Raw genomic sequence first — 576,716 nt, 5'->3', positions numbered from 1 at the left:
AAAATTAACCGCTGCCTATGCAGAAATGGAGTCTGTGATGAAAGTGCAGTTCCTGAAAGGTGTCGGAGCAGGGGTCCCATGGCGATAATGAAAAGCATCAGGGACAGTGGGCAACCTTGTCTGGCCCCCTTGGAGATGGCAATACGGGGCATCAATGAGCCATTGACTCGTAGGCGCTCCATGGGTAGTGAGTACAGCAACATGATTAGGGACGTGAATCCCTTGAGGAGGACAAGCTTCTGAAGACCCACCAACAAAAAAGGCCACTCCCGGGAGTCGAAGGCCTTCTCTGTGTCAAGGAGGGCCATTGCAACGGGCATCCCTGGTGGTAATTGGTGTAGCACCAAAAATACAGTATGCAGGTTGAGTGAGGTGGGGCGGTGGGTGACAAAGCAGGACTGCAAGGGCAAAACGACTGTCTCAAATAAGAGGGCAAGACAGATTGCCAAAAGTTTGGTGAGGATTTTATAGTGAAAGTTCAATAAGGATAAAGGCCGATACTAAGACCATTGTAGCAGGTCTTTGTCTAGCTTCAAAAGTAGGCCAATCACTGCCTCCCGGGGGGCAGGAGGGAAGGAAGCCATTCTTGAGGGACTCCCCGTACATTTCCAGGAGGTGTTTATATGTTTTAAAGAACATGCCTTTGATAATGTCCAGGCCGGCGCCTTTGTCCCACCCAAGGAGTCTACTGCTTGATTCCCTTTCTCTGTGGTGAAAGGTTCAAGAAGGAAAACTCTCCGAGCATCCAAGAGCCAGACCACGGCGATCTCTTCAAGGTAACTTTTAGGCCCAGATTTATGAAAAGTGGCGCTGCACCTAGGCAGCACCACTTTTTTTGCATCCCTTAGCGCCTCCTAACGCCACCATGTGTGTGGCATATTTATAATTCAGCGCTCCATGGCAGTAGTCAGGGGGACTAGTGTCATAATTTTTGCAGGACTAGTGTCAAAAATGTTGGCGCTAACCCTGCAAAGCACCTAGAGGCCCACTGAACACAATAGAAGCCTCTTTCTAATGCTTGCACTTAGCAGTCGTTAAAAAATGCAGATAAAAATCTCATAGAGTCCTTTGTGCTATATTTACAGCCCTCCCAGCGCCAGAACGCCCCCCCTTGCATACATTATGCGTGTCGCAGGCATAATGTGGCGCAAGGGGTTACAAAGTGACGCAATTCATGGATTGTGCCACTTTGTAAATATGGTGTGCCGTTTTCGCCCTTCCAATGCCACATTAGCGTCAAAACAAATGACGCTAATGTGGCACTGGAATAGTACTAGGTCTGCTACTGTCTTGGAGTCTTGGCCTGCTACTGTGCCGCGGGCAGTGTTTAGATGAGCATGTTAGCGCTGATGCTCTGTCTGGAAAGCAGCAGTGCTGGTCGCATGGGAACGTCTCCCAAGAGTAATTACGAGATATAGCCAGAGCTCTGTGGAGAGCACAAGGAATGTGCAAATGTGCGACTTGGGCGGTTGCCTTCCCCGTAACAGCAGGCACAAGCGTGTTTACCCAAGTATATGACCTCTTGATCCGCAAGAGAGAGGACCTCCTCGAGTAGAGCCGAGTGGGGTTGTAGCTGGGGTTTCCAGATCTGAAGGGCATCTGTGGTATCAATCTTCCACAGTTCGTTTTCGAGTGAGGGATTCCCGAATGTCTTGGAGAATGCCAGCATGTTTCGATATACAGACACCTTAAGTGGCCTGCGTGGGCACAGAGCCCACATTATGTTTGAGATATTCCACAATGGATGTCCTAAGTTCCTCCTGGAAGGCGTCATCTAATAGTGCGTTATCTGGGAATCGTCAGTGGCGTTCAGGCCAAGCACCCAGAGGGAGTGCTAAAATCATATGGACTGGGGAGTGGTCAGACAAAGTGCAAGGTAGGTGGACTGCAGTCACCAGCCAAAGAATGACAAGGGGTACAGCAGCAAGTAATCAATGTGTGTCCAAGTGTTATGCAGGGCTAAATAGAAGATATAACCCGGGGTGTCTGTGTGTATATGACACCAGGCATCTCGGAGGAAGTATGTATTGCAGATTTAGTGAAGGAATCATTGCTCGCACGGTTTGCTACTAGGGGTCTTGGCAGTGGTGTCAAGGTGTGAATTCACAATCATATTAAAATTGCCCCCGAGTATAATGTGATCAGTGTCCATTCACCCCATGACAGAGAGCACTGGCCCTCATTACAACTTCGGCGGTCTTTTAAAACGATCGCCGATGCTGCGGGCGCCAGTATACCGCCAGTGCTGGTGGTATATCTGGCTCCCTATTATGACTTTTCCGCTGGACCAGCAGACGGTAACAGTGTTCCGTCCACTGGCCCAGCGGACAAGTCACATCAACATTGCAGCCGGCTCGTAATAGAGCTGGCGGCAATGTTGATGTGCAGCGGGTGCAGCAGCACCTGTCGTGCATTTCACTGCCCGAAATTCGGGCTGTGCATGGGGACCCATCCACTGCCCATGCCAAGTGCATGGGCAGTGCAGGGGCCCCCAGGGGCACCCCGAGTCCCCCTTACCGTGTTTACCGCCAAGGACAGGCTGGCGGTTGGGGACTTATAATCCCCAGCGCAGCGGTTCTTGCACCGCTGTCCTGGGGATTATGACCGCCAGGCGGAAGCATTGCGGGATGTTGGAGGGGCCGGCGGTATGGCCGTGGCTAATGTGCCATGGTCATAATAGCTGGCAGAACAACGCCAGCCTGTTGGCGGTGTTACCGCCAGCTTACCGTCAGCCACCAGGGACATAATGAGGCCCACTGTCTTTAAAAATTTAGGGCCATATACATTGAGGGTGTAGACATTTAGCATTAGAGCACTGTGTCCCACTAGGGGGCCCAAGACTGCTACACAGCGTCAGTCATCATCCACGAGGTTGGCACTGGGTGTGAAAGGAACTGACCTGAGTATCAAGATGCACACCCTCGGGGTAACGACTACAATTAAAAAAATACTTTTGGGGAACCCCAGGCAGAGGCATATATGTGCGGGTGGCCAGGGGAGAAGTGCATCTCTTGTAAGAAGGCAATTTTGACGTTGTGTCGTACGAGGTAGAGTACTTGCTCACCCTTGCAGGGGTTATTAATGCTGTGGACATTCCAGGATAGCAGGGAGATGTCTTGCGACAGGGACCGTGTATCACTCGTCATACCCAGTTAATGCTAACGGTCATAGTGTGGGAGTTTGTGTAATGTGTGTGTAATGATCCCTGCCTAGGAAATATACAAAAGTTAGTCAACCATGATTGAACACCCTCCACATACACTAGCCCACCCCTAGCAGAGTGAGTCCCCCCCTACTACAAGACAAAAAAATCATTAAAAGAAACAAACTATAAACCAGTCAAACGGGTGGTGTACACCTTAAGGGTCGAGAAACACTAGGCAGCAAGGTCCCTATGATGCATGGAGTTGCAGTAACATTAAGTGGATTAAGGCATAATATCAGAAATCTTGTCTACATAGAAGTCACTAGGGGGGGTGTGAAGTGCCAAAGGTATGCAGACAGAGGAATACAGTAAAATTAGTGCACAGGAGTATGGTTCGCTCAGTTGTGTGTGAAGAGTTCTAAGCTGCTAGAGGCATGTATGTCTGGTGGAGACCGCACCACGGTTTATCGGCGGGGTAGGCGGTGGTCCTTTGCGTATTGCCAGCAGAAAGTCTTGCCATCCGCTGGTGTGTTAAAAAGGTGTGCTTTTCCATCAGCATCAACCTTCAAACGTGAGGGGTATAGTCCATGCTATTTAAGCATGCCCTTGACCTCTGTGTATTTGCAGCGTGCCTCTTGCATGGCCAGGAGGAAATCTGGGAAGAATGAGAGCTTTGCGTCTTGATACTGTATCGGGCCCTGTTTCAAAACTAGTTTGGGGAAGGTGTCCCATTCTCTGAAATTTTACAAACATGTAATGATCAGGTGCGGAGGGGCTCCAGGGGTAGGCTGTGGATCGAGGAATCTGTGCGCCCATCCAGCAACAAATGTGGGGGTGAACTGCTGGCAGTCAAATAGTTCAATCAAGAGACCTTCTACAAATAGGTACACTGTCTCTGGATTTAGGTATACCTCAAATCTGGAGATTGTTGTGGGTGGATCTTTCTTCCAAGTCTTCATTTTTAATGGTGACCGTTTTGAGCAGCTTTCAGTCGTGGCTGCGTTGTCCTCCATGATGGAGACATGCTCCTCAGCTTCCTTCAGTCTAGCATGCTTTTGATCCAAGCGTTCCCCTACTTATCCACCTGGCCGGCAAGGGTGTCGAACCGGGCATCTATGGTGCGGAACCCAGAGCGGAGTTCTGCCATGATGGCCTCTGCTCCAGCCATGTGCCCAGCGTGATGGTGCCCAGATGCTTCCCCCTCTGTCCCAGAAGGGGTCCCAGGTCCAACTGTATCACCCACTCTCTCGAACTGTAGCTTTCTCTGCCTAGGATCACCCCTCCACATGTTTGTGGACACAACGCACTTGCTGCACCATGGATAATTAGGCTCACATAATGGGGTAAATTGGAGACACTGGGACTTCCAGAAATAGTGCTAATCCACGGCACCTCAGCGTGACCCACAGGTGGGTATTACCATTAAAGGGACCGAAAGATGGCTCTTTAAGCTCCATGCGTACCGCGGGGAGCAAAGGAACCAGCTGGTGGCTGTTCCCAGATTCAGGCCAGAGGTGAAGGGTAGTGTCAGGGGGCTTAAGTGCAGCCTGGAAGGTGGGCACCGCAACCATAATAAGGAGATGCTGCTTAGGCCAGCACTCACCACAGAGGGCCCTCCACGTGTCATAGTGTGACCAGGCCCGTCCCCAGGCACTGATGCAGGAGGAGGCCTAAGCTCAGCACGGCGACAGACCATCCAACGAAGGCCACCGGCAGACAGGATGGGTTTTTGGGCCTGTCCGGCAGCCAATGCACGGGTACCCACTCACATCAACGCCTCTCCGGTTGTAGTGCTGGGGCAGAGGAGGAAGAAAGCATAACATGCTCCGCATCCTGATTCCACCTGATTCGACCTGATTTGACCGTCTAGCCACCCGGTGTCAGGGCCCAAGGCGGAGGCATGTGGGACAGGTGGAAGAGAGGGGGCGGCGACCGAGCACTCAGGTTGGGTGTGGGAGGGGAGTAAGAGTAGGAGCGACCCGGGTGGGGCGGGGGGTTTGGTGACTTCCCAGTCTCAGGCTCACCTGTGGTCCCTGTCGCCGCAGGGCCTCTGAGACTAGGTCCAGGTCGCAGGCCACACAAGTGTCACCCACTCTCTGTAAAGCCGTCAATCAATGTCTGACGTCCCCTGCCAGTGGAGCAATGGTGGCAGTCGTCTGCATGCCTCCAATGGGGCAAGATTATGGGCAGAGAGCCTCAATCCACTTAATTCTGGAGCCTAGTTGCCAGAGCTTCACAGTCACGTGGCCATTACAGACGCTGGTGTGGCCACATCCAGCTGGACGTACTGTTGAGGTAATATTTTGGGGGTGTACAGTTTTAGGGGTTCCCAGTGTCCATGATGCATATGCTGTAAACATCAGTTCTAGTAATAATTCCTAAATATAATCCAGTCACATGTATAGACCTTTAGTTTTCTGTTCAGGTGCCCCTGCTCTGGATCTCATTATTAGCATATTAAGCACACAACTACACATTAGGATTCAGGAAAAAGCTGAAGTTCTACCTTTTTTTTGCAGTTTCTTAGTTTTTCTGCAGTTTTTAGAATAGCTTTAGGAGTTTTGGAGTTTATGTAGCTGTGTGATAAATGCTATCACTCATCCACCTATTGCATTGTATTAATTTACCTAGATAATCCATTTTAAATAGTAATTTTCCATCTCTGTGTTCCATCTCAGCCCCTTCCAGGGGTGTTGTGGCAAGTAGGAATTCAGAGAGGTAAAAAAAGAGAATGGTTGGTCGCCAATATCATTGTGGTAATGGGGTGTCTACTTATTGTATTTTCCTTTATTCGTATTGTATTTTGCCAGCGATAAAGAAGAATGTGATGAAATGACCTTGCAGACAAACTCAATGAATAAATATGATCGACAGCATCATTCAGAATAGTAAAATCGGTCACAAAATACCGTGGAGACATCCGATCATTGAGAAATCATTGGTTTGCCCTGAGATTAGAAGTATTAGTACAGTGGTAGGCACTGCACCCTCAGAGTATTCCCCGGGTAAATGTTGGTAGGTCAAACCGGAGTGTAAACGCACAAAAGGTTTTGAGGTTGAGACACTAAGGGACATATTTACAAGTACCATAGCGCCACTGGAGTGTCACTCTTTGTGACTCTGGTGGCGCTGTGCACTACGCATATTTACACTGCGGTGCTAAGCCACTTTTTGTGGCTTAATGCCGCCTTGTTAATATGACCCCCGATGCCGTTTTCTGCGGCAGAGGGGTGTGCAATGGGTGTTGCTGTGGTAGTTCTACCGCAACACCCATTGCTTTTGACGCTGCCCCAGATTTACTAGAATCTGTAAATCTGTGGCAGCGCCAAAAACTAATGTTGCCCCAGGGGTGACGTTAACATGGCGCAACGGGAAGAAATGCTTTCATTTCTCCTCGTTTTTTTATTTTTCGATATGAGCTGCATTCTGCAGCACACATAAAAAGAGAAAAAACGCCATGAATGATTGTTTATGTACAGGAAAGTGTCCCTTCCTGCACATAAACAATCATTCAGAAATGACGGTTGGTACTTCTTGTGTGCTGCATTATATAGCACACATAGAATTGCCAAATCACCATTGTAGATGGTTTATGTGAAAGAAGGAACACCATCATACACATAAACAATCAATCCCCTCAACGCAGACACCCTTGCACTATGGTGCAAGGATGCCTGCGTTGGAGCTGGCAGCTAAATTTTGTGCCGGTGTAGGGAGAAATGCAGGGGTGTGATGTATTCTTATAAATAGGGCACATCACTGCGTTTCAAAACTGACGCAACATGGAGCTGCTGATTTTGGCTAAGCGCCACGCTGTGCCAGTTTGTTGTAAATCTGGCCCTAAGCCTATTACTATTTACAGAAAAAAGAGAGAGGTGATTTAAGAATACTATGTAATGTAATACCTCCATATGAAGGATATAACTAAATTTTGGCAAAGAAAATGATTGAATCGTGCTAATTTGTGCCCTTAAGCAATCTTCTATCTGGAAATACATTTGCCAGAAGCAAATACCTCAATTCACCAAAATGCAAGGGGTAGCAGAAGTAACATAACATGCTGTTTGACCTTCACTTTCACTCGCACGTTCATGCATACACATACGCTCGCCCACACTTAAACACACTTTTTCACATAAAAACACTCTCACCCGCAAGCACGCAAATATCTTACATTTGAAAGCATCTTTTACTTACTTCAGCTGCCATGGAAGGTCATGTTTCAGCTGAATGTACTTCATTTTTATTACAATACTAGTGAATAATTCAATATTATTCACTATAAGTGTAGTACATTTTTTTACAGAAAACAAAGAGAGTGGAGCCCCAACTGATGTTCTTAAGGACGCGTTGCCAGTGTGTTCCCGTTTTGCCACTTTTAAGTTTAGCGGTCCCAAAGGCACTGCTAGACGTTACTAAGGGCCCTCTATGGGTCGCAGCTGCACCCCTGGCGCCCCCTAAATAACCTCCATGGCCAGAAGATATTTGTAAGTAAAGGACGGATATCAAATAATACTGGAGATACTTAAAATTGTGCCCCACTTTCTTCTGTTTTTAAAGCAGTGAGAATTGATGCCCATGCAGCATATATGAACTGAAAGTACATTGCGCTGTCCTTAAAATTGTGGCTGCCAATTTATAGGAAAACATTGCAGAAATGTAACAGGGGAAAATACTCAGAAAAGAGGAAAAGAGGTATAACAGACGGAATTTGGTGCAGTAAGTACTGCATTTGCCTACTATGCCTCATTCTAGGGCCATAATCTGGAATTTGAGATGTTAGCTGCACCTGGTACTAATCTCATTCTGGGTTACAGGTATTTACAGGGTACAGCATACACCTCACCACCACCTGGCATATTGATATCGGCGCCTTAGTGTGTCCCAGTGCACACATTTGTTTTTGCACTCATTTTACATTTTGATGCAAATAATGAGAATTAGCCCAGGACAGATGGTATTCGTTTCTCTTTGCAAGTGTATTTCGGGTTCTTGCTAGCACATAAGTGGAGAGCTACTGGAAACGTGAGTGACATGCAAATTGACCGGCGGTTGTATTTATTCAAGCACCGCCTTATCGAAACCAGGGTCCTGCTGCGAGTTCTCTTTATTTCATTTTGAAAAACTGTTTGGGGATGCTTATCTCGGTGCACCAACCGTACCTGCCTAGCCCCAAGGCACCATCCTGTTAATCGTAGTCTCAACATGGCACTTAGATTGCACTCAAACGTAATTACAGGCACAGTTTACAGAGCGACAGGAATTATGTGTTTATTATCCCTTGTGTAACAGAACAAAAGGGTGGTGTCCCCATTTATCAGAAAACCAATCTTAAAGGTACACTCAGTTTTATTTTCATGTCATGCCCTACGGTAAAACTCCAATACCCAGACTCATTCAAGATGATGTACAGAGCAGGAGTTGCTAAACTGCACCCTTGAGGGTTTGCATGTTTTGGGCTGCTAACTCTTCCCATTGTTGCTGCTCTATGCAACAACAACACGGTTGTCAACAACAGAGCTTAACCTGAGCACAAAGAAATTCTTAAACCTGTTTCTTTTTTTGTTTGCAGATTTCACAGGACTTTAGTAAGAATAAAGAATACTGTAGGTAGATGTGACAGTATCAACCCTGTGAGCGCATTTTTCATCCTTCTCAGGAATCAAATGCACAACAAGATGGAGGAATCTTTTGACCCAGTAAGATGTGTGGCGAACCATAAACAATTACTTTAACACCACCCCAAGAATTTAGACACTCTGACCAATGTGACAAAGGAAGGAAAAATCCAATCAGGAATATAGTTCAAAGCTTTATTACAAGCACAAGCTCAGAGTTGCGTGGAATATGTGCAAGACCAAGTTATAAAGATACATAGGGCCTGATTACAATCTTGGTGTAGGGGATAATTTTGTCACAAACGTGACGGATATCCAGTCCGCCATATTACAAGTTCCATAGGCTATAATGGAACTTGTAATACACGAGGCGGGATATCTGTCACATTTGTGACTGTGTTATCCCCTCAGCCAAGGTCGTAATCAGGGCCATAATCACCAAGGGTTACCAAAGGCAACAACATAAGTTAAAGTGAACAAACATTAACAGAATTAAACATTCAAGAAGAATTATACAGAAAGTTACAAAAATATCTGAGACACAGAAATGACGCATGGTTCACATTGCACAATCATTCAAATCAAGTCAATAATCATTTTCTGGGCACATGTTAACCTTACAGCTAACCAAATTAGGGGCATACATGTGTGGTGAGTAACATGCATACAAATACAAAAAGGGGCAAAATAATTTGTAAAATAGATTAACTAGGGACACTAACTAAAAGAAAGATAAAATAAGCATCAGCATAGTGGAGAGTCTAACCTATAAAGAGCATTTCAAGGGGAAGGAGCAAATGGCAGAGAGGAAGATACCTCTCCAAGGGATACAGGAATCCTTCATCAGCAAAGCGTCTGAATCAGCAGCAAAGTTCAATCTGAAGTGTCATCAGGAAAATGCAGAGAGAGACTTGCTAAAACTTTAAATTCCATCCCTAATATAAAGCACATAAATCAAATTGATTTGTCACATTAATGGCATCAGGTCACGAAAAAGGGGCATCATCTAATCAAAATAAATTGACAACTTCACTTTGCCAGAGTCTGACAATTTCCCAGGTCTCTCAGGAGAACATCTCTTTCTGTGTGACTCCAAATTATTTGAAACAAAAGTATGCCTACGCAACCATTCACTTGGTTCCCAGGTTTTACCATGAGATCATCTCAGTTCCGTTTCAATCTAAACAGTTATCTCAAGGACAACCACACACAGTTCTTCTACAATTAAACAATAGGCATTTACAAATGGAAATTCGATTCTCATGAGAAAAAATCTGACAAAAAGATTCCAGTTAGGAAAAATAATTCAGCACATCAACATGAATGCAAAATGCAAGCTCTGTAGGCCTACGTTATGCTAACACAAGCAAATATAAAATGCATTAAAATACTTGTTAATAAAACACAGATAATAAGCAAACTTGTAAATTCAGCATTAGTAATATACCACCAGAATAAGTAAAGCACTTCATTATAAATTGTAAAAACGTTGTTAATGCATTACAATAAGTATAGCAGAGAAGTGCATTTTTCTCACTTGCAAATATTTTCAATCATGAATCCTTCACTAAACATTTGAAATGCACATTTGTTTCAATATTAGCTATTAGTTTAGAGTCTAAATTATACCTTAACTTCAACTTCAACCTTCTAGCATGTAATAAGATTAGAAAGGCACCAATGTCAAGTTTGAAATACAAGCAAAAAGCACATTTAATAAGAGTGTCAGTGCAGCTTTCTGCGTTAGTTTTTCACTCATGTATGTTTGTGACTGAAACTTGTCATGGTCTGTTGACACGAGGAACAGAGCTAAACTGTACACTCTATCACCCTAAATGAAGATCTGAACATATTAGGGACAAAAGCATAACCATTTACCCAGAAAATGTCCGTACTTTCCACATTTTTATTTAAAAAATCTATTCAGATTTACTGAACAATTGGCCAACATGTGTTTCATGACTCATTTGTAATTTCTTCAGGATCACAAACATAAATTAATTTCCACAAGTCAGAAAGAAACCAATACAGTATCATTAAGACATCATTAGTCATCACAAACACTACCATATACTGTACACATCATTACAAAAAAAAACATTTTAAAATCTTAAAGTAGTATCAGTTAGGCATAACTCTGAAGATCATGGCCATAGATCATGAAGCCATAGTAATCTAATTATGTATGTTATCACTAAAGTATATTTAATAACCATTGATTCATACTCGTAAATATATATTAATGGACATTAGCCAGTATTAGACCCATCTACTTCATTGTTCTTTTAACATAGTGTTTGTACATAATTTAGGTATCACTACACATAGCATAAATATGTCACATCAGTCCCCTCAGCAATATTAATTCATGGTGCAACAAAGTCCATCACTGTCATCCAATTTATGGAATCCTCGTTACAATATAGATTGAAACCATTCATGGTTAAACATTTTTGAAAGCTCAGTAAAGGATGCATAAATGAGCACTAGGTGTGCAAATCTCTAAGTATGTTACAGTCACACATTTTTAAGCACAATTCGACATTCAGTCCACAACGTTCATAAAGTCCAGCACTAGACCTTATCACTAATAGCAATACATCATCTTATTTCTCTTCTAACGTACACAAGCTATGTCGCTAAATAACAATAAACATCTTTTTTTCAAACATGTTTTTACTTTCAAAACAAAAAACAGATAGTGACACAGCACTCACTATCCCAAAATCATACATACTGGAATGCATTTAAAGAAATTAACCCATTGCTGAATTCAATCCAGAAACAGGATGTACACAGGGTAGCAATACACCATATTTAATCTATTCCTATAGTTAGCAATCAAATGTTTTCTATAGGAAAAATAGGAACATCGGCTGTTGTAGTATCTAGTGCACTATCTGTTGCTTCTTCAAATAGAGTAATAACAGAGGTCACCCTTCTATACTGCTATACTTGTTTTTTTTTTTAAATTATGTATGTTCTTCTTTCTTTCTTAATTGCTTGTTTTTTATTGGTCAGCTGCTGTAGGCTTCCCTCCTCTTTGTGTGTTTATCCCTCCCTTCCATTGTCTGTCTGTATTGTTGCTTACCCAGATCCACCCTCCCTCCACTCTCTGTGCTGTTGCCTTCCCCCACTTGCACTCCTTCCTTCCATTGTTTTTGTGTTGCTTGCCGTATCTGCCCTCCCTCTGTACACAATCCATTTGGTTGATTGCCCCCTCCATCCAACCTTCTTTCCATTGTATGTGTTGCTGCTAACCACATACACCCAACCCCCTTCTCTCCTTCCAGTGTCTGTGTTATTACTTGCCCCCGCCCTCTATCCCTCCTTTAGTTGTCCATGTTGTTACTTGCTTTCCTCAACCCTCCCTCCTCGCTTCCATTGTCAGTGTTTTTGCTTTCATCCACCCACTCTCCTTTGTCAGAGGTGCTCCTCCCACCTGGCATTCCTCCCTTTGTTGTCCGTGCCACCACTCCTGCCCATTTGTCCCCCCTTTCTCCACTGTCTGTTTTGTCACCTACCTGCAATAACAAACAAGCACTTGCAATGCAGTGGGTCTCAATTTGCTTGAGTTAGAGCTATTAGCGTTGTAAACTCCTAACCGGACTTTTCTTGCCACATAAACTGATAAGGAAAAGTAAAACAGTTTCACGTACGTGATCCGACAGTCGCCATGAGCGTTAAAGAGACTCAGAAGAGGAAAAAGAAGTTTGCTTGCAGTCAAACATTTCGGTAACCGTGCAATCATCAAAGGAACAGGCAAAAGTAGAATTATCCATGTAACCAGCAAAAGTAGAATTATACATGTAACAGGGTCAATGTCATGCAAAGCGCTTGACTACTGCCCAGCAAGATTGTGCTGCATAGGAAATAAAAATAAATAGTGCAGAAGCCATTCGGAAAACATGGAGCCTTGTATGTTTTCGGTAGTTTACCGGTGCTCTCGAGGAGGGCTAAACACTGGAAAAGGCATGACGTATGCATGCCTTTCACTAATGAAATCAAGCTAATTTTAAAAGGAAAGTCCATGAACCAATGAAAGTGATGGGAGTGACATGGGCGAGGTTAAAAGCCCACCGAGAGATTACAACAGGGGCCAGAGCACTTGCGCACGCTCAACCCTAAAAAAGTGCTATGATGCGGCCGGTGGTAGCCATTTCATTGCACTTTTTCTTGCCCATATCCCGCCTTGCCTGTGTTGATCTCCCACATGGCCTACGTGTTGTCTCCCCCTACATATTTCCTCTCACATCTTTCTCTTAGGAAAAAAAAAACCACAACGGCACACACTTTTTTTTCCACCTTCAGCCACGCTGCTGTACACCATTGCTAAAAATCAGTGACTAACCAAATAGGTCTTGCTCACAGGCATGCTGATACTATGTCCTGTTAAGCAGCATGCTTTCTTGCCCATTTTATTCCCTGATGCCTAACCTGCGTAGAGGTCTGTTGAGTTTCCAATTGGCCCTGACTGGAGCATGTCACGTTTTCTCACCTTCCTGGTAACATTTAATAGTGATTACTTCCTTGAGATCATGTCTATTTACATTCCTGTTGTCATCCTTTGACTGCTTCCAAGTTTAGTAAAGCTCACTAGAGTGACAAGACGTAAAATCTGGGGCTCTAAACTCTGGAACTCACGCTCTCAACAACTGAAATGCACAACTAATCTTCTTTAAAAAATGTTGGTGTAAGATCAGAATCTTGCTGTTTATTCACCCGGAATAAACCTCTCTTCCACTTGATTGCAGATCTGTTTTGCTCCTATCTAGCCAAATATATCATAAAGAGATCATCGTGGTGTAGGTTTATGTTCTATAAATGCACCTTTTGTAGTAGCAGTAGCAGAGATTGTACCTTAAAATCATGTAAACGTACCACTTACAGTCTTGGGGAAGGTTGCTTAAGTGAAGCATATGCTCACTGAACCATTGCGTCAATGTGAATGCAAATTCCATATTAAGTATTGGAAAGTATTTTTATTTCTGAAATAATCAGTATGTGGATACAATTGACACTGCATAATTTTTAATATCATCATATTTTAGGTTCCTGGATACTGATGTCAGCTCTTAGAAACACAGTCCCCGAAGATGAATTCCCTAACCAGTACATATATGTAAAGGCATAATTTATAGTTTGGGGGATGGGTCAGATATCCTGACTGCCTTCTGCATATTCTACGAAAGCAAAAAGAACAGATGATGGATGGAACGCGGAACAAGTCAAACATTCACCCCCAGTCACAGATCTGGGTATAAACCATCAGTTCTTTTGCTCACCTCGCCACGGCAGTTTCGACCCAGCCATACTCAAATCAGTCTTGACCTGACTCTCTATGGGAAAAGTCCCGCCCAAACTGCCTGGCCACACAGCTTTCAAAGCATTTGAGTCCTACCTGTAGTGAGTGGACAGGTTTTTGTTTTTTCTAGTGCTCGCAATATTTTGCAGCAGTATATGTGTGAGTTGTGTCAGAGACAGTTGCGAAATGACTTGCAGTTGCTGAGCGGTCAGTGTGACGTAATTTGGCCCGCGCTGGGATTGGTTGGTTAGTGAGAAAGCTGCGCACGTGTTGGTGGACAGTACTGCGTTATTATTGGTTAAGTACAACTTAGGTAAAGGATTGTGGGATTGAAATTACTTCCTGGTTTCTTTAAAATTCGTATTTGTAGATTGAAATTGTGTAAAAATGACATTTTTCAAAGGTTTAAGAAATGTGCTGAGGGGAAACGTGTTTATTCCTGTTAGGAAGGGTGAACAGACTCCACCTGAGGGAACACCAGCATATGAAGTGATAGAAGCAAGAGGAGTTACGGCATGCATTTGGATTGAACAATGGTGTAAAATTACAGAGAAGGAGGGTTCATTAGCTTTCTGATGTTTAGGAACCTTTTGGAAAATTTGAGAAGAGTATTATTTGAACTAAAGCCTCCTCTGAGACCTGCACAATTTGAAGCTCTCGCTATTTTGGAACTTGTTGCAAGAGAAAAATAAACACTGAGATTTGAGAATACAATGAAGATGGCAGGAAAGACACTGGCAGAGGCTAGATGGGATGAGAAAATGTGGAGATCAGATATGCTGTAGGGAATAAAAATGCATCCAGGAATAACAGAAGAAGGTGATGGGAGTACAAAGCCTAAAATGAAAAGGAAGCAGATAGACAACATAGAGCAGAAAGCAGATGAGAGTTAAAAGACAGCTGCACAAGAAAGTGATTCAGAAGATGAGTTTATAAGTCAGCTTTTAATGAATGGTCCCGTGCCATATCATACAGTTGAAAAAGTAGATCAGAACGTAGCCCCAATTGTGCCCACAGCTCCAGTTTCACAGAGTTTGATTCAGGTAGTCCTGAGTATCTCTGTCAGTTCAGTGACACAGATACCCACAATGTATTCAATGTATTTATACAAAATATCCAGTTGTTAGTGCAGCACAGCAAACTGTAAGCCCAGTTGTCAGTCAGGTAATGCAAATACCAAAATCAATCAGATTGAAGCAACAATTAATGTGACAACACCTGTGCAAAATTTTAATTAGAGACAGACAATGCCCATGTATTCTCCAGTATCAACAACCCCAAATGTTGCCCCGAATCAATCAGAACAGCCTTACAGTTCAGTGCTAACAGGTCAAAGTGCAGGGATAATGATTCCGCAAAATCATACAGTTGAAAAAGTAGATCAGAACGTAGTCCCAAGTGTGCCCACAGCTCCAGTTGTGGAGAAGTGTGGCTCAATGGTTAGAGCGGCAGACCCTGAAGCAGAGTTCTGGCTCAAGACCAGGGTTCAAGTCCCGCTTCGGCAGGTCTTGGGCTCAATTCCCCTTGACCAGATAATTCTGGCCTCGGTGCCTAATCTAATTCATGGGTCCCACTCTGCAACTCTGGGCAATAGCTTGCTTAATCTCCACAACGGCCCCAACAGCGCTTGGATGCCTGGCTTCACCCTGGGGGTGCTCAGGAGTGGGCGCCTCACAGGGAAAAGCCAGGAGGGGTTCCATAGCGGTATGAGTACAGCGCCTTGAGACCCTAACGGGTGAGTAGTGCGCTATACAAGTGCTAATTTACATTTACAGTTTCACAGAGTTTGATTCAGGTAGTCCCGAGTATCTCTGTCAGTTCAGTGACACAGATACCCACAATGTATTCAGCAGCTCCAGTTGTTAGTGCAGCACAGCAAACTGTAAGCCCAGTTGTCAATCAGGTAATGCAAATACCAAAATCATTCAGATTGAAGCAACGATCAATGTGACAGCACCTGTGCAAACTTTTAGAGACAGACAATGCCCATGTATTCTCCAGTATCTACAACCCCAAATGTTGCCCCGAATCAATCAGAACAGCCTTACAGTTCAGTGCTAACAGGTCAAAGTGCAGGGATAATGATTCCGCAAAATCAGACAAGTTTGCAGGACCCGAAGCATTGACAGTCTCAGGTGCTGTAGGTCTAGTTGTCCCACAGTATGCTCAAGGTACTACTGAGAGTAGCCTCCAAATCCAATATCTGCAGGGGTTTCACTGTACGAAACGCAGAGATCAGTGTTCTCAACTAATTCAGAAATGGAAAGGTTAGCTACATCCGTTCTGGCTATGACACCAATGAGAATTGCAGGTCCCAACCAAAAAAAGAGATCAAACTGGTTCAATAATAAATATGAGATGGCCTCCTGTAATCCCAGTTACACACATGTCCACACCAGGACTGATTGTAAGGGTCCCATGTAATACCCCATAGAACCTGACACAGGTAAACATCAGTTTGCAAGGATTTTCAGCACAGCCATATGACTGATGGTTAGACAGTTTGAGTGGAGCAACAGGTACGGTAAACAAAAGTGGCAGAACAGAAGAGACGCCAGTGACAGGACAGTGAATTTGCCCAGAGTAAAATTAGAATTAAATTAATTAATTAAGGGAACACTTGAGCTTGAAAGATTGGATCTGTACAATGAAGAAGAATTTCACTTCATGTGCAAAGATGCCACAAATTGTGCAGGATTGACATATTAGAAATTAGTAGAATTGGCTGAAAAATATGATGTGGATTTAGAGATATCAAAGCCCTTAAAGCGAAGTTACAGATTAGAATTTAGTTCTAAAAACTTTGCAAATATGAGGTCACCCGGCTTGAGAATGCACTTTCTAGAATTATTTCTAAACATTCAAACATGAGGAGCATTAGATAAATGGGAAGGCAGACGGGTAAAGAAAAGAGATAAGGAGAAAGCAAAGCAGAATTTACCTCCGGCTGCAGCAAATCAAGCTGATGAGTGTAAAAATGCTGCCAATGAGTGAGATTCCCGGTGGAGGCTATGTCCATGTCCCGTGGAGCAGAAGTGACATACTGTCATTTACAAATGATTACCCAAGATTGAGGGAGCAATCAGTAGACTGGTACAAGGAGAGAGGTTTGTGAAACTTTCAAAATGCCTGTGGGAATATTTGAACAACTTACTTGACATTGTGGTTCCAGTCAATTTGTGGGTTGAGTGCAAGCAGATGGTTGATTGGCCAACTCATGAACCACTGAGAGGTCCCATAACAGGTGCGCCATCTGAAGAGGTGATGAAGCGTGATTTTCTGAAGAATAAAGCTTCCTCAAATGATGTTGACTGGCAAAGGATTGACAAGAGAGCACAAGAAACAAAGGAGTCAATTCATGCTTATTATGAGAGATTGTTGCAAGCATCCAAACAGCATAGTGTTTCTGAAATCATTGAGCCAAAAGACATAAGTCATTTTGTGTTTAGGTTTATGCAAGGATTGAAACCTGAAACTAGCAGCATGATTCAGAGCCATTTGATTTGTTAGTAGAATAAACTGATTGATGAAGTGCTGCAGTATGCTAGGGACTGTAGTGGTGAAATTGAATTGAAGCAGAACATAGTTTAAGGAAAAAGTGATGGTGATGCAACTTAAGTCTGCCCAGACAGGAACACAGAGTCCGCAAGGGATGATGAACACTAGTGGGATACAAGGTATACAACAGCAGGTTAGCAATGTGCCTCAGTTTAGAGGTAGAGGACGTGGTGTTCGGATAGGTAACAGTGGTAATCTGGTCGATGTTCAGGCAAAGACGAAGCTAAGCCCATGTCATGCTGTTGAAGCCTCCTTTTCTATCTGCCCTTAGGAACAAACCAGAGACCAGCCAGCCTCAAGGTACAAGCAGAAATAGTTATCAATATGTGCACGGAGACTGTGGCTTGATAGGTAAAGTCCAAGCAGTCTGAATTGTGGAACTCCAATACAATCTCTTATGCATGAAAACCACAAAAGGCTCAAAATACATCATCCAATCAGGACAACTGAAATATGATTTCTTCATCAAGTACGTGGTGTGATGTTGATTAGGAGATGCATTGTATTAAACATAGCAGAATAACATTTCATGGTGGTAGCGTGATACAAGATGACCACAAGCGTGACCTTCACATTTCTCAGACGGCTGGGACTTTCCAAGGCATCACCAAACCAGTTTCTTCATAACCTCTCCTCAGACCTATGTGGACATCGAGATGTCTGTATGGTGCTGGGCGAATGAAGCAATGCATGTCGCATGAGCTGTCTCTTTTAAGCAGGGCTTGCATTACAAGCTGCCTATGAGGGTTAATGTACTAAAGGTCATCCAACCTTTTGCATATGTTTTTCAGGCCTGTACATCATTGAGTATCACAGGATGAGGGCAGGCCTGAGGGAATAATAAAATGGATTCCTTAGCCAGTTTCCACATTCCCTCCTCTGATAATCAATGATGAAATGGTGTTCCCAATCTTCCTGGAATTGTCTCGTACCCATCAGTGTTTAGGTCTAGATATTGTGTCTGGTATGCATGCTGTTGCTATCATGGGAATCATTACTATTGCTGTCTTCCGTCATCTTTTGTACCTCTTGTTCAAACTTCAGAGGATACCTGATATATCAATATATGTGTTTTTTGAGTAAGCAATGTTGCACATGGGACATTAACATTAGGTATTATCTTTTGTGTGCGTGTGTGTGTAATTAGGAACAAATATTTGTTTCCTCTACCTGGAATCTGGAAAGCAAAGTTGGGCCACTACTTACTAATCTAGTCTTAACCTAACACCACCCCATTCCTTCTGTTATGATCCCTACACCTGTACTTGATATCATGCATTATTATCAATGACAACTCTTATTTGACAGGAAATGGAACGTTGATGCTGTTCTATGTCTTTCACAGCTATCGTTGGCAAGGGTGATGTACGATACTACTTTGTATTTTGTTATTCACTAAGCACCATTGGACATATCGGCTAATTTTAGTTTCAGAATCTGTATGTAGTTGGGACGATATTATGTTCCTTCTTCCTTTCTTTTTTCTAGTCTTATAGTAGCATGGATTTTGGACGGAGGTTTAAACCTTGCATTGGTAGTTGTACATATGGTAATACAGATGTATCCTCTTGATACCACCGTTTATGCATGTTTTCTTTATTTTGCCATTTTTACTTTTTAATATTAATTTGATTGTTTATTCTGGTGTCTCGCACTTCTTTTCAGACATAGTTTTTGTCAGACATAGGAGCATATTTATACTCCGTCTGCGCCGAATGTGCGTAAAAGATTTTGACGCACATTCGGTGCAAAACTTGCCCCATATTTAAACTTTGACGCCCGAGCCCGTGGATGTCAAAATCCCACCGTGTGGGTCATTTTCTGGATGCGGGAAACCGCCTTGCGTTAATCATATGCAAGGTAGGCGTTCCCGTCCAAAAAATTACTTAAACACCTGTGCGTCGTATTTATGCTTCTGGGCAAAAATGCTGCACGGCCAGGAGGCGGAGTCGGAAAATGACACACAGCCCGATTTTCGTCAAAAATTAACACCTGGGTCAGAGCAGGCGTTAAAATGGGGCATACACAGAAACAACAGCAAAGCAGCAAAAGGGAGACATGGAGGTGCTACTCATCCAGTGTGCAAGCAGACGCAGAGCCCAGCAACAACAACAGAAGCTACCACAACACCAGCAGGGACCCCAAAGGCAGCGCAGAAGGCAGGAGAGGATATTCCACACCAGAACAACCCTTCATGGCCTCAGGGAGCATGACATCATCCAGAGGTACAGGTTAAACTGGCAGGCCATTCAGCAGCTGCTGCGCAACATAGAGCTACAGTTGGCACCCACCTTGCTGACACCTCGCACCATCCCAACAGAAACCAAGCTGCTAGCTGTACTTCACATATTGGCAAGTGGCTCCTTTCAATCCACTGGCGCCCTGGTTGCCGGAATATTACAGCAATCATTTTCTGCCTTCTTGCCCAAAGTACTGGATGCCATCATTGGACTCACACCCCGCCACATCTGCTTCCCAAACACGCTGCAGAAGCAGCAGGAGACAAAACAGGGGTTTTACCTCATTAATGGATTCCCACACGTCCTTGGTGCCATTGACTGCACACATGTACGCCTTGTGCCACCTGCTGCAACTGAACACTTCTACTGCAACAGGAAGCACACACACTCCATAAATGTTCAGGCAATTGTTGATCACCAAGGATTGATCACCAACATCGTGGCAAAGTATCCTGGGAGTGTCCATGACTCATTCATCTTCCGTCACTCTACCATCAATCAACACTTCCAGGATGGACGATATGGCAATGGACTACTTGTTGGTAAGTACAAAAACCTACTTATATACACACACTGCACAGCAACCCTCTAGGACACACAACACATACCCCACGACAGCAACATGTGGACAGGAACACACAGAGGTCGTGACATCGCTAGCCATGTTTGATAGGTCTGCAGTGAACCTGTCACACTTCTGAAATTAGTGTACAGTCAAATGTTAAGACGTCAATGATCACAACGTATGGAGAGGTTTGGCTAATTGTCACCTTGCAAAGTGTAAGCATCTCACTGATGTTTAAATTAATCCATTGCCTAAGTCTAAAGGTATGGGATGTCCAGGGTACATAGATGCTAACGAGTTACCACCACTGTCAAAATGAATCTGTCTATGGAACTATTATCTCACCCCCAGTGAATACACAGGGACACCTGTATCACAAGTCACAATGCTAGGGAGTGCACACTGTACTGCAAATACCCAAACATACTGCTGACAACCAGTCAGCAGGCAAACACTCATTCAGCCAAGGAAACAACACAATGCAGATGGTACATCCTACAAGCCTAAGAAGGAACACAATAACACAAAAGAGTCACAGACAACACAAGACAACTACTGCCATGCAAGGTGATATTAATGGGGCAAGCTACATCAACATGATCCCATTCATTTTCTTTTTCAGCTGCTCAGGGGTATGGGATCCAGCCATGGATTATGACTCCAGTTCGCAACCCAAGCACTGCAGCAGAGCGTGCCTACAATGGGGCACATAGGAGGACACACAGCAAAGTCGAGAGGACCTTCGGCATCCTCAAGCCGAGATTCAGGTGCCTCGACATCACTGGTGGCAGCCTCCTAGATTCCCCAGAAATGGTCTGTAAGATCATTCTAACATGTGCCATCCTGCACAACATTTGCATACGAAGGAGCATTCCCCTCTTAGAACCAGAGCCACAAATGCCTAAAAAGGAGGAAGAGGAGGATGCTGGCATGCAACATGAGGGGGGACAACAAAACACAGCTCCTGGATTGCATAGGTGCCAACATATTGTGAACAATTTCTTTGAAAACAACTCACCATCACCACTGTATTAACTAATGTAAATAAACACTGATAATAATCACCATATCATGGTATGGCTAATCATTTGTGCTCACCTTTATACCTAACTATCAGAATAAGAGTGTAGCCTCATGGAGCATTGCTGATATAACGATCATGACACAGAAATTTCCTGAGCAATTGTGATGCATATTATACAAGTCACATACACACACACTGTAAATGACATATATCCTGTACATTTCACCCTTGAAGGGCAATAGCAGAGGACCACACCTATTTCACACATACATGTTGGCAACATGGTTCATCGCAGCATATGGCACAAAACTAAGACACCATCAGTCTATAAGGGACAAAAATGCCTCATACATGAGGCATTGGATGTGCTGTTGCATTGGTAACAGGAATGAATGTCCAGACCCTTGACAGCAGTAAGTCTAACAGCACCTATCTTTGCAAGGACCATCTGTGACTAGAGTTCCCTAGAAGCAGAGCATAGACAGCACAAGTGCCACACCTATGACAAGCATTGCGCACATGACATTCCATGTACATGTTAGCCCATTTCCTAACTCCTGACACACCCATGCTCCTGGTCTCAACCCACCTGTCTGAAGAGGTCCCTGGAATGGTAATATGTGTACCCCGATATTCCCTCCTCTACACACACCGACTAACAATAGTAATACAGTGTGCTACACCCTTTTCGTATGGTATGCCATTGTCATAGTACATCTGACTGCATGGACGTCAGGTCAATTAATACACTGGCTTGTAGTTTCTAAGCCCTGTTATCACCTGTAGATTGCTTCCCGTGTGTAAGGTACTGTTGGCCATTTGAACTCGAATCTCACCTACAAGACTTGTGAGAAACTGATGCAGCACACTCCTGTGATCACCTCCATGCACACCACCCATTTGAACATGCACTGCCCCTGCAGATGCTTGGAACAGCATAGAAGTTGCCATTTTGTCAAATACACTATTATGCATTGCTAGTAAGTAAGCCGTGTAATACAGCCCTTGGGTTTATGTGTCACCTTCAAAAACACAGGACAAACACAGTTTCCCATGTCAACTGTCTTGTTCTCCCTCCGACCAGTCTTAGTCAGACCACTGAGTATGTACCTTGTGAAATTGCTGGATCCTGATTGACCCTGCATCCTGTCAGCCTGACTGGCACCTGTCTGTGCGTTACCCTAAAGGTTCCTTGTGGCTACATATGTACCACACTTGTGTTACCAAACCTCACATTCCTCAGGGTCTGTTTTGTCATGTGTTTCCTCAATGCATGCCCAAATACATTGTATAGTATCATCTGCTTTTTAATTGTACCATATTAGTAAAATTGTCTTTGAATACCAAAATCATGGCCTATCCCTTGTATGGGTCTCATGTATGCATGAACAACAAAGTGTGACAGTGTACCATGGCCGTATGCAGGAACCAGCTACCTCTGATAATGTGCATGAAAAGTCCACACATGTTAGGACCCTGACAGTTCACACGCTGAATCACATTGCTCACAACATATTGATGGGCTGTGCGTGCTGAACGAGATTAATCAACACAGAGGCTATGATGTTCCCAGATGCAGTGGGAACTTTACAGGCCAACCTGTGTACAAATTTTGTAATGACACCTGCTGGAACATGACTCCTGAGATATGATCTCACTCAGCACACCAAGGTTGCCCTGTTGACAGTCTCATAACACGTCTGCAGTGACAGGGTGGGACCATCCCCATGTAGGTTCTCATGTCCTCATCGACTTTACTCACAGTGATCTCCGAAGGTTACTCAGTAGATAAAGGAAAAGCCGCCACTGACTCATGATGAGACCTGGACGTAACTGTGACAACATAGACCCCTAAATATATACAGGATCAACATTGGACCACACACATGAACCAGATACCTCTGTGCAATTGAGCACTGGAAATATGTGGCCACGTGCTGCCTCGTCTGCTGGTCCACCACTGCCACTGGAGAGTTGTGGCTCAGTCATATGACCACAACTGTGGCGTGATATAACAGTTGGGGGTCACCTTTGGCTGTCTGTGCCAATAACATGGTACCCACTTAGTCTGTACATGTGCCAGATTCACGGTGGGTTCACCAACAAGTGCCTAGGAAGCAGTTTCCAAATTTCTAGGACATGGGATGGGCAACTTTTGGACCGTTGACATGAACAAGCGTCTGCCATCTATTCGGTGCATGCTTTGTCATTTGTGGTGTCTACGTTACCCAAAATCTTGGAAGTGCACACAACAGATGTTGCTACATGTATGACTAGCACATGTCCTCTCTCATTTCCACACTGACTTGCATCTAAGGTTTGGACACATTGACTTCACATTCATACAAGCATATTTTCAATAATGCATCTTGTGACGCACACACACTGGGTCGACAACTACATTAGTAGCCAATGCACACACATTGAGCCATAGGCATTGAGGTATTGTACTTATGTGTGTCACCTTGCTATCCTCTCCTGATGCCAAACATGCCCAATTAGTGCAATACATATATGTAGGCCACACATATGACCATCTAGTGTGTCAGCCAAGCGTGAGAATCCTGTTAAGGAAGTAGCGGATCATGGTCCGCAGCAGTATGATGTCTCACATGTGACCATACACCGTCAACACCAAAGTGGGTGCAATCAGCCTATCTAAGTTTTGTCAAACATTTAACATTACATTCAAATGGCAAAACTACCCAAACCCAGTTACTGCCCTGAACTTTTGACGCATATGCGTCAAAAAATGACGCTTATGCCCGAAAAAAGACGCATTATGCCCTTAAAATTGGTTAAGTGTTAGACTATTTACAAATATATGGATGCGGCCTAACTTTTACTCCTGTGCGTCGAAACAAATGACGCACATACTGTATGCGTCAAAAATTATGACGCATAACGATAAAAACTGTGGGCATTTTATGCAGGAAGTGATGTAATAGGATATCCTGTTTACAGATTATGTACAGTGGGGGTATTTTCACTTTCACTTTCAAATCTGTGATTCTTGTAGACTGTGTGGCTGTTTTCTGAGTTTTGTCCAATGAAATTGTGCTTTTGTCTCCTGTGTGCTCCATTACTTGTTAGTTTGTGATTTAAAATTGTTGTTGTCTACTGTCTGAGTGTTTATTGTGTACTATTGTCCAGTATTGTATTGTCTTTGTTGTTTGTGGGAGTCTGTTGTGGGTAGTGCTACTTTGGGGATGGTTGGGCTCTTTTAGTTGTTAAGTTTACTTTTTTCTTATTCTACTTTCCCCCTTTTCTCCTCTGTTCTTCTTTGTCCCCTATTCCCCTTTTTCGGTGCTAAAATGTTGGGTAGGACACGTCTTGGCAAGATGGGTGAGGAGGAGCTTGTGGGGTTCATATGGCTGGTGGGCCATTTCCTCCCACTTACGATTGAGGTAGGGGGGCGGGTGATACAGGGGTATCACACCGAGGCACGTAGAATCCTGTGGGGAAAGATCCTGCATCACTTGCAACGTGTATATCGGAGCCAGAGGAATGGCCACCAGCTGAAGCACCGCTGGGCTGACCTCATCTCCAGGGAGCATGATCTGCTGTACCACCTGAGAATTGTGATTGGTGGCCCTGTTGGTGAGTACAAATCATGTAAATGTGCACGATTAAAAGCTCTGTAGTGCCATCAGATGATTTGTACAATATCTGCCGGCTATGTTGTTGAGTGTGTGGAATGCTTTCAAAACATACAGGGTCATTGATGGACTATGTGAAGGACCACAATTGCTAGCTGTCAGGAAGCAAGTGCTCTGCAAACTTACTGAATACTTCTGCTTAATGTAAGTTAGTGCCGCCTTTGTGTCAGACAGCAACACAAATTAGGAGCCAATCATGTATATATAGGTCACATTTGCCAGTGAGGTATAGATTTTCCAAAACTTTACCGACCTTTGTTGACGCAACAGCTAGACTGACTTTAGAAACACTACATGATGCAGAAAATGAGTGCAGGCTTCACGTCAATTGTTGATAGCAATGTGGCCTACACATATGTCTCATTTGTGTCTGGTGAGTGTGTGAGGAAAGAGTTGACGGAAGTTCTATGAATGTTAGGGATTATTGCGGTCCTTCATCATTTTGGATACATGTCAGATCTGCATTTGGAAACACAGGGAAAAAGTGCAAGGTGCCCTCAGCTAACATCTTACACTGGTATTTGGTGTTTGGTGTTCCACCTTTCGTTTAGGGATGGCAGGCCAAAGGTATGCACATGGGTTCATGCATCTATGGTTGGATGCAACTCACCATAGCTGGGCCACATCAAATGAAGAAACTGTAACAACATGAGGGCTTACAAATGTCCCTGCCCCTCTGTACATTGTACCTATGTGTCAAACATTTGTAATGGCCACAGTGGCTGTTTGACTGGTAATGCACTCCTCAAGGAAACAGGCTTTGGATGTCTCTCTTGGATGCACATGATGAGACGAATGCACTCCATTATTATGTCTGCTCACTAATGGAGGAGCATGTTTGCCACCACATGATAGTTAGGGCCACTGCATGTGTGCAGATATGTGTGTAAATTTCACAGGAGACCCATGGTATGTACATGTTAGCCGTGCTATATCGGATGCAGTATCATCATGTCTGAGTGGCTTTACTTACTTATGTAATCTTACACATAGTTTTTGTCTTTGGAATTGTTAGTCAGTGCACAGATTTTGAGCACATTTCTTCCTTCCATGCCTTACAGGTGGAACCGCACCCTACACTGTGGGCGAGGTGGCTTCATTCGAGGACCCCGACAACTCCAGTAAGTGTTGATACGTCTGTTATGTGTTGTGTTTGCTGGTTATGTGTGATGGACTCCTGTGTGTTGAACAAATAGCAAGGTGGGATGTGCTGGCCCATCATTTGTCTTGTTCCATGAGTGGGATTTCATTTTTGCAGCATTTTGGAGTTTGCCAATGCTTATCCTATTGTCTTATCTAGGGATTCTACGTCATTCCTGTAGGCCCCGCAATGTGAATTGGGTTGAGTCATGTGGATAACACTTGTATCAACAAGAGTCGCACTGGACCTAATCTCAGATTTATTCAGCCTGTCAGACCCACATTCTACCAGAATAGGGCTGCAAAATGCTTACTCACAGACTTCTGCTTCGCTATTCACTAATGTACTTATTAAACTGTAGGTTGAACTTCCTAGCAGCATGTAGCTCCACATGTAGTGCTACAAGTATGTGGCACTTGAGTGCAATGGCCTAGGTGTGCATGCAAATCATGGCCAGGGGTGTTCTTGCAACTCTGTGTTAGTTGTAAGTAATGGCTTACAGGAAGTATATGATGTGGACAAAGGTCTGCATTGCCAGACATGTGTGGCGCTGGGATTGGTCAAGGGTTTGCTGTCTCCTATTTGTAGATGCACCTTACCTGTGGTGTGTGTGCCGAGCCAAACACATGTCCAGCTTTCATAAGCTTCCTGGGTGTCCATGTTGTTTGAAATTGTTAGTTGTTTCTCCACCCCCCCACCCTCAAACACAGGCATGGGTTTGTGAATAGTGTACCTAGGACTGATGATACAAGTATGTTACACAGACATGTAAGTCAGTGAATCTTTGGTTGGAACCTAGTATACACACACTCAGGTTTAGCACATGAGTACTATACTAGCAAGTCCATTTACAACTTCATGTGGCCCCAGATTTCCATCCCGTACACTGACATTTGTAGCCCTGGCATTGGCGGAGGATGTGCAGCATGATTGTTAGCTGATAACTGGCAGAACTCTGATGCCAAAATCATGCCAGTTGTTACCTATCTTGTAGGGTTTGGATGTGCTATGTGTGATACGACCTTTGTAGGCTGGCCTGCCATGTACTTCCTCAGGGACATTCAATGATCTGTATGATGATAGGAGCTGTTACAAGTACAGTAGATGGACTGTCTGATTTACTTCTTGTGCCATTTCAAACAATGCGGTTCCTAATGTAAGTTTTTTCATTTGTCTTCACAGATGCTAATATGACACCCATCCAGGTCAGTGAATTCCAGAGGCGGGCAATCCGTTACCAGCATATCCTGCTGGTAGAGCCGGGGTACAGAAGGATGGCCCGAAGATACAGGACCGAACGTGCCTCCGGAGCCTGGAGGGCTTTCCCACAGGGTGGCCCTTCTTTGCCACCACAGCCACCACCAGCACGACCACCACTACCATCACAGCTGGGACCGTTGTGCCTACAACATCTGCAAGTGCTCCAGACCCTAGCAGTGGACAACGTTCAGGGCAGATCACAGGCATTGACCATACACAGCCCCTCACGTCCTCAGCTGGTACCCAGACCACCCCAGCTGCAACAATTGACCCTGCTGCTTTTGTGGACATGCAGTGCAAAATGGACCGTGTCCTCAGGAAAATGAGTCACCTGCGGCAGGATGTTCGTCATATCAACAGGTGTGTGCGGTCCATTAAGCGGAGGGCCAACCTCTAGACTTTGTTCATGGACATGATTCCCTCCCCTCCCTCCTCTTTCCTTATTTTTATACTTAGGGGGCTTAGTGTTAGGTTAGTATAGGCTGTTAGTTTTGTTAGTGTTAGTGTGTGGGGGGTCCTGATTATTTCAATTTTTTCTCTTTGACTGTGTGGGTGGGTGGGTGGGGGGCTATGTTGGGGTTCTTGTGTGTTTAGAAAAAAAAATACAAAAAAATATATATTTGTTTAGGATAGGATAGTATGTGTTTAGGTTAGTATCTGTTGTCCTCCATGTGTCCCGTCTCATAAGGGGGTTGGGGGGTCGATGTTTAGAATTTTTTTTTACATTTGATAAGTAAGTTTAGCTTAGGTTAGTTAGGGACAGTTGTGGGTAATGAGTAGTTAGGGTAGATTAGGGTAGGTAAGACTTTTTCCTGAACACTTTCCTTCCACACTCACCAGACTCACATGAGACATATGTCTGAGCCACTTTGCTATAATCAATTGACGTGAAGCCAGCACTCATTTTCTGCATCATGTAGTGATTCTAAAGTCAGTCTAGCTATTGCATCAACAAAGTTAGCCAATATGCTGGTACATCTTTACTTCTCTGGCAAAAGTGCCCTATATAGACATGATTGGCTCCTATTTTGTTTGGTTTTCTGACACAAAGGCAGCACCAATTTACTTCACGGAAAAGTATCCTGTAAGTTTGTTGAGCACGTGCTACCTGACAGCTAGCAATTGTGATCCTTCCCATAGTGCATCAATTATCCCTGTATGTTTCCCCAGCATTACACACAGTCAGCAAGTTAGCTGGCAGACAGAGTACAAATAATCTGATGTCACTACAGAGCATTTAATCGTGCACATTTACATGATTAGTACTCACCAACAGGGCCACCAATCACGATTCCCAGGTGGTCCAAGAGATCCTGCTCCCTGGTGATGAGGTCAGCCCACCGGTGCTTCAGCTGGTGGCCACTCCTCTGGCTGGCATACACACGCTGCAGGTGATGCAGCACCTTTCCCCACTGGATTCTGCGCGCCTCTGTTTTGATACCCCTGTATCACCCTGCCCCCAGCCTCGATCATCAGTGGCAAGAAATGGCACACAAGCCACATGAAGCCCTCCAACTCCTCTTCACCCATCCTGCCAAGACGCGGCCTACCAGACATTGTAGAAATGTAAAAGGGAATAGGGGTTAAAGAAATAGAAAGGGGAGTAGGGGTACAAATACAGAAGAAAAGTAAACTTAACCACTAAAAGAGCCCAACTATCCCCAAACTACCACTACCCACAACAGACTCCCACAAACAAAACACAGTAGGACAGTATACACCATCAATATTTATTTCACAAATTGACAATAGAGACAGCACACAGGACAAAAAAGCACACAATCTTAGGACCCCAATCTCTACAGAGCCACACAGTCTAGAAAAATCATAGACTGCAAGGTGAAAGTGAAAGTACACCCACTGTACATGATCTGTAAACAGGATATCCTATTACAACACTTCCTGTATAAAATGTCTGCCCTTTTTTGCGTTATGCGTCATTTTTGTCCACCAATACTGTATTTGCGTAATTTGTTTGGGACGCACAGCAGTGAAAATTAGCCCGCATCCAAATAATAGTACATGGCCTGTACAAATATCTGGATGCGGCGTAATGTTCACTCCTGTGCTTCAAAAAATATTATGCAAATACAGTATTGGTGGACAAAAAATTACGCATAATGCTAGGAACATCTAAATTTCAGTGCAAGAACTGGTTTTGGGCATTGTATCTTTTTTATGTTATGTTATATTTGGGACACATCAGAGATAGGCTGATGGCACCCACTATGGTGTTGATGGTGTATGTTCACATGTGTGACATCATACTGCAGCGGACCATGATCCGCTACTTCCTTCACAGTATTTTTACGGTTGGCTGACGCACTAGATGGCCATATGTGTGGCCTACATATATGTGTTGCACAAATTGGGCATGTTTGGCATAAGGAGAGGATAGCATTGTGACGCACATATGTACAATACCTAAATGCCTTTGGCTCAATGTGTGTGCTTTGGCAACTAATGTATTTGTTGACCAAGTGTATGTGTGTCACATGATGCATTATTGCACATATGCTTGTATGAATGTGACGTCCATGTGTCCAATCCTTAGATGCAAGTCATTGTGGAAATGAGAGAGGACATGTGTTAGTCATACATGTAGCAACATCCGTAATGTGGACTACCAAGATTTAGGGTAACATAGACACCACATGTGACAAAGCATGCACCAGATAGATGGCAGACGCTTGTTCATGTCAATGGTCCACATTTTCAACATCCTATGTCCTAGAGTTTTGGTAACACCTTCCTAGGCACTAGTTGGTGAATCCCACAGTGAGTCATACACATGCATTGAGAAAGTGGGTACCATGTTGTTTGCCCAGACAGACAAAGGTGAATCACAAATGTATGATGACACCACAGTTGAGGTCATAGAAGTGAGCCACAACTCTCAAGTGGCTGTGGTGGACCAGCAGACGAGGCAGCACGTGTCCACGTTTCCAGAGATCAATTGCACATAGGTATCTTGTTCATGTGTGTGGTCCAATGATGATCCTGTATATTTTTTGGATTGTAATTTGTCACAGTTCGGTCCAGGACTCATCATGAGTCAGTGGCAGCTATTCCTGTATCTACTGAGTATCCTTTGTTGATCAATGTGAGTAAAGTGGATGTGGACATGAGAACCTACATGGGGATGGTCCCACCCTGTCACTAAAGACGTGTAATGAGACAGTCAACAAGGCAACCTTGGTGTGCTGAGTGAGATAATGTCTCAGGTGTCATGTTCCGGCAGGTGTCATTACAACATTTGTACACAGGTTAGCCTATGCAATTCCCACTGCATCTGGGAACATCATAGCCTCTGTACTGATTATTCTTGCAGCTATTCACCACACACGGCCCATCAATATGTTGTGAGCACTGTGATTCTGTGTGTGAACTGTCAGGGTCCTGACATGGGTGGATTTTGCATGGACATTATCAGAGGTTGCTGGTTCTGCTGAAGGCCCCGTACCCAATCCCTGCATATGGCCCTGGGACACTGTCACACTTTGTCATTCATGAATAAATGAGACCCAGACAAGGGATGGGCCATGAATTTTGGTTTTCACAGAGGATTTAACTCATATGGTACAGTTAAAAGGCAGATGATGCTATACAATGTATTTGGGTATGCATTGAAGAAGCCCATGCCCAAATACCCCCTGATGAATGAGAGGTTTGCTAACGCATATGTGGTACATATGTAGACACAGGGATACTTTAGTGTGACGCACAGACAGATGCCAGTCAGGCTGACAGAATGCAGGGTGAATCAGGATCCAGCAATTAGACAAGTTACATAATCAGTGGTCTGACTAAGACTGTTTGGAGGACGAACTAGAAACTGTGTATGTCCTGTATTTTTTAAGGTGACAAATTAACCCAAGGGCTGTGTTACACAGCTTAATTAGTATCAATGCTTAACAGTGTATTTGACAAAATGGCAACTCCTATGCTGTTCCAGGCATCAGCAGGGCAGTGCTTGTTGAAATGGTTGGTGTGCATGGAGGTGATCACAGGTGTGGGCTGCATCTGTTTCTCACAAGTCCTGTAGGTGAGATTTACATTCTAATGGCCAACAGACTTTTTCACACTGGAAGCAATCTACAGGTGCTAACTGGGCTTAGAAACTAGAAGCCAGTGTATTAATTGACCTGACGTCCATGCAGTCAGATGTTCTATGACAATGGCATACCATAGGAAAGGGTGTAGCACACTGGATTGCTATTGACAGGCTGTGTGTGTAGAGGAGGGAATATCAGGGTACACATCTTAGTATTCCAGGGACCAGGTGGGTTGTGACCAGGTGCATTGGTGTGTCAGGAGTTAGGAAATGGGCTGACATGTACATGGAATGTCATGTGTGCAATGCTGCTCATATGTGTGGCACTTGTGCTGTCTATGTACAGCTTCTATGGAACTCTGGTCACAGATAGTCCTTGAAAATATTGGATGCAGTTGGAATAACTGCTGTCAAGGGTCTGGTCAGACATTCCTGTTACTGATGCAAAAGCACATTGACTGCCTCTTGTATGAGGCTTGTTTTCCCCTTATTGAGTGATGGTGTCTTAGTTGTGTGCCATATGCTGCGTTGGACCTTGATTTCAACATGTATGTGTGAAATAGGTGTGGTCCTCTGCTATTGGCCTTCAAAGGAGAAATGTACATGATATATATCATTTACAGTGTGTGTGTATGTGACCATTGTATGTTACGCATCACATTAGCTCTGGGATTTTCAGTGTCCTAATCAGTATATCAGCAATGCTCCATGAGGCAACACTCTTATTCTGATAGTTAGAGATGAAGGTGTGCAAAAATGATTAGCCAGACCATGATATGGTGATTATTATAGGTGTTTATTTAAATTAGTTCATTAAAGTGGTGATGGTGATTATATTTAAAAGAAATTGTTCACAATATGTTGCCGCCTGCGTATACCAGCGGCCGTGTTCTGTAGTTCCCCCTCATGTTGCAGGCCAGCATCCTCCTCTTCCTCCTCTTCAGGCATGTGTGGCTCTGGTTCCAGGAGGGGAATGTTCCTTTTGATTCAAATGTTGTGCAATATTGCACATGTTAGGATGATCTTACAGACCATCTCCGGGGAATATAGGAGGCTACCACCAGTGATGTTGAGGCACCGGAACCTTGACTTGAGGATGCCGAAGGTCCTCTTGACTATGGTGCGTGTCCTCCTATGTGCGTCATTGTAGGCACGCTCTGCTGCAGTACTCGGGTTGCCAATAGGTGTCATTATCCATGGCTGGATGCCATACCCCTGATCAGCTGCAAGAGAAAATGAATGGGATCATGTTGATGTAGCTAGCCCCATTGAAATGACCTTTCATGGCAGTAGTTGTCTTGTGTTGTCTGTGACTCTTTTGTGTTATAATGTCGCATCCTAGGCTTGTAGGATGTACCATCTGCATCATGTTGTTTCCTTGGCTGAACGAGTGTTTGGCTGCTGACCGTTTGTCAGCAGTATGTTTTGGGATTTGCAGTACAGTGTGCCCTCCCTAGCATTGTGACTTGTGATACAGGTGTCCGTGTGTCTTCATTGAGGGTGAGATGATAGTTCCATACACAGAATCATTTTGACAGTGTTGTTAACACATTCATATCAATGTACCCTGGACATCCCATACCTTTAGACTTATGCAATGGATTAATGTAAACGTCATTGGGACACTTACGGTTTGCAAGATGACATTTAGGCAACCCACTCCACACGTTGTGATCTTTGACGTCTTAACATTAGGCTGTACAGTAATTTCAGATGTGTGACAAGTTCAATGGTGACCTAAGAAACATGGCTAGCGATGTCACGACCTCAGTGTGTTCCTGTTCACATGTTGCTGTTGTGGTGTACGTGTTGTGTGTCCTAGATGGTTGCTGTGCAGTGTGTATATAAGTAGGTTTTTGTACTTACCAACAAGTAGTCCATTGCCATACCGTCCATCCTGGAAGTGTTAATTGATGGTGCAGTGACGGAAGATGAATAAGTCATAGACACTCCCAGGATATTTAGCCACGATGTTGGTGATCAATCCTTGGTGATCGACTATGGCCTGCACATTGATGGAATGTGTGTGCTTCCTGTTGCGGTAGAGGTGTTCAGTTGCAGCAGGTGGCACAAGGCGTACATGTGTGCAGTTGATTGGACCAAGGACGTGTGGGAAGCCACAAATGATGTAGAACCCCTGTTTTGTTTCCTGCTGCTTCTGCAGTGTGCTAGGGAAGCAGATGTAGCGGGGTGTAAGTCCAATGATGGCATCCAGTACTTTGGGCAAAAAGGCAGAGAATTATGGTTGTGATATTCCGGCAACCAGGGCACCAGTTGTTTGAAAAGAGCCACTTCCCAGCATGTGAAGTACGGCAAGCAGCTTGGTTTTTGTTGGGATGGTGCGGGGTGTCAGCAAAGTGGGTGCCAACTGCGGTTCAATGTTTCAGAGCAGCTGCTGAATGGCCTGCCAGTTCAACCTGTACCTCTGGATGATGTCGTGTTCCCTGAGGTCATGAAGGGTTGTTCTGGGGCGGAATATCCTCTCCTGCCTTCTGCGCTGCCTTTGGGGTCCCTGCTGGTGTTGTGGTAGCTGCTGTTGTAGCTGCTGGGCTCTGCGTCTGTGTGCACGCTGGATAAGAATCACCTCCATGTCTCCCTTTTGCTGCTCGGCTGCTCTGCTGTTGCTTCCGTGTGTTCTGATTAAATACAGGTGTGTTTGCCCCATTTTAACCCCAGCCCTTACCCAGGCGTTAAATTTTGATGCAAATCGGGCTGTGCGTCATGTTCTGGCTCCGCCTGCCGGCCGTGCGTCATTTTTGCCCGAAAGCATAAATACGACGCACGGACGGTTACGTCATTTTTTGGACGGGAACGCCTACCTTGCATATCATTAACGCAAGGCGGGTTGCCACATCCAAAAAATTATGCACACAGCGGAATTTTGTCATCCGCGGGCTCGAGTGTCAAAGTTTAAATACAGGGCAACGTTTGCGCTGAATGTGCGTCAAAACTTTCGACGCACATTCGGCGCAGACGGAGTATAAATATGCCCCATGGTTTTTTATACAAAATTGCTTTTTTCTATTCATTTTTAGACTTATCAAGGTCGGCTTCTTTCTGCATACTATGGGGGTTATTCTAACTTTGGAGGAGGTGTTAATCCGTCCCAAAAGTGACGGAAAAGTGACGGATTTACCACCAGCCGTATTACGAGTCCATTATATCCTATGGAACTCGTAATACGGCTGGTGGTATATCCGTCACTTTTGGGACGGATTAACACTCCTCCAAAGTTAGAAAAAGACCCTATATGCTTTGCATTTCATATGTATCTGGCATTATAATTTGTCTGGAGGACATAGGAAACCTACATGGAAGTATATTGACAGGGCGCTTACAGATTAAGGGGGTGATTCTAACCCTGGCGGTCGGTGTTAAAGCGGCGGCCAACCCGCCAACAGGCTGGCAGTAAAAAATATGGAATTCTGACCCTGGCGGGAACCGCCATCACAGACAGCCACTTTAACACTCCGCCCGCCACGGCGGTACAAACAAACAGCGCGGCGGTCACCGCCAACAGCCAGGCGGCAGACAATGTACCGCCCACACTATCACAACTCACCAATCCGCCACCTTTTCCGGGGCGGGAGCACCGCCGATAAAAACACGGCGGAAACAGACTACGAACGGGAAAACGCTCACCACTACGCACTCCAGGAGGAAGGAGGACAGCATGGAACCCGAATTAAACATCCTACCTGCTCTCGTCTACCTTCTCATCTACCACGAGTACGAAGTCCGGCGCAGACGACAACGGTGAGTACTGCACCTACGACACACGGGAGGGGGGAGGACGAAAGGTTACGGGCACACACATATGCGACCCCCCCCAACTATGTACACACCAATGCAGAGCAACAAGTCACAGTGACACCACCCAAACACCCCTGAAAAATGCTAGGACATAATCAAATTTGGAATAAATATTTATGTACCAAAAAGCTCCTGAAAATTATCGTACAACCATGAAAGATATTCACAAGAAAACAAATGACATACACATCAGTGTATAACTGAAGTAACAAGTCCTGCACATCCTACGAATTCATCATGTCCGTGGGCCAAAGTTTTGAGAAACAAGGGCAAAGCCCACACAGGAGACCTGAGTCCTTTGGAGAGAACACTGCAGGAGCATCAGATGTAAAAACTACAGGCACCTCAGGGGGAAGGGAAGGGGGGGGGCACCACAGCCACATGAGTCCACGACGCCAGATCCACGAGGAGCCACCATGCCCACTGTACCATCCTGGGGAGTGCAAAGCCACAGTCTCTCAATGTCTCTACAGTGGGTGGGCTGCCCACTGTACCATCCTGGGGAGTGCAAAGCCACAGACTCTCAATGTCTCTACAGTGGGTGGGCTGCCCACTGTACCATCCTGGGGAGTGCAAAGCCACAGTCTCTCAATGTCTCTACAGTGGGTGGGCTGCCCACTGTACCATCCTGGGGAGTGCAAAGCCACAGTCCATCAGGTGGATGACAGTCTCCACTGGTCAAGGAGGAGGCATGGTGGGCACAGTGAACCATAAACAGTGATTGAGACGGCGGTGCCCAGCGGAGCGGTGTTTGAGAAGAAGGGCCCAGCGGAGCGGTGCTTGAGATGAAGGGCCCAGCGGAGCGGTGCTTGAGATGAAGGGCCCAGCGGAGCGGTGCTTGAGATGAAGGGGCCAGCGGAGCGGTGCTTGACAGGAAGGGCCCAGCGGAGCGGTGTTTGAGAAGAAGGGCCCCGCGGAGCGGTGCTTGAGATGAAGGGCCCAGCGGAGCGGTGCTTGAGATGAAGGGCCCAGCGGAGCAGTGCTTGAGATGAAGGGCCCAGCGGAGCGGTGCTTGACAGGAAAGGCCCAGCGGAGCGGTGCTTGAGACGGCGGGGCCCAGCGGAGCAGTGCTTGAGAAGAAGGGCCCAGCGGAGCGGTGCTTGAGACGGCGGGGCCCAACGGAGCGGTGCTTGAGAAGAAGGGCCCAGCGGAGCGGTGCTTGAGACGGCGGTGCCCAGCGGAGCGGTGTTTGAGAAGAAGGGCCCAGCGGAGCGGTGCTTGAGATGAAGGGCCCAGCGGAGCGGTGCTTGAGATGAAGGGCCCAGCGGAGCGGTGCTTGACAGGAAGGGCCCAGCGGAGTGGTGCTTGAGACGGCGGGGCCCAGCGGAGCGGTGCTTGAGAAGAAGGGCCGAGCGGAGCGGTGCTTGAGACGGCGGGGCCCAGCGGAGCGGTGCTTGAGAAGAAGGGCCCAGCGGAGCGGTGCTTGAGACGGCGGGGCCCAGCGGAGCGGTGCTTGAGAAGAAGGGCCCAGCGGAGCAGTGCTTGAGATGAAGGCCCCATCGGAGCGGTGCTTGAGATGAAGGGCCCAGCGGAGCGGTGCTTGAGATGAAGGGCCCAGCGGAGCGGTGCTTGAGACGGCGGGGCCCAGCGGAGCAGTGCTTGAGAAGAAGGGCCCAGCGGAGCGGTGCTTGAGACGGCGGGGCCCAGCGGAGCGGTGCTTGAGAAGAAGGGCCCAGCGGAGCGGTGCTTGAGATGAAGGGCCCAGCGGAGCGGTGCTTGAGATGAAGGGCCCAGCGGAGCGGTGCTTGAGACGGCGGGGCCCAGCGGAGCGGTGCTTGAGACGGCGGGGCCCAGCGGAGCGGTGCTTGAGACGCCGGGGCCCAGCGGAGCGGTGCTTGAGACGGCGGGGCCCTCTTCAGCTGTGCCTATCCTCACGGCGGGGCCCTGTTCAGCGGTGCTCTTCTCCACGGCGGGCCCTGTTCAGCGGTGCTCTTCTCCACGGCGGGCCCTGTTCAGCGGTGCTCTTCTCCACGGCGGGCCCTGTTCAGCGGTGCTCTTCTGCACCGCGGGCCCTGTTCAGCGGTGCTCCTCTCCACGGCGGGCCCTGTTCAGCGGTGCTCTTCTCCACGGCGGGCCCTGTTCAGCGGTGCCTATCTTCACGGCGGGCCCTGTTCAGCGGTGCTCTTCTCCACGGCGGGCCCTGTTCAGCGGTGCCTATTTTCACGGCGGGGCCCTGTTCAGCGGTGCTCTTCTGCACGGCGGGCCCTGTTCAGCGGTGCTCTTCTGCACCGCGGGCCCTGTACAGCGGTGCTCTTCTCCACGGCGGGCCCTGTTCAGCGGTGCTCTTCTCCACGGCGGGCCCTGTTCAGCGGTGCTCTTCTGCACCGCGGGCCCTGTTCAGCGGTGCTCTTCTCCACGGCGGGCCCTGTTCAGCGGTGCTCTTCTCCACAGCGGGCCCTGTTCAGCGGTGCTCTTCTCCACGGCGGGCCCTGTTCAGCGGTGCTCTTCTGCACCGCGGGCCCTGTTCAGCGGTGCTCCTCTCCACGGCGGGCCCTGTTCAGCGGTGCTCTTCTCCATGGCGGGCCCTGTTCAGCGGTGCTCTTCTGCACCGCGGGCCCTGTTCAGCGGTGCTCCTCTCCACGGCGGGCCCTGTTCAGCGGTGCTCTTCTCCACGGCGGGCCCTGTTCAGCGGTGCCTATCTTCACGGTGGGCCCTGTTCAGCGGTGCTCTTCTCCACGGCGGGCCCTGTTCAGCGGTGCTCTTCTCCACGGCGGGCCCTGTTCAGTGGTGCTCATCCAGCAGGTCAAGGGAGCCAGACCTGGCCTGGACTCCCTGCTCAGTCGCCCTCGGACCGTGACGTTTCTGGACCCTTCGGGGACGGACTCCTGGCCTCCTTAGTGTCCTCCTTCCCAGCTGGGATGTGACATGTGGGGTCCACCTTCTCCGCGCTCCTGCTGCCCTTCCGCTCCTTTGATGGGGCTCTCGGGCCCTTGCCTCCCCTAGATGGTGTGGGTGGTGAAGTGGCCGCACATTGCTCCTTGGGGGCAGCCCTGTCGGTCCTCGCACGGCGGCCCTTGTTTTTGCGGGTCCTCTTGCCGGGGGGGGGGGGGGCTGGACGTGTCCTTGCTGCTGATCGATGTGTCACTGCTGGCAAAGGGTGGGCTCCAGAACCCATGCACAACAGTGACACCCGAAGCTGGGCTGGTGGTGGCTGCGGTGCTCTTGGGACTCTTTGCAGATGGAGGGGGGAGCTCATCGGAGGGAAAGAGGTCAAGATTAGCCATGAAAAGTTTTTTAGGGCCAAGGTAAAGGGTAGGAGAAGTGGAGATGGAAGTGGAGGAAGAGGAGGTGGTTGTAGGAGAGTCAGGTGTGCTGTCATTGGGTGAAGGTGCTGGTGCTGTAGGCTGTCGTGAGGTGGATGTCTGTTGGGTGGGTGGCTGCCTGCGTTTGTGTGTCTTGGAAGAGGGGGTGACAGACACAGTGGGAGAGGACACAGGGGACGTGTAAATGGAAGTGGGGGTGGTGACTGCACGAGTGTGGACTGTACTGGAGGGTGAGGTGGTGATGGAAGCACTGGCTGATGTTGGGGTGCATGCAGGTGTGAGTGTAGACGTCACAGGGAGGGAGGAGGGAGACGAGGAGGAGGGGGACACAGAGGTGGTTGTGACTGTTGGAATGTCTGCATCTGGGTGTTGCTTGGGTGAGTGTTTGTGGGATCTGTGGTGCTTGTGTTTGGATGAGCTGCTCTTGGGTGTTGAGGTGTGTGCAGGCTGGTCTGATGGTGTGGATGGGATAGGCTGAGGAACAGGAGACAGAGAAAGGCTGGAGGCAGTAAGAAGAGGGAGACTGGAGACAGGGACAATGGCTGCCGTCAGTGCTGAGGCCAGAGCAGTGAACGCTCGTTGATGGGCAGCCTGACCCGAATGAATGCCCTCCAGGTACGCATTGCTCTGTTGCACCTCCCTTTGCACACCCTGGATGGCATTCAAAAGGGTCGTCTGCCCAACAATGAGCGTCCTTACCAGGTCAATGAGCTCCGCACTGAGGGCAGCAGGGGCAACAGGGGCAGGGGCTGAGGTGCCTGGGGCGAAGGAGACGCGCGCCTTCCTGGGCGAACGGGCACAGAGCGAAGACTGAGGGGCTGCTGGGAGGGCGGGGCTGGTGCGCTGGGTGGCGGCTGTACCTGTAGAGGCGGGGGCACGGATGTTGCCGCCACCGCTAGGGAGCTCCCATCCGAGGACGTGTCGCTGTCGCTGCTCTCACCAGCGGTCCCCGTCGTGGTGCTCCCCTCGCCCTCCGGATCACTGGTGCCCTCGGTGTCTGTTCCTGGGCCCACCGGGGCCTTGTGTCCTGCAGCTCCCTCGTGCTCCGATGCCAAAACTCCTCCGCCTGATGATGCTAATGCACACATGCACAAGAAGATGAAGAGAAAGGGTGGGGGGAGAAAAAAGAAGACCAGGTTGAGTGCATGCAATGTCAACACCGTTGGCAGAGAGGACAGACACAGGAGCCTAATGCACTAAGCCGCGCATTCGGGGTACACTACTCAGTACTACTGACTAGGACAACAGGCCAAGAGACGTCAAACGCGCACATGGGAGATGCTGGACCTTCAATGGCTGTACTTGTCACCCTACAGAGGTGGGGGCCGGGGGCACAGGGCCATGCCTAAGGGAGAGGACTACACTACAGAAAGCGCCCTGGCCTAATGTCACCCACAGCCCTCCTCCCCCACCCAGACGCCTCCACTGCGCAGAAAGATAGGAGAATGTGCTGATACTCACCCCCTTGTGTCTGCTGTGATGTCTTAAGGCGCCCATCCAATTCAGGGTAGGCCACCGCCAGGATCCGGGACATCAGGGGGGTCATGGTGCGACTGGCACCCCTCCTAGGTTGGGAGGCCATCCCCAGCAGTGTTTCTGCGGTCTTCCTTGTTCCGCGGCGGATGTCCTCCCACCTCTTGCGGCAGTGGGTGCCCCGTCTGTTGTGGACCCCCAAGTTCCGGACTTCCTTGGCGATGGCACGCCAAATCTCGATCTTCTGATGGGCGCTGACCTATTTGACATGTACAGGGTGGAAAGGAGGAAATCATCAATGACCTGCATGTTAGATGTGATTGGCCCCCCCCACCAACTTTGCCATATGGCACATGCTCTCATCTGTCGGGCCTTGCACTCCTCATTCGCCCCCCACCCCACCAACTTACATCCACCCAAATTCACACAGGCATAGCCCATTCCATGTGCACCCGGTGTACTCACTTGTTGGTCTGGAGGACCGTAGAGTAGCGCATACTGGGGGAGGACCCCATCCACGAGCTTCTCCAACTCTTCAGACGTGAAGGCAGGGGCCCTTTCCCCAGTCGCAGCAGCCATTGTATCTTCCAGACCGAGGTCACAGCAGCACTTGCAGTATAGGTCCTCTCCTGTGGATGATCAGGTCTCGAGTGATTAATCAGATAGAAAATGGCGGTCACGCCTGCGGCTGTGCATACCGCGGCGGTGCGTACCGCGACCGCCGGCGCACATTGTCATTGGCTCCTGAAACCCATAGGGTTCAATGTTAACCAATGCGGCTTTGCGCCGCGGTCTTCGACCGCCTACCGCCACGGTGTGCCCCGCCAGCGCATTGACCTCACATCCCATTGTCCCACTTCACAGGTCAGGCAGCCGCCATTTCAAGGGCCTACATGGCTTAATTTTGACTGCGACACACAGGCCTAGGCCTTGCATTGCCATACATACACGCCTTTCAACCCATTGCCATTCTTTAACTGTGCAAGCTGTCTGTACGTACCTGTGGTTTGCCTGACTCTGTGCTCCATGTTGTCCTTCCTAGGCACCGTCCGCTGGGACTTGCGAGGAGAAGGACGAATCCTCGCGTGTACCGACCGCTGGTGGACCTGTCGACAATGGAAGAACGCCATATAATACTTCGATACAGACTTGACCGTGCCACTATCCATGAACTGTGTGCCCAGCTGGAGCCAGCCCTGATGTCCCCCATCCGCCAACCCACAGGGATTCCCCCTCTGGTGCAGGTTTTGTCAGTCCTCCATTTTTTGGCAACTGGGTCATTCCAGACCACAGTGGCCATGTCATCTGGAAAGCCTATGTTTTCAAAGATTTTGAGCAGAGTGTTGTCTGCCCTGATGAAACTCATGCGGAGCTACATCATTTTCCCAGAGGAGGGTGACTTGCCTGCAGTGAAGGGTGATTTCTATGCCCTTGGATATATCCCCAACATCATTGGTGCCATTGATGGTACCCATGCGGCTTTGGTACCCCCAAAAGACGATGAGCAGGTGTACAGAAACAGAAAAAGTTATCATTCCATGAATGTCCAGGTGGTCTGTTTGGCTGACCAGTACATCTCCCATGTAAATGCCAAGTTCCCAGGGTCAGTGCATGACGCGTATGTGATGCGAAATAGCAGCATCCCCTATGTGATGGAGCAGCTACAGAGACAACGTGTGTGGCTAATAGGTGACTCTGGTTACCCCAACCTGCCTTGGCTACTGACCCCAGTGAGGAATCCCCGGACCAGGGCAGAGGAACGGTACAATGAGGCCCATGGGCGAACTAGGAGGATCATCGAAAGGACCTTTGGCCTCCTGAAGGCCAGGTTTAGGTGCCTGCATATGACTGGGGGATCCCTGATGTACTCACCAAAGAAGGTGTGCCACATCATCGTGGCCTGCTGTATGCTTCACAATCTGGCATTGCGACGTCAGGTTCCTTTCCTGCAGGAGGATGGTGCAGATGGTGGTGTTGAAGCAGCTGTGGAGCCTGCGGAGAGTGAAGAGGAGGAAGTCTCAGAGGACGACACAGACAACAGGGACAGAGTAATAGAACAGTATTTCCAGTAGCACACAGGTAATAATCACCCATGCCATTTTACATTTCCTGAAAGCCTCCTGCATCTCAACTTTGTCGATTTCCCCCCAGACCTATAAACATGATGTTTGATTTTCCCTTCCCTTTTCTGTGCTGTATGAGCCACTGCGTGACCTCGGCTTGGTTGGCCCATGGACTAATGCTAAGTTACCTCGGTATGTGTAATTCGCAATGTTAATAATACGTAATTGATATGTAATGTGTCATACATTTGTAAATAAGACAGGCTGAGTCCTGATTGATTTCAGTGCAATGTGTGATTTATTATTAGTGCATAGATATTGGTACATGATAGTGAAACAGTGATGGGTGGGGGTGGAGTAATGTCCATGGCGGAGTCCAGTTCTCAGTCTCACAGGTGCATTGTCCATATGCCTGTGGCAGGATGGAGCAGGGGCAGTTCAAGGTTTGACAGGGTGGCAATGTGGAACAGTGGGAGGACTTCAGGGGGTATGTGATGCTGGCGGGGGACTTGACATCCTACTCTGTCGTTTTTTTTTATCTCAGGCTCCTTTTGCGGGGCGGATGTTGTTCAGCAGGAGGTGGGGTTCTGGTGGGCTGTCGTTGTGGTGGGGCCTCCTGTCCACTAGTGCCGGCGGAGGTGGTAGGCTGTTCCTGTTCCTGGCTAGTGACAGGGGCCCTGTGTGATGCCACATGGTCCCGAAACGTGTCCTCTATACGGTTCAGGGCCTGGACTATGCTCCCCATAGCGGTTGAGATGTTGCTGAGTTGGTCGCTGAACCCCATGTAGCGTTGCTCCTGCTGTGCCTGGATCTCCTGGAACCTGGCCAGTACCGTCGCCATCGTCTCTTGTGAGTGGTGGTAGGCTGCCATGATGGTGGTGAGGGCCTCTTGGAGAGTGGGTTCCCTGGGCCTCTCCTCCCCCCCCGTCGCACAGCAGCCCTCCGAAGTGCCCTGTTTCCCTGGGCCTCTGTCCCCTGGACGGTGTGCCCACTCCCACTGCCCCCAGGTCCCTGTTGTTGTTGGGTTGGTGGGTTACCCTGGGGGCCCTGTAGTGGTAGACACACCGCTGCTTGACCTGTCCTAGAGACAGAGGCATGGGCCCGCTGGGTGGGAGCTGTGCTGTTGTTCCCAGAGGGGGTTGGGTCTGCAGTGGCCTGTGTCTGGGTGAGGGGAACCGACTGCCCAGAGGTCCCCGATGGTCCGGGCTGGTCGTCAGGTTCCAGGTCGACAGAGCTGCTGTCATCACTAGGGGCCTGTTCCGGGGGTGGGATGGACATTTCTGGTCCCTCCTGACCGGTGTGTTGTCGTTCGGGTCCTGCATGGGGTAAGAGGGTATGGTTATTGTCTCTGTGTGTGCATTAGCTTGCGTTTTATGGGTGCCCTTGTCCCCCAGTGCTGGCATTCCCTTGGGGGAGGTGTTGTGAGGGTGTTTTGTGGGGGGGGGGGGGGATGGGTATGTGCAGTGGTCATGCTTAGGTGATGGGTGTCCATAGTTTGGGGGTGGCATGCAGGGGTTGGTGTTGGGTGGGTTGTGCTGGGGAGACATTCTCAGGGAGGATGTGTGCTGGGGGGTTGGGGGTGAGGGTGGGGGTTAGCATGCTGGGGGGGGGTGAAGTGGTTGGCCTTGTACTTACCAGAGTCCATTCCTCCGTGTACTCCAGTGAGGCCATCAGGATGCAGGATGTTTAGTACCTCTTGCTCCCATGTTGTGAATTCGGGTGGAGTGGGTGGGGGTCCCCCGCCAGTCTTCTGCACTGCGATGTTGTGTCGCGAGACCATCGATCGCACCTTCCCCCGTAGGTCGTTCCATCGTTTGCGGATGTCCTCTCGATTTCTGGGATGCTGTCCCACCGCATTGACCCTGTCCACGATCCGCTGCCAGAGCTCCGCCTTCATTGCTATGGTGGTGGGCTGGACCTGTGAGCCGAAGAGCTGGGGTTCCACTCTTATGATCTCCTCCACCATGACCCGGAGTTCTTGGTCCGAAAAGCGTGGGTGCCTTTGTGGTGCCATGGGGTGGTGTGTATGAGGTGTGGGGTGGTGTATGTGATGATGTGTGTGTTGGTGTGTGGTGCTTTGTGCTTCTATGTGGTGTGTGTGATGTTGTGGTGTGCCTCTGTGTGTCTGGCTCTATATTCTCTGATGTGTCTCTCTCTCCTTCGTCTCTGGTTTTTGTTGGTAGGGGTTTGTGGGTGATGTGGGTGTGTGTTTTATATGGTATTGGATGTGTGGGAGTGGTGTGTGTATGTGTTTCAGGTGTGTGCCTTTCAAATCGTCCAATGTGGTAGGGGTTTGTAAAGGTGTGTGTATTTTGACCGCGGCGGTGTGTACCGCCAATGGAATACCGCGGTTGAATGACCGCCGCGTCGATTTGCGGGTCATAATGGGATGGGCGTATTTCTGTTGGCGTGGCGGTGGAGGTTTGGTCTTCTCCAGTTTACCGCTGGCCGCTGATGTGGCGGACTGCAGTGGAGGGCGGATTTTCGGAGGTTTTGCAGTTGTGGGTCAGAATGTCCGTGGCGGCTGACCGCGGCCGCGGCGGTATTGTGGCGGCCTTCTGACCGGCGGTAAGCGGCTTTTACCGCCGAGGTCAGAATGACCCCTAAATATTTGGGTAGGTTGCGCATGTGCCTTACTAGTTGTGATTGAACTTTCTCTCTGTCTGGCGCTCTAATAGCTCATCCATTTCTATGGGCTCTTTGGAAAGGTAGAGGTTATGTGGGTTTTTGGGTCACTCACTAGAACCATATACGGCCACATGGTTTGACGTAACATATCACATGTTTTTCTGATTGTTCACATGGTTACACATCTATATCTTTTTCCTTTTTCTCACCTCAAATATATCACATGGGACACCCTTTTGTGTGTTTTCTTTTACGTTTAATTTTCTATGCATAATTTTTGGATCTTTATGTTTTCCTGTAGCTAGTATGATAATCTGTTTTTCCATGTAACACCTGTGATGTTACCATGTGACTAAACGCGTGTCGGCTTGCATTTGAAGGAGCTATTTTCTCCTTCGGAGTAGCTGGTGTGCATATCGGAGATATACGAAAGCAAACAAATTAAAACCTTCTTGATTAACTATATCACAGTGCCATACGTTTCTATATAAATTTATAAAGGACTTACCTGATGGACTTTTTGGTGTGCCGTAGTACATTGTTGTTATGATAATAGGGTTGGTTTTAACCAACATTTATGCACCTGAAGTGGTTGGGTGTGATACCGCTTGGCACCCTTGAGACATTGCGGCACAGCATATGACTAATCTTGTGACTAAAGGAAGTGCAAACCTTTGAGCACAGCCACTAATGTTTGTATAATATAAGTTTACACAATGCTTGCACTAGTTTCCAGCATCGGAAACAGGAATGTCCGTACAGTAATGTGAATACTTTGGTGAAGAACTGTGGTGTTGCACAGACTGTGGACAATTATCAAGTTCAAATTCAGAGAGTTCAAGGACCCAAAAACCAAAATGTGACTGTTCCTTCTGGATCACAACAGATGTAGGTTCCCCAAAAAGTTCAAGTTCCTCAGCAAATGTAGGTTCCTCAAGCCCCAAAGCAACAGCAACAAGTGATGGATCCTCAGCAAAACATAAATCAGAAAACAAATGCAAGTGTGAATCAGTTAATCACACAATTCCCTTTAATTGATTTCAGTGATGATGAAGTCCCCGAAACTTACAACAGTGACAGTTAAAATGAGGAAAAGTGTGTTCTGGCTGCATCCTTAGAGGTGGATCAGTGTGGTCCCAAGAATGAAACAGCATGTGCCAATGTCATGGGACATGATGTTTCATTGTTGATTGACACTGGAGCAACGCATTGGACTGTCAGAACTGCAGAAGTGCCAAACATGGTCTTGTCAGGAAGAAAAGTCCTGGTGGTAGGAGTAGCAAATCAGTATTTAGTAAACCCGATTACAGAACATATCCCTCTTAAAATAGGGTAATTTGAGGATTTGCATCAATTTGTGGTTTGCGATTCAAGTCCTATGAGCTTGTTGGAACGTGACCTGTTGTGCAAATTAAACTGATCCATTAGCTGTAGTCACAATGGAACAGCAATTCACATAAATAGTGATGATATAACATCCAGCAAAATTGATTAAATGTATCCTCTCATTTCATTATTCCCAATGATGACAGTTAATGATTTGCCCAAAGAGCTGCAGAGAACAGTGATGGTCAAGGTTTGGGATTTTTCAGGGAAATATTATATTAGATTCATCAGAGGAGCCGAGCCAGTCAAAATAACAATAATGCCAAATGCAGTGTTTCCAAAGATCCTGCAGTATAACATGGCCCCAGAAGTGATTGCAGGAATTATTCCTGTAACTGAAAATGTTGTTGAGCAGGGAGTCCTAAAGGAAGTAATGGGAAGCCCATGTAATTCTCTTATTATGGAGCTGCGGAAGCCCAAAGGAAAATACCGGATAGTCCAAGATTTGAGAAAGGTGAACAAAATTGTTGTTCCCTTTTGTCCTGTGGTACCGAATCCTGTTGAGATTTTGTTCCAGATTCCTAGTGAAGCGGAATGGCTTTTTATCATGACCTACGCCAATTTCTTTTCCGTTTCACTCCATGAAGAAAGTCAGGGGCAGATTTACAAGAAACTGGCCCATCGGCACTGATGTACCAGTTTTCTTGTGTTGCCCATGCCCCACCTAACAACACCATGGGTGCACCATATTTACAATTCAGCACAACATGGCACTCGTTAGGCCAATAGCATCAGAACCTTTGATGCTATTGTGGCGCTTTCCTTAACTAGCGTAAAAAATGTTGAAACTAGTGGAGCAAAGTGCAAGGAGGCCCATAGGTTAATATGGGTGTGACATTTTAACACCTGCTCAGCTGCTCTTGTAGATTTCACTGAACCATTTTTGCGGGTCTCCGAACGCTGGAATGCCCCCCTTGCATACATTTTGCTTGATGCAGGCATAATGTGACGCATAATGTGCCGCAAGGGGACACATTGTGGCACAATGGCGCAGCAAAAATTGCCTCCTTGAGCCACTTTAGTGTAAAAAAATAGTGTGGTGCAAGGAGGTGCTCGGGCTTTGTAAAACTGGCCCTCAGTTCCTATTTTCATTTAAATTCGTAAGCCGTGTATATTCATGGTCTCGTACTCCTCAGGGGTATCGGGAGTCACAATCCATTTTTAATCAGATCATGAAATATCATTTAGAGTCTCTGAACATGCCATTTCATTCAGTCCTAGTTCAGTACATAGATTATTTGATGGTCGCATCAAACACACTTGAAGCCTATAGGAGAGAAACCATTGCCTTATTGAATTATTTGGGTAAGAAGGGCCATAAAGTTTCCCCCGCAAAAAAACAGTATTGTCAGAGAGAAGTGAAATATTTGGGTCATCACATAGTGAAAGGAAGAAGGAAGGTGTCCCAAGAGAGAATGACATCAGTCATGCAAATAAATCCACCTGTGACACAGAGATGTCAGAATGTTTCTGGGAATGGTCGGCTACTGCGACCTGTGAATCCCGAATTCTTTAATGATTTCCAAGCCCCTGCAATGATTTACAAGTCCTTGCAAAAATTGACACACAAGGAAGTGTCCGATCCGGTACCATGTGATAACACATGCTTAAAAGCCTTCTCCGAGCTGAAAGAAAGCCTGTGTCAAGCCCCAGCTCTGGGATGCCTGGTTACAATAAATGTTTTTTCATTATTTTGTCATGAACGTGATGATTGTGCACTTTCTGTTTTGACAGAGTTACGTGGAGGGGTCAACAGAGCAGTGGCTTATTTTTCTCCCACACTGGACCCTGTAGCTGCTGCTTAACCTGGCTGTTTAAAGTCGGTTGCGGCGGCGGGTGCAAAGGCATTGTCATGGGTCATCCCGTGAACATCTATGTGGCCTCACTCTGTCGAGGTACTTTTGACCCAAACTAAAACCCAATATTTGACCAATGCATGCTTAACCCGTTATGAGTTAGCAATCCTTGGCTCACCAAACGTTATTATCAAAAGACGTACTACATTAAACCCTGCAATGCTCTTGTCTGTGAATGTTGACAATGTTAATGATGAAGATGAGGTAGAACATGACTGGACCAAACCTAGACCCGATATGCAAGATACAAACATAACTAGGGGCCTCATTACAAGTCTGCCGATCACTAGACCTCCAGACTCGCAGATGGCAGTCGGCTGCCATTGCTGCGGTCCGAGCGCCTCATCACAACACTAGAAGTGACAAATTCAACTTGTTTTTTTAATTTTTATTGGATCTTGCCCTTTTTGCTTAATGTGGACTCATCAAACTGGCCAATGGACCTGCTTTGGTTCTTCTAGAATAGGGATGGGCATTCTGAGTTTCAGTCAGTCCCCACTTGATTCTTGTACTGCTAAGCAAAGCCCGTTTGAATCTTGAACTGCTAACTTGTCCCCTGGACCTTTCCGGATTTCCATGTGCAGCCTGTGTTCTACACTTTTTCCCCTGATGGAGCTTCTTACGGACTTTGTTGAAGATTAATTGCTTTGCTGACGAATCTGAATTGTATGCTGATCGCTGGAGAGGTATATTCAAATTTAATGCTAATTGTTCCCTTGTTTTGTTTTTCTAATTGTAGTTAGCATGTTGACATATTTCATTTTTCTAGTTAGTTTAACTTAGCCCGAGATAGATGACTTTTCCAAATTATTTTTGTCTTTATTTTCTTTTGCTTTTCGCCCACATGTGTTAGCCCGTCCCCACATATGCTTGTCCTAATTTGCAGTAGTAGTGGGTTGCCCCTACACCTTGCCCACCTAAATTGATATACTGATCTGTGAACTTGGCTTGACTAATGTCTTCATCAACTAATTTGAAATCGGTTTCTGTTGCACAATGTGTTTCTTTTCTAGTATGTTTAATTCTTTAAGTATGCCTAATGGTGTTGATACTAAGTAGATTAAACTTGTTTAGTAGATTTTGTCAACCTATGGCTTTCATTGATTAGTATAATTGATCCTGTGCACAATTTACATTACTTTGGCGCTGTGATTATAATAAAGCTTTGAAACTTTTCACAGACTGGAGTTTTTTCCATGGCCACGTGGATCATGGTGTTTAAATTTATTCTTGTATTGTTTGAGATCGTTATGATTGTTTGTCGTTAACCACGCTCCTCACTGGGTCCAAAGATCTCATCGACCTTGGGGAAAGCATTTTATGTATCCTGACCGGGAGGAGAAAATGCGTTAGCACATTCAAAGTGTGAAAAGACTTAGGCCCGTATTTATACTCCGTTTGCGCCGAATTAGCGTTGTTTTTTTCGACGCAAATTTGGCGCAAAACTAACGCCATATTTATACTTTGGCGTTAGACGTGTCTAGCGCCAAAGTATGGGCAAATAGCGTCATTTTTTTGCGTGAACGCCTTCCTTGCGTTAATGAGATGCAAGGAAGGCGTTCCCGTCTAAAAAAATGACGGCGACGCAAATGCGTCGTATTTATACTCCCGGGCAAAAATCACGCCCGGGAGGTGGCGGGTCAAAAAACCCCGCATCTGCGCCACTATTTAACGCCTGGGTCAGGGTAGGCGTTAAGGGGCCTGTGGGCTCAAAATGAGCCCACAGGTGCCCTCCCCTGCCCCCAGGGACCCCCCCTGCCACCCTTGCCCACCCCAGGAGGACACCCAAGGATGGAGGGACCCACCCCAGGGACATTCAGGTAAGTTCAGGTAAGTATAATTTTTTATATTTTTTAATTTTTTTTGGGTGGCATAGGGGGGCCTTATTTGTGCCCCCCTACATCCCACTATGCCCAATGACCATGCCCAGGGGACATAAGTCCCCTGGGCATGGCCATTGGGCAAGGGGGCATGACTCCTGTCTTTACTAAGACAGAAGTCATTTAAATGGCGTCTGGGCGTCGAAAATAATGGCGCAAATCGGGTTGAGGCGATTTTTTTGCCTCAACCTGACTTGCCCCATTTTAAGACGCCCTAACGCCATTTTCCCCCTACGCCGGCGCTGCCTGGTCTACGTGGTTTTTTTCAACGCACACCAGGCAGCGCCGGTCTGCTAGCGCCGGCTAACGCCATTCCATAAATACGGCGCCCGCATGGCGCTTCAGAATGGCGTTAGACGGCGCTAAATTTTTTTACGCTAAACTGCGTTAGCGCAGTTTAGGGTCAAAAAGTATAAATATGGGCCTTAGGGCCTGATTTACAGTTTAATAGAAGGGATACTCTGAGACAAATGTAATAGCTATCCCATCCTTTGTTAAGATGTGGGGCCTAATTTAGAGTTTGGTGGGGGGATCCTTTGTCATACATAAAAGATATCTTGTTCACTGTATTACAAGTACCATTGGATATAATTCACTTGTAATATGGAGGACGGGATATCTGTCACATTTGTGATGGAGTATCCCAGCCTCCAATGTCTAAAGCAGATTCTTAGTCTTGACCTAGTATTTCCAGTTAAGTCTTTCCATTAAAGTTTTATTTCTAGAATCTCACTTATGTCCAAGGTGCTAAAACTGAAATGCATTGTGTAAATTAGCTTCCACCTTTCCTGCAAACAGCAGGAGAGTCACACATAAAATAGAAAACCATAGTTTGGAAAAGTTACAAATGTATGGATGCTATAGGAGGAAGCAAATACAGGGCCAGATTTACTAACATTTCAGGAAACACAACACAGCAAAAAAACTTGCTGCCCTGAGTTGTGTGAAATGGAGTGAGCAGAAAAGTGTCATATCTAATAAGATTGTCTGCTTCCTCCCGTCGCTGGTGTGCTATGTCATGCCTAGCGGCAACATAGGCCCCCCTTACACTATGGGGCAAAGGTGCCTGAATTATGGGTAGCATTGTTTCTGTGCAGGAAGGAAGACTGTCCTGTGCAAAACCAATCCTTTAAGGCTTATTCCTCTTTCTATGCATGATGTAGAATGTAGCACATAAGGAAAAAGGACATAATGAGGAGAAATAGATATTTCTCCTTGTTATACCTCTCTGTGGTCAGGTAGCATTTTTGCTTAATCCCAGATTTTACTAACTTTAGTAAATCTGGGATTGTATCAAATTCCATGGGTGGATGAAAGGGAATGCCCATGCTTTACCCATGAAACGCTTATCAGAACAAAATGTAATGCAATGCATGCAACTATATTGCGTTACATTTCTTTACAAAGTCAAGCGAGGTGGCGCAAGTCCTTAGTAAATATGTTGTACAGTGTAGAAAAGAGAAAAGATTCTTGCTGGGACCTAATTTGGTGTTAAGCAAATTTTGAACATCAACCTTAATAAGAAGTGACAGGAAAGGAAGAATGAGACGAACATCAGGGTGCAGTCAACCTACTGGAAAGTCATTTTAATGTACAACTAAGTTTAGCGGTTACGCAACACAAAGCATCAGGAAGAATCCATTGACTCAGATATAGGTGCCTTATGCATTCTTACTGGGAATTAAAAATTTCACTACACAGTCCAGACTGCGGTGAGACACAGGACAAAAGTGTACAGCTGACCGTATTATCAATAAAGAATCTGTCTTTAAGAAAGAGAATTGACACAGTAAAGAGCATTGAAATGTCCCTTTCATCATTGGATAAAAAGAAAACCTTGAACACTTTCTTTGCCGACCTGGATGGACATGGCTGATCCCTTATGTTATGGGTAACAATAGGTTGGACATTTAATTCCAATAATATGGAAAGACAATCAATTTAAAGACCATGCAAATATAAGCCCTGATTAAGTCCTCTTGTATGGGATGAAACGCGTTGGCTGATTGCTCGTTTATTTAAGAAAAAGCAAAAATAAAAAATGAAGATGGTTAAAGGACAGCGTTGTGTTACTGGACTTTACTGACTTTGCGCAGTGGTGCACTATCCATATCTTTTTACTCTAAATAACCTTCATTTTAGCTGGAATGTATGTTCCTGGGAGTACACAACAGAAAAAACTTCCCGTGGCACCTTCCCTGTAAGGGGCCTCGCTTGGGGCATGTTTAGTGCCTGCTTTAATAAGGTGGCTGTGTGGCTCCAAAAACTGCACATTTAGGAAAAAAACATTAACACGTGCTAAAGGGAAAGCAAGAAGGAGACCACGAGAGGAGAGATAGGTAGTGGTTAGTGGTTGTCGTGTTTTTCAAACAATAAAGGATCATTTACCGTTCGCAACAAGAATAAAACGGGGAATTCCTGATTTGAAAAATAATATTTAGGAACCGTGCATCCTGCTGACAGAAATGTGGATCAAAGAGCACTGCAGTGATAATAACGTGACAGCGGGACAAATACCTCAGCACTTCGTACAGTTTAAGGTTTTCACACGGACCAGTGGCGTAACAAAGGCCCCCCAAGCCTCACGGGTGCGGCAGGCCCCTGACTGGGTCCAGGGGAGGAGGGCCCCTACAGGTACCTTGCAGGGGGTACCCCCTTAAGTTTCGTTAGGCCACTGACACGGACACGCCACAGCCTTCCTTGTGAGTGGCCTACAGGACAACTTGGTTTGAAGCGTGTTTAATGTCTGCTTTTTATTACAATAAAGTCCACTTTCGTGGCTTTGTGTCGCCAGCCTGCGGAGCGAGGAGGAACAGAAACAAAAGCATCAACACGCGCTACGGCACTTGAAAAAAAAAATATATTAAGCACTGTTACTAGGTACATGTAGATAGAGTTACAGTGCCTATCTTGAACATTAGATGTGGCTAACTGTTCCGTATTTCAGACCTTAAGTAACTGTACATTTTAAGCATTCTCTAATTAAACTATGTAAGGCATTCCAAGAAATACATACTGGATTGCAAGCACTACACTGTTAAATTAATTCAGCTTGTTTCAATCACTGTCAGCTTCGATATAATTTAAGGAAGTTATACTTCTGCTCTTAGGAAAGGCTGCATGGAAGAGCACAGAGCCACATTTTCACGGGGTGCTGTAGTTTCACATCGCTGACTGGGAGAGGCAAGTCCCGCCTGAATGTCAGTTGCCCTCACCGATCCTAGCTACAGGGGGCCTGCACCATTCCCAGCACTGAGGAGCTGAACTGAACTTCGTTTGCAGTGTGTGACAGTCACTTGCAAACTGATTTGTCTTTTTGCCTTTCTCGTCCCCAAAGGAGGTGTATTTAGTCATAAAGAAGCGCCAGCTTAATATGAAGCCCGCCCTCTGACAGCCTTGCTGATTGACACACAGTCTTGGGCAGCACACGGCTTAAGCCTAATGCGCCCACGCTGTGTTCAATCTGCGAAGCATGCCTTTCATCGCAGAGGGGTGTTGCTTTATAGTGTTGAAGCCCAAAGAGGACCAGGGCTAGGAGAATGTAAACCCTGTTAAACCTGCAACAAGTGGCACATGCGCAGTAAGCACATGTGCCAGTGAAACTTGCCTGACCCTGCCTGATGAACCTGTACACACGTACTGTACCATGAAAATAATAATATAAACAAGATAGAAGATAGGAAATATGGCCTGGGCGGAGCCCATGCGCCCTCATGAAAGAAACGCCCCTGCATTGATCACAGAAAAGGTGATTGAAAAGAACTGACATGACAAAATGTTAGAACCTGATTGGGCACCTGTATTATTAACCCTGCAGAATCAAGATGGTGGGATAGTGTGAAACAGTATTACAATTCAGATAAAAAGTGACACTAGGAAAATTATACCTGGAAAAGAAAAGCCTTACTGCATTAGGTGGTATCATCAAGGCTTTTTGTTAGGACACTAAAATCTACAGCAAATGAACAAGCGTTGCTAGTATGGGAAGAGAAAACACAAAATATGTTTGGAATATTGAAGGATTTGTGGGGAAAATCTGTGGGTTCAACCATAGGCTTCGTGTTAAGAAGGGAGCTGAACCATTTAAACCAGGAAAACATAAATTAATAAACATGCCTTCTACCAAAAGGGATATTCTATTGGATAAGTTGAAATACTCATACCATACTATAATCAAACCTATAGAGCCGACTCTATGGTTATCTCCATTGGCAATAGTATGGACAAGGACTAGGAAACTAAGGGGTATATTTACAAGCCCCTTGCACCACCCTTTTATGCTAAGGTGAACTTTTCCTCGCAACATATTTAAAAAGTGGGCCAATGCTTGCATTGCACCACTTTGGGACCCCTTGCGCCACATTATGCCTGCATCAGGCATAAGGCATGCAAGGGAGGCGTTCTGACACAGGTAGGTCTGAAAGAATGGTGTAGTGAAATTTACAACAAAGGAGTAGAGCCAAACCCTGGTTTAATAGAAGGCATAGTGGGTGTGCAGAGTCTAAAGCACAAAAAAGCAAGCTACTTAATTTTTTGGATTTGTGAGAGTACTATTTCCAGTTTACACAGACGTTTGCCACAATGAAACACTTTATAATAAGTCTGCTTGGTAAACAAATGTTCATTTGTGATGACTCTTGTGAGAAAGAATTCGGGACATTAATTGCTTTCGCAAAACAATTTTGAAGGAATCTGACTCCAAAACAGCACACTGGTGATTATAGAACGGTTGTTAAGCCTTCTCCAAAGGAATGCAAAATTATAAGATCATAGGTTTTGCATGAAGAACATTTCGTCAGGTGGAGAGACAGTATGCAGTTACTGGCATGTTGCTGGACTACAAAAAAGTGTAAGACTTATGTATGGGTAAAGAAATTTGTTTTGGAAACTGACAGTAAACTCTAGCTTGACATTTTGAACTCTGATGCGTTCAGGTACATTACTTCGAGGGCCAGTAAGCTAGACTCAAATCTTTTACAGAGCTATTCTGAGGCAGTTCCTATTCAAGGCGGTAGAAATGGCAGTAGTGGCTACCTCGCATTTACAATGGGGGTAGGAGGAGGGAAACAATAAAAAGAAAATAAAAAAGGCACCTACCTGTTGACGATTTTCTCTCCTCGCGTTGTCTCTCCCAGCCCTGATGTGCGACGGTAACTGGACCCAGGAAACTGCACAAGCCATACAGGTACTCACAAGAGCGCTGGAGGCCTGTGCTTTCTCTCATCCAGCTGTCTTAAGACAGCTGGGTTAGAGATGTATGAAGTGCGCATGTCAGGCTGGCCGTCGCAAGACAGTCAGCCAAAGAGACATGCACACTTTAAACAAGTGCACAGTTCCTTGCTGCCACTCAGCAGCAATTGCCACACCCCGTCCTGACACTCGGTTCAGGACGGGGAGTGTATGTTTTTGGCAGGGCGATGCTTCTCTGCCCACGTGGAGGGTCCGCCCCTGAGAAATGGAAGACATGACTATTTATCAAGGTTCCCACTTGCATGACAGAACACATTAGGAATTCATTAAGATGAAGAGCATTTGAATGCAGCAATTGATAGTATGAGCTCATTTGGTGTAACGGAGGAAGAATGCTTCAAAGAGATGTGTGTGGATGTGGGCAAACATCTTGAGAGACTAAAAAAATATGTTGTGGAAAGGTGGCCGTAGGATAGGTATGTGCCTATAGTGGCCACATTTCTATTTCAAAGTCAATATCATTCTTTGGATGGTGGTATGTTGAAGTGTGCGGGGGGGTAAATTCATTCTCACTTACAAGATCAGTAGAATTTTGTCATGAAGGTCCTCTGGGTCAGACTCTGGCCAAATGTAGAGTACGTTCATAATTCTATTAGCCCATTTGGACTATCAAATGTTATCATTTTTACAGTACAATCAGATTTTCTTAATCATATTGTAATTTATTTGTGTTGCTTCTAACTTTTTTATTATTGTTCGAAAGGAAGATGTTGTTGTAGTCTTTAGTTGTACAGACCTTTTCCATTGTAATAGCTTTGCACTGCACCTGCAGTGTTCTGGCTTGTTTTGAATGCACTGTGGATTCTGTTGGTCACTTACAACCTGGCATAGCTGATGGGCTGCTAGTTGAATAAACTCTCCTGCTACTGAAGTCTGCCATGTGATGTGAGCCTTATTTACCATCTGATCTTTTCAATGTAATGGAGTTTGTTTGAGGCTTTGACTGTGCTGTGGTGGGAAATGTTAATTAAGTTAAATTGCAAGAAAGGTAGTGTCTAGTCTGTGAGAAATTGAAATGGCAGCTCATGTGTTGCTAGAGGTGAGAATTTCACAGTGAATATCCACAGTGATGTCTGCTGGATTAGGATAGAAGAACAGTGATGCACTGTATGTGCATACCTGATGAGGAACTGGTCATCAAAAAATGGATGCACCAATGATAAGGAATGTCAAGGTACCGTTGAGGCAAGGATGACACACATGAAAGGCCGTTCTTAAACTTGACTGCCAACGATTGGGTGTATTTAATAATGATATGGAACAGCAAAAGTCAATGTTAGCTATAATATGTTGGATTGGAGTCTGGATGTGAAAAGAGTTGACAACGTGTGAATTCAGAAGAAGGCAAATATGACTACCTGTGGGGGCTGATCACACTAGCGAGTGGCAAATAGTGGAAGAACATGTCACTTTGGCGGTACAAGGTCGAATTTCGAATGACTAATTACTAGTTACAGAGGTGATGGTTGGTTTGTCATCAAGGGATATGGGTGAGGCATCTGGAGAAAGGAGTATCTGGTGAATGGGGCTCAATACGAACATACATAAAAGCCTAGATTTCAGAGATGTGGGCTTTTGAAAGCGGTGAAAATGTTTGGTTGAAGGTGTAAAATGAAATGAGGAATTACTGGAGTAATTGCTGATTCCCCTGGTAATTCTAAACTTCTAAAGGGACCTTTTGTGTAAAACTTGTAATATCCTGCTTACCTCTTGAGTTAGCAGTACCCTTAGTATCACTAACTTCTGGTGGTGAGGTTACTGAGAGGGTTACCATGGCACTCTTAGGGCCTTATTTATTAATTTTTCACACAACGCAGTGAAACAAGACAACTTGCGCTGTGCTGCGTGAAAGGGAGAGAGTGAGAATGCACCATATTTACCAATACATGGCACATTCCTGTTCTCTGTCTGCACTGGCACACAATCTGCTATTTAGAGCTAATGCAGGCACTATGGTGCAAGGGTGCCTACGTTGCAGGCAGGATTGATTTTGTGCAGGAAGGCACACTTTCCTGAAGCTTTTTTCTCTTTACAAGTGTAGAGCAGAATAAAGAAAGAGGAATCAACGAGAAGAAATAAAGACATTTCTCCTCGTTGTGCCTCCCCTGGGAAGGAATACCATTTTGATGCATTCTCAGGTTTACCAGTCTTGGTATATTTGGGAATGCACAAAAATCCATGAGTGGATACGTGGGAACACCCACACTGCACCCATGGAAAGCCTTCCCAGGGCAGAGTAATGCTAGGCAGCAACTTGCGCTGCCTTGTGTTACTCCAGATTTACTAAGCAATGTCGGCCATGCAGGATGGCCTTGAGTTGCTTGGTAAATCTGACTTAAGGTACTGCTTTGTCCTTGAGACCCCATGGGTGATGCAAAGGCAAAACAATACAATGATAAATCTGGCTTTTAATGAAGCCCCTCATGTACACAAAAAGATATATGAATTTTTACGCAAGGTACTCTTTAACTTTAGACATAAGAGTAGGTGTATGATAATAGGTCCCTACTTAGTAGAGAAAATCTCAAAAATCAAGCAGAACACGCATACCTTTGCATCAAAATTGTTATCATTACTCTGCACTGTAAAAAACACTTTTTTGAAAACAGTATACAATACATATGTGCATATATTATGAATTGTACAATATAGGTTTGTAAATATCACCAGTATATTCTTAAAGCAATAAAAATGTGAAAAAAGTAAAAGCATTTTGCTTTGTAAGGCAGAAACCCATGCATCATTATTGGTATCCTTTTAAAAATGATTCTAATAGTTAAAAAAAAATGAAATGATGTTTCAAATAGTAAGTAATAGAAGAGGCACTAACTTGCTCGCTCTTTGTCTGTATAACTGAAAATCATGTTTGTGCACTGAGGGGCTCTGTTAAATCGTATGTGACCCAGAGTGGTGATCTGTGGTCAGGAGGGAACCACAAAGGGGCAGATTTATGGAAAGTGGCGCTGCACCGAGTTCAGCGCCAGTTTCCCTGTACCCCCTAAGATCCCCCCTACCACCACCATGTGTGCGCTGTATTTAAAATACGGTGCACCATGGAGCAGGGTAGGGGGCAATAGCGTAGTTTCTCATGATGCGATTGATGTACTCTGCAGCGCCAAAATATTGGTGCTACTCCTGCATAGTACATAGGGCCTTATTCTAAAGAATGGAAGCCCCCTTGAGCAGGCATTAAAAGTACCATAAAAAATGGCTCAATTTTTCCATCTCTCCTAACGGAGGAATGCCCCCTTTGCATACATTATGCCTGGCGCAGGCATGCATCCCTGTAAATATGGCGCAGGGATTTTGGCCTTGTTGGCCACATTAACGTCAAAAGTAATGACGCTTATATGGCACAAGGTGGCGCTAGGGCATTATTCATATGCCCCAAAGAAGCCACTACTGTCATTTAACCAGGCTGGGATAAACTGATAGTGGTGGCAGCAACTGATTGTAGATAAAGTCCTTTTTACCTTCAGTGGGAGAGTTGCCTATTGACCTCCGCAGTTCAAAATGTTCAAAATGTTCTGCCAGCTCCTTTCAGCTGGGTCTTTCACTCCATCTGTATGGAATGTAGTTGGTACAAGTATATTTCCCCTTTATGGATAAGACTGAATGCGCTTGGAATATGTATGTGGTGCATGCGGTTTTCAAGCAGGAATCTAATTTGAGAGTGTTGTTTGTGTTTAGAGTTAGGTTAAGGATGAGACTGCCAGACAGGTATATAAATTGGTAGAAAACCAGGGTACATTCCTGGACCTTTTTAAAGTTAGTCTGACCGAAGGGCAGAAGACCCCGTGGCGGTGCAGAAAGACCACCTGCCCTTTTTCTGATACATTATACCCCAGAGGTGTGCTGTAGACAGTTTTGTGCAGTAGCCAGTAGGAAAATCCACTCATTTTTAGTAACATTATTTTACAGCTCCTGAAAAGGAATGCCAAAACCCACCCACATCTTCTTACCTCAACTGCAGAAACCAGAAATGTGTCTGAGCAGCTTATTTGAAAGGGGTCCTCATTCTTGAACTAGGCCTGAAACAGTGCACTGAGATATATATCTGTGTCTTAGAAAATAGTATAAATACTAAGGATAATTCCCATTATCATTATCATTGGCCAATGCCAAGCGTCCCACAACTGTGGTGCCTTTGAAAGACTTCTGAGGACCAGGACTTTTGCCTTTGACTGCCAATTGCCCTTTCCAGGTAGGAAAACTGGAGCCTAGAAGCTCTGATTCTGCTGGAAGGCGTGGCCACTGACCACCCTCAAGGAAGGAGCTTCCTGACTGCAGGCGAGGGATACTGGAGGTATTGGTGTGCAAGGTAAAGGACTGCCATAAGAGCTGTGCAGAATGAGCTGGCTGGAGGCTGTGTAGGAGAGAGGAGGAGACAGCGGCCTAGCTGGGAGAGGGAACATGCAGCTGCCATTTCCATTCCTGCTCTAATGCTGTCTTACTATCTCCTTGACCCAAGCAGCACCCAACCTGACCCCTGAATGCTGCTCCCTTCCAGGTGCCGGTACTACACCCTTCCAGGACTGTAGACACTTAAAGCTGTAGCCTGTAGATCTTCATCACTTAAGTCCAGGAGTAGCCTCAAACCACGTGGCTTCGGTGGGGATGCCTAGCTTTCATCTCGTCCTACCACTTACAGCCCATGAACACATGTGCTTTAGAGCCTTATATGCTACTGGTATGCAAATAGAGGATCATTTGCAGGGACCTAGAGGAAGTGTGTGTGTGGGGGGGAGTTTTGTGTGAGTGTATGTGTCCTCATATACGCCTGTGTATGAGTGAGCATTACTGTGCATGTGTACAGTTGGATGAAAGTGTCTGTGTGTGGGGTAGTCAGAATTTGTATGGGGTGGATATGCGAGTGTCTGTTCATATCTATAGGGGATTAGATGGGGGCATATCCCTGGCATCTGGGGCACAACATGGTCAGTCCCTGTTACATCCCTGTTGTAGTGGCCCTTGAATATTGTGAGCAACCATGCTTTTCGTAGCCTCTGTTGGCTTTATAGTGGACAACATCAGCAGAACGTTGGCCTTTGGCCTTCTTGGTATCCTTTACGTATTGTAGGCCTCTGGAATTAAGATGGACGGTACCCCTGGCCTAATAGTGGGCATTGGCATATTTTTGATAACCTTGTCATACTCTGAGAGTCTTGAAGATGATCACTAGCAAAATGATGTCTGGTAAATATTGTGAGCATCCACCGTGGAATTATGATAGACATCCTTGCCATAATGGTAACCCTTATTGCGGCCAACCCTGGCTAATTTTTGCCCCTGTATATTAAGGAATTCCATGGAATATCGTGGACCCTTGGATTCATAATCACCACCACTGGCAAATTGGTGCCTGTATCATATTGTGGTCCTTACAGAGGCCAACACTGGTCTAAGGGAAGTCTTGAGGGCATCCTTGGTATGTCCTCCATCCTCTTGTTTTTTGCCACACCTGGCATAATGGTAGTGATTGCATATTGGGTGTATCCTTAGCATATTTTGACTCTTATGGGGCCATCTCAGGCATAATGGTGACTGTGGTATAGTGTGAACAAACTTGGCATGCTGTTCCCCCTCTTGGTATTCTGGTTTCCACCCCTAGTATAATGATGTCATCCATGGTGAGCATTACTGCTCACCCAAGGGTAGGTCGCTCCCCCTGCCGCTGCAGCTCCTCCAAGTTCCCGAGTTCCTGTGTTCCTGAGACCCACCTAACTGTAAGTACCCCCCTCCTCCCAGCCCCTCGCCCTGCCCCGCGCCACTCACCTTCTCTCCTGCTTCTTTTCCTCCTCTCTGTCTCTTCCTCCTCGCTCCCCCTCTGCAATCTTCTTCTGTGTTCTTCTGTTCTTCTCTTCTGTTCTTCTGTTCTTCCCTTCTGTTCTTCTGTGTTCTTCCGGTCTTCTGTGTTCTTCTTCTCTGTTCTTCTCGGTGCTTCTGTGTTCTTCTTCTCGGTTCTTCTCTGTTCTTCTCTGTTCTTCTCTGTTCTTCTGTTCTTCTGTTCTTCTGTTCTTCTGTCTTCTGTTCTTCTGTCTTCTGTTCTTCTGCTCTTCCGGTCTTCTGTTCTTCTGTCTTCTGTTCTTCTGTCTTCTGTTCTCCTGTCTTCGGCTCTTCTACCTCCTCCGTCTTCTTCCCCCGAGCCTGCCCTCCTGCTCCTTCCTCATCCCCCTCCCTCACTCGCCTCCCCCTCTCTCACCCCTAGCTAACCCGTTCGCTATCTACCTCCCTCACTCCTCCTATCTTCCTATCTCTCTAGCTCCCTATCTCACTATCTAACTCCCCCACTCTCCACCTCCTCCTACCTACCTATCTGTCTATCTATCTATTTCCCTATCTATCGACTTCTCTATCTATTTTCTCTATCTATTTCTCTATCTCTCCCCCCCTCCCGCCACCCCCTCTACTACCTATCTCCCTATCCTCTCACTCTACCTCTCTCCCTCATCCACCTCTACAACCCCCCCTCCCCTATCTTCACAACCCTACTCCTATCTCTCTCCCTAATCTCCAAACCTCCTAACACTCACCCTCCTCCACCCTAAACCCCCTCCCCCAGCTCCTCTCACTCTACCTGTCCCCCCCCCTCCCTCGCGCTTTCCCGCCGCGACCTCCTGCACGCCCCCGCCCCCCAGCTCCCATTCGCCCCCAGCTGACCCCTCCCCCCCCCTACCTCTTATGGCGGCCGCTGCGCGACTGCGCAGCGGGCGCGCCGGAGGCGTGCCAGAGGCAAGCCCGTCTGCGCCCGTCCGCGCCTGGCCCGCGCCCAGCGCCACGACCCCTGGTCCCCAGCTCCCCCAAGCCCCGCTGATCCGCTACGACCCCACCACCCTCCACGCCCTCAACCCAGGGCGCTCCAAAACCTGCTTCCTAGCTCACCCCAAACGCACCCATGGACCCTTCGCCTGCAACTCCTGCAAACGCATCTTCCACCACGCAACTACCACGACCACAAGCCCACGCGCCATCAACCACCTCAAGTGCATCCTGATCAACGCTCGTTCCGTCCACAAGCACGCCGTTGAACTTTGGGACCTCCTGGACTCCACAGCCCCGGACGTCGCCTTCATCACGGAGACATGGATGAACGCCTCCTCTGCTCCAGACATCGCTACCGCCATCCCCGAAGGCTACAAGATCTCCAGAAAAGACCGCACCAACCAAGTAGGAGGAGGTGTCGCCATCATCTTCAAAGACTCCATCAGCGTCACCACCTCCACCGAAGACCCCCCCCTCGCCGCTGAACACCTGCATTTTCAGATTCGCACCGACCCAAGGACCACCCTCAGAGGATCCCTCGTCTACCGTCCTCCCGGACCTCGCGCCTCTTTCAGCGACGCCATCGCCGACTTCATCTCCCCGCACGCCCTCGCCTCACCGGACTACATCCTCCTAGGCGACCTCAACTTCCATCTGGAACAAAACAACGACCCCAACACCACCACCCTGCTCGACAACCTCGCCAACCTCGGCCTCAAACAACTGGTGAACACCGCCACCCACATCGCCGGACACACGCTCGACCCTATCTTCTCCGCCAGCAAACACGTCTTCTTCAGCCACACCTCTGCCCTACACTGGACCGACCACAGCTGCGTCCACTTCACATTCCGACGCGAGACCTCCCACCTCCGCACTCAACCCACCCCTCGTCGACAGTGGAACAAGATCCCTGAAGAGCAACTCTTCTCCGCTCTCGCCGCCAACCAACCCACCCTCACCACCGACCCCAACGACGCAGCTCTCAACCTCACAAACTGGATCTCCAACTGCGCTGACAACCTTGCTCCCCTCAAACGCACGCATCGACAGACCAACACCAAAAAACCTCTCTGGTTCTCTGACACCCTCAAAGAATCAAAGAAAACTTGTTGTGCCCTTGAGAAGGCCTGGCGCAAGGACCACACCGCAGACAACATGACCGCCCTCAAGAACGCTACACGCGAACACCACCACCTGATCCGCACTGCCAAAAGGAACTTTTTCACCGACAGACTAGACAAAAACAGCCACAACAGCAGAGAACTCTTCAGCATCGTCAAAGAGTTCTCCAACCCCAGCGCCAGCGCCAACGCCGTCACGCCCTCACAGGATTTGTGCGAATCCCTTGCCACTTTCTTCCATCGCAAGATCAGCGACCTCCACGACAGCTTCGGACACCAGACCCAACCATACACCACTGAACCCGCTTCCCCGGACATCACCCTCAACAACTGGACCCACATGAACACGGAAGAAACCAAATCCATCATGAACTCTATCCACTCCGGCGCCCCTTCGGACCCCTGCCCGCACTTCATCTTTAACAAAGCCGACGACATCATCGCCCCGCACCTCCAGACCGTCATCAACTCTTCTTTTTCTTCTGCTACCTTCCCCGAATGCTGGAAGCACGCTGAAGTCAACGCCCTACTAAAGAAACCTACGGCTGACCCAAGCGACCTGAAAAACTTCCGCCCCATCTCTCTTCTACCTTTCCCAGCCAAGGTAATAGAAAAGACCGTCAACAAACAGCTGACCACCTTCCTGGAAGACAACAACCTGCTCGACCCTTCACAAACCGGATTCCGAACCAACCACAGCACGGAAACCGCCCTCATCTCAGTCACAGACGACATCAGAACCCTGATGGACAACGGTGAAACAGTCGCCCTCATTCTCCTCGACCTCTCGGCTGCCTTTGACACCGTCTGTCACCGCACCCTAATCACCCGCCTACGCTCCACCGGGATCCAAGGCCAGGCCCTGGACTGGATCGCCTCCTTCCTCGCTAACCGCTCCCAAAGAGTTTACCTCCCTCCGTTTCGCTCAGAACCCACCAAGATCATCTGCGGCGTACCTCAAGGCTCATCGCTCAGCCCGACACTCTTCAATGTCTACATGAGCCCCCTCGCCGACATCGTACGCAAGCACGACATCATCATCACCTCCTACGCCGACGACACCCAACTTGTACTCTCCCTCACCAAGGACCCTGCCAGCGCCAAGACCAACCTACAAGAGGGTATGAAGGACGTCGCAGATTGGATGAGGCTCAGCCGCCTAAAGCTGAACTCTGAAAAAACGGAAGTCCTCATCCTCGGCAACACCCCGTCCGCCTGGGACGACTCCTGGTGGCCCACGGCCCTCGGCACCGCACCGACCCACGCAGACCACGCCCGCAACCTCGGCTTCATCTTGGACCCTCTTCTCACCATGACCAAGCAAGTCAATGCCGTGTCCTCCGCCTGCTTCCTCACTCTCCGCATGCTCCGCAAGATCTTCCGCTGGATCCCCGCCGACACCAGAAAAACCGTGACCCACGCCCTTGTCACGAGTCGCCTGGACTACGGCAACACCCTCTACGCCGGGACCACCGCCAAACTCCAAAACCGCCTGCAACGCATCCAAAACGCCTCGGCCCGCCTCATCCTCGACGTACCCCGCAACAGCCACATCTCCGCACACCTGAGACACCTGCATTGGCTCCCAGTCAGCAAAAGGATCACCTTCCGTCTTCTCACCCACGCACACAAAGCCCTCCACAACAAGGGACCGGAATACCTCAACAGACGCCTCAGCTTCTACGTCCCCACCCGCCCCCTCCGCTCCGCTGGCCTCGCACTTGCTGCCGTCCCTCGCACCCGCCGCTCCACGGCGGGTGGGAGATCTTTCTCCTTCCTGGCGGCCAAGACCTGGAACTCCCTCCCCACCAGCCTCAGGACCACCCAGGACCACTCCGCTTTCCGGAGACTCCTAAAGACTTGGCTGTTCGAGCAGCGATAACCCCCCCTTTCCCCCCTAGCGCCTTGAGACCCGCACGGGTGAGTAGCGCGCTTTATAAATGTTAATGATTTGATTTGATTTGATGGTGGCAAGTTCTGCTATTATGGGGCCTTATCCAAGTATTACAAAAAAGTGATGGACGGAATGTGGAATTTTCAGCTCATCGTCAGTTGCCTACAAGAAAGGATGAGTGCTAGGTCTTTAAACCTGTCTGTCACTTTACGAGTAGTGCTATGGCTGTGGAAGCCCAGCAGGCATAGTTGTGGGGAGCATTCAATAGGCCTGGCCGTGACCTGAAGGACAACCTGCAGTACCAGCCCCAATAAGGGGCCAACTTAGAGCAGGACCAAATTATATGAAAAGCTGCATCCTCAGTGTCACACTGGGGCAGGCCAATGAGGCCCCAGGAACCATAGCATGGATATGACGAGGGGAGAGATACACCCAGTGCAAGAAAAAAAACTGGATCAATTTAAACCTATCATTATGAGATACCATGGAGGTGTAGGCCAGGGTCTTCTTCCAAGTTGAACCATCAAACGATGGCCCGAAGCCAAACATCCAACCCTGATACAACTGAGAAAAATCTACCTGTGCTTTCTTTAGTAGAGCTGTGTAAAGAAATGTAACAGCCTTCATTCTCCCCGTTGTGAGGAAGAGATAGCAGAGGCATTGATGCTTCCGAGGCTCCCTGGGCCCCTCCCTCCACCAGGCCCGGACCTTGCCCATCAAGGCCCCATAAAGTAGAAAGTGTTCAGCCTGGATACTATACATCTCTCTCAGGAATAATTCAGCCATTATAGTGAGCCCTGCTTCAAAATCATAATTGTATGCCAGGCCAGCTTCACAGATGTTGTCAATTCTGAGCAGTCCACAAGGACAGTTTGCAGGTATATGGGACCCATGTATGCTTCCTCTGCAGTGCCCTCGCCCAGATATGTCTTGCTGTCCTAATCAATACATTATCACAATGTACCACTGTTGTGGGGGTATGTTTCAACAAAATCCAGGACAAAAGAGGCCAAGAGTGCAGCCCTGGCTGCCCATGGCCCAAAGCATCCCAGATGAAAGATCGCCACTGAGCTACCCACTGCAACTGGGCGGCAAGGTAAAAAGCTCAAAGTCTGGACCAGCCATTCCCCCCTCATCCACTGGGAGTCGCAGAATCTGCAGGGCTACTCAACATCTTGAAGATTTCCAGTATAGTGTGAGAAAAATACTGTCCAATTCCCTAAAGAAAACTCTAGTGAGTTCCACTGATAGAGTTGCAAACAAGTAGAGGAGTTACAGCAAACTCACCATCTTAGAGATAGATACCCAGCCACTAATGGAGAGTGGGGGGGTACTCCAAAATGCAACCAAATGTTTCAAGGCAGCAAAGGCCCTAAAAATATCACCTTCAAAGAGCAGCTCCACTGACCTGTGGATGGCTACCTCCAAATAACGAATACCAGTTAACATCAAGACCCGACAGCTCTCCGAACATCGACAGAGTCACAATTGCTCGTTCTCAGTCATCTCACCACTCATATACAATAGCATATCGACCGCATATAAGAGAATATAGAGACAATCCGCCGCAAACTGCAGCCCCTGGTAGTGTCCACCCTGCAGTACAGAAAGCACAAAGGCCCATATTTATACTTTTTGATGCAAAACTGTGCAAATGCAGTTTTGCGTCAAAAAGTATAGCGCCGGCTTGCGTCATTCAAGAGTGCCAGCTGGGTGCCAAATTTATGGAATCCCGCAAGCCGGCGCAAAGGGTGGGCTAGCTTCTGGGAAAATGACGTTAGCCGGGTGGGGGTGGCGGAATGGGGGAAGGGGGTTTTGCACCCAAAAATAACACTAGGCTGGTTAGAGACCAAAAAAATTTCCTTAACCAGCCTAGCGTCATTTCCTGATGCAAAACCATATCACATGACTCACATGACTCCTGTCTTATAAAAAACAGGAGTCATGCCTACCACCCCAATGGCCAGCCCAGGGGACAAGGGTCCCCTGGACATGACCACTGCCCACAGTTCTTTGTGGAGGGGCCCATTTCAGGGCCAACAATGGCACTTTAAAAATATTTTTAAAATACTTACCTATACTTACCCTACTTACCTGGGATGGGGTCTCCACATCCACTGGTGTCCCTCTGATGTGGGTAGGGGTGTTCCTAGTGCTTGGAGTGGGCACCTGTGGGCTCTTTCTATGGTGTTTGACCATGGAAATGGGTCCACGGGTCCCCTAACGCCTGCCCTGACCCAGGCATTAAATAATGGTGCTAAGCAGGCTTAGCGCCATTATTCAGGCCCACCTCCCCTCCGTGCACCTTTTTTGCACAGGAGGATAAATAAGGCGCTAGGGACTTTGAGTAATTTTTTGGACGGGAACGCCTGCCTTGTATCTCATTGATGCAAGGTGGTTTCACACATCCAAAAAATGACCTTAACGCCAGACGGGTCTAGCGTCATAAGATATGTATGGAGTTAAGTTTGCGCTGAACTTGCGTAAAAAACGATGCTAATTCAGTGCAAAGATAGTATAAATATACCCCAAAGGGCTTCATAACCCAGGCAAATAGCAGAGGGGACAGCGGACAGCCCTGCCTAGTGCCCTGCTCGACCGTGCAGGCATCCAATATCACTGATCTTGTTCTGACACTCAACTCGGCAGGGTATATAACAGCCTAGTCCATTAGGCAAACTGAAGCCCGAATCCCATTTCAAGTAAGGTGGCATATAGAAACTCCCAGTGGAGGGATTCAAATGCTTTTCTGATAACACTAGTGAGTTCAGTGGAAGGCGCTCACATATGTCCAGTATATATGCTTGTGTATATTAGTCAGGGTGCTATGGATGGGGATGAACCCCATTTGATTGGGATGTATCAATTTACCGGCATGAAGCAAAATTCTATTCGGCAGGATCTTGCTCAGGATTTTGTAATCCACATTGAGCATAGAAAAGGGGCAGTAAGAATCAGCTAGCCCAGGGCCTATGTCCTGCTTAGGAAAAGGTACGATTTTGGATTCTCGCAAGGAAGGCGGGAATGGGAGCAGACAAAACATCATAGCCCCTGTTAAAGACATCCACTAATTTAGGGGCCAAGGCCGTAGTGTAGGTGGAGTAAAACTCTGTAGGAAACCCATTCGATCTGCGGACCTTGCCCGAGGCCATCTACTTAATCGCACCCACACTTCCTCAACAGAGATGTCCTCTCCAAGCCGCTCTGCCAAACTGGGGTCCAGGAACAAAGTTGAGAAATCTACTACATACTGCAGTACGTCCACCTAATTAACCACTGTACCAGAAGAGTATAACTTGCAATAATACTGAGTAAATGCAGCATTCATTTCTTCCTGTGTGAACACATCCTGACCACCTGAATCTCAAATCTGGAAAATAGTGTGCCCCCTGGTCTCCTCCCTGAGGAGCCAAGCCAGCATGTTCTCTAACTCATCCCTGTCTGCATGGGCCCGCATCATATAGGCTTTGTAATCACACTGCCTCAAGCGTTCTACCAGGGCAACCAATTTCTCTCTTTCAGCAAAGATCCACTCCCTGCCCTCTGTCGTCTCACCCTATTTCAGGGGCAAACTGTGCAGTACCTCCTCCTGCTGCCTCATTTCAGTGTACAGTTAACTGCGGATGCCCAGCTTACTGCAGATACAATAAGTCTGCACAACTACTTTCAGGGCCTCCCACTCAATCCCCACTGATGACAGTGTCCCTCTTTTATCCAGCCAATAATTATAAATTACCTCTTGAAGTGAGTCCCAGAAAGCCGGGTCTTCGAATAGAGCAGGATCCAACTGCCAGGTTGTGACACATGACCTACGGTTTATGATCAGAATGTGCCCTTGCTGAATACTCAACATCCACCACTCACTCATCCCATACACTATGTCACAACAAAGCACCCCATCCAAGAGAACAACTAAATCATGCAGGCCGAACGAAAGGAGTAGGCCTGAGCCCTAGGATTTCATGTCCTCCAAAATTCAATGAGACCATACTGCTGAATTCAAGTATGAAATTTCCCTGCCAGTTTATGCGCAAGTGATGACCGTAACAGGGGATGAGACCTGTCTAAATTAGGGTCTGCCACACAGTAGTTGAGGCCCTCCCCAATTATCTTTGGGTAAGGTAGTGCTGCCAACAGAAGGGGAATCAGACTTGTCATAAAGGATTGCTGGTCTGTATTTGGGGCATAAAGATTAAGCAAAGCAACATCCCTGCTGTTCAAACGGCCCAACACCAGCACATAATAACCCTCAGGGTCAACAATCGCCTCCTACAAGTGGAAGGGTTCTCCAGGTCTGATCCAGATTAGTGAACCCTTGCAAATGCAGAGTAATTAGAACTGCCCCATCCACCTCTTACGGAGAGCCCTGCCCTTGGAGTCTGTCAGATGTGTCTCCTGACGAAATGCTACCTGTGTCTCCTGGGTTTTTTATGAACTTCAAAACATTGTAGCGTTTGGAAGGTGTGGTCAGCCCCAGCACATTTTATTGTGTGCCTGTTGGAGAAGAAGTCCCTGTCTGGAAAATGAAGCAAGCAGGCCACCACTTGGCAGTGGGGCCGCCAGTAGGGACACCCGGGCTGGAAATCTGTTTGCACTCCAGTACATAGAACTTGGACATGCCATCTAGGGTCACAACCTCCTGGAGCCAGCCTTCCACAAAACTAAGTATGGACCCCCAGCACCACTCTCTCAGGTAGTCCAATGACCCTAATTTTGTTGCAAAGGGCACTACCCTCTTGATCATCTAGCTTGGCCACCAATCGACGGATGTGGGCCTCTAAGCCTGTAAGACAGTGCCCATATTCAATGTCTCTGGCATTACGGTTTGGACTGAGGCTGCAAAGGCGGACACCTGCTCCAACATATTCTTAGAATCTTCCTGAATGAGGCCCAGTTCTTGTTCTCCAACTGTTTTCAAGTGGAATCACTCTCCACCAACAGTTTGTCAAACTTGCTGTTGAGTTGTGAGGCCTCCCCTCCTCCAGCACCCTGCTTGATCCTCTCCAGGGGCACGCCCACGGAGGCATCTTCTTTAGATCTCTGGGAGTGACCCAAGGCATAGTTAAACAGGGAAGTTCAAACAGCAACAGGGCCCAGAAACCAGTGGATAGAAACAGCACATCCAGAAAGTATAGTATTGGCAGCTGCATCCAAGGCGAGAGTAATGGGCATAGTAGGGTCAGCAGGATCCAATGTTACCACTGGGATTGTGGCCACACAGATGGTCAACAGTCCTGAGGCATAGCGATAGTGTCACACACTGTGAGTTCCTCAGGCGTGTCTCTAGTGTCTTCCTCCCAGGCAGTTCAACCAGGCACAACCAGCAACTCGCAGCCCAGCCCCACCAACTGGCCAGTGAATCAGGGGACCTATAGGCTGCAAAGAAGAGTCATCTCCTGGCCCGCCAACTGCCGCCACAGAGCAGGGCACCAATAAATGTTCACCACAGGGCGCGACTCACCACCACTTACTCCAGTGGGATGTACCCAGGTAGTCCCACTAGTCTACCAGGAGCATTGGGGCAGCCAGTAAATGAGGGGGGGAGGCTGAACGCCCCCTCGGACTCCTATGAGTTGTTTAGTAAAATATCTCTCCTTTAAAGCTGCAGGGCTACCCAGCTCAGCATTAGGGTACACAGCCCTCTTCACAGGGCTCAAGGGTCCAGTAAGATCAGTCAACAGGGCCACAGTCAATCAGGGAGGCAGCCCCCAACTTGCAATGCGCTGCCCCCAGTGCAGGCTGGGAGCACTCCAACCTGGGTTTCATAGGCTTTCATAGGCAGCCAAAGGGATCAAGCCAGGGGGGCCCTTTCCAATGGGAGGTGCAGTATGTGGTTATCCAGCTGCTCAACACCGGCTGGAGCCTGTTAGGGGCAACTACCGCCACAAAAAGTGCTGTTTCTGAAATTGCCATGCCAGGCTTGAGAGTCACAGGCTCAGAAGCAATGAGCGACATGGCGCCCGGTCACCGGATGCCATTTTGCCACCTCCGAAACAGCAATCGAGTCCAATGTTTACAGGCTCCTCACTGTTTACCCTTGTCTGTTGGGCCACCCGCCTGGGTGTTGACGATATGGGGTGGACTGGCATAGTCTAAAGCATGTGGGTGCTGGTGAGGGCTGGGGACTCACAATCTGGCAGAGGAGCTTGCTCACAATGCTGCTCAGGACATAGTGGCTAGCTGCACCCCCCTATTGTGAGCATCCTTGCCACTGAGGTTGACAATGTTAGCACTATAATGACCATCCCAGGCATAGTTGAGGTTTTCCCTGGCATAGTGGCGACTATCAGTGGCATTAGTTTAGTCCCGCCTTATGAGGAAAACATGCCATATTGTTTGGACCCTTATATTTATAGTGGCTTAATATGACCTAATGAGGGTCGTTTTAGGCACAGTAGTGTTTATCCGTGGTATAATGATCCTCAAATGACATCCTTTTCACATTACTTACCTTGTGGTGAGCATCTCTGGCATAAGGTGATCCTCTCTGATAAAGGATAGCCACCTCTGACTCGTCCTGCCATGTAGAGGTGATACATGGGCATGTGACAATGTATATGTCCATTTGGGCAGTACTACATGTGACAGTATTACATGTTAGCAACTGATAAACAAGACAACCTAATGTTTGGGTATTAAAATATTAAATTGCCTCTTTGGGAGAAAAGGTTATCAATTATTGTTTTATATTTTTGGAGGAGTTTGTCTATTCACCCTAATTGTAAAGTTGGTGGCTGGTTAGGAATGGATGTACTAAATGAAAAGAAAAAACATTGTTAAACCTGGTCTTCCCCCCAACTTTTTGCCTTACTCCTCCTATTCTTCCTGATTTTGTTTTTGTTGGCCTTAGGACGTTGTGCACTTTACCACTGCTAACTAGGGCTAGAGTGTTTGTGCCCTTTCCTTGGTGAAACTGTCTCACACTCAATTGGCTCATTTAATTTACTTGTAAGCCCCTAGTAAAAGGCTACTACCTGTACCCAGCTCCAACAACCTTGAATATGCCTGGCAAAAGGTTTATTTTGCCAAGTTGAATTGGCAGTTTAAACCTGCATACAGGCTGCAATGGCATAACTGAGACATCTTTTAAAGTGCTCCTTCAGTGGGTGGCACAATAAGTGCTGCAGGTCCACTAGTAGCATTTAATTTACAGGCCCTGGGTACAGGTAGTACCCCTTTACTAGGGACTTACAAGTAAAGTAAATGTGCCGACTGGATGTAAGCCAAGTGTACCACGACTAAGGTGTGAGAACAAGCACTTTAGCACTGGTAAACAGTGGGAGAGTGCAAAGAGTCCTAAGGCCAACTAGAACACATTTCAGCAAACAGGAGGGGAAAAAGTAAATTGTTTGGTAGAAGACCACACCAAAGGCTGCTAGGTCTAACAGTATGCAATTTCTTTCAAACTTTTCTTGTGGACAAGAACCTCACAACAAATTCCCTGGGGGTTGTTGGAGGATAATGTTCTCTCTCATGTCACATGCAATTTGGGAAAGGTATTTACACTTTACCACATTCAAAGTTTACCAACCTTCACAGTGAATCAATCAATATTGATATTAAGATCAGTCATTATAACAAACCAAAGAATTGATAAAGTTCTGCCCTTCACCCAAACTCTTCCTAAATGATTTATGTAGTGCTTAAAGATATTTAATATACTATTAAATGTCCTCGCTTTTAATCTGACAAAGTAGAGGAAATATGCTTTAAAGTAGATCATGAGAATGCTAGAAATAGCATGGTTTATACATAAATATTTTTTATTTGAACATTTTAGTTGTGCTGTGACATACCAAAGAGAAGTCCACTGCGGAATCTAGTGCAATGGAAAGTTGTTTTGTAAAATATCTTTCCTTTAAAGCTGAGATCATATTTCAGGAAGAAAGTTTTGCATTTTCCTGTAATTTTTAAGAAGTGTATTCCTTCAGTTCTCACCATAAAAAATTTACTGATGCATCATGCTTTAAGGGTACCAATTGCAGGACACATGGTTCATGTGTTTTGCACTGGCTACGTGCACAAAGTCTGTGACATGTTGGCATTACAGCAAATTGAGCAAACAGAATTAAAACAGTAATACCTTAATCGCTAAGTGCGAGTTACAAAAGGTGACTAGGGGCCAGATGTAGGAAAGGATTTGCAACTCGCAAACGGCAAAAACTGCCGTTTGCGAGTTGCAAATCGCATTTTCCTATGCAGAAATGCATTCTGCGAGTCGGACCGACTCGCAAAATGCATTTCAGAATCGCAAATAGGAAGGGGTGTTCCCTTCCTATTTGCGATTCCTAGTGGTATGCAATACCATTTGCGACCGCATATGCGGTCGCAAATGGTGTTGCAGTTACCATCCACTTCAAGTGGATGGTAACCCACTCGCAAATTGGAAGGGGTCCCCATGGGACCCCTTCCAGTTTGTGACTGGACCCAAAAAAATTTTTTCAGGGCAGGGAGTGGTCCAAGGGACCACTCCCTGCCCTGAAAAAATACCGAAACTAAAGGTTTCGGTTTTTTTTTTTAAGTGCAGCTCGTTTTCCTTTAAGGAAAACGGGCTACACTCAAAAAAAAAAAAAAAAATGCTTTATTTAAAGCAGTCACGAACATGGAGGTCTTGCTGACTACAGCAGGCCTCCATGTTTGCGAGTGCCCATAGTCGGTATGGGGCCGCAATTTGCGACCCACCTCATGAATATTCATGAGGTGGGTCATTGCGACCCCATACCGACTCGCAGACGGTGTCTGAGACACCGTTCTGCATAACATTTTGCGAGTTGCAAATAGCGAGTCGCTATGACTCGCTATTTACAACTCGCAAAATGTTTCTTTGCTACATCTGGCCCTGAGTGTTTTAAAACTTTAAACAAATATATATAGTGGTTTGTTAAGAGTCTTCCACAAGGCAGACATTCAATAGGTTTCACAAACGCGGCAAGGTAGGGTATTAGTACACGCATTGCAGTCAAGCTGAAGTGTATACAATTTAAGCCATGACCTTACACTTAGCCGTATTTTTCCACACATTGCCTATCCCTCACATTTTTCCGGTATTGTTCCACCAGATGTCATGGACATCATGCAGGGATGGCAACAGCTATTCCTTGCTGCACCTTTGTATTCTTAGCACAGCCCTTTCTACCCCTGATCTCAGGGACTCTTTGAAGAATTTTCAGTACATTTTGGCTTAGCCAAAGGTCTTAGGTAGAAGGTTAAGGTATTATGGTCCGTGGGTGATGAATTTGTGGCCCTGTGCTCAAATTAAACTTGATTATAGCTTTTAATTTTGACAACATTTTTATTAAGTTGTGAAACCACCTGGGAGAAGACAAGTGCATCTGCATAGCACTATCACTTTACAATCAACTGCTTGACAGACAACAACCCCAGACCATTATATGTGCCCCATCTCCACCATATCTTGTGTTTGTGCAGACATCCTTGTGCAGCATATATGGGCTTTCCCATTTGGGTGCACCAGTCTACTTGTGCCCTCCATTTTATTAGGGACGTGCCATTTGGGGAGTTTCATTTCCGGGGCAACGTCTCACTTAGCGACCAATGTGGCGATGCACACAAGCGTAGATCAGTCAAGGGTCCGTCCATCTCTTCAAGCATACCCAAGAGGGCGACCCTGGGAGTTAGTTCAAGGTCTCAGTCCAAGACTCCTGAGAGTATGCGCTGTATTTGCTGCCAATATGGTGAGAAGGATAGGCAGTTCCAAATCATGTGGTAGAAGTCAGTTGGGGTAGTAGAGCAGCAAAATCAAGCAGATTGGGTGATACTGCCACCACAATGTAGGCAATAGGGGTGAGATATGTCGTATATGCAAAATTCAGTTGAATCAACCAGAGGCAAATGGAAATAGCCAACGTGCGCGAGGCTAACTTCACCTCTCTCCAGTCTGCCTCATCGAGTTCGCCAATTCAGGCCTCCCAGCTGAGTTTAAGTGTGTCAGATCAATGTGGGGTGTTCGCTATGAGCGAGCGATAGATTTGGGATAGGGCACCTTTACCAATACACCACATGAGCAGTTTGACCTCAAGGGGGCTAAAGCCAGGAATGTCAGTGTCAGGAGGGATGTTAGCTATGACTGTGTGGCTCGGTTGTAGGTATTTGTGGAATTCTGTCTGATTAAGGTTATATCAGTCTTGAAAAGTCAATATATGTCTCCATCCAAAAATCTCCAGGGACTGTAATACCTGTCACATCCCACTTGTAGAAGCCATCCGCCCGGCTGTGCCCTCAGAGGGGAAGTCATCCCAGTCAGACTACAGCTCCAGCCCAGAAATCTCCAACAAAAGAAGACCACGAAAGTGATGTTTGTGTATCACACACCGTATAGAACATCCAGGATGCGGTCAAGCCTTAGGGAAGCATGTTCCCCTTGATAGGTTGGGTCATCCCATCTGCCACTTAGCCAGTCGTTAACGACAACCAGCTGGAAGGCCTGGTATATTGGAAGACCACCTGCCCCAGCCCGCTGTCGTACAATTTGTGGAAGGTCGCCCGACCAGAGGAAGGATTGGATGGTGGACTTGAGTGTGCGGAACCAGTGCGGGGAAATCAGGAGTGGGAAGTGTTGAAATGTATATAGGAAGCGAGGAAGAATCATTATTTTGAAGAGGGCGATACAGCCCATCATTTGCAAGGGAAGCTATGTCCACTTTTGAATGTCACTTTTCATCTTGGACACTAAAGGGGTCAGGTTGAGGTGTCTCGTGAGTTCGGGGAGAAGGCAGATGTGAAACCCAAAATAGTTGAAGGAGAGATGCCTCACCGGGATATCGGACTGCCATGCATCGCCTCTAACCGGAACCAATACAGAATTGGATGTATTGACTTGGAGGCCAGAGGCTTTGCTGAATAATGTGAGGAGTTCCAGACAACGAGATCCTGAGAGGTCAGGGTCGGCCAGGAACAGTAGGACATTGTCCGCGTAAGAGCGGCCCTTTTTTCTGGCCCCTCATTTCATGATCTCCTGCAGAGTGAATAATCTGTGCTAGGGGTTGTATCATGATGGTGAATAATAAGGGAGACAGGGGTCAGCCCTGATGTATGCCCCTGCGAATAGTGAAGCGGGCTGAGATGGAGCCATTGACCCAGACTTGCGCGAAGGTCTGGTGACAGAGGGTGCTGATAAGGCTTTTCATATATCTCCCTAGTTCAGTGCGCTTGAGGACCGCCTCGAGAAAAGACCAGTCTACTGTTGAGTACAGTCATATGATTTCTAAAAATCTACAAGGTGTACCGCTGCTGGGGGATGGGAGGCATCTAGCCGGGAGACTGCCACCTGAACCCTTCTGATACAGAGTCTCGTGCTGTGGCCAGGCATGCAGCGGCATTGATCATGGTGAATGAGGTATGGTAGAGCGGATTATTGCAGTCAGTTAGCCAGGATTATGGCATAGAGTTTAAGTTCCGTATTAATTAAGGGGATAGGTCTGTACGATGAGCAGGGTGTCCTGCTTTAGGGATAACTACGATAGAAGCTAGTTTAAGTCCAGATGGGAATGCTCCTTTTTCAGCCTCTTTGGTATAAAGTTGGAGTAGGAATGGGGTCAGCTCACTGTGGAACCTTCGGTAGTACTCAGCGGGAAACCAGTCTGGACCAGGGGTCCTATTAAGCATAGGGCGCACTTTGTCTGTCTGCGCCACGACGCACCTCAAAATAGACGTGCTCGATGAAAATGGAGCTTGCACTTTTAAGAGGGATTAGAGATCTCCTTGCAGGCGAGTGCAGTGAGTGACTGCGCCTGCCTGCAAAGGGATGTCTGGGGAGTCCTTAGGACCCCTTTATCCCCTTCCAAGGGGCTGCCATTAGGGGGTACACTGACATGCCCCATGCAAATGAGGAAACACCCTCTGGTGATAACACTGGTGCTATATCTGCGCCAGTGCTATCGGTATTACAGAAGGTGCCACACAAGTGTCTGCAGCCCCATCTGTAATACCAAATTGCCCCGGGGACACGCAAAGTAGGCACAAACGCCCGTTGCAGCCCCGGGTCACTCTATGTAATATGGCCCCAGGAGTCTTGCCAGAGGACAGATCAGATAGGGCAAAGTTAATTTCATCCGTAATGTGTTGGTCCAACTCACGGGCTAGGGAGGGAGGGGATTGTAGATAGTGGGATGTTGGGCAGCAGTGGGTGTTCAACCTCCTGGTGGGAGTCAATGACTACAGGCATAGAGGTCTTGATAGAAGGCTGCAAAGATACGAAAGATGTTGGGGGTGTAGTATACGACAGCTGGCCCTGCTGTCAAAAAACATTTTACGGTGGTCAGACAACCACAGTACTGCCTGGTCACAGTATTATTCGTGCACCCTATTAAGGATGGGGCAACCATGAACGGTCTTCCCTCCATAGTGTCCTCGGCGGGAAATCTAACAATGGTCAGACAAGCAGGGTAAAAACTCTCTGTACATCAAGGTAATTGACTTCTTATTTTACTGAATGATGTTTCTGCTTTTGAAGGTTTTTTTTTTTGGTAAAACAAAACTGAATGTTGAGATTGTGAATAAAACATCGTGTCTGCTCAGCATTTATCAGTGCCTTCAGTGCATCTGTCGGATCAGCTAATGCTGGATTTGTTCAGGAGCTTGAATCTCCTCCCCTCGATCTTAGAGTTGATTTTTACATTGAGATACAATTATTATTTGACTGCTTTACCTCTATTATTCTTCAGGCATATTTTAGTATTTACTTGCTTGCCTGAGATTTCACTGAGGAGATCGAAATTTGGGACCCTGCGGTCACTTTCGGATCACCGAAAATGTTAAACAAGATGTGAGACCAGTAGGATTACGTTGTGCTTCTTCCTTAAACATCGTTTCCTAGCATATTTACCCACTTCAAATCCCTTTCTGCGTACTGAAGTGTGTGCCACAAACCTTCTCAGTGTGTAATAAGATTGCATGCCGCGTGCACACCTGGTGTCTCTTGTATTTGCAATAGAGATGCCAAAATTCGATACATTGCTTTCATTGTGGGTAGACTGACATGTGGTTCATCAAATTGTTTTTCTTTATTGCTTTGTATAGCACTCACTGCAAAACTGCCTCTGGGTTCTTGAGAAAGCATGCAACAGCCTGTCGCATTCTCAGGCAAAACACACATTGCATTTATATTTACAAACATTTCATATAAAAAGCATTGGCTCCAAGGGTCTTGTGACAACATGGGGACAAATAAGGATGGAGAGTTGATGTTATATAGACCACCTCCTTAGGCACAATATGTGTCAGGTGACTGGTTTCATATTTCATAGTTTGATGCATTAAACCTTTTCAGTCCGTTGTGTGTTAGTGATGTATTTATGTACATTTCTGTTGTGGCTTGGGTTTCGTGTTAGAAGATGCTCTTTAGTTTGTCTCCAAAGAACATAAAGATTACAAAGGTTATATCCATGGGTATGTTGATTGTGAGCCATAATATGATTACTGTACTGCAGCTATTAAGCCGGCTCATGTTTTGAGTTTTGTGTGTGACCAGTAGGTTGCTTCCTCTGGAGTATAGTGTATAGGAGGGCTGACTCTTTATGATCTTACTTTGGTGGTTTTACAGTGCGGGTGTTTTTAGGCAATTGACAGAAGTGTACTGAATTTTCACTATGATTCTTGCCTGCGGTGCAAGTTGAAATTGGGGTTCTACTAGTTTTTGTTGCTATTCCAGATCTGTTGTGTTCTGCTGTCTGTTGGACTTTATGAAGTTTATCTGGTATACCTATAGGGTAGTACTCCAGTCGAGACACATGTTTACTAGCATAGGGCTATCGTGAAACTACTCTGTGGGATTAAGAATTGCAAGGTGTGTTTAGGAGTTTCAAGCGAATGAAGGTTGGGTTTATTGTGGATCCTACTTCACTGCTTAACCTGAGACCAGTATCCCACATTCTGCTCATGTGCAGGAGTAGAGTCTATTGTCCTCACTTGTTTTGGCATGCGTTTAGATGCTCAACCCATTGAGTTTGCGGCTTGTGCATCCCATCCTAATCTCGGGCAGTGGATACAGCAACAGTTTCTCCTCCCCTGAAATTCATTGGTATATTTGCAAGCCATCAGCATAGGAATGTAAGTGGATGTTTTGAGAGCACATCAGGTGTACGAGGGTTTAGTGTAAATGCAGAATAGTAAGCAACAAACAATGAAAGCATTTGGTAACCTGCTATGATCTGTTTTTTTGGGGAGTGTTGGTCCCCTAGTCTTACTCTCTGACTGTAGTTGGAAAGGAAGAATTTGAACCACTTGACTGCTGTGTCTCAGACACTGGCTACTGACTGAATAAAATGGATGAGGATTGTGTGGTCTGCTAGTTCGAAGGTGGTTGATGTATCAAAGTGGATCAGAATGTTTAGTGAACACCTGCCTGCTAGCAGGAGTATGCTGTCCCAGATAATGGCTAGGGCAGTGTCTGTGCTGTGCCTTGGGTGGAACCTGGACTCCTTGATGTCCCACTGTGAAATCTAATGTTCTTTTTCTCAGGCATTTGAGAGCCATGGGAGTGTGGTTTTGGGGACGTGGTAATTTGGGCCTCCAGGATCTAGGCTGTTTTGTTTGAGTTTTGAAATCACTCGTGTGTTTTAGACATCCATCAACATTTCTAGCTCTGAGAGAGCTGTTTATAAAGATGAATAATGAAATAGTCAGAGTTTTGGCATTGGCAGCTGCAAAGGCAACTGGAAATGGATTGCTTGGGTTTTTGCTGGGCCTTAGGACTTTCTGCAGTTGGAGAATTTCTGCTGGGCTGGCTGGGTCGTTTGAATTTGAAGCTGTGGTTTGTGAGGACAATGTTTTTTGGCAAGTTTGTTCCTGAGTTCTTAGGTCTGAGAGAAGGCAATTTCGGTGCATTGGTGTATTTACTCAAGGATACCTTGGAGAGTTCAGTAGGACTGTTGATTTTGTTTCTCTCATCCATGTAGTCAAAATCATCAACAGTGGAATGCCCAATGTTTCAGTTTCCACCGGGCCAGAACGTATGATATTTACTTTATTAGGAGCAATTCACTTTAGCAATTTAAATTCATCTTTTAGATCTACTTGAGGGTAACTGTGATGTTAACTTGAAAGAGCTCCATGACCCCCTAGGCTCTGTAGTCATCTGGTAGTCTAAGTGTGCCGTAGGAGTCACTGAAAAGCAGTCAATAAATAATCTATGGACTAGCAAGCTCTTTGGAAAACAAGGAATCTCCTGTCCCTATAGGGACCTATGTGAAAGAGTACCATACAGAAAATGTAAAGAAAAATTCATAATTACAAGAAACTGTTACTGAATAAACTGGGTGGATCTTGCCAGGTGGAATGAATTGTGACATTTTAAAGATTGTCCCTGCTCTTCATCATTGTTGAACCTACTTAATTATTTTGTAAAAGGATTACAAGAAAAAACCTTGAAGCATAATTACCACTCCCTGTTACGTCAGGTTAGTTTCTGTCATAGTAGATAATTCAAGTAGTAACGAAGATTACTGTCAAATCTTGCCTGTGAACAGATGTTCAGTGCAGATGTTTTGATGGTAATTGCCTTATGTTTTATGATTTTTGTATGTGCCTTGTGTAGAAGGCACATACATGGATAACCATGTGGAAGCCTCCAGTGGTCAAGCACGGGGGACCAAGCAAACCACAATGTTCTCCATCCCGTGCATATTTCATTCAAACTGGTTGTTTTTCAACATTCTTTTTTTACCTTTGTCATTGTTTTCATATCTTTTGCTCTTCCTTCTTTCTTTTTCTTCCTCCTTTATCTCTGTTCCTCTGGGTCGAAATCCCTAGAAATTAGGTCTGGTGCCCCCAGGTACCTCACCCTGCGCACATTAAGAACTACTATGCCTCCTCCTAAGATCTTCTTGTAGGGACTCTTCATAAGCCCTATCCTTACAATGCCAGTTACTGACTTGGTGGCCCACCAGTGAAACCAACCATGCAGAAGCAATCCATGTTGGTGCTTACAAACCAGCAGCGGTGCAATATGTTGCTATTGAGTTAGGTGGCAAGTACTGTTTGACAAGCCTTTGCCCACATGAGAACTCCTTAATCCCTTCCTCTGGCCGAAAGAAAGAACATCAGCACAAACATTATGTCTCCGTAACTGTCAAGAGCCTAAAATTACTAAAACGCCTCCTGCACCAGCAGCAGGCGGCAAATGTGAAAGGTGTTGACACATCTTCAGTGTTTGTTTTTTAGCAACAGTGGCCGGTGTGACAGCCCTAGGGCTTTAGTTTACTTAAGGTGTGCATTATTTTCAGATTCAATCATTTATCCTTCAGGCTACGCTGGTTGCAACATTTATCAGTCAGTAACGGACATAGGCATACCTCATGCTGCAAGCCTGTCTCAGTTAGCGCCGCACCCTTGTTGAGGATACATCATCTCTTCACCAGGAGCACAGTCTATCGAAGCACTTAACCGGACATAGCGCCAAATATCAGGATATTCGCTTCCAGCAACTGAGCATAACACCAGATCGCTAGATAATCTCTGCGCCTCCGACATTTGGGCGCATGAGCCTGGCTCCCTAAAACTACCCCAATGTTTTTTTCCCACCAGAAGGCTGTTCTCTCAGTTTGGAACCATTTACGGTGGCATTTTAGGCAGTCATCTGAATGATATTTGGAACCTTCAGAGCTTTAAAATGATTCGCTCACAGAGGACGCTTTGGGGTCACTGGACCAAAACGTGGATTATTTTGTTCTTACTTTGCATGGGAGAAAATGGGCCGACAGGTAAATATGTCACAGCACTGATTTTGGCTTTAATTACTGCTGAGTAAAAAGATGTGGATACTTATTGTGGAATTACTGCCGCCAAATTGGCTCCTTGTCATATCTACTATTTTATGATAGCCACAAAAAATTTCAGCATAAAGAACTCTGTAAACTTGTAACTCTTTGGGCTATGTTACAGAGGTTGAAAGATTAAATCAGTGTGCTCTCAGATATTAACACAAAGCGACAGTCTATTGTAGCTACTTTGGCAATGTTAAATGAGCAATCTATTAGAGAAGTAACTGGATTTCGTAGAGCTGGGGGGGAGATACCATTAACTCTAACTGTGCCTTTTTATTTAATGCAAAAGTAGGTTACATGTGAATATTGCATCCTTATGTCATGCCGTGGCTGTGTGATACTTGCAGAGCTGTGCACTTTAGTGCTTTTCGCAGGAAACTAGCGAACACATTAACACACCCCCCACTTTAAACCATACCTCTAATGGCACAGAGCGAATGTATCGTCACTTCTTCCCTCCTTCTACTTTAATTTTCTCATCCTGTCCGTGTCAAATAGATTTTGTGTATTCCCTTATGACAGAGAATCTACTTTAAAACAAAAGTTCACACACATCTCACAATCTCAGTATATAGACAGCAAAGCTCCTCCTTTGGTCAGATAGGCCTCATAGACCCAGGCACTACGGTAACTGTTCAGGAAACAGAGTCCCTACTGGTTAATCAGTTGTACAGGCTCTCTGCTCAAGCAAATGATAAAGGCTTAAAAACCTTTATCAATATACATTATGGAATTCGTCCCCATGAAACATGAGGCCACAGATACAGCAGCAGGTGCCCTTAGGCACCAAGAAAAAAGCATTAACAATAAGTGCTCCAAATTGAGCATTAATCATTCCTCAAAAGCAGATTGAAATATGTTATGAAAATGCAATAGTTTTAGCCCTAAAGAGCAGCTTAAACATTTTCCCAAAAAACACACGTTGCTCTCAGATGACAGTTTGTAGGTTTTTATAAATACGTTTTGCACCCAAATACTTGCTTTTCATTTGCAGCAAATTCGCTCCTCAAAGTACCAGTATGTGAGTTTCTTCCCAAACTCATATGTACTATCGCCTGACAGGGGCATGATCTGCTTCACATGCGACATATCGCAATCACATTCTAGGGATGCCAATAGGCATGAAGGCACCTGAACCTGACAAAACTGCAAAGATAAACTAAAAACAAATTAGTACTGAACAAATCTGTTAATATAATATCATATGCCTATGGGAGCCACCAATTTGATGGACGCCCCCTTAAGCCAAGATGTGCATCAGACGTCATGGGTAGCTACGTATGCCAAAGAAGCTAGCACTGTACTTCAGATGGCTCCAATAATGCTAAAGTTGCTGATAATTTGCCAAGAATTAAGGCCCAGATTTATACTACACAAAATGACACAAATGCGGCGCTAAAAAAGTATAAATATGGGCCCAAGTGCAACTCAGTACCAGGGAAGCTTAAGTTCCCTAAATGGCCACAATAAACTAGCACAGGCTGCCTGGGATACTGCAGAGTTTAAATAACTCACATTATGCCAAGGATATCCTTACCAGTACCACCATAATTACTAGAAAGGCCAGAGTATGCCAGAGCTGGATTGATTTCTAGAACAGACATCAACATCTTTATGGGTTTTACTGTTGCGTCCATCTCCGTGCCATTACTACCACCTCTCACCTAATTACCCCCATATCTCAGTTTATCTCACCTTATTTTCCCATCCTCTCTTTTGCTGGACTCTCTAGGGCCCATATTTATACCCTGTTTGCACTGGATTTGCGTCACATTTTTTACGCAAATTTGGCGCAAACTTAACTCCATATTTATACTTTGACGCTAGACCCGTCTAGCGCCAAAGTTTTGGAGTTTGAGTCATTTCTTGTAAGTGAAAACCTACCTTGCGCTAATGAAACGCAAGTTAGGCGTTCCCATGCAAAAAAATGACTTTAAGGCATGTGCACCTTATTTATCCTCTGGCGTCAAAATGACGCTCAGGAGGAGGCGGGCCTTAAAACATGGCGCCCAGCCATTTGCGCTGTTTTTTAACGCCTGGGTCAGGGCAGGCGTTAAGGGACCTGTGGGCTCATTTTCATGTCAGAGACCATGGAAGCAGTCCACATGTGTCTGTCCTGCACCCAGGGACACCCCCTGCCACCCTCACCCACCCCTGGAGGATACCCATGGAGGGGGGGACCCATCCACGGTGAGAGCAGGTAAGTGCAGGTAAGTAGATGTATATTTTTTTTTTAGGTGGCAGAGGGGGGCTTAACTTGGGCCCCCTTACATGCCATTGTGCTCAATGGCCATGCCCAGGGGACATAAGTCCCCTAGGCATGGCCATTGGGCAGGGCGACATGACTCCTGTCTTTGCTAAGACAGGAGTCATTTCCACGGGGGTTGTGCGTCACAAAATGGCAAAAGTCAGGTAACTTGCACCATTCTTTGGCACACAACCCCCAGTCTTCCCTTTGCCTCTGCTGCCCGGTTCCCGTAATTTATTTTGCCGCAAACCAGGCTGCAGCGCCAGCTAACGTCATTCCATAAATAAGGCACCCGGCTGGTGCGTTGGAATGGCATTAGCCGGCTGTAAACTTTTTGACGCAAATCTGCCAAAGCGCTGATTTGCGTCACAAAGTTGAAATATGGGCTAGGTTTCTGTATTATCACCTCGCATTCTCTTTTCCTTGTTACTGACCAAGCTATTCTTTATGCCACTCTCTCACCCTTCTCTGTTACATGCTTGTCACTTCCACTTCCAGTATTTCTCTTATACTTTTTCTTCCTATTTTCTTCATCTTTTCTCTTTCTCATCCATCTTCTTCCTCTCTCTGATCTGTGTCAATCCATCGTTTTCACCTCCTTGTCTGTCTCTGTGCCTATATTACAACCAGCTTCCTTTTATTTCACCATTGATCTTTCTCATTTAACATATTCATAATTCTCTTTTGTTCTTTTCTCTCTTATGTGTTCTTTCTCTCTATTCTATTTTTGTACACTTTCATTCATTCAGTCGTTCCTTAATTTTTGCCGTTTTCCTCTTTCTTGCCTTTCTTTTATTCCCTATCTTTATTTTCTTTCTTTTTCACCTTCTGTCCTCTATCACATTCTTTTCTCCCACTGTCTTTTGCCATTTCTTTCTCAGCATTATTTTTTCTTTCCAATCTTTCCATTCCTTTCTTTCTTTCCCAGTTAATTTCCTACTTTCCTTCTTTCTTCTGTCCTTTCTTGAACAATCTTTTTCCATCTTTCTTTCTTCAGTTCTTTCGTGTTTGATCTTTTTCCAACTTTATCTCTTCTTTCTTTGTTGCATTTTTCTTCTGTTGTTAATTACATCAATTATTTTCCTATTGCCTCTTTTTACCATACTTTCTCTATCACTCTATGCGCTGTTCTCTCTCTTTTCCTTCCTATTACTGTCCTTTCTCTTTTTTTGTCATTGTAGTGTCTCGTTTTAACAGCCTCCGTTGCTTGGCACTGCTATGACATTCCCTTTCTATGTTATTCATGAGTGTAGGAAGCTGGCTCTCTATACAGTGCACTAAAATGAAGTACACTGTGCTGAGAGTCCAGTGGATTCCCAAAGGTTTGCAGAGGCTGAAATAGATAGGTCTAGTTTTTAGGGTAGTGTGGGCGAACAGTTAGGCTTATCAAGGAGTTGTGTTAAGCATCTGTTGTACTCACAGAGGCAATAAATGAAACACACACTCAAAGCATACATCCAAGACCAATTTAGAAAAATAACAATTGCTTTTAGATATACTTTGAACCAAAGAACTTCATCATAAGGTAAGCAGTTTTTAAATTAAAAATACTTTACTGTTTCACAAATCAACAGTGCAATTTTCAGAGTCTTCGATGTTAACCTATGGGAGGAAAACAAGAATGCAGTTTTTCAGATAAGTACACATCTTACGACCCCAGTTTTCAAGGTTTTAGACTAGCACCAGGCACGGTTCAAGTTGGTACTAAGAGTGCACCCACAGCAGCACTGGGGGCGGCGGGTGCAGAGGTCAAAGTCAGATTCAGGTGCCCAATGTTAACAATGGAGATTAGGGGTGAAGGAAGACACGCTGCTCCCCGGTCAGTACAAGCGGTGTCAGAGGTTGGTCTCTGGGGGTTGAGGTAAGCACCGGGAGACGGGGGCACAAGGCAGCACCAAACTTACATCCTCAGTGGCATAGAGATGGCTGGGTGCCGAGTGCCAAAACAGAGTTGGGCGCCCAATGCTATTCAGTGGAGACAGGGGGTATCCGCTGAAGCGCTGCTTACATGTGAGTAAAGTGGGGTCAGCGGTCAACCTCCTGGAGTTGAGGTAGGTAGAAGGGGGGCCACAAGGCAGCACCAAACTTACACCCTCAGCGGCACCGGAGCAGACGGATGCAGAGTGACAACACAGCATCTTGCACTCAATGTTATTCCATGGATAAGATCACTTTCATAAACAGGCTGCAGGCTCTGCCAGGAGGCCGGGTGAGGACAGCCCACAGCTGCCTAGGTAAGTAGGGATGCCAGGGGTCGTAGGGACACTGAGGGTCCAGCTCCCCAAGGCCCAGGGGCTCCGGGGCTACGGTGTTTTTTGGCATTGGAAACAGCTTACTGGGCAGGTCAAGGTCAGGGGGAGTTCTTGGATTTGGGCTGCAGATGTCACTGTGGAGTGTGGCAGGGGGCAGCCCACAGTGGACTCTTGTTCAGAAGCACTGAGGACCTTTACTGGACTGGTGGGCCACTTGGACTCAGGCTGGGGGCTTTAGAGGCAGAGTTGGTTTCAGGAGGCAGATTTGCAGTTCCTCAGGCAGACTTCTTCTTTGGAGCTGGTTTCTTTTGCACAGGTCCGCTGTCCACTGGAGTTCTTGGTCTTTATAGAAGGCAGGCAACCCTCCAAAGGCTTTGGAGGCTGCTGGGCTGCAGGCAGTCGTCTTCTAGGTGCAGGTTATTTAAAGGCTGCAGACAGGCCAGAAGGGCTGGTGCCAAGTCAGTCGCTGTCTTCAGTCTTCTCTGTTGGGTGCAATTTCTGTGTTGTCTGGCTCTTCTTAGGTTAACAGGAATCTGATTCTAGGGTTCAAAGGTGCCACCTAGATACAGAATTTAGGGGTGTTACAGGGAGTGCCAAGTAGCAGCCAATGGGCAACCAACCTTTAGGGTGACTACACCCTTCCTATGACCACTTCCTTTGAGAAGTGGCATAGCCCTAACCCTATTGGCCTAATTCCTTTCATGCAAGATGGAGGACTTTAAAAAATAGTGCCCACTTCAGGTTGTCCACCTTAGGGGTGGGAAAGGCATGAAGTGGGCACACCTCCTACTTTACTTAATATTCCCGCCAGTCCTGCCATCAAATGTGGGGTCAAGAACTGGGGGTCGACCTCCTCTACTAATTGGAGGGGCCTGGGTTGCATTTGAAATGCGACAAGGACTTTGAATCTCCCCACCCTGGAATGTCTATCCTGCGTGGGAGAGACGACACCTCTACCCAGAGGAGGCTTTTGTTTTGAGCTCTCAAGAGCATTGGCTCTCACCTCGGAGGCCAGAACTCTGTCTAAAGTAGCTGTACTGGTTTTGATCAGACACTGCCCATGCTACCAGTTGGAAGATTTTCAGGGGGCACCTCTAAGGTGCCCTCTAAGTGCATGTATTAATAAATTAATCCCTGGATTCAGTGAGGGTGTATTAATGTGAGTTGTTTGTTACCAAACATCCGTATTTTCATGGAGTCATCATGTAGCTGGGGAACTCGTAATGACCAGTGACCAGCACATGTACTTAAAATGGCTTCACTGTTCACTTACTATGTCTCAGAATCGACAAAGACATGACAGGGGCATATCTGCTCATGCAGGTATTCCCCCTCAAATGTAATATAATGCACCCTACCTTTAGGACTGGAAGGCCTGCTAGTGGGGATCTACATATATTGCATGCAGTGTAAAAGGGACAGGGCACACAGGCTGTGTGCCATGTCGTGTTTTCATTCTAGTTCTGCACCAAGACACGCAGTCTGCGAAAGCAGCACTGTGTGCACTACGTGAGGGTGCCCCTGAGGATGACTCAATTTATGCTGCAGCCCTCAAGGGCCTTTCATTAGTACCCCAATCCCCAGGTACCAGGGATATCATTGACTGGGGCCTTATAGTGGTGGCTAAAGGTTTGCCAATTGGGAAAAACGACTGTGCATTTTTAGGGAAAGAGATCTGGCACTGTTGCAGGGACCCAGTGCACTTTTCAGTTACAATTGCACCAGAATCCAGGCACAAAGTAGGAGGTGACCATGTCAAAAGAGACACATTCCTACAATGAGCTTCTGCTGCATGCAGTAGGAACCCATGATCAACAAATCAAAGCTGTGTATCCTCACAGCTAACTACTCCATATGAGCCAATAGTAACACCCCACTTTAGCAAGTGGGCCAGGGTTTCACAACGCCCTTGGCGCCAGGTGAGGCACGTTCAGACACACACACACCTATGTATGCAACTGCATTTCTCTTGCACTGTAAATACATTTCATTAGAGCATTAAAGGCATCATCACCCTAACAGAATCTGTTTTTTCAACTTGACTAACCCAGTGCCATTTTTTGCTCGCTAGCGGTCGTTAAAAGGCAAATAATTTGCTCTTTTAGGTCAGACTATTTAGCTACTTGCTGCAACACCTGTCAGCGATAATGCACCTTAAATCATACATAGTATATTGTTTTAAAATGCGAAATTACGCTGGCAAATCATTCGAGACATGAAACGTGTATTCAAGCCCCTGACTACATTGAGTTACTCACCTAAGAATGCAGTCAACGATGAGGCAAGTATGGGACTTCAGTGGCCCAGATTCTGTTCGCCAGCAGGGCTGTGGTTTTTTTGTATGCTTGCCCCGCCTGTGAAACGCACCATCTTCACAGCCCTGGTAGATGCAGAAACATTACATGGAAAGGTGACTTGTCAAGTTGTGAGACTGTCCATATTTGAGCACGAGGCCCGTGTTTCAATTAGGCTTCTTTACTTGCCGAAAATGCTTGATCCACGATAAATTAGGAGGGCTTAGAAGCAGGCAGTGGACAGACCAGTATTTATAAAGAAGGATTGGCAAAATCATGTCTAGATTGGCTGCCGGCTTTTTAGCTTTGCCAATACTTGTTTTGTTTCATCTTAGCTTTTGTAAAATTGTATTGTTGATAGAGATGCTGGCCCCCGCCATCGTCGTGCCCCCATCAACATTTAAAAAAATGTATTTTATTTTTTTGTTTAAAAAAAGCACACATTGTAATAGCAGCATCTGCTTAAGTTGAACTACTTTGAGTGTGGACGTGCTCCTTGTGAAAGGGCAGAACCAGAATGGCATCGCTCGCTGTGAAGTTAGACAATGGCGTAAGTGTGCTGACCAACTGCCTAATAGCTGTATGCTGTAGTATGCAGAAGAAAAACGTGAATCACACAATAACAGACCAAATGATGAAGAGGGTTGTATGAAAGTCCCTGTCAGTAAAAGATTAATATATTTTAAGGAATCAAATCACAATGTCTTGGCTTGTTTGGCTGCGTGTTGCCAAAAATTCGATCTAGTGCTTTGGAAGCACATCATCGTCAGTGTTTGTCAAAAGTTTTTTTTTAAGTTGGGCAAGGCGGGTCACAGGGAAGCCAATTACTGGGCACTTGCCAACAAGGCACTTGCTTGATGTCACTCACTGGAGTGGCACCTGGTAACATTTTTCCAGCACTGGCAGCCTGGTGGCAGATGACCTGAAATAGTTCTTGCTCTGGGATCTACTCCCTCCAACCTCCACTGCTTTTTAGCATCAATGTCTGAATTATCATACAATGGTAACGGAAATACATTTGAGCAAAGCTTTTAAACAGACATACTCAACATTGAGACACCTTGAGATTAGCCCACTTTTTATTAAGTATCGGCTTTGGGAAAACTTTCAGTGAAAGGGTGTTGGCTGCAGATTGAACATTTTAGTTCCCTTTATGAAATGTCACAAGTATATAGTCGAGGAGACTCCCAAGTACTCCACGGTTTACACAAAGAACCATCAGAATAGGGACATGAGACATACACTCATTCTTCAGAACCATCCCTGACCACAGGGGCTGTAGGCTATAGCTGTAGAGTCAGGTTGTCCTCATGGTAGCCATGCAGCATATTATCCTGGGTGCTGTCCCTCCAGAGATTGAAGAGCTATACAATTACTACACACTGGGTGTGAAAGAAAGGGTGAATAGTTTTTGCGCATGAAAATAGTGTGAGGTGAGTGTGTGTAAGAAAAACCAAAGTGCTGCACCCTAAAAAATGCATCCATCTTCTATGCAGCATGCTGGTACCAGTGTGTTTTGCACCACTAAAGGTAGGCAAGTAAAAAAGAGTAAAAAAGGCAACTCACAGCCAACCATCCCTACATCCTTTATGCACTGCTGTAACACTGACTAAAACAATGTTGTAATGTCATATGAAAAGCTCAAACCAAATAGAAATGTGTGAGAAGCAAATCAGAGACAAAGATTTAAATAATGTGAATATTTTAGCATACTATCTCCTTACTTATACAAATAAGTGGTAGTTGTATATGGCGTCTGCTGGAACATGCCCCCAATACAGTTGGCTGCACCTAAGCACACTGCTTGTCAAAAAAATCCTTTGCAATAATATTACAATGATTAAAAAGCATGAACCAACAAAGTTGTTTGTGAAGAAACGCAGGAGGACTGAACAGGAAACTCCCACAACAATAGGCACCTGTACCTAAAATCTCAAAGCTTCTAAGGCGACCCTAACGCTAACAGCGCATAAGAAGAATGTGTTAAGCCTGTTATTATTCCAGCTTGGCACAGGGAACGAAAAAAAAAACAGGCAAAAGAGGCGTCATTTGGGCGAAGTGAAGCTTTACTTTCCATGCACATACAAATACCATGCACATTTGTCCCAGAAGCGCTACACAGGACCTGCATTGGGAGTACAATTCAGCCTAAGGCCGATGAATATATCGGAGATATGGGAGCCTCAAGGGGCCCTTGCCACGTTCTGTGGGTGGGGCAGACAAGAGGATCAGGTACTATTTTGGGTTAAGCTAGTGATCTATACAATGCCCATGTTAATAATAGTCTTCCCTTTCCTTTCTTTTGTTGCCTAAATTGAACACTAACCTTTTCCTTTTCAGTGGATAGAAACACATCACTTGAACATGTGCTCGCCATCCTGACTGCTTAAGTGCACTACACAAGATACATAAGCCCCACACTTTCAACTGATAAATGGTGAAGGACAGCACAATACAGATGAACTTTGATGCTAAAAGTCAAATTAGCAGTGGATGACTGTGCAAGGTTAGCCATTACAACAAAGGCCTAATCTACTGTGGAGGCGCAAGAAGCTCTCATGCAACACTTGTAATGTGCAAGGATTTATTGGCTTCTGTTTGATTCCAGTGTCATGAAAGACATCCACATTAATCAACCGCAGTTTTATGGAATTCAGAGCATCTGGCAAGCAGATGCCTTCGAGGTTAAGGGAAACCCTGAAAGGAAAGAATTAGGGTTTGTTTTCACCACTGAGCTGTCAGACACACTGCATAATCTGGAGTGCCCCAGAAAGGCGGCGCTGCCATATGGAGACTTGTGAGCCCCCCGTCCTCGGGGAAGAAGAGAGAGCACCCCTTTGGAAACCACCCCAGATGAAAGCATCCTGCCTGCCCACATCCTACCACGATGGCAGGATTTCACATGAAGAGGGGGAGGACAGAGAAAGGCTGCCCTTCCTCCCTCAAGGAAAGCAGGTTACCAGACCTGGCTCACTTAGACAAGGAGATCCCCCCGTCACACGGTTGGGATAAAAGTGGCATCAGCAGTGAGCGAAAAGCAGGTGAAACATACACCTACTGGACTGCAGTTGGGCAGCAAAGACACACTCGCCAGACAATATAACTACATAAGCATATGCAAAAAAACAACTTTTAATCATATAGCACTATTTATAAACCTTCTAAAATTCTAAATCATCAAATGTTACCTTTCTGGGGTATAAGGTTGAGGAACACCTTCAGACTGATTCTGGTAAACTTTGTCTTATCTCTCAATAGTTAACAGTTTATCACAAACTATCCTGCAAATGCGGGTCATTGCATCAAAAGTACTTTAAAAATGTAGCAGAAGTGTTTCTGACTCACAGCTACCAGGTGTAATGACTAAATGGGAGGAAACAAAGCACATTAATAACGTTAGAATTGTTTGTGCTTCCATAAAGATAACGTCAGACAGCAGACAAAGGCATTTAGAGTTAACATGCTCATAGAGTGGCGTCCCAGTAAGCAATCAGCATCTCTTTATTATAGAGGTCTTCAAACATTTTTTTCCCGTTGTAGAACATCGCTGCATTTGGGATTGACAGTCTAAGATGGCAATTTGTTTTGCTTTGTGCGGTGCCAAACACCATTATCCAATTACTCATTTACTGCACACAAAAAGGGAGGGAGTTTAGCTGGGGGATGGCTGAAGCAGCAAAGTAGGAGGAGGATGTGCGAGGGGAGAAATCTTCTCACTTTAAAGTCAGATTATGTAAATTAAAGTGCCCCTCAAAAACAGTGCTTGATAGTCTCTGTCAGGAGATAAAAACAAGAATTACAGCGCTGTTCTAGAACTCAGAGGCTGGAACCACTGAACATATCGAGCGCTTGTGTGAAATGCTTTTAGAGAAAGAGAAAAGCTTTCCCTAAACAGATGCTAATACTGGGGCAAGTGGAAGGCTACAAGTAATGCCGCGCTGCTCTGTGGGAGTGAACAACTTACAAAAAGGAGGGACAAATAAAACAGATTAACCACTTGGAAGCAAGGATTTTTAAAGAACACTGAAATAGACAAATGAAAAGCAAAGGGTGGACTTGAAGCCCAGTATACAACAGGTCTCAAAGATATAGCACAAGCTCTGTCTAGGCTAGACCTAAAAATGCACAGTGCCATATTTGTCAAGAGTCGCACATTGATGACATGATCAGCCACATGTGTTAAATAAGCTGATTTAGCATTACAAGAGTTGTGCTGCAATGCAAAGATGACGTAAGCTGCCTTGCATGAAACTTGTACTCAGACTGCAACCTAAAGTACAAATTTCACGACAACCATTCAAATGTAAGTCACAACATAACTTACAAGTAGGAACGTCACACAATATTACACTTGCCTCTTGTTTGCTTGTTATTTCATTTTGTGCTCAGAGTGCAACCAAAGCCAGGTCACATTATTTGAGTAGACCTGGCTTTTAGTGAAAACCAATGAGCTGTTCCTCCCACATTAGGCACCATTTGCCTGGTTAATGAGAAGTGGTGCACCATGATGCAAAACTGTTTTGCACTACTTCACTTCATCTTTTCATCACAAAATATAATTTGTGCCAGAAAGTTGATCAGCACAGCAAATGCATGTTAAATCTGTCCCCTGGAATCTATGGTAATTACAGAGATGCAGACTGAAGAGATTATATTCAGGAGATTTATTGAAGAGGAAAAGATGAAAAACATCCTGAAGCGCACAGGCCCAGTGCGAACAACTTCATCTCCAAACTCTCCAGTACATTTCAAAACACAACATTCCAAAGAACGCTTCACAATTGAGTCTTCAAAAAAAGTAACTATGGGAACATGAAGACTCGAATGAACTTGAATGAAGTGAAATACTACTGAGTCCTTCCTTTCATGAATGACTCGTGGTTTAGCCAATGCTGGGCTGATGTTTGGATGTTCATTACATCCAGCCAGTGGCGTAACGTAAAAAAATGATGCCCCCCACCCTTTGCAAAATGTGAAGAGAGGCCCTTGAGCCTCCCATACCTCACAATTATTCATTGGCCTGGGGCAGAATGGGGTCCATCCCAAAGATTTGGAGCCCTGAAGGGCTCCCCTCCCCCCCCTGCACTTCAGGGGCTGCAAGGTCTTCTGCTACGCCCCTGCATTCAACTTTGAACTCCCACCCTGAACTTTCCATTTTGATTACAGGGTTGTTTTGGCTTATTTCAGTAAATAGAAGCACAATGTTACAGAGTGATTAATTAATTTTAATTCTGAAAATCATTTTTACTTGCGTGTCTTTTAAATGTTACAGTTTGTGAAAATCTCAAAGTTTTCAAACTTGAATAACCCCAAATTCTACAGATGAAGTTCTTCAATTTTCTCACATCTTACCTACCATGATGGTATGGCTGTGTTTGTAGGGCTGCTGCATTAGGGCTTATGCCAATTTAAGTAAACTGTCATTTCTGGGGATCCTTGAACACCACTGGATGGATTCCTATCCCAGCACAGGCTTCCTTTCTCTCCATAACCTAGAGGCTACATTAGATCAGTAACCTGGTACAGAACTTGTATGTATGGGTCAGCACCGCATTGGTAGTGAAAGTGACCCCCAAAGCCCTAAAAGCCTCCCTTCTATCAATATTACCTCGACACTCCATCTTTGTTTCAGTTTTGAATGACACAGTTCTTTAAACACCTGAACACGTTTTTCGACGTTGACACCTTTTAAGTTTCTTTGTCTGCTTCGCCCCATTGCACTTTTGATTTCAAGGTTTTTCAGTACGAAAATGAAATAACTCTGATACCCAGCTGTATTTCCAGCGTCTATTAGAGTTTATGATTGTAAGCATGCCTAAAACTTGCAGGCGACTCGTAATAGCTCTCATGTACCTGTTTACAGCATGTTTGGTGGACTACCTATGCCTGTACATGACAGTGCGTTATTTCAGCCGTGGTTCGCTGCGGGGGGAGGGGGTTTACATTTAATAATAAAAAAAAAAATACTTACCTGCTCTGGCGCCAAGCTGCTCCCCTCTCCATCGTCGCTGCAGGAACAGGCTCCCAACCTGCCCTGAGGCCAATCCTGACGCTGCTCAGAGCAGCGTCAGGATGGGCTGGGAGCACCCATCCAAGGTGCTCCCAGGCAGATTGGGAGACTGGGCAGGCTCTCTAGAGCCCGGCAACTGTGTTGCTGGCTGGAAACAGCCTACTGCGCATGTGTGTTTGGCTGGCCCGAGACAGCTGGCCAAACACACATGCGCTCTGAAGGGAGTGCTGTGCACTCCCTCTCAGTGCTCGTCACCCCTATTGCCCTGCCCCTTCACAAGGTAACTATTATAAACACTGTTTATTATTGTTTCCTTGTAAAGGTTTTGCAGCTGCTGCTGCTGGTGGGGGGCGACGCTTGCCGCCCCTGCGTTATTTAAACATGCTGCTCATCACTATGGCTTACTTGCAGACATGTGTACAAGTGTTGTTAAGCACCACGCATTTTCCTTGCTCAATGGCGTAGCCAGTGTGTCTTGGTCCCTAGTGCGAAGAAGGTAATGGGGCCCCTGAACGCTGTTATGAACTGTGAAATACAACAATTGCAGGTGTTCAGTGGGCCCCTCGGGCCTCTGGGCCACGGCACTAATGCACCTGATGGACCAATGGAAGCCATGCCCTTGTACTTGTTCTGTCCTTCAGGCAAGTTAAAATTGAACAACACTTAGAATTTAGCAAATTTTTAGAAACGTTTTGCTGGGATATTTAGTCATTATGTTCTCATGTTTAATAATAAACAAGATCTCTTGTTACACCTGATGTCATAGTTTTAGTGTCTCTAGGTATCTGCAAATGAGAGGTTTTACTATTAAATTTACTAATTTAATCAAGTACGCAGCTTCGGAAACATGAACAGCAGTAACTAAGCATCTCACTAAGCCATTTGATCAATTTCCCTGAGACAATAACACAATCACAGAAAACACTCCAGAGTGGAAATAAGAGCAGACATTTCTAAGCCAAGCGCACATCTTGGGGGTCTCACTACAAGTGCCCTCTTAATTCTGATGGGACCGGTGTCAAGAGTTACCATCTGTATCACAGTTGTGAGTGTAGTGGGAATAGCATGGGTACGCTGTTGTTCACCCAGTGCTTGCTGTGCCAAAACTCGGTTGATTCTCCAGGTGAAATACCAGAAGGAAATGAGGAATAACCAAAGGAATTGTGACCAAAACTACTGATTCCTGTGGCATTCCTAATTTCTTAGGGGACTCCCAGGGTTCAACTCATACATGGCCTTTATTGCCCTCCTGGAGTTTGAGGTATCCACATAATTGGTAACTCTAAGGATGGAAGGAAAGCATGTAAGGAGTGAAGGCTGGCCTTTTATCAAGGAAACTAAGCAGAGGGACAGTCTGGATTCCTAGGAACCTAGGAGCACCATACAACATTGAAAACAATAGCTCGTTGTGGCTGCTTCTTCAGTTTGGAAGACTTCCATCAAAAGGGGTGAGCCATTTCAGGCATCAAGATTCTTTACATTCACTTTTGAAAGTTCACTCCATTGATTTGGTTACATTAGTTGTCTCTGTCCTTTGTTTAGAATCATATTTGATTCCTTTAGCAAAGGGTGCAACCTGTATTTCTTCATGTCCTGATAAAGACCCAATTTTAAATTGTCCACATTAGGGATCGAAACATTGATGATTTGTGAATTTTGGACTATGTATTATTAGATACTGGATAATGAACATTAAGAACAATTATTATATACCTCTAACAATATCCCAGTCGCAACTTTCCTTCCTTTGTCTTCTTTGCTTCTTAGTGGGCATTGTTTTACATTGTTCATTTGCACTGCATCATTGTTGCAGTTGTACCACCTGAATTAATGAGAATTATTAATGACTATTGCAAACAATATATTAAAGGTGATATTTGCCTGCATTGTGCTTAAAGTGGTGTGATGTTTTCATTGTTTTGTATATGAATTATTGAGAATTATTAATGATTATTGCAAACAATATATTAAAGATGATATTTGCCTGCATTGTGCTTAAAGTGGTGTGATGTTTTCATTGTTTTGTATATGAATTATTGAGAATTATTAATGATTATTGCAAACAATATATTAAAGATGATATTTGCCTGCATTGTGCTTAAAGTGGTGTGATGTTTTCATTGTTTTGTATATGAATTATTGAGAATTATTAATGATTATTGCAAACAATATATTAAAGATAATATTTGCCTGCATTGTGCTTAAAGTGGTGTGATGTTTTCATTGTTTTGTATATGAATTATTGTTTTAGGAGCTACTTTGATTGTCTTGAGCTACATTGTTGAAAGTACATACGCATAACTCTGAAGAAACAGTTGTTTCTGATATCTTATGCCCGATAACCAAGGGCACAGTAATGAGTCCCATGCTCTGTAGCCTCAAAGAAAATAAAAATAGCAGGTCATTCTTGGGTATTTGGCAAACTTTAGCATTTTTTATTTAAAACATGTTTTATGACTTGCACTTTTCGAAATATTTTCTGCCGTCCACATTTATCAATACTGTCTGTTACCTAATGACCATGTACAAACTCCGTGTTATGAATTTTAGAATTATCAGCTCCTGTTAGTGTTGTTCCTTTAAGTCTCCTGTTTCATTCAATTACAGTGATTTGAATTGCCTACTTTTCTACTTATAGTTTCAACAATCTGGGCAAATATCTTAATTCGCTGGTCACTTCTAATCCCATCCAAACAAAGCAGTTGAAGCTGGAATCCAATTCAGTTAGGCTCTCAGCCAAATTAATGGAGAGAAGTGGCGCATCAGATTAAGACTTTACAGTCACAACACATTCAATCCAACAATTCAAATTTAGACCAAAGAAAGTGAACTACAGGAAACATCTCTTCTGGCTCCATTAGCGTGAAAGCATGGAACCCTGCAGTTTGTTTTATAAACACTGTATGGTGGATGTTGTAGACGCCCGTTATAGTAACAAGACTGCTGGATTTTGGGCGGCAGCATCACCAAGTATGGGAGACTGAGTCTGATCCCAACCCATGTGACAGCTGTCAGCCTAACCCTTACGGCTAGCAAGCAGCACCTCACCAATACCAAAGGTGAAGTGATTTGTGGCAGCCTATCGCATGACACTCTTACTTCTCAGGGAAGTCATGGTGGGACAGGTCGTACCCATTTCTCTCAGATATACAAGTCTCATACATGCAAAGGCAACAGAAGCGGAATCTCTATTCAATACAATTTATTGAAGCAAATGTGTTCTTTGTAAAAAGGCATGAATTGTGACTATGAGGATAATGAAAAACAACATGATTGCAGCAGTGACCAGTAAAGTGAAACATATTGTCACAATAGTGTCCCTACTATCCCCACCTACACTACTAAGTTTCTACATGAACGGAAACAGCAGTAATAGCCCTATCCCGCCCTTCTAGTCACGAGAAGAAAGCCAAATCTCCATACCGGTGTTAAGGCAACTAAGAGGTCTGTTAGTCTGCTGGCAGTCCTCCCACGTAGACAAAGAAGAAGTATGAGGTTTCGTTGGAAACAGCAGCGACGTGCAGCATGAGATAGCAAGCTGGCTGGAATATCCCCTCTGCCTCTATATCTCAGTTATATGGTTGGGTTCTTTGTTTGGTAACAATTATTCCACTAATGTTTGCCAGACATCCTATCATCTATTGTGTGGAGCGGAAACACTTCAAACCATTGTCACCTTCTCACGTCTAAGAAAGTGAGACGGCTGAGGGTAGCTTGTGGTCCTTATTTAGGTCAATAAGTGCATGAGTTGGATCATTCCATGCCTGAACTACCTCCGCCTTCAGTGCATCCCTCTGCCTTTCCATGAATAGTGTTTTCTCCTCATGTTTATGCACATAAATTTACTGCCAACCTATTTCAGTTGGCACAATAACAAACTTAATATTCATACTCCTGTTTTTAATAACCCTTCTCTAGTGATAATCCCCGGCATAACTTAATCACTGTTTCCCAGTTTCTCGCCATCTAAGGGCACTCCTAATTCATATGAAAGAAGCCTGCTTCAGTTTGGCCACATCTTGAGCATAGGCATTAATGTACAGTTTATCTATCTTGAACAGGCAAGATAATTACTGTGGAGAAAATGTAATTAAATTGTTAATTTCTGGGTATTTTGGGCATTTCTAGAAATCATACTTCCGTACTAATCTCTCTACCTATGCCAGTCTACTCTTTATCCAGCAGATCCACAAAGGGCTGTTTCAGAATCCCCTGCAGGGTTCTATACAGCCATGTAACTGCATTCTTTCCCACTTACAGTAAGAGTAGTACAGAAAGCATTAGTGGATCTCTATCCTCTTCACCCCATGTTTTTTGGAATTCTGTAACTATTTTCTTTGCTGAAAAGCTGAGTCCCTGTCTCAAATGAATTAATCAATAAAGTAACCTCTGTCCCATTACAGACTGTTGTTAGAAATGGGTTCTTTAGTTGGCAGCGGTTTACACCCTGCCCAAGTAGGGACCTTCCCTCTAGTCAGGGTAAGAGAGTCACATGGCTAAGATAACCCCTGATCACCTCTTTGGTAGCCTGGCACCATCAGTCCAGCTTATCTTAAAAGCAATGTGCAAAGTATTTGTACACACACACACACACACAGAGTAACACATTGAAAATACCACAAAAGGACTCCACACCAGTTTAGAAAAATACCCAATATTTATCTGAGTAAAACAAGACCAAAACGACAAATATCCAAGTCAAAATATATCTTTTCAAAAGTTTAAAAAAGTTTTAATGCATAGGAATCAATGGGTGTATCTCTTTAGCACAAAGTACCTGAGATGCGTCAAAACAAAGACAATTTGGGCCACAGGGGAGGGGAGGTGCTGGAAAAGCAAAGCAATGCATCGGTTCCTTAGTGCTCAGGGGAGGTGAAGCAGAAATAATTTCCTCACAGGTGGCAGTTCCGTACTGATAGGGGAGGTGATGAGTTGGTTCTTTCCTCTCAGGAAAGGCAATGCATCTATTTCCCTACAAGCAGCCTTGGTTCCTTACTGCGGTGCTGAGTCGATGAAAAATTGGCACCCAGGGGCGATTCACGGAAATCCGGATGCGTTGTGTTGATTGGGCCACGATGAAAGAGGCACTGTGTTGATTCTGCAGTAGCAAGACAAGTGCTGCCTCGATTCTTCAGTTGCAAGATGGGCGCTGCATTGATTCTTCCGGAGAGGCATGTTGATGTGTGGATTTTCTCCTTCGGAACATAAGCTTGCACTTCCAAGGGCCCAGGGACTGGAGTTGGCACTACTTGTTAAGTTAGGACTCTCAGTAGAAGAGTCCAGGCACTGGTAGATGAAGTCTTTGATGTCCCTGAGGCTTCTTAGCTGGAGGCAAGCTCAGTCCAAGCCCTTGGAGAACCCTTGGAAGCAGAATGCAGAAAGCCTAATCAGTCCTAGGTAAGTCTAGTCCTTTCACTCCCAGGATAGAAGCAGCAAGCAGCAGGCCAGGACAACAAAGCATCAGGCAGAGTAGCAGTCCCTCCGAAAGCATACAGGGCTCCTTCCTGGTAGAATTTGCTCAATCCAATAGGATTCTAACTATTTGGTGTCATAGGTCCAGTACTTATACCCATTTCTGTCTTTGAAGTAGGCAAATTTCAAAGAGAAGTCTTTGTAGCGCACAAGACCCTGCCGTATCCTGCCCTGTCCCCAGACACACTTGACTGGGTTGGAGACTGCTTTGTGCGAGGACAGGCACAGCCCTATTCAGGTGCAAGTGTCAGCTCCTACCACCACCCGAGCTCAGGAAAACCCATCAGCCTGGTGATGGGCCATCAGATATGCAGGGCACACCTCAGTTCCCTTTATGTGACTGTCTAGAGCGAATGCACAACCAGCCCAACTGTCATCCTGACCCAGACGTGTAGTCAGCAGACAGGCAGAGACACAGAATGGTTAAGCAAGAAAATGTTCACTTTCTAAAAGTGGCATTTTCAAACTCACAATTCAAAAAACAACTTCACCAGAAGATGTATTTTTAAATTGTGAGTTCAGAAACCCTAAACTCCATACCTGTAGCTGTTTTCAATGGGAAATTACACTTAAAAGTTATTTCAAGGCAATCTCGTGTTACCCTATAGGAGAGATAAGCCTTGTAATAGTGAACACCGAATTAGCAATATTTCACTATCAGGACAGGCAAAACACAACATTACATGTCCTGCCTTTAAAATTCCATGTACCCTGCCCATGGGGCTACCTTGGGCCTACCTTAGAGGTAACTTATAGGTAACAAAAGGGAAGGTTTGGGCCTGGCAAGTGGGTGCACTTGCCAGGTCGAAATGGCAGTTTAAAATGCACATAAAGACACTGAAGTGGCAGTTTACAGGGATACTCGTGGGTGGCACAATCAGTGCTGCAAGCCCACAAGCAGCATTTGATTTACAGGCCCTAGGCACACATAGTGCACTTCACTGGGGATTTACTAGTAAATCAAATTTGCCAATCATGGATAAACCAATCACCAATACATTTTAGACAGAGAGAATATGCACTTTAGCACTGGTTAGCAGTCCTAAAGCCAACAAACCAGATCTGAAAAATAGGTAGAAGAAGGCAAAAGGTTTGGGGAAAACCCTGCAAAAATGGCCAGGTCCAACAACTGTCAATATGCATTTCAAGGCAGGACTTTGCAATCCAGTTAATCATGGGTCCGGAAATTGGGAACATATGTCACCACTGCTGGTGTCTGAGCTATCTCATGGCAGTTTTACCACTCTGAGTTGATGGGACATTTTGTTGTTTTGAGCTTTTCGGTTTCAACCAGAAAGCGTACTCCTCCCAAAGATCAGGAATATGTAACTTATTTTGAAAATAAGGGATTTGGGTTGAAACACTGACAGATTAGTAAAATAGTTTGGTCTACTGGTAGAAGATAGTACCCCTCTTAAGAGCTACACACATTTTACTGTTCGAAACTTTATTTATTCTTTTTTTTTCTATACACCCTTCATACTCATTTAGTTCTTGGCGGATAGTTCTTTGCTATACGGTTTTACATGTACATATCATGAAGAGAAAATCAACAAAAAAGTGAATATTGAACTTAAGGTTCCATTTTCACTCAAATTTCTAATCTTAGTAAAGTAATTAGCTATTAATGAAACTCATTAAAATGCCAAAATACCAGCTGCATGTGGATAAAGTTTTCAAGGCTACACAGCACATGATTTGTGGAACTGCACTGGTGATGTGAGGATTTGAATTTGTTGCTATGGACATTTGCAGCTGTGGACATTTTCTTCAAAAGATATTTATTTGCAAGAGACTTAGGCCCTCATTACAAGTTTGGCGGTCAGACAAGCCGACCGCCAAACTTGTGGGGAGGACTCCACCGCCATGGCAGTTGCATTGCCCCTAGTGTAGTACAAAGTTTCCGCCGGGCTGCCCTGGCTGTAACATTGTAGTAAGCGGTTGCGCCTCGCTGCCCGATGGGAACAGAGCTACAATATTGATCTCGGCTTACTTAAGGGAGCAGAGGCGAATACAGTAGCACCCTCGGAATGCTACTGTCTGCAAAGCAGACAGTGCACATTCTGACAGTGCTGGGCAGCGGAGCCCCCGCAATGCCCATGCCATGGGCAGTGCAAGGGCCCCTCTGCAGCCCCCGGCACTGACTTTCCGCCAGCCTTCTCATGGCGGGGTTCCCACCATGAGAAGGCTGGAGGAAAGCTGAGTTGTAAACAGCCAGGAGGCGCTGAGCTCAGCGCCACCCTGGCTGAGTACAACTCAGACTGCCGTCAGACCACCAGGAACCACGTTTCCATCAAAGCAGGCGGTTCCCTGGCGGGTCTGCCCGCCATGGTTGTAATGTGGGGTTTGGACCGCCACAGTTGCAGTGGTCCGACGGTCACTGCAAGGCTGACGGTCCTTGGACCGCCAGCTTTGTAATGAGGCCCTAACTCTTGCAAATACCGACCCTGGCAAAATTTCTTCCCCCCAGGATTGTTCACTGGCTAACTTTTACATGAAACTTTTTTAGATATAATTATTATTACCTATTCGAAACTAGTACTCATTCCACCGATCTTTCAAAGATGAAAGGCTGAGTCGACCTTGCCAGTAAACCTGTGACCCATAGATCACACACAGATCTCAACAGCTGGAACTCAACTGACTGAACTACCGTATCAGAGTGTTCACCAAATTTTGCAGGTGGACTTACCCTGCAAGCCCCACACCAGAGAGCAGATCTGCTCACACAGGAAATCTACCGCCCACGTCCAAATCTCTATGTCGTAAATTGCATTCACGAGCAGTGTCGGCCGTTACATTTAGAAGGGAGGTGGGGCAGGACACAAATGCACACTCACACTCACTCATTCACACATGCATGCATGCACACACATTAATTCACAGCACTCATTATCAAATATTGCAAACATACACACATGTACCAAACATTTGTTTTAAAAAACATACACACTCTTACCTTCAGCTCTCCCTCGGAGGTCCCAGGAGGGTTGGAACTGCTGCCTTCCCTCACTGGCTGACCCTAAGTCAGCCAGTGAGGGAAGGCACCAGTCCCAACTTCGTCACAGAGTGGGATGGGGGCAGTGAGACTGCTGACCCCACCTTACTCTGTGACAAGGTGTCGCTAATTGACACTCGCCCTGGGCGCTTCAGGGCTTAAACCTGAAGCACCCGGGTCAGAGTCAATGGGTGAGGCTTCCCTCATCACGGAGGGGGAGGGCCTCGAGGCACCTTTGCTAAGCTGAGGAGGTCACGCCCACAGGAGCTGTGACCTCTTCAGCCCAGCAAAGTTCAGCTGAGGCAGCCAGGAGCCTGCGCAAATCGTGCATGTCTAGCCCCTGGCCGCCTGATCAGAAAATGAATAGTGTCTGTCAGTCTGACCTTTGCTCAGCCTGACAGACACTCTTCTTGAGGGACAAAAGGTCGGGTGTGGCCAATCAGCCCCTATGGATGGGCCGCAGCTGTTTACGAGTAAAATTTGCACCAGACATTGTCACCCATACTGAAGTGAAACGCAGGAGTACAGATACAATTTTAAACCCTACCCAGAGCAGAAAAAAGGAGATTAATGATTCAAGCCTGTACAGAAAAGGTAGATGCTGTTAGCTGGAGAAAAGCTTTAACCAAGATGACAAACATCTGTTGAAATTGATGTCTTCTCTAAAACCAAATCTTTCTTAAACAAGATTTGTAAAATAATGGGTATTGTTTTATGTTTTGTGAGGCCAGGTTGAAATGAAAAAATATATATATATTTATAGAAGGGCTTCATTTGGAATATTGATATTCTATAAGGAGAGGTATTAGATATCGTACTTTTTAGACCATGTCAAAGATTCAGAGAGCCCCAGGTCACTGCTAACCGTTGAGGCCCCTTCCCATACCTAATCTTTATCAAATTAACAATAATGTACATTTGTCTAAATTTGAGCCCCCTGTGACGTTGAGACTCGCCCAAAATGTCTTTACGGTAAATTAGTTAACTCAGAAAAATGCGTGAGACAGTAGTAGTGGACCGAATAACATCGCGAAAGCAGTAATCCAAGCAGGGTCTGAGGTGCAAGAAATGGGACCAGTTGCAGGAAAAGGCCAACTGCACTGGCCTTCAGGTCCTCTCTGCCACTTGTTACCATGCCTGCATGTTTCTGTACAAGCAATTTGGTTTGAAACCCTCAGGAAGGAGTACTCTGCGGCTTTGCAATACTGTTTCGACGCTTCCTTAAAAAGCCAGTTTCCCAATCTTCTTTAAAAGTAATATACAAAAAACAGATTCACACCTCTGTGGCACATGTGCAGCTATCACCAGTCCAGCAGGTGCAGTGGCACTGGGGCGCCAGTGTATGAGGGACCTTCTGTTCCCATTTCTAGTTGCCTTTTACTAATTACTACGACACCGGTAAGTAGAGGGCGGGATGATTTTCTTTGCTTGCGTCAAGGTCAATGGCAAACTTGTGTGTGGAACATCCCACGTTTTAAACAAACAGATGCGGGGCATGTCAAAGATGTTCCTAGCGTGAGTTACAAGTGAACATTTTCGCAAAACCGCCTCCTCTGAGGTACAGGTGGATAATCGGCATAGAGGATTTTAAAAGGTTTGCAGCAAGACTCTTTAAAGGTCAGAACGCGTTCCTCGCTGGGGGGGAAGAAGCCAGCTGTTCATGTAACATTAAGGGGCGCATTATTTTCCAAGAGCAGGTGTCAGTAATTGCTTTGTAACTATGAAATAGGTTTATGGCGTCAAAAATAATAAATGCTTTGAATCACACCGTTGTTTAGTCGTTTGTAGACTGCCCTGGGGATGTGGGAAACCTGCCATCCATTCATCCATTCTTCTTTCGTACATCAACCAAACAAGCAATTATTTAAGGCGAGGTAACTCGTGTGAGGTGGACGGGTTTAATGGACAATGCTTTATCTTCAGAGCTAAAATTCTAGAAATCCGCCTTGAATACGAATCAGAATTTACAATACCTTAAAATGTTTCAGAGGTTTCTGTTAAATCCGGGCACATGATCCATCCTGCTTCAGAAAGCCCTGACCTGGCCAAAAACTAGTTGTGCCAACCCCTGTCCTAACCTGGCCAGAGCAAGCTACCCCAGCCGACCCTTCAAAACCAATTAGAATTAAAGTTGTAGGATACGCAAGTTGCAACTTTCCTGGAAAAAAGGATATATTCGAGTTCCACACTGCCAGAAAATAAATGTGCCCCGATAATGTTTTCTAATGTAGCAGTGCACGCGGCCTCAATCGTGGTTTTCAAGGTGCCCCAAAAGCAACTCAGTTCATTGTTTCTTACTGGGGCAGAGAATGAAGTCCCATCAGAAATGAGCATCCTGGAATTCTGGCATATAAAAGACAAGCTGGTTCATTCTACATGTGGTAATGACAATCATAACGAGCTGATTGTAATCTGTCCAGATAAAGCTGCCCTTACCATGCTACTTACCTGCACAAAACAAGGTGCATCATCTTTGAGTTCGATCATAGCTAGAAATAGCTGCTGCTTTTCTGGATTGTAACCAGGTGCCACTGGAATTATGCGGCAGCAAAGGGACAACTAAAGTACGTAACAAGAAAGAATAAATATTTGGAAAGAAATTGCATATTATACGGCATGCTTTGCGATTAAAGGCCCATTGCGGAACATATCCTCTGGGATTGCTATACCGCTATTTTGACGTTTAAACATACTGATGCGAAGGGGGCTCCAGTGCAGTAAAACTAAATAGAATACTATATACATTCATCAGATCTATTTAAAATGGAATTTATCGACAATTAATAATACTTCCTTACATGGAACCACAGTGTAAACCATGTTCTTAACAATGACTTTTCTACTTCCCAGAGTAAAATGGATAGTGCATAACACAAGGAGTGCTTCAATTAGAAAAAAAGGGTTACAATACTGAATGATATCAACCATCAAAACATCGTGAGGTAAGAATATCGAGGGCAGAATACTGAGGACCAAAATATTATAAGGAAGTGCATATAGGGAAGGACAGATTTACTATCCTGAACTTCACATCTATCTATCTGTGTACCCTGAATATATCTATATCTATATCTATATATATATATCTATCTATCTATATATCTCTCTCTCTATATATATATATATATCTACCGCTACCTTAGGATGAGTCAAAACTTCCACTGGGCAAAACTCAGATCTCTCTCCAGGAAAAACATTAATCACGGAGATGTCTTACATTATTTTATTGTTGCATGAAAACTGCTGGAGGCAAGAAACGCGACAGCAGGTGCATGGTGTTGGATTTGTACGTTCCCTATGCATGTATATTCTACACATTATTCTGAAAGATGATTTTTGCTGAATTACACCCAATACAGCCCAAGTGGGTGATGAAAGTACTTGCTGGTCACTAGTACAACCAAATATTTTCCCCTGCAATAACTCATTTGACATACTGCCAACAGTGGGCAACTCATAGTACTTGTCACATAGTTATATTTCCTGCTTTATGATTCTCCCCTTATGGACAACTGGTTATACTCATTACACGTTTGATCACATACAACTCCTACTGGATGAGGTGTATGCAGATTAGATAGTCTGAGCTCCCATTGTCTGGCGTATCTCCACTTGACATGTACAGCTCTTTTGTGTATTCCTAAGTAATATGCCATACTTCCTAGGCAATGACTGTCAGACTTGACCCACTCAATATTACTTGATTCCTGGTCAAGAAGAATATCCAAATGAACCGTTCTCATACATGTCCCAACTTGCCACCACTTACACATAATCATGTGAGTGTCCCCTTTCATGCCTTACTTTAAAACTTGTGTGATAATCCATCCCCAGTGATTAAAATTTAACTCAACTGCTGCCTCTTGTTCATTTTGGAGAGAGGCGGTCTATCGATGGGTGTGGAGATCCTCCTCCATATTTATCCAATATGGTGTCTTAGAGTTCAATTCCAATATGTATTTTGACTCTAAATGCCTCAATGCCTCATTATTGTCTCCTCCTCTGGAGTTCACTGGGACAGCATCTATTACAAAATATTTCAAACAACTTATATCACTTTGATGCTCCTCATTGAAATGTCTAGCCACAGGGTATGTCTTCAAATGTTGCAACACTGTCTTATGCACTAGGAGTATAGTACACCCTAAATACAAAGTCTGCATGGGCACTGGAGAACATACACAGCATGGTCCGTTCTAAGGTGAAAGCTGCCATGAATGAGCTTGTGTTTTTTAGTGAAACGTGTCTTAAACTCTTTATTATTCACCACACGCTGTCACGCGTTACCTCTTCTACATTTGTAAAATCCTTGTCTCTTAGCCAGCCATGTTGCTTTGGCTGGGGAGCAATCTCAGGACTACTCCTGACCAGGTCCTGCCCCATTGATCTTGCCTTCTTGAATGTTATTCCCAGCATGCGGAGGGCTCCTCTTCCCAATACAAGGTTACTCCTTACTATGTGCAGTGCCTCTGTAAGAAGGATCTAATCTTTCTCCTTTGATTGTTATATGGGTTGTATGACACAATAACACATGCAAAAACAACGCATGCCTGAACAACAGGGTCAGAACCAAAACTGCGTCTTTCCACAAATGGCTTTACTATGCATGCCTTTACAAAGAATTTTGTTGTAAAAGCATATGTGGTAAAGTAATATACATGGTGAAATTCCCCTGTGCTTAAAACTACCCCACTGCACCACCCCTGTCCTGAGCCTTAAATCTAAAAAACTACCCGAACCACCCTGACCTCCCCTGCTCTTAAAAGTACCCCAAGGCCTGAATCCAAAAAACGACCCCAACCCCCCCACCCCCCCACCCTTAAACCTAACCCATCCCCACATCCTGAGCCTAAAAACACACCAGCCATTTCTCCGCCCCTGCCAGTAAAACTGCTCTGCCCCATGCCCTGAGGCTCAAAACTACCCCTATCCCCTGCCCCCAAATCTACCCTGACCCCGACCCCGACCCTGAGCCCTAAATTCCCCAAACTACCCCAACACCCCTGCGCTGAGCTCTAAAACCCCTCATGCACACCTCAATACCTCCCCAAAATACCACAACCTCCACTCCGCCCTGAGCCCTAAATTCCCAAAACTACCCCACCCTGAGCCCTAAAAAAAAACATGCGTTGTTAAGACATATGCGTTGTTCAGGCAAGCGCTGCTCAGCTTGCAGCCTTCCAGTATGTGTGGCTGTGCCCCTGGTAATTTAGGCCGTTTCCCTGTTACATGCTGTAATTAATCTGAAGTGGGGATATATTTTAGGGCTTCTTTACTTGATGCCTTCTTGTCATATCCTCCCATCTCCAAATAAAAGATGTTCTCTGAGGATGCATTCCACTTTTTTCCTGGCACTCACAGAACTCTCCTTGGAGTACCCCCTCTTCTTAAATCTCCTCGACAGGACCTGCAATGCCTTTTCTTCCACTACACTCTTGCTACAATTAAGCTTGACCCTCGTATATTACCCATAAGGGATGCTGTTAACCAAACTGCGGAGATGTAGGTTAGAGGCATGGACCAGTGTATTTTCTGCCATGGGTTTTCAGAACAGTTTGGTTTCAAGTCTACTATTTTTGATGTACACCGCGAGATCCAAGAAGTTCACCTCTACATGTCTAATAGCATCTGTAAAATGCAAATTAAGGCTGATGTTATTGACCTTGCTCAAAAATGTTTCTGCACTTGACACTGTGCCTTTCTGTATCACAAATAAATCATCTATATATCTGCTCCAGTTTATTATTTGTTCAGACCATTCCGCATGGCACTCCACTTGGACCACAACATTACAAAAAAGGCCCAGCTGTAAGAACTACCACAGGATGGATAGGAAAAAGGATTTTCCTGTTAGAAAAACCCTCAGCCACCAGGGTTATACCCCTTGGTGGCATGCTTCATCAGTGGGTTTCTTCCCGTTCCGCTACGGAGCGGGACGTGCTATGACCTATGGGATACGTGGAAGCACTGATGTAGTGTCGTCAATGTGAATCACAGGAGGGATAGGAGTGGTGGGGTCTTGGGTGAGTTAAAAATACCTGTCTCCTAGTAATTCCAATGATTGAATAGATCTCTTGAAGGCGGTATGATTAAAAAGGGGCTGAGGAAGTGGGGGATGCAACGTACCTGACTTCCTGGAGTACATGTTTCAGAGCCTTACCCCTAGCCTCCTCTTCAGGACCAAGGTGGAATCACTGATGCCACTCCTTGTTTGACTACCTATCATGAAAGCATAAATAATACATGCTCTGTGATAAGGTGCAATTCACCTTACTAATGTGGTGTCATAAGATGATACCTGTCGTTTATGGTGTCCGTCATTGATACCTGTCGAAATACAAGAGAGGCATAGTTATCATAGCTCCCGTTTGTAATAGGCCACTATTTATGTTGTTTGTGGGTGTGGTGCCATCTATTTGCAAACTGCACCCCACTCGTGGGAAACGGCACTCGTGAATATCAGGACTGAGCGACTAAAGATAGTACAAGACATACTACATTTAAAACGTTTAAACATGTAAACACGTGAAGCACACGAAACAGCACACACGTGGTGCATGGGTAACCTACTCGGTAGTATTTGGATTCTCATATCGTAGCTCCTCCGGGAGGGGTGTGTGTTTGTAGCCACACTCTAAAGATTTGGCAAAGTTTTAGAATCAATTCATCTTACCCTATCTGTAGTGCCATGTAAACAATGTTCAAAAGGCACTTAGGCCCATATTTATACTTTTTTGCGCTGCATTTACATCATTTTTTGGCCCAACAGAGGCACAAACTTACAAAATATAGTTGTATTTTGTACGTTTGCGCCGCATTTGTGTCGAAAAATGATGTTTATATCACAGGGCCCCAGAAGCATCTAGCCTGCTAAAGTGTGAGTGCCCTTTTAAAATAACTACTATTTGAGAACATTGTTTATGATTTAAGCAATCCTTCCATTTGTCATTACAGTGGAGAGGTTGAACCATACTCCCTGTTTGTAATATACGTAAGAGTTTAATTTTTTTTTTCTTTCTATTAACAGAAGCCCTTGTGGGAGTCTTTCCTTTCGAGATGTTACTGTCAGACCAAAATTGTAATTTCATTAAATGCCTGAATAGAGCAACAAGCAGCTGAGAGGTGATCAGTTAACTTTCTCAAAGTTTGTAACAGTATTAGTCCGTGTGTCTAGCAATTTTAAATATATGGTGGATTACTTGGCAAGTGCAGCAAATGTATATCTAAGCAGAAAAAGCAGCCATAACAGAACCATATTTTTTCCGTTGCCCAGCTTGAAGCCTAAGAGAAAACCTGCCCATTAATATTTGTAACCTTGCCAGAACAACTTCCCAATCCATGACTCTAACCTGGCAAACTATCTATTGGAGGCTTTTAGAACAATCAGAAAGACCAACCAATTGGTCTGTTTGCATATAACACTGTTCCAACCAACCAGTCATTAGGGTGTCCAAATCTGGCTAGAAAAAAAACTGCTCCCCCCATTAGTTTAAGCTAGTCAGATCAAGATGCTACATTAGTGATTTGCAGCCTGACTAACAAATCTGCTTAACCCACGGCTTTATCACATCTAAGCAAGCTGCTCCAAAGTTTTAAAACGGAACCAGATTAATCCACAGCTGTCTATGGTGCTAGCATAGCTTGATAAGCATGTCACACCCTTGTTGCTATCTAAGTATAAAGCAGTGGTGAAATATACAATGATCTGACCCCCCCAGCAGAATGTGAAGAGGGCCCCCTGAGTCTTCTATATTGCACAGATATGCATTCATCTTGGGCTGAATGGGGCCCCCTGAAGGATTTTTGGGACCCCTGAATGCTTGAAGCTCCCCTGCACTGCCTCTGTCATGCCCCTGGTATAAACAAGCAGACACGTCCACCATTCCTATCCTTCAGGGGCATTGCTAACTGTTGTATTAATGACATCTAACCAGATAATGACATGCTGACCAATTATTGGGTGCTTACTTTGCCACAACAAATTAATCGAGATGTGGATTCAGACAAGGTTACAGAAATCTGGACAATTAGAAGTTTCTAATTTGGAAAGGGCAATCGAACCGATGAATGGGCTCCAAATTGATAAGAACCAGCAGCTATGTCCATGGATTGTGACCAAGCAAGTAGAAACTGATCTCCTAGTGCATTCTCACTTCACCAGAACCACACTATATCATCAAAAGGTTCTAACACAGAAAGGAAAAAGTGCTCAAACTATAAGATCCTTTTTTACCATATGAAGCAGTCTCTTCTGTTGTTCTTCTCTGACAGAGCTTGCTGCCACCACCATTGATTTTGGTTTGAAGAGAAGAAGCTGCCATGGGTTCCAACTAGAGTAGAACAAGTTACTGCTTCCATTACTTCTGACCAAGGTAAACAGTAGCTATCTAAGCTGACCAAATCACACCGACTATCCCAAGGGTGTGTTCTGGGCAACATAAGCTGCCAAGCCACTGTGTGTTCTGGGCAGCATAAGCTGCCAAGCCACTGGGTACCCAGCAGGGCAGAACAAGCTGCCACATACACTGCTTGTAACCAGAGAAGAATATGCTGGAACATGTCAAGGTCCCGATCAGAAATCAATTGCTTAATAATGTAGGACCTTGTTAAGAAAAGCCAAATCCAACTCATAACAATCTGTAAAGTCTGAGATTTTGCAAGGACTGTTTGAGGAATGACCTCCCACCTTATGTGAAGCAATGTATTCTACAGGGTAGTCTGGCGAAGACCCACACAGGCATCCTGATGATCTTGTGTTGCATGCAGAGAGTATATAGGAAGAGCTTTATGAAGAGGATTACAGCAATGTGGCTCAGCCGTAATAAACATTTAAAATGTTGACTTAAAAATATACTCTGCAAAGAAAAGGCTTCATCCATGTCAGCCTGAGGACATAATAGACTGTATTCAAGGTTGAAAAGAGAAATTTTTATTTATCACCATGCTCACACTTCCAGTTTTGACTGTGTACAGCAGCACCCGACACTCCAAATGTATGTTTTTATAACCTACAATATAAAATTCTGTCTTTTATATTTGTTTTTGATACAGCCAGAGCAAGCGTTTCCTGCATGGTTTTAACCTCACAGAGGCGCATTACCACATATGTCGGTATCAATCTTGCAAAAACGAGCTATGCTATATATCTAGACAGGAGATGCTACATTTTTGACTGTGGGACCAGGAGGCATCAATCCTAATCTTAGATGTTCCAGTTGACTGAATAGCTTGTTAATGGGTAAATTACTCTATATTTTCTGTGCCTCAGCTCATTTATGTACCAAAACTGAAAGCACTGAAAAATAGGCCAAGTACTGAGATTTTGAGGAGTGGAGATTTAAAACCTGGCTTTAACAAACTTTCTAATGGGCTAGAACACGTTAGACATTTAATATTTATGTTCCACCAGTGATAGGCTTTATTTGAACAAAGCAGGCTCATTTATCCATGGTTCTCAGATCAGCCTGAATAAATGACCAATTTATAGTTACTAAGCGGGATGAATAAATTATTAACCTGATGAAGTTACTCTACAATTATTTCTTGGACAGAACAAACAAAAATATTTATAGGTTTTATGCTGTCTAAAATTCGGTCTTTATTTTGGAGTGCCTCATTAATCTAGAGGGTAGTCCGACAAAATATCATATAAAAAAATATCATTGATCACAATATTTATGTAAAAAATATTGTGATGTCAAAAATATTGTGAAGAATTTGGAAAGTAAGAATATTGTGTTTTTAGTACTTAGTATCTTTTTTAAAATATAGTTGGGCATAATATTGTTTTGTTTACTATTATTGAATAAAATATCATTTTCTAATTCGTTTGCTAAATATTCGTTAATTTAGTATTATGGTATTAGCGTTGTAGTAATATCTGGGTTCAATTTGTTTCATGTGCTTTTATATGAAATGTAATATTTTTAATAGAGCTAGAAATTGTTAATTTAGTAGGGAGTTGTTACGTTTTTAAAGGATTAGGCTGGGATGTTTTTTTAGAATATAAGTTATTGTTTTTCATGAATTTGTTTAATGTAAGTCTTTAATTGATATCAAATCATGTAAATTTATTAATTGTCATTTGAATCATTTGTTGTTTTGTAATTAATTGTTAATTGGTTGATCCGTTTAATTAATTAATAAGTTGTGTTAATGTTAATTAATTTTACATGTATTATTTGGTTTAATTGTAATTGCTTTAATAATGTAATATTCATTTTTCCATGTTTTTTATCTTATTCATATTTATTAATTGTATTTGTTTGTCCATGTTTGTTTTTTAGGGTACAACGGAGAAAGGTCTTTTAATTTAAAATATTTTTATTACCTTTTTTAATTTGACTTTTTATTTGTATTTTTTAACTGTAATTTTATTTGTTATATTTTTTAGTGAGTAAATGTATTCTTTCAAATATGTTTCACCTTCTGGGTCTATAGTTGAATGGTAAATCTAAACCATCCAAAGTCCAACACTTTGCCTAGGGTTGCTGAGCTTGCAGTGCAATAAGTAAATCTGACTCTTCTAAAGTCCAACACTTTAACCAGTTGTCCTTAAGTTGTATTGGGGTTAGTAAATCCTAATCCTGCAAAGTTTAACATTTACCCTATATTTGCTTTTTTGGAGTAGGAACACTAAATCTAACCCCTCCAAAGTTCAACACTTTCCATACTTATGCATACGTTGGAATGGGAAAAATAGATCTGACTCCTCCAAAGTCCAAGCTTGCCTTCCTTACTGTGTGGCTCAGGCTGAAGTGCGAGCAATACATTTGACCTCTTCAAGTACATGTTTTTAATTTGATTTTTTTAATTGCTTGTGGTACATGTACATTTTTGTTTTAATGTTAAACTAGTTTTGTTTTGCTGCATTTTATTTTTTTTGTTATTTGTTTGTGCTGCTATTGTATATATTGTTATTTTTTAATATCTAGTGTTTGATTTTATAAGGAGTTTTGATACTTTTTTATTATTCATGTTTTAAAACTATTTTTAATATTTTGTTAGTTTATATAGTTTTATGTTATGTGTGTAAGTCATACATTTATATATATTTTTAAACAAGTAAACATTTTTTAAATGTAATATTTTTTAAGGTAATGTGTGTTTCAAAGGTTACATACAATATAATAGTTACAATTCCATCTACTTACCCATTTCTGATTATATTGTGGGCTTCTATATTTTTGTTGTCAATATTTCAGACTTTAATATAAAGTATATAAAGTCGCCATTTGTTTTCTCGATATTTTGTTGGCAATATTTTTGTCGCAGACACACTTTTGCTGGCAATATTTTGTCAGACAACTATCTAGAGAACGTTAATATAAAGTAGTTCACTGTCCTATCGGCAGGCTCTAATCTGTTGGCAAAAGAACTCCCATCATTGTACATATAGTCACTTATAAGATTCTCCATATGCAAGTTCTAACCTGGACGTACACAGTTCTTCACTCCTAGTATCTAACCAACACAAGTTTAAATATGGCCAGAAGAAGCTTTACCCTCCATAGTTTGAAGTCAGGCTACAACATGCAGCATTTCTAAGGGCTCAAACCCAGGGAAATAAACTAAACCTTCATAGGTTCTGAGGGAACCTCTTCAGACCTGCAATGGGCAGTCAGGGGTTATAGGGTTCAGTTTGTGTGAATCAGAGCCATTTACGAGTGATGTTCTGGGGCACAGCCCCACTAATGGCCCCAAAACAGATATTGAAGTACATCCCTTTAGCACTTGACTCGCAGGATAGGGAAGTCAAGCATTTTAATGCTTACTTAGGGAGGTGGTATGTGTGAATATCTTTAATTTGTGATATAAAGATAATCCGACAACATGTTATCATGAAAGCAAAGTAAAACAAAGGGACTGCAAGGGTGATTAGTGAATAGTGCTCTATTTTAGTAACAGGCTGAGGCCCTCTAAACAGTGAACACTTCTTAAACATAAAACCAGCAAGCTAAATGTTGCTCTGTCAGCAAAGTAAATACATCATAGAGCATAATCTAAATTTGGTCTAACAAATGGACTATGAGCCCTTCACCAAAACCTATTAGGAAGATAGATATGACCAACATATACATCCGTCATGGCCATCAAATGCCAGGGTCATGCTGGACAGCCAAGTCAAGCACTAGTGAAGTTATAGTAGCCCATCCATTCACCCCCATTACCCAAACCAGTTTACAGGAGCAGCTGATTTGATCATGTGAAAGAGATGGTCACAGGGTACAAAGATAAATGAAGGGGGAACACTTTCTGCACAATGGCTTCTTCACCCATCATATACTCTTATGCTACCTTCTACAGTACATGCCTTCACTCCAGGCTCATGTGGGAACTGAACGATCCACTTAACCCCATGGACAGGAAGGAAGCTGTGTGAGCACTTCTCCTAATGTACTCATTTTGAGGTATTAGTATTCCTGATTCTACATACAAAGTATTATACCACCGACATACAAAGTATTATACCACCAGGATAGGGATTCAGAGATGTGCGATAATTCCACTTGTGGTATATTTCTGGGTTTGCTGAGGACATACTTACCAAGTAAAACCTGGCAGAATATATCCCTGGATAGCGCACTGGAAAGGAGGAATTCAGTGCAGGAATCTGAGCACAAACATAGATTTCTGCAGAAATCCCCATTCCTTGAGGGACAGCTCCTAATATTTCACCCAAAAATGCCTGTGGTCCACAATACTGTGACTTTCGGTGTGGTATTATCATTTTAAACCTCCTGCAGCATGACCCAGACTTCTCCCAACTTCTGCATCACCATGTGGCAGCAGGCCGTTCTCCCAACCTACTCCAACTTTACCCAGGAGTGCCCTGAGCCCCCCCAACACTTCCACCTACATCTTCCGTGAGCCATGCTAACAGCATTAACATATATCCCCAGAATTGGGGAAAAACAGAAAAAATAAGGACTTGGTATTCCTGGGAGGGACGTGTTATTGCCCATTTCAGGGAACCTATAATTTCTAAAGTTTGGTGCAGGGCTACTGGTCAGATTTGGATATTACAGCTGCCCATCTGGCAACCTTAGTTAGCCCTTACTTCGATTATAAGAGAGTGGGATTACATAGGGGAGTTTATTAATTAAATTGCTTTAGCACTCCGATACATGATGGATTAGAGGTGCAGCATGCATTTATGCAGTACCCAAGCTAGTCACCCTTCCAGATTGCAACTTGAAGTGAATCTTCCCTCAGCATAAGGGGATTACCTACTGATCCCTACCCGCGTGTACAATCTACCAGCTCGAGAGACAATAGGGCAAAAGGGAGAGAGAGAGAGAGAGACCATTCTTCCAGCATGAATACTTCCTATTTACAAATTTAAATTATCTTCATTGGGATGACAAGCTATTCCACTGTTGTGGATGTATGACGGAATACCAAATGACATTAGCACGGATGGCTTTGTAAAGCAAGCGTAATGAAAATGCCTTTACAATGAAGGGCTTATACAACGAGATTTTTTACCATGAGTATGCCTTTAGAATGAAGCCTATACCACGAAATGTAAGAATTTAACAAGTAAGTATAAAGTGTATATATATTTCAACAATATAAATACATATTAATAGAAATATACATATACACATACACACACCTTTTAACCAATAATCCCTAAACTCTAAACAAAAATCCTTTCCCACCCCAAAATTCCATTACCTCCCACAAAAACCCATGACCACCCAAAACCCTAAAAATCCTCTTACCACCCAAAACCCCATGCCCACTCCAAACCCTAAAAATTCTCTTACCACCTCAAAACCTGTACCCACCCTAAAACCTAAAAATCCCCTTACCACCCCAAAACATACCCACCCCAAAACGTAAACATCCCCTTACCACCCAAAAACCTATACACACCCTAAAACCTAAAAATCCCCATACTACCCAAAAACTAATACCCACCCTAAACCCTAAAAATGTCCTTATCATCCAAAACCCAATCCCCACCCTAAAAGCTAAAAATCCACTTACCACCCAAAAAAACCCATAACCACCCTAAGCCTAAAAATGCCTTTACCACCCAAAAACCTATACCCACCCTAAACCCTGAAAAGTGCTTTACCACCCAAAACCTCATTCCCACCCTAAAACCTAAAATGAATATAAACATATATATTTTAAAAATTATGCGCACACATACCTTTTTAAAATATGTACCCACATAAATATATTTAAAAGCTGTGTACTTACCTGCAATATACTTACATTTCCCACGAATTTCTTTGTAAAAGGCATCCGTTGTAAATGCATAATCGTTGTAAAAAAAATTTGTTCTGAAAGCCTTTCATTGTAAAGGCATTTTTCGTTATAAAGCCTTCATTGTAAAGACTGCTCGTTCATTAGCATTCGTGATAAAGGTTGATCCTCCACTGTTGCCAAAGTTATATCACTGTTAGTTATACTGGTTGTACAGAGTTAGAACAGTTTTGCAAAACATATAGGCACTGCAACAACTAACAGACAAAAGAGCACGAATGGTGCGTTGTTTCTTAAGATTCCATTTTGTGCCTTGACCGACTCCATAATGTCACCTGTTCAGGCAGCTATTTATGATTTGTCCTCCTTGGTCTTTACAAAGACACTGTTTTTATCTGCTTCACATTTTCCTGCACATTTTCATTTTACGGGCGGCTTCAAAATGTATGCTTCAATTATATATTTCCTTCTTAAACAACACACTAGAACAATTCTATCAGTTTCTATTTCTCCCTGTCACACTTGGGCCAGATTTAAGGGAAAATGACTGTGTGTGTCACTGCACCAAATTTGCCAGTGTTGCGCACCGACATTTTCACAACGCAGGGATGTGCCGTATTAAATAGAATTCCATGAGGTTTAACTTGTTATTGCATTGTAATGTAACAGTACCTTGCAACTCGTTATTAGGGTCCAAGACCCAGTACATGCAGTGGAGAGCGCTTTATAAAGAGGGTGGTAGGGTGAGGGGAGGGCTCGAGTACATAAATAAATAAATAATATAAAAGTTGCATACCTGAGAATGGCCCCTGCCCCTACTCTGTCTTCTTCTCTTCCTGACAGCACGGTCTGTCAGCAAACAGGCTACTGGACTCCCTTAGGCCAATCACGACACTGCTGTCACCAGCATGACAGCAGTTTCGTGATTGGTCTGAGAGGCCTGCTTCGGTGCTCAGACAGGGAGTGGGAGCTTTGCATTTCTCAACCCGGCTGTACAAAACAGCCGGGCTGACAAATGCAAAGTGCGCATCCCTGTTGGGCCGGGACAAGATGGCTGGCCAAACAGTCATGAGCACTTATGGTGTACATACCACTCCTTTCCAGCCCTCCTCCAGCCCCCTCTAGCACAGCCTACCTCCGCCCTAACCTGGCTCGCAATCAAAAATAAAATGATAATAACATGGTGTTGTTATCATTTTATTTTTCCATTTTTCACAGTTCAGAGAAGTGGAACGACGCTCCTCTGCCGTAGCGGAGGAGCCGCTGCAGAATACATGGCAAGGCATAGTGAACTACGATCTGAAAGGAGCACCACTCAGGCTATGCACGCACAACACTGAAACACTTCCCAAAGGGACCACACTCCAAACACAAAAACCTTCATCCAAGGATCTATGTCAGAGCTGCCAGTCTGCTGATGCGCTCCGGTGCCTCATTAGTTCTACAATGTGCTGTAGAAAGGCAGCCGGAATACAATACAAAACGTTAAGAGCCCATTTGTCACTAACTGGTCTGTATCCAGTTTTACACTTACCACCTGATGTCATGCCAGAAATGAGTTTCTGCATGTGGCGTGCATGTACCATGTCTTATGACTACTAGATTGACCCAGATGGCAAAGTGGGGTGTACTAGCCCGAAGTGCTATGAGAATTTGAAAATGCAGAGTATGGCATGGTTTAAAACTATCCAATCAATTCTTTAAGGGCATTGCTAAACTGCCATCATAGAGATAAGCTGAACGCCAGGAGTATTTGCAATACAATTAAATGTGTCTTTTAATAATCAGATTAGAATCAAATAAAGAGGGGCAGCTGTTTACAAAATCGCGAATGGATATGAGACTGGTGTGCATGAACTGACCTGGCGTACAGTAATATAACAAGATCTTTCTTGCAAAACCAGTCAAATGCCTCTCAGCAATTGCAGATTCCAACAAAGCCATCAGCAAAGCTGCCTACACCAACCCTTAGAAATCAGACACTGACAGAGATGAACTTTATAGACTGTATATGTATTTAGATGTGAAGATAGATGGGTACCTATGGATTCTACTTTTGCTTGTCACTCATCGTCTCTGGCACTGTGATGTCACTTAAGAGCAATGCAAGTAACTCACCACTTCAGTACTGCCCTCTGCCATGTGTTGTGCTGTGGTAGCCTTTTATCTTACATGCAAGCAATTGCTTTTGACTTGTGTTCTTCACTTTGAGGGGCAGTTGATTGTTGAGGGCCAGTTAAGGTTATGTTGTCTGAATGCATTATTTTTTCCTCTACTTCGTAGAGCACCAGTATGAGGCCTCACAGCTACTACAGAGCATTGAGGTGGCATGCCAGCATCTAACACTTTAACGTTTAACAAAATAATGTTCCTGAGAGTATTACCTGCAGTGTTGGGCCTAAGGGGCCAAAAAACAGCCTTCACTGGGTGTTTCCTGCTGGTCCATCTGGCAATCTAGCAGTGCCAGGGTACAGGGTAAGCCCACCCAACACTGATTACCTGATGCATACACGCATGCATAATGACATTTCCCTACACTTGGTCATTAGGCCTAATACAGAGCTTAGGTGGCGAAATTTCCATCTACCAACATTGTGGATGTAAGTCCTCTGCATCACTGTCGGTGGGTACCTGCTGTGTTTTGAGTTCTCCACCATGGCAGCATTAGTTTCTCCACTTTGGGGAGTAACCCTGTCTTCGAAAATCTCCCAGTGACAATTACCACCATCTCAAAGTGAAGTGCATTGTCCATGCCTACATATGTTGTTTCTCTAATATACTGAATATTTCCCACCGTGTTAGAGACATCATATCTAACAAGTATGAAGAGATGCAAACATTTCTGAAACAGCTGTTTAGCGTATTAAATTCACCAAGCATAGACAGAGACCAGTAACGCCAGGTTAAGCGCTTGATCATCATTCTTACAGCAATGTTTCCATCAGCAGACCCAATGACATATGGAGAAGAGCCCGGCTGGTGGAATGCACATGCACATTGGGGGCAACTCCTAATGTAAACAGAATATCTCTTATTTGTGACAAAATCCCAATACCCTCCCTTACCCAAACCAAGCCCTCAATGTTATTTTCAAAGGAGTTTTCGTAGCACCCCAATAATCATACATCACACAGAATACTATTTTTTCAACTACACTTTCTTCAAATAATTCAAAGTAGCATTGAATTATTATTAATAATTAGTCTGAAGGTTACATTTACAAAAGAGATTGGCAGCTTTAAGCAAAAACAAAATGTTGTCCATGTATAAACTACTGCTGCGTGTAAAAACAAAAACAATGTTTCCCCTCGGGTGTAAAACAAAGCCACAGTTCCAGGACAGTTTTTGTAGGAAAAAAATAAAAATAAATGAAGGTGCCCATAGTTTTTCATAGGAGCCCACCACCAGAGCCTGATGCTGACGTTGGCTAGTCTTGATTTCACTCAAACCTCTTTCTTCCAACATTCTCCACTTCCTGCCTTTTTCTCTCACTCTTGCAAGTTCTCATTTATCCCTTTGTCACTCAATCTCCTCTTTCTCTTCCTGCTTCTTGATCCCTTTTCCACCTTTCTCTTTCTGGCTCTGCATCTGATTATGAAAAAAATATACTAATCCTCCAAAAATGGGTGCCTCTGCTCTCAACCTGTAACCCCGGCTCAAGTTAAGAACTGACTAGTTCCAAGAAGTAATACTCCCCTCTTCCTTCCGGGAATGTAGTTAAAGTCACAACTTTGTTATCTTCAGCAATCTTCTAGGACTTTATGAACTCTGATAATCAGCAATGTTTAAGGTCCCTTTGACCTCAGGCACTAAAACAGCAACCTGGCTTCACTCAGCTGTATTTGTATTGTGCTCCTCTTCATCGCTGCGTCATCTGATGAACTTATGAACTGAGGTGGCATTAAAGAGCTTTTCCATGTACGGAGCTATTGTTTCTTTCAACATCTTTCAAAATCAATAATGACCTTTGTGCAATGGTATTCACGGCAAACTAAATGGTCACCACCTTTCTTCTGCTCCCACTTAAATTTAAAATTGATGGGCAAAGAAAATCCAAAAATAAATATGCGCAAGAACAACACAAGATGAACACACAAGAGGAACGAGGATGCTATTTGTATTGCTGAGTGGGGCTATAGTTAGTGATCAAAGTTTCACAACAAATCTCTATGCGGAAGGTAATTTCAGGCGTAGTCAGCGCTAAATAAATGCAATCACATTAACTATAGGTTAAGAAAGTGCCTCCTTCATGTATGCAAGCAGTCGGGTATGAAAGGCGCTAAGCCTGTGAGGCGTCCAGCTCAAGGAGCAGCAATATGCCTCTCCGCCTGGGGCACCAAACATCCCTGGATTGGCCCTGCTCTATTATCAGAAGAAGATTACTGGCTACGTATGCGCAGGTGCAAACTGAGAGGTCCTCATAGTTTGCAAATCTGCAGACGCGACACGAACACCTAGAGTGAGCTTGCATCAGACTATTGCGAAAAAGACTCCTATGCAGAACCCAGGAAGGTTGATTGATGTTTTTACCATTTGCAATGGTTCATTGTTTTATTTACTCTAGCATAATACGTATATGAAATGGAAAGGAAGTTTATCAATATTTGCAATGTGGAATCCACCCTTTGGACTAGATATGCATCAGTAAACTGTGGCATAAGCTTTCCAAGGCAAAAACGTGGCTTTCTAAACTGGCATATGATTAGGTTGAGAAAGTTGTATTGGTTGGTTCTGTTATTCCAGCTCCAAGAAACCTTCTGGTGTACATGTGCTCTTACAAATATTATTAACACGACATAACAAAAGTAGATGGCATTGTGGGATCCGTAAACATAATGTGTTAATCATCCTCAGGTAACACATATTTCGCCTGTGTTTATAGAGACCCATTACCAGGGTGCAATCATGCAATTCAGTGGGAGCTACTGGTAGCTCTTCAGTTACCTGCCAGTAGCTCTCCTGTCTCCAGCTCAGCTCATTCTACTACATAGGAAGCTTTTTCTTGGTTGAATTATTATATGTGTCTACCAAAATTTAAAGTGTACATTCAAGATGAAAATTGTGTGTATTTCCAGAACCCATAGTTTCCAAAATATATTTAAAGCTGATGTTTGAATGATAAATCATGCAACACTGGGAGACTCATTACTGATGTTATTACCTTGGTATTATTACCTTGGTGCAAGGGGTATTGCTGCTGTAGCGGTTCTGTATTACCTTTGTAGAGGCATTTCAAACGGACAAAGCCTTATTTACATTACTGTAGGCAATGTGCTCTGAGGTGACCACGGCTGATATTGTTGTATAGATTGGACACTACTGTAATCGTGCCTGATGTGTATGACACTAATAATAGGCACTCAAGATTGTTTTCATTGAACATGATTAGTTCTTATTAATTAAAAGGTTGGAAACCCCTGGTCTGATTGATACTTGGTTGGAAGATCATCTGAATAACTTGCTTTTCAGGAGTTTCCAGAAGTGAAGAGAGGTAGATTCAGCCTGAAGGTGAAGGGTGTTTCAAAGTCGTGGCCCCTGACAAGTGGTAGTCCTCAAAATAAAGAAAAAACAGCCAATAGCCCAACATAACGCAATATAACATCCACCTAGTTACAAAACCATTATTTTGCCCAAAGGTATTAGACAAAGACAGCACAATATGTACTTGTATGACTACATGGCTGCTTTTGATACTCTTAGATTTACGATAAATACTACTAGTGCCCAGCATGGTATTTTCAAAAAGAGTTTAATTTCCATTTTGTTTTATGTTTTTTAATGCCTATATTTGTTTGAAAAGGGCAGCCACCAATCAGTCAGTCAGGGCAAAATCTGAAAATTTTTTGTGAACATTTTTATAATTCTGCTGAAATTTGTTTTTTTCGGGGTGAACCTTCCATTTATGCAGTAACATCCGAAGGAAGATATATAGATTCACACACAGGTAGTGTTGCAAAATAAGGCCCTGATTTATACTTTTTGACGCAAACCTGCGCTAGTGCAGGTTTGCGTCAAAAGGTATAGCACCAGCTAGCGCCATTCCAGAGTGCCAGCCGGGTGCCATATTTATGGAATGGCGCAAGCCGGCGCTAAGGCTCGGTTAGCATCAAAATACATGACGTTAACCGGGTGGGGGAGGCGTAGGGGGAACAGGAGGTTTAGAGTCAAAGGATGATGCTAGTATGAGCAGAGGCAGAAACATTGCCTCTAACCAGACTAGCGTCATTTTCTGACGCTAAAACCCCATGGACATGACTCCTGTCTTAGTTAAGACAGGAGTCATGCCCACCACCCCAATGGCAATGTCCAGGGAACATATGTCCCATGGGCATGGCCACTGGGTCCAGTGCCATGTAGAGGGGCCCAGGTTAGGCCCCCTATGGCACTACAGAAAACTTTTTTTTACTTACCTATACTTACTTGGGATGGAGTCCCCCTTCCTCCGCTGTCCCACTGGTGTGGGTGGGGGTGTCCCTGGGACTAGGGAAGGGCACCTATGGGCTCTTTCCATGGTCTCTGACCAAGGAAAAAGGCCCACTGGTCCCCTAAGGCCTGCCCTCACCCAAGCGTTAAATAATGGCGCTAAGCAGGATTAGCGCCATTATTTAGGCCCGACTCCCTCCCATGCACCATTTTTGAATGGGAGGCTAAATAAGGCGCTTGGGCCTTAGAGTCATTTTTTGCGTGGGAACGCCTACCTTGCATCTCTTTGATGCAAGGTAGTCCTCAGGCAAAAAATGACTTTAGCTCCAATATTTTGACGCTAGACGGGTCTAGTGTCAAAATATAAATATGGAGTTAAGTTTGCGCTGAAATAGTTTTAAAAGAAATTACGCTATTTCAGCGCAGAGTATAAATATTACCCTAAGTGTTTGAGAAGGAAGAACCCTGCAGGTAAAATGGTGTGCTACTGTGTACAGTTGTTATGTGTTAACAAACAGCAAAGTGTTTGCCCTTCCAAGTGGTTCAGGGAATCCTGTTTAAATAAGAGAAACCACTTGATGTTTAAAGCTTTTACAAATGTCAATAGAAATGTATGTCAACAGATCACATACCACATCGGCAAACACTCCAGCAACTGCAAGATTATGTTAGTGTAGACACACACTAAGTGAAGATAAAACATAATTTACGACAATAAAAACTACAACCCTTTAATGTAATTGAAAACAGATTTTGTGGAGGGCTATAGTGAAGACACAGGTAGGTCTAAAAACGAGTGCCCTGGAAAATGTCCTGTTTTTTCCCACTTAAAAATTACCATTAATGATGGTCCAGGTAATACAGAATGTGGGAAGATTACTGGGATTAATTGTTTTTGGGGCATTACATAAGGGAATCATTGTTTCTACGCCAGTGATGTTTTCACATTGTCTACAAGGAGTAGAAACCTCTGTGTGAAACATCACCACTCATAATTACTATGGGTCCAGTAACGCCTATTACCGTGCCCATCGGAAATGACAGGCCACTTATAACGGATGCATATGTAGTGTACAACTTTGATGGATAACAATGGCTCAGATCTGCTAACACTTTTAGTTGGGTTTGCATTACGTTTGTAACACAAACACTGCACAAAGCGTTGAGCCAGTATTTACTATCCAATGAAAATTAGGATCTGCATTGGAAAGTTGTCCAAAGTGATGAAAAGAGGGAGTTCCATGCATGAAACATGGGCGTTTTCATATGTTTTGACACAAATCCCTCATACTAACAATTGTTGACTGAGATGTGGGCCAAAACCTTACAGTTTTGTACTGGAAGAGCCCCCTTCCTGTAAAAGACCTATGCCTGACAGAACGCAGACACTCTTGCACTATGGTGAAACCCTGTGGCTTGGGGCGTGGAAGCCTAAAGTGCGTCAGCGCATCAAGAGAGGAAAACAGCATTATATCTTGGTAGATGTGTTACCGTTTTTCACTCTTCTTGCGATGAAACATAGCACAGCAACCTCAGCTGTTGTGGTGCGTAGAGTCACGTTTTAGCACATTTCTCCCCCGAGCTAAAAAGCTGTGTCAAATGGATTTGTTCAGACTTTTCATCAGGGGTCTTAAAACTCACCCATAGTGATTATATGTGAGCTCCGTCCTTTTTCTTTCGGCCCACATAGGGCATGATTTAAAGTTTCAAGGCAGATTTTAAGGGCTTAACAAGGACAGTCCTCCGTATGTTACTTAAAGGTTTGCAAAATGAAAAGAACCGAATCACAACAGGTTTTATCCAGTCCTGATGCATCTTAAACCTGTCCTTATTACCATAATATAAATGGTTCCATTTATGCCTGACTGCTGTGCACAAAAAGATACTTGTCAAGCATTAATGGTTTTTACTATTGTTTAATTCTACAACGTGAATGCATTGAATTATACAGTAGTACTCTCCAGGTGAAGAGTAGGGGGTGGAATGAACAAGGGAAAGGTTGCCTTTTAAGTTTGTGAACTTGTGCAAACTTTGAGTTTGTTGCCATTCACAATCTCCTGTCTGGCTCTTTCTCACCAAATCAGGCTGGGTGTCATTTTTTAAGGCCCGTCTTCTCCTGTGCGTCAAACTGACGCGGGAGTATAAATAAGGCGCAAATGCCTTAAAGTCATTTTTTGGACGGGAACGCCTACCTTGCATGTCATTAACGCAAGGCAGTTTCACGCATCCAGAAAATGACGCACACTGCTGAATTTTGACGTTTGGATGGTCGGGTGTCAAAGTATAAATATGGTGTTAGGTTTGCGGCAAATTTGCGTAAAAAATTCTGATGCAAATTCGGCGCAAACAGAGTATAAATATGCCCCTTAGTACCAACCTTATCGTTAGAAAGTAGGTTATAACTGGAATCTGGGGTAGAATTAGTCTACTAATCTGTAAGAGGCAAAAATAGTTGCCTATATTGAAATGCATTTAGGCTGAAGATTTAGCCAGTTTTTAATTTGTGCATTTACCCAATCCGTCCATGGGGTTGTTGGGTGGCACAGTTGCTGAATACTCAGGCTACCTCGTCATGTCTGAACCTCGTACTGCTTTCTTCCACCACCCTACACTTCCTGTCTCTCTATTTCAATTTTGCATTATATCATCACCGCTTTCCCCCATCATCACAATTGCTTTTTTTTATGTCTCTTTTTCCTTCTTTCTCCCTTTTCAGCTTTTCTTTCTCATGTTCTCCGTGAAGTCTGATAACGAAAAATAAATCACGGTCCCTGGTGTGAGGATGCTCATTACCGGTCGCCACCTCCACTAAATAAGCACTGGATTTAGCAGTGACACATCCAGTTGTTATTGGGAAAATTCGCTCTCTTGCTCCTGGGGATAGGTATCCACGGTGTTGCTGATGGATTGGAGGTGGAGATTCAATTGACTATGAGGGCTAGTCTTATCCTTGGAGAGAGGATGTGTGTATGCATATACATGTGCTCTTGGTGTGTAACAGTACCTCTTGGGACTTGCAGTACGTCTTTTTGTACAAGTTTTCACTGGGAAGATGGGAAATCACAGTACAACATTTTACTGGGAAGATGGGAAATCACATGAGTATCTCATGTAGTGTGCTTGAGGTAGGCCGCTCCTCACCAATGAGGTCCAATACATTTTGGAATGTGTCTTGAGGTTGTTTACGTTTTCGTTGGCGTGGGACTTGTAATTATAGCTTGTTTGTGCCTTTTGGGGCAGGGCTTTGCCTTTTTTGCGTATGATTTGTCCCTTTCTCTGAGTCAGGGCTGTAGCCAGGAGCATATTTTTCGGGGGCTTGGCCCCCGATAATAAAGACAACATAAAACAAGTAAACAAACCATTCAGAGGTTGTGTTGGCCTGGGTCATAAGTTCAGGATGTTATGAAAAAAAATGCTGCCAGTGTGCTTAAATATTCATGCTCACATAATGTAATTTTCTACTTTTATTAGGGTATTATAATCCCTTGGATATTGATTGAACTAATGAATAGCCTTTTATAGCACACGGTCAAAAAATGAACCCAATATAATTTAGTATAATTTACATCCAAAACGTAGGGCGCTTTTGGGGGTTTCTCGATTTGGCACTTGACCAAACGTGTGATTCAGGGAGTTACTTATATTATAATGTATGAGAATGAGTAATATAAAATGCTAAAATAACAGGAGCAGAGGGCATAATTTAAATGACAATGTCCTGCTTTCTCTTTGCATCACACAATCATGGTTTATTTCATGTGGTTTCATTTTAAAACCAAAAACTATACTGTACTGTGTACGACACCTCATTTTTTCAGTGATCCTGCTATGTAGAAAATTGAGAACTATCAAAAATCCAGCTTGCTCCAAGAGCAATTATAGATATTCTTAGAGCACTAATAGACTATTTTGTAAGTTTACGCCGTTTTTGCATCAAAAAGTGGCGCAAATGCGGTGCTAAAAAAGTATAAATCTGGGCCTCAGAGCCTTGATGTCAGCTATGACAGCAGCAGTTCCCTGGTCTCACCATTACTTGAAACTGGTGCTTTATCTTCTCTTGGACAAATGGTCTCTGGTGTGTTGGGGTTAAAGGCATCGATCCTAGAGTCAGAAGAAATAAGGGATCAGTAGAGGTTGTGGTTGTATTAAAAAGAAATCTTGAAAGTGGCATATGCCTTCATTTCCTAAAGGTGGTAACATGAGATGCAAGTACATGGGGTTGAGGAGGCACTCTTGAAGTGTTGGAAGAAAAATAAGAATAGACAAAGAAAGGTTAAACTCCTCATATTCCTTACACTCCAGGGATATAAATTGTGCTGGTGGACGGACTGTGCTACAATCTGCCTACATCAATCTCTTATCACCTGAGCAAAAAAAGCCTTTCAGGGGGTAGTGAAGAGGTTCAGGAGGCCATTCTTGGACCTTGGCCTTGCAAAATGAGATTCTTCTCCCTCAGTTTTGCTCAGCAACAAGGCCTTCGGTGTATGGGCAGTAGATGCTATGTCATTCCAGTAGCCAGCAGGACTGCTATATACATTTCCTCCAATACCTCTCCTTCAAAGAGTTTTGCAGAAAGTTTGAAGTAAGCAGGTTCAGGGGAATCTGACTGCGTCTTTTTCTTTTATTGAGCCGGTTGGCATAAGGCTAGTACTTCCACCTTTCGCTTCATTCTTCACCCATTCCTGTGCTGTCACCTAAACAGCTGACAATTTTAATTCACAGAAATTGGAGGTTGAACAGCAGGTTATACAAAACTTTGTTTTTTCAAAAGAAGTAGTTGATATTTAAGAGGGTAACAAACCATAAACTCTGCAAAAATATGCTACGCGTTGGAGAAATTATGGAAAGTGGTTCCAAAGGAAAGGAGTTTGTTGAATGTCTTGTCACCAGTTGATTACCTTAGATTTTTTGCATGATTGTGTTGGGGTTGTCCTGCCGACACCATCAGCGCAGTGAGCAGAGATTAAGGCCTATAGAGAGCCAGCTGGCACTAATAATAGAATTATGCATATGGTTGTCAAACCTTTAACACGTTTTCTGTTAAAGAAACCAGTAGTTCATTCTACTACAGCTACATGAGATTTACCCATTGTGCTTAAGGGCTTTCGGGAAAAGCCATTTGAAATGAGTATCAGCTAAGGTGGCTTTTTTGGTAGAAATAATTTCTGGCAAACAATTGGGTAAACTTGGGCTGTTGGTTATTATTTATCTATGTCCAATATTCCTGGCTGGCAGAGCAGTATAAAGATCTAACCCTCCATTCAAACCTCAGGTTCAGAAGTAATTTCATTATTCCTAAAATATTGTTTTACCAATGGTAGTTGAAGCTGCGGGTTTGCTACTTCCTGATCCTTGGATGCAATGAGAGCTTTGATATTTTATCCGACTAGAATAAAGGAGTTTCACTCATCAAATGCTTTGTTTGGCGTCCCTGTGGTAGCAAGAAAAAGTAAAAAAAGGTTGCCACAGCAACTTCGAATGGGTGGATGAAACAGGCTATCACTCAATCTTATGTTTCTGGTGGGTGTGATGTTCCGGAACGTCTATAAGGCCAGTGTCCACATCTTGGGTGGAGTCTGCGGGCTGTCTCTAAAATAAATATTTAGAGCTGCTAATTTGTTCACTCCTAAAGCTTTTGTGGCACATTATAGATTGGGTGTTAGTGTTAAGGATTCCTTACATTTTGCCACACGGCTTTTTAGGGGAACAATGAAGTAATTGTTGTATATTTATTCTGTATTGGTTTGGTTTCTGATGTTTGTGTAATAAAGGCTCCATGAAAGTTTATCTGCATTTGGTAGCTTATGTACATCCTTAAACGTTAGGACAGGACAAGGAGCAGGGATGAAGATGTAAGGACTCCATTATTTAATCAGTAGTCTTCATTACTCTGAATCAGGAGCTCCTTGTCTCAATCAGGTTCCCAGTGCTCCCTCCCAAGCATGGCCAGCAGTGTGGCTTCAGGGTGGGTATTAGGAGTGTCACTCCCTCCTAATAAATGTATTTTTTTTATAGATAGGCGTATATTTATATATTTTTAGCGGAAAATGTGCACCATTTTTTGACGCCACAGCGGCGCAAACGTACAAAATAAAATTGTATCTTGTAAGTTTGCGCCGCTTTTGCATCAAATGCGGCGCTAAAAAAGTATAGTTATGGGCCATAGTTGGGTACAAGTGCTTCCAGTAGGGTACAGTGAGGAGTCTGCCGAATTTGAGCGGGAATTTTTACATACACACAGAGAAAAATGCACACACACTGTCTCCCATTTTACAAAATATTATGTTTTATTTCACTTAGTTCTTCTACCAATCCACACTCATCTCCCTCTCCACTTCCCCTTAGGCCCCTCTCATGCACCCCGCTTGTACTATAATGTATTTTAATATTATATGCCAGCTGATTGCTGGAAAATCCGAAGCTTCCCCCCCCCCAACCCGCCTGCTTACTGACCAACCTAAGTCCCTGAGCATGGCACTGAAAAACTGGCTTTTTAAGACAGAAAGTGAATTGGGGCAAGGAGGGACTTTAGGAGAGTCCTCAGAAAATGAAATAGGACTGGACTGCATGAGTCTACTCTTGTGAGGGCACAGGCAGGGAGGCAATTAGGACTGGGACAAGGAGCTTCTGATTAGGAATAAGGGGTAGCTGAGAGGCTGTATCTCTTTATTAAGCATAAGGCGTGGTTGCAGATGTTCTTTTCTATCCCCCAGTAGTGTAAGATCTATTTTTCATGTCTTTTGTCCATTGTCTGAGGCCTTCCAGTTTTGTGGACATGTCTCCAGGCGTCCCTTTCTTCATATACATTTTTTGCCAATGGTTGCTAGCAGTATTGGATAAATGAGTAACAACCATGATTTTGTGGTGAATAAATAGAATTGAAAACATTTCATTTCTGAAAATATGAGATTGTGAATCAAACATTACCAAGGTCTGTGGAAAAAGCTAGCAGTCTTCAGAGTGCATCAATCACTCTTGTTCTCCCCTTCAAATTACTTTCCTCTGCAATCCCTCTGTTAGACACTGTCCTCTTTCTCCCACCATCTTTCTGAATCCTTTACCTTCATATCTCATATGTAATCTCTTTCCTGTTCAGCATCGTCTTTTCACTCAGTCCTGCACAAACCTCCTTGTATCTCCTTCCCTTCACCATTCCCTATAATCCCAACACACCCACTCACCTGGAAGCATTGCATTTTCTTTTACTTTCACTCTGTCAGTATTTCAACAGCTGTGTACTGCTTTCACAATCTTTAGCTTAGAATCAGAATTACACTTGGCACATATGACCACTGTTCTTTGTAATCTGCAGAGAGGCCAAGGAATGGATGAACATGCATTATGACCACCTTTATGAAACATTGACAGGCACTGTGAGAAACCCGCAGTGTCTTCAGCCGCACCTCTGGGGCTCAGAATTATTATAAACACCCACCAACAACCTCAACTTGCACAGACACCTAGAGGTGAGTCAGTTCATAGCTCACACTATACAAGAGAAATATACTGTACAAAAACACTGCAGAAACACAACATCCTATAAAAAGCAATCATTGTTAGAGAATGCAAAATTAAAAGGAACTACATCTCTGACATGGATTACTTTAACGGTTGTAAGAGTCATTGTCCAGAAATGAATCAGTGTTTGTGCAAGCAAAGTAGTTTACACATGAATATGGGGCCCAACAGGGACCAGTGTCGACGTTAGTTTTTAATTACTGCCGGGTTTGAGATCCGGAGTGACTCACCCTACTTAAATCCCTGCCCGGAGTTCTCTGCATCAGATGCAGTTTAGTTAAGGGGCTGACTGCTCAGAATAGCTTTTATAATGGTCTCCAAGGGGTTTGTGTCAGTGATGACACTCCCTCTGAGATTTGGGAGAAGAGTCACTGCCATGGAGAGATATGCAGGCCTTAGACAGGCACTGTCAAACTCAGCTCTGAGAAGCTGTACACATGGGGCTTGTGATGAAGAAAATAGTAGTGGAGAGAGAAAAAGGCAGACAGAAAAGAAAAGAAGAAAAGTAGTGAAAAGACAAGGGAGGCACAAGACGAGAGGGAGAGAAGCAAACACAAAATGTAGAATCAACAAGCATTTACAATGAAATATGTCTCATGTTTGCTTGAGTTAGAGCTATTGGCATTGTAAATTACCAACTGGACTATTCTTGCCACATATATTGGTCAACTCTGCCTCATAATTTCGTCTTTTCCAGCAATATAATTCCAGTCGTCCTGCATATAACTAAAGCACGTCCATTTACCTTCTTCCTCTATCTGCAGAAAAAATGAAAACGTTGACATTTAGCATCTTAATTTAAATCTGCCATGCAAATTCTAATAGAATACTACTTTAAACACCCCAGAGTTGCTGACTGGCTAACACAATCCCCCCAACCCCCCACAAAAAAGACACAAGACAGCCACAAAGGAGAAATGAAGTAGAAGGGTCATCCAAACATATTAAGAGTGTTCAAACAGTCATAGTGTAATAAGGATGTTAAAATGGCCTGAATTATGGTCATAATTGTAATAAGGATAGATTATTAAACATATAAAATTATCATATAAACCTTTAACAGAAATACACTTTTGGCATTAGATTGTAATGCTCAAAACAGCCCTTAGAGGACCCCATGACAAAAATATCATTTGTAAGAAACATGGTCATGTAACCATATTGTTAGCCCCTAGAAGGGATAACCCCATGAAAACAAACCAGATCAGGAGTAAATAATGCATTGTAACCATATTCTTAGTCCCTAGATGGCATTTGTAGTTCTGTCAGGCCTACTGCAATGATATTGCAAATAAGGCCTTTAAAACAAACATTGTAGCCATGAGAACGCTTAAAAGACACTGAATGGTGGGAGGAGTTATTATTTTGGGTTCCCCACTAAACAAGTGTGAGGACCCAGAGATAATGTAGACAGAAAGAGAATCTTGAAGGTAGTCCCATTGTCCTAGGACCACCACAGGCTGAGTTATGAACAAAAATGTTTTGTAAAAGTAATGTCATGCAAAGCATTATGGACGCATTTTTGTGCTACAAATATTATAAAATGTTGACTGTAATGCCCTGAATAGCTCTAGAGAACATCACGATAAAAATAGAATTCAGAGAAAAAATGGTCATGTAACTATACAATCAGCTCTTAGAAAGCATACCCATGTAAAAAACAAGAACGGGAAAAAGTAATACAAATTAACCATATAGTTAGCCCCTAGAACATTATATATTTTTAAAACTAGCATAACTATTGCAATGATATTACAAACAAAGCCCGTTGAACATAATTTCTCTCAGCTGTAAAATAAAAGCTCCAGACATAGAAAAGTTTAAAACGATAATGCATGGTGGTAGGGGTTATTATTTTGGAGACCCCACTAACATAGTGTGTGGACCCAGAGATGATGTAGACAGAAAGAATACATTGTGGTCAATGTTTTGAAGGTGGCCCCATTGTTCTAGGACCACCACAGCTGAGTAATGAGCAAAAAGGTTTTGTAAAAGTAATGCCCTGCAAAGAATTATGGGACAAGTTTCCATGCCATGAATATTTTAATATGTTGAAATTACTGTAATGCTTAGAACGCCCCCTACAGAACACCACAAAAACTACATAGTTAGTCTCTAGAGTGCATAACCACACAAAGCACAAATTACAATAAATAATGTAGTGTTATGACAATTTTAGCACCTTGAGAACATAGTACATTACATATGTTCAGAAGTAAAAAGTCTATAACAATGATATTACAAACAAAACCCTTAAAAATCAAACAAATCTCAGCTATAAAATAAAAATTCCAACAACTACACAGTTTAAACAGAAACTCCATGGTGGGTGGAGTTATTTTTTTTGGGGTCCCCACTAGCCTAGTGTGGGGACCGAACAATGATATAGACAGAAAGAGCATACTGTTGTGAACATTTTGGGGAGTGGTCCAATTGTCCTAGGACCACCACAGGCTGAGTTATGAGCAAAAATGTTTTATAAAAGTAATGCCCCGCAATGCATTATGGGTTGAGTTTTCCTGAGCGCAGTGAATATTGTAGTACCAGCTCTCCTGCTGTGCAGGGGGAGCTCCTTTCACTTTGAAGATTTCTGTTTTACATAAAGCATTCACCAATTTCAAGTGTTTTAACGGGAGAGCCACAAGAAATGAATTTGATTAGGTAACTGTGAACAATGTGACCAGCTCTTCAATGCCACAATCGAGTTCTCGCTGTTGTGCCTGTTCGCGCTATGGCTGCAATTCAGTGCGAAGTGGACAGACAAAAGAAATAGTTTGCCCACGCTGAAGTATATCAGCAATTGTGCAATAATCCATGTAACAGGGGCAGTCTGCTAGGTGTGACAAAAACAGCCCCAAGGCAGGACAAATGTAAAGCTCTGACCAATGACATCAAGTGATTTTCTGAAAGGCAAACGCAGGAATGAATTAAAGTGATGGGCATGACATGGGCGTGGTTAAAAGTCTACAATACTTACAACAGGTCCAAGCACTTGTGCTCTGGACCTAAAAAGGAGGAAGAGGATAGAGGACCGGGAGATTACACGGGGAAGGGCAAGATATAGATAGAAGACAAGATTGGGGAAGGGGAGAGAGGGGAAGACAAAGAGGAGAGTGTGACGAATAGCATGGAGAGGAGAAGACAAAGAAAAGAAGGGAGGATGGAGATAAAGATAAGAGGCAAAAAATAGGGGCAGTGGGGAGGGAGGGGGAGAGTGAAAGTGCTGAAGAGATAAGAGGGCTAGAGAAAGGAAAGAAAAACGAAGGAAGTAGGATGAGGGGCTCGAAGACCTGTAAAAAGGAACATAGTTGCAGGGGTGTCCATATCCATGGTGCAGCGTATGCACTTGCGCCTAGGTCACGGGCTGTGAGGGGCCCTTCGCACCTCAGTTATGCATGTGTTTCACTACCTAACTGTGGGCTAAGGGGTCAATTTTCCATACTTATATTAGGGAGCAGCCAGTGCTTAATTTGGAAAATAATGAGTACCGTTGCCAAATGAGCTGCACAGAAACCCCAACCAGTGCTAATAAATGTTAGCATGCCAAGTACCCAGTTTGCTAGTCCTGAATCCACCTCAGGCCTCTTTAATGCACTGCCAGACAATGCCTGTCACTTTATCCCAGTCCTTAATGTCTCTGTTTTTTTGTTTTATGGCCTTTTTCTAGTCTTTCTTTGCCTCCTTTTTTTTTGTTTGTGTTTTTCCCTCTATTGCACTCGGGAAATATCTGAGGAAAAAATAAGTGCCAGATCCCCAAAAAGAGTGCCGACGGCCCCCATCGGCAACCACCGGCTCAACTTCAGTAGTGGGACCAGCCTATCCTAGTTAAGTCACTGCTCTAGAATTTCTGCCTTTTGGTGAACTTACCTCTGTTCCCTCATAAGATGCCTTTGGCTAGTTTCTCTTTCCAGCATTCATCCACCCATTTGTCACATAGCCTGACTGCACTTTTTATTGCATACACTGCAGGAGACAATCTTGCCCTGTCTTCTTGGCTGCGTGGACTTGCCCGTCTGTTCTGGGTACGTGCAGAATTTGCTTCCAGGTTTTTCTTTCGGACTTCCCAACTCTATTACCGGTAGACTCTGAGAACCAAAGCTCGCCTGTAGATATTGCTCCTACCTTGGCACTCATTGGTCTACCCAGGTGTGCTACTGTGTTTTGTTTCAGACGATTATTTCAGATACTGATAAGATTTCATAGTTTTTAGCTGTTTCTTTTTAAGACAGAAACTACGGTCCTGAAATATGAAAAGTTAGCGCCGCCTTAGCGTCATTTTTTTTTTTACTCAAAAGCGGCGCAAACTTACAAGGTTTGCGCAGCTTTTGAGTAAAAAAAATGACACTAAGGCGGCGCTAACTTTTCATAAATCAGGCCCAACAACATTCTTTTGTTACCCTGTCTGGACATGACCATCGCCTTAGATCAGATTTCGTTGATGATCGATTGGTTTTGTAGGCAATAATGTGCATCTGTTGCCAGAAGTGCTCTTTAGTGTGTTTCGAGTTGTCGCTGTAAGCACAGTCATCTGAGCAGTGGTGCAGCTATCAATAGTGCAGCAGGTGTAGCGGCACCGGGTCACAGGGGTGTGAGGCGCCCACTGCACCCAAATCATAACTGTTTTTTTAACTAGCAAAGAAGGAATTTGAGGGCCATTTACTTTACTTGCATTAGGGTGCATAGCACCCTTACTACGTCACTGAATCTGCGTGCATCAGTAACAGGTAAAAGCATCTTCTTCCCTTTTTTAAATACATCTTCCGTTATATCACACATGGGACCAGATATATGAATATCTGATTACACAATACTGGTCACCAACTGTAACCAGTATTTTTACGACCAGTAAATATTTTTCAGAAGCGACCTATGTGCTATTAGAATTGTGATTCACTACAATTTGAGGAATCTACAGGGCTGGTGGCCGGGTGAAGGTAGCAGAATAACATGTCTGTGATTGATTTTTAATACACAAACTTTTGTTTTTTAAAATACAGCTAATTTGCCTTGATGGAAACAGGACTTTCCTTTCTGTCTTTTTTTCCCCATTAACAAAGGGTAAGGGTTCCCAAAAGGACCCTTCCCTTTTGCAAATGCATTACCATCCCAGCGTGACTGTAAAAAAATCAATGTTTTGTGACCGAATTTGGTCATTAAACAGTAATCCATAAGTTACTGGTTGATATATGAAAGGGGCGTCTACAACACGTCCCTTCCAGTTACAAAGTCAGTACCCATTTAAACCCATTTTCAGTTCAGAAAAAGTTTTCAGACTCCTAAATGGGACTAGTACATAAGAAAATCATTTTCACCATCGGACTAAATTGGAGCATTTGCAACCATTGAAAATGCTTTGTAGATCTGGCCCATTGTCTCATAAATATCACTCATTCAAAGTTTGTTACTTTCTAGATATTTCCTGTTTATAAGAACACAGACAGTGACATGAAGAGAAGTATTCTGCTGGGACCATTAACAATGTTTATCAAGCCCAATGTATTTCAATGGAATGTTTGAGCTGAGTGGGTCTCTCATTCCAGAATCTACAGGCTGAAAATAACTGCAGTGGGCGAGGCCGCAGCAGCCAATGAGAGCACACAGTCAATGAGGGGAAATGTTTACTGGGAGCCTAAAGAATGAGCGAGTTGGTATAGAGTGCTGAAAGGGGTCACAGAGTGGGTTGGGAAACTTCCTCAGTTGCTTCTTCACTCACTCTACGTCACTTTCTAACTTGTTGCTTCTCTTCCCCACCCCGCCCTCTGTGTTGCTTTTCTGCCTGTGTTGCATCCCCCTCCCATTCCCACTGTGTTGCTATGGCTACCAGTGATTCAAATAAAATAAAATGCTTTCACACTACTTAGTTGCTTTTATTTACTAATCCACCAACTCGGGCATGCTGTGCATCATTGCTAAAAACCAGTGGCAAACCCCAAAGTCAAAAAGGTGAAAATCAATTGGCTTTGCCATTGCGTATTTCCTGTGTTGCTGCCTGACTCAGGGCTGCATTCAATAGCTGTGGTGATGAGTGTCAAGAGGGTACTAGGATAAGTAGGAAGTGGACACCTAGCAAAAGTTGCTTTATTTGCTACGAGCCCTATATCCCTCCCCAGGCACGATTTTAGGTACGTAGGTGTAGGAAAGTAGACGCTAACTTAATATGACGGTCACCACCAGCCAGAGTTGTGGCAAAGTAAAGGTTCTGCAGGAGGAGCTTTTCCCTTTAGCTTCCGTGTAGTGACATTTCTAGAACTGGCTGAAAGGCTAACCAGCAATGAGAACAGCAGCAAGACAAGTAAGTTGGCTTTGGTTGTGTAATGGCATTTCATTCTGAAATCAGTTCTAATCCTGTTTGAAATGTTAAGAGCAAAAGAGACAATTGCTCCAAGTTGTTTAACAACTTTCAAGAGCTGAAAGCATTTTTATCAATTAAAAAATCGTTACCCGTCAAAATAAAAACAAGTTGGAGAAGATAATGGCACTAGTTGAGGTCAGTAATGCTGATCGCGCCTCGGTGGCATTAGCAAACTTGATTTTGAATTGCTGAATGACTATTCTATTTAAAAAATGAAATATGTTTTCATCAATAAACATGTAAAAGGGAACATCAAAGGTCAAGTAATTGCAAATGCATAAATGGGAAGTTTATGCAAAAGGTTATTTTCTATCAATGTAAACATTCTACAAGAAATTAATCTGCTCACTTTTTGTTGTAGGGTTCGCCATGGCCCAGAACAGCTTCCCTTCTAAAACAAAAACTCGCCTGTCTGCAGACACAGAGCATCCCACGGCGCAACCACCAACATTAAACACCAGCACAACTAGCCAAACAAATTTAGCACCTCAGGCAAATTCATCAGAGTTCGAGAGCATATTCAGTATCACTTCATACGTAAGCCTACCGACTTGGTCTGTCACATCTACAGTTGAGAGATCTACAGGACTGCGGCTGGAAACAAATACTGTACACTCTGCAGCTGTACTTCAGGGCTCAGACAAAAACTCACATTTAACCCAAGCTATAACTTTATTTCAATCTGCGACAAACCTGGGGATCCAAAGTACAACAGTTTCAAATGTCAATCGATTTCCGACATCCGCATTGTCTAACATGCCACAAACTCCTCAAATAGATCGGGAAACTACATCAAATAAAATATTTCCAGCATCTACCTCTAACTCTGATGCTAGTACACTATGAACTACAACTGCTTTCGAGAGCCCGAAAAGTGCCTCTGAAAGACCACCTACACCTTCATCAATGATTGACACAAAACCTTCAACATCAACAACTAGAGCAGCATTAGTGGAGCACACACCCATCCAAACAGTGAGCCGGGCAAATGAAAATATAGACACTTCTTCGAATTCTGTAATTTCGGTTCTGCCACCAGTTCGTCCATTAGGAAGCTCTCATTCAAAAGATCAGCCTAGTGCGACACCCAATGATCTGCCTACATTAGAACCAATGCTCTCAACAGAGAACGAATATTTAGGATCAGATTTCTCTTCCACACCATCTCCAAACATGGCAAGGGAACCAAAAACTTTAATGGATGACCTTCCACTGCAGTCATTCTCTAGTGATTCATCAGAAGAGATGGCATTTAAACAAGAAGTAGAACACAAGGATTATGAATATTCCACAAGTATAGATCCACTGAGAATATCTACAACTATTCTGGTAACCAAGCTTCCCATGTCATTTGTAAAATCTGTAACCTCACCTGTGTCATCATCTGATGTAGGCGAAGAAACCAGTTTGGTGACAACTTCAGAGCTAACCTCTGAATTTGACACATCCACCATCTCTTTCCCTACTGGTGCATCTGCTAGCATGACACCAAGAGCTACCACACTATCAGCCACTACTGTCCAAACCACACATAGTAAGCCAGAGACCAACCAGCCGGCTTCCTCTTTTGTACCCGGTAGTAGTAATATAGTTGATTCTACAAATGATATCAGCAGAAAGAAAATGTCCATGTCAACTGAAAGTCCTAACACTACAAAGATCTTGTCTCTGCATTTCTTTACCAGCCAATTAACCAGCCCAAATACTAATGAAATGCCTAAGTTCTCAAATGTAGGAAGCACACATTCTAGTGTGGCTAGCTCAGAAGCTACACTCAACAGAGAATCTTCGTCATCTCCTAAGTCTTTTTCAAAAAGCAGTTCTAGTCTTCCTCATATCACGAGGGATACAATTATGTTTTCTACATTAAGTCCAACCACCATGTTTCCTTCACTCCCAACAGAAGTTGCAACTTCATCTACAAATGAAGATAAAATGAGATCAGTGGCACCCACAGTGAAGCAATCATCTGAATTCAGTACATCTTCAAGTTATTTGGTGCCTGAGCCAACATTCTCAACGGAATATACTTTTACCACAGCCACTAGCATAAGGCCAGACAAGGCAACACAAGAGGGTGACTATGTCACATCATCTTTTGTGTCACGCAGTTCTGGCAGTAAAGGAACAATGCAAAACGTGCTTCCATCAACAAATGCAATCTCATCTAAAGCAAAGTCATCAGGAGTGTCTGAGTCACCAGAAACAATCTCGACTGAATCCCTTATTGCATCCTATTCTGTAAACAAATTTGAAGCTAGGCGGAAGACAAGTATCAATGAGCCAGAGTCATCTTTCCCAATAGCAGGATCAACATCTGCCTTCATACCCCCACCAAATTATGCTATATCGTCTTCTGATATGTTAAAAGACACCCATTCAGTGTCACAGTCACTGGAGAAATACACTAGGCTTAACTCACCCTCAGAAAATGAAGCTTCTGTTTCAGTGGCTTCGTTGGAATTCAATTGGAGTGCCTCTAATACCACAAATAGTGAAAGCCACAGTTCTAATGCTGTCCCATCAACAGCTATTGAGCCCATGAGAATGTCACAATCTCTGCCATCAGTCACCTCATTTTCATTTAGTACCAAGAGTAAAGAAACAACACAGTATGCACTCCCATCATCTACTAGCACCACATCACCTTTTCCGAGAGCCATGGAAAGAAATGTACTTGAATCACACCAAACTTTATACTCTACATCTTCTACTGAGGCCAGCAAATCAATTTCTTCAAAACTCATAAGCGTACTGGGAGATTCTTCTTCAACCGAGAGTTCATCCACAGCACTGGATTTCTCTTCAATGTCTACCTTGCAGGGTAAGACAGAAACGACTAATCATGAACCATCAGCTGTATTTTCAATGGCACCTACCCCTTCCATTGAGACCATGTTATCCACACAGACAAGTGGTATTTCAGAAGCTCCATCAGCAACCAAAAGCTCTGCTGCTCCAGCGACATCATCTTCCGCTATCCCTTCAACGATTCTTTCTGGCAGGACACAACAAATGCACTCAAGTGATAGCAACTTGGAATCAACATCTCCTTGGGAATACACAAGTTCCACTGTTTCCTCTACAGAAAGCATGAGTTCATCCTATATCAACTCCTCTCTTTCACCTGGCTTTGCAAGCAGCCTTAAATCAATGTCAGCAGATGCCACAAGCAAATTGCAAAATACACAAATGCCATGTGGTCTCTTTCTAAGTGGAAGCTTTTGTCAAAATGGTCAAAATGTTATCAGTGTTACTTTAGGTAAGGTAATCAGCAAATACATCAACATTGTATTGCCTCTTGTTCGCTTAATATGTAATCTACAGAGCTCTGTTAGATTGCCAATATTTTATGACCAGTGTAGTATAATGCAAGTTTTAACCAATGGTTCAGTAAATGTATAGGTTTCCAAAACATATTTGTTCCTTGAACCTTTTCCTTTCGGTGAATTTGGCTTGTTGGTAAGTGTCCTGCTTTGCAAGCAGCTTCTGCCAAATGCAGATCATAGTAGGATGAAACGTAGCACATACCAAAATCGTAGCAAAATCCACAGAAAGGGAATTGACTTATTACATTGCCTAGTCTCAGGTAGGTCCAACTTGAACACACCAGACTCCTTCATTCAAGTGGGCTTCACTGTGTTTGGTTTTAGTTTTCATAGGTTACACACAATCATGTTAGGCTGTTCTCTGCTACTTCTCTTGATGTCGCTGTTTGCCCTGCTAGCCTAGAGAGTAAGGCTTACATGTTAGAGCAGAGCAGCGGACATTTTCTAAACACTGCCACATATGGCTGAAATGAGGAATGAGAAACACACAATTTTGCAGCGGAACAGAGACATCGAGATTGCCCATTCCTGTGTCTGGCTGTGAATTTTGTAAAGTAAATGAGTCGCATTTATTTGGCTACCTAAATGAGCGGTACCAGGTGGATTGAAAGCACTGCTGGAAAATTCCTGCCCAATCCAGAGGTGTGCAAGGCCGTGTGCACTCAGAGAATTTTTGACTGATCATCTCTGGGTGACAATGAGCAATGTGTGAAGGCTGCGATTTTGTGTCACATTTAGACCATCTAAGGTAAAACCAAATACATACATTGCCCCCTCCTTCTGTCGCCTTTGCCTCCTAAGCAGTGAAGATCTTCTGTTCCTCAACTGCATGGCAAGAAAGATGAAGATGCATAGTAACTGTTTTAAAATGTACTTACTGACTTTAACACCTGGAGACAACAAGAGTTAAGGCGAGAAGAAAAGAAAAACAAGCATTTGCAATGCAACGGGTCTCGCATTTGCTCGAGTTAGAGTTATTAACCTTGTAAACTCCTAACCAGACGTTTCTTGCCACACAAATTGAAAGAAAAAAAACAAGCCTGCACTATGTAAAATGCAGCACAATCGTGCTGAAATTGAAAACCGAGCATGTTCGCACTATGTAAAACCCAGCGCGATCGCGCTGCCTGGAAAATAAGAAAGATAAAGTAGTTCGGAAACCATGCTGAAAACATTGAGCCTCTTATGTTTTCAGTAGTTAGCTGGTGCCCTCGAGGATGGCTAAACACCGGAAAAGGCATGATGTATGAATGCCTTTCACTAATGAAATCAAGTGGATTTTAAAAGGCAAGCTCACAAACCAATGAAAGTGACATGTGTGACATAGGCATGGTTAAAAGCCCAAAGGGAGATTACAACAGGGATGGAGCGCTTGTGCGCTCAACCCTTAAAAAACAAACGTTCTAGTATTGGGATTATGCTACTGTTAGCTAAAATCTGAAAACATCTATATTTTCAACTACATACATTCAAAACGTTTTGGAGCAGTTCTTGTCGTCATACTTCATAGGGCAGAGTTGAAGCCCTGTTAGGTGTGCATGTGTGCTTCATGAAAATAAAATAAAAATGAAATGGAGCAATATCATGATATACCCTAATTCCTCAATAAGTCTCGCCACCCAGCGATACCCCAACCCAGACACACTAACATGGGCAAGCCATTCCATGAACATTGAGTCGAGGTTTTGGAGCATAAATTGCATAGATACACTCTTTTCTTGTGTATTAGAGATAGGTATTGATTTACATTGCCTAACAGGTCAGTTTGGTCCTTAGGATGGCATGGAATCTGTTGAATATTTGACTGATTCAATAAAATTGGTCCAAACCAGTTTGTTAGGGCTAGCCTCTTTACCCTCTGCTCTGTCCTCCTAAGATCATTTTCAACCTGCCTTCTACATATGTTTGGTGTCTGTGTGAACTTCGAACCAATACCTAACAACCGCTTTACTACCACGAGGCCTAGAGATACGAATCTTGAGGATACGATATTCACACTTTCATTGAGTATGAGAACTCCTAGAGAAGATGTAGCTAGAGCTAGAGCTACCAACACAAAAGTGTGCACATTTTGAAGACTTATTGAATAAATTAACTGAAAGCATATTTCTCAAAGCAGTTTAGGATATTATCAAAAACAGTTGAGTGGAGAGCACTGTTCTTCTCACATTAAAGCTTTTTAACATGATCATATCTTTGAACCAGAACTTTAACTAGAAGTGTTTAAAGTTAACATTTGCATTTGCCTAGAATAATATAATGGGGATGGACAGAGACATCTGCATTAAAGACAATTCCAAAATAGCCGACGTGCCTGTCTCTGTTTCTTGAATCAAGGTAATTTAAACCCTTGCTATGGTTCAAAGTGTATCACAACAGTTGTGGGGATTGGGAGAGAGAACAGAACATATGAAGCTGAGTAATAGCTAGCACAAAACAGGCACAAAAACTCATTCTCCTCCCCATTATTATCAGGGATATCTAAATGTGTTGCAAAAACACTACCAGCACCAAGCACAAATATAATGTCCATTGCAGGGTTTTAGTAGCTGTCAATTTCATCTAAAAAAGGATTGTCCTTATAAAACTGATACAAGGTACTGCTTTCATTCAGATCTCAGACTTTATCAAAGAGAACATGCTACCACCTGACCAACAAAAAATGTGTGCCCCAGTAGGAGGAACGGAACCAGCATTTATCTCTATATGGGATGATCTGATATCCAGGTTATGTAAAAATGGTGTGGCTGCATTTCTACAACCTGATCTATCTGCAGTGTTTGACATCGTGCGTCACTACTTAATGGACTACAAGAAGTCAGCTGTGATAGAACCATTCTAAACCTAATTTCCTTCAACCTGAAGGGCAGATCAACTATGACCTGGATACCACCATTCAACTCAACATCTTACAAGATCAAAGCAGGAGAATCTCAAGGATAAATAATCTATTCCCTTCAATTTATATATTAGCCAAATTTTCAGAGCTTATTAAATCATTTGAACCAATATGTTGCAACTACGATGCTGATAGTCAGCTAATCCTAAACTCGGTAAACCAAAGGCTATTGATAGCTCAAAACTAGGTGAGTGGCCTGGAGCCACTGAACACAGCATGATAAGAAACCACCTCTGATTCAAGAGGCATTCTTACATGTGGAAAACGGAAACATAAATGAGCCACTGTCAATCTGGCTAGCTCAACAAGGGGTACCACACTGTCCACACATTTTTGTAGGAAACCCGAGAGTTATCACGGACTCACCCCTCTCTATGAAATCTATTGACAGAATTCACATTCCCTACGATGCATACACTAAACATTTCTTCCATCACCTAGGATTTCCAAACAATATCAATGAAACTACATCACTCATTATATTTCAACTTGGCTATGCAATCGACTAATTCATGGAGTCAATCTTAAAGCACATTCAGTGGATCCACACTACAGTGGGGACATAACTCTTACATGTGTACCTACACAACCACACAATACCTGTCTGTCCAGAGAGATGTGATTTTTGGCAATGAATAACATGAACATAGTTGAACTATGGGACACCAGCTTTATAACAGCATTATCATTATATTTCATGTGGATGATAGACAGCTTGATAATTTCTTAAACTTTCTTGTGCATAACATAATTAATAAGGTCAATAGTAGCTCATTACAACTAATTTCATGACATAAGAGAGGAGACGTTCCGCAGGTGATGCCCCAGGTAAGAAACAGTGCTACAGTTGTAGGTGGTGTATTCAAGTCAACAATTGTGTGAAGCACCGTAGCCCAAATAAATGACACCAATATATAACCAACTTATACAAAGAAGTGCATAATATAGTTGGTTAAGAGACTAACAAACTGCATGAAAACGTCTAACAAAGAGCTTGACCAGCTGTACATCAACCCATCACTAAATCACTTCTGTGCTCTTCAGGAGTAGAAATTGGGTTTAAGTGAACTCTTGTCTATTTTAAGCAAAAACTGGGTCTACTTCGGCTCAGATCCAAGCAGTGCATCCCACAACACCAGGTTTGCTTCCCACTCCAATATATTTGTGATTGGATTGCTTTTGTCATTGCTCAAATTGTAGATCTGTCAGCGGTAAACTCCATTGCCATTAATTCTTCATTTGGTTTATGTATGCAGGAAGTGAAATGCCAACAAAAACCATCAATGTGCTTCTAAGGCTGAATCAAAGTTATTTTGACCTTAATCTGGAAAACACTTCATCTTATGATTACAAGCAACTGGAACTTGCATCTTACAAGGTAGGAAGATCTGAAAATGCAAACCATGGCTATGTAACAATGTTTCCAATTCGCGAAAAAATCCAAAAGGAGTCCACGCTTAGGTGTGTCCACAACCCTTTATGAACACTTCATGTATATTTTCATGGGTCACTGATGCATGGACCTGTGAGCCTGATTTAGACTTTGGCAGATGGGACATTCATCACAAGCATAACAGACATCCTGTCTCCATATTACATGTGTATTATATCCTAATACAGTTGTAATAAGGTGGGAAGGATATCTGTCACGTTTTGATTGGAATACCTATCCAGCAAACTCTAAAGGAGGTCCAATGTTTTTTTAACTTGTATAATCAAAATATTTTCCCAAAAAGTTATTGAATAGCTGAGGTCCAAGATTACCATTATTTGTCTTAAATAAATCATTTTTGAATATTGATCAGCCACTCCTATGTAGACATTGTCACCAACAAGGCAAACTGTGCAGTATTTAATAGTAGGGCAAGTAGAAATGTAATGCTTACATGTCCTTACAGTGATTAGACCCCAAAGCCTATTTTTCAGTGTGATAGGCCTAGCTGTCCTTTGTAGAAAACAAGACTACCAATTAAAATCATAATACTGTGTCTAGGGAGTGTGACTAGCTAGAAAAATGACTTAACAACTATTTTTAATAATGATTACAAATATAATTGAATAATGAAATTGTATTTTTAATCAATATTAGGGAGGAGTACATTTTAGATAGTTTATGGAGTCCGTGGAGGCTAATTTGCATTTGCTTTCAATCATCTCCCAGCCAGGAATTAGCATTTGAATAGGTACGGAAAAGGTGTGAAATGCTTCTCAGGCGCAAACAATATGCTGACCTGAACTGGAAGAGATGACTCATCTGAACCTTACTGAATGTGCAGAGTGGGGGTAGTGAGCATCCTTTTTGATAATACAGTGTGCGGCCTGAGTGTCAAAGCCTGTCTCAGAGGTCTGCTGGGTTTACAAGTAAACGTTTGGGGTGAACTTGAAAAAGAGAGTATAGGATGCCAAGATAATTCTTCTGTATCCACCATCTAGTTGCTGAGGGACCTGCTTTGTCCCATCAGACATCTGTTTCTGAGTTCTACATTTAAACACTTGGGGTGTATGTAGTAGTAAAAAGGAAACCAGATGAAAAAAACATTTTTTGTGTATCTACTATCTGGTTTCTAGAAAACCCTACTTTTTCTACTAGAATTGTGTCTTTGGGTTTATTGGTGGCAGAGTGACTGCCTCAAACTGGTGTTTGGTGTTAAATGTGAAAAGATACTAGGATTACCACAGTACACTCCCCATAAATACTCCCAGCCCCAGAACCCATAATTTAGTGTAGTCACAGACTCTTGTCATTGTGAAAATGTCCAACGCATGCACAGGAGGGTCAGTAACTCTTACCCCATTGATTATGGCATTCCTTAGAGTCATTCCCACCCACTATCTCTCGCCAGGCGTAAATTTGACATCGCCAGTAACCTACTTCAAAACACTCCTGGGCCGGAACAAGAACAGAAGAGGTTTGGACTTGCTGTTTTTGACCTGAGGGAAGCCCTGAAGGACTGGAACTTGTCCCTCTTGTACCCAAACAAAAGAAGTAGACTCTGAGGGTCAGTTTGTTGACCCCCTCTACGGCCACTGGGATACAACAAGGAGCCTTTTCTGCAATAGCCCAGCTGACCAGTGGCAAGTGGTCCTGGACCCAGGTGCTCCCCCTGCATGACACCTCTTAAGTCTCTTCCACTGAAGTCCTGGGGGCTTTCGAAGTGGAGTGTTGGGGCTTAAAGGACTAAGCCTGATTTTTGTTGGTATGGTGAAATACTTCACTACTGCCATACCGGAGGTACTCCACTTGCCAAATTTAGAGATGTCCACCAGCGCAGTGAGCATCGCTTAACATTGACAGGAATCACTATCACAGTGGTTCCTGTCAATGTACTATAAGTTTAACGGACATCTCTGTCAACACGACTGTCCGTCAAACTTTTAACATGTTTTTTGGTTCTCAAAGCAGGAATTTGTTTTCGAAACAATTAACTAATGTCCCCAGCAGTTGTGTCCCATGCTGTGAGGGTAGTTTTGCAGTTTTCACTGTCATTTACCACAAGGTTTTACCCAGCGGTGCCGGAGACTGAAAATTAATAATTCGACTCCCCACTCTAAATCGAGTGAATGGTTAAATAGCCAAGTCTCTGATGGGCTTTAATCTATCAGGCCTTTGAAGGAGCATGTCAGCAATGGAGATGGATTAGTCAGCATCACTGACAAACTTAAGATCCATCCTTCTGTGAATCAGGTGGGCAGACCTTCAATTTGGCGGAGAGAATCCTTTGCCACTGTTGCGAGGAGAGTACCCTCTCTGCCAAACTCTAAATGAGCCCCTAAGTCAAAAGGTAAAATCTTTGACCAGGATGAACCTAGTTGGTGTCTCCAACCCTAGCTCCATCATGGTCAGCCTCAAATTGTGCTCAGGTCCTGGTCTAGCGGTACATTGACTAACATTGGCACTTGGTGCTTCTTGAAGCTTTTCCTATTTAAAACTTTAAAAATTCATATCTCTGGTTCCCCTTACTGGATTTGTGTCATTTTATGTAATTTTGTTTATTAAATTGTACCCTATTGTTTCCATTTGGTATGGGATTTGTATTGTTTTGCATTACAACTTTATTACTGTTTTGGTGTTGCATAAATACTTTACACATTCCCTACATTAAGCATGTCTGCTCTGTGCCATAGCTACCAGTGAGGCAGGGGTTGAGCTCAGGTTAATTGGGTGACGTTGATGGTTCACACTGAAGTTTTATGAGTATTCCTCGAGGTGAGTATTCCTCCTGCTCAATCGCCCCCCCTCAAATAATCCCACAATCCACTTTGCTCAGGTATGTAAAACAATATCGCCAGCGCCAGACGGCAGAATACAAATTTTCTTGATAGCAAAGAAACCATTTCACCTATTCACACTCTCCTTCACGGATCATCCTATGATGGTGTCAACCATGAACCAGTACCAAATGGAAAGAAAGAATAATATGGCTGAATTTGAAGTTGCTTCCACAGCCCCTGTTGGTAAACGAGCTGCATAGGAAGCAGCACTGTTTCCCAGTACCTGCTTTTCCAGCTTTTCAAGAGCCCAGGAATGATATAGAATAGCAAATTTCTGGGGAAACAGTGCAGCCCACAATCCTGGGGAAAGAGGGTGGTAAAACCAGTACAACATTAAACCGGCCACTCATACAGAAAGGGTGCTGTAGGTCCTATTGAAAACGAGGTAAATTGACCTTCAACACACTGGTTTGGTATTAAAAAACATTTATAATAGGGGTGCAGTAGGCCCCCTGCGCCCAGGGCTCTGGTGTCACTGCACATGCTACACCACTGATAGCTGCGCCCCAGAAACCAACCTTTAATGAATCACGCGGTCCATGAATTACTCACCCATCTGAGTGACCTCAGACCTCTTTTGGGTACAATGTGAGGACTAGACACTGGAAGTCCTTTGGTGCTTATAGGGGTCTGGGCATTGCTGCCTGCACACGTTCTTGGGCTTCAAGTTTCTGAACAATTGTGAGCCGGTATAAATGTCTCTGTCACATTCTGCAGGTCTTGACTTCCCAGGAAAGAAAGTAACAAGAAGGAAATGCGCACACCAACGGTGACGTTCATTGAACAGTAAACTGGAGTTAAGCCCAGCTCCATTGGCGTCTTGAGGCAATGACTGAGACACTTATTCGCCCCTAATACCTCCATATAAACCATCAGTGCTGATGCAGTGTTTACAACAATCCTATACCGCTGTATTTCTGGAAGGCGACAATATTATTACCAGATCTTTCACTATTTAGAAACTCCCCCTTCCAACTTCCATATTATAAAAGTTTTAATTATAAATGACGGATTACTTCTGTCTCTGATGATGTACCCGCCCTTTGCAGTAACAAAAGATCTGTTCTCTTATTAAAGGAGCTCTGTTTTCACTTCTTTTGTGGGCACTGAAGTGCTAGCCTGACACTGCCCAGACTAATAAAGATTTTGTGTCGGGATTGCGTAATTTTTTTACATAGCCCTATGCTAAAATCCAGATTGATACAGATAAAACATCACAAATAGTGATTCGTGTTGGTTTGTTGTAACCAAAAGTAACGTGCTGCTTTGTGTTACATGGCATCAAAGGGGGCATTCAATGGGTAGTGCATGAGCATTCCTCTACATTCAACTATGGATTTTGAGGCAAATCCTTATGTACATAGAATTGTATTCATAGATTTGTGCCACAAATCTTGAACCTCCCTGAGGCAGACATAATGAGAAATATTTTTATTTCTCCTCATTTGTAACTCTTTGCATGTGTGCCACATTTTGCAGCACACATACAAAGAGGAAATTGTGTTAAAGCATAGTTTTTGTGCATGAAGGGATCCCCTCTTGCACAATAACTATGCTGACCACAAAGTAGACACCCTTGCAAAATGGCACAAAGGTGTCGGCGTTGGCAACTGGCTGCCAGAAATGAGAGTTTCTCCACTGGAGTTGAAAGGGCACTTTTAATGAAGCCTTAAAAGAATTTCTCTGAACATAATTTTGACATTTTTTTATTACAGTTATACGATGTCTACCAAAAGGCTGCTCCAAAATATTACAGAGGGATGACCTTTCATGGACTCAGGTATTATAAAATGCTTCACAGTAGATGTTTAGGCTATAATCTTCATACTTTGTATAAAAAGTAACAGTGATCAGTGCTCTGGTGTGGAGGCCCGGCACTGATTAGAGGCTACATCTTAGGATACATTATTTGCTTCTAGCTGGTTCTTAAAACAGTCTGCTAGTGTTCAACATTTCACCAGTTATTTTAAATAAGAATTACCTACCGTGACAATGATATCTACCACAAATTTTGCACCATTGGCTTCTCATAGATGAACCACGGGAAGAAAGTAAAAAATGCAGACTTCAAATATATAGCCTGCAAAGATAAAGACTCAAAAATATAAACTACAAAAAATATTGCTAATACATTAATATATTTCTGCAGAAACGTCTGCAGCCACCTGATCCTACCAAAAATGCTATCCTATCAAACATTTGTTCCCAATATATACTTGGACTGAAATTACTATGAATTTAATAGTGATCTAAACCAGTCCTTGGTGGGAAGAACTTTCAGCTGGAGTCAGAAAATCCAATTAGGTACAAATTGGGTAGAGCGATATGCATGGTGAGCATTTTTTGACAGTCTCTGTTTTGCAGTATTTTTCCAAAAGAGACCAAACAAGATTGTCTTAGGGCAAATGCAATATAGATCTGCCATACTGAATATGATGATACATGTTTTGGCTTGTACCATGACACAATTGGATGGAAAATAATTTAAATTAAGAACACTAAGAGGCTGATTTAAGAGCCCCTAGCGCTATCATAACAACACATTAGTGTCGTTTCTTTTACACTAATGTGGTATTAAATTGCCAAAAACACTGCGCCATATTTACAAAGTGGCACAATGCATGCATTGCGCCACTCTGTAACCCTTTGGCCTACATTATGCCTGCTCGAGACATAATGTATGCAAAGGGGGCGTTCCCTCGTTGGGGGGAGGCGTGCCAAAAAATGGCACAAGGACATCTAAGAGATATCCTTGTGCCATTTATTTCAACACTTTTAATGCCTGCTCAGAGCAGGTGTTAAAAGGGGGCATTCCATTGAATTCAATGGGCCCCTATGTACTCTGCAGGAGTAGCGCCAAACTTTTGGTGCTACCCCTGCAGAGTAAATCAACAGCGTAAAAAATAATGACACTATTGCCCCCTACCCTGCGCCATGGTGTGCCATATTTTAAATACGGTGCACACATGGTGGCAATAGGGGGCATTAAGGGGCACAAGGAAAGTGGTGCTGCACTGGGTGCATCACCACTTTCCTTAAATCAGGTCTTACGGCCCTGATTTACAAAGGTAGACTTACATGGGCTCACTTACAGGACAGGCCTACCTTTTTGTGTGCGGAGTTCTCCGCCCTTTCTGCGGAGTCTCTGCACTCTAAAACTATTAAATTGCAATTTAGACAATACTGAAAAAGCACAAACCTACATAAACGTGCAAGTTTACCATTGTGAATCAGTCCCAGTGTATTCTGTGTGCACTGCTTTATGAACATGTTCACTATTGAGTAATATAATTCATGATACTTCAAGCACCAACTTTTTGTTATCTCAAGCACAGTGTTTAGTACCTATGACTTCCTCCATTCTCTAGCTACTCTTTGTTTCCCAACAGCCCAGGCAGTGTCCTCGTGAACACATCTGGCATCTATAATTACACAAATAGTCAAAGTGGAATTGAGTTTCTCAACAGCAACCTTGAAGCGGCAGTCAACAGCACCTTCCAAAGCACAGAGACCATGAAGAGCCTGTTGAAGCTATTCAACAGCAGTGTCGAGCTGTGGAGCACAAGATCCTACTCCTCCCCCATTCAAAGTAAGCTTTTCAAGAGAAGCCTATATGCGAAATGAAATACGTGCATCTATTGAATAACATTCATCACAATCGTGATTTGTTTTTAAGCTGTTTTATGACCAATAACTGTGATTTACTACAGAATGCTGATGTGGAGGTGAACAAGGAGGGACCTGGAACTGAGTAAGCTTCAGTGAACCCTTGCCCTTCCATCCAACACTTAGCTAGGCATGGGTGAGTGGTGCATAGTGTGCTGCCAGGAGCAAAGCACTAACAGCATACCATATAAACTCTGCAGCCGTCACTCTGCCATTAGTGTACATCCGCGGGCCCCCCCTGAAAGATTCACCCGACAGGTGGGAAGTCAGGATATAACATAAAAGCATAGAGAAGAATGGGGAGGGAATGGTCACTTTTCTCCCTTAGTATGGGACAGCCAGTCCTACTGTAATACAGTCTAAATTGCTGCTCTCTGTACCTACCACACACCACACACACCACCACAACCTCTAAATTACACCTGAGGGACAGTATCCTGACACAGGTAGAAGGCAAATGCTTTGGACGGTGGAGAATACTGGAGATGCCTGCCACTGATGTGGCTTGTGTCTACATTGCACGTCTGCCCATATATCATTACAAATCTTACATCCATAATCATGCTCATAAAATCACTGGCCAACTATGCTAACGCTTCTGATAATGCAATATGGTGGTCATTAAATTCAGGATACCGAAAGCATAGTTAAAAAACAAAAAGTATAGACACCAGCATGTAAGTATGGCAGCCACAGCATCTTGCCAGCTACTGGTAAAATCCCTTGATCAAAGTAGTGCAATGGCATTGCAACATCACAGCACTTTCTGAGGTCACTGACCACGAGCGCCTGAGGAAATCCCAGAGACTACTAGGGTGATAGTCTGGGGCGAGGATCAACCACTGTGCAATACTCTTTGGGCGGGCAGAGTGGGTGGTGGTGGTTTCATGATTTCTCAGGCATAATCCTTTAGGTACAGGCAATGTTCTTGGCAATCTGGGAGGGTTGAGAGGACTGCATCCCTTTATGTGCTTTACCACCTCCCCTATTCCATAGACCTACTGGATCAAGACTGAAATCTGCTAGAGGGCTTACCCCTTCCCCCAGTGCATACAATCAAGTTTCTTACATGGATGGGGAAGGAAAAAATATAACATGCACCTACAAATAGCTAGAAGAAAGCCTATCAAAACTCTGTAAAGTGAATTTACATATGTCCTAGCTACCTAACAGCACTCCCTTTTTCAATTATCCATCTACATGTCAAGTATGACTAGGCTCTGAGTTTTTCTAGTGGATCCACTGGCCTCAGCTTCCCACGTATGCTGGAGCACAAGGCACTGGATAATTACAGTGCCAAGGTGCTCTGCAATGGGGAACTAGGGGAACAAGAGAGGCAAGAGAACACCAGTACCACTGGAGGGCAATAATTTATTTACACAGACCAATTGTGTTATAACACACAGAGCATACCTGCTACCACTATGGTAAACATAAGTGGCATTCACCAAGAAAAGGCCTGGAAGGACTACCCCAGAATAACAACACCAGGGGCTGCACAAGGAAAGGTGGAGACAGTGTAAGGAAGAAGCATTGAAAGGGGCCACAAAAATCAAGTCCAGCCTAACACTGTGAGGGAATGGCAAAACAAAATTGGGGAGAGAATCAACTCCAGACACCATCACATGTGGAAAATGTGTGTACCAGGGAGGGTGGTGGGCTCCTCATCTGTGCACTGTGAAAGGGATTGAAGAATCCACAATGAACGTGCATGAACAGCAATGACGCAGCAGCACTATGACCGCCAACATCACAAACCTTAAGTCCTCCTCTGAGCCCCTCCCATTAACCCGCATAGTAAGGGCAGCATCCGTCCCTACACACTGAGATTGATCTGGGAGCGGGACTACTCCCAGACTAGATGCCAACTCACGTGGAAAAACCCCATGTTTGAAAAAACCCAATTTCTATACAACTTCCCACTGCACCAGGCTCTACAGCTCACTGTTCCATTTTATTAATGTTCCCTCCCTGAATGTATTTCCTAGTAACTCCTAATTCAAAATGTAACTTTCACTGTTCCTGCGTTCCTTTCCTGTCTGCCCACACCTGGCTGCCTACTAGTCTATCTTTCAATCATATATTTTTCTTTTGTTTTTTTTCAGTACACTGCTACCCCTAACCCTACCTTCTCTTTCCTTCTACATCAGTGGTCTCCAAACTTTTTAATGCCGAGTCCCCCCAGTTGAAAAATAAAAATCCTTGGACTCCCCTTCAGAATTTTTCACAATTTATTTTATAAGGATTGCCATGTTTAAATATGTCTAGGCCTATGGTGGTGGTTTTCTTTTTGCCAGAGTCTGGCGCCCCCCCCCTAGGATCACTTGGCGCCCCCCCAGGGGGGCCCGCCCCCCAGTTTGAAGACCTCTGCTCTACATTATCCCAATTTCTCCCATCCCACCGCCGAGAGTTCTTTCTGCCTCCCCTATCTGCTTCCTTTATTCTCTGACCATTCCTCACCTTCCATGTACCTTATCAAGCAGGTTCTGTTACCCAGCAATGGTAAGTCCATCCCATCCTGGCAAAACAGGCCCGGCCACATGAGTGTAATTTCAATGTGACTTACCAGCCTTATGCTGTGTGCTTGACAAAAGCCTGCTAATTCCCTATTTACTGCTTTGCGAGCTTTGTTAATAATGGAAAGCTCTTTGGCAATCTTCCACATCTTTCCAGGTTGTAGTAGTGTCCAAACAGTATCTGTCCTGTCCCACCTTTCCTGTGTCATCTTCAAATCATTTTTCATTGACTTAGTAGCCCAAGCCAGAGCTTCACTAGATCATTCTCCCCCAATTGAACTAACATAATGTAGGGCCATCGCCTTTGCCAGCTCAGTGCCTATAACATGGACCGGAATTGCCTCAAACGCAAATCGCCCAAGCCCTGCCAGAGCATAGACTCCTTGTCATTCTGAACCCCCAGCTGCTGACCATAGCAGTGGGTTTTGGCATGATCCAGGGCCTATCCGACAATGTAATGGCTGCATAACAACACCTTCTTTCTTCCTGTAACCTGCATTCTACCGAGGATGACAGAACACACAGTACCTGTTTATCTGTCACCATGTCCCCAGCCTCATGCACAAACAACCTACCCCATTTTTTTCCTTCTCGTTTTTCTGTCCCTCCCAAATGTGTTTACCCGAAAAAATCTCCCTGTTACTTAACCTCTTCATCGTCACCCAGCATCCATTCCTTTTCTGGTCTTCCTTTCTTCTTTTCACCTAAATCACCATCCTAACCTCTTCCCACCTGCCATCCTCCAGTTGCATTCCCTTGTAGAACTTTGCCACTACAAGGTCAAACACTCTGAATGCACCAAAGCATTTATTCAAAATATGCCTCTAAACAAGCCAGTATCCCAAGCAGATGTGCATTCAACTCTTGCCTGAACCATAATTTCTTGCAGTCCTCTCCCTGTGACAGCACCTGCTGTCTTCCATTCTCCCTTTCATCCTACTCCAACCATCCACTACACTTGTCATAAACGTTTTCCCATTTCTATCATCCCCTTCGAAGCATTTGCCATAAAATACTATACCTTTGGTCCACCAAAGTCATTAGGAAATGTATTACATATTTTCTTCTTTCCATCATGTCTTCCCAATCCCTTCCTCTCCTTTCTGCTGTACTTCAAACATATTCTGACTATGTGAAAGCAAACAAAACCAGGGCACTCCGAGTAATGAGTCCACAGTGAAGAAAAATACAGAATTATTTATTTCCTTATGATGAGAAACATAAACACATCAATGTTCAGAGACAGCCAACACGTGTTTCGTCCAGCAGGACTTTTTCAAGGCATACAGATGGCTGAAATTAGTATAGTATTAGAGAACCGAAATGCGGCGTGCGCGTAGTGTTTATTCTTTATTCACACCACGCGCACGCCGCATTTCGGTTCTCCCTGCCTCTCGGGACCGGGAGAGGTCAGGTGTTTGGGCTTATCAGAGCCCGTAACACACCATTCTTAAGACTTCGGATGTTTGATATATACAGTCCTCTCATCATATAGGACCCCGCTTCCTGCTCATTAAGAGACATCATTGGATATACTAATTTCAGCCATCTGTATGCCTTGAAAAGGTCCTGCTGGACGAAACACGTGTTGGCTGTCTCTGAACATTGATGTGTTTATGTTTCTTATCATAAGGAAATAAATAATTCTGTATTTTTCTTCACTGTGGACTCATTACTCGGAGTGCCCTGGTTTTGTTTGCTTTCATATTGTTTATACAGCACGGCACAGAGGAGGCATCTTTGTATCCTTCCTTGTTCTGTGCACTTTAATACCCGTGGTGGTTGGGTATTTATACCAGGCTGGCACCCTTCTCATGACTTTGCCTCTTCTACATGGACATTGTTGCTTCTGTTTCAGATGTGCGATCTGCAAGCATCAACCACTTTTCAATAGTATTCTGACTATGTGTTCGATCTGGCATCCTTAGGGTGGTCTCACCCCAGAGTTTTTGCCTGTACCTCCTGTTCTGTTGATGTATCTTTTTGTTGGACTTAGGACTCTGAGTACTTTATCACTGCTAATCAGTGCTAAAGTGCATGTGCCATCGCCCCTAAAACATGGTAACATTGGCGTATCCACAATTGGCATATTTAATTTATCTATAAGTCCCTTGTGGGATGGTATCCCATATACCGAGGGCCTGTAAATTACATGCTACTAGCAGACCTGCAACACTGATTGTGCCACCTACGTACGTAGCTGTCACAGTGTCCTTTCCTCGGGATCTGCACGTTGCTGAACAAAAGGCCCACCTCCCGGCATCACCAACTGAGAAAGCTATTATAGCACAGAGTTATGATGAAGCCAGGCGGGGGAAGGGAATTAGGGTAGGGAAATGCAGGGAGAGAGATCTGAAAAGAAAAGGTTGGAACAAATATGCATATACTCCTTCATAGCAGTATAAATCATCAATAGACTCTTGACTAGGGGCATCTCCTTGATATCAGATTGAGACCCCTTTTGAATTGAGGGCGAAGCCCCTTCTTTGAATCATGGGACAAGAAAAAACTACAACGTTAGAACCAAGAGATGGGAAGAGCTTTGACTATGATCATACTCTGAATATCAATCCTGTAACAATTATGCATTTATAACTTAAACGTTTGATCACAGCTTAGAAATTCTCAAAGACTTAAATATGCTTTTCACATATTATGCTTTCCAATAAAACCATGAAACTATAATTTGCTTATCTCCAAAAATGCTTTCACATTCACAACTATAGGCAGGAAAGTTTTACTCATTGAACTTGAAGCGCTTTGTTCCTTATGCCAGATAATGCCAGACATGTTTCATCAGAAGCGCTACGCTCGTTATGCTAAGGGGCGTCCTAAACATGTGGCCTGAATGACTTTGATTGTTGTGCCAAGGGCTTTTTACACATGTGGAATGAAGCGCTTTGATTGCCGCGCCAAGGGCGCTTTCCTCATGTGGACCGAAGCGCTTTGATTGCCGTACCAAGGGCGCTTTGTACGGCAATCGTCGCGCCAATGTTGCTTTACTCTGAAAACTGAGAACGCTTTGCTCGTTGTGCTAAGGGGCGCTTTACATTTTGGAAGTAACAACTCCCTTCAAGATTGGGCTCATCAAGACCTTACAGCTACGAGTACGACCTACTCGTATCTGAATTCACCATGGAAACAAGGATACTTCGATTTGCCGTCCACCTGCCATGCAGGAATTCTGCAACCCCCCACGAGGTCTGACTGCATCGAAGTCTTCAAAAGAGTGAGCAACATGCTTGGGTGTGGCTGGGCTTTATAGGCCTGCCACACCCCAAGATGGCTGCTGCCTCTAAAAACATGGGAATTGTAGTCCCTTCATAGAATAACACTGATAAGTGCATCTTATCCACCATTGTCCTGAACCTGCAGCTCCATGAGCTTTCCCACAGGGCAGACGACGTTGATGGCCACTTTTGGAACAAGAGGGGATCACAAGTGGTGTGCATACAGCGCCGCAAATCCGCACAGCGGAGTTTCATGCGGGACCTGGACCGCACACAGCCTTATTCCTGACAGTAGCAATGTAAAACTGTCTCAGGCCTGCCACTGCAGAGCATGCGTGTGCAGTCTTCCTGTCACTCAATTTTGGATTTAAAACCTCTTGCAAATCCCAGAACTCCCCTTTCCTTAAGTGTAAGGCGCACCTGACGTAGGCCCTAGGTAGCCCAGAGGCCAGGGTACTATGTAAGAAAAAGGTAGGACATGTACCTTTAAGTTTTTCTTGTCCTGGTAAAGAAAAAATCATAAAGTCATTTTTCATTACTGTGAGGCTTGCACCTCTCATAGGCCAGCTTTGGGAATTCCTTATAAAATCTTTAAACTATAATTCCTGATCGAAGAGCAGTAGCTGCATCATGTTTAGTACCATTGGAATGGTAATAATAAATCCTCTTTACTAGTAAAGTCGTATTTATTATTACTATTTTAGAAATGCCACTTCTAGAAAGTGGAAATTTCCCTGCTCTCTCTGCCCTGTGTGCCCACAACCATCTCCAATAAACGTCTGGCTTGGGCTAGTTGACAGCTATACTTCTGCATTCCCTTCAGACACCCACAACACAGGATACTCAGCTACATCTCATTCATCAGTATACTGATGAGTCTTCCTGGGTAGGAAATTGGGAAGGGTGCACTTATATTACAAGGGTAGTGACTAGAGTCCACACAAAGTGGCTGATTACCTCGTACTTGCAGTTTGGATTTGAGACTAACCTGAAAGGGGGACCTGTGTACTTCACAAGAACTCTTTTGTAATCACCCACACATCAAAGGCACTTGTCAGTATAAGTACTAAGGCCCATATTTATACTTTGTGACGCAAATCAGCGCTAGCGCAGATTTGCGTCAAAAAGTTTACAGCCGGCTAACGCCATTCCAACGCGCCAGCCGGGTGCCTTATTTATAGAATGACGTTAGCTGGCGCTGCGGCCTGGTTAGCGTCAAAATAAATTACGGTAACCGGGCAGCGGAGGCGTAGGGAAGACTGGGGGTTGTGCTTCAAAGAATGGTGCAAGTCAGGTAAGAGTCAAAAATATTGGCTCTAACCTGACTAGCGCCATTTTTTGACGCACAACCCCCATGGAAATTACTCCTGTCTTAGCAAAGACAGGAGTCATGCACCCCTGTCCAATGGCCATGCCCAGGGGACTTCTGTCCCCTGGGCATGGCCATTGGGCACAGTGGCATGTAGGTGGGCCCAAGTTAGGCCCCCCTATGCCAGTTAAAAAAAAATATATATATACTTACCTGCACTCACCATGGATGGGTCCCCCCATCCATGGGTGTCCTCCAGGGGTGGGCGAGGGTGGCAGGGGGTGTCCCTGGGTGCAGGGAAGGGCACCTGTGGACTGCTTCCATGGTCTCCCACCATGGAAATTAGCCCACAGGTCCCTTAACGCCTGCCCTGACCCAGGCATTAAAAAACGGCGCAAATCCGGCTGGGCGCCTGGTTTTAAGGCCCGCCTCCTCTTGGGCGTCATTTTGACGCCAGAGGATAAATAAGGCGCACATACCTTAGAGTCATTTTTTGCACGGGAACGCCTACCTTGCATGTCATTAGCGCAAGGTAGGTTTTCACGTACAAAACATGACTCAAACTCCATAACTTTGGCGCTAGACGGGTCTATGGAGATAGCTTTGCGCCGAATTTGTGCTAAAATAAATGACGCAAATCCGGTGCAAACAGAGTATAAATATGGGCCTGAGTCTCTTGATCCACCAGAGTTGTACACTTATGGACTCAAGAAGACTTTGCTGGAGTAAAGACTGCTGTGTGCCAGGATCGCCACTCTGCAGGACTGACTGTTCCCCAGAACTGCTGATCTGCCCTGTTGTGCTATCCTGCTGCCTGCTGATCTCTACCCTGCAACCCCAGGTCTAACATCCACTCCCAGAGTGCCTCCAAGGGCTTGATGGCTTGCCCCTTGTTTTCCCTGAGGTCTCAGGGACATCAGAGACCTCGCTACCAACCGCAGTTATTTCAGCCCTGCTCAAGATCACCCAAATATCTCTAGCGCTCCACTCTGGGAGAACCAGGAGCCTTATCAGATAAAACCTCATGCTAGACTCTGCATGCTGTGACTTACCTAGCAGATCTCTGGCTTGGCCTAGCCCCCCAGAGACGATCCGGCCATCGGACACAGGTGCCGAGCGGAGGTACCCCGCCCATTGCTGCATCAAGGGGACCCCACAGCGACCATCAATCCACTGACAGGAGTGCCAGGTGAAGGCACCGCTTACTGACTTCCCAAATGGCCCCCGCACCTCAGAAATCCCTCAACGCGGTCACACCTTCAACTACATTGTTCTGCAAGGGACACCAGGAGAGCCTACACCTCTCACCAGCTTCAGTCTGAGGGGCGTGAGCGCGATGCTAGCCTTCAGCACTCCCCGGACAGCAGGCAACCACGTAGCTCCTCTGGTTACCATTGGAGCTGCCGCCATGCCGTAGGGCCTGGAATTAAGTACTGGCATCTGAGAGATATTGGGTGCAGAGGGGCCTATGGGCCTATGGGGTGACTACTGACGGCTCGCCTTCACGTGCCCAGCCTCCCTGTCTAAACTGACTCACTCCAGTGATATGTGTGTCACTCCTCAGCTACTCTTTGGCTGGTATACTGGAGTATCTTCACGGCTGCAATGCATCCATCTTAGCAGATGTATTGGGCTCTTCTGATGATCCCTCTCATCCTTCCCTGCCTTTCCCTGCTTGCCCCATAGAGCACTACACCAATTGGTGCTTACCCCTCTACGGGGAGCACTTGTGCCTGAACCTACATGGTGACAGCTTCCTTGTTTAAATATATGTACCTCCCTGCTTGCGCCCCAACACTCACCGGACAGGGAGTACTTGAAAGGGCACATGAGGCTATGGTAACCTGCTTGCTGTATACGTTGATGCCTAGTTGGTGTTGTGGTGTCCTAGTTACCAATGTTGTGGTAACAAAATACTACGATGTGGGGGCTCTAGAATGGGAGCGAGAAGATGAGAGTAGATATCGGTTGTGGAAGAAAGTCTCTGGGTTGCTCTCAATAAAGGATTTTATCTTACCTGCTGTTGTGGTGTACCTTACAAATTGGTGACAAGGGAGGTTAGTTGAACCCTAGAAGCAGCTCAAGGATTGTGGCTCAAAGCATCTGGTGAAAGAGAGCAGGCTGGCAATTTCAGGATCGTAGACGCTGAAGAACATACCAAGTCTTTACTGGTGAGTGACTAGCAGGGTGCTTTTGTGAACTGTCTTGGACCAGTAGATATTGTGGTGCGAACTGTAAGTCGAGGTACTGGGGGCTGGCATTTGGATCCCATACGGCAGTTGGAATCAGTACATGTGTGAGTGCTCCCGCTACTATTCTGCTCCTGCTGGAGTTCAGGAAGTAGAGAGAAGAGGAAGTGGCGTCATAGAGCCTGTACGTGCAGATTCATTTGTGTGTACAGAGACGCCATATTGGATCAGGCAAAAGGATTCACAGCGCTTACCGTGTCCAGTGAAACGCACACTAATCACAGGAATAAAATTAGAACAATACACTATAACGTATCTGGTGATACGCACACCTTTTTATAGTAATATTGGGCATTCGACAATGCACGCACAATAGTACTGTAATTATTATCTTGGAAGTTATCTGGAAGAAACACACAATAGTGAGTAACACCCACCCAGCAGTATAATTTTTACCCTTATAATATATTTAAGCAAGTGATTAGATAAACATTCCAGAATTTATTTTTTCCTATTTACTGCATCAGTGTTTTATCATGGGTTCACTAAACTGTGGACTCACGCCACCGGTATCATTTCTTGCACGACCAGCAAGAATCTTTATTAAAACTGTCTGACTAGAAAGAATCTTTCTTTAACTATATGTCAGCATTGGAGAGGAGAATTACGAAGAGTTTTCACCTTCAAGGAAAAAGAAAATTATTTTGCACATTTTAGGACCAGAAGAGTTGCGGTGTACAGCCAAATAGAAAAGAAAGTGAGACACATGGGGAGTGTTGATGCTTTCAAAGAAGCATTGGAAGATTTAGATAATCACTATCAACCTACAGTGTGTACTGCAATTGATAGATGTACTTTTTTCCAGAACTGTTGAAGATTATGTAGCTGCCTTAAATAAACTTGCTGTAAATTGCAAATATTGACCATTACATGATGATCTTATTAGAGACCAGCTAGTGATCCATTCAAATAATGAGGGGATTCAGAAACAATTGTGGGTGTGTGGTGAGTCCCCTCTGAATGAGATTGTGGATATCATTAAGAAGGCAGAAATGTCTAAAAGATGCACAAAAGCGGGCACTAAGAGCAACAATGAGTGAGACGTGCTAGGTAAAATCTGAAAGTCAAAAGAAGTGGGAAAAAGATGACGGCTAGAGGTTGCAATAAGGGAAGGAAAGGAGTGATCAAAAACAATATGGAATTGGATGATAAACATCCTAGATATTTTAGATGTGGAAATAAAAAGCACATGGCCAGGGATAAGTGTTGTCCAGCAATAAAATCTAAATGTGCATACTGCAACATTATAGGCCATTTTGCCAAAGCATGTAGGAAGAAATTATTCAAAGGTGACAAGAGAACGGTGAAGTGTGTAAATGAGAACGAGGAAGAAGAGGAGAAAGAAAATGAAGCCTTGAGTGATGAAGGGGTTTTATGTATTGAGGAATGTGTTTCTCTAGAAGAAACTGTCTTAGATGTGAGAGTCAACCAAAAGAAAAAAAACCTGAATGTGACGTAATCATAGGGGGAGTTCAAATACAAATTGTTCCAGATTCTGGTTCACCGTACACCATCATCCAAAGCAGTGTATGGGAAGATAAGTTTGAAGGTGTGTTTGGTAAAGCCTTGACACCAACAGACATACATCCAGTTACATTCACTGGGGAGGAAATTCCTATGGTGGGATTTGTTGAGACAAAATTTTAATTTAAAGACAGAACAGCACAGGGAAAGCTATATGTAGCAGAAAAGGGACCATTTGTATTGAGGTGGATTGATCAAGGAGCTTTGGGGATTACACTAAATGCAATTAGGAAAGACCAAGTAATGTTACTTAGTAACATATTAAACCTATAGCAGAAGAATTCAAAATGCAATGTCCCACAGTTTTTACAGGTGGTATAGGGAAAATGAGTGGATTTGTGCACAAAATAGTACTAAACGATGGAGTTACACCTGCAGGTCATAAAGCAAAGAACATTCCTATAGGCATGAACTACAGTGTTATGGCAGAATGAGATGAATTAGAGAATAAAGGGATCATAGAACCTGTCGAAAATGCAGAATGGTTGGCCCTTTTAGTGGTAGCTAGGAAATCGGATGGCAGGTTGTGATTATGCTTCAACCTAAGAGATTTAAATAAGAATGTTGGGTGAGTGATAAATTTACATTGCCATGGATCGATTAACTTCTTACACAATCCACGGAATGAAATGGTTTTCCACCATTGATTTGACCTCAGCCTACCATCAAGTACAATTGCATCCTGAAAGAAGGAGCCTAACCGCATTCATCACTTCTTCTTCTCGATGTTAAAGGTTTGTAAGCATGCCATTTGGCCTTGCATCGGCGGCAGCAGTTTTGCAATGCTTGGTACATAAAATCTTTAGAGGGATTACACGAGTGACATATTTCCAGGATGACGTCTTAGTAATGGGCAGAGACAGATCAGAACACGACTCAAGATTAAAATCTGTATTCGAGAAATTGGCAGAGAAAGGCTTGACATCAGAGTTAAGGAAATGTAAATTTGCAGTAAATACAGTGACATATTTGGTTCACGAAGTAATGGGTAATGGTACGTCAACAAAGATAGAAACAACTGAGGCAGTCAGAAATGCCCCAGCACCAACCTACAAAGATGAGATTAAGTTACATAGCTCTAATGTGTTAATTCTTGCAGTTAATAAGTTTTTAGTTACAGCATGGAATATACGTAATTGTTTTGTAAATAAGGTCTCTTGAAGATTGATTGGGTGGGATTTTAGATGAGTAGCTTGAGTTTTTAAGTATTTATTATTTATCTGTTTTTTATTCAATGATTGTCTAAGTTATAAAATGAGTTCTAATGTATTGTGATGCTTTGGTGGTTAATTGACCGAATAAAGCTTGTGTTGATTGATTGAGATTAGGATGTGTCGTAGTTTGAACTCTTGCTCTAGGCAAGACTGCTGGTTCGAGGATGACAGTACTTTTGTTTGTAGGCAACTATGCATATCCTACAACAAGTCGCAACTGTTGTCCCAACCTTACCGGCTCACTAGCAGCACCTCACCAGAAACACAATAGTAAAAGGTGATTTGTGGCAGCCTTTACGCATGGACTCGAGAATAAGACATCTCAGGGAGTGTCGTGCTTAAACGGAGATTACCCCTTTCTCACAGATATATCATGTCTCATACAAACACAGGCAATGACAAAGGTGCAGTAAAGTTTCAATAGTTTTTATTTAACACAACTGCAATTTGTGATTTGTTGCATGGGCTGCAATGATTAGGATAATGAATAGTGCAAGAAACAGAATTGTGAAGACGAGAGTCATTATCACAAAGACCCCCACCATCTTGCAATGCATGTAAAAGACATACATGGTGTAATACGCCCTAATACCCTAATTTGATAGGCCTAACCTCCTACCTAAAGGAGAGCTGGGTTTGTTAAACCTAATCTGCCAATGTCATGTCTATGAGACTAGCCCGAAACCCTCGTTACCTTGGAATGAGGTCTCTATCTCAGACTCCGCAGGGACACGAAGACTGGGTCAGCATCAAGACGACGTGTAGCATCGATATCAGCGATGGTGGCGATGCCCTCCGGTCGGAATCCCTCCGATTATCTGTCTAAAGTGCGATGTATTTATACAGATCTACCAGGACCGCTGACGTATGTGTGTTCCCAAACAATAGATAACAGACATGCTTGGGACGGCAATTATTATAAACAATCCCTCGAAAGTATAGTGAGGGAAAATCCCTAAGTGTGAACACCTACTGTTTGTTTGTCTTTGTTGCTTGATCTTGACGCCTTAGCGCAGTGGCACTGATAATGCAAAGGATAACAAGTGGCCTAGCTATAAACAAGGCAGCCATCTTAGATGAATTAAATAATTAAATGAGCTAAGACAGGGCAAGCTAAGTAGGTTAAAAGTCACTAGGTGATGGGGGGACGAGTCTGCAAGCCAGAGGCTAAACTAACTCTTGTTATCCTGTTAAAATAAACTAGGATTCACTACAGTTGTTCCTGGGTCTATCAGAATTTTTTTCTAAATTTGTATCAAACTTTGCAATGAAAACTCATAGTGTAAGACAACTGTTGGAAGTGCGGCAAGAATTTACGTGGAATTATGAAATACACAGGGATCTTGAAAGAATTAGACAAGAATTAAGCACTGCTCTCTCTCTGCAAGGTTTCAATACTGAGGCAGAAAGCATAATAACAACAGATGCCAGTGGGAAAGGGCTAGGAGCAGTTTCAACACAAGTAATTGAAACTGGAGAAGAGTGCAAAGTGCCATTTGCCTCGAGGTCATTGTGACCTTCAGAGGAAAAATGTTTAGTTATAGAGAAGGAAATGTTGGCTGCGGTCTGGGCCATGAAAAAAATCAGGCAGTATGTTTGGGGATCATGCTTCACCTTATGCACAGACCATAAGCCTTTAGTAAAGATTCTGATCTCTGATTGCATAACCAATGCTACACCAAGAATAGCCAGAATGATCTTAAGGCTATTAGATTTCATGATTTCATGTATGATGTATGTTATCTGCCAGGCAAGGAGGATAAAGTGGCTGACTATTTGAGTTGTTCACCTTTACCACTAAGAAGAGATTAGAGAGGATTGGGAGGATTTCAGTGTAGCAGTAATCAAGGACAGTAGTGATGCCATAGTGAAGGAGGGATGGGAGGCTGAGTATAGTAAGGATGCAAATTTAAATTTGGTAATATACTTACAAATTGTTGGATAAGCAAGAAAGATTTACAAGAAGAATTCAGAGGTTTGTGGGAGGTCAAGGATGAGCTATCCCTTAATGATGAGGGTTACATCTTTAGGGGAGAAAGGATGATAACTCCAAAGAATTGAGGCACAGAGTTTTGAACATAAATCATGGTGGACACCTAGGCATTGTGAAATTAAAACAGTGAATAAGATCCAAACATATTGTTGTTGTTATAGACAATGACTCCAAATGTCCAGACATAGATGTAGTAGAAACAATGATTGCAAAAGTTATAACAACATTCCTAGAAAAAAAAAATTTGAGAGACGGAATTCCTAAAACCATTTTAAGTGACAATGGACCACAATTTGTCTCAGAGAAATATAGACATTTCTTAAGAAGAAATGGAATTGAGGAAAAAAACATGTTTACCATCCAGCAGGGAACAATGCAGTAGAATGCTTTAATAGAGTATTTATGGGAAACATTCAGGCATAGGGTGAAGGAATTGTGCAATACCATTTGGGCATTTCGAATTACACTTACAGGGACAGGGTATATCCCATTCAGAATTTAGAGAGGAAGAGCACTGTTTACTAAAGACAGTTTAGGTTGGAAGAATATGAAAATTAGAAGTAAGTGGCCTCCTGCAGTGGTGAAAAATAACTTAAAGAAAATGTAGAGTACTTATAAGGAGTATTACAAAAAAACATGGAGTGAGAGAGGTGTATTTGGAACCAGGAGATTGGGTGAGGGTGAAACTAAATAAGAAGGATAAGGAAGGAAACAGCACATTTTCAGAGCCATCACAAGTTGAAGAAGTATATTCAAGATCTGCCCAGTTAAGTGACAAAAAATATGGCATTTAACCAGAATGGCAAGATGTAATGAAATTCTTAACTGGCAATTTAATAAGGGAAGAGTAGATTCCCCATCTTTACATTGGATATGGGAAGAAGTGAGAAACATGAAAAGAGAAACTAAAGATACTACTGTGGGAGGAGTAAGTAATAACAGTGGCAGTAGAGTCCATGATTCTAGAACAGAATCATTAGCTCATAACAAAGATCCAAGTGCAACTCGCAGTGGTAGACAAGTTGTGCTTCAGAAGAAATTTGACAACTTTATGATGTAATTGCGTTGTAGAAAAATTGAGGATATCTTACACTTTTACTTGTACATGGAGCATTATCTCAATTGTAAACAACCCAGTCATAGGCATTAGTGATACATTAGTGCTGAGTCTGTAGTGTATGATTGAGTTCTGTCATAGAAAGCAGTTTCAGATGTAAGTTATGTATTTTATGTAACGTGTGTACTTTATTGTACTTTATTAGCATTGTAAAGAATGGAGATGTGGTATCCTAGTTGCCAATGTTGTGGTAAGAGAATGCTACGATGTGGGGGTTCTGGAATGGGAGCGAGAACGGACGGGAATTGAGAGTAGAGATCGGTTGTGGAAGGACAGCTCTGGCTTGCTCCCAATAAAGGATATTATCTTACCTGCTGGTGTGGGTACCCTACAGGTGTCATATATTGCGGCCACAATTCTTGGTCCACCTCACCCCAAGATATTGTGGGGTCTGATTCTTTTCTGACCATGAACGATTCCACATTTCTCATCCAGACTACCCAAACAAAACTTACATAGGTTGTCCTGACATTGTCCATATATTTAAATAGGGCTGCACTACTCTCTGGATGTTTTCCACAAAATATGCTGGCATGACTTGTAAACGCCACAATTCACATGTCAGTGAAAGACAGCACCCTTGGTTTCTTTGCCAGTTCCCTCCCTTCCACTGTGGATCCTTCTTTGATTCGTGTCTCTCTTGTAAGAACTTTAAGACGTCAATGCCCAGATTTTTTCTTTGGTGCTGTTCAGTAAATGATCCCAGAGAGGCGCTGCTACCCCATGTATGGGAGGTGTAAGATCCCACCATGCCTTGTTTTTACTTCTCTGTCACCTCCGTCTTATCTCCCCTGTTGGTTCTTGCAGCACTTCTTTACTCTTCTCTGCCCCTCCTACTCGATCTTACTGTATCGTGTTGGCACTAGTCCCACAGGGCCTACCATCTCTTCTCGCCCTGTGACATCCGTTTCTGTTACCTGTGTTACTTGTCTTAGCTTCTAGGTCCCTCCTTCTTTACCTTGGTTCTTTTTCCTCCCTCTCCCTTCTTTCTCCCTGCCCTCGCCTCTTTACCCCTGCTATTCTTTGTTCTTTCCCCAATGCCACCCTTTCAACTCTGCCTTCACTGTCCTCTGTATGCGCAACATTTTTCTACATACTCACTGTAGGCGTCCCCCCCTTGTGTGTAGGGGGATCTCATCTACATCCCATATTAGTTCCCATTCCTGAAATTACTGGCACACTGTAACAGTAACTACTCCATGAGACGGAAATAATGAGGAGTACATCTGGGCTGTTCACAATAAGGCCCTTACGCAGGGGCATTTCTTGAGTATCCAGTAGGGCTAATCAATATTTTGTTCCCCAGTGGGAGTATTCATCGTACAGGGCATTAGCGGCAATAAAATAAGTGGAGCAGTCGCGACTCTGGGTTTCTTGACATGCCAATGCTAGGCGTCGCACAGCGCTAACTACTACTCAGCGGTTAAGGAGGTCTGCAGTCCGACCTCGGAACAAACATGACGTTGATGAATGGGGTCCGCTATTCTCGTACAGAGTAAGACACGACAGGTGGCATAATGGAGTCGCTTATTGATGCACAATATGAAATCCATAGCGAAGGCGAGTAGAAAACCTTTCTTATCCATGGTATAAGACCAAGATGGTGGCAGAATAGCTCTGCCATATTAAGCAGCCTGCACCCCTCACAACAGAAAAATGGGGTCTGTAGTCTCTGGCTTGCGCTTTGAATCCATAACCCTACTCCTTTGTGTCAATTCTGTGGTTTTTTTCACCATCGGCCAGACTCTAGGAACACAGGAGCTAATGTCCCTCAGTAAACATGACCACGTAGGCCCATGCATAGAATGCCCTACGTCAGAGGTGATTTACCAGTGAACAAAGGTCAACCGGCTGCAGAACCAAGACATGCCCATCCGGCCCGATCAATAGGCTATTTCTTTATCTTTGGAATTTCGCACTGGAAAAGTAAAACATTTACCGACACTGGGTACCCTTACGTTCCCAGCACATTTACAATTAAAAATTTAGAGAGTTCCAAGAGTACTCCTGGAAAGAAGAAATTGTTACAGGATCGAAGCAGCACTCACATTTGTGTCCATTTACACACACATTCACGCAAGGCAATGTGATGACAAAGTGAATTTGCGCTTTATTTTATTATTATTTTTTTCTGTCTCTTAACTGGGAATTATTTTTTACAGTGGGGAAACCACTGTAGCCACATAGTCATCAATTTGTAGTCTTTTCTCTTCACTTTTCCAGCGTCCTCCTGCCCTTGACAGGAATAAATCTGCAAACCTTTGCAGAGTGGAAAACTACTTAAGGATTCTTGAATACCCACAAACCTGCCCTTTTTTTTCCACTTGGGTGCGCGGAAATTTTTGTGAATCAGGTCATCTACGAGCGTCTCTTCTAGGCTGCTGCAGGTCCATTTACAGTACAACAATTTTAATTATGGGGCCTGCCATGAGATTCACAGTGCTGCAAATGCTATGTTGAAGCGCTGGGGCCTTACATTTAGCATGCTAAAGCAAGTGGTAGCGAATGACTATAAAAGGGCCAAAAACAGCCTTTTCTTATGGATGGAGAGTGCTCCAGACAAAGAATAATATATTGTCTGGATTGCTGACCATCCCTGTACTGGTCTTGGGACTGTGCATGGCGAAATGATTCTGATGCGGAAGTCAATACATTTTACCAAGCATCAGTGTACAAGCAGCAGCCCAAAGAAAAGAGAATAGAGTAAAGGAAGCTGCAAGAAAGGGACCGTAAGTGTAGAGCAGGAAAGACAAACGAAAGAAATAGCAGAACCATAAAATGACTATAAAAAGAGAGGAAAAGAACGCGTTACAAAATGAAGACAGAAAAGTTGAAAAAATGAAAAAGGGGACAAGAATAAAAAGAAATTAAACAAAAACCTAATAGAAAGAGATGCAAGCAGATACATGTAGAATATTAGTACATGTCTATATAAGAGTGCCAGAAAACAAGACATGAGAAAAAGAGAACAAAATCAACAGAAAAATAACAAATAGATTTGGACTTGGCTAAAGAGATCTTGGCTTTGTTAAAGCTTGTTATTAATTGATTGTACTGATAAAGCAAAATCATGATTGAGCAGGGAATGGTAAACTAATGACAATTGATATTAAAAAAAATCTAAGATGTCCGCTTGTATATGAAGATGCATGCAGAGACATGGGCAGCCATCCTGTAATGGTTTTTGTTAAACCATTCAAAATGGTTGTCCATACATGTGCACTTATGCAAAGGCAGCCATGAGGGAGTGTTTTTGTCAAAGCGTAACAAAAACCATTCCAAGATGGACTTTGTCTCCACATGCATCCCGGGTGTCCAAACGCATGCATATGCCCCAGCAGCTATCATGGGCAAGGGTTGCTTCTTTGCTATGGCAAAGGAGGGTCGCCCCACTGGCTGAGCCAGAACCAGAAAAGTAAAACGATAGTTTACTATGGTTTTATTTTTCTGCTTCTGGCACAGCCAGCAGTGCAGAGAGGGGCGAGGCTAGGCCATGGGAGGTGGGAGGGGGGAAGAGTGCACCTAAGTGCGCATGTGTGTTTGGCAGGCCGGCCGAGGTCAGCCAAACACACATGCTCACTACGTTTCCTGGAGAAACTGCACAGGCCCCAGGGCTGTGTCTGAGTGGCAGTCCCAGAAGCTCAGACCAATCCTGGTGCTGCTTTCATGCTAAGTTTAGCACCAGGATTGCTGGGGAGCCTGTGCTGGTGTCCCAGTAGTGTATGCTTGGACACCACAATAGGAGCGACGAGCGAGGCAGCAGGGACGGAGGCAAGATAAATGTTTTTTATTTTTTTATTTTCACCTCGTCTCTGGCCTCCCTCCACCCACCTCCCTGCCCCTCCCCTTGAGTTATGCGGCAGCCACCGCTAATCGTGGAATCTTTAGCTCATAAAGTATTATTATTTTTTTTAATATATTTTTTATTGATTTTATATTTCAAAATATAATACAAATTGTTCAATTTGCAACCACAGGATAAACCAATACAATAACTAATATCTAGGTCATTTAACAATCACACCCCCCCCCCCAATATGCACTTCACGGAATACTTCTAGTTTTACAGTAATATTTCTGGCTGCACCCTCCATGGGTTTATCCTATATTATTTATTTTATATAAGCATTCGCTCATGACCAGTGTGGGCTTTGTTTTGCGTGCATGGGTTCCCTGGCTGCCTGAAGAGGGCACCATCCGGATTAGTATATGCAGATAACTACCCTGGGTTTCTGCTCCTCGCGTGTCGCTGGTACTGTGGTGACAAAGGTTTGATGGACTTTTATTACTAGAGAGATGGGAAGAAATGATGTGCGTGCGCTGTGGTGCCTAGGTGCCCTATGGGTTTTGTTTCCATGACAGGGGGTGTAGGGAGATTTATGTCGTGGTTATCGCAAGTATATGTACCCCAATTCAAGGAGGCATCTCATCATTTTTGGCCTCCAATTTTGTTACCAACTCCTCCCAAGTGGAGCAACTGTGTGTTGTCGCCCTTCGCACACCATTCTTTTTAGTACCTGATATTCAGTGCGAGCCCAACGTATTATTAGAGAGTACCAGGATTTCAAATCGGGAGCCTTGGGGGCTTTCCAATGCATTGCTATTAATCTTTTGTACATTAAAAAGGCCAAGTCTATAAATCTGTGCAGGTGTCTTTGTTTTTTTGGTCTCTTTCTCAGTCCCAGCAGGCAGGACCCAGGGTCTGCTATCAGTGTAAGTCCCGTTAGCTCAGATACCTCCCCTACCACCTCCGCCCAGGCCGTTTGTATATTAGGTCAATCCCATACCATATGGTAGAAGGGTGCTGACGATGTTTTGCATCTGGGGCATATTGGTACTGAATCAGGGAACATGCACTTTATTCTAGCTGGGGAAAGATATGTTTGATGCGTGTAATTGAATTGGGTATATCTAAATCTGGGATTCCTTGACACACCTCGGATGTGGGACAAGGCCTTTGGCCAGTCTGCCAGTGGGATCGGGGTGGGGAGTACTGCATTCCATCTACCCCATGCTTTCCCCGCCTGCGTATCCGGAGTCTTGTTGAGGATTCTATATAGATTGGATATTATTTTTGTTTGGTCACTGTGTTGTAGAAGCTGGTGGAGCACTAGGGACATCTCTGGTTCTGAAGTGCTTACTCCCCATATTTTTCTAATTTCGTGACATACGGCGTGATATGTCAGGAACTGACCCGGATTTATCTCCGTAAGGGCCTGGAGAGCCTCGAACGTCATTAATTTGCCGTCTTCAAAGCAATCTCCTACTGTCTGCATTCCTGCTTCACTCCACAGCTTTGCAGCTTGCATTCTAGCTGCAGTCCCCGCCAATAGATAATTTAGCGGTATGTGTGGAGAGTAAGGAAGCTTATCCGCTCCTTTTTGCACATATTTAGCCCAACACGCATGCGCAGCTGTAAGTAAAGGGTTGACCAGTACCGCTTTAGGGGGCTTAGACGTCAGCCAGTTTATAAGGGGGGTCCCGTTCCGTCGAGGCTCTAAGCTCATGGGTTCCGCTTGCTCTGGACTGTGGATCCAGTATTGGACCCACTGAAGTTGTGCGGCTGCATAGTATCTTTCAAAATTCGGAGTTCCCAGGTCACCATTATCCAGCGGACATTGCAATGTAGTTAGCGCCACTCGTGCTCTGCCACCTCCCCAAATGAGCTGCAGTAGTTCTGTGTTTAAATTGCCGAAGAAACTTTTGGGAATGGTTATCGGCAGGGCCGCAAAATAATATAGGAGCCTAGGTAGAATCAGCATATTGGCAATCGCCACCTTGCCGGGTGGCGAGAGCGGGAGCTTGTTCCAGAATTGTAGGGAGCCTTTTATGGAAGTTAGCGCCCTCCCCAGGTTCCTGTCTCTTAAATCTTCTATGACATGATATATGTTTATCCCAAGATATTTAAATGTTGTCGGGCACCACTTTAGGTGCCCTACCTCTGGGGGATCTTGATTATTGGGAGCCCTTTTTGCCAGGGGGAACACACATGACTTCTCCCAGTTTACCACAAGGCCAGACAGGCCTCCAAATTCAGCCAATAAAGATATTACCGGTGGGATAGTTGCACAGCCGTTCCTGATATATATCAAAGCATCATCTGCATATAGTGAAATCGTGTGATATAACCCATTCCTAATGATTCCCCATTCGTGTTCCATGAGGCGTACTTTTGCCGCTAACGGTTCCATTGCTATGGCAAACAATAGCGGGGATAGGGGACATCCCTGCCGTGTCCCCCTGGAGATCGGGAAACTATCAGAAATCACCCCACCCGACTTCACCCTCGCACTTGGGTTAGAATACAATGTCCGGACCCAGCGAATGTAATTAGGGTCTATTCCCATACGGGCCATCGTGGCTATCAGGAAGTCCCATTCCAGCGTATCAAAGGCCTTTTCTATGTCTAGTGAAAGCACCATTTCCTCTTGTGCAATCTTGGGGGTGTCTCCTATTATACTCAGCAATCTGCGAATATTTAGAAAGGTGTTACGCTTTGGGATGAAGCCATTTTGATCTGCGTGAATCAATAGGTGCATGAGGGGAGCTAACCTATTAGCTAATATTTTGACTAGTATTTTGCAGTTTGTATTTAACAGCGATAATGGTCTATAAGATTTAACATCCGTATGATCTCAGCCCTGTTTAGGAAGTACCACTATCATAGCTTCCCTTTGAGATATAGGTAAGCTTTCTTTAGTCCACGCCTCTTGGAACGCTCCTAGCAGATGGGATTTCAGGCTGGGTAGATAGGCTTTATAATATTCCGAGGGAAGGCCGTCTGCACCCGGCGCTTTGTTCCTGGGCAGCTGTGCAAGGGCTAGCTCTATTTCTTCTGTTGTTATGGGGGTTTCGATTCCATCTCTATCTGTTTGTGATAATTGGGGTAGGAGGGAGTTCGCCAGAAAAGCCTCAAGTTGTGTAGCTGTGCACGAGGTACGTTTAGTGTATAAGTTTGAGTAGTAATTCCTAAACGTCTCGTTTATTTCTACTTGTGTAGTGGCCATCTCATGCGCGCCCACCCGGATGGCACCTATCGGAGCTTGCTGTCTATCTTCGCGGAGTAGCCATGCTAGCATTCTACTTGATCTATCACCTTCCGTTTGCAACCTAGTTAAGTGGTAGTTGTGGTCGTGACAGCGGAGCCTGCTATCTGCATCATTATATTTTGAGCGCTTTTCTTTGAGGACAGTGCTAGAGATTTCCCCCAGTGCTACCGCTTTTTCCGCAATCCTTAGCTCCTTCTCTAGTTTGCTAATTTACGCTTGTAAAGAGCGTCTTACTCCCCATGTAGTGGACATACATACTCTGCGTGCTACTACCTTGTGGGCATCCCATTCTATCGCCCGAGTTGTTGCAGACATAGCGTTTATTTCCCAATATTGGCCTATAGATTTCCCCAGTGTTGCGGCAAATGCTTGATCTTGTAGAGCCTCCGCCTGGAATCTCCAAGTGGGGATTGCCTGACGTGTCCTGCCCCAGTTCAGTGTTACTCTCAGAGGCGCATGATCCGAGACTGTCTTTGCTAAGTATTCAGATTCAGTGATCAGCGCTCCTATTTCGCAGGTACCCCATACTATGTCTATTCTAGTGTGGGTGTTATGTGGGACCGAGTAGAATGAGTATTCTTTTTGCTCTGGGTTGCCTAAACGCCATACGTCATGAAGTCCCATAACATTTGCCCATTCCTGCAGGGGACTCACGGGCTTCCCACTAGTTGGTGCGCTCGGGTGGGCGCTGGTTCTGTCCAATGCTGCTGATGGGGTACTATTAAAATCACCGCCCCAGATGGCTAAGGGCATGGGGTGGGACAGCAGCGTTGGGGTGAGAGTGGTAAGAAAGCCTGTGATGCCACTGTTTGGGGCGTATACCCCGACCACCGCCATTTGTCTGCCGTCTAGTCTGCCCTCCACTACTACGTACCTCCCACCCTGGTCTATCTTGTGTGATGACATGAGGAATGGAACTCCTGCCGCTATCCAGATCAACACCCCCCTTGCAAAGGCCGAGTATGTTGTGCCTATCAACTGGCCTCCCCATTTCGTGCGCAGGTCGCGTAGATCCCCCTCTAGCATGTGTGTCTCTTGCAAGATAGCGATATGTACTCCTAGTCTTTTAAGTCGAGTGTACACTCTAGTCCGTTTGCTCGGCGCCCCAAGACCCCTGATATTCCATGTTAATATAATATACTGATTTTAGTATTATTTCGGGAAGACATCATATGGGGTTCTGAGGATATGTTGCTGTGTTGTGGGTCTGGGCCTTAGTGTTGGCCCGCCTGGTCTCTGCCTTTCTGTAGCTGATATTTAAATATAGCGGGTGCAGGTATATATTTTGTGCATTGAGTAATTCCGGTCCTTGCATTTCTACTACACTATTAATCCCCACCCCCCTAATTAAACCCCCTATACTACTTACAACTTCAATGAAACTACAAAACTTAAAAATGTGTAAAATAACTCTTATCCGGTTGGATTTGCATAGTGGGATTCTCATATAGTTCAGATGTGGCTCTTGTAAGGGGCTCACATCTTGCCGCAGACTTAGTCTGCCAATGTCGTCAGGCGCCCCCCTTGGCATAAGTCTGTTCCCTCTGGCCCCGCCCATCCGTCATATACCACCTTCTTATGCCCCCCATCACTTAGCTTAGCGTTTATATCAAAGATGCATATTGTTGAAGGCACTTTGTCCCCACGTCTCGGCAGTGCCGCAGAGTCTCTGCAAATTTTCGAGTTACAAGCATCCTCCCTGGTAGTCTCTCTGGGCCTGTGGGAATAGTTTAAAGTTCGTCAGCAGTTCTTGGGGTGACCTTCGGCCCACCTAGTTCTCCTGTTACCGTGGATACGGAGCTAGCCGTGTCTGAGTCCGATCCCAGCTCTAGGAGACCTCTAGCAATTGTACTGTGACTTTGCATGTGTAACGGCGTCTCTTTTAGCACTTTAGCTCTTTCCTCTGCTGCTTGCCAGTCATTAGGCTGGCCTCTGGTGCGCCTTTTGGATCGCTTCCTTGCAGCGGGTTTTTGCCATTTCTCGTCCCCCTCTTCGTCCTCCCGGGGATGTGCAAGGCCCTTGGCGTGGAGCCATGTCCAGGCATCTTCGGGGTTGGTGAATATATGGGTACGGTCCTCCATCATTACCCTTAGCTTGGCTGGGAAGAGCAAGGCATATTTTATGTTATGTTCCCGTAAGCGTTGCTTGATTTTAACAAAAGAATTGCGTTGGTTCTGCACCTCTTGCGTAAAGTCTGGGTAAGCGTTAATGTTCGAGTCTTCATACTTGAACGGGCCCTTACTGCGGAATTGTTGCAATATTGCGTCTCGATCTCTGTAGTTCAAAAACCTGGCAATCAATGGCCTGGGGGACTGGCCGGGGGCCGGAGATCTGCCCGGGATTCTGTAAGCCCTTTCAACTGAGAAAAACTTGGATGGAGCCCCGTTTAACACCTCCTTGATTAGCCACTGCTCTAGGGAGATTTCTGATTCCGGTTGACGCATACTTTCAAGGAAAGCCCAGGAACCTCACGTTATTTCGGCGTGCCCTGCTCTCCATTTCCTCCGATCTTCTCCAAAGTATCTTCAGCTCCTCATCCATGCGCTGAATCTGTTTTTGGTTCCCTTGCACTATTGGAGTTAGGTCGGCTATTTCAGCTTCAGTTGTTTTCACTTTTTCAGCTAGGCTTCGATGATCCACTCGTAATAGATTCAAGTCTTGCGCGACTGCATCGATTCTGCCTTCCAAGGATGACTTAGTGTCCAGTATTGCCTGCAATACTTTCTCGAACTGAGCAGAGTGCGCAAGAAGTGTGCTTTCCAGTGACTGTAGGGATGGGCCAGATTGTTGGTCGGTGGGCGTTATCGCTTGGGTGGTTCGGTCTGGGTTCTTGGTTGATTTGGCTCTGCCGGCCATTTTGGCTGTTCTGAGATTACCTCCCGATCTGCAGTAATTTCACACTTTTAATCTTCCTGATTCGTTGTTTTAGACTTTTACTGAGAGGCCTGGGCGTGGAGTGCACATCCGGCGTTGAGAGCGTGTGATTGGCCAGCAAAGCAAGGGGACAATTTAGCCTTATTCTAGCTTATTATGGCCTGGATATTCAATGACAAATGCTACAGTCATTAATGGATTCAATGTTTCAACGTTGAGTTCTTGTGGGGCTGTCCTCCGGGCCCACCAAAGTATGCGAGGGGTGTAAAAGCTGGGGGGGAACACTCGCTTCCTCCTGTGTAATGGAAGGGCTCGTGGCAGAGGCTCCCTCAGATAGAGGGGAGAGGTACTAGATGACCGGGAGAGGTGGCGACACGTGGGAGAGATTGCGGATCAGGGCGATCACCGGATGCAGCAGACAGGCTTTATGCAACTAGGGGCAGTCGCAGCAGGGACCCACTGCAGGGGAGTCCAGGGCAGGCCACTCGCCCGTGGTCCAACCCAGCCGTCCATTCTGTGCTGGTTGATTAGTCCGAACTCACAGGAGCACGCGGTCCACATCAATCTTGCCCTCTTGCGTTAATGGAGAGGTGAGGTGGGGGGGGGTGCCCGGCGTTCCAGGGGTTTTCCCCCACAGCTTAGTTTAAGTGTTCCCCCCCCTCGCATGTACCCTCCTCACCTCGTTCCTTAGACTCTGCACCGGAAACCCCCACAGCCTGCTGGGCCCCCGCTGCTGAGCGTCTTCTTTGCCGGGCTGGAGTGCCCCTTCTTTGTTCCGCTGCAGCTTGTACACGCGGCTACTGCCGCAGTTAAATTCAAAATGGCGCCTCTGCCCCTCTGGCCAACACTATCTTCATGCGCCCTGGGGCGCCCAGCAATATCTGCTGTGCGGTCCGCTCCCGGCCGCAGCTCTTCAGCCCCCCCGGCCACGAGCAGGCCTGGAGGCGGGAGGCGGCCGCGCCAGGCAAGGGCACGATCGGGGCCGCAGTCGCAGCTCCTCCCTCTCAGCGCCGCAACCGGCGTGGACTCGCGAGTCACAGCCCCGCTTCGCCCGCGCACTGAGGGGCGCTTGCAGCTCAAGCCGGGCGCCTCAGTCTCCCCCGGACGAGCCGCCGTCCCGGTCGACGCAACCAGGCCGCGGGGGGCGCCTTTCAGGATGTTACGAGCTAGCCGGGAAAGGAGCGCTCTGATCAAGCGACCGTCCCGGCCGCCATTTTGGCTCCTCCCCATTTAGTTCATAAAGTATAACAACAAGGATTTCAAGAAACTGACTGAGACAAGGTAGGCTCGGTGTCAACTCGGGAGCAGTTGAGTGGTTTCCGGGGACATGGCGGCCACCTAGGCAGCTGAGCCGGGAGTGCTCCGCACAGGGGCGAGCTGATGCGACGCAGCGGGGGAAGAGGGGGGCTTGCCGGGCGCGCTGAGTCAGCGCTAGTACCGGCAGCTCCGACGCGAGCTCGGTTTGTTTGTTTGTGGACTACCTTCAAACTGCGTTTCTTCTTGTAGATTTTTTTTTTTTAATCATTAAATTCCTAGCGCCAAGGAACTCTGGACACTCAACATTAGGTATTGGGCCTATTTGGATTTATGGATTTATGGACATTGCAGAGAATACATCTCTTGCAAACATTTGACATTTTTACTTATGTAAGAGCCCCCTTTCAAGGTTGCACAAGATTAAAAGATCATTGCGTCTCTGAGTTAGTGGCAGACTCCAAGGCGAGCCCGGCTTTTTGTGGGGGGGGGGCTTTTGAACTTTCTTGCTCTTCCTCTTTCTTAGATAGCGGGAGGTTGTAAACCACTGCAAAGCAATTCTGGTCCATACCTATGCTCGGGCCGCTGCTGCGGCAGGGAAAAGCGTAAATGAAGGTTCATGTGGAGAGAGGCGTTGGAAGTCTCATCCCACCTCAGGTGTGTGGAGCGAGGCTGTAAGGGGTGTGCGTCAGGGGAGACGCTACACCTCTAGGTGCAGTCTTCGAGGTCCGAGAACACTTTCTGGAGCTGATTTAACAGAAGTAGAGAAGCAAGGAGGAGAGACATCTGGATCAGCATTAATGTCACCGGTTAAGCATTATTTGAAAGGTCCTCAGGTAGGCGCTGGTAAGCATGGGGCAACACGAAAAGGTAAGCCTGGATCTCAGGCCCGGAGAATATTATAACCGTGGACAATGTATGCTTAACCAAAAGGAGGGGCCAATCTCGAGTAAAGGGGAGTCTGGGGGAGTTGGAGAACTATACGGGCGGTGATCTGGGGGAAAAAGTGCTACCCTAGGCTCAATAACTAAATATTTTCAGCCAGGGGTGGATGAGGTAAGTGAGATTCCTCCTACACCTATGGAAGCACAACTGGCCTTAGGGGGCTCAGAGGTATTGGAACAGGATTCCCTGGAGAAGAGTGAGGTGCAGATGGCCCAGATCTCACAAACAAGGGGTAGCTTTTTAAGGGGCAGGGAAGATTCCTTGCTCGTACATTGTCCCCCTTTTAAGCCTAACGCCTCAGCCCCCGTAGAGCCCAGCAATGGGGTTGTTTATGAGCTTTTGCTTTCCCTCACGAAGGAGATTCGGGAAAAGTTTGAGATTTCAGAGCGTAATCAAGCTAAGATACAGGAAGCGTGTATGGTTTTGGAGACTAAGATAAATCAGTTAACAGATCGGGTTGGCAAGGTGGAGGAGGCAGTGGAACAGCAAAAAGGCCAGGTGTTGGCCAACTCTCAAGATATCTTGCATCTTAAACGTGGGGAGAGGACCCTACAGGATAAATTAGAGTTTTCGGAGAATTACATGAGAAGAAATAATATTAGGGTTCTTGGAGTCCCGGAGGGGACGGAAGGAGCGGATCTCAAGGGATACATGGTTTCACTGATAAAAGACACAATGCCATGATTAGCACATCTGAAATTGGAGGACGATATTCAAAGAATACATCGAGATCTGTTAAAAAAGAACGCGGGTAGGAAATCCCCTGGAAGAATCCTGGTGAATTTTGCCACTTATTCAATAAAAGAGAAGATTTTGTCTGAGGCTTTGAAGGTGGGAAATTTTGTTAAAGATGACTGGTCCTTCAGAATACGGTCAGATGTTTCTAGAGCGACCTTGGACAGACAGTGGGAGCTGGGGAAATTAATGCAAGAGCTTTGTTCCTTGGGGCAACAGTGCAGTTGAGATTTCCCGCGGCCCTGCGGATTATGTGGCAGAATAAAACTCATAACATAAGAGATCCAGAGGAGGTTAGGGCCTTTATAGAACAGATAAAGTTGTCGCAATAATGTTATAATGTTGGTATGATTGGATACAGCCCGGTGTATGGAGTGCTCTATGGGATAACTATGGTTGTCCTATTAAAAGAAAGGAGGGTTCCCACGGGTGGGTGGGTTAGGGGTATGAGGGGGTTTTGTGTGGTATGGGGAGTTTGTTGTTTTGGGTGTGGGAGCATGGGGGGAAAAAAAGATAAAAATATAAAAGTCCTCAGAATGGGTTTTTCACAAATAAAGAAGGGAAGGATTCAAAAAGTCTCTCTAGAGGATGGGTAAGCAGGAGGGTTTATTCCTAAAAATAATTTCATGGAATATCAACGGGTTAAGGGTCAAGTGTAAAAGAAGAAAGATTTTGGAGTTTCTTAGGCAGGCGGATGAGGATGTGATTATTTTACAAGAGACGCATCTCCCACGAGAAGAATGGGAAAATGTGTTTAAAAGTACACTGTGGATCTCCCGGGGGATAGTGACTAATCAATTGTGCCCGATCAAAGGCGTCGCTATCCTTTTTAAAGATAAAATAACTAAGGGGTTATGTACAGGTGATGTGCAGGTAGATTCAAAGGGTAGATGGGTGGCGGTTGAGGTTTGTTTTTTTGGTCTATGGCTTACGGTTGCAGGCTATTATGGCCCCAATACGGATGATTTCACCCCGTTTATAGAACTATATAATCTTCTTCTGAAAACTAAGTATCCGGTTGTGTTAGGAGGGGACTTCAATATATTGTTGAATTGAATTTGGATCTGGACAAATCCACCACCCGGGCGACGGCTAACTCCCCTAGAAGTAGGTCAATGGTTAAACAGGCGATAATTGACTTGGGGCTTGTGGATGTGTGGCAGGTTAAGGGGGGTGTAGGGCCCAGATTTACTTTTTATAATAAGAAATATGGGCACAAGTCCAGAATAGATTTTTTTATTGCAAAATAGCTTGACAGGGAATGTTTCTTATATAGCGCATGCCCCGGCACATCTTTCAGATCATGCAGCTGTTAAGTTGTATCTCTCCTTCACGGTGCAAGTCCCTAGGCTTCGGTGTACAATAAGCCGTTCACTATTATTGGATGACCTGATTATTGAGATATTAAGAAAAGACACAAGAGTGTTTTTTTTTGCTGAATCAGGGTTCAGCTAGTTTGCAAATAATATGGAATGCATACAAAGCCTATATAAGGGGGAGATTGATTAGCTTGGCTGCATATAGGCGTAGGGAGGAAAGAGAGATACTACGCAATATTGAGACCAGAATGGCAACTTTGCAGGAGTCCATACAGGCCGCACAGAAAATGGAGAACAAGGATCAATTAAGGACACTTGAGTAGCAATATGAAAAAGCAAATTTGAACTTAGAGTGTTTTTTAGAAAGCCAAGAAAGAAAGAAATGGGAAGCTAGTCAGTATGCGCATTATGAATACGGGGAAGGATGTAGTAAATTACTGGCTTGGAAAGTAAAGTCAGATGATTCAAAGAAACATATCCCTTCAAAAAGGTCTGAGGTCACCGGGCAGATCTGTGTAGAAAGATCAGAAATAGAAGCTGCTTTTGTTTCCTTTTTTCAAAACTTGTACTCAGATGATTTGCGGAACTCTGAGGAGCAGATTAGTTTTTTTTTTACTACGGTTAGATTGCCGTGTCTGGAGAACTCAGCACTACATTTGTTAGAAGGAGAGTTAACTGGGATGGAATTAATTGAAGTTTTTAAGGGTTTGAAGAGAGGAAAGGCATCGGGCCCAGATAACCTCCCGAACGAGTTGTATTTGGCACTGAGGGAAGAACTAATCCCGGTTTTATTGAAATTGTTTAACTATATGTTTCTGGAAGGGGGGCATGCAGCGAGTTCTTGGGCTGAGGCAGTAATTTGTTTGATTTTGAAACCCCGTAAAGATCCAACACAGTTTTCTTCTTAGGGGCCTATTTCATTACTTAATTCAGATTATAAAATGTATACAAGTTTGCTACCTAAAAAGCTGGGGAAAGTCATTCCTGGACTAGTCCATCCGGATCAGAAGGGGTTTATTAAAGGTAGACAGCTACAGGAATTAGTGCATGACTTGCTGACGGCAATGGACTTGGCCTTAGCAGAGAGGCTCCCTTTGGCAATAATAACTTTTGACGCAGCTAAGGCATTCGATCAGGTAAATTGGCTATTTTTGCAGATTGTAATGGAGAGGTTTGGATTAGGGACCACTTTTATTAGAGCAGTTTAAGAACTATATAGGTCACCAACAGCGAGAATTTTGATTAATGATTTGCTATCACAAGAAGTAGGCATTCTTAGAGGGACACGTCAGGGTTGTCCCTTATCCCCTCTATTATTTGATTTATATATTGAGCCTCTTGCAATATTGATTAGAAACAACGGGGAAATTCTTTCCTTTCAGAGTAAGAGTTGGGAGAAGAAAGTTGCATTGTACGCAGACGATCTGATGATTTATACTAGGGATCTTTCTTTTTCACTCCCCTCAATAAATTTGGTGATAGAAGGTTTTGGTAGAATGTCAGGTTATAATGTCAATGTTGAGAAGACAGAGATTATGTGTTGGAATATGTCATATGAATCCCTGTTAGTTAAACAAGAGATTAGATATTTAGGAGTTCAGATTACAAAAGATTTGGGGAACCTAGCAAGGATAAACTTTGAGAAAGTCCACCTTGAGACTAAGAAACTCCTTAGAACATGGGAGGCTCTCCCTCTCTCTTTAATAGGTAGATCCAATATCTTGAAAATGATAATTTTGCCAAAATGTACTTTCTTATTTAATACTATCCCCTTGGAATTCAAGGGTAAGGGGTTCACAAAACTGCAGGGAGATTTGTCTTTGTTTGTCTGGGCACATAAGGGATTAAGGATATCCTGGAAAAAGCTGTGTAAGAAGAAGGAATGGGGGGGGTTAGCAACACCTGATTTCTATAAATATTATTTGGCTTTTCTATTTAAGAATAGTAGAATCCTTTTAAATAAAAAGTCAGAATATACCCCAATGTGGGAAGCTCTGACAGCACACGTGAAGGAAGGGTCGAGTTTTTTTTGTAGAAATTTGGTCATCCTAGGTTTTTTTTAAAAGTTAGACTTAAGATTCCACGGCAGGCCTGTAAAATCTGGCTACAGATTTGTAATCTACTAGGGATATCTTATTATTCTGGACTAGCCCCAATTTGGTATTCACCTGGTACCCCGGTATGTCTTCTTGATAAACTATCAGTTCCACTGAAAGTGAGTGGGGTACTACGGTGGGGACAGATTATAGAGGGTGTGAAGTTGATTCCATGGGCTACATTTTTGGAGAGATTGGGTGGGGTCCGTTTCTAAATTTAAGTATTATCAGTTGGCTAGTTGGATTAAATCGTTACAAGAAGGAGAAATTGGTAGATCTTGTTGGGAAGAGAAATGAATTCAGAGACCTTTACTTAGAGAAATTGCATTTTGGTATCAAGCCTTGTTGGAGGCAGCTGAGGAGGGTCCCCCCTCCCACTCCAGAAGTGGGGAGAGGTTTTTCCAACCATGGATATAATATTGTTGTGGCAAAAGTCATGTTCAATTCTTTGGTCCGCTGTTAAATCAGCGGCAATGAGGAGGAATCATTTGTTTACTTTGCACAGAGTGTATTGGGCTCCAGTAAGGCTATCCCGTATTGGCAAAAATTCTGAAAAATTGTCCACGGTGTGATGACCCAAATGCGGATGATATTCATATGTTTTGGGATTGTCCCAGCCTAGTTAATTTTTGGGAAGCCGTGCAGAATGTCCTAAATAAGATATTTGGTGAAGAAGTAACATTGAATTCTGTTCTAGTGTTATTTGGGGTTTGCGACCTGAAAGACCAATCACAGCAATGTCTTTTGTTTGTTTTGATGCTTATTGCCCGGTGGAAAATCTGTCATAAATGGGTATGCTCACAACCTCCTACAGTGCAGGAGTGGCAGAACTCGGTAGATCGATTATGTAAGTTGGACAGAGCCGGGCCTATTAGTAAAAGAGATATTTTTTGGTTGGGATGGGAAAATGTTTGGCAAATTCTTACTTGATTGGTGGTGTTTAGTTTGGTTATGAAGTCCGATAATTATACCTGATCCCGCCTTCCGCGCATGTAGGCCTATTGTCCATTCAGGACACTAGGCGGTTGGATGGGAAGGATTTGCCAAGGTTATAGGGGGATCTATGGAAGAGAGCGCCAGGTAGAGTGGCCCGTTGATACCGGGGGGCTATACACTTGGGGCAAAGAGTAGTGGATCCTTTCTTTATTGGCACGGATTAGTGAGATGAGTACAAAAAAAAAAAAAAAAAAAAAAGGATTTCAAGATAAAAACCAGTGCGTCCACACTCCTATGCAAGCAAGATGGTTCATCTTAGAATGATTTCTGTGAGAAAGTATAACAAACTAAACCACCCTAACTTTTTCAAATCAAATATGTTATGCTACAGTTTTTGAGAAAGTATACAAGAACAATATGAGCCAGTACAGCAATGACAAAAAATGCACTCAGAAGTAAAAAAAATATCAACATAAGAAAATAGTAACTGAGTTCATATTTTTCCATTGGATAACATGGGCAATCATACTCATATGAGATTAAAGTAAGTATTAATAAATATTGCATCTGTTTAAGAATTTCTTACGTCTGTGTTTCAAAAATATAATTGAAACCTGTGCTGTTGCGGTTCTAGCTTGTATAAACAGAATTACTGTAATTTCGTCAGATTACACTAATCCACAGTGCTTAACTTGTAAAAAAACCTAACTAGAGAGCCCCAAGTTTTTTCTTAGGAGCCTCAACAAACTTTGCAGAATGCTGGGTATGCCGAATTCCAAGGTGAAGTGACTTTGGTCCTACCTCATGCTTCTTTCTTCCACTGCCCTACAATTCATATCTCTTTATCTCACTCTTGCATCCCTCCTTTCTCCGTTTATCAGTGCTTTTATATTTTTTCCTTCTTTCTTCTTTCTCCACCTTTTTTCCTGGAATTGATTTCATATTTGTAGCACTGGCTTTAAGAATAACACTGTTGTTAAACTCCAAATACTGAAGAGTTAGGTAAAATGAATGTAGTTAACCATGTTTGAGAAAGACTCACAGTTGTGATGTCACAATCAGGCCAGTGTCACAAAACAGAATGGGAGCCATAACAATGGATAGAGTACTATGCAAAGGGTTTCTGAAGATGGCACAACTCATTAAGGATTGGACGAGTGGGATATTGTGGAGGATGGTCACTCTTTAGGGCACATGAACTGTAGTGTAGGGAAATAAACTGGAAACAGTAAGATATAATCCTACGTTATGTAGAGTCTTCAAGGGAATGTAAAAGGACACAAGAGGAATGGACAAATGACTGAGGATGAAAGGCCAAACCAGCGTCGTGGCGCATATCATCCAACACGATGACACATCTGCACCATGGTAATGGGAGCCAGCAAAGAGGGAAAGGAAGAAACAGGGTGAGCAGCCGAGAGGCCACTTAGAAGGAGGGGCACGGGCAGAGTGTGATACCCTAAAGCAGCAGGCATTGGACCCATGAACGGCCCGAGACAGAGGTACTGTATTGCATTAAGTAATAATATATTTGCAAAGCTTAACGTTCGTAGGAGAATAGTGAGAAACTGTAGAAATTGAGTGAGAAAAGCGTTAAAGTGCAAAAAATGATCACAACAAAATCAGGGACATACATTTTTTTTGTAAACATATTACTTAAAAGCACAATAAATGAAGGCATAAAAGCCCAGCAGGTGCCAGGTTCTCAGTGACTCTGCAGGGGTCCTGGTACCAACTTAAACTTTTTTCTCACCCTCTGAGACCTTCTGTGCTATGTAATGGGTAGACGGGGCTTCTCCTACACGTGATTTCCTTACCCACACACTGATGCGGATCCTGCAGATGGGAGTTTGGTATCATGGTACCCTAAAATGCTTCGTCTTGAGGGTTAAAGGTTTAACTAGCGGGGATGGGAGTTCATTTGGAGGCCAGACTCCTTTGGGACGCTAAAGATATACAACTGTTTGCCAGTATGCTGATCTCTGTATTGTTGTTGGAAATCTAATAAAAATGACATATTTTAAAAGCGTTTTTTTTAGGCAAGAGTCAGCCACGTTCCTGCCTCTCCTTACATGTGCCTCTCTGCTACCGCAGGGCTTGCATTTTCGAGGCCTTTGACCGGTATTCTGGCAGTTCCAACAGGAGAGTCTGCTTTTGGTTTGAGATCTGGTGCAGGACTGGCTTTACTGCTGGTGGCCCCTTGTGCGACAATCTTTTTTGGCGCTCCTCCCCCCATGACCTCCTCCTCGGATTCCCTCACTACTACACGACACAAGTACCTCTCATCTCTCCATAGCCCCTCTATCACATATATTTTGTCTTAAAGTGCAGGTAAAGGCTGGCTGTACTAATCCACTCAGCTGTCACATAAAATACAGATGTGGTCTTTGCAGCAGGCATATTAACCCTCTGTGCTACCTTATGGTAAGTCAAAACTGACACTAGGCAGAAGCTCTCTCACTATCAGGAACATTAAAAACAAGAGTTACAATAACATTTGTATTGCTGCCTAAAAGCTGGACACACAAGAAACTCTGAAGCAGATGTTTTAAAATCTAAAGTAATTGCTCAACACAGCACCCCACTCCTGAGGTCAGTGCCCCCATCCAGGTCAGCAACCAGTGCTGCTGCACCAGTCGCTCACCCCTAAAGTCAACCCTTATTTGGTTTCATGGATTTTTGCTGTGTTCAAACTCACCGGTAAAAGTCCAGGCAGAACCATAGACGAGAGACGAATTGGGCAAGTAAATGACTAGCAGAAACACAAATGAAAAAATACCAACCACAAATAGGTCAAGTTCCAGTCTACGCTTTAGTTGAATCTACCATTACTGGGCATTTGTAGTATTCTGTGCGACTCCATTCCCTGCATGTTTGAGCGAGTTTCTGGAATGTTGAGGTTGAATGATATCATAGAAGTTGGTGTGTGGTCTGAAGTGAAAGCTAGGAGACAGGGACAGTTTGAGAAAGATGAAGAATTGACAGGACCTTGTGTAACCAGAGCTTAACTTAAAATAAAGAACTTACATCCTACCTGACCAGCTCCAGACTCTTGTATGGTGACCCTAGCACCACATCTGCACACTGTCATTGACACCTTGCAAAATGTTTGCATGACTTCCCCTGACTTGAGCACTCAGTATACCCTTGAACATAGTCTAATTTCTAGATCCAATGTGCCTGTAGATAATCCTACTTCTCTTTATATTCACCAGGAGATCTTGGGTAGCCTTTCGTAAACATCCCCGGACCAATCAGACATTCGCTTACTACCCTCCATCATAATGTCTAATTCTATTTAGCCAGCGCCTCCTCACTCAGCTCTGGAATCCAAGATATTGGTGAGGTCTCTCAAGAGCAAAGTGCACTACTGTGCCACCAAACACCCACACCCTCCTCTTCCAGAGCCAGTTGCCTCACACTGGAAAGTAAAGACACCATTCTCCCGGTTACTGTACATTGTCACTATTCCTCTGTCCATTCCCCGGACTACAGAGCTACCAGGAGCAGCACTGTTAGACATTTCATCCTTGGCGTGGTCTCCCTTAACTTTTTGCCTCTGTTCCCCAGGTTGTTGATGTGTGCTGGACTCTGATTTTACTGTTTTTGTTACTCTGGGCACTTTACCACTGCTAACCAGTGCTAAAGTGCAAGTGCTCCTTTACAAAATGTGTATGTGATTGGGTTATCCATGATTGGCATATTTGATTTATTAGTAAGTCCCTAGTACAGTGCACTAGAGGTGCCCAAGGCCTGTAAATCAAATGCTACTAGTTGGCCTGCAGCACTGGTTGTGCCGCCCACATAAGTAGCTCTGTAATCATGTCTCAGACCTGCCACTGCAGTGTCTGTGTGTGCAGTTTTAACTGTAAATTCGACTTGGCAAGTGTACCCACTTGCCAGGCCTAAACCTTCCCTTTTATTGCATGTAAGACACCCCTAAGGTAGGCCCTAGATAGCCCCAAGGGCAGGGTGCAGTGTATGGTTAAGGTAGGACATATAGTAATGTGTTTTATATGTCCTGACAGTGAAATATTGCTAAATTCGTTTTTCACTGTTGCAAGGCCTGTCCCTCTCATAGGTTAACATGGGGGCTACCTTTAAATCTGATTAAAGTGTAGATTCCATTTGCGAGCGGATGGACATGTGGAGTTTGGGGTCTTTGAGCTCCCAATTTAAAAATACATCTTTTAGTAAAGTTGATTTTAAGATTGTGTGTTTGAAAATGCCACTTTTAGAAAGTGAGCATTTTCTTGCTTATACCATTTCTGTGACTCTGCCTGTTTGTGGATTCCCTGTCTGGGTCAGTTTGAAAGTTGGGCTGGTTGCACCTCACACTAGACAGTGACACAAAGGGAGCTGGGGTGTAGCCTGCATATCCTGATGAGCCATCTGTGCTAGGAGGGAGGGGAGGACTGGTCATTCACACCTGAAAGGGCTGTGCCTGCCCTCACACAATGCAGTCTCCAACCCCCTGGTGAGTGTCTGGGGCCTGGCCTGGGCAAGGCAGGATTTCACATTCCAAAGAGACTTTACTTTGAAGTAGGCCTACTTCAAAGGAGAAATTGGGTATATAAAGGGCACCCAAAACCACAGACTTTAGAAACACTTCTGGAACCAAGAGGAACCTCTGCCTGGAGAAGAGATGAATAGCTGAGGAAGAAGTGCTGCCCTGCCTGTGACTGTGCTTTGTGGAGCTATCCTGCAGTTGTTGCTTCTGCCAGAGTAAGAGGGCAAAGACTGGACTTTGTGTGCCTTCCATCTTGTGAAGAAATCTCCAAGGGCTTGATTTAGAGCTTGCCTCCTGTTGTCTGAAGTCTCAGGGACAGCAAAGACTTCTCTCTGCCAGCACCTGGAGTCTCTGGAGAGACTCCTGCTCTGACAAGTGGTGCGCTATCCAGTCCCTGGGCCCTTGAAAGGAAAGCTGGTGGAAATCCAAGGAAATCGACTTCGGACGACTTCGGACCGACGCCGCTGCTGAATCCGGTGATGCCGCCTGCACCTGACGCCGTGACCTTCGCTGGAACGTGACGATCTTCGCAGGCCTGACGCCGCTGCAGCCCTGCTGAAGTCCACGACTCCGTGGAAGCTGGCGCACTACGTTGTGACCGAAGAAGCTCGAAGTGCGCGGATTCAATGTTTCACACAGACGCCGCAATCCCCGACTTCGCACATCGGCTTGTTTTTCACTCTTCACCAAAGGTACTATACTTGGGGGTCTACGCGACTCCGTGTCCAGCGCCGCTGGTGTCGGCTTGTTGGGAACGACTCCGTCACGACACCGTGTTAACACCTCATCGAAGCATTTTTGTTTCTAGGCGCTATTTTTTAGTTTAATCTTTAAAAATTCATAACTTGACTTGTGTATGTTGGATTTTTGTCGTTTTGGTCTTGTTTTGTTTAGATAAATATTTCCTATTTTTCTAAACTGATGTTGTGTCATTTTGTAGTGTTTCCATTAAGTTACTGTGTGTGTTGGTACAAATACTTTACACCTAGCAGTCTGAAGTTAAGCCTACTGCGCTGCCAAGCTACCAAGGGGGCAAGCAGGGGTTAGTTGAGGGTGATTCTCTTTTACCCTGACTAGAGTGAGGGTCCTTGCTTGAACAGGGGGTAACCTGTCAACTAAAGACCCCATTTCTAACATTGGTGATCAGCGGTTGGGATTTGGACTTGTATTTGTTCTTGACATACAGTGATTAAGGCGGTCATTCTGACCCAACGACTACGGAAGCACCGCCAACAGGCTGGTGGTGCTTCCTGGGCCATTGCCGCGGTCAGAAAAGGGAAACCGGCGGATTCCTGCCGGTTTCCCCCTGGCCCAGGGAATCCTCCATGGGGATTCCGACCCCCTTCCCGCCATCCTGTTCCTGGCGGTTTTTACCGCCAGGAACAGGATGGCGGGAACGGGTGTTGTGGGGCCCCTGGGGGCCCCTGCACTGCCCATGCCACTGGCATGGGCAGTGCAGGGGCCCCCTAACAGGGCCCAATAATGATTTTCAGTGTCTGCTTTGCAGACACTGAAAATCGCGACGGGTGCCACTGCACCCGTCGCACCCCTGCAAATCCGCCGGCTCCATTCGGAGCCGGCTTCCTCTTTGCAGGGGCTTTCCCGCTGGGCCGGCGGGCGATCTTCTTGAGATCGCCCGCCGGCCCAGCGGGAAAGTTGGAGTCACCGCCGCGGTCATTTGACCGTGGTGCGGTGTTTGGGCGGTTTCCGCCCGGCAGGCGGCGCCCGCCGCCCGCCGGGGTCGGAATGACCCCCTAAGTGTGCACTACTGTTGTGATCTCAGACCACTACGTGACCACATACTTGTTTAGTGATCTTTTGATTTTTCTCTTTGGGGCTGTTTTTTTTATTCTACTCCATTTTGTTTTATCGGTGATTCCTTGATTTTGGGAACTTGTTTTTCTGCCTTAGGAACTTTGCACTTGTTTTTGAATCTTCATCATGTCCCAAACTGGAGTTGCATCAGTTGGAGCTGACTTTCACCTTGAGCAATTGGAGGGTTATACCAAGGCTCAGTTGAAGCAGTTCTGTAAAAGTTTTGACTGTCCCATTAAGAGCTCATCCAGGAAGGAGGAGCTGCAAAGGGCGCTGAGGGCCTGGGTGACAGCGAAGAGCACTGAAGGGCACACAGAGGATGAGGGAGATGAGGAGGAGGAGGAAGAGTGTTCAGTACACAATGGTATTGTGGGAGGGCCTGTTTTGTCCAGGGAGAAGGTCTCCAGGGCAGGTAGCAGTGTCTCATCCAAGGGTCTGACACCTGAAGAGTTGCAGGACAGACAGGCAGAAAGTGAGTACCAATTGGAGCAGAGAAGGCTATCTCTTGAGAAGAAGATACAGATGGCTCATGAGCTTAGCTTGAAAGAGATGGATCATAGAAGCCAGTCCAGTAGAGATGGTGGCAGCAACCCTACAGTGCAGCCTGATAGGAGGGTGCACATTCCTAAAGACCTTGTGAAAGATTACAAGAGGGAGGATGACATATACTTGTGGCTCAAGGGGTATGAGTCTGCTCTCCACATGAATCTGGTCCCTGAAGCTCATTGGGGGGCAGCTCTGTGGAAGCACTTTGAGGCAGAGGGGAGGGATACACTGACAGCCTTAGTGGATGCTCAGAATCTCACCTACTCTAAAATGAAGGATGCCTTGCTTACAAGGTATGGTCTTACCCCTGAGCAGTACAAGGATAAGTTTAGGATAAGTTAGGTCCTACAAGAAGAAGGAATCCCAAACATGGTTGGAATGAGTTGATTCTTATTGCAGGTCACTGGATGGTTGGGTGAAGGGCAGTAAGGTAACTACGTATGAGGGGCTTTACAATCTGATTGCTTGGGAGCACTTGCACAGTTTATGTTTTCCAGAGCTGCGCCAGCACCTGATTGACAGCAAGCTGACTGACCCCAGGAAGCTTGCGCAGGAAGCGGACCGCTGGGAGAGCACCAGGGTCCAAAAGATGTATAGGGGAGACCACGCCAAGGGTGGGCAGGGTCCCTCTCAGAAGAAAGGGGGGGGGGGGTAAGGATAAACAGGGGGAGTTCTCTAAAGGGCCCCAAACTGATTCCCAGGGAAAGGATTCCCAACCCCCCAGTGAAAAGAAGTCATGGTTCTCTAAAGGGTAGCCAGTGGCAGGTGGTCCCCCACGTAAGTGCTGTGCATGTGACCAGGTGGGTCATGTGAGGGGGGACCCCAAATGCTCCAAATGTACACCAGCACCCACTGGTGCGACGTCCCAGGGTTTGGCCAGTGTAGCGCTTGGGGAGGTCCCTGAGCTGTCGCAGTGGCAGCAGGAAGGGGGGCCCACCAGGGAAGCATTCTGTGCAGCACAGAAGTCATGCCCTACTTTGGAGGGTTTGCGGCAGCAGGCGGCAGACCAGGCGGCTGGCAAGGAGCCAGGATCACACCTGATTTATTGGGAGGATGACCTCCTGTATAGCGAGCCTAAGGTTCCTGAGCCTGGGTCACCCGTGTGCTGGTGGTACCCCAGTGCTTCAGGGCCTTCCTTCTGGGGTTGGCTAATGATGTGCCTTTAGCTGGACATTTGGGGCAGGCAAGACCTTTGAGAGGCTTGTCACCCACTTTTACTGGCCCCTAATGCGCATGCACTCTGATGCACATTGCAGGTCCTGTCAGACTTGTCAGGCAAGTGGCAAGAGTGGGAGGAAATGTAAGGCTCTCCTCCAACCTTTGCCTGTTGTCAGTACTCCCTTTGAGAGGGTAGGCATTGACATTGTGGGGCCTCCGGATCCCAAGACAGCCATGGGCAACATGTTTATCCTGGTCTTGGTGGACCATGCCACCCAGTACCCACAGCCATTCCTTTGAGATCAATCACTTACCCTGTGGTGGGTTGTGCTTTGATGGGGGTTTTTACCCTGCATGGGGTTCCCCAAGGAAGTGGTATCTGATAGGGGTACCAACTTCATATCCACGTATATGAAGTCTCTGTGGAAGGAGTGTGGGGTGACCTACAAGTTCACCACCCCTTACCACCCCCAAAGTAATGGCCTGGTTGAGAGATTCAAACGCACCTTAAAAGGTATGATCATCTGCCTGTCAGAGCCCTTGAGGCGGAAGTGGGACGTCCTCTTGCCATGCCTTCTGTTTGCCTACAGGGAGGTGCCTCAAAAGGGACTTGGGTTTAGTCCCTTTGAGCTGATTTATGGCCGCCCTGTGAGGGGACCCTTGAGTCTGGTTAAGGAAGCTTTGGAGAAAGCTCCCAGTAAACCCCCCCAGGATGTATTCAGTTACATGCTGGCTTTGAGAAACCAGACTGCCCGCTTCAGGAGTCTCGCTCAGGAGAACCTGGAAGCAAGCCAGGAGGATATGAAACAGTGGTATGACCAGAATGCCACTCTGGTCGAGTTCCAACCTGGTGAAAAAGTGTGGGTGATGGCACCAGCGGAGCCTAGGGTGCTCCAGGATAAGTTGACTGGGCCATTGGAGGTGGTTGAGCGCAAGAGTGAAGTCACCTACATGGTGGACTTGCGGTCTCCAAGGGACCCTTTAAGGGTCCTGCATGTCAACCGCCTCAAACCTCACTTTGAGTGGACTGAACTGTCCATGCTCTTTGCGACAGATGATGGGGTAGAGGAGGAGAGTGAGCCTCTTCCTGACCTCCTGTCTGCAGGAGAAAAAGATGGGTCTGTGGAGGGAGTGATCCTCTCCCCCTCCCTGACTGAGGAGCAGCAAGGTGACTGTCGCCACGTGTTGGGACAGTTTTCCTCACTGTTTTCCCTGATCCCAGGAGTTACACACTTGTGCACACATGATGTGGACACTGGGGACAGTACACCTATTAAACAGAAGGGTTACAGGGTGACTGACAGGGTCAGGGCAGGCATTAAGGATGAGGTATCCAAAATGCTTACCCTAGGGGTCATTGAACACTCCATCAGTCCTTGGGCCAGCCCAGTGGTATTGGTCCCAAAGGCTGCTGCACCTGGTGCCACGCCAGAACTCAGGTTCTGTGTGAACTACCAGGGACTCAATGCGGTCAGCAAGACTGACGCACACCCCATCCCCCGAGCTGATGAGCTCATTGACCGGTTGGGAGCTGCCAAGTACCTCAGTACGTTTGATTTAACATCTGGGTACTGGCAGATTGCCTTAACTGAGGGGGCCAAGGAGAGGTCAGCATTCTCTATACCAGATGGACACTTTCAATTCAAAGTGATGCCATTTGGGATGAAGAATGCCCGAACCACCTTTCAGAGGTTGGTCAACCAGGTGTTGGCTGGGCTGGATGAGTTCAGTGCCGCCTACCTGGATGACATTGATGTGTTTAGTTCCACATGGGAGGAACACCTGCAACACCTCTGGAGAGTGTTAGAGGCCCTGCAGAAGGCAGGCCTCACTATTAAGGTGAGCAAGTGCCAAATAGGGCAGGGTTCTGTGGTGTACTTATGACACCAGGTAGGGAGTGGCCAGGTGGCGCCCCTACAGCCTAAGATTGACACGATTCTGGCTTGGGAGCCTCCCAAGACCCAGACTGAAGTGAGAGCCTTTTTAGGTCTCACGGGATATTACAGAAGGTTTGTTAAGGGATATGGTACCATTGTTACCCCCTTAACTGAGTTGACTTCTAAGAAGCAACCCAGGAAAGTGATCTGGACGGAGGCTTGCCAGAACGCTTTTGATGCCCTGAAGGCTGTCATGTGCACAGCACCTGTGCTGAAGGCACCTGACTATTCCAAGGTGTTTGTTGTGCAAACAGACGCCTCAGAGCATGGTATTGGAGCAGTACTCTCACAGCTTAATGAAGAGGGCCTAGATCAACCCGTAGCCTTCATTAGCAGGAGGTTACTACCCAGGGAACGTAGGTGGAGTGCCATAGAACGTGAAGCATTTGCTGTGTTCTGGGCACTGAAAAAGCTAAGACCCTACTTGTTTGGGACTCACTTCCGAGTTCAGACCGACCACAGGCCCCTAAAATGGTTAATGCAGATGAGGGGTGAGAATCCAAAACTGTTGAGGTGGTCCATTTCCCTACAGGGGATGGACTTTACGGTGGAACACCGTCCTGGTACAGAGCACACCAATGCTGAAAGTCTGTCCAGGTTCTTCACCCTTAGTGATGAGAACTCCCATGCGGTTGGGTAGCTGCTCCCCACTTTCAGCTGGGGGGACACGTGTTAGACTTTTCATCCTTGGCGTGGTCTCCCTTAACTTTTTGCCTCTGTTCCCCAGGTTGTTGATGTGTGCTGGACTCTGATTTTACTGTTTTTGTTACTCTGGGCACTTTACCACTGCTAACCAGTGCTAAAGTACAAGTGCTCCTTTACAAAATGTGTATGTGATTGGTTTATCCATGATTGGCATATTTGATTTATTAGTAAGTCCCTAGTACAGTGCACTAGAGGTGCCCAGGGCCTGTAAATCAAATGCTACTAGTGGGTCTGCAGCACTGGTTGTGCCACCCACATAAGTAGCTCTGTAATCATGTCTCAGACCTGCCACTGCAGTGTCTGTGTGTGCAGTTTTAACTGTAAATTCAACTTGGCAAGTGTACCCACTTGCCAGGCCTAAACCTTCTCTTTTTTTGCATGTAAGACACCCCTAAGGTAGGCCCTAGGTAGCCCCAAGGGCAGGGTGCAGTGTATGGTTAAGGTAGGACATATAGTAATGTGTTTTATATGTCCTGACAGTGAAATATTGCTACATTCGTTTTTCACTGTTGCAAGGCCTGTCCCTCTCATAGTTTAACATGGGGGCTACCTTTAAATCTGATTAAAGTGTAGATTCCCTTTGGGAGCGGATGGACATGTGGAGTTTGGGGTCTCTGAGCTCCCAATTTAAAAATACATCTTTTAGTAAAGTTGATTTTAAGATTGTGTGTTTGAAAATGCCACTTTTAGAAAGTGAGCATTTTCTTGCTTATACCATTTCTGTGACTCTGCCTGTTTGTGGATTCCCTGTCTGGGTCAGTATGACAGTTGTGCTGGTTGGACCTCACACTAGACAGTGACACAAAGGGAGCTGCGGTGTAGCCTGCATTTCCTGATGAGCAATCTGTGCTAGAAGGGAGGGGAGGAGTGGTCATTCACACCTGAAAGGGCTGTGCCTGCCCTCACACAATGCAGTCTCCAAACCCCTGGTGAGTGTCTGGGGCCTGGCCTGGGCAGGATTTCACATTCCAAAGAGACTTTACTTTGAAGTAGGCCTACTTCAAAGGAGAAATTGGGTATAAAAAGGGCACCCAAAACCACAGACTTTAGAAACACTTCTGGAACCAAGAGGAACCTCTGCCTGGAGAAGAGCTGAATAGCTGAGGAAGAAGTGCTGCACTGCCTGTGACTGTGCTTTGTGAAGCTATCCTGCAGTTGCTGCTTCTGCCAGAGTAAGAGGGCAAAGACTGGACTTTGTGTGCCTTCCATCTTGTGACGAGATCTCCAAGGGCTTGATTTAGAGCTTGCCGCCTGTTGTTTGAAGTCTCAGGGACAGCAAAGACTTCTCTCTGCCAGCATCTGGAGTTTCTGGAGAGACTCGTGCTCTGACAAGTGGTGCCCTATCCAGTCCCTGGCCCCTTGAAAGGAAAGCTGGTGGAAATCCAAGGAAATCGGCTTCGGACGACTTCGGACCGACGCCGCTGCTGAATCCGGTGACGCCGTCTGCACCTGACGCTGTGACCTTCACTGGAACGCGACGGTCTTCGCAGGCCCGACGCCGCAGCAGGCCCGCTAAAGTCTGCGGCTCCCTGGAAGTCGCCGCACCACGTCGTGACCGACGCTGCTCGAAGTGCGCGGATTCAATGTTTCGCACAGACGTCGCGATCCCCGACTTCGCACATTGGCTTGTTTTTCCCTCTTCACCAAAGGTACTGTACTTGGGGGTCTACGCGACTCCGTGTCCGGCGCCGCTGGTGTCGGCTTGTTGGGAACGACTCCGTCACGACGCCGTGTTAACACCTCATCGAAGCATTTTTGTTTCTAGGTGCTATTTTTGAGTTTAATATTTAAAAATTCATAGCTTGACTTGTGTATGTTGCATTTTTGTCGTTTTGGCCTTGTTTTGTTTAGATAAATATTTCCTATTTCTCTAAACTGGTGTTGTGTCATTTTGTAGTGTTTCCATTAAGTTACTGTGTGTTTTGGTACAAATACTTTACACCTAGCACTCTGAAGTTAAGCCTACAGCTCTGCCAAGCTACCAAGGAGGTAAGCAGGGGTTAGCTGAGGGTGATTTTCTTTTACCCTGACTAGAGTGAGGGTCCTTGCTTGAACAGGGGGTAACCTGACTGTCAAACAAAGACCCCATTTCTAACAAGCACCATCACCTCTGGTCACTTTGTGCAAACATAATTTTTAGCCTTGTCAGATGTCAGAGATACACATCCAATGCAGGGTGATTAGCTCTTTTTTAATACCTGTCAGTTTCTGACTTCATAGCTAAGTAACCTGACAGTAACCCAGAAAAATCAAAAACATTTAATCTTCAGTAGTTGCCGGCTTCTTTTTTAAGGCTTCTCTCATGAATGACTCTCATTCCTATGGGTTGCCCAGCCACAATAGTTACTCTTGGTTTGTTTATTCCCCTCTTGCTTCCAGTAGGAATGCTACAGACCTTCCCTACCTCCACTCCAGGGGACGATCCCTGGGAAAGGACCTGGGTATCTAAAACTCTCTTGTGTCTGTCAGCAAGTGATAAGCCACTTTTTGTTTCCACTGGGAATCCTAAGAGACGGATGTTGGCAGACCAAATAATCAACTTGAGTCAATATGATGAGGAATATAGTCTGTACAACAGCACAGGCCTTCACCTTAGAGAGAAAATAAACAGGGTTTCACTGAGCAAAAGCTTAAGCATTGACAATGGGAACTCAAACCAGGTGGAAATTTCAACCAGGGAGTGCACACGCTCACCATTGACACTGAGCGCTTTTGTCTTTATGTGCATGGGCAATACCCATGCAGATCATGCCCCACCACATCACTGCTCCACAATTTGATATTACACACTCATCCGTGTGAGGTTGCACACTTGTGTTATGAGTATTTAGAACTGAGAGTGCTGGTGCACTCTCAGTTCCAGTTACAGAGCTAGCGTTCTCAGGATGTCAGTTGGTAGCTGACTAGCTGAGGGATAGCCATGCTCTGGTTGCAGGGCATTTTAATAAATATATATTCTGCCTCTTACATGTGTTATGGACCTTACCTGGTCATCACGAGATTTGCCTACATTTGGATCATAATATTATAGGCCTTTATGATGGTAGTGTATGCAAGCGCACTGGCAGATCACATCAGTTCAGGGTAGATCCAGAGGTACCCCATACACTCGATGAGGAGGTTACAGAGACTATAGGTCAGATGTGATATTATTCCACGAGTGAAAAGTGGTTGCAAATTACTCACCAACTTTTATAAATGAAATTGGATTTTGTAAAGTAACCTATGACCTAATACGTCAGCTCACAAAATTACTAATCTCACAAGGTTGAAAACAACCTGCCTAACTAATAATCATTAGGCAGGTTGCAATTTGGTTTGATTGGTTGAAATCACAGGGATGGAGGCCTGCAAGGGACACCAGAACACCATTCCAGTGGCTCCATCCCATGAAATAAAGCAGCCAAAGTTATTTAAGGGGAACTGGTGCAGCTTTAAAAAAAATCTGCTTTGGAAATCGTTATGGGGAGCAACAGAGGACCAATACCAACTCCTCTCCTACCCCGATTCCCAAAGGAGACAGCTCCCAGTCCCAGCTGAGACCCCTCCGACTTTGTGATTCAGTTACCCCCACCTTTGAGGAGTCAGGAATTGGTCAATTGTTTGCAACCAAAATTGCGGTTCAAAACCATTGATACTTTCATTAATCAATTGCAATTTGCAAAGAATGTCCCTTACACGCACCTTCGAATTTATGATTTGATTTGTGTTACAGAACCAATTTACTTTTCCGAATCATCAAATAGGTTTTGAACATTCTAACTCACCCTTCTTTCAATCACAAATGTGTGATTTTACAAATCACAGGGCTTGTGAATGCAAAAGGCCTTAGTATATCTGGCCCTATGTGTCCAAGAATACATTAGCCAAGCAGAAAATTCCTTTCCACCAAACTGATCAATAGAGGAAGCTTTGGGCATTGCCACAGGCTCTTAGCGCGGCAGGGCTGGTCAGCTTACATCTATTTTCTGGTAGTTTTTATGTGTCCTTTCACACCAAACCTCAAGGCACAAGATGTGTCATTGTTTTAAACTAAACATACCTCTCGTTTTACTAAATATTTATCCTTCTGTGGGGTAAATCCACTGACCACCTTCCTCCTTTATTTCCCTCAATTACTATATTGCCATGTTATATACTTTTCTTTTCTGAAGCAAAGGTCCTCTGTTAGCATTTTATCCTTTTGCCCACCTTACACTAGGTCTCATCACCTACCTGTTCAGCACACTATGACATGCACCCTCTCCAATTCGAGTAACAGCCAGAAATATGGTGCTTTAGAGCACAGACAAAACACCTTAGGCCTGATTTATAGTTTTTTAGTGCTGCATTTGAGTCATTTTATGACGCAAAAGTGGCGTAAACTTACAAAATATAACTTAATTTTGTAAGTTTGTGCCGCTTTTGCGTCAAAAATGACACAAATGCGGCGCTAAAAAAGTATAACTCAGGCCCCTTGTCTGTATGTTGAGCAAAGGACCATCTTGCACTTTGCCTTGCATTAAAACATTTTGGGGCAGGTTTAAGAAAAGGGGTGCTGCATCCAATGCAGCGCCACTTTTCTTGCGCCACTTATCGCCCCCCCTAACACCACCATGTGTGCACCGTAATTAACACAGGGCGCACCATGGTGGTAGCTAGGGAACTAGCATCAACATGCTAGTTTGGCGCTTTGCAGGATTAGCACCAAAAAGTTTAACGCTAATCCTGCAAAGCACATTGAGGCCCATTGAAAACAATGGTGTGCCTCCTTTTAATGCCTGACTCTGTGACATTTTTGCAGGCCGCCTAACGAGGGAACAACCCCTTGCATACATTATACGTGGCACAGGCATAATGTGGAGCAAGAGGTTACAAAGTGGCGCAATGCATGCATTGTAAATATAGTGTGGCATTTTTGCCATAATATCGCCACAGTAGCGTAAAAAAACTGATGCGAATGTGGTGATATATCGCCATAGGCCCTCTTAAATCAGGGCCTTTTGGTTTGTCTAATTTTAAGAATTCTAGATCACTTTTGGAGCATACTCTACACTTACCTATCCATTAACATAATTAGAGGCATGGTGCATTTCATCATTTAGATTTTTGGGACTACTGCTTCAATTTTATTATTTGTCTTTTTTGATTAACTTCAATATGTATTTGCAAATTTTCACTTTTTCGGGGTTATTTCTTATTGACATAATCCCAAATCAGCAGCAGCCCAGTGCCGCTGAAACAGCTCAATAAAACAGTCCCTATAGGTAAATTTTCGAGTGGATCAAATAATGCTCCAAGACACCCCCCTTTCAAGTACCAGTGATTGAGGGTTGGTGTTAACTACCACTTATTACAAGTTGTACCTCTAAAGTACCCTAAGACATGGGGAAATTGTCGAGATAATCAGGAATACTGCACCTGATTCCCACTGTTATTATCATTTGACCCCAGAGTTACACCTAGACTTCATGCTAAAAGCAATATAGGAGTTCGGGTGAAATACCCCAGGGTCGCGTAGTTATGGGGAACCGAACAGTCTGGATGAACCACACCAAATTCGTATAGTTACTGTGGACATCATTGATCTTGATGGGGCCGACAACTCCTGTTAACAGTCCCATAAGGATTAGCAGGGGTCTCGTAATGAATGTGTGCAGATACCAATATTGATCTGGAGTGTACAGATCTGCAGAAATTGTGCTATTACATTGTTCATGTGACGTGCGCTCAAGGATAAGGAATTTGTCTACCTCTCTTCTACAGATGTAACACAGTTAATGCCCTACATGACATGCGGTTTGTATTTTTCTAATTACTCTGTGGTGTGTAACGATGACAGCTGCGTCTGTGTTGGGTATTGCTCTTTGAACCCTAACTTCTGCAACCAGCATGGAATCTGCAATAACCAGAAGGATGGGCCCACTTGCGAGTAAGAACAATTATTTATATATCAATATGCACGTATAATCTTTGTTTCTGTAATACTAAAAGAAATGAGTGGTGTGCAAAATGTAATGACTCGATTTTGCATATAATTAAACATTCAAACCTGGATAGGCAGGAAGCAACAGCCGCAAGAGAAAAAAACCTTACATTTGTCTTAATTTACTTGCAGATGCTATGATGGATACAGAGGTCAATATTGTGAACATAAGGAAACAACCACTTTCCATACAACAAGAGAAACAGGCCTAACTGCCTTACAAATAGCTGATATTGATACAGAATCATCAATTTCAACTGGCTCTGCATCAAGTTACACACTCCCACAGAAAACAATTCCAGCTGAGACAAGACTATCTATAACATCACCATCTGAAGAACACACAAGTTCTTTCATATCACCAGCAGCCCCTATAAGCGCACAGACTTTGGAAGTCCATAAAAGTATTACTGCACGGTCTATCTCAACTTCTGTCTCAAGCACTGAGTTTTTAATTATTCCCAATTCAGAATTCTCTTCTTTGAATACAAAAATGACCAGCATTAGACACACAGATCATACGTTATCAACTGAAAGGCTTAGGCACTTTCACACTGCAACCAGTACTGATACAGTCAGTGCTCCATTGACTGCATCTGTTTCAGTAGTCCCATTGGGCCTCACTGCAACATCTTCTAGGATGTCAATCTCGCAAGACATGCCTTACACTGCATTTGTCCCTTTTAGCTCAAGCCAAACATTGACAGAGTTTCTATCCAACACACCATCCTTATCTCCTACCACAGCCTCACAATTTTCTGATTTTCCTACAGACGTTTTTCCTAAAACAGATACATCAACTGAGTTTCTACTGAGTTCTCCTAGCAGCATTGTTTCTGAAAGCATAACGTCAAACGCAAGAGCCTCCTCATCAAGTGTTTCATTTTAAGATACAGCATCTTTATTTTCCACCGACCTACAGACTAACTTTAGCGTTCAAAAGGCAACACCAACTGAATTTAATTCAACAAGGAAAAGAACCTCTCTTAGTGAAGAAGCAGTTTTTGAAGAATCATCATCACCAGGAAAACTCACATCTGCCCCAGAAAGGAACACTACAATATTGGGCCTAACAGAGTCATTATTGACCAATAACCTTTCTACTTTTCAACCTGAAAGATCCTATTTCTCAGCAGATGAGCAAAATTCATTGCCCTCTTCAGAAGTACCGTCTCCACCAATAAATGCTAAGAGTTTAACAGAAAATCAATCACAACTCACTTCACTTGTTGGAACACATCTGTTAACAGGCTCAGAAGCTGCATCACTCTCAATGGAATCCACACTAGACCAAATCATTTCTGTGTCATCTATACATTCTTCTGAATCTACTTCATCAGGAACTCCTGTTACCCTTACCACAACTCAATCACCATATTTTGTAGAGATGCAAACAGTAGAACTGTCCACATCAGACAAAATCCCAGCAACCTCTGTAGCAGCCATATCCCCCAAAATGAGGTTTTCATCTGAATCAATGTCTGACTATTCTTCAAATAATCCATCTAAAAGTAGTGCCTCAGCCACAACAGCCATACTCACCAGAAACCGTGAACTACCAAAAACCACTGAAAACATATTGTCATCTCAATTTGAACTCAGCACCTCAGCACTATCTCCTACGCAGAGAACACTACCATTTACTGAGAGCTTATCACTACCGCTAACCTCACCCAAAATTGTGCTTACACAAGCACTAGGTGATGCTGACTCTTCTGCAGTTGTCTCCCTTGCACCTGGTTCGAGTACAAAACCTTCAACATCTGCATCCATCTTTACTGATACAGAGATGTTTTCTTACCTCATCACTACAGACCAGTCCGTTGCACACACAGCAAAATCATATCCAGAAGCTCTGCCACTAACCCAGTCTTCAGCCACAGTTACATACACAGAAGAACAAATAATGGATGATGTGCCAGTAGTATCTTTGTCTTTTCTATCCTCATTAGGGAGAAACTCTTTGGCGTCTCTATCAACCATCACCAATATAGAGGTCTCAACATTGGGTGAAAGGTCAACACCATCATTTAAAACATATACCATTAAAAGTGAATACTCAACACCTACTATGTCACAAGTGTCTCCTATGAAAAATGACATTTCCAACATATCAGAAACCGAGTCTGAGCATACCTTAATTACAAAAACACCTTCTCGAACACCACCTATAAGCAGTGCTGAAACAATTCCAAGTTCAACATCAACATCATATTCAAAAGAGCCAATCAGTGGCACACAGTTGTCAATTACTCAACGAGTCTCTGAATCAAGGTCTCCCAGTGGACCACCTCCTCCCATGTCAATGCAAATAGTTTATGTGGCAAAACCAATATCCACTGAGCAATTCACACCTTCCAACACGGGTACAACAATAGCTGTGTCAGAAGCTGGCGCCTCATCAGTTATTGCTGTTGCGGCCAAGACACTTTCTGGGAGTTCCACTAGCATTCATCTAGAAAGCAGAGGATCAAGCTCAGAAGTCTTGCTTTCACATGTCCCTGAATCATCCTCCAATACAGTAGCTGTATTTTCCAAAGAAGAACAGCTGTCATCTCCTCTGGGTACGTTAACTTCTATGCAAACTCAAGAAGCATTTTCTGAAGAATCATTGGCAATAGAAACTTTGAGATCTGTCACAGACAGCAACCCTTTGACATCTAGCCAAATTGAATCCTCACCATTCAGAAACCTTTCTAAAGTACACCCTGAAAGACCTTCCAAACCAACTGATGAACAATCAAAAGTCCCTCCAACAACATTTATCCTATTGACAGGAGGGCAATCACAAGCCTCTTCGGAAATGCATAATTTCACTGGCTCTCAGACCTTGCTTTCATCTCAGGTAACATCCCAATCAACAGAAAATACAACAACACAACTGATCTCCTTGCTTACAACACCAGATTCTAATACTTTGTCACTACCACCATTATCATCTACAGGCACTCTCATACAAAACGCAACATCTACTGAGTCATCAGTATCTCTGTCATTTCCGCCAGCATCAGATAGCAGAACTTTGGCATCTACATCCACCTACACCACAACACAAATGTCAACATCGGGTGAAGGTTTTACGGATCTGAAAACATTTTCTGGATCTACTGTGTCCGAAGTGTCCTCTTCAATCAAAAGGACAGAAATGCAGCCTAGACTCACGACAGCAGGTACAGATTATGCTCCCACCTTATCAGTAATGAGTGTAAACACTGATTCAACCCCAATTACTACATCTCTTTTTGAACAACAATCTAGTAGCCCATTGTCATCATTTCCTTCTCAAGTCTTTGAATCAAAGGTCTTTACTGAATCATTCCCCTCAACATCAATCCAATCAATTTCTTTGACAGAGTTATTATCTGAGATGACCATTTCTCCTTCCAGAATGAGTTCAGCATTTTATGTGTCACAAACAGATGTTTCTTCTGAACCTCATTTTACAGTTGATTTACCTCCTGCAATTTCTACCAACATGGTTTCTGAAAGTCAAACATCAAACATAGTATCTTTGCTATCAAGTGTCCCTGAAACACTCTCCACTACAGCATCTGTATATTCAACAGAAGAGATTAGAACTACTAGGCCAAAGACAACACATATAGAACTCCATGGTAATCAGAGAACATCATCTCCATTGTCTGCTTCATTTTCTATACGTACTCAGGAAGCAGTTACTATGGAATCATTGGCACCAGTAACTTTCATATCTGCCACAGAAAGCTATTTGACATCTCCACAAACAAAAGCATCATCAGTCAGGATCCTGTCTACACTACAACCTGAAACACCTTCAAGTACTACCGAAAAACAATCAAAAGCACCTGCAGCAGAATCATCAGCACCAGTATCTTTCATATCTGCCACAGAAAGTTATTTGACATCTCCACAAAAAGAGGCATCATCAATCAGCCTCCTGCCTGCACTACGACATGAAACACCTTCATTTACTACCAAAGAACACTTAAAAGCACCCGTTTCAGAATCAGCACCAGCAACTTTCACATCTGCTGTAGAAAGCTATTTGACTTCATCACAAAGAGAGGCATTATCAATTAGCATCAAGTCTAAAGTACAACCTGAAACGTCTGTTTCGACTGAAGAGCAATCAAAAGCACCTGCTTCAGAATCATCAGCACCAGTAACTTTCACATATGCTGCAGAAACATTTTTGAAATCTCCACAATCAGAAGCGTCATTAATCGGTTCCATGTCTACAGGTCAACCTGAAACACTGTCTGTTACTAGTGAAGAACAATCAAAAGCCCCTTTTTCAGAAGCATCCTTTTCATCCACAGAGGTCACCCAATTAACGCAAAGTCAAACTACAAGAACTACAATGGACGAAACATTTTCCAGTTTAGAAACTTTACTTTCATCACAGACTGCTGTACTATCCACAGAAACTTTTTCAACTCAACTGAAATCCAGTATTTCTACTGAATTTTCTGAGGCTGCATCACTACTGCAATTATCATCCACACAAACACATACACAAGAAACAAAGTCTGAAGTAACAGTATACGAAAACAGCATACTGGCATCTCAATTGGCCTCCACCAATACAGAGGTGGCAACTTCAGGTGAAAATCTGACATCTATATTGAAGGAATCTGCTCTTTCATCTGAATATTCAGAATCAGCTGTATCGGAAGTGGCCTTATTTACTAAGGGAATTGGCAGTATGACAGAAACTCAGTCAGAGCTCACCAAAACAGCCACTCAGTTTTCAACTCTCATTTCACCTATAAACGATGCAGAGACTATTTCAACTTCATTGATTACATCACTGTCCAGAGACCAATCTACTACATTGTCATCATTTACTAGTGAACACTCCAAATCAGAGACCTCCACTGAATTGTTTCCAGCCACATCAATCCAAACAAGTTCTTTGACAGAGTTAATATCCAGAGAGAAACTGTCCCCATCTAATACAGCTGCAGCAATTTCTCTGTGGGAAACAGATACTTCATCTGAAACTGCAGTCACTCCAGAGCAAGCTTCTGGGAGATCCATCAGCATTGTTTCAGAAAGGAGATCATCAAGCACTCAAGCCTTGCCATCAAGGGTATCTGAACCATCATTAAAAACAGCCAATGTATTTTCCACAGATGAACAGATTAGCAATAATATCCAAGCAGCAACACCAACAAACACCCATTCCACTCTGAAAACATCATCCCCTCTGGCCCTGTCAACTACTATGCAAACTCAAAAAGCACTACCTCAGGAATCATTTGCAATAGCAACTTTAAGATCTGTCCCAGAAAGCATTACTTTGACATCTATTGAAACAGAGTCCTCGTCAGTTAGCCACCTTTCTAAACTACAACCTGAAACTCCTTCTGTTCCACCACCAGATCAACCAGAAGTCCCAACAACAAAACTAAGCATACTCACAGGAAGTCGGTCACAAAGCTCCTCTGAAACACATCCTTTTACCAGCTCTCAGACCATGCTTTCAGCACAGACCATACCCCACTCAACCAAAACCTCAACTCAGTTGATCTCTACTGCTATAACCCCAGACAGTCAGCCTTTGTCACTACCACAGTCATCATCCGCTGTTACACTCATGCAAGCAACAATGTCTGCTGAGAAACCTGATCATCTTTCATTTCCATTTACCTCCAAAGGCAGCACTTCGGCATCTGCTTCTACCCACACCTATACAGAGATGTTAAAAATGGATGAAAGTCCTACACATGTAATCATGACATCTGACATTTTGACTACACATTTAGGATCTGCTACATCAGAAGGGTTCTCCTTGACCAAAAGCTCTTCCAGTACAACAGAAACAACTTCAGCCACTAGAGTTTCTGCTTTAAATCCCACTGTAACCAGTGCAGATTCTATATTAACTTCAATGTCTACATCATTTTCAAGGGAGTCATATAGTAGTGCGTTGTCATCATTTACTACTCAGGTGCCTGAAAAAATTATTTCCAAGAAATCATTTCCTAACACTTCCATCCAGTCCAGTACTGCGACAGCATCTTTATCCACGGATATTTTTTCACCTTCTAGCACAGGCTCAACATCTTCTATGTCACAGATAGGAATCTTATCTGAAACTCAGTTTACAGTTGAATCAACTTCTGACATTACTACGAGCAGTGTTCCTGAAAGCCAAGTGGCAAGCACAGCATCATTTTCACTAAGTGCTCCAGGATCATTTGGAGCTGTTGTGCCTACGATGTCGCCGACTAGTACCACCAGCCAAGTAACAAAGCTACTTGATTCCTATTCCGTTCTGAGAACATCTACCCCACAAACCTCAATGGTTTTCACACATCCACAAGAAACCACCGAATCTTCCGTGCTAGTAACTTCTACATCTGCATCAGAAAGCAGGATTTGTACATCCACCCAAACAGACCTATTGTCATTCGGTACCATTTCCACATCACTACTAAAAGCATCTTCTGGTTCAGCAACTGAACATTTAACTACCCCTCTACCTCAACAATCCTCTTCAAAGGCAGAAAACAGCAAAGCAACTCGCACATCAACAGTAGAGGGTTCTTCAGAAGCAAGTATGTTTACCAGTTCCAATGACTTATTTTCTTCCCAGATGACATCCTTTGTAAACGAGCCGTCATCAATTCAAATCAGCCTGATTTCTACTGCTCAACTTTCAGAGCCAAATTCACCAGGAGTGTCTGCGCCACAAACCACAATCCACTCAAGGTCGTTCACAGATATTCGAACATCAGAGCCATCAACCCATTTAAACAAAATCTCAGCAAGTACTGAGACGCCTTTTTCATCCAGAAGACTTTTAACTGAGTCGCTCCTCAATGTTTCTAGTAGAACTGCTTTTGAAGGCACAGCATCAACTACAGTAACAAAACCATCTAGAATCCCTTACCCATCAAATCCACCAGAATTGAGAACTACCGAATTAACTACTGATCAAATTGAAAATGTTTCAACTGTTACAGAAAGTGGGTCAAACACTACAGTAAAGTCTTGTGGGGCTTTTGTCAGTGGCAGTTCATGCACTAATGGAGCCAACTTTACGGATGTGATTTTAGGTAAGAATATCTTTAAAGTTTTAGTTCTACTACCTTTCCTTTTTAACCCTCAGTTGAATTAAGGGTCCACTGGGGCTTGTGTTCCTTCAATAATCCCACTTTGCTACGGAGTGTGTGAAGCTGGAGAGCCAGGCTGACGTGCAAGGAGCAATGCAGGAACCAGAGGTAAGGGAAGTTAATGAGACACTTAAAATACTAAAAGGAAGAGTGAAAAGACTAGTAGCTTTGATGGAAGACAGGGAACATACGATGAAAAGAATGTGTTGAGCTTTGGAGTGAAGGGAGGGGAAATAGGGGTGATGGATGAGTGAGGGGGAAGGAGGTAGCACATTTCTATTTCGCAGTATAAAATGTCAGCCCCTTGATGGTGTGCCCCCTAAATACTGACTCAAAAATATTGATGGGACAGAATATCTTGGATAGAATGTCAAAAATAAAATATTGACAGGTAAGCCTAGATTGTCTATCCCTAACTCCACGTATGTGTACCTATGTGGTATGTATATTTTCAAGACATGTGGATGTGGAGTTAGGAATAGTAAAAGTATACTTACCTGTAAGCACTTTTGATATTCTGTCATGAATATGTGCCACAATATTTTGGTGTTGATTCTATGTTACACAGGTCAGAAAAAGGCATAACATTTGGTGTCCGTGTTGGAGCACTTGTTTATTTCCTATTTTGCTTATTTTTGACCATTTTCCTAGGACACTTTTCAGCAGGTTTTTCCTGTTGACATTTGAACAGTGAAAGTGTGTTTGTGCCGGCCTGCCACCTCATGGTGCTGATGAATGACACCGTTTTCTGCCTGATCCCACGGCCACAATGTGAAGGGGCAGGAGCACACACTGGGAGCTGGAAACGCTCGCACAGAAGGGGGCGCCCAGCTCGTGCCTGAACGCTGGACTTCATCTGAAACCTCTCCAGGACGAGTTCCTTATTGCTGTGGGCAGGAGAGCTGCAGGTTATTTAGACAGAGCAGACCCTAATTTGCCAAGGGCATACCCTATACTCCATATACATTCATATGGTGGAAATATTATCTCAGTTTACTGCATCTCTAGGAGCCTGGATTCAGGCTTAAACATAAACTTCAGTTGTGGATTCATACAGCAATCGGAATAAGGTTATCAGACCTCAGGAACTGCAGACCCCATACATTATTTAAAGGCAAACCACGGGTACCATCTGAGATCGAAACATCCTCCTTGCCAGAATGGCCACCGTGGTGGTGATTAAGTTCACATATCTAACTAAATCCATTCACTTGCTTACAAGGTCATTTGTTTAGGCAATTAATGGTTTTTAGCCCCGAAGCATTCACGATGGCTACAGTAGCCCACTGGTATACCATGGCCCACTCGCCCTTTGCAGCCCCTGCAAGCCATCTCAGTTGGATGCCGCATCTTCCATACACTTTCACGCAATCTCAGACAAATGGGGATTTTTAAAAACAGCATTGTCACTCCTGCTACTTTCAGACAGGCATGTGTGGTGCACGTGTATGTGTTCGCTAAGGCACTCATTATGCGTGGCCTGATAATCACGTTTTTTGACGAAAATGGCCAATACGGGTTTATGGATGGTGACGTGTTACCACTAAGTGTTCCCTGGTGCAGGAATACTACATATTGTATTCTGGCCATATCATGAGGACTTTACCCCCAGTATACAACACACAGTTAAGGGTTTACACTCGTGAATCTGTGATAAAACAACACATCGATTGTCACCTGTTATTCTTCACTGGATAATGGGCAATATTGGGTCAACTGGGGATCCCTTGGAAATACCGGGACCTATTGATAACAAGTGCTTAATTTGTAAAAGAATGAGTGCTGGTGCCAAAACGCACTACTCAGAAGCCCGCAATCAGTGCTATTAAGGGGCATATTTATACTCCGTTTGCGCCGAATTTGCGTCGTTTTTTTCGACGCAAATTCGACGCAAAACTAACTCCATATTTATACTTTGGCGTTAGACGCGTCTTGCGCCAAAGTTCATGGAGTTAGCGTCATTTTTTGGCGTGAACACCTTCCTTGCGTTAATGAGATGCAAGGTAGGCGTTCCCGTCTTAAAAAATGACTCCCAGGCATGTGCGTGGTATTTATACTCCCGGGCAAAAATGACGCCCGGGAGTGGGCGGGGCAAAAAACCCCGCATTTGCGCCTCTTTTTAACGCCTGGGTCAGGGCAGGCGTTAAGGGACCTGTGGGCACAGAATGAGCCCAGAGGTGCCCTCCCCTGCCCCCAGGGACACCCCCTGCCACCCTTGCCCACCCCAGGAGGACACCCAAGGATGGAGGGACCCATCCCAGGGAAGAAAAGGTAAGTTGTGGTAAGTATTTTTTTTTATTTTTTTTTGTGGCATAGGGGGGCCTGATTTGTGCCCCCCTACATGCCACTATGCCCAATGACCATGCCCAGGGGACATAAGTCCCCTGGGCATGGCCATTGGGCAAGGGGGCATGACTCCTGTCTTTGCTAAGACAGGAGTCATGTTAATGGCGTCTGGGCGCCAAAAAAAAATGGCGCAATTCGGGTTAAGACGATTTTTTTGCCTCAGCCTGACTTGCCCCATTTTTGGACGCCCAAACGCCATTTTTCCCTACGCCGGCGCTGCATGGTGTACGTGTTTTTTTTTCACGCACACCAGGCAGCGCCGGTCGGCTAACGCCGGCTAACGCCATTCAATAAATACGGCGCCCGCATGGCGCTTCAGAATGGCGTTAGCCAGCGCTAATTTTTTTGGCGCAAAACTGCGTTAGCGCAGTTTTGCATCAAAAAGTATAAATATGGCCCTTAATGTATATGCGCCCACGGCCTAGTCTTGAATCCACCTCACAATTCTTTATCCACTACTAGACACACGCTGCCGCTTAATCTCTTGCAGGTTCCTGCTCTCTCCTGCAATGCCTGGTGAAGAAAAATAACTGCGGTCCCCGCCAATACCTCAAGAGGGGGTTACCTGTAGTTAGGACACAGGCCGAGCCTACCCTTTAACTCAGGGAGTAAACGTGGTGGGCCGCACTTCCCAGAGATCGACCAGTGACTGTTCAGGTTTGCTTGCGTTTTGTGTGAGAGCTTTTTAGTTGAAGAACAGTCGTGTACATTGTAATTTGATTTCTATTTTTTTCAGGCAATGGAATACCAACAAAACAGGTTTATGTTGTTCTTAAAATAAAGCGGGATTTTGAAGACAGCATGAGAAATCCTTCATCTTTACAATACAAGAAACTCGAAACTCTGGCTCATCAGGTAGAAGGATGAGAATTTGTTATATATAAAATAAATGTGTTGTTACAGTGATCTTTACATGATGCTGACTGCCAGATATTTTGATGCATTTTTATCACCTTGGACAATATAAGCAGACACATTTACCTTTTGCACTCTGACGCTCACTCATTTGGTGCAGCATATGCACAATTTAAACAAAACATAATATGAAAATGAATTTATTTTAGACATTGCTCAGACTTTAAGCGTTTCCGAATTAAGGATAGGCAATTAGAGGAAAAAAGAATGGGAAAGGAGTGGACATCAGTGGAGGGGTGAGCCTTGTTGAGAAAGACCAACCGTGGGAGGAGACAGACGGGAAAGAGGCAAAGCTGGCGGAATGGCAAGAAGAATGGAAAGTGACAAGAGGGAGAATGGAAAGTGACAGGAGGGAGCGTACTCAAAGGGAACGGGTGAAGAGAGAAAAGAAGAGGAGAGAATGAAAGAGGATGTATAGAAAGGACAAAAAAGATCAGGGGAAACGAGTAGGGGAAGACGGGAAATGTAAATGAGGGAGAGGTGTGTAGGGAATGTGAGGCATGAGAGTTAAAGACAGGGAAGACTGTACAAGAAGATTTTAAGAAAAATAAACAGAAGGAACAAAAGGGAAACAAATTAAAGGACACTGAGGAAGAAGAGGTGTGTTAGCAATGGGGCAGAAAAAGAAAGGGAAGGGAATGACAGAAAAGAAAACGCAAGGACAATAAGGTCAGGTAAAAGGAAGGGCAATGAAGCAAAATAAGGTAAGAAGAAAGAAAAGGAAGTAAATATGAATGGAAATGAGTACAGATAAGAGAAATGAAGAGTAAAAAAAGAAATACGGAGAAAAAGACGGTACAGTACAAGAGGAACAATAAAAGCAAACTGAAAACAGATGCCAACACAGGCACTTAATGGCTCTATTTGGTCGCAGTGACTATGGATGTAAAGGACCATTGCCTAGTCTTCTGAAGGGGTGGTGACTAACACATTTTGCTGTGATATCCAGATTAGACGCTCACTTCTTAACTCCTATAAGAGGTCTCAGACATGTTACAATTATCCAATCAATAGATCTACATTGTTTTTTGTGCTTTAAGTGTTACTTCGGTGCCTAGAGAATGACTTGTATCTCTAATTAAGCATGTGCTGTTTTTTTTACAGTTAGACGAATTTTTCAGAAAGGCCGCCCCAAAGCATTACAAAGGCATGACGTTTTATGGAGTCAGGTAAGGCTATACCTTTTAATTTATGGATCCTGACTTTGTGAACGACTTCTACAGTAGGCTTCAGGTTACTCATCATCTGCCTTTATCATGGTCGTGAAATTGGGAGTAACCAGGGCTAGCAGTCTTGACTGTTGGCTTGCCGTTTAGTAACCCTGGCAATATCCTGGCTAGTCCTGGTTTCGGTGGCCTTTTAAGCAGAGGTAGGAAAAGATTCTACAGAACTGTGAGAGCCATGTTTCTTACTTTTGTTTCGAGTAAGGATGCTTACCATAATAGGAGAACGTAGAAGGGCCAAGTGTGGGCTAAGGGGAAAACCTTGTGATGTACTGAGTGTCAAAAGGTGTGTGATGTCACCTTTACTATCCCTGGCATTTTGTTGAATCTAAGTTCATGTCACCTCTTTTGTTCAACCATTTTACAGCCCCGGTCTGTTAATGGGAGAAAAAATCTATGCAGTTTTCCATTTTCCAAGCCTTCAATTGTTAGTAACAGCGTACCAATGACATGAGCGTGCTGGAACTAAACGTGAAAATTACAGACGCTCTTCAAAGCCATCTGTTTGAGTATGGTGGTGCATATGTGATCACAGATGACAATCCACAAAGTACTGACCAAGCTCTTAGCTTTTGCTGTGTTGTTTAAATCCACATCACGTGGTCTATTCTTAGTTAGATGATAGTTCAGCTGATATAATGACCAAAATATGAAATCCCTTCCGCTCACTGTTCAATTCGTTCACAGCTCTGGCAGTATAATTGTGAACACTTCTGGGAGCTACTACTACACGAATAATCAAACAAAGATCGAGGCTCTGAACAACAATCTGGAATCTGACGTCAAAGGTGTATTTAACAGCTCAGAGACCCTGGACAACATCACCAGTGTGTTTGATGGCAGTGCTGAGCTTATAAGTGTGTCATCAGACTCACCCATCATAAGTAAGTTTCAAGTTTGGATTCTCTTTGTGACTACAGTAAACTTAAGCTAAATTGAGGGGTAGGGCATTTATCAGATGGGAGTAAGGTCTTATTTTGATGGTGACTCTAGTGGAAGCAGACCCAGAGGATTAAAAATAAAATCAACCCATGCACTGATCCTTTTAAATTCATGGTTCTCGTGAATATCTGCGCGTCAGTTTTGGTCAACAGATATTAATAGAGAGCACCTAATTTCCTTACTTTAACGCTACAGTTCTGAGCCTAAAGCCTTATACCAATCTGTTCTCTCAATTTATGTAGTGTAATCATATGTAGGGAAACATTTTGAAGGTGTCTCGATGTAATAAAAAATATTTGAATCAAAACTGAATCCCATGCCCGGTCTGGATTTGATCACACTTGAGCAGAGTAAGGCTCTGATCAGTTGGCTAAACTAGTCTGATCGTAGACCTTTCCCAACGTACACCAAAACCCTAACCGATATAAAGTTTGAAACTCGAATCTTGGCACCATTTTACACCTCACACCCTGTCAGTTGTGAAGTTTGTAATTTGAATGTTGGCTCCATTTTTAGGATCAAAAGGGGATTACAATAAAGGGGCTCTCAATAGTTACGTTCCAGAGTACTATTTCACTGGTGGAGTAGTCACCCTCCAAATCTCACCTGTGGAGCAACCACTCTCCAAATTTATCACTTATCTTTGGCCCTGTCCATCCCACACTGTCCAAAAGCTCCACCCGCGTCCTACATGGACAGAACTGCAGACCTTTTCTAATAGAAGCAACTAGGACACACATCACACCGTGATCTTCGCCACTTGTACCCCTGAGGCTCCTCTTTCACTCATACAATGCCTCAGCAGTATAGTGTATTCAATGGTGCTGTTTTTTGTGACATTATCAGTGGGTGCCAATAACTGCCGTATGGCACAGGTCACACGTCAACCTTGAATGGGGAAACCGGTGTGCGTGGCTGGTTGAAGCGGAAGGACAGGCATGTAGACACATTTGTGTCACCATTGTACTTGTGCTGCAGTTTTTAACCTAGGGTCTGTGGGCCCCCGTGGTCCTTAACACCTACTAAAGTGACTGTTTAGAAAATGAAATATAAAGTATATAGTCATACTAAACAAATATAAAACTGAAAAATGGAAAACGCTCTAAATGTGTGAGGGAATTCGAAATGGGAAGTTCAAATTAAGTAGTTATCATTAGCTTGATTCTTGGGAGCAGCGCAACTACAGCAAACAGAATCTTGTAAGGGTGATTGGAGCCCTCAGTGGAAGCACTGGTATGCACTGGTGATGACAACGCAAGTATTAGATAAAATATTTCATAGTTCATGGATTTGGTTGAGTAATATTACTTTGTGTATTTTTGTGTATTGATTTTAAGTTTAAATAGTAGAAACTGCTTAAAGCTAGACTTTCAGTAGTGAGTCAGCAAAGCTCTGCAGAAGTCAACAGGTAAAGAACCACTATAGCAGTGGGAACAGTAACGATTCATATGTGCTTGCCACATGTTACATGTTGAATGTGTCCTGCAAGAGAGCAATGGATGTGTATTCATAGCAGGGTCGGTTCTGGTAGGACACTGTGACTGCACTTTCTTGCACAGTATGACACTAATGTTGCAGTGTGAGGCAAGATGGGTAATGTAGTTTAGTAATCACATGAACATGTATTGCCTTCTACAAGTCCAGTAAAGTTGGATATGCTTGTCCCGAAGCTCGTCTCCATGATAGTAGATGTGGCTGCAAAAAGATGGTTGTAGTTTGTTAGTGCTGCATAAATGCTCCTCTATCAATAATGCAGCAATATCTTGCTGCAGATGTCAGTGCTTGCTCACTATGGTGATGAGGCCTCCCTCATGGGGTTCTTCTTCCGGGCTTCACAGAATGGCATAGCAGCTTCAAATGGGCCTGCTGTCATTTGCAAGAATGACCATGCTGTATTTTGTGAAGTCTGGTATCTTGCCTCCTTGCACCTGCCTCTTTGGCTGGTCCTTTGTGGCCCGTTGTGGGTGGTGTTTGATGCTTGTGGAGTGGCCAACTGTGCTTTTAGGTCGCAGCCACTTGTGGCTCTGGTTTGTTCCCCTATTAGGTTCTACAATATGGCACTGACCACACAGCAGGTCTCCTCAGTATATGATTATGGCTTCTTTTGCCTGACAGCGCTGGTGTGATTGCCGCTCATGTTCTCCTGCCGGGGTTGTAAATTTTTCAGTGTACTCTCTTCATGGACAGGTGTCCTGCTGCGGGATTTCATTGCGGTAGTTTGAAGGTAATAGAGGGTTTTTAAATAAAATGCATAATAGCTTTAATACGATGCAATTAACATATAATGAATTCAAGATATTCTGATGAGAGGCTGTGTTTGTTTAAGATTTGATCCCGTGGGCCTCAATTTCAAAATGGCTGTTGCTGCTTGCAGCCATCTTTTACTGCACGCAATTATCTCTCTGTCCTTTCCACACAATGCACTCAGCACATAATAGCTATTTTGTAAACAATGTTTTGAAACACTGTGTCATCCCTTCATGTATAACATGATGCTTAGTATTGTGACCTGCATGAGACACGGAGGCTGTGCATTGTTCTCTATTGTTCAGGACGATATTGGCTATTGGTAGTCTGTGTTTCCATTTACATGATGCATTTGATTTTGATTTCAATTCCTGCTTGTGGGCTACAGCATGTGAAGGCCTAGCATCGAGGAACTGTGCATTGCAGGTGCTGTAGGAATTTAATGACGTGTAGATACTAGGCTGGCCATGTTCTCAGACGGTCTGCTCTAATGTTCTGAGCTCCAGACATTGTGTGCAGGGACACTCTTGTGACAGGACAGTCCTGCTGGAGGTCAATGGGAGTCATGGTCATGGCACTTGTCCCCATTGGGGTCCAGGTCTACAATTTGGGGTTGGCTGGGGCCTTGAAGGGCAGATGGAGGTATAATGACTGGTATGTATTTGATCTTTCTTCATTTCATAGTTAGGCATCATGATCAATAAGAGTTAGTGGGGAGACACAGCACCTGCCCTTTTCATCAAATATTTTCATGAGTGCCCTCGCCTTCTCCACTGTCAGCAGTAGGGTGCCTCTACGAGCAACCCATGTTGACATCTACCACGTCCCCTTGGCACATATGCCCCGGCGATGTTTTCCGCTGCATTCATTCACATTTTCTAGCTTTCCCAGTGTGTGAGACAATGTGTAGTGCTTGACTATTGTTTACGTGACCAGTCAAGATCAATAATAACGCAGTACAGGACAGGGGAGGCATAACACGGGATACTGTCAGCCTAGCACAGGTGGGGGGTGCCGTAGAACAGGAAAGCAATACTCAGTACCGGTCAACAATAGCATTAGGTTCAGTAGGACGGCAACAGCTCAGTACAGGCAGCAGCAACAAACCGCAGGTCAGTGTGTCTCATTAAGGAGAACGTAGGGATGCTCCTGCCTGTTCCTAAATAGGAGTACTAATCCGAAAACACCAACACGCGGAGAAGCACTGTACCATCTAATTGTGCTACATTTGGTATTCAACGTGAATTAAGATCACCTATAAAGCACGCCCGAGTACAAGCAGCTCAACTAAGAATATGCTAATGTCAGTAAACAGAATGCAGAATTCATTATTCTGTAGGCAATACCCTGAACAAATGTTGACTGATTTAGTTGCAGAGTACGATATTGGGATTCGATTCTTGTTACTGAAGACAAATTAAAGATCACCTAATTATAAAATATATTTCTTTTCAATTTTTTTAGACGTGACTCAGCTGAAAGTGTATATGACTTGTGCGTTGGACTTTGCAAACTACAGTGTGAGCTGTGACAGCGAAAACTGCTCGTGTGTAGGATACTGCGCCCAAAACCCCTATTTCTGTAATCAAAACGGTGTCTGCTACAATCGGAATTCCGGGCCAGTCTGCGAGTAAGAAAACCAATTGCTTATTTATCTGTTCACGATGCCCAGTATCTTTATTTGTTACAGAAGGGGGGTGTACATCAAGGAAGGCCGAATGATGTCGTGGCACCAACCTATAGCAGATTTGCATACAATTAAACTTAGTGGAACTAATTTAAAAATCTAGAGGTTGTGCTGATAATCTGCATGGATCCGGCCCTCCTGTACCCATGGTGGACACTCATGGTACACAGTAAGGGGACATTGTTGTGCACTGTTTCACAGGTAAAGTTTCATTTTCACCCAAGCTGCGGAACAACTGTATCTTCTAGTTAGAAAGCCACGGTGACATTAACAGTCGCAGATTAATCAGAAACAGGTAACAAAGCCTAGAGAAAGGAAGAAGCCACAGTTGAATGTCTCCAGCATGAATGGCTCTCTTCTAGTTTTAAGGCACTGAGTGGAATCAGCTAGACCAGGGGTCTCCTATCTTGTCATTAGTAAGAGCTACTCATGTTCAATGAAAACAGTTCAGAGCACCTATTATTAGTGTCATAGACATCATGTAAAATTACATTAGTGTGCACACTACATAAGATCTCTAGCCTCAGTCACCTCAGAGCAGCATTGTCAACAGTAGCGTGAATAAAGCTTCGCCTATTTGGAATGCCTCTACAAGGGTAGTACAAAACAGCCACAGCCGCAATGCCACTGGTACCAAGGTAATAACATTAAGTAATGAGGCTCCCAGTGCTGCATGAATTGTGATTGAAATATCAGCTTTAAATATATTTTGGAAACTATAGGTTCTGAAAATACACACATTTACGTCTTGAATGCACACTTTCAATTTTGGTAGACACATACTAATTTAACCAAGCAACAGCTTCTAATTTAGTAGGCTGAGCTGCAGACAGGAGAGCTACTCGCTGCTAGCTGGAGAACTACTAGTGGCTCAAGAGCTATGCGTTGGAAAAGCCTGAGCTACGCTCTGAAGATTTGCAACTAGATTGTCAGGATGAGAGGTGGGCCAGTAGAAGAGAGGCAAAGACTCATTAAAAGATGTGGATTATCCATAAAAAGGAGCTAAAATTAAAGCAGTGGCACAGGGGACCACAAGGAGACAAAAACAGAGTCTTGTCCAGGATGCTTCTGGTTGGCAAAATGATGTGGGTAACAGTTTTTTTAATGGTTTTAGCTGGAAGGTAAAAGATCACTACGTCGAAAGGTTACACTGGTTATCTGAAGAGATAAGGGCTATAAGAATCAATTGAAGATTGGAGTTGATATGAGATAGAATAAGAGGAAAAAAGGTAGTTGAGGGTTGATCTAGATGAATAGTAGAATTAGGATTGGGAATAAATTAGTTCTTCAACTTTATCAACAAAAATGTGTTTCAGGTCAAGGTCTCAATCCTATTTTACACTATAGCTTCACCAAAGTGTTCTAATGAATAACTAGAGGACTAACATATTCGGTATTTATGACAAAAGTGTAGCACTGCTGAGCGTCATCTTGATAGAATCAAAGCTATAAACCTAATAGCATTTCCTTTAGAAATTAACAAAATGAGGATGCTAATTTGGCCATTTAAATTATGGTTAGTGCTCCGGAAGCATAAAATGAGGACACATTTTCTATGACTTCTCAAATATCTTCCTCATCCATGTCACTAAACTATTCTGACGTGCAGCCTGAAACATACTTTCAGCACCAGCAGCAGTGCGTCAGTCATATATATCCCTAATGATCAACTAAGGCTTCATCAGAGTTAAAATGAACAACTGGAGAGCTAACATTCTGTTATTTATGAGAAAAATATGGCACACCTGAACACCACCTCGATGGAATCAAAGCTGTAAAACTAAACGTAATCCTCTACAGAGTGTACTGCTGGAAATGAACAAAATGAAAGGTTTCTTTTTGTCATAGAAATTATGTTTAGTGCTTTAGAAAGCTAAAATGAGAACACATTTTCTGTGAATTCCCAAATAGCTTCCACATCTATTCCAGTAAATCATTCTGACATGCAGAGTGAAACTGTACTTCCAACACCAGCAGCAGTCTATCAGTTAATTCCCTAGTAATCAACTGCAACATCACCACAGAGTTTTTAACGAACAACTAGAGTGCTAACCTTTGGATTCAAGACAAAAGTGAGGCACTCCTGAATGCCATTTTCCTGGTAAATGTAAAGCTCCGCTGCCTTTTGGTTAGGTTCTTGCTATAGAAGTTCCAAATACATACTTACATATATATAACACCTTTCTTGAGCAGCAGGCTGAAGCAATTGAGCACTACAAAGTTACTGCAGGTATGAAACCAGTGGGTTAAAAACGTGTGGACAGGTATAGGTTTTTAGTAATTTGAGGCATAGTGTAAGGCAATCGAATCGCTTGGTAACACAGGACGATCTTTGTCCGCAGTACGGAAATGGCTGACAGGAGATAAAGCTTACCCGTCGAGTCAAAGGGCCCTATTTTTTTTAAACTTCTGTACTGCAGGACTCCTGCGGGATCAACTCTCCAGATATATCTAACTTTTCAACCCATTCAAGCCCAACCTCAGCACTTCTTTAAGTGCAAATTTCTCAACAACAACTGAACGGATTTACATAAAATCACAAATAGCATGCTTAATGAGTAAAGTTTTAACTTTTTGACAAATATGGTGTAATTCCGTTTAGCTGGTTTTTTTTTGTATTGTGAGCAAAGCTTTCTATGGAAATTAATATGGGAAATCAACACTTGGGACTCACCACCCAGTTTTTCTTGACCCTAGCTTGTTTGTTTGACCTCAAACTTTCCAGCAAGTAGCTGAAGATGATGAACATCTTTTTGTAAACTTACACATACACAAATGCACACATACACATTTGCACACAAATACACACACCGCAGCAGTGACATACTGAATAACATGCAATACAGTGAACTGGACACTGGAGACATAGTTTATTGCCTTTCAGATTGCATATTACAATTATTTAACAAATAGAAATGTTTTCCGAAAAGTTACGAGTCATCTTCAATGTGATGTTACCTTATTACATAATTTTAACCCGTTGCATCCTGTGTTTTTTAAACACTTAAGCATAAAACGCCATGGCATACACCATATATGCATATGCAGAGTTTAGTATGTTATTTAGAACTGTTGCTAGGAGACAAGGGGCATCATGATTGACTCTAGGCTTCAGCTCTCAATGGTCATGGCCCCTCCCAACATTCAACATTAGTAATAAATGTCATATTGCCCTCTGCTCATCTTCATATATACTATATGCTATGTTCATGTGTGCCCATAAAATTATGAAGTTTGAAGAACCTTTTATAAAACAAATGTGATGTTTTCATTTGGATAATTGTTTAATGTGCATAATAATTTCTTCACAGGTGTTATGGTGGGTTCTCAGGAACAAACTGTGAATACAGAGAAACAAATACATTTCATACAACTCATGCAACTCAAGATATAGACATAACTAGCTTGTTACAGACTGACGTATCAGCTAAAACCACAGAACAAAAATCAACACTCTTGGGAGCAACATCTTCAATATTCACCCGTTCACAAAACACTCTCCATAATGAGACAACGCTGTCAATAACACTGACACAAAATCTAGAAAAGACTACTTTGTCCTCAACATCTGCCTGGAAGCAACCAGGGGTTTCAATTGTGAGGGAAAGTCTGGCACATCAGAAAGCTGCAATTTCAACCCCTGAAATTTCAACTATTCCTGCATTTAAACCATCTACGACCTGGGACCTGGAAAAACCTGGACATTCAGAGTTTACTCCAGTACCAGAACATTCTACTGTAATTACTCCTGTTACCAGTTCAAAGGTCTTTGACAGTCCAGTAATCACTTATTTTTCAAAACTGCCAGTAAGCATGACATTGACCTCTTTCTCTACAAATACCTCGAAAATAGTATCCTCTTCCACACTGGATCCCATGGCCACAAGACAACAGAGGTCTGGGACGGAGATTCTAACCACAGAAGAAACTACTTCTTTTAGAAAATTTAAATTTACATCACAGTCTGTCTCACAACCAGATATGTCTTCAGAAACAGATGTATCAACCGAAATAACGTTGGGTTTGAAGACTACAATTTCTCCTGAAACCAGACCTAGTAATTCGAATATTGCAACCAGTGATGCAGAATCACAGACAATTACAGAAACTCTCTTAACAGGGTTATCAGATCTCAACAATATTAACACAACTACTCAGATAGCAACTTCCACTGAGGTTCTGTCTACACAAATGAAGCTGCATTCAGAGAACAAACACTCTACACCACTACGCAGAACATTCACTTCAGTCAGCAACATCTTAACATCAACACCTGCCCAAGCAGAGATGTCTTCAGTTAGCAAAACCTCAACACCACTACACAGGATATCTGCATCAGACAGCAGAATCTCAACAACAGCATCTCCCAAAGTGGAACTGTCAGCAGTGAGTAAAACCTCACCACCACTACACAGGTCATCATCATCATCAGACACTAGCATCTCTATGTTAACCCCAGCTCAAGAGGAGCTTTCTTCAGTGAGCGAAACCTCATTAGCAGTGCAAAGGACAATGCAATCAGATAGCAGCATCTCCACACCTCCCCAAGTAGAGTTGTTGTTTGCAAGCAAAATCTCAACATCACTAGATAGGACATCACAATCAGACAACAGCATCATCTCAACATCAATAACTGCACAAGCAAAGCTGTCATCACTAAGTGCAACATCAACACCACTAACAAGGGCATCCCCATCATACAGCAGCATCTCAACATCAACATCTTTCCAAGCAGAGCTGTCCTCAGTGAGGGAAATCTCAACACCGCCATACAGGTCATCCCCATCAGACAGTATGGTCCCAACATCTATATCTTCTCAAGCAGAACAGTCACGAGTGACTGAAACCCCAGCACCAGTACACAGGACATTGCAATCAGACAACAGCATCTCAACACTTGTCCAGGGGATGTTGTCATCAGTGAAGGAAACCTCAGCATCAATGAAAAGGACATCAGTAGCAGTTCACAGCATTTTCAGTTCAGCACCTGGACAAGAGGAGCTGTCATTGGTGAGCCAGACATCAACACCCCTACACAGGACACCACCTTCAGACAGCACAATCACAACATCAACATCTGCCCACATGGAGACTTCATTAGTGAGCAAAACCTTGACACCGTTACACAAGACATCCCAGCTAGACAGCAGCATAACAACATCATCTGCCCAAGCAGAGCTATCATCAGTGATTGAAACCTTGACACCATTACGCAAGACATTCTCATATGATCGCAGTCTCACAACATTAACATCTCCCCAGGCTGTGGTGTTGTCAGTGAGCCAAACCTCAGCACCAGTACACAGGTCATCCCCATTAGAGAGTCGCATCTCATCTTCATCACCAGCTCAAGCAGAGCTTTCATCAGTGAGTGAGTTCTTGACACCATTGTACAGGACATTACAATCAGAAAAGAGCATGTCAACATTTCCCCAAGCAGTGTTGTCATCGGTGAGTGAAACATCTATATTTCTAGACTGGACATCAGACAGCAGTGTATCCACACCACCACAAATGGAACTAACATCGCTGAGTAAAACATCAACACCACTACCAATGGCATCCTCATCAGACAGCAGCATCTCAACACCAACACCTACCCAAATAGAGTTGTTGTCCGTGAGCAAACCCTCAACACTGCACCGTGCATTACAGTCAGACAGCGGTAACTTACTGACCACCCAGGATGATTTTTTATCACTGAGTGAATCCTTGACATCACTAGAGAGTACATCACCAACTGCTTCAAAAGCAGAACTGTCACTGGAGAGTGAATCCTCAACGTCATTAGATAGGACATCACCACTAGACAGCAGTATCTCAACAGCAACTGCTTCCCAAGCAAAACTGTTATCGGTGAGTGAAACCTTAACACCGTTGTACAGGACATCCCGATCCGAGAGCAGCATCTCCACACTTGCACAAACGGAGATGTCATCTGTGAGCAAAACCTCAACATCACCACAAAAAACATCCCCATCAGGCAGCAACATCTTAACATCAACAGCTGGCCAAGAAGGCCTGTCTTCAGTTAGCAAAAGCTCAACACCACTACACAGGACATCTGCATCGGACAGCAACATTCCAGCATCAACATCTGCGCAAGTAGAACTTTCATCAGTGAGCAAAACCTCACCACCACTACACAGGTCATCACCATCAGACAGTAATTTCTATACATCAATACGAGTTCAAGTGGAGCTTTCGGCAGTGAGCGAATCATCCACAGCACTATCAGACAACAGCATCTCAACATCAACAACTGCACAAGCGGAGCTATCATCCCTAATCGAAACAGCAAAATCAGTACCATGGGCATCCCCATTAGATAGCAGCATATCAACATCAACATCTCCCCAAGTGGAGCTATCATCAGTGAGGGAAACGTCAGCACCACTAAACAGGTCATCCCCATCAGACATTATTGCCTCCACATCAACATCATCTCAAGTGGAGCTGTCGCCAGTGACTGAAGCCTCAACGCTAGTGCACAGCACATTGCAATCAGAGAGTAGAATACCAACATCTCCCCAAGGGATGTCGTCATCAGTGAGTGAAACCTCACCATCACTGAATAGGCCACAAAGAGCAGGTGTTAGCATCTTCACTTCAGGTCCTGCTCAAACAGAGTTGCCAATTGTGAGCCAAACTTCAACACCTCTACACAGGACACCACCTTCAGACAGCACAATCAGGTCGACATCAGCCCACATGGAGTCTTCATTGGTGAGCAAAACCTTGACACTTTTACACAAGACATCCCAGCTTGACAGCAACATTGCAACATCAGCATCTGTCCAAACAGAGCTGTCATCAGTGATTGAAACCTTGAAACCATTACACAGGACATCCCCATCAGACAGCAGCATCTTAACATTAAAAACACCCCAAGCAGAGCTGTCATCATTGAGCCAAACCTCAGTACCACTACACATGTCAGCCCCATCAAAAAGTAGTGTCTCCACATCAAAACCAGCTCAAGCACAGCTTTCATCAGCGATTGAATCATTGACACCATTGAAGAAGGCATTACAATCAGAAAGGAGTATCTCAACATTTACCCAAACAGTGTTGTCATTGGTGAGCGAAACATCTATAGTTCTAGACTGGACATCACCATCACACAACAGTATATCTACACCAGCACAAATGGAACTATCATCACTGAGCAAGACATCAACACCATCACCAATGGCATCCCCATCAGACAACAGCATCTCAACATCAACACCTGCCCAAGTGCACCTGTCATTGGCAAGCAAACGTTTAACACCATTACCCAGGACATTACTATCAGACAGCAACATTTCAACATCAACACCTACCCAAATGGAGCTGTCATCCTTGATCGAAACATCAACACCAGTGCACAGAACACCACCATCAGCGAGCAGTATCTTCCCAACTGCCCAGGCAGAGTTGTCTATGCTGAGCGAATCCTCAACATCTCTGGACAGGACATCACCAATTGATGGTAGCATCTCAACACCAACTGCTTCCGAAGATGAACTATCAGCAGTGAGTGAAACTTTAACAGTGTTGCAAAGGACATCCAGATCAGATGACAGCATCTCAACAGCTGCACAAGCCGAACTGTTATCAGTGAGCGAAACCTCAACACCAATACAAAAGATATCCCCATCAGTCAGCAACATTTTAACATCAAGAGCTGCTCTAGCTGGTCTGTCTACGGGTAACAAAACCTTGACATCATTGCACAGGATATCCCTATATGACAGCAACATCTCAACATTAACATCTTCCAAAGCTGCTCTGTTGTCAGTCAGCCAAACCTCAGCACGAGTACACAGGTCATCCCCATCCGAAAGCAGTGTCTCATCTCCATTACTAGCTCAAGCAGAGCTTTCGTCAGTGAGTGAATCCTTGACACCAGTGCACAGGTCATTGCAATCAGAAAAGAGCATCCCAACATCTGCCCACGTGGTGTTGTCATCAGTGAGTGGAACATCTACATCCCTAGACTGGACATCACCGTCAGACAGCAGTATATCAACACCAGCACAAGTGGAATTAACATCACTGAGCAAAACATCAACACAACTATCAATGTCATCCCCATCAGACAGCAGCATCTCAACACCATCACCTACCCAAATCGAGTTGTTGTCTATGAGCAAAGCCTCACCACTGCACAGTACATTACAAACAGACATAAGTATCTCCCCGACCACCCAGCCAGATTTTTCATTGCTGAGCAAATCCTCAATATCACTAGAGAGAACATCACCAACACCAACCCCTTTGCAAGCAGAACTGTCAGTGGAGAGCAAATCCTCAACGTCAGTAGACAGGACATCACAACAGGACATCAGCATCCCAACAGCAACCGCTTCCCTAGCAAAACTATCATCAGTAAGTGAGACCTTAACACATTTGCACAGAACATCCCAATTCGACAGCAGCATTTCAACATCTGCACAAATGGCGATATTGTCTTTGGGCGAAACCTCAACACCACTACAAAAAACATCTCCATCTGTCAGCAATATTCTAAAATCAACGGCTGCCCAAGCAGACCTGTCTTCACATAGCAGAAACTCAACACCTTTACACAGGACATCTGCGTCAGACTACAGCTTCTCAATATCAACATCTGCTGAAGCAGAGCTGCCATCAGAGATCGAAACTTTAACAAAATTACACAAGACATCCCCATATGACGTCAGCATCTCAAAATCAACATCTACCCAAGAAGAACTATCTTCAGTGAGTGAAACCTCAGCACTACTACATAGCTCATCTTCATCAGACAGTAGCATCTCTACATCAGCACCAGCTCAAGTGGAGCTGTCATCAGTGAGAGAAACCTCAACAGGAGTGCAAAAGACAAAGCAATCAGATAGCAGCATCTCCACACATCCCCAAGCGGATTTGTCATCGGTAGGCAAAATCTCAACATCACTAGATAGGACATCACAATCAGACAATAGTATCTCAACATTAACAAGTGCACAAGTGAAGCTATCATCACTGAGCGAAACATCAGCAATACTAATGAGGACATCCCCTTCATACAGCGCCACCTTAACATCAAAATCCTCCCAAGCAGAGCTGTCGTCAGTAAGCAAAAACTCAGCACAACTATACAGGTCATCCACACCAAGAGAAACCACAGCATCACTGAATGGAACATCAGCATCAGGTGGCAGCATCTTCTCTTTAGAACCTGCACAAGAGGAGATGTCATTAGTGAACCAAATGTCAACACATCTACACAGGGGACCACCTTCAGGCAGCATGATCAGAACATCAACATCTGCCCGCATGGAGTCTTCGGTGGTGAGCAAATCCTTGACACTGTCACACAAGACATCCCAGCTAGAAAGCATCATCGAAACATCAACGTCATTACAGCTAGAACTGTCATCAGTAAGCGAAACATCAGCACCACTACACGGTTCATCCCCATCAGACAGTACCTTCCCAATATCAACACCTCATCAAGCAGAGCTGTCATCAATGAATGAAACCTTAACATCAGTGCACAGGATATTGCAATCAACACCTTCCCAAGTGGAGTTGTCATCGGTGAGCAAAACGTCAACACTACTACCAGTGGCATCCCCATCAGACAACAACATCTCAACACCAACATCTGCCCAATCACAGTTATCATTGACGAGTGAAATCCCAATGCCACTACACACAACATCACCATCGGACAGCAGCATTTCAACATCAACACCTACCCAAATGGAGTTGTTGTCTCTGAGTGAAATCTCAATGTCACTGCACAGTGCATCACAATCAGTCAGCATTATCTCACAAACTGCCCAGGCAGAGTTGTCTTTAGAGAGCAAATCCTCAGTACCACTACACAGAACATCTGCATCATACAGCAAGATCTCAACATCAACATCTGGTCTAGCAGAGCTGTCACCAATGATCAATACCTTGACACCATTACACAATACATACCCATCAGACAGCAGCATCTCAACGTTAAATACTCCCCAAGCAGGGATGTTGTCTGTGAGCCAAACCTCAGCACCACTACACAGGTCATCCCCATCAAAATATAGCATCTCAACATCAACACCAGCTGAAGCAGAGCTGTCGTCAGTGAGTGAAACCTTGGCACAAGTGCGCAGGACATCACCATCAGACAGCAGCATTTCAACATCTGCCCAAGGGATGCTGTCATCGATGAGTGAAAACTCAACATCACTGAATATGACATCAGCATCAGATGGCAGCATCTTCACTTCAGCACCTGCACAACAGGATCTGTCATATGTGAGCCAAAAGTCAAAACCTTTACACAATACATCCCCATCGGACAGCAGCATGTCGACATCAACACTTGTCCAAGCAGAGTCATTGCTAGTGAGTAAAACCTTTGCACCCGTATATAGGACATCCCGATCACACAGCAACATCTCAACATCAACAGCTGCTGAAGTGGAGCTACAGTCTGTAAGCAAAACCTCAACACAACTTCAAAGGACATCCACGTTAGTTAACAACATGTCAATATTAACACATTCCCAAGCAGAACTGACTGAAACCTCGACACAAGTGCACCGGACATTACAGTCAGACAGGAGCATCTCAACACCTGCCCAAGCTCAATTGTCATTGGTGACCAAAATATCAACATCACTACACAGGACATCACCATCAGACATTATCATTTCAAAATCAACACCGACTCAAACGGAGCTGTTGTCTATGAGTGAAACCTCAACAATAGGGCATAGTACATCACAATCAGACAGCAGTATCTCACCAACTGCTCAGACAGAGCTGTCACCAGTGAGTGAATCCTCAACAATATTCGACAGGACATCCCAATCACGCAGCAGCATCTTCACTTCAACACCTGCACAAGAGGAGCTGTCACTGGTGAGCCAAACCTTGACAACACTAGACACAATATCGTCAATAGATAAAAGCATCTCAAAAGCCACCACTTCCCAAGCAAAACTGTCATCGGTGAGTGACACCATAACACTAGTGCACAGGCTATCCCAATCAGACAGGAGCACCTCACCCCCTGCACAAGTGGAGCTGTCATCTGTGAGTGAAACTTCACAATCGCTACAAAAGACATCTCCAAACTTTAACATCTTAACATCAACTGTTGTGCAAGCAAGCCTGTCTTCAGACAGTGAAACGTCAGCATCACTGCACAGGACATCTGCATCTGACAGCAGCATCTCAACACCAAAATCTGACGAAGTAGAGCCGTCATCGATGATCAAAACCTTGACACCATTACACAAGACATTCCAATCACACAGCAGCACTTCAACATCAACATCACCCCAAATAGAGCTGTTGTCAGTGAACACAACCTCAACAGCACTACACAGGTCTTCCCCATCAGGCAGAAGTATCTCACCATCAGCACCTACTCAAGAGGAGCTGTCAGCAGTGAGCAAAACCTCTACACCAGGACATAAGACATTGAAATCAGACAGCAGCATCTCAACACCTGCCCAAGTGGAGCTGTCGGTGATGAGCAAAACCTTAACATCAGTAGATAGGACATCACTATCAGAGACCAGCAGGTTAACATCAACACCTGCTCAAGTAGAGCTGTCATCGCTTAGGGAAACATCAACACTACTACCGAGGGCATCCCTGGGAGACAGCAGTTTCACAACATCAGCACCTGCACAAGAGGAGCTGTCATCTCTGATCAAAACCTTATCACTACTACACGGGACATCCCCATCAGAACACAGCATATTGGAATCAGCACCTGCCCAAAAAGATCTCTCTTCAGTAAGTGAACTAGTGACATGGCTACACAGGACTTCGCCATCACGAAGCAGAGTATCAACATCAACATTTTCTCAATCAGAGTGGATGCTGGTGAGTGAGACCTCAACACCCCTACAAAGAACATCCCTATCCGACAAGAAGATCTCATCATCGACACCTGTACAAGTGGAACTGCCATCAGTGAGCGAAACCTCAACGTCACTGCACAAGACATCGCTATCAGACAGCAGCATCTCAAAATCTGCCCAAGTAGAGTTGTCACCAGTCAGCAAAACCTTGACATCACTACATACTACACCACCTCCACACACCAGCTTCTCAACATCAACACCAGCACAAGTGGAGCTGTCATCATTGATTTTCACCTCATCACCCCTACAAACAGCATTAATATTAGCAAGCGGCCTCTCACCACCTGCTCAAGCGAAACTGGCATCGACGAGTGAATCCTGGAAACCACTGCATAGGACATCACTATCAGACAGCAGCATGTCAATTCCTGCCCAAGAGGAGTTGTCATCAGTCACCAAAACCTCAACACTACTACACAGGACACCGCCATCCCAACGTAGCATTTCAGTATCAACACCTACTCAAGAGGAGCTGTCATCAATAAGAGAAACCTCAACACCAGTATACCAAACAACCCCATTGGCAAGCAGCATCTCATCATTAAAACTGATTGAAACAGACCTGTCATCAATGAGCAAAACAACGGCACCACTACACAGGCCATCCTCATCAGACAACATCTCAACATCAACACTTGCTGAAGCAGAACTGTCATCACTGAGTAAAGCCTCATCCACATGGCACAAGCCTTCAACACCAATAATCAAGACATCCCCATCAGACCTTATAATTTCATCCTCAACACCTGCTCAAGCAGAGCTGCCTTTGGTGACTGACATATCAACACAAATACACAGTACATCCTCATCATACAGTAGCATCGCAAAACCAACACATTTCCCAGAGGAGCTGTCATCATTGAGCAAAATCTCTGCGAGCGAATCCTCAACTCTATTAGATAGGACATATCCACTAGATAGCAGCAAGTTGTCATCTGTGATTGAAACCTCTACTCCACTGTACAGGACATCTTCTTCTTTTATGAATGCCGAGTCAGAACTTCCTCTGACACAAATCAGTTCTAAAACAGATACCAGCATAGAAACTGCAAAGTCTTCTTTTACAACTTCTAATTCTGAGATGCCCATAACCATACATCAGATTCCTCCGTCTTCTGCAGCAGCTTTAACTGTATCTCTTCCCATCACCAACTCCCAAATGACTTCCTTAACAGAACTTCAATCACCAGTGCCATCAGCATTTACCAAAAGTTTTACATCAACTAATTCACTTACGCAGGCATACACCAGCCTGGATTCTGAAAGCGCACTATCAGGAGCAACAGCATTCTTACAACCATCTCTACCTGAACTCAGTTTTACTTCCCAGTCTTCTAGACACACCCAATTTCTTTTGACTCAGCCAACATCCCTACACATACCCACTCTTCGACCTACACAAGAAGCCACCTCTGCCAAGTCATCTGTAGCTCAGTCTCTCAAGTCTTCACCAGAAGGTCCAGATTTAATATCTGCAGCGTCTTACACACATACCGAAAATGTACTGTTGAGTGACATTTCTACATCAGCTTTCAACATGCCTGAAGCTACAATTGGTGAATTTCCCATGGTTCGTTCATCAAAAGTGCCTTCATCGATGACAGAAATCACCAGTGTTTCAGAAAGTCAAACAAAGTACACATCTGTAGGAATATCTTCAAAACCGATTTTATCTGTGGCCACCTCTCAATTGAGAAGTATTTCAGATAAAGTATCTCTGGCGGCACCAAGTGCAGTGCCACCTTTTACAACGGAACTGCCTAAATCCAATTTTTCCCTTGATTCAAATTCCCGCATCACAAGTCAAACAGGTTCTGTGACAGCGCCTACAAACACCAAGCAATCCCAACCTCCGAGCACAGCGTTGAAACTGTCAATGCCAGGCAGAAGAGAATCGCCTGACTCTGCAATGGCAGCGGTCACCAGCAATGCTCTTGAAAGCAGAACCGTGAGTGTAATTAATCTGGCATCCAGTGAATCATCACTGATTAAAGAAAGTGCCATTTCTTTTGTGCCTGATCCTAGTAGTGTGACTACATCACTCCTAGGCTATCCTTCCAGTACACTATCATTTGTTCCGTCGGATACGTCCAGCAGCCTGACAACTGCTTCAGCAATCTCTACAATCAAAACAGATACTGTTGCGCACTCATGCGGTCCTTTCCTAAGTGGACGTGCATGTCAACATGGAGACAACTACATTGATGCGACCCTAGGTAAGATTACCAACTCTTATATCTCTCTGCTATTCACTGGCTTCTGCAGGGATATAATAAGCGGGGGCAAGGTCACTAAATCACCTGCATTATAGTACTAAGATGACACCCAAGCATCAACCTAACTACTAAATCACAGAGTAAGTTTAGGTAAAGCAACGTGGAGTTGAGAATAGCAAATATATACAGTGCAGTTTTCATCTCGGTCGATGTAGTCAATGCAATACTATTCTCTGTCGATATTTGTGGTCTGGATATAGTGACATACAACTAATGTGTGCCTTTTGTGGCTTGTTACTTAAATGTTTTTTGCCAAGTGTGGCCTCGTATGTTACTTTCTGAAATATTTTGTGAAAGAGATTTTCGTCACTGCTTGAGGTATTGGGGCATATTTACAAGCCCCTAGTGCCTCCTTGTGCCCCCATAGCGTCATTCTTTTCTGCACTAAGGTGGTGCTAAGGTGGATTTTCTCCCGTGTCATATTTCCAAAGCATTCCGCCGCTTTTAAACCCTTGCACCACATTATGCCTGCGCCAGACATAATGCACGCAGGGGGGGAGTGGGGGGGTTTCCGATGTGGGGAGGCCCAAAAAAGTGGAGCAGTGAAAATTACAACTTTTCACTGCACCATTTTTTCCCATCATTTGTATCGCCTGCTTAGAGCAGGCATTAAAATGACACACCCGTTTTAATCAATGGGCCTCCCTAAGTTTTGCTGCACTAGTAAAAAAAATGTTATGCTTGTGCAGCAAAGCGCCATAATAGCATCAAAAATGTGGATGCTATTGTCCTAATGACTGCCATGGTGCACCATATTGTAAATATGGTGCAACCATGGTGTTGTTAGGTAGGGCAAGGGTGACAGAAGAAAAGTGGCGCATCGGGACTGATGCACCACTTTCTTGTAAATATGCCCCATTGTCTTGATCCTCTAAATCGGGGATGCCCATTGTTGGATCACGAGACCCAGTTATGCCTTATTTTCAGGATTTCTTCATGAATTAGATTTACATACACTGAATGTAAAGAAATGTTTGCATATATAAGGGCTGATTTATAGGAAGATGGTAGAGAACACCTGCCAAAAAAAGTGGATATCCCCACTACCCTCCTTTCTATTTCCTGCCCGTGGTTAGTGGAATGTGATGTTCCTCATGGTGGGGTTAGCTGCTGCTGACTTCACCCTTGTGAACATTCATTTGCCAACCTTGATGCTGATAGAAATGGGGTCAGACCAGCAGCCCAAATTAGGGCAGCTCATCCAAAGCCATTTCCGCTATTCATCATGACTGCCACGACTTCCACTCATGTGTAAGTGTTAGACAACTCTGCTCTTCATGACAACTTATTTTTTAGCTAACACTTCATTCCGCAGTTATGTCACCCTTAGCTCAGTAAATAACAGGTATGCCTGTTGCACAGTACAGTGGAATCCACTTTAATTACTTTGTAAGGAAGCATGGCTGTGTTGGCGTTGCTGGGATTGAACTGCGTGACTAGTAGGTCACAGAAGGTGTCAGCAGTGAGCATTTAAACTATGAATCCACCTTTCCTTCAACTACAATTGATTAGTACAGTTTAAATCCCATGTATTACTATGGCCCTCTTTAGAGTATGGTGACCAGTCTGCTGTACTGCCAGGGCACTGGTGGGGTGTACTTCACTGGTCTAGCAGAACACTGGCAGCACACCAGCTATCTTACTTAGAGACCTCCTCTCTGTACCTTTAGTGAAGCCTCCCTTGCAGCAGCTTCACCTAAGCAGTGCTTAATTTGAGCTAGTGGTTCCTGGTGCAGGGAACCAGCACTCATTTTTTAAGGACCGGAACTTAGGGGGTTATTCCAACTTTGGAGGAAGTGGTAATCCGTCCCAAAAGTGACGGTAAAGTGACGGATATACCACCAGCCGTATTACGAGTCCATTATATCCTATGGAACTCGTAATACGGCTGGTGGTAAATCCGTCACATTTGGGACGGATTACCACCTCCTCCAAAGTTGGAATAACCCCCTTAGTTTTCTACATCAGGGAATTACTGCGAGCAAAAGACACATATTGGAAAGATGGAGGAAGAGAAAAACGAAAAAGCATCACAAAAGGAGAAAGCAGAAAGCTGCAAGAGTGACCTGAAGGGGCATGGAGTGGCTGGAAATGGATTGAGGCCCTAGATGTCTTTAGGATTGTGTTGCCTGAATATTTGCACATTTAATTGCAGCAGTCGCATGTTACAGAAGAAAGCTTTGTGCACGGGCACGTTTTTATTAAACACTAAGTTTAAGGCCCTGAAACCTGCTGAGCGGGTTCCATTTTAAACACACCAGCTCAACATTTTGGGGGTCATTCTGACTTTGGCGGGCGGCGGAGGCCGCCCGCCAAAGTTCCGCCGTCAGAATACCGCTGCACGGTCAGAAGACCGCCGCAGTAATTCTGAGTTTCCCGCTGGGCTGGCGGGCGACCGCCAGAAGGCCGCCCGCCAGCCCAGCGGGAAACCCCCTTCCATGAGGATGCCGGCTCCGAATGGAGCCGGCGGAGTGGAAGGGGTGCGACGGGTGCAGTTGCACCCGTCGCGATTTTCAGTGTCTGCTTGGCAGACACTGAAAATCTTGGTGGGGCCCTGTTAGGGGGCCCCTGCAGTGCCCATGCCAGTGGCATGGGCACTGCAGGGGCCCCCAGGGGCCCCGCAACACCCGTTACCGCCAGCCAGGTTCTGACGGTCAAAACTGCCAGAGGCAGGCTGGCGGTAAGGGGGTCGGAATCCCCATGGCGGCGCTGCCTGCAGCGCCGCCATGGAGGATTCCCCAGGGCAGCGGGAAACCGGCGGGACACCGCCGCGGTCAGAATGCCCATGGATGCACCGCCAGCCTGTTGGCGGTGCATCCGCGGTCGTTGGCCTGGCGGTAGTCTACCGCCAGGGTCAGAATGACCCCCTTTATCTTTTTTTTTTCAAAACCAAACAGAAATGTCCCTGACATCCTAGGAATTTTCTACCACAGCGTGGGGGCAATATCTTTGGTTTCTGCTTTGGGTGCACCAAGCTTTCCCGAACAGGAATAAGTATGTCAGTCCGAGCAGAAGGCCCGACCCACTTTGAACAACAGCCCAGTGTCTGATGGTCCACTGGTCTACTGTTTACACTGGTGGAGCCCACGCAGGTGCTGCCGTTTGTAACAAGGAGGCTCCCCGAAATTGAACCAAAGCAGGAGAACCTCACATCCGCCACATTTTTGACAGAATACCCTTTCTGCCAAAATCTTTATCAAGCCCTGTATTTTTCGCTAGGGATTTTAGGCGAATCGCAACATTATGGCCTCAGGTGGAGCCCTTTTGTTCCTAGAAAGTCTGAGGCAGAGGTTGCTGTTTTAGTAATGTTTTCTCGTCTCTCATCCACACTTCAAGTTCCTGATTCCTAGGTGGAGAAAGAAGAGAAGGTGATGTGATACTTGTAAATGGGGCAAGGCCTGCAATATCCTGCCTACTTCAGTGTTACAGGAGGAGTGATATCTACATTAGGAAGTAAGTGTCGGTTTGGTACTTCATTCCTTTCAAAATGTACCCCACAGGCAACGCTTGGCTCTTGTAGAGGGCCACCCGGGCCCTCCTATACTTTGTTGCCTGCGTAGGTCAAGTGTGCCGCGCTCGCTGAGAGTTAATAAATACATGGCCATGTCGGTGACTCTGGCAGTGTGGTGATATACCAGGCAGAGTGTGGGTGTCATTACTAATAACGTGTGCTAAGCATGGCCGACAGCGGAAGGTGGACCACTACATTGGCAATGAGGCGGCACGTCCCCACTGTGCCCGCCACCAGGAATTGCTGTTTGCCCTCGTGGTCGGGCTGAGGAGCCAAGTGAGGTGCGGCGAGCAGCCACGTCTTACCTCCGCAGGACCGTCTGCCTGTATGACACGCGGTGGGCCTGGTCCTGCTCCTGTGTTCGAGCCCTACATGCCCGTGCACTGTCACAGGTGCTGTCCGCCCCAGCAGAGAGCGATGGGTTGTTGCCGGCATGAGGTATGCACGTCACCTGATCCAGCATGAAGGCAGAGCGTACTCGTCGACCATCGGAAGGCCCCTGGCGGGCTCTTGAAGCAGCGCCTCGTGGAGGAGACGCCTTGCTTTGAAGCTCTGCTCCCACGCCTGGCTGCAGCGTGTCGGGCTGACCCTCGAGGGCCTGGTGTATCTGGAAACAGCTGGTTTCTTTCTTCCCTCGGTCAGTTGACATACGAGGCATTCGCTTAGTGGCACAGGTACTGGTGGGGCAAGAAAATACTAAATAAATAAATAGAAATCGTAAAGAGAAGAAGAGGGAAGTGCAGAACAAGGAACAAATAGTCAAAGAACAAAGCCAGTGACTTAAGTAACAAGAACAATGAGCATACCACAGCAAGAAGCACTACTTGTCGCAGGCGCCACTCTGCTGTAGCATTTCTACCCCCTTTCAGTCAATTAGCCGATCCTGCCAGGGCAGCGCCATGCTGGCACCACTGGCTTGGCCGTTTAGATAATTATTTCTGCACCACAAGGGAGGCAGATGGGGCTATGAAGAGGTCTTACATGCTGCACATGGGCGGAAATGAACTATACAAACTTTTTCAGACACTGCCTAATACAGGGGACCAGGATGATTTTGACACAGCAGTGGCTGGGATGAAGCTGTATTTTGAACCTCAGATGAACCCGGATTATGAGAGGTTCAAGCTCAGACAAGTGCAACAAACCGACTCGGAGTCGGTCAACATGTTTTATGCGAGGTGGTGAAAGCTGGCCAGCACCTGCGTGGGTCTCAATCAGCATGAAGAGATCAGAGCATAAATCATCCAAGGGTGCAGGTCCAACATGCTACGCAAACTTATCCTAAGGCAATCCGGTATTGCGCTTGACGAGATCCTGGTATTGGCTCGCTCCCATGAGCTCTCAGCCAGCCGGGCCAACGCAATGGCTGCTGCTAGAGTGCAAGGCGCACGGTACCCAGCTCCATGTACCCCGCAGGTAAAGGCCCTACAAACACGCCAACATCCCCAGCATCAGCTGGGCCCACCAAGGCAGAGTGAAAAAGACTGTGATAGCTGCGGTTTGGAACATCGAGCACCGGGTAGCTGTCCGGCAAAAGGGAAAGTCTGTGCGAAGTGTGGGAGAATGAACCATTTAGCGAAGGTATGCCAAGGGGGATGGCCCAAGCAGAAACAAACATCAGCGGGAAGGATGGCCATGCAGCAGACAGAGCTGGAGGACAGGGCATGGGCAGATGGGGGAGAAGTGAATGTGGGAATTGTACCCTATGAAGACGAAAATGAGGAGGACATTTTCATCCTTTCGTTTGCCAGTTGGCAGAAACAGAAGAGATGCCCACCTCCAATGTGCAGAGAAGACATCTATGGGGCCCGGTGACAGTTTTGATTGACACAGGAGCGTCAGTCAACATCATGAACATTGGTCAATAAAGGCAATTGTCACCCTGCCCCAAAATAATGCCATGCCACACCAAGATCTACACATACGACGGGCACGAACTGTTAACCCTCCACGGTGCCATCGAGGTAACAGTCTCCTGCAAAGGGCGAGCGACGAAGGCCAAGTTCCACATGGTCGAATGGAAGAGAAGGACGCTGCTTGGGTGCAATACCGCCAAAAATCTTGAGCTCACTTTCCTTGTCCGGCACGATGCTCAGGGTGACTCGCTGCTGAACGAGTTCCCACAACTTTTCAATGGACTAGGCAAGCTAAAGGGGAAGCAATTCACGTTGCACGTCAACCCAACAGTGCAGCCCATGGCGCTACGCCACTGTTGAGTCCCTTTTCATCTAAGGGTCACTATGCAGAAGGAGCTGCAAATCCTGGAACAGCAGGGTGTGATTGAGAAGGTTACTGGGCCAACCCCGTGGGTGTCACCGTTGGTGATCGCGCCAAAACCCAAGCAGCCATGCGCCATCCGCCTCTGCATAGATATGCAGCTCCCGAACTGCACCATCAAAAGAGAAAGACATATCACACCTGCCATGGACAACATCATGGCCGATTTAAATGGAGCCATTGGTTCTCAAAACTAGACCTGAATGCAGGATATCATCAGTTGGACCTTACCTCTGAGGGTCAGAATATCACGACCTTCTCCACGCATGTGGGGCTGCGCAGGTGCAGGAGGCTCAGCTTTGGAATCTCGTCTGCAGCAGAACGCGATTCGAGAGGTGTCAGGACTCGAAGGCGTACTCAACCTGAGCGACAACATTTTGATCTACTCGAAGACTCTGGAAGATCACCTTAATCGGCTGAGAGCCACTCTACAGCTACTGGCGGAAGCAGGCCTTACACTGCACAAGAAAAAGTGCGAGTTCTACATGAATTCAGTGGAATTTTCTGGTACGTCTTTTCCTGCGAAGGGCTCCAAGTAGACCCCAAGAAAGTGGCAGCAATCCGGAACCCCTTCATACGCCGCAACGCAACTGAGGTGAGAAGCTTTGTGGGTATGGTGACCCATTGCGGGCATTTCATTCCCCAGCTGGTCACCATGGCCGAACCCCTGTGACAACTCACAAGGGTGGATAGTACTTGGTACTGGAGCAAGGAGGAAGGGCATGCATTTCAAAAGATCAAAGAGGCCCTTTTGAATAAATGCACAATGACATATTTCCACCCAAGGAGGAAGACTGAAGTGGTTGTCGATGCCAGTCCAGTGGGGCTTGGCGGACCAAGAGTGGGTGTCAGTGGCCTATGCCAGTAGAGTGCCGTCAGTGACAGAATCCCAATATGCTGAAATCGAACTGGAGGCTCTGGCTATCTGCTGGGCATGTCAGCACTTTCACTTGTACGGACATGAATTTCAAGTGGTCACTGAGAACAAACCTCTTGTCTCTTTGATTGCTGGGTCTGCCCATCTAGCCCCTCCAAGGATAGAGCGATGGGCCATACTGCTACAGGCATACCAATTCCATGTTATCTACTGGCCTGGTGTAAACAACCCAGCTGATTACCTCTTGCGGCACCCTCCAGAGTGCCCGCCCGGTAATACCCAGGAAAAAGGAATGGAATGTTTAGTCAGAATGGTTTTGCAGGCGGCATGCCCGGCTGCCATGACAGTGTCTGAAATCGCAGAAGCCTCGGGCCATGATATTGTCATCATCCGTGTGAAGGAGGCATTGGCAAGACGAGAGTGGAAACACTTTCTGGATGGTTCCAAAGGTTCTAACCAAGATGAACGGCTTGCCATGCAAATTACTTGGAAAGTCCGAAACAAGCTGTCCGTGGGGAGCGAAGGGCTCCTTCTGCGTGGTCGGAGGCCTGTGCCAAGAAGCCTGTGAGACAGAATGGTTGAGTTGGCCCATCAAGGGCACCAAGGCTAAGACCAAGGCCCACCTCCGGAGTAAGGGAACAACAAAGAAAATGGTCAATAGGTCGGGACTGATTCTTATTCCTATTAACGTCAAAAGAAGTTATCAGTACTCCTTTGGAAGTCTAATTTCTTTACAACATTTATTCAAGCATTTTGAAGCTAGAGCTAGACGAAGGGACAGTAGAAGGAAATATCTACATCATTCAAGAACAAAGCACAAACATTACAAAACATCGGAAAATTGCAAAACATAAAAATAGGAAATTCATTGTACACTAATTGTCCCGTGTTATTCTCCTCTGAAAGAGGTTGAAGTGGTTACTATGAACACTTATAGTCGTAATCCACTTGACTGCGATGGTTGTGGAATTATGAACAAGCACTTGCAAAGACCCTGTGAATTACTTCTCAGGGCTCATTGCAATCCGTGGTATGGCTCTGGAGGGTCAATTATGCTTTATACCCAACCTCGCAAAGATCCAAGTGTTGACGCGTTTTGGCCCCTCATTATGGGCCTCATCAGGACTACAAGGGACAACGCTGCCTTGTAAAGTGGGGATCCCGGGACACCCAAAGGCAAAATTCAAAAGGCGTCCTCTAGTTCTGGTGTGCTGACAGGGGTCGCGGGTGCCGTCAAAATTATGGTCGCGAAGGCAAACCGGCAGTCAGAATGATTTGAAATAAGTCAACGCCGGGGAAATGTTCGCCGGCAACTCCAATGTTTGTAAATGACACCTCCGGAGTAAGGTCTGGTTTCCTGGCATAGACACTGCTGTGGATGAGCGAGTGCGGGGATGCCATTCCTGCCCGATCACAGCCATCAGTCAGTCGTGTGCTCTCGTCATCACGGAGGCCCCCGTCACCAAGACTTGGACCAAGATCAGCATTGATTTTGGAAGCTTTCCAGATGGGCGGCTGACTCTTGTCATAATTGACTCATATACCTGCTTTACTGTTGTAGAACTCATTGCCTCCACGGCATTCAAACAAGTGCGTCCCATGACTGAAAAGACTTTTGCCATGTCCAGCCTCCCGGAGGAGGTCAAAACAGATAATGGTCCACCATTTCATGGACAAGAGTTCTGAGACTACCTGCGTTAGCTCGCCGTCCACCATCCGCGGATCACTCCCTATTGGCCTCAGGCTAACGGGGACGTAGAGCGATTTATGCAGACACTCAAGTGAGCCTTATGGATTGGGGTCGACCAAGGCGAAGATGCCGAGTGGTGCATTCATACGTTCCTATGGGCCTACCGACAAACACCTCACAGTACCACTGGGTGCACTCCGGCAGCCCTCATGTTCAGACAGCCCCCTCAGGATTGCATACCTGCTGACTCCCTGTGTCAGCACGAGGAGATGGAGTTGGAAGCTGTGCAAGAGAAAAGAAGGACAACCGATAAGAAAGCAAGTGACCAAAGGAGGACAAAGCGCCCAGACATCAACGTGGGGTACATGGTGATGGTGAGGGTTCGCCAACCCTGATGGAAGTTCAGGACTCTGTATGAGCCAGAGGTGTGGACCGTAACAAAGGTGCAGAGAACCATGGTGACAGCCCAGAGAGGAGATCAGCAGGTCACCCACATCCTGCCATATTTCAAGCGCGTCGAAATGTCCAGTGGGAGAGAGGCCGATGAAGTCACCGAAGAAGAGTGAGAACCACCCGGTGATTTGTCTGGCAGTGCGGCTCTTGGTGAACTTCCAGTGGTGGAGTCCGATGGTGCCGCCAACTGCAGAAGGCCCCAGCCCTGGTGAGAGTGACAGCCGTAATCTTCAGTGTCACCTGAGACCCAATCCGGCACCCAGCCAGACACTGAAATATTTTGTTTGCCAGTGTGAGCAGTGGTGATCACTTTGGTCATTCCTAAGAGAGAGAGACTGCTGGTTAAGAGACTGTGGAGTTTTGCAAGTTTCCCTGCGTTTCTTTCTTTTTTGTTTTATATTCCCCTCTTTTGTTTTTATCTGGGTTTTCACATCTTTTCCCTTTCTTTCCTCCCCCCTCATCCCTTTGGTATGGGTTATGGGGCTGACTTAATAAAACAGGGGAGGGATGTAGAGAGCCACCTGAGCTCCCCTATACTTTGTCAAGTGGGCCGCGCTCACTGAGAGTTTATAAATACATGGCCACGCAGGTGACCCTGGCAGTGTGGTGATACACCAGGCAGAGTGTGCATGTCATTACTAATAACGTGGGCTACACACGGCCGACAGTGGAAGGTGAACCGCTACATCCCTGTCCTCTCTCAATATGCTTGAATGACATATGTCTGCCCTGTGGATCTTCCCTGTCTCAGATCCTATTGTACACCCTCCTGCTTCTTCTTGTAACCATTATCAGCAGTAGCAAGTGTCCATTTGTTCTCTGACAGTACCACATTCATATCCAAATATGTGAGCACACTGTTACTAAATAACTGGTAAAGAGAAGATATAGGGCACTTCTAGCTTTAGAAACTAAACCCTCACACATCCATTGGATGTCATGCTTCATCCTCTGGTTTGCTCCTCGTTGGGCTGGTGCTGCAATGCCCAATGGGCCCCAGGAAGGGGTTCTATGCCGGAGATCTTGTTAGAGTGTGTGCCGTCCAAGAGAGTAGGAAAGATTCCGACCCACTCAATGAGACAGAGAGCTAGAAAAAAATAAAATTGGCTCGGGAGCCACCCTACAACCAGTTTATTGTGAATGGTGAATCTCGGTCAAGGTTAAAAACAAGAAGAGTGTTTGGGAAGTAATGTTTACCTACTCTAACAGAACACACATAGGGCAGAGGACATGAACTACAACCCTACTTATAAGGTCGACATGTTTCATGCCTCAGTCGTCACTAAGGATCAATGGCATTTCATCAGGACCAAAAAGAAAAACTTTAGCTATTCAAAAAAACAAAAAAAAAACTTACATGAACAGCTACGCAAAAAAACGCCACACTTGGCGAGTAACCTAAAAAAGAGAAAAGGAAAAACAAAACAAAGGAGACAAATCACAGCAGTATTTAGCTTAAAAATAAAACACCATATCTAAATATTATCAAAAGTGGTGGCATGCTAGCATGCTGAAAGTGACAATGCGTCTAATGCTGAGCCATCAAAGGACCCCTCAAACAAAATCTGGAGCTTACCCTCCTATATTAAGGCAGGTGCATCATGGGATGAATGCTGGCCGAAGGGCTATCGTCACCTTGAAGAGAAGTGGTCACAATAGACATGTGGTATATCAAAAAGAGTTCGTAATAAAAAAAAAAAATGTTTTTATCAGGATATTCCGAAGGAACAAAAAGTAAATCTATAGCCTAATGTTGATGATCGAGGTAATTGTCTTAGTATCATCGTATCATAGTGCCACACTTTGCCTGGCCCCAAGCGAATTCTTTCATAAAGACTGAAAAGGGGGAATGTAAGAATGGAAACTACAAACACCCCTTGTATATGTGTGTGTATATACATAAAAAAGCGATGTGAGAAATAATCACTTAACTAGTGCCAAGAAAATGTCAAGATATGCATCTTAAAGCAATTATCAAGAACAATGAGGACAGAGCATACTCACTATTTGTAAACGGAGACCCTGCGGTATGACCTACCCGCGGCCACATACCCGGATGTAAAGTCAGCTTCAAACTGCTGGGTTAAATGGAGCCGCGGGGTCGGCCATGGGCCAAATACTACCGTCGCTCTACCCTCCTATGGCGCTCCAATGCGGAGCGTCTGCGTGTGTAAGTGACAGGGAAAAAGGACCATCAGCCCGAATGAATCGCAACCATGATCATAGTAATGGCCGCGGTTGCGAAGACGGCCGAATCAAAATAGTATCATGACCGTGCGGATCGGTTAAAATCATGTTACAAGGTGTGCCTGGGCCTTCATGTCAGTAAAAAAGGGGATGGCTACCTCGTACACGTCACCGACACAGGGAAAGTGTAAACGGACTAAAAAATCCCAAAATGGCAACCATAATTATGATATTGGACATAGTACCACATGCAAGGGATAACCAATGGTATGAAGAAGTGATTGAAAAAAATATCAAAGGATCTAAAAGTCTCTCAAAGAGAGGCAATGAGATATACGAAAGCAAGGAAGTAAGACAGAAAAAATGAAGCGACTATCTCAGACAGGGGCAAGAAATACTATGTCTGGGCCATTATATTCTGGAACAAAAATTCATCCATTGTATGTCATCGTTCAGACCCGTAATGTGAGTTTTTAACCTAAAAACCCAATACTGTTCCATGTCCAAGAAAAAGGGTTGATCAACTTTAGTGCCATCAAATGTCTCAAGGACTACCCAATTCAAATCATTGGGAGAGTGTTTAGTATCTATACTATGAATGCTTAGTTTTGTAGAAAGGCGTCCACATCAGATATTGCTACGATGTTCATTAATGCGGATCCTAACTGGTCTGGATGTCATCCCTGTATAACGCAACTTGCATGGGCATGTGATCATATAGATACAATTACTGGTATTACAATTAGTATGTTTATTGAGATGCCAAATGCCAATAGGTTCTAAATCTAACCACTCTACTCATTTGGTCAGTGGACATACAGAGCAGTTCCCACAAGGGTGGTGTCTGCGCACCGGAGGAAGATCCCATAAGGTGCTTTGTCTAGGCTCAAGAGTACCTGGCTTGGGATGAGTGTGGACCACCATGTCCCTGATGTTTTTAGTGAGTTTAAAAGTGAATAAAGGCTTAGGTATTTTACAACCACTGCTCTCAAGGATAGACCACCGTTTTTTGATTATTTTCTTAATTGTGTTGGACAGTGGTATGTAAGTAGATACACAGGTCAATCCCAACTCCATTGTTTTAGGTTCTGTCGACAATAGAGAGTGTCTGTGATTGATGCGTGCTTGTTTCCGAGCCGTGTTGATGATTTGACGTGGGTAGTGTCTGTTTCTGAGTTTCTGAACTAAATCGCCTGATTGTTTCTCAAAAATCAGGGTGTTGCTACAGTTGCAACAAAGTCTCAAGAATTGGCCAAAAGGTAGATTGTCACCTAGTAGTTTTGGATGGTGACTTTCGTAAAGGAGCAAACTGTTACGGTCCATCATCTTATAATATGTACTTGTCTCCAATTTACCAAGGTTAATGGAAATCTGTAAATCCAAAAATGAGATTTGAGATTTAGACAAAATAGAAGAAAATTTCAAAAAAGTGTTGAGGCTATTGACCCACATGATGAAGGAGTCAACCAATTGTAATTCTCCTTGCCAAACAATCAAGATGTCATCTATGTAACGGTGCCAGAGTTTGATGTTATCAGTACATGAGTTACAATTGCTCAAGATGTGAATTTGTTAAAAATTGAACAAATACAGACACGCTAAACTAGGAGCAAATGTGCTTCCCATCGAGGTCCCCCCGTATCTGGTCATATACCTGGTTTTCAAACTGAAAGAGATTTTTGGTAAGAGCTAAGGTGGCACACTGCATAACAAACTGAACAGGTGTAGGAGAGGACCAAGGACCGGCTGTAAGGGTATCCTCCACGACCCGAAGGGTAGCCTCTTGTGGGATGTTGGTATATAATGCCTCTACATCCAGGGTTATTAGGGCATTCACATAAACAGTAGCGTTAATGGACTCAATCAGGTTTAAAACATCCTTATTATCTTTCAAGAAGGTAGAAGTTGCTTTGACTACAGGTTGGAGAAAGTGATCACAAAAGGTGGAGAGAGGCTCCAGAATGGAACCTATCCCTGAGACAATGGGGCGTCAAGGGGGAGGAGACATATTCTTGTGGATCTCAGGGAGATAGTAGATATACGGTATACGTGGATGTGGAGAATCAAAGAATTCAGCCTCCTTCCGGGATATCCATCTGTTTGACTCTGCCTCATGTATAATAGATCGTATAGTTGTCTGTAATCTCCTGGTAGGATCTCTTGGGATAGGTTGAGTAAGATGAATCACTCAGGAGGCATAGGCATTCTTGTCTGTATGCTTTTGAATCCAAAATCACAATAGCACCCCCTTTGTCAGCAGGTTTGATGACAATGCTGGGGTCAGAGGATAATGTCTTAAGAGCCTCTTTCTCTTTAGATGTCACATTGATAATGGTATGCTTGAGATGCAGTTTGTTGACTTCACATTCATAACAGCATACTTGAAGATCTGGTCAAACATTGAGCTGTATAAGACTAGATACAAAGTAGATTTCCAATATTAATAAAAAGGGAGCCCAAACTGCTTGTGCTTGAGGGACCCTACAATGGACATCATGCTAATAAGCTTTCTAAAGCAGGATCAGAACCTAGGGAGTAATCCATGTTTCGGAATTGATCTTCATCCCAAAAATAAAGTAAGTGGCCAAACGTGTTTTTTCCACTACCACCGCCGTCGGATCCTTTTGTGACCTCCGGCAGACTATAGGATTTTCCTTGATGTTGCAGTGGCAATTTCAAGCATTACCCACTAGGGTCTACGCACCAAAGCAATCTGCAAGCACAATAGCTCTCATTGCAAGTTAAGGGCTAAGCACAAGAATCGGAATTACGAGTTGTGCAATGATGATCACAAATACAGATTTCCCCTGATAAATTCCAGCAGGTCAAACCTGCTGAGGTTTTTGGTGACCCATATATCATGCCAGAGATCATCAAGTAAATGAATTATAAACTTTCAGTTGTATGCCTATCTGCATTACTTGTAAAGGTATATTTTGGGTGCGTGGGTTTGAGCAAAAGGTAAACATTTAAAAGTACTATTCAAAAAGCAATGGGAAGTATGATGTTCTGCAGCCAACTAAGGACCTTATTTCAAATTAGACGGGCGGGATTTTTAATCAAAACGTTACAACTATCCCGTCTGCTGTACTATAAATGAAACAGGGTATAATGCACTTGTAATATAGTGAATGGGCCCTCCGCCACATTTGTGACGAAGTATTCCGTTTGACTAACAATAAATAAGCCCTTTAACCTAAACAACATATTATCCACATATCAACTATCTCTTACACAAAGGCACAAAAGGGAGACAGAGCCCATTGGTACCTACTAATATATTTGAGAGCAAGCACAAAAGGTTTCACTGAGCTTGCATATATTTGCGCATTTGCATGCTTGCGGGCCTGCAATTTGTTTGGGAATTTGCCCTGTGTCTGCTGAACAACAGCTCACACAATAAACCTTGAAACACATGCAGGAATTATAACTTTGCTAAAAGTTTTGCATCGAGCTGCTAACAACTTGGCAAGGTAACCTTTAATTTTTCTCCGCCTTTCCTCAGTTTGTGATATAGGGAATGGTAAATTGTACTATATTATAGAGCTTTTATAGAGTGCACCATCTGCCATTTCCAATCACCGTTGTTGATGCTTGGAGTTTCGAAGTCTAATAATAAGCTGGCTGACTGAAAGAACAAGTTACTTAACTTCGTTAACACTCTTTGAGGTTTAGAGGTTAGGAACTGGATGAGGGTAAATGCACTTTAACTAAATGGTGATAAAACTGAACTACTGTGTTTCGGTTCCTTATCTATGACGAAAGTACCTAATTGGTGGCCCAAAGATCTGGGTGCTGCGCTTGAAGCAGTTCCCAGAGCCAAAAACCTGGGAGTGACAATCAACTCTAATTTGAGTATAAATAAACAGAAATCCCTGGTGTTAGTGTCCTGCTTTTTTCATTTATCTAATGGAAGATATTCCATTACTACCAAAGCAAACTCATTGTTTTGTACTCCAGGCAATGATTTTTTCATGTGTCTTGTATTTCCTTGAATCTGGAACTTCCCGCTAACCAACTGGTGAGGCTCCCACAAGTGCAACTTTGGGCTGCTAGCTCATAACTGGTAGAGGTGAATATGATTCTGCATCAACTGCATTAAAGGAGTTTGTGGGAAATCAGGGTATTGGTTAAGCGGGGTGAAACCCTTCTCAAGCAAAAGCCACAATCCTTGTCAAACTGTGTGTAACCCTCTGGTAGCTTGACACAAAAGCAGTCAGGCGTAACTTAGAAGCAATGTGTAAGGTATATATGCAGCACTCAAACAGTAATAAAGTGAAAACAAAACACATGAAAAATCCCACACAAATTTAGTTTAGAAAAAGAGTTAACTTTAATACAAAAACAACACAAATCCAATCAGTAGAACTGGAGATATGCAATTTCAAAGATTTAAAGTAATTATAGAGCCTGAAAGTACAAAGTACCACTAGTGGCTATCTGGTCATGCGAGACTGGATGAAAGTCCAGGCTGGCTGTGATGGAGCACAGGACCAATACAGGAACCGGGTTAGTCTTGCTGAAAAAGTTACCATCTCAAGACTAATGCAAAGAGTTCTGTTTGCAGCAGAGAAGGCCATTTGGAGCAGGATGAGTGTGGTGGATAGTCGTGGCTGTAGTGCAATAAGAAGGCTGGGTGATGTGGGCGGTCGTTGCTGTAGTGAGAAGATCCTCTTGGGTGTCGTGGATGATTGTTGCTGGAGCTTTGCATTGCCAGTCACAGCAGGCTCTCATTGTGTAACGTGTGGTGCAGATCTCACATTGCCGGTTGTCACTGGCGGTTGCTGTAGTGCAAAGAGTCAGGTTCACTGGAGCGTCATGTTGGCAGGCAGCAAGATCTTAGTGCGAACGAGCCCACTCACAGTCACAAAGAGCCTAAAACTTCAGAATTTCTCTTTTTCTTCAAGGAGGAGCTCAACTGATGTCACTTTGAAGTCCCACTTGGGATCAAGATCTCACTCCTAGGGCAGCAGGACTCAGGCCAATTGCAAGTACACTTGCAGGTCCAGCAATCAGGGAGGCCTCTGGAGCTTGTTCTGTCCCTGTAGCTCTAACAGGACATCAGTCAACTAACCCTTAGAATCACTTCAGCCTGGGATGAAGGTTGGAGGTCCATTCTTCTATCTCTGCAAGCAGGGCAGGCCTTAAGCAGCAGGGCAGCAGGGTGTCATTCTTCAGTAGTATCCGTAGGTTCAGGAGTGTACTGAAGAGTGGGTCTGAAGGTCCCATATTTATACCTGGTGCCCACTTTGAAGTGGGAGAAGCTTCTGGAGTTTCCCCCTACAGATTTGTCTGGAATTTCCTGCCGCCTAGCTGGTCACAGTCTATCTGGGGGAACAATAGGCTAATGTGAAGTCCTTTGTGTGATCTGAGCCAGTCCCTTTGCAGTGCAAGAGTGGCAGGTGACAGCTCTGCATCCCTATTAAGTCAGAGATGGCCCATCGTTACGGCACCCAGACCCTCTATTGTGATGCTATCTGCAAAGAATACACAAAAGCCAACTGCAGTAGTGAAAAACAAATTTGCAAGTTTTTCACTACCAGAACATGTAAAGCTGAAAAGCAGACGTCCAACTTTTTAACTTAAATGACATTGCACTCTGCCCTATGAACAGTTTGGGGTCTACCTTAGGGGTGATTTATATGTAATGAAAATCCAGTTTTAGACTTGGCAAGGGGTTTTATATTGCCAAGTTGAATTAACGGTTTAAAACTGCACACAAAGACTGCAATGGCAAGCCTGATACAGGTTCAAAGGGCTACCTAAATGGGTGGCATAATCAGTGCTGCAGGCCCACTAATAGCATTTAATTTACAGGCCTTGGGTATACTGTATATAGTACCACATTAGGTGTGGTTTGGGATATTCATCTCTTTTGTAAGAATAAATCAACAAACACAAGGTTTCCTGTGTGTGCCATGTTTGACCTTGTGTCGTTTGGTGGACAAATAGTACCACATTACTAAGGACTTACAAGTGAATTAAATGTGCCAATTTGATGTAAGCCAATTCCACCATGTTTAAGAGGTAAAAAGCACAAGCACCTTAGCACTGATTAGCAGTGGTAAAGTGCAAATGAGTCCTAAATTCCAACATAAACGGGTTCAGAAAACAAGAGGGTGAAGGCAAAAATGTTGGGGATGACTGTGCAGAGATGGCCAAGTCCAACAGAATTATACTGGCTACCAATAAGCCAGAGAATAATCTTTAAAATACCTTTTATGTCACATTGAGCGTTATGTCACTGGGGCTCAATTACCATCTCAGAGAAATTACAGTGATAGATATTACAACGATATCTCCCAGGGAGGACTTTGAGACTGGGAGCTGCTTTACTCCTCACCTCTAGAAGTTTTAAATGAAAGAGGAAGGGTGGTGAGCCCTTTCAGTACAGGCTCCAAAGCTGGGGAACCGTCAATCTATTTCTCTGAGGGCTGAAAACTATCACTTGAAATTCCAGAAATTGTTGAAAATGTATCTGCTTAACAGAGCATAATTTAACTTGCTCAGTTAATTAGGCCCAGGACACCTTTCTAGGGTATTTCAGTTGTGTGCTCTATAAATAATCATCAGCATCTGGTAGAGACTGTATCTAGCTGCTAATTATTCACCTTTTGAATATTCCCATGGCGTCAGACTGGATTTGAATACTTATCAGCAGTACCTCTGCTCACAGGTAGGTGTCACCTGCCAGCTCTGCATTGTTGGTGTTCACTCAAGAAATGACGTGTGGAGAAGAATATACAGGGGGCATTCCCACATGCTAACATCAGTTGCTTTCAAGAGTCTCCACACTCTCAGACACAGAGGTGGTCATTCTGACCCTGGCCGGCGGCGGAAGCCGCCGCCCTGGCTGGAACCGCCAGAATACCGCTGCGCGGTCAAAAGACCGCCGCGGGTATTCTGGGTTTCCCGCTGGGCTGGCGGGAGACCGCCAGAAGTCCGCCCGCCAGCCCAGCGGGAAACACCCTTCCATGAGGATGCCGGCTCCGAATGGAGCCGGCGGAGTGGAAAGGGTGCGACTGGTGCAGTTGCACCCGTCGCGATTTTCAGTGTCTGCATGGCAGACACTGAAAATCTTTGTGGGGCCCTGTTACGGGGGCCCCTGCAGTGCCCATGCCATTGGCATGGGCACTGCAGGGGCCCCCAGGGACCCCACGACACCCCATACCGCCATTCTGTTCCTGGCGGCCAAAACCGCCAGGAACAGGATGGCGGTATGGGGGTCGGAATCCCCATGGCGGAGGATTCCCCAGGGCAGCGGGAAACCGGCGGTACACCGCCAGGTTTCCGTTTCTGACCGCGGCGAATGCCCATGGGAGCACCGCCAGCCTGTTGGCGGTGCTCCCGCGGTCGTTGGCCCTGGCAGATTTTACCGCCAGGGTCAGAATGACCCCCAGAGCCCCTAAAGCAAATTGTTGTGACCAGTGTGCAGATTCCTAAACTTGAGATCTTATTCAGGTTAAGTCTAACAACAGAAGGGGGATGATGGGAATGGCTTGTGAGGAATCTACAGATAGATAGAGTGTCTGTGAAAAAGAGCATTACTGAAGGCAAGTAACGTGTTCTTCTGATAGACTTTAAATCACACATTCCTCACCTTTTGAATAGATACCAAAGCAATATATATTTGGATGAGGCCTGTCGATGGACTCAAACCAGAAAGTCCTGAAGGATCGAGCAGGCAGAGTGCTCCTATCAGTGAGTCTGACTATCCAGACAACAGTGCTTTGTTAACATATGAAGGGAAACCCATGTAGCTTCAAGGCAAATATCCAGAACAGGGACTCTGAGTGCTAATGCAATGGTAGCAGTTTTGGCCCTGGTAGAATGAGCACCCAGTCCTCCCGGAGGCTGCTCCTTGGCCAAAGCATTGCATATTTTAATGTGGAGCATGATTCAACAGGAGATGGTTCTCTTCTGCATAGGCTTGCTTTTCTTCACTCTAGAACACCCCACAAAGAGCTGATATCTACCTGGTGGTCTTTGGTACGATCAATACTAAAGCTGAGAGCTCGCTTGGGATCCAATAAGCGGAATCTCTTCTCCTTAGAAAAGGGAGGCACAGCATGGAACACCAGCAAGGTGATGTTTTGACCCACGTGGAACAGCATCACAACTTTAGGGAAGAAGGATGCCCATGTCTGCAAAACAAGCTTGTCTGAGAAGATGGTAGTGTAAGGCAAGTTGGCCCAGAGAGTATGAAGCTCACTCACACTGCACCAGTGCTATGGAGATGAGAAAGTCATCTTGTGAGTGACAACCCACAATTGGCAGCTGTGAAGCAGATCAAAAGGATTGACCATCAGAAATGTGAGGACCAAGTTAAGGTCCCACTAAGGCATGATAAATGGAGAAGAAGGAAACAAATTTTGTAAACTTAAAAACAAACAAATAACAACTGGAGACGTAAACAGTGAGGGCTGATCCGGCAACCACTAAAAGACCAAAAGAACCGAAAGGTACCCTTTAAGTATGCCCACAGCAAAGCTGTGCCAACCTATGGTCAAAACAAACAATAAAATGTCAGATAACTTTGCTTGGGGAGGGTCTATCTGCTGAGCGCCTCACCAAGCCACAAATTCCAACAACAAGCATATTCAGGTTTTGTTGAGGGACTCCTGCCTGCTAACATAACATCAACCACTTCCATAGGACAGCCAATAGAGTTCAGCTGTCATCACTCAATATCCAAGCATGAAGGCGGAGGTTGTGAAGGGTCGGGTGAAGAACCCTGCCTTGCTGCTGCAACACCAGGTTCTTTTGGAGGGACAGCCTGACCAGAGGACAGATGCTCAAGACCAGGACGTTTGGATACTATACTCTCTTTGCCCAATCTGGGACCATTAGGATGACTTGGACCCAGTTGGTCCTGATCTTCTTGAGTATTCTAGGTGGGGTATCAGCAAGAAGGCATACAGAAGCCTTGAGTCCACTCAAGGCAGAACGTGTCTCCAAGCGAAAAACACCTAAGAAACTCCAATGTGCAGAAGTGCTGACATTGCACATTCTCCCTGGTGGTGAACAGGTTGAGCCAAGGCTCTCCCCATTTGCGGAAGAGATCTCACGTCATATGGGACCAAGTCTCCACCGGAGACCAGAGGCCTCTGACCATCCACTTCTCCCAGATGACCACCACAATCCAGAGCGATGCATCAATTACCACTGTCAACTCTGGGTGGGGAAGAGGGAGGGTCTCTACCATTGATCCAATTGCAGTCCAGTACCACCACTGCAGATCTTTTGCAGTCTCCTCTGAAATCTGAATGTGGTCGGAGGGGTCCCCTTGATTATGGGTCCAATGAGACTTCAGATCATACTGCAGAGCCCTTAGATGCCATCAGGCTTTTTCAACCAGCAGGAAGCAGGAGGCTGACCTCACTGCAGTCTAGGACCATGGCCGAAAGAGCAAGTTCATAGCCTGAATGGCATGGGCTGTCTTCCCTGGGTGAAAGGCACAAAACTGAACTGTAATGGCTCCATGAAGGGGGGAGTCTGAAAAAGAGTCAGATGTGACTTTGGCACATTGATAATAAACCTCAAATATGACAGGAGGTTCACTGACAACTAGAGGTGGTTGACAACTGCCTGGGGCGAACCCACCTTCAACAGCTTGTCGTCGAGGGATCACCATCACTTTGGTGAATACCCAAGGATCTCAGCAAACTGAAAGTGCTCCTGTACCACCACAAATTGCAGGTAGCATTGGTGGCCCTGCAGGGCGGATATTGGAAATAAGCATCCTGCAGGTTCAACATCACCATACAGTCTATGGGTCTGAGGAGAGACTAAACCTAAGACAGCGTGAGCATTATAAATTTCTCCTTCCAGGGGAAGGTGTTGAGAGGATGCAGGTCTAAAATTGGACAAAGGCTTCCATCCTTCTTGGGCACCAGAAAGTAGAGGAATAACAACCACATCCTACTTCTGGCACGGACACCCTCTCAATAGGTCCTTTGTCCAAAAAAGATTGCACTTCCTTCTGCGAACCAGTGAGAGTGTCCTTTGTCAATTGTGGGGGGAGGGTGGAAGTGTGGTGGCAAGGAAAAAAAAAGGTAGGGCACAGCTCTTCCGAAATATTCATAGGACCCATCTGTCCGATGTTATGGCCTGCCAAACAGGTAACAATCGCTGGATCATGCCTCCTACTGGATGGCTGTGCTCTGCTAAGGCACACTAAAGGAGTTTGACAGGTGGAGCTGCAGAGGGGTAGTATACTGTGCGACTGGTTGAACTCTTTCATCTGTTTGGGAGTAGTGGATGGCCCACGAAACACGGATTTCTGTCAGAACAAGTTACGGGATTGGCTCTGAGGTCGAAATACTTCAGAAGCGAGATTGCGGTGTAGGGCGCTGCTGCTGCGCCTTCTCAAGGGAGTGTGAATGGTGGGAAGGGGCCAAATCCATCCTAGATTCTTGTGTTTTTTCCTTCGCTTATCCGAAGTCTTTGATGGAGTCCAACCTCTGGAACAGCTCCTGTGTTTTCTGGATCTCAAATAAAAGCATGACTAAACATTCGGCTTTGACCGGTTTCATAGTGAAGTCTTCCGGTTCTTGGTGATATAGAGTATTCCCTTGTGATTGTGCAAGGTCCTTTGGGTTCATTGACATGCAGTCACTACAGGCCTCAGATTAGTGGCACCGCCCCAGGCATTACAGGCAAATCTGATGAGGATCTGTCACACACATTTGTTTGTGACAGTCCTTACAGGACTTAAAACCTGTTGCTTTGAGAGGTGACATGCCACTTGCACACTGTAAACCCATTTTACTCGGGTCTCAAAAGAGACAAGAGATAGCGCTGGATCCGTGTATGGTATTGCAGAAAAAAGGTAACTGACATCAGAGCACAGGAGTGGTGCCTATATAGATCCCGAACATCATGTCCGTAGCGGCACCACTTGTAGGCCAACATCAAGGAAGTCTCCTAGGGAGGAGGTAAGGCTGATCTTGTCAATTACCACAAACCCCTGCAAGTATGTGGGGATGAGGACTTCAGGGACGTGTTGCTCCTTTGGCATACGTGTTGGGGTGTGTAGTATTCATAGTTTCGATCGATTATCTGAACAATGTTGAAAGTTGTTTCCCATTCCCTGCTCATTGATTCATTAGCCCGTGAATGAAAAAACACTTTTTTTCTACTCGTATGTTCGATGTTTTTCATGTTCGTCATTTTGCTTTGATCACTTAAACACGTTTTGGTGATATTCATAATGGAAAAGTGTGGCTCATCGAATATGAATGTATTTGTTTTACAGGTAGCAGATTGCCAACAAAAAATATCAATGTTCTTCTAAAAGTAAATCGGATCTTTCATTCAAATCTGAACATTGTTTCATCTGAAGAGTACATGGAAATGGAAACAGCAGTAAATACGGTAAGCGTAAGCAATATCCAATAAAAGGAGGGCTGAGTAAGAAAAACAGTTTACAATTTTTGAATGTTCTTTAATTGGCTAAAGTTTCAATTCTTCCAGCACACGATGAACTAAATAAGATTTGAGGTCTGGGGCCAAATATTAGCCAGTCTACATTTCCCACGTAATTCTTCTGCAATCATGGGGGGCAAAAGCCTCAGACTTCACCTATAATCATGAGGGGCAAGAGGCTAAAACTATATGTTATATCCCTGTTGCAAATTCCACATCATACATACAACATAGGCATTCTTTGAGCAAAACGCCTTGATTTTCATCGGTCACACAATCCAAGCAGCTACTGGCCAGTAACAGGAGCAGGTAGTCACACAGGTAGATCTGTGTCGCATAATCTAGTGCATTTCACCAGGTCTACTGTGTTGCCCTATTTTTGTGAAACATTTTGCCTAAATGATATTTGTCTCAATGTTAGTTTCCTGTTAGCACCGGCTGTAATACTCACCCTCGCATCATCACATTTTAGTAATTAATACTATATTGACTTACACACCGAATGTTCGACTTACATTAACATTTTCAAAATAATTATTTTCAGTTTGAAAAAAGCTTGATGGATGAAAAGGTAATCTCACTACGAGCGCCCAGTCATCGTACACATGTAAGGGGTGTTGCAAAAGACTGAGGAGGTGAAGAAACAGTTATCTCTATGCACATTGTGTGAGTTATCAGAAAAGACAGGCTATTTAGAACGTGTCAGCCAGACTGCTAAGCAAATTAAAAAAATGTGATCATGTAACTGGCTATCGGCAGCACGCCAATTCTTACATTGGCCCTCTGTATCACATTGCATTGAGTTCAGACATCTACGCTTTGATCACTTGGGATCCAGGTCCAGCCTCACGAATTACTTCCCTATGTGTACCTCATGTTCCTTGTACTCTGGAGTACTAAGGGCCATATTTATACTTTTTTTGTGCTGCATTTGCGTCATTATTTTTTCGTGAATGTGGCGCACACTTAACTTCATATTTATATTTTGATGTTAGGCACGTCTAGCGTAACAAAATTGGAGTTTGCACCATTTTTTGGATGCGTGCACCTACCTGCGTCAATGAGATGCAAGGTAGGTGTTCCCATCCAAAAAATGGTGCTATCCTCATAGCCCCATATTTATCCTCTGTGCAAAAATAACGCATGGGTGGGAGGAGGGGCTTAGCACCATTATTTAACACTTGGGTCAGACCAGGCGTTAGGGGACCTGTGGACCCATTTCCATGGTTAAACACTACGGAATGGGTCCACAGGTGCCCCCCCACCAAGCCCCAGGAACACCCCCACCACCACCAGAGGGACACCAGAGGATGGGGGACCTCATCCCAGGCAAGTAGGGTAAGTATTGGTAAGTATGTTTTTTTTTTTAAAGTGCCATTCGGGGCCCTAACGTGGGGCCCCCCTCATGGCACCGGGTGCAATGGCCATGCCCAGGGGACACTTTTCTCCTGTGCTGGCCATTGGGGTGGTGTAAACGTTCCTGCAGTTTTGCACCAAGAAGTATAAATTCGGGCCAACTCAGTTTTGCACCAAAAAGTATAGCGCCGACATGCGCCATTTTTTAGCACCAGTCGGGTGCCAAATTAATGGGATGGTGCAAGTCGGCGCTCAGCTTGGGCTAGCGTCAACTAAAATGACACTAGCCAGGTGGGGGTGGCGGTAGGGAAGGAGGAGGTTGTGCTCTAAAAAATTACACTAGCCTGGTTAGAAGCAAAAAAATGCCTCTAACCAGACTATCGCCATTTCCTGGCGCACAACCATCAAAAACATGACTCCTCTCTTAATAAAGACAAGAATCATGACCACCACCCCAATGGCCAGCACAGGGGACAAGTGTCCCCTGGGCATGGGCACTGCACTCTGTGCCATGCACGGGACCCAAGTTAGGGCCCCTGGTGGCACTTTAAAAAAAAAAACATATTTACCAATACTTACCTGACTTACCTGGGATGGGGTCCCCCATCCTCCGGTGTCCCTCTGGTGGGGGTGTTCCTGGGGCTTGGGGAGGGCACCTATGGACCCATTCCATGGTGTTTACCCATGGAAATGGGTCCACAGGTCTTCTAAAGCCTGGTCTGACCCAGGCGTGAAATAATGGGGCTAAGCAAGCTTAGCACCATTATATAGCCCCACCTCCCACCCTTGCAATATTTTTGTACAGGGAGATAAATATAGGGCTATGGGGATAGCACCATATTTTGGATGGGAACGCCTACCTTGCATCTCATTGACGCAAGGTAGGTGCATGCATCCAAAATATGGTGCAAACTCCAATATTTTGATGTTAGACGTAACTAACGTCAAAATATAAACATAGAGTTAGGTTTGTGTCACATTTGCATAAAAAAACTGACACAAATGTGGCACAAAAAAAGTATAAATATGGGCCTAAGTATGCTAACTGTCCTCCATTACAACAGAACTAAGCTTGGGTGGAAAGATTTCTTTGTCCTTGTCAAGCGACTTTTGAAATGCTTACCAGTCCCCTTTGTCATTTTATCAGTCATAATGCCTTTCTGAAGGTCTTCAAGATTCAGCCCATTTTCTTTACCTTTTAGTAAACTGTAGTGGTGGTACAGCCCTAATGCCAAGAAGCATTCATACATGAATGCTCTTAGAAGTTCTATTACTCGCTCAGTTGTGAGTAATGGCACATTTTTGGTTCTCGGCAAGACAGAACATGCTCTGTCTCTTTCATCCTATTGCAGTCTTACAGTGGGCCTGGAGCCCACCCGTTGCTTACCATTTATTGGCTTGCGTGACACTCGTCTTTATAGCCTGGTAATTGGCCACTGCAGACCTAGCTTAATTTCCATTCCTGTCTGTGGAGCAGGGGCCAAGCACTGATTGATTCAACTTAATCAGTACCTGTCCCCTGCTCCCAACATGATTGAGGTATTTCTTTTAACTTTTAGGGCCCTGCAGACAGGAGGTGTTGACTAGCAGAAAAGTGCCCCAACAGGACAAACAAAATTGCAACGTTTTATTTTCTCTAGTTAGCTTGTTTCTTTTATTTTGCCAAGTCTTCTTTTCTCACTTTCCACTGATTTGGTTTTGCTCGTGGGCACTGTTCTCAAAAGATGACGATTATCTTGTTTGAAATGTTGCAAAGTGACATTGTTTCTTTCCTATGTGTAATTTCAAAAATTACTCTTGAACATAAAATTGTGCAATACACCCCAGTCCACCCCACTCCAATTCAATCCGCCCCACTCCAATCCACCCCACCTCACCCACACCACTCCACCTCACTCAATCCAATCCACCCCAGATAAGTCCAATCCACCCTAGACCAATCCACGCCACTCCAACCCAAAACACTCACCCCAATCCACTCCAATCTACCATACTACAATCCTCGCAAACCACCCCACTCAAATCTGTCCCATCTGCCCCACTCCATTCTGCTCCCTCCAATTCAAAACAATCTGCACCAGTACAAAAACATCTGCCCCACTCCAATTCAAAACTAGAAGCCCCACTCCGACATGCCCCACACCAATCCAAAACAATCTACCTCACTCCAAAAAAATCTGCAAAACACTCCAATCTGCCCCACTCCAATTTGCCCCACTGTAATTCAATACAATATGCCCACTCCAGTCTGGCCCATTCCAATCTGCCCCGCTCCATTCCAAAACAATCTGCCCCACTCCAATCCAAAACAATCAGCACCACTCCAATCCAAAGCAATAAAAGCCATCTGCACCACTGTAATCCAAAACAATCTGCCCCACTCCAATCTGCCCTACCTCAATCTAAAACAATCTACCCCACTCCAATCAGCCCCGGTCCAATCTATCCAAATCCAATCTAAAACAATCACCGCACTTCATTCCAAAACAACCTGCCCCACTCCAATAAAAACAATATGCACCACTCCAATCCAGACTAACCTGCCCCACTCTAATAAAAAAACAATCTGCTCCACACCAATCTGCCCCACACCAATCCGAACCAACCTGTCCCACTCCATCCAAAACACTCTGCCCCACTCCAATCCAAAACAATCTGTCCCACTCCAGGTCCAAACAATGCATCCCACTCCAATCCAAAACAATCAGCCCCTCCAGTAAAAACAATCTGCACCATTCCAATCTAAAAACATCTTCCTCACTCCAATCCGAAACAATGTGTACCAATCTAACCTAAAACAATCTGCCCCACCCCAATCAAAAACAATATACCCCACTCCAATCTGCCTCATTCCAATCCAAAGCAATCTGCCCTACTCCAATTCAAAACAATCTGCTCCAGTCCAAAACAATCTGTCCCACACCAATCCAAAACAATGTGCCCAACTTCAATCTACCTATGCACCAATCTAAACCAATTTGTTACACACCAATCTGCCCGCTCCAATCCAAAACAATCTGCCACACTCCAATCCAAAGCAATCTGGCCCACTCCAATCCAAAACAATCTGCCCTACTCCAGTCAACCCACTCCAGTCTAAAACAATATGTTCCACTTCAATCTGCCCTGCTCCAATCCAAAACAATCTGCCCCACTCCAATACAAAACAACCAGCCCCACTCCAATCTGCCAGACTCCTATCCAAAACAATATGGCACTCCAATCCAAAATATCTGGCCCACTAAAATCTGCCCCACTCCAATCAAAAACAATCTTCCCCACTCCAGTCTGCCCCACTCCAATCTGCCCCAGTCCAATCCAAAACAATCTGCCCCACTCCAATCCAAAACAATCTGCCCCACTCCAATCCAAAACCAACTGCCCCACTCCGATCTGTCCACACCAATCCAAAACAGTCTGCCCCACTCCAATTTACCCAATCCAATCTAAAACAATGTGTTCCACTCCAATCTGCCCGCTCCAATCTAAAAACATCTGCCCCAATGCAATCTGCCCCACTCCAATCCAAAACATTTTGCCCCACTCCAATTTGGTCTACTCCAATCTGCCATACTCCATTCTGTACCACTCCAATCCAAAACAATCTGTCCTACTCAATCCAAAACAATCTACCCACTTCAAGGAAAACTAATCTGCACCACTTCAGTCCAAAACAACCTGCTCCACTCCAATCCAAACCAATCTGCCCCATTCCAATCCAAACCAATCTGTCCCACTCCAATAGGCCCCACTCCAATCCAAAGATCTCTGCCCCAATCCACTCTGCCTACTCCAACCCAAAACAATCTGCCCCACTCCAATCCACCCCATTCCAGTCCAAAACAATCTGCTCAACTCCATTCCAAAACCAACTGCCCCACTCCGATCTGTCCACACCAATCCAAAACAGTCTGCCCCACTCCAATTTACCCAATCCAATCTAAAACAATGTGTTCCACTCCAATCTGCCCGCTCCAATCTAAAAACATCTGCCCCAATGCAATCTGCCCCACTCCAATCCAAAACATTTTGCCCCACTCCAATTTGGTCTACTCCAATCTGCCATACTCCATTCTGTACCACTCCAATCCAAAACAATCTGTCCTACTCAATCCAAAACAATCTACCCACTTCAAGGAAAACTAATCTGCACCACTTCAGTCCAAAACAACCTGCTCCACTCCAATCTAAACCAATCTGCCCCATTCCAATCCAAACCAATCTGTCCCACTCTAGTCCAAAATAATCTACTCCACTCTAATCTGACCCACTCCAGTTAAAAAAAAAATGTGCCTCACTTCAATCAATAATGATTTTCCCCACTCCAGTCGGCCCCACTCCAATTTGCCCCACTCCAATCTAAAACAATCTTCCCCACTCCAATCCAAAACAATCTGCCCAACTCCAATACAAAACAATCTGTCCCACTCCAATAGGCCCCACTCCAATCCAAAGATCTCTGCCCCAATCCACTCTGCCTACTCCAACCCAAAACAATCTGCCCCACTCCAATCCACCCCATTCCAGTCCAAAACAATCTGCTCAACTCCATTCCGCTTCAATCCAATCTGACCCACTCAAATCTAAAACAATCTGCCCCACTCCAACCCACTCAAATCCAATCTGCCTCACTCCATTCTGCCCCACTCCAATCTAGTCCACCTCACCCTAATCCAATTCACCCCACTCCACCCCAGTCCTCTCCACTCTAATCCAATCCACCACAATATACCCCACTCCAATCCAAAACAATCTGCCCACTCCAATCCTAAAAAGTCTGCCACACTCTAATAAAAAAACTCTGCCACACTCCAGTCCTAAAAAATCTGCCCCACACCAGTCCAAAACAATCTGCCCTACTCCAGTCCAAAAACAATCTGCCCCACCCCAGCCCAAAACAATCTGCCCCACTCCAATCCGAAACAATCTGCCCAACTCCAGTCTGCCCACTCCAATTCAAAACACTCTACCCCACTCCAATCTGCCCCACTGTAATTCAAAACAATCTGCCCCACTCCAATTTGCCCCACTCCTATTGAAAACAATCTGCCTCACTCCGGTCTGCCCACTTCAATCCAAAACAATCTGCCCCACTCCAGTCCAAAACAATCTGCCCGAATCCGATCCACCCCACTCAAATCTGCCCCACTCCAATCTAATCCAACTCAGTGCAAACTATCCTAATCCAACCCACTCCAGTCCAACCCACCCCACAACAATCCCATTCATCCACCTCCAACACACCTAACTCCAATCCACCCCACTCCAAAAGGTCCATCCCACCCCACTCCACTCCAGTCCAATTCCAACACAATCCACCCTACTCAAATCCCGTCCACTCAAATCCAGTCCACCCCACTCCAATCCAATCCATCCCACTCCAACCCAGCCCATCCCACTCCAACCCACCCCATCCCACTCCATTCCACCCCACTCCAGTCCATCCCACTCCAGCCAATCCCACTCCAATCCAAACCACCCCATCTAATCCACCCCACGGAATCCAATTCACCCTACCAAAATCCAATCTACCCAAAATCCAATCCATCCCAATCCAACCCACCCCACCCTAATCCACCTGACTCACCTGCTGCATGGCTATCAGAGGTTCAAAACTGTTAAAACCTGAGTGACTAGATTTGAGTTTGTAAAACGTTAGAGCGCAAGTGGGGACACACAGGAGGCTTCATGAGGATTACATTGTGGATCAAGTTCAACCTCTTGATCCGCAACCCCTTGTTCCTTATACCTCTTCCAGGTCATCTTCTATGGGTTTTGCCAAACTCCATGCGCTAAGTATTGGCAACCATACCTCCAACAAACCAAGTTCAAGGCGACGCATTCAGAGAACTATGGAGCTTTTTTTCCTCCAAATATTAGAGCACCTGGAGATGGTCAGATTGCATTGGATTCCCACAGCTAAGCAGTTTCCCCATCCCCCATGAACGCACCCCAGGTCAGGAAGAGGCCCTTCCATCTCCTCCCTTAACAACTGCACAGACTCTATATATCGGCATGAAGTCCAGTGGGTTACTGAGGTCTCAATTATTAACCTGATAGCACAGGATAACCGACCATTCTTGATAGCACCTTTGAAGGTTGCCAAAGCTCAGATGGTCACTTCTTAGGAGATCCTGAAATATTCGAGGCCTTCCTCCAATTCCCAACTAACAGAATACTGATGATTCTCCACCAAGCCATTTAGTCCTTGCTGTAATGCTTGCCCTAGACACAATGTCCTCACCCCCCATGAATCAGGCTTCAAGGGTTGATGAGCGACTACAGAGCTGAGACAAATAGCGAACATCTTGGAAAACAGCTAATTATCTTCAAATTGGGCCCTAGGACTATGTCCACACTTTTAGTTTCACTAAAAACTCGTTTTTCGTCATTGAGACAATGATAATGTGGAGTAGATTAGACTTCTGCCAGCAAAACTAACGAGTATACTGTACAGGGGTAAATTCGGATTCTAATGAACATATTTGTCTGCAGGAGACCAGATCCCAAGACACGGTTATTCTCACCAGCATTGCTGACCTCATTTCTGACCAGAATACCAAGGTTAGCTTCCAGGGCAATGACTCATGGCTCCTGGAGCCAATGGAAGCCTATATCATGTAGATTTATGGGGAAAATGATGGGGCCACAATGGGCAAACTATATTCATGGACACTGTTAACCGCAGCAAAAATGTACGCAGAATAGACAGGCTCTGTATCCACATCTATCCAGTCTTCAACACATGAACCCAGATAAGAGTGGTCCAGCTACATTAGGGCTCATTGAACGTTTCACTACTGTATGCAGCAAAAATACAATGAGGAAGCTATATTGGCCAAGCTCGAAATCAATGGTGAGGAGCCATTCAAATCAGCCCCAGCTACCAGTACCAGGAAGGGCATATTTCTGATCTTTAAACCTATGGGCGAGAAGATAAGGGAAAAATACGACTACTCTTGACCAAGCCAACATCGAAGTGCACCAGGATGGGCCCACTGTCCTATCAATAAATGTCTCCTCTACAACTAACACTTAAACAGTGGAGAAAAGCCCTGAATGCATACAATCAGGCTAAAAATTCGACCTAAGGGGAGCAGTCCATGCACTCTAGAGTTAGATATGGAAAGAATTAAACTGTATAGACTTCTAGTGGCACATTTACAATTCTTTCACACAATGCAATGCAGCAAGGAAACTTGCTGCACTGTATGGCCTGAAATGGAGGGGACAGAAGTGCTCTATATATGCAAAGATATGGACTACTTCTGCTCTCTCCTTGCGCTGGCACACTGTGCGCTGCCTATCACCAAAGCAGTCACCACTGCCCCAGTGGCGGTCGGTAATTATAAGAGGGGGGTGGGTGGGCGGTACACACACGCATGCTCACACTCATTCATTCACACACATGCGTACACGCACACATCCATTCACAACCCTCATTATAATATATTCAAACATACACAAACCATTCATTTAATAAAACACACACACACTTACCTTTAGCTCTGCCTTGGAGGTCCCAGGACGGTTGGGACTCTTGCCTTCCTTCACAGGTGACCTTAGGTCAGCCAATGAGGGAAGGCAGCAGTCGCAACTTTGACACAGAGTGGGATGGAGTCGGTAAGACTTCTGGGCCCATTGCACTCTGTGACAAGGTGTCACTGATTGACACTCACCATGGACGCCTCAGGACTTAAACCTGAAGCTCCCAGGTTGGAGTTAATGGGTGACGTTTCCCCTTGTCACTGAGGGGGAGGGCCTCAAGGACCTTTGCTATGCTGAGGAACTCATGCCCACATAAGCTATTAGCCTCCTCATCCCTGCAAAGTTCAGCTCAGGCAGCCAGGAGTCTGCGCACATAGGTTATGTCTAGCTTCTGGCTGCCTGACCTGAAAATGAAAAGTTTCTTGCTCAGCCTGACAGGCAGTCTTCTTGATGGGCAAAAGGTGGGTGGAGTGTGGCCCCTCAGCCCCAAAGGACTGGGCCGCTGCTGCCTTGCACCACAGTGCAAGGGTGTCTGTGTTACAGGCAGGATTGCTTTTGTACAGGAAGGAATGCCTTCCTGCACACAAACAATGCTTAAAGGCATATTCCTCTTTCTGCGATTGCTGCTGACTGCAGCCCACATAGAAAGAGGAATTCATGAGGAGAAATAAAGATATTTCTCCATGTTATGCTTCTGTTGGGTAGGGGCACCATTTTGACAAAAACACAGGTTTATGAGTCTTTGTAAATTTGGGTTTGCGTCAAAATACATCGGTGGAGGCATGAGAACGCCCATGCTCCATCCAGGTAACTCTTACCTAATGCAAAGTAACTCAAGACAGTGCTATGAGCTGCGTTGCATTACTTTGTATTTACTAAATCATGCAAAGCCACAAAAAGTGGCTTTGCATGGCTTAGTAAATCCCACTTAAGGACTTGCCTTGCCTTATGGCGACTTGCATCAAACAAGGACAACACAAGTCCTTACTAAATCTCCCCCCTAGAAAGGGTTCCACAATATGACATGACGTATTGGACAGCCCCAGTCAAATATCAGGTGTAATTAATGTTGAAGCATCTACTCTATAGGCCCATGCAAAAGTCATTACCCCAGCAACACTACCAAATAGAGACGTCACACACATAGAAGATGTCTGAAATCTGTGTGGCATATACATGGACCTACAGTTCCCTTCACCCCTTTGATATTCTAAAAAAGGGAAATCGCCTTCACCTACTAAATATTTTGTGGGCTTAAAATAGTTAACATTCAAAAATATCCCTCATATTAAATATTTTTCTGGAAATGGGATGGGGAACGAAGAGACAACAAGGGTTCATTGGGAACATCACAAACACTGGTCTTATGGGTGGAGGCTGGGCGACAAGGGAATTACTATATCAAAAGCCTCAAAAGAAAAATATCCTTCCATGCTAAACCCACATGATGAGCTGAGTTCTGGGAGCCAATAATTTTAGTGAGACGATGGGTCCTTTGTTAAGCCATGGTCTGGCGAGAGAACCGAAGACAAACCTAGTGATCATAAGCCCAGCATTAAAAGTTAGATGCACAAGTGACAAAGCAACTAGAAAAATACTTGAAGGCTCAAATATTCCACTGGAGGTAGAGTGGCTGGTCTAATCACTTTTGTACACACTTTGGGCCACATGTAGCAAACTCTGATATTGCGACTCGGAAATTGCGAGTCTGTGTGACTCGCAATTTCCGAGTTGCAATATCAGATGCAGAACGGTGTCTCAGACACCGTCTGCGACTCGCTATGGGGTCGCAAAGACCCACCTCATCAATATTAATGAGGTGGGTCGCATTTTGCGACCCCATAGCGAGTCCCTGCACTCACAGGGATGGTGGCCTGCTGAAGTCAGCAGACCTCCACGTCTGTGACTGCTTTTTCAATAAAGCAGTTTTTTTTTTCATTTTGCAGCCCGTTTTCCTTAAAGGAAAACGAGTTGCAAAATGAAAAAATACCGAAACCATTTGGTTTCATTTTTTAAGTGTAGGCAGTGGTCCATTGGACCACTGCCTGCTCTGAAAAAACATTCTGGGCAACATTCACAAAGGGGAAGGGGTCCCATAGGGACCTCTTCCCTTTTGCGAATGAGTTACCACCAGTGCGACACTGGTGGTAACTGCGAGTTGCTTTGCGACCGCATTCGCGGTCACAAAGCAATTCTGAATTGCGATGCGAGTCGCAAATAGGAAGGGAACACCCCTTCCTATTTGCGAGTCGCATTCACAAATTGCGAGTAGGTACCGACTCGCAATTTTTTAATGTGCATCGCGTTAGGCCGTTTGCATGGTGCAAACTGTGATTTTCGCAGTTTGCACCATGCAAACGGCTTCCTACATCTGGCCCTTTGTTCCTAGCACTGACTACCACAGTAGCCAAGCCAAATTACAGCAGAGCCCAACCTCTTCAACAATACAGTAAACTGTTTACCTTATTCACATCAGGCCAGTGCTTAATTTGAGCTGGTGGTTTCTGGTGCAAGGCACCCACACTTATTTTTGAGGGCCTTCACTTAGTTTTCTGCATCAGGCATTTACTGACAGCAAAAGACACATAAGGGAAAAATGGAGGGAGAGAAAAACGAAAAAGCGTCACAAAGGCAGAAAGCAGAAAGCCGCAAGAGTGAGCTAAAGGGGCAGTGAGTGGCTGGAAATGGATTAAAAAGGCCCGAGATGGCTCCCACATTTATATGCAGCAGCCATGTGTTTCAGAAGAGAGCTTTGGGCACCGGCACGTTTTTATTTACAAATTAGGCACAGCCCTCTGGAAAAAATATCAATTCTGGGACATTCCACTGCTAGTTATGTTAACTGCTGCACAAGGGCTGGCCTCCAACCTCTACCGATTACTCTCACGATTATGTCATGCTGGATCAGTCGAGTCCTCGAAAGCCCCATAGGGCTGTGGTGGGCCGCCCTGACAGTGATCACAAACCCTTAGTTTAATACCTTTTAATAGGCACCTCTGAACATATGTCCCCACATAATGAGATTAGTGGTAACATAATTGCTACAACAATCAGCAGGATTATGTACAGGGCGAAGCATGGGGAGTGGTTAGGGTGTGACGCCCCCCAAATAAATGCACTCTTAGCTTGATAGTTGGGTCTGGGGGCCCACGAGACGTGTCTGATATGCCTTTGACCGTTTTTCACGGAGTGCACAGAGAATCAAAGCGAAATCAGTGACCTTTGATGTAAAATATGAGGGAGAGAGATACACACAGATTTCAATCCGTTGGCCGGATTTCAAAATGTGAAACCAAATAACCTGGAATCAACATTGGCTTCTCTTTTTGTCCAATCTAAATGATTCTAGGCAAAAAATGTATTTCACGGAGCCTCCTTTTTCTTTATCATCACATAGGGGAGCACTTTTAAATGCTTGAGTTCAGGATGTGCGCTGTACAAGCATTTCTTATGTTGATTTAATAGACTATAATGTTGCTCTATCTTTAATAAGAATTTTGGCCACGTTTAAGTATTACATGACCTTCGACCAGCCTCCTAGTTCACTTCTGTCATTGTCATTGTGTGTGTGTGCGTGTGTGTGTGTGTGTGTGTGTGCACGTGCGCGCTGATGGGAGGAGGGGTGAGCCTTTAATGTTTTCAAGTTCATGCCTAAAAACTACCACATTTAATAAATGTTTGTCTATGCTGTGATATAATGTACTCAGGTGAAATGCTTCTGCATGTTAAAGAAATGCACTTTTTTTATTTTGAAGAGACTGTATCAGATTTTTATTTTATGTTTGCTGCGCGATATACATATTCAACATCTTAATTTCTTGGCTTGTTCATGGACTATTAGCACCACGCTTAAGGCTCGGCTCTAAATCAGCTCACCCAATTAATTTGCTTTTGAGTCCCTTTCTATTTCCAACTCGGGCTTAGAACATGAGGCCGTCAGTCACTTAATAAAATGATTTATAAAAGGTGAGGACTAAACACGTGAAGCCCTGCTTACATGCACTGATTTGACAACTTTACCATCAAGGCCTCTGGTAGCAAAGAGAAAGAAGAGTGTGTGCAATAAAAACATTTTTAAATATGTGATCCCAGGATAGGGACTGAAGGCCATTGTGTTGTACATGACCAAAGTCATGAGTTCCTATGGAGAACTACCAGGCCCAGGATGGACGGGCTGGGCGTAGCTTCAGAGTAGTGTTTATGGACTGGCACCCCAAAATGTTTCTAAACAATCAAACAAAGGAGATAGAAGCCCTACAAGTGTTCACTCAGCTTCCTATAAAATCCCAAAAATAATCAAAGGGGAGTGAACCTCAGTAGAATGCACAGCTGAGGTCCCGTAGAGTTCTCCAGAAACCCTAAACCAGTAATTACACCTGGTGGTGTAAGTGGTCACCACTATGTTTTTTTTATTGGGTGGCATCATCATTAGGTTATGCACCTGGGTACTTGCTTCTCCAGGTGAGTGCCAACTTCATCTGGCAGGATAGTGATGGGATCTGTGCAGTGAGAAAACACAAATATATAAAATTACCTACTGTACCTAAGCACTAAAATTTATTATAAATAAAAAGGTATAGGGGTAAGATAAAAAAAAATGACTAGGATGATATGAATCAGAAGTGTATGTTATCTGACTTATCACACTTGTGTGGTCAACATGTTTCGACCCTTACATCCCTGGAGGTCTTTGACCTTCATCAGGACCTATAAATTCAATGTCAGATCCCTATTATCACAATTTTCACAATATGTAGTTAGTGTAGAGTACTGACACGTCTTTGTAATTCACTAAACTGTTTGAATTCTATTTGGTATCCCTGAATAGTATTTAGAACCCATGGATCGGTAGTTAAAGAGCGCCATTTTTTAAGGAAAGAACTGAGTCTACCCCCAATTGGAGGAGGACCAGAGGAAAGGCTTACCTTGGGTTTTGGTAGATCTGAATCCCCGTTGTCCACGGCCCCTGTAGCCTCTGCCTCTCTGAGGGTAAAACTGGGGCTTGTATGATTGGTATCCGTAATTGGATACGCGAATGAGGAGCCTCTGAATCCTTGCGGATGAGTGAAACGGCCGGTAGAGTGGCTCCTGCCTGTACCGGCCCTGGTGAAAACCCGTTGATTAAACAATTTTTTGATATTCTGCTGAGCCTTATCAATAGAGGAAAAAGTTGCAACAAACTTTCCTAAATCATTGATAAACGAGTCTCCGAAGAGACGGCCTTCAGCTTTGACTCCAGGATCCATGAACGCCAAATTAGAGAGTTTGGGATCCAATTTAAGTAGCAATCCCTTCCTTCTTTCATGTGTAATGGCTGCATTCGCGTTGCCCAACAAACAGAAAGCTCTCTGAGTCCAGAGGGAGAGTTCTGAAGGGTCAATATCCGCATTGTCTGTTTTGGCTGATTCTGGCAGATCCAAAATACGAGCCAGAGGCCCCACCAAATCCAGGAGTTTATCCTTGCAATTCGACCAGGCTTTATCTACCCCTTTACGGGGGTCCTTGCCAAATTTTGAAAAGAACGTCAAAAGTGATTCCTCAATCACTGGGGTGGTAGTGATATTGGAAGAGAGAGAGGGTCTGGGGCATTCAGACCTTAACTTAGCTCTCGTCTGTTTATCCAGGGGAAGCCTTAACCTGGAAGCTATGTATTGTCCAACGTGACCCGCAGGAGACCACTCAGTAGAGTTAGGATGGTGGAGGTAAGAGTGATCGAACATGGGGTTACCTTCAGAGTCTAAAATAATTTTTGCAGAAAAGGGGGTAGAAATTTCAAGTTTAGGCTTTTTAGGGGAAGAAACCAGTGAGAGTGAGCCCCATACGTCAGAATCATCGTCATCCTCCTCAATATCCCCGATGTCCTCATCGGTATCTGAAATATGAGTGATTATCACTTGTTTTGGCTCTGGAGCAGTATTTTTTACTTTAGGCTTATGCTTTCCAGAAGCGTTAACAATATTCCCCTCCTTTGAAGGAGGCCTGGGAGGCATATCATCCTCAGTCAGGGGTGAAGAAACTTCACCAACCAAAGCGCCATCTTTTTGTTTTACCAAATCCTTATTTTTTCTCTTTCTGCTATCCCCCGCAGACTGGGCCAAAAAGGATTGGAAAACCATATTTTGCACTGAACTTTCAAAGTTCTTTGACATTTTACTCATGGAGGCTGACACAGCCTTAGTCACAGCCTCGTTTATAAAGGCTCCAATTTCATTACTGGTAGAAAAATCGGAAAAAGGGTTTTGACCTTCCATATTATAAAGAAAAAAAACCAGGATAGCAAGGGTTAAAAATGTGTAAAGCTGAAGGAGAGGATAAAACACGCCCAAAAGGCGTGGCCCAGCAAGAAACCCGAGAGGAGAGAGAAACCGGAAACCCCACAGTTTGTAACGCGAGGTCCGGCACGAAGAATGGCAAGCCGGCACCGAAAAAGGTGAGGATTTGTAGCCTGGAGCGGTAATAAGCTAAACGCCGAGCCGCGCTGTGGAACGGACGCTCTTCAAGTGAAGCGTGTCCGTTAGAACGTTGAAGGTAGACACTGCCTCAGACGCGCTCGAGCGCGTCATGCAAAACCGGGCTCTGGGACCGGAATGAAGCCTCGCGCGTTGTGAAAACGCTAAAATCTAACCACCGATACGCGCATAACTATTAATTATAAAAAGTACATAAACAAGAGGTACAGTAAACATGCATTAAATATAAATATATATCAGTGAAAAATAACGTGACTTATCTTGACTGCGAGCAGCAAGAAAGAGGGCTGGTCGCAGTCAAGTGTGATGTATGCATAGCTTCCATGGTTGTGATTGGTGCATCTGTTATTACGTTTTTCGCTCCCATTGGCTTTTGTTGTTCTAGGCCATTTGGGAGTTGTAGTTTTCTTGACTGCTCCTATTGAAATTAAAGCAAGTAAGAGAAGCATAATATGAGCATCCGTTCTTGCCATAAAATTTGGGCGTCTGAGAGGTAGCTCCCGTCTCTCTATGAGAGTTTACCATCCTGGAGCAACTTCTGCACCTGCAACAAAGTACACCTACTGCCCCTTTGGTGTTAGACCTTGGTATTGTGATCATATCTTATCTGACAATCTTGCGTCCCCTTCCTTTACTACGTCAGGGTGTGGGGACCCTCAGAGTTGTGATTTTATAGAACAAGTGTGATTTATATTTTGGGCACTGTAGTAGGCAGTTCATTTGGCTAATTTAAACATGCCCACAAGTTGGCGAGACAGATAGGTAAGGCACAGCTAGAGACATGCCCAGAATTTGCAAAAATAAAGGCCAAGCTTACGACCTGGCATCAGTGGTACTTCAACACACAAGCCCCTGAGCGTCTATTGACCCATGTGTTTCTAAAGCAGGAGAACACTCCTAAGTTTGAGATGTTTTTGGAAGAGGTCGAGCCCACTCTAGCAAAGATTTTGTATATTAAATTCAGACTAGGCACTCTACCATTAAATCATTTTACTTGTAAGTGAGACTACTGCCTCAGTAAAGACAAGTTTTGCTTTGCTGCACTGACTTGATTGAGGAAGAAACACGTTTCCTACTTCAACGTACATTGTACAGACGGCAAAGTAGCTTGGGGACTTGTTAGGAACCAGGGAGACCAGTTATCTCAATCAGGTGTTAGAGTTATGTAAAATCAGCATATCTATCAAAGTTGTTTTTGCTACCTCACTTTTTCGGATGGCACGCTTTTAATTAGACGTTACTATATTATTTATTTTCTTTTAACGCACGGATAATTGGGATTATTTATACTATTTTATTGAAATTCCATTGACATTTTTTATCTGGCTTTTCAGATATGTTACCCGAAATAAACGAATCTACTAGTTCAACTAGTGTCTTCATTTTGTTATTTTTGTGTGCATTGTGTGGTCGGCGTATCCCGTGTGTGTGTACCATGCCAGGCTTTGCCTTTCCTTTTTTCAATGTCTGCTGGTTAATTTCACCCCAGCGTGTCCATGGAAGGGATGCACACTTTCCGCACCAATATCAGGGTGGTAACCCAGCACAAACTCCATGGAAGCAGTAATTTCGTTCCTTACTTCATGGCTCTGTGTGACCATCTCCCGCAGGGCCCAAGCTATCCCCAGAACATTGAAAAGAGGCGCCTGTTTGTACGTGCGCACCACAACATTTGCAGATATAGATACAGTACAAACTGTACGGATATAATCCGGGCCATTGGAATTATGTAGCAGGGGAGGGCCAAATTAGTGGCAGGTTGTCTAAATTATGCGGCAACAAAAAGAAAACTATGTAATGTAATGCTGCACGTTTTGTGATACTATTACTTCATCATTTTGTCATTTTTAGAAATGTTAATACTGTTGGGGCAGAAGTTTCACCTCGTTAGGACCACTTTACAGCAAAATACACTAATAAGCAACTGAAACATTTTTTTAAAAAAAATTGTGGATTATGCAGTAGATGATAAATTATGCTGCAGATTATTCAGAAAACGCCGTGGCCGCAGACTGCAGTGGCCCTGGATATGTTAAAACACTTTCAAAATTTTAAGCCACCAACAATATTATTTTCACACTAAATATGAAAGGTGCTATTATAGATCAATTTTTGCTCACTTTGTGTTCTGTTTATGTCTGTCAAGCATGGTTTAATTAAAATTCTGTCTTAAATTATTACATTTGTACGGTTTTCAGCTGACCCTGTTTTATCGGAGGGCTTTCCCTGAATATTACAAAGGCATGATCTTTCATGGATTCAGGTATGGCCATTTTCTTTATTTCAGAATCCGTATGTTCTAATTATCCTTTCGCATTTCTATTCACCTCTCAAAGTGACATTCTGGACCCAGTTCACAAAGAGATAAGACTGTGAGTCTGACTTGCAGCACCTCATCGGGGGTAGCAAGCACTATATAAATGGAATTTACAGTGCTAACACATGGCTAATTCCCACTCAATGAGTTGGGCGTAAACATTCTGGCCCTGATTCTGTCCCCGGCGGTCTGAGACCGCCGGGGTCAGGGTCGGCGGGAGCACCGCCGACAGGCCGGCGGTGCCCCGCAGGGCATTCTGACCGCGGCGCTTTGGCCGCGGTCAGATTTGGAAAACCGGCGGTCTCCCGCCGGTTTTCCGCTGCCCTTGAGAGCGCGCTCCGCCGCCATGGGGATTCTGACACCCCCTACCGCCATCCTGTTCCTGGCGGGTCTCCCGCCAGGAACAGGATGGCGGTAGGGGGTGCCGCGGGGCCCCTGGGGGCCCCTGCAGTGCCCATGCCAATGGCATGGGCACTGCAGGGGCCCCCGTAAGAGGGCCCCACATTGTATTTCAGTGTCTGCATTGCAGACACTGAAATACGCGACGGGTGCCACTGCACCCGTCGCACCTTCCCACTCCGCCGGCTCAATTCTGAGCCGGCGTCCTCGTGGGAAGGCCCTTTTGCACTGGGCTGGCGGGCGGCCTTTTGGCGGCCGCCCGCCAGCCCAGTGAAAAAGCCAGAATCACCGCAGCGGTTTTATGACCGCGGAGCGGTGTTCTGGAGGGGGGAACTCTGGCGGGCGGCCTCCGCCGCCCGCCAGGGTCAGAATGACCCCCTCTGATATTTAACTCAGCAGCTTGTGGGTATTCACAAATTCCACTCTGATCTATTCCCAGAAAAGAAATTGTTAGAGATTAGGATGCTAATTATGAGTCTGGTGCTCCTGGGACCGCCAGACTCGCTGTGGCGGTCGGACTACCCCCAAAGCAGCGGTCCGGCCTCCAGATTATGACCCTGGTGGAGCCGCCACGTTCTGACCTCTGGCACCACCAGGTTGCCGCCAGGCAACAGACTGGCGGTCTTAATCTGCCAGGCCAGCGCTGGGGATTACAACTCCCCTCCTCTCTCCACCGGCTTTTGCAGAAGGTCCCAGTGCCATGCAAAGGCTGGTGGAGATGAGGTGCTGGGGTCCCCATGGGGGCCCCTGCACTGGGCCCCTATGGACAGCCCTATCGCGCTTTTCACTGCCAGAATTACGGGCAGTGAAAAGCGCAACGGGTGCTGTTGCACCTGATGCACCACAACATTGCCACCGGCTCGATTTCAAGACAGCATAAATGTTGTGGTGAGATTCCCTCTGGGCCAGTGGGCGAAAATGCTGTTTCCTGAAACTCACAATAGGGCAGCACGCGGAAAACTGGAGTGGAGGTTTTCCGACCCAAAGAGTTTGGCGGGCAGCCACCGCGCAGAGAGTCAATAAAAAACATAAATAAACTTACCTTCCGCCTCCGGTTTCCGCCGCCCCAGCAGTGTCTCATCTACTTCGTCCCTCCCCAACAATCCCGAAGTTACACAGCATGAAAGAAGTGCCGGGATTGGCCTAAGCGGGCAGAAATGCTGCTCAGGGAGGGAGTGAGACCCTGCTATTGGTCTCCAAACGGCTGTGCAACACAGCAGGGTGGAGAGTTTTAAGTGTGCATGTCAAATTGGCCGGCCTCAGATAGCTGGCCAAACTGACATGCGCACTTGGAAGTGCATCACCACTCCTCCTCCACTTGTTGACGTGGAGGAGGTGGGCCCCACCCCAACCTATGAAAGTGGAAAAATAAAAGATAATAAAATACTTTTATTATCCCTTTATTTTTCTGCTTTCACCAGCGGAGTAACACTCCTCCGCCATGGAGAAGGGGCTGCCCCGCCTATGTAAATAAGGATGTTAAGTGCAAAGAAAGAGTTTCAGCCCCACATTCCTCATTCCTGTGGCACTCAGCAGCTGCACGTCCTAATGACCAACCACTTGCCCAATGAATAGGTAAGGTCCATTGGTAGACCTGAATATGGCACATTCATAAGGAGCTGCCATTCGATATGTAAATACTGTCAACAAATTTGCGAATGGCACATTTACTAATAACACAATGACCCCACCAATACTTGGCTCAAGAGTTGGATATAATGAACTTTCAGAGTGCTGGGGTATCATACTAGCCTGAATTCCAACTAATAAAGCAAGAGAGACCAATTTCTTCATAAGGGTTCAAGGGGGTTCTCCCTCTTAGAAATATTGAACAAATGGGGTCAAAATGTATATTTGAAAGCACAATTTTCACATAAATGTACTTAAAAGCCAGAGGCTTTAAAGGAGCGCTCATTAACTGTTGAAATATTTTCATGGTGTACCACGCTAAGGTAGCCTGATGTTCTCCAAGAGATGACCCAATTTTTTTCAAAATGTTTAGCGGGTGGCAATATAAGTCAATAATTGTCAGGGCGATCAGATCCTTGGGGCCTGCGCATGTTCCCAACATGTCCACCACTAGACAGCTCCAAAGCTCCAATAGAAATATCACAGAGCCTCAGAGAGTCCAAGTGGGGGAAAAGGGCATTAGGTAGGGAACAGCTGGGAAGGAGACCTGTAGGAAGCAAAAGGTTAAACAACACAATATCAAGATATAATTACATTGACTTTCAATAGACTATGGTTCTAAGAATTCTCATACTGTAACCATGGATAACCTAAGAAGTGACTATAACTAGATCTCAAGAAATCTAGGTACCTGGAAAAAATCAAGAATGGGTTAATACAATGTTTCATATGAGCTTTTTATGAAATATCACATACTGTCTAGAAATACAAGAACCTTCTAGAATAATGTTTCAGAACAAAACTTTGCATTTTTACATGAGGACAAAAGGCTATCTGAAACATTCCCTGGAAAACAATAGGAATTGTACTAGGGACTTAATATGCACAAAGAATGTCACATTTTGAATTAAGCATCTTCACAGAAAATCCAAAAGCTCGAGATAAATGTGTGCACCTCAGCAAACACAACACACCAAAGTCTTAATTACCATGAAATGATCGCGCACACTGTTGCCGATCTGAACATCAAGTTCTACATGCTGGAAATGAATCGCCCACACTGCCGATTCGAACAAGAATATGCAAATGCCATGAAATGATCGCGCAAGCTGTTGCCGATCTGAACATCAAGTTTTACATGCTGGAAATTAATTGCGCACACTGCCGATTCGAACAAGAATATGCAAATGCTATGAAATGATCGCGCAAGCTGTTGCCGATCTGAACATCAAGTTCTACATGCTGGAAATGAATCGCCCACACTGCCGATTCGAACAAGAATATGCAAATGCCATGAAATGATCGCGCAAGCTGTTGCCGATCTGAACATCAAGTTTTACATGCTGGAAATTAATTGCGCACACTGCCGATTCGAACAAGAATATGCAAATGCTATGAAATGATCGCGCAAGCTGTTGCCGATCTGAACATCAAGTTTTACATGCTGGAAATTAATTGCGCACACTGCTGATTCGAACAAGAATATGCAAATGCTATGAAATGATCGCGCAAGCTGTTGCCGATCTGAACATCAAGTTCTACATGCTGGAAATGAATCGCCCACACTGCCGATTCGAACAAGAATATGCAAATGCCATGAAATGATCGCGCAAGCTGTTGCCTATCTGAACATCAAGTTTTACATGCTGGAAATTAATTGCGCACACTGCCGATTCGAACAAGAATATGCAAATGCTATGAAATGATCGCGCAAGCTGTTGCCGATCTGAACATCAAGTTTTACATACTGGAAATGAATTGTGCACACTGCCGATTCGAACAAGAATATGCAAATGCCATGAAATAAATGCGCAAGCTGTTGCCTATCTGAATGCCAAGATTTACATGAGAACAATGAATCGCACACTCTGAAAGTTTCATAAGTAGGCCCAAAACTCGAGAGTCTTTGAGAACGGGGTCGGGGGGCCCAGCCCGACCTCTGCCTTACCGCCCTGCTCAAGGATCACCAATATAATGCGGGGCAGGCCTGGAACATCAAGGTAGGCCTCCCGAACAGGAGCTCAGGAAGTTGCTGCTGCTTTGCACAGGGACCTCTGAATAGTGAGCATGTGGAACTGCGCTGGCTCCCTTACATAGAGTCTGGCCGAGCCCACAAACCACACCCAGTCATGCTGCAGGGAAAGATTCTAGAAGGTCCTAGAAAGGGACCACACCCTAACACACTCAGTAAGCCTGCAGCAATACCTTGCAAATGAACAGTTATTGCAAACATCATTAATAGTGTTTTTCAAGGTTAAACTCTGCATTGCAAAAGGTTAACCCCTTCGCTGCCAGGCCTTTTCCCCCTCCTGTGCCGAGCCTTTTTTTGGCTATTTGAAGCAGTTCGCGCTTAGGCCCTCATAACTTTTTGTTCACATAAGCTACCCACGCCAAATTTGCGTCCTTTTTTTCCAACATCCTAGGGATTCTAGAGGTACCCAGACTTTGTGGGTTCCCCAGAAGGAGGCCAAGAAATTAGCCAAAAAACAGTGAAAATTTCGTTTTTTTTTAAAAAATGGGAAAAATGGGCTGCAGAAGAAGGCTTGTGGTTTTTTCCCTGAAAAGGGCATCAACAAAGGGTTTGCGGTGATAAAATCACCAGCTTCCCAGCTTTCAGGAACAGGCAGACTTGAATCAGAAAACCCAATTTTTCAAGACAATTTTGGCATTTTACGGGGACATACCCCATTTTTATGATTTTTTGTGCTTTCAGCCTCCTTCCAGTCAGTGACAGAAATGGGCATGAAACCAACGCTGGATCCCAGAAACCGCAACATTTTTGAAAAGTAGACAAAAATCTGAATTCAGCAAGGGGTAATTTGTGTAGATCCTACAAGGGTTTCCTACAGAAAATAACAACTGAAAAAGAAAAATATTGAAATTTAGGTGAAACAAACATCAATTTTTCTCTACGTTTTACTCTGTAACTTTTTCCAGCAATGTCAGATTTTCGAAAGCAATATACCGTTACGTCTGCTGGACTCTTCTGGTTGCGGGGATATATAGGGCTTATAGGTTCATCAAGAACTCTAGGTACCCAGAGCCAATAAATGACCTGCACCCTGCAGTGGGTTTTCAATCTATGCCGGGTATACAGCAATTCATTTGCTGAAATATAAAGAGTAAAAAATAGCTATCAAGAAAACCTTTGTATTTCCAAAAAGGGCACAAGATAAGGTGTTGAGAAGCAGTGGTTATTTGCACATCTCTGAATTCTGGGGTGCCCATACTAGCATGTGAATTACAGGGCATTTCTCAAATAGATGTCTTTTTTACACACTGTCTTCCATTTGGAAGGAAAAAATGTAGAGAAAGACAAGGGGCAATAACACTTGTTTTGCTATTCTATGTTCCCCCAAGTCTCCCGATAAAAATGATACCTCACTTATGTGGGTAGGCCTAGCGCCCGCGACAGGATATGCCCCAAAACACAACGTGGACACATCACAGAAAACAGAGCTGTTTTTAGCAAAGTGCCTACCTGTAGATTTTGGCCGCTAGCTCAGCCGCCACCTAGGGAAACCTACCAAACCTGTGCATTTCTGAAAACTAGAGACCTAGGGGAATCCAAGATGGGGTGACTTGTGTGGCTCGGACCAGGTTCTGTTACCCAGAATCCTTTGCAAACCTCAAAATTTGGCTAAAAAAACACATGTTCCTCATATTTCTGTGGCAGAAAGTTCTGGAATCTGAGAGGAGCCACAAATGTCCTTCCACCCAGCGTTCCCCCACGTCTCCCGATAAAAATGATACCTCACTTGTGTGGGTAGGCCTAGCGCCCGCGACAGAAAACGCCCCAAAGCGCAACGTGGGCACATCCAAATTTGTGAAGGAAAACAGAGGTGTGTTTTGCAAAGTGCCTACCTGTAGATTTTGGCCTGTAGCTCAGCCGCCACCTAGGGAAACCTACCAAACCTGTGCATTTCTGAAAACTAGAGACCTAGGGGAATCCAAGATGGGGTGACTTGTGTGGCTCGGACCAGGTTCTGTTACCCAGAATCCTTTGCAAATCTCAAAATTTGGCTAAAAAAACACATGTTCCTCACATTTCTGTGGCAGAGAGTTCTGGAATCTGAGAGGAGCCACAAATTTCCTTCCACCCAGCGTTCCCCCACGTCTCCCGATAAAAATGATACCTCACTTGTGTGGGTAGGCCTAGTACCCGCGACAGAAAACGCCCCAAAGCGCAACGTGGACACATCCAAATTTGTGAAGGAAAACAGAGGTGTTTTTTGCAAAGTGCCTACCTGTAGATTTTGGCTTGTAGCTCAGCCGCCACCTAGGGAAACCTACCAAACCTGTGCATTTCTGAAAACTAGAGACCTAGGGGAATCCAAGATGGGGTGACTTGTGTGGCTCGGACCAGGTTCTGTTACCCAGAATCCTTTGCGAACCTCAAAATTTGGCTAAAAAAACACATGTTCCTCACATTTCTGTGGCAGAAAGTTCTGGAATCTGAGAGGAGCCACGAATTTCCTTCCACCCAGTGTTCCCCCACGTCTCCCGATAAAAATGATACCTCACTTGTGTGCGTAGGCCTAGCGCCCGTGACAGGAAATGCCCCAAAGCGCAACGTGGACACAGTCAAATTTTTGAAGGAAAACAGAGGTGTTTTTTGCAAAGTGCCTACCTGTAGATTTTGGCCTGTAGCTCAGCCGCCACCTAGGGAAACCTACCAAACCTGTGCATTTCTGAAACTAGAGACCTAGAGGAATCCAAGATGGGGTGACTTGTGTGGCTCGGACCAGGTTCTGTTACCCAGAATCCTTTGCAAACCTCAAAATTTGGCTAAAACAACACATGTTCCTAACATTTCTGTGGCAGAAATATCTGGAATCTGAGAGCAGCCACAAATTTCCTTCCACCCAGCGTTCCCCCACGTCTCCCGATAAAAATGATACCTCACTTGTGTGGGTAGGCCTAGCGCCCGCGACAGGAAACGCCCCAAAGCGCAACGTGGACACATCCAAATTTGTGAAGGAAAACAGAGGTGTTTTTTGCAAAGTGCCTACCTGTAGATTTTGGCCTGTAGCTCAGCCGCCACCTAGGGAAACCTACCAAACCTGTGCATTTCTGAAAACTAGAGACCTAGGGGAATCCAAGATGGGGTGACTTGTGTGGCTCGGACCAGGTTCTGTTACCCAGAATCCTTTGCAAATCTCAAAATTTGGCTAAAAAAACACATGTTCCTCAAATTTCTGTGGCAGAAAGTTCTGGAATCTGAGAGGAGCCACAAATTTCCTTCCACCCAGCGTTCCCCCACGTCTCCCGATAAAAATGATACCTCACTTGTGTGGGTAGGCCTAGCGCCCGCGACAGAAAACGCCCCAAAGCGCAACGTGGACACATCCAAATTTGTGAAGAAAACAGAGGTGTTTTTTGCAAAGTGCCTACCTGTAGATTTTGGCTTGTAGCTCAGCCGCCACCTAGGGAAACCTACCAAACCTGTGCATTTCTGAAAACTAGAGATCTAGGGGAATCCAAGATGGGGTGACTTGTGTGGCTCGGACCAGGGTCTGTTACCCAGAATCCTTTGCAAACCTCAAAATTTGGCTAAAAAAACACATGTTCCTAACATTTCTGTGGCAGAAAGTTCTGGAATCTGAGAGGAGCCACAAATTTCCTTCCATCCAGCGTTTCCAACATCTCCCGATAAAAATGATACCTCACTTGTGTGGGTAGGCCTAGCGCCCGCGACAGGAAACGCCCTAAAGCGCAATGTGGACACATCCAAATTTGTGAAGGAAAACAGAGGTGTTTTTTGCAAAGTGACTACCTTTAGATTTTGGCCTGTAGCTCAGCCGCCACCTAGGGAAACCTACCAAACCTGTGCATTTCTGAAAACTAGAGACCTAGGGGAATCCAAGATGGGGTGACTTGTGTGGCTCGGACCAGGTTCTGTTACCCAGAATCCTTTGCAAATCTCAAAATTTGGCTACAAAAACACATGTTCCTCACATTTCTGTGGCAGAAAGTTCTGGAATCTGAGAGGAGCCACAAATTTCGTTCCACCCAGCGTTCCCCCATGTCTCCCGATAAAAATGATACCTCACTTGTGTGGGTAGGCCTAGCGCCCGCGACAGAAAACGCCCCAAAGCGCAACGTGGACACATCCAAATTTGTGAAGGAAAACAGAGGTGTTTTTTGCAAAGTGCCTACCTGTAGATTTTGGCTTGTAGCTCAGCCGCCACCTAGGGAAACCTACCAAACCTGTGCATTTCTGAAAACTAGAGACCTAGGGGAATCCAAGATGGGGTGACTTGTGTGGCTCGGACCAGGTTCTGTTACCCAGAATCCTTTGCAAACCTCAAAATTGGGCTAAAAAAACACATGTTCCTCACATTTCTGTGGCAGAAAGTTCTGGAATCTGAGAGGAGCCACGAATTTCCTTCCACCCAGCGTTGCCGCACATCTCCCGATAAAAATGATACCTCACTTGTGTGCGTAGGCCTAGCGCCCGTGACAGGAAATGCCCCAAAGCGCAACGTGGACACAGCCAAATTTTTGAAGGAAAACAGAGGTGTTTTTTGCAAAGTGCCTACCTGTAGATTTTGGCTTGTAGCTCAGCCGCCACCTAGGGAAACCTACCAAACCTGTGCATTTCTGAAAACTAGAGACCAAGGGGAATCCAAGATGGGGTGACTTGTGTGGCTCGGACCACGTTCTGTTACCAAGAATCCTTTGCAAACCTCAAAATTTGGCTAAAAAAACACATGTTCCTCACATTTCTGTGGCAGAAAGTTCTGGAATCTGAGAGGAGCCACGAATTTCCTTCCACCCAGCGTTCCCCCACGTCTCCCGATAAAAATGATACCTCACTTGTGTGGGTAGGCCTAGCGCCCGCGACAGGAAACGCCCCAAAGCGCAACGTGGACACATCCAAATTTGTGAAGGAAAACAGAGGTGTTTTTTGCAAAGTGCCTACCTGTAGATTTTGGCCTGTAGCTCAGCCGCCACCTAGGGAAACCTACCAAACCTGTGCATTTCTGAAAACTAGAGACCAAGGGGAATCCAAGATGGGGGGACTTGTGTGGCTTGGACCAGGTTCTGTTACCCAGAATCCTTTGCAAACCTCAAAATTTGGCTAAAAAAACACATGTTCCTCACATTTCTGTGGCAGAAAGTTCTGGAATCTGAGAGGAGCCACGAATTTCCTTCCACCCAGCGTTCCCCCACGTCTCCCGATAAAAATGATACCTCACTTGTGTGGGTAGGCCTAGCGCCCGCGACAGGAAACGCCCCAAACCCAACGTGGACACATCCAAATTTGTGAAGGAAAACAGAGGTGTTTTTTGCAAAGTGCCTACCTGTAGATTTTGGCTTGTAGCTCAGCCGCCACCTAGGGAAACCTACCAAACCTTTGCATTTCTGAAAACTAGAGACCAAGGGGAATCCAAGATGGGGTGACTTGTGTGGCTCGGACCAGGTTCTGTTACCCAGAATCCTTTGCAAACCTCAAAATTTGGCTAAAAAAACACATGTTCCTCACATTTCTGTGGCAGAAAGTTCTGGAATCTGAGAGGAGCCACGAATTTCCTTCCACCCAGCGTTCCCACACGTCTCCCGATAAAAATGATACCTCACTTGTGTGGGTAGGCCTAGGGCCCGCGACAGGAAACGCCCCAAAGCGCAACGTCGACACATCCAAATTTGTGAAGGAAAACAGAGGTGTTTTTTGCAAAGTGCCTACCTGTAGATTTTGGCATGTAGCTCAGCCGCCACCTAGGGAAACCTACCAAACCTGTGCATTTCTGAAAACTAGAGACCAAGGGGAATCCAAGATGGGGGGACTTGTGTGGCTCGGACCAGGTTCTGTTACCCAGAATCCTTTGCAAACCTCAAAATTTGGCTAAAAAAACATATGTTCCTCACATTTCTGTGGCAGAAAGTTCTGGAATCTGAGAGGAGCCACGAATTTCCTTCCACCCAGCGTTCCCCCACGTCTCCCGATAAAAATGATACCTCACTTGTGTGGGTAGGCCTAGCGCCCGCGACAGGAAACGCCCCAAAGCGCAACGTGGACACATCCAAATTTGTGAAGGAAAACAGAGGTGTTTTTTGCAAAGTGCCTACCTGTAGATTTTGGCTTGTAGCTCAGCCGCCACCTAGGGAAACCTACCAAACCTGTGCATTTCTGAAAACTAGAGACCAAGGGGAATCCAAGATGGGGTGACTTGTGTGGCTCGGACCAGGTTCTGTTACCCAGAATCCTTTGCAAACCTCAAAATTTGGCTAAAAAAACACATGTTCCTCACATTTCTGTGGCAGAAAGTTCTGGAATCTGAGAGGAGCCACGAATTTCCTTCCACCCAGCGTTCCCCCACGTCTCCCGATATAAATGATACCTCACTTGTGTGGGTAGGCCTAGCGCCCGCGACAGGAAACGCCCCAAAGCGCAACGTGGACACATCCAAATTTGTGAAGGAAAACAGAGGTGTTTTTTGCAAAGTGCCTACCTGTAGATTTTGGCTTGTAGCTCAGCCGCCACCTAGGGAAACCTACCAAACCTGTGCATTTCTGAAAACTAGAGACCAAGGGGAATCCAAGATGGGGTGATTTGTGTGGCTCGGACCAGGTTCTGTTACCCAGAATCCTTTGCAAACCTCAAAATTTGGCTAAAAAAACACATGTTCCTCACATTTCTGTGGCAGAAAGTTCTGGAATCTGAGAGGAGCCACGAATCTCCTTCCACCCAGCGTTCCCCCACGTCTCCCGATAAAAATGATACCTCACTTGTGTGGGTAGGCCTAGCGCCCGCAACAGGAAACGCCCCAAAGCGCAACGTGGACACATCCAAATTTGTGAAGGAAAACAGAGGTGTTTTTTGCAAAGTGCCTACCTGTAGATTTTGGCCTGTAGCTCAGCCGCCACCTAGGGAAACCTACCAAACCTGTGCATTTCTGAAAACTAGAGACCAAGGGGAATCCAAGATGGGGGGACTTGTGTGGCTCGGACCAGGTTCTGTTACCCAGAATCCTTTGCAAACCTCAAAATTTGGCTAAAAAAACACATGTTCCTCACATTTCTGTGGCAGAAAGTTCTGGAATCTGAGAGGAGCCACGAATTTCCTTCCACCCAGCGTTCCCCCACGTCTCCCGATAAAAATGATACCTCACTTGTGTGGGTAGGGCTAGCGCCCGCGACAGGGAACGCCCCAAAGCGCAACGTGGACACATCCAAATTTGTGAAGGAAAACAGAGGTGTTTTTTGCAAAGTGCCTACCTGTAGATTTTGGCTTGTAGCTCAGCCGCCACCTAGGGAAACCTACCAAACCTTTGCATTTCTGAAAACTAGAGACCAAGGGGAATCCAAGATGGGGTGACTTGTGTGGCTCGGACCAGGTTCTGTTACCCAGAATCCTTTGCAAACCTCAAAATTTGGCTAAAAAAACACATGTTCCTCACATTTCTGTGGCAGAAAGTTCTGGAATCTGAGAGGAGCCACGAATTTCCTTCCACCCAGCGTTCCCACACGTCTCCCGATAAAAATGATACCTCACTTGTGTGGGTAGGCCTAGCGCCCGCGACAGGAAACGCCCCAAAGCGCAACGTCGACACATCCAAATTTGTGAAGGAAAACAGAGGTGTTTTTTGCAAAGTGCCTACCTGTAGATTTTGGCATGTAGCTCAGCCGCCACCTAGGGAAACCTACCAAACCTGTGCATTTCTGAAAACTAGAGACCAAGGGGAATCCAAGATGGGGGGACTTGTGTGGCTCGGACCAGGTTCTGTTACCCAGAATCCTTTGCAAACCTCAAAATTTGGCTAAAAAAACATATGTTCCTCACATTTCTGTGGCAGAAAGTTCTGGAATCTGAGAGGAGCCACGAATTTCCTTCCACCCAGCGTTCCCCCACGTCTCCCGATAAAAATGATACCTCACTTGTGTGGGTAGGCCTAGCGCCCGCGACAGGAAACGCCCCAAAGCGCAACGTGGACACATCCAAATTTGTGAAGGAAAACAGAGGTGTTTTTTGCAAAGTGCCTACCTGTAGATTTTGGCTTGTAGCTCAGCCGCCACCTAGGGAAACCTACCAAACCTGTGCATTTCTGAAAACTAGAGACCAAGGGGAATCCAAGATGGGGTGACTTGTGTGGCTCGGACCAGGTTCTGTTACCCAGAATCCTTTGCAAACCTCAAAATTTGGCTAAAAAAACACATGTTCCTCACATTTCTGTGGCAGAAAGTTCTGGAATCTGAGAGGAGCCACGAATTTCCTTCCACCCAGCGTTCCCCCACGTCTCCCGATATAAATGATACCTCACTTGTGTGGGTAGGCCTAGCGCCCGCGACAGGAAACGCCCCAAAGCGCAACGTGGACACATCCAAATTTGTGAAGGAAAACAGAGGTGTTTTTTGCAAAGTGCCTACCTGTAGATTTTGGCTTGTAGCTCAGCCGCCACCTAGGGAAACCTACCAAACCTGTGCATTTCTGAAAACTAGAGACCAAGGGGAATCCAAGATGGGGTGATTTGTGTGGCTCGGACCAGGTTCTGTTACCCAGAATCCTTTGCAAACCTCAAAATTTGGCTAAAAAAACACATGTTCCTCACATTTCTGTGGCAGAAAGTTCTGGAATCTGAGAGGAGCCACGAATCTCCTTCCACCCAGCGTTCCCCCACGTCTCCCGATAAAAATGATACCTCACTTGTGTGGGTAGGCCTAGCGCCCGCAACAGGAAACGCCCCAAAGCGCAACGTGGACACATCCAAATTTGTGAAGGAAAACAGAGGTGTTTTTTGCAAAGTGCCTACCTGTAGATTTTGGCCTGTAGCTCAGCCGCCACCTAGGGAAACCTACCAAACCTGTGCATTTCTGAAAACTAGAGACCAAGGGGAATCCAAGATGGGGGGACTTGTGTGGCTCGGACCAGGTTCTGTTACCCAGAATCCTTTGCAAACCTCAAAATTTGGCTAAAAAAACACATGTTCCTCACATTTCTGTGGCAGAAAGTTCTGGAATCTGAGAGGAGCCACGAATTTCCTTCCACCCAGCGTTCCCCCACGTCTCCCGATAAAAATGATACCTCACTTGTGTGGGTAGGGCTAGCGCCCGCGACAGGAAACGCCCCAAAGCGCAACGTGGACACATCCAAATTTGTGAAGGAAAACAGAGGTGTTTTTTGCAAAGTGCCTACCTGTAGATTTTGGCTTGTAGCTCAGCCGCCACCTAGGGAAACCTACCAAACCTTTGCATTTCTGAAAACTAGAGACCAAGGGGAATCCAAGATGGGGTGACTTGTGTGGCTCGGACCAGGTTCTGTTACCCAGAATCCTTTGCAAACCTCAAAATTTGGCTAAAAAAACACATGTTCCTCACATTTCTGTGGCAGAAAGTTCTGGAATCTGAGAGGAGCCACGAATTTCCTTCCACCCAGCGTTCCCACACGTCTCCCGATAAAAATGATACCTCACTTGTGTGGGTAGGCCTAGCGCCCGCGACAGGAAACGCCCCAAAGCGCAACGTGGACACATCCAAATTTGTGAAGGAAAACAGAGGTGTTTTTTGCAAAGTGCCTACCTGTAGATTTTGGCCTGTAGCTCAGCCGCCACCTAGGGAAACCTACCAAACCTGTGCATTTCTGAAAACTAGAGACCAAGGGGAATCCAAGATGGGGGGACTTGTGTGGCTCGGACCAGGTTCTGTTACCCAGAATCCTTTGCAAACCTCAAAATTTGGCTAAAAAAACATATGTTCCTCACATTTCTGTGGCAGAAAGTTCTGGAATCTGAGAGGAGCCACGAATTTCCTTCCACCCAGCGTTCCCCCACGTCTCCCGATAAAAATGATACCTCACTTGTGTGGGTAGGCCTAGCGCCCGCGACAGGAAACGCCCCAAAGCGCAACGTGGACACATCCAAATTTGTGAAGGAAAACAGAGGTGTTTTTTGCAAAGTGCCTACCTGTAGATTTTGGCTTGTAGCTCAGCCGCCACCTAGGGAAACCTACCAAACCTGTGCATTTCTGAAAACTAGAGACCAAGGGGAATCCAAGATGGGGTGACTTGTGTGGCTCGGACCAGGTTCTGTTACCCAGAATCCTTTGCAAACCTCAAAATTTGGCTAAAAAAACACATGTTCCTCACATTTCTGTGGCAGAAAGTTCTGGAATCTGAGAGGAGCCACGAATTTCCTTCCACCCAGCGTTCCCCCACGTCTCCCGATAAAAATGATACCTCACTTGTGTGGGTAGGCCTAGCGCCCGCGACAGGAAACGCCCCAAAGCGCAACGTGGACACATCCAAATTTGTGAAGGAAAACAGAGGTGTTTTTTGCAAAGTGCCTACCTGTAGATTTTGGCTTGTAGCTCAGCCGCCACCTAGGGAAACCTACCAAACCTGTGCATTTCTGAAAACTAGAGACCAAGGGGAATCCAAGATGGGGTGATTTGTGTGGCTCGGACCAGGTTCTGTTACCCAGAATCCTTTGCAAACCTCAAAATTTGGCTAAAAAAACACATGTTCCTCACATTTCTGTGGCAGAAAGTTCTGGAATCTGAGAGGAGCCACGAATCTCCTTCCACCCAGCGTTCCCCCACGTCTCCCGATAAAAATGATACCTCACTTGTGTGGGTAGGCCTAGCGCCCGCAACAGGAAACGCCCCAAAGCGCAACGTGGACACATCCAAATTTGTGAAGGAAAACAGAGGTGTTTTTTGCAAAGTGCCTACCTGTAGATTTTGGCCTGTAGCTCAGCCGCCACCTAGGGAAACCTACCAAACCTGTGCATTTCTGAAACTAGAGACCAAGGGGAATCCAAGATGGGGGGACTTGTGTGGCTCGGACCAGGTTCTGTTACCCAGAATCCTTTGCAAACCTCAAAATTTGGCTAAAAAAACACATGTTCCTCACATTTCTGTGGCAGAAAGTTCTGGAATCTGAGAGGAGCCACGAATTTCCTTCCACCCAGCGTTCCCCCACGTCTCCCGATAAAAATGATACCTCACTTGTGTGGGTAGGCCTAGCGCCCGCGACAGGAAACGCCCCAAAGCGCAACGTGGACACATCCAAATTTGTGAAGGAAAACAGAGGTGTTTTTTGCAAAGTGCCTACCTGTAGATTTTGGCTTGTAGCTCAGCCGCCACCTAGGGAAACCTACCAAACCTGTGCATTTCTGAAAACTAGAGACCAAGGGGAATCCAAGATGGGGTGACTTGTGTGGCTCGGACCAGGTTCTGTTACCCAGAATCCTTTGCAAACCTCAAAATTTGGCTAAAAAAACACATGTTCCTCACATTTCTGTGGCAGAAAGTTCTGGAATCTGAGAGGAGCCACGAATTTCCTTCCACCCAGCGTTCCCCCACGTCTCCCGATAAAAATGATACCTCACTTGTGTGGGTAGGCCTAGCGCCCGCGACAGGAAACGCCCCAAAGCGCAACGTGGACACATCCAAATTTGTGAAGGAAAACAGAGGTGTTTTTTGCAAAGTGCCTACCTGTAGATTTTGGCCTGTAGCTCAGCCGCCACCTAGGGAAACCTACCAAACCTGTGGCATTTCTGAAAACTAGAGACCAAGAGGAATCCAAGATGGGGTGACTTGTGTGGCTCGGACCAGGTTCTGTTACCCAGAATCCTTTGCAAACCTCAAAATTTGGCTAAAAAAACACATGTTCCTCACATTTCTGTGGCAGAAAGTTCTGGAATCTGAGAGGAGCCACGAATTTCCTTCCACCCAGCGTTCCCCACGTCTCCCGATAAAAATGATACCTCACTTGTGTGGGTAGGCCTAGCGCTCGCGACAGGAAACACCCCAAAGCGCAACGTGGACACATCCAAATTTGTGAAGGAAAACAGAGGTGTTTTTTGCAAAGTGCCTACCTGTAGATTTTTGCTTGTAGCTCAGCCGCCACCTAGGGAAACCTACCAAACCTGTGCATTTCTGAAAACTAGAGACCAAGGGGAATCCAAGATGGGGTGACTTGTGTGGCTCGGACCAGGTTCTGTTACCCAGAATCCTTTGCAAACCTCAAAATTTGGCTAAAAAAAACATGTTCCTCACATTTCTGTGGCAGAAAGTTCTGGAATCTGAGAGGAGCCACGAATTTCCTTCCACCCAGCGTTCCCCCACGTCTCCCGATAAAAATGATACCTCACTTGTGTGGGTAGGCCTAGCGCCCGCGACAGGAAACGCCCCAAAGCGCAACGTGGACACATCCAAATTTGTGAAGGAAAACAGAGGTGTTTTTTGCAAAGTGCCTACCTGTAGATTTTGGCCTGTAGCTCAGCCGCCACCTAGGGAAACCTACCAAACCTGTGCATTTCTGAAAACTAGAGACCAAGAGGAATCCAAGATGGGGTGACTTGTGTGGCTAGGACCAGGTTCTGTTACCCAGAATCCTTTGCAAACATCAAAATTTGGCTAAAAAAACACAGGTTCCTAACATTTCTGTGGCAGAAAGTTCTGGAATCTGAGAGGAGCCACGAATTTCCTTCCACCCAGCGTTCCCCCACGTCTCCCGATAAAAATGATACCTCACTTGTGTGGGTAGGCCTAGGGCCCGCGACAGGAAACGCCCCAAAGCGCAACGTGAACACATCCAAATTTGTGAAGGAAAACAGAGGTGTTTTTTGCAAAGTGCCTACCTGTAGATTTTGGCTTGTAGCTCAGCCGCCACCTAGGGAAACCTACCAAACCTGTGCATTTCTGAAAACTAGAGACCTAGGGGAATCCAAGATGGGGTGACTTGTGTGGCTCTGACCAGGTTCTGTTACCCAGAATCCTTTGCAAACCTCACAATTTGGCTAAAAAAACACATGTTCCTCACATTTCTGTGGCAGAAAGTTCTGGAATCTGAGAGGAGCCACGAATTTCCTTCCACCCAGCGTTCCCCCACGTCTCCCGATAGAAATGATACCTCACTTGTGTGGGTAGGCCTAGCGCCCGCGACAGGAAATGCCCCAAAGCGCAACGTGGACACATCCAAATTTGTGAAGGAAAACAGAGGTGTTTTTTGCAAAGTGCCTACCTGTAGATTTTTGCTTGTAGCTCAGCCGCCACCTAGGGAAACCTACCAAACCTGTGCATTTCTGAAAACTAGAGACCAAGGGGAATCCAAGATGGGGTGACTTGTGTGGCTCGGACCAGGTTCTGTTACCCAGAATCCTTTGCAAACCTCAAAATTTGGCTAAAAAAACACATGTTCCTCACATTTCTGTGGCAGAAAGTTCTGGAATCTGAGAGGAGCCACGAATTTCCTTCCACCCAGCGTTCCCCCACGTCTCCCGATAAAAATGATACCTCACTTGTGTGGGTAGGGCTAGCGCCCGCGACAGGAAACGCCCCAAAGCACAACGTGGACACATCCAAATTTGTGAAGGAAAACAGAGGTGTTTTTTGCAAAGTGCCTACCTGTAGATTTTGGCCTGTAGCTCAGCCGCCACCTAGGGAAACCTACCAAACCTGTGCATTTCTGAAAACTAGAGACCAAGGGGAATCCAAGATGGGGGGACTTGTGTGGCTTGGACCAGGTTCTGTTACCCAGAATCCTTTGCAAACCTCAAAATTTGGCTAAAAAAACACATGTTCCTCACATTTCTGTGGCAGAAAGTTCTGGAATCTGAGAGGAGCCACGAATTTCCTTCCACCCAGCGTTCCCCCACGTCTCCCGATAAAAATGATACCTCACTTGTGTGGGTAGGCCTAGCGCCCGCGACAGGAAACGCCCCAAACCCAACGTGGACACATCCAAATTTGTGAAGGAAAACAGAGGTGTTTTTTGCAAAGTGCCTACCTGTAGATTTTGGCTTGTAGCTCAGCCGCCACCTAGGGAAACCTACCAAACCTGTGTATTTCTGAAAACTAGAGACCAAGGGGAATCCAAGATGGGGTGACTTGTGTGGCTCGGACCAGGTTCTGTTACCCAGAATCCTTTGCAAACCTCAAAATTTGGCTAAAAAAAACATGTTCCTCACATTTCTGTGGCAGAAAGTTCTGGAATCTGAGAGGAGCCACGAATTTCCTTCCACCCAGCGTTCCCCCACGTCTCCCGATAAAAATGATACCTCACTTGTGTGGGTAGGCCTAGCGCCCGCGACAGGAAACGCCCCAAAGCGCAACGTGGACACATCCAAATTTGTGAAGGAAAACAGAGGTGTTTTTTGCAAAGTGCCTACCTGTAGATTTTGGCTTGTAGCTCAGCCGCCACCTAGGGAAACCTACCAAACCTGTGCATTTCTGAAAACTAGAGACCTAGGGGAATCCAAGATGGGGTGACTTGTGTGGCTCGGACCAGGTTCTGTTACCCAGAATCCTTTGCAAACCTCAAAATTTGGCTAAAAAAACACATGTTCCTCACATTTCTGTGGCAGAAAGTTCTGGAATCTGAGAGGAGCCACGAATTTCCTTCCACCCAGCGTTGCCCCACATCTCCCGATAAAAATGATACCTCACTTGTGTGCGTAGGCCTAGCGCCCGTGACAGGAAATGCCCCAAAGCGCAACGTGGACACAGCCAAATTTTTGAAGGCAAACAGGTGTTTTTTGCAAAGTGCCTACCTGTAGATTTTGGCCTGTAGCTCAGCCGCCACCTAGGGAAACCTACCAAACCTGTGCATTTCTGAAAACTGGAGACCTAGGGGAATCCAAGATGGGGTGACTTGTGAGGCTCGGACCAGGTTCTGTTACCCAGAATCCTTTGCAAACCTCAAAATTTGGCTAAAAAAACACATGTTCCTAACATTTCTGTGGCAGAAAGTTCTGGAATCTGAGAGGAGCCACAAATTTCCTTCCACCCAGCGTTCCCCCACGTCTCCCGATAAAAATTATGCCTCACTTGTGTGGGTAGGCCTAGCGCCCGCGACAGGAAACGCCCCAAAGCGCAACGTGGACACATCCAAATTTGTGAAGGAAAACAGAGGTGTTTTTTGCAAAGTGCCTACCTGTAGATTTTGGCCTGTAGCTCAGCCGCCACCTAGGGAAACCTACCAAACCTGTGCATTTCTGAAAACTAGAGACCAAGGGGAATCCAAGATGGGGTGACTTGTGTGGCTCGGACCAGGTTCTGTTACCCAGAATCCTTTGCAAACCTCAATATTTGGCTAAAAAAACACATGTTCCTAACATTTCTGTGGCAGAAAGTTCTGGAATCTGAGAGGAGCCACAAATTTCCTTCCACCCAGCGTTTCCCCACGTCTCCCGATAAAAATGATACCTCACTTGTGTGGGTAGGCCTAGCGCCCGCGACAGGAAACGCCCCAAAGCGCAACGTGGACACATCCAAATTTGTGAAGGAAAACAGAGGTGTTTTTTGCAAAGTGACTACCTTTAGATTTTGGCCTGTAGCTCAGCCGCCACCTAGGGAAACCTACCAAACCTGTGTATTTCTGAAAACTAGAGACCTAGGGGAATCCAAGATGGGGTGACTTGTGTGGCTCGGACCAGGTTATGTTACCCAGAATCCTTTGCAAATCTCAAAATTTGGCTAAAAAAACACATGTTCCTCACATTTCTGTGGCAGAAAGTTCTGGAATCTGAGAGGAGCCACAAATGTCCTTCCACCCAGCTTTCCCCCATGTCTCCCGATAAAAATGATACCTCACTTGTGTGGGTAGGCCTAGCGCCCGCGACAGAAAACGCCCCAAAGCGCAACTTGGACACATCCAAATTTGTGAAGGAAAACAGAGGTGTTTTTTGCAAAGTGCCTACCTGTAGATTTTGGCTTGTAGCTCATCCGCCACCTAGGGAAACCTACCAAACCTGTGCATTTCTAAAAACTAGAGACCTAGGGGAATCCTAGATGGGGTGACTTGTGTGGCTCGGACCAGGTTCTGTTACCCAGAATCCTTTGCAAACCTCAAAATTTGGCTAAAAAAACACATGTTCCTCACATTTCTGTGGCAGAAAGTTCTGGAATCTGAGAGGAGCCACGACTATCCCTCCACCCAGCGTTCCCCCACGTCTCCCGATAAAAATGATACCTCACTTGTGTGGGTAGGCCTAGCACCCGCGACAGGAAACGCCCCAAAGCGCAACGTGGACACATCCAAATTTGTGAAGGAAAACAGAGGTGTTTTTTGCAAAGTGCCTACCTGTAGATTTTGGCTTGTAGCTCAGCCGCCACCTAGGGAAACCTACCAAACCTGTGCATTTCTGAAAACTAGAGACCAAGGGGAATCCAAGATGGGGTGACTTGTGTGGCTCGGACCAGGTTCTGTTACCCAGAATCCTTTGCAAACCTCAAAATTTGGCTAAAAAAACACATGTTCCTCACATTTCTGTGGCAGAAAGTTCTGGAATCTGAGAGGAGCCACGAATTTCCTTCCACCCAGCGTTCCCCCACGTCTCCCGATAAAAATGATACCTCACTTGTGTGGGTAGGGCTAGCGCCCGCGACAGGAAACGCCCCAAAGCGCAACGTGGACACATCCAAATTTGTGAAGGAAAACAGAGGTGTTTTTTGCAAAGTGCCTACCTGTAGATTTTGGCTTGTAGCTCAGCCGCCACCTAGGGAAACCTACCAAACCTTTGCATTTCTGAAAACTAGAGACCAAGGGGAATCCAAGATGGGGTGACTTGTGTGGCTCGGACCAGGTTCTGTTACCCAGAATCCTTTGCAAACCTCAAAATTTGGCTAAAAAAACACATGTTCCTCACATTTCTGTGGCAGAAAGTTCTGGAATCTGAGAGGAGCCACGAATTTCCTTCCACCCAGCGTTCCCACACGTCTCCCGATAAAAATGATACCTCACTTGTGTGGGTAGGCCTAGCGCCCGCGACAGGAAACGCCCCAAAGCGCAACGTCGACACATCCAAATTTGTGAAGGAAAACAGAGGTGTTTTTTGCAAAGTGCCTACCTGTAGATTTTGGCATGTAGCTCAGCCGCCACCTAGGGAAACCTACCAAACCTGTGCATTTCTGAAAACTAGAGACCAAGGGGAATCCAAGATGGGGGGACTTGTGTGGCTCGGACCAGGTTCTGTTACCCAGAATCCTTTGCAAACCTCAAAATTTGGCTAAAAAAACATATGTTCCTCACATTTCTGTGGCAGAAAGTTCTGGAATCTGAGAGGAGCCACGAATTTCCTTCCACCCAGCGTTCCCCCACGTCTCCCGATAAAAATGATACCTCACTTGTGTGGGTAGGCCTAGCGCCCGCGACAGGAAACGCCCCAAAGCGCAACGGGACACATCCAAATTTGTGAAGGAAAACAGAGGTGTTTTTTGCAAAGTGCCTACCTGTAGATTTTGGCTTGTAGCTCAGCCGCCACCTAGGGAAACCTACCAAACCTGTGCATTTCTGAAAACTAGAGACCAAGGGGAATCCAAGATGGGGTGACTTGTGTGGCTCGGACCAGGTTCTGTTACCCAGAATCCTTTGCAAACCTCAAAATTTGGCTAAAAAAACAAATGTTCCTCACATTTCTGTGGCAGAAAGTTCTGGAATCTGAGAGGAGCCACGAATTTCCTTCCACCCAGCGTTCCCCCACGTCTCCCGATAAAAATGATACCTCACTTGTGTGGGTAGGCCTAGCGCCCGCGACAGGAAACGCCCCAAAGCGCAACGTGGACACATCCAAATTTGTGAAGGAAAACAGAGGTGTTTTTTGCAAAGTGCCTACCTGTAGATTTTGGCTTGTAGCTCAGCCGCCACCTAGGGAAACCTACCAAACCTGTGCATTTCTGAAAACTAGAGACCAAGGGGAATCCAAGATGGGGTGATTTGTGTGGCTCGGACCAGGTTCTGTTACCCAGAATCCTTTGCAAACCTCAAAATTTGGCTAAAAAAACACATGTTCCTCACATTTCTGTGGCAGAAAGTTCTGGAATCTGAGAGGAGCCACGAATCTCCTTCCACCCAGCGTTCCCCCACGTCTCCCGATAAAAATGATACCTCACTTGTGTGGGTAGGCCTAGCGCCCGCAACAGGAAATGCCCCAAAGCGCAACGTGGACACATCCAAATTTGTGAAGGAAAACAGAGGTGTTTTTTGCAAAGTGCCTACCTGTAGATTTTGGCCTGTAGCTCAGCCGCCACCTAGGGAAACCTACCAAACCTGTGCATTTCTGAAAACTAGAGACCAAGGGGAATCCAAGATGGGGGGACTTGTGTGGCTCGGACCAGGTTCTGTTACCCAGAATCCTTTGCAAACCTCAAAATTTGGCTAAAAAAACACATGTTCCTCACATTTCTGTGGCAGAAAGTTCTGGAATCTGAGAGGAGCCACGAATTTCCTTCCACCCAGCGTTCCCCCACGTCTCCCGATAAAAATGATACCTCACTTGTGTGGGTAGGGCTAGCGCCCGCGACAGGAAACGCCCCAAAGCGCAACGTGGACACATCCAAATTTGTGAAGGAAAACAGAGGTGTTTTTTGCAAAGTGCCTACCTGTAGATTTTGGCTTGTAGCTCAGCCGCCACCTAGGGAAACCTACCAAACCTTTGCATTTCTGAAAACTAGAGACCAAGGGGAATCCAAGATGGGGTGACTTGTGTGGCTCGGACCAGGTTCTGTTACCCAGAATCCTTTGCAAACCTCAAAATTTGGCTAAAAAAACACATGTTCCTCACATTTCTGTGGCAGAAAGTTCTGGAATCTGAGAGGAGCCACGAATTTCCTTCCACCCAGCGTTCCCACACGTCTCCCGATAAAAATGATACCTCACTTGTGTGGGTAGGCCTAGCGCCCGCGACAGGAAATGCCCCAAAGCGCAACGTGGACACATCCAAATTTGTGAAGGAAAACAGAGGTGTTTTTTGCAAAGTGCCTACCTGTAGATTTTGGCCTGTAGCTCAGCCGCCACCTAGGGAAACCTACCAAACCTGTGCATTTCTGAAAACTAGAGACCAAGGGGAATCCAAGATGGGGGGACTTGTGTGGCTCGGACCAGGTTCTGTTACCCAGAATCCTTTGCAAACCTCAAAATTTGGCTAAAAAAACATATGTTCCTCACATTTCTGTGGCAGAAAGTTCTGGAATCTGAGAGGAGCCACGAATTTCCTTCCACCCAGCGTTCCCCCACGTCTCCCGATAAAAATGATACCTCACTTGTGTGGGTAGGCCTAGCGCCCGCGACAGGAAACGCCCCAAAGCGCAACGTGGACACATCCAAATTTGTGAAGGAAAACAGAGGTGTTTTTTGCAAAGTGCCTACCTGTAGATTTTGGCTTGTAGCTCAGCCGCCACCTAGGGAAACCTACCAAACCTGTGCATTTCTGAAAACTAGAGACCAAGGGGAATCCAAGATGGGGTGACTTGTGTGGCTCGGACCAGGTTCTGTTACCCAGAATCCTTTGCAAACCTCAAAATTTGGCTAAAAAAACACATGTTCCTCACATTTCTGTGGCAGAAAGTTCTGGAATCTGAGAGGAGCCACGAATTTCCTTCCACCCAGCGTTCCCCCACGTCTCCCGATAAAAATGATACCTCACTTGTGTGGGTAGGCCTAGCGCCCGCGACAGGAAACGCCCCAAAGCGCAACGTGGACACATCCAAATTTGTGAAGGAAAACAGAGGTGTTTTTTGCAAAGTGCCTACCTGTAGATTTTGGCTTGTAGCTCAGCCGCCACCTAGGGAAACCTACCAAACCTGTGCATTTCTGAAAACTAGAGACCAAGGGGAATCCAAGATGGGGTGATTTGTGTGGCTCGGACCAGGTTCTGTTACCCAGAATCCTTTGCAAACCTCAAAATTTGGCTAAAAAAACACATGTTCCTCACATTTCTGTGGCAGAAAGTTCTGGAATCTGAGAGGAGCCACGAATCTCCTTCCACCCAGCGTTCCCCCACGTCTCCCGATAAAAATGATACCTCACTTGTGTGGGTAGGCCTAGCGCCCGCAACAGGAAACGCCCCAAAGCGCAACGTGGACACATCCAAATTTGTGAAGGAAAACAGAGGTGTTTTTTGCAAAGTGCCTACCTGTAGATTTTGGCCTGTAGCTCAGCCGCCACCTAGGGAAACCTACCAAACCTGTGCATTTCTGAAAACTAGAGACCAAGGGGAATCCAAGATGGGGGGACTTGTGTGGCTCGGACCAGGTTCTGTTACCCAGAATCCTTTGCAAACCTCAAAATTTGGCTAAAAAAACACATGTTCCTCACATTTCTGTGGCAGAAAGTTCTGGAATCTGAGAGGAGCCACGAATTTCCTTCCACCCAGCGTTCCCCCACGTCTCCCGATAAAAATGATACCTCACTTGTGTGGGTAGGCCTAGCGCCCGCGACAGGAAACGCCCCAAAGCGCAACGTGGACACATCCAAATTTGTGAAGGAAAACAGAGGTGTTTTTTGCAAAGTGCCTACCTGTAGATTTTGGCTTGTAGCTCAGCCGCCACCTATTGAAACCTACCAAACCTGTGCATTTCTGAAAACTAGAGACCAAGGGGAATCCAAGATGGGGTGACTTGTGTGGCTCGGACCAGGTTCTGTTACCCAGAATCCTTTGCAAACCTCAAAATTTGGCTAAAAAAACACATGTTCCTCACATTTCTGTGGCAGAAAGTTCTGGAATCTGAGAGGAGCCACGAATTTCCTTCCACCCAGTGTTCCCCCACGTCTCCCGATAAAAATGATACCTCACTTGTGTGGGTAGGCCTAGCGCCCGCGACAGGAAACGCCCCAAAGCGCAACGTGGACACATCCAAATTTGTGAAGGAAAACAGAGGTGTTTTTTGCAAAGTGCCTACCTGTAGATTTTGGCCTGTAGCTCAGCCGCCACCTGGGGAAACCTACCAAACCTGTGCATTTCTGAAAACTAGAGACCAAGAGGAATCCAAGATGGGGTGACTTGTGTGGCTCGGACCAGGTTCTGTTACCCAGAATCCTTTGCAAACATCAAAATTTGGCTAAAAAAACACATGTTCCTAACATTTCTGTGGCAGAAAGTTCTGGAATCTGAGAGGAGCCACAAATTTCCTTCCACCCAGCGTTCCCCCACGTCTCCCGATAAAAATGATACCTCACTTGTGTGGGTAGGCCTAGCGCCCGCGACAGGAAACGCCCCAAAGCGCAACGTGAACACATCCAAATTTGTGAAGGAAAACAGAGGTGTTTTTTGCAAAGTGCCTACCTGTAGATTTTGGCTTGTAGCTCAGCCGCCACCTAGGGAAACCTACCAAACCTGTGCATTTCTGAAAACTAGAGACCTAGGGGAATCCAAGATGGGGTGACTTGTGTGGCTCTGACCAGGTTCTGTTACCCAGAATCCTTTGCAAACCTCACAATTTGGCTAAAAAAACACATGTTCCTCACATTTCTGTGGCAGAAAGTTCTGGAATCTGAGAGGAGCCACGAATTTCCTTCCACCCAGCGTTCCCCCACGTCTCCCGATAGAAATGATACCTCACTTGTGTGGGTAGGCCTAGCGCCCGCGACAGGAAATGCCCCAAAGCGCAACGTGGACACATCCAAATTTGTGAAGGAAAACAGAGGTGTTTTTTGCAAAGTGCCTACCTGTAGATTTTGGCTTGTAGCTCAGCCGCCACCTAGGGAAACCTACCAAACCTGTGCATTTCTGAAAACTAGAGACCAAGGGGAATCCAAGATGGGGTGACTTGTGTGGCTCGGACCAGGTTCTGTTACCCAGAATCCTTTGCAAACCTCAAAATTTGGCTAAAAAAACACATGTTCCTCACATTTCTGTGGCAGAAAGTTCTGGAATCTGAGAGGAGCCACGAATTTCCTTCCACCCAGCGTTCCCCCACGTCTCCCGATAAAAATGATACCTCACTTGTGTGGGTAGGCCTAGCGCCCGCGACAGGAAACGCCCCAAAGCGCAACGTGGACACATCCAAATTTGTGAAGGAAAACAGAGGTGTTTTTTGCAAAGTGCCTACCTGTAGATTTTGGCTTGTAGCTCAGCCGCCACCTAGGGAAACCTACCAAACCTGTGCATTTCTGAAAACTAGAGACCAAGGGGAATCCAAGATGGGGTGACTTGTGTGGCTCGGACCAGGTTCTGTTACCCAGAATCCTTTGCAAACCTCAAAATTTGGCTAAAAAAACACATGTTCCTCACATTTCTGTGGCAGAAAGTTCTGGAATCTGAGATGAGCCACGATTTTCCTTCCACCCAGCGTTCCCCCACGTCTCCCGATAAAAATGATACCTCACTTGTGTGGGTAGGCCTAGCGCCCGCGACAGGAAACGCCCCAAAGCGCAACGTGGACACATCCAAATTTGTGAAGGAAAACAGAGGTGTTTTTTGCAAAGTGCCTACCTGTAGATTTAGGCCTGTAGCTCAGCCGCCACCTAGGGAAACCTACCAAACCTGTGCATTTCTGAAAACTAGAGACCAAGGGGAATCCACAATGGGGTGACTTGTGTGGCTCGGACCAGGTTCTGTTACCCAGAATCCTTTGCAAACATCAAAATTTGGCTAAAAAAACACATGTTCCTAACATTTCTGTGGCTGAAAGTTCTGGAATCTGAGAGGAGCCACAAATTTCCTTCCACCCAGCGGTCCCCCACGTCTCCCGATAAAAATGATACCTCACTTGTGTGGGTAGGCCTAGCGCCCGCGACAGGAAACGCCCCAAAGCGCAACGTGAACACATCCAAATTTGTGAAGGAAAACAGAGGTGTTTTTTGCAAAGTGCCTACCTGTAGATTTTGGCTTGTAGCTCAGCCGCCACCTAGGGAAACCTACCAAACCTGTGCATTTCTGAAAAATTGAGACCAAGGGGAATCCAAGATGGGGTGACTTGTGTGGCTCGGACCAGGTTCTGTTACCCAGAATCCTTTGCAAACCTCAAAATTTGGCTAAAAAAACACATGTTCCTCACATTTCTGTGGCAGAAAGTTCTGGAATCTGAGAGGAGCCACGAATTTCCTTCCACCCAGCGTTCCCCCACGTCTCCCGATAAAAATGATACCTCACTTGTGTGGGTAGGCCTAGCGCCCGCGACAGGAAACGCCCCAAAGCGCAACGTGAACACATCCAAATTTGTGAAGGAAAACAGAGGTGTTTTTTGCAAAGTGCCTACCTGTAGATTTTGGCTTGTAGCTCAGCCGCCACCTAGGGAAACCTACCAAACCTGTGCATTTATGAAAACTAGAGACCAAGGGGAATCCAAGATGGGGTGACTTGTGTGGCTCGGACCAGGTTCTGTTACCCAGAATCCTTTGCAAACCTCAAAATTTGGCTAAAAAAACACATGTTCCTCACATTTCTGTGGCAGAAAGTTCTGGAATCTGAGAGGAGCCACGAATTTCCTTCCACCCAGCGTTCCCCCACGTCTCCCGATAAAAATGATACCTCACTTGTGTGGGTAGGCCTAGCGCCCGCGACAGGAAACGCCCCAAAGCGCAACGTGAACACATCCAAATTTGTGAAGGAAAACAGAGGTGTTTTTTGCAAAGTGCCTACCTGTAGATTTTGGCTTGTAGCTCAGCCGCCACCTAGGGAAACCTACCAAACCTGTGCATTTATGAAAACTAGAGACCAAGGGGAATCCAAGATGGGGTGACTTGTGTGGCTCGGACCAGGTTCTGTTACCCAGAATCCTTTGCAAACCTCAAAATTTGGCTAAAAAAACACATGTTCCTCACATTTCTGTGGCAGAAAGTTCTGGAATCTGAGAGGAGCCACGAATTTCCTTCCACCCAGCGTTCCCCCACGTCTCCCGATAAAAATGATACCTCACTTGTGTGGGTAGGCCTAGCGCCCGCGACAGCAGACACCCCAAAACGCAACGTGGACACATCACATTTTTTCATTGAAAACAGTGCCTACCTGTAGATTTTGGCCTCTAGCTCAGCCGGCACCTAGGGAAACCTACCAAACCTGCGCATTTTTGAAACCTAGAGACCTAGGGGAATCCAAGATGGGGTGACTTGCGGGGCTCTGACCAGGTTCTGTTACCCAGAATCCTTTGCAAACCTCAAATTCTGTCTAAAAAAACACATTTTCCACACATTTCGGTGACAGAAAGTTCTGGAATCTGAGTGGAGCCACAAATTTCCTTCCACCCAGCGTTCCCCCAAGTCTCCCGATAAAAATGATACCTCACTTGTGTGGGTGGGCCAGGTGCCTGCAACAGAATAAGGCCCAAAACTTGTAGAGATAGAGGGGATAGCACAGCAAGTTTATAAGGACATATTCTTTTATACATCTTTAGACTGACTCTGCTTTGGGGACCCACATAAGTGAGGTGTCATTTTACTTGGGAGACTGAGGGGAACACTGGGGAGTAGGAATTTTGTGCTGGAGTGATGATCTTACGAAGAAAAGTAAGGAAAATATGCTTTTTTAAGCACATTTTGAGGTTTACAGAGGAATCTGGGTAAGAAAATGTTGGGGGATCCACGCAAGCCGCACCTCCCTGGACTCCTTGGGGTGTCTAGTTTTAAAAAATGTCTGGGTTTGGTAGGTTTCCCTAGATGAAGGCCGCACACAGGACCAAAAACATAGGTGCCCTCTCCCCCCCGAACACAGGTAGTTTTGTAATATATCGTTTTGATGTGCCCACATACGTCCGTGATGTGCCAAACACTAAAATTTTGAAAAGAAACACACTTAGGTTATGTGAAAAAGACCCCTCACCCACCAACCAAGTTGGTGGCATGCTTCATCATTGAGGTCCCACCTGAGGCACCTAGCGTGTCACAGGTGTGCTGCGACGCCTGATTACAGCGGAGCAGGTTTTGTCATTTTTACCACACATACTGGTTGGATTTGGCACGAGGGTGAGTGATGGTTCAGTGGATCAAATTTTACTAACAGGAGCTTTCACAAAAATGAAATGCACGGTTAGTAACTGAAAGGCAAAAAACTGAACCAATGACTCACAGCTCGTGAGCTGTAAAGCCGCAACAAGGCACCAACCGCTTTACAGTCCATTCACACAACTTTCATACATGACACACACAAGGCCATTCACACCGCCAGCCACGGGCCCAGCACATTACAACACTCACATCGACAGACAGCGCCACTCAAGGGCCCATCACTTACATACGCCCACATGCCTGATACAACAATCACACCAGCTGATGGGAGTGTGTGGACTGGTGTTTGGCTGGCAGTGTGTTGCAGTAGCCAACAGCAAGTCAATATGTACACTCTCAGCCAAGCCCCACTCCACACACAATGGTATCATTTTTTTTTTTTTTTTAACAGAGGCACCCCTAACTAAGTAGAAAGAATTACAAAACTACAAACACAAAAGCTCTAACTAAGAACATGACAGAAATGCTAACCATGAAACTAAACACATGAAAATACAAAACAGACATGAGTTTACGCTCATGGTTGTTCCCAGAAATTCTTCTGGGTGTTGTAATTCTTAAAACAAGCACCAACACACAGCCCAGGCTTTGAAGGACAATCTGGGCAGTACATTCGAGTCTCCCTTCGGATACCTCTTCGAAAACACACTCTACATTTCTTAGCTGGAAAGTCTTTTTTGGGTGTGGGAGGAATGTGCTCAGCAAAGTGGCGATCTTTCAATCTAGCCACATCCTCCACCACTGCTTCTCTAGGAACTCTGGCCTGTTCCACCACAATAAGGCTCTCTATCACTGACTCCTGAAATTTCACAAATGTCATCTTTGACTCTGGAGACCTATCCCTAAACACAATAAAAGCATTGAAGGTTGCTAAGTGGAAGAGGTGAAGTGCTAACTTCTTATACCAAATGTAAGACTTACGAATAGCAGTATAAGGTTCCAACCTCTGGTCAACTCTATCTACACCTCCCATGTGCTTATTATAATCTAAAATGCACACAGGTTTGCGCACTTCAGCAACCTGGCCCCAAACAGTCACAGGGGAAGTACTCTCATCATGGATGGTACTTAGCATGTAGACATCCCTCTTGTCTGAAAATTTCAAAGCTAGCAGCTCCTCGTTCCGCAAGGCACAGCACTGTCCTCTCTCAAGTTTTTTACAGACAAGCTCCCTTGGATAGCCTTTCCGGTTAGAACGGATTGTGCCACAAGCAACTGTGTCCACTCTAAACAATTCCTTGAACAATTGCACACCAGTGTAGAAGTTATCTACATACAAATGGTGACCTTTGTTGAACAGTCGTCTACCAAGATCCCACACAATTTTCTCAGTAACTCCAAAAGTGGGAGGACAACCAGGGGGGTCAATATTGGAATCCCTACCAGTGTACACACGGAAACTATACACATATCCTGTCCTACTTTCAGACAGCATATACAATTTAATTCCATATCGTGCCCTTTTGCTAGGAATGTACTGCCTAAAAACCAAACGACCCTTGAAGAGGACCAAAGACTCGTCCACACTTAACTCTTTGCCTGGAACATAGACCTCCGAAAACCGATCTACAAAATGATCAAGTACAGGCCTAATCTTAAAAAGACGGTCAGAATCTGGGTGATCTTGTGGCAAGGCTAATGCATTGTCAACAAAATGCAGCATCCTAAGAAGAAGCAAATACCGATTACGACTCAAGGTCGCTGGAAATATAGCTGTTGCCATCAAGGGACTAGTAGACCAATACGAAGCCAGTGACGGCTTCCTTATCAACCCCATCAAAAAAGTCAAATCCAAAAACTTTTTTAACTCCTCCAAATTTGTGGGAATCCACTGGGCAGCTCTAGAGTGTGGCCTAAGTCTAGCAGCGTTGTCCCTCAAATGCTGCTCCGCATACAAATTAGTCTGCTCAACAATCTCTTCCAAAAACATATCATCCATGAATAACTCAAAGAAATTGATAGGCATAAAGTTCTCTGTATTGGCGTTACACCCCGGGAGACCAGTAAAGGCAGGCAACTCTGGCTGCTCCATGTTTGGGGCAACCCAGACATCAGGTCTTATAACGGGAAACCTTTCAGCCCCAGGTTGCTGCACTATTGGCACATCAATGTCCTCCTCTAAAACAGGCCCTTCATCTGCACTGAGTGTGGCTTCATCATCAGAAGATTCCCCTCCAACAGAAACATCACTGCCAGAATCTCTGACTTCCTCCTCTGCCTCAGATGCAGAGTCCGTCTCATAGTCATGATCAGACTGTGACTCAAAAAGCATACCAACCACCTGCTGAGCGGTCATCCTGCGGCTAGGCATAATCTCTCCTGCTAAAATTAACTGGACAAATTCACCACCAACAACCAGCACTGTGTAAGACAAGTAACAAAGTGTAGCTTTGTTAGTAAGAGTTATAAACTCACAAACTATACCGTTCACTTGCCTGAAAAAGCTTGATTCACCAGCAACTACACAGCAATCACCAATGATATCCCACTAAAAATAAAGAAAGAAAGGCAAATTAGAAATAAGACAAAACAAATATCATTGTGCACAAACCTAAGGACAATTTCACACACAATCCTGCATTTAGTACACCCCCTACAAACATGTCATTCATTCATTGCAACAATACTCCTTTGGAGTAAATTGTTTTTACTTACCTAAAACATGCAACTGTGCAAACTGAAGGTCAACCACCGCCAAAACCGCAAGGAGCCACAGCAAATAAAGCAAAAGCTTTGAACTAGAACAAAAAGGAGGAAAACATTTTTTATCACAAATGCAAAGACTTCTTCAGTTGACAAACACCCCACCATCAAACATTTAGAAATTGGTGCCTAAGTGGATTCTGCCATAGGGGCAGATGGGCCTACTAAAAGAATAGGCCTGTCTGCCCCAAGGAAGCCAGAAAATACCTTTAGTAGTGTGTCCCCATGGAGAGCGACCCTTGCCAAAGGGGACAGCCCTCAAACAAACAAAAAAACAATAAAACACACACAACACTATCCCTGGTGCCTAAGTGGCTTCTGCCCCCCTTGGGGGCAGGTGGGCCTAAGAAAATAGGCCCATCTGCCCCCAGGGGGTGTAGAAATGGCCAACAGGTCAATGCCCCCCATGGGGGGGCGCCCCGTGACCAAGGGGATGCCCCCCCACAAAAATAAACAAATTTAAAAAAATCCCTGGCGTTCTAGTGGTTTCTGCCCCCCTTGGGGGCAGACCAGCCTAAAAATAATAGGCTGATCTGTCTCCAAGGGGTGCAGAAATGGCCTGGGTACATGTGCCCCCAAAGTGGGGGGCGACCCTTGTCCAAGGCCCCCCCCATCCACTAACACACACACACACTATCCCTGGTGTCTAAGTGGCTTCTGCCCCCCTTGGGGGCAGGTGGGCCTAAGAAAATAGGCCCATCTGCCCCCAGGGGGTGTAGAAATGGCCAACAGGTCAATGCCCCCCATGGGGGGGCGCCCCGTGACCAAGGGGACGCCCCCCCACAAAAATAAACAAATTAAAAAAAATCCCTGGCGTTCTAGTGGTTTCTTCCCCCCTTGGGGGCAGACCAGCCTAAAAATAATAGGCTGATCTGTCTCCAAGGGGTGCAGAAATGGCCTGGGTACATGTGCCCCCAAAGTGGGGGGCGACCCTTGCCCAAGGCCCCCCCCATCCACTAACACACACACACACACACACACACTATCCCTGGTGTCTAAGTGGCTTCTGCCCCCCTTGGGGGCAGGTGGGCCTTACAAAATAGGCCCTTCTGCCCCCAGGGGGTGTAGAAATGGCCAACAGGTCAATGCCCCCCTTGGGGGGGCGCCCCGTGACCAAGGGGACGCCCCCCCACAAAAATAAAAAAAATAAAAAAAATCCCTGCCGTTCTAGTGGTTTCTGCCCCCCTTGGGGGCAGACCACCCTAAAAATAATAGGCTGATCTGTCTCCAAGGGGTGCAGAAATGGCCTGGGTACATGTGCCCCAAAAGTGGGGGGCGACCCTTGCCCAAGGCCCCCCCCATCCACTAACACACACACACACACACTATCCCTGGTGTCTAAGTGGCTTCTGCCCCCCTTGGGGGCAGGTGGGCCTAACAAAATAGGCCCATCTGCCCCCAGGGGGTGTAGAAATGGCCAACAGGTCAATGCCACCCTTGGGGGGGCGCCCCGTGACCAAGGGGACGCCCCCCCCCCCACAAAAATAAACAGATTTTAAAAAATCCCTGGCGTTCTAGTGGTTTCTGCCCCCCTTGGGGGCAGACCAGCCTAAAAATAATAGGCTGATCTGTCTCCAAGGGGTGCAGAAATGGCCTGGGTACATGTGCCCCCAAAGTGGGGGGCGACCCTTGCTCAAGGCCCCCCCCCATCCACTAACACACACACACACACACACACTATCCCTGGTGTCTAAGTGGCTTCTGCCCCCCTTGGGGGCAGGTGGGCCTAACATAATAGGCCCATCTGCCCCCAGGGGGTGTAGAAATGGCCAACAGGTCAATGCCCCCCTTGGGGGGGCGCCCCATGACCAAGGGGACGCCCCCCACAAAAATAAACAAATAAAAAAAAACCCTGCCGTTCTAGTGGTTTCTGCCCACCTTGGGGGCAGACCAGCCTAAAAATAATAGGCTGATCTGTCTCCAAGGGGTGCACAAATGGCCTGGGTACATGTGCCCCCAAAGTGGGGGGCGACCCTTGCCCAAGGCCCCCCCCATCCACTAACACACACACATACACACTATCCTTGGTGTCTAAGTGGCTTCTGCCCCCCTTGGGGGCAGGTGGGCCTACAAAAATAGGCCCATCTGCCCGCAGGGGGGGCAGAAATGGCCAACAGGTCAATGCCCCCCTTGGGGGGGCGCCCCGTGCCCAAGGGGACGCCCCCCCACAAAAATAAACACATAAAAAAAAATCCCTGGCGTTCTAGTGGTTTCTGCCCCCCTTGGGGCAGATCAGCCTAAAAATAATAGGCTGATCTGCCCTCAAGGGGGGCAGAAATGGCCCTAAAAGACATGCCCCCCAAAGGGGAGCGACCCTTGCCCAAGGGGGCGCCCCCCCATCCACTACACACACAATCCCTGGTGCCTAAGTGGCTTCTGCCCCCCTTGGGGGCAGATGGACCTAAAAAAAATATGCCGATTTGCCCCCAAGGGGGGCAGAAAAGGCCAACAGTTCTCTGCCCCCTTGGGGGGGGGCGCCCCTTGCCCAAGGGGGCACCCCCCCCACATAAATACACATAAAAATAAAAAACCCTGGTGATCTAGTGTTTTCTGCCCCCCTTGGGGGCAGATCTGGCTAAAAAATAGCCAATCTGCCCTCAAGGGGGGCAGAAATGGCCCTAAAAGACATGCCCCCCAAAGGGGAGCGACCCTTGCCCAAGGGGGCGCCCCCCCATCCACTACACACACAATCCCTGGTGCCTAAGTGGCTTCTGCCCCCCTTGGGGGCAGATGGACCTAAAAAAAATAGGCCGATCTGCCCCCAAGGGGGGCATAAAAGGCCAACAGTTCTCTGCCCCCTTGGGGAGGGCGCCCCTTGCCCAAGGGGGCACCCCCCCACACATAAATGCACACAACAATATAAATCCCTGGTGATCTAGTGTTTTCTGCCCCCCTTGGGGGAAGATCTGGCTAAAAAGTAGCCAGATCTGCCCCCAAGGGGGGCAGAAATGGCCTAAGTAATTGCCCCCTAAAGGGGAGCGACCCTTGCCCAAGGGGCCGCTCCCCGCAAGCCAGAAACAGAAAGTACAACAAAAAAAAACAAGTCCCTGGTGTCTAGTGGGCATTCCTGCTGCCCGATCGCAATGCGATCGGGCAGCAGGAATGCTCAAAGAGACACCGGGGAAAAGGAAAAGACTTTCCTTTTCCCCGGTACCTCTTTAGCCCCAACCCCCCACCCACCGGGAAGAGGAACTCACCTCTTCACTCGTCGCCGCACAGGAAGCAAATGGCTTCCTGTGCGGCGAGAATCCCATAATGAAGTCAGCCCGCGATCGCGCGCTGACATCATTATGGGGGGGTGGGGGGGTCGGGGGTGGAAGGGGAAGGGCTTCCCATTCCATCCCTGACTTTGGGGGGTGGGGGGGAAGCACACAGAGGGAGCGAGAGCGCTCCCTCTGGGCTGTGTGCCGAGGACGTAGTGGTTACGTCCTCGGCACAGCAGCACTGTGCCGCGGGACGTAACCACTACGTCCGCGGCACAGAAGGGGTTAACATACTGCATATAAACACAATGCATGAATTATGCTCTTGCATAAAGGCTGGGTTTTTGCATTTTTGTCGCCCGTAGAGCGCACTGTCCTGATGTTGACAATAATAGCCAATATTATCCAGGGCTAGCATTTTATCATGTGTGTCCCCCATGGGACATTTGGTACCCATTTATAGCAAGAATTACATGCAATACCCCAGACAGAATTTTGTAATTGATGCCATTCATATACCATGTGTGACCCTTGTGAGAAATGTTCTCTAATTTCAGGGCCAGCATTTTGTCATGGATACCTGCCTTCTCCTCTATATGCCATGGTTGTCTTTCCTAATACCAAGAATTACGGCTAGTATGCAAGCACCATTATTTTGTCTCTGGTACCCAATAGGCAAACAATTACCTCCAGTATGCCACCATCAGCATTTCACTGTGGTTGCCCCTTTTGCCAGCAATCACTGCCAATATGCCGGCACCAGCATTTTGCTCTGGGCACCTCATTTGCCAACAATTATGCCAGTGTAAACCCTCCCACACACGCACTCATGCTCACTTACATTCGCTCACTCACTAGTACTCATCCTTACTCACACTCACTTCCTCACACTTCCTCCCTCCTTTATCACTCAATCTCACTCACAAAATTGCACTCACAAACATATATGCTCCCACTCAAGCTCACTTAGATGTATTCACTCACTCACTCTCCATTGTCACCCTGTCAGTCTCACTCATATTCACTCTTACTCTCATTCACTCTCAGTATCCCTCATTCACATTCATTCTCATCCTGACTGAGTCACACCCACTCTCACTTATTTTCATTCACACATGTGTGCTAACTTACATCCAATCACTCACATTCATTCTCACATACTCAAATCTGCATATATATTGAGATAATATTCATTTTTAATGCTTGAATGTGTTTTGTGTTATTGATTTTCTCAGTGTAGTTTTGCTCATACTATAATCGTTAAAAACTAGTGAGCACATTGCATGGTGTAATTTCCTTCTTCGAAGCATTAAAAAGAACTTTTGGTGCTCAAGTGACTGAACAATCTGCGCTAAAATTGGGAAAATATATTCCTTCATCAGTTTCTCATGAGCAGTCACTGTTCTTATTTTCATGTGTAACTCTAAAGCATAGAATATATATTTTGTTAGACCTGTTTTCTAGCCTATATTGAGGCGATTCCATCCAATGAATTGTCTGGCTAATGAATAAGCATCTCTTAGTCCTCTGAAACTGGGACCAATGTTGGAGGATGTCAAGGACTCCCTGACCAGGTGAAAGCGAGCCCAGGGGATGATGAACACTGATGCAGCGTGAACAATAAAAGGAAAAAAAGAACTCAATTAATTATATGGAGGAATATAGCTCCAGACTAGGACACAGAAGCAACAAGATAGTAAGCATGTCTCCCAGGGATCCAAGCCTTTCCCTCAATGGAGGCGACTGCTGTCTCAAGAAGTAATCCAGATGAGTACGTAACTTAATTGTCCGTGCAGTTGGAAGGAAGATCTTCCCCAAATCAGTCCTGCAATTGGCTCCAATGTACTCCACATCTTGTGAAGGTACCAGAACTGACCTGTTGCTGTTTACCAGAAACCCAAATTCCTCCAATTCTCTGCAAACTTCCTAAGTATGTTGCAAGAGAATGGGACTGAATCAGCAGATTGTCTAGGTAAGGATAAATCCTTTTCTTGCTGTTGTGAAAGCAAGCCATCACCTGAGCCAGAACTTTTGTAAAAACTCTTGGAGCCACCTTTATTCCAAAAGGGAGGACACAAAACTGTCAATGTTCTTTCCCCACAAAAAATCTAAGAAACTGTCAGCTTGTAGGAGCTACGAGAACATATAATTAGGCATCTTGCAAATCAATTTGGGTGTAAAGTCCTCCTGAGAAATAAGTAGAATGCTTTGCTAAATGGAACATATTTTGAAATGAACTATAGGGATGAATTTGTTCAGTTCCTTTAAGTCTATTGTCATTCTGTATTGCGCTTATGCTTCTGAACCAGGTAAACTCAAAAATACTAACCCAGACCTTGTTGATTTATCGAGACCTGAACTATTGTCTTTTTCCTGAATAGGATCAATACACTGTCCAGCAAGACTTTCTTCTTTCTGCTGTTCTTTAGAAGAGGAGTATGAAAGAATTTAGGAAGGTGAGAAACAGGAGAAAGGGTTTTGCTGTATCTCTCTAAGATTACCTGCAGCACCAGTTTGTCGTACACTCCGGAGGCCAAATAGGCCTGAAAAAAAGAAAAGGTCCCAATCGGTCGGATACCCAGCACAGACAGGCTCGCTGAGAGGGATTGCCCTTGGAACCAGGAGGTTGACGAGAGGAATTAGATTTCTAAGATTTCGACTGAAATCTTGGTCTGTTAAAAGTTAGGTCTCTTATTCTTGAATTTCCCAAAGCCCCTCTTTTTTTTGTCAAAGTCTCTCTGTTTGAACTTGAAAGGCTGCTTATACTTCCTCTAATTCTTCCCCAAATAACTTATTGAGTGAAAAATTAATACAAATAAGACAATTCTTTTGAGAAGAATGCACATTCCATCCACTCAAATGTAAATGATATCTAACAGCCACAACACCATCTGAAGCCATTACAGAAGCTCTAAGACTAGCAAAAACAATATTAATGAGAAACTTTCCTTAGACTTATTCCCCCCCTTGAATAGCAGAGAAAAAGAGACTGAACGTCCGTGACCAATGATTGGGAAACGTACACAGAGTAAATTTATGCCGCAAAGAAAGACTCAAGTCAGCGTATGCTGCTTTTAAAGTGCCCTCTGATTTCTTGTTGGCAGCGTCATATACCATCGCATCCTCATTTCAAAGAGCATTATGACCCACTATGTTGCTCTACTGGGAGTCAACAAAAAGACTCTCGGGAAGCTCCATATCCCTCAAAGCCAAAGGATACAGTTTACCTCGAAATCTAGTAATACTAATCCTATCAGGGCCTCTCCATTCCTTTTTCAATAAACTTTGAATAGCAGGGATAACTGGGAGTTTAGGAACTGCAGGTCTTTGAAACTGACGAAAACAATCCCATCTGGTGGAAGGCTTCTCTGAATCTGTCGGAAGTTGCAGAGTAGAAGACCAATAAACAGTGATGCTTTTCCTTTCTTCCTCATGAATATATTTTCCTCTTGGATCAGAAGAGTTTTCAAGAAACCCAAGATCCTCTTCATCATAATTTGGAATAGCTCAGAAACATGCTAACAAAGGGAAAGACAACGGAAAAACAGAAGAAGGGGGAGAACGATTGGGGAATTTAAATCTGCCCCAAAACCGCAGATACACCTCCAAGAGCGAGTTCACCATTTTCTGTAAGTTCGATCTGCCAATGGAAAAGATGAAGATCTAATTTGAGAGTGTCCCCTGACACCATTCAGGATATCTTAGAAAAGTGAGTAGGAGACCAATGCCTCCTTTTCTGTGAATGTCTACCTATTTTGACCGTTCAGCAGTCAAACACACGATGTGCCTACCAAAAGAAGAACCCACTATAAAAGGAGAAAGGTCCCCATTATAGAAGACCAAAGGAATGCCTAGGAAAAAACACCACATGAACATTCTGCAGATTCAAGACTTGTAACTATGTATCAAGAAAACCTAACCTGGGTATTACATAAAAGAAGTAAACTGATATGTAGTACCCTTATCACAAAAGGCAAATAGGAGAGACGCCCTACCAAAGACAGACGCCATCATCGATGTCAATAGCCCTCCTTTCTCTTATGCAGACCTGGCAGATCAGCTTGCTGAACAGTTAAGAATGTAAATCAAAAAACTGGAAAAATACATGCATGGTTTACTTGACAAATGGGTTGACGTAGCCCTAATGAGGTTTCTTTTTAAAAGAAAGCCTACTGTGAGCGTGGATAACATAGGCCCCTACACCAGGGTTCTTTAAACTTGGGGGCGAGGCCCCCAAGGGGAGCCTCAAGTGATCCTGGCGGGTGGGCGCCGGGCTCTTGCCAAAAGAAGCATTATCCTGATGAGTTCTTTGCTTTCCAGGGGAAAAAATTTACGCCATTAAGCTGGTCTTTATTGGGCCATCACTAACATCTATTGTCAATTATTACTTAGCTGGGAGTATTTGTCAAAAGGGATTTGACTCCTTACCCCCATTTCCAATAATGACACTGTGGATACCTGCATACCTTAGTAAGGCCTGCCTGACCAGAATAGTATGTTTGGCAATCATGTATTTGATTGCATTTTTAAAAAGGTAACAGAACTTATCTGCAATGTTTAAATAAGTCTAGACATATTTGAACATTGCCAACTCTGGGGGGATTATTATTATTTGTTTTTACACTGGGGAGGGCGCAGAATTAAAAAGTTTGAAAACCACAGCACTACACTGTGAAATGCTCCCCGTTAAAGTCAAGGCTGCTCCCCCTTGTCTGCCCAGGGAGAAGCCTGACTTCTACATTCTTTGGATTGCCTTATTTTCACGTGTCAGGAAAGGGCGAATGGGCGGTGAAGGCGCTAACAGAGTGGCACCCAGAGAACTGCTGCCAAATCAGAAGGCATCTCCTGCAACAGCTGGGAGCCGAACTGGTTCGCACAGCCACATGGCCTCTGCCACATGCGCCCAACTCAGAAGCCGCCGCCCCCACCTTTATAAGTTGTCGAATAGTCTGAACTCTACATCGAATGAGCTGTAAAAGTACATAAATCAATAAAAAACATAAGAAAGAAAGGAGTGCCATAACAACTTCTTAATGACCGGAGACTAACAAGCTACACAAGAAAGGGCACATGAAGCACTTTAGGTAAGGGAGAGTTTTATGGGAGTGGCTTTGAACTGATTTAGTAAAAAGAGAAAACAGCCTGTGAGGCTATGCAGGAATTGGATACATCAGGCAAACCTCACTATGTAGGGAATGGGACGAGGAAAGAGATGCGGGGGTATTGACTGATGGCTTAATTCAGTTAGGAATACATTTAAACAGGGATTGAAATCAGATGTACTTGTCTAAAATCTCACTTTCTTTTTGAACGTAGTATAGTTTAAAAAAAACTATTTCATGTTCCCTATTGAGTGACCGGGTTCCATAAACCTTATTATTATGTCGTCACTGATATTATCATCAATTGTGCAAAAAACTGTACGTAATTGTGAATTAATTTCTCTGGTACCCAGAATAATGTAGGATGGTTGCGCATTTACAGTAAGCAATTGAGCAGCAGGCAGAAGAATATGCAAGAGTTAAACTGACACCTAGCCTATGCCTTAGTACATTTCGAAGGTGGTGTATGTTCCTGAATTTACTGCACACAGTGCTCCAGATTAGACCTCCTTATCTAGTTAAGAAACAGAAAGAGGCAATTCTTTCTCACTGTTTCCCAGCTGTACTACCTGAAAATAAAGCATTTACGCAGGCCTCCTGAAAAGCTCACCAGGATACTGCCTCAGAAATATCAAATAGCAGCAAGTTGTCCGTGTCTCTTTGTAGTGCATATGAATATATGCATATTTATCAGAAACAAAATAACCAAATACATCCAACAAAGAAACCTCCGCTGAAGATTGGCACCCCATCTTAGAACGCCACCATACAAGAAAAAGACTATAGGTGGTACATCCTTCTCCGTTCAAGCAGCCAAACTATGGAATTCATTACCCCCAACTATAAGAGCCACAGATAACTTTCTTGTCTTGAGAAAACTACTCAAGAGTTGGCTCCTTCCTTCATAACCACCATATTCAAACAACTATGGACTGCATATGCCTATGTTGATAATTATTTTTTCTGATTATGTGTATATTTCTAGTTATGTATAGTTCTTTAGAAAATATGTATCGCTACTATGTCATAACAATAAAATACACACACACACTCTTTAAACCTGTTTGACTAAGTATATTTACCCATGGTTCTTATTATGTATGTGTGTATGTGTGTATATATATATATATATATATATATATATATATATATATATATATATATATATATATATATATATATATATATATGTATGTATGTGTATATGTTGTTTCTGTGCTTGGCATGTTCGTGGGTCATTGCATGGCTTGGGTGGGTTGTTATACTAGATATCTATGAATTCCTGCTCTCATCTTATCACACTTATCTACCCATCATCATATGTCATGTCTCTATCAAACTATCCTCCATTCCCACTCTGACTCATCCCAAATCCTTTCTACTACTTTCATCTCCTAAATAACTCTGCCTAAGCTCCTCCCTCCGCTTCCACATCTAACTCACCAAACCTCACTCTACTACCATGACCTCCCACACACCCCTACTAAATTCTCCCTCATCTATCTCACCCTACTACTATGCTCTCCCTAACCTTTCCACAGACTCTTCCCTTCTCCATCCCCCTTTACTCATCCCAAGCCTTTGGGTTGAGTCTATGAAGGATATACTCCCAATTAACACTTCTGGATTTCTTTCCTCCTCCACCCCTCCATTACTCCAGTCAATCTAACTAACAAACTCTCATATCCGCGGCTCAAATTAACTCATAATAATACTAAAACTGTACTCATATTTCCTGATACTAATCCATCACTAATTCTTGTTGGGTTCCAGAGTAGCGTGCTACTCACCGAAAAGCGCTTTGACGCCTCGTCAGGGGTAGTAAGCGCTATATAAATACTATTACAATACAATACAATATGCTGCTAACGTGTGGTGTTACCGAGGACGTTCATGTTGTAAAACATCGCCTTTTCTACTTCATCTGTGCGCAGATGCCGGAAGAAACCATGAAAGGGCAACTGCAGTTGTTTTTGTTGAATTTATCATTTTAGTGTCAACTACAGAAAATTGCTTAATACTTAATAGCGGGAAATAATAGAATTTATAAAGTATGATTGGTTGTTGAAAAGTGGAAAATAATGGTAATTTATAAAGTAGATTATTGCTTGTAGTTTGCCATAATTATTTACAAATCAATATGTTTCAACAGGGAAGGCAGCATCCTTGTGAACACTTCTGCGATGTACAATTACACAAATAATCAAACTGGAATCAACGACCTAAATACAAACCTGGAGCTGAATGTGAAAGAGATCTTTAACTGCACGGAGACCTTGGCCAATCTCACCAGTCTATTCAATGGCACAGTTAAGTTTGTCTCAGTGGACTCGGATTCACCCATAACAAGTAAGTGTGTTAAACATAAAGGGGCATATTTACAAGGAAGTGGCGCAGGGCAGCGCAGTAAGGGGCTTATTTATTCCCTTGTTTGCCCACGAATGTGCGTCAACATTTTTTACGCACAATTGCCGCAAACCCTGCCCCATATTTATACTTTGACGCCCGACCCCGCGGGCGTCAAAATTCCACCATGTGCGTTGTTTTTTGGAAGGGGGAACCAGCCTTGCGTTAATTATATGCAAGGTAGGCATTCCCTTCCAAAAAATGACTTTAAGCCCTGTGCCCCTTATTTATACTCTGGCGTCATTTTGACGCATAGGAGGGGGTGGGCCTTAAAAAACGGTGCAAAGCCTGATGTGCGCCGTTTTTTAACGCCTGGGTCAGGGCAGGCGTTAAGGGACCTGTGGGCTCGGAAGGAGCCCAGAGGTGCCCTCCCCTGCCCCCAGGGACACTCCCTGCCACCCTTGCCCACCCCAGGAGGACACCCAAGGATGGAGGGACCCATCCCAGGGAAGTAAAGGTAAGTTTGGGTAAGTATTTTTTTCCGATTTTTTTTGTGGCATAGGGGGCCTGATTTGGGCCCCCCTACATGCCACTATGCCCAATGGCGATGCCCAGGGGACATAAGTCCCCTGGGCATCGCCATTGGGCAAGGGGGCATGACTCCTGTCTTTGCTAAGATAGGAGTCATGTCAATGGAGGTTGGGCGTAAAAAAAAATGGCGCTAATCCGGTTTGAGGCCTGAATTTTGCCTCAGACCTGACTTGCACCATTTTTTGACGCACAACCCCCATTTTCCCATACGCCGGTGCTGCCTTGTGTGAGTCATTTTTTTTGACGCACACCAGTCCGCAGCGCCGGCTAACGTCATTCCATTAATAAGGCGCCCGCATGGCGCGTTGGAATGGCGTTAGCCAGCGGTAAAATCTTTGACGCACAACTGCGTTGGCGCTGTTGTGCGTCAAAAAGTATAAATATGGGCCTAAGTGACCTTGCTGCCCTGCCCTGCCCTTGTGCCAAGGGAAATGGTAGAAATGGACCGTATTTAAATAATTCAATGCATTCATGTCCTTTCCCCTTGCGCTGGTGCACAATGTGCTGCTTAACACTAACGCAGGCGTCCTTGCACCATTGTGCAAGGGTGCCTGCGTTGTAGGCAGGATTGTTTTTGTACAGGAAGGGACACCTTCCTTCACAAAAAAACAATCCATGGGGGTGCTTTCCTCTTTCCATGTGTTGTTTTCTCAGAATGCAACAGGAAATAGGAAACAGAAATAGGAAACAGAAATAGGAAAAAACAAGGAGAAATAAAAATATTTCTCTTCATTGCACCTGCCCTGGGGAGGCATAAGATTTTGATGCATTCCCAGGTTTAGATTGCTTGTAAATCTGGGAATGCATCAAAACTCATGGGTGTTGCGTGGGAAAACCCACTGGAACAGCCCCCGACACAGTGTAAAACAACACAGCAACTTGCTTTGCATTGCCTTGCACCATACGTACGATTCCATGAAAAGCCATGCAAGGTGGCCTGGGGCGGCCTCGTAGATATGGGTCTGCACTCTGACCCACTGGGGTGTCACAAAAAATGACCAACGGCAGCGCAAGGGGCTTGTAAATGTGCCCAAAAGTCTTGCGAGTGAAGAAGACACACTGACACAGGGTAGGCAGACATTATTGTGAGTTTATTGGTATGGAGCTATGCACTATGAGCATATCCACTAGAACAGTGAGACTTGGGCATCCAATCAAAGTTCTCAGAACACAATTATTACAAGTCCTAAGTGCTAGGTCTCACAAAACACAGGTGATGGGAGAAGCGGATGATGATAAATCTGTTCCTTCAGTGAGCTAACATATGTCAACGAAGGTCAATAACCCATTGCATTGCCTGACTGTTCATCTCGTTAAGAGCCTCAAGCCTGAAGATCCATACATGAAATCTAGCTTTTATTTGCTGTTTATTTGGAGTTCCTTCTGTTCAGTGCTTAATTTGTAAATAAAAAGGTGCCTTTTCCCAAAAGCCTCCTCTTAAGCATGCGGCTGCTGCAATTAAATGTGCAAACACGGAATACTGAATCAGCTAATGCTGAAGCCATCTTCGGCCTCTTTAATTAATGTACAGCCACTCCCTGTCCCTTCAGCTCACGTTTGCAGATTTCTGCTTTCTCTCTTTATGGCGCTTTTCCGTTTGTCTCTTCCACCGTCTTCCCTATATGTGTCTTTTGCTCTCAGTAAATGACTAAGGCAAAAAAATAAGTGCCAGCCCTCAAAAAGAAGTGCCGGCCCTAAAAAATAAGTACTGGTGCTCCGCAAAGGAAAAAACAAGTAAAAATTAAGCACTGCTTTTGTTTCACTTAAGTGCACTATGTTAGCGAAAGCCCTTTGGGTGTACCATCCTAGTTGGAGACTGACACTAACGTTCTCCTATACCTGTAAGTATTGTATAGATGTTGTGAGTCAGACAACATGACTAGATATTTAGTGAGGGATTAGGGCAGAGAGGGGTGGATTGTGACAGCAGTCAGACACCAGCCAGGATGTCTCACCCAGTTGAGAGAGAAATGGGAAGTGCCGGATTACAAATATGCAAGGTAGGCACCGGCCAATGGGCCCCAATCCTTTTAAGTGCCCTGTGACAATGGATCAAAATAATATTGATTTGATATTAAAAGAAAATTACAACCAAGCTTTCTTAAATTGTTTCCAAAAGATAGAAAAAATGAATCAGCTCAAAGAAACGTAAACTTTACATTAAAGACTCTATGGAGACAATGCTGTATTAATGTAATGTACCCATTAACAGCTTAAAGTTCACAAACTATAGACATCAGATTCACATAACAGTTTGTCTCTTAAAAGCTCATCTTCTGTCACCTGTCAGTTTGTAAAAAGAAATCGGTGCAAACCGATACGTGTAATGTTTAGTTCTGTGTGGTAAAACTGATTTATTAAAACTGTTGGTATAATTAAAAACGTATTAGGAGATAATTTGCAAGGGGGCCCTGAAATTTCGACTGCCTAGGGGCCTCCACAGGGTTTAATCCGGCACTGGAAATGGGCCCAATATTTTCCTATGTTTAAATTCACCTTCTTTGTTCCTAGCTAAGTCGCAAATTATGCACCATGGTGCAAGGGTGCCTGCGTTGTAGGCAGGAATGTTTTTGTGCAGGAAGTGGATGTTAAGACCCTGTAAAAGAATACCTTGGTTTGTCTGACATTAACAGAGTAAGAAGTAATAAAAGATTAGGCAGAGAGTGTGAAATTCCACTATTTTTCACAATGAAGCTAAAATTGGTCAAGTTTCTATGTATTTTCTTTGCACTGGTGTACCTTGCAGAAGTTCTGGTGACTATGAATTTCAGGTATTTAATGAGTTGCAAGCACACATTCCTTACAGAACCATGGACTATGCTGGAGAAGACCCAGCTACTTGTATTTGCAATATTATTTTATGAGGTGTTGACCGAGTTTGCTTTTTAATGCCTGAAGGCTGGTATTCTGGAGATGGCTCACATTTTTTCCTAATAGGGGTGATTCATCATCATCATCATAGCTTACTTTATTCGGTGCAAAAAGACCATAAAAGACATAAAATAAATAAATAACATACAGATTTCACAGTCATAAAAATTTCTAAAAGCATTGTTAATACATTTTCCGAACACCAATAGCAGCATGCATAAAATTTAGCACAGCCTGGATTATGTCCATATTTCCCAAATCATGTAAGTGGGAGTAAGCAAGTTGGCTAGTTCTAATACTGTTAGACTGAAATAGCGGACGTACAAATCTTTTTCTTGGAGCAGTATATAAAGTGCAAAAAAGCATCAAATGTAATGTACTTTGAGACGTCTTTCCATTACAGCAACAAGGAGGGAGGTTCTTAAACCAGGTTCCAGTAACTGGGAATGCTACCAGATAATGTAAAGTGTTTAAACATAGTCTTGTGAGTAAAAACCTTTGTCGTTCATGATTAGTGATGGTCAGATACAGCTTTGGTTGAAGTTGTTGTGTCTCATAGCTTGTCCATAGTTTCATTGAACTTGAGCTTGGGTCCATGTCCTGATTTTTCTGCCAGAATATGTCTTTAACCTTCTTAATGTCCTGTCTTGTTAAAGTATCTGGTTTAAGGAAAAAATCTCCTAGTCCTAATGATAGGAGAGAGAGATAAACATATCTAAGCCAGGGTATATCTAGAGATCGTGACAGAAGGAGACAGTCCTGTATCACTTTTCTACATAGAAGCGCTTCAGGCTTAGTCCAGATTTTTACCCACAATATAAGAGGTTGAAGTTTTATATAGCTAGATATGTATCTTAAACCTACTTCTTTATGACAGAACTTTACTGGTGTAGATTGGGGGACTGATAGTAGTCTTCTTAGAGATTTATTTTCTATAATCTGGAGCCCTGTACATTCTGTAAGCCCCCAGACACCAGCTCCAAATGTCGCGACAGAGAGGCATTTGGAAGTGAAGACAGTCATCATTTCCTTAACAGGTTTATGCCAAAGACTTCTTGCAAACCTAAAAACAGCTTCAATGGTTTTTTGAAATTGTATTGAGCGTATATTAACTAAAAACTTCCAGTTAAAATCAACATCAATAGGGACCCCCAGATACGTAAAATGTGGGACCTTAAGTATCTCATGCCCATTTAAAGTACAATTTTTTCGTTTTTGCTAGTTTAGGACCGCACTTCATAACAGATGACTTAATTCTGTTAATTTTAAGACCAAGGTTCCTCATAAAGGTATTAAAAGCATTCAATAAAATAGGGGTGATTGTTTTGGGTGAGGAGAGTTATTTGGGTGATACTGAAATGCTGCAGCTTGAATTTAGCTTCTATATGGCGTCAGTGAAGTCAATTGCTTCCATATTAACTGTTTTATCCAGGCATTCCTTTCCTGGGCTGTCTTGCAGTGGCCCAAGAGTGAATAGTTTTAGTTGGGTGGTGGAGAGAGGGGTTTGATAATAATCATCTGTCTTTAACAAAGTTTCCAGTACTTCCAACTACAGTGGGAGCATTACCAACTTCAATGCACAGCAGAAAATTAAAGTAAAGCTGCACACAACTTGAATAAAAAAGAATACTTGTAGAGTGGTTTTGAAGAGTTCAATTTTCATCTAAATTAAGCATGGTTCATTTAAATTTTGCAGATGTTAGCCAGATAAAACAGTACATAAACTGCAGCCTGGATTTTGCAAACTACACTGTGAGGTGCAACGAAGAAAACTGTACCTGTGTTGGATTCTGTGCAGAAAATGATGCTTTCTGTAATCAAAACGGAGCATGCTACAACATCATCTCAGGACCAGTCTGCGAGTAAGAAAATCAGTTTGTGTTCTGTGACAGCATGTGCTTATTACACTGGGAGATATGTCGTACTTTGGGAGAATATGGTCATGAAATTTGTGTAGCATGCAGTTCAACCGCATAACAATTGCTGTAACCTAAGTGATGAAAGGAGGCAATTTCTGACCTGTAAATCAGCTTTAACTTAGGACATCTTGTGATCAGCCTTGATCTCTTGGTAACCTATGCGGAAATTAGGTGATGGACATTACCATAGGAAGCCTAGTAAAAGTGACACCGATTTAGTCAAGTATTAGTCCAGTTACCTGGCATTTGACTAACGACAGTCCAGATATGCCAGTAGTTCAGAGAAAGACTATTGTTGGGAACAGCTCACGTCCAACAACTTATTGTGACCCTGTCTATCGACATTTAAATGAATGCTGCTGCTGAAGCTCTCCCCCTTTTTGATGCTCAGTACCTGCAGATCGGTTTGCTATAGACATTGAATATTTATGTTTTTTGCATCTTTTGCTCAACATTGTGCCATCTAGCAAGTGTAAGATGCTTTAATCCTTTCACTTCTGAGGTATTTGCACACCTGAAGTGTTTTCACACAATTGGCATTAGGTGGCTCAACACTTGTAACTCTTTGGTTTCTTTGTGCACTTACACACACTACATGTTTTTAGGCATATCCAGGAATATGCATTGGTGCAAACTATACATCAATCTCACATTGTAGTTTGAAGAGATAGAGAAAAATATTGGTCAATTTTAATCTTTTAAACACATTTATCTATATTTTGTTGGATTTCTTAAATTGAGTAACAATGTTGGACCTACCAGCACTCAGTGAGGGCAGAAACATGTTGGTCTTGTCCATTCCTTTTTAGACTCCAAGAGACATCATTCTCTAACGAGCCTTCCCCCTTTAGTTTTAGGCTTACCAACATGCACCACCATTAAAACTAACAATAGCTACCGGTGACATGTTTGGTAATTTTATTATTCACCCCCTCTGGATCACTGTAACTATCCAGTCAATTTAATTTCAGCACTCCCTCTGGTTCTTTTAACCAGAGGTTGAGTCCGCCTGAGTAGTATCATCTTACTTGGGTGGGTCTAGGTGGTCATATGATGAAGCAAGACACTATTATGTGTGTGAGACCACCTAGTCCGTAAAGGAAAATCCCCCACTACTCCTGTAGGACAACACAGCACCCCCTCTAAAGCAACCTAATTTAACCAGGCACTGAAAAAAAGACTAACCCAGTCCTACTCTCAGTTCCTACTACCCCACACCTTTAGTGATTATATGAGAGGATTTTTTCCCATCAGCTGTCAGGCTTCTCCAGGAGCGAGAGGCGTCCATGAGCTCGCACTATAATTAGCTAGGCACAACATGAAGAGAAATGTGAGGCCACCATTTCAGGGCACTGGGACTAAGGGCCAGATGTACCAAAGGATTTTACCCATTCTGTGTCTATGGGAAAAAGCTTTCGTACATATGGCACTAAGTCCCCGTTTTCTAAATATATTTTGTTATATGAAGAATACGTGCCTTGGGGGATAGGCCAGGCCATGCATTTTTGGAGGCCGTGTGTGGCAGATGGAGAGTTGGCTGCCCATGAGGGTTGGCCGTATGCCCTGCTGCCAACCCCAAACTGTACATGCCCAAAGGCCATGCGCAGTGGAGGTTGGCATCCCTCAATGGTTCGATGCAGGGCCTGGCCTCAGGACAGGCCTGCGGTCAACCCCATGGCTGTTTGTGACCTGAGGTTGGTTTTACATATTACTTTATGTTAAAAACACCCCAGAAATTCAGTGAGCAAACCAAAGGTTAAAGTAACATTATAGTTAGGAACTGTAATTACATCTTACTATATATGAAAAAAAACATTAGAAATTTATAGAAACAAAAAAAAAGTTGAAGGGACATTATATTTAGGGGAAAATGTCAGTTAAAACATAGCGTTTAAACTAAAAAACAAAAAATGAAATTCAACAAATTATGGTAACCTCAAGTAGCTATAACTATATGGTGCAGAACAGTAACTATAACTTGCCCACTCACCATGCACTGCTAATTACCTCCCATATTACATCACTCATAACATGTTCTATGGCATCACTGATAACATTACTGCAACATCTGTAATGATATCACTGATGACAAAGCGCATGGCGGGGCGCCAATGCTCAATATAACTTATTAAAACTATTTTAAATTATTAAATATTTATTCATTTAATATTTTGAATAATTTACTTATAATTGAATATTTATTTGGAAAACATTATCTTTACCTTTTTTGACAAAATACTGTTCTATCATAATTTTGACACACTATTTTTGTAATTTACATATAAAGTATGTGAACTCGATTTGTTTGTAAACAATGTTTTGACACAATTTCTGCAGTCTGATATTATTGTTCTTAATATTCTGTCACACAACCTTTCAGAGATGATTCATTCCCCCCTTTAGAGTGGCTTTGACAGCCACACGTTCATGTAATTATGGCAGCCAAAATAAAGGGGGAATTAATAATCTCTGAAAAGCTGTGTTTTCTTGTCTTGGACATTGATAGATACATGTATATCTGTGTTTATGGGTGCAGGTGTGTGTGTGTGTACAAATATATGTATGCAAATATTTATATAAAGAAATAAGTGAAACTTCGCAAGACAGTTAACATTCACTTTTATGAAAGTTCTAAAATAATATTTTTTTCAGATGTTTCCAGGGATACAGCGGGGAAAATTGTGAATTTAATGACCCCACTACAACATAAGCAACACAAGTGACAGATGTAACCAACTCACTAATAACAGGACTATCAATAACAAGTGCAGAACAATCATCTATGTTTACAATTCCAGAAGAAACAATCTCATCTGGAACTACTCTGTCTATAACTTCTACATATGAATTAGAAAGCAGATATCCATTTTCATTTATTCATTCCAAACAACCAGTGGTCAGCGATGTTTCTGTAGCCAGTTTCACATCATCTGACATTTCAGCAACTGAAGTGTCAACACATCCAATGTCAGAACAGTCTTCCTTAACCACAGGAATTCCCAACTCAGGAGATAGCCATTCACAGTTCAACTCAATGAAAGATACTTTATCTACAGCTGCTTCCAGTGCCTATTCAGGGAATGCTTGTACCTTAATGACAACATCTGTTTCAAATGATGCATCAAGTACTTCAGTTGCTTCTTCTCCTAACCATGTATCAGAAGTACTTTATTCTGCTGAATCTTCTACCTTCACCATAAGCGCAACAAGTAGCATGGCTGAGTCTCCGTTCCTAGAGCAGTCCACATCTTACAGAACAATGCAAACATCTTCTGAGTCTCAACCAAACAATGCTACTCCAGAAAGAAAAATGTCACTGGAATCCACTTTAAGTGTTTTGGCCAGCATTTTTCCAGAAAGTAGATCTTCAAACAAAATAATCTCCAGTGCTCCGCAATCATCAGCCATTAAGGAAACAATGGCTATGTCAACCATTACGGAAACAATGGCTATGCCTGTGCTTAGCACTCAAGGTACAACACTCCCATCCACACAGACAATATCACTTTCACATATATTATCAACAGTCATTCCTATCCATGACGCAATCTCTGCTCAATTTGCTGAACCAGAAACATCCACCACTGCATTAGAAAGTGTACTTTTGACAAATCAAACAGACCAGTCATTGATCAGTGAGATCTCTACACCGCAAGCCAGTCTATCATCTCTCTCAACTGAAGAACTGTCTACAGCACAACAATCAGCATTACTCTTTTTAGGAATTAGCAGAACAACAGAATGCCTCTCAGAGGTCACATCTATAGAAGACACATCTACAGGAGGTACTATAATGTCCACCTCATCGATCAATATTTCAGTCACAAAAGAGCCAGTTATGGATCAAATTACCTTGCTTTCTACCACAGAGCTCCCAGAACCATTTTCTGTAAATAAGTACTCATCCATTCTGATTAGTAAACTAATTTCATTTGCAGAGATTCAGCCAACAGAGAAGGTCACAGAATCTACAAGAATGTCAACTGAATCACTCGCCACTTTGGAAACCAGCATATTTGCTAATTCCACAATAGTATTCTCCACTAATCGTGAACACAAAACTTCAGTTGCAACAACTACACCATTAAGAATCCCACAACCCTCAAGTACAGCAGAAATTCAATTTTCACCTTCACCGGTACATGTCTTAAGAACTCAAGGTACAATCCCAGAATCCTCTGCTTCACTGGCAACATCTCTGCCTCAGACATCCTCCGCACTCGCACAGACCAATGAAACTCTGTTTACTGAGACACCTGTGACTCCAGTTTTTAAGGATTCTGAAGGCAGCCTTCTGACTTCTGCATACACAATGGTTCATCCAGGTGTTTCATCTTTCAGTAAGAGGTCTACATCCTCCGCTATACCATCTCTTTCGACTGCTGAATTCTTAACAGTTCCTACTCCACAAGTATTTTCCTTGCCTGGAAGCGACAGCCTAACAGCTAGGCAGTCAGATTTAATTTCAGCAAATGAAGCCTCCACTTATTTGCTTCCTTTTGCCACCTCAGAAACCATTAGCACTACCATCACTACTTCACTTTCAAGAGAGCTCATGACTGCAGCCCTGAGTGCCTTTTCTGTAGAAGTCTCTGAACCATTCGTTCCCACTCAATCCCATTCCACCAAACTAAGTCAAAGACATCATGAACTCACATCTATGGGTAAAGATACATCATCTAAAACACTTTCTTCATATTCTGGATCTTTACTTGAATCCAAAGCAGGGTTAGTCACCAGCATTGCTTCTGAAACCAGAATGTCAAGTACTGAAAGTACTGCATCTAGCATGTCAAAAACTGTATTTTCCACTGCACCAGAGTTCAGCACAGCCACTAAAGTGAGTCCATCCATTAAAGTGACCACTGCTCGAAGAGAAAAATCGCTTGATATGTCCTCATTTACACCCACTCAAGACACAATAGCCATTACATCTGTAGTACAGGAACACTCAAAGCCATCATCAGAAAGCAGCACCTTTACTTCTCTCCAACCAGAGTTACTATCAGTCAAGGAGAATACTACACAACAGTTCGCATCTTCCTCAATTTCTGTTACTGAAGAGCCATCAAGTCTATCAGAGCTTTCCTTGTCCAGTACACAAAATACCCGATCAATGAGGCATCCAGAAACCACTTCAGCAAGAGGAATATCTACTGACACAATTCCCCTTATAAACTCCAACTCACAGACCACAGCAACATATTTTAGTACACCGGAACTGTTTTTTTCTACCACAAAAATCATCAGCTTTTCAGGGAAAAATTCAGAGTTAACCTCTCTGACTGGAGCTTCTAGTCGAAATCTTTCCACTACCAGTTTAGAAATCACTAGTGCGCCAGTGGTTGCATCTCCTTCAAGAAAAACAGAAGCCAGCACCATGACATTCTCTGCAACAGACATCAACAAAGGCATTTATTCCACTAAATCACTTTCTGCTACCACTAGCCACATACTTTCTACCCAAACATCCCTATCAACTGAGCAAACTTTAACTGATAAAACACTCTCAACATTTTCTGTATTTCCATCAGGTGCTTCCTCCAAGATTGCAATGCCAACTGAATCCATTTTTGGCTTGTCTACCACTTTTATTTCTGAAAATATATATTTAGACACAGAAACCACTAAATCTAGCATCACAGAATCCACATCACCTAGAGAAACAGATTATCCCCCTATGCTGGAACACACCACATCTTCTAAATTAGCATCACGTACTACTGAACAGAAGACAATAACGCATCCCTATTCATCATCAAATGCTACAGCAAATCAAGGGAATATCTCCATTGACTATTCTCCATCTGTCCCAGAAATCAGCAGTCAGACATCTGCTCAAGAAGGCATAACATTGGCCCATATTATCTCCACTCAAGTTAAACACAAGGAATCCACTGCCTCACGCACACAAGAAGGTATTTCTCCTGAGCAATTTATTTCACCTTATGTCACATCTGAATACACACAGACCCACCCAAAGGCTTCAACCTTTACTGAAACCTCTAAACCAAAGCTTAAAGAAACTTCTCTTTCTAAGGAGTCATCAGCTGCTACACCAGAAACCTCTTTCTTAGCCGCAAATAGCAGTACTTCAGAAGGTCATTCATATTTAACTACATCAACTGAAGACTTTACTTCATTTCCTCCATTTATCACAACAGACATCATTAGTCAACAGGTAACTCCTCAAATAGAACCCTCATCTCCAAAGCTGATCTATTTTACTTCGCAAGTCTCTGAAGCTATTTTGGCCACTGAGTTATTTCCCATTACCACACACGTAACTAATTCTATGCCTGATTTTCTCTCTACGGAGCAAACATTATCTTCCAAAGGAGTTACGTTTGATTCTGGATCTCCAACAGGCACATTCACGAAGGAAGGAATGGCAACTAATTTCATATCAGACTTCCCCACTAGTTTAAATTCAGAGAGCATGACTTTGAGTACACGGTTTAGAGCATCTGGCATATTAGATTCATCAGCAAGTACATCAACAGTGTTTGCAACATCAGAGTTTAACCCTTTCTCGCGAGTGACAATACCCACTGATGCTAAACAGAGCAAATCACCTCAGTATCAATCACCAGCATTACAAACTACTCAAGAAACCATCTCAACTGAATATTCAGTGTTGAAACCAACCAAATCTGCAAAAGATGGCAACACTTCAACATCTGGCAATACAAGCTGGTCATCGGTTAGTGAGATCTCTTTGGGACAGTTGATGACATCTTCCTCAGTGATGGAACATTCTACAGTTTCTCTATTGGTATCTCCTTCTCCGAAAACAGAAATGAGCCATGTAACTGAAAGTCTGCCAGAGCGCTCTTCATTGGGAGAAAAAAGTACTGAAATTCCTCAAGTTACTAGCTCTGGACTCACAGACTTGTCTTTGAGTACAATAGTCACAGAAAAGCCTTCAACAACTCACTTAACCTGGGTTTCTACAACAAGGTTCTTAGAACCTAAGTATTCAACTATCTCTTCCCACATTCCCATCACCAAAATGCATTCATTGACAAAAGCTCAATTAAAAGAGCGTTTGTCAGCATTTACAGAAACCTCTGCTGCATCGCTCACAGGTTTTGGACCCAGCACCTCTAGTAAATACACAACTGGCATTTCAAGCAGTCTTGTGTCAGGAAGCAGAACACCAACCATTTCAGTCACACCATCTAGTATTTTTGAATCCTCAAGTACAACAGACAATGTTACTTTAGCTACACCTGAATTTGACACAGAAACTCAAGCTACTACCACAAAGTTCTCTTCTTCCCTGAAAATATCATCATCTGAGTCAACAGTGACACTTGAAAGAATTACTGCACAACCTTTGCTAACTCCTTTTTTCACATCTGCATACACATTGACCCAACCAGAGGTTACAACCTTTAGCTTAGGTCCCATGGCATCAATCACAGCATTGTCAGAGTCAACAGATGCTGAATTGTCAATAGTTCCCACATCAGAAACCTTTTCCTTGAGTACAATTATCAGTAGTTCCAGAAGGCAGTCACACATATCTACCGGAACTGAAGTCTCTAGTTCTGTTCCTCCACTTACCACCACAGAAATCATTAGTAATAGAGTAACTACAGCTCTTCAAAGCAAGCCCTCACTCACAGCCCAAAACTATTTTCCTTCACAAGCCTCTGAACTTATTTCTGACACTGAACGAATTTCCAATACCACGAGTAAAACTAGTTCCATAGTTGAGTTTCTATCCACACAGGAAAGCACATTGACCGCAACAGTTACGTCATATCCAGGCACCTCCTCTGAGACAGAAATATCAACAAAATCCTCTTCTGACCTTTTCAAAAATCTCATCTCAGACACTGGTACTTTAAGAGCACATCCCTCTGCATTTAGTGTATTGGATGCATCTGCAAATAGAGAAACTGTGTTCTCGCCATCAGAGGTTAGCCCATCCTCTCAACTGCCAAACTCCGCTGAAACTGAACAAAGCACATCATCTCCATATGTTTCATTATCACTTACAACTGCTGAAGAAAAAATCTCATATGAGCCCTCTATGCCACACACATCCAAATCTGCAATAGATATTAACACTTACACATCAGTCAAACCAGACCAATCATTGATCAATGAGATATCTACAGTACAGTACAAGACCTCTTCTTTGTCAATGATGAAACATTCTGCAATTCCTCTATCAGTGGCTCTTTCTTCAGAAAAAGAAGTGAGCCAATTAACTGAAAGTGTCCCAGAGCTCTCTTCCAAGAAAGAACTATCTCCTGAAATTCCTTCAGTTACTGGCTCAGGACTCACAGCTTCCTTTTTGAGTGCGTCAGTCACAGAAGAGGCTCCAAAAACAACATCAGGCTCTTTTAACTCAACACAGCTCTTAGAACCTATCTATTCAACTCACTTTTTGCCCATTCTGACCACTCAAACACGTTCAGAGACAGCAGTCCAATCGAAAGAGACATCACCAACATTTAAAAGACCCTCAGCTGAACTACCCTCAGATTTGGAAACCAGTACTTCTAGTAAATCCACACTTGGCATTTCCCCTAGTCTGGTGTCTACAAGCACAACACCAACCACTTCTGCCACACCACCTAGAAACTCTGAATGCACTGGTACCACTGAGGACATTGTTTTATCTACACCTGGACTTGACTCAGAAAGCAAACCTACACCCACACAGTCTTTTGCTTTACCAGCACTACCATCTCCTCAGTCAACATCCTTACCCACACTGACAACTGAAACAATTACTGAAGAACCATCTGAAACATCTATTTTCAGAACTGAATACAAACAGATCCAATCAGAGGTTCCAACCTTCAGCATAAGTCCTACAACATCAATCATTACTTCTTCCATTTCAACAGTGGTTGAATTGCCAACAGTTTTCCCACCAGAAACATTTTCCTTGAGTACAATCAGCAGGGGTTTGGAAAGCCAGTCACACATTCCTGCTGAGGTCCCCAGCTCAGTTCCTCAGCTCCCCATCACAGAAATCATCAGCAACAGAGTATCTACAAGTCTTCAAAGTGAGTCCTTACCTGCAGCCCTAACCTATTTGAAATCACAAGCTTCTGGACCTATTTCTGCCGCTTTATCAGTTCCCAGTACTGCACTAAGAACTAGTTCTATGGCTGTGTTTCTATCCACGGGGCAAAGCACATCTTCAAATACAGTCCCATCATATCCCGGCGCTCCAATAGGGACCTCCTCTGAGACTGAAATATCAGCAAAATCCTCATCTGACCTATCCACCAGATTCTTTTCAGAAACCAATATGTTAAGAACACAGTCCACTGCATTTGGTATATTGGATTTATCAGTAAAAACTGAAACAGTGATCTCTCCAGCAGTGTTTAGCCCATTCTCTCACGTGGCAGTACGCAATGACACTCCTCAAAGCACATCATCCTCATATTCATCATCAACATTTCGAAGGACTCAAGGAACAATCTCAACTGAATTCTCAGTGCCAGACCCATCCACATCTGCAACAGACAGTAACACTTATACATCTGTCCAACCAGACCTGCCCTCAGTCCATGGGGTTTCTACAGGACAGTTCAAGACCTCTTCTTTTCTACATTCTACAGTTCCTCCTGTATCTCTCTCTTCCAAAACAGAAGTAACTGAAAGTCTACCAGAGCACTCTTCAAAGAAAGAAATATCTCCTGAAATTCCTTCAATGACTGGCTCAGGACTCACAGCTTCCATTTTGAATGCATCAGTCACAGAAGAGTCTTTTCCAGCTCCAGTGGTCTCTTTTTATACAACACAGCTCTTAGAACCCATTGGTTCAACTCACTCTTTGCCCATTCTCACCACCCAAACACTGTCAGTGACAGCAGTCCAATCATCATCAACATTTACAAGACCCTCGGCTGAACTATCAACAGATTTTAAAACCAGCAATTCTATTGAATCCACAGTTGACATTTCCACCAGTGTGGTGTCCGACAGCAGGACATCAACCATTTCAGCCACATCATCTAGGATATCTGAATCTACAGGTTCAAATGAGAAACGTTTTTCATCTACAAATAAGCATGTATTAGAAAGCCAAGCTATACCCACACAGTCCTCCTCTTTATTTACAATGTCATCTCCTCAATCGACACACTTGCCCACACGGATAACTGAAACAGTTTTGGTAGATCCATATGTAACTTCTGCTTTCACATCTGTACACACATTGACTCAATCAGAGGTTTCAAACTTCAACATAAGTCCTAAAATGTCGGTCATAACATCTGGCATTTCAACCGTAACTGAACTGTCAACAACTCCTACATCGGAAACAATTTCCTTGACTACAATTACCAGCATTCCAGAAAGACAGACACAACTACTGTTGACAACTGAAGCCACTACCCCTGTTGCTCTACTGACCTCCAGTGACCTCATTAGTAACAGTGTACCTACAGCTTTTCAAACACAGCCCACATCCTCAACTCTAGCCTATTTTATTTCACAAGTATCCAACGCTATTTCTATCAGCAAAGCTACAGTCCCGAAACCTAGTTCACTGGCTGAGTTTCTGTCCACAGAGCAACGCACAGCTTCGAAAACAGTTCTGTCACATTTTGGAGCAGCTCCCACTGTCACCTTCCATGAGTCAGGAACATCAACTAAACCCTTATTAGACTTCTTTAGCAGTTTTGTTTCTGATAGCATGAATTTAAAAACACACTCTACCACACATGCAATATTTGATTCATCACTGAACACAGAAATAATGTTTCCAACAGGAGAGTTTAGCCTCTCCACTCAAGTTGCCACACCCTCTTACACTACACAAAGTGTATCATCCACGTATATATCACCAACATTTCCGGCTACTCTAGAAATAATCTCTACCAAATCATCCACATCTACAACAGACAGTAAGATTCTGACCTCTGCCCAACTAGACTTATCATCAGTTAGTGTGATACCCACAGATCAATTCAAGACATATTCTCTTTCAGTGACACAACACTCTACAGTTTCTCCATCAGTACCTCCCTCTTTGAGAACAGAAGTAAGCAGATTAACAGAAATTCTGCCACAGCACTCTTCAAAGAAAGGATTATCTACTGAAAACCCTGCAGCTAACATCTCAAGACTCACATCTTATTCTGTGACTACACCAGTTGTAGAAAAAGCTTCATCAGCTCATCTGACCTCCAATTTTACAACACAGCTCTTAGAACACAACTCTGTGACTTTCTCTCTACCGGTTCCAACCAACCACACAGGTTCAATGACAGAAGATCAATCAACCACCCCATACACAACAGCAATAACATTCTCAATTGATTCATCTGCATCCATAGACATGAACAATTTCACAGAATCCACAATTGGCTTTTCAGACAGCCTTTCTTCTGAGACACCATTTATGAGCACAAAAGCAGCATCTACTGAAATACACCCTTTAATCAGTTCTGACACAAATGCTTTATACCTCACTACATCGGTCACTGAAGAGCCATCAACAGTTCAAGACACTTCTGTGTTAACAACACAGCTCTCAGAAGCAATGCTTTCAACAGCATCTTTACCTATCATCACTATTCAGACACATTTAGTGACTGTAATGGAATCACTAGAACCACCTATCAAAATAATAACATCTACTAAGTCACCTATTTCATTTGAAACAAGAGGTTCACTTGAATCTGTATTGTCAGTTTCTGAAAATAGTACTTCTGAAAATAGGTCCTTGTCCTCAGCCACTATCTCATTCAGTGCTGTTGAATCAGCTACAAAGAACAAATCAGTCTCTTTACATCTACCAGAACTCAGCTCGAATACTCCACCTGGTACACACACAGAATCTTCAACTTCACGTACAATATCAGTATCTCCTTCACCATTCTCGCTACCACACCAAAATATTTCTACTGAATCACCTGCAACCCTGGCTTTCACATCTGCAGCAGAACGTAGTGCCTTACCGCCTGCATCCACCTTGGCACATCAAAATGTTTCAATGCTGATTGACAGAAGTGCATTACCACTTAGAACTTCAGGTGGATCAATGACTGGATTTTCAACAACCGTCTTATCAGAAGCAAGTATTGTCACCTCAGAAATTACCAGTATTACAGCAAAGCAGGCAGAATCCACCTCAGTGACTGAAACATCTTCTCCAACACCTCCTTATAGTAACACACACATTCTTAGTACATCAGTCACTACATCTGTGCCACAACATCCATCTCCTAATCCAACTGCTTTTACCAGAAGCATTTATGAAGAAATGTTTTCCACTGAATTGTTTCCTGCCATTGCAAACCAAACAAGTTCAGTAAAGGAGATTCCATTTAGAGAGCAAAGCACCTCATCCAGAACAGTTTCAGTACACTCAGGATCTTCTACAGGTGTCCAAACTGAAAGAGGAATATCCGCTGCATCCACATCAGGCTTTTCTACCAGTGTTGCTTCTGAAAGCATTATTCCAGGCACGGAGACCTCTACATTCAGTTTTCCTGACTCATCAAGAAGTTCAAATATGTTCTTAACCTCTTCATCAGAGATTAGCACATCCACTGAACTTGTAGAAACTACTGAACTAGCTTCTTCTTACAAAGAATCATCTCATCATACTTCAGAAAAACATTTGACTGAACCTTCAGTATCAGTAATACCAATGTTTTCAGCAAAAAGCAGTGGTTTGATTTCAGGCCAGACAGATGAGCCATCAATCAGTGTTGTTTCTTCAGCACTATTTAAGACATACTCTGGTTCAATAATGGAACCTTCAACGGTTCCCCAAACAGCAATTTCCTCATCTACCTCAGAAGTTAACAAACTAAATGAAAGTCATTCGGAGATCACTACAACAATGAAACCGTCCACTGAAACTCATCGACTCACTAGCTCAGAGGCCATAACATCATCTTATGTTACATTAAATCCAAAGGAGCCTTCAAAAGCACAAATGACCTCTGCTTCTACAACACATACCCCAGAATCTGCTTATTCAACTAGATTGTTTCCTGTAGCCACAAATAAAACAGGTGCATTAATAACACACAGGTATACACAGCTATCTACAACAGTTACCAAAATCTCAGCTTTCAATGAAGCACAAATTTACTCAGAAACAAAAAGTTCTGATACTTCAACAGGTGTTTCCTTCAGCAATAAATACGAAAGCATAATCTCACCCACAAAGGTCACAAAATCCAGAATCACTACATCGTCAAGTGCCAAACAAGACAAATCGTCAGTATCTGCACTTCATTCTAGTACTCAAACTACACCCAAAAAGGTCTCTTCTATACAGACAATATCACCACCTTGCTCCTCATTCCCTGTTTCACCGGAAACTATTTACATAAAACAGTCAGTTACTCCACCTTTAGCATCTTCTACAGAAAGTAGTGTCTCCGTCCCTGCGTCCACCTTTGATCATTCAGCAGTATCAGCACCCAGTAGAAGCATTACATTGCCACTTAAAACACCTACCAATGAAATTACTGATCGTTCAACAATACCTTTGTCAGAAGTGAGTGCTTTGACCACAGGAATTCCCAAAGTTACAGAAAGAGACTCAGAACTGACATCATTTGCCAAAAGCTCTTCTCTGAACCTTCCTATTACCAGTTTAGAGATCATTAGTAGTCCGATCTTTATATCAGTTTCACAACAGCCACCATCTACACCAATTCCCTCTATTATAACACACGTGTCTGAACAAACATCTACAGAAATATTTCCAACTAGCACAAGTCAAGTAAATTCCCGAGCAACATTTTTATCTACAGAACTGGGCCCTTCTTCCACAACAGTTTCAACATATTCTATCCCTCTAAGCATGTCTACCAGTTTTAATTCTAGAAGTAGAGCTTCTGAAACCGAAACTACAACATCAAACATACTTAAATCATCAGTATTTAGTTTTTCTACATCAGAAATGGGCAAATCCACCATAGTTACAACAATTGCTGAACTGACCTCTCTTCAGAACGTATTACCTGATACATCAGTAGGCACAGCAAAAAAAACATCGCCAACTGCACCTTCAGTGTCAGTAATACAAACCGCTTCATCAGATAGGAGCACTGTAACAACATTTAAACCATACATCTCATCTGCCAGCGAGACTTACTCACCACCATTTGACACATCTTCTATTTCAATACCTGAATATTCAGAAAGTGCTCTGTCATCAGTGCCCTCCTCGACCACAGAAATACGCAAATTAACAAAAAGTGTGTCAGAGCTCCCTTCAACAATGGTCATACCTACTAAGATGCCTCCATTTACCAACAAAGTGGTCGAAGTATCTTATCCCACTAGGTTACTGCCAGGAGAGCGCTCAACAGATGATTTGAGCTCCATGTCTACAACACTGCTTTCAGAATCCTCTTCTTCTCCTTTGTTGTTAAACATCCACTCAACCCAAAGTAGTTCAGGAACACAATTTGAACCAACAGATCCACCAAAAGCATCTACACTAGTCTCAACATTCACTGAATCACCCCTTTCTTCTAAAACTGAAGTTTCAAAAATCTTAAGTGTTGCCACTGGTACCATTTCAGTGAGCAGAATGCCAAGCAAAACAGCAACACCAACCAGGGTTTCAGAGACATCTCACATTGCAGAATCTGCTCTTTTAACTGACTATTCACCAACTTTCCTATCAGATGTATCCTTCACTACAAATGCCTTTTCCGGTATGTCAGTCACCCAGTTACAGCTCACCTCAGTCAATGCACTTTCTGACCTAACGTCATCTGTAACCAGTGTAGACTCCATCCACACTCAAATGACTTTGTCACTTCCAAATGAACCACCCATTATGACATACCCCTCTAGTCAAGCCCCCGACATGGGGAGTTCCACTAAAGTATTTCCCACAACATCAGTTCAAAAAGGTTCTTTGACAGAGTCAATATCCACAATAAAATCCAAGCTTTCCATCACTAGTTCAAATGATTCTATGGCACATGCCAGTATCTCGTCTGAAACAAGGATTACAGATGAGCCCACACCTGGACGTTTTACTAGCACTGTTTCTGAAAGCATTCCACTTGTAGACTCAAGTACGTCTGAACTGTCATCAAATACAGCATCAACATCTTCCAATGAACAAGAGACTAACATCACAGATCAAGTGATAACACCAGCTGAGATCTATTCTACTGAGAAAATATCATCCCCCTTTACTGGGTCAACTACTTTAAGCACTGGAGAATCAACTTCTGATGAGCCACCTACACCTGAATCCTCCCTACCTAGCTCACAAGTCAACACTCTCACCTCAAGCCAATCAGAGTTTCCAACTGACAAATGGATTTCAACATCAGAGTTTGAAACATCTATTATACTTGATGGACATTCAGCAGGTGTCCCTCTTTCAGAAGTGGCCTCTCCATCTGCTGACATCAGCAGATTAACACAGTCTATTTTAACAACAGATGTTAGCTTTACAAAAAGTCAACTTGCTAATTTTACAGCGGTTCAAATAAAAGGCCTGTCAACATCTTCTACAATCAGAGCATCTAGTTATATACCTGATATCCAAGAAACAAGACTAACATCTGAATCTTCATTCACTGTGTCTTCCAGCATCCCTTCTGAAAGTAGTCATTTAACCATAAAAGCAACAGTGTCTCCCAAGTCTGAAATAACAGGGGCAACAGACAGCACCTTCTATCCAGGCCTCGGTACCACACAGCAGCCTATTACACAAACAGCAACACCCTATTCTGGTACGGTGTCACTACAGCGATCACCATCCACAGATATACTAATGCAAGAAACATCAGCAGAGTTAACAGCAACTCAGTCTTACATATCTGTTTCAGATACCAGCGACCTAAGGTTTTCACCCATGACCACCAATGTTCAAATCTCTTCACTGAGTGAGAGCCCTGCGCAAGTATTGCAAACATCCTCTATTTCAGCTACTCAGTTCTCCTCTCCTTCAACAAACAGCATCAGCATATCAGGGGACACACCTAATCCATCACCAGGAACAGGAAGATCAACTATACCACCCACGGGTGCTCGGAGGGAATCGACTGCTTCTGTGTCTTTGACAAAAAGTGCCTCCTCTGACTCTGAACTGTCTACTCAGTCCACTTTGGGTGTGTCTGCCACGACTGATTCTGAAAGGAGATCTTATAGTGCAATAACCACAGGTTTCGTCTCTTCAATGGAAACATTCAATATCGGTAACAGTACATCTTCCCTCCTGTCACCCCCTCACCAGCCGACAGGCAGCAGTATTTGGCCTAATATCCGAACGAATACACAGGTTGCCACGCAGAAGGCATGCGGCCTCTTTCTCAGTGGAAGTACCTGTCAAAATGGAGCCAACGTTATCGACGTCATTGTAGGTAAGAAAAATACACAATATTTTTATTTTTTGTTTCTCCTGTTCTAAGAGGAGTTTGAACTGTGGTCTCGCTATGAGTCACAGTCAAGGTGCTGATACATACATCTGTACTTGATTTGGGCCACGGTCTATCGTTCTAGTACCTTGCAAGTGTATTTGTAACTTAGCAGCTTATTATGGAAATACTGATTTGCATGTTTTTGTCGAAACTTTCAAAGTGCATAAGAAACCATTATAAAAGTCTTAAGAGCAGAGGTCTCCAAACTTTTTAATGCCGCGCCCCCCCCCCAGTTGAAAAATAAAAATAATTGGGCCCCCCTCAGAATTTTTCACAATTATTTTATAAACATGGCAATGTTTGGATATGTCTAAACCTATTTAAACATTGCAGTTAAGTACTGTTACCTTTTTAAAACTGCAATAACATGCTTCTGCTTAAAACAAAGGCCTGTTATCTGTATAATATTTATTTTGGCCAGAATCTGGGTCCCCCCCTGGGATCACTTGACCCCCCCCCCCCCCTAGGGGGGCCCGCCCCCCAGTTTGAAGAACTCTGCTTTAGAGGGACGTAATAAGCCTTTTACACATTCCAGTTTGATTTCAACAGAACGTGTTGAGCAACAAATGTATTATAATGTGTACTTGTATCTAATTAGATTTATAGCCTGCAACATTGGCAGATTAAGCTGACATTACCCACAGTTTAGCTGAATAGTTTCCCCTTTTACCAGCAACCATGTCTGTAGCACTGATGAAGGCAGGAAAGGTATCTAGAGAAACGGCCTCCTGCGGTGAGCACCGAGGCTGATCAGAACATCAATGAAATCAAAGAAGGGTGAAATATCACAACCAATGTCCAGGCTGATCTGGCCACTGATGGAATTCCAGAAGACAAGGGCTATACATAGTTATATGAGAACATTTACTACTGGCTGAGATTTATTCAGCTATTTAAAGCCATCATTTGTTTCTTTTCCGTGGTGTTCAGCTTGGCCGTGTTCCCAGTAGGAAGGAGGAATGAGGGCGTGTTACAGCTATGATATCCCGACAGAGAAGGGGGGTATAATTTAGCGTTATAGCCCATTGTTGAGAGCCATATGCCGATTGTTAGAGCCTTTAACAACCAGTATAGCCAAGGGCTATAAGAGTGTTAGAACATTCCACCCACAAGGGAGAACAAAGAAAGAAACATTGGAATATTGGAGTAGAAAGCTCAAGCCAGCCTGGAGCCATCGCATTTGGGGTGTAACACATTTTTTATTCGGCCCCATCCAAATGAAAGCAGAGGTTGAAATACGAAATCAGGCTTGTACAAATAAATGTTTAACACCTTCGCTGCCAGGCCTTTTCCCCCCTCCTGTGCTGAGCCTTTTTTTGGCTATTTGGGGCAGTTCGCGCTTAGGCCCTCATAACTTTTTGTCCACATAAGCTAGCCAGCCAAATTTGCGTCCTTTTTTTCCAACATCCTAGGGATTCTAGAGGTACCCAGACTTTGTGGGTTCCCTTGAAGGAGGCCAAGAAATTAGCCAAAATAAAGTGAACATTTCGTTTTTTTAAAAAAAATGGGAAAAAGTGGCTGCAGAAGAAGGCTTGTGGTATTTTCCCTGAAAATGGCATCAACAAAGGGTTTGCGGTGCTAAAATCACCAGCTTCCCAGCTTTCAGGAACAGGCAGACTTGAATCAGAAAATCCAATTTTTCAACACAAATGTGGCCTTTTACTGGGACATACCCCATTTTTACAATTTTTGGTGCGTTCAGCCTCCTTCCAGTCAGTGACAGAAATGGGTGTGAAACCCATGCTGGATCCCAGAAACCTAAACATTTCTGAAAGGTAGACAAAATTCTGAATTCAGCAAGGGGTCATTTGTGTAGATCCTACAAGGGTTTCCTACAGAAAATCACAACTGAAAAAGAAAAATATTGAAATTGAGGTGAAAAAAACATCACTTTTTCTCTACGTTTTACTTTTTCCTGCAATGTCAGATTTTCGAAAGCAATATACCGTTACGTCTGCTGGACTCCTCTAGTTGCAGGGATATATAGGGCTTGTAGGTTCATCAAGAACCCTAGGTACCCAGAGCCAATAAATGAGCTGCACCCTGCAGTGCGTTTTCACTCTATACCTGGTATACAGCAATTCATTTGCTGAAATATAAAGAGTGAAAAATAGCTATCAAGAAAACCTTTGTATTTCCAAAAAGGGCACAAGATAAGGTGTTGAGGAGCAGTGGTTATTTGCACATCTCTGAATTCCGGGGTGACCATACTAGCATGTGAATTACAGGGCATTTCTCAAATAGATGTCTTTTTTACACTCTCTCTTATAATTGGAAGGAAAAAATGTAGAGAAAGACAAGGGGCAATACCACTTGTTTTGCTAATCTATGTTCCCCCAAGTCTCCCGATAAAAATGATACCTCACTTGTGTGGGTAGGCCTAGCGCCCGCGACAGGAAATGCCCCAAAATGCAACGTGGACACATCACATTTTTTTAAAGAAAACAGAGGTGTTTTTTGCAAAGTGCCTACCTGTAGATTTTGGCCTCTAGCTCAGCCGGCACCTAGGGAAACCTACCAAACCTGTGCATTTATGAAAACTAGAGACCTAGGGGAATCCAAGATGGGGTGACTTGTGGGGCTCTGACCAGGTTCTGTTACCCAGAATCCTTTGCAAACCTCAAAATTTGGCTAACAAAACACGTTTTCCTCACATTTTGGTGACAGAAAGTTCTGGAATCAGAGAGGAGCCACAAATTTCCTTCCACCCAGCGTTCCCCCAAGTCTCCCAATAAAAATGATACCTCACTTGTGTGGGTAGGCCTAGCGCCCGCGACAGGAAATGGCCCAAAACGCAACGTGGACACATCACATTTTTTTAAAGAAAACAGAGGTGTTTTTTGCAAAGTGCCTACCTGTAGATTTTGGCCTCTAGCTCAGCCGGCACCTAGGGAAACCTACCAAACCTGTGCATTTATGAAAACTAGAGACCTAGGGGAATCCAAGATGAGGTGACTTGTGGGGCTCTGACCAGGTTCTGTTACCCAGAATCCTGTGCAAACCTCAAAATTTGGCTAAAAAAACACGTTTTCCTCACATTTTGGTGACAGAAAGTTCTGGAATCAGAGAGGAGCCACAAATTTCCTTCCACCCAGCGTTCCCCCAAGTCTCCCGATAAAAATGATACCTCACTTGTGTGGGTAGGCCTAGCGCCCGCGACAGGAAATGCCCCAAAATGCAACATGGACACATCAAATTTTTTTAAAGAAAACAGAGGTGTTTTTTGCAAAGTGCCTACCTCTAGATTTTGGCCTCTAGCTCAGCCGGCGCCTAGGGAAACCTACCAAACCTGTGCATTTTTGAAAACTAGAGACCTAGGGGAATCCAAGATGGGGTGACTTGTGGGGCTCTGAACAGGTTCTGTTACCCAGAATCCTTTGCAAACCTCAAAATTTGGCTAAAAAACAAATTTTCCTCACATTTTGGAGACAGAAAGTTCTGGAATCAGAGAGGAGCCACAAATTTCCTTCCACCCAGCGTTCCCCCAAGTCTCCTGATAAAAATGATACCTCACTTGTGTAGGTAGGCCTAGCACCCGCGACAGGAAATGCCCAAAACGCAACGTGGATACATCACATTTTTTTCAAGAAAACAGAGGTGTTTTTTGCAAAGTGCCTACCTGTAAATTTTGGCCTCTAGCTCAGCCGGCACCTAGGGATACCTACCAAACCTGTGCATTTTTGAAAACTAGAGACCTAGGGGAATCCAAGATGGGTCGACTTGTGGGGCTCTGACCAGGTTCTGTTACCCAGAATACTTTGCAAACCTCAAAATTTGGCTAAAAAAACACGTTTTCCTCACATTTTGGTGACAGAAAGTTCTGGAATCAGAGAGGAGCCACAAATTTCCTTCCACCCAGCGTTCCCCCAAGTCTCCCGATAAAAATGATACCTCACTTGTGTGGGTAGGCCTAGCGCCCGCGACAGGAAATGGCCCAAAACACAACGTGGACACATCAATTTTTTTCGTAGAAAATAGTGCCTGCCTGTGGATTTTGGCCTCTAGCTCATCCGGCCCCAGGGGGGGCAGAAATGGCCTAAAATAAATTTGCCCCCTCCCCAAGCCCCACCCCGGGGGGGTTGTCCAAGGGGTCGCTCCCCATCTGTAAAACAAAAAAACAAAAAAAAAATCCCTGGTGCCTAGTGGGATCTACCCCCCAGGGGGGCAGAAATGGCCTAAAATAATTCCCCCCCCAGGGAGCGACCCTTGCCTAAGGGGTCGCTCCCTCACGTAAAAAAAAAAAAACTCCCTGGTGTCTAGTGGTTTCTGTCCCCCTTGGGGGCAGATTGGCCTCATAAAAATAGGCCAATCTGCCCCCCAAGGGGGGCAGAAATGGCCTAAATATAATTTGCCCCCTAGGGGAGTGACCCTTGTCTAAGGGGTCACTCCCCACACCTAAATCAAAAACATAAACAAAAACAAAAGAAAAAATAATTATATCCCTGGGGCCCCTCTGGGGGCCCCCCTTTCTGCCCCCCCCCGGGGGCAGAAAAGGCCTTCCCAAAAAATGCCCCCCCTGGGAGCGACCCTTGCCCAAGGGGTCACTCCCTTATGTCCATTTCAAAAAAATAAATAAATCCCTGGTGTCTAGTGGTTTCTGCCCCCCTTGGGGGCAGATTGGCCTCATCAAAATAGGCCAATCTGCCCCCCAAGGGGGGCAGAAATGGCCTAAATATGATTTGCCCCCTAGGGGAGCGACCCTTGCCTAAGGGGTCGCTCCCCACCTAAAAAAGAACCAAAACAAAACAAAAAGAAAACAAAAAAAATGATCCCTGGTGCCTAGAGGTTTCTAATAATAGGCCGATCTGCCCCCAGGGGGGCAGAAAAGCCCTTCCCAAAAGCAATCCGGCTTTTGAAACGCTGGGAGGGACTTCAAAGGGAAGGAAATAAATTTCCTTCCCTTTGAAGCCTCTCCGGGCCTCCCCCACGTGATTGAAAGAGAAATTCTGAGCATTTCTCTTTCAATCGCACTGGAAGCTCTGGGGAGACCCTGTGACAAATCAGCACGCCCACGGAGGGGTGGGGGAGGTCGGTGGTGGAAGGGGAAGGGCTTCCCCTTCCATCCCTGACTTCGGGGGGTGGGGGGAAGCACACAGAGGGAGCGATAGCGCTCCCTCTGGGCTGTGTGCTGAGGACGTGGTGGTTACGTCCTCGGCACAGCAGCACTGTGCCGAAGGACGTAACCACTACGTCCTCGGCACAGAACCGGTTAAACGTTAGTCCTCTTGGTCACCACTATGCAGTAGAAAAGGTAATTCTTTGCCAAGTAACCTTTGGGAATAGAAACAGTAAACTACACCTTATAGAGCATAGTATGCAGTTATATTGCTCAGAGCCTGCACAATTTAAAGAGTTTGGAGTTTGAACTAAGCAATTTAATGGAGAGTTTAGAGCCAATAATTCATTTGAAGGCCTAGAAAGCATATGTATAGGATTTAATGGGTGCCCCCCAAAATGATTTTACGACAATTTAGTGACAGGTGATGCATATTAGTGACACTGGCTAAAACATCAGGAACTTTGGGGACATTTAACAACACATTCAACATTTTAATGTACATGACTGGTAATGTTAGCCAATAAGTGGTATTATATATTTTTTGTTTTTATCACTGGGTGTCTCTGTTTATTGTTGTTCATAGATTTTTTTTTTTTTTAAACGTTTTATTAGTTGACAAGTGATATTTTAACATATCTATAATCCAGCATTACCACCCCACTGCTCTCACATTTGTATTAATTTTGTCTTGAATGCAAAGTCCACATAGTAATCAGTGAGTAGTATGAGGTCTGTTGGATTCCAGCACTCAAGGACCATGAATTCACCAGTTTCCAGATAGTCGATAAGCTTACTGTACCCATACATTGCCAGACACATCCAGGCGCATGGATGCTTAATCAGGCCCACTCCCCCAACCTCCTCAACTGACTCAAGGCATTTCCCCATTTAGGGTTACCAGGAGAGTATTTCCATGTGCATCTTTACCACTCACCCCACATCACCTAATTCTGCAGGTGTAGCCTTTAAATCCATCACCATTTGCGCCACGCATCTAAGTCATCCGCAAGTTTCTCCTCCCCGTCGTATGTTTTATTCTCACCTCTTCTGCCGCTGCCCATTCCAACATATCACGGAACCAGTCCTCATATCTAGGTGGCCCCAAACTCAGCCATTTAATAGTGATACAACGTTTTGCTAATAAGTGTCTCAGTAATACAAATTCACTGCTACGTTTCTTCCCTTGAGGCACAGGGACCAGCCCCAGCAAGAGGGTTTGAGGCATAGGTGTTATCGTCCAACCCATGGATCTATGAAGGTTCGCTACAATCTCCCTTCAGAAAGGTGTTAGGGACAAGCAATGCCGCCCTCCTGGGAGTCTCCTGTGCTTTCTCTGGTAGTTTCCCCACCACAGGTGTTGCTTGAGTGTAATTAACAATTTTGTTGGCTTGTGGGTGACGGGCTGATTTATCCTTCACCATGATTACTGTTGGGGCCCATGCTATAGCTCACCAAAATCAAACAGGAGTGTCTCTATGGTAGGTATATAGCCCCTGTTGCACCTGGGGGCATGGATGAGGATATTGGTCTTGGTCCTCCAGGAGGGCAGGTCCGCAGCTACTGGCCTTCACTTCACCACTGATTGGGTTCAGGAGTACATTCGCAACTGAGCGGTGGCCTAGGGGCTGCTCAGCAGGATATTCCACTGCTTTGATCAGGGCAGAGGGACAGAATCACTACACCAACGTCGCTACAGCCCAAATGCTTGTGCCCCAACAGGACAGCGAGGCTGTGGTATAGGGAGGTGGCACACTTAAGGCAGTTCAAGGTAGGGCCACCCGTCCGAGGATCATTAGGGGATACTTGTCAGGGCCGGATGGGTTGTGTAAAATTCTGGCTATTGTGCTGGCCCACCCTCCCACCACAGGCAGGTCAATTAGCCTGCAACACACATTTTCCGGGTAAGAAAGTGTCCCTGAGATGCCTACCTTCTACCCTTACTGGATAGATTATCAGAGCCATTAGTTGCCTCACTTCAGCAGCACCACAACACCGCATCCAGTGCTCCAGGTTAGGGACTGCTTTTTGAATTCCAAACTTTTAGAGTTGCCCGCCTCCATGTACGGCCTCACTCGAATTCTCTTGTTCCTGTGGTCAGGGAAAGGCCCAGGACCCGGGCCGTGCTTAAGAGACACACTACATGGCCCTCACACTCCTCAGTGTTCCCTCGCATCCACATTTTAGCCACTGCTGTCCCTCTCCATCGGTGCGGTGGCCTCAGCGGGTTTCCACACAGGCCACCCACCAAGTCCCATAATGGCCAGGCCCGCTACAGGTCCTCTACAAGCACAAACCCCATCAGGCCCACCCCGCACAGACAACAGCAAGGTGCCAGGTCTAGTGAGGGGGTCCGGCACTAACAGGCAGTCCATCCGTCTGTTGCTGCTGCTGTCACCAGTCTCGGGCAGGCTGCCAGTTCCTCAAATAGGTGCCGGTCAATGTAGGCCACACCCCTGTGGGCTCAGCCGCGGCCTGGAATGCTGCCTCACAACCCTCAAAGTAGCTCTATGACAGTCACCGATCCCTCTCTGCACTCTCTGTCACTTAGGCATTATGGGCAGAAGTCAGGGCGAGCGTGATGTAAGCTGATTGCACAGGATTCTGTTAGTAGCTGGCAGGAGCGCTAGTAGAACTGTCTAGTTGGGTGGTATGATTTAAATATACCTCTACAGTGGAGATGCAACCCTAACCCAAAATGAATTAGCAAATTGTGCATTTATAAGAGCACAAAATCAGTCTCTTGTTTACAACATTATAACCTTTTAGAAGACCTATAGAAAGTATCCTTGTAAAGAACTTTGGGAACATAATAGCAAATAAACTATTTCAAGGCACATTGCACCAGTAGCTTTGGTCAAAACGTTGTCAGATTTAAGCCCCTTCCCCTAAAACAGGGAGTCATCCACAAAGGGATTCTTTTGGAATGTGTTTACATAAGGGCCATTTAAAACTCATTAGACCAGTAACATTGGTGAAAAGTTGGTAGAATGTAAATCCCCCTTTTGCAGGAAACCTGAGTGTTCTCCACTAAGTCACTCTGTAATTTTGTGGCAAATGGTCCCTTTAAGCACATTAGGTCAACACCAATGACCAAAATAAGATTTAGCTTCAACAAATGTTTGTTAATTTTAATGTACTCCTTTACCATAAATTGGCCCATCATTCAGAGGACCAATATGTTTCAGTACACTGCAAAAGATATTTGGGTAAAAATCCTCAAGAAACAATTCTCCCTCTCTCCCCCAAACACCCTTCACCCATTTTCCATCCCTGGCCATCATCATTCCACCTCCAGTGCAACTTACAAAGCCTGTATGTGAGAAATTGGGTTGTTGGTTGAGGGGTGTTAAACCCTACTCAAGCAGCAGCCCCAAACTTTGTCAGGGTGAACAACAAAAAGTCATTAACATGACCTGAGCTTATAACTGAGAGGCAATGTGTTAAGTATTTTTGTAGCATTTAAACAGCAATAAAATGAAAACAGAACACAAAACTAATCCCATGCCAATTTAGCAAAATAGAGCAAAATGTAAGACTTTTGTTTACACCAAAACAACAAAAATCTAATCAGTATAACCGCAATTTTGAAGATTTAAGCTAAGCATAGCGCCTAAAGGAACAAATCACCACTAGTGATTAACTGATTTTGTGAGACCAGGTGAAAGTCACATGTTCAGGCCGACTGTGATGGAGCATGGGAAGGATACAGGGATCAGATTAGTTCTGCTGAGAGAGCTACCTTCGAAAGTCCACAACAAAGAGTTCTGGTTACAAAGGGAACTCCAGGATTTCTCCTTTTCTTCAAGGAGGCGTTCAACTGATGCCACATCAAGAGTCCAGAATCTGACTGGCACCTTTTTGGGATCAGGAACCCACTCTAGCAGAGGCCAGCAGGGCTCAGGCAGGTCCAGTTTCAGGTCCAGGCGGCAGTTCAGCTGGAGAGATGGAGGGGGGCTTCTAGAGTATGCTATATCCATGGAACTCTAACAGGAGGTCAGCCAGCTGTCCCTTGGAATCACTTGAGCTTGCGATGAAAGATGCAGGCCAGTCTTCATTACCAAGGAAGGCAGGCTTCAAGTAGCAGGGCAGAAGGGTGTCCTTCTTTTGTAGTATCTACAGGTCAAGGAGTGTACTGAAAAGTGGGTCTGAGGTTCCCCTTTTAAATCCTGGTGCTTTGAAGTATGAGAATCTTCTGGCGGTTCAGACGGTTTCTGGAATTTTCTGCCTCCTTGCCCCAGACCTGCCAACTAGAACAGACAACTCACCTTATAAGGAGGACTGCAGGGTCCTTGAAGGGAACAGAGCGTTGTGCAGAGAAGTACCTAAGAGTTACACTTTTGCCCTGTCCCTGCCCCTAAATCCCCACCTCAAAAATATGAAATCCTTCTGCGACTGCTGCTGATGTCCTAGGGTGTTATCAGACCCCTTACTGGACATCAGCTGCTTTAAAGCCTCCACTGTTTACAGTGGCTTTCAGCTCGTTTTCCCTGCCACCGTGTGATATTGGCTCCTCACTAGGTGACCTTGTGAAGAGAGCCTATATTGTGTGTCACACATTGGCACTGTGTGAATTGGCAGGGCTGCTGCCCTGGTCCCAGTCTGCCTGGGGCACAATAGACTAGTGTGAATTCCTTTGTGTGTTGAGCTGAGCCAGTGCCTTTGGAGTGCAAGTGTGGTAGGTGACATCTCTGCCCCCCCCCAATCAAGTCAGTAATGGCCTATCCTACCAACACCCAGACCCCCCTTTTGTGATACCATCTGGGAGGAATACACAAAGGCCATCTGCCAACTACTTCTAGTCCTGTCACCCAGGTACAAGCGGCAGGCACCAAATAATTAGGACAAGAAAATACCAACTTTCTAAAAGTGGCACTTTCAGAATTGTGACTCAAAATCTGACTTTACCATAAAGAGAGGTTTAAATTAAAGTTCCTTGGACACCAAACATGGCTTTCACACCTGCTTCCAATAAAAAATTGTCATTTATTAAATGTAATAGGTTAACTCAATATTACTCTATGGGAGAGATAGGCTTCACAGTAGTGAAAAACAAATGTAAGTGTTTTTCACTACCAGAACATGTAAAACTGAAAAACACGTGTCCAACTTTTTAAATTCACCACACTCTGTCTTGTGGGCTGTTAGGGCCTCCCCTTGGGGTAACTTATATGTATGAAAAGGGGAGGTTTAGGCCTGGCAAAAGTTTGTTTTGCCAGGTCGAAATGGCAGTTACAAACTGCATATACAAACTAATAGCAGGCCTAAGAAGTTTTAAAAGGTTACTTATGTGGGTGGCACAATCAGTGCTGCAGGCGCACTAGTAGTATTTAATTTAGAGGCCCTGTCTTTCTGTGGTACCACTTTACTAAGACTTACAAGTAAGTTAAATGTGCCAATTGACTGTAAGCCACTTTCATCATGTTTAAAGGAGACAGCACAAACATTTTAGGACTGGTTAGCAGTGGTAAAGAGAGCAACAAAAACAAATTCAGTAAAACAGAAGGAGTGAAGGCAAAAAGTTTGGGGGAAGACCAACCTAAGGCTGCCGGGTCTAACAGCGTATCTTTGGCATCATATAAACACATGCATACATTCTCATAAACAATGGCGGTAGTTTATAAAGAGCATCCACTTTTGGAAGCGTCATCAATGTTCTTGGGCATCAAAGTGCTCTATAATCTTTCACTGGATACTGTTGCAGCAGGCCCCATATTTTCGTAAATGCCTTTTCTGTATTGTGCATGCCACTGGCCAACTTCTTCATGCCTGATAATGTCCATATCCTTGACAATCAGGTCTCCAGCATGGGTGTGTGGGCCTTCTCCCAAGGTATTAGAATCGCCTGCTTAGCTGCTAGTAGTAGGTTTGCGATTTGTCTGCCTTTCTTGGTCTGCAGAGGATATAGCACTTAAGAAGGGAGTCCTAGTATGACTACTTGATGGCACTGGCTTATCTTGCTTTCTGTGATCTCTTTACTTGTCTCCAGAATATTCCCCTAAAACGCCCATAGATTAGGGCACCCAGTAATATATGAGATATGTTTGCAACCTCAGTGCAACCTTCCAGCATTTATTGACCAATAGAGGTATAGACAATGTAACCTTTCAGGAGTAAGATGCCATCTGTAAAGTATCTTATATAGTGTCTCCCTACCTTTAGTGTGGCTTGCATGGTTGGTGTTTCTAAAAATCCTTCTCCCACTGGTCCTCATCTAAATTAAAACCCAAATCCTTGTTGCATACCTTCCTGTAGGTCTCTTTGTTCCCCCCTTTGAGCTTTTTTAGAATGCAGTAGAGGTTGGAGACTGTGTTTCATGTCAGGGTGTGGTTTAGAGATTCTCCATTAGGGATCAATCTCTTGTAGCCACTTGCCTAATCAAGGTTTGGAGGCCCAGTCTCTCACATGAGTTTACCAGAACTGTCTCCCTTCCAACAGTCCATGCAATTGCTTCATGTCTTCAAAACTCTTAATCTGACCTCTACCTTGGAATATTTTCCCAGTCTAAAGACCCTACCTCAGCAATCAATCATCCTATCAGTAGATTTGTACAGCACTACTTGTCACCCTTAAGCATATCCAGGTGCTATCTGAGTCCAGTTTACTAGTCAAATAGTCAGGTCTTCATGGACTTTCAGGATTCTGGATGAGATGGGGAGGTCCGTAGATGAAAGATTAGCACATTCCATTTCTTCTCTACTAGGTAGGAGAAGGAGCAACTTCCGCATCTGCTACGTCAGATGCGGGGTGAAGGTTAGAGAAAGGGATGCGGAGCATAAGTGTCTGATGGGCTGATGGAAGTTCAGGTGGCGATTCAAGTAAACAGGTCCGAAATTGTGAAGGACCTTGAATGCATGGGTCAGGAGCTTGAACTGGTATCTTTTCTGTACAGGGAGTCAGTGGAGTTCCCTGAGGTAGGGGGTAATGTGGGTTTGTCTAGGCAGATCCAGGACAAGTCATAGCTGCAGCGTTCTGTATGGTCTGTAGTAGTCAGGAGAAGTGAGCTGCAATCCCTACATAGAGAGTCTTGCCCTAGTCAAGCCAGCCCATTTATGAAACCTCTAGTTCTGAATTCCCATGGTAAAGTCAGCATTTCTGTCAGATGCGTAAAAGATGATGGGTAGGCTGTCAGTTTTCCTTTGCTACTTAGCATATCCCACGTGTAATTGCACGTTTCTTAGCTTTATAGAGGGCCTGAAAGTTGCACTGCATCATTGCGTTTGCATATGGAGTGACCTCCACTCTCAAGTATCTGATGCCTACCTCAACCCCCTTGATTGGCACCAAAAAAACTCTAATTTGGTCATATTTAGTATGCATCCTGCTACTTCCAGATACCGCCACAGTTCATCCATTATTTGCCTAGCCGAACGACTAGGGCCTGTCAATGTTAGTAGCACATCATCTGCAAAAGGTGTGATTTTTATAACCCTCTTTCCCCAGTTTCACTCCCTTATCTCTAATTTTGTGTGCTAGCGGTTTTATCTACACTGCCTACAGAAGTGGCGACAGTGGGCACCTCTGTCTGTTAATCCCACCTAGAAGTACACTGTGTAATAATGACCCACTGACTCTTATCTATGCTTGGGGTGCAAAGTATCCTGTCATCACCCTTTTCAGCAGGTCTTCGCCGAAACGTATCTGCCGAAGTGTTGTCTGTAGAAACGCCCAGTCTATCCAGTGAAACTAGATTCAAGGGCATTTATGGTAAGAAATACATGTTTACTAAGGTATTGCCAAAATTCTGTGTTATTGTATATATTAGCAAGATTCGTTAAAATTAGGGGCCTCATTTACAAGGCCTTTGCGCCACCGTTGTGTCTTTTTTTTTTACGCAGTGGTGGCATTGGCAGTGGTTTGCATTGAGCCCATTGTGTCAGTTCGTAAACCCCTGCATCACATTATATCTGCACCAGGTATAATGTATGCCGGGCAGGTGTTTCCATGGGAAAAGCCATGCAGAACTCATGCACTGAAATTTACAACATTTCACTGCATCATTCTGCAACTTCACTGTGTCAGAATTTTACCACCTGCTCAGAGCAGGCAAAAATTGACGCAGGGCTTTTCCCTATGTGGGCCTCTACGCATTGCTGGAGTAGCAGCAATTTTTTTAACACTAGTCCGGCAATGCGTGAGTTTAGCGCCAACAGATGCGTCAGAATTTCTGACACATCTATGAAAATGTGCACCTTGGAACTTTAGTGTAAATACAGTGCAGATCGTATGGCAGCACAAGAATTCTGATGCATTGGGGCCAATGTGTCAGATTATTGTAAATGAGGCCCTGGGTATGATGTAAATAAAACTTTACAAGGGAGTTTAGAGGACAACTCCCAAAGGAATCTCCATTATATTTAGTGACAAACGGTGCATGTTTTAAGATACCTTTCCAATGGATCTTCAGGGCTCTCCCCGAAGCTTTCTATGGATTGGTACATAGTATATCTTTGTTATATGGAGTTGTTTATTTACAAATAATGCATGTTACAGCATACTAGGCCAGTCACATTGCTTAGAACCTGGTAGGAAGTAAAGGTCACTTTACGTAGGGACTTGAATTCTTACAATGGAAATTATTGTTTTTAATTTATTTTAAATGGGAGCCAACTATTTAAAATGTGGTGGTGCTTTTGAAGGACTAAGAGTTGCTTAATTAAGTTGTTAAAAGTTTCTCTTGCAATAAGTAAATAGTTTAACAAAGTCTGGTTTATTTCTACAGCATGCAACATTGCACAGTAGCAAATCGCCCCAGTTATTACTCTTTCCAAGTTCCTACAATGACCCATTATCCCCACTTTACACTTTTATATGTTGCCATTCACACATACTCTTTTGTTCCAGTCAGCACACGTCCCACCTTCCACAGTGCCCCTCCAATTAACAGTTTGACCGTGTTTCCAGTGTTTCATTCGTTAGCGTTCACTTTAATGCTTCTCACAACGCACCTTGCCACAATTAGTTATCATCTTTCAAGCTTCCTATAATGATATCGTGCACAAGCCCAAAGGCTTAAATGATTTTTTCAAATGAGGCTGCATGTGCAGTGCGCCAAGGTGGGCTCGGGTAGGCTTCCTTGACTGGCAAGGTGTGACTGCACAGCTCCGGTGCTTGCGAAAGCTTCTTAGGGGATAGACCTCGTCCCACACTGACTGACCTAGTCACTAGTGACTAGAGGTGCTGATGGCAAGATGTATAATTAGCTCTGGTTTGATGGGTTTGTGGATGGTGCTGGGCAGTATCTGCTACATATTGTTGCAGATTCTGTCCAGTCAAGTCAATCCAGGGCCACGCTCGCACTGACCTGCAATAGGTTTGAGAAGGCAGGCTGCAGTGCTCCATTCACAGAGGTGGCGATATGGTGCCCAGATATCTCCATGGAGGCAGGCAGGAAGGCACCAAAGCCAAGGCCAAGCAAGCTGCTTGTATGCAAAGGGCAAGTGCTTGCCCACTGACTCGTCTCACCTCTAAATATCAGTCAAGCAGTGCCCACTGCCAAGCAGATCCGCGACTTATCTCGTTTTAACAAACTATGCCATGACTTTGGAGCGTAGTATATGAAACTCTGATGTGTTACACGTTTTCTATGTAGACATAACTGTCTTTGTTCATTGTTTGCAGCCAGTGATGCACCAACCAAAGATGTTTATGTTCTTCTGAAAATAAATCAAACATTTGACATGAATCTGGAAAATCCTTCTTCTTCGCAGTACAATGAACTGAAAACTAAAACTGAAAAGGTAAGAGAACGTTGAATTATGATTGAATGAAAAGTTGACAGGAACCATTACTAAGCGAGCCTTATTGTTCTGCACTGTCCGAAGCCTAAGCCATGGCGCAAATGGAGGTACATGTCATCTAAAAGCAGCCACCCAAAGGTGCGGACCAAGGATTCCAGAGAACCGAATAAAAGCCACATCCAAATGATAAGGGATGCCTCACTCACAAATTGAGGCAAGCATCAAACAGGACTCCCACGCAGCTCTCAGTTTTCTAAATTCCATGTGTGACTAAATCATCTAGTAGTCTGTTTTTTTCATAAAAAAACAAAACTAGAAGCCCTAGAATACACTCGAGTGAATGGGCTACTTATGCATGAACTTGGGAAACTTGCGAATTCGGTCGAATTCATGAAGCTTTCTTCCGTGAGTAGGTATGCAATAGTCTAGGATAGTCAGGATTGAGAAGAGAATAAGCCACATCTTCTCACAAAAAGGTATTTGCAAATCTGGTGTGCACCCAAGAGGGTGGTAGGCCTTTTCCAAGAGTGAAAGAAAATAAAAGTTTTTTAGATGGGTGCATATAACTTGACAAGACCCAGCTGCTTTCATGCCAGTTAATGGAGTTAAAAGAAATCTTTGTTGTTGGTGCACCCATGTCCAGAATCTTTCTGCTCCCATACTGTTTTCGAGTTTAAAGACCATTTAGGAAGGGCGTCTCTTACCAATGTTGTGAAGTGAAGGCTGTAATTTTAAAGGGTGGAATGTGACTGTTTCTTTTTCTAAAAATAAAACCTGGATGTCACTGAAAGTGATAAGTAGCCCTTAGACCATCATTACAAATGGAGATGATAATCACAATTGTACTGGTAATGGAAGTTACCAGCCCCATCGAATTATGCGGTCCAAGGTTATTCTGCGTTTCTAGTGGTGTTCACCATGACACTGGTTGCAGCTGAAATGCCTGTATTTAATGCAATTTCTAGATTCCCTGGGTAATTACCCATATCTCAGAAGATCCTCAGGGATCAACTCTTGATCTTACGGTACTTCCTCTCCCGGACCCGTACCAGTACCAATACTCATATCAGTATATGGGCAACTCTGGAGCATCTCTGTGTAATTCCAGGTCAAAAGCCATCTTCTCGTAATTGACCCCCAAGCAAGGAAAGATTTTAAACAGGACAGGCGGACAAGGACTGTCCATGTTTTCTTCCCACTATTACAGCAAAAGGGAAGAACATAATGAGATAGAGGAGAAACAACCAACATTTCAAATCCATGGCCACCTAATTGTCCGCCAGCTGGCTAGCTTTTTCCTTGTGAGCTTTCCAGTTCACTAACTAATGCGTCTGGGAGCTGTAAGCTTCACTTTCATCTAGACATGGCTTAAGTGACATGAAACATACTTTGCACCTCAGTGACACCACAGGATTGATCCCTTGTTGAAGCAATCGCCCGTCAACAGTTTCCTCACTTCTGTTAAATGGGCAGGGTCAATGAGGGGAAACTACAGCAGTAAACACTTGCATTCTGATTGTGAATATTGGCAAATTTCCAAATCCTGTAGAAATCCAAGCGCAAATTCCTAACTTGGCAGGGATCGGAATCCCAAGCTTAACTGTGTTCGCACCACGGAGTAATAGTAGGGGTGACGATATCAGTCAGCAATCTTCCTCAGGTCAATTTCAGCAGATCAAACCAGTCAAAAGTTATGGGAAAAAATGACTGATAATCACTGAGGTGTGAGTAATTAATTGCAGTAGTCACAGAATTCCTCTGGTTATGTCCAATTTCTGAATAAAAACTCAGAATAGGAGGTATTTACCACACTCGGTAAATACATCAGCCGTTGCTGTAGGCATTTACAGGCTATGTTCAACACATCAACCCATTGGGAGGCATTCATTATCAAGGCCTTAGAGCTTTGTCTACTTGATGTTTCTGCTACTGCATTTTTGTCCCCTGAGGCCAGGAACAGCAAGGGAAGGTGAAAGGGGTGCCAAAGGGTAAGTCAACAAGAGCATATGATATGCCTTAATGATTACATGTGAGTAAATCTCCTCCCAGATGCTGGGAGTGTGCAACCCTTTACGTACTCGTCCATCTTCCTCGTGCAGTCCTTACATACAAGTTTCTGTTTCAGATTCACAGACATTGTTTACCTAGCTTAACGCCAAATACCCTTCACAATATGGCTGATGTTATTCATTACCAGGAAGTATTCCAGTGCATCACTTCCTGTATGCACTTCCTGTTTTTTCTTTCTGCAATCTTCCCCTAATTGGCACATTTAATTTACTTACAAGTCTCTAGTAAATGGTACTAAATGCACCAACAGCCTGTAAATTAAATGCTACTAGTGGACCTGCGGCCCTCATTGTGCCACCTATTAAAGTAGACCTTCAAAACATGTCTCAGGCCTACTTCTGCGGCCTGTTGTGCAGTTTTAACTGCCATTTTGACCTGTTTATACAAGCCTTTTCTAGGCCTAAACTTTCCTTTTATTACTTGTAAGTCACCCCTAAAGCAGGCCCTAAAAGCTCCTAGGGTAGTGAGCATGGTTGTTTGTTGTGTTTAAGTTTGCATGTACCAGTAATTAAACACCCGTTAAGTAGTGTTTTACTATTGTATGGCATACCTCTACCATAGACCTTCTTTGGTTGGCCTTATTACATTTAATAATTACTAACTTTTTATTGGAAACAGGTAGAAAACATGTATTGGTCTCTTTTGAATTGTAGTTTAAAATCCTCTTCAATGGTACAGTTGGATTGTAAGTTACAGTGTCGCCCCCGCCAGCAGTGACAGCTGCAAACCTTTAAAAGAAAAGGATAATAAACTTTGTTTGTTATCCTTTTCTTGTGAAGGGGGGCCACGGGGGTGACGAGCAGCGAGACAGCGCACGTATGTTTGGCCGGCCGTCTCAGGCCAGCCAAACACACATGCGCTGAAGACTATCTCCAGCCCAGCAACACAGTTGCCAGGCTGGAGAGAGCCTGCACAATCTGCTTTGAGCAGCATCAGGATTGGCCGCAGGGCAGGCTAGGAGTCTGTGCCTGCAGCAGCAAGACGGGAGAGGTGCAGCGCGGGCGGGGCGAGGAATGAGGTAAGTGTTTTATTTTAAAAAATTTATTTTAATGTTTATTTCTCACCTCCCCCCACCGCACACTGCCCCACCCCCTCCAAGCACCACGACTCGCTCCTGGTTATAATTATAGAAAATGTAACTTTTAAAAAGTAAGGATATCAAAAAACAAAGTGATGGACTGAATGCTTGAATTACTCTCAGCAACTGGCGATCGTTTTTAGAAGGTTGGCGTTTTTGTGCCCAAATTCACGGTGCCTTTCTGCTAATAGTCTGTGACACATGACTTTGCGGTTGTGGGTTCTTCCAGACAGTGAGTCAAATGAGGCCAAGTGTGGACAGGCTGGCTGTGGGTGGAGTTGTACCCAGCCCCACTTACACTTCAAAGGAACTTGTCTATAGCACACACAAAGAACTCTGACACAAGGTTTTTGTGATGGCATACATTTGGGAGCGAGGCACAGGAAGGGCTGGGGAGTGGGCTAGGTGTTGAACCCCCCCCCCCCCACAAATGCCAGCACAGGGGATATAAGATGGCACTCAGACCCCAAAACAGATCACCTCTGGACCTGTAGAAGACTCAGAACAAGGATTGCCCTGCTGCCCAGCTGATGGTAGGACTGTCCTGCTGCTCTGCTGCCCTGCTACTGGAAGGACTGTCCTGTTACCTGAAGAAGGAAGACTGGACCAGCACCTTCAACCCAAGACCACCAGAGTGACTTTAAGGACAAGCTGGCTGGTCTCCTGTGTGAGCTGCAGGAACACAACAAGGTCCAGAGACCCTGCAACCTACCTGCCTGCTGCTAATCCCTCCTGGCATCAGTCTTAGCCACACAAGCGGTGCCCCCCACAGGTCTTGGACCCTTGGTTGGGTGCTAATGTTGCTTCCTCCTACCCAAAACAAAAACCTGGGAATATAGAAAAATTTAAAGCAAAAAGCGCTCTGAGAAGTGACATGAGACAGGGACCTTCCTCAAATGAATCCTACGAAGATGCATTGCCAGTGGGATTGACTTCACCACAGCTTCCACTACATTCTTCTCCGCAGAAGCAAATTCTTTTCAGCTGGACCTCTTGACAAAGGTATCCAGTGTCCTGGAGCTCTCTTCAGCTACAGCTTGCAGCCTCGTCCCCCTAGAGGAATCTGACTTCTAAAAAGTCATCTAAGTCCGAAGGTAGAAATCTTCACTGCAACCTTGTCCAGCGGCTCTCTCACAACGACGGCTCTTTTTGGATACAGCCTGCTGCCTTGACCCAAAGAAGACTACCTTCTCAGGAAATCTTCAAGAATTTTTTGAAGTCCAAATGTAAGCTGAGACCGGGCCCAATCCACATCTTGTACCTGACCCGCCCTGAATTGCTGTTGGCCTTAAATTTTGACAAGTTCTTGTGCAATCCAAAAACCCTTGGTTGGTGCTTTGTTCTTTTTGGTGCTATTTTTAACTAAAAACTTTAAAAAATCATAACTCTGGTTCTACTGATTGGATTTAATTCATTTTGGTATCACTTTATTTATTAAAATCTACTCTATTTATTTGAATTGATATTTTTCTTGGGTTGTGTTTTCACTATACTATTATTTGTTTATTGCATAAATATTTACTCATTGCTTCTAAACTCGGCCTGACTACTTTTGGTCCAAGCTACCAGAGAGTTTAGCACAGGTTAATTTGATGACATTTTAGAGGTCCATCCTTACAAGGATTATGTTTATTATTTGAATGGGGCTTCCACGTTTCTCAACTAATAACCCACTTTTTTGCAGTTGTGGTCTCCAACTGTCCTTTTGAGCAATTGGTGGCATTTTACTTTTTACTGACTTGAGAAGTAGTCACAATGAGGCACTATACATTTGTATTTATACATTTGTATTTATATTGCTATTAAAGTGGTGAGCCCGCTATATTGGTAGATTTATGCATACTTGTCGTGTTTGGATCTCAATACTCGTACTGTCGCGATGGTCTGCCTTGTTTCAAGATGGCGGCCCTTGCAAGATTTCGCAGGGCTGACTTATCTTGCTGGTATAGCAACCAAGCAAAGCGGAAGGTTGCTGCTGGATGATGTACCTAGGGAGATGGAACATTCTCAACCAGCAGTGACCACTTTGCTCAGCAATGCCAATACTACAGACTCCTCTAAAAGAGTTCCTTCTCTTGGAACCATGCAATAACTAGTCACAGCAGCTGTGGAAGTCTATTCCAGCCAACACACAGAGGCTGGAGGCAAATAATGAGCCCGTGGGAGACCCTGATAATGAGAAAGTGAGGGGTTGATTTGTCAGGGCTCTGAACTTATTGAGCTCTTGCGGCACTTGAGAGACAATGTGGGTTTTGCACTGCCTGTTACCGAAATTAGGGATGATATTTTCTCACAGTACCAGTGCCTGGAGCCAAAGTCTTTACCCCTACATAGTTCTGTTTGCTGCATCATTACGCACAAAAGTGGTTAATAAGCAAAATTTCCTTAGATTTCTTATGAAATGCTATTGACTGCAGAGCTTTTGAAAAGAATTCCCAACTTTTGTTAAAGTAGCCACCATATGGAAGAATTGTCTTCGTAGTGAACAGACACTTTAGAGGATGTCCTAATGACTGATCCAGTGGGCAAGAAGGTGGAAGAGGCTGTGAACAAAGCCTATGCAGCAGCTAATTTTTCAATTTGGGCAAATGCGTACGCCACTTCTAGCCCCTTCTAAAAGACTTCCAAACCCTTTTGGATCAGAGACAAGAGGCATATATTTGTTTGCAATTTTTGCCATGGTGGAACAACCATGTTCTTGTCTAATGTGTCATTTCAACGGCTGGTTTAGGGATGTCAATTTCATTTCACAAACACATATGGATGCATTCTAGGAAAGCTGGTGCGGCTCAGAAATCTATCTTAATGAAGCTACCTTTTTAATAGTTCAAAGATCTTTGGCCAGCAACTGGAAGACACGTGGAGAAGTCAGTATTGAATAAGAAGCTAATGACCCCAGTGCGATCATTTTCTATAAGCAGTTGTTTTAGTTAAATATGGGGCTTTAGTCTTGGGTCCCTGAACTCCGCTAATGAACCCTTTTAGGGCAGGAGTTGAGGTGCAGGGATTAGTGGGGGAATAGGGAGGTGTTGGTGGTCCTTCTTATTGACAAGTCCCTGTTCCAGCCTCCCTCTACTACCCCTCCTCCACCTCCACAAAAGCATAACTATGCCGAGAATCTTCTCAGTGGGAGACATTTATTACATTTCCAGGAAGTGTGGCAAAGATCAATTCCAGATGCCTGGGCTACACAATAGATTTGAATAAACTCCCATATCATCATTTCTGCCAACCTTCTCATTCACAAATCCAGTATGCCTACAGATTCTTTTGGACAGTATCCAAATGTTACTACACAAGGCTGCGGTAGTTCCTGTGGAGGAGTTTTACTCCCTACTGTTTTTTGTACAAAATACATCCCCAGAGTTATCGCCATATTTTGGATCTCCAGGTTTTGAACTGCTTTATTCCACACAGGCCACTCCAAATGGTGCCTCTGCAAGCCATTTTTCCCCTAATCAGAAAAGGAGACTATTAGCCTTCTTGGACATGATGAACGCTACCTCCAATCGCCTATCCATCTCACTTACCAGAAGCGTGTGCATTTTGCAGTCCTGGGAAATCATTATCAATTCCAGGCCCATCCCTTTGGGCTGGCTTCTGTCCCAAGAGTTTTTATCTAACTCTAGGCAACTGTATGTAACATGCAAGAGCTATACAGGTATACCCTTGCCTAGACAATTGGCTTATACCCTCTTCTTATTTTCCAAAGGTACAGCAACATAATCTCAAAGTCTTCAGAATTCTACAAGAACATGGATTTCTTCTCAATCTCAGCAAATCCCACCTCTCTCCTTGTCAGTGTCTTCACTTTTTTGAAGCTCTCTTTCAGACAGATTTGGGTCTCGTCTTTCTGTCGGAAGACAGAAGAGTGAAATTGTGGTCCTATCTATCCTAGTTTCTGCACAACACTCAATCCACTACAAGGATTTGGCTCAGACGTCAAAGGAAAATGGTGTCAACTCTTTCTGTTCTGCTCTAGGGTTACCTTCATCTGTACTCTCTTGTCCATCACTGTCGTCATTATTGGAGTCCCATATCACAGCACTTTGAGACTCTAATTCCTATAATAGTGAAGGTGTGCCAATACCTCCAGTGGTGGCCAATTCCTGCGATTCTGGACAGAGGTTTTCCTTTGAATCACCCAGCCCTTGTAACTCTAACAAAGGATGCCAGCAAAATAGTTTGGGGTGCAGTCATTTACAGATCCTCAGCACAGGGCAGATAGAACAGTCAGGAGATGCATAACTCATCCAAATGGAAAGAGTTGACTGCAGTACACCAAGCTCTTTTATTATTTGATCCTCTTCTTCATCATCAAGTGGTTTGTATCCAAACCGACAATCAGGTAATTAGGTCCTACATCAACCACCACAGGGGTGCGTCTCTCCCTACTTCTCCTTTCCTATAAGATATATCTTTTGGCAAAGGAGAATCTCCTTTCTCTATAAGCAGTTTATCTTCCAGCGAAGGAGAATGGGCCTTCGAAACTGCAAAGTCAGAAATTTCCATCCTTAGGATTCTTTTGTCTGTATACTCTCTTCTTTCGAAAGATCACAAAGAGGTTTGCGCTACCTTGGCTGGACATTTTCGTCATAGATCAGAACACTCTTGTTCCTCAGGTTTGCAGCCTAGTTTCTTCCCATCAAGCATGGCCAACAGATGCCTTATTGGTCCCCTGGCATCCAAGACTCCTACATTGTTTTCCTCTGTTCCAGCTTATTCCCAGGGCCTTGAGGAAAAATCAGTAAGATCAGGTGGAGATTCTTCCAGTTGTTCTTACGTAGTCCAGGAGATGGTGGTACCCGTTTCTCCTCCAGATATCCATACTACCCACTGACAGTCCCTGACTCATCCTTTCCCTCTGAAGCTTCCTCTTCTACCTCTAGAAATTCTCTGGAGGTTGAACCTAAGGAGTTGGTTTTGGAGAGAATGGGCCTTATTATACTCATGGTTGTCCAGTCGAGGAGGCAGAAAGTATTCAGCAGTCAAGGAGGCTTAACGCTTTAATAACTTGTAACCGCTACTGGCATAATTTTGAGTAGTAGTGTATGAACCAAGGTATTTTCCCCACCTCCTATGATCCCCATAGAATTCTCAGTTTTTCAATCATTGGACCCCAATGACTTGAACAACATTTGTCTAGGGCCCACCCTTCCATTCTTAGGTAACGTGATGGAAAGCTGCTTAGGGTCTCAACTGTCATCTCATATTCACTCAAAAAACCTCCTTGACACTCTGCAATCAGTCTCAAGGCACGGCTACAGTACAGAGACTGCAATTCTTACGATTTCTGAAGACACGTTATGCATCCTTGACACTGGAAATTCATGTGTTCTTGTTGTCTTCAATCTCCCTGCTGCATTTGGCACAGTCAACCACCATGCTCTGATAAACACCCTAAAAAATCGAATTGGAATTGAAAGTGTCATCCTTAACTGGTGCCCCTCCTATTTAATAAACCCTATGCAAGTAGTGAAAATTGGGAGCCCTGTCTCGAAGCCAGTTAACCTGCAACAAGTGGTCCTCAAGGCTTGATCCTTTCTATGACCTTATTCATTCTCTATCTTGAGTCTCTGTATTGACACTAAGGAATTCTGGAATCTTCTTTCTCCTATATGCTGGGACACCCAAGTCTACTTGAAGGTTGCACCTTGATTAGAATTCAGTCATGGATGCCAAATCACTACCTCACAACAAACCCTACGGAAACAGAATTCCTTTTGATATCTCAGAAGAAAGCCAATCTATCTGGTCAACATTGGATGGAATTACTCCTGACCCCCGAGTGCCATCCCTTCAATGTTCAGAATGCTCAGTCACTTCTTTTCACCCTCAACAGCAGACTCAAACTCCAGAGTCGCATAACACATGGCCGACAATGCCTAGTTCCAACAAAGGCTCCTATTGGGAATCAGGCAGCTCATCCCAGAACAGGGTGTAAAGTCAGCTGTACAGGCATTGATTCTGTCCGGAATTCACTACAGGATCTTACACCTCTGTGGCATCACCAAAGTTCACTTAGATCAACTCAGAGCAGTTTTTCATGCTGTGGTTCATTTTGTTACCAGTCACAAGAAACTTGACCACATCACTTCCATCCTGTTAACCCTCCAATGGTTGCCTGCTGAGGTGAGAGCCTAGTTTAAAACTGCCTGCATCATACTCAAGGCACTAAACTCCTCTTTGCCGGCATACCTAACTGAAAAATTGAAAATTTCGGGCAAAAATGGGGTCTACGAAATGCTCAATCATTTCTCCTGGAATCCCCACATTCAAACGAGTGATTTATGAACTAGTCATTCCCTGGAAGAACTTGGAATTCCCTCCCTCCGATCCGCCATATGACCACATGCCATGCTACCTTCAGAAAAGATCTCAAAGCTCATCTATTTGACCTACACTTGGTTAAATTCCTTTTTTTGCTCCCTTTTACTCTTGAATGTCTGCTTTAATTTTTCCGATGTTTGTCTCTCATTTGTACTATAGCTTGGGATCTACACTTGTGTATGTGTACTCATGTTTCTCCCAATTTCTCTTGATGCAAGTTTGTATCTCTAATGTACTCGCGCTGTGATTGTTTTGTAATTGTACTCTTGTAAAGCACTCAAATGCCTCCCAGCCATGTCTGCAGCATATAAAATCAGGAAAGAAAGAATACAAAATAGGTACCTTCTAGATCTTGCAGTTTCCACTATTAGACACCGGTGGGCAACATTTAGGGGTAGATTTAAGAAAAGTGGTGCTGCATCCAAAGCTGCGCCACTTTTCTTGTGTCCCTTAGTGCCCCCCCATGCATTTAAGATACGGAGCACCATGGGGGAGTTAGGGAACTAGCGTCAAAATGTTTGACCCTAGTTTGGTGCTTTGCAGGATTAGCGTCAAAAATTTTGAGAAGATCCGAGGGGTATTTCTGGGATTAATGCAACAATTACAGCTTCCTAGATGTGCTCCTAGAATCATTTAGAGACTGAAGTTGAAAATTTAATATGTGCAATATAGAAACGCACCAAGAAACATGGTAGAGTAAAAAAAAAAAAACTTAAACTTGATGTTGAAGTTCAGCTTCCAATGTTGTTTTCTGAATTTGAATTGTGTCAGCATAATACAAACAGAACACAAGGCTCTTATCATGTTTATTTATGACCTCTTCCAGATAGCCCAATTTTACCGCAAGGTTTTCAGAGGACATTATAGAAAAATGACAGTGAATGGATTCAGGTACGTTATATTGTGTTATGTTGAATTATGTTCCGTTGGATTATGATTTTATATGGGGTTTGTACAGCACAACTTTCTTTTGTTGGCCTCTTTGAGATGATAAGTGTATCAGTGATCAGTTTATTATATGCTGGTGCCGAGTTTTCCCAATCACTGAAGCTAGGAAATTTGACGGCGGTCTTGTGACCTTCTGCTAAAATGTACAAGCATTTGATATTTTAGGTCCACCCTTTCAGACAGCTTTTTCCATCTCATCAGACTATTGCTTTCCAAACAATTCGTACATAATAATATACATACAGGGGATTTTGATTAGAAGGCTTTATCTAGCGACTTTTCATTAATAAGCTGCAACGCCCATCACAGTGTTTGGGGCAGTGGGCGAGCCCACTCTATCCACTGGCTCCCTTCACTAACCACGCAAAGCTGTTGAACATTATTCACATTTGCATAAAAGTAGGTTATATCTCTTCAAAAACAGAGCTCTTTCAAAGTGTGCATTGTTCATTTTATTTTTGTATATTATCTTTAAAACATTACTATTTGTATGGCTTGCACTTCAAGTGCCCAGTCAGGTGGGGATGTATTTTCTATCTAATTTCTGAAGTTGCTCTTATAACTGTCCACAATCTGAGTCCTTCACTGGGTGATGATTTCTTATTGATATATTCATAAAACGTAACTGTAAAATGCATGGTACAAATGAAACACCTGCTTTTTATTTATTTAAGAAAAAAAACATCATTCATAAAACAGCCGCATTAGTGAATGTTTTTGAATGTACCATTTTTATTTGCTAGCTTCTGGTGGCCACATTTATGTCGCAGTCGGTTTTCTTTTTTTCTAGTTCTGTAGCATATGCTAGCAATAAAAATATCAAACAAGCTTTGGCACAGCCAAAAGGACTCACCTTTGGGACTTTATAAATATTTAGCCATGGAGCACATTAAACCTTTATCAGAACAGAACTGTTTGGGCATTCTATCATATAACACCCCCTGAAGAGCACCACAATAAAAATTGCATTAGGAAGAAACCTGGTCATGTAACCATATAATCAGCCTCTAGAGGGTATAGCCACAAGAAAAGAGGAGGGCACAGTGCATTATACATTTTCAGGCATATTAGAAAATTATTACAAACAATGCCCTTAGAACAGAAACTACTTCCAGCTGTAAAGCAAAAGCTACAGTCATGAGAGAGCTTAAAAGACATTGAATGGGGCGAGAGGTTATGATTTTGTGCCCCCCCCAACCTAGTGGGGGACCCAGAAGAGCTGGACTGAAAGAGCACATCGTGCTGAAAGTTTTGGTGGTGGCCCCATTGTCCTAAGACCACCACAGGCTGTGTTATGGGCAAAAATGTGTTCCGCAAAGCATTATGGGGCGAGTTTCCAGAGTGCAGTGAATATTGTAGTATTGGCTATCCTGTTGTGCCAGAGAGAACTGCATTGAAGGTTTCCCTTGTACTTTTTCTATTTAAAAGGTGTTTATATTTTTTTCAACTGCTAAACTTGGGAAGAATTTAGGAATGAGGCTGCAAATTTAACCGAAGCTCATGTAAAGAGCTCCATTCTTCTGGTGGAGTTTGCACTATATAAAACTGCAAAAAAATAAATACATAAATAGAAAAGAATCCCCCTCTAGCTCGCAGCCTGTGTCTGGCACAGACCCTGCAAAGAAGCAGCAAGATGCCAGATGAAGAAATAACATACCGCCATGAGCGTGAAGCGGAGAGGCAAAAGAAAAAAGTAGTTCCCCAACACTAAGGTATATGAACGATCGTGCAATAATCCATGTAACAGGGTCAGTCTCCAAGGCGGTAACAAAACAGCCTCAAGGCGGGACAAACCTAAATCACTTACCTAACAAACCAAAGGAATTTTGAGAGGCAGTCCAATTAACGAATGAAAGTGATGGGCATGTGATGGGCAAGGTGAAAGCCCACAGAAGTAGATTACAGCATGTCGAGAGATAGCGCGTGCATGCTGCCTAGGCTAGTTCACATCTTTCTTCAAACTGTAACGCAGAGCCCTTGGCTACTGCCCAACTCTCAACCTCCTTCTTCTACCTGCACTGAGATGGTCCCACTGGAGATCACCAGTGCATCCCAACTGGCCTTCTAGCTAACAGTAACTCCAAATTCGGAAACCTGTTGCTCTAACAGGCTGTTCGTGAGAGTAGAGCCCCACAAGACATAATGGCATGGAAAAAAATGGCATCTATTAGGTTACACCGGGGCAACATTTGTCATTTGATCTTGCTATTAAATTTAATCCATGTGGAGTCAGATAGGTCGTAAGGACATATTAAATTGGGTGAATTTAAACCTTGTGTTTTTGCAAACCCTGCGTGGGTGCTTCGATTTGCGTTACCATTCTTTGTCTGTAAGGGTCTTGTGCAAATTACCCTCCCAATAACATATTAAATTCTGTAATGGCCTTACAGTTGTAGAGGGAAGCTTTTTGTAAAACCACAATAAGGTCTCCGTCCCACATCAACTGTGAGGAGGATTTGTAAGACATCTTTTGATTGCGGCTCCATAAGGTCACCCCTCCAGAGATGTCTAACCAAGCTGGTCAATGCTCCAAATACTTGAAATTGTGCATTAGGTAGTGAGCTGTTTTCTATCATGTATGCAAAGCTTCTAAATGTACCATTCGCACAGTGCCCAGCAGAACCATGTGCGAAGTACCAGCTTGTGTGGTCAGAAAACAATGAAAGGTGGCCTAACCAAAAGAGCCAGTAATTCCCCAACCCTATGAATCAATGGTATTGCCACCAAGGATACAGTTTTAAGAGTAAGTAAGTGAACCAGACAACTGTGCATTGGTTCAGATAGTGAACCAATGAGGACGTATAACACTAAATTCAAATTCAATGGGCAGTAATAAAGAGCGGGATGAAACAAATATAATTGAGTTATCACAAAATGCACCACTAGAGGAGACTCAACCTATCAAGGTTGATCAGGAAGACACATGAAGGCAGACAAATCAGCCAGATATTGTTTTGCTGTGATGACAACCAAGTCCTGGTAGGCAAGACAAAGCACAAAGGTTAGAGGGGAAGGCCTGGGGGGGGTTTAACCCCTCACATCAGATAACGAATATTGATCAGTGGCTCCTGGGTGTTCAAAATTACATCTGCCCTTCCACTGGTTAACAGAAGAATTCGAGTTCATATGCTAAATTTCCATGTGGGCAAACGGAGCATCAGGGGTTTGTGGTGGAGGATCAGCCCACCATGTTGCAAAATTAGGCCCTCTATGTGAAGAAGAGGCAGCAGAGTGCTGAGTTCCAAAGGATTTCCTCCTCGCCGGATATGGGGCAGTTAGGATTAGCTGAGCTTGATATTCCTGCATCCTCTGACATGGGAATTAAGAGGGATTGGGAGAAATGTGTAAAGCAGACCCTGTGACCAAGTAAACCTGCAGGCATCCCCATGGAACCATTTTGGGGGAAATGTATGACACAAAACTAGGCACACTTCCTGTTCAGGGCTCTGGTGAAGAGTTCCAAAGGACACCCCAGTTTTTGGAAGATCATGTCAATCATTTCGAGATGAAATTCTCACTCATGTTTCTATAGTTAGTGTGAGGCAACTCTGGATGAGCCCTTGCATTGAGGGGGCCCACAAGGTGCACCAGCACACAAAGCCCGGCCGTTTTCTGCCCCAAACGCCATAGGCATAAGGCCTCTAAGACTCTATGGGCCATATTTATACTTTTTGACGCTAAACTGCGCTAACGCAGTTTAGCGTCAAAAAAATTAGCGCCGTCTAACGCCATTCTGAAGCGCCATGCGGGCGCCGTATTTATAGAATGGCGTTAGCTGGCGTTAGCTGGCGTTAGCCGACCGTCGCTGCCTGGTGTGCGTGGAAAAAAACCACGTACACCAGGCAGCGCCGGCGTAGGGGAAAATGGCGTATGGGCGTCTCAAAATGGGGCAAGTCAGGTTGAGTCAAAAAAATCGCCTTAACCTGATTTGCGCCATTTTTTTACGACGCCCATCACCCATTAACATGACTCCTGTCTTAGCAAAGACAGGAGTCATGCCCCCTTGCCCAATGGCCATGCCCAGGGGACTTCTGTCCCCTGGGCATGGTCCTTGGGCATAGTGGCATGTAGGGGGGCACAAATCAGGCCCCCCTATGCCACAAAAAAAAACCACAAAAAATACTTACCACAACTTACCTTTTCTTCCCTGGGATGGGTCCCTCCATCCTTGGGTGTCCTCCTGGGGTGGGCAAGGGTGGCAGGGGGTGTCCCTGGGGGCAGGGGAGGGCACCTCTGGGCTCATTCTGAGCCCACAGGTCCCTTAACGCCTGCCCTGACCCAGGCATTAAATTCAGGCGCAAATGCGGGGTTTTTTGCCCCGCCCACTCCCGGGCGTGATTTTTGCCCGGGAGTATAAATACCACGCACATGCCTGGGAGTCATTTTTTAAGACGGGAACGCCTACCTTGCATCTCATTAACGCAAGGAAGGTGGTCACGCCAAAAAATGACGCTAACTCCATGAACTTTGGCGCTAGACGCGTCTAACGCCAAAGTATAAATATGGCGTTAGTTTTGCGTCGAATTTGCGTCGAAAAAAACGACGCAATTTCGGCGCAAACGGAGTATAAATATGCCCCTATATTTCTCTGCCTGTTTATCAAATGGACAGTGGTTTTATTGGTAAAAAGGTATTGGATGGCAGTCCTGAGATGGAAGGGAGGAATGCCTTCAAAGTCAGGCAAACTGTCTGTAATTTGAGTACACTGATGTACAGAGAGGGCTCTGACATGGACCAAAGGCCCATGTCATAATTTTGCAGAGATAAGCACCCCAGCTCAATGAGAAGGTTTCTGTAATCATGGAAGCCACTGGCTGTGCAGAACTGAAGGAATGGCCCACCGTGAGGTTGGAGGGGAGCATCCACCAATAGAGGTCTGGAAGACCAGAGTTGAAAATATGTACCTTGGTTTTGAAGCTAGTGCATCTAAAGCACCACTGAACAGCTCTCATATGGACAACTGGTACCAATAAGGCTATTGGGCCAGACAGACAGGAGTCTGGCAGGACTAGAATCACAATCTTGTTCTGAAATATTCGAATCATAGTCCCAAATGTCCACAGTTCTCTAAGTAGGTCAAAAAGAGTGTGTGCTTCCTGTGTTCAACAATGCACCAATGAAAGTCACCCTCTTTATGTAGGTGAAGTGGGTCACTTGGATGTTGATGGAAAAGGGTAACCCATGAAAAAGAGACATGGTGTGCTAAATGTTCCATGACTGGTGCAGGTGACCCCAACTGTATCAGCGAGTCACCCAGATATGGAAATACATGGACTTCTTATCTCCTGAGCGATGTTGCCACTATAGTCAACACTGTTTGAACACATATTGTGTGGTTGTTGGACCAGAATGTAGCACCATAAACAAATAGTGTTGGAAGGCCATGGTAAACTTGGGGTCACCCTTGTGGTTGTGTGAGAATAAATAGATGGAGACTGATATTATGGAAAGCAAACCTCAAGCACTGAGAGCAAACAGAATATCCTCTTGGATCGAATTTTGCACTGGCCCTTTCAAATGAAGAGGTTTGAGAGACACAGGTCTACGATGGGCCTGTGACTGGCATCCTTTTTTTGGGGCTATGATATAAATGGAGTAAAATCTTGTCCCCTTCTAATCTTAGGGCACACCTTACATGAGCTCATTGTTCAACAAGACAAGCAGATCCGCCTCTATGAACAAGGATGGTGCCCGGTAGCACTTCCTGATAGATGGATGGAGCTCCAGTGGAGATTATAGGAAGGGGAAGGCATAGCTTCTGTGGAAATGCTGGCGCATCCAGTGAATAACTGTGTTTGTCACTCAGTTTTGGTGGAAAAATAGGAGACCTGATCATTTTCCAGAAGCTGGTGGTGGAGGGGAGGAGTTAATGAGGTCTTGAGGCAGCAGATACAGACTTGGTCCCTTGAGCTAGCGTTGCTGGTTGTGTTAGTATCCTTTAGATCCATCTATGTCCCAAAAGGAGCGATAACATTTTTCCTGGTCCAGGCTGGCTAGGAAGGTTGCCATACACATGCCGGTTGACCCCTGGAAAGCAACAGAGATAACAGAACGCCACAACATGACTTGGTTTTCAGAAACCTCCTCTGTTTTTACAACTGTCCTCCAACATATTCTCAAGGAAGCAACTGTTCTTTGCAAAATGAAATCCCAAAACCAAGTAGCAAGGTCCTGGCTGTAGTAAGTTCTCAGCACAATTGCTTTGCAAGGATGTCGCGAAACAGCATGAAAGATATTCCCAATAATCCAAGACAGTCGCTGCCATCTCCAATTAATGTGAAAGTTCAGGGACTGCTGGGAAATGCAGTTCATTGTCAGGCTCACCTTATAGTGCATTCTCAACACAAGCAAAGCTTCATACAAGTGAGTGCCAGCACTCTGTAAACACTGCCAGCCTTTCCTTTTCTGAAATGAGGTTGGCAAGAGTGGGTTGGGAGTACTGCGCCCCAGCACCTAATGGCTCTTAAGTGGTAAACCATGCCTCATGACATTGTACGTGTGTGCCCCAACATGATAACGGATGTTGACGTGCAAATCCTTGTGTCACTGGAGTTCAGGCTGCGCATCACAATATGTCTAAGGCATCCAAACCTTCGCTGACCGGGAAGGAGAAGGGCTTCTTCATGTTGTCATGGAGGGCGATAACAGCTATTCTAGTCATTTACGACAAATCTGGATATACCAGGCACAAAAAAGACATGGTGTTCGAACTGCATAGAGCTAGACTGCCAGATGGAAAAAGAATTCTGTCCCCAGACTCACGTTTTTGAAACTCATAACGATTCAACTTTGCAGAAAAGGTTTATACTGCCAAAGTCCTTGGTGACTTGTGTGTAGGGCCAAATTTACTAACATCTTATGGAGCACAGCAAGACAACTTGCTCCACTGCGTCAAATGGAGAGAGCAGGAATGCACCACATTTACTGAGATATGGCGCAATCCTTCTCTCTCTATCTGCGCTGGCGCACTATGTGCTGCCTAGCAACAACACAGGTACTTGCGGGATGCTGCAAGGGTGCCTGCATTACAGGCAGGATTGTTTTTGTGCAGGAAGTGACACCTTCCTACACCAAAACAATCCTCAAACACATTTACCTCTTTCTATATGTGCTGCAGAATGTAGAACGTAGAAAGAGGTAATAACAAGGAGAAATAAAGATGTTTCTCATCTGTACCCCTCTGTACGCCTCTGTTGGCATGGAGCATCATTTTTACGCATTCCCAGGTTTACTACTCTTAGGAAGTATGGGAATGCACCAAAATACTTAAGTGGGTGCTTAGGAAAACCAATACTCCCCCCCGGAATACCTACCCAACGCAGAGTAGTGTAAGGCAGTGATTTGCACTACCTTGCATTAGTCTGGGTTTACTAAGCCATTTTGAGACATTCCCAGGTTTACTACTCTTGGGAAATATAGGAATGCACCAAAATACTTAGGTGGGTGCATAGGAAAACCAATACTCCCCCCTGGAATACCTGCCCAACGCAGAGTAGTGTAAGGCGGTGATTTGCACTGCCTTGCATTACCCTGGATTTACTAAGCCATTTTGAGACATTCCCAGGTTTACTGCTCTTAGTAAATCTGGAAATGCACCAAAATCCATAGATGGGTGCGTGAGAACACCCATACTGCACCCATGGAATGCCTTCCCAATGCAGAGTAACGCAAGGCAGTGATTTGCACTGCCTTACGTTACTCTAGATATACTAAGCAATGCAGAGCCAAGCAAGGTGGGTTTGCGTGGCTTAGTAATTATCACTTAAGCCCTTGTGCTGCCTTGCTTTGCCTTACGTGATGCAATGGCAATGCAAGAGCTTAGTAAATCTGGACCTAATTGTTGGATTACTTATGGTTATGGTTTAGTGATCCGTTTGTGGCCTGACAGTTCCAATAAGAGTTTGTTCAAGGCAGCCAGTTCTGGCTTCAAGAGCACTTTAATAAACAACAGCAAAGATTCCCAATGTGCAGAAGGCAGCTGTAGGATTTCAGTCAAGTTGTTGAACCTTGTCTTAGCAGTAAAAAGGGCAGCGCTGACGCTCAGATATCTTCCAGGCCACACAGGAAAAAAAGGAAACTTCCTATGGAAGTGGGTCCAATTGGTAAAACTGCCCCCTTCTGGTGATTGGACAAGGCCGATTGCATATTCTGGAGCTGGGTAAAAGTTGGCATCTGTATTACAGGGAGGAAGGAGGTTGTCACCTCAAGAACATCCTGAGTGAGCCCAACTTTAACTGTGGGAACAGCACCGAGATCAGTTCCGAGTGTGTCTGCAAAGATAGCACCATAGAAGTGCAGAAGGCAAGATGGACAGCTCTGTAACAGAAAGGACCTTCTCCAGAGGCAGCACTTGTGAAGGTACAGAGTCTGGTGTCGCTGATGTCGAAACCTGCATGATTGGCCGGACCTTGGTGAGTGGCCAAGAAGATTGCAGGCCCATCCTAAAATTGTGCATCATGACCTGCAGAAGGGGCTTGACCTGGAAAAGATCGGCAGATGGAGTCAGTAACTCCGGCATCATCTTGTTTAGAATTGATATTGACTCTGACAATGAGGAACAGCTGATCAGGGAACTGTGATACCAAGATTCTGAACTGTCCCGGGAGTGAGACTATTTCCTCGAGGATGGAGAATTCTCATTTATGTGTCATGTTTGTGCTTCTTGTAGGATGATTTGTTTGAGGGGATCGTTAACAGTCAGTGGCCGTGTCTGATGGGGGAATACAGGTACCACTTAGTAGAGTCTCAGTGAGCCACAGCCAAAAAATAGTTTGACCCCCTATTCACAGTTGACCGTCGGTGCATAAATGAACAACAGTTGCATCATACCGAGGGATCATATGCGAATCCAATATGCTATCAAAGTTGTTGTTTGGATCCCATGAGGATGTTTTCTTGTGGCTATGCCTACGTGGTTTAATCTCAGAAACCTTAGAAGGCGGCATTCAACCTAATTCCTGTTGAATTTGGTGAGGAATTTTGTCAGTAGAACACCGAGAAGAGCTCTGGACTATTTCAATTAAGTGTGGAAAACAGGAACTCAAACCAGTGCGGCAGCAGACACCATACAGAGCCAGAGGATGGATCGTGAATTGGCGCCACATGGTGTCTCTGAAGAGCCACTGCTGGGGAAAACGTTTTTCAGATCCAGTCTGGCGTCCGGAGGATATTCATAAGGTGAGGAAGAAGCATCCTTCAGTAGTTTTTGTGTCCACATGCCCAGCACACGTTCGTCCAGAACTCCCAGTGTCGTTTGGCCTGGCACGCATTGGTAATATAATGGACCGACCAGCGTTTTTTACATTGTCGAAGGACACGCTGCTAATGTAGGTTTCGTTTTTGAAGAATAATAAATTAGTGTTATTACATGCTCTGTGCATGTGGGAAATCAACAATTTATTTCAACACTGAATTATCATGCAACACTTGGCAGTTTGGTCAGGAGAACGCCGAGTGGATATGACGTGAGAACTCATGCCCTATATTATGGTCTGGCCAGTATTAAATCAATGAAAACTGGTCGGGTGTTAAAGATACAAAGCCTAATCCTAGGAAGCCGTGTCATTTCTAGTGTGTGCATGACACTGGTCGGACAATGTTTTGTTTTTTAACGCTTAAAAACATACAAGTGCCACAGGATGGCAGCCTGATCCCCTTACTCTTGGATACCCAATATTGGTGTTTGTGTAGCACTTTTACACATGCGCTGATGATGATATTTATAACAATGATATAGGGTCTAGCTTATTTATTTGAACACAAGATTGCAAAGCTTGCACTGGTAATGTTATATGAGTTTATGACTGACCCTGTGAGTTATTTATATTTTACTGTACATTCCAAATGTCCTTCGATTTTTGTTTCCACAGCTCAGGTAGCATCATTGTGAACACCTCAGCGAGCTATCGTTACAACAATAATCAAACAGAGATTGACTCACTGAACAACAATCTGGACTCAGAAGTCACAGATATCTTTAACAGCTCTGAGACGCTGAATGTCCTCGCCTCTATGTTTAATGTCACTGTTGTTGAGCTGCTCGATACATCATCGGATTCACCCATAACAGGTACCTTGTACACATGCCCTGGTCGTTCTGGTGCAAACACATTAGATCCATTGTGAGGGGTATGTATGTATGTAAAGGTATGTGTCTAGCACGAACACAGCTGGCAGCAATGGAGCATTGAACAAGGGCTAGAGATGTGGTATCTCAAGTTATATTTTCAGATGGTGAAGGAAGTTCACGTAAATTAGTAACTCTAAAAAGCAAACCAATTTCTTGCAGTGGACTGCGTTGTCCAGTCAATGTAATATCATGTTGGTTGTTTGATTACTATATATATCAGGTCCAGCATAGATCCGCAAGGCCAGATCCATGCCAAATGTCCAAGACACCCAAGGACTATGTAAATGAGTCCTATTACATCCATTCTATGTAAATGTACCTTAAATTTATATTCAGAAAATCAAATCTGGCCTGGATCCAGTTCACCAGAACCTACAATGGACAAGTCTGGTTTACGCCATCCATCTCAAAAGGCTGACTCAGTAGTCTATACCTTACTGTATGTGCGATAGCCCCTCATACATTCATTATTTATACATTACTTCTCTCTTGCCTCTGCTTGCACTTTGCAGTCATCAGCTCTTGTAGGAAGTTACAATCACTGAGGTATGCGTCTATGTATGTTCCATAGCTCTATGTGGCAAGAGATTGTGCCTTGTGGAAGGGAAGGAGCAATTGCAGATAGGGTACAGAGGAGAGGGGTTCTCTTGTAGTTGGGCGCATGAGCTGGGATCAGGTTGATGTGCTTTACTGATAGCTTATGAATGCAGTTATTACATCAGTGGAATATTGAGAGCTCTCTGAAAACAGTGGAGTGGCTCGCGGCCAATAATGGCCGGCATAGGCATGTGGCTCCAGTATTCCAGGGTTTGTCCTTCTGTTTCTCCACGTTTCATTTAGAATGTTCTACCCTTAATGGGTCCTACACAGCCAGCTACTACTGTAAACCCTTTAAACCTTGACCTATATTGGTTGTCAAGGGATCCATCGTGATTGGCCCAAGATGCACTAGGATTCTGGGCCATTAACAACTGGTACAGCCCTCAGCGGAAGGCGTTAAGGCTATATTAACATTAGAAACATTTAATGATAAGAGTAAGCCAAACAATCCTAGAAATGTCCAAGCCTTTGTGGAGAAAGATTTACCTGACATTGGTTACCGCAGATCGCAGTGCTGTAGGTGTCGCCATAAGCTTGTGCCATTTCAGTAGTAGCTGATCTGTCTATCATTCCTTGTTCTGGGTGGATAGAGGGAGCTGTGTGCAGTTAGAAGTACACATGTTATAGTGGTCTCCAACTAGAGAGGTTTGTTAAATAAGTTCAAAGGTAATGGGGTAGTATGGTCTCTGAATAATGGCCAATCTTACCGCTGTTGTCGACCTTCTAGTGTAGGGTATGTACATCATTTGGTTTTTTAAAAAAATTGTTTCTTTCTTACAGTGCAATGACACCTGTCAGATTTCCCAATTGAAACCACTTTAAATGTTTCTTGTTTTAAATTTTTTACTTAAACTATACCTACTTTGAGCTATGCATCCAATCTTTGGATTAAGATTACCGGAATATGTTGGGTGAAGTTTCAAATAATTTATAGTGACAAATATCAAAGGTTACATTTGTGTTGAGTTCTTTAATTTTACACCACCATTAAAAAAGCACCTCGGCTGTTGGAATGGATAACATATTGTATATTCCAAAATGATCACCAAAGAGGTGTGAAATGCTATGCGGACGTTAGGGATCAATGAAATCCCATAAACCTATGGACCCGATTACAAGTGACCCGGTAAAGTTCAACCCGTGCGTAACTGCTGTTACCGCACGGGTCGGAATTGCAAGTTTGGCTGTCTTAATGCATCCGATAATTATCGGATGAGTTAATTACCTCAGCTGTCCTTAAATTTCGGCAGGTTAAACCTGTCAAAATTCAACAGGGGAAATTGTACGATATTTAGGCCCATATTTATACTTTTTGACGCGAATCAGCGCTAGGGCAGATTTGCGTCAAAAAGTTTACAGCTGGCTAACGCCATTCCAACGCACCAGCCAGGCGGAGGTCAGGTTAGAGTCAAAAATATTGTCTCTAACCTGACTTGCGCCATTTTTTGACGCACATCCCCCATGGAAATGACTCTTGTCTTAGCAAAGACAGGAGTCATGCCCCCCTGCCCAATGGCCATGCCCAGTGGACTTCTGTCCCCTGGGCATGGCCATTGGGCACAGTGGCATGTAAGGGGGCCCAGGTTAGGCCCCACTATGACACCTAAAAAAAATGTTTTTACTTACCTACACTTACCTGCACTCACCATGGATGGGTTCCCCCATCCATGGGTGGGCGAGGGTGGCAGGGGGTGTCCCTGGGTGCAGGGAAGGGCACCTGTGGACTGCTTCCATGGTCTCCCACCATGGAAATGAGCCCAAAGGTCCCTTAACGGCGCGAATCCAGCTGGGTGCCATGTTTGAAGGCCCGCCTCCTCCTGTGCATCATTTTGACGCCGGAGGATAAATAAGGCGCACATGCCTTAGAGTCATTTTTTGCATGGGAACGCCTACCTTGCAAGTCATTAGCGCAAGGTAGGTTTTCATGTACAAAAATGACTCAAACTCTATAACTTTGGTACTAGCTGGGTATAGTGCCAAAGTTTAAATACGGATTTAAAATTTGCGCCGAATTTGCGTAAAAAAAAAAAAAAGACGCAAATCCGGCACAAACAGAGTATAAATGTGGGCCTTAGTGTACCATGTGGATTTTGGTGCATTAAACACCAACATCTGCATGTTTTTCCTTAAAAAAACATGTGAGAGGTGCTATTGATCACACATGATAAATACCCCACGGTATCGTCATTTATCACGTGCAATAAATATCACTTAAACTCGTAATCAGGCCCTATGTCATGCATTGCGAAAATAATATTCACTAAGGGGCTTATTTACAAGCCCCGTGGTGCAGGGCGACGCTCAAGTGTCTTGCTGCGCCGCCCTGCGCCATTGGGAAAGGGCAGAACTGTGCTGTATCTACAAGATACTGCACATTTCTGTCCTCTTCTCCTGTGCTGGCGGACAAATTACTGCCTAGCGCCAATGCAGGCACCCTTGCACTACAGTGCAAGGATGTCTGCATTGTGTGGATGATTGTTTTTGTGCAGGGAGGGACACTTTCCTGCACCAAAACAATTAAAAGAGGTGTTTTCCTCCTTTTATGTGTGCAGCAAAATGCAACACACATAGAACGGCGAGAAATAAATGTATTTCTCCCAGTTGCGTCATTCATACGTCACCCCTGAGATGGCATAGGAATCTGGCACATTCCCAGAATTGTAAATCTGGGAATGCTTCAGATTCGTTAGCGTTCATTGGGTGTGGCTTGGAACACCCCAAGCCGCACCCATGGAATGCCCTTTTCACGCATGGAACATGGAATTGGTTCCATGTTTATGAGGCTATGAAAAGCCACACAAGGTGGCTTTGAGTGGCCTCGTAAATATGGGATGGCACATTGCGCCACGGGAGCGTAAAAAAAAATGACACTCAGGTGGCGCAGTGTGCCGCTAGGGCTTCGTAAATGAGGCCGTAAGATTTTAGATTGCTTACTGAGGTGCGTTCTTGTTATTGTTTAACGTTCACTCTTAACTGACTCCGAAAGGATTTTAGCAATCGAACATGCTCTTTTGAAACACTAATTTAGTAAGATCTATCTTTTTTTGTAACCCACTTTTTCCCCTTAATGCCAAACTTCTCACAAACTAGGACCTTTAGACACCTATAGGTTAATATCTAAAAATTCTATATTCTGATATTTAAAAATGAAAGCGAGTATGTCATCCACTCCTTATCCTCTTGCAGTACGGATAAGTAGGACTCCTAGTAACCTTCTTCAAGGTGTCACTAAAAGTGCTCACTCATAAACAAGGGTTAGTCATTCAACTTTAAAAGAGACGCTTCTGAAGAGTGACATCTGTGGTTCTGAATGGCAAATGTTTATAGTTTTAATCCGTTGCATGCAGATGCTAATTGCGACTAAACTCTGTAAAGTTCGCTTTCGCCCACGGACATAATAAAAGCCCACAAACCAAGAACTGATCAGCTTGGGCAATTCGTGTGGTTCTCCCTGAACTGACTTTGCCAGGGAGATCCACACAAGGAACAAATACGAAATTCATCCGTTTCCAAGGTTCACATCTACAGCAAACCTGTGTGAGTGTGTGGCCCAATTCCGCATTGCAGACAAATATAAATAAAGGGTGAATTTTGCCTGCGTAGCATTTCGCAAAATATTGTTGCCCACACCTACCTGTGCTATCTAGTTCGTTGCCTCAAAACTGTGCTAACCGGGGGTACAGTTTTCCCACACCCCATGCCAAAGCTCTCGTTTTTGCACCTCGGATTTTCTTATGTTCTTTTCCTTTCATCCAATAATAGCTACATTTATTTTGCTGTAGAGATATCTCCTATTGTCTTTGATGAGAGAATGTCGACACTGTAAATTCTAATCATGCCAGAGAGGCATCATTACATTTTGCTTATTTTTGCAGTTATATCTCAGTTGCAAGGATTCATGAAATGCAGTTTGGATTTTGCAAACTACACAATGGAACCTGTACCTGTCTTGGAAGCTGCTACACAGATCCTGATGTTTGTAACCAGGCCGGTCGCTGTTTCAATCGACTGTATGGACCCGTCTGCGAGTAAGAAAGATATATTGCTTGCTATCCAGGGCTCTAGGTGGGACTAAAACAGTGCGGGGTCTCTAAAGTTGGTGTGGCCTAGGTAATAAAGGGTGTGGCTTAAACACGTAAACTGCATTTCCGCGATCCAACCGACTGGGCTTTTGGTTCCTCTCTGAGCTTATTATTAGTGCACTCAGATATATAACACAGCAACTGACATTCATCTAAAACGAGCCAGCACCATTGGCTTTGTCAATGGCTGTTAGCTGTGTTCCTCCTTCACACACATTTGCACAGAATCACAATTGCAACTGTAATACGTGACCATTGTTCTGTAAACTCTGCAAAGAGGCCAAGAATTGGATGATCATGTTTTCTGAACACGTGTCTGACCTACTGACAGACATAATTAGAACTTGCACATTCTTCAGCCTCAACTCCAGAGCTTTCAATCGTGGCCTGTTTTAACACATGGAAACAACTCAGAACAAAGTATACTGTAAACAAGAGCAATATGTTACATGTGAAAAAATACAGAAACACAACATTCTGGAAATAGTTTACTTAATCGTGCATCCTCTAAGAATGTTAAACATGTGAAAATTAAACAGGAATTAAATTGCTGACATGGATCACCTTCATATTTTTCACATAAATGTTTCAGAAATTGATCAGTGATTTTGACAATTAAGTTAAGGACATGAACATAGGTCCCCAAAATGACCCATTTCAATATCCATTTCAAATTACTACAGGGTCTGAGATGTGGAGGGATCCGACCTGCTTAAAGCCCTGTTTCTATCTGTACGGTGATATTGATAAGGGCCTTTAACAAGTTGCATTGTTATCACTTGATTCTCTCGAATCTGAGAAAAATCAGTGTAATGATGATTAGCTCAATGTAGTATGGGAGAACAACTGTTGTCTTGCGAGCTCCCCTGCAATACAACATTATATCAAATAGTCTGTTTTGAGAGCAAACAACACTGTAGTCAAAGGAGGGTTTGGAATTGTGTAACATGTCCTGGTGCTGTTCAGCAGTTATGTGCTTCAGGTCCGTGGAGTGCATCAGTAAGTGTTCAGGTTAAATGTGACAAACGGCTAATTTGTAGGCACATTATATTGGTCAAAACGTTGTCGAATTTTAAAGACTAACTTGTGGAGGGTTAGGCGTTACATTTATACAGAATGTTCTGTCACTCTGAGGCATCCCGACAGCCCTCAGACACCCTAGCAGGTCCTTAAGCTATCAATCTGCCCTCAGAAATGTTCAGAGGGCCCAACGGGATCTCCATATAGCCCTCAGAAGCTGCAATTTTGTCCTTTGAGGCCCGAAGCTGTTGCTGGGACACCCCAACTGGCATTTCAACACACCCAGAGCCCTTTCAGAGACTTTTCGCATGCCATTGATAGAGCGGTCCGTAGTAATAATTTACCTACGTTTGGACGCTCTTTAGGCCGATGAATCTTTTGACTAAGTGGGAACTCTCTGTACTCTCATATCGATCAGTCGCATCAAATCAATAATCAATAACGAACATAAGCAACACCTTGAACGACATAACACTTTACAATTAATCCAGAATACATTTCGGCGAACCCTGACCTTTCAGTCAGGAATAACCACACCAGTTTATTGCAAAGTTAGTGAATTTATTTCCCTATATTAACAAAGCTAGCACAATATATATGTGTCTCAACACCAAATGATAAACATAAATGAACATTAATAGCTGTCCATAGCGTCGAAACAAGTGTAATCTATGAAGCATTTGAATCACAAGGCATTCGATAATGGCAATGCAAATCACCAATACGATAATCTGTAATGAACTAATAGCATACATTTAGTCAGCATAACAAGATCTCAAATTGCATCGTGCGACATATGGAATCCTCATCTAACCTCAAATTAGCATCGGCATGTGGGATTTCATGCAAAAACAATTTAGCAACATTAATTTAGAAAAACTCCTAACTAGGGACCTTATCAAAATCAGCAGTTGGTTACCTAAAAGGAACACAATGCAATTTTACAATTTCCTTTCATATTTACCAATTACGATCAGCATACAAGGAAGTCTTCGTCTCACAGGTACCGTTCTTCGGTCATCATGGGTACCGTTTCTCAATCAGCATGGGACGGGACAAAGGGGCAGGGGTGGACGGGGCAAATGCCTCACGGCGGCAAGGTAAAACTATTACTTCATGCAAAGGGATCAAATCAAAGTTACAGTCTCTAGGGCAAGAATCATTTAAAGTCTCTTTCTCTCGATTAGAGAAAGAATCAAAGTCTCTCAAAATGGCGTCGCAGCAAAGTGGGCCATAATAGCTACGAAGTCAAAATGGCGTAGTGTCCGATGACAGAGCGAGCGAGAGCCAGTTTCCTCTCGTGTACCTGGTTTTTATAGACAACAGTTCGAGTCCTGTAGGGTCTCCATTGGAGGGTTCATAGGTTAGCTTCAAATTGACCAATCAAAAGCGACAGTTCTCAAGCTTTTACTTAAGCATACATTATCCTTGGAGATGGGTACGCAAGTTGCAACATTGTCTCCCAATTAGCTTACTCTCAGAGCCTCCATTGTCCGCACCTGCAAGTCGACCTTGAATTAAAGAGAAAATATGCCAGGCTGGCACTAACTTTAAGATAAGCATGTGAACAGTTTCTGTGGAAAAGTACAGCTTCAAGCAAGAATACACGTTTAATAGCACAGTGGAAAAATACGAGCATCTAAACCGTGAGACCGGGCAACTAGGCCAAAGCCTCCGCTAAAGTAATGCTAAGCTAGACATTTCAAACAAGCAAATCGTAGCACACGTTTATGATTATGTCGGATTAGTGCAATTCTAATTCACCACGTTATATAAAGCACGCGTATAAATGATGGCAAACTACTCTGAGGGCACATTTTGTCCCCGTACAATCTTAATTAGTTCGGTTAAAGTCACACATGATTATTTCAGCACTACGTTTAAGCGTTAATAAATCAAAACCTTCATTTTCTGCTTCATCACCATCAGATGCCCATAGCAGGCCAATCAAGATCCTCGGCCCAACCCTAGAGACCATCAATATACCTTTTGATATCCCCAACCCACGCTCAAATACCCCAGCCCAGTCCTTAGAGATCATCCACTTGTTCATAGAACCCCTAAGGCTCATCATACCTCCCAGAACCCCTTTTAGTCATTAGATACTGAGAGAACTGGATCAATCTTCAGACGACCCCTGCTGGTCATTACAGTGACATAGTTCACCATGAGCATTTTTCTCTTTGGTAAGAAACATGCATTAGATCTTTGTTTGCCTTTTCAAAGTGGTTCTAGAACTAAGTCTTTAGAAATGTCCTTAAATGTAGGTGGGAGTCATGTTGCAAAACCAGCCTCGGAGGTCATCCTAAATTTTGGCTTCCTAGACTCTGAATGTTCTTCCACCCACCTCTCCTGTTAATGGGGATCCTTGGAGTGTTCTATTAGTGGGACAAAGGCTCTGATGTAGTCATATTTATGTGAGGGAAAGTTTACTGAATTTGTGGGAATCAACAAAAGTCCTCCCACCCAGTGTCCCCACACTCTCGATAAAAACTGTAACCCTCTTGTGTGGTTGGCTCCATTACGTGTAACATGAAAGACACTAAAATGCAGTGATTGTCCAAAAGCCCTACCATCATGCATTCCACACACTTCTTCCAATAAAACAATAACCCACTTGAGTGAGTTGGCCTATCACTCACAGGAGGAACTGGTCAAAACTTGGACCTTGTGAAGTCAATTTAGAGACAATGTAGTCTTCACATGGATACAGTTTTAGTCCATTTCTATTATCTGTGTTATGCCCACCCACACATGGAGGGCAGCATTTTTTTCAGGAGAAGTGGGGGAACTCAGGATGGTAATATCCCGTCACTGGTTGGAAGTGCCAGAGATCTGTGTCAGAAGAATATGTGAAAAATAATTTGCATGGCATTATAGGTAGGAACATGTGCTAGGATATATGCAAGCTCCACCACCCCTGATTCCCCAGGGTGTCTAGGTTTCACAAATTCACTTGATTGATAAGAGTTCACAGGATGCGGCTGACCCTGGGCCAAAATGCTGCAGCAATTCCATGTAAAAAGACAGAAGGGCATTGTAGAGATATTTTGATGTTTGCAAGGAATTCTGGGTAAGAAGATATACCGAGATCCATGCAACCACACCACTTTGGATTCCCCATGATGTCTAGTTTCAGAATTGCCCATGGTTAGTAGAGTTCCCAGGATGCTGTCTATCCCATGTTGAAAGGGAGAGGAAACTGGGATTTCTTTGGCTGTAGTTTTAACATAAGAACTGCGAGAAAAGGGGGAAACTACTATTCTGCTTCCCCCTTGTGGCAGAGATTATGTCTCATACCCAACTGTGGGACCCAATGCAAAGACAATCTAGTGCCACACCCCATTCACTTAATTACTTTTTTCCATGGTAGTCTGGCGAGCTTTAAGCCCAATTGGGTGGGCAGATTGGAGTGTTTACCGCCTATCTGCCCATCCTAGCGAGGTCAGAAAGCTCATCAGACCAACCAAACGTGGTGCAGGGCTTAACCACCCTAGCACTGGACTGTAGCACCCACAAACCCCAAGCTTTCTTCACCCTTATGGGAAGATGGGAGGGTTCACACCTATTTTCCTGCCCCTGAGGGGTGGGGCTTTGAACTTTCGGACATCAAGTCCTACATCCCAGTTCTAGAGTCAGGACGGAGATTTTATCACTTCTCTACCAGTAATATACAAACTACACCAAAAAGACTCAACATTTCTGCATGCTTGCATGGAGATGGCTGCAGTATTTTGGGAGACTGTTTGGGCATCAGGGGTCACAGGTGAGGCCCAAAGTCAGAAAGGGCTGTTTGGTGCCCTTTTTATAATTTTTTTAATTAGAAAAATCCTGGTTTCAAATTGCACATGGGAGGCACTGTCCTTTTCAACGCTTAATTAGGTGTAGCCAGCTCATATTGGAGCAGTGCATCTTTTCTGAGCGCATGCATTAACTCTCGCAGTTCATGCCAGCGCTGAGGAGAGGCCATTTCGTGAAACACACAGGTGGAAAACACAGATCCATCTTTCACTGAAGGCAGACCAGCCTCTGTTTGAAGAGGAAGATGCCTGGGTTGGGTCCCTGGGATCCCTGTGCCACTTCCCAAGCTGCACCCTCAGATGTCTCTGTCTCATTGACTGTGTACCACCTCTAAGTGGTCCACAGCTTGTGCATCTCCCAGTTGTGTTTTTTCTTCTGAACCCATGTCTGTGATACAGCACAAGCACAAAGGCAAAGCATTACCTCATTTGCTTGGGAGCCACAGCCCCATGGAAATAACAAAATGCCACCTCATGGTCACATTGGTGCAAGATGTGTGCCAGATTTGTCCATATTGTACAAGGGCTGTACAAGCATCTGTTGCCCCTTTTCCAATATAAAGTGCCCGGAAAGCGAGGCAAGGAGTGTGTGCCAATGCCTGGTGAGCCTAAGGTGCACTTTCTGCAATACAGCCCGTCATGTTTAATGCACTTTCTGACCCCAAGTTGTCCCCTCAAGGAGGGCAGATTGATCGTAAAACCCTTAATCTGCCCCTCTGGGGACATAAAGACTGTTGGGACTTTAGAGTGGGGAGTACAGCCTGACACCAGGAAGAGCCTACCGCAACCCAATCTTTTTTAGGTTGAGCGTGCAAGAGCTCTGGTGTGTTGTATTCTCTGTGGGCTTTTAACCACGCCTACGGCACGTCCATCACTATCACTCATTCATGGGCTTGCCTTTAAAAAATCCTTTCTTATCATTGGTAAATGCTTTACGTTTGTCCCTCCTTGGGGCAGTTTTGTTACCGCCTTGGCCATCGACCCTGTGACAGGGATAATTGCACTTTTTCTGATATGTTTGACTGCGAGCAAACTATTTTTTCCTTTTGTGGCTCTCCTTCGCGCTCATGCTCATGGCACTTTAAATCGGATTGCTTATGTCATCTGTTTTACTTTTCATTTTCAATTTATGTGGCAAGAAAGTCCAGTTAGGAATTTACAACAGTAATAGCTCTATCTCGAGCAAACACGAGACCCATTGCATTGCAAATGCTTGTTTTTAATATATCCCTGGTATCTAGTGAGCTTTCTGCCCTCTTTGGGGAGATTGAGGTAAATATATATATCTGATGGGGCTTACGTAATGGGTGTGTATGGCCTGATACCAGGGAAGGTGGACATTCACCCCATTCTTTTTTTTTATTTAAAAAACTATCCACGGTATCTAGTGTGCGTTCTGCCCTTTGAAGGGAGGGGCAGAGTAGTGGTACATACCACAATCCACCCCAAAATGGCAGAAAGATTTTTCAGGTTTATGGGGTGGGGACCGCCCCCCTCACTCCCTACTTTGCTGCCAACCTGGGACTGGATTTCAAGTTGGAAATCTGCATCATCCTCATTGAAGAGCACATGAATATGTTTATTTGTATGGTACATTTTGGGACGGAAAAGTCTTCTACATGGTAATTGACGTGCATTCCTGTCCCGATTGCCCAACTGTTCTGAAGTCTGGTTCTCAAAAACAGATTTTAGTTGTCTTTGGCAAAAAAGAGGATCATCTGTGTGCGTCTTGACATAGGCATGATTTACTATTTCCGTCTCGTTGAACCAGGAGGGGCAACCAAATAACTAACATCATGGTAGTGAAAGGTGACTGCTTTCACCAGGAGTTAAGCACCACGAGCACGGTGGCGGCAGCATACCGTGTAGTGTTCAGTAGGAGTCAACAGGTACTTTTTAACCAGGGTCACTGGAGTGAGGTCTACAAGCTCAGTCAGTTAAAGTTCTGCTGCTGTGTGCTCAACTCACCCTTGGCCGACATCGGGTTGGCATGTAGTTCTGCGCAGCACATGAGTGGTGTATCTGCGATTGGTGTATGTTTGCCTAGGAATGGTACAATACAGGGATACTGCAGTACTGAGTTGTGCATGCATTGTGAATGTATGTGCTGAATGTGAATGTGTCTATGAGTGGTACAAGACATGGAGGATGCAGTGCTGTGTAGTGTGCACATGGTAAATGCATGTGCTGGATGTTTGTGTGCCTGTGAGTGGTACAGGGACATGAAGGGTACAGTGCTGTGCAGTGCGTGCATATTGCATGTATGAGTTACATGCATGTGTGCCTATGGGTAGTACAGTACGAGGGAAATAGTGCTGTGCAGTGTGTGTAGGCTGCATCCATGCACTGGATTTATGCCTGCATGTGTACGGAACAATACATGGAGAGCCCTGGGTTCTATTTTGGGGAACCCAGACCTGCATGGCGAAACATGAGGAGGTAGAGGAATCCCCCTCAGACAAATCTGTGTATAGTTCCATTCCTGTAAGCTGGCTGGGACACACACTGGAGATGTGAGAGGCAGGTATACCTGTACACTTCAAAGGGTGCTCTTGGATTCAGTGAGAGGTCATAAAGAAGGGGCCTGGTCACATCTCAGGAAGGAGGTAGGGCTGATAAGAGAATCATAAAGAGTAGGGCTGGGGCCCTGGGCTTTCTTATTGATACACATATCACTGTGGCTGACATCCAGGTGTGAACTCTGGTCACTCTCATGGACTGTGTTGTGGGGCAGCTTTGGAGTCAGTCCTGCTGTGGCAGACTGCTTTCAAGAGGAGGAGGAGTAGGAGGGCACAAGGAAAGGAAGCAGGCTGCCAAAATAAAAGACTCAGGCTCTAAATCACATTTGGCATCTGGAAATGGACTATAAGAAGGGGAGTTTGAGACCCCAAGAAGTGTAATCTGCCAAGCAGCCAGACCGGCTGCGTGAGGTGAGGAAGCTCTGCAAGACTTCTGTCTGTGACCAGGACTGGGGTCTAAGGCCTGCCAGTTTCCCTACTCTGTGAGAGGATATTACCTGGGCAATCCAAGACCACCTGCCCTGGAGCCTGGAGCACCCATGCCTGCCTGCTTGCTGAAACCAGTGTGACCTGTGAGGAAGAAAGTGTTAGAGGGAGCGAAGTCCAGTGGGGATTTCTGTTGAGTGGACTCCTGTTGCAATATGTGAGGATACAGCTGTTTCAATTTGGTCTTTTCATCTGTGCAGGACGAAGTTGACTACCCTTGTATGCCAGAGGAGGGCCACTGTGAACTTAGCCAGGTGCATCACTGATCGGAGCCCATGCGTAGTGAGGAGCCACGATCCCACATGCCAGGACGGGCCAACGCGTGAAGATTGCAATGCTGTGAGCACCGAACCAGCTGGAGCCCGTGTACAGGAAAGACTCAGTGACCCTGTATGCCAGAGTGGGTCACCTGGAGCAACAAGACCTGCCACCTGATCTACCATCCCCCCAGACAAGTGGGGCTGCTGTGAAAGGACCGTCACCAACACCCCACCAGCACACACTGTGGGATGGATTGGACACTTATTTTGCAAGAAGGAGCCACAAAAAAACCTCCAGACACTTCTGTGGCGGGATCGCATGTGAGGAACTCTGCCTCTGCTGAATGCAGCCCGCCTGGGCCGTCTGCAGCAAACTTACCTGATTGAGATGCTGCAGCTCCAACCGCCCACTCATTGGTCACATTCAGGAACTCCGGACGCTCCAAGTCTGCTGGTGCAGGTAAGACTGATTTCAGACCAGTCAGCCCCAGGGGAACTTGCTTGTTGGCTAGCGCTGCGGCACTGTAACACTCTTGACTGTAAAATAGAGTCGGAGTGGACTCTTGAGTGGGGCTTGCCCCGGATGTTGCCTATATCAAATGGGTAATAACCACTATCGTGGGGAGGGGTGGGATCCAGGGAACTGCCTAAAGAAGCACTAGATCCCTGACTTTAGGGGGACGGTGTAGTTGTTTGTGAATGAAGTATTTTTCCTTTGTGTTCACTCTCCTGTATACATACACCTCCCCACAAGGGAACCTTGGACTGCTCGGACCGCGCTTTTCCTGCAAGTCAATTGCTAAAGAAATCCTTGGCCCAGTTGCCCAGAATCCATAGTAGGTCTGGCCCCAGGATGTCAGGGCTCAACCCCCATGGTTGTGCTCAGTAGTTTCTGCCTGCCCTGTGGCCCTCAGAAGGCAGTTTTCACAATACCTGTGACCATCATTTACAACTGAGCACTGAATTGGGGGAGTGGGTGCTCCTCAGAGATTTTGCGACTAATTAAGCTAGTGGTGTGGTGAAATAAAACATCAGGAAATAATCTTTTTACCCCTTCTATTTCCAATATTATTATTTAACTGTTATGGCTTTGAGAGCATTTGGCAAAACTGGACATAACCCTGGATACCTCTCAGCTCATAATTAGTGAAATGCCAAAAACAGAAACAAAACATTTTAGTGCTGCAAAACCACTACATGGGTCTATGTGTTAATGGTTTTGAGATTTTAATATCTAAACTAATAGTGTGTAAAGCTAGCTTGTTTAGGACCAACTTCGAGGCACTCTCACCTCCAGATGACAGTCCTTTTAGAAAATGACATATTTGAGTAGACACATATTGAACGTTTGCCAGATAGAGACTGCAGTAAATCAGTAGGTCTCACCGTTGTGCACCGTGTTGAACGGTATGCTGAAGTGCTGTCCATGGGCACTAGGTGGCAGAAAATTAAATCAAGACTTCCAAGCTCAGCAGGTCTGAGGTAAAGAAAGACTAAATACATTTAACAAGTGTGCAGATGCAGTAAAAATGACTACACCTTGACAAAGTAAATCAACATTCACATTTCTCAATAACTCTTTTGTCGAGTCAGGAGTGGCAAACAAGCACTAACGTCATAGTGGTGAGAGGCTACTGCCTTCACCAGTGGTTAAGCAGCATGAGCACACATTGGTGGCAGCACACTGTGTAGTGATCAGTAGGAGTCAACAGGTACTTTTTAACCAGTGTTGCTGGAGTGAGGCCTACAGACTCACTCAGTTAAAGTTCTGCTGGTGTGTTTTTCTGGTGTGTACAATACATGGAGGATGCTGTACTCTGCAGTGCGTGCATGGTAAATGCATGCTGGATGTATGTGTGCCTGGGAGTGGTACAGTACATACAGGATACAATTCTGTGCAGTGTGTGCATGTTACATGTGTGTGCTGCACGTATGAGCGCCTATGGGTGGTACAGTACACGTGGGATATAGTGCTGTGCAGATGTGAGAGCCAGATGCCCCCTGTAGGAGGCTGGCCTGGTGTATAGTGGGTACCTATGGTACTTACAACTTATACCAGGTCCAGTCATCCCTTATTAGTGTAGTGTAGCAGTGTCTAGAAGCCAGGCTCTTTACAGGTGGCTGTGGATGAGCAGCCAAGGCTTATCTAGGAGACATGCAAAGCTCATGCAATACCACTGTAGTCACACAGTACTCACACACATAAAAGGAAAACACTCAGTGTTACAAAAATAAAAGTACTTTATTTTGGTGACACAAATACCAAAAATACCATAGAGAGTATACTCCCTTAGGAGGTAAGTAATACACAAATGATAGACACTAGTATGCAGAAATCGGCATAAAAAAGGTTAGAAAACAATGCAATTAGTGAAAATCACAATAGTTAGAAATGGGCCTGGGGGAGCACAAACCATATACTAAGAAAGTGGAATGTGAAAGTCGGTCTCCCTCCTAGGCAAGTGTGGTGTGGAGAGGGGAGCTGGAAGTACTTAGAAAGCCCAAAGGTAAGCACCACAACCCACCCCAGGGACCAGGAAAACAGGAGTACATCACAGTAAGTTTCCCAGATCACACACAGAAATGAGAAGAAGAATTATGCAAAACCCAGAAGAGACTGCAAGACACCCACAGTGGATTCCTGGACAAGAAGACCTGTGGAAGATGGGGACCACGTCCAAGAAGCTCAGAAGAGTCCAGGACAAGCAGGAACCCCTGCTAACTCAGAGGAAGGTGCAAAAGGAGAACCACTGGTGGAGAAGAAAAGTCAGTACTGCACCCAAGAAGACGAAGTCGGGTTCCTGGGGGGTGCAAGGGATGTCCCACGCCAGATGGAGGATTGCAGTCAGGTTTGCGTTGTCGAAATCCACCAACAAGCCTTGGCACACGCAAAGCTCGCAGTTAGCGGAAAATGGCGCTGCCAGGGACCAGGAAGGACCAGGTGGACTCTATCCAGGAGGGGGAGTCAAAGGGGGCCCTCAGCGACACAGAGAGCCCACAGAACATCAGGCAGCGCACACAGAAATCCCACAGGACAGGGACAAGAAAGTTCTAGAAGAGGCGCATGCAACACTACGACAAAGGCTCCCACGCCGCAGGAGAACCCACTCAGGAAGCTGAGCATCGCAGGACAGAGTGCTGGGGGCTGGAGCTTCAAGGTGCATAAAGACCTTGGTGGAAGGATGCCAACAAGCCTTGGCAGCTGCAAATTATGCTGTGCACAGGGGTACTGTCTTGCATGGGGAGGCAAGGTCTTACCTCCACCAAAGTTGGACAGCTGAAAGAGAAGACCGTCGTGACCACTTCAATCCACCACCCGTGATGCAGGATCCACGCAGCTCGGCAGGAGAGGGGATCCAGGCAGCCGGTCATCGTTGCAGTTGGTGCCTGCAGAAGCAGGGGAGTGACTCCTTCAACCCAAGGGAGATTCCTTCTTCCTTCTGATGCAGGCTGAAGACGGGCTGTCCTCAGAGGATGCACGACTGGGGAAATGTTGCAGTTGCTGGAAGGAGCCGGAGATACAATGTTGCAGGAGGCGTCTTGCTTCTCTGTTGCAGCTTGTAGGTTCCTGAAGAGTCCAGATGCAGTTTCTTCGGTCAGAAGTCGAAGTGGAGGATGCAGAGGATTCCTGCTGGAGTCTTGCAACCCAAATCTGCGAACCACCCAAAGGAAAGACACTAAATAGTCCTGAAAGGGGGATTGGTCACCCAACCAGGTAAGCACCTATCAGGGGAGGGCTCTGACGTCGCCTGCTGGCACTGGCCACTCAGACGCTCCCGGAGTTCCCTGCTAACCTTGAATCCAAGATGGCAAAACCCTGGGACTCTCTGGAGGAGCTCTGAGCACCATCCCTGGGGTTGTGATGGACAGGGGAGTGGTCATTCCCCGTTCCTTTGTCTAGTTTCATGTCAGAGCAGAGACTGGGGGTCCCTGAACCGGTGTAGACTGGTTTATGCAAGAAGGGCACCAAATGTGCCCTTCAAAGCATTTCCAGTGGCTTGGGGAGACTACCCTTCCTAAGCCTGTAACACCTTTTTCCAAAGTGAGAGGGTGTAAGACCCCCCTCCCAAAGAAAAACCTTTGTTCTGCCTTCCTGGGCTCGAGCTTTTCAAGCAACAGGAGGGCAGAAACCTGTCTGGGAAGTGGCAGCCTCTTGGGCTGCCTGGAAACCCTCAGAAGGTTGAAAGGGCAATACTGGGGGTCCTCTAAGGAGCCCCCAGAGTACATGGAATCATATAACTAATGCTTGCAACAGCCTTGGGATATGATTCCAACATGTTTGATCCCAGACATGCCTATGTTCGGATGATACCAAACAGGCCTATGTTCGGAGTTACCATTCTGTAGCTGGACATAGGTAGTGACATATGTCCAGTACACGTGTAAAATGGTGTTCCCGCACTGACGAAATCCGGGAAAATGGGCCTGGAGTTCATGGGGGCACCTCTGCTAGTGCAGGGGTGCCCTCACACACAGGTACTTTGCACCCTGCCCTCTGGGCTAGAAGGCCTACCATACGGGTGAATTATAAGTGACCTGGTGTAGTGAAAAATGGCAGTGAAAGGGTGCTTGCACCTTTTCGCGCAGGCTGCAATGGCAGTCCCGCAGAAGCCTTTGCATGGGCTCCCTATGGGTGACAAAACATATGCTGCAGCTCATAGTGATCTCCTGGAACCTTTATGCCCTGGGTACCTAGGTGCAATATACTAGGGACTTATAGTGGGCCACCAGTGTGCCAATTATGGGTGAAATACTGTGATAACAGTAACCAACAACAAAATTTAAGGGAGAGAACATAACTACTGGGGTCCTGGTTAGCAGGATCACAGTAGACACAGTCAAACACACTGACAAACAGGCCAAAAGTGGAGGTAACCAAGCTAGAAAGAGGCTACTTTCCTACACCCTCTGCACACTTCAAAGGGTGCTCTTTGACTCAGTGAAACATCATAAAGAAGGGGCCTGGACCCATGTCAGGAAGGAAATGGGGCTGATAAGAGAGTCATTAAGAGTAGGGCTGGGGTCCTAGGCTAATCCTTTGATACACATATCACTGTGGCTGGCATTCAAGTGTGAACTGTGGACACTCCCATGGACTGTGTTGTGGGGCAGCTTTAGAATTGCTCCGGGTGTGACAGACTGCTTTCAAGAGGAGGAAGAAGGCAGAGGATTTGGCACTTCAAAGGAAGCAGACTCCCAACATACCCATTACTCAAGAACTCACTGAACCATCACGCTCCAGACTGATCATCCCTTCCCTTTCCTGTCTGTATGTGTATACATCTTCTTCTGTCCTCTTGTCTTTTGATGTGTTGAGGGAGGTTGTTACATGTCTTGAGTGTGATGTAGGAAACTGATCGACTTCAAGTTTTGTTTTTGCAGATGCAGTGAGCATGAGAGAGTGAGGTACAGCGTAGGTGTCACATATGCGGCTGTTCAGGTATTCTGGTCCTCTAGTGTGTAGGGCTATGTATGTGTGCATGAGAAGTTTGGATTGGCTGCACTAGTGAATGGGGAGCCAATAAAGCCTCCTGAGGTCTGGTGTGATGTAGGTGTGACGTGGCGTGGGAGGTCGAGTATGAGTTTTGCGGCTGTGTTTTGGATCGTCTGTGTAGGAGTTGTTTAGAGATTCCGGCGTAGCAAGTGTTGCCGTAGTCCAGCATGCTGGTGATGAGTGCTTGTGTGACGGTCCCTCTGGTGGTCTGAGGCAACCCTTTGAAGATCTATTGCAGCATGCGTAGGATGTGGAAGTAGGAGGTGCACATTGCACTGACTTGAGCCGTCACGTTGAGCTTGTCGTCTAGGAAGATCCCTAGATTTTTTTGTGTGGTCTGTGGGTGTGGATATTGGTACTAGCGCTGACGGCCACCAGGTGGAGTCCCATGGAAGGTCTTGTTCCTGAAGACCAGTACTTCTGTCTTGTCAGAGATGAGCTTCAGGAAGATGCTTCGCATCCAGTCTGATACCATGGCCATGCAGTTTGTGAAGTTGGTTCTGTTAATGGATGTCTTGTCCATCATGGAGAGTATGAGTTGGGTGTCATTGGCGTAGGAGATAACAGTGATGTTTTGTAATTGAATGACGTTGTTGAGCGGTGTCATGTATATGTTAAAAACCATCGGGCTGATGGACGATAGCTGTTGGGCTCCGCATATCAGTTTCTTTCTCTCTGATTTGAAGGGTGGCAGCCTGACCCTTTGGGTTCTGTCTGTGTGAAAGGAACACACTCATTTGATAGTGGATCCTTGTATGCCAGTTGAAGGAAAGTAACCTCTTTTTGGCATGGTTTCCCCCACTTTTGCCTGCTATCAGTGTGCTTAGACTGCTTTCACTGGGCTCCTGCTAACCAGGACCCCAGTGACTGTGCTCTCTTAGTCCATATTTGGTTACCTTGGACCTTTGTGCGCTCCACAATTGGCATACTGGTGTCCCCTTATAAGTCCCTAGTATATAGCACCTAGGTACCCGGGCACTAAGGCACCATGGGTCCCCCATGGGCTGCGGTATGTATTATGCAACCCATGGGAGCCCATGCAAAAAGTGACTGCAGGCCTGCCATTACAGCCTGCGTGAAAAGGTGCTTGCACCCTTTCCCCACAGGTCACTACACCAGGTCACTGTAACTCACCAATATGGTAGGCCCTTCAAGCCCAAAGGGCAGGGTGCCCCTACACACTCCAGTTCCAATGCACTGGACTTCGTAAGTACGTGGAAGCCATCTTACCCGTGTAATGGCCACCACCTGTGTTCAGCTACATAATGGTAACTCCGAACCTGGGCATGATTGGTGTCAAACATGTTGGAATCATACCCCAATACTAATGCCAGTATTGGTGGCATGATTCCATGCACTCTGGGAGCTCCTCAGATGACCTCCCCAGTATTGCGCTTGCCAGTCTTCCAGGGTTTTACGGCTCAGGCAGGGGAAGGCAGAACATAGGATTCCTGTGAGAGAGGGAGACAACACCCTCTCCCTTGGAAATAGGTATTACAAGGCTGGGTATGGGTAGCCTCCCCAAGCCACCAGTTTGCTTTGAAGGCCTCCTTGCATAAACCATTTTGCACCAGTCCGGGGACCCCCGGTCCTTGCTCTGGTGCAAAACTGGACAAAGTAAAAGGGAGTGGCCACTCCCCTGTCCATCACCACCGCAGGGGTGGTGTCCAGAGCTCCTCCAGACGGCCACTTGATTCTGCCGTATTGAAACCAAGATGTGAAGAGGCCCCTGTGAGCGTCTGAGTGGCCAGGTTAGGGAGGTGAGGTCATTGACCCACTCTGATAGGTGGTCACCGTGCAAAGTGAGCAAACCCCCTCTTAGGGCTATTTAGGGTCTCCCTAGTGGGTGGGTGTAGGAAAGTACCATCTTGCCTGTCATGTTACCCCCATATTTCACTGTATATATGTTGTTTTAGTGTATGTGTCACTGGGACCCTGCCAGCCAGGGCCCCAGTGCTCATAAGTGCGCCCTGTATGTGTTCCCTGTGTGATGACCAACTGTCTCACTGAGGCTCTGCTAACCAGAACCTCAGTGATTATGCTCTCTCTGCTTTCTAAATTGTCACTAACAGGCTAGTGACCAATTTCACCAATTCACATTGGCATATTGGAACACCTTTATAGTTCCCTAGTATATGGTACTGAGGTACCCAGGGTATTGGGGTTCCAGGAGATCCCTATGGGCTGCAGCATTTCTTTTGCCACCCATAGGGAGCTCTGACAATTCTTACACAGGCCTGCCACTGCAGCCTGAGTGAAATAACGTCCACGTTATTTCACAGCTATTTACCACTACACTTAAGTAACTTATAAGTCACCTATGTGTCTAACCTTCACCTGGTGAAGGTTGGGTGCAAAGTTACTTAGTGTGTGGGCACCCTGGCACTAGCCAAGGTGCCCCCACATTGTTCAGGGCAAATTCCCCGGACTTTGTGAGTGCGGGGACACCATTTCACGCTTGCACTATACATAGGTCACTACCTATGTATAGCGTCACAATGGTAACTCTGAACATGGCAATGTAACATGTCTAAGATCATGGAATTGTCACACCAATGCCATTCTGGCATTGGGGAGACAATTCCATGATCCCCCAAGTCTCTAGCACAGACCCGGGTACTGCCAAACTACCTTTCCTGGGGTTTCACTGCAGCTGCTGCTGCTGCCAACCCCTCAGACAGGTTTCTGCCCTCCTGGGGTCCAGCCAGGCCTGGCCCAGGAAGGCAGAACAAAGGACTTCCTCAGAGAGAGGGTGTTACACCCTCTCCCTTTGGAAAAAGGTGTCAGGGCTGGGGAGGAGTAGCCTCCCCCAGCCTCTGGAAATGCTTTGATGGGCACAGATGGTGCCCACCTCTGCATAAGCCAGTCTTCACCGGTTCAGGGATCCCCCAGCCCTGCTCTGGCACGAAACTGGACAAAGGAAAGAGGAGTGACCACTCCCCTGACCTGCACCTCCCAGGGGAGGTGCCCAGAGCTCCTCCAGCGTGCCCCAGACCTCTGCCATCTTGGATTCAGAGGTGTGCTGGCACACTGGACTGCTCTGAGTGGCCAGGGCCAGCAGGTGACGTCAGAGACTCCTTCTGATAGGCTCTTACCTGTGTTACTAGTCTATCCTCCTTCCTAGGTAGCCAAACCTCCTTTTCTGGCTATTTAGGGTCTCTGCTTTGGGGAATTCTTCAGATACCGAATGCAAGAGCTCATCAGAGTTCCTCTGCATCTCTCTCTTCACCTTCTGCCAAAGGATCGACCGCTGACTGCTCAGGACGCCTGCAAAACCGCAACAAAGTAGCAAAGACGACTACTGCAGCCATGTATCGCTTCATCCTAACGGCTTTCTCAACTGTTTCCTGGTGGTGCATGCTCTGGGGGTAGCCTGCCTCCTTCTTGCACCAGGAGCTCTGAAGAAATCTCCTGTGAGTCGACGGAATCTTCCCCCTGCAACCGCAGGCAACAAAAGACTGCATCACCGGTCCTCTGGGTCCCCTCTCAGCGTGAGCGTGGTCCCTGGAACTCAGCAACTCTGTCCAAGTGACTCCCACAGTCCAGTGACTCTCCAGTCCAAGTTTGGTGGAGGTAAGTCCTTGCCTCCCCACGCTAGTCTGCATTGCTGGGTACCGTGTGATTTGCAGCTGCTCCGGCTCCTGTGCACTCTTCCAGGATTTCCGTCATGCACAGCCAAGCCTGGGTCCCGACACTCTAACCTGCAGTGCACAACCTTCTGAGTTGTCCTCCGGCGTCGTGGGACTCCCTTTTGTGTCTTCGGGTGGACTCTGGTTCACTCCTCTTCCCAGTGCCTGTTCCGGTACTTCTGCGGGTGCTGCCTGCTTCTGTGAAGGCTCCCTGACTTGCTGGGCGCCCCCTCTGTCTCCTCATCCAAGTGGCGACATCCTGGTCCATCCTGGGCCACAGCAGCATCCAAAAACCCTAACCGCGACCCTTGCAGCTAGCAAGGCTTGTTTGTGGTCTTTCCTAGTCCTCTTCGTTCTTGCAGAAACCAAAGCTTCTTCCATCCGGTGGCAGCTTCTTTGCACCCTCAGCTGGCATTTCCTGGGCATCTGCCCACTCTCGACATCGTCGCGACTCTTGGACTTGGTCCCCTCGTTTCACAGGTACTCAGGTCCGGAAATCCACTGTTGTTGCTTTGCTGGTGTTGGTCTTCCTTGCAGAAACCCCCTATCACGACTTCTGTGCTCTCTGGGGGTTATAGGTGCACTTTACACCTACTTTTCAGGGTCTTGGGGTGGGCTATTTTTCTAACCCTCACTGTTTTCTTACAGCCCCAGCGACCCTCTACAAGCTCACATAGGTTTGGGGTCCATTCGTGGTTCGCATTCCACTTTTGGAGTATATGGTTTGTGTTGCCACTATACCTATGTGCTCCTATTGCAATCTACTGTAACTTTACACTGCTTGCATTACTTCCTTTTGCTATTACTGCATATTTTTGGTATTGTGTACATATATCTTGTGTATATTTGGCATCCTCATACTGAGGGTACTCACTGAGATACTTTTGGCATATTGTCATAAAAATAAAGTACCTTTATTTTTAGTATATCTGTGTATTGTGTTTTCTTATGATATTGTGCATATGACACCAGTGGTATAGTAGGAGCTTTGCATGTCTCCTAGTTCAGCCTAAGCTGCTCTGCTATAGCTACCTTCTATCAGCCTAAGGCGCTAGAAACACCTCTTCTACACTAATAAGGGATAACTGGACCTGGTACAGAGTGTAAGTACCCCTTGGTACCCACTACAAGCCAGGCCAGCCTCCTACATTGGTTGTGCAGCGGTGGGATAAGTACTTGCAACTACTTACCACTTTGTCATTTTGTACTTTTCATAAGAGAATAATATACAAAACAAGTTCAGTGTATGTACACCTAACCAAAAAGTTTTGCTTTTCCTCTCTTGCACTATCTGCTAAGTGCTGAAAAGTACTCCTAAAACTTTCAAAAAGTTTGAAAAAGTTTGAAAAAGGTTTTTTCCTGTTCTTTAAAAAGTCCTGAAACTTTTTCTATCTTTTATCTGTCTCTAAACCCTTTTCTATCATGTCTGGTGTAGGAATTCCTCTTAATTTGGTCAGTACAACTTATGACCACCTTAACTTTTAGAGCCTAAGAAGTCTCTGCATTGATAGAGGTTTAGTGGTAGGAAAGAACCCTTCTAGAAAGTTACTGTCTAATATGCTTATTGAGAATGATAAAGCCCAGGGTGGCACCTCATCTGACAAGTTGATAGATAGCTCACACTCTGACTCAGGGAAGCCCCTTGAGAGAGTGTTACAGGGTTCCCTTCTTAATATGCCCCTTAGCAGACCACTTAGCAATGCTGGTAGTAATAGAAGCTCCCATCATAGTAGGGATATTTTTGTTCCTGGAGGCCAGGTTGTTAGAGTGCCAACTGTTAGGGACATTTCTCCCTCTGCTCATTCAAATCTTTCTTCTGTGTCAAAACATTCCCAACCCACCCGCCCTGATGACAAGATGTTAGAAAGGGAACTCAATAAGTTGAGAGTGGAAGAGACCAGGCTGAAGCTTAAACAGCAATAGCTGGCTCTAGACAGGGAATCCCTAGACTTAGAAAAAGAGAGACAGAGGTTGGGGTTAGGACCCCATGGTGGCAGCAGCAGTATTCCTGATAGTAATCCTGTTAGAGAGCATGATTCCAGGAATCTGCACAAGATAGTTCCCCCTTACAAGGAGGGGGATGACATTAACAAGTGGTTTGCTGCACTTGAGAGGGCCTGTATGGTACAGGGGGTCCCTCAAAGGCAGTGGGCTGCTATCCTATGGCTATCTTTCAGTGGAAAGGGTAGGGATAGGCTCCTTACTGTGAAGGAAAGTGATGCCAATAATTTTAAAGTTTTGAAGAATGCACTCTTGGATGGATTTGGCTTAACCACTGAACAATACAGGATTAAGTTCAGAGAAACCAGAAAAGAGTCCTCACAAGACTGGGTAGACTTTGTTGACTATTCAGTGAAGGCCTTGGAGGGGTGGTTACATGGCAGTAAAGTTTCTGACTATGAAAGCCTGTACAATCTAATCCTGAGAGAGCATATTCTGAATAACTGTGTGTCTGATTTGCTACACCAATATCTAGTGGACTCAGATCTGACCTCTCCCCAGACAAATGGGTCAGAACAAGAGTGAACAGAAAAGTTCATACAGGGGGTGACAATGATGGCAAGAAGAAGGATGGTAAGTCTTCAGACAAGGGTGGGGACAAATCTAAAAATGAGTCTTCATCAGGCCCACAAAAACACTCTGGTGGGGGGGTGGGTCCAAATACTCTTCTAATCAAGTCAAAAAACCATGGTGCTATTTATGTAAAGTAAAAGGCCATTGAACAACTGATGCCAGTTGTCCAAAGAAAAGCACCAAGCCTCCCACTACCACAACCCCCACTGCAACCTCTAGTGCCCCTAGTAATAGCAGTGGTGGTGGGAGCAATCCTACTAATAGCCAATCCAAGGGAGTAGCTGGGCTCACTTTTGGTAATTTAGTTGGGGTTGGTCTTGTTAGGGAGACCACAGAGACTGTGCTAGTCTCTGAAGGTGCCATTGATTTGGCCACCTTGGTTGCTTGTCCCCTTAATATGGATAAGTACAAGCAACTTCCCCTAATAAATGGTGTTGAGGTTCAGGCCTACAGGGACACAGGTGCCAGTGTTACCATGGTAATAGAGAAACTGGTTCACCCTGAACAACACCTACTTGGTCACCAGTACCAAGTGACAGACGCTCATAACAACACTCTTAGCCATCCCATGGATGTTGTGAATCTCAACTGGGGGGGGGTTACTGGTCCAAAGAAAGTTGTGGTTGCCTCAGATTTACCTGTAGACTGTCTACTATGGAATGATTTAGAGACATCAGCTTGGGCAGAAGTGGAGTTGGAGGCTCATGCAGCAATGCTGGGCATTCCTGGGCATATTTTTGCTTTGACAAGGGCTCAGGCCAAAAAGCAAAAAGGACAGGTTGACTTGGATCCTGGAACAATGGACCAAGTGCTCCCTAAAGCTAGGGTTAGTAAGGGTAAATCCCTACCCACTATCCCTCCCTCTACAGATAATTCAACTTCTGAGGAAGAAGAATTTCCACCCTGTGCAGAACCTTCACCAGAGGAGCTGGCAGCAGACACTGCTGAGCTTTTGGGTGGAGGGGGGCCTGCCAGGGAGGAGCTGAGTGTGGCACAGCAATCCTGTCCCACATTAGAGGGTCTAAGACAGCAAGCTGTCAAACAGCAAAATGGGGATGTCAGTGACACACATAGAGTTTACTGGGAGGACAACCTCTTGTACATAGAGGCAAGTGATCCAAAACCTGGAGCAGCCAGGAGATTGGTCATCCCCCTGCAGTACAGAGAGTTCCTCCTAACTCTGGCACATGACATTCCTTTGGCTGGACATTTGGGTCAGATTAAAACATGGGAAAGGCTTGTCCCCCTGTTTCACTGGCCTAGGATGTCAGAGGACACAAAAGACTTTTGTAAATCTTGAGTGACCTGCCAAGCAAGTGGCAAGACTGGTGGCACCCCAAAGGCTTCCCTTATTCCACTGCCTGTGGTTGGGGTTCCCTTTGAAAGGGTAGGGGTTGACATAGTTGGCCCCCTTGACCCTCCTACTGCTTCAGGCAATAGGTTTATCTTGGTGGTAGTGGACCATGCCACAAGATATCCTGAAGCAATTCCTCTAAGGACCACTACAGCACCTGCAGTGGCAAAAGCCCTCCTAGGAATCTTTTCCAGGGTGGGGTTCCCAAAAGAGGTTGTATCAGACAGGGGTAGCAACTTTGGGCCATATTTATACTTTTTGACGCACAACTGCGCAAACGCAGTTGTGCGTCAAAAATTTTAACGCCGGCTATCGCCATTCCAAAGCACCATGCGGGCGCCTTATTTATGGAATGACGTTAGCCGGCGCAGCTGACTGGTGTGCGTCAAAAAAAATGACCCACACCAGGCAGCGCCGGCGTAGGGGAAAATGGAGCTTGGGCGTCAAAAAATGGGGCAAGTCAGGTCTGAGGCAAAATATTGACCTCAACCCAATTTGCGCCAATTGAAATGACTCCTGTCTTAGCACAGACAGGAGTCATGCCCCCTTGCCCAATGGCCATGCCCAGGGGACTTATGTCTCTTGGGCATGGTCATTGGGCATAGTGGCATGTAGGGGGGCACAAATCAGGCCCCCCTATGCCACAAAAAAATAAAAAATAAAATACTTACCTGAACTTACCTTAAGTTCCCTGGGATGGGTCCCTCCATCCTTGGGCGTCCTCCTGGGGTGGGCAAGGGTGGCAGGGGGTGTCCCTGGGGGCATGGGAGGGTACCTCTGGGCTCCTTCCGAGCCCACAGGTCCCTTAACGCCTGCCCTGACCAGGCGTTAAAAAATGACGCAAAAGCGGCTGGACGTCATTTTTTTTGACCCGCCCACTCCCGTGCGTCATTTTTGCAGGGGAGTTTAAATAAGGCGCACAAGCCTTGGAGTCATTTTTTAGACGGGAACGCCTACCTTGCATATCATTAACGCAAGGTAGGTGTCCACGCAAAAAAATGACGCAAACTCCAAGATCTTTGGCGCTAGACGGGTCTAACGCCAAAGTATAAATATGGAGTTAGCTTTGCGTCGGATTTGCGTAAAAAAAACGACGCAATTCCGGCGCAAACAGAGTATAAATATGCCCCTTTATGTCTGCATACTTGAAGGCCATGTGGAAGGAATGTGGTGTAACATACAAATTCACCACACCTTATCATCCACAAACAAATGGACTGGTAGAGAGGTTTAATAAAACTCTCAAAGGAATGATAATGGGACTCCCTGAAAAACTCAGGAGGAGATGGGATGTCCTGTTACCTTGCCTCCTTTTTGCTTACAGGGAGGTACCCCAGAAAGGAGTGGGCTTCAGCCCCTTTGAACTCCTCTTCGGGCACCCTGTAAGAGGTCCCTTAACACTTGTAAAGGAGGGTTGGGAACAACCTTTAAAAGCTCCTAAGCAAGACATAGTGGACTATGTACTCGGCCTAAGATCCAGAATGGCTGAGTACATGAAAAAGGCCAGTAAAAACCTTCAGGCCTGCCAAGAGCTCCAAAAGCAATGGCATGACCAGAAGGCTGTTCTGATTCAGTACCAACCAGGACAGAAGGTGTGGGTATTGGAGCCTGTGGCCCCAAGAGCACTCCAAGACAAATGGAGTGGACCCCATCTCATTGTTGAAAAGAAGGGCGAGGTCACCTACTTGGTTGACCTGGGCACTGCCAGGAGTCCCCTTAGGGTGCTACATGTCAATTGCCTGAAACCCTACTATGACAGGGCTGATCTCACCCTGCTCATGGCAACAGATGAAGGACAGGAAGAAGAGAGTGACCCTCTCCCTGATCTCTTCTCTTCCACAGAACAAGATGCTCTAGTGGAAGGTGTAGTTTTGGCAGACTGTCTTACTGCTGAGCAGAAAGACAACTGCAAGAGTTTTCTGAACTCTTTTCTACTGTGCCAGGCACCACTTCTTGGTGTGAGCACACTATAGATACTGGAAACAGCATGCCTGTCAAAAGTAAGATCTATAGGCAGCCTGACCATGTCAGAGACTGCATAAAACAAGAAGTTCAGAAAATGCTTGAACTGGGAGTGGTTGAACACTCTGAAAGCCCATGGGCCTCCCCTGTGGTGCTTGTACCAAAGCCTCACTCCAAAGATGGAAAAAGGGAAATGAGGTTTTTTGTAGATTACAGAGGTCTCAACCAGGTAACAAAAACTGATGCTCACCCTATACCCAGGGCAGATGAGCTCATAGATACACTGGCATCTGCCAAGTATCTAAGCACCTTTGATTTGACTGCAGGGTATTGGCAGATCAAGTTATCAGAGGATGCTAAAGCAAAAACTGCATTTTCGACTATTGGAGGGCACTACCAATTCACAGTAATGCCCTTTGGTTTGAAAAATGCACCTGCCACTTTTCAGAGGTTGGTGAATACAGTCCTGCAAGGGTTGGAGGCTTTTAGTGCAGCATATCTGGACGATATAGCTGTCTTTAGCTCCACCTGGGATGCTCACCTGGTCCACCTGTGGAAAGTTGTAGAGGCCCTGCAGAAGGCAGGCCTCACTATCAAAGCTTCAAAGTGCCAGATAGGGCAGGGGAAAGTGGTTTATCTGGGACACCTGGTAGGTGGAGAACAGATTGCACCACTACAGGGGAAAATCCAAACTATCATAGATTGGGTTCCCTCTACAACACAGACCCAGGTGAGAGCCTTCCTATGCCTCACTGGGTATTACAGGAGGTTCATTAAGAACTATGGCTCCATTGCAGCCCCACTTAATGATCTCACTTCCAAGAAAATGCCTAAAAAGGTATTGTGGACAGATAGCTGTCAGAAAGCTTTTGAGGAGCTGAAACAGGCCATGTGCACTGCACCTGTCCTAAAAAGCCCATGTTACTCCAAGAAATTCATTGTTCAAACTGATGCATCTGAATTAGGGGTAGGGGCAGTCTTATCACAACTCAATTCTGAGGGCCAGGATCAACCTGTTGATTTTATCAGCAGGAGGTTGACCCCTAGAGAAAAGCGTTGGTCTGCCATAGAGAGGGAGGCCTTTGCTGTGGTCTGGGCACTGAAGAAGTTGAGGCCATACCTGTTTGGCACTCACTTCATTGTTCAGACAGACCACAAACCTCTACTTTGGCTAAAACAAATGAAAGGTGAGAACCCTAAATTGTTGAGGTGGTTCATATCTCTACAGGGAATGGACTATACAGTGGAACATAGACTTGGGAGTACCCACTCCAATGCAGATGGACTCTCCAGATATTTCTACTTAGACAATGAAGACTCATCATGTCATGGCTAGTCTTATTGTCCTTCGTTTGGGGGGGTTGTGTAGGAAAGTACCATCTTGCCTGACATGTTACCCCCATATTTCACTGTATATATGTTGTTTTAGTGTATGTGTCACTGGGACCCTGCCAGCCAGGGCCCCAGTGCTCATAAGTGTTCCCTGTATGTGTTCCCTGTGTGATGACTAACTGTCTCACTGAGGCTCTGCTAACCAGAACCTCAGTGGTTATGCTCTCTCTGCTTTCTAAATTGTCACTAACAGGCTAGTGACCAATTTCACCAATTCACATTGGCATACTGGAACACCCTTATAATTCCCTAGTATATGGTACTGAGGTACCCAGGGTATTGGGGTTCCAGGAGATCCCTATGGGCTGCAGCATTTCTTTTGCCACCCATAGGGAGCTCTGACAATTCTTACACAGGCCTGCCACTGCAGCCTGAGTGAAATAACGTCCACGTTATTTCACAGCCATTTACCACTGCACTTAAGTAACTTATAAGTCACCTATATGTCTAACCTTCACCTGGTGAAGGTTGGGTGCAAAGTTACTTAGTGTGTGGGCACCCTGGCACTAGCCAAGGTTCCCCCACATTGTTCAGGGCAAATTCCCCGGACTTTGTGAGTGCGGGACACCATTTCACGCGTGCACTATACATAGGTCACTACCTATGTATAGCGTCACAATGGTAACTCCGAACATGGCCATGTAACATGTCTAAGATCATGGAATTGTCACCCCAATGCCATTCTGGCACTGGGGAGACAATTCCATGATCCCCCGAGTCACTAGCACAGACCCGGGTACTGCCAAACTACCTTTCCCGGGGTTTCACTGCAGCTGCTGCTGCTGCCAACCCCTCAGACAGGTTTCTGCCCTCCTGGGGTCCAGCCAGGCCTGGCCCAGGAAGGCAGAACAATGGACTTCCTCAGAGAGAGGGTGTTACACCCTCTCCCTTTGGAAAAAGGTGTCAGGGCTGGGGAGGAGTAGCCTCCCCCAGCCTCTGGAAATGCTTTGATGGGCACAGATGGTGCCCATCTCTGCATAAGCCAGTCTACACCGGTTCAGGGATCCCCCAGCCCTGCTCTGGCGTGAAACTGGACAAAGGAAAGGGGAGTGACCACTCCCCTGACCTGCACCTCCCAGTGGAGGTGCCCAGAGCTCCTCCAGCGTGCACCAGACCTCTGCCATCTTGGATTCAGAGGTGTGCTGGCACACTGGACTGCTCTGAGTGGCCAGGGCCAGCAGGTGACATCAGAGACTCCTTCTGATAGGCTCTTACCTGTGTTACTAGCCTATCCTCCTTCCTAGGTAGCCAAACCTCCTTTTCTGGCTATTTAGGGTCTCTGCTTTGGGGAATTCTTCAGATACCGAATGCAAGAGCTCATCAGAGTTCCTCTGCATCTCTCTCTTCACCTTCTGCCAAAGGATCGACCGCTGACTGCTCAGGACGCCTGCAAAACCGCAACAAAGTAGCAAAGACGACTACTGCAACCTTGTGTCGCTTCATCCTGCCGGCTTTCTCGACTGTTTCCTGGTGGTGCATGCTCTGGGGGTAGCCTGCCTCCTTCTTGCACCAGGAGCTCTGAAGAAATCTCCTGTGGGTCGACGGAATCTTCCCCCTGCAACTGCAACTGCAGGCAACAAAAGACTGCATCACCGGTCCTCTGGGTCCCCTCTCAGCATGACGAGCGTGGTCCCTGGAACTCCAAGTGACTCCCACAGTCTAGTGATTCTTCAGTCCAAGTTTGGTGGAGGTAAGTCCTTACCTCCCCACGCTAGACTGCATTGCTGGGTACTGCATGATTTGCAGCTGCTCCGGCTCCTGCGCACTCTTCCAGGATTTCCTTCGTGCACAGCCAAGCCTGGGTCCCCGACACTCTAACCTGCAGTGCACAACCTTCTGAGTTGTCCTCCGGCATCGTGGGACTCCCTTTTGTGTCTTCGGGTGGACTCTGGTTCACTCCTCTTCCAAGTGCCTGTTCCAGTACTTCTGCAGGTGCTGCCTGCTTCTGTGAGGGCTCCCTGAGTTGCTGGGCGCCCCCTCTGTCTCCTCATCCAAGTGGCGACATGCTGGTCCCTCCTGGGCCACAGCAGCATCCAAAAACCCTAACCGCGACCCTTGCAGCTAGCAAGGCTTGTTTGCGGTCTTTCTGTGTGGGAATACCTCTGCAAGCTTCTTCACGACGTGGGACATCCATCCTCCAAAGGGGAAGTTCCTAGTCCTCTTCGTTCTTGCAGAAACCAAAGCTTCTTCCATCCAGTGTCAGCTTCTTTGCACCCTCAGCTGGCATTTCCTGGGCATCTGCCCACTCTCGACATTGTCGCGACTCTTGGACTTGGTCCCCTTGTTTCACAGGTACTCAGGTCCGGAAATCCACTGTTGTTGCTTTGCTGGTGTTGCTCTTCCTTGCAGAAACCCCCTATCACGACTTCTGTGCTCTCTGGGGGTTATAGGTGCACTTTACACCTACTTTTCAGGGTCTTGGGGTGGGCTATTTTTCTAACCCTCACTGTTTTCTTACAGCCCCAGCGACCCTCTACAAGCTCACATAGGTTTGGGGTCCATTCGTGGTTCGCATTCCACTTGGAGTATATGGTTTGTGTTGCCCCTATATCTATGTGCTCCTATTGCAATCTACTGTAACTTTACACTGCTTGCATTACTTCCTTTTGCTATTACTGCATATTTTTGGTATTGTGTACATATATCTTGTGTATATTTGGCATCCTCATACTGAGGGTACTCACTGAGATACTTTTGGCATATTGTCATAAAAATAAAGTACCTTTATTTTTAGTATATCTGTGTATTGTGTTTTCTTATGATATTGTGCATATGACACCAGTGGTATAGTAGGAGCTTTGCATGTCTCCTAGTTCAGCCTAAGCTGCTCTGCTATAGCTACCTTCTATCAGCCTAAGCTGCTAGAAACACCTCTTCTACACTAATAAGGGATAACTGGACCTGGTACAGAGTGTAAGTACCCCTTGGTACCCACTACAAGCCAGGCCAGCCTCCTACAGTGGGTCTCCAGATTCGGCAAGCAAGACTCCACCAGGACTCCTCTGCATTGTCTACTTCTGCTCCTGGCCACTGGAACGGCAACTGGACACTTCAGGAACTGACAAGACTGCAACTCCAGGGACGACCTCGACTTGCAACATTGCTTCCCCGGGTCCTTCCAGCAACTGCAACATTTCCACAGCTGTGCAGCCTCTGGGGTCATCAAGATTTCAGCTGCACCAGGAAACAAGAAGAAATCTCCTTTGGCGGGAAGGAGTCACTCTCCTGCATCTGAAGGCCCAACAGCAATGACGACTGGCTGCGTGGATCTCCCCTCCTCAGAAACTGTATGGATCCTGCAAAACAGGTGGTGGTCTGAAGTGGTCCCCTTGGTCCACTCTGCTCGCTGTCCACTTTGGGAGACAGTGAGCCCTTGCCCTTCCTTGCAGGACAGTACCCCTGTGCACAGCGACTCTTGCAGCAACCAAGGCTTGTTGTCTCCTGCTCCAAGGAATCTTCAGACACCAAGTAGCCCCAGCCTCCAGCACTTCATCCTCTCAATGACAGTCTCTTTTCTGCTGCTATAGAGACATGGGACTCCTCTCCAGGTGTGCTGACTGGGCCTCACTGCAACTTACTGTGACAGCTGCCAATGGGTTGCCTGTGGGGGATGCAACTGCTTCTGCTAGCTCTCCCGACTGCTGAGGAGCCCCTCTAAGGATCTAGTCCCCTGGACCTTGCTGGTCTTCTTCAGCCTTGCAACTCTTCTTCTTCACCAATTTGCATTTGCCAATGTTTGTTAGTGGTCCTCCTGACCACTGACCAACTGCAACCCAGCGACCGACTTGGGACATTATCTGTACACCTCCAAGGACTTCTCTGCAACTCCTGGGCTCCACAGCTGATCTTCCTCTCCTGTCGACCCAGATCTTCATGCACAGAAGGGTGGGTAGCGGCTCCTACCCCTCTGGACACTCCATCGTGGACTGGATTCTATCCCCTTCTTTTACACTTCTTCTTCTTCCTGAATCCACCTTTGAGTTCCTCTGGTCTGGTCCTGTTTTTGCCAAATTCTTTTTCTAAGTCCTTTTGTGAGGCCTCGGGAAAACCAGGTACCTACCTCTGCTCTCCTGGTCACTGGGAGTCACTTAGGTACTCACCTCTTGGGGTCCCAAATTCTCCTGTCTCCTCTCTAACTATACTCAATATCCTTGGGCGGGGGACTTCACTTCGCATTCCACTATTTTAGTATGCGGTTTGGCTCTCCCCTACGGCCCTCACTATTTTTCAACAAGTTCTACCAATGCTTTTTTCTTATGCTAATGCCTAATTATTATTGTGTATCTAGTGTGTAATTACCTCCAGTTGGGGGACTGCCTCTAAGTAATCTAGTTCAGTGTTACTGTAATAAAGAACCTTTATTTTTGCAAAACTGTGTTGTTCTTTCTAGTGTGATAAGCTACTGTGTGACTGCTGTGGTATTGCAAGTGCTTTGCACTCCTCCTAGATAAGTCTTGAGTGCTCATCCACAGCTACCTCTAAAGAGCCTGGCTTCCTAGACACTGTCTTTATTCACTAATAGGGGTTGCCTGGACTGGACCTGGTTTAAGGTGATAACACCATAGGTGTCCACCACACACCAGGCCAGCTTCCCACACCAGTCTCATGGAGTGTTCTGATGAGGGTGTTGTGGGAAACACTGTTGAAGGCTGCAGAGATTCAATGTCAGCGGTGGCCAACACTGAATCCTGTTTTGGTGCTGTGGTTTTTTTCTGAAACCTGATTGAGCATTGTCTAGAGGATGGTGAAGTTCGGGGTGGGTTGTGACATGTTTTTTGATGGCCTTCTCAATCACTTTGACTGGATAAGGCAGCAGGGAGATGAGTAAGAGGTTGCTCAGTTGATTTGTGTTGGCTGTGAGATTCTTAAGGTGGGCATTGATATCTGCAAGTTTCCATTCATCCAGGAAAGTGGCAGACATGACAGAAGTGTTCATTAAGTGGGTCAGGATGGTGCTGATTGCTGATGTTCCCAGTTGTAGATGTGGTAGGGGCATGGGGCCATTGGGGCCCTTGAGTGGATGGTTCGCATGATTGTCACTGTGTCATTTCTGGTGAGGGATGTCCGTTCTGTCAGGTGGCCATCTTGGTTGGTGGTGGCTAGGTTAGCGATCAATTCTCTGGGGTTGGGTTGGTGTGCAAAGTTGCTGTAGATGCCTGCCAGTTTGCTGTGGAACATGGTGGATAGGTTGTCACCAAGTTGTTGGGAGGAAGGGATGTTGTTGACAGTGGCTGAGTGAGAGGTAAAATCTTTGACAGTCGAAAAGATTTCCTTGCAGCTGTTAGAGCTTCCTTCGGTGCGGCCCACTAGTGTATTTTTGTTGTGGCTCTTATTTGTTGGTGATGGCATCTGAGTGCAGACTTGTAGGTAGTTCTGTTAGTGTCTGGCACTCCATTTCCTTTCTAACTGTTTATAATGCTGTTTGGTGTCTCACAGATGTTCTTTGTGCCAGAGGGCCTGCTTGTTTGATCTACTATGCTTGTTGGCTTCAATGGGTGCGTGGGAGTCCATGCAATCTTGACCCAGCTGTTTAATTTGCTGATGTCCTTGTAGGGGTTGTTTGTGGGTCTAGGTTGATCCATGCTGAAGGTGCGAAGCCACTCTGCTTCTATGATTTTGCCCTAGCTGCGGCTTGAAATGCTGAACCTGGTAGGGGTGTTGACTTGAGGTGTGTTGATTTGGAATTGGATGATGGAGTGGTAGGTCCATGTGCGCATTGTGATGGAGTTGTATTTGATGCTGTCACGTATGGTGAAAAATGGGATCCAATGTGTGTCCTGCTGTGTGTACTGCTTCTAAGACGAGCTGAGTGAGCCCAATGTTACTCAAGGTTTCAAGAAATGCTCTACAAGAGGTGCTGTTTCAGTCTTCCAGGTGAATGTTGAGGTCAACAAGGAGATTGTAGGCTCTGGAGTCGATGGAGTGTGGAGCAATGAGGTCGGTGATGAGGATGTTAAAGTTGGCTAGTAGTCTGGGAGGTCAGTAGGCAAGGGTTCCGTTCTGAGTGATGTTTTGGAGATTTGCAGCTTGAAGTGCAGGTATTCCATTAATGGGGGTCATTCTCTGTGGATGTTCTGCACATGATGAATTCCTTGTAGATGATAGTGAGTCCTCCTCCTGCCTTGTGAAGGCGGTACTGTAGAGCAAACTTGTACCCCACTGGGATTGCCATAGCAATGTCGGAAGCCACTGAGGGGTCGAGCCAGGTCTCTGTGATTAAGAATATGTCAGGTGCTTTGCTGCTCAGCAGGTTTCGTATTTCGATTGTGTGTTTGCCGAGTGATTGTGTGTTGAGAAGCATGCAAGCAAGTGGGTTCTGATGTGTGGGTTTGCTGTGGCATGTGGCGTAGGACAGGGGTGTAGGCGTGGTTGAGGTTTATGTGGTGCATATGTTGGGAGAGGAAGTTGATGGTATTGTTAGCATTTGTGTGGGTTGTGGGTGGCTGCTGGAGAATCAACAGTGGATACAGGGGAAAGCTCCTGCTGTGGAGGTGCAGCAGTAGGGGTAACCACATCCAGGGTCTAGCGACCTAAGTAGTGCTGTGGAATATTGCTGGGCAGTGATCGGAGCATGGTTCCTGGAGCTGAGTGTCAGTGTTGCAGGTGCCATTAAGTAGGTCCTAAGAGAGGGGAGGAGTGCTGGGTGCCGTGATGTAATTTCCTGTGCTGATGGGTGATGAGAAATGAAATCCTTTTGCTTGGCTTCTTCTTTTAAAGACAGTTTTGAAGAGAAAAACAGTAATTTCACTTCCTGTCTAGATGAATAATGGGAAATTCAGTGATGTTACTTCCTGTGCAGGTACATGATTGGAGATCCTACGATGTCACTTCTTGTGCCGATTTGAAATCACACCCATGTTGCGGACTGTCATAAATGCCGGTGTTGACATTTAAGTGTCAGTGTCGAGTACAGGACACCATCAACTCAAATTAAGCATTGTTTACTCCATATCCTTTCGTAGACACACATCTATGCCTCTGTAACAAGCACGTGTGTCAGCATGTTACTCATGTGCCTCTGCTCTGTATACTGCTCTTTCACACCTCGTTCTGTTTTTGCACTCTATAAATGATTCCCATTGTATAAAAGATAAATAGGTAAGATAGCACAAACGCTTATCAAGCAATCAAAACTCAGTCTTAGTTGAGAGGTTAAATTAATGTTAGCATACAAATTAGTGAAAAATTAATAGTGCAAAAGAGCTAAATGCAAGCCTCTACAAAGAATTTGCAGTAATGCTTCCCTGTACAGCTTTTAGACTGTACCAGAGCCTGCCCCATCCTTTGGGGCAATCCAAGATGAGAACCCCAAGGCAGCAGCATCTTCAAGCTCCCAGTACACCATCTGGAGCAGGGTTTGCCCCTGATCCAGCTGGGCTCACCAGCTCCTTTGAAGGAAGCCTGGTACATGCTTAGAGGTGGTAGGCCAATCAGCGTAAAACCCAGTGAGTAATATATACCTTGGTATGCAGCTTGCAAGATGAAACAATGAGTGATCAAATGCAAGCCTGTTGCTTCTTTGATCCCAGACTCAGTGACAGTAAGAGAGTGTTACCATACCTTGCTGTGTGCTTGATTTAGTTTGTGGCAGATGGGATACTCTGTCACAAATTTCATGATATCCCATCTGCCGTATTACAAGTGTTTTGTATTTTATGGCACTTGTTATACAGCAGACAGGATATTTGTAACATTTGTGACAGAGTATCCCATCCGTCAAACTCTAAACCTGGCTCTGAGTCTGTAGAGCCAATACTGTGGTGAGGAGAACTGTGGGGAGGGCCTGATGGCTGTGGTAACCAGCAAACCTCCTCTCTGCTTTTACCCAGAACATTCCAGTGGGGGATTAACAATGACATATAACAATATTTTCCAAACATTTTTGCAGTCTCATCTTCAAGGCGTCCTCAGTAGGCAGATTGTATAGATTGTTTTATGAGGGCCTCTGTAGAGTTGCCTGTAAAACATATAGCTGTTTCCCCAAATTCTTTGAAAATTGTTCTGTAAAATGCACTACTTGGCCCATCTAAGAATGGTTGTCACTCTATGCTCATTTTCATTGTGCCACCTGAGGTATGTTTCATAAGAGGGAAGTATTAAATCTTTTGGGCTGCACCTTTTCTAACCAGTAAAACTCAGTATGTGTTGTGTGAGAGTCCTATTGCTATGCCAAGACAAGCAGTAACCAGGCATAGTTCTTTATATAGACCAGAGCAAAACAAATAGTTGAACAGCTAAAATGTGGAGACTGAGTTTGAGCTCTCTCAACTGTGTGCCTGTGTCACTAATCAGAGTAAAGCTATGTTTAAACCAAGCCTGAATTCAAGGCAAAGGATTTCAGTTAAACTAATAGTTAATTCCTGAAACATCTATAAGAAAAGAAACTGGAAAACAGTGATGCATTCCCTTGCCTACTACGTAATAATGGTGGAAATGCACCTGACCCTTAAATTCATGGTGGTATGCAGATTTGCCCTCCACAACTTCCCTTTCACTTTCAACCACCTCCTACTTTTAAAAAACTGCTCATCACAATTCACAGCCAATAAAATGATCTATAAATCTGTACGAAATCATTACCCGTTGAATTGACATGGAGGGTTTAAAAATAAAAAATGGGTCAATGACTGGATTATAATGTGAAGAAGATGTACTGTAATAGATGTGTGTTGAAGCAACTACTAAGCAGCAGTACTGTATGAAGTTATACTATATGAGACAAGTAATGACCTAAGATCAAAGAAGGAATAATTAGCTCTAGATGAAGAAAAGGTAAGTGGTCTGACAAAAAGACACAGGCTGAGTTGTATATTCAAAACATTCATTTTATTCTCTGGGCAAATTCTAAATGTATTTATTAACCTCCTTTTAGATGTAATGAAGGCTATTCAGGATTGTGGTGCAACAATAAACAGTCATCTACATTTCAAACAACGAGGCAGATGGAACTGAGCAAGTCACATGTAAGTGAAAGGATGAGTGCATATGTAGGATTCAGCCTTGTTTCTAAAAGACAAACTTCAAGCACAATGACCTTGCAATCAAGTATTCCTGAATCACTGTCCACTACAAAACCTCTATATTCAACAGAAGGGCAGATTAGCACTACTAGGCCACAGACGGAACATAATGAACTTCATAGTACTCAAGGAACATCTCCTCTGATTGCTTCTTCTTCTGTATATAATCTAGAATCAATTTCTATTGAATCATCAGCACCAAAAACTTTCACATCTCCCATAGAAAGCTATTTGGCATCTGGACCACCAGTGGCATCATCAATCACAAGCCTATATACAGTACAACCCAAAACACCTTCTGTTATCACCGAAGAACAGTGGAAAACACCTGTGCAACTTAGTACTTTAACTGACTTAGTATCCATGGAGAGGGAGTCACCTTCCAGCAAAGGTTCAATATTGTCACCAACTCCTTTTTCTTTTGAAACTAGAATTACAGCTGAGTTAGGTTCCACCATTTCCACCAGCACTGTTTCTGAAAGCCGACCATCAAGCACAATAACGCTGCTATCAAGTGTCCCTGAATCACTCTCCACTACAACAACTGTATATCAAACAGAAGAAATTAGCACTACTAGGCCAGAGACATTGCCTACAGGACACCATAGTCCTCCGAAAACATATTTGCCTTTGACTGTCTCATCTTCTTCTATACATACTCTAGCAATGACGATGGAATCATCAGCACCAGTAACTTTCACATCTGTTAAAAAAAGCAGTTTGACATCTCCCCAAACAGAGGCATCATCAAGCATCAACCTGTCTGTGGTACAACCTGAAACACCTTCTGTTTATACTGAAGAAGAACCAAAAGCACCTATTTCAAATGTTTTCCCTTCATCCACAGAAGTCACAAAATTAACGGGAGCTCAATCTACAATGCCCACAATGAAAAACACAATTCCTGAACCACACTCAATTGTAACTGCAGAAACTTTTCTTTCATCTCAGACTGCACAGGAATCAACAGAACACTTTTCAATTCAAGTTAAATCCAATCTTTCGACTCTATACTCTGAGGCTACTTCCTTACTACAATCACCTCCCACACTTATGCTTTCAAAAGAAACAGTGTCTGCTGAGTCATCAGTATCTCTGTCATTTCGAACACTATCTGAAAGCACCACCTTGGCATCCAAAAGGGCCTTCACCAATATTGAGGAGGCAACACTGAGTGAAAGTTTGAGACCCTCTTTTAACACTGATGCTGTTTCAACTGAATATTCTGGATCATTTGTATCAGATGTGTCCTCTTCAAATGAAGTACTTTCCAATATAACAGAACCACAGTCGGAACTCACCACAGTGAGTCCGGTTTCTTTGCCCAGTTCATCTGTTTCCAGTCAAGAGACTATTTCAACCTTAATGACTACATCAGTTTCGAAAGAGCTGGCTGATACCCCATTGTCATCATTTAATACCACTGTCTCTCAACCATTCACCTCCAGTGAATCACTCCCCACAAGATCAATTCAATCTAGTTCTATAACAGAGTCTGTATCAGTGGAGAGGATTTCACCTACAAGCATTGGTTCAACATTGTCAGTGTCACAAACTCCTCTTTCTTCTGAAAACAGAATTACAGGCGAGTTAGCTTCTACCATTGCCACCAGCATTGTTTCTGAAAGTCAATCAAGCACAATAACTTTGCTATTAAGTTTCCCTGAATCAATTTCCACTATGACATTTATGTATCCAACAGAAGAGATTACTACTAGGCCAGAGACAGTGCCTATGGAACACCATAGCCCTCTGGGATCACATACTAATTTGACCACAGCTTCTTTAATACATACTCTAGAAGCAATGACGATAGAATCATCAGCACCAGAAACGTTCAAATCTGCTAAAGAAAGCTATTTGATTTCTCCACAAACAGAGGCATCATCAAGCATCATCCTGTCTAAAGTACAACCTGAAACACCTTCTGCTTATACTGAAGAACACAGAGAAGCACCTGTTTCAAATGCATTCTCTTCATCCACAGAAGTCACCCAGTTAACAGGAGCTCAAACTACAAACACCATAAGGGAAACAACATTTTCTAAAACACATTCACTTAACACTGCAGACAATTCCCTTTCATGGCAGACTGCACAGCAATCAACAGAGCATGTTTCGACTCAAGGCACATCTGATCTTTCTACTCCGTACTCTGAGGCTGTTTCACAAGTACAATCGCCATCCACACATATTTTCACCAAAAAAACTGTGTCTGCTAAGTCACCAGTATCGCTGTCATTTCCAACAATATCTGAAACCACAACCTTGACACATAGACCAACATCTACCAATACTGTGGGGTCACCATTGACCGAAAATTTGAGACTATCTTTAAAGACAGATGCTGTTTCAGCCACATATTCAGGTTCATCTGTATCAGAAGTATCCGCTTCAAAGAAAGGACTTTCCAGAATTACAGAACCACAATCGAAACTCAGCACAGTGAGTCTGGTTTCTGTGCTGAATTTATCTGTATCCAGCCAAGAGACTCTTTCAACCTCCTCGACTACATCGGTTTCGAATGAGCTTGCTGATACCACATTGCCTTCATTTCATACCATTGTCTCCCAACCATTTACCTCCAGTGAAGCCTTCCCCACAACATTAATTCAATCTAGTTCTTTCATAGAGTCAGTAGCCATGGAGAGGATTTCACCTACCAGCACTAGTTCAACATGGTCAGTGTCACAAACTCCTTTTTCCGTCGAAAGCACAATTACAGCTGAGTTAGAATCTACCATTTCCATCAACACAGTTTTTGAAAGCCAACCATCAAGCATAATACCTTTGCTATCAAGTGTCCCTGAATCACTGTCCACTACAACATTTGTATATCCAACAGAAGAGATTAGCACTAATAGGCCAGACAGAGTGCCTACAGAACACCATGCTCCTGAGGGAACATCTTCTCATTTGACTGCATCATGGTCTTCTATAGATACTTTATATGCAATTTCAATGGAATCATCGGCACCAGTAATTTTGACATCTCCTAAGGAGAGCTATTTAACAACTCCACAAACAGGGGTATCATCAATCATCATCCTGCCTACAGTACCTGAAACGCCTTTTATTTCTACTGAAGAACACTCAAAAGCACCTGTTTCAAATCCATTCCCCTCATCCACACAAGTCACCCAATTAACAGGAGCTCAGTCTACAAAAACCACAATTGAAAAACCATTTTCCGAAACACGTTCTTTTATCACTGCAGAAACCTTAATTTCATTGCAGACTGCACAGGCATCAACAGAGCACTTTTCAACCCAAGGTACATCTGATCTTTCTGCTCCGTACTCTGGGGCTGCTTCACTAGTACAATCACCATCCACACTTGTTTTCACAAAAGAAATTGTGTCTCTTGACTCATCAGTATCTCTGCCATTTCCCACAGTATCTGAAAGCACAACCCTAACATCTAGACCACCATCCACCAAAACTATGGAGGCAAAGCTGAGTGAAAGTTTGAGACCATCTTTTAAGAGAGATGCTGTTTCAACCACATATTCAGGTTCATTTTTATCAGAAGTGTCCTCTTCAAACAAAGGACTTTCCAGTATTACAGAACCACAGTTGGAACTCACCACAGTGAGTCTGGTTTCTGGGCTCAGTTCATCCGTTGCCAGTCAAGAGACTATTTCAACCTTAATGACTACATCAATTTCAAAAAAGCTGGTGGATACCATATTCCCATCATTTAATACAACTCTGTCTCAACAACTCTTCTCCAGTGAATCCTTCCCCACAACACCAGTTCAATCTAGTTCTTTAATAGAGTCGGTATCCATGGAGAGAATTTCACCTGCCAGCATTGGTTCAACATTGTCAATGTCAGAAACTCCTCTTTCTGTCCAAACCAGAATTACAGCCGAGTTAGGTTCTGCCATTTCCATCAGCACTGATTCTGAAAGCCAACCATCAAGCACAATAACTTTGCTATCAAGTGTCCCTGAATCACTCTCCACTACAGCATCTCTATATCCAACAGAAGAGATTAGCACTACTAGACCAGAGATAGTGCCTACAGAACACCATAGTACTCAGGGACCATCTTTTCCTTTGACTGCCTCATCTTCTCCTATACATACTCAGGAAGAAGTGACAATGGAATCATCATCACCAGTAACTTTCACACCTGCCAAAGAAAGCTATTTGACATCTCTGCAAACACAAGCATCATCAATCATCATCATGTCTACAGTCCAACCTGAAACACCTTCTGTTTACACTGAAGAACACCCAGAAGCACCTGTTTCAAATCCATTCTCTTCATCCACAGAAGTCACCCAGTTAACAGGAGCTCAATCTACAATAACCACAATGAAAGCAACACGTTTTGACACTTATTCACTTACTGCAGAAACCTTACTTTCACCACAGACTGCACAGCAATCAACAGAGCACTTTTCTACTCAAGGTACATCTGATCTTTCCACTCCGTTCTCTGAGGCTGCTTCACGAGTACAATCAACATCCACACTTAGTTTCACAAAAGAAACTGTGTCTGCTAAGTCACCAGTATCGTTGTCATTTCCAACAGTATCTGAAAGCAGAACCTTGACATCTAGACCACCATCCACCAATACTGAGGGGGAACCACTGAGCGAAAATTTGAGGCCATCTTTTAAGACAGATGCTGTTTCAGCCACACATTCAGGTTCATCTGTATCAGAAGTATCCTCTTCAAAGAAAGGACTTTCCAGGATTACAGAACCACAATCGGAACTCAGCACAGTGAGTCTGGTTTCTGTGCTCAATGCATCTGTATCCAGCCAAGAGACTCTTTCAACCTCCTCGACTACATCAATTTTGAACGAGCTGGCTGGTACCAGATTGCCATCACTTCATACCATTGTCTCTCAACCATTCACCTCCAGTGAATCCTTCCCCACAACATTAATTCAGTCTAGTTCTTTCACAGAGTCAGTAGCCATGGAGAGGATTTCACCTACCAGCATTGGTTCAACATTTTCAGTGTCACAAATACCTCTTTCTGTCAAAAGCACAATTACAGCCGAGTTAGCATCTGCCATTTCCATCAACACTGTTTTTGAAAGCCAACCATCAAGCACAATGACTTTGCTATCAAGCGCCCCTGAATCACTCTCCACTACAACATTTGTATATCCAGCAGAAGAGATTAGCACTACTAGGCACGAGAGAGTGTCTACAGAACACCTTAGTCCTCAGGGAACATCTTTTCCTTTGACTGCCTCATTTTCTTCTCTACATACTGTAGAATCAGTGACAATGAAATCATCGGCACCAGTAACTTTCACATCTGCCAAAGAAAGCCATTTGACATCTCCACAAACAGAGACATCATCAATCATCATCCAGTCTACAGTACAACCTGATACACCTTCTGTTTATACTGAAGAACACCCAGAAGCAACTGTTTCAAATCCATTATCTTCATCCACAGAAGTCACCCAGTTAACAGGAGCTCAAGCTAGAATAACCACAATGAAAGCAAGGTTTTCTGAAATCGACTCACTTAACACTGCAGAAACCTTCCTTTCATCCCAGACTGCACAGCAATCAACAGAGCACTTTTCAACTCAAGGTATATCTGGTCTTTCAACTACGTCCTCTGATGCTGCTCCACTAGTACAATCACTATCTACGCATATTTTCACAAAAGAAAGTGTGCCTGCTGAATCATCCCTATATCTGTCATTTCCCACAATATCTGACAGCACAACCTTGGCATCCAGACCACCATCCAGCAATACTGAGGAGGCAACACTGAGTGAAAGTTTGGTACCATCTTTTAAATCAGATGCTGTTTCAACTACATATTTGGGATCATCTGTATCAGACTTGTCCTCTTCAAAGAATGGACTTTCCAGAATAACACAATTACAGCCACAACTAACCACAGTGAGTCTATTTTCGGTGCTCAGTTCATCTATGTCCAGTCAAGAGATTGTTTCAACTTCAATGACTACATCAATTTTGAAAGAGCCGGTTGATACCACATTGCCATCAGTTAATACCATTGTCTCCCAACCATTCACCTCCAGTGAGTTCTTCCCCACAACATCAATGCAATCTAGTTCTTTAGCAGAGTCAATATCCATGGACACAATTTCACTTACCAACATTGGTTCAACATTGTCACAAGCTCCTCTTTCTCTCCAAACAAGAATCACACCAGAGTTAGCTTCTTCCATTTCCACCAGCACTGTTTCGGAAAGCCGACCATCAAGCTCAATCACTTTGCTATCAAGTGTCCCTGAATCACTCTCCACTACAACAACAGTATATCCAACAGAAGACATCAGCACTACTAGACCAGAGACAGTGCCTCCAGAACACCATAGTCCTCAGGGAACATCTTCTCCTTTGAATGCCTCTTCTTCTTCTATACACACTTTAGAAGCAATTTCGATAGAATTATCATCACCAGTAACTTTCACATCTGCTAAAGAAAGCTATCTGACATCTGCAGAAACAGAGGCATCGTCAATCATCATCCTGTCTACAGTGCAGCCTGAAACACCATCTATATATACTAAACAACACCCAGAAGCACCTGTTTCAAATACATTCTCTTTATACACAGAAGTCGCGCACTTAACAGGAGCTCAATCTACAAAATCCACAACGGAAAAAACATTTTCCAAAACACATTCATTTAACACTACAGAAACCTTACTTTTGTTGCAGACTCCACAGCAATCAAAAGTGCACGTTTCAACTCAAGGTACATCCGATCTTTTTACTCCATACTCTGAGGCCACTTCACTAGAACACTCACCATCCACACTTATATTCACAAAAGAAATGGTGTCTGCTGTGTCATCAGTATCTCTGCCATTTCCCACAGTATCTGAAAAAACAGCCTTGACATCTAGACCACCATCCACCAATACTGATGATGCAAAACTGAGTGAAAGTTTGAGTCCATCTTTTAAAACAGATGTTGTTTCAACTGCATATTCAGGTTCATCTATATCAAACTTGTTGTCTTCAAACAAAGGACTTTCCAGTATAACAGAACCACCATCCGAATTCACCACAGTGAGTGTGGTTTCTCTGCTCAGTTCATCTATATCCAGTCAAGAGACTATTTCAACTGCAATGACTACATCAATTTCAAACGAGCTGGCTGATAGCACATTGCCATCATTTCATACCATTGTCCCTCAACCATTCACCTCCAGTGAATCCTTCCCCACAACATCAGTTCAATCTACTTCTTTTACAGAGTCAGTGTCCATGGAGAGAATTTTCCCAAACAGCCTTGGTTCAACACTGTCGGTGTCACAAACTCCTCTTTCTGTCGAAACCAGAATTATATCCGACTTAACTTCTGCCAATTCCACCAGCATTGTTTCTAAAAGCCGACCATCAAGCACAGTACCTTTCCTACCAATTGTCCCTGAATCACCGTCAAGTACAACATATGCATATCCAACAGAACAGATTAGCACCACTAGGCTAGAGAGAGTGCCTAAAGAACACCATAGTCCTCAGGGATCCTCTTCTACTTTGACAGCTGCCACTTCTTTAATACATACTCTAGAAGCAATGACGGTGGAATCAGCACCAGAAATGTTGACATCTGCTAAAGAAAGCTATTTCATATCCCCACAAACAAAGACATCATCAAGCATCAACCTGTCTACAGTACAACCTGAAACACCTACTGTTTATACTGAAGAACACCCAGACACACCTGTTTCAAATGCATTCTCTTCATCCACAGAAGTCACCCAGTTAACAGGAGCTCAAGCTACAATAACCACAATGGAAAAACCATTTTCCGAAACACATTCACTTAACACTGCAGAAAATTCCCTTTCATGGCAGACTGCACAGCAATCAACAGAGCACTTTTCAATTCAAGGCACATCTGATCTTTCTACTCCGTACTCTGAGGCTGTTTCACAAGTACAATCGCCATCCACACATATTTTCACAAAAGAAACTGTGTCTGCCAAGTCACCAGTATCGCTGTCATTTCCAACAATATCTGAAAGCATAACATTGACATATAGACCACCATTCACCAATACTGTGGGGTTACCATTGACCGAAAATTTGAGACCATCTTTAAAGACAGATGCTGTTTCAGCCACATATTCAGGTTCATCTGTATCAGAAGTATCCTCTTCAAACAAAGGACTTTCCAGTATTACAGAACCACAGTTGGAACTCACCACAGTGAGTCTGGTTTCTGGGCTCAGTTCATCCGTTGCCAGTCAAGAGACTATTTCAACCTTAATGACTACATCAATTTCAAAAAAGCTGGTGGATACCATATTCCCATCATTTAATACAACTTTGTCTCAACAATTCTTCTCCAGTGAATCCTTCCCCACAACACCAATTCAATCTAGTTCTTTAACAGAGTCAGTATCCATGGAGAGGATTTCACCTGCCAGCATTGGTTCAACATTGTCAATATCACAAACTCCTCTTTCTGTCCAAACCAGAATTACAGCCGAGTTAGGTTCTGACATTTCCATCAGCACTGATTCTGAAAGCCAACTATCAAGCACAATAACTTTGCTATCAAGTGTTCCTGAATCACTCTCCACTACAGCATCTCTATATCCAACAGAAGAGATTAGCACTACTAGACCAGAGATAGTGCCTACAGAACACCATAGTACTCAGGGACCATCTTTTCCTTTGACTGCCTCATCTTCTCCTATACATACTCAGGAAGAAGTGACAATGGAATCATCATCACCAGTAACTTTCACATCTGCCAAAGAAAGCTATTTGACATCTCTGCAAACACAAGCATCATCAATCATCATCATGTCTACAGTCCAACCTGAAACATCTTCTGTTTACACTGAAGAACACCCAGAAGCACCTGTTTCAAATCCATTCTCTTCATCCACAGAATTCACCCAGTTAACAGGAGCTCAATCTACAATAACCACAATGAAAGCAACACTTTTTGACACTTATTCACTTACTGCAGAAACCTTACTTTCACCACAGACTGCACAGCAATCAACAGAGCACTTTTCTACTCAAGGTACATCTGATCTTTCCACTCCGTTCTCTGAAGCTGCTTCACGAGTACAATCAACATCCACACTTAGTTTCACAAAAGAAACTGTGTCTGCTAAGTCACCAGTATCTTTGTCATTTCCAACAGTATCTGAAAGCAGAACCTTGACATCTAGACCACCATCCACCAATACTGAGGGGGAACCACTGAGCGAAAATTTGAGGCCATCTTTTAAGACAGATGCTGTTTCAGCCACACATTCAGGTTCATCTGTATCAGAAGTATCCTCTTCAAAGAAAGGACTTTCCAGTATTACAGAACCACAATCGGAACTCAGCACAGTGAGTCTGGTTTCTGTGCTCAATGCATCTGTATCCAGCCAAGAGACTCTTTCAAACTCCTCGACTACATCAATTTTGAACGAGCTGGCTGGTACCAGATTGCCATCACTTAATACCATTGTCTCTCAACCATTCACCTCCAGTGAATCCTTCCCCACAACATTAATTCAGTCTAGTTCTTTCACAGAGTCAGTAGCCATGGAGAGGATTTCACCTACCAGCATTGGTTCAACATTTTCAGTGTCACAAATACCTCTTTCTGTCAAAAGCACAATTACAGCCGAGTTAGCGTCTGCCATTTCCATCAACACTGTTTTTGAAAGCCAACCATCAAGCACAATGACTTTGCTATCAAGCGCCCCTGAATCACTCTCCACTACAACATATGTATATCCAGCAGAAGAGATTAGCACTACTAGGCACAAGAGAGTGTCTACAGAACACCTTAGTCCTCAGGGAACATCTTTTCCTTTGACTGCCTCATTTTCTTCTCTACATACTGTAGAATCAGTGACAATGAAATCATCGGCACCAGTAACTTTCACATCTGCCAAAGAAAGCCATTTGACATCTCCACAAACAGAGACATCGTCAATCATCATCCAGTCTACAGTACAACCTGATACACCTTCTGTTTATACTGAAGAACACCCAGAAGCAACTGTTTCAAATCCATTATCTTCATCCACAGAAGTCACCCAGTTAACAGGAGCTCAAGCTAGAATAACCACAATGAAAGCAAGGTTTTCTGAAATCGACTCACTTAACACTGCAGAAACCTTCCTTTCATCCCAGACTGCACATCAATCAACAGAGCACTTTTCAACTCAAGGTATATCTGGTCTTTCAACTACGTCCTCTGATGCTGCTCCACTAGTACAATCACTATCTACGCATATTTTCACAAAAGAAAGTGTGCCTGCTGAATCATCCCTATATCTGTCATTTCCCACAATATCTGACAGCACAACTTTGGCATCCAGACCACCATCCAGCAATACTGAGGAGGCAACACTGAGTGAAAGTTTGGTACCATCTTTTAAATCAGATGCTGTTTCAACTACATATTTGGGATCATCTGTATCAGACTTGTCCTCTTCAAAGAAAGGACTTTCCAGAATAACAGAATTACAGCCACAACTAACCACAGTGAGTCTATTTTCGGTGCTCAGTTCATCTATGTCCAGTCAAGAGATTGTTTCAACTTCAATGACTACATCAATTTTGAAAGAGCCAGTTGATACCACATTGCCATCAGTTAATACCATTGTCTCCCAACCATTCACCTCTAGTGAGTTCTTCCCCACAACATCAATGCAATCTAGTTCTTTAGCAGAGTCAATATCCATGGACACAATTTCACTTACCAACATTGGTTCAACATTGTCACAAGCTCCTCTTTCTCTCCAAACAAGAATCACACCAGAGTTAGCTTCTTCCATTTCCACCAGCACTGTTTCGGAAAGCCGACCATCAAGCACAATCACTTTGCTATCAAGTGTCCCTGAATCACTCTCCACTACAACAACAGTATATCCAACAGAAGACATCAGCACTACTAGACCAGAGACAGTGCCTACAGAACACCATAGTCCTCAGGGAACATCTTCTCCTTTGACTGCCTCTTCTTCTTCTATACACACTTTAGAAGCAATTTCGATAGAATTATCATCACCAGTAACTTTCACATCTGCTAAAGAAAGCTATCTGACATCTGCAGAAACAGAGGCATCGTCAATCATCATCCTGTCTACAGTGCAGCCTGAAACACCATCTATATATACTAAACAACACCCAGAAGCACCTGTTTCAAATACATTCTCTTTAAACTCAGAAGTCACGCACTTAACAGGAGCTCAATCTACAAAATCCACAACGGAAAAAACATTTTCCAAAACACATTCATTTAACACTACAGAAACCTTACTTTTGTTGCAGACTCCACAACAATCAAAAGTGCACGTTTCAACTCAAGGTACATCCGATCTTTTTACTCCATACTCTGAGGCCACTTCACTAGAACACTCACCATCCACACTTATATTCACAAAAGAAATGGTGTCTGCTGTGTCATCAGTATCTCTGCCATTTCCCACAGTATCTGAAAAAACAGCCTTGACATCTAGACCACCATCCACCAATACTGATGATGCAAAACTGAGTGAAAGTTTGAGTCCATCTTTTAAAACAGATGTTGTTTCAACTGCATATTCAGGTTCATCTTTATCAAACTCGTTGTCTTCAAACAAAGGACTTTCCAGTATAACAGAACCACCATCTGAATTCACCACAGTGAGTGTGGTTTCTCTGCTCAGTTCATCTATATCCAGTCAAGAGACTATTTCAACTGCAATGACTACATCAATTTCAAACGAGCTGGCTGATAGCACATTGCCATCATTTCATACCATTGTCCCTCAACCATTCACCTCCAGTGAATCCTTCCCCACAACATCAGTTCAATCTACTTCTTTTGCAGAGTCAGTGTCCATGGAGAGAATTTTCCCAAACAGCCTTGGTTCAACACTGTTGGTGTCACAAACTCCTCTTTCTGTCGAAACCAGAATTATATCCGACTTAACTTCTGCCAATTCCACCAGCATTGTTTCTATAAGCTGACCATCAAGCACAGTACCTTTCCTATCAATTGTCCCTGAATCACCGTCAAGTACAACATATGCATATCCAACAGAACAGATTAGCACCACTAGGCTAGAGAGAGTTGCTCAAGAACACCATAGTCCTCAGGGATCCTCTTCTACTTTGACAGCTGCCACTTCTTTAATACATACTCTAGAAGCAATGACGGTGGAATCAGCACCAGAAATGTTGACATCTGCTAAAGAAAGCTATTTCATATCCCCACAAACAAAGGCATCATCAAGCATCAACCTGTCTACAGTACAACCTGAAACACCTACTGTTTATACTGAAGAACACCCAGACACACCTGTTTCAAATGCATTCTCTTCATCCACAGAAGTCACCCAGTTAACAGGAGCTCAAGCTACAATAACCACAATGGAAAAACCATTTTACGAAACACATTCACTTAACACTGCAGAAAATTCCCTTTCATGGCAGACTGCACAGCAATCAACAGAGCACTTTTCAATTCAAGGCACATCTGATCTTTCTACTCCGTACTCTGAGGCTGTTTCACAAGTACAATCGCCATCCACACATATTTTCACAAAAGAAACTGTGTCTGCCAAGTCACCAGTATCGCTGTCATTTCCAACAATATCTGAAAGCATAACATTGACATATAGACCACCATTCACCAATACTGTGGGGTTACCATTGACCGAAAATTTGAGACCATCTTTAAAGACAGATGCTGTTTCAGCCACATATTCAGGTTCATCTGTATCAGAAGTATCCTCTTCAAAGAAAGGACTTTCCAGTATTACAGAACCACAATCGGAACTCAGCACAGTGAGTCTGGTTTCTGTGCTGAATTTATCTGTATCCAGCCAAGAGACTCTTTCAACCTCCTCGACTACATCAGTTTCAAATGAGCTTGCTGATACCACATTGCCATCATTTCATACCATTGTCTCCCAACCATTCACCTCCAGTGAATCCTTCCCCACAACGTTGATTCAATCTAGTTCTTTCATAGAGTCAGTAGCCATGGAGAGGATTTCACCTACCAGCACTGGTTCAACATGGTCAGTATCACAAACTCCTTTTTCTGTCGAAAGCACAATAACAGCTGAGTTAGCATCTACCATTTCCATCAACACAGTTTTTGAAAGCCAACCATCAAGCATAATACCTTTGCTATCAAGTGTCCCTGAATCAATGTCCACTACACCATTTGTATATCCAACAGAAGAGATTAGCACCAATAGGCCAGACAGAGTGCCTACAGAACACCATGCTCCTGAGGGAACATCTTCTCATTTGACTGCATCATTGTCTTCTATAGATACTTTAGATGCAATTTCGATGGAATCATCGGCACCAGTAATTTTGACATCTCCTAAGGAGAGCTATTTAACAACTCGACAAACAGAGGTATCATCAATCACCATCCTGCCTACAGTACCTGAAACACCTTTTATTTCTACTGAAGAACACTCAAAAGCACCTGTTTCAAATCCATTCCCCTCATCCACACAAGGCACCCATTTAACAGGAGCTCAGTCTACAAAAACCACAATGGAAACACCATTATCCGAAACACGTTCTTTTATCACTGCAGAAACCTTAATTTCATTGCAGACTGCACAGGCATCAACAGAGCACTTTTCAACTCAAGGGACACCCGATTTTTCTACTCCGTACTCTGGGGCTGCTTCACTAGTACAATCACCATCCACACTTGTTTTCACAAAAGAAATTGTGTCTCTTGACTCATCAATATCTCTGACATTTCCAAAAGTATCTGAAAGCACAACTCTAACATCTAGACCACCATCCACCAAAACTATGGAGGCAACGCTGAGTGAAAGTTTGAAACCATCTTTTAAGACATATGCTGTTTCAACAACATATTCAGGTTCATCTATATCAGAAGTGTCCTATTCAAACAAAGGACTTTCCAGTATTACAGAACCACAGTTGGAACTCACAACAGTGAGTCTGGTTTCTGGGCTCAGTTCATCCGTTGCCAGTCAAGAGACTATTTCAACCTTAATGACTACATCAATTTCAAAAAAGCTGGTGGATACCATATTTCCATCATTTAATACAACTTTGTCTCAACAATTCTTCTCCAGTGAATCCTTCCCCACAACACCAATTCAATCTAGTTCTTTAACAGAGTCGGTATCCATGGAGAGGATTTCACCTGCCAACATTGGTTCAACATTGTCAATATCACAAACTCCTCTTTCTGTCCAAACCAGAATTACAGCCGAGTTAGGTTCTGCCATTTCCATCAGCACTGATTCTGAAAGCCAACCATCAAGCACAATAACTTTGCTATCAAGTGTCCCTGAATCACTCTCCAGTACAGCATCTCTATATCCAACAGAAGAGATTAGCACTACTAGACCAGAGATAGTGCCAACAGAACACAATAGTACTCAGGGACCATCTTTTCCTTTGACTGCCTCATCTTCTCCTATACATACTCAGGAAGAAGTGACAATGGAATCATCATCACCAGTAACTTTCACATCTGCCAAAGAAAGCTATTTGACATCTCTGCAAACACAAGCATCATCAATCATCATCATGTCTACAGTCCAACCTGAAACACCTTCTGTTTACACTGAAGAACACCCAGAAGCACCTGTTTCAAATCCATTCTCTTCATCCACAGAAGTCACCCAGTTAACAGGAGCTCAATCTACAATAACTACAATGAAAGCAACACTTTTTGACACTTATTCACTTACTGCAGAAACCTTACTTTCACCACAGACTGCACAGCAATCAACAGAGCACTTTTCAACTCAAGGTACATCTGATCTTTCTACTCCGTTCTCTGAGGCTGCTTCACGAGTACAATCAACATCCACACTTAGTTTCACAAAAGAAACTGTGTCTGCTAAGTCACCAGTATCGTTGTCATTTCCAACAGAATCTGAAAGCAGAACCTTGACATCTAGACCACCATCCACCAATACTGAGGGGGAACCACTGAGCGAAAATTTGATACCATCTTTTAAGACAGATGCTGTTTCAGCCACACATTCAGGTTCATCTGTATCGGAAGTATCCTCTTCAAAGAAAGGACTTTCCAGTATTACAGAACCACAATCGGAACTCAGCACAGTGAGTCTGGTTTCTGTGCTCAATGCATCTGTATCCAGCCAAGAGACTCTTTCAACCTCCTCGACTACATCAATTTTGAACGAGCTGGCTGGTACCAGATTGCCATCACTTCATACCATTGTCTCGCAACCATTCACCTCCAGTGAATCCTTCCCCACAACATTAATTCAGTCTAGTTATTTCACGGAGTCAGTAGCCATGGAGAGGATTTCACCTACCAGCATTGGTTCAACATTTTCAGTGTCACAAATACCTCTTTCTGTCAAAAGCACAATTACAGCCGAGTTAGCGTCTGCCATTTCCATCAACACTGTTTTTGAAAGCCAACCATCAAGCACAATGACTTTGCTATCAAGCGCCCCTGAATCACTCTCCACTACAACATTTGTATATCCAGCAGAAGAGATTAGCACTACTAGGCATGAGAGAGTGTCTACAGAACACCTTAGTCCTCAGGGAACATCTTTTCCTTTGACTGCCTCATTTTCTTCTCTACATACTGTAGAATCAGTGACAATGAAATCATCGAAACCAGTAAGTTTCACATCTACCAAAGAAAGCCATTTGACATCTCCACAAACAGAGACATCATCAATCATCATCCAGTCTACAGTACAACCTGATACACCTTCTGTTTATACTGAAGAACACCCAGAAGCAACTGTTTCAAATCCACTATCTTCATCCACAGACGTCACCCAGTTAACAGGAGCTCAAGCTAGAATAACCACAATGAAAGCAAGGTTTTCTGAAATCGACTCACTTAACACTGCAGAAACCTTCCTTTCATCCCAGACTGCACAGCAATCAACAGAGCACTTTTCAACTCAAGGTATATCTGGTCTTTCAACTACGTCCTCTGATGCTGCTCCACTAGTACAATCACTATCTACGCATATTTTCACAAAAGAAAGTGTGCCTGCTGAATCATCCCTATATCTGTCATTTCCCACAATATCTGACAGCACAACTTTGGCATCCAGACCACCATCCAGCAATACTGAGGAGGCAACACTGAGTGAAGGTTTGGTACCATCTTTTAAATCAGATGCTGTTTCAACTACATATTTGGGATCATCTGTATCAGACTTGTCCTCTTCAAAGAAAGGACTTTCCAGAATAACAGAATTACAGCCACAACTAACCACAGTGAGTCTATTTTCGGTGCTCAGTTCATCTATGTCCAGTCAAGAGATTGTTTCAACTTCAATGACTACATCAATTTTGAAAGAGCCGGTTGATACCACATAGCCATCAGTTAATACCATTGTCTCCCAACCATTCACCTCCAGTGAGTTCTTCCCCACAACATCAATGCAATCTAGTTCTTTAGCAGAGTCAATATCCATGGACACAATTTCACTTCCCAACATTGGTTCAACATTGTCACAAGCTCTTCTTTCTCTCCAAACAAGAATCACACCAGAGTTAGCTTCTTCCATTTCCACCAGCACTGTTTCGGAAAGCCGACCATCAAGCACAATCCCTTTGCTATCAAGTGTCCCTGAATCACTCTCCACTACAACAACAGTATATCCAACAGAAGACATCAGCACTACTAAACCAGAGACAGTGCCTACAGAACACCATAGTCCTCAGGGAGCATCTTCTCCTTTGACTGCCTCTTCTTCTTCTATACACACTTTAGAAGCAATTTCAATAGAATTATCATCACCAGTAACTTTCACATCTGCTAAAGAAAGCTATCTGACATCTGCAGAAACAGAGGCATCGTCAATCATCATCCTGTCTACAGTGCAACCTGAAACACCATCTATATATACTAAACAACACCCAGAAGCACCTGTTTCAAATACATTCTCTTTATACACAGAAGTCACGCACTTAACAGGAGCTCAATCTACAAAATCCACAACGGAAAAAACATTTTCCAAAACACATTCATTTAACACTACAGAAACCTTACTTTTGTCGCAGACTCCACAGCAATCAAAAGTGCACGTTTCAACTCAAGGTACATCCGATCTTTTTACTCCATACTCTGAGGCCACTTCACTAGGACACTCACCATCCACACTTATATTCACAAAAGAAATGGTGTCTGCTGTGTCATCAGTATCTCTGCCATTTCCCACAGTATCTGAAAAAACAACCTTGACATCTAGACCACCATCCACCAATACTGATGATGCAAAACTGAGTGAAAGTTTGAGTCCATCTTTTAAAACAGATGTTGTTTCAACTGCATATTCAGGTTCATCTTTATCAAACTTGTTGTCTTCAAACAAAGGACTTTCCAGTATAACAGAACCACCATCCGAATTCACCACAGTGAGTGTGGTTTCTCTGCTCAGTTCATCTATATCCAGTCAAGAGACTATTTCAACTTCAATGACTACATCAATTTCAAACGAGCTGGCTGATAGCACATTGCCATCATTTCATACCATTGTCCCTCAACCATTCACCTCCAGTGAATCCTTCCCCACAACATCAGTTCAATCTACTTCTTTTACAGAGTCAGTGTCCATGGAGAGAATTTCCCCAAACAACCTTGGTTCAACACTGTCGGTGTCACAAACTCCTCTTTCCTTCGAAACCAGAATTACATCCAACTTAACTTCTGCCAATTCCACCAGCATTGTTTCTAAAAGCCGACCATCAAGCACAGTACCTTTCCTATCAATTGTCCCTGAATCACCGTCAAGTACAACATATGCATATCCAACAGAACAGATTAGCACCACTAGGCTAGAGGGAGTGCCTATAGAACACCATAGTCCTCAGGGATCCTCTTCTACTTTGACAGCTGCCACTTCTTTAATACATACTCTAGAAGCAATGACGGTGGAATCAGCACCAGAAATGTTGACATCTGCTAAAGAAAGCTGTTTCATATCCCCACAAACAAAGGCATCATCAAGCATCAACCTTTCTACAGTACAACCTGAAACACCTACTGTTTATACTGAAGAACACCCAGACACACCTGTTTCAAATGCATTCTCTTCATCCACAGAAGTCACCCAGTTAATAGGAGCTCAAGCTACAATAACCACAATGGAAAAACCATTTTCCGAAACACATTCACTTAACACTGCAGAAAATTCCCTTTCATGGCAGACTGCACAGCAATCAACAGAGCACTTTTCAATTCAAGGCACATCTCATCTTTCTACTCCGTACTCTGAGGCTGTTTCACAAGTACAATCGCCATCCACACATATTTTCACAAAAGAAACTGTGTCTGCCAAGTCACCAGTATCGCTGTCATTTCCCACAATATCTGAAAACATAACATTGACATATAGACCACCATTCACCAATACTGTGGGGTTACCATTGACTGAAAATTTGAGACCATCTTTAAAGACAGATGCTGTTTCAGCCACATATTCAGGTTCATCTACATCAGAAGTTTCCTCTTCAAAGAAAGGACTTTCCAGTATTACAGAACCACAATCGGAACTCAGCACAGTGAGTCTGGTTTCTGTGCTGAATTTATCTGTATCCAGCCAAGAGACTCTTTCAACCTCCTCGACTACATCAGTTTCGAATGAGCTTGCTGATACCACATTGCCATCATTTCATACCATTGTCTCCCAACCATTCACCTCCAGTGAATCCTTCCCCACAACGTTAATTCAATCTAGTTCTTTCATAAAGTCAGTAGCCATGGAGAGGATTTCACCTACCAGCACTGGTTCAACATGGTCAGTATCACAAACTCCTTTTTCTGTCGAAAGCACAATAACAGCTGAGTTAGCATCTACCATTTCCATCAACACAGTTTTTGAAAGCCAACCATCAAGCATAATACCTTTGCTATCAAGTGTCCCTGAATCACTGTCCACTACATCATTTGTATATCCAACAGAAGAGATTAGCACTAATAGGCCAGACAGAGTGCCTACAGAACACCATGCTCCTGAGGGAACATCTTCTCATTTGACTGCATCATTGTCTTCTATAGATACTTTAGATGCAATTTCGATGGAATCATCGGCACCAGTAATTTTGACATCTCCTAAGGAGAGCTATTTAACAACTCGACAAACAGAGGTATCATCAATCACCATCCTGCCTACAGTACCTGAAACACCTTTTATTTCTACTGAAGAACACTCAAAAGCACCTGTTTCAAATCCATTCCCCTCATCCACACAAGTCACCCATTTAACAGGAGCTCAGTCTACAAAAACCACAATGGAAAAACCATTTTCTGAAACACGTTCTTTTATCACTGCAGAAACCTTAATTTCATTGCAGACTGCACAGGCATCAACAGAGCACTTTTCAACTCAAGGGACACCCGATCTTTCTACTCCGTACTCTGGGGCTGCTTCCCTAGTACAATCACCATCCACACTTGTTTTCACAAAATAAATTGTGTCTCTTGACTCATCAATATCTCTGCCATTTCCCACAGTATCTGAAAGCACAACCCTAACATCTAGACCACCATTCACCAAAACTATGGAGGCAACGCTGAGTGAAAGTTTGAGACCATCTTTTAAGACAGATGCTGTTTCAACAACATATTCAGGTTCATCTGTATCAGAAGTGTCCTCTTCAAAAAAAGGACTTTCCAGTATTACAGAACCACAGTTGGAACTCACCACAGTGAGTCTGGTTTCTGGGCTCAGTTCATCCGTTGCCAGTCAACAGACTATTTCAACCTTAATGACTACATCAATTTCAAAAAAGCTGGTGGATACCATATTCCCATCATTTTATACAACTTTGTCTCAACAATTCTTCTCCAATGAATCCTTCCCCACAACACCAATTCAATCTAGTTCTTTAACAGAGTCGGTATCCATGGAGAGGATTTCACCTGCCAGCATTGGTTCAACATTGTCAATATTACAAGCTCCTCTTTCTGTCCAAACCAGAATTACAGCCGAGTTAGGTTCTGCCATTTCCATCAGCACTGATTCTGAAAGCCAACCATCAAGCACAATAACTTTGCTATCAAGTGTCCCTGAATCACTCTCCACTACAGCATTTCTATATCCAACAGAAGAGATTAGCACTACTAGACCAGAGATAGTGCCTACAGAACACCATAGTACTCAGGGACCATCTTTTCCTTTGACTGCCTCATCTTCTCCTATACATACTCAGGAAGAAGTGACAATGGAATTATCAGCACAAGTAACTTTGACATCTGCCAAAGAAAGCTATTTGACATTTCTGCAAACACAAGCATCATCAACCATCATCATGTCTACAGTCCAACCTGAAACACCTTCTGTTTACACTGAAGAACACCCAGAAGCACCTGTTTCAAATCCATTCCTTTCATCCACAGAAGTCACCCAGTTAACAGGAGCTAAATCTACAATAACCACAATGAAAGCAACACTTTTTGACACTTATTCACTTACTGCAGAAACCTTACTTTCACCACAGACTGCACAGCAATCAACAGAGCACTTTTCATCTCAAGGTACATCTGACCTTTCTACTCCGTTTTCTGAGGCTGCTTCACGAGTACAATCAACATCCACAATTAGTTTCACAAAAGAAACTGTGTCTGCTAAGGCACCAGTATTGCTGTCATTTCCAACAGTATCTAAAAGCAGAACCCTGACATCGATACCAGCATCCACCAATACTGAGGGGGAACTACTGAGCGAAAGTTTGCGACCATCTTTTAAGACAGATGCTGTTTCAGCCACACATTCAGGTTCATCTGTATCAGAAGTATCCTCTTCAAAGAAAGGACTTTCCAGTATTACAGAACCAGAATCGGAACTCAGCACAGTGAGTCTGGTTTCTGTGCTCAATGTATCTGTATCCAGCCAAGAGCCTCTTTCAACCTCCTCGACTACATCAATTTTGAACGAGCTGGCTGGTACCAGATTGCCATCACTTCATACCATTGTCTCTCAACCATTCACCTCCAGTGAATCCTTCCCCACAACATTAATTCAGTCTAGTTCTTTCACAGAGTCAGTAGCCACGGATAGGATTTCACCTACCAGCATTGGTTCAACATTTTCAGTGTCACAAATACCTCTTTCTGTCAAAAGCACAATTACAGCTGAGTTAGCGTCTGACATTTCCATCAACACTGTTTTTGAAAGCCAACCATCAAGCACAATGACTTTGCTATCAAGCGCCCCTGAATCACTCTCCACTACAACATTTGTATATACAACAGAAGAGATTAGCACTACTAGGCCAGAGAGAGTGTCTACAGAACACCATAGTCCTCAGGGAACATCTTTTCCTTTGACTGCCTCCTTTTCTTCTCTACATACTGTAGAATCAGTGACAATGAAATCATCGGCACCAGTAACTTTCACATCTGCCAAAGAAAGCCATTTGACATCTCCACAAACAGACGCATCATCAATCATCATCCAGTCTACAGTACAACCTGATACACCTTCTGTTTATACTGAAGAACACCCAGCAGCAACTGTTTCAAATCCATTATCTTCATCCACAGAAGTCACCCAGTTAACAGGAACTCAAGCTAGAATAACCACAATGAAACCAAGGTTATCTGAAATCGACTCACTTAACACTGCAGAAACCTTCCTTTCCTCCCAGACTGCACAGCAATCAACAGAGCACTTTTCAACTCAAGGTATATCTGGTCTTTCAACTACATCCCTTGATGCTACTCCACTAGTACAATCACTATCTAAGCATATTTTCACAAAAGAAAGTGTGCCTGCTGAATCATCCCTATATCTGTCTTTTCCCACAATATCTGAAAGCACAACTTTGGCATCCAGACCACCATCCAGCAATACTGAGGAGGCAACACTGAGTGAAAGTTTGGTACCATCTTTTAAATCAGATGCTGTTTCAACCACATATTTGGGATCATCTGTATCAGACTTGTCCTATTCAAAGAAAGGACTTTCCAGAATAACAGAATTACAGCCAGAACTAACCACAGTGAGTCTATTTTCGGTGCTCAGTTCATCTATATCCAGTCAAGAGATTGTTTCAACTTCAATGACTACATCAATTGTGAAAGAGCCGGTTGATACCACATTACCATCAGTTAATACCATTGTCTCCCAACCATTCACCTCCAGTGAGTTCTTCCCCACAACATCAATACAATCTAGTTCTTTAACAGAGTCAATATCCATGGACACAATTTCACTTACCAATATTGGTTCAACATTGTCACAAGCTCCTCTTTCTCTCCAAACAAGAATTACACCAGAGTTAGCTTCTTCCATTTCCACCAGCACTGTTTCGGAAAGCCGACCATCAAGCACAATCACTTTGCTATCAAGTGTCCCTGAATCACTCTCCACTACAACAGTATATCCAACAGAAGACATCAGCACTACTAGACCAGAGACAGTGCCTACAGAAAACCATAGTCCTCAGGGAACATCTTCTCCTTTGACTGCCTCATCTTCTTCTATACACACTTTAGAAGCAATTTCGATGGAATTATCATCACCAGTAACTTTCACATTTGCTAAAGAAAGCTATCTGACATCTGCAGAAACAGAGGCATCGTCAATCACCATCCTGTCTACATTGGAACCTGAAACACCATCTATATATACTAAACAACACCCTGAAACACCTGTTTCAAATACATTCTCTTTATACACAGAAGTCACGCACTTAACAGGAGCTCAATCTACAAAATCCACACCGGAAAAAACATTTTCCAAAACACATTCATTTAACACTACAGAAACCTTACTTTTGTCGCAGACTCCACAGCAATCAAAAGCGCACGTTTCAACTCAAGGTACATCCGATCTTTTTACTCCATACTCCGAGGCCACTTCACTAGTACAATCACCATCCACACTTATTTTCACAAAAGAAACGGTGTCTGCTGTGTCATCAGTATCTCTGCCATTTCCCAAAGTATCTGAAAAAACAACCTTGACATCTGGACCACCATCCACCAATACTGATGATGCAAAACTGAGGGAAAGTTTGAGTCCATCTTTTAAAATAGATGTTGTTTCAACTGCATATCCAGGTTCATCTTTATCAAACTTGTTGTCTTCAAATAAAGGACTTTCCAGTATAACAGAACCACCATCCGAATTCACCACAGTGAGTGTGGTTTCTCTGCTCAGTTCATCTATATCCAGTCAAGACACTATTTCAACCGCAATGACTACATCAATTTCAAACGAGCTGGCTGATAGCACATTGCCATCATTTTATACCATTGTCTCTCAACCATTCACCTCCAGTGAATCCTTCCCCACCACATCAGTTCAATCTACTTCTTTTACAGAGTCACTGTCCATGGAGAGAATTTCCCCAACCAGCCTTGGTTCAACACTGTCAGTGTCACAAACTCCTCTTTCTGTCGAAACCAGAATTATATCCGACGTAACTTCTGCCATTTCTACCAGCATTGTTTCTAAAAGCCGACCATCAAGCACAGTGCCTTTCCTATCAATTGTCCCCGAATCACCGTCAAGTACAACATATGCATATCCAACAGAACAGATTAGCACCACTAGGCCAGAGAGAGTGCCCATAGAACACCATAGTCCTCAAGGATCATCTTCTACTTTGACCATTGCCACTTCTTTAATACATACTCTAGAAGCAATGACGGTGGAATCAGCACCAGAAATGTTGGCATCTGCTAAAGAAAGCTATTTCATATCCCCACAAACAGAGGCATCATCAAGCATCATCCTGTCTACAGTAAAACCTGAAACACCTTCTCTTTATACTGAAGAACACCCAGACGCACCTGTTTCAAATGCATTCTCTTCATCCACAGAAGTCACCCAGTTAACAGGAGCTGAATCTACAATAACCACAATGGAAACAACATTTTCTGAAACACATTCACTTAACACTGCAGAAAATTCACTTTCTTGGCAGACTGCACAGCAATCAACAGAGCAGTTTTTAACTCAAGGTACATCTGATCTGTCTACTCCGTACTCTGAGGCTGTTTCAAAAGTACAATCACCATCCACACATATTTTCACAAAAGAAACTGTGTCTGCTAAGTCACCAGTATCGCTGTCATTTCCAACAATATCTGAAAGCACAACCCTGACAGATAGACCACCATTCACCAATACTGTGGGGGTACCACTGAGCGAAAATTTGAGACCATCTTTAAAGGCAGATGCTGTTTCAGCCACGTATTCTGGATCGTCTGTATCAGACGTGTCCTCTTCAAAGAAAGGACTTTCCAGAATCACAGAATTACAGCCAGAACTAACCACAGTGAGTCTATTTTCGGTGCTCAGTTCATCTATATCCAGTCAAGAGAATGTTTCAACTTCAATGACTACATCAATTTTGAAAAAGCCAGCTGATACCACATTGCCATCATTTAATACCATTGTCTCCCAACCACTCACCTCCAGTGAGTTCTTCCGTACAACATCAATGCAATCTAGTTCTTTAACAGAGTCAATATCCATGGACACAATTTCACTTACCAACATTGGTTCAACATTGTCACAAGCTCCTCTTTCTCTCCAAACAAGAATTACACCAGAGTTAGCTTCTTCCATTACCACCAGCACTGTTTCAGAAAGCCGACCATCAAGCACAATCACTTTGCTATCAAGTGTCCCTGAATCACTCTCCACTACAACAAGTGTATATGCAAAAGAAGACATCAGCACTACCAGACCAGAGACAGTGCCTACAGACCATCATATTCCTCAGGGAACATCTTCTCCTTTGACTGCTTCACCTTCTGTACATACTTTAGAAGCAATTTCAATGAAATTATCGGCACCAGTAACTTTTACATCTGCTAAAGAAAGCTATCTGACATCTGCAGAAACAGAGGCATTGCCAATCATCACCCCGTCTACAATACAACCTGAAACACTATCTATTTATACTGAACAACACCCAGAAGCACCTGTTTCAAAGGCATTCTCTTTATCCACAGAAGTCTCCCACTTAACAGCAGCTCAATCTACAAACTCCACAATGGAAAAATCATTTTCTGAAACACATTCATTTAACACTACAGAAGCCTTACTTTTGTCGCAGACTCCACAGCAATCAAAAGCACACTTTTCAACTCAAGATACATCCGATATTTTTACTCCATACTTCGAGGCCGCTTCGCTAGTACAATCACCATCCACACTTATTTTCACAAAAGAAGCTGTGTCTTCTGTATCATCAGTATCTCTGCCGTTTCCCACAGTATCTGAAAACACAACCTTGACATCTAGACCACCATCCACCAATACTGTGGAGGCAAATCTGAGTGAAAGTTTGAGTCCATATTTTAAAACAGATGCTGTTTCATCCGCATATTCAGGTTCATCTGTTTCAGAAGTGACGTCTCCAAACAAAGGACTTTCCAGTATAACAGAACCACAATCAGGACTCTCAACAGTGATTCTGATTTCTGTGTTCAATTCATCGGTATCCAGTCAAGAGACTCTTTCAACCGCAATGACGACATCAATTTTGAAAGAGGTGGCTGATACCACATTGCCATCATTTAATACCACTGTTTCTCCACCATTCACCTCCAGTGAATCCTTCCCCACAACATCAATTCAATCTACTTCTTTTACAGAGTCAGTATCCATGGAGGGAATTTCCCCTACCAGCCTTGGTTCAACGCTGTCAGTGTCACAAACTCCTCTTACTGTTGAAACCAGAATTACATCTGACTTAACTTCTGCTATTTCCACCCACATTGTTTCTAAAAGCCGACCATCAAGCACAGTGCCTTTCCTATCAATTGTTCCTGAATCGCTCTTAAGTACAACATCTGCATAATCAACAGAAGAGATTAGCACCACTAGGCCAGAGACAGTGCCTATAGAACACCCTAGTCCTCAGGGATCATCTTCTCCTTTGACCGCCGCCGCTTCTTTAATACATACTCTGGAAGCAATGACAATGGAATCATCAGCACCAGTAACTTTCACATCTGCCAAAGAAAGCTATTTGACATCTTCACAAACAGAGGCATCATCAAGCATCATCCTGTCTACAGTACAACCTGAAACACCTTCTGTTTATACTGAAGAACACCCAGACGCACCTGTTTCAAATGCATTCTCTTCATCCACAGAAGTCACCCAGTTAACACAAGCTCAATCTACAATAACTACAATGGAAACAACATTTTCTGAAACATATTCGCTTAACACTGCAGAAAATTCCCTTTCATGGCAGACTACTCAGCAATCAACAGAGCACTTTTCAACTCAAGGTACATCTGATCTTTCTACTCCGTACTCTGAGGCTGTTTCACAAGTACAATCACCATCCACACATATTTTCACAAAAGAAAGTGTGTACGCTAAGTCACCAGTATCGCTGTCATTTCCAACAATATCTGAAAGCACAACCTTGACACATAGACCACCATCCACCAATACTGCGGGGGATCCACTGACTGAAAAATTTAGACCATCTTTAAAGACAGATGCTGTTTCAGCAACATATTCAGGTTCATCTGTATCAGAAGTATACTCTTCAAAGAAAATACTTTCCAGTATTACACAACCACAATCGGAACTCAGCACATTGAGTCTGGTTACTGTGCTTAATTCGTCTGTATCCAGCCAAGAGACTCTTTCAACCTCCTCGACTAAATCAATTTCGAACGAGCTGGCTGATACCACATTGCCATCATTTCATACCATTGTGTCTCAACCATTCACCCCCAGTGAATCCTTCCCCACATCGTTAATTCAATCGAGTTCTTTCACAGAGTCAGTAGCCATTGAGAGGATTTCACCTACCAGCATTGGTTCGACATGGTCAGTGTCAAAAACTCCTTTTTTTGTCAGAAGCACAATTACAGCTGATTTAGCATCTACCATTTCCATCAACACTGATTTTGGAAGCCAACCATCAAGCATAATAACTTTACTATCAAGTGTCCCTGAACCACTCTCCACTACAATATTTGTATTTCCAACAGAAGAGATTAGCACTAATAGGCCAGACAGAGTGCCTACAGAACACCATACTCCTGAGGGAACATCTTCTCCTTTGACTGCATCATTGTCTTCTATAGATACTTTAGAAGCAATTTCGATGGAATCATCGGCACCAGTAATTTTGACATCTCTCAAGGAAAGATATTTAACATCTCAACAAACCGAGGCATCATCATTCATCATCCTGCCTACAGCACAACCTGAAACACCTTTTATTTCTACTGAAGAACATTCAAAAGCACATGTTTCAAATCCATTCCCCTCATCCACACAAGTCACCCAATTAACAGGAGCTCAGTCTACAAAAACCACAATGGAAAAACCATTTTCCGAAACACGTTCTTTTATCACTGCAGAAACTTTAATTTCATTGCAGACTGCACAGGCATCAACAGAGCACTTTTCAACTCAAAGTACATCTGAGCTTTCTGCTCCCCACTCTGGGGCTGCTTCACTAGTACAATCACCATCCGCACTTGTTTTTACAAAAGAAATTGTGTCTGTTGACTCATCAGTAACTCTGCCATTTCCCACAGTATCTGAAAGCAGAACCCTAACATCTAGATCACCATCCACCAATACTGAGGAGGCAACACTGAGTGAAAGTTTGAGACCATCTTTTAAAACAGATGCAGTTTCAACCATATATTCAGGTTCATCTCTATCAGAAGTGTCCTCTTCAAACAAAGGACTTTCCAGTATTACAGAACCACAGTTGGATCTCACCACAGTGAGTCTGGTTTCTGGGCTCAGTTCATCTGTTGCCAGTCAAGAGACTATTTCAACCTTAATGACTACATCAATTTCCAAAAAGCTGGCTGATACCATATCCCCATCATTTAATACCACTCTGTCTCAACAATTCACCTCCAGTGAATCCTTCCCCACAACACCAATTCAATCTAGTTCTTTATCAGAGTCGGTATCCATGGAGAGGAGGATTTCACCTACAAGCATTGGTTCAACAGTGTCAATGTCACAAACTCCTCTGTCTGTCCAAACCAGAATTACAGCTGAGGCAGGTTCTGCCATTTCCATCAGCACTGATTCTGAAAGCCAACCATCAAGCACAATAACTTTGCTATCAAGTGACCCTGAATCACTCTCCACTACAGCATCTCTGTACCCAACAGAAGAGATTAGCACTAATAGGCCAGAGACAGTGCCTACAGAACACCATAGTACTCAGGGAACATCTTCTCCTTTGACTGCCTCATCTTCTATACCTACTCTAAAAGAAGTGACTATGGACCCATCGGTCACAAGTAACTTTCGCATCTGCCAAAGAAAGCTATTTGACATCTCCGCAAACACAAGCATCATCAATCATCATCCTGTCTACAGTACAACATGAAACACTTCTGTTTACACTGAAGAACACCTAGTAGCTCCTGTTTCAAAACCATTCTCTTCATCCACAGAAGTCACCCAGTTAACTGGAGCTCAATCTACAATAAACACAATGAAAGCAACACTTTTTGACACTTATTCACTTACTGCAGAAACCCTACTTTCACCACAGACTGCACAGCAATCAACAGAGCACTTTTCAACTCAAGACACATCTGATCTTTCTACTCCGTACTCTGAGGCTGCTTCACGAGTACAATCACCAGCCACACTTATTTTCACAAAAGAAACCGTGTCTTCTAAGTCACCACTATTGCTGTCATTACCAACAGTATCTGAAAGCACAACCTTGACATCTAAATCACCATCCACCAATACTGAGGGGGCAACACTGAGTGAAAATTTGAGACCATCTTTTAAGACAGATGCTGTTTCAGCCACATTTTCAGGTTCATCTGTATCAGAAGTATCCCCTTTAAAGGAAGGACTTTCCAGTATTACAGAACCACAATCGGAACTCAGCACAGTTAGTCTGGTATCTGTGCTTAATTCATCTGTATCCAGCCAAAAGGCTCTTTCAACCTCGTTGACTACCTCAATTTTGAACGAGCTGTCTGATACCTCATTGTCATCATTTCATAACATTGTCTCTCAACCACTCACCTCAAGTGAATCCTTCCCCACAACGTTAATTCAATCTAGTTCTTTCACAGAGACAGTAGCCATGGAGAGGATTTCACCTACCAGCATCGGTTCAACATTTTCAGTGTCACAAATACCTCTGTCTGTCGAAAGCACAATTACAGCCAAGTTAGCGTCTGCCATTTCCATCAACACTGTTTTTGAAAGCCAACCATCAAGCACAGTAACTTTGCTATCAAGCGTCCATGAATCACTCTCCACTACAACATCTGAAGATCCAGCTGAAGAGATTAGCACTACTAGGCCAGAGAGAGTGTCTACAGAACACCATAGTCCTCAGGGAACATCTTTTCCTATGACTGCCTCATTGTCTTCTATACATACTTCAGAAGCAATTTCGATGGAATCATTGGCCACAGTAACTTTGACATCTGCTAAAGAAAGCTATTTTACACCTCCACAAACAGACGTATCATCAGTCATCATCCTGTCTACAATACAACCTGAAGCACTGTCTAGGTATACTGAAGAACACTCAGAAGCACCTATTTCAAATGTATTTCTTTCATCCACAGAAGTTACCCAATTAACAGTAGCTCAATCTACAAAAACGACAATGGAAAAAATATTTTCTGAAACACGTTCATTTAACACTGCAGAAACCTTTCTTTCACATCAGAATGCACAGGAATCAACAGAGCACATTTCAAATCAAGGTACATCGGATCTTTCGACTCCGTACTCTGCGACTGCTTCACTAGTACAATTACCATCCACACTTATTTTCACAAAAGAAACTGTGTCTGCTGAGTCATCAGTATCTCTGTCATATCCAACAGTATCTGGAAGCACAACCTTGACATCTAGACCTTCATTCACCAATACTGAGGAGGCACAACTAAGTGAAAGTTTGAGACCATCTTTTATAACATATGCTGTTTCATCCGCATATTCAGGTTCATCTGTTTCAGAAGGGACGTCTTCAAACAAAGGACTTCCCAGTATAACAGAACCACAACCAGGACTCTCAACAGTGAGTCTGGCTTCTGTGCTCAATTCATCGGTATCCAGTAAAGAGACTCTTTCAACCTCCATGACTACATCAGTTTTGAAAGAGCTGGCTGATACCACATTGCCATCATTTAATACCACTGTTTCTCAACCATTCACCTCCAGTGAATCCTTCCCCACAACATCAATTCAATCTACTTCTTTTACAGAGTCAGTGTCCATGGAGGGAATTTCCCCTACCAGCCTTGGTTCAACACTGTCAGTGTCACAAACTCCTCTTTCTGTTGAAAGCAGAATTACAGCCGAGTTAGGTTCTGCCATTTCCATCAGCACTGATTCCAAAAGCCAACCATCCAGCACAATAACTTTGCTATCAAGTGACCCTGGATCACTCTCCACTACAGCATCTCTGTACCCAACAGAAGAGATTAGCACTAATAGGCCAGTGACAGGGCCTACAGAACACCATAGTACTAAGGGAACATCTTCTCCTTTGACTGCCTCATCTTCTATACCTACTCTAAAAGAAGTGACTATGGACTCATCGGCGCCAGTAACTTTCGCATCTGCCAAAGAAAGCTATTTGACATCTCCACAAACACAAGCATCATCAATCATCATCCAGTCTACAGTACAACATGAAACACCTTCTGTTTACACTGAAGAACACCCAGAAGCACCTGTTTCAAATCCATTCTCTTCATCCACAGAAGTCACCCAATTAACAGGAGCTCAATCTACAATAAACACAATGAAAGCAACACTCTTTGACACTTATTCACTTACTGCAGAAACCCTACTTTCACTACAGACTGCACAGCAATCAAAAGAGCACTTTTCAACTCAAGGTACATCTGGGCCCTCATTCTGACCTTGGCGGGCGGCGGAGGCCGCCCGCCAAAGTCCCGCCGTCAGGTTACCGTTCCGCGGTCGAAAGACCGCGGCGGTAATTCTGACTTTCCCGCTGGGCTGGCGGCCGGTCGCCTTCAGACCGCCAGCCAGCCCAGCGGGAAAGAGGCTTCCACGATGAAGCCGGCTCGGAATCGAGCCGGCGGAGTGGAAGCTGTGCGACGGGTGCAGTTGCACCCGTCGCGTATTTCACTGTCTGCGCAGCAGACAGTGAAATACATGTAGGGGCCCTCTTACGGGGGCCCCTGCAATGCCCATGCCAGTGGCATGGGCACTGCAGGGGCCCCCAGGGGCCCCGCGACCCCCCCTACCGCCATCCGGATCTCGGCGGTCCGACCGCCGGGATCTGGATGGCGGTAGGGGGGGTCGGAATCCCCGCGGCGGTGCAGCAAGCTGCGCCGCCGCGGAGGATTCAATGGGGCCGCGGTACACTGGCGGGACCCCGCCAGTGGTGCCGGTCCGACCGCGGCTTTACCGCCGCGGTCGGAATCCCCATTGGAGCACCGCCGGCCTGTCGGCGGTGCTCCCGCGGTCCTCCGCCCTGGCGGTCAAAGACCGCCAGGGTCAGAATGACCACCCTGATCTTTCTACTCCATACTCTGAGGCTGCTTCACGAGTACAATCACCAGCCACACTTATTTTCACAAAAGAAACTGTGTCTGCTAAGTCACCACTATCGCTGTCATTACCAACAGTAACTGAAAGCACAACCTTGACATCTAAATCACCATCCACCAATACTGATGGGGCAACACTGAGTGAAAATTTGAGACCATCTTTTAAGACAGATGCTGTTTCAGCCACATATTCAGGTTCATCTGTATCAGAAGTATTCCCTTTAAAGAAAGGACTTTCCAGTATTACAGAACCACAATCGGAACTCAGCACAGTTAGTCTGGTATCTGTTCTTAATTCATCTGTATCCAGCCAAAAGGGTCTTTCAACCTCGTTGACTACATCAATTTTGAACGAGCTGGGCGATACCTCATTGCCATCGTTTCATAACATTGTCTCTCAACCACTCACCTCAAGTGAATCCTTCCCCACAAAGTTAATTCAATCTAGTTCTTTCGCAGAGTCGGTAGCCATGGAGAGGATTTCACCTACCAGCATCGGTTCAACATTTTCAGTGTCACAAATACCTCTTTCTGTCGAAAGCACAATTACAGCCGAGTTAGCGTCTGCCATTTCCATCAACACTGTTTTTGAAAGCCAACCATCAAGCACAGTAACTTTGCTATCAAGCGCCCCTGAATCACTCTCCACTACAACATCTGAATATCCAACTGAAGAGATTAGCACTACTAAGATAGAGAGGGTGTCTACAGAACACCATAGTCCTCAGGGAACATCTTTTCCTATGACTGCCTCATTGTCTTCTATACGTACTTCAGAAGCAATTTCGATGGAATCATTGGCCACAGTATCTTTGACATCTGCTAAGGAAAGCTATTTTACACCTCTACAAACAGACGTATTATCAGTCATCATCCTGTCTACAATACAACCTGAAACATTGTCTAGGTATACTGAAGAACACTCAGAAGCACCTCTTTCGAATGTATTTCTTTCATCCACAGAAGTTACCCGATTAACAGTAGCTCAATCTACAAAAACGACAATGGAAAAAACATTTTCTGAAACACGTTCATTTAACACTGCAGAAACCTTACTTTCACATCAGAATACACAGGAATCAACAGAGCACATTTCAACTCAAGGTACATTGGATCTTTCGACTCCGTACTCTGCGACTGCTTCTCTAGTACAATTACCATCCACACTTACTTTCACAAAAGAAACTGTGTATGCTGAGTCACCAGTATCTCTGCCATATCCAACAGCATCTGGAAGCACAACCTTGACATCTAGACCTTCATTCACCAATACTGAGGAGGCACAACTAAGTGAAAGTTTGAGACCATCTTTTATAACAGATGCTGTTTCATCCGCATTTTCAGGTTCATGTGTTTCAGATGTGACGTCTTCAAACAAAGGACTTTCCAGTATAGCAGAACCACAACCAGGACTCTCAACAGAGAGTCTGGCTTCTGTGCTCAATTCATCGGTATCCAGTCAAGTACAACACCCAGAAGCACCTGTTTCAAATGCATTCTCTTTATCCACAGAAGTCACCCACTTAACAGGAGCTCAATCTACAAAATCCTTAATGGAGAAAATATTTTCTGAAACACATTCATTTAACACTACAGAAACCTTACTTTTGTCGCAGACTCCACAGCAATCAACAGTGAACGTTTCAACTCAACGTACATCAGATCTTTTTAATCCGTACTCTGAGGCTGCTTCACTAGTACAATCACCATCCACACTTATTTTCGCAAAAGAAACTGTGACTGCTGAGCCATCAGTATCTCTCTCATTTCCCACAGTATCTGAAATCACAACCTTGACATATAGACCACCATCCACCAGTACTGAAGAGAAAATATTGAGTGAAAGTTTGATACCATCTTTTAAGACAGATGCTGTTTCAACTGCATATCCAGTTTCATCTGTATCAGACGTCTCCTCTGCAAACAAAGGACTTTCCAGTATAACAGAACCACCATCGGAACTCGCCACAGTGAGTCTGGTTTCTGTGCTCAGTTCATCCGTATCCAGTCAAGAGACTATTTCAACATCAAGGACTACATCCTATACCAGCATTGGTTCAACATTGTCATTGTCACATACTCCTCTTTCTTTTGAAACCAGAATGACAGCCAACTTAGGTTCAGTCATTTCCACCAGCATTGTTTCTGAAAGCCAACCATCAAGCACAATAACTTTGCTACCAAGTGTCCCTGATCCACTCTCCACTATGACATTTGTATATCCAGCAGAAGAGATTAGAACTACTAGTCCAGAGACAGTGCCTATACAACACCATAGTCCTCAGGGAACATCTTCTCCTATGACTGCCTCATCTTCTTCTATACATACTCTCAAAGCAACTTCAATGAAATCATCTGCACGAGTAACTTTCACATCTGCTACAGAAAGGTATTTCACATTTCCACAAACAGAAGTATTGTCAATCGGCATCCTGTCTACAGTACAACCTGAAACACCTTCTGGTACTACTGAAGAGCAATCAGAAACACCTTTGTCAGAATCATCAGCACCAGTAAAGTTTACATATGCCAAAGAAAGATATTTGACATCTCCACAAACAGAGCCATCATCCTTCACCATCCCTTCTACAGTACAACCTGAAACACCTTCTGTTACTACAGAACATCAATCAAAATCACCTGTTTTAGAGTCAGCAACACCAGCAATGTTCACATTTGCTACTGAAATCAATGTGACACCTCCATGGTCACGATTAGACGCATCGTCAATCAGCATCTTACATACTGCGGAACCTGAGACAACATATGTTACTATTGAAGAAAAATCAAATACACCTGTTTCAAAATCATCAGCATCGGCATCCTTCAAAACTCCTACACAAAGGTATTTGACATCTTCACAATCAGAAGCTTCATCTTTCAACATCCTGCCTACAATACAACTCCAAACACCTTCTGTTACTACTGAAGTACAATCAAAAGTAACTGCTTTAGAATCATCTGCAACTGCGACTTTCACATTTGCCACAGAAAGAAATGTGACATCTCCACAACTAGAAGCATCAATCAACATTTTGTCTACAGTACAACCTGAAACACATTCTGCTAAATCTGAAGGACAAGGAAAAACTCCTGCTTCAGACTCATCAGCACCAGTAACTTTCACGCTGGCCACAGAAAACAATTTGACATTTCCACAACCAAAGCCATCATCAATCAGCATTCTCTCTACAGAACCACGTGAAACCCCTTCTGTTACTGCAGAAGAAAAATCAAAAGCATTTGCTTCACAATCACCTCAGCCAGTACCTGTCATGACTTCCCTAGGAAGAAACTTAACATCTCCACAATCTGCGGCGTCATCAGTCAGAAGCCTGACCACAACACCTTCTCAAGCACATTCTGTTATTACTGATGAACAATCAAAAGCATCTGTTTCAGAATCATCAGCATCAGTGACTTTCACATCTGCCACAGAAAGTTATTTGACATCTCCACGAACAGAGGCATCATCAATCAGCATTGTGTCTATGGCACTACGTGAGACACCTTATGTTACTAGTGAAGAACAATCAAAAGCACATGTTTCAAAAGCATTCTCTTCCTCCACAGAGGTAACCCAATTACCAGGTACTGAATCCACTATAGCCACAAAAGAAAAACCTTTTTCTGAAACACATTCATTTGGCACTTTAGAAACCTTACTTTCATCTCAGACTGCACAAGACTCAACAGAGCATTTTTCAACTCAGGTTATATTGAATCTTTCTGCTTCGTACTCTGAGCCTGCTTCACTAATACAATCACCATCCACTCCTAGGCTCACCAAAGAAACAGTGTCTGCTGAGTCCTCAGTATCTCAGTTGTTTCTGCCAGTATTTAAAAGCAGCACCTTGGCATCTAGACCAGCCTTCACCAATACAGAAGTAAAACTGGATGACAGTTCAACTCTCTTCTTTAACACATCTGCTGTTGCAACTAAAAAATCAAGACTATTTATATCACAGATTTCTCCTTCAACAAAAGGAAATGCCAACAGGACAGAAACCCAGTTGGAGCTCACCACAGTAAGTCCAGTTTCTGTGCTCAACTCATCTGTAACCAGTGCAGAGACTATTTCAACTTCAATTACTACAATGATTTCGAGTGAGCAATCGAGCGGCACACTTATATCATTACCTAGTCTATCATCTGCATCAATGGCCTCTGCTGAATCCTTTTCCACAACATCAGTCCAATCTAGTTCTTTAAGAGAGGTGATACCCATGGAGAGATTTTCACCATCCAGCAGAAGTTTAACATTTTCAGTGCCACAAATTTCTGTTTCTTCTGAAACTGGAATTTCAGCTGAGTCAACTTTTGCCATTTCCACCAGTGTTGCTTCTGAAATTCTATCACCAATCACAATGGCCTTACTACCAAGTGTCCCTGAATCATCATCCACCACAGCCACTTTATATTCAGCAAAAGAGCAGTTTAGCACTACTACCAGAAATATGACACATACAGCACTCCACAGTACTCACATAACATCTCCTATGTCTACAGGAATGTTTACATCTGCCAAAGAAAGCACTTTGACATCTGAAAAAAAAGCAGAATCGTCATTCAGTAACTATATTTCAATACATCCTCAAACATCTTCAGTTCAAACTCAAGAACTATCAAAAGCTCCATTTTCAGAAGCATCCAATTCATCCACAGAAGTCAAACAATTAACAGGTCAATCAAAAATAACCACAGTTGCAGAAACATTTACCAGCTCAGAAAGTTTACTTTCATCACAGACTGCATTACCATCATCAAAACACTCTTCAACAAAACTGATCGCTAATATTTCAATGCCTTATTCTGAGACTGTCTCACTACCGCAATCATCATTCACACAAGACACAATGTCTAATGTGTCATCATTATCTCTATCACTTTCTTCAGCATTAGGAAGCAGCAACTTTATATCTACATCAGCCTCTATCAATGCTGATGTAGCAACACTGAGTGAAAGTTCAACACCTTTATTTAAGACATTTGCTGTTTCAAATGAATATTCAAGTTCAGCCGTATCAGAAGTGAGATACTGGACCAATGGCATGCCCAATATGACAGAATCACAGACATTCACCAATTCCAGTACAGTTTCTGCTCTCATTCCTTCTCTAGCCAGTGCAGCAACTACTTTAGCTTCAGTGACTACAACAATTGCAAGAAAAACAACCAGTAGCGCAGTGCCATTTGCTAACCGTGCCCCTAAGCAAAATCCCTCAGATGAATCATTTCAAGCCACTTCCATCCAAACTCGAACAGCCATGGACACAATATCCACTAATGCATTTTCACCTTTTAGCAGAGGCTCAACATTTTCTATGTCAAAAACACCTCTGTCAACTCAAACAGAAATAACAGCTAAGTCAACGTCTGGTGTTTCAACAAACGTTTATACAGAAAGAATATCCACTGGTATTTCAAACAGTTCTGAAGCTACTTTTTCATAATTTTTTCCAAATATCATTACTTCTACCAGAAGAACCTCCAAAGCACAAGAATCTCTCACTACCACCTCAGCTGATTCACCCATGCCATCTGAATCAACTTTCCATACACCTCTTAAGCGTACATCTAGCTATAGTACTTCCTCTGATGGACCATTTTCATCAGGCACTAGTGTGTCCTCTCAAGTGATAGAGGCTAGGTCCTCCTCACCATTTGTCAACCCTACCTCTCAAAGGACTAAGGCCACTGCATTACCTACATCTAAATATACTTTTAGTGTGGCCTCTACAAAAACTACCAACAACAGGTCAGTCAATACCACCACATCTGGGACCCTGGAGACTATAAAATCTGCTACTACAAGCAAAATGGCTGTTACATCAGTGTCATGTTTCGACAATGGCAACCAAATATGCACATATAACCGAACTACAGAGAAATGCGACTGCAAGTGCAACCTATATTTGCTTGGTAGCTCATGTGAAAATGGAGCCAATTTTACATCTGTCAATTTAGGTAAGTAAAATGTCTCTATTTATGTACTACCATTGCCCTGTTTTCATCAAAGGCATTATTGACAAATATTTGTGTTTTTAATTAATGTGTAATGGTGGCTGTTATTATCAGCTTAATATGGTAACAGCACTGCAACCTATTGAGTTGAATAGTGTGTTATGTAATCCAAGTGTCTCCAACAAATCTATTGCGAGCTACCAGCAGTCCCACACCCCTTCAGAGTAGCTCACAGCCTGGAGTTCATTTTTAAATAAGCACAGGGTCACATTATTCCTTTTAAAGTTATCGGAATGCTGTGTTTATTTTTGATTATTATCACCCTTCTCAAGCTGCTTTGCTACTGTTACCTTCATTACAGCTTTGATGAAATGAGAGGCAAAAATGCTTGCAAGACTTTTCATTCTGGTAATAGTAGCTGCCAGTGACCACCAAAACATGGCAGGAAGAGACAAAATTATGAGGCAGGGTTGAGCAATTTATATGGCAAGAACAGTCCAGATCAGATCTGAATTTACAATGCCAATAGCTCTAACTCAAGAAAATGTGAGACCTATTGCATTGCAAATGCTTGTTTAATATTGTGAGTGATTCCTGATAATATCATTATATGTAGAGTACTGGCAAGATTCAAGTATTATTGTAGAACAACAAATCACTGAACATGGTTAGAAGGTACAATTAATCAAAGAGGTGCATGTTATTGGGACTGCCCTTTAATGTTGTCAGGAGAATGGTAAACAAATGAGGTGCCTGCAAGCAATAAACCCCAAGACACTTCCGACTGCCACCAGTGCTGAAGATCGGCCCCCATAACGTGCACCGTTATGATGAGTCCTACACTTCCTAGCCAGATACAGTTCTCCAGTGTCTTACAGGAATGAAACAGTTTATTTACATCAGGTTTCTTAATATCCCAAACACATATATCATCATGGTGGATTGATTATTGACAATTTTTTTGGGGTTCAAGTCCAAGGCACATACATAATGGCTAAACAACTATGTACGTAGTTAGAAATAAAGGGATCGGCCTTTCCAGATATTCTGGTTTACTTACATTCCACTGTATTTTAAAAACAAATGAAGTTAACCAGTGGGAGATATTCCCAAGTTCAAAACCTTTTTTTAATAAATGTATGCTATAACCCTAAACATGGCAGATACAACACAAGAGATGATCTGGTTAAGTTACACCACTTTGTCACCAGGTTTTCCTACATTGACACCCCTCGTGTTTTCTAGCTTTTAGGAATGTACAAACTTAAGGGGTTTCTAGACCTCCAGACAACTACAAAATGGAAGGACTATCATTACAGCGCAACTAGCAATTTCATGCTTGGCAATGACAGAAACCACATTTTCCAACTCTTCCCCTCTGACAATCAATAGAAGCATCACCAAAGGAATAGTTACATTCCTTGGCATGTAAACAATAATGTTCATTTGAAAACATAACAAATACTTCCCTCAGATTAAAGATTCAATTTCCCCTGCTCTGATGCATTGGGGATTGTTTGGTGTCATATAATTAGATCATATCCTAAGCTATAATTATTTTGGAGGAGATATTTTGTTTATTTGGGACAACTGCTAGGAATCGATCTCAAACTTTCATGTATGACTGTCAGGTTAGGAACAGCCATACCAACTCGTGGCTTTCCTCTTAGTAAAGAGGCCTGTTGTCTTTGACTCTCTTTGCCTGCTCCATTATTACCAATAATTGGAAATGAATTGAACCGCCTAGGTTGAGTCACTCACTGTAAAAAAAGTATTCCACATATCTCAAAACAAGCAATGTTTTGCCTGAAGAAATGAATTGGTTGATCATTATCAGAGATGGTCAACTGTTTGCATCTAGCCAAGGTTGAAAATGTTATTTAACATTGATGTTCAGGAAAGATAGATGCATTATTTTAATAAGTTGGTAAATTTAAATATCATGTATGTTATGTATTAGTTTTCAATAACTGTTGTTGTGTGTGTGTATTTATATATATATATATATATATATATATATATATATGACAGACAAACAAAGTGCCCGTTCCGGGCTCAGGGCAGCCCGCGAAGGGTGGTGTGCACAACCGGCAGAGCAAGCCGGTAAAGATCCAATCCATCAAAAAATAAACACTAAACTACGCACACTCAGGACTTCCTAAAAGTAAAGAAAAGATGGTGAGCTTTAATCACAACGCGTTTCGGCTGTCGCCGCGGCACGTGATCAAGGCTGCGGTGACAGCCGAAACGCGTTGTGATTAAAGCTCACCATCTTTTCTTTACTTTTCGGAAGTCCTGAGTGTGCGTAGTTTATTGTTTATTCTTTGATGGATACACACATATATATATATATATATATATATATATATATATATATATATACATCACCTCGTGGCAGTCGCCAGTAGGTAGTTATAGTTAGGACCTAGTTTCTTTAGAAAAGCATTTTTACTTGCCTATATCTTTGACGCCACTTGACAAATCTTTCTAAAATTTTCCCACAAAATCAACGCTTATGTCAGCTGCGGTCTGGAAAGTTTTGGGGCGATCCGTCAAGTGAAAAGGGGAGATTTCGAACAGCGATATTGCCCGAATCACTGGATGGAATTACACCAAATTTAGCAGAAAGTTAGCTGTTGGTCCAGAAAGCAACCTTTTTGTGATTTGGTGTAAATCTGTTCAGTAGTTTTAGAAAAATTAAAGAAAATCCAAATTTGTATATATAGGGACGCAAAGGATTCGCAGAACCTCACGATCTCACAATCTCATGCTGAGATCTGATTGGCTGTCAACACTTCAACAAGGAAGTGTTGGCAGCCATCTTGGGACTTGGCTTCAGAATAAAGAAATAAAGAAAAGGGGCCAGTGTACAGACACCCTGACCCCTTAGCTCTGGTGGTGGGTCCTAGAGGGAACCCCCAGGGCTAAAAAGCACTTAAAAAAAAAATTGCAGTGAATTTGGGTTGCAAATCCGAGAAATTATTATTATTTTTTTTTAAAAGCCGGCTTCTGCACTTGTTTTCTGTGTGTGCCTGGTCCCGGGGGCATTTAATATTTTAATGCAAGGGGGGGCTCTGGTCCTCCTGCAGCCTCGGGGCTCTAATAACATTAAATGTGGGAGGCTACCAGACCCCCTGGCTACCCCAGGGCCAACACCTCCCCAGGGCACAGATCTGATTCAAGTGGGGGGCCGACTGCCCCCCCACCCGGCAGCCCCGGGTCCCACCACCTCCCCAGGGCTGTAATGAAATTAAATGCAGGGGAGCCGCCCGGACTCCCCTCAGCCCTGGGGACCACCACCTCCCCAGGGCTGTAATGAAATTAAATGCAGGAGGTCTCCACGCCCCCACCTCGCACAGCCCCTGGGACCGCCACCTCCCAGGGGAAAATATAAAAATATGGAAAGGGGGTCTGTTTTAGACCCCCGCAGCCCCAGGGACCACCACCTTCCTGGGGTTCTTTTTTTTTAGGGGAGCTGTGCTGCTGCCTCCAAGCCACAGCAAACACTCCACTCCCATGAAGTGAGAGCTGCCTACGAGCAGGGAGATAGAGGAAAGAAATGCTTGTACATGCAGGGAGCTGAGTGCAAAAGCAATGGGACAACAGGTGAGGCCTTGAGGGTCCCCCCGCAGTCCCAGATAATCTGAAGGAGGGCATTAAAGGAACAGAAATGGGGTGACCAGAATTTTAAAGCCAAAAACTGGGACAGTTCACAGAATAGAAGAAGGAATACAATTTTACTTCAACTGAGCGCACAGAATGAAGGCACTCATCAGCACTAAGGCACTAAGAACATCAATTAATTTTTAAATCCAGTATCATGCCTTTTAGTGAAAGTTCTTTCTTATACCAGCTGCTAACCTGCTTTGGTAAAGATAAAAGACACCTTCTACTGTTTTCAGTCGATTTCTCTAAACACCGGGACATGAACTTACATTTCCCAAATCTGCCAGGCAGCTGTTGAAAAACCAGGACTGTCCAGACAAATCCAGGATGCCTGGTCACCCTAGACAGAAAGTCAACAACAGAAGGGAAGAAATGAGCAGAAAACGGGAAAAGAGAGAGGGCAAGCAACGGACAGAGAGGCATAAACAGAGGGCAAGAAGTGGACAGACAGGCATAAACAGAGTGCAAGAAACAGACATAGAGGCATAGACAGAGGGCAAAAAAACAAGCATAAAACAAGCAGAAAGGCACAGATAGAGGGAAGAAACAAGCAGAGAGGCAGAAACAGAAGGCAAGAAATGAGCAGAAAACAGAGAGAAGCAGAAACAGGACAAGAAATGGACAGAGAGGCAGAAACAGAGGGGAAACAATGCACAGAAAATGGGGTAGAGAGGCACAAAGAAAGGGCAATAAATGGACAGAGGCAGAAACAGAGGGCAAGCAACGGAGAGAAAGCCATAAACAGAGGGTAAAAAATGACAATAAAAACAAGCAGAAAGGCACAGACAGAGAGAAGAAATGAGCAGAAAGGCTGAAACAGAAGGCAAGAAATGTGCAGAAAAGAGGGAGAGGCACCAACACAGGGCAAGAAATTAGCAGAGGGGCACAAACAGAGGGCAGGAAACTAGCAAAAAATGAGCCGAGAAGCAGAAAAAGAAGGAAAGAGATGAGCAGAGAATAAGAAACAGAGGGCAAGAAACAGAAGAGATGGACAAAGAGAAGGCAAGAAACAAGCAGAAAGATAGAAACAGAGAGCAAGACGACGCAGGGTTGGGTGATTATCGGGGGTGGGTTGCAGAGCCTGGCCACGGGCAGGCTCTGTGGCCCACATCCGCTGCGCACGGCCAAAGGCCGTGTGCGGCGTGGGGTAGGGTGGTTATAGGGGGGTGGCCCTGCGGCCTACCCCACCGCACACAGCCTAAGGCCTTGCGCAGCAGTGGTTGGATTAACGTATAGTTATTAAAATAACTTTACATTAAAAAAAACAAAGAAATGAAGTGAAAAAACCAAAGGTTACTGGGACATTATAGTTAGGTTCTGAATTTACTCGTAGAAAACCATAGAAATTCAGCAGTTATAGTTATAGTTATTTCAAGTAACTATAACTTGCGCCCTAAGGTAACTATAGCTCGCGCCGTCGCCATGTACTGCTAATTAACCCAATATTACAGCACCCATGACAACTTCTATAATGTCATTCAAAGTATGAATTAAACATTAGTAGTCAAATTATTAAATAAAAATACTGTGCATGGCGGGGACTCGAGTTATAGTTACCTTAGGGAGCAAGTTATAGTGGTTTTCTAGTTTTTCTCAGTGAATATATATATATATATATATATATATATATATATATGTATATATATGCAAAAAAGAAGAGAGCTCTGGGTAGTTCCCAAGTTTAGGTGGAGAGCAGCTCTAACAAGGAGCACACTGCAACACCAGCGACACACTAGATTTGCTCACCTCAAATGTCTGTTTGTCTAGCAAAGTTTTTAAGCATAGTATTAGCATAGTGCTATTCACGCCAAGCTAGACAGGGTCAAAGTCTTTTGCCATTTGTACAGCAAAATCTTTAAGCATAGGATTGGCACAGTGCCATCCTCACTGAGCTGTGAAACGCCAAAAGCCATTCACCACTCAAGGCACAGTAATACAGCTTTGGACTGGTAAAATACCATCCAACCCAACCTGGAATGAGTAAAAGCAACCCCTCTCTGTTGATCTGGGTTTTGGGGGTAGTGGTTAACCAAAGTCTGGAAAACATAGTCAGGTGGGGTATGGTGATCCAAAAAGAGAGCCTGGAAGACCTCTGTGATGTTGATATCTGTTACCAGGATGGGAAACTCCAGCACACAAATGTTGTCCTCAATCCTAGCATTGTTCAACACCTCAGATTTCTGCTCAAAGACAACAGAGTGTTGATGGATCCCTGCCAGAACACCTGCAGTTCTTGGAGATCTGAATTCACTGGACCAAGGTCTCCCTCTGCTTTCTGCACTTGTGCATGTACAAAGGACACCACTTTCTCCATCTTAGCAGCTGACCCTCTGCCTTCTTCAGTCTCCACTTCCACCATTGATGTGCTAGCCCCTTCAGTTTTCTCTTGATCAACTCTGTCTAACCCATCATTTCCATTTGTCCCCTTCAGAGCTTACAACTGAACAGCTTGCTATTGTCCTCTTCTTCTTGACTTTCCCTTCTCTTTGGGTTTGGGGAGAAAAGGTCCTTCTTATCTGCATTAGTCTGCTTTTTTCTCATTGTGTAGGCCTGTAAGTAATATGCATCTATCATCAAGCGGCTCAGATTAGGGTAGCCGATCTAGCTACAGACTAATTCTCTACCCATCCTGCCAATTTCCCTGCTGGCCTGCTTGGCTGCATAAGTGGGCGGCGGCTACACCTGTTGTCTCCTCCCTAAAGGGACCATAACTCTGTTTCAATCTGGTGCTGGCATGCACTACTCAAAACACTCTGGCTCCCCTCTCTCACAGGCTGCTTCACGACTCCCGAGGGCTTCTCCATGCTGTGCCCTCCATTTAGACTACTGCCTCCTTAGAACGCCATCCTTCTCAATATAACAGGGTCTTCAAGCTCCAGGAAAGTCCTGAAGCTTCACCACCAATCCCCATATCTGCACACTTCTGCCCCTGGGGCTGACAGATGTCTCATGTTGAGGTAAAAGGCAATTCGGCCAATGAAAGCAAAGCTATTTGTTATGTTTTAGTCATAGTTTTCTCCTTCTAAATAAAAAATGTTTCTCCATATGCTAATGCGCTATATCAATCAATCAACTATTTGTAAAGCGCGGCTTGTCACCCGCAAATGTATCCAGGCACTTAAAGTAGGTCTCATTCGAAGATCCAGGTCTTGAGCCCCTTCCTGAATTCGGCCAGCAAGGGGGAGGTGAGGAGGTGGAGGGCGTTCAAGGCCTTGGCGGCGAGAAGGGCCGATCTCTGGCACAGCAGCGGCGTGTGCGAGGGATCAGTGCGAGGGCTAGGTATGCGGAGCAGAGGTTCCTGCTGGGGCAGTGGAAGTGCAGGTACTGGTTCAGGTTGGTGGGTCCTTGGTTATGGAGGGCTTTGTAGACGTGGGGCAGGAGCTCAAAGTGGCATCTCTTCTGGAATGGAAGCCAGTGAAGGTCTTTCAGGTGCTGAGTGATGTGAGCTCTCTTGGGCAGGTTGAGGATCAATTTGGCGGCTGAGTTCTGTATTGATTGGAGACTTTACATGAGTTTCGTGGTGGTGCCTGCATAGGATGTGTTGCTGTAATCCAGTTGGCTGGCCATGAGGGCATGCGTTACTGTCTTTCTTCGGTTGATGGGGAGCCACTTGAAGATTTGGCAGAGCGTGTGGAAGAAGACTGGGGAGAGAGAGTTGACCTGACAACTCATGGAGAGTTCGCTTTCTAGGATGATGCCGAGGTTGCGGGCGTGGTCTTTCAGTGTGGTGGTGGGTCCGAGCTCCGGCAGCCACCAGGAATCATTTCAGAGGGTGGTGTGTTTGCCGAAGATGAGAACTTCCGTCTTGTTTGTGTTAAACTTTTAAGCAGTTGTCCTTCATCCATGCTGAGACATTTTTCATGCAGTTGTGGAAGTTTGCCTTATTTGAGGTGGGGTTTGCAGAGAGTGATACGACGAGCTGTGTGTCGTCAGCATAGGAGATTATGTTGATGTCATGCAATCTTACGATGTCAGCGAGTGGTGTCATGTAGGTGTTGAAGAGTAGAGGGCTGAAGGACAAGCCCTGGGGGACGCCACAGATGTTGTGATTGATTTGCGATGTGAAGGGGAGGGAGGCGGATTTTCTGGGCGCACTCTGTGAGGGAGGATGCCATCCATTTGAGCACCTCACCAGTTATTCCAGTCTGGCGCAGGCGGTTGATAAGTGTGTGGTGGGAAACCATGTTGAAGGCGGTGGAGAGGTTGAGCAGGATAAGGGCGGGAATTCTCCTCTGTTGAGTAGGGCACAGATGTCATCTATTGCAGAGATCACAGCTGTCTCAGTGGTGTGGTTGGTTCTGAATCCTGACTGGGAGGGGTCCAGTAGGTTTTTTCTTTCCAGGTGTTCAGTGAGTTGGAGGTTAATGCCCTTCTCCAGGACTTTGGCGGGGATTGGGTCAGTAGTTCTGGAGTTTGTTGGGGCCTGCCGAGCGTTTCTAGAGGAGAGGTCTAACCTTGGTGTGTTTCCAGGCATCAGGAAAAATGGCTGTGGTTAGCGAAGCATTGATGATAGTGGGGAGTTGGCGGCAGATCTCGTCTGTTCCGAGGTTGAGGAGTCTGTGGAGGCAGGGGTCGGTGGGTGCTCCAGAGTGGATGGAACTCATAAGGGTGGTTGTGTCCAGTGTGCTGAGTTGTCTTCAGGCATTAAGAATGTGGTTGGTTGTGGTGGTTGATTGGGGTATTGGGATGTTGGAGGTTTGGGGATCGAAGTTCTTGTTTGTGGTTGCTATTTTGATGTGGAAATGGTCGGGGATGGCCTCGCAGAGCTTCTGTGATGCAAAGATTGACTTTTCGGTGGCTGCGGGGCAGGTGAACTCTCTGACAATGGTTAAAAGTTCCTTGGTTCGTATGGTGCTAGTATCGATTCAGATGGTCAGGGCCTTCCTCTTTGCTGCTCTGATCTGTCGGTGTTAGTCGTTGAAGGCTTATTTGAAAGTGGCTCTGTCGATTTTGTTCCTGCTTGTGCGCCATCTTCTTTCAAGTTGTTTGCATCAGCGTTTTGTCTCCCATATGCATGTTCGTTTCGTCTCTCAAAGAAGAGCTTTACATCCAGTAGGCTTTGTCATGGAATGCCTCTATAACCATTCTAACAGACAAGGATGTAATTTCTTAAATAATATAGTTATGGCAAATTTTTAGGTGCACATGTCATCCCTATGGGTTAAATTGCATTTCATATCGCAATTTTCAAAGGAAATTGAGTAACAAACCTCTGGTTTTGCAGGTCATTCTGAAGGAGCATTCATGGAATATCCTAATTTTTCAGAGGAAGGACACAACATGCAGGATAATTATTGCTGCACATAATTTTCTCCCGGCTTCACTATAAATAGGCAAAACTATCAAACAAAATCATCCCTTAACTATCCCTTCATAATCTTGTCAGCCAAACTTCCAAAGCACCCCTCTCGCCACGCATCCCCACCTCTTGCCTCAAGCACTCGCTGTTGACTTTATTCCGTTCCTCAAATCGTCTCAGGTCCTCCCACTGTTTGCGACAGTGGGTGCTTCGCCTGCCATAGACCCCCAGGGTCCGCACGTCCTTGGCGAAGGCACGCCATATACCCTTCTTTTGATGGGCGCTGACCTGCAGATGAAATACACACAGGGAAAGGTATTATTCAGACCGTCCTGTCTGTTACACTCACGGCCCACCAGACCCCTTCCCATCCCAATTTGCAGAGACATGGCCAAGCACACAAGCTGCACACCACCCAGGGGACATCCACCAACCGCCCCTACACAAGGCCTTCACACACACCACTCAGTGCATTCATGGCCCATGCATCGTGTTCACAGTGTACTCACCTGTTGGTCTGGAGGCCCTTACAGCAGTCCGCACTGGGGAGGACCCCATCCACCAGTCGCTCCAACTCCACCGAGGTGAAGGCAGGGCCCCTTTCCCCAGTCACCTGGGCCATGGTAGGTTCCAAACACAGGTCACAGCAGCACATGCAGTGTAGGTCTACTCCTGTTGAAGGTCGCAAGTGAGTGAACAGATATAAAATGGCAGTGACGTCTGCGGCGGTACATACCGTCACCGCCGCCGTACATCACTATTGGCAACAATGGAGGACAGGCACATTATCCTCACCTACAGACTTGACAGGGCCACAATCATGGAGCTGTGTGCCCAACTGAAGCCTGACCTGATATCTGCTATGTGTCACCCCATTGGGATCCCCCCTCTTGTGCAAGTGCTATCTGTGCTCCATTTCTTGGCAACTGGTTCTTTCCAAGTGACAATGGGCTTGGCAGCAGGAATGTCACAGCCAATGTTCTCAATATTGCTAACAAGAGTGCTGGCTGCCCTGATTAAACACATGTGCAGCTACATTGTTTTCCCCCAGGTTGAAGATTTGGCCACAGTGAAGGCCGAAGTCTATGCAATGGGACATATCCCCAACATCATTGGGGCGATTGATGGAACTCATATTGCATTTATCCCCCCCCCCCCCCGGCAAAATGAACAGGTCTTTAGAAATCAAAAGAGTTTTCACTCAATGAATGTCCAGATGGTGTGCTTGCGGACCAGTACATCTCCCACGTCAATGCAAAGTATCCTGGGTCTGTTCATGATGCCTTTATCCTGAGGAATAGCAGCATCCCAAATGTGATGGCCCAACTACAGAGGCACAGGGTGTGGCTAATAGGTGAGCCCTGGTCCCCACCCAGTGGATGTTGGTGTATTGGTATGGTATGGGCCATGAGGGATAGTGTGTAGCTAAACGGTGTCCCTCAATATTTGCAGGTCGCTCTGGTTACCCCAACCTATCATGGCTACTGACCCCTGTGAGGAATCCCAGGACAAGGACAGAGGAACGTTACAATTAGGGAACATGGGTGAACAAGAAGGATAATTGAACGTACCTTTGGCCTCCTGAAGGCCAGGATTCGGTGCCTCCATCTAACAGGTGGATCCATGTGCTACTCACCCAAGAAGGTCTGCCAGATAATCGTGGAATGCTGCATGTTGCATAACCTTGTCTTGAGACGCCATGTGCCTTTTCTGTAGGAGGAGGAGGCTGGAGAGGGCCTTGTGGCAGCAGTGGACCCTGTGGACAGTGAAGATGAGGAGGCAGAGGATGAGGATGAGGACAACAGAACTGCAGTGATTAGACAATACTTCCAATGACACACAGGTAAGACAGTGTAACTTCACATTTCATTGTCCTTTTTTTGCTTAGCATTGTGACTGGAAGGCTGTGAATTCCCACTTCTATGCCCACTCACTGTACCCTTTGGCAACTCTTTTTGCAGATGATAGTGCCCCACTATCACTCCTGGTGTGTTCACTGCAGCCAACTACAGGTCTATCCTATGTGCACATTACTGTACAGATGATTTGCAATGTTTGAACCTTGTTAAACGAAGACATACTCAAATCATTTGACATACTCCATACATATTTTTTTCAAAGTGTGTTTATTGCAGTGCTAAGAAGAAAAGGGGGAAGTGCAATGGGCTAGGGTGTTGATTGCGGAAAGTCGAGGGTATTGTTCCAGTCTATTTGTAGCACAGGTGCATTGTCCAAGGGGGCATAGGAAGGGGAGCAATGGCAGTTCAAGGTGGACAGGGTGACAGAGTAGGACACAAGGGTGACAATCAGGAGAGTCTCATTTCCTGGCGGGGCTGTTGTCAATAGTCTCTGGCTTCTGCCTGGATCACAGGGAACGTTTGTGGGGTGGTTCTCCTACTGCTGGGGGATGGGGTGCTGGTGGCCTGTTGGTTTTGTGACAGGGCCTCCAGTCCACGAGTGGCAGCGGAGGTGGAAGGTTGTTGCGATGTCTGGCTTGTGGCAGGGGCCGCTGTTGTTAGACTGCCTCCCTCATAATGGTGGCCATGTCTGCCAGCACCCCTGCAATGGAGACCAGGGTGGTGTTAATGGCCTTCAAGTCCTCCCCGATCCCCTGGTACTGTCCCTACTGCAGCTGCCTGTTCTCCTGCACATTGTCCAGGATCTGGCCCAGCATATCCTGGGAATGTTGGTATGCTCCCAGGATCTCACTGAGGGCCTCCTGGAGAGTCGGTTCCCTGGACCTGTCCTCCGCCCAGCTTCCCGGTTGTCCTGTGCCTCTATCCCCTGAACCGTCTGCCCACTGCCACTGACCCCAGGTCCCTGATTGTCTTGTGGGCGAGGTGTGCCCTAGGGTCCCTGTAGAGGTGGACACACTGCTGATTGACGTGTCCTGGGGACAGAGGTATGGGTACGCTGGGTGGGTGCTGTGGTGGTGTTTCCTTATGGGGGAGGCTCTGTGGTGTTGTGTGACTGTGCCTGGGTAACCAACTGTCTGGAGGTCCCTGATGGGCCAGGTTGATCATCGAGATCCAAGCAACCAGAGTCGCTGTCATCACTATGGGCCTTTTCTGTGGGGGGACTGGATAGTGCTGGCACCTCTTCTCCGCTGACATTGGCTGGGATACATGTGGGGATGTAAATGCAGTGTTATTGTTTCTGTGTGTGATATATTGTGCATAGATGGGATGCCCTCTTTGTATTTGCCCTGGCAGCTTTAACTTGTGCGAGTTGGTATGTGGTGGGATAGCTGATTCTCTCTAGTGTGCATGCTTTAGTGATAGGTGTCCATGCAGGGCTGTGAGTGCTGTCCATGCATTGGTATGGTATGCAGGGCTTGGCATTGGGATGAGTGAGCTATGATGGTGGAATGTGTGGGATGGAGTAGAGTGATGGGAGTGAGGGTGGGGGTATGTGATGGCATGCAGGTAGGGGGGTGATAGTAGTATAGAGTTGACTTACGAGAGTCCAGTCCTCCTCTTACTCCGGCCAGGCCCTCAGGATGCATGATTGCCAAGACTTGCTCCTCCCATGCTGTGAGTTGTGGGGAAGGAGGCGGGGGTCCACCGCCAATCCTCTGGATCGTGGGTTGATGGCTTGCTGCAATGGAGCGTACATTCCCCCAGAGGTCGTTCCACCTCTTCCTGATGTCATCCCTTGTTCTTGGGTGCTGTCCCACGGCATTGACCCTGTCCACGATCCTCCGTCATGGCTCCATCTTCCCAGCAATGGATATCTGCTGCACCTGTGCTCCAAATAGCTGAGACTCTACCCGGATGATCTCCTCCACCATGACCCTTAGCTCCTCATTTGAGAATGGGCGGTGTCGTTGTGGTGCTATGGGTGTTGTGTGAGTTGTGTGGGTGAGGGTGTGTTGCGTGATGTGTTGGGGTGTGTATTGTGAGGTGCGTGGGTGGTATATAGGTGATGGTGGTGTGTGGCTCTGGTCTTGTCTGTGATCGTGGTGTCTATCCTGTGGCAATTGTTTGTAATGGGAAAGGGTTGTGGGTAATGTGGGGGGGGTGTTTTATAGTGATGTGGGTGTGTGGGTGTAGTGTGTGTATGTGTGTCAGGTGTGTGTAGTTTGAATTGTCCAATGTGGTGTTGTTTTGTTTGAGTATGTGTATTTTGAGCGCAGCAGTATGTACCACCAATGGTTTACTGCCATTGAATGTCCGCCGTGGTGATTCGTGGGTCATAATGAGATGGGCGTAGTTCTGCTGCCATAACGGTGTGGGTTTGGATACCACCAGTTTATCACTGACCTTTGGTGTGACGAAGTTGTGTCTGTGGCTGAATTCTGTCGGATTGGTGTGTGTGTGTCATAATATGGTGAATGGATATCCGCCGCCGCGGTATGTTGGCGGCAAGTGGGATTTACCCCAATGTCATAATAAGGGCCTTTGTTTCTGAATACTGGAAGGATTCAGCAGCCACTCCAACTCTTTCCTGGAATGGTAATCTATCTGTATTGTCATATCTTAGTCCTGGCGCTCTACTTTCCAAAAGGACAGACCATGATTCACTAGCGAACCTAGATCCCAAGGAAGTACTGAAAATAGTACTGTTGTAATCCCAATGTCGCATTCCACCGGGAAACAGGAGCATTTTCTTTGCCCAATGTAGAAGCAACTTTGCACCATTACAAATTGATTGGAAGTGATAAGAACTAGATAATGGGAAGTTTATCTAAGAGACACTTGCTGCCCTGATGAAGTCCCTGTATAGGGACAAAACGCGTTGGCTGTGTCTTTCTTAAAAAGATTGAAATATGGCCTGTGAATAAAGAATATATGAAAGAATGTCAGCGCATCAAGGACCAATTCTTTACAACAAAATTAGAAACTTTGATTATGACCTTCAGATCAGGAGTGATTTCAGCTTGAATTGATGGACAATTTGTAGAATTTAGATGTTAATACATTGCCATCCAGCATAATAGTTTTTATTAGCCTTCGTAGTCCCAACTGAATCCGCAGCCAAGACCTCACTGGTTAAGTGTTCAGTGTTAAAATTCATCTCAGGTGTTCTATCTTGTGAATCCTGCATTCTGGAACACTCACAATGCATGTATCTGTATGTGGATCCTATAAATTAAACATCCTAACCTGACTCTAGATTAGACTCTTCCCAATATATCAGGAAGCTGTGGTCCATCAGAATCTTCAGTGCCTCATCTCTGTCCCCGATTGACTGAGTAATGGAGGGCTAGTGAATCAAACAATCATCCAGTTATGTGTGTAGAAGCATACTGTCCTTGTGGAGCACTCTGACCAGAAGAACCATTGCATTGGTGATTGCCTTAGTGAAGACTCTAGGATATCAAACTGAAAATTAAGTTTTTATAGTACAAAACTTAGAAACGTTTGATGGTCTTGGAAGATTAGTACATGTAGATAGGCATCCTGGAAACTCTTCGACAGGATCATTACGATAACCTTCTGGATCCACTCCATCTTGAAATGAATTACCACAACCCAAGTATTGTCCTTCATCAGATCCAGAACTGGTCATAAGCAGTTGAATAAAGTGCAATCCTTGAATGAGCTCTGAGGCAGGAAATGGAATTATCACTCTTTTCTTTTTCAATACAGAAATACCTTTCCATTAATGTTAGCGCTTACTTTGAGTCTGACGTGCTCTAAAACTTGGCTTACTTCATCATGCCAGACATACTTCCTGGATCTTGAAGTGCTTGGTTCAGTATTATAATACCTGGAGGATGAATCAGTCCCAGGAGTGCTGTGATGCTTAGCCCTCCTCTTCTCCCTCTCTATCTCTCTCGCTCTCTCTCTCTCTTGCTCTTTCTTTCTTTCTCTTTTTGACTCTGAAGCCAGAGCTCTGGCAACAGCCTCCTCAATAATCTGTTGAATTTCTTTGGCCAACATGACACCAAAACATTCAGGAATAGGGGGAAAAGGGTGTCTAGAAGTACCTCTACTGCATCTGCCCTGTTCGTCATCTGACAAATGCACTGGAGAAATGTGCTTTCTCTTGGAAGCTCTTTCAATTCTATGATGAATGTTATCATGAGGAGAGCTGTAAAGAAGGGCTAGTATAGCAGATAAAAACCCGGCATTTTCCAAACAGAGAGCAAGTAACAAAGCAAACAATCCAAAGCCAAACATTCTCTTTCTTTTTTTTAAACTCACCATTTTTCAACATGCCCACACTGAAGCCATCAAACAGCTCAGGGGCAGAGGAACACTTCTCCCACTAGTCCCCCAGCCTGCATTATGGGATATGAAATGGAAAGTACTTCCACATTTGCTTTATAGCAAACAGACTAGTGGTCCTCCATACTACTTTGGGGGTCATTCCCCCCCCCCGGCGTCGGCGGGAGCACCGCCAACAGGCTGGCGGTGCCCCGCAGGGCATTCTGACCGTGGCGGTTTGGCCGCGGTCAGAACAGGAAAACCGGAGGTGTCCCGCCGGTTTTCCGCTGCCCTGGGAATCCCCCATGGCGGCGCAGCTTGCTGCGCCGCCATGGGGGATTCCGACCCCCTCACCGCCATCCTGTTCCTGGCGGTTCCGACCGCCAGGAACAGGATGGCGGTGAGGGGTGTCGTGGGGCCCCTGGGGGCCCCTGCAGTGCCCATGCCAATGGCATGGGCACTGCAAGGGCCCCCGTAAGAGGGCCCCACTTTGAATTTCAGTGTCTGCTTTGCAGAAACTGAAATTCGCGACGGGTGCCACTGCACCCGTCGCACACCTTCCACTCCGCCGGCTCCATTCGGAGCCGGCTTCCTCGTGGAAGGGTGTTTCCCACTGGGCTGGCGGGCGGCCTTTTGGCGGTCGCCCGCCAGCCCAGTGGGAAACCCAGAATGACCGCCGCGGTCTTCTGACCGCGGGATGGTCTTCTGGCGGTCCCAGACAGGCCGGCGGCTACCGCTGCCGGCGGGGGTCAGAATGACCCCCTTTGTCTCTAAAGCATCACATGAAGCAAGCATAGGACTCTTTAACCTTGGCCCAATGTTCACAGGTGCCCGGGGGTGAGGGTATAGAAGGGAAATTGCACCTTGTGCCCTCCACCCAGCTGGAAGATAAAAAAGAAATTTAAATAAATAGAAGCTTAAACAAATAAACACATCAAAAGGATTATGACTGTTCAATGGGAAACAATCCACAAAGAATGTGGTGGGGCAGGTAGTCCTGTTATATTCCTACAGGAAGGGAGCTGTTTACTTTGTTTGGTGTTTTTTTGCTGCTTGGTGGACTGTATGTCAGAGCTTCATCAAAGTAAGAACTAACGCGAGGAAGGGGCAGGCTGGTTAACCAGATGTAAGCAGGACTTTCCATCCGCATGTTTGCTATTTTTTTTTTAAATTATTATTTGTAATGCTCAAATATTGCTCTCAAGACAGCTTCAAAGTGCAACAGCAGAGCTCTCAAGTTTGGAAAAGTTTCAGGAATGAGAACAAAATTAGCAGGTGATGTCAGACTATCTTTGACTTAAATGAAAAACAGAGGTAATGACATGGGTGTAATGATAAAATATTAAAACACATGTAAAACTAATACAGTAGCAAGACATTTCATTCAAGTCGACCAATGGCTTAAAAAAGTACTGGAGCAGCACTCTGATGTGCCCAAAGTGGCTGTCCCGAAACAAAGTAAACGATCAGTAGAAATGCTCTCTAGGTGAGGGGATAATCTGGTGAAGCCTATTGAACTCCCATTAGCTGATCTGGACAAAGCTAAAACAAAGCAGCACATGCCACTGATGTGTAAAGAACTCTAGCAGAACAGTTGGTCTGGGGCACATATTATTTCATGATAGACATCAACCATACTACTACGGCTATGTATAACAAGTTAAAAATATATTTTAACATTTTTGGGAGTGGCCCCTCCTTCCTAGTAAACCACACCATTGGAGGCTGGGTTATTCATAGGGATTAGCTTGCACCCACCTTTAGTAAGAAGGCACCACCCCAAAACAAGGTCCAGTCAAAGTCTCAAAACATTAGCTCCTGGCTAAACCCCTGGTAGCATGGCAACAAGCTGGAAGGCTTAGCTTAGGAGAGAGGTATGTAAAGCATTTAAAAACACCAATATAGTAAATAAGTAAGACCCGACTCATAATAAAAATCCCATACCAATTTATAAAAATAGGAATTATGTTTTTCTTTAAAATGACACCAACACAACAAAAATCTAATATAGGGAACCTGAGTTATGAATTTTCAAAGATTGAACCAAAGAATGTGCTTTCTACTGCTTAAAAGCCAATACTGCCAACCGGGGACATTTAGGCCCATATTTATACTTTTTTTAGCACCGCATTTGCGTCATATTTTGACGCAAAATAGGCGCAAACTTACAAAGTACAATTGTATTTTGTAACTTTGCGGCAATTTTGCGTCACAAGACGACGCAAATGGGGCGCTAAAAAAGTATAAATATGGGCCTTAGTCGTGCTAGACCGGGACCAAGTCACAATTTGAGGCTGGCCACGATGAAGCTCTGCTCAGATACAGTGAGCGGGAGGCCTCAGTCAAAGCTTTATCTGCAGACTTAGTTGTTTTTCTGGAGGATTTGCTTCTGACATTGTGCAGTCCGCTTCAGCAAGCCAATTTTGATGCAACGTTATTGGATTGCTTTTCTGCAAGGCCAGTTCAAATCCTGGAAGTCTGGAGTTCCGAAGCTTCCAGCGGGAGGAACCCGAAATTCAGGCTGGGTCGCGGTTGAAGGTATTGGCTCTCAACGTCGGGTTGATCCACTTATGGAGCTTTTGCCAAAAGTTGCTCCAAAGTTCTCCAAACTTCTGGAAATTCTTCCTGAAGTTTCTCTTGAGAGTTCAAAGTGTCCAAACCCAAGGGTCTAGAAGCTCTGAAATTGAGCTTGAAAGTTTGGGACGTCAGTTACCACAATTAACCTGGCCAAATCCTTAAAAGTCCACTGGATGCACTCCAGGGTGGGGACTTTTGTGACAGTTGGTGCAGGCTAGCTTTGTTAAGCTGTTGTTTCAGAAAGTCCACTCTTTAGTCCTATTAGAAGCAAGGCAAAGTTCTTAGGGCTATTGTTCCAGTTTGCAACAGGAGCAGTCCTTCGGAGTGCAGTCCCGTGGGTTGCAGACCAGGGTTCCAGCAGGGCAGTCCTTCTTCTCTTTGTGGTTTCAGGCAGCAGATATGAGTTGCTATGCAGCTCCAGATATTTATTCAATCATCTTGGGGGACAAGCAAAAGGATGACAGCTTCCTTCGAAGCTTCCTCCAAAGTGTGGGATTTTCTTGTCCCACAAAGCACTTTAATATCCAAGATGGATAATTTCTCTCCAGCAGAGAAAGACCTCGCTAAACCAACCTACTGGTATGGATCATTTCCATTAATACTCCCCTCCAGATCCTCTGCAAATTCCTTTCCTGGGCCTGCCATCTGTCTAAGGTGTACAGAAAGAGGTGGGGGAGGCCTGGATGGCATTCCTAGCTGTCTTGCTCTCTTTCACGACCAGTTTGATTTACCCAACCCTCTTCCTGGCCTGAGCCCTCCCTCTCCCAGATAACCACTGCTCTATGCAGGCACTTATCACCTCATCAAAGCAGCCTGACTAATCCTGTTATGGCTGACCAATTGGGAGAGGCCACTAACAGGCTGGATTTTGGCTTACAGAAAAGAAAATCCCATAACTTCTCTTCTGTGTCAGTTATAATAAATTAAACAGTGGCAAATTGTTGTATTTGTCATTATTACCAATCTATTGAGCCCTTGAATGATACATTTAGCTCCTTCCTAGCAATATTTATGCTTATATGAAATATTCTAATGTCAACCTATGGAGCTAAGTATCTATAATTGGGAAAAATGAAATGGGTAGTTTTTCCCCCACCAAGGCATATAAAACACCTTTTATAATGTCCCTTCTTATAGCGACATAGCACCCCACCCTTGGGGCACCTAGGGGAGACCTTAGAGGTGACTTATATGTAAAAATAAGACAGATTATCATTTTGGATGTACCTTTAATTCCGAAGTTAAATTTGCATGCATTTTAATTTTTAAAAGACATCTTGCAAGGCAGGGCTGCCTTTAGGAATGACAGCCGTCAAAACAGCAGCACACATTCCAGTGCAGGAAATCTACTGGGCCTCTAAACCTCTCTGCCCTGTTATACACTAGGGACATATAGGTAGTTTGTGCACTGGCCCTGGGCCTTGTTAGCAGAGATCAGGGCACATTCAGGGTCAGTACCACCAGTCTCAGTCAGACAAAATTGGGGTGAACATGGTAAAAGGATGACTTTCTCACACACACAATGTACCATACTACAGAACCAGAATGCAGTGGTCTGCTGCTTGGTGCACAGTGTCACAGTGAGAGGTTGTGAGCACCAGCACACCATCAAGTAATAGTGGTGTCTACAACTCCTCAGTAAGAATGCACTGCAATTCGGACTCCCCTTCAAACCTGAACCCCTTGAAACCATCCATGATGGTGTGTGCTGTAGCACACAGAATCCATCCTCACCACCGCCCTCAACAAAAAACATGTGAAGGTACGCATATGCTAATCCCACTGGATTGTTTTGAAAAGCAGCACATGATGGCAGCTTGGACAAGGCAACAGTGTTTTGGACTTCGTGCAATGGCTGCACCAGCACACGTAACTCTGTGCTGTAGTACTTACAGCCCAATATTTTTTAGGTTTAATTTCAGATTAAAAACCTTCATACCATTTTCATAAGACAAACTCATATCTCCACTAAAGACAATACAATTTTTTATAATACTAAAATTCTGCCTAGTACCAACTCATCAAACATTATTATAAGTGTATTTAGGGGAATTCATTGTCCACTTGAAATTCATCCTCCATTAGTTTTCTTCATATACTAGATCTGTAGAAGAGAGACCAATACCGACCACCAACATATTGTCATGGTAAGTAAATGTGTAGTTAAAAGTAGTAAACCTACACTTTCCTATGCTTGCCTACCTTGACAATATGCTTGTAATCGAGATTGTGGCCTTCATGTATGGGCAGGATGATACTATTTACCTCAACAAATATATGATAGCCCTCCTACATAAAGGTTTGAATGCTAGTTTTAGATATGAGTCATACAGTAGAAGATAAGGAGTTCAGAGAAGTTGTCAAAATCTTTTGACAGAAAGATCTAATTTCGTTGAATATTCAACTGTTCTACTAGCCAATCTGATAGTAAAATTGTTCTGGTGGGGCACGGCCTAGCAGTCGAAGATGGCAGTCGAATCTTGCCGAGTTCCCTCCAGGACCCTTTAAATCCCTCACCATCTGTGGGATTCCACCAGAAGACCTGCACAGATTCATGCACATGGGGCCCTGCTGACTCTGACAGCCGTACATAGTGAAGTAGATGTGCACTGTTCCCTCCTCTTTGTCAAGTCTGCCGATACAGAGGCCCAGGCAGGAGCAGAGAGAGTGAAACAATGCTGCACACCATGGCGAAGTAGGACCAAAGCCCACTATGGAGATGAAGCCTGACTATCGCTGCCCGCAGAGAAGATGCCTTCTGAGCATCCCTTGTGTTTGAGGGGGCGAGAAGAGATCAAGCAGGCGGATGTGTGCAGTCAGAGTGGTCCAGCCTGGTGGGACACGGTGTGGCAGCCTGCAGGACCCAGTAGTACCCAGAGAGCCTAGCAGCTTGTGGCTGCTCACACCCCTGGGCCCCTCCCCCACATTACCAAAATCCTGAGGGGCCAGCGATGGACAGGACCGAGTATAGGGGGCTTGGTGCAGAAGGGGACTGCTCAGAAAGAGAAGATCACATGACACAGCCTTTGGCCGTAACCCGCAGATTTCTAGCCAGCCGCAGGATCTCAGCCCGCAAGGAGTAGTTGGCTGAAGGAGTGAGCAGATAACTGGATCTTAACAGATGCCGCAGACATGGAGTGGAGACCCCTCTAAGGAGGTAGAGGAGGGCTGACCGAGACATGTTGTCAGAAGGCCAGGCAGTGGAGGCGCTATCACTAGGGAGCCTGGGGTGCAGGGAGTCAGCTACATGTGCCCCTCCCCACAAGAGGACGGAGGTGAGATGTGCTGACATAGAGGTGACTTGAATGGGCCTCCACGTGGTCCCCCTGAGACAGACCTGGAAACAAGAGACAATGAATGGTGGAGGTGAGTCTTTCTCTGGCCACAGAATATATCATAGGCCATGGGGTGGAGAGAAAAGAGGGGGCCTCTCTGTGGACCTGGGCCCTTGGCTGCCACTCCAGCAGAGCTCTGGGAGACAGGTGTGGTGAGGACCCGGGAGAAGCATCCCTCAGCAGGAGTGTTTACAGAGCGAGGTGCTGGGGACCGCTGTCTCCCATGGAAACCTTAATCCGTGAACAGAGTGTTTCTGAGACTTTGTGGAGGTGGCCACACTGACCCTTGAAGAGATGGCTAGGGGGGCAGTGAAGCCCTTGCAAGGTCCCACTCACTGAACAAGTGCTGTCAAACAGGGCACTCTCGGCAGGGGGAGCGATAGATGGCCAACCCCAACAGGAGGAGAACCACTCATCTGTAGCCAAATTGCCAGCCGTCAAAGAGTTCCGGACAGCCATGGAGGGCCACATAGAAAGTTTGGGGGTGTAGGTCTCTCTCCCACACCACGATCTACGGAAAGTGATGCACTGCATGATGGAGGTGGAAACTGGGGTCACCTCAGCTGAAGATAAGCTGAGATCCTTGAAAGCAGACTACGTAAAACTGCGTGCGGTGATGCTCCACTTAGAGAAACGTGCAGAAGATCGCTCTTGATGAAATAATATCTTAAGGTGGAGATTCAGGCAAGACTAAAAGGTCCTCACCTGGAACAGTTGAAGGGTTGGAGGGCGAAGCCCAGACCATTCTCTATCAGGAGAAGTAAGGCACCCAGAGGCAGCTCCACGCTTGGTAACCAGGGAGGGCCCCCAAGCAGTACACTCTCTGCACTCTGAGGACAGTCGTCAACAGAAGCCGGCATTGAAAGAGGCTGACCCTCCAAAAAGGGGATGGGGGAGGAGAGGAAGCAAGGTGCCACATTCACTCCCACTAGCTGGAAGCTCTATGAGACATAGGAGAGAACCCTGAGGCAATGTGTTTGACAGAAAAGGGTCATGTGCTTAGGTGACCCTTCAGACTACTGTTATCTCAAAGTTAAGTTGTGGGGTTGGAGGCAGCAGATACTTTCACTGTAGAAGTGTGTGTAGGGGACATTTGATGGCGAACCTCACTCACGACCCACCAGTTGGGGAAGTTTGCTTATGTTATGGAACTTGTTGTTGTGGTATTTTATGTTTGATACCATCACTGAAACACTCATCAGAGTAGCCTATGTTATGTGCTTCCTGTTAGCCCTAGATCCAGACAAAGCAAGGGCATCCCCAGAGTGAGGGCATTCTCCCTGCTCTGAGATATGGAGAGGGGCATCCAACCACTGCTTTGCCCAAATTGTCAAAAGCCGTCAAGCAGGGGAGGGATACACTACCAGGCCCTACGCTCTCATGGTCAACCTGCCAACAGGTAATGTTGTCAACTAGATGGTCCTATCATGGAATGTCAAGGGTTTGCTGAGCAAAGTAAAAAGGTGGGGTGGTTGCACAATATCTCAAGAGACAAACCTTAAACCTGGTGTTATTCCAAGACACTCACTTGGTTGGAAATCACTGCCCTTGCCTCAATAGAGGAGAATGCACCATTTTGGCCTACGCAAGATACACCGGAGGCTCAAGAGGAGTCAGGATACCTGCAAAGAAAACCCCGCCCACCATGACACAGACATGACACAACCCACTGGGAATATTTGTCAGTGTGAGAGTTACAAGAGAAAGGAAAACATTGCTGATTCTCAGTGTCTGCTCCCCCCAACTGCAAAAACAAGTTTTTCTGGATCTAAGCCTCATTTTGCTAACATACACATAGTAGGTAAGGACATAAAATATGTTATGGGCACCCTGATAAATAGATCCCCCTCACACCCGATATCATAACAGAGCTCGTCCCTGCTAGCACGGTTTGCGTTCTTGATGGGTCTGCTGGTTGTATGGAGAGTCAAACACCCTACAACTGGATCCTATTCCTTCTTTTCCGGAGCCCACAGAGCGTTCTCTCGATTACATTATGTGTTTGTTCCAATAACTGAATGGCCAGATATAATTAAAGTAGACTATTTACCCAGGGGTATCTCAGACCATGCTCCACTTAAACGTACGCATAGATCCAGAACCACAAGATAGGGGAACAATTGGGTACTGAGTAGTTGGGACTTCCAAAATAGTGAAGTGGTGCAAGAGCTATGTAGTAACTCAGAGTTGTTCTTTCAGGGGAATAAAGACTTGGTGTGCTCCCCAAGTATATTCTGGGAAACTTGGACCAAGCCCTTTCTCTGAAAGAATTAACAGAGGCACTTGGACTAATACAACCTGGGAAGGCGCCGGGACCTAATGGGTTCCCAGTGGAATTTTACAAAAAAGCCTTTTAGATACTAGACCCCCATGTCTTCTCCATGTATGACATAGCTCTGGGAAAGGGTAAACCTCCCCCAGAATTGCGAAGAGCGACAATAGTGGTGATACCCATAACTGGGAAATCTAGCACCAGCAGCTCCTTCTACAGGCCACTATCATTGCTAAAAACAGAGGTAAACCCCTGGCCAAATCACTAGCACCTTGGCTTGAATTATTCAAATACAAATACTACACTGGGACCAGATAGGGTTTACCCGCCAAAATCTTTGCTGCCTCCACAGTTGAATAGATCACTAACAGGACACACAACTACCCCTGGTGATTGTTCCCTTAGACGTGGAGAAGACATTTGCCTTCATGCATTAGAGATATCTGGGTTGCCCCCTCTTGCTGCTTTTATTTGCTTTATGTTTGGAGCCCGTGGCATGAGGTACATGATTGGCTTTCTGGAAGTCACTGGAGTACCAGCCAACATCTTATTGTACCTGGCTGACCCAGTTGCTTCGCTGCCAGCAGTTCTGTTACTGTATAGTAATTTTGAGAGATACGCAGCCTATAAAATTAACTATGACAAATCGCTATTATATCAAATGAGTCAGTGGCCCTCAGAGATCCTGATCCCACTTAAAATAGTGACCTTCAGAGAATGCTTCTGCTACCTGTTGATATAGTGCCAAGTCAAAACGGTTCTTGGAAGGGAACCTAGGAAGGTTTTATAAGGCTTTCCTCAAAGGTATGAATTGCTGGAGCCAACTATCTCTTGCTATTATGGGAAGGGCAGCTCTCTTTAAAATGATCACCTGGCTCAAATGTTTATATGTACTCTAAAATGTCTCTGGGCCAGTGCCTAAAGCATTTTTTCAAAAGGTAGACAGTGCTTTGTGGACCCTTCTATGGGACAGTGGGCCATTACGCATAGCTCTTCAAACCCTACAAAAAACATGTATAACTGTGACATTTTCGTGTGATTAATGAGTGGTGCTTTGCACCGAGATTAGACAGGGAGACTTGACTGGAAATATCCATCATGCAAGACAAATACGTTAAATCTACGCAGGAGCGGCTCGCGTGTGTTGAAGGGGCAGCGTTGCGCGTGGCATTTGGTGGAGAAAAATTATTTTAAAAACTGATTCCCCTCCACTGCCGCCACCACCGTGCCGCTCCTCTGCGTCCACTGCAGCTGCAGGCTCCCAGCCTGCCCTGCGGCCAATTCGAATGCTGCTGTCAAGCTGCTGGCAACATGACAGCAGCGTTCGGATTGGCCGGTGCACCAAGCCAGGGCGTTCCGAGGCAGAGTGGGAGTTCTGCCTGCTGTCTCCAACCCGGCAGCACAGTGCTGGGTTGGAGGGAGCACAGTGCACGTGTGTGTTTGGTTGGCCTGAGATGGCCAGCCAAACATACATGCACACTGAGGAGAGTGGTGTGCACTCCCCCTCCAAGCTCCTCATAGCCCGCGACCCCGCCCATTTTATAATAAAATGATGACAAACATAGTTTATTAATGATTTATTATAAAAGTTGTGCAGCTGCTGCTTCTGGAGGCAGGGAAGAGGGGGGGTGACGCCCTTTTGCCATAGCGGAGGAGCCACGTCTGTATATACGGCAAAAGTTCCAGTCTTGCTGCTCGGACTTACGAAAAGCACCCTGAAGGCCTGGGATACAGCTGAGGCCTACATGGGAGTGAGGGAGGGAGGGAGGGTCAAAATCTAATTGAACACCACATTGTGGGTCAGAGATAAACTAAAAGAGCAACAAAATATGCTGAGAAACTCCCCTCGGCACCTCAATGGGATATCGACGCTTGGAAACCTGGGGGGAGGAAGAAGTGAAATAAAGTTCTTCAGTGCCCTGGATGCAGAATACGATCTGCAGAACTCCCAACTGTTCAGATATATTCAGATACAACACACCTTACAAACCAAGGGAATACCCTGGGATAAGTTGGAAGACAGTACCCCCCTAGAAAGTAGGGTACTCCTGGAGGAGATGCCTTATAAAGCCATCTTGTTAATCCTTGCACTCTCACTAACAACAAGCCAGATAACCTATGTCTTTTGAGGGATAAGTGAGAAGTGCACGCCAAGAGGTAGTGAGCAAAACACCTTTGAGGTTAGTACAACTCAAATTCTGCGTAGGATCTACTACACTAGATCCCAGTTGCACACAGTGGGGAAAGCACAACCCCTCAACTGCCTGCGATGTGAAGATGGAGCAAGCACCTTTTTACACACGAATTTGACTTCCCATATATAGAATCATACTGGAAGGAGGTGGTCACAGAGTTGGCAACAATTCAGGGAACCAACATCCCACTAACGCCACAGTTTGCAGTGCTTGGAATAGCGAGTGACGTAGACTTCCCCAGAAAACAATTCATATTCTACGCACCAAGATTCAGCGTAGCAAAAAGAGACATAGCCGGTCAGTTGGGAGCCCCATATTCTCAGCTAAGACCCAATGGGTGGCTGGTATGATACACTGTATGGAAGCAGAAAAAGTTGCCTATGAGCCACAGGGCTGTCCAGGGAAGTTCCAGGTGTGGGGACAGTGAAGGACCAAATACAGCCTAGCTTAAGAATAGGACTATCTCCAAAACTGGATCTCCAGGCTGCCCAGTTTGTTTTGTGGAATACAATGCTGTAGCCACGTTATTTAACAAGCACTGTCAAAGCCAATACATCTGAGTTTAATGTGCGAATGCATGGAAACCTTGCTTTGACACAATAAAGACAGACAAATATATGAAACTACAACCAGACCACATGGAAGGTCCCTTGCCTACACGCCAATCATGATTTTGTTTCACTGTGAAATAAAGGTCAGATGGCAAGGGAGCGATTATTATAGTTCTTTGTTTCTTTCGATGCCACATAATCAAAACAAGTAATACAATGAAGGATCCCTTGCCACCCTACCATCATTTTACGTACAATGAAAATGCAGGGAGCCTGCATTATAGACAGGCACTGATGAGAAAACAGTGGGAAAGCAGCAGACAGAGAGAAACAGGGAGCAACATAGAGGAGGGAGGGAGACAGAGGGAGGTTTTGGAGATAGGAATGAGAGGGGGAGTTGGAGAATCAAAGAGCGGAACAGGCAAGGAGGAGCAACACACAGAGGAGGAGCGGGTTGGCAAAAGGAATGAATGGGTGATATGTATGGGAGAACAGAGAGCGACACACAGTGAAAAGAAGAAGCGGAGGGAAGAACAAGAGGGAGGTGTAGACAGGAACAATGAGGAGAGACATAACGAGGAGAGAGCAATGACTGGAAGGGAACAACAATAACTGGACCCAAGAAAAGAAAATTGGAAGGAGTATGAACGAATTAGGAGGAGGTAACAGAGAAGTAAATATGTGTAGAATGGTTCTTCATGTACCTCAATGGATGCATTCCTGTGGAGGTGTAAAAGTACAACCTAACAGACAATAACATAAGGTGAGAGAGCAGCACTCCTCTGGGCTGAACCAAGACACAATTGTAAAAATCTCACTGTAAGTAGCTGAAAGAGGGTACTAACAAAAAATGACAGTGGTTGAAACGGATGGGTCCAAAGCCCACTTGGAGTATATTAGAAACAATGGGTCTGTTTTACAGCTGTTCTGTCAAAATTCAGTCTAAAAAAACTGAATACAATACAGTTAATGCTTTAAGGAAATATTTGAAATGTTGATAATCAAAATGGGTTTCTTTCTTTCAAAGTTTGCTCTGTATTTCCACCACTAGATCGGGTGTGTATAGAGGCCCACCTTTTAATCTGAATGTTCCAGCAGATCCTCCAGTGCTCTGTTTAAACCCTTTTCCCCCACCTACTGGGGAATCATTAATTCCTGGCCCTTTTTGCATCTCTCTGTTTGCACCATATGTACTTCCAACATCGGTACATGCACCATCACAACGGGCATTCTCTCATTTCCATGTTGAACACTTCCATACAAATTATAGAGCAGACCACTTTATGATGTGTTGGTATCCGAACAGTGCTCCCGTATTTGGCTTGTGCCCCTTCTGTACAATAGAAAAGCGCCAATTTCAGTAAAGATGGCAAGAAGTGCCTTTTGATAGGGACAACTTTGTGAAATATAGTTCAAAGAGTTCACGTTCTAAGACCAATGACAGTAATAAGCATTTAAACAGCTGCCCCAGGGTAGAAAGGAACTGTCTTACTTCACTTTTGAATACTTCTTGGCCAGGTGTTCCAAGTAGCACTTAAACATGTGTCTGATAAAACAGTGAGGTTGAACATGTTTAGTGAGCTTCTTTGTTTACTTGACATTACTAGTTTTCTTAAAATTGATCCTTGTTGGCGAACGTTCGATCATCAACCTACTATCCAGGTATGCATAAAGAGGGCAAGTAAAAATAGCTGCAATTATAACTTTGTACATTTGGAAGTCAGTCATTTGCACCTCATTTATTTGTGGTTTACAAAATGTTCATAATTTTAAACTAGTGCGGATTATGGATGGATGAATTATGGATGGTGAACAGTACATTCAATACACTGCAGGGAATGTATCCACAATCTGTGAAGATATCATTGTGATCTTCTACTATGAAAAGTACCTTACCAGGTGTACAACAGGGGCAACTGCATTAGGTTGCAAGGATCTTGACAGCCAAGTGAATTCAAATTATAGTAGTATTTCTACATAGCAGGTGACAAGGGATGCCATTTTCTTGGATTGTGTTAGGGGCATAAGCAGTCTATCAACTTATTTCACCTGGCAGCACATAAATGTTTTTCTTAGTATATCTGCACTATTGCTCAAACTCTCAAATCATCCTTTGTAGTCAAATAATTTATATCAAAGAATATTTGCCTCAGTAAATTGATATTATGTGTGCAATAAGCTATATTGTGGGTCTTTTTAAAACATTTTTTAAACAACGTTGCATATTAAAACTGTTTCTTACTTATACAACTAAATTAGTATTTTTAGGTCTCTCAGGTTCAGTGACACATTTTCCTCCAGTTACCTTTCAATATTTAGAAGCTATCTTGTTAGCTGGGTGATGTTGACTTTGATGAGTTTAGAAATATTTATCTTCTTCCTTGAAACATACTGCTTATTCAATAATACACCACACTGTCCTTTTCTCTTGTTAACACATCCAACTAATCAATGAACAACTATTTTGCCCTGTTCTTGTTGTTACACACAACCAACTATCACTGAAACACCACATTATTTGTTTTTCTTCCTTTTTTATTTGAGTTAGTTCAATTTAACACAATTTGTCATTAAATGTAATATATAGTTTTGAATTGTTTCAAATTAATACACCTGAACATGCATTATTTCAGTTCTAACAGTCAAATATAACATTTACAATTAGGTATACAAGTGTTCTTTCTTTTAAAAAGAGGTCATAGTGCATGACAAATGCTTAAAATTTTGACTACACCCTATATGTTGTGTGTTATTACATAAGAATGAAAAGTAAAATAATTGTGATCAATTCTGCTCAAAAATGTGAAATTTTTTGCAGATAGTGGCAGTATGCCAAAAAGAAGCATTTATACTGTAATCTCTATTAACACAACTTTTAATGAGAATTTAAAGAATCCTGCATCCGAACAATACAAGAATCTTGAAAAGTCATTGACAAAGCAGGTAAGAGGCACTTGGGAAGCAAAATAAGTAAATTATATTCACAAACAATTCATAAGTGGTGTCATTTTAATAAATAACATTATAACATTTCAACAAACGCAAAGCGAGGTTGTATATAAGTATGAAAAGCAATGTGGATGCCTTAGACACTTTATTGAGATTCAAAATACGTTGCAGCAATAACCTTAGGGTGACAAGTATTTTAAGCTTAAGGAAATGCTTATTAGAGAACCAATATTAATATGATGGTTAATTAAAATACTGTTTATGATAGAATAAATCAGCACATTATAGGTTAAATTAGGATGAGTTATCAGTAGCGATAGGTCGTTTAAATGAGAATAAATAAAAATAGAATAAAATAGAAATAGAATAATTGAAATATAATAAATAAGAATGGGATAATCCAGCAGGGAACGCACGACAATAGAGTGATCCAGCAGACAGTGCATAACAATAGAAATATTCACTAGAGAATAAATAACAAAAGAATGATTCTTCAAGGAAAGGAAATAATGAAAAGTTTCAGAAGATAATGGGTAACAAGAAAATAACTCGGCAGAGAATGTAGTAGGAAGGTTCAGCTGATTACTACTAGGAAGAGAAGTATTCATTAGAGTTAAGTGGGATGGATTCCCAGCATATACTTATCATATCAAAATGTAGCAGCAAAGCGGTAACATTGGAATGGGTCCAGAGCGAAGAGGTAAAGTGGAATGATTCCACACAAAACACATTAGAATGATTTAGTTGAGAATATAAAAAATAGCAAATTCAGCAAAGAATACATACTGTAAAGATAACTTGCTTTTGCATAGTCTGAATGCTCCAATACGAGTCAGGTAGAGCAAAACTACTGGGTGATATGGCTCAACCGCAAATTTATGCACCCAGTGAAACCTAGTGATTTACTGTGCATATATTGCATCTGGTGATTAATGGACCTAGAATCGAGAAAACCTGAGGACTTGGATGCCGTATGCCTGGGTCACTTATGTTTTGCCTGAATCTAGCCCCAGGCAACTCATCATGGTTGGTAATTTAGAATACATAACAGAACAGAGCCCAGTTATTAAAAAAAGTCTGAAGTGTAACCCAGTGAGCTAATGCTAAATTAAGAGTACATTTTTGCCTATTTTGGATTTCACAAAGGATTACAAGAGAACTCCTGAAAAGTTGCGACAGTCACAGCTCTCCAGGGCTAAGTACTTATGCATGATAAATGTAACACATGACCATTTATGTGCCTCTAAATATTTTGTAAAAGTGCATTCTTCAAGGGATTTTTTCCCAATGCAGTTACTTCTCCATTCATCTCCAAAGAATGTTGGGGATGTTTTCCACCTAATTCCTCTGTAAATCTCTGACTGTATCTAAGGTGGGAATGTGTATTTAAGAACTCTGGGTATTCTCACAACAACCCAAAGGTAAGAAGAAAATAATTTGATAGGAGAGGCGAAGGTATAGGGTGTGACATAAGGAAAAGATGTAGATCAATATGTCTACAGCAGTAGATTTTGTAATGTATTTCGTACAAGTGTTCATGAACAGGGGTTGAGCATAAACCATTTCCTAACTGAAGAGACAGGTCTCCTTTGAATACCTAGAGAAGTGTTCAATCTTGGTCCATCGGAGCTAAATCAACACCAAAGATTCCGAATATCTTCATATAATAAATTTACCCACACTAAATTTAAATGACCATCATTTACACTCTCAGTGTTTAACCTGAATATCTGTCATAGATGCAGCATTAACAAATATTTACCATTCCTGACTAGGGGTTGGCGGTGAATACCGCTCACGAAGTTTGCAAAGTTTTACCCACTCTGCGCTTCACTTAGAGTGTGGAGTTCCAAAAAGGGCAGAGTTTTTTCCTCGTTCGCACTCGCCAACGTAAAGTTGGCAAGCAAGGAAAATCTTACTCCAGACTATCTCCGGGCAGTTGGGGATGGTCAGTACCGCTTGCGTTGAGTAACCTTCCGTTCGCATTGAGGAAGCTGACGTCCAGGTAGAATATCTACTCGAGCAGCAGAAAAGAAGCAGCGCCCTCTTGTGTTGCATGTGGTTTGGTTTGCGTTGATTTTTCAGCACGGGACAAACACTCGGCGCTAAAAATTAGATTGAACGCTGCGATCTAACGCACTCTGCTGCTTGCGGAACCCTGTGTAGCGCAGCAGAGTTTTTTGGTCACTTTGCGGAGTTCTGCATACCAGAACTTCGCAAACTCTGCCAAGGCCTACGCCTGACCAAGAAAGGGTACTTACAACTACTACCTCTAGCAATCCATTTCCCCCAAGTATACCCTACAATGTAAATGAGCTTTTAGCACCAAGATACAATGCACACAATAATGTACGAGCTCATTGTACTCAGCTGTGATGATTTTTTAGGAAGAAGCAGTAATCCCTTAGGTGTCTTGTTTTCAGTTTATTTGACAGCTAACTTTTTATTTACAGCTAGAAATCGCCTACTGGAGAGCTGCGCCAAAGTATTACCTCAGTACAGCAATTATAAGCTTCAGGTACAGTATGCATACCAAAAACTCCCATTTTTGCTGCAGTGCCTGAAGAATATGGAATGTGTGCGTGTGGTGTCTTTAAAGTTTTGAATAAAGGACCCTCCAGACCCATCTGGTGCGGCAAGAGTATATTATTGAGAAAGAGAGGTTGTCACTTGGGTTTCGGAAATGAAAATAGGGTTTTGTTTGCAATAGCAAAGAGCTGATATAATAGTTAATAGTTTAACTGGCAGATGTTCAATGGATTTAACAAACAGATAAATGAATTATATATTTCTTATGGTTGAAGAGAGCCCTCCTTTAAGTGTGTTTGTGTGATTATTCTCTGATCCCCAGAAAGAGGGGCAGCCGCAGCATGCCTGGGGCCCAAACGGAGTTGTGCAAGTGGTGCCAAAGTACCACTGTGCTCACCTTCTGATGGGGTTAGGTTGCAGAATCACTGACCTTCCGACTGCAGCCTTTACATACAGTAAGCACAACACTTGGCCCTAATTACGCTTTCAATTATCACTTGACTGTTGTTAGACTTTTCATCCTTGGCGTGGTCTCCCTTAACTTTATGCCTCTGTTTCCCAGCTTGTTGATGTGTGCTGGACTCTGAGTTTGCTGTTTTTGCTGCTCTGGGCACTTTACCACTGCTAACCGGTACTAAAGTGCTCCTTTACAAAATGCGTATGTAATTGGCTTATCCATGATTGGCATATTTGATTTATTAGTAAGTCCCTAGTACAGTGCACTAGAGGTGCCCAGGGCCTGTAAATCAAATGCTACTAGTGGGCTTGCAGCACTGGTTGTGCCGCCCACATAAGTAGCTCTGCAATCATGTCTCAGACCTGCCATTGCAGTGTCTGTGTGTGCAGTTTTAACTGTAAATTCGACTTGGCAAGTGTACCCACTTGCCAGGCCTTAACCTTCCCTTTTCTTACATGTCAGACACCCCTAAGGTGGGCCCTAGGTAGCCCCAAGGGCAGGGTGCAGTGTATGGTTAAGGTAGGTCATATAGTAATGTGTTTTATATGTCCTGACAGTGAAATATTGCTAAATTCGTTTTTCACTGTTGCAAGGCCTGTCCCTCTCATAGGTTAACATTGGGGCTACCTTTAAATCTGATTAATGTGTAGATTCCCTTTGGGAGCGGATGGACATGCAGAGTTTGGGGTCTCTGAGCTCACAATATAAAAATACATCTTTTAGTAAAGTTGATTTTAAGATTGTGTGTTGAAAATGCCACTTTTAGAAAGTGCGCATTTTCTTGCTTATACCATTTCTGTGACTCTGCCTGTTTGTGGATTCCCTGTCTGGGTCAGTTTGACAGTTGGGCTGGTTGCACCTCACACTAGACAGTGACACAAAGGGAGCTCGGGTGTAGTCTGCATCTCCTGATGAGCCATCCGTGCTAGAAGGGAGGGGAGGAGTGGTCACTTACACCTGAAAGGGCTGTGCCTGCCCTCACACAATGCAGTATCCAATCCCCTGGTGAGTGTCTGGGGCCTGGACTGGGCAATGCAGGATTTCACATTTGAAGTAGGGCTGCTTCAAAGGAGAAAATGGGTATAAGAAGGGCATCCAAAACCACAGACTTTAGAACACTTCTGGAAACCAAGAGGAACCTCTGCCTGGAGAAGAGCTGAAGAGCTGAGGAAGAAGAGCTGCCCTGCCTGTGACTGTGCTTTGTGGAGCTATCCTTGATTTAGAGCTTGCCTCCTGTTGTTTGAAGTCTCAGGGACAGCAAAGACTTCTCTCTGTCAGCACCTGGAGTCTCTGGAGAGACTCCTACTCTGCCCTGTGGTGCCCATCCGGTTCCTGGGACCCTGAAAGGATAAGCTGGCAGCCTAAGAGGAAGAAATCCACGCACAGTACGCCGTGCAGGTAAAAGATCAACGTGACTCCAATCTGCAGCTGAAAAATTGACGCACTGCCGGCTTCGCAGCTAAACATTCGTGCTCGCCTCTAAAGCGACCGAAGAATCAACGCACGGAGCTGTAGAAACAACGCGCAGCATCGCTGACGGAGGCTTGGAGATCGCAACCCGTGCTTTGTGGTTTTGGGATCATTGTGCAGCTGGATTTCAGACACTAACACCGCTGGGTGTGTAAAGTCAACGCAAGGCCTGCCCGGACCCGAGAGTGCTGACCGGATCGATGCATCGCTCTCCTGCGGAGAGAAGAAACGATGCGCCCAACCTGACGAAAGGAGAAATTACGCATGGTTTCGCTCATGAGTGAAATCGACGCATCGCAAGCTCTTTTTGACGCACACTCGCCCGTGCAGGGTTATTTTTCATGCCCCCTAAAGTAAATTTTCGCGCTGACAGTGTTAGTGTGTGTTTAAAACTACATGAAGACTCTTTGTGCTTTTTAATTGATAACTTGACTTGTGCATTGTGGATTTTTGTCATTTTGGTCTTGTTTTGTTTAGATAAATATTTCCTATTTTTCTAAACCTGTGTTCTGTCATTTTGTAGTGATTTCATTAAGTTACTGTGTGTGTTGGTACAAATACTTTACACCTAGCACTCTGAAGTTTAGCCTACTGCTCGTGCCACGCTACCAACAGGGGTAAGCAGGGGTTAGCTGAGGGTGATTCTCTTTTACCCTGACTAGAGTGAGGGTCCTTGCTTGGACAGGGGGTAACCTGGCTCCCAACCAAAGACCCCATTTCTTACAACTGTGTTTTAGGCCAAACGCAAGTAGCAAGGATGGTGTCATGTCAGTCGCCATCTCAATAGAAAGACGCCAGGTTTTATTAACACGGGTTGTTTTCTGTCTTGTTTGCTAAATAAGATGGCTGCCAAGAGTCCTGTTCTCGACCTCTTTTACGGCAAGTTGTTGTATTATTTGGGTAGTTTTAGCTGTTCTCCTTTTACCATAAGCCTTATTCTATGATTCACATTCTATTCAGTGCTGACTAACACAAGTTTTAGTGATATCACAAGAGAAGATTTTTTTTTAATACCGTATAACTTTTGATTAAGCCAACCGATCTTTCTCCACCAATGTTCTTGGCAGCAGCTTGCCATTGTACAATTCGATTTTGTATACTGTTGTGTTCTCTGGAGTATAGAAAATAACTTTCTGCCATCTCGGAATGTTATTTTTTATACTTCCAAGCAGGCTGCCATGTTATGTGATCCAATATGGCCGCCACATTGTGACTGGCCATGTTGTAAGTTTAAAAAACAACGATGCAAAATACGCCAATCAAAGTGTGAAAGGGTTTACTGACAAAATAAAAAATTCTCTATGAATCACAGAATTCACTAACCAATTGAGACGCACAAATATTGGTGCAGACAAGCTTGACAAGTACAGGCAAGACCCACATTTGTATATGCACCCGTTTCTCACATGCTAGATTTTCATACAAAAATTACGAGCAAGTGCCTAACTGAGATCATGAAAACACCCAAATCAGCCTTATATAGCAAAAATGTAAATACTATTTGGATGAGCAAGCTATTGACCCATTTCACATCTCAGGAGCCAAGCACAAGGCACATCAATGTGAGAAATGGGTATTTCCTGTAGGCAGTGTTAGTCTGGGCAAAAACACGTCTGACACAAATTACAGTTACACTAATACAAGTGTGTTTAAAGTTTTTCTCAAGCCAAATATTATCTTCTATGCTTTTAAGATGTCTGTCTCATTATGGGTAAGTGCACTTTTTAAAGTATAGAAAACGCGATTCAAAGATGGCCAGCTACTGCTTTGTCTTTGTCAATGCCTGTACAGTAGGCGCGGGTGTCAGCAGTGAAAGGACACAACTCGTCACTGAAAAACCATGGTATTCCAGAAGTACTTCAAGGGTGACACAAGCACAAAAAGAAGGGATGAAAGCCACTGAATCAAGTGCAGCGATTGACGTGGACAAGAAAACCATCGAATCATGGGCTGAGCTAACGCCCCTGATTGTAGTGCTATGTACAATCCTGTCAAGCGAGATCACAAAACATTACGGGTATTGTTAACAATCACTTTTTTCTCCACAGCGAAGGCAGCATCCTGGTGAACAGCCTTGGGACATACAAATACCCGAATAACCAAAGTGGCATCGACTTTCTGAACAACAACCTGGAGTCTACAATTGTATCAATTTTTAACAATTCGCAGATCTTGGCGAACCTCTCATCAGCAGTTAAGGCTAATGTCATGCTGCTGTCCGCGGGGTCTGTTTCAGCACCCTTAACAAGTAAGCGTGTATATTATTCTAAAAAATATAAATAAATTTATATGGATGAGGTCTGATAAATTAATCCATGCAATCCATGCGCAATGGTATGAATGGGGTATGAGGTAACAATGATGAAAGAGTTCACTAAAAGATAATATTGAAAATAAACATTTGTTTAAAGGACTACACAATTCAGATTTCCTGCAGATGTTGCTACAATCCAGTAGCGCTGTTTTTAATTTACTTCAGGATGAAAATGGAGAACAACCCAGCAGGATTTGTAACTATTTCATTGTTTTGGGCATCACAGACCCCCTTGGTATTAGCGTACATGGTAGGGGGCAGGAGTTTAGGATAGTACAAAACGAGGGGGCATCACATTTTTCTAAAACAGGAAGGAACCAAAGATTGCTGGTTGTATGAAGAGTTTAAAAAGCAAGTGCACACGGGTTACTAGGTGATACAAGTGGTTGTGGACCATACCAAAGCATCCGTAAGGAAGAATGTTTGCTTGAAATTAGGAGTTTTAAGGTTTTATTCTTAGAATGATCACTTCTGTCCCTGATAGTGACATGCGAAAATGTGTAGCGATAATTGTATATCGTCGTTGGCTGAACAGGCTAAATTTGTGTTCAGAATAGCAATGGCATACCAATACTTGTTTTGGTTGGGTTGGCTTGAGTTTGGTGATATGTACACCGAGGAAGTGCTTGTGTTATTTTGGTCAGTTTGTATTTGGATATATCAACACTATTGGCTGACCTGATTGAGGCATTTTTGTCTGTATATGTCATAGCCATTGGCATGTTTCCTTAGGATTCTGTTTGGGGTTGCACTGCTATAGGTTTGTTTGATTTGGGTTGCCATTGTTCGATCTGTTTCTTCCCTGTTTTTTTGGCGCCTTGATGCCTTCTGGTCGAATGCGCTCTAGAAATACCATAAATACAAATAAATACAAATCTTTGGGGCACACAACCATCCTTGGGTGAGAGGATCAAATATTTCCAGCGGGGGGGAAAACATAATATACGAAAGGTGGATCCTCCAGATCACCCATTCACTCTGCCATTCCTTTTTGGCCCACCGCACCTCCCACCCACATCTGAACATTTCTCAGAGGAGCATTTGCCCATCTTGCTCCAAGAAGTGTAGGCTGTTTTAGCCAAAGAGCCACAGAGAGGGTTCTGGCCCAGAAAGTAGGGACTGCGGTTACTCTTGTTAATACCTCGAGCCACAGAAGGACCGAGAATTTCAACCTTTTTTTATCTCCACCCAGTGAATGCTTTCTTGTTGAAGGACAAATCCATAATGTTCGCACTGGCATAGGCTCTGTCTACCCTAGATCCAGGGGACTAATTGGTGGCTTTTGACCAGAAGGACTCATACTTTCATGTACCCACCATGTACCTGTCCTGTAGTCCCACAGATGCTATGTACATTGTGCGATTCAGTGTGGGCAAGAAGCTTTTTTCAATTTGCTTCCTTTTGACCTCACCAGTACCCCATGGGTGTTCATAAAAATAATGGCGGTGGTCGCAGTACACCTTCTGAGGTTAGGACTACCAGTTTTCCCCTACTTTGACGAATAACTTTTGAAGAGGGGCTTGCCATTTGCAGTCGTGGTCTCCTCCAAATGACGGCGAACCTCCGGACATCATTGGGATTCACGACCAATGTGCCAAAGTCACACCCACTCCTTAGCAGAGGGTACCCTTCATTGGATCCATCCTTAATACAGTGCAGTTTTTGGCCTTCCCTCTACCACAATGAGTCCAGAACATTCAGGCTATGAAACCCCTGTATTTCAGCCATGGTCCTGGGTCTCAGTGAGAGCGCCTCTGAGGCTTCTGGGCCTCTTGGCATCCTGCTCATTGTTTATGTCAGGTAGCATATGCAGGCTCTTCAGTGGACCCTGAAGTCTCAGTGGGCCCAGCACCAGAGGAACCTCATGGATTCCATCTAGGTTTCAGAAGAGACTGCAAAGCACAGGCAATGGTGGCTTAACCACAATTGGACCAGTAGCAGACCCCTCTCCCTGCCACACCCAGAACTGACGGTGGTGACATATGCATCAATGCTGGGATAGGGAGGTCATATGGGAGAGGTGGAGATCAGAGTGGCCTATCTCCCCATCAATCTGTAGGAGTTGTGGGCTATTTGCCTGGTGCTGTAGGGCTTCTTACTGTCAATCAAAGGGAGACTAGTTCAGGTTCTTACAGACAACACCACTGCCAGGTGTTACTGCAACATGCAGGGCAGGGTAGGGTCCGGTGTCAGGAAGTGCTTCGTCTCTGGAGATGGCTGGAGTGACAGAGCATTTCCCTGTCTGAGAACCACCTGGCAGGATCTTTGAACATCATTGCATACAAGCTCAGCCAGCAGCCTCTGATGGATCATTAAAGGTGTGTAGACACCGAGGTAGCGCAGAACTTCATTCATCAATGAGGAGAATCCTGGGTGCATCACTGAAAAAAATGTATAATTTCAAAACTTTTGCACAACATAGTTCCCAAGAAGGCTCACTTTCTGAGATGCATTCTGTAAAAAAGTGAAGCACATGACTCCTGTCCTTTTTATGCCACTGCCCCTCCTGTCCTGAAATCTGAAGAAAATTAGGAAAGATTGGAAATCCTGCTAATCCTAGTGGCTCTATATTGGGCAAGGCACCCTTAACTTCTAGACTTGAGCATCTATCTCAGGAGAACCTCCTGTTGCAGCTGCAGGGCAGGTTCCTGCACCTGAACTTGCACAATCTGCAGTTGATGGCATTCAATCTTTCTCCCAACATTGTGGATGTTATCCTAGCTGCAAGGTGTCCTTCCATTAGGTCTGATTACGCTGGACATTGGGACATCTTTTTAAACCTGTGTTGTACTCTCAATACTGATCCCTTGCAGGCCAAACTGCTGGATGTCATAGTGTTCGTTTTATCCATGGGCCAGCAAGAACTTGAATTGGTATCAATCAGAACAAGTTACTTACCTTCAGTAATGCTCTTTCGCGTGAATACCTCTCAGCAGATTCCTCACTGCCCCCCTTCCTTCCCATTCTGTGGAATGGTCCTCTTTGCAATTTAAAAAAGGGCCCAATCTAGGAATAGAAAGAGTATCCATTAGAAAGTGCATTACTGAAGGTAACTAACTTGTTCAATGGGTCTCCAGTGTGCCAGTCAATTGCTTATCTCCCCTTAAACCTTTAGATTTAGTGTAGGGCATGGGGAAATCAAAGCAATTAAAGTAAGCAGGATAATCATATAGACTATTTTGTATAGTGGTAAAATATTTTTTGAAATGTTGGACTGCTATACAGAGCATAATAACATTTTTTAGGTATATTTTGAAATAGGGGGTTTAGACAGCATTGAGGGTACACTATCTCTATAGCTCAATTTGAGACAAAGAACTGAATTTTGTTTTGATATAATTTACAATCCAGTATATTGACAGATTCTGAAGAATGTAAACAATGCCTGCATCTGAGCGTTTAACCTGGACAGAGAAAGGTTTAGTAACACATTAATTTGTTTTGATTGCATGCATTATTTCCATTATGATTTGACTATATTTGCAGTGAAGTATAATGGCCATAAAGTAAAGTAGATAAAAAACAAAAAATATTGACTATAGATCTTTTAAGTGGCACCAATTCTCTTTTGTCTAGACTTTAAACAAGTGTTACTATGTCCTGATGTTAATTTATTTTTTAGTCCAAAATAATTTGCATATTGGTAGCAATACTGACATTAGAAAGACATATCTTTGAAACACATAAAGAACAAGTTACTTACCTTCAGTAGCGCTGTTTCTGGTAGATACTCTATTTAGCTGCAGATTCCCCACCTTTTGAATATTCCACAGGTGTCAGACTGGATCCGGAAACGTTTTTGTAGTTCTTCTGCACGATGTAAGATGGTGCCATGCACCTCCTCACTGAGACCATTCCACTTTGGAAAGGACATGCAGGGCCTATAAAGGTGCCACTCACATCTGCTGATGGCAGTTGCCTTCAAGACTGTCCGTGCCTCCAGATGTGGAGACTCAAAAGCAAATCGGCATATCAGTGCAGATTTCTAGACGTGGGATTTTATTAACAGATATATGAAACATTTTTTTATTAACATTTTGCTGTAACACATATACTTTATATCTTATTGACTAATTCTTACATCGTTATTTCAGATCATTGCAAGGTTCCATAAGTTATTACACAACTCGTTACGACATTACTTCACTTTCTGAAGTCCTTAGTTCAGGCCTAGTATTCCTCGTGTACATATCTGTAATGTAAGTTAATGCCACACCCTTAGTCGTTTGGTTTTCCCATCATTCTTAAACAGCCTCTAACTAAGTTTTAAACCAACTAATAACCTGATGGTATCCAAGTGGATTGGCTGATGCACTTTCGGGGTTAGTCTCTTTTCCTTCTCTTTTCAGGATTAGGTGGGGTCCTTTTGTGTTATTCGTCCTAGTTAAAACTGTTTCTCTTTCATGCCATGTCTCACTCTACTTATCATTGATCGCTCATCTTGTGCCCTCGAGCTTTATTCCGGCGCCAGTGGCCGTTTCCCTCTTATTACTTGTTTAGGGTAAAGGTCTCAGATTCGTCCTATTCCAGTGTGTGTGCTGTGTCCCTGTTTCCTTCCATTGCTGTCCCCTCTTCAGCTCCTAAGTCACTCACTCTATGGGCAGATCTCCTCCCTTTACTGTCCTCTCCCATTTCGTCAATATCTCCTCCCAGGCTGGGGCAATGGGTGTCTGGCGAATTCCACGTTCTTCCTCTCTTTTCAAAACCTGCATTTCGTGCCACTTCTCCACCTCACACCTCCACTCCGTAAGCGTGGGGGACCTGGAGGACTTCCATCCCTTTGCTATCAATTTCCTAAATAGGACCAAAGCTAAATGTGTAAATCGACTCCTCACTTTCCCACGTGGTAGTCCCGTTCTAATACCCAGGAGACACACAGAGGGTGATAAGGACAATTCCCTTTCAATCACTCTAGTTAGATCTGCCAACACACCGCCCCAGCCTCGTTGTATTTCGGGGCAACGCCGTACCATGTGGTCAAAATCTGCATCTACGTTACTGCACCTGGGACATGTCCTGGCCTCTCCTCCATACATTAAGAATAAGCGGTGTGGAGTGAGGTATGTCCTATGGGTATAATTATATTGGGTATATCTCAGCCTTGTGTTTCTCGAGATCTCCTAGGAGTGCATTAGTACTCTATTCCACTCTGGGTCTGTTATTTCACATTCCAGGGATCTTTCCCATCTCTCCCTTAAAGGTTGCATTGGGTCAAGCGCCCCCTCCTGTTGTGCTCGGTACAATTTAGTGATGCGGTGGGAATCATCTCCTAGTGTCAAGAGGAGGTGTAATATTTGATGCGTAGTGGGTTCCGCATTCACCGTCTCCCAATGTTCTCGCAAGTTATGCATTAACTTCTGATATAGAAGAAATTGCCCCAGCGGGACTCCCTCTCGCATAGCTAGTCCAGTAAAGGGTTTCAGCCCCCCATCCTGGAAGAGGTCACCCACCGTTTCCACTCCTGCTCTTTTCCAGATCCCAAGACCCGTGCCTATCAAGCACTCTTCCCCCGAGTCTATTATTAACACGGTCAGAGGCAAAGCCAGAGAATAAGGGGGCCCTACCCCCACTTGTTTGATGCACTTCTTCCAGTTTGATATGGCAACCTTCATCATCCTACTTTCTACCTGTTTGGCTACCTTCCTTTTAATCATTCGCGCTATGACCCAGTCTATGCCCGCATCACCGGTGGTGCTCCATCTTTCCAGACATCCCTTCCCAGTGACCCAACTGGCAACCCATTGCAATTGGCAGGATAGGTAATAGGTCTCGAAGTCAGGGACCCCCAGGCCTCCCGAGAGCATTGGTCTACAGAGGGTCACGAGCGCAGTACGTTTGCGGCCATCGTCCCAGATAAGTTCCCTGCGTAATGTATTCAGTTCGCGGAACCAGATCGGAGGGGTCAGTATCGGTAGATTGGCAAAATAATAAAGAAGGCGGGGCAGCATAATCATTTTCGATAAGGAAACTCTGGCCATTATGGTTAATTTTAGTGAGCGCTCAACCAACCGAAGCCCTCAAGGAGCAGAGATCCCTCCCAATGTTCCCATCCCGCAAGTCCCCGATCTCATGGTATATTTGTATACCCAAGTATTTAAAGGTGCGTGGGGACCAAACCAAGTCCTCTGGGCAAGATGAAGGTCGCCCCAGGTTTTGTGTTAGGGGGAAGACACATGTCTTACCTCTGTTAAGGTGTAGGCCTGATAGTTCACCGAATCGGTCTAGCGTTTGTCACGGCCCAGGGCAAGCCCTACTCCCCATCTTTGGCATATATAAGAATGTCGTCTGCATACAGTGATATAATATGTTCTGATTGACCCCATCTTATTCCCCTGCCCACACCCCTGCATCGAATCTCAGCCGCAAGTGGTTCTATGGCCAGGACGAACAATAATGGTGACAGCGGACATCCCTGTTGCGTACCCCTATGAATCGGGTAAGTGTCCGAGATCACTCTGCCCATCCTTACCCTCGCCAGGGGTGCCGAGTATAGTAAGTCTACCCACTTTATCCAGCCCTCACCCATGCCCGTCCGACGCATCACTTTTCTAAGGTAGTCCCATCTAATTGAGTCAAATGCTTTCTCAAAGTCTACTGCAAGCAGTATCCCGCCTTGGGTTTCTCTTCTTCTGGCATGTGCAAGAGAGCAAATAAGCACCTCAGGTTCAGAGAGGTATTGCGGTTCGGTACAAAGCCATTTTGATCTGCATGTGGAGAAGTGTGGCACAATGGTTAGAGCGGCAGACCCTGAAGCAGAGATCTGGCTCAAGACCAGGGTTCAAGTCCCGCTTCGGCAGGTCTTGGGCTCAATTCCCTTGGACCAAATAATTCTCGCCTCGGTGCCTAATCTAATTAATTGAGTGCAACTCTGGTCAATAGCTTGCTTAATCTCCACAACGGCCCCAACAGCGCTTGGATGCCTGGCTTCACCCTGGGGGTGCCCAGGAGTGGGCACCTCACAGGGAAAAGCCAGGAGGGGTTCCATAGCGGTATGAGTACAGCGCCTTGAGACCCTAACAGGTGAGTAGTGCGCTATACAAGTGCAAAGTTTACATGTACTAACCTGGTAATGTAACGTAATAATCTGTTGGCCAGGGCTTTGAGTTTAAAATCGTTATTTAGCATTGATAGCTGGCTAGAGTCAGTCACTGAAACCTCCTTTGACTTTGATTTGGGTAGGGGGACCACCAGGGCTTCTCTTAATGAGTCTGGCAAAGCTCCTCATTGCAGCGTTTCCATATACATTTCCACTAATTGGGGGGTCAATTGTGTGGAGTATTTTTTGTAAAAATCCATTGGAAGCCCATCTGTGCCCGGGGTCTTACCTGGAGCCAACTGCTTAATAGCTTCTTGTACCTCATCCTCTGTCAGTGGGCCCCCTAAGCTGTCTTGTTCCACAGGTGGTAGTGTAGTCAGAGGAAGTGGGCCCAAAAAATCATCCAAGTCATCCGCTCTAAGGTCCCCCGGGTCTCTATAGAGGTGAGAGTAATAATCCTTAAAGGCGTCGTTTATGGGTCCTGGTCTACATAGACGTTCTCCCCACCTGTCATGCACACTTGTAATGGGGGCATTCTCCCCCTCCGCTCTCACCAACCATGCCAGCATTCTGCCTAAGCGTCCCTCCTCCGCTTGGAGTGAGGCCAAGTATTTCCGGAGGCTGTGACATCTAAGCTGCTCTTCAACCTGAGCATAGGACTTTCGCGCTTGATCGTACTTTTCTTGCTCCACCCCCTCAGTCTCCCTATTGCGCTCCCCTTCATGTATTATCGCCTCCGCCCGGCTGATCCTCGATGTACCCCGCCGCAGCCACATCTCCCACCACCTGAGAAACCTTCACTGGCTCCCCATGGACAAGAGGATCATTTTCAAGCTTCTTACCCACGCTCACAAAGCACTTCACGACACCGGACCAGCCTACCTGAACAACAGACTCAGCTTCTACACCCCCACCCGTCAGCTCCGCTCCGCTCCGCAAATCTTGCCCTCGCCGTCGTTCCCTGCATCCAACGAAAGACCTCCGGTGGCAGATCCTTCTCATACCTTGCTTCCAAGATCTGGAACACCCTCCCTACCAACCTGCGACAGACCCAAGACCTACTCACCTTCAGAAGACTCATCAAGTCCTGGCTCTTCGATCAGTAACAGCAGCTCCCCCCTCCCCCCCAGCGCCTTGAAACCCTCACGGGTACGTAGAGCGCTTTATAAATTCAATGATTGATTGATAAGTTATTTAATTCCTGTTCTAGGGTACGTCTCACTCCCGCTGTTTGACTTAGACAAAAGCCTCTGGTTGCCACTTTAAGTGCCTTCCATTCTAGTGACCTTGAGGAGGCAGATCCCTTGTTAATTCTAATGTGATCGGATAGGTATAAGCGAAGGGCCTCCCTGTATGCTTGATCTTCTAGTGATGAAGGGGTCAGTCTCCATGTTGGTACGGGGGGGGTCTGTCCAGTGTCACCTTCCAAGTGACCAGCAGGGGATTATGATCTGACAGTGTGCGAGCGAGGTATTCCGAACGAATCATGCCCTGCGCTAAATCCGCTGTGCACACTACTCTGTCTATTCTAGTATGCACTTTATGCAATCCCGAGTAGAATGAGTAGTCTCTGTCTGTGGGGTGCTGTTCCCGCCATATATCTAAAAGACCCCATGCTTTCATCCACTCCCTTAAGTGTCTCGCTACCCTATGTGTCGCTGCACCTGTAAGTGGAGGAGAGGAACGATCCAAGTTCACGTCTAATACTCCGTTAAAATCTCCTCCTAATAATACTCCCCCAAACTGTTGATATGTGAGGTGGCTCGACAGTCGCGTCATAAAGGGGACTTGGTCCTGGTTAGGGGCGTACACGCTGCCCAGCACTACTGGGGTTCCATTAAGCCTCCCCTCCACAATCATATACCTTCCCTCACGGTCCACTTCTTTGGATATTAGTTCAAAGGGGACCACTGCCCGTATCCAGATCAAAGCTCCCCTTGCATATGCTGAGTAGCCAGTAGCAAACACTTGTCCTCTCCATCTACGTCTTAGTTTCTCTACCTCGCCCGTGATTAAGTGGGTCTCCTGCAGCATTGCTATTTGTACCCCCCTTCGCTTCAGGAAAGATAGTATTCTATGTCGTTTGGACAGAGAACCCATACCACGTATATTCCATGTTAGTATATTATGTTCCGACATGGACATATCTTGTTAGCATTACCCCTTACCAGACCCCGTTCTGCGTACTTAACCCCCTTAATTTTCAGTGCATGTCTGAGAATCTCTATCCAGCCCATCTGGTGTCAATCTTTGTAACTGTAAACCCCAACTCCCTCTCCCCAGGGCGCCTTGTGAACAGAAGGTTGCCCAGCACACTGTGCAACAGTGCACAATATTGAATAAAGTCTCTGAGATTCTCACCAGCCTAACTGTTTGGTCAAGAATTCAAGTGGGGGGGCCACATCCGGATGGGCCTCGTAAGTATTAAAATCACCTCACCCCAAGGCCAGTACACTTCTTCTGTTGTCAGAGTTCATCTGAAAGCTGAGGGGTTACCCTCGGAGCCCGCACTTAGGATTCCGAGCATACTATGGAGGACACTGCTGTGTCATCCGATTCCACTCCAGAGCCCCACGGGGATGACAGCTCTCTGCTCAAGGATGCCACCGCCTCCAGGGCCGCTAGCCTTCCGATTTCTTTTTGCGTCTGTGTTGGCCCTCCCCGGGAGCGGCCTCTGCTTCTCCGCCTCCTCAGTTTCCTGTGCTCTCCGTTATCTCTGGTATTGACTTCTACCCTCCGGGTCAACTGTCCCCCCCTGGGCTTCAAGCCAATCCCACGCTTCCTGTGGTTGCTGGAAGAACAGAGATTTACCTTCGTTCATCACTCTCAGGCGAGCCGGGAAGAGGAGCGAGTACTGGATCCCCTCCGCTCTGAGGGCCTTCTTGACTGCCATATACGAGTTTCATTTGATCTGGACCTCAAACGTGAAATCCGGGAACAGCGTCACCTCTCCGTTTGCCACTCTGTATGGGCCTCCTTCCCTCGCTCTCTGGAGTAGGGTATCCCTGTCTCTATAATGCAGTACTCTGGCAATTACCGCTCTGGGTGGTCTGCCCGGAGAGAAGGGTCTCGAGGGCACTCGGTGCGCTCGTTCAAGTGTGAAGAACGTGGTCAAGCCCTCCGGTGCTACCACTAAGCGCAACCAGTCCTCCAGGTATGCCACCATGTTCGTCCCCTCTATTCCTTCTGGCAGACCAACTACACGCACATTATTTCTTCGGTTTCTCCCTTCCGCGTCTTCCGCCCTTTGCTCCAGTCGCTTCACTCTATCGCCAAGGTTGTCTACTTTTGCTGTTAGTTCTTTATGCTTGGGAGTAATGTCCGCTAGTGTGGTCTCTGTCTCCCTGACTCTATCTGAGAGTTTCTGGTGGTCTGCTCTCAAGAGTCCAACCTCCACCACTACCTGATTGATATCATGCTGCAATGTGGCTTTAGTGTCCTCTATTGCCCCTAATATTTTATCCCAGGGTATCTTGGACTTTCGTTTGTGACAGGTTCTGAGGGTCCCCCTCTTTGAGTTAGCAGTTACCAGGCGTTCCATATTTTTGATCTTGTGTCGATTTTTAGATGATATCAGGTAAGCTATAATTTACTGTGATTGTAGTAAAAGAATGAGCGGCACCGTTACAATCCGTGCTAGTTTAGCAGGCTGTCCCTCGTCGTTCTCTTCGGTATATATTATCGAGGCAATCCACTCTCTCACTTGGATTACCCTTCCCAATCATTGTCTTTGCTGCCATTAGCGTTCTGTGTTACTTAGGCACAGCAACTCAAGGTCTTCCCTGTGTTTTTCTTCTCAGTGCTTGCAGTTTACTACTTCTTTTCCGTGCAGTGGCTCAGACCCCACTCCAGCGCAATTCTCCTGCGACCTCACCAGATCAGGGACTCTCAGTCAATGTCTGTTGTGCCTGGTCACTGTGCTGACACCACGTGCATCTGGGCTGCCTTGTTTGCTCATACCAGAACGCTGTTCCAGCTTTCAGTTACCAGCGTAGTCGCCTCTATGTGGGCCGATCTCCCATTTCCTCACTGTTTTGCCCGTGCTCTTAATCACCACCTCTCTTTTTCCGTGCTGGGGGGTCTCCCCACTGGCAAACCACCGTTGTTGCAGGGTCGTATCGGCTGTCGGGGGCCCCTCTGCAGGTCCGCTGATGCCCTCCTCCTTCTCCTGCTCCCCAGGAAATGCCCTTGCCGGGAGGGGGCTGGGGCTGCCCCACCTCGACGGTCGGCCCTCGCCCTCCGCTATTTCGGTAGCGCGGGGGTGCCCCTCCTCTTCACCCGCAGCTTGTTCCTGTTTGGGCCTGGCCCCCGCCCCCTCCGCAGTTCTCCGCCGCCTCGCGTGAGCCGCCCTCCGGCCCGGGCCGCACGCCGCACTCGGCCTCAACGCCGGCCGCGGGCCCAGCAGAGTCGGGTCGGCCGCGCTCCCAACCCACGAGGAGTGGATCCCTTCTTACTGCTGCCTTGTCACCCGGTCCCGCTGTCGGGTGTGGGTCAGGTCCACAGCGCACTCAGGCCTCCGGGCTCGGGCCCTCTAGGGTTCACTTTAGGATCCAGCTTCAGCGCCGGCTACAGGTCCCGCGACGTCGGCCTGCCTGTGTCCTCCTGATGTCAGGGTTGGGTCCCCACGCGTCCCTCCTGGGCTCAGCCCCCCAGGCACCGACTTACGGAGCCGATGGGTCCAGGGTGTGAGCAATTTTCGACGGATTAATTATAGGCCCCTCCGGAGCCGAGCGCTCAAGCGTGCGCCATCTTAGCTGCTTGGCCACGCCCCGGAATTTTATTAACAGATAAAGTCCAATCACAGAATAGGGAGGGTCGGTGAGGAACCTGTGACAAGATAGAGTCCGTATCTCAAACAAAATTACCGAATGTAAGTAACTTGTTTTTCTGATAGACTTCTAGCAGCAGATTACTCACCTTTTGAATAGATACCAAAGTAGTGCCTAAGGGAGATCAGCTGTGGATGAACTCAAACCGGAAAGTCCTGCAATACCGAGCGGGCCCTTCTCGGCAGACTTGGCTGTCTAGGCATTAGTGCTTTGTGAACGTATGGAGTGACGCCCACGTAGCTGCCTGGCAAATGTCTAGGACAGGGATGCCTTGTGCTAATGCAGCAGTAGCAGCTTTGGCCCTGGTGGAGTGGGCAAGCAGTCCTTCTGGGTACTGCTTGTTCTCCAGTGTGTGACAGATTTTAATACAGAGCAGGATCAAGCGTGAAATGGTACGCTTTTGCACAGCCTTGCCTTTTTTTGCTCCACAGAACCCAATAAGCAACTGATCATCTACCCAGTGGTATTTTGTGCTATTGATGTAGAAGCTGAGCGCTCTCTTATGGTCTAAGTGATGGATAATCTCCTCCTCCTCCTCGTTAGAGGTGTGAGGTGGAGCATAGAATGCCGGCAGAGTGATGGATTGTCTGACGTGGAATAATGTCACATCTGCCGGGAGAAAGGTTGCCCTAGAACGCAGAACCAGTTTGTTGGGAAAAAAGGTGGTGTATGGAGGATGAATACACACAAAACCTGAAGCTCACTCACATGCCATGAAGACGGTATGGTGACCAAGAAGACAGGTATGATCTCAAATGGAGTACACATCAGAAACGTAAGTACATGATTAAGGTCCACTGGGGCATCACAAAGAAGGTTGGAAAAACATATGTTGCAACCCTTTCCAAAAATGCATCACAAGAGGCAATTTAAATAATGAGGACAGATAAGGTAACCGTAAGAATGCCAAGTGGGTCGAAAGATCACCGTTAACTGTGCCCAGGGCAAGACCTTCTCAGGTAAGAGATAGCAGAAAAAAAACATCAGACAGTTTGGTCTGGAGGGGGTCAATCTGACGAGCGCCTTACCAAACCACAAAGTTGTTGCAACAACAGATGTATACAGTTTTCATCGAGAGACACCTGCCAGCCTCGGCTCCTCGGCTATGGTGGAGGAGCGTCACCCCGCTGCCCGTAGCAGCAGCTGCAAAACGTTAAAAATAAAACGATCATAATTGATGTTTACTATTGTTTTATTTTTATAGGGTTGAGGCCAGGGGGATGACAGGCAGGAAGGGGTAGTTGTGTGCACTCCCCTCAGTGCACATGTGTGTTTGGCAGGCCATTTCTGGGCACTGAGCTGTCTCTATCCCGAGCTGCGCTGCAGGCTGGAGGCAGACGGCACAGGCTTCCAGTCTGCCCGGGAGCACAAAGCCAGGGACTCAGGCCAGTCATGACGTTGGTCTCTCTTTTTTGTTCGTCCACCCCGCCGTTTGGCCCCGCTGCCATCCGCAACTCACACCTGTCTGCCAAGATTACATCAACCCCCTTCAGGGGAAGATTAAGGGTGTTCAGCTCTCGCTGCTCAATGTATGATTGCAATGGACTTTGGGGGAGTGGGAACCTGACCATTCTGCTTTGACATAAGATCCACCCAGAAGGGCAGCCTGATTAGAAGACAGATGCTCAAGCCCAGAAATTCTGGCTACCACACTCTCCGTGCCCAGTCCGGAGCCATTAGTCTTGAGCCTGGTCTATCCTGATCTTCTTGAGAACTCGGGGCAGCAGTGATATCAATCGGTGGGAAGGCAGGCAGGATCCCGAGTTACACTGGAGACAGACACCTTGGAAACTCCAGTGCGCAGTAGTGCTGCCATTTTATGTTTTCGATGGCGACAAACGGATCAAGTCAGGATTTTTCCCGTTCGTGGAAGAGATCTTGCACCACCTTCGGATGTAGCTGCTATTTATGATACACCATGCACAGATGGCTGAGTTTGTCTGCCCTGGAATTCAAAGAACCTCCCAGGTGACTCACCACAAGGAAAATTCCTTGGTGGTCCAGCCATTTCCAGAGGTGTGAGGCCTTCTGGCACAGGGTCTGTGAGCCTACATTCTGTTTGCTGCAGTACCACATGGCAGTATTGTTGTCCCTAAGCACCTGTACCAGCCTCTCCTTGGTGGATGCCAGGAAGGCTTTCAGCACCAAATGGATGGCCCTCAGCTCCAGATTTGATACGGAGCCAGAATTCCACCAGAGACCAGAGGTCTCCTATCTCCACCTCTCCCAAATGACTGACCCAAACCAGAAGCAAGAATTGGTCACCACTCTCAGTTCTGGGTGAGGAAGGGAGAGGGATCTCTAGCTGACGCAATCACAGATCAGAAGTTACCACTGCAGATCCTTTGGAGTCTTCTTCAGGAGCTGGAAGTGGTTGGAAAGGTCCTCTTGATGTTGGGCTCAATGGGACTTCAGATCCCCCTGCAGAGTCTGCATATGCCACCTGGAGTGCTCGACCACCAGGATCCAAGAGGCCACCCATCACAGCAGCCTCAGAGTTGACCTCACTGAAATCCAGGACTGAGGCTGAAAGATCGAGGTCATAGCCTGAATGTCCTGGACTCTCTTTTCCAGTAGAAAGGCACCAATCCCATCCATATCCAGAATTGATGACAGGAGGTTCACCCTAGTCTGGAGGTGATTGATGACCGCTTGGTGCGAGCCCGTCTTCAACAGACAGTAGTCGATGTATGGGAAGACTGGCACCCCTGACCGCTGAAGGTGTTCTGTCACCACCGCCATCACTTTCATGAACACCCAATGGGTCTGGTGATACCAAGGGGAAACACAGTGAAGTGAAAATGCTCCACTCTCACCACAGGTAGCATTGATGGGCAGACAGGATGGAAATATGGAAGTATGGGTCCTCAAGGTCCAACACCACCATCCAGTCTCCAGGGTCAAAGATAGACAAGACCTGAGCCAGAGTGAGCATTTTGAATTTCTCCTTCTGGAGAAAGAGATTGAGAGGGTGCAGATCTAGAATAGGCCGAAGGCCTACATCTTCCTTGGGCACCAGAGAGTAACAGGAATAACAACTGCATCATACCATCTCAATAGCCCCTTTGGCCAAAAGGGCTTTCACTTCCTGCCATAAAATGAGGAGATGGCCGTCCATCATTCATTGGGTAGACGGTGGAAGGCAAATCAGGGACAAAAGGAAAGGTGAGGACTAGCTTCTATGAACAATTTGGTGAACCCACCTGACTGATGTGATCCCTTGCCAGCCCAGACAAAATCTGTAGATTCTGACTCTCAGTGGGTGGCTGTGATCCTGTAAGGGTACATTAAAGGAGCTCTGCATGTATGGCTCCGGGAGTTCGGGAATGGTGGATCAAGTGGCATGCTGACCTTTACCAAGGGGGCACTGAGCACCACGGTCTCTCCCATGAAACTGCTGGGTGCCTTGTTGGGGGGTAGGATAGGCTGGTAGTAGGGAATGCCTCTGCCGAAGCCATGAAAGGAACATTGGAAGTGTTGATGGTGAGACTGAGTGGAAAGCCCCAGAGAGTGAGTGGTAGCCCTACTCTCTTGAAAATTTTCATGGGCTAAATCAGCTTTGTCCCCAAAAAAGCGAGTCCCATCAAACGGCGAGTCCATTACGGAGGACTGGAGGTCGCCCAAGAACACTGTGGATTGTAGCCATGCATAGGTGAGAATGGTACCTATAGTCTGCCCCACTGCTGGGGGAAGGGGTTCCAACCCACAAGGAATTGTGATCCTGGCTGCATCATGAATGTAGGAGGCTGGCTCAGTTTATGGTGTACACCTATGGTGTGGCACCTTATACTGAGTCCAGACAACCCTTAGTGATAGTGTTTGGGTGTCCATATAACAAGACCTCCCTAGGGCTACTTGTGGTTAGCAGCTAAAGCTTATCTAGGAGGATTGTAAAGCACTTGCAGTACCACAATAGTCAGTCAGTAACTGTACACAAAAAAGAACCACACCATAACTGTTTCTTTATTACAACACTAAAGACTATACTAACGTTGGTGTATCTCCACTTGGAGATATCTACTCACAAAATATACACTTAGAAACAATCAGAAATAGCTTAGAAATACATGGGGCCCTATGGGGGACCAAACCATATACTAAGAAAGTGGTATGAGAATGGAGGTGCCAAACCAAGGTAAGTGTGTTAGGATCCCTGGGGCTGGGGGAGTAAGCACATATCCAAGGTAAAGAGCTGTAATCCCACAGGCACCAGGGTGCAGAGGTGTTATCGAGCTGGGTGTCCCATAGGCTAACACAGGACGATAGCGGTTGGATTATTTATGGATTCAGGGCCCTTCCCAGTGGACACAGAGGAAACCAGTTTGCACAAAGAAGGTTGAAGAGTGCCCGCACCCGTGGATACCCAGAAGACCGGAGTACTTACTCCCTGAGTGCCCAGGTGCATAGGGGTGAAGTGACATCAGAAACCCTCTTTGCAGTCAATGAAAGTCTAGGTTGTCCATCTGCTGTCGCAACCTGTGGACCAAGTCCGTGAAACCAAAGGTGTATTCAGGATGACAGGAATGTAAAAAAGAAGGGGACAGTGTCCAGACCACTCGGAGATGTCCAGCTGCAGAGTCCATGAGGATGCAGGAGATCCTTGGAGTAACCGCGAGCTGTCCCACATTGGTCGCCAGAGTGCAGAGGGATCAGCAACCAACAGGGTCACCAACAAGCCTTGGCAAATGCATATAGTAGTTGCAAGATAAGTTGTAGGTTGTTGTGGAACAGCAAAGCCCTAGTGACTTGACCACTGGAAGAGAGTCAGGGCAGGCCTTCAGCAGGAAGTCGATGGAACCCCCCACAAGTGACTCTCTGACAGCAGGCACAAAAAACAGGAGTCCCACGTCACAGAAGCTGCAGAGTGGACGGTGATCTTCGATTTGCAGAGTGCTGGAGGCTGGGGCTTCTTGGAGCCTGAAGATCTCCTTGGAGGGACAGCAAACAAGCCTTGGCAAGACCAACTGTTTTGGTGCACAGGAGTTCTGTTCCACTGGCTTCAGCAGTGACCCACAGTCTCCCAAGTGGATCAGAAGAAAAGGGCCACAGAACCACTACCCATGTTACAGAGCCTTTCAATGTCCGTGGGACAGCAGGATCCACCAGTTAGTTGTTGTTGTCTTGAGGTGCCTGCAAATGCAGGGGAGTGACTCCTTGGTTCCAGGGGAGAGTCCTTCTTGCTTCTTAGATGCAAACAGAGTCCTTGTGACCCTGGGGGATACACAGCAACGGATGTTGCAGAAATCTTGCAGAAGCTGGAGAAACAATGTTGCAGAGGGAGCCCTCTCAACTGGTTACAGTCTTGTTTCAGTTCCAAAGAAGACTAGCAGTGGTTCCGGAGGCCAGGGGCAGAAGAGTCTTGCAGAGAGTTCCTGGTTTAGAGTCTTGCTTGACGAATCTGAGGACCCACCCTCAGGGGAGCCCTTAAGTAACCCTAAAAGGAGGTTGGTCACTGTCTGTAGTGACCCATCTACCAGAGGGGGTCAGGGACATCATCTACCTGGCTTAACCTATCAGATGTTCCCAGGGCCTCTACCCACCTTGTTTCCAAGATGGCAGAATGAACTGGCCACCTGGCAGAGCTCTGTGCATCTCCCTAGGGCAGGAGCTGAACAAAGGGTTGGAGACTCCCTGTCCTTCGTGCAGTTTTGCGCCAGAGCGGGAGCCCAGGGTTCCTGAACTGGTGCAAACCGGATTATGCAAGGAGGGCACCAAATGTGCCCTTCAAAGCAGTCTGGTGAAGCTCAGAGGCCGACCCACCTCAGCCCATAGACACCTACTTCAAAGGGAGAGATGGTCACATCTCTCCCTTGCAGAACATCCTTTGTTCTGCCTTCCTCTGCTTGAGTTAAGCTCACCAGCAGGAGGGCAGAACAGTGTCTGGGGTCGGCAGCAGCATGGGCTGGCAGCCAAACCTCGTAAGACTGCACAGGCAGAACTGGGGAACCCTCTAAGGAACCCCCAGAGTCCATGGTATCATGAAACTAGCACCGGAATCAGTGGAGTTGCATGTTTCAAACATGTTTGATAGCAAACATGCCTAAGTTTAGATAAGCCATTATGTAGTTGGACCACTCGTGTTGACCATTTTCCACTAGATACCTTAAGATGGCTTCCTGGCTCTTACAAAGCTCAGAGAATGGAGTCTGGAATTTGTTGGGGCACTCTGCTCATGCTGGGGTACCCTCACACTTAGGGACATGCATCCTGCCCTTTGGCTGAAGGGCCTTCAAGAGAAGGTGACTTACAGTTTTGAAGTGCAGTGACCGCGATATGAGACAAGCCTTATATCTAAAGTGAAAGGTACATGCACCATTTCATGCATGCTGCAATGGCAGGCTTGCAGACATAGTTTGCATGGGATCCCATGGGTGGCATAATACATGCCGCAGACCATGGGAGTCCCCTGGGTCACCAATGCCCTGGGTACCTAAGTGCTATATGCTAGGGACTTATGTGGGTGACCAGTATGCCAATTATGGGTGTAAACGTTTACCAGCACCCAAACTTAGGGGAGAGAGCACAGACACTGCAGCCCTGATTAGCAGTGCACTACAGTTTAAACACACTTAACTAGGCAAAAAGTGGGGGTAACTATGTCAGAAAGATGCTACTTTCCTACAACGAAAATGCTGGATGGCCTCTGAGAGAACAGGGAGAAGGTCTTCCAGAACACCAGGGAGGACTTGTGCCACTGAGTCCCAAAGGGTATGATTATAACAGCACAGTAAACATGAGGTGTTAATCAACCTCAGAGCCAAACTAGTGGAGAAGAACATATGTTTTCCAAAAGTCTCAGCTCTCTTAGATTCCCTATCAGGGAAGAGGTGGGGAAATTGTTAGGTTTGGCCTGGCTAGTGAAAGCTTGCACCACATAACTCTCTGGAGAAGGGTGCTGAGAGAGAAAGGCCGGGTTGCCCAGGGCTGGGCTGTAGTGCCTGACAATTTGGTGATTAACTGGAGGTCGGTTACATGGTTTACCCATATCCTTACAAGGATATCCGTGAAGGCTTCATTGAAGGGAATGAGAGACTTGGAAATAGCCTGGTCAGGCTACAGGACTTCAGTCAGGAAGTTTGTTTTGACCTCTATAGTGAGTAGGTGAAGATCAAGGGCTTTGGCTGCTGTATGCATGACCATGATGTAGGAAGCAGGTTTTTCCATGGCTTGGCCAGGAGGGGAGAAAAGGGCGGACTCCGGGTAGGTGTCCAGCATACTGGCATCTTGAAGTCCTCATACCAATTGTCATTGGCATAGGCAGTAGCATCTGTGCCGAAAAGAGAATGTAAGAAGTGTTGCCGGCCTGGTGGTATGGTGAGACACTAAAATATACAAAAAGGTGATGGCTGGAAAGCTTGAATTAATCTAAGCCACAGGTAATTACTCAAAGTTCTGGTTCAGGGAGGATATGACCTGGCGGTTCGGGTTCGACTGTTCCCATTAGAGCAGGGTCAAGGCTGATTTGCATAGGGCCCGAAGGCGTGCCAGAGGGAATTGGTAAAGAACCGGAGAGCTGGAGCATGGCTGAGCGACACTCTTTAATTTGGTGCAGCATGGCTGAGGGCCCTGGAGACGTGGCTTGTGCTACAACCAGCTACAGAACGGCTCCCAAGTCTGCCAACATTGGAATTGGGAACGAGACCATTGGCGCCACCTACACAGTTTGTCAAGGTAATAGGATTGGTGTGAAGGAGCGGAACGCCATTTATAATTCTTACGTTGGTTATGCTTACCTGAGGATTTGGAGATCAATGAAGACTGGCCTCGAGAGTAGCTCTGCTGACTCCAGGAAAGGGACCTGGACTGAGAACAAGCTTTCGACTTGGAGAGGAACTGGGAGCAGTCCAGGCGCTGCGTTTTTTTGTGTTCGGTGACGTAAAGTTTTGCCTCTTGTTCCCTGATGGCTCATTGGCGTGCAGTCCCCACACATCTTGGAGTCATGGCCCGACCCTAGATACCACATCAAACGTAGTGGAGAATTGTCACAGACATTTGTTTGGGCCTTAAAACCTGTCATCTCAGGGGGTGACATCCGTTGCACGCTGGAAATACAAAGAAATAGCTGACAAAAAAACAGTCTTGGAGATGCAAAAGAAGCTCGGGATCTATTCCTAGAGGGGTAGAAAGAAAGGAACTGATGTCAGCGTGCTGCAGTGCTGCCTTTATAGGCCCCGCATGTCATTTCTGGAATGTATCAGCTCAGTGCGGAGCCATACAGCACCATCTTCCGTGCACAGAAAAACTACAAAATAATTTCCAGATCCAGTCTGATGCCTGGGGAATTTTCAAGAGGTGAGGAATGTGTGGCTAGAAGTTTCTATAGGAAACAATCCGTATGTTGAATTTCATATACTCCAGAATAACATCTTGAGCAACTATGCCTGCCTCCCACCCACAACAAAGACAAAATTATTGTTTTAAAAATCCCTGCTAAGCCACTTTTCACTGGACACAAGTCTATATGGTTTGAATGGTCTGACCATTTTGTGACACGATTTGATAGTGTCCAAGCAAAGCCATGTGAAACACAAAGTACAACAGGAAGTCGCTTATAAAGATCATTCAAAAGGATCACTATTTAAATACTGGAAACAATAAATGAATCTCTCTCAGTAAATATAACTAACTCTGATGCCCACACAATGGTCAACCATAGCAGTACCACTATAATCACTGCAGAAAACCTTTCTCCATTAACACCAAGAAATAGATCTCCGAATGCACCTAATATCTGGTTCACTTATGCGTTGTACAAAAAAGAAACTCAGTCAATCAATCAATCAGAAATTTGTAAAGTGCACTACTCACCAGTGAGAGTCTCAAGGCGCTGATGAGGGGCAGAAGAATGGGGGGGGTGCTTTTACTGCTTGAACAGCCAGGTCTTGAGAATTTTCCTGAAGGTAAGGAGGTCTTTGGTCTGGCGCAGGTGGGTGGGAAGAGTGTTCCACGTTTTGTAGGCGAGGTGCAAGAATCATCTACTGCCGGTTGTAGCTCTACGGATGCGTGGGACGGTTGCGAGGGCGAGGTTGGCGGAGCGGAGATGCCGGGCAGGGTGTAGAAGGAGAGCCGCCTGTTGAGGTACTCTGGTCCGTTATTGTGCAGTCCTTTGTGAGCGTGGGTGAGGAGTTTGAAGGTGATTCTCTTGTTGACTGGGAGCCAGTGCAGGTTTCTCAGGGGGTCTGTGATGTGGCAGTGGTGGAGGATGTCCAGGATGAGGCGTGCAGAGGCGTTCTGGATACGTTGCAACCTCTTCTGGAGTTTGACCGTGGTTCCTGCGTAGAGTTCATTGCCGTAGTCCAGTTTGCTGCTTACAGGGGCTTTGGTGACTGTTTTTCTGGTTTCGGTGGGTATCTGTTTGTAGATCTTTCGGAGCATGCTGAGGGTGTTGAAGTAGGAGGAGAAGATGGCATTGACTTGCTGGGTCGTGGATAATGAGGAGTCCAAGATGAATCCTAGGTTGCGTGCGTGGTCAGTGGGAGTTAGAGCGGATCCGAGAGTGGCAGGCCACCAGGAGTCATCCCATGCTGAGGGGGTGGAGCCGAAGATGAGAACCTCCATCTTGTCGGAATTGAGTTTGAGGCAGCTGTTCTTCATCCATTCGGCAATGGCCTTCATTCCTTCGTGGAGGTTGGTCTTGGCAGAGTCCTTGGTGAGGGAGAGGCTCAGCTGGGTGTTGTCGCCGTATGAGATGATGTTGAGGTTGTGGGATCGGGCGATGTTAGCAAGCGGGGCCATGTAGACGTTGAAGGGGGTCGGGCTGAAGGACGAACCCTGGGGTACGCGGCAGATGATTTCAGTGGCCTTCGAGCGAAATGTGGGGAGGCGGACTCTCTGGGTTCTGCCGGTGAGAAAGGAGGTGACACATTCCAGGGCTCTGTCGCAGATTCCTGCACTGCTGAGGCATGAGTGTAGGGTATGGTGGCAGACGGTATCGAACGTGGCCGAGAGTTCCAGGAGGATGAGGGCTGTGGTTTCGCTGTTGACCAGTATGGTTCTGATGTTGTCGGTGACGGCGATAAGGGTGGTTTTGGTACTGTGGTTGCTGCGGAATCAAGATTGGGGAGGGTCCAGGGTGCAGTTCTCCTTGAGGAAGCTAGTTAGTTGTCTGTTGACAGCCTTCTCGATGACTTTTGCCAGAATGGGAGCAGGGAGATAGGCCAGAAGTTCTTGAGGTCCTTTTGGTCTGCCTTGGTTTTTTTTAGGAGGGCGTTGATCTCGGCGTGTTTCCAGCTCTCCTGGAAGGTGGCGGACTCGTAGGAGCTGTTGATGATCTTCCGTAGTTGGGGTGCGATGAGAGAGCTTGCTTTGTTGAGGATGTGATGAAGGCAGGGGTCAGATGGAGAGCCGGAGTGGATGGTGTTCATAATTAATTTTGATGGTGTTGTTGTCGTTGACGGGGGTCCAGGAGAGCAGGAGACTGGTCGGAGGTGAATCTGTGGTGTTGGTGGTTGCCTGGGGGGTCTGGGTGGTGAAGCTGTCGTGGATGTCTGCAACCTTGCGGTGGAAGTGGGAGGCTAGGGAGTCGCAGAGGTCTTGGGATGGCGGGATGTTGTTGGCATTTCAGCTGGGGTTGGAGAGTTCCTTCACGACATTGAAGAGCTCCTTGTGCTATGTGCGTTGTTGTTGATTCGGTCTTTGAAGGCAGTTCTCTTGGCTGCTCGGATGAGTTGGTGGTGTCTGCGGATGGTGTTTTTGAAGGCTGTGTGGTTGTCCAGAGTCTGATCTTGGCGCCACTTTCTTTCGAGTCTTCGGCAGGTGTGCTTAGATTTGTGGAGGTCGGCGGTAAACGAGAAGGCCTTTCAGTCGGTGCGTTTGTTGGAGGGATTCTTGACTGGGGCGAGAGTATTGGCACAGGTGTCGACCCATTGCCTGAAGTTGCAGGCAGCTGCATCAGTGTCAGTGGTGTTGATGGGTGGGTTCTGGGAGAGAGATGCGATAAGTTGGTCTTCGGTGACCTTGTTCCAACTGCGGTGGGGGATCCGTTGTGGGTGGTGGTGTGTTGTGGGTTTCTTGAAGGAGAAGTGGATGCAGCGGTGATCTGTTCAGTGCAGTTTGGTGGTGTGGCTGAAGGAGACATGATTGCTGGCAGAGAAAATAGGGTTGAGTGTGTGTCCTGCGGAGTGGGCCAGTGTTGTGATGAGCTGTGTTGTTGTCGTTGATGGTCTCGAGGTGGAAGTGTAAGTCCCCGAGGAGTATGTAGTCCGTGGATGCGAGAACATGCGTGTTGATGATGTCAATGATGAAGTCGCTGAACTGCTGTCGGGGGCCGGGGGACCTGTAGACGAGGGTCTCTCAGAGAGTGGTGTTTGGGTCAGTGTGGATCTGGAGGTGCAGGTGTTGGCGGTGCTGAGGGTGTCTTCGGTGCTGGTCGTGATTCTGTGGGTGTTCTTGTGGATGATGGCGATTCCTTTTCCAGGTTTGTTGGAGCGGGCCCTGCGGGTGATCTTGGAGCAGTCCAGGATTGCTATGGCGATGTCAGGTGCTGAGGAGGGGTTTATCCAGGTCTCGGTCAGGAGAGCGACATCTGGGGAGGCTGAATCAAGTAGAGTCCATATCTCTACTACGTGCTTGTGGACGGAGCGGGTGTTGAGGAGGATACATCTGAGATGGTTGCGTCCTGTCTTGGTGGGTGGGTCGTTGGCATGGAGGCTGGTGAAGGTGCAAATCTGGCAGGAGAAGGGTCCGCGGGGGTCTGCGGGGAGGCTGGAAGGCAGGCGGGAGAGCGGCCAGTGTTGAGGGCGCAGAGGGTGGCAGTGTCTTAGTGAAGACATACGTGGCGGTAGTGGGAGGGACAGGAGCCAGAGGTTCTGGTGCTGGGCTCAGTCCAAGCGATACGGCCGCAGAGCGGCCGCCATTAAATAGGAAAGTGGGGGGTAGGAGAGGACAGCAGGGAGGCAGGAGCAGGAGCGAAAAACGGTGCAAAAAAGGGGATGGGGCTGAAAAAAGGGGGCGGGCGCAGCAGTGGCGGGAGTGCAGCATGAGAGAGAGAGGAGGGGGCGGGCCACAGGGGCAGCAGCGGTGGGAGAGAGAGGGGAGAGCGAAAGTGAGAGAGAGAGAGCAGAGTGAGAGAAAAACGAGGAAGAGTGTAGCGCAAAGCAAAAGGAGCACAAAGGGACAGAAGTGAAGCAGAACAGAGAGCTAAGCAGAGAAAAGGAGGAGAGAGGCAGAAGGTAGCCTAGTAGGAAAGCAGAGCTCTCCCACTAAACACCAGGGATGAGGCGCAGGCAGAAGCCTGCGGGTGGAGAAAGGCCTCAAACTCCTGGCAGGGGTCAGGAGTTCCGAGGAGCCAGGGAAAGGGCTCTACTTACAAGGTGGAGCCACTGGAGGCAGAGCAGTGCACTGACTGGTCAGTGATATTGCTAACTGCAGTTAGGGTTTTGAAGAGCACTCACTGAACTAAAAAAAGAAATAAAAACCTAAAAAAGAATCTATTCACTGTCAAGCCAACACTCCTCAAACTAAAAGTTCAGAAATCTAGAAACAAACCAAATGACCTGGGGCAGATTCTTAAGAACTAAACTAAATCATCAGTTAGCATTAACCCTGTTGAATCAAAATAAAATGCATTGTTTTTTAATTACTCATCCTGCCACAATATTGAAAATCTATAAACGCACCTCTTCCAAATCTCCACCAGTTTCTGGATCAGTCCCCCAAGCCAGCATAAAAAATGAGGGGACACACAAAGGGGCATATTTATACTCTGTTTGCGCCGAATGTGCGTCAAAATTTTTGACGCACAATCGGCGCAAACCCTGCCCCATATTTATACTTTGACGTCCGACCCCGCGGGCGTCAAAGTTCCACCATGTGCGTCATTTTTTGGAAGGGGAAACCAGCCTTGCGTTAATTATATGCAAGGTAGGCGTTCCCTTCCAAAAAATGACTTTAAGGCCTGTGCCCCATATTTATACTCTGATGTCATTTTGACGCACAGGAGGGGGCAGGCCTTAAAAAACGGCGCCCAGCCTGATGGGCGCCGTTTTTTAACGCCTGGGTCAGGGCAGGCGTTAAGGGACCTGTGGGCTCAGAAGGAGCCCAGAGGTGCCCTCCAATGCCCCCAGGGACACCCCCTGCCACCCTTGCCCACCCCAGGAGGACACCCAAGGATGGAGGGACCCATCCCAGGGAAGTTGAGGTAAGTTGGGGTAAGTATTTTTTTTCATTTTTTTTTGTGGCATAGGGGGGCCTGATTTGGGCCCCCCTACATGCCACAATGCCCAATGACCATGCCCAGGGGACATAAGTCCCCTGGGCATGGCCATTGGGCAAGGGGGCATGACTCCTGTCTTTGCTAAGACAGTAGTCATGTCAATGGAGGTTGGGCGTAAAAAAAAATGGCGCAAATCGGGTTGAGGCCTGAATTTTGCCTCAGACCTGACTTGCCCCATTTTTTGACGCCCAACCTCAATTTTCCCCTACGCCGGCGCTGCCTGGTGTGAGTCATTTTTTTTTACGCACACCAGTCCGCAGCGCCAGATAACCTCATTCAATAAATAAAGCGCCCGCATGGCGATTTGGAATGGCGTTAGCCAGCGGTAAAATTTTTGACGCACAACTGCGTTGGCGCAGTTGTGCATCAAAAAGTATAAATATGGGCCTTTGTGTTGGGTTTGTGTTACTTTTTTAACACAGACCCAAAGCAAAGTGTTGGGTTGATATTTAAAATCCAACACAAATCATGATTTGCATTGTATTGTGACACAAAGTAACACAACACAGTGCAATATGCTGCCTTGTATTATGTTGCTTCAAGGAGGCGTTCCATAGGTGGTGCATAGGCGATCCCATGCAGCTACCCATGGATTTTGACATAATTCACATCTACAAGCAGGTTTTGTGCATGCAGGAAGAGTCCCTTTCCTGCACAAAATCTATGCAAATCACATTGCAGACACCAGTGGCGTGCTCAGGGGGAGGAGATACAAATAAAATTAATTTAAAAAAATAAAACACTTACCTCGATTGCCGACGCTGCCGCACTACTCCATCTGCTTCTCTGCTGCAGGCCAGGCTCCCAGCCTGCCCTGAACCCAATCCTGACACTGCTCGGAGCAACTTTACGATTGGCTGGGAGCGCCCAGCCAGGGCACTTCCAGGCAGACGGGTAGCCTGTGCATGCTCTCTTCAGCCCAGCAACTGTGTTATTGGGCTGGAGAGAGCCTACTGCGCATGTGTGTTTGGCCAGCCCAAGATGGCCGGCCAAACAAACATGCGCACTGAGGGGGAGTGCTGTTCATTCCCCCTCACTGCTCATCACCCCCGTGGCCCAGCCCCTTGACAAGAAAACGATAATAAGCTTAGTTTATTATAATTTTCTTGTATAGGTTTTGCAGCTGCTGCTGCTGGCAGGGAGCAACACTCCTCTGCCCTAATGGGGGAGCCGCCCCAGCAGAAACGCTTGTACTATGGGGCAGGGGTGGCTGCACTGGCGCATGGCCTCACAAAGTGCCCTACCACATGGAGAGACCAGAACAGCACCATTTCTTTGCTTGCTGCTCTGTGTTGTGTGAACGTTTAGTAAATATCGGCACAGATGTCTAAAGAATATGGGCATGACTGCGGAAAGCATTCAGGTTCAAATCTTCCTGCATGACGTTTAAAGTCCTCACACTGCAACAACTCATTTAAATTCACTCATGCCTTTACATTTCTGGCAGTATGAAAAATGTAAGAACGAAAAAAAAAACTTCCACCATGAAATCAAAATATTCAAATCAAAATCAGTTGCGTCTAAATTTGTTACTGCTCCTGTCCCTCGCTTATGCAACTTGTTTACTCAGCACATCTATAGAACATTGATACCTTCCTGCTCTTTTCTTGTATCTAAACATGTAAACACCTGTATCTTCCCCTCACTGAAATTAATATACTTCTTTCCTATAGAATACCTGTTACGAAATGGTTATCTCCCCTTCCCCAATTTTTCTACTCTCATCACTTATTTGTTAAACACTTTTGTTTACATGATTTATTTCTTTAACTATCTTGCCCCTGCACAGTTAAATATACGCCCGATACCTTCTTTTAGTGCAATTTGTTTCATTGTAAAGTGCCCTGAGACCCGAAGGAGTAATGCAGTGCTATGTTAAAAAAGTAAATAAAAGTAAATGAATAAATATCCTTTAAATGTATTTTGCTATACTTTTTTCTTCCAGATGTTTCTGGCCTGAAAGAATATGTGACCTGTAATTTGAACTTTTCCGACTACAAAGTTATCTGCGACAATCAAAGCTGTATCTGTGTTGGACCCTGCTACCAGCACCCGGGTTACTGTAATTACAGAGGCGACTGCTTTAACCGACAGGAAGGACCCTACTGCCAGTAAGACATGTAAAACCTCCTTCGAATCAACCTCCTAGCTAAGCACCTTGATGCATGACATCTATGCCCAATGTACAAAAACCTAAATGTAATTAATGTAATGTTAAACTGCTACTTAAGTCTCATCGAGGTTCAAGATCGTTATATCAATTTTCTCGCTGTTAACATGTTTGTCTCACTAACCGGACAAAGAGGGAAGTATGTCGGAACAAAGGATGCTGGAACCATGCATGCCTGAACAACGCGGTCGCAACGACGACTGCCTTAACAACGATTTTTCGTTGTAAAGGCATTAGTGAATGGCATGCATGATTCCAGCATGCGACCCCCGTGGCCACACACCCCCGCCCCTAAAAATTACCACAACCCCCCACCCATAAAACCTAAAACCACCCCAACCACCCACCCTGCCCCTAAAACTACCCCAGCCCCCCACCCTGACCCTAAAATTACTGCGGTCCCCCACCCACCCCTAAAACCACCCCAACCCTCCACCCCGCCCCTAAATTACCGCGACTCCCCACCCTGCCCGTAAAACCACCCCAACCCCCCACCCCTAAAACCTAAACTACCACAACCCCCCCACCCCGCCCCTAAAACCTAAAACCACCCCACCCCTAAAATTACCCCGAAACACAAAAAAAACACCCCAACCACCCACCCTCGCCCCTAAAATTACCGCTTCCCCCCACCCCTCACCTAAACTTCATTGTTCGGGAGTCGTGGTTCAGGCTGCTTCCCGACAAAGAGCTTCAAATGAAAGGGCCGTAACTGCCCTGCTAGTCATATTAAGCATGACAGCGTCCTCGTGCTAGTTCACCAAAGAGAGGTTTGCATGACGTGTGACTCTATCAGAACCCTCCCTGCGACTGGAAGAAATGGCTGCACTGAAAATGTTTGCCCAGAAAATGGGTGTAAGCCTGGTTAGGTAAGGAGACTGAGGCCGAGCACCATATCTGGCCTGCAGCCTTTCTCTCCTGTTCCCGGTCTATTCTACTGGCTGGGAGGGCTGTTGTATCATCCTCAGTGTAGCAGACCATAGGCTTGATTTAAAGGAGAGTGTTAAGGGTGCATCTGCCAAAACATGGTGTAATCTCTTCCTGTACCTCCTGCATCTGAACTCCACTTAAATTTTCTGTGATGCAAGACCTGCTGCCAGCAGGGCCTTTTTTGGCTCTGCCATCAGGTTAGCAAGGAAGAGGTGCCAACTCCACATCCACAAGAGGTGATGGACGAGCCGATGCCACATATAGGATCCTTTTATCCCCCAGCAGTATTGGCGGTCGCAACCATGAAATATCACCATGCAAAGAGAGGCCAGCTTTCAACAGAGCCCCAATTTCAGGTGTACTGTCAGTGCCCACGGTTGCTGGCAGAAGTTCCAACATCTGCCATGGGTACTGAGAGAATTCCCACCATGGTATTCACCCCCAAAGTGATTATTTTATTGTTGAGAAACCTTAGCCACTAAAGCGAAGAACAAGGTGTGACTGGCTTATAGGGCAATCTGGCAGTGCTAGAAGGTCTAGTCAGCTTGTGGGCTACTTTTCTGACTGTTTGTGGGCCTATTTAATGGTCTGGTGGGCCGCTTTTTATTGTTGGTTTCCCTCACATTACAACAAACATTGCCTCTATGAAGCACAATGCATACGGGCTTCTAATACTAGCAAGGGCATTTATCTGCCACACTGGTTACCAGAAATTCCACCTCCAGAACCCTAAATCAATCTGCTTATTTTTTGAGACAAAGATTGAGCACCTTTAAACGTCTGTGATGTCTTTCTTCCTTTTGCACAGCTCTGTTCCACTGCCCCACACAGCCTCAGGATCTCCATAATGTGTACCTGTCACTCTGCAACAGTGACACTGAAAACATTCACCATAACAGCATTAGCAAAGTTTAGGCCTGACCTTCTCGAAAGAGGGTTGAAAAGGACATTTGCTGAAGAAGGGCTTTGGTTGTAATTTGCTGCATTTCATCTTTGGAAGCTGACTAAAGTAGTATTATTGCTTTGCAGGTGCTATAGTTTTGGCTATTACCACTATACTGGAAAGCAGTGTGAGCTGTTCGAAAAACATGCTGGGTTCTACTGGGTGCTGTTTGGAGTTTTGGGTGCAGCGCTGCTTCTTCTTCTTGTCATTATTTTGGCTGTCATCTTCTTTCGACAAAAGAGAGTATCCTGGTATGTATTTAGGACATGCGGGAAGCCGCTGTGCTTTAATGTTGTCTATACTTAGCTGAATTACTAATAAACAATGTTTTAAATGGGCCGGTACTGTCCGGTACTGAGTACCGGTACTTTTTCATTTTGAGAGCGAGAGTTCCTGCACTCCTCAAGAAAAACGTAATACTTTTCATTGCAGAGTACCGTTACTTCTATTTTTCTATTTCAAGCAATGTAAACAATGGGATTGATGTTGTCGAATTTGGGGGATTCAAGGGAGACACTAGCCCTCCCCAGCCTCCGCCCTTTGTGTGCACTTCAGGTTAGGCACATCTCCGAAGCAGGTGCATCATTCCATCGAGCTATCTTAAACATATATACAAGTATATTAAGTAACTGGTGTTAAAGGTAACTAAAACTAGAACATTTACATTGTATCACGTTGGTGTCAATGTTTCAAAAAGGCAAGACAAATGTTTGATTCTACACATTGTAGCTATTTTCTGAGTGTGGCATTCCCCTCCATCCGTTTCAGCTGATCTGCTGTTGCAAGGAAGTCCATAGATTACTCGATCTCCAGATCTGCCTTGATCTTTGTAAGGGGTCGAACGGCTAGGTGACAGTAGGAGAAAGGTCACTGACCATGTAGCGTTATCCTTGGGTGGGATCCTGGTCTGCCCGACCGCGTGAGTTCGCATCAGTAAAATAGAGTGCATATCAGTCATGAGCAATGTGCACAAGCACATCCTGGCTGCCTCCCAACACTTTCCTATGGCAAACAGGAGCACTGAACCCTCTCCCCCACTCTGTAATTGTCAGCAGCCTCCCCTTCCCTGGACGCCACCCCCAACCCACAGTGGTCCCTGGCTTCCATTTTCCACCGGCTCAATGTGAAAAAAATGTGAGTGGATAAGGCCCATTATTCCACATGGAATGGGGATCATCATGCAGATTTGTACCCAGTATTATTGAGTCTGCATGTTATTTCCCGTTCCCGGTAAAATACGTTGTAGCAGGGTGGTTCAAGGGAAGAATTACCATCCAGAATAGGTACTTCCGGCTCCAGCAATTCGGGTGAACCTCCAGGACCTAACTCATGATCCAGAGTTTTGATATGAATTATGATGAACCTAACGCTGCCCAAACATAAGGATTCACCGAGATAAACTGGTTTCAGCAAGAGTAACTTTGGCTCACCCTTCCTAGCTTGACCTAAGTAGCAAAGCAAACCATGGAAATATGCTTGAATGACATGTTACAAACGACCGAGAGTTAAAGACAGTTAAAAAAACTTAAATAATTACAACAAGTTTGAATAAAAAATATAATGAAAACAGTTGAAAAATGTTTGGAAAGTGAAGAAAATGTATAAGGTGTTCCCAGGTTATGGGAGAAGAAAACAAAATTCAAACAGAATGAATGGTAAATAAAAATAGTGAAAACTGTCCTGCAGAGTTGGAGTTAGGCTCTTTTTGAGCGCTGACCGGCGGGTACCTACAGACCGTTATTGCCTACTGGATGGTATTCTAATGCTTGAGATATAAAAGAAGAATTAAGATATTAATGATAACCCATAACTAAAACATTTGGGCTAATAGGGAGGTCTGTAAGTACTTCTTTAGTTAGACTACACTGTGTTAGTTATTAATATTTTTCACCTCACGCTGTCAGTCTGGGGTCTTGATTTTGCGCAAGGGCAACCCAGAGAAGCAGGGAAGGGAGTGAGTAATATTTGTGTGCCTCCCGTAATGGGGGCAGATTGAAAAACTGGGCGCAGAAGCTGTTTGTGCCAGATTTTCCACTTTACACCATACTCATAGTGAGTCTGAGATCTGTTTTCGATCCTTCCATGCATGGGATAATTTGTAAGCCTAGCTATTACTACTGGGGGCAAAGAAAGTGGGAAAAGAAAAAGGCTTTGTAATCAATTTCTTTGTTCAGTTGCCAAGTTTGGACCATACCAGTCAGAATCTGGCTTTATTGACAACGTTGCTAACCACTTTCCTGGTAGTCATTGAGAAAGATAAACATGGGAAGCCATAGCAGAGGGCATGCATCGGCCATGTTCTGAAGTCCAATGAAGGCAACAATGGATGGGCCTTTGTGGAGGATTGGTGATCCGTAGTGTGTGTTTCAAACAGACTATTAGCAAATAAGGAGTCACTTATAGGAGTCAGGAACGGTGAAGCACAGGAAGTGTGACTAATGAGAAAATTTCCAAACTATTGTGTTCACAAACCACACATTTGGCTCCACTTCAAACGGCTCCCTTTCTTCCAAAACATGGAACATTTTGTCACAATGGATACAATCCATCAAGCTGCATGAAACAAGAAGAGACCTGCCTCGTAAACTTCTTAATCTCCAATAGTGTGCTGCCACCCTCAGGTTTTTATTAGACGCTCTCAAAGTAAAGCCAAGCACTGGAATATGCAGGCCAGTCACATCACGTTGAGGAGTGGGAAGTTATTTCTAAAACATCACTAACATCCTGAGGCTTGGGGGCACTTGCGAAGTTTCATTTGTGGAGAAAACATCATACACGTATGTTTCACTGGAACAAATAAGAAAAACCTTTCAGTTAACAGAAGAGTTCTCACCTAAAAACTTTTTGGGGAGGGAATTTTTGCCTGCGGGCCCAGCACTTCAAATTTTACAAACATTGTAATCTCCATGAAGTCCAAAAAACTCGTAAAGTTTTATGTGAGAAATTCAAATTTTGCAGTTAATCATGGCGCATTTTTTGCCATGTTCTCAGCTAGTCAATAGAATCCTATTTATGGCTGAGGGCCACGTAAAAGGCAACGAATAGAAATGACTCAAGGTAAACAGTGCTTTAGAGGCCCCTGTACTTTTGCCCCTGCCCTCCCTGCATGATCCCTGAGACCAGGGGAAGGAAAGGGAGTGCCTCGAGTATCAAAGGGCATGTCAGGGACAACAGCTTCTACCCACTGGTGCCCCTTATTGACGGCTCTGGTTGAGATCAAACTGCCTCGGTGAGGAGGTATGCATTTTACCGACCCATACAGAGAGAATCCTGTATCCAAGGGGCGCTGCATCTGTTGTTCGGAACTCAAGGCATTTTTTAGTATTCAATATAAAGTTTGACCATTTTAGCACACACATATGTTGGCAACTTTACTCGTATACATTTGGTATTAACACTGGTTCTTTTTGCATATATCTGTAATAGCACTGATAACATTTAACGTGTACCCAATTTCTGCCTTTGCCTTTTCAGCGTTTCTAGTATGAAAAGCTTCTGGAAGAAATCAGGAGCAGGGTTATGTCAAAAGATAAAGTGAATGTAGAACACGACAAAGAACGGAGCAGAAATTCTACTCTTTGCTCCATTGCAGGGAAATGACAATGACCTAGAAAGACACACACCAAATGGCATCGATGTCACAAAAAGGATCGATTGTGAGAGTATTGTGTTCGCAATACCTAAATGTGATGTCCTGCTGTTATACAGACGCACTGAGACAGCACCAATGACAAGAAAGAAAGAAACAGTGGGCAGTGAAAAGTGAAAGACAAGGATTGCCCCACGGAAACTTGGAACTCTGTGCTATGTCCACGTCGATGGACTTTTATCTGAAACTGGGTCTGAAATCACAAATTCACTAACTTCTCAATAACAGTGAGGCAGCTTTTTCCCCCACAGTAATGAGAGAGAGGGGCAGTTTGCAAACCATGAAGATTTATTAACAAATGATTAAAATTACAATCAGAATGAAATCAGATCATTTCCAAGTCGGTAATCACCTTAGTACAGCATTTGTGAATTTACTCCAGGCAGGTCAAGATAAGCATCGCAAGAACAAGTTATTAAAAAAAACGTATATGCAAAGTTAGATATATTCCGTTCCCGTGAAGTGAAACTACCTAATGCTGAGCTAAGACTGTGGTAAAGCATGGGAAATTATAAGAACGGGTTTCTGCAAATATAAAACTGAAAATGGAACCAAACGAAAGGTCCCAGTCAGGAAAAGGGGAAGTGTACTTACTCTAGAATGCAAGTCTGTAAGCAGAAGTATAGAGTGCATTGAGCCTCAAGAAAGGGGAAGAGACGTCCATCTGCAAAAGGAGTACAGGGGCAAGTCTGACTAAATGAAGACAAATTCACACACTTGAAATTTCGTCTAAGTGATACTTTGCACAGTTTATCACCAAGTAAGAACCAATCAAAATTAAACACCCGGGGTGAGCTCAGTGTCGGCCTCCTTCTCCAAGGATAGTACAATGCCAGATTCTTTAACCACCTAGTTTGCCTCCCATCCCGTGCAGCTGTGGAAAATCATTGTCAAACCAATCATTTGCAACAAACGTGACCGGTTATATGACGGAACACCGAATTTTAAACTACTACTAACCTTAACAACGAGGTCAGGACACCGACCTCGTCTTTACTACTAATGATTTTACCACAAATGCCTTTACAACGATATTTCGTTGTAAAGGCATTCCTGATAAAATCATTAACAATAGGCACCATTCACCCTACATCCCTCACCCCACCCCCCCAACCCCACCCCAAAACCTAAAACCCCCTGACCACCCACCCCCTCCCCAAAACCTAAAACCCCCCACTTACCTGAGTCGTCACCTTGTCATCTGCGTCGTCCTCCTCAGCCGACTCCCTTGTTTGTACCTTAACCATGCATATTCGTTGTTCAGGACATGCGTGGTTAAGGCACAAAATAACGAAGTTTTGGTTAAAGAAAGCGTTGTTCCGCTTTCGTTAACCAGGACTTCGTTATAACAAATTCGGCATAAAGGATGTTTCCCAACGTGACCTTCATACAGTAAACTAACAGAAATTTATGTAGTTAATGAAAACACAGTGACTCAGGTGCCTGGATCAGAAAGGAAGTTATGCACAGCAAGCAATAATACAATGTTTTATTTTTAAAATGGAGTTTGGCTTCCAAGGCCTACACCCACTTGTCAATGTTAAAATGTACATCCCAACTATGGGTAGTCAAAAATATATAAACCACTTGCTTCGCTAAAAACTAAGTGCAAAATAACGTGTGCACACATACAAGTAATGGCTATGTGGGTCACATGTTAGCATCTTTTTAAGCACAAACAATGATGGTGCTTCACCAGTAGCCCTGAGGTCAAAAAAAGCAAGTGTTGAGTGGTTATCGATAAGGCATGTCACAAGGGTTGAGCAGTCACTGATAACACACTTGTATATGCAGTGATGTTACAGGAGGCATGGTTAAATGGGCACAGATGTCACAAGTGGCAAATGTTGAGTCTGCAGTGACGTCACAAGAAGCAGGGGCTGAGCATGTCCAAATACGTGCAAGTTACACGTTGAATGAGAATTGATGAAACAAGATGCATTAATTGAGTAGGTGTTGAAGGTCTCTGAACTAATGGTTCAAGCGTGTGTGGAAAGAATGAAAACATAGGGTTGGATGTGGATGGTTTGTAATGATAGCCTATAGCTTGTAACTTTTCAAAAACCGGGTTCAAATACATGGCAACAGTGTGATCAAGAATTGCACTTCACTGTAATTTTCAGAATTGCATTTGTCATTTATTGGCCTTCCGTTCAATGCTCCTTTCCTCTTTGTGTGAAATATATTTTACAGTGTTCATTTTAAGTATTGGATTAAAAGAAGTTGCATAAACATAAACATGTATGAATTTGGTTGGATGAGAGCATCTTTGAAACAAAATTAGTTTCAGATCAGCTGAGCCAAGGGTCGCTTAATTCAGCTCCCAAGTGTGAAGGATTCCCTGTTATCTGGATAATGTACAAAGTTATGGAGTGACAATGTTTGAAGCCAATTAGTAAGATGGTGTGAGCTTCCACGGGTATGGCGGCGTCAAAAGACATGTCTAGTATTTTTGACTGTAGAAACTACTATCAGAGCTCTCAAGTTTTGAAATTTCGTAAGACTGGGACTAATTCGCATATTTGATGACACGAACTTCGACATTAATAACATGAGAAGTGACCGCTGACATGATAAAAAATAACTAAAGATAAATATAAAATAAATACAATGATTGTACAACTTCCCCAAAAAAGACTTTGGGTTTCAAAACGAAAGGAGCAGCATCCTGGTGTGTCCAAAGCATCTGCTGACATTATTTTAACCATTGTGTAGGAGGAATTCCATTATGGTGGAATTGCCTCTTGGAGTCTTTATAGCACCCAGGAGCTGCTCTACACTTGGGGCCATATTTAGGGCCATATTTATACTCTGTTTGCGCCGGATTTGCGTAGTTTTTTTTTACGCAAATTCGACGCAAAACGAACTCCATATTTATACTGTGGCGTTAGACGCATCTAGCGCCAAAGTTCATGGAGTTTGCGTCATTTTTTAGCGTGGACACCTTCCTTGCGTTAATGATATGCAAGGTAGGCGTTCCCGTCTAAAAAATGACTCCGAGGCATGTGCGCCGTATTTATACTCCCGGGCAAAAATGCCGCTTTTGCATCATTTTTTAGCGCCTGGTCAGGGCAGGCGTTAAGGGACCTGTGGGCTCAGAAGGAGCCCAGAGGTGCCCTCCCATGCCCCCAGGGACACCCCCTGCCACCCTTGCCCACCCCAGGAGGACGCCCAAGGATGGAGGGACCCACCCCTGGGACAATAAGGTAAGTGCTGGTAAGTATTTTTTTTTGTGGCATAGGGGGGCCTGATTTGTGCCCCCCTACATGCCACTCTGCCCAATGACCATGCCCAGGGGACAGAAGTCCCCTGGGCATGGCCATTGGGCAAGGGGGCATGACTCCTGTCTTTGCTAAGACAGGAGTCATTTCAATGGGGGTTGGGAGTAAAAAAAAATGGCGCAAATCGGAATGAGGCGAAAATTTTGCCTCAGCCTGACTTGCCCCATTTTTTGACGCCCAAGCTCCATTTTCCCCTACGCCGGCGCTGCCTGATGTAAGTCATTTTTTTTCACGCACACCAGGCAGCTCCGCCGGCTAACGCCGGCTAACGTCATTGAATAAATACGGCGCCCGCATGGCACTTCAGAATGGCGTTAGCCGGCGTTCAATTTTTTGACGCACAACTGCGTTGGCACAGTTGTGCGTCGAAAAGTATAAATATGGCCCTTGGTTTTCCAGTGCAATCACTTCAAAGCAGGAGAGATATATATTAGCCAGTTGCGAGAGCTCAACCTGATCACACAAATCTTTGAGTCTCACTTCCAATGAGCAAGACTTGAGGACTCCGTACTATCCACAGACCCTGAAGAACAAGTTACTTACCTTGTGCTACGCATTATCTGGTAGAGACTCTATCTAGCTGCAGATTCCTTACATTGAATTCCCTGGCGTCAGCTTCGAATCTGGAATCTTTTTGCAGAGCAATACCCTGTGCGCGCCGTCCGGTGGCGTTGTTCAGATCTGCATGTATTGTCCGGCTCTGCGTGGCTTCTTCAGATTCGTTGGAGCTGTCCGGGATAGCACGAACGCCTATAAAGGCATCACCGGCCCACGTAGGTCAGTTCTTTTATCCACAAAATTCCACGCCAGAAGCGCAGAGTCATGGATAGAACCAACATTTTGTCTGTACAAAACTAGTGCCCTGAAAGGGATAAACCCTCACCCTACTGGAGATATCCACAGAGCAGGGAGGCATGGGTGGGTGTAAGGAATCTGCAGCTAGATAGAGACTCTACCAGATAATGTGTTACTGAAGATAAGTATCTTGTTCATCTGATAGAGACGTCTAGCTGAAGATTCCTTACCTTTGAATAGATACCCAAGCCATAACCTCCTGGCAGTGGGCCACAGATAATGCCCATCTCTTTGTCCAGGCAGTAATATTTTGCAAATGTGTGCAAAGATGCCCCCGTTGCTGTCTGACAGATGTCCGGGACTGGTACATCCCGACCTAGCGCAGTGGTAACAGCTTTGCCACTGGCAGAATAAGCTCGCAATCCCTCAGGAGGCTGCTTCTTGGCCAATGCATAGCAGATTTTGATGCAGAGAACAACCCAGCACGAAATGGTTCGCTTCTGCACTGCCCGACCTCTTTGCTCCAAGATACCCCACAAAGAGTTGGTCATCTACCCGGAAGTCTTTTGTGCGGTCAAGATAGAACGACAATGCTCTTTTTGGTTCCAGTCGGTGGAGTCGTTCCTCTTCCTTAGAGGGATGCAATGGAGCAAAGAAGGTGGGCAGGGTGATGTTCTGACCCAGATGAAATGGGGTCACCACCTTGGGGAGGAAAGAGGCACGAGTTCTGAGTACCACCTTGTCAGGATAGATAGTGAGATACGGTGGCTTTGATGAAAGAGCTTGCATCTCACTCACCCTCCTGGCAGATGTTATCGCCACCAAGAAGGCTGTCTTGATGGTGAGCAGCCAGAGGAACAGTTGTGCAAAGGCTTGAACGGAGCGCACATCAGAAATATGATGACCAGATTTAAGTCCCATTGGGGCATAACAAAGGGCGTAGGGGGAAACATATGTACAAGCCCTTTGAGGAATCTATGTACAATGGGGGATTTAAACAGAGAAGGCTGATCAGACAGCCGAAGAAATGCTGATAAGGCAGAAAGATAGCCCCTGAGAGTCCCCAAGGCAGAACCCTGCTGGGCAAGGGAAAGAATGAAAAGAAGAATATCAGAAAGAGAAGCAGAAAGAGGATCAATAGACGTTTCTGCACAATAATATACAAAGCGTTTTAGTAGGGGGATGCCTGGCTGCCAAAATACCTTTACAGATGTCGGGAGGACGGTAAAAAGCCATCAACTGCTGCCACTCAATCTCCACACATGAAGGTGCAGAGTTGACAGGTTCGGGTGGAGAACCCTCCCCTGCTGCTGCGACAGAAGATCCTCCTGTAGGGGCAGGCTGATCGGAGGACTGATGCTCATTTTGAGAAGCTCGGGATACCAGACTGTTCATGTCCAATCCGGAGCCACTAAGATGACTTGGGCCCGGTCGTTCTTGATCTTCTTGAGAACTCTAGGCAGAAGTGGTATGGGCGGAAAAGCGTACAGGAGGCCTGAATTCCACTTGCGTCGAAAAGCCTCACCAAGCGATTGCCGCATTGGAAACCCCAACACGCAATACTGCTGACATTGCGAGTTCGCTGCGGAGGAGAACAGATCTAACCAAGGCTCTCCCCACTGCTGAAAGAGTCCTTGGAGATACCATTCGTGATCTGCTAGGCATCGATGGTTGAGTTTGTCCGCCCTTGCGTTCAGAGAACCTGCCAGGTGTTGAACCACCAAGGTTATGCCCTGCTGTTCCAGCCATGTCCAGAGACGCAGAGCCTCTTGACAAAGGGTCCATGACCCCACAACACCCTGCTTGTTGCAGTACCACATTGCGGTGGCTTTGTCCATGAACACCTGCACTATCTTCCCTTTCACACAGGAATAAATGCTTTCAATGCCAGTCGGATCACCCAGTGCTCCAGCAAGTTGATATGGGGTCCAGAGTCCGCTGGAGACCAGAGACCTCTGATCTCCGCCTCTCCCAGAGGGCCGCCCCATCCCAGAAGAGACGTATCCGTCACTACTGTAAGATCTGGTTGGGGAAGAGAGAGGAGTCTGCCTCTGACCCAATCGCAGTTAACCAACCACCACTGCAGGTCTTTTGCAGTTCCCTCCGAGCTCTGCACTGTGCCGGTAAGATTTCCTTGATGCTCTGCCCACTGGACCTTCAGGTCCCACTGCAGAGCCCTTATAAGCCATCTGGCATGTTTGGCTAATAGGATGCAGGAAGCCATGAGTCCCAACAGCCTCAGAGTCTGTTTCACCAAAATCCAGACTACAGGCCGAAACATCTGTATCATAACCTGAATATCCTGGACTGGCTGCTCGGGAGGATAAAACCGAAACTGCACTGTGTCCAGACCAGCCCTGATGAAAGGGAGCTTCTGAAAGGGAGTCAGGTGTGACTTCAGCACGTCTATAGTGAACCCAGTGAATGCAGGAGGTGCGCCGTAATCTTAAGGTGGGTGACGAGAGCCTAGGGCGTAGAAGCCTTCAACAGCCAGTGGAGGTAGGGGAAGACTGAAATCCCTAACGTGCGCAGATGACCTGTCACCACCGCCATCACCTTGGTGAGCACCCGAGGGGTACTGGTGACAGCAAAGGGGAGCACGGTAAACTGAAAGTGCTCGTGGCCAACCTTGAACCACAAGTAACGCCTGTGTGCGGGCAGGATGGGGATGTGAAAATACGCATCCTGCAAGTCCAATCCTACCATCCAGTCTCCTTGGTCTAGGGCAGACAAGACCTGAGCAAGAGTGAGCATCTGGAATTTCTCCTTTTTGAGGAAGAGATTGATGCCCCTTAAATCCAAGATAGGGCGAAGGCCCTTGTTCTTCTTTGTAATCAGAAAGTAGCTGGAATATCAACCACTGCCTACTTCTGACATCAGGACCCTTTCTATGGCTCCCTTGGCCAAGATGAAATGATCCTCCATCAGCCATTCTCTCAGTGAAGGGATAGAGGGAGGGAAAGACTGGAAGGGGAGGGAATAGCCCTTCTGTATGATCTGCAAGACCCATTTATTCAATGTTATGGACCAAAATCAAACCCTCCCTCAAACTGGATGAGCATGGTCTTTCAGAACCATACTAGGAGGGCTTGAGTGTAGTGGAAGTGGGGGGCTGGGTGGTGGCCAACCTGTGGCTAAACCCTCTGGGTCTGAGGGTACCATGACCTCATCCTCACACTGGATGCTGTGAAGCTGGAGGATAGTGGCTAACCTGTGGTTGGCGTGGTACCCCACCCCTCCCGAAGCCTTGAAAGGGGCAATAGGCAGACTCCTGGTGAGCGGGCGCCGGTAGGTCCAAGGATCTGGCCATGGCTCGAGAATCCTTGAACTGCTGAAGCGCTGAGTCTGCCTTCTCTCCAAAAAGACGTGAGCCATTGAAGGGCATGTCTATCAGATGTACTTGGACATCCCCCGAAAAGCCAGAGGTATGCAGCCAGGCGTGGCGACGAAGGGCTACTGTTGAGGAAATCGCCCTGCCCAGCGAGTCAGTCGTGTCCAAACCACACCGAATGGTAAACTTGGCTGCATCTCTCCCATCCTTGACATCTCGGGTGAGAGTGTCCCATATGCCCTCCACGATCTGGGGCAGCACCTGTGCCACCGTATCCCAGGCATGAGGTGTTCACAGACCTCAATGACAGGCTGGAGGAAGAAAACATCTTCTTCCCAAGTTGGTCCAGCCTCTTGGATTCCCTGTCCAGGGAAGCCGAAGGGAAGGCATAACAGGATGTGGATGCTTGGACCACCACGCTCTCTGGGGTGGGGTGTTGGGTGAGGAAACTAGGGTCGGTAGGGGGTGGTCGATGGCAGCGGCCAGTTGTCCTATTCACAGGAGCCCCTGTGCTTGGTTTGGACCACGTACCCAGCAGGGCACCAGTAAGGGCTTCATTAAGGGGTAACATTGGCTCCAATGTAGCAGCCCCGGGCTGAAGCGACTCTGTCAGGATGTTAGTCATGACCGGCACCGTAGGTAACTCCAGGTCCAAGACCTCAACCGCTCTAAGCACCACCATGGCGTATGATGCTCCCTCCTCTATAGCCACAGAAGGAGATGAGAGCATACCAGTATCTGGAGAAGTATCCAGTCCGCTGACTTCCCCTAGTTCCTCTTACCAGTCCTGCCTCTCTAATCCATATTCCAAAGGGTCCTCAGATCCCTCCCATTCCTCACCTGTGCCTGGCTAATCAAAATGAGCCTCAGGCTCTGATCTGGGCCTAGTCGGCACAGTCGAAGTCGGAATCGACATTGTGTGACGTCGTACCGGCTATGGATCATCTGGAATGAGGATGGGGCTACCACCACCAGTGGGCACCGGCAGTGGGGGATCATCGATGTTGGACCCGGCACCAGAGGAGGCTAACTTTGTGGAACCTGTGCTGGTCCGGATCTGATATCAGATCTGGGGTCGTCAACGGCGCCGAGGCCGAAGCCGCCGGCATCAAACCTGATGGGGCCCCTACTATCCCCCCGGGGTCCGAGGAACCACCCGTGAGGGCAGCCTGCTCAAAAACGAGGCACATAGCTTCGTAGAAGTCTTTAATTTGAGCAGGGATCGCTAGAAGTCTCTATCAGATAAGTAAAACATCACTTTAATGTCTTTTAAAAATTTGCTATTACCATAGCAAAAAAAGCTGGCTAACTCAACCTGTCTGGCTTGCACTGTTTGACTAGCTCTGCAAAAAATTACTTACGGAGAGTCATCTTCAGTTTAGGGGCTCTAGGCCAATGCAGCTGGTATGACTTAGAATCTCTGGTGTTAACCTCTATGGGGATTGCAAAAGCTGCTCTGTTGCTGACAGATCTGCTCTGGCTGAGTGTGGTAAGGTTCTACTTTACCACAGCATCAAAGCCATAATGTAAAGTCAGTGGCACAGTGTAAACATCTGCAAAATGCCATGACCCTGACAAATCTCATGAGCACTTGTAAGGTTCAGCTTATGCTGTATATCCAGATGCAAAAACATGTGAATTTAGGATGACCCTCCTTACCCAAGCACTGTCTCAGTATTCTATGTAGAGTAAAGGATATCTGTTAGACCTGGCATTCTTGGCATGGTTTTCGCCTAACATTTTGCCTTCAACACTCCTGTTTTGTGGACTTTGATTTAGCTGGCTTTAGGACTCTGCACACTTTACCTCTGCTAACTAGTGCTTAAGTGACTGTGCTCCCTCCTTGAAACATTGTAGAACTGGCTTAAACCCAATTGGCATATTTAATTTAATTGTAAGTCCCTAGTAAAGTAGCAGTACCTGTGCCAGGGCCTGTTTTTTAAATGCTATAGTGGATCGGCAGCACTGATTGTGCCACCCACTTAAGTTGTACTTTAAATGTGTCTCAGCTCTACCATTGCAGCCTGTGTGTGCAGTTTTTAAACTACTATGTCGACCTGGGGAAATAAGCTATTTGTCAGGCTCAAACCATCCTTTTTAACACATGTCATCTCTAGGGTAGGACATGGACAGCCAAGAGGTCAGGATGCAGTGTATTTAAAAATTGGGACATGTACTTTTTGTTTTACTCGCCCTGGTAGTGAAAGACTCTTAACTTAGTTTTTCACTACTGCAAGGCCTTTTTCTCCCACAGGATAACATTGGAGTCACCTTATTACATCCAATAAGCTGTTACTTCCAATTGGAACCAGGTTGACAGTTCAAATTTGGTGCCTACAACTGTAATTAAAAACTGCCTTTAATGGTAAAGTTGGATTTTTAATCATATTTCTGAAAATGCTACTTTTAGAAAGTTGGCATTTCCTTGTCCTAACCATTTGGTGCCTGCAGTCTGATCCTGGCCCACATGGCGAGGTGTAGCTGGAGCTGGCTGTTGGTCTTTATGTATTGCTCCCAGACAGTGAGACAAAGGGACACTAGGTAATGGCAAGATGGGCCAGGACAGGGAGAAATGGATGCCTGACACCTCAGTGGTGGTGGCGGCGGGGGGGGGTGGAAACCTTTAGAAGCTTTCTCCAATTCAAAGGAAGGCCCAGGTATAAATATTGGATCCCAGGCACCAACTCTTCAGTACAATTCTGGATCTGTAAATACTCTGCCAGGAACAAGGACTGCCCTGCAGCTCAAAAGACTGCCACTCTGATGGACTGCTACCCTGAAGGATTGCTGCCTTGCTGTGGTGAGCTGTTGCCTGCTACCATTTTGCCTGGGTAAGAAGGACTTGAACTGCATCTGTTGGACCCAGGATCACAGAGAGACTCTAAGGGCTAGTTGACTGGCCTCCTTACTAGAACCTCAGGGACACAAGGCTCCAATTACCTTGATTCCAACAACTGGACTCTGCCTTGTGTGAGTCCTATTCTGTCAAGTGGTGCCACCCCAGCCATGGATCCTTGAAAGTGGGCCTGAAGGTGCTCTGCCAGCCTGTCTGTGGATCCAGCAGAACCAACACATCTCCTCTGCTGCACAGCACAATCCCGAGCAGAACAGACGCGTTGTCCCTGCTGCAAGGGTTCTCCCAGTGCAAGGACTCCACATCACCCACACAGCTCACATCTGAACTGCCATGTCAGAAGTTTCACTGACGTAGGCCCTCGCTTCACAAAACCCTTGTCGACGGCTGCCTCGATAATGACACAAGTTCTTGCATTGCAGCCTCCGAGCTCTTCGTAACCGACGTATAGCATTGACTGAGCAACGCATCCTTGATGCTGAACTTTGCATTGCATGCCTTTGTTGTTGGGATCCTTGACGATGCAGGACATCACATCGCAGCTGCTCTGAACCATCACATTGCCTCAGCTGCCCAACATATTCTTGTGCAGGACCTCGCAATACTCCATAACCAGGACTTAAGGTACTCATGTTTTGGGGGCCTACTGGGGTCCCTATAGGTGGCTTGTGCTCCATGACGATTGGTCTGAAGTTGTGACTCTGTCCCTGTCCAGCACAACCAGATATCCACAGTTGACACATTTTGCTTTTTGGCTGCATTTTCACTGAAATCTTTAAAATTGCAGATCCCCAGTTCTACTGATTGGATTTTTTTTGTTTTGGTCTTGTTTTATTTATCAAAATGTACTCTAAAATTGGCGTGGGTTTTTCTGTGTGTTGCATTTTAACTTTACTACTGTTTGAAGTGCTGCATAAATACTTTACACATTGCCTCTAAGCTAAGCCTGACTGCTCTGTGCAAGCTATCAGATGATTGAGCACAGGTTAATTTGGGGTTTGCTTTTGCTTCCATGGATTGTGGTTGCTGTTTGAGTAGGATTTCTCCCTCCCCACTTCAACCAGTAACTCAATTTCTCACAATATCAATGTTCTGCATTGTCAAACAAAGTTATATGGATTGTGGGATCAGAATAAAGAAATAAAGATGATGGTGCACACACTGTCCGTGCAAAAGCTAAACACTTGCTTATCCCTCATGTGCACCATCAATAGTGAAAGAAAATGGCAAGGTCGGCCCTGTCCACATTAAAATATGAGAAAAATTAAGGGTAAGTGTCTGACCATTTGTGTGTACTAAAAGCTAATGTAACTGCTGGCTAGCCAAGTGCCTAGGCAAAGACAATTCTCTAGTGGTGTGGTAAAAATAGAGAAAACCTCCAGACTCCATCTCATGGAATAGCTATTATGATTAAGATGCTGATGCCCAGTCCATTTTAGGTTACGTTTTCACTTTACTTATCCATTGTAATAGGAGTGGTAACATTGATACCAGAAGCATAGAGTAAATCATGGTAGAGACATGAGCCCACTCGCACATGCCTAATTGCACACAATCTCTATTTACCCCCTCACATGGCGAGTTGAACACTCTGCCTGTCACTATTACCACTGGCACAGTATTTGTTGCATTTCAGAATATTATATGGGAAATATCGGTGTGCCAAAATATTGCAGCTAAATATCAAAGACTAAAATATTGGGAAAGTATGTATATATAGATAAGTAAATATTTATGTTTCCTAACACCACATCGAAATACCCTGAAAACATATCTATACATTGTCAGGGCACATAGATTCAGTTAAGAATAGTACACTTATACATTACGTTCAATATATTTTGTTCCTCGATATTTAGGCTATGATATTTTGGCACAACGATATTTCTCACATATTTTGGTAGAACACCCAGTAGTTTTACTCTAACTGGTTTTCAGTAGTCACATGACGGTGCTAGAAGTTACAACCCTATTCTAAAAAGCTATATGGATTGCACAAACCTCTTACTATTTTGGTTTCCAGAGTATCACATGATATATATAAAAAATCACCTCGTAAAGTCCAATTTACAATTTAAAGAACAACAGAGTAAAGAAAACTGGATCTTGGAAAAGCCAAGCTCTTATAACAAAAATGAGGGTGTCACTATTTAAAGCACATGTTCTATTCACTACCTTCTAGGTTTACAGTAGTTAGGTACACCATCTGGTTTGAACAACATGGTCTTGTTTTTGGTTTAATCCCCAGTGATATGTTCATTATGAGAAATGTTGGCCTTTTGCAGGACAGTGGATCAAAGACGTGATTCTCGCAGATGGTTTACATTTGATGAGGAGTTTCTTCAGTTTTCACACACAGGTATGTCTTCTTCCATGTTTCAGTCTTATTTATTTTTATTTCGGAGATGATAACTCTATGTATAGCAGCTGCCAAAGATTTAAATTGACCTTATATGATGGATGTAATATGAGCAAGGTATAAGATTCCACTTTCATACTGTTCGGTCACGGGGCATCAACATCCATGCATGTTATATAATTGATTGAACATTGACGTAGACTCAGAGAGCAGTTAAATGTCTCCGAGCCTTCTTACACTACAGAAGACACCTATTCTATCTTAAAATCTGACTGTTTCTGTATAGGATGTTATGAAAATCCAGTATGTGTGGCGATATAGACCGTAACATGTAAGGCTCAGCTAGCCCCAAGTTTTAGTTGCCCATTGCTTCACATTTAGGCCTACTCTGAAATGCATATACAACCAAAACATGTAGACTTGAAACAGAGACTATCTAAAAAATAAAAATTGTTGGAAATCAGAAAAATAATTCAGCATCTGCTAATTGGGTTTACTGATAGTATGAATTCTTGACAGAATTGGAATCTGGAAATTTATCATAGAGGTTCTTTAAAGAATCCTTTTTGTTTCATCCTAACATGCGTGGTGCAGCCAGGTGTCTGATCATCTTACAGAGGTGCTCCATTGATACCAGTGAACTATGTGGTCAAGAACAAGATTAAACCTTGGTCGTTCATGACTGACCAGCTTGTCCATAAAAGTAAAAAAAACGACTGTGTAGCTTCTTGTCTGTCAGCAATCTGCCAAAGTACTTTTCACTGTAGAGTGATCTTAACAAAAATGGTAGTCCACTTTGCCAAAAGTTTATGTTATTAGGGGGGTGGTCATGTGCAGGTGCTTTCGTTTTTCTACCGGGATTGGTCCATCGTATTGCATTTGCTTTAGAGAGATTTTGAAGTTACTTTTTGCTTTTACACTGAAGTTTTATTTTCTTATCCATGTCCAGTGATTTCTTTAAAGTCAAATGGCTCTGACAAGTTACTTCTTTTGATGTTGAATCGTGTGATATCATCAAGTCAAAGGCCTTGTAATATCACCCAATGTAATGTACTCAAAAGTGATCAAAGGCCATGTGCCGGCAACTATGCTTCCTATGTGCATTTGGTACAATGATGTTAATGAAAAAAGTATTCAACAAAAGGCCTTTGTTAAATAAACAGCTCAGATATTACTATGCTGCGTTCTCTTTCAGATTTGGCCTTACCTTCTAAAATGAGTACTCTAGACATGAAGAGAGGGTATGACAGCTATGATGTGACGGGAAGTTTTTCATATGACAGTGAATTCACAGCCGGCGTCTTTCAGCCTAAGTTGGAGTCCATTGATACTCTTAAAGAGGTAATTTAACCACCCAGCGTCTTATTATTCTACAGATGTATTATTTAAAAACGAAGAACTACATAAATACTGATTAGGCTTGGTTAGGGCGACTGGAATAATGCAGCAATGTATCTTTAAATAATGCAACAAGGCTGACTAAATTATACAGCAAGAAAATGCAAAATATGTGGCATACTGTTGCACATTTTCTCATATAGTTAAAATCGCTATTTTGTGCTGGCATTGCTGAAGCTTGTCGCCTGAAAACCCCCTTTCCCATCCACCTCCATAAGATCCCTTCTCCCCTTATCACACCATGTCACACCCAGCATGGCAATACTTCACCTTTAACAACGACAACTCATTGGAATTGGGAGTCGTAACTCCTTGCCGTATTTTATTTAATAAAACAAAATTTGTCAACAACCAAAAACTTTACCCAGTAACCCCACATTATTTACAGTGTATGTACATTGTAAAGATGCCTAGTCTTGACACAGTCTGCTAATACATCAAATTTCCAGCCACTGACTAAATCAGTTCCTGCATATTCCAAATATCAAATATCAATGACTGTGAATGAGATCATGACTGCCTAGTGTGTCACGCATCCTCCTGCCCACCAGGATACCTACCTCGGGCACCCCTTCCACCCACAGACTCTCCTGCTCTACCCCCGGGCCTGTGCTAGCTTCCCACCACTGTATATGCGTGGGAGGTTGGCCATAAGGACCAGATGCCAGCGACTGCTCGCAATCACTGCGCCCCTTGTTGTCATTCTCCCTTCCCGCCAGCACCCCCTGGAGGGTCAAATTACCTTGCTGTCCTGCTGGGGTAATGAAAAAGTCATCCAATTGTCCCCCAAGTCATGATCTCACCCCACCACAGGCCAGCATAGTAGACCGACTATCTGGCCCCCACTCGCTCTTCCACTGCGGAAAATGGACCAAGCATGCTAAAAAATCCTCAAGCAACATGTCATTGCCCATCTTAGTAAGGTGCACCCCAACCTGGAGAAAGAAACATTCCCCTTGCATGCATCCATGTGGGATGACGGCCAGTCTTGGTGACCTGAACAACCTGGCGATTTTATTATTAATTCTCCGAACCGAGTCATTGAGCACTCTCACTGAGATGCCGCCCCTCCACTGCACAGGGGGGACGATGTTTGACCATGCATCCAACGCCTGTGGAAATTGTTTGGCCAGCCAGCCAAATTCAGAAACTACTGGTTTCCAATAGCTGACGTCAACCCAGAAGGACTAATTCATTCCCCCCAAGAAGCATTATGATGACGTCTGGTTGAGGTTAACCTCACAAGATCATTGAGTCCAAAACCAATCTTAGCTCCGTGAGGCGCAACCCTCCTTTCCCTAAAAAGGACATACGGAATCCGGCTTGGGCCGCGCGTGATGTGAAGCTAGTCTCCACATACCACTCAGCAGCACGGCAAACATACAAGTGGCCGATCACCCAAACTTATGCGACCCTGGGTGTTGCTGATTGAACTGGGAACGTTGGGACTAGAGAAGATAACAAGACAGACGGATGGTGTAAATAACCTGTATTTGTAGCATGTGCAACCTCCCATATCTCTTTTAGCAGTCTGAGGACCACCTGTCAATTTGCCGAACAGTCACTCCCGATAAACCCATTGCCACCGCAGCTGTTGCCGCCCCAATCCTGAATGAATGAGTCCCAAATTCAGATGAGCCAAAGCCCACTGTGCTCAAACTGCGCTTGAGAATCTGCATAAACTGATAGTTAGGGGTGAGCGGCCAGCATGCACTAGCATAGTACCCCGCGACCCAGTAGGGCACAAGGCTAAGCAACCCTCTAAATTAGAAACCGGACAGCACCTATTGTCCTGGGACTTACGCAGCAGTACATGGTAACCCTTCCCCTCCTGGTCCATTTTGGAATGAGGAATACTGATCACAAAGGACCCAGACCTTGCCGGCCAGTGGAGGTCCCCCATCTGCAACCACCCTATTACCTCTTTCTTGTTGCTGGCCACCAATTCACCCAATCTCAAGGACCCATAGGAGGCTAAGGTGAAGGATGCTTTAAAGAGGGCAATCTCCCACAGGGATGCACAGATCTTATCAAGGACCCCCAAGATGGCCCCCAGCCTCCCCAAGTCAAAGGATCACCTAGTATCAGACTTGACCCCCTGGAGGTGCTGCCAACACTTAATGGCCCTCCTCACCAGAAAAGATTTTGTACCATCCTGCACCCCCTGCAACTGGGCAAAAAAGGAAATTGTGGCCGTATGACGCCTCACACATGCAATTGACCTCCCATTCCCCCTCAATATTTCCAGGAAAGCCAAAACTGATGAAGCATCTGCCCAAGAGGGCTCCTCAATGTAACCCAAGTCATTAACATATGCCACCAGAGCCATCTCCTAAGCTTTTTTTGTCTTTGATGCTAAGCTGCAACAAGGCCTGATAGTCTTGGGCACCAATCTGCCAAAGATGCTCTGCGAAGGGTGTTGAGCGTTCCTCTGCTTGTGGATGGTGGGACCTGAACACCTACATCTTAAAACGGAAGAGGGCATCAGCAGCATTGTTTGCAACCCCGGCACATGTTTTGCTCTAAAATTCACGTTCAGTTGTAGACACAGTAACACAATAATTTTTAGGACTCTCAAAATCCTACTACACCTGGCCGCCTGCTGATTTATACACTCAACCACTGACATATTGTCTGACCAAAAAATTACTGACTGATTGCGAAATCTATCAGGCCAAATTGATAGTGACAACAGATTAGGGAATAACTCTAATAAACCAATGGTAATCACAAGTCCCGATTCCACCCAATCTGCAGGCCACCTCTGTGCACACCACGCTGAGACAAATAAGGGCCCAAAACCATGACTGCCCGCTGCATCAGTAAACAGGCCAAGCTCTTCATTGGACCTAGGTGGGCTCGGCCATACGACCATCCCATTGAAGTCACACAGAAAGGATTCCCAAATTCTCATGCCCTTCTTCACCTCACTGGAGAGTCTGGTGTGGTGGTGCTTAACCTTCAAGCCCAACATGGCTTGGCAAATGGACCGGGAGAAGGGGCCCCCCATGGGAATGATAGGCAGGGCAAAATTAAGCTGCCCCACCAAACACTGCAATTGATGGAGAGTAACTTTCTTTGCACACATACAGGCCCAAAGTACTTGGGAGAAAGCAAGTACTTTGTCTCTTGGCAATCTGGACACCCCCGCCACCGAATCCAATTCAATCCCCAAAAATTCCATTGTGGTGCATGGACCTACAGTTTTGTCATGTGCTAACGGAACCCAGAGTTCACGCATCAGGCTCTTAAAAACATCCAATGCATTTGCACACTGATCCGACCCAGGAGGACCCATGAATAGGAAATCATCCAAGTGATACAGCACTCACTGATGCTGCACTTTGCGCCTGAAAGCCCATTCCAGGAAGGTGCTAAATTTTTCAAAATGGGAACACAACACAGCACAGCCCATGGGCATGCACTTGTCAAAGTAGAACTGGCCCTCAAACTGGAAACCCAACAGATGAAAATCATGCGGGTGAACCGGTAGCAACGTAAAGGCGGATTCAATGTCTGATTTGGCCATCAATGCCCCAGGTCCCAGCTCCCGCAGCATTTGAATTGCCTGATCAAAAGAAGCATACTTTACTGAACAAAGAGCCCCATCTATTGCATCATTCACGGATTGGCCTCTGGGTGATGACAGGTTGTGGATCAATCCGGGTTGTTACTTAGGGACCACCCCCGAAAGGGGAAGAAACTAAATCCTGCCTCGGGGCTCAAGAAATGGACCTGCTATACACCCCAAGCTTAACTCTTTGAGAATCTTCATTCTAGCCACCTCAGGATTGGCCCGCAAGGAAAACTGGTTCTTACAGTGAGGGGATCCTGAGTAGCCCTGTGCTGGGATCCTGAAGCCCTACCTAAACCCCTCTTATAAATCTCGCTCAGCCCCCTGGTTACGGTATACATTAAGCCATGGGATGAAAGCCAGTAACTGAATAGGAGAGTGTGCTTTAGTCAAAAACTGAGAACGAGTGCCAACCTTGTTACAAACCGAGTCACCAAGTACAAATCCTACCGAATCAGAGGGTTGGCTACTGCTGGCAACTGTATCAAAGCTGCCAGCTCTATCAACACCAATAATCTTGCTCCTTGTTCCCTCTAACCCTGGATTTTTTAAACACTTAGACTCAGGATGGGAGGACTGCCCGCAGAAGGAACAGCAATGTTTTAAACGGCAGGTTCCCGCAGGACGGGTGCAAGTGCGCCTATTGAAATCCCAGCAAGCCCCTTTTTTGGCACTACTCCCGCCGGGTGGACCCGATGCGGACCCTGAACCTGCCCAAAAGGGCTGCAGCCCGTTCCCCTGCGGCTGGTTCGTGAACCAAAGCCATGCTATTATATCAGTTTGGTCCCACCGTAGACTAGGCTTATTCGCCTTGATCCTTCTAAATTCCCTATCATAGTCCTTCCCATACTCATCATGAGCACCCACAATCCTATTCTGATAGCAGGCTAGCTGAGCTCCTTGGTCATTGAAGCCCTCTGCAATGATAGACTGGTAAATTGAGAAGGCTCTCACCCAATTGTTAAGTGACTCTTCTGTCTTCCCCTTGTGAGGTCCATGTCCACACTCCCTTGAGTGCGCACACTCCTTACAATGTTTTACCTCGTCCCTCTCTGGTCCGTCAACCAGAAGATCAAAAATGTCAATGTTCACACCTTTCCAGATCTTTTCTTTAACCTCCGTGGGCACATGCAACCCCAGATGCCCTTGCTCAGAACGGATGTCGCCGAGATCTAACAATGGGGACAAGCAACGAGTATCTGAATCAGCCGCTGACTGACTGGACGAAGTTGCCACAGAGTGTTTGCCTCTTCTGACGACTTGGCTGGCTCTTGTGCAGCTATGGCTGGTGCCGGTGCACCACGCAAGCCGACGTTGGTAAATGGGTCTCTTTCACACAATCACTGCTCACTTCCCCTAAGATCCCCCCCTTCGGAGTCTTGACCACCGTTTGAGTTGTTAAGATGAGAAACCAAATGCTGCGCCTTCTCCATCACGTCTTGCCCACCTGACTCGGGTAGTGGCCACTAACCAAAGATGGGGACAGCCTTCTCTCCACCAACAGCCATGCTAATATGGATGCCAGATGCTCAACTACGTCCTGTTGCGCTACAATCCTGTTAATGGCCGCTACTGCAGGAACTACTGGCAAGCTATTCACGGTTGGCACCGGAGCACTCCCTGGTGCTATCTGATTGGGGACCTGGTTGGATCCCCCCCACCTCTTGTGGCGTAGCACTGTCGAGGGGGCCCACTAACGCAGGTGTTGCATGCTGATCTTGCGAAACGGGCACCACCAAACTATTTAAGTTTACACCAGCTTGCACTGAGACTGACTGCCCCTGCTCAGGCAATTCCATCCTACTCTCTCTGCCTTTCTTCTGCCTTCAAACTCTCTTTGGGGCAGGGGAAACGCTCCCTTAGGGGTCACACTTGCTTGCTTGGGCCTTACTGCTTGCTCACTAGAGGCAGCCTGTTGGGCCCTCAATGACGCTATGGCCTGGTCCATGGCATCCATCCGCAGCATTAAAGCTTCAAATAATTCTTCAGTGCATGAACGCTTTTCTCCTCTAGTTGCACTGTCTACCATGACGTGCTCACCTGTAATGGTCTATACCAATGAATACAGACACCGCAACTCAAATGTGCAACAAACTAACTTATAGTGCAAAAACACACTCCACTAATGGGTTACCTGGAATAATGCTGCTTGGCACCAAACAATTCCCTCTACTAGCAATTAATACTGCTTGGACCTCAGAAACAAAAGCAATGCCCAACACTCTAAAACACTGTTTGGAACCAAAAAATTCAGGATCACTTATTTGAAATATGCAACTTTACCATAATAAACCATATTAAGGCTCTGCGCTGCCCATCCTCTCAAACCCCCTTGAGGGTCCTCACCTGCAGCACCATGGCCCCCACCGGAGCCGCCACTGAGGTATACTTGGGTTAAGCGGGGAAAGCTCCAACCCATACGGCTCCTGGTGAGGCGCGTGCTGGGCTGCTTGTGCTTCAGTAAGTCTGCTGGCTGGGCTGACGGATCGGCTGCCAAAAAATCCTCAGATACTGTGAATGAAAAAAAAAAGACAAGAGAAATTGCTCCTCACTCCTTGTCCTCAGGAGCACAGTATCCGTGCGGCGAGTGACGTTAAAGAAGCCCGCTCGCCACCCGCTCCCCCCTTTTTGACAGGGGGAGCCCTGTGTGCGTCATTACCTAGCGCGCACCGGAAGCACTCAAATGCTTCCAGGCTATGCGGCCAGCACCATCAATCAGGTGCCATGCAGTGAGGGCAACCTGGGCGCAATGCAGCCCACCCCTCCTCCACTACCCGAACTCCGATAAAGGGCATCCCAAGTACCCTCAGACATTCCCTTGTAGGCGGGTGCAGTCCTACCTTCAACAGGATCTCTCTCTCCTCATGAAAGTGCAGACAGGTTGACATCTGCACTATGAAACACAGTAGCTTTTTGTTCACTTGAATGAGCTACCCTGGGGGCAGTGTAAGTTTGTGGCTGTCCTGGGGGCAGCCTATTATGGTGCACGGTCCCTGTTTGTTCCTGGTGCACCTTTTGAAAAGTGCTCCATGACACAAACAGGAAATGTGCATTGTAATCATAATACGGCCTCAGGACGGCTGTGTTTACACATGTGTGCTTTCCAATGTAAATTGACTAGGAGTCTTGTTCCTGTGTTTTGGATAATTTGAACACAACTGTGTAGAATCCCAGAAGTGCTGAGATATAGGCCCTCATTCGGACCTTGGCGGGCGGCGGAGGCCGCCCGCCAAAGTCCCGCCGTCAGGTTACCGTTCCGCGGTCGAAAGACCGCGGCGGTAATTCTGACTTTCCCGCTGGGCTGGCGGGCGGCCGCCTTCAGGCCGCCCGCCAGCCCAGCGGGAAAGAGGCTTCCACGATGAAGCCGGCTCGGAATCGAGCTGGCGGAGTGGAAGCTGTGCGACGGGTGCAGTTGCACCCGTCGCGTATTTCACTGTCTGCGCAGCAGACAGTGAAATACATTTAGGGGCCCACTTACGGGGGCCCCTGCAGTGCCCATGCCAGTGGCATGGGCACTGCAGGGGCCCCCAGGGGCCCCGCGACCCCCCCTACCGCCATCCGGCGGTACACTGGCGGGAGCCCGCCAGTGTTGCCGGTCCGACCGCGGCTTTACCGCCGCGGTCGGAATGCCCATTGGAGCACCGCCGGCCTGTCGGCGGTGCTCCCGCGGTCCTCCAACCCGGCGGTCATGGACCGCCAGGGTTGGAATGACCACCATAGTGTATTTCTATAGTATAATCCGGACATTATGAGACCTTGGACAGCTGTTTTCCACATCTCATGAGGGAGATCTCTGAAGATCTTGTTTAGCATCTTCAAGAGCGTGAAACAGGTGGCTTTTAGGCTGCAGGCCTACTGGGATACCAAAAGATACCAGTCCACCATAACACCCAGGTTGTTTACTACAGAGACATGCTAGTGGAACACACTTTAATCAAACAGCTACCAATTACTGGGCCAGCAATTAATTTGCTGCCTGAAAAAGAGCACTTTGGATTGAAACAAACTGAATTGGAGGTAGCGGCAAGGCATACAGGAGGTGACCTCTAACGAAATTCTGAAAGATGAATTGAGGAATATACAGTTTATCATCAATAGTGATGATGATTTGTATATCGTCTGCATAAAAAATAGTGTTGAAACCAAAGGAGCAGATCATATGAAACAGAAGCAGCAAGTATATATTAAAAAGTGTTAGCCCTTAATAATTTTATTGCGTTTTAGTTATTTTCTTCAGAAAGAAACTTGATAGACTATTTGAGAGCTCTTGAGAGGGTATTATATATTGTTTAAATGATTTTAGATGTAAGAAACTATCAGTAATATTGAATATTTCACATCTTGCATTGTTTGGTGCTGAGATTTAATTGGCTGGATAAGTGCAGCGCACTACCCTTATAAGCCTGTGCTACTGTTGGATTGCTCTCTTCTAATGATCTTTCTTAGCCTTATTATACGTGATGTACCATCTGTGTTCCAATCTTTTGAAATTAGATTTAGCCTCACTAGTTCATTTGCAACCCATGGTGCAGATGGTTTGTGGTGTTTAGTAACACATTGTTTAAAAGGTGCAATAAAATTCAGCACACTTTTGATCCTAACATTAAACACTGGTACAGCAGTATTCACCTCCTCACATGCTGCCCTGCCACCCATACTCAAATGTTTGCTGAAGTTGTCTGTGGATACTCTGGACCATGGATGACCCCATAAGGGCAGCAACAGATTGTCAAGAGGAGTATTACTTTTCACTGCTGAGAGATAGAAAGGGATCAGGAAATGATCTGATCATACAGGTGGAGTAGAAGTACCCACCATTTAGCCCTCAAATTGGTAAAAACTAGGTCAAAAAGTTGTCATCCAGTGTGCGTTGGGCCTGTCAGTATCTGATTACGACTCAGCATTGCTAGACCTTGGATCATGGCTTTTGCTGCGGGATCATGCGCTGAATCCAAATGAAAGTTAAGATCCCCTAACTTGGTTACCTTTAAAACATAAGGCGCCAGTTCTGTCAATTTTGTACTGAAAGACATTTATGGTCCAACGGTCTATAAGTGAGAGCACCCTTAAAAGAAAGTTGGGGATTGATCAAAAGGTTAAACAGGAGGCACTCCGCGTTATTAACTGTAGGGGTGCCAACCTTTTTATATTTGTAGTTTGCTTTGTATATTATAGTCACCCTGTCACCCAGTCATGTTAGGTCAATCACAGTGAAACATGAGGTCGTTGGAGGTAATGACATTGGAGATATCGGTGGTAGATCCTGGTTATAACCATGTTTCTGTTAAAAGAGCAGATCCCGTTTTTGATTCGTAATACACTCCCATGCCTCTAATTGATCTTTAGAAAGTAAACGAGTGTTCATGAGAAGACAGTAGAGGTAGTTGTTAGAAGAGAGTGTATCGGAACACATTTTGCAGCTAGCAGATATGAAATAAGTTTGAGCTAAGCCTACCACACATTGATAAGTCCTAAACAATGGAAGCTGACAGAACGTTTACAAGTAGAAACCAAATCTACCATCAGAGATCCAAAGACCCACAGCAAGAACAGCACTTACCCTGAAGGCCAATTCAGAGCAGTTTGGAGGCCAAGTAGGCCCTAGGTCAGTTTGTGAGCAAGGGTGAATTTCAGGCACCAGTTGAGGTCGATTTGTCGACAAGCGCAGACAACCTTGCCTTTAGCATGCCTTCGGAATGCAGACACTGCAAGATTACTCAACCAACCCTCTTGATCAGACTTTACATCACTGCAGTAAAGAGAAAAACTACACGGGAAAAAATCAAACCTTCCAAAATTCATCCATGGTGGCTGTCACTAAAATGAATGCTGTAAAGCGGAACTAATCTGCTTCTTACACCCACTGAGCAGGTAAAGTCCACAGTACAAAAGTAACAATTTAAAGTTGTATCTTTTAAAAATATAGTAAAGTCAAGTGGTCACAGAAAATTGCTCAAGCAGTACAACTTCAAGTACTTCAAAACAGGCATTTTGTTAGAGCTCAGAAAGTCAATACCTACAGTGCACACATACAGTGCTTTCTGAGCACTGACATGCAGAACAGCCCTCCTAATTAAGTGTCACCATCTGCACATCATGGCTCAAAGAGAAAACCTAGACCCCAAACTTGCATTCCTTCCACAATGGCGACCGTCTTGACATGAAAGATGGCGAGCTGAACTATTCAGCTTTTTATATACACAAAGAAGAAAGGTGCAGCAGGCAAAAGTAACAAATTAAAAACATCTTTCAAAAATATGTAAATGTCAGAAATAGTCAGCAATGAGCACATACAATACAACTTAAAGCACATCAAAATAGGAAATTTGTCAAAGCTCAGAATGTCAATAACTCAACAGCATACACACACACACACACACACACACATACACACAGTGCATTATCACACTTCTTGTCCATGCTGTTGATCAAACCACTAGATTGACTGAAGGACTTTTATCCTTTTTATTTTGTTAGACATTGCACACATTGTGTAGTCGCGCTTTGAAGTCACACTTTAAAGAATCCTGCTTGTTACAAAATAGTTAACTTTACGTCCAACTTCTTATTGATAAAAGTGCAGGTGCTCTTGGTGTTAATATTTATTTTTGCAAACATTATTATGAGCACTTTAAACGTTTGGCAGTCCCAAGTATTATTTCGTAGTTCAGCCAGAGTCTTGCACATGTGACTCATTCTTTTTGAGGTATCCAACTTTGATCCTGCATAAGGCATCTCTACAGGTCACAAAGACATGGAAGAACAATGTACACTGAAAATATTTATTTGTTTTGTGGAGTACTTTATTGAGCTAAATGCCTCTTCAGAGTACTGTATGAAGGACTGGTCCGTATGGTGGTAGGATAGGTGCATGAGGGATTCTTAATTCAAAAACATTCACAATGATGTTTGTGGTCTGTATCACCGGCCCCTGTTAAGTTCCCATCAGGAAAAAGATGGTCTCTCCCAGGGCCAACCAACAAAAAAGCCCAGAATAAATTGTACTGTAGAAAAGAAGGAGGAGCATTCATGTCAATATTGTATAGAATGTTCTTTCAATAGTGAAACACAAATAAGGTTTAAAATACCTCATAGACTTCAAACATCAGAATGCATAGAGATTCAGGACCTGATTATGACCTTGGCGGATGGGTTACTCCATCACAAATGTGACGGATATCCCGCCTGCCGTTTTACAAATTTTATAGGATATAATTGATCTTGTAACATGACAGGTGGGATATCCGTCACGTTTGTGATGGAGTATCCCATCCGCCAACATTGTAATTAGGCCCGATCTTTAACAATGAATACCACAGAGCAGATGTGAACCACAACGTTCATTCTTTATTGTTTGCTTGTATCGAGCATGCCCACATTCTTAAAATGCGAACAACGACACAGCCAATGCGTTTCGTCCCAAATCAAAGGGACTTCTTCAGGGCCCCATATTAATGATACGAGAATATCCTACTGCAACTTCTTCCTCATATTTTGTCAGATGTAGCTTCTGAAATAGATTGACAATCCCAATTGATCATGATTAATCAGGGAAGGACACCAGTTTGGATTGTGGGGCATGATTCTACAGGAAGGAGATTACCTCCAATAGGGCTGGTACCTCCTCTTCCAGTGAAGATTCCCAAACATTTGTGTATAACATGGCATGGCCATACTCAATTTTGTTGGGTGGTCCAGTAGGATCTGTTCACACACATAGGAATTCCCATCTATGAAAAACAAAGTAGACAATGCTGGTCTTTTAACGTACGTGAAAGCTACTGTGCTGTCACGATATGTTGTAGATTTCAGAACTTATCTAGGACAACACAAAAGATTGCTGCACACTTGCAACATGCGCAAGACCACTTTGAAACATTTATATATACTCCTCATGGCATTCAAGTGAACTGAATCACCATTCTGTACTGTTCCTCCTTACTGCCTGGGTCATGATAAACCTACAATAACCACTACATAGGTCCACTCTTCTTCTTTCTTCTTTGTATTTTGCAGTATTCCCACTTTCCACATTCTTTAAAAAGAAAATGAATACACTTTACATAATTGTTAGAAGATTTTACCTCGCTTTCTTATCATAAAGATTTCAGTGTGGACTTGGTATTCTACTCCAGATCAGGTGCAGTATTTCTCACATCAAAATTTTGTCTGGTGTCTTCAGACTGCGCTTCTTCAAACTAAAACCTCGTAAGCCTGATAATAAGTGCCAAGCTTTCACTTAAGAAGAGTGGAACTGAGGTGACTTAAAAGTTTTAAAGAAAATAAATCAACAAACCGACTGATTTATGGAAATCTAAACTAGTTGGGGTGACACAAGTGCCTACTTTCAGAGGTTTGGAATGTTATTATTGAGTCCCAGCCTCATACCACTTAATTCAGATAGTGAGTGCCCGAATACGCCAAATAACTATGCTCATTGTATTAATTCTCTTTTTTATATTTCTCCTTAATACATTAGTAATACAACAGTGATATTTACTGTTTTAGATATTCTGAGACAATCTGCAAACATTAGGTATGCCCCAATAATACCATATGAACAGGAAAATATATATTCATAGTAGTGTTGCATGATTAAGGAAATGTAAATTTGAAATAACCTCTATTTGTTTATTTATTTAGGATTTTTGTGAAGCACGACAACGCCAACTTTCAGGAATGACAGAAAACTGGTTGTATAGCACAGTGTATGGGATCAGAAGAAGGGTTAGAGGGTAGCTAGAATCCAACCAAGATTTGGTGTCAGCCACAATTTAGTATGCCTTCAGTCTTCAGTTCAAGATGTCCCTAAGTCAAGGGCAACCCTGTACCTATGTGACCTACTTCCTCATATCTGTGTCTAGTAGGACCACTTTTAGGTCGGTTGCAGTCATACCTAATGTGACTTAAGGTGGGAATCTAATGATCCTTGTTTTTTTCATTGATCTCTGGCCTTTGTTTCAGTCTGCCCAGTGCTTAATTTTAAAATAATGAGTTCTGGTGACCAAAGGGCTTTTCAGAAGTCTGTGGTCAGTGAAATAAAATGTTGATGCACAGAACATTAGGGCGGTATACTCCTAAATCCACCTGAGGCCTCTTTAATCTACTACTAGACACTCCCTTTTCCCCTTTAGCTCAACCTTACAGGTTCCTGCTTTCTCCTTTTCTGCTGGTTCTTTTATCTTTCTCCTTCTTTTCTGTTTGTGTGTTGTTCCCTCTCTTGCTCTCTGGAAATGTCTGATGAGTTGAAATAAGTGCTGGTCCCCACAAACGAGTGCCAGTGGCCCCCACTTGCAAACACCAGCTCAAGTTAAGCACTGTCTATGTCTCATGCTTTGTCTTTAGTGTTCTGAAATTGATCACTGACTCCACCAAGATTCATGTTTAATGTCACATGGTCACTTTTCCATATGTCATATGATATTATGTAACGCAATTCTGAAACCTGTGCCTCCTGTTGATGGGCTTTTATGCATTTCTAAATAGATTACACGCTTTACAATGACCCCCATGTGCCTCCCTCGTAACGACTCAGAATATGTTCAAGAACATAGCCATTGCAATTACTAGCCTGACCCATTGCACTACGTTAAGTTGCTTTACAAGTAACCTTAAAAACAACTTTAATCTGGTGTGTGTAAGATAGGTCTTCTTTAAATATGGTTCCCAGATTTCTGTGTAGTCAATGTTCCACGGGTTGGTTGCCTATTTAAAGAAAGTTTATTTGGAAATGTGCCTCGATCCATGATTTCAGTTTTTGCTCCATTCATGCAGGGCAAATTCTCTCTTGTTCAGTGGCAAGTGTGGTCTAGGTATCCAGCAATCATTGCAAGGAACCCGCCAGGGAAAGGCTGGGGGAAACAGGGTACACTATCCGGAGGGCAGCACTACTTGCAGCACTGCCCTGTCAGATAATGTAATCCGCCACACTCAGGCTACCTGTCGGCGGCAGCCTGGTGGTGGCGGAGGACCGCCTGTGGCGGTCTTCCCTTGTTATTTATATGGTGGTTGAGACCGCCATGCCGGAGGCAGTAATTTCCGCCGCCATCGGTGTGGCGGTCTCAACTGCCATGTACATAATGAGGGGCTAAGTTTGGGATGCTATTAGGATTACATTTTGGTTTAGCGAGGGTTAGAGTTAAGGGTACTATGTTCCTGGTTAGGATTACAGTATAGATTATGATTAAGATCAGTGCTATTAATGAGATTTGTCTAAAGTGTGAGGGTGAATGAAGTGAAAAAGTTGCAGTTGCCAACTAAAGTATTTTCAACCCAATGTCCATTTCAATACAAATGGCCATTTATGAATCATTGGGAAACAGTGATTCCCAATCAGTGTAGAAGCATTTCTTGGTAATTTTTAGAACTATTCACATTAAATCTTGAACTTTCAGTAATACAGGCAGTTATCAAAAATGTAATATGTGGCTCTGGGCAGAAGTATATGGATCAGTCAGCAGCAGTGATGAGACAAAGAAGGTATGGTGACCAGCCAAACATGAGCCGTTTCAGCCAGCAAACTATAAAGCAGATTAACCAGAAAATATGAGGCACATTAAGCAGCAATGAGCCTTTTGAGGCAGGAGGAACATTAAGGTAAGCAAGATCCCCACTGTGAGGAGATCAGCATTGATGTAAGGTAAGGACAGTAAATGAGGTAGAGTCACAATAAAAAGGAGAAGCGTAACAAGCGAGTGATACAGGTTGGGCAGTGCACTGGAAGAGGTGAACATAGATCAGTATTCTAGCCCATCACAGAAGGGGTGTTCGTTTTTTTTTTTTTTACCAGGGCACTTCCAGAGATGACATAAGGAGCACAATGTGTCCGTTTAGTTTGGTATTACTGTGAACCCAGATATACAAACAAATTGGCGCTAAAGTTTCATTATCAAAATTGTGAAATTCTTTAGTGACACCTTTTTAGTCTTGAAAAATTAATGAAAATTATCTGCCACAAAATAAAGATGAGGTCGAGATAAAAAAAAACACAGTGGAAATTAATTCTCCCATTCTACCATTGTACTGTCACTAAAGGGATGCCAAACCATTGTGAACTACAACCTCCCACTCTAGTTCTCATCCTCCTAATCCTCGCATGTTGAACCCATCCCAAGACACACTCAATTGTTGGTCACGACTCCCTTAATAAATTACAGCTTTTCCCAATTATGGTACATGTGGGAGCTTCCTAACCAACTAAAAATCTGCATTTATAAAGTGACTAAATCATAGTGACCTCTAATCACTGCCCTATCCTAAAACTTTACACCTCTTAACCAAAGTTGTTTATATTTATATGTTTACAGTAAGCACAGTGAACAACACAAATTACTTTTGTTTTATTTTCATATTTATACAGATGAAAATAAGGAGGCCCGAAATCCTTCCTTGCACCACTTCACAATAAGAAGATAAAAAGAGTGTTGATGGCGGATCATCTTTTCAACGGATGCCATGGGACTGATGCAATGAACTGAATGTCCATTTACTTTTTATTGTGTTCTTCACAGAAATTTTTTGTGAAAGTCCTGCCAGCCACCTATTTAATTTGCAAAATACGGCTTATTTTTGTCAAGGATGTGTGAGCATTTAATGTGCAGAAACCTTTCCATAATTTAACAAATTCTGCTTCATGCTCACTTCAAGAAGACTGATGAAGTCAATTCCAGTTCTATGAACAATCTTTTCTACATGATTCTTCTTTCAAGAAGATTATTTTATTTTACCTTTTATGATTACTGTTTCACATGAACAAATTGCTAAATTTAGTTTTAAAACTTTAAAAGCAATATCAGAGTTTATGCTGAGGATAACAGCTACTGTTCAATACTCAGTGATCCTTTTAATTGCACTTAGAACTTTATGAAAATCTGTTTTTTTCTGACCTACCTCTGAAGAGTTGTACTGTATGGAAGCTTACAAGTTGTTTGTTTACCTTTTTGGTAGTGTAGGAGAGCGATGAAGCATAGCAGAGCTGTTCCACATTGAAGACAGACAGGTGGGCTTGCCTACGAACATTTAGTAACTATTTATTTTTTTAGATTTAAGCAGATTTCTATCAATTAATGCATACTTATTAATCCAATAATGACATTTGATTGGCTAAAAGGAATCACAGAGTAATCGGTTAAAACTCATAGTCACAACATATATTATATTAAAGACTAATAGTTTTGTAATTGATATTGAGCTCCTCTATGTGTTGTTTATTTCATAATTTGATAAGAAGCGCTGCTTGTATATTTGGACAATAGGGAAAGGTTTCAAATGCCAGTGATCACTTTAGATCCAAACACAACCATTTAAAGATCATATTTAAGGATCTGGAATTACGTGAGTGGTTAAAAGTTAGCCACATAGCTTTAGAAGAAAATTCTTGAGACGGAATACATATTGATTTAAGCTTATGACATCACAAAAACAACATAGATCGTGATGAAAATAAAGGTTTTTATTGCTGTTGGAAAATAGTTAACATGATACAATCATAATTTTTTAATCACCGCTGTTATTATTTATTTTAATGTAAATGTTTGTAAATTTGTGGTTAACTAATCAATGCCCGTGAATGGAAAGTATTAATATTAACTGTCATGAGCTCTGTTGATCTTGAGACCAGTATGAGCAGTGCAAGGATCTTCAACAATAATATTTTTGATTTATGAATGTCAATCGATTACCAGCTTTTTGAGGGGATTTTGTTAATTTAATTCCACAGTATCTCTTCCACCCGCTGTATCTCTCCTACCTTTTAAAAATATGTTTTTAATCACAAATCCGAATATTTTTCAAAATGAACAGATTTTTAATGGCAGATCCCCCTCAAAGACATATAGAAAATGCAGGTAAGCAAGCCCTGCAACAGTACTAAGTGGATTTCTGAAACAGACGACAATTATGCTAATGGGCTAAAGTCGCATAATTACACCTTTCTAATACCTGTTGGCATCTTTTTTGTTAGTAGTACAATCTGAAGACGGGTGGTCTGCATACAAAAGGGTGACTGAACTATTAAGATGCTTGGAGTTTTGATTTGAAGTTAAAATTACATTTGTTTTTACACTTTTATCTGCAATTTCCTTCGTTGTTTTTAGCGCTTTGATGCCCTTCTCATAGGGTTTAGGCCCTACACAAAAATATATTTTTGATTGAATTACACAAGGAACTCTGGAGAACTAATCATTTGGGCAATACACCAGAAATGTTTCAAACACTGGACTGTTTAGAGAAAGTATTCTATATTATGTTTGGCGTTTAACATAATGAATAACAACATAATCCAGGAGAGCTGCATGAATATTAAGGTAACAAACATGAATCTAAAATGGCCATCTGAAAGCATTTCTCGATCTTGTAACAACTACTCGTAATCCCTGGGACTGTATTTTTTAAAATATGGTTATTTGAAACCCTATTTTACCTGAGCGAGATGTACGTATATTTAAGCATATAAACAAATATATTGTACCGTAGCTTAAAACACAAAAGCTATTTTTGTATTCAGTAATGTGTCGACTACGTTTGTGGGATTAACAAACGGCTTGGCCTATCGACAATAGAAGAGATGCACTTTGAAAAGAGATGGGAAAGAAACAGAAAAAATGCCATCAGAAATGCCATCGATAAATCCAAGCAAACAGCCCTTGAAGTGGAAACAAATATTTTGACAATGTTCATGTCACCGGTGTTCTTCCTCTAGGCGGAAGCTCACTGAAAAAATTACAACATTGATGAAACTAAGAAACAAGTGTAACATGTGTTCATTATTATTAATTGTTTAATTATAAACTAGTTGTGTGCTACTTATTTAAAAAAGGGTAGGTAGATGCAGAGCAGTGATACTGGCAACACCATGCTAAGTGCCTATGGGCAACAAAATAATTATTGTGCACCTTTTAATTTTCAAATTATGGATTTAAGAGTCATAATAGGCTTCAAACGGTATTTTAGGAAATTACGTGGTCGAGTCGGGAAGACAACAATTTTCAGTTTTCCACAATTCCTTCACTTCTGCTTCACTTTTCAGGATTGCGTACGTTGTTCCTTCGCGCTGGTGCCATTTTGCACAAGTGATATCGCGTGCCCATTTGTGATAGCAAATACTTACCCCTGATTGGTGAATCTATATATATATTTGTTGCCGCTCCTTGTCATTGCCATTTGTACATCCTACACATGATAGTAAGTGTATTTGAGAAGATCAATGCCCTTATGCACCAATCAGTGTCACAGAGCCCTATTCAAGTAGTAATGTACAGGAATATATATGTATGTCTAAATCTATATATATATATATATAAATCTATAGCTATATCTATTTATATACATACATGCATAATACATTTTTATACAGAGTGACTACTGTCACTCTGACGTTATAGTCAGGATTTGAGAAATGGGAATGTCTCAGATTTTTCCTGGCTAATAACGTTACCATTTGAGGAATCACCACACAACTTTGCAGACTATGGGGGTCATTACAACATTGGCGGTAAAAGGCGCTTACCGCCGTGCCAAAGACTGCCAATACACAGCTGCGGCGGCGGGAGACCGCCACAGCTATTATGACACACATCACAGAATCTGCCGAAATTCAGACACCCACACAAGTCCGCCACACCAAAGGTACAATGGACTTTGCGTGCTGTGGAGCTGTCTGGGTGGGGGTGGTGGGCTGTGGGTGTCCCTAGGCCAGGGCGAGTTAGGTAGGCAAGGCCCCTCCGTTATGTAGGCCATGTGGCATTCTACCCCAGCTAAAAAAAAAGGCAAATTGATGTATAGTTGCCCCTTTGCCATCCATGTGGGCAGATGTCTACCATTGCCATGTAGGCCATTTCCCAGGAATTGCATGTGCAGAGGGCAGGAGCACGGCGTAATGCAGGGGGCTGCTGCGTTTGTCTTGTCCGCCAACGGTAGCGGTATGCCATGCACTAAAACTCTCTTTCTTCTGTCTGCACCCTTTTTCTGCTCTCCCTGTCCTCCTGTACATCAGCATCATCAGGCGGAGGTACAGTGGTACCGGAGCACGAGGGAGCTGCATCCCACATGGCCATGGAGGGCCACACCACAGACCCTGATTTCACCAGTGGGACGGAGGGCGAGGGGAGCTTCACGTCGGCCACAGGATCACCAAACACCGATAGGGACTCGTCCCCCGATGGGAGCTCCCCTGTGGTGGCTGCTCTATCTGTGCGCCCCACTTCTACAGGTACAGCCTCCACCTCCCCTACCAGCACCGCCCTCCCAGCAGCCCCTCAGCGTTCGCCCCGTGCCCGCTCACCCAGGAGGGTCGGCATCACCTTCGCCCCAGGCACCCCAGGCCCTGCCCCTGTCACCCCTGCTGCCCTCAGTGAGGAGGCCATTGACCTCCTCAGGTCACTCACTGTTGGGCAGTCTACCATTGTGAATGCCATCCAGGGTGTAGAACGAGAGTTGAAACACGGTAATGCATTCCTGGAAGGCATTCATTCTGGTCAGGCTGTCCTTCAGCGAACCCTGCAATCTCTGGCCTCAGCACTGATGGCAGCCATTGTCCCTGTGTCCAGCCTCCCCCCTCCAACTTCCTCCACCCAGACCCAATCCCCTGTACCCCAGCCCATCCCAAGCACACCTACAGATCAGCATACACACAAGTCAACACCCAAAAGTAGCTCAAGCAAACATAGGCACCACACTCACCACAAGCACTCACACAAGCATCAGACCCATACAGACACAGCAACATCCACTATCTCCACTGTGTCCCCCTCCTCCTCTTCTCCCTCCTCCCTCCCAGTCTCGTCTACACACACACCTGCATGCACCACATCTACAGGCACTAGGACTCGCACCAGGACACCCAGCACCACAAGCCGCTCACCTGCAGTCACCACCTCCACTGCCATATACACGTCCCCTGTGTCCTCTCCCAGTGTTTCTGTGACGCCCCCTCCCAAAGTACACAAACGCCAGCAATCACTCACCCAACATCCATCCACCTCACGACAGCCTCCAGTACCTGCACCTGCACCCAAAACACCTAAAGTGACACCTCCTACAACCACCTCCTCTTCCTCCACTCCTAGAGCCCCTCCAACTACCCATCCCAGTGTACGTCAGAAACTGTCCCTATGTCAAATTGACCTTTTTGCCCCCACCCCCCCCTCCAATTCATCAATCCCGTCGTAGCGCCTCAGCCAAAATGCCTCCAGTACCAGTGGTGCGTGTTCCAGGTTTTTGGAGTGCCCCGTCCACCAGGGCAGGCAGTAGGACCCGGAGCCAAGGCACTGTCAGCCCACCCCCTGTGAAGGCTCCGAAATTGGAGATTGGACGACGGGACCGTGTCAAGACTCCTGGTGGTACAAACAGTGAAATAGGATCCAAGGCGATTGGTGAGTCATCTGTAACTCAAAAGAAGGTCCCGAGGAAGTCTCCCCAACCTGTTGTGAGTGTCACGGCGGAGAAGTACGCCATCATTTCCGGCGGTCCAGACACAACCGCCAGCACCCTCGTTACTGGTCAGGAGACCACTGCCAGAGTCATAGCCCAGGAGGGCTCAAGTATCATTACTGGTCAGGAGACCACCGCCAGAGTCATAGCCCAGGAGGGCTCAAGTTACTGGTCAGGAGACCACCGCCAGAGTCAAGTATCGTTACTGGTCAGGAGACCACGCCAGAGTCATAGCCCAGGAGGGCTCAAGTATCGTTACTGGTCAGGAGACCACCGCCAGAGTCATAGCCCAGGAGGGCTCAAGTATCGTTACTGGTCAGGAGACCACCACCAGAGTCAGAGCCCAGGAGGGCTCAAGTATCGTTACTGGTCAGGAGACCACCGCAACCGCCGGAGTCACAGCCCAGGAGGGTCAAGAATCTCACAGCCCCGCTGGGCAATAATGGAACGTCATGCCACACACCAATGTCAGTATCTGAACCGCCATCTTAGGCTACCGCTGAACAGTCCATAGGCAGCCATGGCAAAGCACCGCTGAACAAGGCCAAGACCGCCATGATGAAGACCGCTGAACAGGGCAAAGACCGCCATGGCAAAGCACCGCTGAACAGTCCATAGGCAGCCATGGCAAAGCAAGGCTGAACAGTCCATAGGCAGCCATGGCAAAGCACCGCTGAACAGTCCATAGGCAGCCATGGCAAAGCACCGCTGAACAAGGCCAAGACCGCCATGGTGAAGACCGCTGAACCGGGCAAAGACCGCCATGGCAAAGCACCGCTGAACAGTCCATAGGCAGCCATGGCAAAGCACCGCTGAACAAGACCGCCATGGTGAAGACCGCTGAACAGGGCAAATACCGCCATGGCAAAGCACCGCTGAACAGTCCATAGGCAGCCATGGCAAAGCACCGCTGAACAGTCCATAGGCAGCCATGGCAAAGCACCGCTGAACAAGGCCAAGACCGCCATGGTGAAGACCGCTGAACAGGGCAAAGACCGCCATGGCAAAGCACCGCTGAACAGTCCATAGGCAGCCATGGCAAAGCACCGCTGAACAAGGCCAAGACCGCCATGGTGAAGACCGCTGAACAGGGCAAAGACCGCCATGGCAAAGCACCGCTGAACAGTCCATAGGAAGCCATGGCAAAGCACCGCTGAACAAGGCCAAGACCGCCATGGTGAAGACCGCTGAACAGGGCAAAGACAGCCATGGCAAAGCACCGCTGAACCGTCCATAGGCAGCCATGGCAAAGCACCGCTGAACAAGGCCAAGACCGCCATGGTGAAGACCGCTGAACAGGGCAAAGACCGTGTGGGTATGAATAGTCCGGCACATCAGGCATCGTTCTCCCATGTGCAGCTGGGACAGTGACAGGACAGGTACTTTCACGGGGAGACTCATCCAGTCTGGGCACCAGTCCCCCTCCAGAACCAGTGGAAACCTGCATCTACCTGAGAGACTGTGGCTTTGCACTCCCCAGGATGGCACAGTGGGCAACCCACCCACTGTAGACACTTGAGAGACTGTGGCTTTGCACTCCCCAGGATGGCACAGTGGGCAAACCACCCACTGTAGTGACTTGAGAGACTGTGGCTTTGCACTCCCCAGGATGGCACAGTGGGCAACCCACCCACTGTAGACACTTGAGAGACTGTGGCTTTGCACTCCCCAGGATGGCACAGTGGGCAAACCACCCACTGTAGTGACTTGAGAGACTGTGGCTTTGCACTCCCCAGGATACATCAATGGGCATGGAGCCCCGTCGTGGATCTGGCTTCGCATTCATGTGGCTGAGGTGCCCCCTCTTCCCTTCCCCCTGAGGTGCCTGTAGTGTTTCTATCTGATGCCCCGGCAGTGTTCTCTCGGATTTTGGTCAGGTATCTATTGTGGGCGTCGCCCATGCATTTTTGGACTGTTGGTGCACGGACATTGTTGTGTACATATCTGCACTACTTCTTGTTTTGTATATTTATTTTTGACAGATTTGGTGATATATATCCGTATATTTTTTAATGAGTTGTATATTGACTAAATACAAAGGGCCATATTTATACTTTTTGACGCAAAACTGCGCTAATGCAGTTTTGCGTCAAAAAAAGTAGCGCCGGCTAACGCCATTCTGAAGCGCCATGCGGGCGCCGTATTTAATCAATGACGTTAGCCGGCGTTAGCCGCCGGCGCTGCCTGGTGTGCGTGAAAAAAAACGACGTACATCAGGCAGCGCCGGCGTAGGGGGATATGGAGCTTGGGCGTCAAAAAATGGGGCAAGTCAGGCTGAGGCAAATTTTTCGCCTCAACCCGATTTGCGCCATTTCTTTCGACTCCCAACCCCCATAGAAATGACTCCTGTCTTAGCAAAGACAGGAGTCATGCCCCCTTGCCCAATGGCCATGCCCAGGGGACTTATGTCCCCTGGGCATGGTCATTGGGCATAGTGGCATGTAGGGGGGCACAAATCAGGCCCCCCTATGCCACAAATTAGTTTTTTTTAAAAGTACTTACCTGAACTTACCTTAATGTCCCTGGGATGGGTCCCTCCAGCCTTGGGTGTCCTCCTGGGGTGGGCAAGGGTGACAGGGGGTGTCCCTGGGGCCATGGGAGGGCACCTCTGGGCTCCTTCCAAGCCCACAGGTCCCTTAACGCCTGCCTTGTCCAGGCGCAAAAAAACGGCGCAAAAGCGGCCATATGTCATTTTTTTTGACCCGCCCACTCCCGGGCGTGAATTTTGCCCGGGAGTGTAAATACGGCGCACAGGCCTCGGAGTCAGTTTTTTAGACGGGAACGCCTACCTTGCATCTCATTAACGCAAAGTAGGTGTCCACGCTAAAAAATGACGCAAACTCCATGGACTTTGGCGCTAGACGCGTCTAACGCCAAAGTGTAAATATGGAGTTAGTTTTGCGTCGGAATTGCGTAAAAAAAAACGACGCAATTCCGGCGCAAACAGAGTATAAATATGCCCCAAAGTTTGGGCGCTATTCGCTTTGTCATTGCATTCTTCCGGGGGGGTTGTGGGTTGTTACTGTGATTTTTGTGACTGCATTGGTGTGTATGTTGTAATATGCGAGGGTGGGGGTGTTTGGTGGGTGTCCCCGTAACTTTTGCCTCTCCCGTGTCGTAGGTGCAGTACTCACCGGTATGTTCTGCGCCTACATCGCTGTTGGTCGTAGATGAGCAGGAATGCAAGGGCAGGTAAGATTTGTAGTTCCGGGTCCATGGAGTCCTCGTTCCTTGTGGGATGTGTTGAGGTGAGCGTTTTCCCATTGCAAAAGCTGTTTCCGCCGTGTTTTTATCCACGGTGAATCCGCCCCGGAAAAGGTGGCGGATTGGTGTGTTGTGATAGTGTGGGCGGTACATTGTCTTCCGCCTGTCTGTTGGCGGTGACTGCCGCGCTGTTTGTCTGTACCGCCCTGGCGGGCGATGTGTTAAAGTGGCTGTCTTTGTTGGCGGTTTCCACCAGGGTCGTAATTCCATTCTTTTGTCAGCCGGCCTGTTTGCGGTATTACCGCAGCTTTAACACCGTCCGCCAGGGTTGTAATGACCACCTTATTCTTTTTTTTTTTTGATTGTCAGACAATGCAGCTTTGCATTGATTATTTAAGGGGATGTAAAGAAAAAATGGGGGTTCCAAAACAGGTTTCTGTACCAATACATTTTCAATAGACGTTTGAAACAGATGCAGTGACAAAATAGCAGAACTCATTTATCTTAAATTTGGCAGAAATATAGATTATGGTGTGGAAAAAGGGCCTTTTTTGTTTTTTGATCTGAATTGGCTCAGTTGGTTTTATGCAATTACGGACAAAATGTAGTGATATCTTGGGCTGCAGTATACCACAGTACATGGCAGTGACGAAACACAATATTATTGGTTTATGAAAGCCCTTGCAAAATGAACAGCCATACTGTTTAGATTATACTTTGTATTTGTTCTGAGCTTCAATGGGAAACATAGCTTATAACTCTTTGTTTAATGTATAGGAAGAAATTAGTTTGAGAAAGTTAGTTTTATTGATGTATATATTTTTTACAGAGTACCTCTGTACTTTTACAAAATTATCTCGAAAGTACTGCAGTACCTAATGAAATTTTATATATATATATATATATATATATATATATATATATATATAATATACACACACACATATATATATATATATATATATATGTATATGAAAAAAGACATTCTGCGACACGCCACTCCACTCCACTGTATTACACGCCACTCCACAACGTAAAAGTTGCTTACCTTTGGTAATGATATATCTGTTAGAGACATATTCTAGTTGCAGATTGCTTACCTTTGAATTTCCCCAGGCGTCAGTCTGGATCCGGAGATTTTTCTTCGAGCCATACCTGTGCGCGCCGTCAGGTGGCGTCGGTCGACTCCGCGGGTGTAGTTGAGGTTGTGTTCGCCATGATGATGTCGCGGTCGTATTTAGGCGCCACCCTGGAGTGCTGACGTCAGTTTCTTTTCACGACTTCCCACACCAGTAGCGCGGAGCCATGAAGAACACTGAGAGTGGTGCACCAAAACTAGGGCCTTTAAAGGGAAGTTCCTATCCCTAGAAATCAGTTTGCAGTGTGGGAGGATGGGCGGGTCAGTCAGGAATCAGCAACTAGAATATGTCTTTATCAGATATATCGTTACCGAAGGTAAGTAAATTGTACATCTGATAGAGACTTCTAGTTGCAGATTCCTTACCTTTGAATAGATACCCAAGCAATACCAACCCCGGGGGGAGGCTGCAAACCAAGATCACACCAAGCAGTCCTGTAGGACCGAACGACCAAAGTAGCTGTCCCTGTGGACCTGTCTGTCCAGGCAGTAGTGTTTGGTAAAAATGTGTGTAGAGATGCCCATGTCGCTGCCTGACAGATGTCCAGGACTGGAATGCCCCATGCTAGCGCTGTGGTAGCAGAAGTAGCTCTGGTGGAGTGAGCACGCAAACCTTCAGGAGGTTGCTTCTTAGCCAAAGCGTAGCACATTTTGATGCATAAGAGCACCCATTGAGAAATGGTCCTCTTCTGTACCGCCTTCCCCTACATTTGCACCCACAAAGTGTTGATCGTCCACCTGGAAGCCTTTGGTACGATCAAGGCAGAATGCCAACGCTCTTTTTGGGTCCAGACTGTGGAGTCTCTCCTCTTCATGAGAGGGATGGGGGGTGCATAAACGGTAGGCAAGGTGATGGACTGTCCGACTTTAGGTAGGAAAGAAGCCCTTGTGTGCAGTGACACTTTGTCAGGATGTATTGCCAGGAAAGGTGGCTTAGATGAAAGGGCCTGGAGCTCACTTACTCTGCGGGCAGAGGTAACAGCAACTAAAAAGACAGTCTTGATGGTTAAGAGCCATAAAGCGGCTCAAATGGGGCACACATAAGGTATGTTAATACCAGGTTTAGATCCCATTGGGGCCTGATGAATGGGATAAGAGGAAAGAGATGTGTGGGGCCTTTAAGAAACCTCCCAACAATAGGAGATTTAAATAAAGAAGGCTGATCTGGTAACCTCAAGAAAGCAAAGATAGCAGAATGAAATCCCTTGAGGGTGCCAGGGTACAGCCCTGCTGCAAAGAAAAGAAAAAAAAGGAGGACTTGAGAAATAGGAGCAGATAGCGGATCAACAGATTTGTCAATGCACCATGCCACAAAATTCTTCCAACGATAGGCGTATATGGTTTTGGTTGAGGGATGCCTGGCTGCCAAGATAACGTTACAGACTTCCAGTGGCAGGTCAAAAGACGTCAACTGTCGCCGCTCAATCTCCAAGCAAGGAGGCCGAGGGTGGACAAGTTCGGATAGAGGACCCTCCCCTGCTGTTGTGACAGAAGATCCTCCCGAAGAGTCAGTCTGATTGGAGCAGCTATGGCCATGCTCAACAGCTTGGGATCCAAGACTCTTAGGCCCTCATTTCAACCTTGGCGGGCGGCGGAGGCCGCCTGCCAAGGTTGAACTGCCAAACGGCCGCCTATGCGCCGCAAACCCACCGGCCAAATTTCAACATCCCTGCTGGCCCGTAACATTGCAGCCGGCTCCTAATGGAGCCGGCGGCAATGTGGTGGGTGCAGCAGCACCCGTTGTGCTTTCCACTGTCTGCCAAGCAGACAGTGGAAATCGCGATGGGGCTGTGCCTGGGGGCCCCTGCACTGTCCATGCCAAGTGCATGGGCAGTGCAGGAGCCCCGCAGCGCCAGGCTGGCGGTAAGGGGAGTCAAAATCCCCAGGGCAGCGCTGCTTGCAGCGCTGCCCTGGTGGATTGCGACCGCCGGGACCTCCATGGCGGTAAACCGCCAGTCCCAGCGGTGTGCAGCGGTCAAAATGTGGCATTTCGTACCGACTGCCAGGGTTGAAATGAGGCCCTTAGTGCCCAGTCCGGAGCCACCAGTATAACTGGGGCCGGTCTTGCCTGATCTTCTTCAGAACTCTGGGCAGAAGTGGTATGGGTGGAAATACGTACAGGAGGCCTCTATTCCACTCGGGACAAAAAGTGTCACCGAGCAAGTGCCACCTTGGAAACTCCAATGCGCAAAACAGTTGACATTGCGCGTTCTCTCTGGAGGCGAACAAGTCTAACCAAGGTTCTCCCCACTGAAGGAAAAGACCTTGCGCCACCTCCAGATGGAGATGCCATTTGTGATCGACTACATATCGTTGGCTGAGTTTGTCTGCTCTGGCATTCAAGGAGCCCTCCAGGGTTTGAACCACCAGGAAAATGCCCTGATGTTCCAGCCAAGTCCAGAGGCGTAGAGCCTCTTGACAAAGGGTCCATGACCCCACTCCGCCTTGTTTGTTGCAGTACCACATGGCCGTGCTGTTGTCTGTGAACACCTGCACTGCTTTCCCTTCGAGAGAGGGAAGGAATGCTTTTAATGCGAGTCGAATTGCTCGGAGCTCCAGATGATTGATATGGAGCCCGGTTTCTGCCGGAGACCAGAGGCCTCTGATCTCCGCCTCTCCCATGTGGCTGCCCCATCCTAGGAGTGACGCATCTGTCAAGAGTGTAAGATCTGGTTTGGGAAAGGAGAGGGATCTACCTTTGACCCAATCCTGATACGTTAACCACCACTGCAGGTCTCTTCCAGTTCCTTCCGAGATCTGGACCTTGTCGGAGAGATTCCCCTGATCCTGCGCCCACTGGAACTTCAGATCCCACTGCAAAGCCCGCATATGCCATCTGGCCTTTTGAACTAGCAGGATGCAAGAGGCCATGAGACCCAGCCGCCTCAGAGTCATTCTCACTGAAATCCAGGATAGAGGCTGAAACATCGGTCTCATAACGCAAATATCCTGGACTCGCTTTTCGGGAGGATATGCCCGAAACTGCACTGTATCCAGAACAGCTCTGATGAAAGGGAGCATCTGAGAAAAAGTCAGGTGTGACTTCGGCACGTTGATAGTGAACCCCAGCGAATGCAAAAGGTTCGCCGTAGTCTAGAGGTGGGAGACGACTGTCTGGGGCAAGTTCCCTTTCTACAGCCAATCGTCGAGGTTGGGGAAAACTGGGACCCTTAACCTGTGCAGATGAGCTGTCACCACTACCATCACTTTTATGAACACCCGAGGGGCACTGGTAAGGCCAAAAGTAAGCACAGTTAACTGAAAGTGCTTGTGACCTACCACGAATCGTAGGTAACGTCTGTGGGCAAGGAAGACGGGAACGTGGAAGTATGCGTCCTCCAAGTCCAACGCTACCATCCAGTCTCCCGGTTCCAGGGCAGAAAGAACCTGAGCCGATGTCAACATTTTGAACTTCTCCTTCTTGAGGAAGAGGTTGAGGGACTGAAAATCTAATATAGGATGAAGATCTTTGCACTTTTTCAGCACAAGAAAGTAGCTGGAACAGCAACCATGACCTATTTCTGTCAACAGAACCCTCTCTATAGCTCCTTTGGCCAAAAGGGCTTGGACTTCCTTGCGGAGAAGTGCCATATGATCCTCCAGTATGGGATTGTATGAAGGTGGCATGGCTGGAGAAGGTGTATGGAAGGGGAGGGAGTAGCCCCTTTGGACAATCTGGAGAACCCACCTGTCCAAGGTAATGGATTGCCATTGGGGCAGGTGATGGCGAAACCTGCCACCAACAGGTTCCTGGTATAGCCGCGGACTAGGAAGGTTTGGAAGCTGAAGCGGCGGCTGGGATGGACTGGGCGACCTGCTAGCTTCCTGATCCCGGGGGTGTGGGATCCTGCGTCCGTGCAGGGACTGTACAGCATATGCGGGTCGATGGCCAGGGGGAAAGGACACGTTTGGGTGTCCCTTCCTTAGCCACGAAAGGGGTGAAAGGTGGGCTGCTGGGGTCTAGGAGCAGGCGCGAGGCCCAGGGACCGGGCTGTCACTCGGGAATCCTTTAAGGGCTCGAGCGTTGAGTCCGCCTTGTCTCCAATGAGACGTGTGCAATCAAAGGGCATGTCCATCAAGGATTGCTGGACATCCCCTGAGAAGCCAGATGTTCTCAGCCAGGCGTGGCGACTCAATGCCACCGTCGATGCAACCAATCTACACAAAGTCCACAACGAATCAGGAACTTCGCTGCGTCCCTCCCATCTGTTACGGCTTGGGAAAGATAGTCCGGGCCTCCTCTGGAACTCTAGGCAGCACTTGCATGACCGTATCCCACAGAGTTTGGAAATAGCAGCCCAAAAGGCATGCAGTGTTCATGGACTGCAGCGCTAGACTGTTGGAAGAAAACAACTTCTTCCCCAAGTTGTCCAGTCTTTTTGATTCCCTATCCAGGGGTGCGGCAGGGAATGCGCCAGATGAAGAGGAAGGCTGGATGACAACACTCTCAGCCGTGGGGTGTTGGGTGACGAATTTTGGATCTGTCGGTGCAGACTGATGGCGGCAGGCAATCGTCCTATTCACAGAAGCCCTTGTGCTAGGCCTGGACCAAGTACCCAAAAGGACGGCCGTCAGTGCCTCATTAAAGGGAAGAAGGGGTTCTGATGTGGAAGACCCTGGCTGAAGCACGTCGGTTAGGATATTAGGTCTAACCTCCACAGAAGGTAGGTGGAGGTCCAAGACCTCACCCGCCCTTCCCACAACCATGGAGTATGAGGCACCCTCCTCAGTAGGCATGGATACAGTGAGAGTTTGGAGGGGACGTTGGACCCTTTAGAATACCAGCTTGACCCACAAATGGACTGGGTGAAGGATTTGGGTGATGCCAGTGGTCTAGACACCTCCTCTGACACTGGTATGCTCTCTCCTCCTACCACTTCCCTCTTCGACTTCTGCCAAGGGTCGACCGCTGACTGCTCCAGGACGCCTGCATAACTGCAATAAAGTAGCAAGAAGACTACCAGCAACATTGTAGCGCCTCATCCTGCCGGCTTTCTCGACTGTTTCCTGGTGGTGCATGCTCTGAGGGCTGTCTGCCTTCACCCTGCACTGAAAGCCAAGAAGAAATCTCCTGTGGGTCGACGGAATCTTCCCCCTGCTAACGCAGGCACCAAACTTCTGCATCACCGGTCCGCTGGGTTCCCTCTCATCCTGATGAGCGTGGTCCCTGGAACACAGGAGCTGGGTCCAAGTGTCTTCGACAGTCCAGTGGCCCTTCTGTCCAAATTTGGTGGAGGTAAGTCCTTTCCTCCCCTAGCCAGACAATAATCCTGTGTACTGTGTGAACTGCAGCTGCTCAGGCTTCAGTGCACTTTTGCAAGACTTCCTTTGTGCACAGCCTAGCCCAGGTCCCCAGCACTCCATCCTGCATTGCCCAACTCGCTGAGTTGGACTCCGACATCGTGGGACCCTCTTTTGTTGCTCTGAGTCGACTGTCGTCCTCAGATCTTCTAAGTGCCTGTTCAGGTGCTTCTGCGGGTGCTGCCTGCTTCTGCATTGGCTCTCTGTGTTTCTGAGTGCCCCCTCTGTCTCCTCCTCCAAGGTGAGACCTCCTGGTCCTTCCTGGGCACTAGCAGCATCCAAAATCCTCAACTGCGACTCTTGCAGCTAGCAAGGCTTGTTTGCAGTATTTCTGTGTGGAAACAACTCTATATTCTCCAGCACACCGTAGGACATCTTCTGACCAAAGGAAACGTTCCTGGCACCTTCCGTTGTTGCAGAATCTTTGGCTTCTTCCACCCGGAGGCAGCCCTTTTGCACCTTCATTCGGGGTTTAGTGGGCTCCTGCCCCCCCTGGACACTTGCGTGACTCTTGGACTTGGTCCCCTTCCTTTACAGGTCGTCAGGTCCAGGAATCCGTCTTCAGTGTTTTGCAGTCAGTTGTTGTCCTTGCAGAACCCTCTATCTCGACTTTACTGTCTTTCTGGGGTAGTAGGGTAACTTTACTCCTACCTTTCAGGGTCTTGGGGTGGGGTATTTTGAACACGCTTAGTGTTTTCTTACACTCCCAGCGACCCTCTACACCCTACACTGAGGCTGGGGTCCATTCGTGGTTCGCATTCCACTTTTGGAGTATATGGTTTGTGTTGCCCCTAGGCCTATTTCTCCCTATTGCATCCTATTGTGTTCTACATTGTTTGCACTACTTTTGTAATTGTTACTTACCTGATTTTGGTTTGTGTGTATATATTTTGTGTATATTACTTACCTCCTAAGGGAGTATATCCTCTGAGATACTTTTGGCATATTGTCACTAAAATAAAGTACCTTTATTTTGAGTAACTCTGAGTATTGTGTTTTCTTATGATATAGTGCTATATGATATAAGTGGTATAGTAGGAGCTTTGCATGTCTCCTAGTTCAGCCTAAGCTGCTCTGCTATAGCTACCTCTATCAGCCTAAGCTGCTAGAACACCTCTAATCTACTAATAAGGGATAACTGGACCTGGCACAAGGTGTAAGTACCTCAAGGTTCCCACTATAAGCCAGGCCAGCCTCCTACACTGCTCTACTGCTTAAAGCTGACCTTGTTCACCAGAGGACTGCCCTGCTGCTTGAGGCCTGCCTTACTGCTTGAAGGAGAGAGGACCATCTCTGTGAACCCAGCACTACCAGAGTGACTTAAAGGGCTAGTTGATTGGCCTCCTGTGCGAGCTGCAGGGATATAACGAGCTCCAGAGACCATGAAACCCTGTACCTGGCCTCTGCTGCAGTGAGTCCTACTTGCCCCTCCCCACTCCCAAGTGGTGCCTCCGAGGATGTGGACCCTTGAAAGTGGTATTTAAGTTGTTGCTGCTCCTGCCTAATCCTGACATTTGGGGTTCTGAAACATTCTCACCAAAAAGTGTCAGAGGAAACATCAGAAGAATGGGACCTACCTGCCAGGTGATCCATCCATGTTGCATCGCCAGCAGGCCTGACTTCACAGTAGCTCACGCTGCGTTACTTTCAGCAGCAGCAAATCCCTTTCAACTATACGTCTGAGTGACGGTATTTCTGGAGGTTTATGACTTCCACTAAGTTGTCTAAGTCCAAAGGTAAACATTTTCACCAGGCTTGACAGAAAACAGGCTCCCTAGCAGGGATAATTACATCCCCAGCCTGGAAATCCGGCTTGTTCTGCTCTGATCTTTTTCTTGCCATTGTAGATAGCTTCACCAAGACCTCAACCTGTAACCCCTGGTGACTCCTTTGACAAAAGCTGTTGCCTTGCCCCGCTGAACACTACCTACTCTTGAACCTCTTCTTAAAAAAAATTCTAAGTCCGAAGGTAAGCCGAGACCCGGTCCAATTCACCTTGTGTATCCAAACCACTCTCCATTGTGGTTGATGTTAACTTCTGACTTTGCCCTGCTTTGCACAACAAGATACTCGCAGTTGGCTCCTTGATCTTTTAGGAGCTAGATTTCACTAAACTATAAAAATCCATACCTATGCTTCTACTGATCAGATTTCATTCATTTTTGTGTTATTATATTTATTAAAATGTTCACTATTTTTTCTAAATTGGTGTGGGGGTTTTGTCGTGTTGTGTTGTTTCACGTTATTACTGTTTGAGTGCAGCATAAATAACAGTCCCTCTAAGTTAAGCTTGACTGCTTTTGCTACATGCTTGTCTTGAACCCTGTACAGTGCTCTGCTGCCTTTTTGCTAGGTTTGCGCTATACAAATACCACATTCATGCATACCACATGCATTATAGATTCCGGCTGATGGGCTATCCAACTGAAAACTGTGAGAAGCTGGCCTGATTGGTAGTGGGTACCAGCAATACTTACACCTTATACCAGGTCCATTGATCCACCTTAGTGAAATGTAGGCAGTGTCTAGCAGCTTAGGCTGTCTAGGGGTAGCGTAGCAGAGCAGCCAAGGCTGAACTAGGAGACATGCAAAGCTCTTGCAATACCACTATAGTCACACAGTACTGATACACAAGAAAGACAATACGCAGTGTTACCAAAAATAAAGGTACTTTATTTTAGTGACACAAGGCCACAAATATCTTAGAAGCAATACTCCTACTGGAAGTAAGTATTATACACAATATATACACCAGTAACCAAAATCAGGTAAGTATACAGTCAGAAAATAGAACAAACAGTGAAACGCACAATAGGTTGCAATGGGCTTAGGGGCAACACAAACCATATACTAAAGTAGTGGAATGCGAATGTCGGTTCCCCCCTAGGCAAGTGTAGTGTGTAGAGGGGCGCTGGGTGTGTAAGAAACCACCAAAGGTAAGTAAAATACCCCACCCCACAGCTCAGGAAAACAGGAGTAAAGTACAGCAAGTTTCCTCAGAACACTCTAGGAGTTGTGGTAAAGGATTAAGAAAAAAACAAGCAAGACTGCAAGACACTAACAATGGATTCCCGGACCTGAAGACCTGTGGAGAGAGAAGACCAAGCCCAGAAGTCGATGAAGAGTCCAGGAAGAACAGGAGCCCCAGCTAACCCAGAAGAGGCTGCAAAAGTGGATTCTCCGTTTAGAGGAAAAGAGCAGAAATGCACCAGAGAAGACAGCTGCAGGTTCCTACCTGGTGCAAGAGATGTCTCACGTCCAGTCGTTGGATGCAGGCTGGTTTTCGTCGTTGAATTCCAAAAACAAGCCTTGGCTCACACAAATGTCGCGGATGACGGGAAAATGCACTACCTGGGCCCAGGAGGGACCTGGATGCCTCAACTCAGGCTGAGGAGGCAGAGGGGGCTCTCAGCACTTTAGAGAGCCCTCAGAAGGCCAGGCACAACCCACCGGAGTCCCAGATAATGGAGACAAAGGAGTTGCAGAATGCCGTCATTGCAGGACTACCCAAAGGGATCTCACGCCGCCGGAGAACAACTCAGGGAGATGAGCGTCGAGGGATAGAGTGCTGGGGACCTGGGCTACACTGTGCATGTAGAACTTTTGGAAGAAGTGCACAGAAGCCCAAGGAGCTGCAGAAGATGCGATGCACAGGGGTACTGTCTGGCACGGGGAGGCAAGCCTTGCTGCACCAAACTTGGATAGCTGGATCTTTGGGCTGTCAGGATCACTTTGGTTTTCCAGCTGTGTTCCAGGAATCACACTTGTCGACAGGAGAAGAGTCCCAGTGTACCAGTTGTTGTTGCAGAGAGGTGACTACTGAAGCAGGGAAGTGGCTCTGTCACTCCACTGGAGATTCCTTCAGTCCTTTTGGTGCAGAATGAAAACAGGCAGTCCTCAGAGCGTGCACAACCTGGAAACTGTTGCAGTTGCTGGCTGGAGCTGAAGTTACAGGGTCACAGTAGCCTTCCTGGATAATTTGTTGCAGTTACAGAGGTCCTGGAGCAGTCTGCGGTTGATCCGACAGTCAGAAGCTGAAGCAGAGGATGCAGAGGAGTCTTGCTGGAGTCTTGCAAACTGAATCTGAGGAAACACCCAGAGGAGAGATTCTAAATAGCCCTGAGAGGGGTATTGGCTACCTAACCAGGTATGCACCTATCAGGAGGGATCTCTGACGTCACCTGCTGGCACTTGCCACTCAGATGCTCCCAGAGGGTCCCCATACCTTGGAATCAAAGATGGATGACACCAGGGACACTGTGGAGGAGCTCTGGTCACCACCCCTGGGCTGGTGATGGAGAGGTGAGTGGTCACTCCCCTTTCCTTTGTCCGGTTTCACGCCAGAGCAGGGACTTGGGGTCCCTGAACCGGTGTAGACTGGATTATGCAAGGAAGGCAGAGTTTGTGCTACACCCCCCTCTCCTAAAGGAAATGCTTTGTTTTGCCTTCCTGGGATTGAGCTGCTCAATCCCCAGGAAGGCAGAAACCTGTCTGTGAGGTGGCAGCAGCTGGGGCTGCGGTGGGAACTTCAGAGAGCTGGTTTGGCAGCACTAGGGGTCCATGCTGGAGCCCCAGGGTGCATAGATTTGGCCACTCAATACCAGAATTGGATTAGGGGTTCAATTTCTCAGTTTCAGACACCTCAAATGGCTATATTCGGATTTACCATTGTGAAGCTACATAGATGTATTGAAATATATGTAGTGCACGCTTATAATGGTGTCCCCGATCTCACGAAGTCTGTAAAATTGGTCCTGGACAACGTGGGGACACCTTTGCTAGTGCAAGGGTGCCCTCCCACACAGCAACTTTGCACCTAGCCTTCAGGAACTGAAGGTTAGACGTATAGGTGACTTATAAGTTACCTGGTGCACTGAAAATGGCTGTGAAATAGTTTGTGCACTATTTTACTTAGACTGCAGTGCCAGTCCTGAAGGAGTGTTTGTAGGAGCTCCTTATGGACGGCAAAAGAAATGCTGCAGCCCATAAGAATCTCCTGGAACCCCAATGCCATGGGTACTTAGGTACCATATACTAGGGACCTATAAGGGGGCTCCAGTGTGCCAATCTGAATTGGAATATGGGGTCACTAGAGTATAGTGACAAATTTAGTAAACAGTGAGAGCATAAGCACTGGAGTTCTGGTTAGCAGAACTCCAGGGACACAGTCAAGCATACTGAAAACACAGTAAAACTGAAAGAAATTGGGGGTAACATGCCGAGAAGGATGGTACTTTCCTACAAAGACCACCAGAAGCAAATTCATAGGTAGTTGATTGAGCACAGCAACTCCACCAAACTGTGCCCCATTAATCATGATTAGCTCATTAAATCGTTTTGTGTGCTTGATCTTCATTTTTATTTCTAATTGTTTAAGGGTAGTTTATGAGGTACACGCATCTGACAGTGATCGTAAGCTCAGCAGGGACGCTGAAATTAAAATGGCATCATCAGCCAACGGCAATAGCAGTATGAGAATGACATTGATCTTAGAGGCATCATGGTACAAATTCATTAAATGAGCTTCCACATCAATATTGACAAGACTTAATAAAGCCGGAGGCAGGAAAAAGCCGTGTAACGGACGCTTGCATTCGTATTAAAATGCCCTGCCTGCTCTCAATTATTTCAGATGGCCAAATGAACCGTCACATTTGCAATGCAATGGGTCTCGCATTTGCTCAAGTTAGAGCTATTAGCTTTGTAAATTCCTAACTGGACGTTTCTTGCCACAAAAATTGACTATGAAAAGTAAAACAGTTGACATAAGGAAGCCAATTCAAAGAGCCACGGCCGCCAGGAGTTTTGTAAATATACTTCCGGATGAAATTGCATTTAGTAATGACAAATTTGTCAATTTTATGGCTTCAGGCCACTTCAATATTCATGTGGATGTTGAGCTTAGCCTTGGTCACTCTCACATTTTTGAGGCGTTGGCTTCTTTAAATTGATGCAGAACGTCTGCGGTCCTACCCATGAGGCTGAACACACATTAGACCTACTCTTTACCAACATATAAGATATTCATACTGGTACTCCAAGGCCTTTAACATGGTCTGATCACTACCTTATTCGTGGGAGTTTACGCTCCATAGTATTCCTCCTTTCCCTGCTCCAAGCCAGCATAGTTCTTGCCCTTGGCATAAAGTATATAAATCCAGCTTTGCATTAAACCTTTTCAGGAGCCGGAGCATGATATTCTTTACTTTAATAACTGGCTGATCATGGGGACAGATTCTATTGCTCCAGTTAGAAGTAAAACTTTAACTAGATCTCTCCGCTCAGACCCTTGGTTTATTCCAGTGCTTGTTGGTATTAAATCTAGCTATATGAAACTGAAATACGAAACATGTAGGAAAAGTTCTAGGGCCTATGAGAAAGTCATCTACAAACAGGCCTTTAAAGACTGATATGTGGCAATTTGTAAGGCTCAATAACAATATTTTGCTAATCAAATTGTGGCTGCGTCATATATTCCCAAAGAGATTTTCAAACCTGTTCAAGCATACTTGGCACCTAAAGCTTTTGCTCAGGCAATGTCCCCTTCAGAAGAGCTATGTGAGCTACAAGTTACTTACCTTCAGATAACAATATATCTGGTAGAGACAAATTCTAGTTGCAGATTCCTTACCTTAGAATTTTACCCCATGTGTCATACTGGATCTGGAGATTTTTTCTTTGAGCAATAGCCTTGCGCGTCGGTAGGAGGCATCGGTCAACTCCTCGGGCATCATTGGCGTCGCAGTCGCCATGATGACGTCGGGAGTAGTACTTAGATGCCGCCTCAGCGCAGTGATGTCAGTTTCTTTTCACGACTTTCCACGCCAAAGCGCAGAGCTGCGAAGAATACTGAAATTGGTGCGCCAGAACCAAGGCCCTTAAGGGGAAGCCCTGTCCCTAGAAATCAGTTGGCAAGTGGGGAGGATGGGTGGATAAGGAATCTGCAACTAGAATATATCCCTACCAGATATATTGTTACCAAAGGTAAGTAACTTGTACATCTGATAGAGACTTCTAGTTGCAGGTTCCTTCCCCTAGAATAGATACCCAAGCAATGCTATCCTCGGAGGTGGGCTGCGAACCAAGATCATACTAGAAAGTCCTGCATGACCGAAAGACCAAAGTAGCCATCCCAAAAGACTTGACTGTCCAGGCAGTAATGTTTAGTAAACGTGTGCAAGGATGCCCACATATCTGCCTTGCAGATATCCAGGACAGGAACTCCGCCTGCTAACGCAGTGGAAGCAGCAGGTGCTCTGGTGGAATGAGCACGCAAGCCCTCAGGGGGTTGCTTCTTTGCCAAAGCGTAGCACATCTTGATTCAAAGAAGTAGAGTCTCTCCCCCTCATGATAAGCATGTGGAAGTGTTTAAAAAGTAGGCAAGGTGGTGGAATGGTCTACATGAAAAGGTGTAACAACCTTGGGAAGGGAGGAAGCATCAATGCATAACACCACTTTGTGATGGCAACACAGTTTTGAATGTAAAGAGCTGTAATGGACAATTGTGAATCAGCTCAAAGAGAGCACACATTAAGTAAGGACAAGACTGAGGTCCCACTGAGGCATGATAAACTAGGTCAGAGGAAACAAATTGGTGAAGCCCTTAAGGAACCTACTAACAATAGGAGACTTAAAGAGTGAAGGCTGATCAGGCAACCTAAGAAATGCTGAGATAGCTGATAAATAGCCCTTAAGAGTGCCCAAAGCTTAGCCCTGCTGGGCCAAAGAAAGAATGAACAAAAGAACTTCAGAAAGAGGAAAAGAGAGGGGATTAACAGATTTGTTGGTACACCATGCCACAAACTTATGCCAACCACAGGAGTATACCGTTTTGATGGAGGGACGCCTGGCTGCCCAGATAGCATCACAGTCTTTGGGTGGAAGGTCAAAAGCCATGAACTGTTGCTGCTAAATCTCCACGCATGAAGGCGGAGATTGGACAGGTTTGGGTGGAGAACTGTCCCCTGCTGCTGTGACAGAAGATCCTCCCGAAGGGGCAGTATGAGTGGAGGTTCGGTGGCCATGCTCAATAGCTCTGGATACCATACTCTCCGTGCCCAGTTCGGAGCCACCAAGATGACTTTGGCCCGGTCGTTCCTGATCTTCTTGAGAACTCTGGACAGAAGTGGTATAGCTGGAAAGACGGAAAGGAAGCCGGAGTTCCATTGCCGCTTTTGAAACTCCAAAGCGCAAAACAGCTGACATTGCACATTCTCTGCGGAGGCGAACAAATCTGACCAAGGCTCTCCCCACTGCTAAAAAAGACCTTGTGCCACCTCCAGATGGAGACCCCATTTGTGATCGGCTATGCATTGACGGCTGAGTTTGTCTGCTCTGGCATTCATAGAGCCCGCCAGATTTTGTACCACCAGGGTGATGTCCTGATGCATCAGCCATGCCCGAGTCGTAGCGCCTCCTGGCAAAGGGTCCAGGACCCTACTCCTCCTTGTTTGTTGCAGTACCACATGGCGGTAGTGTTGCCTGTGAACACTTGCACTACTTTTCCTTTGAGACAGGGAAGAAATGCTTTCAATGCGAGCCTGATCTCCTGGAGCTCCAGAAGACTGATATGGAGCCCAGACTCCGCCGGGGGCCAGAGACCTCTAATCACGGCCTCTCCCATGTGGCCGCCCCATCCCAGAAGTGACGCGTCCATCACTATGGATAGATCTGGTTTGGTAAGGGAGAGGGATCTGCAGTTGATCCAATGTGTATTCGAAAGCCACCACTGCAGGTCTTTCACAGTCCCCTCCGAGATCTGGACCATGTCGTAGAGATTTCCCTGATGCTGCGCCCAATGGAACTTCAAGTCCCACTGTAGAGCTCGCATATGCCATCTGGCATGTGTCACTAGCAGGATGCAGAAGGCCATGAGGCCCATCAGCCTCAGACTCACCGAAACCCAAGATAGAGGTGAGGCTGATAGATTGGAATCATAGTCTGAATATCCCGGACTCGCTTTTTGGGAGGATAGGCCAGAAATTACACTGTGTCAAGAACAGCTCAGATGAAAGGGAGTGTCTGAGAAAGAGTCAGGTGTGACTTTGTCACGTTTATAGTGAACCCCACCATGTGCAGGAGGTTCATTGTAGTCTGAAGGTGGGAGACGACTTTTTGGGGTGAGTCTGCCTTCAACAGCCAGTCATCGAGGTGTGGAAGACGGAAACCCCTAACCTGTGCAGATAAGCTGCAACTACCGCCATCACTTTCGTGAACACCTGAGGGGGGCTGGTAAGGCCAAATGGAAGCACGTTAAATTGAAAGTGCTTGTGACCTACCACGAATCGTAGGTAACGTCTGTGGGCAGGCCGGATGGAAATATGGAAATAAGCGTCCTGCAAGTCCAACGCTACCATCCAGTCTTTTGGGTCCAAGGCAGCCAGAACCCTAGCCAGGGTGAGCATTTTGAATATCTCCTTCTTGAAGAGATTGAGGTCCTGAAGGTCTAGGATAGGACGTAGGCCCTTATCTTTTTTGGGCACCAGAAAGTAGCGGGAATAACAACCACTACCTACTTCTGGCACAGGGAACCTCTCTATGGCTCCCTTGGCCAAGAGAGCCGCAACTTCCTGGCAGGGAAGTGCCAAATGATCTTCCGGTATACGGCTGAAGGATGGAGGCATGGCTGGTGGGGCAGATTCAAAGTGGAGGAAGTAGCCCTTTCGAACGATCTGCAAAACCCACCTGTCCATAGTCATAGATATCCAGTGGGGCCGGTGATGGCAAATCCTGCCACCAACTGGACCAGAGTGAGGAGATAGACTTGGAGGGTTTGGAGGCTGCAGCAGGGGCATGGCAGCACTGGGCAGACCTCTGGTTCCCTGTCCCATGACCATGTGGGACTCCGCATCCCCAGCCATGCAGCGGCTGAACAGCATGGGTGGCATGGTGGATGAGAAAGGGACACGACAGGGAGCCTCTTCCATGGCCACGAAAGGGGCAAAAGGTGGACTGTTGGGGATGAGGGGCAGTGGAAAGGCAGATGGACCGAGCCGTAGCCGGTGAGTCCTTGAACCTCTCCAGAGCTGAGTCTGTCTTGTCTCTAAAGAGACAGGAGCCATCAAAGGGCGTGTCCATAAGAGTCTCTTGGAGATCCCCTGAGAAACCAGATGTACGTAACCAGGCATGATGCCTCAAGGCCACCGTCGTCGCAACCGATCTACCTAGAGAGTAGGGCATGTCCAGCCCACATCTGATAGTGAACTTTGCCGCGTCTCTCCCATAAGTGACAGCTTGGGAGACGATGGCACGGGCCTCCCCTGGTATGTGCGGCAGAATTTGCGTGACTGTATCCCACAGAGAGTGGGTATAATGGCCAAAAAGGCGTGCAGTGCTCACCAACCGCAGTGCGAAACTGGAGGAAGAAAACATCTTCTTCCTAAATTGTTCCAGCTTTTTTCATTCCCAATCCGGAGGTGCGGAAGGGAATGCACCCGATGATGAGGATGCCTGGATGACAAGGCTCTCAGGTGTAGGGTCGTTCGGGCGGACCATTGGAGCATCTGTGTTGGGTCTGGACCAAGTACCCAAAGGGACATCGGTCAGGGCTTCATTGAATGTAAGAAGAGGCTCAGATGTGGAAGCCCCTGGTTGAAGCACCTCGGTCAGGAGATTAGACCTGACCTGAACAGTAGGCAGCTCAAGGCCTAGGAGCTCAGCCACCCTACTGACCACCATGGAATAAGTTGCTCCTCTGCCATAGCCACTGTAGGAGGAGACAGCATGCCAGCGTCTGAGAGGTATCCAGACCACTGGCCTCGCCCAACTCCTGTGCCTAGTCCAAGTAAGGGTTAAACTGGTATTCATGAGGGTCCAGGGACCCCTCCAATCCTTCCCCAAATTCAAACCCATAAGAATAAGGGTCAGAATCCAACCTGGGGTGAATAGGCCCCAATGAAGAAGGAGGCGGTGTTGGCCAACGCCTGTCTGACTCTGAGTCGTTGGGGATCAGGATCGGGGCGATGTCGATGGTGGGCACCACCTACATTGGGAGCGTCAACAATCAAACTGGTGCTGGGAAAGGTCTCAATGGTGCCGGTGGGGATCTGGAGGGGACTTTGGTGGCCGGAGCCGGAGGCATGGAACCCAGAGGCCCCCAACCAAACCCCTTATCCCAAAGGGGTCGGGGAGCCCAAAAATGAGTTACATGGCCTCATAAAACTCCTTTAATTGGGCAGTGGTTGCCCCGGCTCCTGGAAACTAGGGGAGACGTGGAGCAGACCCAGAAGCAGGCTCTAAAAACGGAGGCCTCGAGCGTCGACGCTCTTCCTGCGTCGCATTAGCCGAGCAGCGGCGTGAAGTTGGAGGATGACAGGATCTCTTTGACTTCTTTTTTACTTACCTTGACCCGAAGACTTTGAAGAAGACAAGTGGTGGTGGCTCCGTGACGGGTCTCAAGACCTTCCCCTTAAGCAAGACAAGGACCTACACGGAGTCGAACACTGGCCTGCCATAAGCTTGAGAGACCGCTCCCTCAAGGCCTTTGGGTGCATGGCCGGAGACTCAGAGCACAACTTTGGTCCGTGTTCGTGCTCCAGGCACCACAAACAGACCTGATGGGCATCCGTCACGGACATCATGTGGTGACAGTCCTCGCATGGTTTGAAGCTGCTTTTCGGGGACATCCCTCGACGCACCAAAATCTCACAAAAGTCGGTCAAAAATTGACCAAGGGTAGCTTTATCTGGATCAGCAAGTGGCGCGGAAAGAAAATAACTGACGTCACTGTGCTGAGGCGTCGTCTATGTACTACTCCTGACTTCATCACGGCGACTATGATGCCAATGACGCTTGCGGAGTCGACTGACGCCACCTACAGACACACAAGGGTATTGCTCAGAGAAAAAAATCTCTGGATCCCGTCTGATGCCTGGGGGAAAATTCTACGGTAAGGAATCAGCAACTAGAAGTCTCTGTCAGGCAATATCTTGCTCTTTTTTGGTCAGTCATTTCATCAGGCATTCATGGACTTTATGGACCTCATTACGAGTTTGGAGGTATTTTTGGAAGACCGCTGCGGTGGCGGGTGCCAAAGGACAGCCATGTTGACAGTAATCCAACCACTTTATTGAGAGTTACACTGTGAAGTCTGCCATAAAACAGCCAAATAAACAAAACCGCCTGGGCACTGCAGGACAGAAAAAAGGCGGTCCCAGCACTGCCAGCTTGACCTCCCATCAGATTACAATCTACAAATCACGACAGGTGTTCTTCCATGATGGAAAACCATTGGGGGTGTGAACCACAGCAGTCTCAACTCACATCACACTGAACACTGAACACTACACCACATTGGATAGATGTAATACCCCACACCTGACACACATCCGCACACCTGACTCATCTACACACTGAACTATATAACACACCCCTACACGACACACAACCCTTTGCGAATACGCCACACACAGCCACAGACAACCTACATATTACACAGATACAAAAAGTACCAATAGGCACCCATTAACATTTCACTACGCATACATCACACACCTGAACAACATACTCAACACACATTTTACTACCACACATAACCCACAACAACCGTCACCCACTCACATCACCTACACCTCACCATTTACCTAACTCTGCAGCCTTTCACTTTGAACACTACCACACAATCTTCCCCACCACTACCATGTCCCCACAAAAACACCAACATTTCACGGATCATGGTGGATGAAATTGTAAGGGTAAAACCACACCTGTTTGGAGCAAAGGTCCTACAAACATCGATTGCCAGGAAAATGGAGTTGTGGCAAAGAATAGTCGACAGGGTCAATTCTGTAGGCAGCTATCCACGCACAAGGGAGGACATCAGGAAGAGGTGGAAAGACCTCAGAGGGAAGGTACGGTCCATGGCATCCAGGCACCAGCTGAAGGTAATGAAAACTGGCGGTGGGTCCCCACCTCCTCCCATACTTTCACATCTTGGGAGGAGAATGTCTTGGACATACGGCATCCTGAGGGCCTGACTGGAATACCTGGGGGAGTGGAGTCCGATAAGTACCCACCTAGGGGGTCATTCTGACCCCGGCGGGCGGCAGTTGCCGCCCGCCTGGCGGGAACCGCCATTTGGCCGCACCGCGGTCAAAAGACCGCTGGGGCAATTCCGACCTTCCCGCTGGGCCGGCGGGCGCTAACAATGTTAGCGCCCGCCGGCCCAGCGGGAAGGGGGCCTGCAACACTGAAGCAGGCTCCGAATGGAGCCGGCGGTGTTGCAGGTGTGCGACGGGTGCATTTGCACCCGTCGCGCTTTTCACTGTCTGCTAGGCAGACAGTGAAAAGCAGGCTGGGGCCCTGTTAGGGGGCCCCTGCACTGCCCATGCCAGTGGCATGGGCAGTGCAGGGGATCCCAGGGGCCCCAGGACACCCGTTCCCGCCAGCCTCTAGAAACAGGCTGGCGGGAAGGGGGTCAGAATCCCCTGGGCAGTGCTGCTTGCAGCGCTGCCCTGGAGGATTCTCCCAGCCGGGGGAAAGCCGGCGGGAAACCGCCAGACCCGGCTGGGTGACCACGGCTGTACCGCCGCGGTCGGAATGACGAATGAAGCACCTCCAGCCTGTTGGCGGTGCTTCCGTCATTCGCGAGACCGCCAGGGGTCGGAATGAGGGCCATAATGCATGTCACCAATTGTCATGTCCTGCATGCTCCCTCACCCCATAAACCTACCCCAATTAACATACCACCCACTATACCTCTTTCTAAATCACCTAATATCACGTTCTGGCATGCCACATTTCCACTAAAGTCATCTGACCCCACAGCCCTTGGAAATAGCAATTGAAGTACTGGCTAACTATATCACTACAACTCCCAGAATGCAAGATCCCATCATTGTGCAAATCTGGACAGTGTACCAAATATTAGATGTCATTCATGTTAAACTAATTTCCTATCTAAACCTTCTTGAATGTTCTAGTGTGGAAAAGTACATGGCAATGACAGCAGTGCAATGGCTCTCTCACACTATCATCCCAAACAAAAACATCTATAGCTGAGTGCCCATTTATAATGGCCTCAGATTAAAGATTCCTAAGCTAGAAATATACTCACCTGGGTTGGAAAGTCAGATGGCTGAGTGGATGCACATGCAGAACAACCAGAAACAGGGCAATGTCCATTGCTTACTCACATACTATGGCCCTCATTACAACATTGGCGGTAAAAGCCGCTTACCGTCATGCAGAAGACTGCCAACACACTGCCGCGGCCGCGGAATTCCGCAACAGCTATTATGACCCACATCTCGGAATCCGCCAAAATTCAGACACCCACACAAGTCCGCCACACCAAAGGTCAGTGATAAACTGGCGAAAACAAAACCTCCACCATCACACCAACAGAAATACACCCACACTATCACGACACACGAATCCACGCGGCGGTCTTTCAACCGCGGTATTCCATTGGCGGTACACACCGCCGCGCTCAAAATACACACACATTTACAAAACACAGACACATTGGACGATTCAAAATACACACACCTGAGACACATACACACACCACTCCCACACAGCCATTACAATATAAAACACACACCCACATCACCCACAAACCCCCACGACAAAAAATACAGAAAGAAGGCCAGAGAGAGACACCACCAGCAAGTACAACAGCATCCACAGGCACATAACACCATCACCCACACAACTTCCACGAACCTCACACAACACACCACTACATATCAGCACACTTATCACCACACACTCCACCCCACACATCACCTACACAACCCCATGGCACGGCAAAGACACCCCAGGTTCTTGGAGGAGGAGCTCAGGGTCATGGTGGAGGAAATCGTCCAGGTAGAGCCACAGCTATTCGGATCACAGGTGCAGCATACCTCAATTGCAAGGAAGATGGAGCTATGGCGAAGAATAGTGGACAGGTCAACGCATTGGGACAACACCCAAGAAATCGGGATGACATCAGGAAAAGGTGGAACGACCTACGGGGGAAGGTGCGTTCCGTGGTCTCAAGACACCACCAGGTGGTTCAGCGGACTGGCGGCGGACCCCTACCTCCTCCCCCACAACTAACAACATGGGAGGAGCAGGTCTTGGCAATTCTGCATCCTGAGGGCCTCGCTGGAGTAGCTGGAGGAATGGACTCTGGTAAGTCAAAGCTTTACTATTACATCCCCCACCCTACCTGCATGCTATCACATACCCCCACCCTCGCCCTCACCCCCATCACACCAACTCCGGACAAATGTCCCAATATCACAAACCACCCATCCCAACACCAAGCCCTGCATGCAACAACAAAGCATGGACACCCATCACTAAAGCATGCACACTGCACATAGCCATACACCCCCCTAAACCATCATCACACAAGCTCCCACACAGGAATGCCAGCAATGGGGTACACGGTCACCCACCCATTGCACACCATGGCACACACAGATGCAATAATCATGCCTTTCCACCCCTGCAGGACCCCTACCCAACGTCACCAGACAGGAGGGTCCAGACATGTCCACTCCACCCACAGAAGAGGCCCACAGTGATGACAGCAGCTCTGTCCAACTGGATCTAGATGACCACCCCGGACCATCGGGGACCTCTGGACAGTCGGTTCCCTTCACACAGGCACAGGCCACCACAGACCTTCCCCCCTTTGGAAACACCAGCACAGCACCCACCCAGCAGTCCCATACCTCCGTCCCCAGAACACGTCAATCAGCTGTGTGTCCACCACTACAGGGAACCCAGGATAACCCACCACCCCAACAACAACAGGGACCTGGGGGCAGTGGCAGTGGGCACACGGTCCAGGGGACGGAGGCCCAGGAACACAGGGGAACTGGGAGGGCTGCCGTGCGACAGGGGGCGGACAGGCCAAGGGAACCCACTCTCCACGAGGCCCTCTCCTCCATCATGGGAGCATACCACCACTCCCAGGAGACGATGGCAACGGTACTGGCCAAGTTTCAGGAGACGCAGCGCATGCAGGAGGAACATTATTTGGGCTTCAGGGAGGAACTCAGAACCTTCAGTTCCACCCTGGGCACCATCGTAGGGGTGCGGAAGGAAGTACTCAACACCAGGAGTGACACTGTGGCACTACAAGGGTCCTCTGACACTAGCATGGACGATGAACTGCCCACCACCTCCGCCGGCGCTAGTGGACAGGACGCCCCGCCACAGGACCACCACACCAGCACCCCAACCCCTGCAGACGGAGAACCACCCCGCAAACGGTACCTGAGATCCAGGAACAAGACAGAGAACGATGCCAAGACCCCCGCCAAGAAATGAGACCACCCTGATTGTCATCCTACTGTCCCACTTTGTCACCCTGTCCATAATTAAACTGCCCTGGCTCCACTTCCTATGCCCATATGGGCAATGCACCTGTGAGACTAATAGACTGGACTCTGCCATGGACACTCCTCCGCCATCACCCCTCACCATTTAACTTTCCCCTCCAATATTTTGCATTTAAATAAACACACCTAAAGCACAAAATGATCTGGAGTCTGTTTGTGATTTCAAAATAGTGTATTTGCAATTACAGTGACAAAATGTTTTTGAAATAGTAATGTCAACATACCTATGTCACACAGCTCTAGTCCATGAGGAATTTAAGCAGATGACACACAGTGGGACCCACATCTGTGAAACCGTAAGGGAAAGTGACAACTCAGTGACCATACACTGGGTGAAAACGACAGACAGGATAGAGGTAGTAGTGTAAAAGTACATGTAGTAGGCAGGATTGTATTCTCACCTGTGTTTCACTGGAAATATTGCTGGATCACTGAGTCCATGTTCTGCATGTCTTCTTCCTCTGCTTCATCCTCATCACTGTCCACAGGCTCCACAGCTGCCACAACACCGCCATCTGGACCATCCTCCTGCAGAAAAGGCACCTGTCGCCGCAAAGCCAAGTTGTGAAGCATACAGCAGGCCACGATGATCTGGCACACCTTCTTTGGTAAGTAGAATAGGGATCCACCTGTCATGTGGAGGCACCTGAACCTGGCCTTCAGGAGGCCGAAGGTCCGCTCGATCACCATCCTAGTTCGCCCATGGGCCTCATTGTAGCGTTCCTCTGCCCTGGTCCTGGGATTCCTCACTGGGGTCAGTAGCCATGACAGGTTGGGGTACCCAGAGTCACCTGCAAATGGCGAGGGACAAGTGTTAGACACACACTAACCTGTAGGGATAACCCCAGGCAACCATTCCCACTGTCTTGCTTCCACGGGCTCACCTAATAGCCACACACAGTGCCTCTGGAGTTGACCCATCACATAAGGGATGCTGCTATTCCGCAGGATGTAGGCGTCATGCACTGAGCCAGGGAACATGGCATTCACATGGGAGATGTACTGGTCTGCCAAACATACCATCTGTACATTCATAGAATGAAAACTCTTCCGGTTTCTGTACACCTGTTCACTCCTGTGGGGGGGACCAAAGCCACATGGGTCCCATCAATGGCACCTATGATGTTGGGGATATGTCCCAGGGCATAGAAAGCACCTTTCACTGTAGGCAAATCCTCCACCTGAGGGAAAACGATGTATCTCCGCATTTGTTTCAGAAGGGCAGACAACACTCTGGACAACACGTTGGAAAACATAGGCTGGGACATCCCTGATGCCATGACCACTGTTGTTTGAAATGACCCACTTGCAAGGAAATGGAGCACTGACAGCACCTGCCATGAGGGGGGATTCCTGTGGGATGGCGGATTGCTGACATCAGGTCTGGCTCCAACTGGGTACACAGTTCCTGGATTGTGGCACGGTCAAACCTGTAGGTGATTATCAAATGTCGCTACTCCATTGTCGACAGGTCCACCAACGGTCGGTACACCGGAGGATGCCGCCATCTCCTCACATGTCCAAACGGACGGTGCCTATGAAGGACAACAGCGAGCACAGAGTCAAACAACTCAGAGGTACGTACCCACAGTTTACACAGAACACCAATCATACACAAAATGTGGTCTGTATGTGTGTTGAGACTAGGCCTAGGTATGTGTGACGCAGTTGAAAATGAGGCCATGTGACCGCCAGCACAAGCACCGCTGGGCCATGAAGGACCGCCAGCACAAGCACCGCTGGGCCATGAAGGACCGCCAGCACAAGCCCCGCTGGGCCATGAAGGACCGCCAGCACAAGCCCCGCTGGGCCATGAAGGACCGCCAACACAAGCCCCGCTGGGCCATGAAGGACCGCCAGCACAAGCACCGCTGGGCCATGAAGGACCACCAGCACAAGCACTGCTGGGCCATGAAGGACCGCCATCACAGGCACCGCTGGGCCGGGCACCGCCAACTCAAGCACCGCTGAACATGGCACCGCCAACTCAAGCATCGCTGAACAGGGCACCACCAAATCAAGCACAGCTGAACAGGGCACCG

General features: G+C 45.2%; 2 long non-coding RNA genes across 2 annotated transcripts; one reads left to right on the top strand and one right to left on the bottom strand.

The window, feature by feature from the left end:
• Nucleotides 1-131,837: 131,837 nt before the first annotated feature.
• Nucleotides 131,838-534,893, bottom strand: LOC138300887 (uncharacterized). Its single transcript, XR_011205038.1, has 3 exons — nt 534,613-534,893; nt 515,269-515,338; nt 131,838-131,935 (listed from the first exon to the last, which is right to left on the bottom strand). It is a non-coding gene; the product is annotated as an uncharacterized lncRNA (long non-coding RNA).
• Nucleotides 527,220-543,929, top strand: LOC138300888 (uncharacterized). Its single transcript, XR_011205039.1, has 3 exons — nt 527,220-527,294; nt 528,490-528,635; nt 543,626-543,929. It is a non-coding gene; the product is annotated as an uncharacterized lncRNA (long non-coding RNA).
• The last annotated feature ends 32,787 nt before the right edge of the window (nt 543,930-576,716 follow it).

The sequence above is a fragment of the Pleurodeles waltl genome, chromosome 6 (genome assembly GCF_031143425.1).
Source record: "Pleurodeles waltl isolate 20211129_DDA chromosome 6, aPleWal1.hap1.20221129, whole genome shotgun sequence".
Taxonomy (NCBI): domain Eukaryota; kingdom Metazoa; phylum Chordata; class Amphibia; order Caudata; family Salamandridae; genus Pleurodeles; species Pleurodeles waltl.
This window is presented reverse-complemented; position numbering and strand designations above follow the sequence as displayed.